Source organism: Hyla sarda, chromosome 1 (assembly GCF_029499605.1).
Source record: "Hyla sarda isolate aHylSar1 chromosome 1, aHylSar1.hap1, whole genome shotgun sequence".
Classification (NCBI taxonomy): Eukaryota; Metazoa; Chordata; class Amphibia; order Anura; family Hylidae; genus Hyla; species Hyla sarda.
Window position 1 is genome coordinate 434528254 of NC_079189.1, and position 576716 is coordinate 435104969.

At 44.0% G+C, this 576716-nt stretch overlaps 8 protein-coding genes and 1 pseudogene across 24 annotated transcripts in view; 5 read left to right on the top strand and 4 right to left on the bottom strand.

Moving 5' to 3' along the window:
• SNRPD3 (small nuclear ribonucleoprotein D3 polypeptide) overlaps window positions 1–9201 on the top strand; it is a 9546-nt gene extending 345 nt beyond the window's left edge. The window contains exons 2-4 of the mRNA XM_056552314.1: window positions 1–27; window positions 7665–7857; window positions 9035–9201. The exon at window positions 1–27 is cut by the window's left edge and continues 116 nt beyond it. Of these exons, the coding sequence (XP_056408289.1) occupies window positions 1–27; window positions 7665–7857; window positions 9035–9096 (282 nt within the window). The 3' untranslated portion in view covers window positions 9097–9201. The remainder of the gene's footprint in view (window positions 28–7664; window positions 7858–9034) is intronic.
• A 26112-nt stretch (window positions 9202–35313) lies between these two features.
• Window positions 35314–53218, bottom strand: LRRC75B (leucine rich repeat containing 75B). The gene is made up of 4 exons (XM_056530935.1): window positions 52438–53218; window positions 52135–52263; window positions 42507–42619; window positions 35314–40090 (listed from the first exon to the last, which is right to left on the bottom strand). The coding sequence occupies exons 1-4, from the start codon at window positions 52705–52707 to the stop codon at window positions 39616–39618; spliced, it is 987 nt and encodes a 328-aa protein (XP_056386910.1). The 5' UTR covers window positions 52708–53218; the 3' UTR covers window positions 35314–39615.
• A 19579-nt stretch (window positions 53219–72797) lies between these two features.
• Window positions 72798–174826, top strand: GGT1 (gamma-glutamyltransferase 1). 5 transcript variants are annotated; one of them, XM_056530942.1, is made up of 13 exons: window positions 72798–73053; window positions 147367–147537; window positions 149368–149498; window positions 154567–154656; window positions 157614–157806; window positions 160136–160293; window positions 160391–160540; window positions 161383–161516; window positions 162273–162478; window positions 162817–162944; window positions 163029–163141; window positions 166108–166221; window positions 173223–174826. In XM_056530942.1, exons 2-13 carry the CDS (start codon window positions 147371–147373, stop codon window positions 173367–173369), a joined length of 1731 nt encoding a protein of 576 aa, XP_056386917.1. In that variant the 5' UTR covers window positions 72798–73053; window positions 147367–147370; the 3' UTR covers window positions 173370–174826. The 5 variants fall into 5 exon arrangements, with proteins under 5 accessions (XP_056386917.1, XP_056386934.1, XP_056386925.1 ...); XM_056530959.1 differs by having other exon boundaries at window positions 162291–162478; XM_056530950.1 differs by lacking the exon at window positions 72798–73053 and adding an exon at window positions 123657–123701.
• Window positions 174827–200679: 25853 nt separating this feature from the next.
• Window positions 200680–332873, bottom strand: GGT5 (gamma-glutamyltransferase 5). The gene is made up of 12 exons (XM_056531023.1): window positions 332556–332873; window positions 294643–294773; window positions 292328–292423; window positions 275382–275571; window positions 273459–273616; window positions 272833–272979; window positions 270407–270546; window positions 258625–258815; window positions 257069–257163; window positions 250188–250300; window positions 215121–215231; window positions 200680–202631 (listed from the first exon to the last, which is right to left on the bottom strand). Exons 1-12 carry the CDS (start codon window positions 332717–332719, stop codon window positions 202485–202487), a joined length of 1683 nt encoding a protein of 560 aa, XP_056386998.1. The 5' UTR covers window positions 332720–332873; the 3' UTR covers window positions 200680–202484.
• SMPD4 (sphingomyelin phosphodiesterase 4) lies at window positions 294425–457974 on the top strand. 4 transcript variants are annotated; one of them, XM_056531008.1, is made up of 19 exons: window positions 294425–294479; window positions 404283–404369; window positions 404506–404648; window positions 404745–404820; window positions 407439–407547; window positions 408719–408771; window positions 414349–414500; window positions 414725–414854; window positions 415000–415071; window positions 417068–417151; window positions 418364–418509; window positions 420189–420279; window positions 420843–420949; window positions 421679–421842; window positions 421922–422127; window positions 430113–430343; window positions 430895–431026; window positions 438377–438505; window positions 456761–457974. In XM_056531008.1, exons 4-19 carry the CDS (start codon window positions 404752–404754, stop codon window positions 457082–457084), a joined length of 2199 nt encoding a protein of 732 aa, XP_056386983.1. In that variant the 5' UTR covers window positions 294425–294479; window positions 404283–404369; window positions 404506–404648; window positions 404745–404751; the 3' UTR covers window positions 457085–457974. The 4 variants fall into 4 exon arrangements, with proteins under 4 accessions (XP_056386983.1, XP_056386958.1, XP_056386967.1 ...); XM_056530983.1 differs by lacking the exon at window positions 294425–294479 and adding an exon at window positions 400068–400474 and having other exon boundaries at window positions 456761–457970; XM_056531002.1 differs by lacking the exon at window positions 294425–294479 and adding an exon at window positions 400482–400598.
• Window positions 457975–466016: 8042 nt separating this feature from the next.
• On the bottom strand, window positions 466017–540749 carry MED15 (mediator complex subunit 15). Of its 5 annotated transcripts, none has more exons than XM_056531063.1 (18): window positions 540651–540749; window positions 522388–522475; window positions 513522–513573; window positions 502462–502491; window positions 502139–502351; window positions 496439–496743; window positions 494811–495149; window positions 494529–494729; window positions 483682–483798; window positions 482813–482949; window positions 481134–481258; window positions 480548–480682; window positions 480390–480453; window positions 480239–480305; window positions 479136–479296; window positions 474080–474246; window positions 473681–473779; window positions 466017–466497 (listed from the first exon to the last, which is right to left on the bottom strand). In XM_056531063.1, exons 2-18 carry the CDS (start codon window positions 522463–522465, stop codon window positions 466361–466363), a joined length of 2427 nt encoding a protein of 808 aa, XP_056387038.1. In that variant the 5' UTR covers window positions 522466–522475; window positions 540651–540749; the 3' UTR covers window positions 466017–466360. The 5 variants fall into 5 exon arrangements, with proteins under 5 accessions (XP_056387038.1, XP_056387021.1, XP_056387031.1 ...); XM_056531046.1 differs by lacking the exon at window positions 540651–540749 and adding an exon at window positions 535996–536128 and having other exon boundaries at window positions 494811–495146; XM_056531056.1 differs by lacking the exon at window positions 540651–540749 and adding an exon at window positions 535996–536128 and having other exon boundaries at window positions 494529–494726.
• On the bottom strand, window positions 510127–510305 carry LOC130344253 (U2 spliceosomal RNA; annotated as a pseudogene).
• On the top strand, window positions 536098–562953 carry KLHL22 (kelch like family member 22). 6 transcript variants are annotated; one of them, XM_056531118.1, is made up of 8 exons: window positions 536098–536239; window positions 539333–539648; window positions 546946–547111; window positions 548861–549085; window positions 551978–552471; window positions 554795–554987; window positions 556967–557200; window positions 562284–562953. In XM_056531118.1, exons 2-8 carry the CDS (start codon window positions 539428–539430, stop codon window positions 562668–562670), a joined length of 1920 nt encoding a protein of 639 aa, XP_056387093.1. In that variant the 5' UTR covers window positions 536098–536239; window positions 539333–539427; the 3' UTR covers window positions 562671–562953. The 6 variants fall into 6 exon arrangements, with proteins under 6 accessions (XP_056387093.1, XP_056387074.1, XP_056387068.1 ...); XM_056531099.1 differs by lacking the exon at window positions 536098–536239 and adding an exon at window positions 536246–536324; XM_056531093.1 differs by lacking the exon at window positions 536098–536239 and adding an exon at window positions 536283–536406.
• Window positions 562954–575266: 12313 nt separating this feature from the next.
• Window positions 575267–576716, top strand: part of CRKL (CRK like proto-oncogene, adaptor protein) — a 10552-nt gene continuing 9102 nt past the window's right edge. The window contains exon 1 of the mRNA XM_056552316.1: window positions 575267–575856. Within this exon, the coding sequence (XP_056408291.1) occupies window positions 575546–575856 (311 nt within the window). The 5' untranslated portion in view covers window positions 575267–575545. The remainder of the gene's footprint in view (window positions 575857–576716) is intronic.

Sequence of the window (576716 nt, forward strand, 5' to 3'; positions counted from 1 at the left end):
GAGGCGGAGGATAACATGAACTGCCAGGTGAGGCCTGAGGCTGGAACACGGATCTGTAGGCATTGTGGGCTGGCATCCATGCTGTGCACCTTCTGAGCGTTATATATATATATATATATATATATATATATATATATATATATATATATATATATATATATATATATATATATAATTTTTTAAATAAGCTCAAACTGATCTCCAACCTGAGGATTTTTATCTATTGAAAAACTACAACTCCCAACATGCCTGGGCATCTGTTGGGCATGGATACAGATGTAGGAGAAACTGTAGAACAGGGTACTGCCCTCCTTTTGTTCTTAAACGGGTAGTCCAGTGCTGAAAAACTTATCCCCTATCCTAAGGGGGGGGGGGGGGTTCTGACTGCTGGGGGCCACTGTGATCTCCTGTATGAGGTCCTGATTTGCTGGCCAGATAGTGAGTGTTGACCACTGCATGAAGCGGCGGACGACATGCCCCCTCAATACATTGCTATGGCAGAGCTGGAGATTGCCCAGCGGTCAACCCCCAAATGCGATCTGAAACTGCGATAAGCTTATCAGCACTGGATATCTCCTTTAAGCTCAGCTTTAGCAACTTAGAACTGTAAGGGTGTGTTCATACGCTCACAACTAACAGCGGGTTACCCACTGTGAATTGCCTTATCATTCTTTTCAGTGGGGCCACTGGCAGCTGGGGACCCACCGGTAACGGTGTATATCAGCGATCACCATGCCATGACCAATACTGATGATGGCATTTGAAGCGTTGTGGGGAGATTTTATGGTTCATTGGCACGACTATGGGGATATAATGAGCAAAGATTGTAGGTGGTCTCCTCGCCTGCCTCCTGCCACACTCAGATTTTTTTTTCTCTGGTCTGCTAGAAAGTAGATCACCCATTATACTGATCAGGGCTATGCCTATGAATAGCACTTGGGCTGCAACAATTTCAATTATCAATTTTTATTGATTTCCATGATTAATTACTTGGTAGGGGGTGTGGCCTAGTAACAAAGTATATACTATTTAACAAAGTAAACCTACTATTTAGTGTGCTCCTAAATGTCCCTGTCCACCTCCCCTTAACCTCTTAAGGACCCATGACGTATGCATACGTCATGAGTCCTGGTCCTGCGATATAACGCGGGGTCACACGGTGACCCCGCATCATATCGCGGCGGGCCCGGCGTCATAGTGAAGCCGGGACCCGCCTCTAATAGCGCGCGGCACTGATTGCTGTGCCGCGCGCTATTAACCCTTTAGCCGCGCGCTCAAAGCTGAGCCGCGCGGCTAAAAACGAAAGTAAAAGTGCCCGGCTAGCTCAGGGAGCTGTTCGGGATCGCCGCGGTATAATCGCGGTATCCCGAACACCTGTACTACAGGAGGAGGTCTTCTTACCTTCTCCTGTGCTGTCCGATCGCCGAATGAATGCTTCAAGCCTGAGATCCAGGCTTGAGCATTCAATCGCCGAAAACACTGATCCATTCCTATGGAGATGAATCAATCAGTGTAAAAGATCAGTACATGCAATGTTATAGCCCCCTATAGGAGCTATAATGTTGCATAAGAAAAGTGTAAAAAAAAAATCATTAACCCTTTCAATTATCCCTTCCCCTAATAAAAGTTTGAATCACCCGGCATTTCCAAAAATAAAAAAAATGATGTAAATAATAATAAAAATAAATATATGTGGTATCGCCGCGTGCGGAAATGTCCGATTTATAAAAATATACCGCTTTTTAAACCGCTCGTTCAATGGCGTACGCGCAAAAAAATTCCAAAGTCCAAAATAGCGCATTTTTGATCACTTTTTATACCACAAAACAGTGAATAAAAAGTGATCAAAAAGTCTGATCAGAACAAAAATGGTACCGCTAAAAACTTCAGATGACGGCACAAAAAATGAGTCCTCAAAGCGCCCTGAACACAGAAAAATAAAAAAGTTATAGGGGTCAAAAGATGACCATTTTAAACGTATAAACTTTCCTGCATGTATTCATGATTTTTTTCGGAAGTGATACAAATTCAAACCTATACAAGTAGGGTATCATTTTAACCATATGGACCTACAGAATAAAGAGAAGGTATCATTTTTGACAAAAAATGTACTGCGTAAAAATAGAAGCCCCCAAAACTTACAAAATATATATTTTTTTTTTCATCAATTTTGTCGCACATTGATTTTTTTTTTTTTTCCCGTTTCACCGCAGATTTTTGGGTAAAATGACTAATGTCATTACAAAGTAGAATTAGTGACGCAAAAATTAAGCCATTATATATAATTTTAGGTGAAAATTTTTAAGAGTTATGATTTTTTAAAGTTAAGGAGGAAAAATTGAAAACGAAAAAACGGAAAAAGCCCGGGTCCTTAAGGGGTTAAGGACCAGGCATGTACTCGTACATCCGTGGGAATTTCGGTCCCTGCCGGGCGGGGACCGGACCGGTGTGACTACTGATATCGGTCAGCAGGCACCCCGCACAAATGCCCAGGGGGGGTCATCAGACCCCCCCATGTCGGCGATCGGTGCAAATCGCAAGTGAATTCACACTTGCGATTTGCGCGGTTACAGGTCTATGGTGACCCGGAATATAAGGGGGATCGCGGGTGTCTAAGACACCCACGATCCCCCATGAACTGATAGGAGTGAGGTGGCATGGGTGCCACCCCTCCTATCCCTGCTATTGGTGGTCTAGACGCAACCACCAATAGCAGATCGGGGGCGGGGGGGGGTTAAATTTCGTTTTCCCCGTTCTGCCCACCCACAATAGGCGGGGGAGGACGGGGAAACGGCAGAGGACCGGCGCCGGAGTCCACTTACCGATCTGCGGAGGCTGCGGGCGACGATCGGCGGGCAGCGATTAGAGATGAGCGAACTTACAGTAAATTCAGTTCGTCACGAACTTCTCGGCTCGGCGGTTGCTGACTTTTCCTGCATAAATTAGTAAAGCTTTCAGGTGCTCCCGTGGGCTGGAAAAGGTGGATACAGTCCTAGGAGACTCTTTCTTAGGACTGTATCTACCTTTTCCAGCCCACCGGAAAGCTGAACTAATTCATGCAGGAAAAGTCAGCAACCGCCGAGCTGAGAAGTTCGTGACAAATCGAATTTACTGTAAGTTCGCTCATCTCTAGCGGCGATTTCGTGCAGCAAGCTCCTTGGATCCGACGGAAGCCGGTAAGTTGCCTAGCAATGTCTGGAGGGCTGCAGTCTGCGACCACTATATAGTGGTCTCTATACTGTAGCACTCCAGATGTTGCAAAACAGCTGTTTGGGCATGCTGGGAGTTGTAGTTTTGCAACAGCTGGAGGGCTACAGTATAGAGACCACTATATGGTAGTCTCTGAACTATAGCCCTCCAGATCTTGCAAAACTACAACTCATAGCATGCCCACACAACTGTTTGCTGTCTGGGCAAGCTGGGATTTGTAGTTTTGCAGCATCTGGAGGGCCACAGTTTGCAGTGGTCTCTATACTGTAGCTCTCCAGATGCAAAACTGCAAATCCCAGCATGCTGGGAGTTGTAGTTGCAATCCCTCCAGCTGTTCCATAACTACATCTCCCAGCATGCCCTTCGGTGATCAGTACATGCTGGGAGTTGTAGTGAATGTACCCTAAAAACACTACACTAACACATAATAAAGGGTAAAACGCTACATATACACCCCCTTACACTGTCTTCCCCCACCCCCCCACAATAAAAATTAAAAACGTATTGTACGGCAGTGTTTCCAAAACGGAGCCTCCAGCTGTTGCAAAACTCCCAGCATTTCTGGACAGCCACTGACTGTCCAGGCATGCTTGGAGTTTAGCAACAGCTGGAGGCACTCAGTTAGGGGTATTCTACGCCAGTGATTCCCAATGTCCACCCCTATGCAATCCCTAATTTAGTCCTCACTTCGGAGCCCTGTCATATTTCAAGGAAAAGTTTAGGGCCACATATGGGGTATCGCCGTACTCGGGAGAAATTACACTACAATTATTTTTTTTTTTTTTCCTCCTTTTACCCCTTATGAAAAGGAAAAGTTGGGGTCTACACCAGCATGTTAGTGTGTGTAAAAAAAAAATAAAAAAAAATAAATAAATAAAAAATAAATTTTATTTTCACAAGAGGTAAAAAGGAAAAGACCCCAAAATTTGTAGCACAATTTCTCCTGAGTACGGAAATACCCCAGATGTGGGCGTAAAATGATATGCGGGCGCATAACAAGGCTCAGGAGTGAGAGCGCACTATGAACATTTGAAGTCTAAATTGGTGAAATTTGAAATTTGGGGGGAAACACACATTTTAGTGAAAAAAAAAAATATATATTTTTTATATATGCAAAAGTCGTGAAACACCTGTGGGGTATTAAGGCTCACTTTATGCCTTGTTACATTCCTCAAGGGGTCTAGTTTCCAAAATAGTATGCCATGTGTTTTTTTTTTTTTTTTTTTTGCTGTTCTGGCACCATAGGGGCTTCCTAAATGCGACATGCCACCCGACCAAAATTTGCTCTCAAAAAACCGAATGACTCCTTCTCTTCTGAGCGTTGTAGTTCGCCCGTAGTGCACTTCAGGTCAACTTATGGGGTACCTCCATACTCAGAAGAGATGGGGTTACAAATTTTGGGGGGTATTTTCTGCTATTAACCCTTGCAAAAATGTGAAATTTGGAGGGGAAACACACATTTTAGTGAAAATTATAATTTTTTTTACGTATGCAAACACCTGTGGGGTATTAAGGCTCACTTAATTCCTTGTTACGTTCCCCAAGGGGTCTAGTTTCCAAAATGGTATGCCATGTTTTTTATTTTTATATTTTTTTTTGCTGTTCTGGCACCATAGGGGCTTCCTAAATGCAACATGCCCCCTAAAAACCATTTCAGAAAAAACGTACTCTCCAAAATCCCCTTGTCGCTTCTGAGCCCTCTACTGCGCCCGCCGAACACTTTACATAGGCATATGAGGTATGTGCTTATTCGAGAGAAATTGGGCTACAAATAAAAGTAAAAACTTTTTCCTTTTACCCCTTGCAAGAATTCAAAAATTGGGTCTACAAGAACATGTGAGTGTAAAAAAATAAAATTGTGAATTTTCTCCTTCACTTTGCTGCTATTCCTGTGAAACACCTAAAGGGTTAAAACACTGACTGAATGTAATTTTGAATACTTTGAGGGGTGCAGTTTTTATAATGGGGTCATTTGTGGGGTATTTCTAATATGAAGACCCTTCAAATCCACTTCAAACCTGAACTGGTCCCTGAAAAATAGTGAGTTTGAAAATTTTGTTAAAAATACCAAAAGTGCTGCTGAACTTTGAAGCCCTCTGGTGTCTTCCAAAAGTAAAAACTCGTCAATTTTATGATGCAAACATAAAGTAGACATATTGGAAATGTGAATTTAAAAAAATGTATTTTGAATATCCATTTCCTTACAAGCAGAGAGCGTCAAAGTTAAAAAAAAAAAAAAAAAAAAAAAAATTTCATAAAATTTTGGGATTTTTCACCAAGAAAGGATGCAAGTTACCATAAAATTTTACCACCATGTTAAAGTAGAATATGTCACGAAAAAAACTCTCGGAATCAGAATAACTAAAAGCATTCCAGAGTTATTAATATTTAAAGTGACAGTGGTCAATGTTCAAAAAACGCTCTGGTCCTTAAGGGGTTAAAGGAGTACTCCGGTATGTGTGTGTGTATATGTGTATACACATACACACATTAAATATATACATTTTTTTGAAAGTTAGATTTGTAAATTACTTCTATTTAAAAATAAAAATATCAGCTGCTATATGGTCCAGAGGAAGTTCTTCTCTTTTTGCATTTCTTTTCTGTCTGACCACAGTGCTCTCTGCTGACACCTCTGTCCAGAGCAGGAGCAAATCCCCAGAGCAAACCTATCCTGCTCTGGAAAGTACCTGACATGGCCAGAGGTGTCTGCATAGAGCACTGTGGTCAGACAGAAAAGAAATGCAAAAAGAAAAAAAACTTCCTCTGGAGCATACAGCAGAAGGCTGGGAGGATTAAGAAGTTTTTAATAGCTGAATAATCTCTAACAAGGAAATATAAGGCTTCTTTGGTTTGTAGCTTTTTTTTTTTCCTCACTTAGGGACCATGCACACTACGGAATCTCTAGGCACACACCCCTAAGGTGGCTGTCACATAGCCAGTTTGAGGCCCCCAAAAAGTGCATGTGAAGGAGGCCTAACCCCTACCTGGTGCCATGATTAGTAACACTACAGATTGCCTTATTTAAAAATAAAAATCTGGTCATAACTCGGAGTTGGCACAGACTTGCCCTCTGTAAACTCTCTGGCCTTTAAACTCCTCATGGCTTATCCGCAGTATAAACCTTCAATAGTCGATCATCAGGGTGCAGTCAATGGGCTCCCCTGCTTTTTGCTGCAGCACTGTTTGGGAGCTGCTCTGTAGTTACCAATCTTTAACTACAACGCCGGGGGGGGGGGGGGGGGGGGGAGGGGGGAGGTTGGTTATCCTGAGACATTTTCTATTTCACCTTGTAAGAAATGTAAAATTTGGGGGGAAAACAGCATTTTAGTGGGGGGAAAAAATATTTAATTTGCACATCCAGCTTTAACGAAAAGTCGTCAAACACCTGTGGGGTGTTAAGGCTCACACCCATTCCTTGAGAGGTGTCGTTTCCAAAATAGTACGCCATGTATGGTTTTTATTTTTTTTTGCGTGGTTCTGGCACCATAGGGGCTTCCTAAATGCAACATGCCACCCAAAAACCATTTCAGCAAAATTCACTCTCCAAAATCCCATTGTCTTCTGAGCCCTCTAGTGAACCCACAGAGCACTTCACCTCTACATATGAGGTATTTCCTTACTCGAGAGAAATTGGGTTACAAATTTTGGGGGGGATTTCTCTCCTTTCACCCCTTGTAAAAATTCAAAACATGGCTATATAAAAAAAATATGGGTGGGCGCTTTAAATCAATGAACTGCAGCGGCTTTTGCAGTGCCATAGGCCGCCGCCGCCACCCGCTTCTCTCCCCCTGCCTGTCCTGCGCTGCAGATGTCCTTTAAGTCCCTATAGAGGGGAGAGTACAGTGCAGTTCAGGTTGAACCCCAGCAGGAAGAAGACATAGTCCTGAGTCCGACCGTAGAAAATCTGTCCATGGCTTCCATAGACACTTATTATTTTCTTAATACTCCATAACACCCCTCACCCAATTTTTTTTATTATCTCTCAGCCAATTGTCAAGGAGGCTGGCCAAGCAGCTCAAATGACACACCATGGAACAACTTCTTATTCAACTTTACTTCCCACCCCCTCCTTAAAGGAGTACATCACTGCAGTAAAACGTATCCCCTATCCAAAGGATAGAGGATAAGTTTTAGATTGTGCGGGGTCAGACTGCTTGGACCTCTACAATCTCTTGTATGGCACCCCGGCAGTCCCCAGGAATAAAGCATGTCGACACGCGCACACACTGAGGTGTGCCAGACTGTGCCATTTTAGCAGCTCAGCTTCACCCCATTGGCACTTGGCTGAAAACTAAAAAGGCAATTTCAATAGTTTGGTGACCACCACCAGCTCCATGAAAGGCGCAGTTTGCATTTATACCCCAACAGCTATTAGCAGTAAATACAGCTGACGGATCCCTCTTTATTTGTGAATTTTTAAGGTTGACCTTACTCATGTTCTTTGTTTTTAGATGTCAAACATTACTGTGACCTACAGAGATGGCCGAGTAGCACAGCTTGAACAGGTCTACATTAGAGGCAGCAAAATACGTTTTCTCATTCTTCCTGACATGTTGAAAAATGCTCCAATGTTAAAGAGTATGAAGAATAAAAATCAAGGCTCGGGGGCTGGAAGGGGGAAAGCAGCCATTCTCAAAGCCCAAGGTAGGTTACCTTTAAGTGCCTCTTGAACAATCCATAAACATAATCTTCTCTGTACGTGTTACATAGCATTACTCTGTGATCCAAAAAGTGCAATATATCCCAGCATATGGTAGAGGGTAAATTTTTCAGTTGGTGAAACAAAATTTTGGGTAGAAGCAAACTATAAATGTAGTCCCTAAATGTCTGTCTTACATATACCAGTAGCGATATACAAATTCCATCATCAAAATGTGTCCTCGGAGGAGGTGGCCTCATATCGGATGGGACCCTGCGGAGGTGGCCTCATATCGGATGGGACCCTAACATGAAAACACACCTCTGCTGTGCATATAGCCTCAGACTGTATGACATGTTGGATCAGCCATTGACTAAACCACCTACAGTCTGAAGGGGGTCGGGTGCACGGCTAAAGAGGGTGCCACACACCCCAACTTACAAAGTAAAAACAAAATGAAAAATAGCCAGCACAACAACCTAATACACAGGTGCCCGCTGCTGTGGTAAATACAAAATGTAAAAAAAAGTTGCAACAGCACTCTAGGTCAAAAAATGGAGGCTCTTAGCGCACTTTTTGATCAAAATGTGTCTTCCCCCCCCCCCCCCATCCACCACACGGAGGTGGCCTCAGTGCGCTAAGAGCCTCCATTTTTTTGACCTAGAATGCCGTTGCAACTTTCTTTTGTACATTTTGTATTTGCCACAGCAGCGGGCACCTGTATATTAGGTTGTTGTGCTGGCTATTTTTCCTTTTTTGTTTTCATCACGAAGACATGTAATAAAAAATAAAACCTTTTTTTAATATAGGCAAAACATGTTATCCTACATGTATGGTTTTACAAAAAGCTACATGGTACTGATGCTAGAAGTCTGTTCCCACCACGCTGGTAACTTTAAATATCTCTATACACGTAAAATGCCAACCAAATGTTTCTTTAGCTGACCACTATCTGACTCATTTGCCTCATAAACATTATAGCCTTGACATTTCCCTAGAAGCTGCAACAGAGGCTGGTATATTGATCCATATTTCAGCCACTGTTCTCTAGGGACAGCTAATGCATAAAAAAAAATGCCAATGCACCAAAACTCAACTGTTGTGCAGAACACACAAATGATACGAACTGCATTGCCTATTTGATATGCTTTTTAATTTGACTTGTATTTATTAATCTTTCAGTGGCAGCAAGAGGCAGAGGACGTGGCATGGGACGGGGAAACATTTTCCAAAAGCGACGATAACCTGATGCTTTTACCACTTTTTTTTTTCTAATGTAACTGTTCAAATAAATGTTTTTTGTTTTTCGTTTTTGAACTTTGGTAAAAGTTTGTAATGTTGACACACTACTACAGAACTGTATTACTTTTAAGTGGGAACTTAAAGGGGTACTCCGGTGGTAAATTTTTTTGACTATGTCATCTTCTTTGTAAGTTTTTAGTTTTTTTTTTTTTTTTTTTTTGCAATATACGTGTTATGTTTTGGCAGCATGTATGTGTTTTGCTTACCTGTTTGTTGGGCAGGAAGTTCTGTAGTTCTGAGGGTTTTCTTTTACTGTTGTCCACCGTTCTGAGTCTGTTGTGTACAAGATGTCACAGCCTCTTTTTTTTTTTTTTTTTTTTTTTTTTTTTTTTTTTCCTGTCTGCATGAGAAAAATAAGCCACGCCCCCTCATCTCATCCAGCTGAGTACACCTCCTCCCCTCCCCCCTGCTCTGTATTCTAAGGACGCAGGTCTGCACAGGAGAAGGACCTCACAGAGAAGATAAGTGATTTCTGAAGGGGAGGATGAGAAGGTGCACGGGCTGGGGATGTATGGACTGCAGAGGAATAAATCTCATACTGGGAATGATCTCTATGGGGGAGATTTATCAAAACCTCTGCAGAGGAAAACTTGCCCAGTTGCCCATATCAACCAATCAGATTGCTTCTTTCATTTTTCACAGGCCTTCATAAAAATTAAAGCAGCAAGCTGATTGGTTGCTATGGGCTGCAGGGCAAGTTTTCCTCTGCACAGGTTTTGATAAATCTCCCCCTATATGTGAAGGGGGGGGGGCACTCCTGAATGACACATCCTGCGAGTTATAGTCCCTGTGTGTGTGTATGCTAGTGTTTACAAACCAGTGTGCCTCCAGCTGTTGCAAAACTACAACTCCCAGTATGCCCTGACAGACTTTGGGCATGCTGGGAGTTGTAGATTTGCAACAGCTGGAGGTACACTGGTTGGGAAACACTGTTCTAGCCTATTCAGCATACACATCATGTTACACCAGTGTTTCCCAACCAGTGTGCCTCCAGCTGTTGCAAAACTACAACTCCTAGCATGCCCAAAGGCTTTCAGGGCATGCTGGGAGTTGTAGCTTTGCAACACCTGGAGGCATCCTGGTTGGGAAACACTGGTGTATGCACTACAGAGGTGTGGTGAACTACAACCCCCAGGAGACTACAGAGGCAGCATGCTGGTGTTATACCACAGACTCCTGAATGACATGCTGGGAGTTGTAGTCCCTTTTGTGTGTGTATGACAGTGTATCCCAACCAGGGCTGATTATATTAGTGTGCTGTGTATAAGGGGGCTGACCCGGGAAAATAGTAGGATGGGTAAAGGGTGAAACAAACATTAAAATAAAAAAAGGAGCCACCCCAAACCAGCAAGGCATGTGGCATGCTGGGATTTGTAGTTTTCAGCACAGCAAGAAACAGGAAATAGAAGCAAAGATAGGAAAACAAAGTGGGGGATAAAAAGACAACAAAGAACGGAAATAGAGTAGACTGAACAACAAGAATAGAAATGAAACAAAACAAATAGGGTAAGTCAAAAACGGAAAAACGTGTTGACCACCGGAGTACCCCTTTAAGATGCCATGAAATGGATTCATCCCTTTGTTTTTAAAGGGTACCTTTTCATCCCAAAAAACTTTTGATATTATAGATTAATGTATGCAGAATAACTTTCCAATTGCATATTAAGCATATTTTTATTTTTTTTTAATTTTCCACTTTGAAAAAATGACCACTGGGGTCTCCCTACCAGTCCTGCTGCAAGCTTTTGTTTTTGTTTTTTTGCTTCAGACTCATGCTGGAGTCTGAAATCTTGGACTGCAGCTGGGACACAGACAAGCTCAGCACTGCTCCCTGCCTGTCAATCAGAAAGGCAGGAGTCAGCACTGTGCTCATAGCACAGCAGGGCATACTCCTGACTCTGCCTTACTGTAGGCCCTCATTTAATTTTACTATCTGAGCTCCGATCTTTCTTCTCTGCTCTGAAAGAGAAGACTCAGAGCAGCCAGCCGTGCTGTGATCACTGCCATGCCCCCTTGCTCCCTCGCACTAGGATGGCTGAATGAGCAGCCAAGAAAACAAATCGGGTACAAGGAGGGGGTTTTGAATGAAAAGAAACACAGGGATAGTGTCAGGGACAGATTGTGTGAATGGGGAGGTGTCCTAAATTTGGTGGTGTTGCTCTCACACTCTAATACTGGTGACTGGAAGTTCAACATGGCAAATTATGACAAAGAACTTAGCATTAAAGTTATTTGCCATAAGTTTGAAGAAAATTAAATTGTAACATACATAAAGATTGCCAAAGGCTATTAAAAAATAAAATAAATATTGCCAAGACCCTTGGTGGCAACCAGGTGAGGAGTACAAAGACACAAGTGTGCATTGCCTACAGTCAAGCATGGTGGTGGGAGTGTCATGGTCTGGGCCTTTGAGTGCTGCTGGCACTGGGGAGCTACAGTTTATTGAGGGAAGCATGACTGCCAACATGTTTTGTGACATACTGAAGCAGAGCATGATCTCCTCCCTTTGGAGACTGGCCGCAGAGCAGTATTTCAACGTGCTATCGAACCCAAACAAATCTCCGAGACAACCACTGCCTTGTTAAGGTAGCTGAGGGGAAAAGTGATGGACTGGCCAAGCATAGACATAAACACTATTGAGAATCTGTGAGGTATCCTCAAACAGAAGATGGGGGAGCGGAAGGTCTCTGACATCCAGTAGCTCGGTAATGTCATAAGGAGGTGAAAAAGGACTGCAGTGGAAACCTGTGAACTCCATGCCCAAAAGGCTTAAAGGGGGTACTCCGGTGGAAAGCAATTTATTTTAAATCAACTGGTGCCAGAAAGTTAAACAGATTTGTAAATTACTTCTATTAAAAAAAAATCTCAATCCTTCCAGTGCTTATCAGCTGCTGTATATGTCACGATTCGGCTGGCTGGAGGTGGATCCTCTGTGCCAGAGAGGGATTGACGTGGACCGTGCTGGTGGACCGGTTCTAAGTTGCTACTGGTATTCACCAGAGCCCGCCGCTCTGGTCGGGATGGTCTTGCAGCGGCGGTAGCAACCAGGTCGTATCCACCAGCAACGGCTCAACCTCTCTGACTGCTGAAGATAGGCGCGGTACAAGGGAGTAGACAAGAGCAAGGTCGGACGTAGCAGAAGGTCAGGGCAGGCAGCAAGGATCGTAGTCAGGGGCAACGGCAGGAGGTCTGGAACACAGGCTAGGAACACACAAGGAAACGCTTTCACTGGCACAATGGCAACAAGATCCGGCGAGGGAGTGCAGGGGAAGTGAGGTATAAATAGGGAGTGCACAGGTGAACACACTAATTAAGCCAGCTGCGCCAATCAGTTGCGCAGTGGCCCTTTAAATTGCAGAGACCCGGCGCGCGCGCGCCCGGACAAGACCGACGGAGAGCGAGTCAGGTACGGGAGCCGGGATGCGCATCGCGAGCGGGCGCCTCCCGCATCGCGAATCGCATCCCGGCTGAGAGGGGTATTGCAGCGCACCCGGTCAGCAGGTCTGACCGGGGCGCTGCAAATGCGAGGATGTTGCAAGCGCTCCGGGGAGGAGCGGGGACCCGGAGCGCTCGGCGTAACAGTATACTACAGAAAGTTCTTTTCTTTTTGAATTTATTTTCTGTCTGTCCACGGTGCTCTTTGCTGATACCTCTGTTCATGTCAGGAATTGTCCAGAGTAGGAGCATATCCCCATAGCAAACCCATCCTGCTCTAGACAGATTTTTTTTATAGAAGTAATTTACAAATCTGCTAAACTTTCTGGCATTAGTTGATTTAAAATAGTTTTCCACCAGAGTACCCCTTTAAGGCAGTGCTGGAAAATAATGGTGACCACACAAAATATTTACTTTGGACCCAATTTTTATATAAATCATGGCCTAGTCCAAGCTGAAGAACAGGCATGGTCCAGTAAGTGAGGGTGGGCTAGCACTCCTCTGTGCTTTCTCTCCTGTCTGATAGCACTCCTCTGTGCTCTCTCCTGTCTGATAGGTCTCTGCTGTGTTCTCTCCTGCCTGATAGGACTCTGTGCTCTCTCCTGTCTGATAGGACCCCTCTGTGCTCTCTCCTGTCTGATGGTACTCTTCTGTGCTCTCTCCTATCTGATGGTACTCTTCTGTGCTCTCTCCTGTCTGATAGCACTCCTCTGTGCTCTCTCTTGTCTGATAGCACTCCTCTGTGCTCTCTCCTGTCTGATAGCACTCCTCTGTGCTTTCTCCTGTCTGATAGCACTCCTCTGTGCTCTCTCCTGTCTGATAGCACTCCTCTGTGCTCTCTCCTGTCGGATAGCACTCCTCTGTGCTCTCTCCTGTCTGATAGCTCTCCTCTGTGCTCTCTCCTGTCTGATAGCACTCCTCTGTGCTCTCTCCTGTCTGATAGCACTCCTCTGTGCTCTCTCCTGTCTGATAGCACTCCTCTGTGCTCTCTCCTGTCTGATAGCACTCCTCTGTGCTCTCTCCTGTATGATAGGACTCCGCTGTGCTCTCTCCTGTCTGAGAGGACTCCGCTGTGCTCTCTACTGTCTGATAATACCCCTCTGTGCTCTCTCCTGTCTGATGGTACTCTTCTGTGCTCTCTCCTGTCTGATGGTACTCATCTGTGCTCTCTCCTATTTGATAGGACTCCTCGGTGCTTTCTCCTGTCTGATAGCACTCCTCTGTGCTCTCTCCTGTCTGAAAGCACTCCTCTGTGCTCTCTCCTGTCTGATAGTACTCCTCTGTGCTCTCTTCTGTCCTATCAGACACAGAGGAGTGCCAGCCCACCTTCACTTACTGGACTTTGTCCATGCCTGTGCTTCAGCTTGGACAAAGGAAATTTTCTTATGAAGTATATTAGAAAGGTTTATGTTTTGCCGAGATGTACAACCTATAAAAAGTTTTTGTATCTGACAGGGCACATTTAATGACTGTGTGTTGTTATTTTGAGAGGAAACAACGTTAAACACTGGCTCTGTACTTCCTACTTTACATTGTAGCAGAGTGTCATTTCCTCAGTGTTATCACATGAAAAGATATAATAAAATATTTGCAAAAATGGTGTACTCATGAGATACTGTACATTGACAGAATTAAAGAGGTACTGTAGGATCTATCTTTTTTTTTTATATTAATGATAAAGTAAAACCCACTAGTGTATCCCTAAAAGTGAATCTACATTGGAATACAAATATTGCATAAGTTAGGGGTATCAAATATACTACCATATACATAATATAATAAAATGTTAAACCAGAGTACAGACCAAATAATATTTAAAGGGTACCTCTCATCAAAAAAACTTTTGATATATTATAGATTAATGTATGCAGAATAACTTCACAATTGCATGTTATTAAAAAATATGCTTCTTTCTATTTAATTTTCCACTTTGAAGAAATGACCACTAGGGGTCTCCCTACCAGTCCTGGCAGCAAGCATTTCAGACTCATGCTGGAGTCCTAAACACTATGAGCTGCTAGTCTGCTTTGTTCACAAAGGAGAACACTCAGAGCTGTCAGCCTGCTTTGTTCACAGCCTGTTTGGCTGTGAACAAAGCAGGCTGGCAGCTCTGAGTGTTTAGGACTCCAGCATGAGTCAGAAATGCTTGCTGACAGGACTGATCGGGAAAAATACAATAGAAAGAAGCATATTTTTCATTAACATGCTATTGGAAAGTTATTCAACATTCATTAATCTAAAATATATCAAAAGTTTATTTGATGAGGGGTACCCTTTAAAACGCAACTAAAAAGCACCCAATCCCTTCCATATGGCAGAATATTTGATACTCCTAACTTATGAAATATTTGTATTCCAATGTAGATTCACTTTTAGGGAATACATATTTCTTCTGGCGGATTTTATTTTAATATTTATAAAAAAAATAGATTTTACAGCACCTCTTTAATTCTACTGACTACATCATGGCAGGTCAAAGAAAAGTTATCCTCAGCTCCTATCAAACAAAATCATCAGGTGGAAAAAGAAACATCTAATCTTGATTTTTAACCACCCATCTTCGGGGGACAGAAAATGTACAGATAGACTTTAAAAGTCAGCACACAATAGACCTGAGAGTTGTGCTTAAACCAGAAGCTCTTCACCAAGATTACTCTTCGCCGGGGTTAACCGGAGACTGACATTTTTTGCCACTTGATAAAATTGGAAGACTTCCATTCTAAACCCAAAAGATTATGTGCAGGCAATGGATGCTCTAGCCAAGAAATGGTTTTTAAGGTGAGCATATGCCTTCGCACCTATTCCTCTCATTCTGAAAATTCTTTAAAAAAAAAGTACTATAGTAGAGTACAGAAATAATCCTAATTCTCCCCATTCTGGCCAAAAAGGAGATAGTTCGGCCTATTGAATTATCCGGCAAGGGACGCCTTTATGTATCTACCTCCTTGGCGAGACCTCATCCATCAGGGGCCAATTTTACATTCAAATGTACAAAACCTTCAGCTAGCAGCCTGAATCCTGAGAAATCCATCCTTTTAAGTAAAGGATTATCAGAAGGGGTAATTAAAAAAAAAGTTGGAAACCATTGATCTCTTCAATATACCTCAAGGTTTGGAAGGTCTTTTCTTCCTGATATGGCAATCCCCCCGGCTATCCCGGGTGAACCTAACATAACGCAAATTCTGTATTTTCTACAAGTAGGCCTTAAAGGGTTATTCCAGGGAAAAACTTTTTTATATATATATATCAACTGACTCCAGAAAGTTAAACAGATTTGTAAATTACTTCTATTAAAAAATCTTAATCCTTTCAGTACTTATGAACTTCTGAAGTTAAGGTTGTTCTTTTCTGTCTAAGTGCTCTCTGATGACACGTGTCTCGGGAAACGCCCAGTTTAGAAGAGGTTTGCTATGGGGATTTGCCTCTAAACTGGGCGTTTCCCGAGACAGGTGTCATCGGAGAGGATTTAGACAGAAAAGAATAACCTTAACTTCAGAAGCTCATAAGTACTGAAAGGATCAAGATTTTTTAATAGAAGTAATTTACTAATCTGTTTAACTTTCTGGAGCCAGTTGATATATAAAAAAAGTTTTTTCCTGGATAACCCCTTTAAAGGGATATGCCGGTTGAAAACTATTTTTTTTTCTTCAAAAAACTACTATTACTACTTATATTAAAAATGTTTAATCCTTCCAGTACTTATCAGCTGTTGTATAATATAGAGGAAGTTGTATAGTTCTATTCTGTCTGACCACAGTGTTCTCTGCTGACACCTCTGTCCATGTCAGGAACTGTCCAGAGCAGGATAGGTTTGCTATGGGGATTTGCTTCTACCCTGGACAGTTCCTGACATGGATAGAGGTGTCAGCAGAGAGCACTGTGGTCAGACTGGAAAGAACAACACAACTTTTCGTGAAGCATACAGCAGCTGATAAATACTGGAAGCATTAAGATTTTTAAATAGAAGTAATTTACAAATCTGATTAACTTTCTGGAGCCAGTTTGGATTTGAAAAAAATGTTTTTCCACCAGAGTACCCCTTTAACCTGTTCAGGACGCCCTGCATCCCGAGTCCTTAAGGACGTGGGGCATATACATATGCCCTTGGGAATTCCGGTCCCCGCCGCTAGCCGGTTGGGGACCGGACCGGGATGCCTGCAATCGCAGAAAATCGCATGTCAATTCAGACATGCAATTTTCTGCTATTCCGGGCTGATCGGGTCTCTGGTGACCCGATCGCCCGGAAAATAGAGATGATCGGAGCTGTCAGTGACAGCCCCGATCATCCTGAGGGATAGGAGCGAGGTCGCAATGCTGCGATCTCCTTCTATCCCCTGCCATTGGTCAGAAATTAATTCTGACCAATGGCAGTGCACGACAGGGGGTTGCCATGGAAACCCCCGCTCTGCCCACCCTTGGATGTCGGGCAGAATGGGGGGAAGATGCGCGGGGACCGCCGATCATCGCTGTAGACTGCGGAGATCACAGCACAGGTAGAGAAGCGACGGGGGGGGGGGGGGGGGGTAAGGGGGCAGTAAAGTGATCTTTACTGCTGCCCTACTAGTGATTTCCAAACTGCAACTCCCAGCGTGTTGGGAGTTGTAGTTTTGCAACATCTGGAGGGTCACAGTTTGGAGACCACTATTACAGTGGTGCCCAAACGGTAGCCCTCCAGATATTTGCAAAACTACAACTCTCAGCAAGCCTATACTGCCCAGGCATGCTGGGAGTTGTAGTTCTGTAACATCTGTCATTTTCATTTTCATGAACATTTTGAAAAATTCCGCAAATTTTTTCAAAAAGTAAAAATGTCTATTTTATGATGCCAACATAAAGTGGACATATTGTATTTGTGAATCAATATAAAATGTATTTGGAATATCAATTTTCCTTACAAGCAGAGAGCTTCAGAGTTAGAAAAATGCTAAATTTACAAAATTTTCATGAAATTTGGGGATTTTTCACCCAAAAAGGATGCAAGTAATGACGAAAATTTACCACTAAAATAAAGTAGAATATGTCACGAGAAAACTATCTCAGAATCAGAATAATCGGTAAAAGCATCCCAGAGTTATTAATGCTTAAAGTGACAGTGGTCAGAATTGCGAAAAAGGGCTGCGTCCTTAAGGTGAAAATGAGCCGCGTCCTTAACGGGTTAATAAAGACCTGAGGCCAAGCATCTTAACCCTTTAAGGTCTCAGGGTTTTTTCATTTTTGCACTTTTGTTTTTTCCTCCTCACCTTCTAAAAATCATAACGCTTTCAATTTTGCACCTGTATGCCTATATGAGGGCTTCTTTTTTGCACCAACCAGTTGTACTTTGTAATGACGTAAGCCATTTAAACACATAATCTACTTTGAAACAAAAAAAATTTTTTTGTGGGGAAAAAAGAAAAAAAAACTCCTCCATTGTAGGTCCTTACAGTTATAATAGTGATAATAAAATTATATAGGTTTTATTTGGTTTTACTTCGTTTAAAATGTTTTTTTAACTTTTTGTACTTAAATTATTATTTTTAAAATTGTCCTCTTTTGACTCATATAACTTTTTTTATTTTTTCATAAACAGGGATGTGTAAGGGCTCATTTTTTGCATCATGATCCGTAGTTTTTACTAGTTTTTGTTTTGATGGGACTTTATGATTACCGTATTTATCGGCGTATAACACGCACTTTTTAGGCAAAAATTTTTAGCCTAAAGTCTATGTGCGTGTTATACGCCGATACACCCCCAGGAAAGGCAGGGGGAGAGAGGCCGTCGCTGCCCGCCTCTCTCCCCCTGCCTTTCCTGGGGTCTAGAGCCCTGCTGCCGGCCCTCCTCTCCCCCTGGCTATCGGCACCGCTGCCCGTTCTGTCCCCCTGACTATCGGTGCCGGCGCCCCATTGCCGGCGCCGATAGCCAAGGGGAGAGAAGCGGCACCGACAGCCAGGGGGAGAGAAGGGGCAGCGGCACCCATTGCCGGCGCCGCTGCCCCGTTGCCTCCCCCATCCCCGGTGGCATAATTACCTGGGTCGGGTCCGCGCTGCTGCAGGCCTCCTGCGTGCGTCCCCGGCGTTGTTGCTATGCGCTGTGCATAGCAACAACGCAGGGGACGCGCGCCGGAGGCCTGCAGCAGCGCGGACCCGACCCAGGTAATTATGCCACCGGGGATGGGGGGAGGCAACGGATCGATCGCCAGATCGATCAGGATTGCAATATCTAAAACGTATAGAAGCCAGGGCCTTCCTTTTCTCCTAGGAATAAAAGCTCATTCCACTAGAACAGTGTCTACCACCTGGGCAGAGAAAGCCTTATCTTGGACCAATTTGTAGTGCCACCACTTGGTATAGTCCCCACATGTTTATTAAAGTGTACCTGTCAGATCCCACATAAAAAAAAAAAAAAATAGGTTTCTCAGTACCTAATCCTGACCATGTACATCTGTCCCTCCCTTGTGGTAATGTGGAAAAGAGATAAAAGAGACAGGGAGAGGATAGCGCCTCGCGTAATTCAGTGGGATAATCCCGGTCCGCAACCCCAGTGTTAGTGGTACTCACCTGGGGTATGGCTTGATATGTGCATATCTCCCCTCCGTGTGGGGTCAGATGGTCTCTGGCTGCAGCCTGCAGGATCCAGCCGGGTCCTCGATGAGAGGTCGGCAGTAGACTTGTGGAATGGTGCAAAGAAGATTGCAAAAAAATGGTCTGCGATGGCGCTGCCTTGTAGAGATCGGAATGAAGCTTCGGTCTTATAATTAAAATCTCATTTATTGTAACATACACTGAGATGTGGACATACAAAACGCGTTTCGAGGGTAAGTTCCCCCTTTCTCAATTGCAAGAATTACAGTATAAGGTGCATACAGTGAGGCGCCATTTATATAGGAAAAAAGGCGCAAAAAACAATACGATCAATTTTCTATACATATTTTACAAAGACATATATAAAAACCAATGCGGTTATAAAAAAACATGTGGTTGCGCAAAATGATGTTAGTATTGTATATATTTGTAATCTTTTATGAGCGTGCAATGTATTACAGTGTATAAATCCAGAAAACAGGGTTGGACTTTGGATTAACCAAGACGAGGCTTGGAGTCGGATGTATACGTCATATCTGGTGCTGGTACGCTGGTTCATTCACAAAACATAGTGACCAATCAACGTAGAGCCGCACATGACGTCACTATTGTTAGTGGCCAATAGAGCACGTTATCGGCTGGGGGAATGTACGTTGTAAAAGTCGCTTCTTGTATGATAAATACGCCGACCAATCACTATGAAGTACAGAGCGAGGTGGCCAATCAGAATCACTTGTATTCTGTCAATGGAAAGAGCCGCGAGCCGCAATTGCTTGCTTCTTTTCTGTATGGTGCTCGTATGTGTACGTATCCAATTTCGGGTGTGCGCCATTGGTTCGGGTGATTGGCCTATCAGTGACAGGCCGGTATCTGTGTAGCTTTTCAATGGGAGAGTGCATAGTGATATGTGTGGTTCCTGCTGTGAGTTTCGTAAGTCCGGTGACCAATCCCTGATCTGCTCCCGCCGCGGCGACCAATAGGAGTGAATCCCGATAGCAACTTGGCCGAGGGACCCGAGGGGGAAAGAAAGGTTTCTTCAAGGACTAGTAGGTTGGTGTTTCTTAGATTAAATCGTGTGCTTGATATAGTCATTCAAGCCTAGTGGATTTAAAGTCTTCAGCTTGAATATCCAGTAATTCTCCCTCCTACACAACTGCGTGTAGCGGCGATGGCTGGTGGCCGGAATATGTTCTATGGGTACTACGGAGAAATCTGAAAACTTGCTTTCGTGTCGTAGTGCAGCATGGCGAGAGACGCTATGTTGTTGATAACCTTTTTTCACGTTGGATCGATGGTTATTGAGTCTTGTGCTGAGCATTTGTGTGGTTCTAACAACATATTGGGTGCCGCAGGTACATTCCAGGAGGTAAATGACATATTCAGTTTTACAAGTCATTAAAGTTTTAATCTTAAATGTTTCATCAGTGGTTTTGCATGTGATTTTGCATCGATTTTTTATGCTGGAACAACATTTACAATTTGCCGTCCCGCATCGGAAGGCCCCTGTAATAGTGCCGGTTGTTAATGTAGGTTTCCTTATATTTCTCAGCTTACTCGGGGCCAGCATGTTCTTCAGAGATTGATTCCTTCTGAAGGTAATTTTTGGGCGTGCTGGTAAGATGTCTTTTAAGAATGGATCTAGTAGTAATATATTCCAGTGCGATTGCAGTATTTGTTTAATGTTCCTATGGTCTGTAAAATAAGTAGTTAAAAAATTATATGTGTAGGTTTTATCCACTGTTATATTTGTTGGGTTCGTAGCTTTAGGCTGGAGGCAGGTCTTCTGGTCCAGGTGGCTCGCTTTTAGCTTACTATTTCTGATCAGAGATTTTGGATAGCCTTTTTCCTTAAATCTATTATCCAGGATTTTGCTCTGCTCTTTGAAGTCTTGGTCCGTCGTACAGTTTCGGCGGATTCTCTTATATTGTCCGAAAGGGATATTCTTGGTCCATTTGTCTGAATGACAGTTTTTAAAATTAAGGTAACTGTTTCCGTCCACGGCTTTAAAAAAAAGTTTTTGTATTGATATCTCCCTGATTGTCATGTGAGACAATTACATCGAGAAATTCAGCATTATTTGCATAATGTGTATACGTGAACCGAACGTTGCATGGATTTTTGTTTAAGCAGGAGATAAATTCTGTAAGCTCCGTTGCATTGTTGTCCCATACGATGAATATATCGTCGATATACCTTTTATAAATAATACAATGCCGGAACAGGGGGTGCTCATAGATGTACTGCTCCTCAAATGCTCCCATAAAAAGGTTTGCTAGACTGGGTGCGAATATAGAGCCCATCGCTGTGCCACAGTGTTGTTTGTAAATGGTCCCATTGAATCTGAAGAAATTATGTTCCAAAATGAATTTTATTGCAGCTACTATAAATTCCTGTTGTTCGCTGGGCATCTGTTTGTCGCGGTCTAGGTATCGTGATACTGCAGCGATTCCTTGATCATGTTGAATGATAGTATAAAGTGACAGTATGTCCATGGTAAGGAAGGAAAAATGATCTTCCCATTTAAGATTAATAATGGAGTTGATAAAATCACTGGTATCACGGGTATAGGAAGGTAATTGGCAGATGTATTTCTGGAGATGGAGATCAATGTATTGCGACAGATTGGATGTAAGTGAATTGATTCCAGAGATTATTGGACGGCCAGGAGGGTTAGTGAGGCATTTGTGTATTTTCGGTAGATGATAGAATATGGGGACATCAGGTTCAGATATTTTGATAAAGTTATACTCTTGTTTATTGATTATGCCATCCTTCAGTCCTTTGTCCAAAAGGACTGACATTTCTTTCTGATAGCTAAGAGTTGGGGTTTTTTCCAAAGTAATGTAGAATGTTTCATCCGATAGTAGTCTATGAGATTCTGCAATGTATTCTTCTCTATTCTGAATTACGATTCCACCTCCTTTGTCCGCCGATTTTATTATGATGGATAAATCCTCGGACAAGTTTTTTAGGGCCTTCCTTTGTTGGATGTTTAGATTTGGGTGCACAGTGATTTTTTTTACCATTATTCTTGGTCATAGTTTCGAAATCTTGAGATACCCCTGCCATGAATGTCTCAATAAAATTTCCTCGATGGTGAGTGGGGTAAAACACTGATTTAGGCTTTAAGCTGGAATTAATAGGGGGAGGATTCAATTCTGTCGAATACTCCGCATTTTTGGGTATGGTAGAATTGCCATTTAGTATGCATGGTAGATTGAAATGTCTTTTCAATGTGAGTTTTCTAATGAAGGCATTTAAGTCCAAAAATAAATCAAAGTCCTTAGACTGGCTCGAGGGACAAAATGAAAGTCCTTTTGCCAGAACCCCTGTTTCAATGGGGGTGAGAGCTTTTTTTGACAAGTTGAAAATCTAAAAAGTTGACAAGTTTCAACTTGTCAAAAAAAGCTCTCACCCCCATTGAAACAGGGGTTCTGGAAAAAGGACTTTCATTTTGTCCCTCGAGCCAGTCTAAGGACTTTGATTTATTTTTGGACTTAAATGCCTTCATTAGAAAACTCACATTGAAAAGACATTTCAATCTACCACGCATACTAAATGGAAATTCTACCATACCCAAAAATGCGGAGTATTCAACAGAATTGAATCCTCCCCCAATTAATTCCAGCTTAAAGCCTAAATCAGTGTTTTACCCCACTCACCATCTAGGAAATTTTATTGAGACATTCATGGCAGGGGTATCTCAAGATTTCGAAACTATGACCAAGAATAATGGTAAAAAAATCACTGCGCACCCAAATCTAAACCTCCAACAAAGGAAGGCCCTAAAAAACTTGTCCGAGGATTTATCCATCATCATAAAATCGGCGGACAAAGGAGGTGGAATCGTAATTCAGAATAGAGAAGAATACATTGCAGAATCTAATAGACTACTATCGGATGAAACATTCTACATTACTTTGGAAAAAAACCCAACTCTTAGCTATCAGAAAGAAATGTCAGTCCTTTTGGACAAAGGACTGAAGGATGGCATAATCAATAAACAAGAGTATAACTTTATCAAAATATCTGAACCTGATGTCCCCATATTCTATCATCTACCGAAAATACACAAATGCCTCACTAACCCTCCTGGCCATCCAATAATCTCTGGAATCAATTCACTTACATCCAATCTGTCGCAATACATTGATCTCCATCTCCAGAAATACGTCTGCCAATTACCTTCCTATACCCGTGATACCAGTGATTTTATCAACTCCATTATTAATCTTAAATGGGAAGATCATTTTCCCTTCCTTACCATGGACATAATTTCACTTTATACTATCATTCAACATGATCAAGGAATCGCTGCAGTATCACGATACCTAGAACGCGACAAACAGATGCCCAGCGAACAACAGGAATTTATACTAGCTGCAATAAAATTCATTTTGGAACATAATTTCTTCAGATTCAATGGGACCATTTACAAACAACACTGTGGCACAGCGATGGGCTCTAAATTCGCACCCAGTCTAGCAAACCTTTTTATGGGAGCATTTGAGGAGCAGTACATCTATGAGCACCCCCTGTTCCGGCATTGCATTATTTATAAAAGGTATATCGACGATATATTCATCGTATGGGACAACAATGCAACGGAGCTTATAGAATTTATCTCCTGCTTAAACAAAAATCCATGCAACGTTCGGTTCACGTATACACATTATGCAAATAATGCTGAATTTCTCGATGTAATTGTCTCACATGACAATCAGGGACATATCAATACAAAAACCTTTTTTAAAGCCGTGGACGGAAACAGTTACCTTAATTTTAAAAGCTGTCATTCAGACAAATGGACCAAGAATATCCCTTTCGGACAATATAAGAGAATCCGCCGAAACTGTACGACGGACCAAGACTTCAAAGAGCAGAGCAAAATCCTGGATAATAGATTTAAGGAAAAAGGCTATCCAAAATCTCTGATCAGAAATAGTAAGCTAAAAGCGAGCCACCTGGACCAGAAGACCTGCCTCCAGCCTAAAGCTACGAACCCAACAAATATAACAGAGGATAAAACCTACACATATAATTTTTTAACTACTTATTCCTACAGACCATAGGGACATTAAACAAATACTGCAATCGCACTGGGATATATTACTACTAGATCCATTCTTAAAAGACATCTTACCAGCACGCCCAAAAATTACCCTCAGAAGGAATCAATCTCTGAAGAACATGCTGGCCCCGAGTAAGCTGAGAAATATAAGGAAACCTACATTAACAACCGGCACTATTACAGGGGCCTTCCGATGCGGGACGGCAAATTGTAAATGTTGTTCCAGCATAAAAAATCGATGCAAAGTGTTCACATCCAAAACCACTGGTGAAACATTTAAGATTAAAACTTTAATGACTTGTAAAACTGAATATGTCATTTACCTCCTGGAATGTACCTGCGGCACCCAATATGTTGGTAGAACCACACAAATGCTCAGCACAAGACTCAATAACCATCGATCCAACGTGAAAAAAGGTTATCAACAACATAGCGTCTCTCGCCATGCTGCACTACGACACGAATGCAAGTTTTCAGATTTCTCCGTAGTACCCATAGAACATATTCCGGCCACCAGCCATCGCCGCTACACGCAGTTGTGTAGGAGGGAGAATTACTGGATATTCAAGCTGAAGACTTTAAATCCACTAGGCTTGAATGACTATATCGAGCACACGATTTAATCTAAGAAACACCAACCTACTAGTCCTTGAAGAAACCTTTCTTTCCCCCTCGGGTCCCTCGGCCAAGTTCCTATCGGGATTCACTCCTATTGGTCGCCACGGCGGGAGCAGATCAGGGATTGGTCACCGGACTTACGAAACTCACAGCGGGAACCATCACAATATCACTATGCACTCTCCCATTGAAAAGCTACACAGATACCGGCCTGTCACTGATAGGCCAATCGCCCGAACCAATGGCGCACACCCGAAATTGGATACGTACACATACGTGCACCATACAGAAAGCAATCCGGTAAAAAAATTAGATTGGCTTAACAGCCCCTTTCTGACCATTTTGAAGTTTAAATTTTGCACCATCTAGGAGATCGCGGCTCGCGGCTCTTTCCATTGACAGAATACAAGTGATTCTGATTGGCCACCTCGCTCTGTACTTCATAGTGATTGGTCGGCGTATTTATCATACAAGAAGCGACTTTTACGATGTACATTCCCCCAGCCGATAACGTGCTCTATTGGCCACTAACAATAGTGACGTTATGTGCGGCTCTACGTTGATTGGTCACTATGTTTTGTGAATGAACCAGCGTACCAGCACCAGATATGACGTATACATCCGACTCCAAGCCTCGTCTTGGTTAATCCAAAGTCCAACCCTGTTTTCTGGATTTATACACTGTAATACATCGCACGCTCATAAAAGATTACAAATATATACAATACTAACATAATTTTGCGCAACCACATGTTTTTTTATACCCGCATTGGTTTTTATATATGTCTTTGTAAAATATGTGTAGAAAATTGATCGTATGCAATTTTAACAGTCAATGTGAATTTTATTTGAAACGCCCCTTTGTGGGCAGTACAGTTTTTATTTTTTGCACCTTTTTTCCTATATAAATGGCGCCTCACTGTATGCACCTTATACTGTAATTCTTGCAATTGAGAAAGGGGGAACTTACCCTCGAAATGCGTTTTTCATGTCCACATCTCATTTTATGTTACAATAAATGAGATTTTAATTATAAGACCGAAGCTTCATTCCGATCTCTACAAGGCAGCGCCATCGCAGACCATTTTTTTTCCAATCTTCTTTGCACCATTCCACACCTCCCTTGTGGTGGGAGGTGATTGGTGTGTGGTGAGAGGGGGCGTGTCCTTCCCTTGTGGTGGTGGGAGGTGCTCATGCAGTCTTATCCATGAATTATTTCTTGTCATGACTCATGGACAAGCCTGATGCTGCTGCAGGACTGGTTAATGTCCCAGTAGGTATGGGGACCCCTAGTGGTGGGATTTTCAGGAGCTGCTTTCTTTCTTAAATATTCAAATGTTTTTAAACAACCGTATTACAAAAGGTCTTTAATTTTCATCAGCAACAACATATAAAAAGTTTTTGGATCTGACAGTGCTCATTTAAACATAGGCTTCAGCTTCATCCCACCCGGTACTTGGCTATCTGCAGGAAGTCCTGCTGAAAGTAGTCCCTCCCAAATGTGCTGGTATAATACCCACGGGTGTGGACCCACTGTGCCACAAGTGGCAGCTGGCCAGGCAGGTAGAATGGGGTAGACTGACACTAAAGATAGCGTCAGACACAGCAGAGCTAAACAGGTGTCTATTAGCTGAGCAGATACTGTGAGAACAGCTAGCCAAGCTCAGTATACAGGTAGGATCAGGAACACAGGTACAGCAGACAGTCAGGATCAGGAACTCAGGTACAGAAGATAGGGTTCAAGGACCTTAGCAATTCAGGAAAAACAACTAAAATGCAACCTTGCTATGGCCTGGAACAGCAGGTGTGGCCGACTTATATATGCAGAGTCTGGCTGGGATTGAAGGAGGATCAGATCAGGATTGCACCCTGGCTTTATAAAACTCAGCCAGTGCTTGCGACCGCCCCTAGTGGACAGAGTGGAAACTGGAGCATGAGACACACCAGAGCAGGAAGGCCAGGAAATACAGCAGACACATGCCACAGAAAATGTTGCCCGACGCTGATAAGAACCAGGACACATGGTACAATGGTTGTTGCAAACCAACAACATTACAGCTGGTATTACTCTCATGGTGCAGTCGTGGAGGTGAGGAGAGAAAACTAGGATTAGTCTTACCGGTAAGCTGGTTTCTTCGAAGCCTCCACGACTGCACAAGTTACCCTCCCATTATTTTTTGTATATATTATGTTATCATGTGTGCTTTATTAATGGTTGGAAGTCACTCGTAATGGAGGAATGGAAAGGGACTTTTAACTCCTCGTGCTGTGCTTCTTGTCTCTACTAGGTCAACAGGCCATACTCCCTGGGGTGCTGTTGTGGAGGATTTGGAGAAAGCGGCATATCGGTAAATCTAATCCTAGTTTTTGCTTTGTTTAGCATATACCATAGCAGGGTTTGCCTGCACATTTATTTTCATCTTATTAACGGAGAGGCTGAATACTTTTGTTTTATGACTGACATGTCAAAAGTTTTTGTAAATGACAGGCACACTATAAAGGGAAGGACGGTGAGTGACGGTGAGTGACGCAATCTGTATACAGGGAAAGATGCGTCACTTTGGTCAAATTTGTAGCAACCTGTGGATTTCACCCAATTACTTTGTGTATTGTTATACTCCAGCACCACTCCTGTCCGCAGCTTGTGTGTGGTATTACTACTTGACTACATTCACTTCACTGGAAGTGAATCAACTGACAACTCTTGATGGGTTTCTAAAAGGGGTTGTCCAGGATTAGAAAAACATGGCTGCTTTGTTAAAAAAAACAAATAAAAAAAAAGCAACAACAACAAAACTAATGCCATACTTGTCCACAAGCTGTTTATTTCAGCTCAGCTGCAATAAAAGAATGAGGCTGAGCTGCAATACCTCACACAAACTTTGAACAGTTGTGGTGCTGTGTTTGAAAGAAAAAAGCCATATATATATATTTTTTTTTTATTATTAATTCTGTACAATCCCTTTAATAGATAGGGATAAGGATAAGGATAGGGGATAAGATGTCTCACCGCGGGGGTCCCGGCCGTTGCTAGGTGCCGGGCCCGACCCGCTATGACACAGAGCCCCGCCGTGGCCCCGCGTTATAGTACGGGAGCGGACTCATGGCATACCGGAACATCCTTAGTCCTTAACAGGTTAAAGGGGTACTCCTCCCCTAGACATCTTATCCCCTATCCTTTGGATAGGGAATAAGATGTCTGATCGCGGGGGTACCGCCGCTGGGTACCCCCATGATCTCCCCTGCAGCACCCCCTATATCAGCAACACGGAGCTATGTTTGCTCTGTGGCTGATGATGGGCGATACAGGGGCCTGGGTATAATGACTTCACGGCCCTGCCCCCTCGTGACATCACAGCCCGCCCCCTCAAGGCAAGACCTATGGGAGGGGGCGTGGCGGACGTCTAGGGGTGGAGTACCCCTTTAAGTTATTAAACCCTTTGCTTTTTATATGTGTAAAATCCATTTCAGCATATGCCCCTTTTAAAATTGGAATAGAATCTCATATTTGTACCACTTACACTTCTTTAGAAGCTCAAGTACCCGACGCTTTGTTGAGAGCTATGGGTTCGCATGGTATTGTGAGATCCGGTGCCAGTTAATACAATTTAAAAAATGACGGATTAATACATTTGCACTAATTTCTAGTATACATAAAGCAAAAATGTCACAATAACCTTTCATGGGAAAGTATTGAGCACTTGTCTTGGGATTGTGCGATTTGTGTCTTTTAGAACTGTAAGAGGTGAGATGTATGAACAGGATTAGCTACAGAAGTGCCGTGACCATAGCAACTGGTGTATTATCTTCAATGCATAAAGTCCAGTTCTCTTTGTGCCTCACTGCTAATAGGCTCAAAGGTGAGGACAGTTCCTGCCAAATCATGTTTGGCTGTCAAATAGGTCTCTTTATTAAGTGGGCATTCTTTGCTAATTAGGTAGGTGTATAAAGAGCTTTTCAGGGTTAACTCTTTAAACTGGCAAATATGCAGAGCTGATCTACCTTACAGGTTCATAGCTGAAGATGAATTAATCTGCATAACATTGTCAGACACTGATAGTTTTTTCTTTAAAAAAATAAACTTAATGAACAGAACTGACCTTATTAAAATAGGACTAAAGGGTGAACGGTGACTGCAACACACAAATAAAGGTCAGCACTCCAACATGGGTGATAGAATTAATATTTAGTCTTTATTAATCATCCAATCTGTATTATGGCCCCAACAGATTTCACTGGAAGATTCAGAAGCTTAGAAATGCGCCTTTAGGGTGCGTTCACATGCTAGTAGCTAGCAGCGAGTTTCCCGCTGTGGGAAACCTGCTGCGAGTTACGCTACCATTGATTTAAATGGGTCCGCGGACCGTTTGCAAATCTGACACTATTGCGGACTGTCTGTGGATCCATTCAAATCAATGGTAGTGTAACTCACAGCGGGTTTCCTGCAGTGGGCAACCCGCTGCTAGTAATAGTGTGTGAACGCACCCTTAAAGAGTACCTCTCATGATCTCATGATAAATGTTATGATCTGTAAACCACCCCCTGCCTTTATTTTTTAGTTTTCTACCTTGATATTGCTCTGTATCTTCTGCTCAGTCTCAGTCAGATTCACAGACTGGGAAGGGGCGTTCCCCAACAGGCGTGACATCATCTGAAGCCATACAGGGGAGAACTTCTTCCCTCACTCTGCTACACACAGCCCAGAGCAGTTCAGTATGAGATGAGCTATGATTGGCTAAGTCTGCACCCCTCCCCACTCCAGACTGCATTTCCTGAGTTTGGACTTCTGCCAGGTCAGCAGGAGTCCAAAGTCTTAATGAGAATGCCATCATTTCTTTTTGCGACAGTTAGATTGTAAAGCTCTTGAGGCCTTCACTGTTTTTTGACTAGCTGATCTCATGAGGTTCTGGGTTCAATCCCCAGACAGGACAGATGATTATAGAATTACTCACCATGCCTGAAAAGGTGGGAAATGTAGGAGAACTGTGAGGTAAATTTTCAGTAATGTTCCCGAGCGGCAAAATGTATCAAGGGGCGTGAGATTTTTCATGAATTTGGTGCAGGGAGTTAAAAAACAAGGCAACTTTTCATGACGAATTCCCTTACTTGTTCCTGTACACAGAGCGGTCTGGATATAAGAAGTGATGCTGTAGGCAGTGGAGCTCACTTGTGTGGGTGCACCTGGCCCAACAAATGTGTACAGTTGGTCAGTGTATCAGGGACTCCTGACAGATTTTAGCAAATTGGACCCAAAACTAATTTCAGGAGACTTGCTTATCCCTAATCAGAGAGGATAGTCATCCAATGCTATTACTTTATAACAAGTACAAAAAAAATCACAGAATCAGCATAAAACTTAAAATTTAATAGCTGAACATTCTATATTCATGACACACACCTCAAACTAATGAAAGTAAATTATCCTAACTAATGGCAAATATTTTTCTAGAACATGTAAATGAAAAAAATATGAAATCACTCAATGTTCAGGAAAAAATATGGAATTAAAAATCCAATAAGTACTTCTCTGCTCCTCTTCTGGCTTTTATGATGCTTGAATTGTCTGATGGACTCACTAACAATACAACAATAAACTGCATCAAGCTGGTGAAGAGAAACTGAAATATCAGCTTTAACCCCTTCCTGGCCTGACACATTTCGATTTCTTGTGTGGTTTTTTCCTCCTCACCTTTCTAAGACTCATAGGGGGACATTTACTAAAGCATTTGCACCTATAAACGTAGAGCAAAGGGTCACTGTAGACCAAGAACCTGTGATTGTCGCATTTATTATGCAACTTTTGGCAGAAACACATGCATCAGCGCCAGAGGGTGTGTTTGAGAGGAAAGCGGCTGTGGTTTGAATGGGGTAATGATATCGATTTTATTATATATATCGTTACCCCAGTAATTACAAGTTTTTGAATAGACAAGAAACTCTACACTATTCTCTAATAATAGGCTATGCTGCACTATGTAAGAAAAAAAATGCTTCTTTTACCCTGGATGTATATTTACTGCCATTGGCTGCTCCCGTTATATGAAGCGTGCTCAGGAGCTAATCGCCAACCAGGCTGATTTCCAGTATTAACCCTTTAGACACCGCAATCAAAGATGATCGCGTTGTCTAAAATGGGAGAAAAACCATCCTGGCCAGCTCAGCGGGCTGTTCGGGACCATCGTGGTGAAATTGCGGCATCCCAAACAGCTGAGAGGACAGCAGAAGGGCCATTACCTCCTCGACATCCGATCTGTTTCCCTCAATGCTCCAGTCAGCCTAGGCAGGTATAGCATTGTAATAGTCCCCTAAGGGAACTAAAAAATAGTGCTTATACAGGAGAGAGCACAGACATGTCCATGCCTGTGCTTTAGCTTGGACAAAGCCATGATTTTATAAGCCATGATTTCTACAAAAAAGTAAATAAGTGGTAGCATGAGATGGAGTCTACAACCCACACAAGTGGCTCAGTAGTAGTGCAGCTCATCCAGGATGGCACATCAATGCGAGCTGTGACAAGAAGGTTTGCTGTGTCTGTCAGCGTAGTCCCCAGAGCATGGAGGCGCTACCAGGAGACAGGCCAGTACATCAGGAGATGTGGAGGAGGCCGTAGGAGGGCAACAACCCAGCAGCAGGACCGCTACCTCCACCTTTGTGCAAGGAGGAGCAGGAGGAGCACTGCCAGAGCCCTGCAAAATTACCTCCAGCAGGCCACAAACGTGCATGTATCCATTCAAACGGTCAGAAACAGACTCCATGAGGGTGGTATGAGGGCCCGACGTCCACAGGTGGGGGGGGTTGTGCTTACAGCCCAACACCGTGCAGGACGTTTGGCATTTGCCAGAGAGCACCAAGATTGGCAAATTCGCCTCTGGCGCCCTGTACTCTTCACAGATGAAAGCAGCTTCACACTGAGCACATGTGACAGACATGACAGAGTCTGGAGACACCATGGAGAACGTTCTGCTGCCTGCAACATCCTCCAGAATGACCGGTTTGGCAGTGGGTCAGTAATGGTGTGGGGTGGTATTTCTTTGAGGGGGGCTGTACAGCCCTCCATGTGCTTGCCAGAGGAAGCCTGACTGCCATTAGGTACCGAGATAAGATCTTCAGACCCCTTGTGCGACCATATGCTGCAGCGGTTAGCAGTGGGTTCCTCCTAATGCAAGACAATGCTAGACCTCATGTGGCTGGAGTGTGTCAGCAGTTCCTGCAAGAAGAAGGTATTGATGCTATGGACTGGCCCGCCCGTTCCCCAGACCTGAATCTGATTGAGCACATCTGGAACATCATGTCTCGCTCCATCCACCAACACCACATTGCACCACAGACTGTCCAGGAGTTGGCAGATGCTTTAGTCCAGGTCTGGGAGGACATCCCTTCAGGAGACCATCCACCACCTCATCAGGAGCATGCCCAGGCGTTGTAGGGAGGTCATACCGGCACATGGAGGCCACACACACACACACACACACACACACACTACTGAGCCTCATTTTGACTTGTTTTAAGGACATTACATCAAAGTTGGATCAGCCTGTAGTGTGGTTTCCACTTTGATTTTGAGTGTGACTCCATATCTCCATGGGTTGAGTGTGACTCCATGGGTTGATAAATAAACATCCATCGTGCTGTGGGGGGGGGGGGGGGGGGTTGTTTTTATTTGGCTGGGACAGGAAGACTGGTCAGGATTGAGGGAAAGCTGAATGGAGCAGATATACAGAGGTAGTCTTAATGAAGACCTGATTTAGAATGCTTTAGCTTTCAGACTGGACCGAAGGTTCAACTTCCAACAAGACAATGGTCCTAAGACAATACAGGAGTGTCTTAGGGACAGTTCCATGAATGTCCCTGAGTGGCCCAGCCAGAGCCTTGACTTGAACTCAATTGAACATCCCAGGACACATCTAAAAATGGTTCCACCAATGGTCCATCCAACAGAGCATGAGAGGATCTGCAGATAAGAATGGCAGAAAAACACTAAATTCTGGAGTGTCTAAGGCAAAAAACGGAGTGACTTGCCCACAGCAACCAATCACATCTCAACCTAAATATCTCAACAAGGTTGGGCTAAATGAAAGCTGAGTTGTGATTGGTTGTTGTGGGCAAATCATGCCATTTTTTTGTCCTGGACAGATTGATAAATCTGGACGAGTGTGTTAAATATATCTACAGGATAAGGGATAAAAATGTGATGGCAGGGCAAGGGAACTGACCTTTGTGACCTCCCGCAATCTCCTTAACAAATCCTTTGAACGCTGCTTCTCACCACTAAACGCTCCACAACACTGGCCACCACCTTTCTAAATTCTGAAAGAATGAAAAGTGGATCATGAATTCTGTTATTATATGTTGGAATTGATCTGTTTTAAAATGACTATATCACCTAGATTTATTTTTACTGATTAAAGACAGATACTGAAACGTGTTCTTTTTGCCTAATCTGTTTCTATTTTCTGATTGTAATTTTTCTTATTGTAATTATAATGGAGGCTGCCATCTTTCCATGTTTTAACAGCATTTAGAGATATACTTTACAGGAAGTCCCATGGACAAATGCACCATAGACTGGCCCAGACTCTATTGACTAGAATGACAGAAGTGTTTGGGCATGCTTTGATGCCAGAACTTAATTTAAGCAATAGGTCCTTCTAGTTATGTGTGAAAGGGAACCTTCTAGAACTTGTTATACACAACGAGAAGCAGAAATTGAGTTGTCATTATCAGCCTAGGTGTAAACAAAGATAATTGGTCACAAGAGGAAAGGAGCTTGCAACAGTAATCATGGAGAACCCCCATAGAAAAGGCTTATTAGGAAGCTTAAATGGGCACTGTCATGAAGTAAAAAAATTGATGTTGTAGTACTTAAGTACTACAACATATTTCTAATATACTTTAATTAAAAAAAGTGATTTTAAACAAGTTTAAAATCACTTTTAAATTCGGCCACTAGGGGTCGCCCTCCTAGTGGCCGAATGCATTCAGCAGTGACGTCACCACTGAATTTCGACTCATTTCAGCCTGGCAATGAGTCGAAATTCAGGCACTGCTGTGCTCGCTCCCATCTGTCAATCAAACAGGCAAGAGCGAGCACGCTGATAGCTGGGTCTGCGCGCATTGGCCAGCTCCACTGGCCTCGCGCGCGGCCCCGCCCGCCCCACTTACCCTGTCCAGAGGCAGCACGAGCACTCATTGCTGCGCTGATCCTCCGGATGGGTAAGTCTGATCTGCAGTGCTATTGGCAGATCATCTATGCGCAATCCCGACAGGAGCGCTGCATAGACGATGTGAGGGCGGAAGCAAGCGCCCAGCAAGGCATCAGTGACGTCGTGCCTACTGGGAAGCGCTGCTTCCTGCCCTGCTTTATAGAGAAGATTTAGAAGCACTAAATCTGCTCTATTAAAGCCATTTAAAAGTTTTTTAAAGCCAGGTAGGGGGTTAGGGCTAGATTACTAATAGGTAGGGACATATTAGATTATATATTACTTGGTGGGAGCTACACTTTAAACAGATGCTCTTAACAATCCATGATCATGTAAATGTAGAAAGAGGATGGCAGGGTCCCCCAGTCTGGACTCAGTCCTTTGGTTGCTTTAAAGTGCAGCTTTCACATTTGATGATCTGGCACATCCATGCATTACACTGACTTGAGAAGGTGATGTGCAATACCTTTATTCCATTGACGTTATAACACAAGAGATGTCAATGGCTGTTCTATGAGGTGGAGCACCTTGAACAATTCCTTCATATGGATATCACATTCCTCCATATAACCGCTCCACTCCACAGTGCATGACCACAGTGGATGATTCAACTAACTGGATGATATGATCATTTTACTTGAAGGGGTACTCTGCTCCTAGACAAGGATAGGGGATAAGATGTCTGATCACGGGGGTCCCACCGCTGGTCTCCCTGCTGCACCCGGCATTCGTTTAGAGCGTCAGGTGCAACGCCGAGCGGGAGCAGCGGGAGGCTCGTGACTTCACGGTCGCGCCCCGCTCGTGACATCACAGCCGTGCCCCCTCAATGCAAGTCTATCGGAGGGGGCGTGTCAGCCATCACACCCCTCCCATAGACTTGCATTGAGGGGGCATGGCTGTGACGTCACGAGCCTCCGCCCTGCATTGCCAGTCATCCGTGCACCGGATGTCTCGGGTGCCGCAGCCGAGATCGTGGGGGTCCCCAGCGGCGGGACCCCCGCGATCAGACATTTTATCCCCTATTCTTTGGATGGGGATAAGATGTCTGAGGGTGGAGTACCCCTTTAACAATTCGCCCATTCTATTCCCCCACCCCGTTCCACCTGTCCGCTCTCCCTGTATGAATTCCATCGCTGTACGCTGACATGAAATAAAGAGCTGGCGACATACCTCAAGACCTGGTGAGTGCATCATTTCTATGTGCCTTTGCTTGGTATACACCCCTTTAACAATGTTCTTAACCTTAAAAAAAACTTTCAAAACAGATGTTGAATGGAAAAGCCATTGTATTATTTATTGTAAAGTCCATACTGTTAATAAAGCTTACTGAGGACATAAGACTTTATGTTCCAATATGTTTCAAAGAGAAGCTGGAATTAGGAACACAACATGAAATAGCTATTAAAACAACATTTAAAATATGTAAAAATATATTTTTAACTCTGCAACAATGTTAGAGATAAAACTCCCGTTTTGCACAAAGCCTACATTTCCAATTGTTCACCTTCAGTCCTGTGCAAAGCATAAAAAATGCAGTGTGAGAATGACACAAAACATATTTATTTTAGTGACTGTGATAAAAAAGGACATACAAATGAGGAATCACTTTTCAGCTTAGTCCGGGCAGTGACACCTACATACAATGAGTTAGCTTTTATGTATACATTTAACGCACACAAAGACACTGTAAACGGCATGCAAATTAGGAGAGTGTTCAGACATTACAACACAGTGGCACAAAACACCAGGCTACATACATCTTAAATGCATACAATCTTGTGGGAAAGGCTGTAGCCTTGTACAAGTATGACTATTCACAGTAGCATTACATATTCTATGTGCAAAACAGATGAGTTACCAATGAAAAATCTTTTTTTATCTTCCAAACTGTACTTAAGTATTACATCATTTACATCATCTTTTCTAAACCATAGAGCAGCACGGTGGCTCAGTGGTCAGCACTGAGGTCCTAGCATCTGAAAAGAGTTTGTATGTTCTCCCCATGTTTGTGTATGTTTCCTCCGGGTACTCAGGTTTCCTCCCACACTCCAAAAACATATTTTAAGCGATGACAAGCTCTGCACAGTGCTGTGGAATATATTGGCACTATATAAATAAAAGAATTATTATTTCACACCAATGCCAGGCCATGATTGGTGATAATGACCTAGATGGCATAGAATGGCAGTCTGGCTCAAATTATTCCATTGACTATCATTGAGATTGAAATACCATTCCTTAGTGTCTAGACCACCATGAACAAAATTCTAGGCATTTTATTTTGTGTAAAAATGCCAGACCTCAGACCTTATGTCTGACTGCCTACTGAAAGAAACCAGCCTTACCATCATTACAAGCACTGGTTTGTTCACCCTTATAGCTTATTCCCATCACAATTGTGCCCTATGCTTCACTTCTATGTAAACAGGGCACAATTGTGCATGTACTGGTACAGGTCCTGTTAACTTTAATGGCATAAATGTAATCAACTAGTGACTATGCCTAGATAATTTCCCACATATATAAGTTTATTAGGCAGGACCTTAAAAGCGCAGAACATCTGTTCCTTAAACAAAATGTATACATGCGGGAAATGACTTGTACATAGTCACTAGTTGACTATGTTTGGGCTATCAAAGTCAATAGGGCCTGTACCAGTACCATTTGGACAGGTTGCCATATATGTGAAGCATAGGGTACAATTGTGATGTGAACAAACCCTTAAAGGGGTACTCCGCTGCTCAGCGTTTGGAATAAAGTGTTCCGAATGCTGGAGCCGGCACCAGGAGCTCATGACATCATAGCCCCGCCCCCTCATGACTGAATATCTAAGACAAATGGATTGAATTACTAACTAAATATATCCCTGCTGCCCCGTAGCTTAAGACTTAACCATTGCTAGTGCACTGTACGATGGGTTAAACTGAGGAAAATGTTGACCTCGTTCATACTTGTGCCTCAAACCTAATGGAACTATATTTATAGCTTGCACAGTGATAGGGTAGATTAAGGGCCCTAAATAAAAGAAATGGCTTGCGTCAAGCGAATAAATGCCCTAAATAAATAAAATCAATAACTTGCGTAAAGTGAATAGGGTCCCTAAATTATAAAAGCACGAAAATCGCAACTACTTTTACAAATAACAAGTATCCTGCATTATAAATTCTTATTGAGCTGTAAATAGAAAAGTAACCCCTATAAATAGAGAGAAAAGGCATATACTATTAGAAAAATGACGCTGTAAGCATTCTACACATTGCTTAGCTCATAAAACACATTTTTCACCTTATCAGTACTAATCTGAGCTACAGTCAATAAGAGAAATATCAGTGTGATACTATTTCTTACCTTAGTGATATGTTTGCCTTTAGAAGTAAATTTCTACTATTTTCTCTACTATTTTCTACATGTTTTATAATAATGTACATTTCTTAGTAATCCTTATATGAGCAGAATAAATATGCATGTTAATACAAAGCAATTATTTTCTGGTTCAGCCCATACTTGTTCCTCATCAATTTTTATTTTATGCATGTATCGCTATTAAGAAATGTATTAAGATGTTTATAACGATACAGACTTAGGGTCCTGGTGCCCACCAGAAGAAAATGATTTAGACTTTAAACTATATAGTACGCCTTGTAACATTACGCACACAGGACACATATACAATATGATCTAAGGTTATTAGTTGATCAACCCATAAGAAATAGACCCTAGCGCCATTTTCTACAAAATCAGCTGCAAATCTTTTGGATCATTGTTGTGAGTAATTATGTCTGAACCTGTACACACTGGAGGATCCTCTGGTACCAATAATTGTGACAAACTAAATTGGCTTACATTACTATTGTACAAATATTTGTAAAATCTATTCATTTTGTTGATAAAGACTTTTCAAGTCACTTGAAACTGATAACATAGGAATTTTAGGGTAACCTAGAGGCATACTTTCCGATAAAATGTGGCTTCGTGTAATGGGGATGGGGTTTTGGGGTGCAATGTGAGGTGTAGGGGCAGATGGTGTTAACCCCTAAGTGTTCGTGATGCCAGGACATGGTTTTAACTGAGAACCACCCGAATGGTAGCTCTGCTAGTCCTAGTTAGACAGGGCAAATAGTCCAAGGCCAGGTCAGGGTTAACAGTAGCTTTACTGAGGTAGACAGATGGTACAGTCTTTACAGCTAGGCCAGGATCCCAGAGAGGTGACCAGTAACACAAGGGACTTCGCAGCTTGCTGGGACTTGCAGTGACTTGAAAGACTTTAGAACAGCCACGCTGACTATAATTGATTTGACTTAAGATAGTGACAGCAGACAGAGACGACTTGACTTACTGACACGTGGCTGTAATTTAGGCTTGAGGCCTCCAGATGTGCTGGACACTGGATCTAAGACGTCTGGACTGGACATGACCTCAGCAGAAAGTGAAACACAAGAGAGAGATTGTAGTACCTCCCCCTCTTATAAAGGGGGGCTGAGCAAGGAGCCCATAGGCTAGCTGCGGGTCATCTGGTTACCTGGTGCTCTCTGGGTAACAAAACATGTGACTTTAACCCTTATTATGTGACTAATAACCATGTGACCATATCAAAGGTAATTTACCCTTAATATATAACTTATACACATTATGGGGGAACACTGCAGGTGAGCCCTGAGGACGTACAGGGACTCAACCAGACAGGACTGTAGGAACATATGCTGTACTGGGACATCACAGTGAGTTGCATTTTCTTTGTAAATGCATAATGCAGTTGCATAACAGGTCCCCATGAAATGTAATGTAAGTTTATAATCCTGATACAAAGAATATTTGTAAGATTATCTTCCTCTGTCTTCATTAACCAGTAAGTGGAACACTATACTGTTGACAGATTCTGTTCTACACTGTATGCTTTATATGCACTTAAATATCTATGTGGGTTTGTATACGAATTGGGAGAATATAAATATTGAGTTGTACTTAGAAAACATTCTGCTCTCAGGACAAGGACCAGTTATTTACTGTGACTGAAACCTTCACACGTACAACACTGCCTTTGTGGGCTTCACAATGAACAACTAACTCTCCAGTACATGTTTTGCATTCTGTTCACAGCTGAATGAGGGAAACAGTGGATAGTCAGAATGTTTAAAACTGTTATATACAATAGCTTGTCCATTTAAGGGTATTTGTGGCTTCCCCTCTTAGAATCATGCCATCACTGTATGGTAGCAGGTGCCACCTCCTCTTGGTCTTGGGCACCCCCCCCCTTTTCCAATTTTCCTGACACAGCCGTTTTGCTTGGCTGTGATCACTGGCTCCTTTTGTTTAGAGATTAATCCACAGAACACACAGTGATGCGTCCGGGGCTGAGCTGTGATGGACTGCCTTGTTTCTGGGCTCTTCCCCCGGTGGGTGAAGATGTGTGGGACTATGGGGTACCTTTATCTGGCACCCCTCCTCCTTGGCTGAAAACACACTACCTGTGGCACTGTGACTGTAACATCTGCTCTCTGCTTATGTTAGATGAGATCAACACTGGTGTGAGGAGAGGTGGTCAGTCCCTGTCTCCATGGCTCCTGCACTAAGAGATCTCACCTGTCCCAAGGCAGAGGGAAAGACATGGGAATTCCTCCCTCAGACAAGTCACTGTCCTGTGCCTCTGGAATGGTTGGAAGCAGATTCTGCTGGCAAAGACGACGCCTCAGCCCTAAGAGCAAAGGTTGGGGCATAGAGCAGATATCTACATTGTTACCCAGATCTATCCAGGCCAATGAGGGGAAGTTGGCACTCTCCTTAATGGCTTCACTGAGCTCCTTCAGGCTGGCACAAGACAGACGATTTCCGTTAAGTGCAAGGTGCGTGATATTGGGGAGAACAGCCAGAGCGGGTAGAGCCAAAATTAGAGTGCAGTCGGTGAGTTCAGTAAAGCTTAGGTCCACGCTGGTTAGGCTATCTCCATGGCTTTGCAAGTAGAGGATCACACGCTGAACATCTCTGGGAGTCAAGGGGATACCAGACAAATCCAAGGACTCCATGTTGGTCTTCTGTTGTAAGCTATTTTTTAGGCTACCAAGAAAGAAGTAGTTGACTTTAAGAGGAGGCATTTATAATTTTATACATCATACAGCAATAAATACTGCTTAATTCTACTCATAAAAATTTAACTTATCAAGTTTAATGCAATTCAGTTAACGGGAATGTGTTATCAGAAATTTTTCAAGAATTTTTGGTAATGTTTTCATTTTACTATCTATATTATTAAATACGTCTTTTTGCTGCTTTTAGTCTGGCAACTTGACTAAATTAAGATGACAATTCTGTTCTGTAGAGAAAACTTTTCATCAGTCTTTCACTTATCATCACAGACAGCATTACAATGAAAAGTTACAACAGTATATAGATAAGATTAAATCAGGCCATTCACAATAAGTGATGCTCAGAGCTCAGCCTCCCTTTACTCTTTCTTTCTGCACAAGGTCATAGGCTCAGGTCACAAGGGTCCCCTTCAGTGCTCTATATTCATGGGGCAAAGACACCGGTATACAGATAAGGTGGGATAAAGCCATTCATAAAAGGTGATGTTAAAGGGGTAGTCCAGTGGTGAAAAACTTATCCCCTATCCTAAGGATAGGGGATAAGTTTGAGATCGCGGGTGGTCCGACCGCTGGGGCCCCCTACGATCTCTCTGTACAGGGCCCCGGCTCTCCGCCCAGATAACGGGTGGCGACCCCGCACGAAGCGGCGGCCGACACGCCCCCTCAATACATCTCAATGGCAGAGCCGGAGATTGCCGAAGGCAGCGCTTCGGCTCTGCCATACAGTTGTATTGAGGGGGCGTGTCGGCCGCCGCCTCGTGCGGAGGTCGACACGCCCCCTTCCCGCAGGCTGTCGGGGCTCCGTACAGGAGATCGCAGGGGGCCCCAGCGGTCGGACCCCCCGCGATCTGCAACTTATCCCCTATCCTTAGGATAGGGGATAAGTTGCTCACCACTGAGTCACCACTGGACTACTCCTTTAAGAGCTCAACCTCTCTCCCTCTGTGCACAATGACCTCTGCACATGTCGCAAAGCATTCCTACAGAACTCTCTCATAGAAATGAGTAGGGTCATCTTCAGTGCCTCTTCAATGTCCATGGGGTGAAGACACCAATTTATAGATAAGATGGGATCAGACCATTCACAATAGGTGATGCTCAGATCTCAACCTACACCCCTCCCTCCTTGCTTGTCTCACAGAGCATTCCTAGAAGACACTCACATAGACAGAAATTCTGAAGCATGTTTTCTTATAATTCTGCACTAGGCTGTTCCTACACAGTCTTAGGGGCCTATTAAATGGTCCAAGCCCATCTGTAAATGAGCACAATCTCCTAGGTAGGTGCTTGTTAACAGAGCCTATTGCAAAGCTCAAGCATCAGGTGGGGAGGGCCATGATTGTTTGTGTAGCCCTTTGTTGCTAATAGTCATCGGCTGCACATCCACTATTATATGGGTAGACATGTAGCTGACGGTTTGATGAGTTTTTGAAGGATCAAAACACGTCCGTTCATTCATTAGTGGCCTGTTCAGCTGATAATTGCCCCATTTAATAGGGCCCTTACACTGTCCAATCAGTACTGATAGTGATAGACTGTACAGACACACCCATTTGACAAGAGGCATGGCAACACCCAGTTGACAATTTATGCATTGTTTTTAAGAGAAATACTAAAGGAATGAAACAATGCAAATTTCTAATAAAAGATTCCCAAGTATTGCTTTTTTTTTTTATAGGAAATACAATTATTTACTAGAACAGACAGGTCAGCAGAGCTGACAGGTCCTCTATAACGTCTTTTATGGACATTTATCAACGGGTTTAGTCAGGTTTTCTTTACTATAATTGTCGCAAAATTGTCGCAACTGCGACTACACGCTTTTTCGTGCGACATTTTGACTGGAAAGCGAGAAAAGCAAGTTTTCCTAAAATTTACTATGTAGTAATAATTTTAAAATGGACTACGGGTAGTCAGGTATTTATTAACTGCGACAGTCGCAACTGCGCAAAAAAAAGTCGCAACAGCGTTAAAAATTGACTAAATTTACTCCAGCTCAAACATGGAGCAGAAAAAGCTACTACCAAAGTAAAAAAGGAAAAATTGCTTACGTGAAAGAAAATTATCAACAGGCTGAAAGCAGTTGATAAATACGTCACACATAAGCAAAAAAAAGTAAGGAAAAAATTACTAAAAAAAGGAATACATAAGCAAACATTGATAAATGTCCCTCTTTGTGTTTATGCTCTAACACATGATCTCAATGCTGGCTGGTGTGGTCACAAATTACTGTATCGGATATCTGATATCATATTGACAGGGGGAACGTCAATATGAAAACTCCTTTCCTGGGAATATTATAATAGTATTAAACAGGATTTACATTTTGCATACAATACATACACTCTACTTTGCTGCCATCAGTCCAATTTAAATAGTCTGCTTACCAGGCCATACTTTTCCTTCGAGGTAGGCTGTGTCGATGCCACTTTGAGTGAGGTGTTAAATGGTAAAGAAGCTGCCGACAGATGCGGTCTGTAGATTTCATTTGGTCATGTTCCTATAAATGTAAGTTTTTACAGAAAACAAATGATGGTCATGTGTTTAGAAGGCTTACATTTAACATAATACATGGTTAAGGTACTGTTCAAAAATGTTCTCTGGTTTCTATTACAAGTGGAAACCATGGTGCAGAGCTGACTCCGATGATGAACCATGCTTAAAATGGGGTCTATTAGGTGCTGCAAAGGAGTCTGTTTTATTAACAGAAAAAACATAAAAGCATGCAGAACTATTTGTCCTTGTAAAAATTACATCTTTTGCAATGGAGGCTTCCTATGTAGTTCCTGCCAAATGTTTAACATATATCAGTGCATAGAACTTGCCAGTATGGGAGGAACACAGTAGAAAGAAGTAATATCTGCTTTTCTGTTGAAACATAATTATGCAACGGTTATGAGAAATAGGAAGAGTTATGGGAAATTCTCCACCCCCGTTTTTTCAGGGACATGAGAAATAAATGTTTACATGACTAAAATGAAAATTATTTTCATGAATCTACAATGCCTTCAGAATATATTCTGCACTCAGTACCCCAAAATGACAAAGTGAAAACAGAATGTCGGAAATCTTTGCTATTTTATTAAAAAGGAAAAACTAAAGTTTTGCATTGACATAAGTAGATTGCATATAGAGATGAGCGAACTTACAGTAAATTCGATTCGTCACGAACTTCTCGGCTTGGCAGTTGATGACTTATCCTGCGTAAATTAGTTTAGCCTTCAGGTGCTCCGGTGGGCTGGAAAAGGTGGATAAATTCCTAGGAAAGAGTCTCCTAGGACTGTATCCACCTTTTCCAGCCCACCGGAGCACCTGAAGGCTGAACTATTTTATGCAGGAAAAGTCATCAACTGCCGAGCCGAGAAGTTTGTGACGAATCGAATTTATTGTAAGTTCGCTCATCTCTAATTGCATACTCAGTACTTAGGTGAAGCACCTTTGGCAGACATTACAGCCTTCAGTCTTCTTGGGGATGATGCCAGAATGTTTGCATTTGAGGATTTTCTGCCATTCTTCTCTGCAGATCCTTTCAAGCTCTGTCAGGTTGGATGGGACCCATTTTCAGGTCTCTATGGCATACAAGTCAGGGCTCTGGCTGGACCACTTAAAGATATTCAGAGAGTTGTCCCTAAGACACTTCTGTCTTGTCTTGGCTATGTGGATCATTGTCTTGTTGGAAGGTAAACTTTCGTCCTAGTCTGAGGTACAGAACACTCTGGACCAGGTTTTCATTAAAGAGTACCTGTCACAAAACTTTTAATATAGTGTTCCTTGTGCAATTAGCAGACCCTTTCCCATTCACTTGATTTTATAATTATCAACATAAATATTTAAAATGTAATAGAAAAAACGGCCACTAGATGGTGCTGTTGTGTTCAGCCACATTTAATACAGTGAGTTCAGTCTCCTTCCGGCCTGGCAGGAGTCCAAATTCAGGAAGTGTTTCTCTGCATTAAGCTTGATTGACAGCTGCACAGAAAGTGAAAGCTCCATAGATTCTCACAAAAAGCTGCACAGACTGAAACCTGCAGGAGAACTTCACTGATAGCAACACAGACTGAAACATGCACAGAACCTGAGTCTTCTATTCATCACAGCTCTGCAACGATGTGAGGACAGAAGTGGTCTCCCAGCAGGCTTCAGTGATGTCATGCCTGCTGGGAAACGCCCACTTTCTCCTGCTGGGAAATTGCACTATGTGAGCAAGAAGAATTGTAAAATACACAGCTTTTTAACCCCTTAAGGACGCAGGACGTAAATGTACGTCCTGGTGAGGTGGTACTTAACGCACCAGGACGTACATTTACGTCCTGTGCATAACCGCGGGCATCGGAGCGATGCCCGTGTCATGCGCGGCTGATCCCGGCTGCTGATCGCAGCCAGGGACCCGCCGGCAATGGCCGACGCCCGCGATCTCGCGGGCGTCCGCCATTAACCCATCAGGTGCCGGGATCAATACAGATCCCGACATCTGCGGCAGTGCGCGATTTGAATGAATGATCGGATCGCCCGCAGCGCTGCTGCGGGGATCCGATCATTCACAACGCCGCACGGAGGTCCCCTCTCCTGCCTCCGTCCGGCTCCCGGTGTCTCCTGCTCTGGTCTGAGATCAAGCAGACCAGAGCAGAAGATCACCGAAAACACTGATCTGTTCTATGTCCTATACATAGAACAGATCAGTATTAGCAATCATGGTATTGCTATGAATAGTCCCCTATGGGGACTATTCAAGTGTAAAAAAAAAATGTAAAAAAATGTAAAAGTAAAAAAAAAGCGAAAAATCCCCTCCCCCAATAAAAAAGTAAAACGTCCGTTTTTTCCTATTTTACCCCCAAAAAGCGTAAAAATTTTTTTTATAGACATATTTGGTATTGCCGCGTGCGTAAATGTCCGAACTATTAAAATAAAATGTTAATGATCCCGTATGGTTAACGGCGTGAACGAAAAAAATAATAAAAGTCCAAAATTCCTACTTTTTTAATACATTTTATTTAAAAAAAATTATAAAAAATGTATTAAGTTTTTTATATGCAAATGTGGTATCAAAAAAAAGTACAGGTCACGGCGCAAAAAATTAGCCCCCATACCGCCGCTTATGCGGAAAAATAAAAAAGTTAGAGGTCATCAAAATAAAGGGATTATAAACGTACTAATTTGGTTAAAAAGTTTGTGATTTTTTTTAAGCGCAACAATAATATAAAAGTATGTAATAATGGGTATCATTTTAATCGTATTGACCCTCAGAATAAAGAACACACGTCATTTTTACCGTAAATTGTACTGCGTGAAAACGAAACCTTCCAAAATTAGCAAAATTGCGTTTTTCGTTTTAATTTCCCCACAAAAATAGTGTTTTTTGATTGCGCCATACATTTTATGATATAATGAGTTATGTCATTACAAAGGACAACTGGTCGCGCAAAAAACAAGCCCTCACACTAGTCTGTGGATGAAAATATAAAAGAGTTATGATTTTTAGAAGGCGAGGAGGAAAAAATGAAAACGTAAAAATTCTTAAGGGTCCTTAAGGCCAAAATGGGCTGAGTCCTTAAGGGTTTAAAGCTCAGATTTTTTTTTATTTTTTATAAGGGTGGGAGGAGTGTTAGGAGTAGTTAGGGAACATAGCCTGAATTAGTTTAGAACAGTTTATTTGGTGACAGGTACTTTTTAAGAATATCTTTGCACTTTGCTCTATTCAGCTTCTATTCCCAATCCAGACCAATCTCCTTGTCCCAGCTGCTGAAAAACACCCTCACAATATGATGCTGCTACCACCATGCTTCACTGTAGGGATGGTATTGGGCAGGTGACATGCAGTGTTTTGTTTTCTCAAGACATGGAGGGGAATTCATCAATATTTTACTAGTATATGTACTATAATAGATATAGATGTAAAAAGTCACCTAAGAATACACCTTCCTGCTCCAAAGTCACCAAAGGTCGCACGCCACTTGATGAATTAACCGGCTCCTACGCCCATGCTACTCGTTTAGACTGCTTTCCAGAGCTGAAGTGACATAGTGTGAGTTTGTGTGTAAATCAAGGTGCTGCGACTTTTTTGAGACTTTTTTGTGACTTTCAGAAAAAAATTTCACAGATAATGAATCAGTGTCCACTGCATAAAACTAGTCTAAAGCACTGAACATGGTAGTTCACTTTCAGATATGATCTATAGCAAAAGTCGCAGGGGAAGTGATTGAGACTTTTTTTGAGACAATTTTAGATAAAAAAACAAAACGATCTAAACAGCTTGATGAATTCCCCTCATGATGCTTAGAATTGAAGCCAGAAAGTTCAATTTTGGTTGAACCAGACCACAGGGTCTTGTGACTCACAGTCTGAGAGGCCTTTAGGTGCTTTTTTTTGATTGTATCTTTTACTAAGGAGATGCTTCTTTCTGGCCGCTCTGCTATAAAGCCCAAATTGGTGGAGTGCTGCAGTAATGGTCGACCTTCTGGAAGTTTTTCCCATCTACACATAGGATCTTTGGAGCTCAGGGGTCCGTCTTTCCAAAACTGAATTCACTACAATCAAGATGCAGAAAGATCTCAAAGATGATCAAGAGAAGTGGGAGCCCCCAGCTAAATTTTAAGTGTGATAGCATATGGTCTAAATACTTATGTCTATGCAAAATTTTAGTTTTTCCTTTTGAAAAAAAATTGCACAAAATTATTAAATTCAGTTATCATTTACTCATTATGGGATATTGAGTGCAGATTGATGGGGAAAACTTACATTTTTATTTTACAACTGGGTCGAAAGAAAACAAAATATGAAAAAAGTAAATGTGTCTGGAGGCTTTCGAAATGTATGTGTTGTATCCGCTACAAACTCAGTGCTACACCATGATTATATGCCAAAAAAATAGCAAAAAGGTATGCCGACATACAATGCAGGAAACCTGTGACGTGCCCATAGGGATGAAAAGATGAAATGTAATGTTTTGTCTGCTTTACTGTAACATATTTTTTCTTTGTTGGACAGCATAGGGTATTATACCTGCTATTTTGTCCCACAAATACAACATACTGTATATTGCTGAAAAGAAGTAAAAAATGTAATCACAATTAGATTGTGTTCAGCCTATTCACCTCTATGTGCATGCGGTGAGTCTGCCCCAGTACATGTCAAAGTACCTTGTGCGCTGGTTTACAACATATATGCACTGCATATGGCACTTTGCTGTTGCAAACCTGCCATTTAAGGGGTACTCAAGAGGTTAAAAAAAATTGTTAAAAACAACCGGTGTCAGAAAGTTAATCATTTAGTAAAAAAAAATCTTAATCCTTCTGGTACTTATCAGCTCCTGTATGCTCCAGCTGTTTGCACGGAAATTGTGTAATTATTTCTAGTCTGACCACATTGCTCTCTGCTGACATCTCTGTCCGTGTCAGAAACTGTCCAGAGCTGGGGCAAATCCTCATAGCAAACCTCTCCTTCTCTGAACAGTTCCTAACACAGACAGAGGTGTCAGCAGAGAGCACTGTGGTCAGACTGGAAATAACTATACAATTTCCTGTGTAGTATAAAGCAGCTGATAAGTACTGCAAGGATTAAGATTTTCAAATAGAAGTAATTTGTATAAATATGTAGCGATTTGATTGAGTTGATTTAAAAACTTTTTTTCCCCCTCCGGAGTACCCGTTTAATATATTCTTTTGGACTACGTCTCCATCAACTCTTTTTGTTGTCATATTTATTGTCAGCACACGATGGTTCCTAACAGTTGTAAGAGACTAGATTTCTGCATTGCTCAAGCTGTCAGTAGTGCTGCTAAGGTTTTATAGACTATCACCACTGTAGAGACACTTTAACTGCCATATAAAACCTCATATACAGACAGTCACTATTGTCACTAGTATTTACACATTCACGGCTTGTAATCATTTGTTAATGCAGCTTCTTTACAGTTCACATTATTAAACGCTTGTAAGAAACGCACCACACTTTGCGTATTAATCCAGCCATATTGGAGGACAATATAAAATTGTGCCGGCTCCTGCCTTACTTCATTTAATCAGAGGCACATGACCATCCATGCATTTCCCTTGCAGCTGCCACTGCACCGAAACTGTATTAGGTGTAAGAGTAGGGTCACACGTGCGGCTGCCTATTTTCCTACCCATTGACTTCAATGGGTAGAAAAATATGTAGCATAATATGGCATGTGTGACCCTACTCTTACACTGCAGGTATTCAGATGAATTGGAGTCCTAATACAAGGGTGACTTGAGTCCACCAGAACGGAAGCTGCTAATGCAAGGCATATCTCCGATCTGACTCATAGAGGGGGCTTCTGAGAGGAAGACTTCCACCTATGATGTTATTATGCCCTAATTGGGCTCCTGGACTGGAGTTGTCTTTATGGTCTATTCACACGTACAGTATTCTTCGCAGATTTGATGCGCAGGATTTTCTGCTGCATATTTCAATGTAAACTAAATGACTGAGCACAGCTTCTAATCGGCAGTTAAAAATCCTGCGCATCAAATCTGCGCAGAATACTGTACGCATGAATAGATCCTTAAGGGGTATTCCAGTTTCATAAAATTGTATTGAACCCCTTACGGACATCAGGTATTTTCATTTTTGCACTTTGGTTTTTTTCTACTTCACCTTCTAAAAATCATAATGTTTTCAATTTTCTACTTACAGACCCATATAAGGGCTTGTTTTTTGCACCACCAATTTTACTTTGTAATGACATGTATCATTTAACCACAAAATCTATGGCGAAACAAAAAAATTATTATTTGTGGGGGCAAAATTGTAAGAAAAAAACACCATTTTGTAACTTTTGGGGACTACCGCTTCTATGGAGTGCACTTTTCGGTAAAAATGACACCTTATCTTTATTTTTTAGGATTTTTTATTTACTTCTTTTAAAAAATTATAACTTTTTGTACGAAAATTAACACATTTAAATGGGCACTGTCACTTAAGTACTACAACATATCTCTAATATAGTTTAATTAAAAAAAGTGATTTTAAACCAGTTTAAAATCACTTTTAAATTCGGCCACTAGGGGTCGCCCTCCTAGTGGCCGAATGCATTCGACAGTGACCTCACTACAGAATTTCGTCTCATTTGAGCCTGGCAAATGAGTCGAAATCAGTCACTGCTGTGCTCGCTCCCGCCTGTCAAACAGGCGAGAGCGAGCACAGTGAAATCCAGGGCTGCGCATTGGCTCCCTGGACTCTCACACTGGCCGGCTCCCTGCTGCATATTCTCCCTGCAGCAGGGAGGCACGTGGCTCTTACCTCTCCTTACAGCCGTGGCTCCAGTAGAAACAGTTTCCAGAGTGTATAGGGCATGACAGGAAGCCGGGCACACGCTTGTTGCTTGCTACGGACCCCCGCTCATGGTCCGACACAGGTGAGGGGGGGGGGGGGAGGGGCGATATTGGTCAGGGTTCTGGGTGTCTTCCAACACAGGGTGCCTCCAGTGGTTTCACCACTACAACTCCCAGCATGCCCCGACAGCAAATAGATGTCAGGGCATGCTGGGAGTTGTAGTGGTGAAACAGCTGGAGGCACCCTGTCAGGAGAACTAAGGGCGGAAGTTGGCCCCCAGCAGGCATCAGTGACGTGGTGCCTGCTGGGGAAGTCTGCCTGGTAGTGAGCACACTACCAGGCAGACAAAATGCCATTTTTAAGATAATAAAAAAAAAATAAAGGCAGGGAGGGGGTTAGGGATAGGTGGGCAATAGGCAGGGACAGAAAAATAAATAAAAAAAAGAGGATGGTGGGAGCTACCCTTTAAAAATGTCCTCTTCTGACCCCTAGAACTTATTTTTCCGTATACAGGGATGTGGGAGGGCTCAATTTTTGTGCCGTGATCTTTTGTTTTTATCTGTACCATTTTGTTTTGATGGGACTTTTTGATCGCTTTCTATAATTTTTTTTAGGGTTTACAAAGTGACCTAAAATGCACAATTGATTGACCGTGCGGTTAAAGTAACATTATATTTTTATAGTTTGGACATTTACGCATGTGGCGATACCACATATGTTTATTATTGTCTACATTTTTTTTAATGGGAAAAGGGGATGAATCTAACTTTTATTAGGGAAGGGGTTAAATCACTTTTACTAACACTTTTTTTTATTTTTTTTTACTTTTCCCCCCACTATTTTATAGTCCCCTATAGGGGACTATAACATGCAATCATTAGATTGCATACACTGTTCAATGCTATGCCATAGCATAGCACTGATCAGCGTTATCGGTGCTCTGCTGCTCCAGCCTGCATGGCTGACTGGAGCTTTGGATTACCGTTCGAACGGCGAGAAGGCAGGTAAGGGCCCCCCTCGCCATCCTCCCAGCTGATCAGCACCGCTTAGCAGCCAGGAAGTGTTTTCTATTTTAGACGCTGCGAACAACTTTGATCGTGGCGTTCAAGGGGTAATGTTGAGGATCACCACGATCGGTGATGTCTGGCATTGGCCACGGGTCTCGGCGGCACATAGACACTGGGAGCACCCTGCTATGACCCGTGCTCAGCTCCTGAGCGTGTGTCATAGAAAGGAAGTTGGACAAGGGCGTACAGCCCCTTCGACCTTAAAAGGTTAAAAAAGACTATCACCTCAAGTTATATAACTTCCCGGTGTTCTTCCTACCTCTCTGATCGCTCCTTCAGTGTTTCATTTTCAAGGTCTACTTAATCTCCTATTCCTCTCATTGTTGGGGTTCCCCAGGGATCTGTCCTGGGCCCTTTCCTCTTTTAACATTCCCTAACTGATCTCTCCTACTATCATTCGGCAGTGTCTCCCTACACTCTATGCACTTCAGCTGAGTTTCAAGACAGCCTGTGGGCACATGGTAAAACTAACTGATGGCCAACCCTCACTGCAGCACTCCACCAATCTGGGCTTTACGGCAGAGTGGTTAGAAAGAACATCTCTTCAGTAAAAGACACATGAAAGCTGAAAGCTAAATTCAGATGTACAAATCTTGTGGCATCATAACCAAGAATCTTAGTGGCTGTAATCACTGCCAAAGGTGCTTCACCCAAGTTATGAATAGAGGGTCTTGACCCTAAATGTTGTTGATTTTAGTACAAGGCCGCAACATAACAAAATGTGGAAAAATGTAAAGGATCTGAATACTTTCTGAATGCATTTGTTCTCTAAAGAAAGACACGTGTCTATTTTTTCTTCTGAAAAGTTTCTGTTCTGTCAATTTTACACTCAAACGATGAAAATCTCACAAATGCTGTGGTTATATGTTCATTGCCAGCGCTGTACAGATGTTACCTGCCGGAGGTATGGATGGATTCATTAGAGCTATAGGTTCAAGCTTCATCTCAACAGATCCCTTCTAGCTGCTACATTGTCTCTATAAAGCTGGCACAGGTAAGTGATGGGCGGGGCTTAAGAAAACAACAGGTTGTAAGTCTGCAGGGTCTTGTGATTATTTTTCTTGCTGCTAATATTAAAACGCAGGTGTATTGCTGATTAACAAGTCAACAACCTTATTCCTAAATATTAGCTTTATTCTGGGGTAAAAATGATCAAGATGCTTTGGATTATATGACAGGTGGAATCCATGGGATCACAATTCATTCTTCTACCTGCATGCGCTTTAACTGGAGTGACAAAGCCGGTAACACTGCTGCCTGCTAGGATAGGAATGTGTCCTGGACTTCTCCCATTACTTCTCCTTAGAGAGCTCTTCTGGTGACTTTTATATCCCCCTGAGCCTTTCTATCTTTTCTTGTGCTCTCCTTCTGGCTTCCATTAGCATGGCCCCTACCTTCCTTACCCTCCTCCCTCCTCTCCCAGTCTCCACCCTCGCCACCGGTTACATGTTATCATTGATATTCTGTACAAGCCTCAGTGTTTCTGGAAGGTTTTTCCCTCAAAGCAAAGGCGGAAAAACAAAAGCGCGGGCTATGTGATCCCCATGGGGCATGTCTATGTGGGGCAGAGCACAGCTGCCATGTACACAGGTATATGACTAATACAGTGAGCTGTCCACAATGATACAATGGATTGGGGTCCTGTGAGACTTACCTTCCTTGGACACTGCAATTCCCTGGCCAGGCTGAGGAGCAGTTCATGGGAGATGGGGTCCACCAGGTTGAGGAAAGTGACATGCCTATATAAGATATCATTGAGGAATGTCCCCTCCAGGCCCAGGTCCTACAGAAACAGCAAAAGGGGAGGTCACCACACTCTGGACCAAGGTTAAGCACTGATTTAGGAAGGGACACAATTGCTGGAAGTATAGCAGGTCATAGCCTTATAATGGATGAGGAGACGAGCTCATCCACAATGGCTGCAGGTTGGGCAGACAGTGGCCCCCGGGCTCCTCACCTTGCGGAGCAGTCTGACGAGGTGTAGCGCCCTTTCCTGCTTGTGGTCCCGCAGCAGCGCCTGGATGTCCCGTATCCAGGCTGCTCTCCGCACGTACGGAGCCGGCTTATTCCTGCGCAGCACCCCGGGGATCCGCTCCGAGTTCAGGATCAGCGAAGTCAGGGCAAAATCCCCGCGGGGCCCTGCAGTCTCTCCCCGCAGGGGCCCCATATCCATCCCATCGTCGGGCTCATCTTCCAGGCTGCTCTGTCTGCTCAGCCGGCCACCCATCACCCTGCTGTCACCTTCCCTGCACTGGAGCCTACTCTACTTCACCCAGCATCAGCAGCACTGCTCACCCCCACCCCTTCTGTGAATGTCAGGACCCCCCTGTTAAAGTCAACTACTACTACTACTAATACCCCTCTACTACTGCAGGGGAAGAGCGGAGCCCCGAGAGCTGTCCACTGCCCCGGTGCTGAACCGGTCCCTAATGCTGTGACTGGATGTGAGGCGCTGGGGCCCCCGGGGCTCCTTCTCTGTAGGGTCTGTCTGTGTCTGGAGCCGCCTGTCTTGTGTTTGTTTATATATTTCAGCTTCCCGGATCTAACCAATGGTGAGCGCAGATGTGTGTAGTGTGGGGGAGGGTCGGAGCAATGTGTCTGGGATGCTGGAGGGAGGGCTGCCAGTGTGTCTGAGGAGAGAGGGAACAGGGAGGGCACTATGTCAGGGTGTGACATGTTCTCATACACTGGCACAGGCCATGTCACGTACACCATTCAAGACTTCTGTCGCATTCCTGCTTTTCTAGACATAGAATAGATCTACTGTAGCAGTGCTTCCCAACCAGGGTGCCTCCAGCTGTTGCAGAATTACAACTCATACACTGGCACAGGCCATGTCACCCTGGTTGGTAAACACTGCTTCAGTAGAACAGTGCACTGACTCAATGGGAGACATTTATCAAACCTTCTGCAGAGGAAGAGTGGTTTAGTTGTCCATAGCAACCAATCAGATTCCAGCTTTTATTTTCCAGAGGCCTTTTTGAAAATGAGAGAAGTGATCTGATTGGTTATTATGGGCAACAGCTCCTCTCTTCCTCTGCACAAGATATGATAAATCTCACCCAATGATCCTTTTATTTATCAAATGGAAACATGGGAAACATATAACTGTCTCATTGGAGCAGCAGCTAAAGTCAACAAGCCGAACTCCCCGTGCTCAAGGGGAGGGCGGACTAAGAAAGTGGGAATGCCCCAGGACATTGGCGACACCTCCTTGACACTTAGGGTGCGTTCCCACAGGGCGTATAAGCAGCGTATAAGCAGCGTATTTGACGTTGCGCAAAATTTATGGCAGCAGTGGGAAATACGCTGCGTATTCCTTGCTCACTATACATACAGGGCTTTCCAGCGGCAGTACTATGTGTGTATTGAGTTTTGGAGGCGGAGCCGCGCATCACAGACACGCCGGAACACGGCCCCGCCTCCAAAACTCACTACACATAGGGCTGCCGCTGGAAAGCCCTGTATGTATAGTGAGCAAGGAATACGCAGCGTATTTCCTGCTGCTGCCATAAATCTTGCGCAGAGTCAAATACGCTGCATATACGCCCTGTGGGAACGCACCCTTAAAGCAAGTTATTCAACCCCTTAAAGACTCAGACCGAGCAAAGTTTCATTTTTGCACTTTCGTTTTTTCCTCCTCTTCTAAAAATCATAATGCTTTCAATTTTGCGCCTACACGCCCTTATAAGGACTTGTTTTTTGCGTCACCAATTATATTTTGTAATGACATCACTTATTTTAGAACAAAATCTGCAGTGAAACAAAAAAAAAAGTTTTGCCGTCTTCGGTTTCTACACAGTGCACTTTATGGTAAAATGACACCTTATCTTTATTCTGTAGGTTCATATGGTTACAAGGATACCCAATTTATATAGGTTTTATGTAGGCATGCTGGGTGTTGTAGTTTTGCAACAGCTGGAGGCACACTGGAAAACACTAATGAAAGGTGATAAATGTATTCACATTGCTGTAAGTTCAATATTCTGATTCCCGTTCTTCTCCCGTCAAAATTAAAAACGGACTTAAAAAAACGGACAATAATGGATGCAAATGGATGTTATCGGTTTGTATCCGTTTTTGTTCAGTTAACGCCTTAAGGACTCAGGGTTTTTCCGTTTTTGCACTTTCGTTTTTTCCTCCTTACCTTTTAAAAATCATAACCCTTTCAATTTTCCACCTAAAAATCCATATTATGGCTTATTTTTTGCGTCGCCAATTCTACTTTGCAGTGACATCAGTCATTTTACCCAAAAATTCACAACGAAACGGAAAAAAAATCATTGTGCGACAAAATCGAAGAAAAAACGCCATTTTGGGGGCTTCCGTTTCTACGCAGTGCATATTTCGGTAAAAATGACAAGTTATCATTATTCTGTAGGTCCATACGGTTAAAATGATACCCTACTTATATAGGTTTGATTTTGTCGCACTTCTGGAAAAAATCATAACTACATGCAGGAAAATTTATATGTTTAAAAATGTCATCTTCTGACCCCTATAACTTTTTTATTTTTCCACGTACAGGGCGGTATGAGGACTCATTTTTTGCGCCGTGATCTGAAGTTTTTATCGGTATGATTTTTGTTTTGATCCGACTTTTTGATCACTTTTTATTCATTTTTTAATGGTATAAAAAGTGACCAAAATATGCTTTTTTGGACTTTGGAATTTTTATGCGCATACGCCATTGACCGTGCGGTTTAATTAACAATATATTTTTATAGTTCGGACATTTACGCACGCGGCGATACCACATATGTTTATTTTTATTTACACTGTTTTATTTTTTTTATGGGAAAAGGGGGGTGATTCAAACTTTTATTAGGGAAGGGGTTAAATGACCTTTATTAACACTTTTTTTAAACTTTTTTTTGCAGTGTTATAGGTCCCATAGGGACCTATAACACTGCACACACTGATCTCCTATGCTGATCACTGGCGTGTATTAACACGCCTGTGATCAGCGTTATCGGCGCTTGACTGCTCCTGCCTGGATCTCAGGCACGGAGCAGTCATTCGACGATCGGACACCGAGGAGGCAGGTAAGGGCCCTCCCGGTGTCCTGCAAGCTGTTCAGGATGCCACGATTTCACCACGGCGGTCCCGAACAGCCCGACTGACTAGCCGGGATACTTTCGCTTTAGAAGCGGCGGTCAGCTTTGACCGCCACTTCTAAAGGGTCAATACTGCACATTGCCGCGATCGGCGATGTGTGGTATTAGCCGCGGGTCCTGGCCATTGATGAGCGCTGGGACCGACGTGATGTGATGCTTCATATCGCGGGAGCCGGCGCAGGACGTAAATATACGTCCTGCGTCGTTAAAGGGTTAATAAACAAAACAAAAAATATTTTTTTTGTTCTGAGCATGCTCAAAAGTAAAAACGGATCAAAAAACGGATTGAAAAAATGGGGTCATCCGTTTTCCATAGACTTCAATGTTAAATTTACTGTATCCGTTTTTTCTTCCGTTTTTTTGGACGGAAGAAAAAATACTGCATGTGCCGTTTTTTTATGCTGTAAAAAAACGTAAATGAGTGCAGACGGGTGCAAACGGATTGAAAAGAATCCCATTGACATGAATGGGATTTTTTTTTAAACGTTTTGAATCCGTTTACAAAAAAGGAAACAAAACGGGATAAAAAAAATGGGGACAGATGGGCGTGTGAACGCACCCTTACTCTCATGTCACCAAAACTGCTTCCCAGTTACTCCCCACACCGAATGGTCCACACAGCAGGCATTAATAGACTACAGTGAAGGGGTTAAGGCCAATCGGCAGTGTGGGTAATGACTGGGAAGTCACAATTCCCACCCTCTCCTTTTCAGATTGAGAACCAAGGAATCCGTTCATGAATCGGTTCCTTTCAGTGAATCACTCGAAATGAACCGATTCAGTTTAGTGATCTGGACTTTCCATCACTAATGAGTTATAGTGTGTCACTACAGTAATAAGGGGGGGGGGGGGGGGTGTCAGAGGGCGGGCCAATGAGCCAAGTCAAGGGGGCAGCAACATTTGCTTTTGCCTAGGGTGGCAAAAATCCTTGCACCAGCCCTGCCAACAACCTATAAGCCATAACAGCTCCTAGTATTTAGTTGTGACTCCAAACACTCTCAGAGCAATCCACAATCCATCTGCTTTCCTACAAATGGCTGTATAAGCAATGGCTAGGGAGGATAATACATTGATAACTACTATTTCTTTTATTTCTTGGATATATTGGATTTCCAGCCTGTTTCTTTATTAAGGCTACATACAGGTGTAGCATTACCTTGTGATTCTCTACTTCACCGATGATTTTGTTTATGACTATTATGGTGTGATGGAAATGGACACCGCTAACCTTTTGGTGACCGGGTTATGGGCTTGTGTGTGCAAACAGTATTCGAGTTCTACAGAAAAATTTGCCCATAGTCATTTAAGACATTTCTTATATTCATATTGTACTGCTTTGTTTGTTTATGAGTACATTCTGTATTTTATTAACAAGATTACCTTGTAGAGTCATTGTCCTATTATGCAGCAATGTGGGGGTTGTGTGTGTATTGACTTAGCAGAGCATTTAGATTGCATACCTCTGTGGCTAGGTTTTTTTTTCTCTATTGAAGCTGATACTTTTATTTGTATGGTATTTATAATGTTAGGAATCACATGGCACACTTTAGACGTCCTTTATATGTTATGATTCACTTGGTACACTTTAGATGGCCTGTATATGTTATGATTCACTTGGCACATTTTAGACAGCCTGTATATGTTATGATTCACTTGCCACACTTTAGACGGCCTGTATATGTTATGATTCACTTGGCACACTTTAGAAGGCCTGTATATGTTATGATTCACTTGGCACACTTTAGACAGCCTGTATATGTTATGATTCACTTGGCACACTTTAGACATCCTGTATATGTTATGATTCACTTGGCACACTTTAGACAGCCTGTATATGTTATGATTCACATGGCACACTTTAGACAGCCTGTATATGTTATGATTCACTTGGCACACTTTAGACATCCTGTATATGTTATGATTCACTTGGCACACTTTAGACAGCCTGTATATGTTATGATTCACATGGCACACTTTAGACAGCCTGTATATGTTATGATTCACATGGCACACTTTAGACAGCATGTATATGTTATGATTCACTTGGCACACTTTAGACAGCCTGTATATGTTGTGATTCACATGGCACACTTTAGACAGCCTGTATATGCTATGATCCACATGGCACACTTTAGATAACATATGCAGGCCGTCTAGAGTGTGCCAAGAGAATCATAAAATATACAGGCTATGATTCTCTTGGCACACTCTGGACGGCCTGTATATGTTATTATTCACTTGGCACACTTTAGCCGGTCTAGATATGTTATGATTCACTTGGCACACTTTAGACAGCCTGTATATGTTATGATTCACGTGGCACACTTTAGACAGCCCGTATATGCTACGATTCACTTGGCACAGTTTAGTTGGCCTATATATGTTATGATTCACTTGGCACACTTTAGAAGGCCTGTATTATGTTATGAATCACTTGGCACACTTTAGACGGCCTGTATATGTTATGATTCACTTGGCACACTTTAGACAGCATGTATATGTTATGATTCACTTGGCACAGTTTAGTTGGCCTATATATGTTATGATTCACTTGGCACACTTTAGAAGGCCTGTATTATGTTATGAATCACTTGGCACACTTTAGATAACATACAGGCCGTGTGCCAAGAGAATCATAAAATATACAGGCTATGATTCTCTTGGCACACTCTATATGGCCTGTATATGTTATGATTCACTTGGCACACTTTAGATGATTCACTTGGAACACTTTAGACAGCATGTATATGTTATGATTCACTTGGCACACTTTAGACAGCCTGTATATGTTATGATTCACATGGCACACTTTAGACAACCTGTATATGCTTTGATTCACATGGCACACTTTAGACGGCCTGTATATGTTATGATTCATTAGGCACACTTTAGACAGCATGTTTATGTTATGATTCACTTGGCACACTTTAGATGGCCTGTATATGTTATGATTCACTTGGCACACTTTAGAAGGCCTGTATATGTTATGATTCACTTGGCACACTTTAGACAGTCTGTATATGTTGTGATTCACATGGCACACTTTAGACAGCCTGTATATGCTATGATTCACATGGCACACTTTAGATAACATATACAGGCCGTCTAGCGTGTGCAAAGAGAATCATAAAATATACAGGCTATGATTCTCTTGGCACACTCTGGACGGCCTATATATGTTATTATTCACTTGGCACACTTTAGACGGCCTAGATATGTTATTATTCACTTGGCACACTTTAGACAGCCTGTATATGTTATGATTCATGTGGCACACTTTAGACAGCCCGTATATGCTATGATTCACATAGCACACTTTAGACGGCCTGTATATGTTATGATTCACTTGGCACACTTTAGACGGCCTGTGTATGTTATGAATCACTTGGCACACTTCAGATGGCCTATATATGTTATAGTAGTAACATAGTTTAACGGATCCTAGAGTCACCCTATCTACCTGGATAGACTTTAGGACATCACTATTTGTACCCCTCAGTTAATGTTGTCCAGTGACATAAAGTTCAGAGTTAAAATACTTTTATTTACTGTTTTCATACACTTTCTGCACATGGTCCAACTTCTGCACACCTCCACCTTTTGCACTCAATGCACTGTATAGGTAGAGCTAATCAACTTTATTGGATTATCTCCCAGGCTCACCGTCACCTTTATTGTCTTTACCGAACCTTCCCCTTGTGATGTCCTTCCTATAAAAGAAGACACTTGTTCCACAATAAAGAGTTCTGATTTTATACCTGAAGACTGGTGTTGCCTGGTTCTTTGGGTACAAGGATGCAATAATCTCTAGTTCTGCCTTGGGATATTGCCTGGGATATGCTGGGGCTTGTCATCGGGAAGGAGAAGTCACTTTTGGCGGAGTCAGTCCGTCACAATTGGTGGCAGCGGTGGGATCTGACTTCTCCAGGATCGACACTGAGACCAGCCCAGCTGGGGGGAGCTTGACCCCGGTTTCAGCAGCTTACCCTGGCAAGGAAGAGCCTGTAAGGATGGAGGATTTCCAAAGAGAGGTGCAATGGTTCCTGGGTCTCTTTAAAGATCCTCCACGAGAGAGTGTGAACAGGGTCCTTACACAGCTGACACAACTCCGTATAGCGAAGCTGCAGTATGCCATGGAAGAGATGTCCATGCAAGAGAGAGCCTTAATTCGCTTGCAAATTTGGGAAGTTGTTCTTTAGGAGTCGGTGAGAAGCCGAGCACAAGTCCTGCCCACCCCAGAACAGCGCTTCAGGGAACAGGTCCACTTGCGGATTCGCTACCTCAGAGAGCAACCCACGGGCAGGGAAATGGTTGAGTTGCACAGATTGGTGCTGAAAGAAATGGAGCTCGAGGCTCATTGCCGTGCCCTGTACTGGTGGGTAAGCTGCAGGCAGTCAGAGCCAAACACAGCCTGTGCTCCGGAAGGGACAGACTTCGGCTGGCCTGGTCTATTGTGGGATGCATTCGAGGAGCGATACGACTTTGGCCATACCGAGGCATACAGACTCTGGGACATCCAGGACAAGCGGAGAGAGATGCTGCCGCAGTCGGAGGTGCCAGACCTGTAACCGGATCTATCTTGGCTGACGTATCAGCAATGGTACCTCGAGGAAGACTACCTGTCCTTGTTTGAGGGGGATGTACAGCAGAAGAAACCAGCACAGATGAGACGGCTGGTCTCTGTCTTCCCCTTCCCCTGGATTGCACACCAGACCGCGACACTCTAGCAGTATCCGGTCAGGACACCAGGGTGGAAGCACCGGCATTAGGGCTGAGTTCTGCTACACTCTGTCCAGCATCAGACACCAGTGCCAGCTCTGCAGCTACAGAGGGAACCATGATTTCTACACTGGTACAGCCGGGATCGCAGGCAGTCGGCCTGGATCCCCAGCGGCTGTTTAATGGTACTGGTGAAAGCACAGTTAATGCAGCTTCCCCGCCGCAGAATTCCATATTGGGAGATGGAGTGGTCGGTTTACCTCCCAGCGCAAGAGGTTGCAACCAGATGAGGAGGCAGTTGACCTCCCTCTCCACCTACTGAGCACAGCCCCGGCTGAAGCGCCAGCTTCAGGGCAGAGTCCTACTATACTCTGCTCAATAACGAATACTGCAGCTACAGAGGGAACCGTGATCCCTACACTGGTACAGCCAGGATCGCAGGCAGTCGGCCTGGATCCCCAGCGGCTGGTTAACGGTACTGGTGAAAGCACAGTTGATGCAGCTCGCCCGCTGCAGAATTCCATATTGGGAGATGGAGTGGTCGGTTTACCTCCCCAGCGCCAGACATTGTGATCACTTCTTCAGCTGAAGTGCCAGCATCAGGGCAGAGTTTTGCTACAATCTGCCTAGCACTGAAGACTGCCGGCAGGTCTGCAGTTACAGATGGGACTGTGGTCCCCGCATCGGTCCAGTCAGGATCCCAGACGGTTGGCCCAGATCCCCAGCGGCTGTGGAACAGTACAGGGGTTGGCACAGTCAGTGCGGCTCCTCAGTGGCAGATATTGCAACCGAGTGAGGAAGCAGTCGGTCTTTATATGCTTGTTGTACTAGTCTAGTAACTTTAACCAAGATGTCTTTCTTAGGATCCTGTTCTAATCTCAGGTAAGTATTATTGTCATTAAGTTGTCTATAAATCTCTTTTGTAATCTAATGTGTCCATAACCACGACCGCACCGCCTTTAAAGGCCAGCTTAATGGTGAGGTCATGGTTATGGATCAACTGTTCTAAAGCCTGTTTTTACGCAAGTGTCAAACTGTGTGTCAATGTTCTGTCTCTAACATAGGTTTCCCTAAGAATTTCAAGGTCCCGACAGACCAAAGACATATATGTCTCTAGCAGATGTGCAGAGATGACAGGATTGAACGTACTTCTATTGTACAGGTCAAAATCTTTCAAACATAACATGTTGGCATTTTGTACCGGGCATACCCATATTCTTGTGTATCGAACCAAACTTCAAGTTTTAACCTAAAAAATGCTTGAATGTCACATTCCAAATTAAACCAATTGATAGAATCTGTAGGACAAAATGTTAAACCTTTTAGCTAATACAGACAGCTGTGCATCAGATAAAACGCAAGAAGAGATATTCACCACTTTGAGATTTAAGTCCTTTTCTTTGCCCTCTTTGGTTGTCCCTGAGTTGGTCGCTTCTGTCTTCTGTTTTTTTCTTTCCTTTTTCTTCCACCTCTTCTCGATGGCTTCCTGTAGGGGTGAGTAGAGGTAGCCCTTGGTCCAAAATTTTTTTGGCTGGTAAAGAAGATTTATCAACATTAGATAAATATTTATCTATATATAGAGATAAGCTAATCGAAGCTGATGAATCCGAATTCGTTAAGAATTTCATGAAAATTTCTTCATTCTTAATCGCTTCATTGAACTCCATTTAGTGCGGTCCAGACTCCAGGGCATCTAAAATGGTGGCTCCACATGTGAGGACATGGGGCAAGGAACGCTGGGAAGGTGGGAATGCAAGGCAGGTGGGCTGGATGACCCTGAATCACATGCAGGATGCAGCCAGTCACCCCTGTGATGTCACAGCCCTATATATTTGGCAGCCATATTCCGGCTCGTCATTTCATTCATTACACTGCAGAGAGATAGGACGGACATCGCTGTGTGTGTGTTACACAGAAAAGCTTTTTGCAGCTGCGTTTCACTTCCTAGTCACCTCAGCCTTCTGTTGGACACAGAGCACAGCGTTTTTGCACAGAAATTATTTCTTACTGCAGCATTTAACCCCTCAGTTACTGTGAAAAGCATTGTATTACAGAGAGGGGCAGAGAGTTGTGTGTTGCCTCAGCTACAGAAACGTTTTCCGAGGAGGGAAAAATTATTTTTTTAGGGCAAATCTGTGTCTTTGTTCCACAACAACTTGTCTGCTGGTTATACTAGTCTGTAGACGGTATAATCCAGCATACTATAGTACATTTTTCTGCCCTCATACCTCGTATGCATACCACATACCTACATCTAAATGGTGTACTATTTTGTACCTGTTAATCTGTCAAGGGCCTACATACTGTGAAAGGACAGCCAAAAGTAATCACTGGCTGGTGTTTTACTCCAATACGTTTTTTAAGCGTACTGTAGCGCATTTTTCTGCCCTCATAATTGCATACCACATACCTACATCTAAGTGGTGTACTATTTTGTACCTAATAATCTGTCAAGGGCCTACATACTGTAAAAGGACAGCCAAAAGTAATTACCGTCTGGTGTTTTACTCCAATACGTTTTTTTAAGCGTACTATAGCACATTTTTCTGCCCTCATAAGTGCATACCACATACCTTCATCTAAGTGGTGTACTATTTTGTACCTAATAATCCGTCAAGGGCCTACATACTGTGAAAGGACAGCCAAAAGTAATCACCGGCTGGCGTTTTACTCAAATAATTTTTGAAGCGTACAGTAGCGCATTTTTCTGCCCTCATAAGTACATACCTACATCTAAGTAGTGTACTATTTTGTACCTGGTAAACTCTCAAGGGCCTAGATACTGTGAAAGGCCAGGGAAAAGTAATCACCGGCTGGTGTTTTACTAAAATACTTTTCTGTCCTCATAAGTGCATACCACATACCTACATCCTCATGCTTCAGCCACCTCCAGGCTGTACCAAGACACTATATGGTCTCCTCATGCTGCCAGAAACTCCAGGCTGTGCCATTCAGCCACTATATGGTCTCCTCATGCTGCCACAAACTCCAGAAAGTCATTCAGCCACTATATGGTCTCCTCATACTGATGCCACCTCCAGGCTCTGTCATTGTGCTGCCATGTGACATGTGACTCCTTTCCTTGTTAGATTTGGTCCTTTGTAACCACAAGCCAGAGTGTTAGCTAAAATTTCAATTTCAAAATCTAAAATTTCAATTTCAAAATCTTTAATTTTAATTTCAAAATCTTACATTTCAATTTGAAAAAAATCGATGTAATCTTTTCAAGACTGAGGCCCCATTGTCGTCGACGTCATATAGTAGCTGTGGAATTACCACAAGTATCCAATGAAACAGGTTGGAGCAATCACATGAACAATTACTGATTAAATGAAACATTTGCAGTTCCACAAAAGAGTAAGACATTGGGAGGGGGGCGGGAGCAGTGAGAGCCACGGGCTGGAACAGGTGGTAGCTCGCCTCGCAGCGAACCACCAGCTCGATGCTCACCAGAAAATGTAAATAAATTCTAATTAAATTAAATAAAAAATACATAAACAAATCTATTTACGCTCTTCAATATTGACACCATATGGTTTCCCGACTGCCACATTCAGACTCTCTGCGCCAGTGATTCTAATAGCGATGCCTGTAATCTGCACGTCTGTCAGGATCCGGGCTAGCGGCTGGTGATGACACTGGAGGTGGATCCCCTGTACCAGAGAGGCGATGACACGGGCCATACTGGGGAATCGGTTCTAAGCAGTTACTGGTGTTCACCAGAGCCCGCCGCAAAGCAGGATGGACTTGCTGCGGCAGTAACTACCAGGTCGTGTTCCCCAGTAGCGACTCGACCTCTCTGGCAGCTGAGACTGGCGCGGTACAAAAGGACTAGACAGAGGCGAGGTCAGACGTAGCAGAAGGTCAGGGCAGGCAGCGAGGTTCGTAGTCAGGGGCAACAGCAGAAGGTCTAGGTACACAGGCTTGGGACACAGTATAACGCTTTCTCAGGGCACAAGGCAACAAGATCCGGCGAGGAGAGGAAGGGGAAGTGGGTTTTTATACATTAGGGCGTGATTGGGCCAGGCACCAATTAGTGGTGCACTGGCCCTTTAAATTTAAGCAAGTCGGCGCGCGCGTGCCCTAGGGAGCGGGACCGCGCATGCCGGGAGGAAGCAGACGGGAGCGAGAGGTGAGAGAGACGGGGCGCAATCCGAGGGCAGACACGAGCCGTGCCTCGGATCGCGTCCCCTCCGAGGACCAGAGAGCATCGCTCGCGGTCAGCAATGCCGACCGGAGCGCTGCAGCCAGAGGAACGCCGCGAGCGCTCCGGGAAGGCAGCGGCACCCGGAGCGCTCGGCGTGACAGTACCCCCCCTTGGGTCTCCCCCTCTTCTTGGAGCCGAGGAATCTGTAGATGAATTCTTTGTCTAGAATATTGTCCTCTGGCTCCCAAGACCTCTCCTCGGGGCCACAATTCTCCCAATCAACAAGAATTTTTTTTTTTACCTTTGACAAACTTTGAAGCGAGAATCTCTTTAACCGAGAAGACGTCAGGAGGAGCCCGAGACAGGAGCAGGAACGGTGACCTTGGGAGAAAAGCGGTTAAGAATGAGAGGCTTGAGGAGGGAAACATGAAAGGAGTTAGGAATACGAAGAGAAGGAGGAAGATGAAGCTTGTAAGAGACAGGGTTGATTTGACTTTTGACACTGAATGGCCCGAGGTAACGTGGACCCAGCTTGTAGCTAGGGACACGGAACCGAATATATTTGGCAGAGAGCCACACTTTGTCACCAGGGGCAAAGACAGGAGGAATTCTTCTCTTCTTGTCCGCGTGTTTCTTCATACGAGAGGAGGCCAGCGAGAGCGACCTCTGAGTCTCCTTCCAGATAGAGGAAAAGTCCCGGGTCAAATCATCTACGGCAGGGACTCCAGACGAAGTGGGGATAGGGAGGGGGGGAAGTGGGTGACGGCCGTACACCACAAAGAATGGAGACTTGGCGGATGACTCAGAGTCTTTAAAATTGTACGAAAATTCGGCCCAGGGTAACAGGTCAACCCAATCATCTTGGCGGGAGGAGACAAAATGTTGCAGGTAGTCACCAAGGATTTGGTTTACTCTCTCCACTTGTCCATTAGATTGCGGGTGGTAGGCAGAGGAAAAATTCAATTTAATCTTTAATTGGGTGCAGAGTGCTCTCCAGAATTTCGAGACGAATTGAACGCCTCTATCGGAGACGATATGTGTAGGCAGTCCGTGGAGACGAAAAATGTGCAAAAAAAAATGCTTCGCCAATTGTGGCGCAGAAAGAAGACCAGGGAGAGGAACGAAATGGGCCATTTTGGAGAATCGATCAACGACCACCCAGATGACAGTGTTGCCATGGGATACAGGAAGGTCAGTGACGAAGTCCATCGCTATGTGTGACCAAGGCTGTTCGGGAACTGGCAGAGGAAGAAGAAGACCCGCGGGTCTTTGGCGAGGAATTTTATCACGTGCGCAGATAGTACAGGAGCGTACGAAGTCAGTCACATCCTTTTCAAGGGAAGGCCACCAATAGTGTCTGGCAATCAACTGAGTGGATTTTTTGACTCCAGCGTGACCTGCCAGGTGGGAGGAGTGACCCCATTTGAGAATCCGGAGGCGAAGACGTGGAGGGACAAAGGTTTTTCCTGGAGGAACTGGTGCCAGGGAAGCCTGAACAGTGGAGATCAGACACTCAGGGGAAACGATGTGTTGAGGAGCGGTTTCTGCCTCCGTGGCATCAGTGGAACGAGAAAGGGCATCCGCCCTGACATTCTTGTCTGCAGGACGAAAATGTATCTGGAAATTAAAGCGAGCCAAGAACAATGACCACCTGGCCTGGCGAGGATTTAAACGCTGGGCGAACTGCAGGTATGACAGATTTTTGTGGTCAGTGTAGATGGTGATCGGGTGGAGAGACCCTTCCAGGAGATGCCTCCACTCCTCGAGTGCCATTTTAATGGCCAGCAATTCTCGGTCACCAATAGCGTAATTTTTTTCAGGAGGGGAAAATGTTTTAGAGAAAAAAACGCAGGTGACGTTTTTCCCTTTAGCATTTTTCTGAAGAAGAACCGCTCCGGCTCCAACTGAAGAGGCATCCACCTCGAGGAAGAATGGCTTCAGAGGATCAGGCCTGGTCAAGACTGGTGCGCAGGCGAAGGCGGCCTTAAGGCGAGTAAAAGCTTCTTCTGCTTGGGAAGGCCAGAATCTCGGATTCGCATCTTTCTTGGTCAAGGCCACTATGGGGGCCACGATAGTGGAGAAGTGGGGGATAAACTGACGGTAGTAATTAGCGAATCCGAGGAAGCGCTGGATAGAGCGAAGTCCAGAGAGGCGTGGCCAATCCAAGACTGCGGAGAGCTTATCGGGGTCCATTTGAAGACCCTGTCCAGAGACCAGATATCCTAGGAAAGGAAGACAGGTACGTTCAAAGAGGCATTTCTCAATTTTGGCATAGAGATGGTTAACTCGGAGGCGCTGGAGCACTTGGCGAACATGGAGGCGGTGTTCCTCTAGGTTGGAGGAGAAGATTAGAATGTCATCGAGATAGACCACCACGCAGGTATACAACAAGTCCCGGAAGATCTCATTGACAAAGTCTTGGAAGACTGCGGGGGCGTTGCAAAGACCGAATGGCATGACCAGGTATTCGAAGTGACCATCTCTAGTGTTAAAAGCAGTTTTCCACTCATCTCCTTCACGAATTCTGATGAGATTGTACGCGCCCCCGAGGTCAAGCTTGGTAAAAATCTTTGCTCCGCGCAGCCGGTCAAAGAGTTCCGAGATGAGTGGCAGAGGGTAGCGGTTCTTTATGGTGATCTTATTGAGCCTGCGGTAGTCAATACAAGGGCGTAGCGACCCATCCTTCTTGGCAACAAAGAAGAATCCTGCTCCAGCAGGAGAAGAAGACTTCCTGATGAAACCTTTTTTGAGATTCTCCTGAATATATTCCGTCATGGCCTCCGTTTCAGGAGCGGAGAGAGGGTAAATCCTGCCACGGGGCGGCGTGGTCCCAGGGAGCAAGTCAATAAGGCAGTCGTAGGGCCTATGTGATTGTAGGACCTCTGCCTGTTTTTTGCAAAAGACCTCAGAAAAGTCTTGATAGGCCTTTGGAAGACCGAGCAAAGGAGAAGCAACAGAGACTTGGCTGGTGGGAAGCGACTGAAGGCAGCGAGAGTGGCAGGAAGAACCCCAGGATTTTATGTCCCCCGTGGTCCAGTCGAGGGTAGGAGAATGCCGCTGGAGCCAGGGTAAGCCAAGGAGGATGTCTGAGGTGCAATTAGGCAGGACAAAGAACTCAATCCTTTCTTGATGGAGAACCCCCACGGTCATGCGTACGGGGGCCGTGCGGTAACGCACGGTAGAATTCAGGTGTTCTCCGTTAACTGAGGAAATGTAGAAGGGCTCGACTAGACGGATAACAGGGATGTTAAACCGGTTAATGAAGGAGGCTTTTATGAAATTTCCAGTTGAACCAGAGTCCAAGAATGCCTCCGCAGAGAAGGAGGCTTTATCAGCTGGAGAAATCCGCACAGGAATAGTCAGGCGTGGAGAGGAAGAATTTACACCCAGTGACGCCTCTCCCACGATCACTAGGTGCGAGCGTTTCCCTGACGCTGAGAACGAATGGGACAGTCCTTTAGGAAATGTTCAGAGCTCGCACAGTATAGGCATAAGTTCTCGTTCCTCCGGCGAGTCCTCTCTTGCTGGGTCAGGCGAGACCGGTCCACTTGCATGGCCTCCTCAGTGGGAGGCACAGTAACAGGCTGCAAAGGATGCTGGAAGAGAGGAGCCAGGTGCGGGTATCGCCTGGTGCGAACGAGATCTTTCTCCTGGCGGAGCTCCTGATGTCTCTCAATGTAGCGCATATCAATGCGGGTAGCCAGGTGGATTAGTTCAGTCAGGGAGGAGGGTATCTCTCGTGCGGCCAGACAATCCTTGATGTGGCTGGATAAACCTTTTTTAAAGGTCGCGCAGAGAGCTTCATTGTTGCAGGCCAACTCAGCGTCCAAAGTCCGGAATTGTATGGCATATTCGCCCACGGTTGAATCTCCTTGGACAAGGTTCAGTAAAGCAGTTTCTGCGGATGAGGCACGGGCAGGTTCCTCAAAGACACTGCGGACTTCAGAAAAGAAGGACTGGACTGAGGCAGTGGCAGGATCGTTGCGGTCCCAAAGCGGCGTGGCCCAGGCCAAGGCCTTCCCGGAAAGTAGACTGACGACGAACGCCACCTTAGACCGTTCAGTGGGGAATTGGTCAGACAACATCTCCAAGTGCAGGGAGCATTGAGACAGGAATCCCCGGCAATTTTTAGAGTCCCCGTCAAACTTGTCTGGGAGAGACAGGCGGACTCTAGTGGAAGAAGCAGCAGCTCGGAGAGGAGGAGATGCTGGAGCTGGCGGTTGAGGCTGTGGAGGCAGGAGCTGTTGAATCATGGCAGTCAACTGCGACAGCTGTTGTCCTTGTTGAGCAATTTGCTGGGACTGCTGGGCAACCACGGAGGTGAGATCAGCGAGGCTTGGCAGCGGTACCTCAGCGGGATCCATGGCCGGATCTACTGTCAGGATCCGGGCTAGTGGCTGGTGATGACACTGGAGGTGGATCCCCTGTACCAGAGAGGCGATGACGCGGGCCGTACTGGGGAATCGGTTCTAAGCAGTTACTGGTGTTCACCAGAGCCCTCCGCAAAGCAGGATGGACTTGCTGCGGCAGTAACTACCAGGTCGTTTTCCCCAGTAGCGACTCGACCTCTCTGGCAGCTGAGACTGGCGCGGTACACAAGGACTAGACAGAGGCGAGGTCAGACATAGCAGAAGGTCAGGGCAGGCAGCGAGGTTCGTAGTCAGGGGCAACAGCAGAAGGTCTAGGTACACAGGCTTGGGACACAGTATAACGCTTTCTCAGGGCACATGGCAACAAGATCCGGTGAGGAGAGGAAGGGGAAGTGGTTTTTTATACATTAGGGCGTGATTGGGCCAGGCACCAATTAGTGGTGCACTGGCCCTTTAAATTTAAGCAAGTCGGCGCGCGCGCGCCCTAGGGAGCGGGACTGCGCGCGCCGGGAGGAAGCAGACGGGAGCGAGAGGTGAGAGAGACGGGGCGCAATCCGAGGGCGGACCTCCGGGGACCAGAGAGCAGCGCTCGCGGTCAGCAATGCCGACCGGAGAGCTGCAGCCAGAGGAACGCCGTGAGCGCTCCGGGAAGGCAGCGGCACCTGGAGCGCTCGGCGTGACAACGTCATACTGAATAACAATATTATTTCACTATCAAAGCACACTCCCTATGCATGTTAGAACAAAGCAAACTGTTCTACATCCCTATTGAGGCTCTCTAAAGGACAGAAATAGCCGTTTTTAATACAGATTCGCTGCAAATAAATTCGACCCAAAACTAATTTTTTCGAAAAATTCGTCAAATCGTCCGAATCCAAGTTTTCAAAAGTTCGCTCATCTCTACTCTTAACCCATCTGAGATTACCACTTTGATTGTCACTGTTGTTATACATAGGTTGGTTCCAAGTAGACACTCTGCTTTTAGTATAGTCATTTACATCACAAAACCATTTTTTCTTCTTTACATCTATTATCTAATTTTTTTACTTTTACAAAAACACTTTGGGGGACATTTATCAAAGCATTTAGTAGTTTTTTTTTGCTTTAAATTGTCGCAAAAAAGTCGCATGTGCGACTACTCTATTTTTTGGTGACTTTTTGATTGTGCAGTGCCCTAAGCAAAAAAAAAGAAAAGAAACGTGCTTACTAAAGCAAAAAGTTATTTTTGACTTGCAGTAGTCAGAGATTCAAGTGTGAAAGTCACAAAAAAGTCGCATCACATGTAAAAACCTCCAAAATTTACTCCAGCTCAGACATAGAGCAGAAAAAGCCACTACCAAAGCAAAAAAAAAAAAAAAAAATGCTTACCTGAAAGAAATTTATCAACAGGCTGAAACCAGTTGATAAATAAGTCGCACAAAAGCAAAAAAATTTTAAGAAAAAAATAACTAAAAAAAGGAATACAGAAGCAAACATTGATAAATGTCCCCCTTTGTTCTTATCCATATAACTGCCAAATTCCTCCACTGGCAACATAGTAGTCAGATTAGTCTCCAATTCAGATATTCTATTCTTAACATTGACCAATTCCCATTGCAAATTATCCAAGTTTAGTACAATAATGTCTACAATAATGTCTAATGCATATCGATCCGATATCTCCTCAAAGCCTTTCTTAAACTCAACATTTTCAATATTCAATGTTAGTCTTAAACATGATCTCATACCATCATGGTAGTATGACATATTTTAAGATCCGTAACTTACATTTATCATTAATTATGTTTCTATGGTATGTATTCACACATATACTTCATACATATACTCGGATTCCTTACAATAGCATTATTAGCTATTACCATAGCAATTTGCACACGTGATCACTTTGGATCAGATGATGTGTGTCGCGTGACCATTGAGGTTCATGTGACGCGCATCATGTGACCCTCTGTAATAGGAAGTTTTCTTTGCACAGGCGCAGTAGCTCTGTAGCACGCTATCGCCGCCATGACACATGCACGGAGGTGGTAAGGATCCTCCCTTCTTGCATTATATAATTATTATGTACAATTGTGCATGAATGTGCTGCTGATTAAGTATAGGTTAGTATAGGTTTCAAGCACTTTATTTATATTGCACAATGACACTAAAATCCAAGTGTTCTTTCTGGAGTGTTTTAGATTTCACTCCTTTTTTTCTGGGAGCTGATTTACTAATGTGTCGGACGTGTCAGTTAATTTTGTGTTGCATGTTTTTTTTTGTGTCGCACAGGAAAATTTGTCGCACATACTCCGAGTTAAAAGAAAAAAACTAAAAAACATGGGTATAGAATACAAATTCATCAATAGCATGTGCCAAACCAAACAAGCAAAACACAAGATTTAACGGGAATTAAGAAACAAAATAGAACAAAAAAAATTTAATTGACTTAGACAATCTAATATAGGAGTTCAAAATGTATTGCATATTCTAAAAATCCTTGTGTAGAACTGTAAAACAATGAAAAAAAAGAAAGAAAATAGTTTAAGCACTCCCCACCACGTTACTGTACACAGTCTTCCTGAACCTCCACCATTGAAAAAGGGGACGCAGTTCCCCGAAACGCGTCTGGTGTTAAGACAACCCTGCACATCATCTGGGACAATCGTTACCGCATTGCCGGTCCTCACCTACTCTCTCACCTGCTCCCCGTGCCGTCAGGGTAGAGAGGATACCTCCAGCGTTGCCATACACTGCTACGACCGCTAGGCTTCACAGCGCTGCCACACGCTGCTTCCCAGCCATCATCTCCGACCCCCAGCACCGGATCATATCACCTACATTTCTCCCGTGCCGCTGGGACAGAGGGACGTGTATCAGGATCTCAAGCACAGCTGCACTCACCTGACTGTGCACACTGTAGCCGGTAAGAGGCACTAAGTGCCTGAACTGTATAGCGATTGCCCTCTTGCATTCAGTCCCCGTGCCGTCGGGGTAGAGGGGGATCGTGGTTTCTGTGTTCAGTGGTTTTAATACAGTCACTATGTGGTGATAATCGTGGTGGTCATGGTGTGGAGGTATTATTCTCCCTTGTATACTGATATTATTGGTAATATTGGTCTCAGTATATAGGGTTTGGTCAGTAACAGTATGGTGGCAATATGTATGGTGATAATATTTCTTCTTTCTAATTGAATTAAATGGCTCTTGTTTTTCTTGTCCTGTGTTTTAAAATATTTTTTCATAGACGATGGGTGAGATAGCGGACGGGCTCTGTGAGCATAGTTGGGAGTAAGCCACAAGATATGGGGGGGGGGGGGGGCAGCCTTGAGCTGTGTAAGTGGCTCCAAAATTTCTGATGGCAGCCTTGCACACAATAAGTTGTAGTGTACAAATTCACGCATACGTTTTCCACCTTCATTATAATTATTTTCAGTTTCCAGTAAAACACTACAATGATCAGGTTGCAGTAACAATGTGCTATGTCATGTGACTAACAGTTGTAAGAAGCAGTGATACTTATTTTGACCTTTGGTATGTAATATGTCCAGGCAGCTATTGCTGGAATACTATAGTTGTTACATTAGAGTTTCTTAAAGGAAAATTGTCACCTTGATAAGCCACACTAAACCCAATACACTGAGTTATAGTGTGAGTGACCAGGAATCCAAAGAGGGGTCACTTACTAAAATCGGCGCTGTGGTTCCCAAAATATTGGCTGGCAAAGTTCCCCTTCTAAATTCAGGGAGTCGCGCGCAGGAGGTGGGGCCCCGCCGGCTGGCTGCCCCTGCTTTTTTCCTTCTTCCCAATCAGCCATTCCTTTAGTTAGCATATTCATATTCTGCAACTCCACGTCCTAGTGATGTGAGTCGCATGTCACGTGAGCACTGCACTCTGTCGGTAGAGCACACGCGCAGACAGTTTACATACAACTCTCACATAACTACAGCTCTCACATGACTTCAGCTCTCACATCATTGCTTACAGTAGTCATAGCTCAGGACATGAGAGCTGTATGTAAACTGCCGGCACATGTGCTCTACGGACAGAGTGCAGCGCTTTTGTGACATGCGACTCACGTCACTAGGATGTGGAGTCTCAGAATATGAATATGCTAACTAAGGGGACAGCTGATTAAGAAGACAGAAAGAAGCAGGGGTGGCCAGCCAGTGGTGCGACTCCCTGAATTCAGTAGGTGAACATCGCCAGCCAATATTTTAGGAACCACAGCACCAATTATAGTAAGTGACCCCTCTTTGGATTCCTAGTCACCCACACTATAAACCAGTGTATCGGGTTTAGTGTGGGTGATCAAGGTGACAATTTTCCTTTAAGACCAACATTAAGGGACTAGTGAGGAATTTTTCAGGGTAACTATATAAAAGATGCTAATTTTCAGTTGGGTTACTGGGTTTTTGCAATACCAGAAGCCACAGGAATTGATTTAACAAAATTAAACACAAAAAGTAGTTGGTTAAGGTTTATAAAGAAACAATGTCTATCATGGGAGGTAAGGGCCCCATAAACCTATTACCAAGGGGCCCAAACTATTTTCAATCCATCATTGGCTATCTCAGAGATTATTAGTGACTGAAATCTGATCTATTATACCCTGTCTATCATGACAGCCAAGAAGGCCTTTAAAAGACCCCTGTCTGCCATGACAACCGATTGGAACCCTAGGATTGCAACATTGGGCAGCCAAAAGAAAATTTGGAAAGGGACCAACATGCAGCTTAAATAACCTGCATCAGAGCTAGCCCCAATGTTGGACTCTAACTGTGGGTATGGAGTGGATGTAACTCCCAAACCCACATGGTATGTCCCCTGCATATTTACATATGAAATGGGATGCAACAACATTACCATACCAAATAATATTGATATAACTTAATATACATATACTATACAGAAGATACTCCTTATAGTTCACATTTTTGGGATACCTAGTATCCAATTCAAGTATCCAAAATGGCTCCCATTTCAAAATATGCTTCATCTAATTCCCATCACGGGGAGGTTTAAACGGGTACAGTCAGATCCAAGAACATTTAATATTTTGTTACTGTTGAAAATTAAAGACTTTTTCTAATATGCATTTTTGAATATTTAATAAAGAAACTGGCTTCTTAAAATCCCATCACGAGGGGTCCCCATATCTACATATCTACTGGGACCCTAACCAGTACTGCAGCAGCATCAGGCTTGTCCATGATTCATGGACAAGAGATGACTCATGGACAAGGATGCATGAGCAGACACACCAATCACCTCCCACAACCACAAGAGGATTTCTAACAATGTGAGCTAATGAGAAGAGGTTATCATAAATAAAGGTGATAGAGACATATAAATTAGATGTACATTATTATTTTTTGTGGGATCTGACAGGTACACTTTAAGCTCTTCAGGACATAGGGCGTATGGATACGCCCCGGAATTCTGAGTCCTTAAGGACCGAGGGCGTATCCATACGCCCGTGGGAATTCCGGTCCCCACCGCTAGCCGGTTGGGGACCGGAGCCGGATGCCTGCTGAAATCGTTCAGCAGGCATCCCGGCATATCGCCCAGGGGGGGGTCATTATGCCCCCCCATGTCGGCAATGGCCGCAGATCGCTGGACAATTCAGTCCAGCGATCTGCGGCGATTCCGGGTCAATCGGGTCTCCAGTGACCCGGTGACCCGGAATTACTGGCTGATCGGGGCCGTCTCTGACGGCTCCGAACAGCCATAGCCTGCAGGGGTGAGGTGGCACTGGTGCAACCTCACGATCGCCCTGATTCGTCGGCCGGATTACCGGCCGACCAATCAGGGCGCCTGCTGCGGGTGTCACTCCCGCAACCCGCTCCGCCCTCTCTTCCGGAGGACGTGAGCGGGTGCAGGACGTGCACCCCGGGTGCTGGGGACCCCGATCCCTGGCGTCAATGTTCGGATCGGGGCCCCAGGAGCAGCGGCGGCGACGACGAGGGACTGACCTGTGTGCCGGCAGCAGCAGGAGGTGAGTGACAGCCTCCTGCTGTTGCTTAGCAACAGCTCCCAGCATGCAAAAAGGGCATGCTGGGAGCTGTAGTTATGCAACAGCAGGAGGCAGACCACCACAACTCCCAGCATTCCCTTATGGGCATGCTGGGACTTATGGTTTTGCAACAGCTGGAGGCACATTTTTTCAATGGAAAAGTGTACCTTCAGCTGTTGTATAACTACAACTCCCAGCTTGCACAAACAGCTAAAGTGCATGCTGGGAGTTGTAGTGGTGCATCTGCTGGTTGCATAACTACAACTCCCAGGCTGGTGACTGCTGAGAGTTGTAGTTTTGCAACAGCTGAAGGCACACTGGTTGTGAAACACTGGGTTAGGTCACAAACTCAGTGATACATAACCAGTGTGCCTACAGCTGTTGCAAAACTAAAACTCTCGGCATGTACAGTCTGTCAGCGCATGCTGGGAGTTGCAGTTTTGCAACAGCTGGATGTTACCCCCCCCCCCCCAATGTGAATGTACAGGGTACACTCACATGGGCGGAGGTTTACAGCAAGTATCTGGCTGCAAGTTTGAGCTGCGGCAAATTTTCTGCCGCAGCTCAAACTGCCAGCGAGAAACTACTGTGAACCCCCGCCCGTGCGACTGTACCCTACAAACACTACACTACACTAACAAAAAATAAAATAAAAAGTAAAAAACACTACATATACACATACCCCTACACAGCCCCCCTCCCCTCCCCAATAAAAATGAAAGCGTCTGGTACGCCACTGTTTCCAAAACGGAGCCTCCAGCTGTTGCAAAACAACAACTCCCAGTATTGTCGGACAGCCGTTGACTGTCCAGGCATGCTGGGAGTTTTGCAACAACTGGAGGCACCCTGTTTGGGAATCACTGGCATAGAATTCCCCTATGTCCACCCCTATGCAAGTCCCTAATTTAGGCCTCAAATGCGCATGGCGCTCTCACTTTGGAGCCCTGTCGTATTTCAAGGCAACAGTTTAGGGTCACATATGGGGTATCGCCGTACTTGGGAGAAATTGTGTTACAAATTTTGGGGGGTATTTTCTGCTTTTGCCCTTTTTAAAAATGTAAAATTTTTGGGAGAACAAGCATTTTAGGTAAAAAAAAAAGTCGTGAAACACCTGTGGGGTATAAAGGTTCACTTAACCCCTTGTCACCTTCCCTGATGGGTCTAGTTTCCAAAATGGTATGCCATGTGTTTTTTTTTTTTTTTGCTGTCGTGGCACCATAGGGGCTTCCTAAATGCGGCATGCCCCCAGAGCAAAATTTGCTTTCAAAAAGCCAAATGTGACTCCTTCTCTTCTGAGACCTATAGTGCACCAGCAGAGCACTTTTCACTCCCATATGGCATGTTTTCTGAATCGGGAGAAATTGGGCTTCAAATTTTTAGGGGTATTTTCTGCTATTACCCTTTTTAAAAATGTAAAATTTTGGGGAAAACAAGCATTTTAGGTAAACATTTTTTTTTTTTTTTTTACATTTGCAAAAGTCGTGAAACACCTGTGAGGTATAACTCACTTTATCCCATGTTACATACCCCGAGGGGTCTATTTTCCAAAATGGTATGCCATGTGTTTTTTTTTTTGCTGTTCTGGCACCATAAGGGCTTCCTAAATGCAACATGCCCCCCAAAAACCATTTCAGAAAAACGTACTCTCCAAAATCCCCTTTTCGCTTCTGAGCCCTCTACTGCGCCCGCCGAACACTTTACATAGACATATGACATATGTGCTTACTCGAGAGAAATTGGGCTACAAATACAAGTAAAAATTTTCTCCTTTTACCCCTTGTAAAAATTCAAAAATTGGGTCTACAAGAACATGTGAGTGTAAAAAATGAAGATTTTGAATTTTCTCCTTCACTTTGCTGCTATTCCTGTGAAACACCTAAAGGGTTAAAACGCTGACTGAACGTCATTTTGAATACTTTGGGGGGGGTGTAGTTTTTATAATGGGGTCATTTATGGGGTATTTCTAATATGAAGACCCTTCAAATCCACTTCAAACCTGAACTGGTCCCTGAAAAATATCGAGAAAATTTTGCGAAAAATTGGAAAATTGCTGCTGAACTTTGAAGCCCTCTGGTGTCTTCCAAAAGTAAAAACATGTCAATTTTATGATGCAAACATAAAGTAGACATATTGTATATGTGAACAAAAAAAAATGTATTTGTAATATCCATTTTCCTTACAAGCAGAAAGCTTCAAAGTTAGAAAAATGCTAAATTTTCAAATTTTTCATCAAATTTACGGATTTTTCACCAAGTAATGATGCAAGTATCGACAAAAATTTACCACTATGTTAAAGTAGAATATGTCACGAAAAAACAATCTCGGAATCAGAATGATAACTAAAAGCATCTTAGAGTTATTAATGTTTAAAGTGACAGTGGTCAGATGTGCAAAAAACGCTCCAGTCCTTAAGGCCAAAATGGGCTTAGTCCTGAAGGGGTTAAAAACACTTTCTAGGCAAAAAAATAGGAAAGAAAAGGTTAGGTAATGTTATGGCAATCTAAACAAACAAGGGAAGGTTTTATGCTCTCTCGTTCACCTTTATATATAACAGAGAGCTTTAGGATACTTTGCTCATTCTAGCATCAGCTCTAGTTAATTTGGTTGCCAGGCATAACTGATTAAATCTTTTTAGATATGGAGTTGTACTTGAAGAAAACAGTACCTGTCATATCCCACAAAACAAGAAAAAAAAAAAGTTATGTTTCTCAGTACCTAATCCTGATCATGTACTTATAATTTCTGTGCCTATCAACTATATTTCTCTCACAAATACCCCTTGCTCACTTGGTTTTAATCTTCTCTTGTGGAGGGGGCGTGCCTGTCTCTTACCCTCACATGACTCATCTTCCTTCCTCTGAGTCACTGGAAAGCAAACCTGGGAAGTCATCTGGCCATGTGTGTCAGACTCCTGAATGGTAGAGCAGCTATTTTAACACTGTTTTTTAAAAGCACAAACATAGCTGAGAACTTGCAGTATCACACATAATCGGCTGCAACAGTATCACACATAATATACTTAAATAAAACTGTAGTAAAGTCAGTATCACACATACTAGGCTGCAGGCAGTTTCTTACATATTATGCTTAGATATTCTGCTGAGAAATGTACCTTTATTTTTCCATTAGTTGCTGCTCTGAGCTGCCGGAAAAGCTGAGCATGTCACATAGTTAGGGAAGCAGTGAATATAGATGAGAGAGGTGTGTAGGGCCTCAGCCAATCAGGCACAATCACACACTAAAGAGCCGTGTGTCGGTGCCTGCACAGCACAGATCTCCAATACTGGATATCGGCTTGCCTTCAGCCACTATCCAAAGTGCTGTAAAATACAGAGTCGTTGGTGAGGAGGAAGATCGATGACCCCTAGTGGTGACAATTTTTTTTATATTTTTTTAAGGAAAATGTACTCTTTTTTTTTTTTTTATAACTAATATTTAAAAAAAAGTCCTGTTATCATTTAGTTAGCACAATGTAAAAAGTATTTTTTTATAATGACAGTACCTCTTTAACTTGTAAAATGTTCTACTAGTTATCTATGGTGGAATTTACTAATAGACAAACTCACTTTATCTTTATTACTTTATAACAGCTAATTAATTTTTATGTGATATGTTTCCTTATTTTGTCACATAAATTTCTTAGTAGAGGAGCCATACAATGTCATTTATGCCAATAAAGGGAAAGAGATAGTGTACCTTTTGTAGGATTACATAGTTTCATAGTTCGTAGTTCATCCTAGCAACCCACAATGAGAATATACACTAGATCACATGCCAGACCATAAATAAAAACACAAATTAACAATAGTAAAGGTCAGAATAAACAAAGTAACACTAGTAAAGGATAAACACAGAATTCATTTATTCATTAGAAATATATATCAAAACAACAAAATTGGAGTCCACTAGAATAAAAAGGCGGGGGCACTGGGTGCTGGAATAAATCGGTAAATACACAGGTGACACTGCATGACATTAAAGGGGTAGTTCAACCCTAGACAGCTGATCGCGGGGGTCCTGCCCCTGTGGAACCTGCGATCTCTCATCGAGCGCCTAGTCATCTGCAGCACAAAGCCGAAGTTTATCTGTGCCTGATGACTCACAATACAGACCCATTTAAACAGGGGCTCATACAGTGTCATTGGTGTTGTAGACTTCATAGTTTCTCACCAATTACTCAATTTCCTCTGACAAACATAGGAATGTGCAACCAAAAATCTTTCTGAGAAATGTAGAGTATAACTGCTGGTTGTCACATGCATGGTCAAACATCCTGTACAAATTGCTATAACGTGCACTCTTCATAACATATTGCAATTCTAATTAAAATAAAATTGTTAACCTTCTTCAGAGCTTGTTTACACAGATACCTGAGGCTACAAGAATGCCCTGAAATTAGATAAACTGCAAAATTAAAAGGAGAGAGATTAACAGAGTTAAGCCCCTTAAAGGTGTTCTCCTTCCCTAGACATCTTATCCCTTATCCAAAGGATAGAGGATAAGATGTCTGATCATGGGGGTCCTGCCGCTGGAGACCCCCATGATCTCGACTATGGCACCCCAGACATCCGTAGCACGAAGGCTTGTGATGTCATGGCCACACCCTTTGTGACATCATGACCACGCCCCCTCAATGCAAGTCTATGGGAGTGGCATGACAGCCGTAATGCCCCCTCCCATAGACTTGCATTGAGGGGCGTGGCCGTGACATCACAAGCGGGGCATGGCTGTGATGTCAGGAGCCTCCGGCGCTGCACCCAACGCTCTAAAGGAACGCCGTGTGCAGCAGGTGGATCGCGAGGGTATCCAGCGGCAGGACCCCCACGATCAGACATCTTATCCCCTATCCTTTGGATAAAGGATAAGATATCTAAAGGCAGAGTACCCCTTTGAGAGTTGTCCTACTAACAGGAGAAGTGATAAGTATGTGATCATTTGGGGGTTTGACTGCCAGGACCCACACTGATCAAGAGGACAGCTATGCTCAAGTGACCTTGTGAATGGAGCTGTAGTGAACTTACACGACCTCCATTCACTTATGAATGTAATGTTATGTGCTATACCATGATTAAGGATCAGTAACATGCTAAAACGCGTTGGAGCTTCATTGTGTTTTTTTATCTTCATGCACTTGCTTTTCACATTTTTGGATTTTATGTTTCGTAGCTGGAGATGTTTTTTTTTCTAGCACTCCATTCACTGTCCTTGGGACTGACAGTGATAGCCAAGTGCAACCTCTATCAGTCCCACAACAGTGAATGAAACTACGAACTCAGAGAGTTCACACTACATATCTTGAATGCTGGAGATAAGATGTAATTAACCTTTCAAGAAAGACAAAGGACTTTAGCCCAAAACAGAATTCACTTTATATAACTAGAACGGCAGACTGAAAATGTAAACACAGAACTATTTTCTAAGTGAATATTAGGTTGGGTTTTGGGTGGCTTGTTGATGATTAGGAAACATTTATCATGCAATGAAAGCCGAATTTTTGTCCCAAAGTAGACCATAATGAAATTGGTTTCAACAATTTTTACAATTGGACAGAATTGTGATGCAGGTCGGCAGATTTCTGGTGCTTATAATCTAAGGATAGGACAGATTCATTACGTAATGTCCACCGGAATAATGAAAATGTCTGCAACACGGACAGAAGAGATGGTGCAAGGACAGACATCATCACCTCAGTGTTTTGTTTTGCACTAGAGTACACTACAAACAATGCTTTTTTTGTGTGAATATTTTGGAGTTAGTGTTTTTTCTCCATTAATGCAGGATGCAGCATAGATTCTGTATGGTAGTTTAGGCATTTATACCATAGGCTTCTCTATTGCCCTTTAAAATACCAGAAAAAATGTGAGTTATAAATGTGTTGAATGGAAAAGAAATAGCCATAAGATGCAAAAAATGCACATTAGATAAAAAGCACTCTGTATTAGATAAAAATGAGACCATGTGAAGGAGGCCTTATTTCTTATTGTTGGCTGTGATAACAAATCTAAACAAGTTTGTATGTTGTTGGTATGTTCATTACCTTTGTATGTGTATTTAACAGTGGTCAATATAAGGGTATGTTAAAAAGACAGATATGGCTCTAAATGTAGTTATTTATCAGTCTTAGCTTCATAGTACAGGAACCATCTACTTCCTGCAGATAGGACCATAGTCAGTGGGTGTAAACAGCTGTTGTTGTCCCAAAAAAGCTCACATAGATGGGGCCGAAAATCCTTCTTCATTGTCAAAGATAAGGATTGGTCAAAGTTCCACACAGATTAAATACTCTGCCAGATCACAAAGAACTGAGTAGCTATTATCAAATCTTATGTATGTCCTGTCGTGAATAAAATTAAAGAGGACCTGTGGCTCTTTTGACCTCTTTTGACACGTCGGTTTTAGGAACTACTTGTATTACCATGAAAAACAATTCTATGTTGTGCTATTCCCCCCCCCCCCCCCCAATATATATGATTAAATAGCCAACTGTCAGTAACCAGCCGGGATCATGTCCCTACACTGTCTTAGACTATTCAGTCAAATCTGACAGTGCCTAATAGTGTAGTGACAACCCCCTCCCCCCCCCCCAAATAGTATCGCCTGTTTAGTCATACATTTGTAGATGGGTGCTATATGGCAGTTTTATCCCATTTTGCAGTCAAAACAGTGTTTGCTAATATTGCTAGTTACACAACCAAAGACTGGAGGGTACATTTGCCTTGGGATTCTAGTTAGGTCCCTGCCTCACTGTCAATGACTTACTGAACTGGCTGTTGATTTTTTATGTGGTCTTTGTTACTCTGTCAGTATCTTTCATAATGAATTACCTATAAACATTCTCAATGTTAAGGAATAACCTACTTTGGAATGTCAATAAGGGAAGTAGATAATATATATCTCTGAAATATTATCATCTCGGTTGAGGTGGAAAACTACATTGTATTGCAAATACATGAGCATTATTTTTCAACTAATGTCATAAAATTAACCTATATAACAAATAGAAAAAAGCAAATACCTCATGTACAATTAGCACACCCAGGTGTCAACATAACATAACAATAACTTATAGTGTACAAATTTATAATCCAGTGTTTAAAAACACTTAAAAAGCCCAATCACTTGTTGGGCAACCCTAACACTAGGGGGGGCTAAAAGAAAACCCTCAAGTGGTCCCTTGGTTGAACTTGATCCTTGGTTGAACGTGTTTTTCTCTATCTCCATATAGATTGGCTAATGTTTTTTTGACTGTATCATTCTGATCCCATAAGAAGCACGGGATCTTGCCTATATGATCTAGGGCTGAATGAGACAGTATGGGAAAAATATTCACAATGACGACTAATGGAAGACAATCCACCTATAGTCCCCTTAAGGCTTTCATGGACAAAGGCTGACAGAGCGGATTTGGTGGAATTTTTTTTAGGCAGCTTCTTGCATGGAAACTTCATTGCAACATGAGGCTTTTGGATCAGACACTTGGACCCTTCAATTGGATATTAGGATCTTAAATTGTTACATCTGGGCTAACTTTGCAGCCCTGGGATCCTCATTGACCCCAATTGGAGACTATTTTCCAAGGATTGTTGGTCCCAACTACTGAAATTATGAAATCTCTGTATGGCCTCTTTGGTAATTTTTGAAGGACTATGGGGGAGATTTATCAAAACCTGTGCAAAGGAAAAGTTGTCCAGTTGCTCATAGCAACCAATCAGCTCGCTTCTTTAATTTTTAACAAGGCCTCTGCAAAATATAATAAGCGATCTGATTGGTTGCTATGGGTAACTCGGAAACTTTTCCTCTGGACAGGTCTTGATAAGGCTAAGTTTCCACTTTGGTTTATTTCTGGCAGTTTTTGGAATACTGCCACTGCAGTTTTTGAGCCAAAGTCAGAAGTGGATCCATAAGGGAGGAGAAGTATAACTCCTTCCTTTATATGTCCTTTTCCTTTTGAATACACTTCTGGCTTTGGCTCAAAAACTGCAGAGGCAGTATTCCAAAAAGTGCCAGAAAAAAAAAAAGTGGCCTAAATCTCCCCCTATGTGCCTTTATCAGACTGTGGCACTGCAATGTTTCTTGACTACAGCCAATGGACTTAGACTTAAATTATACTGATCTTTTGTAATTGGTGGATGTGATGCAAGGCATGATCCTACACAACATCAGATATTGTAGTTTATCCTCCTTCAGTTGATGTTTCAGCCTTGTATTAGCTTTTTTGCACAATACATAATAGGGATCATTTTGTGTAACAGGTGCCAAATTTCCACTTTGTGGTCGTAGGTAGAATATATAGGATGTTGCTATAAAATTATTATTCTATTGGTGTAGGGACTAAATATTCCTTGAAGGACATTGTAAATATATACATGTATTCTATTTTCACGATATGTTATTGCAGCATTATTGAGTGCTAAAGTTATTATTCATATACTGCATAATCTTCAATATTTATATTTTTAATATAAAGAAATATAGCAGGGGCATGCTATATTCCACCACATTTGAATGTGAACTATCATGTTTTGGTTATACGTTTGGACATGATATTTATGTTTATATATTATTTGATGCCCTATATTATCTGATCTTTTCAGGGTTTGGATGCATATGGGGTTCACTACTAAGCTATTTATTTATACATGTTTTTCTTTATAGCATAGTACACACATTTGGCACTACACATTTTTTTTTCTTGCAAATATACACACTTTATCCAACATAGGCACCATCACCCAGTTGGGGAGCAGCCATTTAGGGTAGATTGTCCAAGTCGATAGGCACAGTGGTTGAGGTGAGATCCAAGTTTGACTATGCCCTACCCCAGATATGACAATGCCTTTCTTCTAAGCACAGACAGAAGTACAGTGAAAGGTGACACTTGTATATAAATAACACTGGATCCACCACCATACAAAGAAGAGATCAGCATCCACTTCTTGTAGAATGACCTCTAAATAGGTTACAGAGAATTCCCAGTAGAGTCAATTCATGTCTATGTTGTCTATGGTCCATGGGTCCTGCTGCAAAGCATATAACATATCATATACAGTCATGGCTGTAAATGTTTGCAATCTTGTTCTAGAAAATAAGTATTTATCACAGAAAAGGATTGTAGTAACACATGTTTTGCTATACACATGTTTATTCCCTTTGTGTGTATTGGAACTAAACCAAAAAAGGGAGAGAGAAAAAAATGCACCAAATTGGACATAATGTCCCACCAAACTCCAAAAATGGTCTGGACAAAATTATTGGCACCCTTTCAAAATTGTGGAAAAATAAGATTGTTTCAAACACGTGATGCTCCTTTAAACTCACCTGAGGCAAGTAACAGGTGTGGGCAATATAAAATCATACCAGAAAGCAGATAAAAAGGAGAGAAGTTCACTTAGTCTTTGCATTGTGTGTCTGTGTGTGCTACACTAAGCATGGACAACAGAAAGAGGAGAAGAGAACTGTCTGAGGACTTGAGAACCAAAATTGTGGAGAAATGTCAACAATCTCAAGGTTACAAGTCCATCTCCACAGATCTAGATTTGCCTTTGTCCACAGTGTCCAAAATTATCAAGAAGTTTGCAACCCATGGCACTGTAGCTAATCTCCCTGGGAGTGGACGGAAGAGAGAAATTGATGAAAGGTGTCAACGCAGGATAGTCCGGATGGTGGATAAGCAGCCCCAAACACGTTCCAAAGATATTTAGGCTGTCCTGCAGGCTCAGGGAGCGTCAGTGCAAACTATCCATCGACATTTAAATGAAATTAAATGCTATAGCAGGAGACCCAGGAGGACCCCACTGCTGACACAGAGACATAAAAAGCAAGACTACAATTTGCCAAAATGAACTTGAGTAAGCCAAAATCCTTCTTGGAAAACATCTTGTGGACAGATGAGACCAAGATAGAGCTTTTTGGTAAAGCACATCATTCTACTGTTTACTGAAAATGGAATGAGGCTTACAAAGAAAAGATCACAGTACCTACAGTGAAATATGGTGGAGGTTCAATGATGTTTTGCAAGGCATCATGAAATCTGAGGATTACCAACAGATTTTGGGTCGCACTGTACAGCCCAGTGTCAGAAAGCTGGGTTTGCGTCTGAGATCTTGGGTCTTCCAGCAGGACAATGACCCCAAACATATGTCAAAAAGCACCCAGAAATGGATGACAACAAAGTGCTGGAGAGTTCTGAAGTGGCCAGCAATAAGTCCAGATCTAAATTCTATTGAACACCTGAAGAGAGAACTTAAAATTGCTGTTGGGAAAAGGCGCCCTTCCAATAAGAGAGACCTGGAGCAGTTTGTAAAGGAAGAGTGGTCCAACATTCCGGCTGAGAGGTGTAAGAAGCTTATTGATGATTATAGGAAGCGACTGATTTCAGTTATTTTTTTCCAAAGAGTGTGCAACAAATATTAAATTAAGAGTGCCAATAATTTTGTCCAGCCCATTTCTGGAGTTTGGTGTGACATTATGTCCAATTTGCTTTTTATCCTCCTTTTTTGGTTTAGTTTGAATAACACAAAGGAAATAAACATGTGTATAGCAAAACGCGTGTTACTGCAATCCTTTTTTGGGGAGAAATACTTCATTTTCTAGAAAAAAATTCACGGGTGCCAACATTTATGGCCATGACTGTAATGCTGTTAAAAACAGCTCAGGCAAGGTGGCAGCCCCCATAATAATATACAAAAAATGCAATCAGAAAATAAAAACAGATTAATTGGGAAAAATATATAGGTGATACATTCCCTTTAAGATTTTTTCTTAGAATGTCCGCCTAATATATGAAGTGCTGGTAGTCAAACATACACAGTAGCACAGACCCATTGCTTAGATACCTTTATATATGGGAAATGAAATGTTTCTTGCTAATCATAATAATAATAATACTCCTGGACACAGGAGCATTTTTATATGATTCCAGTTGAAAACCATCATATTTGATCTAACAGAGTACATTTATATGTAATGTTAGTCAATGTGTTTTTTGCTTGTTTCTAGAACTTGCAGAAAATCCTGCAGACTGAAAAAAACATTTCTCTAATGTTAAGGCTAGGTTCAGACTACGGAATCTCCGGGCAGAAAATTTCCGCCCGGAAATTCCGAGTGCGGCCAGCGCTGACTGAATCAGTCGGCGCTAGGACCGCGTGGACACTGCAGTCTCCAATAGACTGCAATGTGTTCCGCGCGAATTTCCACCTGAAGAAAGAGCAACGCCATTCTTCAGGCGGAAATTTCCAAGCGGATTTTCCGTTTACAAATTCCGCTTCACAAATTCCGAAGTGTGAATTTGTGAACGGAAACCCATTCACTACACTATACATTTTAGCAAGTGGAATTTCCACCTGCAATTTCAAAGCGGAATTGCAGGCGGAAATTCCGTAGTCTTAACCTAGCCTAACTTTTATCATTGATTTCTAGGTTTAGTGCTTTTTCACCTTGTTATATTTTTGTAAAACTCATTAATTTCAGGCTGCAGAATGAATAGACTGATATTTAGCCAACCAGAATCTTAATGGACTTTGAAACCTCAAAGCTTGCCCCAGACATGAGATTATTGTTAGCAGATTTCAACAACTGCAACAAGAACCCCTAACATTGACATGTTTATGGGTTCACACTAAAGATGGCCATACATAGTAAGTAATAATCCTTTCTTCATATAGTGCCAACATATTTCACAACACTGTACAGAGCTTGACATAAATCAGACGTGTCCCTATCTCCAATGTGTCTTGCAATATAAATTCCAAATTAACCTATCCATACATTTTTGGAGTTTGGGAGAAAACCATACAAACATAGGGAGAACATACATAGGTTGATGGTTTAATAGTTGTCTGGAAAATGATCATTATGGCGATGCAGTCATATAGGGGGAGATTTATCAAAACCTGTGCAAAGGAAAAGTTGCCCAGTTGCCTATAGCAACCAATCAGATCGCTTCTTTAATTTTGCAGAGGCCTTGTTAAAAATGAAAGAAGGGAGCTGATTGGTTGCTATGGGAAACTTTTCCTCTAGACAGGTTTTGATAAATCTCCCCCATAGATCTTGTTTCATGTTGACTTGTGGTGGCCCAGTATGTCACGTGATTGTTACCCAGGAGGTACCAGTGACCAGGTGATCCCAAGAGTGACCTATGGGCTCCCTGTTAGTCTCCCCCATATAAGCCCTGGGTGGAGCTAGCTTCTTTCTCTTTGAGCTCTGCTCTTCTGCTAAGCTGAGGTCCAATGCAGTCGTGCCTAGTGTGTATGTCCAGAGTGTTGGAGACCTCAAAGTCAAGTCCTGCAGCCACCATCAAGTCAGGTAAGCTAAAGTCACAGCTTTATGAGTCAAATCAAGTCAGTCCCTGTCATCTATCAAGTCAGTGTGGTCTGCATTCAATTGTCCTGGCCTACTACAAGTCCCAGCCCTTAAGGTCTCTGTGTCACTGGTCACCTCCTTGGGCCCTGGCTGTACTGTATAGACTTTACCAACTGTCTACCCTCAGTAAAGCTATCGTTGTCCATAACTTAGCATCGGAGTCTTCATTGCCCCCATGCCTAGCCCAGGATCCAGCGGTATACCTTCGGGTGGTTATAGGCTAAACCACTCCCTGGCATCACGAATACAAGGGGTTAATGCCATCTGCCTCTAGGGTAACAACATCTGCCCTGCATCACACACCCAGCCACCACAACTTTTGGCGTCACAAACAGGATACTTATGCTACAAATCCTCCCCTAGTCTGAACTGTGTCCAATATTGTCTGCAAAAACTGCATGCCGATGCGATTTTAAGTCTGCGCCAGAAAGTGTGTGGAGCTTTGCAAATGAAAAGGGGTTTACTCATGGCACTTGTGAAATAGAGGGGAAGGTGAAGAAAAATACTAACCATGTGCAAGATTAGATCTGAAGCTATGTTACGTTGCCAAGTATTGCCTGTATCTACAAGGGTTAAAGATGTGCCGCGATGGTCCTGCACTGGTCAGCGTCCCGCCCCTGGCCGTGGAAACCATGTTGCTGTATCCATGCTGAAGTGGAACTTTGAAGATCTGCCCCTTGTTGCTGAGGGAGCGGAAGTCAGCGCTGCACCACTGAGGCACTTCCGGCTGGCGGCCATTTTCCCGAAGCCATGCATAAAAGGAGCAGCGCTGCCGGATCCTCCCAGTTTGCCGGAAGTCAGTCAGAGGAGCAACATGGCAGAACAGGTGTCAGGGTCCGGACTGGTATGCGGGGAGGACACAGGAGTGGATCCTCTGTGTCAGTGAGACGATGGCGTGGGCCGTACCAGGGGAACGAAATCTAAGGGGTTACTGTTTTTTTTACCCAGAGCCCGCCGCAAAGCGGGATGGACTTGCTGCGGCAGGTAACCCCCAGGTCGTTCCACCCGATAGCGACTCAACCTCACTGACAGCTGAGACAGGTACGGTACACAAGGGCAAGGCAAGGCGAGGTCAGACGTAGCAGAAGGTCAAGGCAGGCGGCAAAGATTCATAGTCAGGGGCAACGGCAAAGGAACACACAAAATGCTTTCTCAGGGCACTAGGGCAACAAGATCTGGCAAGGTCAGGAAGGGGGAGTGGGTTTTTATGTGTTACACAGATTGGGCAAGGCACCAATTAATGAAGCCCGAGTGCTCCGGGGAGGCAGCAGGACCCGGAGCGCTCGGCGTTACAACAGGCAAGCACATGTGCAGAAGTCCCAAGATGGCACCGGAGGCCCAGAAAGTTGCCACAGCACAAATGTTTCAGGAGCTGGCAGATCGTTTAGAGCTAATTTCCTTTGGGGCCAAGAGGCCTGCTACCAAGTCCCGCTGTTAGAGGACGATGGAGACTGGCCAGCAACTCCGGAGCAGGGAACACTGGCATCTTCTTGTGGATCATCGCCAGTGAGGCTGTCCCCTCACCACCGGACTTGGGGGTTCCTGGGCTGAAATTCACACCAAGTCAGAAGTGAGTACCCTAGCTGAGGCCGCGTTCTCTACCCCTACTTCTACCCCTAGCCCAGAGCAAATCCTCCAGGCCCAGAAGTCTGCAGCACGTCCCCGGTGCCCACCTTTACCAAAGTGGTTGTTTGGCGATTATCCTGGACTAATACAATATATGAGGGAGCACCTTCTTCCCTTGCCAGGGAAGTCCCATCCCCCAGTCCCACTGGCCCAGTCCGAGAGGGCCAGAAGACAAGCTCAGGTGGCCAAGATTGTAGAGGGGCTGAGGGAACAAATAATGGAAAGATATGGGCTGAAGCTGCTGCCATATGAGGTGCGACAAATGCAGCAGAAGGACACAAAAACATTGGAGGCCCTGTACATTAGGAAGCTAGAACATCACCAAGAGGGAGAGTCACCCCTGGAACGTTGCAGAGCCACGGCCGTAAAATTTGACAAAGTTCATAGGTTTGGCACCCTCATGGACTGTCAACATGGTGGGACCATCTTGGTTAATAGTTGGGCAGTGCAGAGAGACTATCTCCCCCCATCATTGCATTCTCTAGAGAGCGGGGAGATCGTGGAGTATACTCCTGTACAGAGCTTGAGAGGAGAGTGGGCGGCTGCGGTGACCCGTCTGAAGAATCCAACCCAGATTCCATTTGCCTAACTCCCATCGGACGACTGGGACGCCGATCCCTTTGGGTTGCTGCTGCCTAAAGTCAGAGGTACCATCCAGGAGGTGGAGGTTTACATGCCCAAGGTGCCTGTTATGGCACCGAAGTACCTACCAAAGTCATCTGTGACTGTGCCCAGGCCTACTCCTGTGGTCGAGGAGGTTTGCCAGGGAAGTCCTAACAGCGGGCACCAACTGAAGTGACTCGGCCTATTCCCGCAGAGGAGGTATGCCCGGCCCAACAGGCACCAACTGCTGTTCCCCCAGTGGCGCAAGTTGCTGCAGTGCAAATAGCTGTCACCATCAGCCCCACCATAACAGAGTTCACCTTGTCCCGAGTGAATTGGAACACCCGAGTGAGTCCATTAGAGGGGGCACAGTCCTGTGGATCCCGTCACATGTCCCAGCCTCGGAAGCAGTCCGACCAGCAAAGCTGGGATGGCAAGTTCCCAAGTTAAAGGAGTCTACCCATGATAATTCTACTATATATCACTAACTTTCCTTGTGAAGTACTTTTTTCTCCACAGGTTATGCAACGTTTAAGAAAAAGTGCCTGACAAACTTGTCAAGAAGTTTATTTGTAACCATCAGCATAAGTGTATGTACCCGGCTTTTAGCTGTGATTCCTCACTAAGAACTCCCAAAGTGTACCAGGACTGTGGAGCGGTCCAATGAAAACATGAATATACCATTAGATTAATATATTTTTTGCTCATTCTCTTTGCACAAATACTTATGTTGGTATACTATAAGGGTTATTGTGTATTGTAATAAAATGTATATAATGTGTGTGTTTGTACAAAATGTCAAGGTGTACAGTGTCTGTTGTTCATGGCAATTTATATAGGAGGTATCCTGACCCAGTCAGGAGAAGCGTAGCCACTACCTCACCGCTATGACAAATTCCTGCAAGGTAATTTGATTAACTCATAATGTAAAGTTATGTACCACACATAGTCAGTTCACATATGGTAAAAGTAGTCCACACATATGCAAATAGTTAAGATAGGACTGTAACATTATTTGTCTTCCCAGTTCACAAGTTCTAAATATATACAGTTATGTGTCTAATGTTTCTCTCCTGTCCATGTGTACAGAATACTCTAAGGGCCAGAGGGTTTATCAGATATCTTGATAATGTAAGTAGAGTGACAGAATTGCTAAATGTAAAGGTAACACTGTTGTATAGTATAACAACGTACATTGAGTTCTGGGGAGAAGAGTTGAGAACCGAGGGGCCCCAGCAGCCAAGGCATTGGGTAGACAGGCTCCAGCAGCCCAATCCGTTAATCTCTGTATATTGATATGTATATTGTTGTCTTGAGTGTCTTCAGAAAGCAGTTACAAAGTCAAATTAACCCCATATGTTCAAAGAGCATGTATGGACATTCACCATGCCACATGAACTCATCCTTATCTTGTTTGGCAATCCAGACCTGAGAAGGACATTGTGCATAAATGCCCCAGGAACTGTCACTAAGCCTTAGTGGCCACTTCAGTCCTCCGCCCTCCAGGGCTGGGCGTAGAGGACGACTTTAAAGGGGTACTCCGGTGGAAAATTTTTTTTTAAGGTCTTTATAAGTCAACTGGTGCCAGAAAGTTAAACAGATTTGTAAATTACTTCTATTAAAAAATCTTACCCTTCCTGTACTTTTTAGCTGTATGCTACCGGTTCTTTTTGAATTTCTTTTTTGTCTTGTCCACAGTGCTCTCTGCTGACACCTGATGCCCGTATCAGGAACTGTCCAGAGCAGGAGAAAATCCCCATTGCAAACCTATGCTGCTCTTGACAGTTCCTGACATGGACAGAGGTGTCAGCAGAGAGCACTGTGGACAAGACAAAAAGTTAATTCAAAAAGAAGGGTAAAGATTTTTTAATAGAAGTAATTTACAAATCTGTTTAACTTTGTGGCACCAGTTCATAAAAAAAAAAAAAAAAAAATTTAAAAATAAAAGTTTTCCACCCGAGTACCCTTTAATTAAGAGGGGGAGTTTGTGGTGGCCCAGTACAGGAGGTGTTACCCCTTGCTCCTGCTGTCCTGTCAGGCAGCCTCCTTCAGTGTCCCTGCACTTGGTTCCCCATTGTAAAAATGCTTTGCCATGTAAAGTGTTATAAAATGTAATGTTGCTTGAAGAGTTATACCATGTGATATATCATGTGATTCTTACCCAGGAGGTACCAGTGACCAGGTTATCCCAAGAGTGACCTATGGGCTCCCTGCTAGTCTCCCCCATATAAACCCTGGGTGGAGCTAGCTTCTTTCTCTTTGAGCTCTGCTCTTCTGCTAAGCTGAGGTCCAGTGCAGTCGTGCCTAGTGTGTGTCCAGAGTGTTGGAGACCTCAAAGTCCTGCAGCCACCATCAAGTCAAGTAAGCTAAAGTCACAGCTTTATGAGTCAAGTGAAGTCAGTCCCTGTCATCTGTCAAGTCAGCGTGGTCTGCATTCAATTGTGCAGTCCTACTCCAAGTCCCAACAAGCCCTTAAGGTCTCTGCGTCACTGGTCACCTCCTTGGGCCCTGGCTGAACTGTATAGACTTTACCCACTGTCTACCCTCAGTAAAGCTAACATTGTCCATAACTTTGCGTCTGAGTCTTTATTGCCCCCGTGCTTAGTCCAGGATCCAGCGGTATACCTTCTGGTGATTATAGGCTAAACCACATCCTGGCATCATGAATACAAGGGGTTAATGCCATCTGCCCCTAGGCTAACAACAACTGCCCTGCACCACACACCCCGCCAACACAGACTGTTACAGTCATTCAAAAAAGCTTGCACTGTGGAATGTTCTTTTACGGAATGGCTCTTCATATAATGGCCAACGGCACCAGATGGACAAATATTTTAAACATAGCTGACTTCTTACGGTTGAGGAAATAAGTTTAGTCTGTCATCAGTCAGCAACACAGTAGTTAATTGGTAACTTTCTCATGATGATCGCTTTGGTTAAAGGGGTACTCCGGTGAAAAACTTTTTTTTTATAAATCAACTGGTGCCAGAAAGTTAAACAGATTTGTAAATTACTTCTATTAAAAAATCTTAATCCTTCCTGTACTTATTAGCTACTGAATACTACAGTGGAAATTCTTTTCTGTTTGAAACACAGAGCTGTCTGCTGACATCATGAGCTCAGTGCTCTCTGCTGACATCTCTGTCCATTTTAGGAACTGTCAGAGTAAAAGGAAATCCCCATAGCAAACATATGCTCTTCTGGACAGTTCCTAAAATGGACAGAGATGTTAGCAGAGAGCACTGTGGTCATGATGTCAGCAGACAGCTCTGTGTTTCAAAAAGAAAAGAATTTCCGCTGTAGTATTCAGCAGCTAATAAGTACATGAAGGATTAAGATTTTTTTTAATAGAAGCAATTTACAAATCTGTTTAACTTTCTGGCACCAGTTGATTAATAAAAAAAAAAAGGTTTTCACTGGAGTACCGCTTTAAAACTGGCCATTTTGATGAAATGATATGTATGCACACCTTAAAGGGTGTTTTGGCCATAACACAAGTTTTATTTTGGACTTTGGGTACTTTCAAAATAAAAAAGCAAGCATACTTACCTGCCCCAATTCCCTGTAGGTGTCGTTTCAATGTCCCTTCTGCTTCTTGATTACTCACATTTTGTTCCTACAGGAAATACCTGTTCAGCCAATCACTGGCAGGGTCATTGCTCAGGCCAGTGATTAGCTGAGGAGCATTTCCTGCAGGAAGGGACCAGAATACTTTTGTTTTCAAAGCACCCAAGTCGAAAATAAAACTTTGGAATGGCTGGAATGCCCCTTTAACAATCTCACTTGGGCAGATTAGATTTTAACCAGTCCAATCCCCCTGATTTTTCTGAGATATGTGTTGGCAAAAAGTCTGTTAGCTTTTTTCTTTCTAGTGCTGTGAACGCTAAGGACCATTTATGTACAGTATTTCTAAAGAAAGAATGTACAGAAAAGTCACTAGTAAGGTAAATTCCAAACATATCCAAACATATGCACCAGTAGATTTCTTGGTCATAAAACAATCTAATTGGACTTGAACAATTGCATTATTTCCTACTAAAGGACTTAACTCACAGAAGATAAGGGACATTATTCTCTTATCAGTTGTACTGTAACCTAATGGCTCAGATTTATCTGTCTTTCCGAGAACAAAAAATGTCCATTATCAGTTACAGCTCTGCTTTAATTTTACTAGAGCAATTTCAGAGATGAAAGCTGAGTTTGGTTGCTATGGGCAAATTAGAAACAAATTAGTTTTTGTCTAAAACAGATTGATAAATCTGGGCCAATGTGTCTCTACCCAATTTAATTTAAGGCTATTTTCACATCAGCATTATTCAAATCCGTTATGATATGTTTGTTATTGACACATAAGAGAGGTCACTCATAATGGATATGAAACTGATGTTCACAGAAGTAAAATAGTAAAAGAGTCTGTAAAACTTGCATATGAAATAATGCAGTCTTAACATCTGTTATTAGCCGTTAAAACATCTGTTTATCCTTACATTTTAAAAATCATAATTCTTTCAATTTTGCACCTACAAATCCATATGATGGCTTCTTTTTTGCACCACCAATTCTACTTTGTAATGACATCTGTCATTTTACCCAAAAATCTACCCCCCAAAAAATAAAAATAATCATTGTGTGACAAAATTGAAGAAAAAACACCATTTGTACATTTTGGGGGCTTCCGTTTCTACGCAGTACATTTTTCGGTAAAAGTGACACCTTCTCTTTATTCTGTAGGTCCATACGATTAAAATGATACCCTACTTATATAGGTTTGATTTTGTCGTACTTCTGGAAAAAATTATAACCACATGCAGGAAAATTAATATGTTTAAAATTGTCATCTTCTGACCCCTATAACTTTTTTATTTATATGTGTATAGGACGGTATGAGGGCTCGTTTTTTGCACCGTGATCTGAAGTTTTTAGAGCTATCATTTTTGTATTGATCGTACTCTTTGATCGATTTTCATAAATGTTTTCATTATATAAAAAGTGACCAAAAATACGCTATTTTGGAATTTGGAATTTTTTGTGCGTACGCCATTGACCGTGCGGTTTAATTAACAATATATTTTTATAGTTCGGACATTTACGCACGCGGCGATAACACATATGTTTATTATGGTTACATATTTTTTATATGGAATTTGAGAAAAGGGGGGTGATTTAAACTTTTAAGAAGGAAGGGGTTATTTGGTGTTTTTTTTTACTTTTCCTTCAAATATTTTTTTTTTACACTTTTATTCCCCTTAGATTAGATTCCTCATTAGATTAGATTCCTCATTAGATTCCTCATACAGATCAATGCGGCTTCATAGAACCACATCGATCTGTGTGCTCTGTGCTAGATTGATAAAGCCTTACCCTGCCAGGCTTTATCATTCACAGCGCAGCTGTTGGCATAGGCGAGAGGTAAGCCCTCCAGCTGCCTCCACAGTGGATCGCGCTGCGGGGGGGGGGGGGGGTCAATTCACCCGACTGGACCACCAGGGATGGTTTATATGTCCCTTTAGACGCCGCTGTCAACTTTGACAGCAGCAATCTAAAGGGTTAATAGCCGGCCGTGGCAATTGCCACATGTCGGCTATTAACGCCAGCCCTCAGATACTAGAATCAGCTGGCGGCCGGCGGGTATGACCCGGGCTCGAGTCAGGAGCCAGCTCGTCCTTAGACGGCAACCGGTTAATGTCCATTATTTTTTAACCAGTTATTTTTTTTTTATCTGAGCATGTCCAGTGGCAATAATGGATGTAAAAATAATGGAGATAAACAGAGGTTACTTCTGTCACCATAGACTTCAATGTTAAATCACTAACGTATATTAGAATATCTGTTATTTATGACGGAAAACAAAATACTCCATGCCCTGTATTTGTCTCCATTATAAATAACTAGAATGAAGCATAACTGATGATAACAACGGAATGGAACGGAAATGAAAAACGCTGATGTGAACCCACCCTTAGCTATAGAGGAGTATTGGTTATAAGGCTGTCACTTCCTTCCAGACTCATGCAGTACAGGAAATGTTGCTAAAGGGTTTGTTACTTTTTTGTAACAAAAGGTCAATGTTCCTTATTCCTTACTTGCTTCACAAACCCTGGTCAACTGCTACTGAATGTTGATACAACAGCTAACCCTTGATATGCCATACAGTGTTAAAGAACAAGATGTTCAGTGATGAGGTACATACATTGGTCCCTTAATATACAATATTAATTGGTTCCGGAACCACCAATGTATGTTGAAACCAATGTATGTTAAAGGGGTACTCCGCTGTTCAGCGTTTGGAACAAACTGTTCCAAATGCTGGAGCCGGCAACGGGAGCTTGTGACATCCTAACCCCGCCCCCTCATGATGTCATTCCCTGCCCCGACTGTCTACGGCCCTCCCATAGACTTGCATTGAGGGGGTGGGACGTGACATCATGATGGGCGGGGCTATGACATCACAAGCTCCCGGCGCCGGCTCCAGCATTCAGAACAGTTTGTTCCAAATGCTGAGCAGCGAAGTACCCCTTTAAGTCCATAACTCTGTGGAAACCTGGCAATTGATAACCAAAATAAGAAAAGATGAAAACTAAGGATAGATAAGTACATATAAAGGGCAAATAAACTATATATTTACTATTAATTTTCAGCTAAAGCAACTGAAAAACTAATCTATCACTTTCTAGAATAACACAAGTGCTGTGCTCAGATGGCTCTCTCAGTGCCAGTAGTGGTGAATGAAGTATTGGACATATAGATGTACTACACTCCATTTACGTGGTGAATGCGTAAGCGGTGTTCTCTAGTGTGAATTGAGTGGTAGTATGCCTATTTAATCACCACTTCTTTAGCGCCAATGGCACTGAAGGAGACACACTGAAGGACACAGGACATCAGTCCTGTAGACAGTGTATGAAATGGTGGTCATGCAGGGGTACAATCACTCTATTCATGTGGGACACTGCTAGACTATTCTTCTCTTGAACTGTGGGGTTCGCAACAGTCAGACCCCCACTGATCATGCATTTACCGCCTATCTTGTGGATAGGAGATAAATGCTTTTTATGGCCAGCCATTTACAGGGACCCTTATCATTTATCATTCTTTATTGTACTTCACTCATTCCTTTATCCCTCGTGCTCTGACTCATCAGCCAACCAGCATTCACAATGTTCAGTGAAAAAAACACTAACATTGATTGACTGGTGGTGAGTCAGGGGTTTGTTCATTTGGCTGATAAAGTTTAACCAATTGAACAAGTGCTAAGTTTAAAGTTTGCACAGCAAATGGCTGGTTATTCCAGCCAAACACTGGGCACTACCCACACGACTTCTCCTAAAGCTGCAGTAAGCTGCTCGGCAGAATGGCTACCTAAGCAAGGTGGCACGCCAGGCATGAAGGTAGCAGCTGTGTAAAGCAGCCTGATGGCAGCTGTACTAATCTTCTCCACTGAGCGACTGGATCAGTGTGGTCCCTGACATACAGTCATCAGCGGCAGTAGTCAGCATCACTGGCTTCTGTTGCTGAAAAGCATTGTAAGTTGATGCTGTATCCAAGTTACGATGGTCTGTGAGAGGCCATCATAAGTTGAATCCATCGTATGTCTGGGCTTTCATATGTTGGGCAACCACTGTAATGTATAAAAAAACATAACCTGTTCTTAGCAGAAGCACTCATAAAGCTGCCTATTGACAGGATTGGACAGGGACCGAATTTAGGTCTGGGCATTTTAAGGGGTACTCCGCTCCTAGACATCTTATCCCTTATCCAAAGGATAGGGGATAAGATGTTTGATAGTGGGGGGCCACTGTGATCTCCGTGTTGGCTCCCCAACTTTATGAACATTGTATTCAGAACACTGGGTTCGGTGGCCATGCTTGTGATGTTATGCTACGCCCCCTTGTGACATACTGCACTTAAACATAAAAAAAAAAAGTACCACACAGTGTAAGGGTGAACGCTGAGGTACGGACAACAGTATCAGCTGCTTAAGAGGCGAGCCAGTGATGTGGCTGAGGGGGATGTGTCTTCAGTAGAAGGCACTCCAACTAGGCAGAGCATAGGGATGCTGTAATGTGCGGCCGCACAGCTGGTGTGTCCCTGGTAATGGCTGCAGAGTCTTAGGGTGTATTACCACATACAGTATCCTGCGCATATTTGATGCGCAGGATGAAATGACTGAATGTAAATGACTGAACACAGCATAAAATCAGCAGCTTCATATCCTGTGCATGAAATATGCGCAGGATACTGTACATGTGAATAGACCCTTAGGTTGTGTAAAATGTATTAAAGGGGAACTCCGGTGGAAAAAAAAATTTCAAATCACCTGGTGCCAGAAAGTTAAACAGATTTGTAAATTACTTCCATTTAAAAATCTTAACCTTCTAGTACTGTATGCTACAGATATACTACAGAGAGGTTTGCTATACGGATTATCTTTTACTGTGGACAGTTCCTGACATAGGCAGAGGTGTCAGTAGAGAGCACTGTGGTCAGACAGAAAAGAACAACTCAACCTCTGGAGCATACAGCAGTTGATAAGTACTGGAAGGATTACGATTTTCTAACAAGAGTAATTTACAAATCTGTGTAACTTTCTGAAGCCAGTTGATATGAGAAAAAAAAAGTTTTCCACCGGCGTACCCCTTTAACCCCTTAAGGACGCAGGACGTAAATGTACGTCCTGGTGAGGTGGTACTTAACGCACCAGGACGTACATTTACGTCCTAAGCATATCGGAGCGATGCCCGTGTCATGCGCGGCTGATCCCGGCTGCTGATCGCAGCCAGGGACCCGCCGGCAATGGCCGACGCCCGCGATCTCGCGGGCGTCCGCCATTAACCCCTCAGGTGCCGGGATCAATACAGATCCCGGCATCTGCGGCAGTTCGCGATTTAAATGAACGATCGGATCGCCCGCAGCGCTGCTGCGGGGATCCGATCATTCATAACGCCGCACGGAGGTCCCCTCTCCTTCCTCCGTGCGGCTCCCGGCGTCTCCTGCTCTGGTCTGTGATCGAGCAGACCAGAGCAGGAGATGACCGATAATACTGATCTGTTCTATGTCCTATACATAGAACAGATCAGTATTAGCAATCATGATATTGCTATGAATAGTCCCCTATAGGGACTATTCAAGTGTAAAAAAAAAATGTAAAAAAATGTAAAAGTAAAAGTAAAAAAAAGTGAAAAATCCCCTCCCCCAATAAAAAAGTAAAACGTCCGTTTTTTCCTATTTTACCCCCAAAAAGCGTAAAAAACATTTTTTATAGACATATTTGGTATCTCCGTGTGCGTAAATGTCCGAACTATTACAATAAAATGTTAATGATCCCGTACGGTGAACGGCGTGAACGAAAAAAAAAATAAAAAAGTCCAAAATTCCTACTTTTTTAATACATTTTATAAAAAAAAAATTATAAAAAATTTATTAAAAGTTTTTTATATGCAAATGTGGTATCAAAAAAAGTACAGATCATTGCGCAAAAAATGAGCCCCCATACCGCCACTTATACGGAAAAATAAAAAAGTTAGAGGTCATCAAAATAAAGGGATTATAAACGTACTAATTTGGTTAAAAAGTTTGTGATTTTTTTTAAGCGCAACAATAATATAAAAGTATGTAATAATGGGTATCATTTTAATCGTATTGACCCTCAGAATAAAGAACACATGTAATTTTTTCCATAAATTGTACGGCGTGAAAACAAAACCTTCCAAAATTAGCAAAATTGCGTTTTTCGTTTTAATTTCCCCACAAAAATAGTGTTTTTTGGTTGCGCCATACATTTTATGATATAATGAGTGATGTCATTACAAAGGACAACTGGTCGCGCAAAAAACAAGCCCTCATACTAGTCTGTGGATGAAAATATAAAAGAGTTATGATTTTTAGAAGGCGAGGAGGAAAAAATGAAAACGTAAAAATTAAATTGTCTTTAAGGTCAAAATGGGCTGAGTCCTTAAGGGGTTAAGATTGGAAACAACCTGTATTTGTGGTGTCCCGGTACCGTATTGTATACCGTGCCTTGTGTGGTGGTCCCCAAAGTCAGAGTTACTTCGTTCCAGTAGCATCCTCCTAGTGGAATAGCCCTTAGTCGCCTCTTTCTTATGTAATTGTGTGATGTTTGCATGTATAAATAATTATAGGTTTAATTAGCGTCGCAGGACCTTAGGTCACATGACTAATGTTAATTCTAGTAAGGTGTGTTGAAGGACCTTAGGAGGTCTCGTGTGTGGTCACATGGTCGCGTGGCGGGAGTCAGGAGCCAATGTATCCCAGTCGGGTAAGGTGGTGAACTTGGGGTTATGTTCTGAAATTTGCCAACTGTGTCTCCTCTGTGTATGATGGAGTCTGTGTCTTCTCTGTATGTGGGTATATACATCAGCAGGCCAGTCGGTACAGTTTCCATGGGCAGACACATGCAGACAATGCTGGTTTGAATTGGGTCTTGCCTTTAGTTTGGTCATGCATTTCAGCTGCTTTCTGTACACCTGCCTGCTACACTTTAGCAGCTGGTGTGGTAGTTGGGAATACATGCGGTATGTGTTGCTGCACACGCCTGTACAAAGTAGGATGGTTTCTGAATCAGGTCCGATATGTCGGGCGCAAGAGCCATCAGTAGTCTGACTGCTCACTAGGTTAACACAATATAAGGTAGATTTTGAAACACTGTGTGTTTATTCCCCAAAGTGCTTATATACCAGGTATACGTCACCATATGCACCATGCACACATCAAAAAACATATGTATCATGCACATGTCACTATATCATATGTACCATGCATATGTAATATAAACACATATACTATGTATATGTCACCATTTCATGTACAACAAACACGTCAATTAAACATATATACCATGTTTGCATCACGGTAGCATAGGTACTAGGTATGCATAACATTTTTTTTTACCATGTTAGATGGCTACCGTGTATAGGTCACTTACAGGTCCTGTTTAGGCTGGTAGATACTATCACTGTCTGCGTCTTTTGTCTGTTTTTTGTCCACCTGCCCTGTCAGGTGGATGTCACTTTATGGTGTCTGCTCTGGCAGCTCCAAGTGGAAGTGTCATGTATTTTGTGATTTCTATCTGTTTACTGTAATTGTATGCTACAGTCATGGAAAGAGTTAACTTTATTTCTGTAGGAGGATGCATGGGAAACCACTTCCTGGCCTTCTCCACCCAGGTCTAATCAGATGGGGAGGAGTTAGCCAGTCTAGAGTGAGTGGAGGTTAAGGCAAGACCTCTGCTGTGTTACATGTCCTTCACCACATGGGGACAGGCCCAAAGACCCTGTTGCAGCAATTCTTATCTCTGAGCAACTTCACTTTTCACTAGGTTCCTGCCGACCAGGTCGTCAGTCCAGTCAAGTCTAAGCTTTGAGGAGAACAGAAGAGTCTCACGGGCACCATAGCAAGCCACGGATACAAGGGTGAAGATCCTCTGGCCACTCTTGTCCACCCTGGCAGTTAGCACCCCCTTTGGATTTCATACTGTGAAGTAGAGGAAGGCAGTGATAGTAGGCTCCCAAGTCAAGTCTAATTCAGTCTAAAGTATGCTGAAGCCAGTACAATTTGTGATAACACTATTGATCTGGATAAACATCCACTTACAGGTCCAAATTAGGCTGAGAGGTATAATTTGGCCAAATGAGAAAAGCTACAGTAATGAATACACAGACAAGCTGGTACGTAGACAATAATGTGCTGATCTGTTTATTAACCAGAGCTACCCACTTCTTATACACTGGGTATATACTAGGTGTACAGTTATACAATTATACATACCAATTATACATATCAATTATTAAGAGGACACCTGCTTGCTATCTCAGCCCTTGGCCAATCTCCCAGAAACTCCTCAGCTCACTGTTATCAGCTAGCCATTCCTTCCTGAGAACTCATACACTGATACAAAGTAGAACCAACTTATTTAGCCTTTCTCAAATTCAGCTTATTTTCCAACAAATTCTGTACATTGAGAATATTAACTGTCTAGTTTCCATAGCACTATATTAGTGAGTTATATATCTTGGGGTAATATTTCTATTTAAATGCAATTTTCTGTAACTCTATAACCCTATAAAATCCTTGGGAGTATCGTGAATTAGGTTTCCATGGGCAAGCAGCAACATATAAGTCTGAAGTCATCCTGTCCAATGTCCAGCATCATCTAGAGTCGTGGAAAGTGTACCTAGCAGTGCAATTGTGTGCTTTGGAATAAATTAATCATGAATCACCCTTTGGAAGACAGATTTATATAAATATGGCTGATAAAAATAATGGCACACATAATCTGTTAGATAGGCTTCCAGCAACCAAAGGTTGTTTCAAACCTGATGCCAATAACTTTTGATCCATATTTAAAATGACAAGAATACCATAGGACAGTAAAAAGAACATTGGCCCAGATTTATCAAACCGTGTGAGAGAAAAAGTGGAGTCCTTTTCCCACAGCAACCAATCACAGTTCAGCTTTCACTTTACCAGAGCTTGTTAGTTGAGCTGCGATTGGTTGCTGTCGAAATTGACTTTGACAAAAATTTGACAGTTTGGCAAATAAGGGCCATTATGTATTTTGGAGAATATTCTGATATTGCAGTATTAATTTGTATTATTTTGGTCTAACTTTTTACTCCACAAATTTACTCATTCTCTGCTTTGTCTTGCTTAGTAAAAGAATCATGTGGAAACTCCTGGAGATCATATTGGATCTCTTAAAGCCATACAAGAAGTGTTGGGACAGATAATGGTTGTCCAAACAAATGTTTGGCTAACAGTGATGGAATATTTATGGCCATCTCAAGAATATCAACTTCTGTTATTTTTGGGAAAATTCATTTTTACTACATTTGCAATGAAAAACAGGAAGTACCGTATTTATCGGGGTATACCACGCACCGGCCTATAACACTCAAAAGTTTTTTACCCAAATATCCATGGTAAAATGAGGGTGCGTGTGTGCACGTGTATACCCCGATACACCCCCAGGAAAGGCAGGGGGAGAGAGGCCGTCGCTGCCGGCTTCTCTCCCCCTGCCTTTCCTGGGGTCTAGAGCCCTGCTGCCGGCCCTTCTCTCCCCCTGGCTATCGGTGCCGCTGCCCGTTCTGTCTCCCTGACTATCGGTACCGGCGCCCCATTGCCGGCACCGATAGCCAGGGGGACAGAAGCGGCGCCGACAGCCAGGGGGAGAGAAGGGGCAGCGCCCGTGCCCCGTTGCTTCCCCCCATCCCCGGTGGCATAATTACCTGTTGCCGGGGTCGGGTCCGCGCTGCTTCATGCCTCCGGCGTGCGTCCCCTGCGTCGTTGCTATGCACTGCACAGCGCGGCGCAGTGACGTCATGCGCCGCGCCGTGCAGCGCATAGCAACGACGAAGGGGACGCACTCCGGAGGCCTGAAGCAGCGCGGACCCGACCCCGGCAACAGGTAATTATGCCACCGGGGATGGGGGGAGGCAACAGGGCAGCGGCGCCGGCAATGGGTGCCGCTGCCCCTTCTCTCCCCCTGGCTGTTGGCACCGCTTCTCTCCCCCTGGCTATCGGCGCCGGCAATGGGGCGCCGGTACCGATAGTCAGGGGGACAGAACGGGCAGCGGCGCCGATAGCCAGGGGGAGAGAAGGGCCGGCAGCAGGGCTCTAGACCCCAGGAAAGGCAGGGGGAGAGAAGCGGGCAGCAACGGCCTCTCTCCCCCTGCCTTTCTGGGGGTGTATCGGCATATAACACGCACATAGACTTTAGGCTAAAAATTTTAGCCTAAAAAGTGCGTGTTATACGCCGATAAATACGGTAATTTCCAAGATATATAGGCTGTCGCAAGCACAATTGGTAACAGCAGGTAACATAGAATGAAGCTATGACTTGTGAATAAACCCATTTAATGTAATTGTATTCTCTTGTATCAAGAAACTCCTGTAGTGTCCACACAAATCTGATGACTTGTATAAATAATTGTATTCAAGTGATTGCTTTTCCATTTGGTATGATATTTGTTATGGTGACGGCAGGTGGAGGATCCTCTAGGCCTGTGTGGATGATGACATGAGCCGTGCCAGGGAGTCTAAGCTGCCGCTGGTTTTCACCAGAGCCCGCCACAAAGCAGGATGGTCTTGCTGCGGCAGGCGGCACCCAGGTCGCTACCCCTGGCACGACTCGTCCTCACAGGTAGCTGGGAGGTGGCGTGGCACAGAAGGAGACTGGCAGGACATCGCAAGATGGCAGTAGGTCAGGGCAGGAACACAGGTGCAGGATAGGAAGGTAGCAAGGAACAGGTACACAGTAACAGAGACACAGGACTTTAACTATGGCAATAGACAACCAAAGATCTGACAGGGAACCAAGGGAAAAGCTGATATTTAAGGACCAGGGTGCAGGTGTAGACACTTGACTAAATGAGCACTGGCCCTTTAAGAGGGAGAGCTTCGTGGGCCACCACACCTAATATTTGTAGATGTTGAAATGTATTCATGTGTGATATATGCCTCTGTGGGGTGCCCTCCGTCACAGCTTCTCTTCCTGTTTGTATGTTTTCTTATGAAAATGTAATAAACATTTACTATATAAAAAAAATAATAATAATAATTAAAAAAAAAAATCTCCCCCATTGTTTCTGGTCCCATGGAATGCTGGAAAAGGTCAGAGCTAACAGAAAAATAAAAAAATATTTGCACTATAGAACATCCGGGTGTGAGTCCAGTGCATGAAAACGGGACAAAGCGGTACATGAAGGTAATAGAAGCATTTTACTCGTTTAAATCTTTTTATTGAGGATTTTCCCAAATGTAACAACATATAGAATACATTAAACAACTTATGTCAGGTATGTTGAAAACGTATAAGCATATATATATAACAACAAGGTTCACATCACCTTCGTGTTAGTGAGTAGAGTAAGAGAGACACTTTAAAGACAAAAAAGATAAAATTAGAGATTGTTACAGTCAAGGTACATAGTATTCAGAGATTTCCCAAGTAATCCATGTACATTTGAATTTATCTTCGCAGCTTTCTGAGTATGCTATTGCTCTTTCATACTTATAGGCAACATTAAGAAGAGAGACCACTTCTGTCACTAATGGTGGTTCGTCAGATTTCCATCTACGTGTTATAATCAATTTAGCTATGGTTAGGATTTTACAAATTAGAATTCTCATTGAGACTGGCAGGTCTTGTACCCCCACCAAGAGGAGGGCTAATTTGGGGGATAAAGACCCCGGTAATCCGAATAATCGTTTCAATACTACCTCTATGTTTTCCCAAAAGCGGATTATTTTCGGGAATCGACATAGTATATGGTATAGAGTCCCTATTTGACCACATCCCCTCCAACATAGGTTCGAAGTCTCTGGGAACATTTTTGATAATCGCGAGGGAGTGAGGTACCATTGTAGTCTCGTTTTCAATGCTGCCTCTAAATGTGAAACACATCCTAGGGATCTAGACATCCATTTCGCTGATTGTACCCACTCAGCCTCCGATATAGTACATGCTAGTTCTTGCTCCCATTTAACAAAGGGGGTCCTTTTAAAATAATCCACTTGCGTGTCTAAGAGGGTATATATAGGTTGAAGGCCTTTTATTGCTAATTGAAATAAGCGAAAACCCTCCTGAGAATACCGCCATACTCTGGATTTACTTGACTCTAGGATATGTCTAAAACGTAGATATTTATAGAAATCATTAGTGGATATTGCGTAAGTGGAGCAAAGATCAGTAAAGGGGCGCATCACACCTCTCTTACATATGTCACCAAGACAGGTAACATTACACCTGATCCAGGAGGATACATCTAGGTCAGGACTAGCATGAGCGATTATGGATAGGGGTGTGATAATTGGATAGGAGAGCTGCACAGCGCCATGACTATTGTGAAGCCTTGTCCAGCACTGTAACCCAGCTAGGGTCAGAGGTGACATGTTCTGGGGCATCTTCAGGTCCCACAGTGAAAGATACAAAATAGTTCTTGGTTGTATTACATTTGCTAATGTGCTTTCTATTTGTATCCAAGGCATAGCGGGGACATCTGACCAAAGAGTTTTAAATTGGGAGATTAGAGTGGCATCATAATATTTCTGTAAGTCCGGCAATCCAATACCCCCTTTCTGTTTATTTAGGCACATCACTCCCCACGACACCCTTTGTTTTTTAGATGACCAAACAAATTTGTTCATTAATGATTTAAGTTGAGAATGGTACGAGGTCGGGAGGGAGATTGGTAATGTACGATATAAATATAATAATTTAGGGAGTAGCAGCATCTTAAAGGCTGCTATTTTCCCCGCCCAAGACACTTCATATTTATCTAAATTGTCCAATTCCTTACGTAATTCAATTAAGAAAGGGGTGTAGTTTTGTCTAAACAGTGTGTCAAAGGAAGGGGTCAGTTTGACACCTAGGTATGTGATGTAATCATCTCTCCAGTCTAAGGGATATCTAGCCGACAAAGAGGTTCTTACTGCCCTCGAAATATGAATGGGTAAGATCTGGGACTTTTGCATATTCAATTTATAGTATGATAATCTGCCAAAGGTATCTAGCAATTGCAGGGAGCTCGGCAGGGACTGCTCCGGATTTGTCAGTGTTATGATAATGTCGTCTGCATAGAGCGAAATTAAATGTTCATCTGAACCAACCTTAACACCCTCAATTGTTGAACAGGCACGCATCGCTAAGGCTAAGGGCTCTAAACATAAAATAAAAATTAAAGGCGACAATGGGCAGCCCTGCTGAGTTCCATTTGTAATTAGAAATTCTCTAGATAGGGTGCCGTTTGTGAATACTTTTGCGTTAGGCGCTGTATATAGGGCTTTGATTGCTCCAAGAGCCGCGCCTTCCACTCCCATAGCGGAAAGTACCGAGAAGGCGAACGACCAGTTAACCCGGTCGAACGCCTTCTCGGCATCAAGGGACAAAAACAATGTAGAAATATGATTGTTCTCCACATAATGCAATAGGTTAAGTACTCTGCGGGTATTGTCATATGTTTGTCTGCCTTTAATAAAGCCTACCTGGTCTTTATTTATTAATAGGGGTAATAGTGGCGCCATTCTGGATGCAAGCAGTTTGGCAAATATTTTTAAGTCTACATTTAGTAGTGATATAGGGCGAAAGTTACTTGGGGTATCAGGAGTTTTACCCGGTTTTGGAAGGGTTACAGTTAAAGCGGATTGATTTTCTTTAGGAAGTTCACCCGATCTAAAGGCGTGTGCTATGAACGCATGCAGATGGGGGAGAAGAGTAGTACGGAATCGCTTATAATAGGCCGTGCTAAAACCATCTGGGCCCGGTGACTTACCAAGGGGGAGAGAGGTAATTAATTTATTTATTTCGTCCTGAGTTATAGGGGAATTTAGGGAAGACAGCTGTATGGAGGATAAACGTGGGAGTTTTAGTGTTCTCAAAAAAGTATTTATGTCCTCCTCAGTAGGAGCACAAACTAAATTTCCTGCGCTTAAGTTATATAGTCCAGCATAATATGTCATGAATTTGTCAGCTATAAGTTGCGGATGGTATATTTTCCCCCCCACCAAAGTCGTCTTTCAGGTAAGGGATCCTGGATTTTGTTTGCCTCTCTTTTAGCCTGTTGGCAAGTAATTTACCTGCTTTGTTATTATGCGCATAATACTTAGCTTTAAGTTTATGAAGGGATTTAGCATATTGTTCTATGAAGTGGGTCTTTATTTCAGATCTCACCTTGTTTAATTCTGCTGCTATAACATTGGATGGCGCTATTTTATTTTGTTGTTCAAGCGTACGTTGCTTAGTTAGTAGAGTATCTAGCTGTTCAGTTTTTAATTTTTTGTACGTGTGTCCTAGCTTAATAAAACTACCTCTAATGTAAGCTTTGTGCGCATTCCAAATTGTAGTTTTAGATATGTCAGATGTCGCATTGATTGTGAAATATGTATGTAAGTCTTTTTCTATCTCCATTCCATACTGCGTATGGTTCATAAGAAATTCGTTACACCTCCATAGGTATGTTGGTGGGGAAGCCTCTTTTTCATCCAATACTGTTACTAGTGGGGCATGATCTGACCATCTAAGTGGCTCAATAGTCGCAGATTTTAAAAACCTCAGAGCCGTCCTATCCACCAAGCACAAATCTATGCGCGAATATGAATTATATGTTGCAGAGTAATGGGAAAAATCTTTCTCAGTGGTGTGGAGAAGTCTCCATGTATCATACAGCTCTTCTCTATGGATAAGCTTAGATATTGAAATTGGTTTAGTGCGGGGCATGGAGGATACGTCTATGTCGGCATCTGGGACCGCATTAAAATCCCCGCATAGGACCAGAGAACCCTTTTTATGTTTGGAAAGAAGTCTAAATACTTTATTACAGAATCGTATTTGACCCTTATTAGGCGCATAAATAGAAGCTATTGTATAAACCGTGTTATTTATAGTGCAGACTAAAATTATGTATCTACCATGTGGGTCTATTACACTGTTGAGTAGGGTGAATGCAACAGTATTTTTGATCGCAATCAAGATTCCCCTTGACTTCGTATCATAGTGAGACTGAAAAACATGTGGAAAACTATTATGCTTAACCCTGAAAGCATCCTGCGAAAGGATATGCGTTTCCTGTACACACAAGACATCGCAATTAGTTATCTTTGCCTCCGCCCATAAATAAGAGCGTTTTGCCGGCACATTCAGTCCATTTACATTTAGAGACATAACAGTTAGTATCATACTATATATAGGTGATGCTTCCATATGTCCCCATCTCCTGGTAGGCAATAATGTAGAGTAGTTGGTATGGGAAAGTTCAATGTCTTCAAAGTTGTCTCCTTTAGTACCTGACAAAAACAAACAAAACACAACAACACTAATAGAACAACAGTAAGGTCGGTTCTCAGGTGAACCATTCTATAGAAACAGGAAATATACGGTGACTGGGCACCGTCAAGTTGGAGGGATGACAAAGTCTCCTGAATGCCAGACTTGGACCACATAGGATATCAGGAAGAGTCCAGAACTTTAAGAATGCTATTCAGCGGTGACCTCTATGCGATTTCCCTGCAATTTGCCAGTCAGCTTGAACAGATCTCGGGGAAGATCTTTGTTTATCAGTCGGGTTGACCACGGATAATCCTCATTTTTGTAAGAGACGGGATCCTTCATCCAATGAGTGGATTGCATGCGTTACGCCGTCCTTGTGGATTAATAAGCGGGATAACCCCACTTGTTAGGCATTTTTGCATTCTGGAGAGCCATTGTTACTGGTTGGAGTTGTCTGCGGGTTTGAAGCGTCACAGCAGAAAGGTCAGTATATAGAGACACAGAGCTGAATTGATCCGGAAGAGCATCTCGTTGTCTAGCTCTGTACATCAGGGCATCTTTAATGTGATAGAAATGCACCCTAACCAGCACGTCTCTGGGTATATCATCAGCCAAATGCTTAGGTTTTGGTACCCTGTGGGCTCTGTCCAACAGTAGATCCCGTTGAGAACAGTCCGGCAGGACACTTTTAATCAATTTCTGTATATACGCAGTGAGGTCTTTAGGTACCACAGTTTCAGGTATTCCCCGCAGTTTTACATTATTCCGTCGCGACCTGTCCTCAATGTCTGCCACTTTTGATCTTAAAGTTTGCACTTCAGATTCAAGATTGTAGTGGGCATCAATAAGGTCATTATGTGAACCTGCATATTCAGCCATTTTCGTTTCTGCATGATCCACTCTAGCACCAAGCCCATTTACAGATGTCTGCAGTGGGTGCAAGGAATGCATAATGCTCCTATGTATAGAAGCACTTAAAGCTTGCAGCATGGACTTCAGCTTGTCTCAGAAACTGGGGCCTCCGTGGTGGAGAATGCAGAGAATAGATCAGGGGTTTGAGCAGTCTCTCCTTCAGGGGAAGACAGCCGCGGCCTCTGTTTCACCGGGCTATCTGACACTGGGGATGCTGGAGCAGAGACAGCCGGGGCACGTACCTGCCATGTGTCAGCTGGGGAATCTGCTTCTGCTTGCGGAGATCTGCTTTCCATAGGTATCTCCATCTGAGTAAGCGGGTTGTCAGGCGGGAGAGAGGAGCTTCTGCAGCTCCGAGCTGGGCTTAGGGCGCCCCGTCTGCTGCGGTCCCGCCTGCTGCTGTAGGAAGATGCCGGAGAAGACGCGTGCTGTGAGGAGGCAGCTCCATCTTGGTTTCAACCTCGGCCTGCAGTTCTGTAGAAATTGGTAAGTTTTTTAGGTCTTCCCGACGATTTACCCCTCTTGCGATGCGGCATCTTGATCAGGAGAAGGTCCGACACCTCTGTAGTTAATTGTAGAGGTTCAGCCGCTGACAGTCGCCTAAATCCAGTCGCTTAGCTCAGGAGCTATGTAGCTATGCGTCCATGCAGTCCGGCTGCCAGGCCACGCCCCCCTAGAAGCATTTTACTCAGTATTATAACTTCCTGAGCATCATGGGCTCATAGGCTGATGGAAAAAAAAAGTGGAATACACTTTAAACCATTGGGTTTAGTTCCTAGGATGGTAAAAGGTTGTGTTTTGCAGCTGTCAGAGGCTCGTATTTAGCCATATTGTGGCCATCTGAAATCAGGATAAACCTTCATACAAATACTCTTTTTTGTAAAGTCATAACAAAGCACCCCAAGATGTTTTGTTTTTAATCCAAAAATTAAATCCAAAACTTAAATCCCAGCTCCGCCGGCAGCGGGGACATGACAGAGCGCTCACAGCCAGCGTGTCTGGCCAGAGAGCGGATGTTACAATGTTAAAGTGACAACACTGAAGTGCCATCACTGTCATCATTTTTTTTCTTCAGCCTTTAAGCCCATGATGCCCATTATGTTATAATAGTGTGTAATACACTTCTATTACCTCTGTGCACCACTTTGTCCCATTTTCAAGAACGGGACCCATGACTAGAAGTACTAAAATGGAAGTATTCTTATTTCACTGTTGTTTCTGACCTTTCCCAGCATTTCATGCTGCCAGAAACAATATGGCATAAGTCACATGGTCTCCAGGTGGTGTGGCTATGCTGCAGTGGGTGGGTGGATAGGATTACTTCAGTAAATCCTTTCCACTCTGCAATCCACCCAAACACTGCAGTATAACCACATGCCCTGGAGACCTTGTGACTTATGACATATTAGGGGAGATTTATAAAAACCTGTGCAGTGTAAAAGTTGTCCAATCAGATCGCTTCTTTCATTTTTCACAGGCCTCTTTGAAAATGAAAGAAGCAATCTGATTGGTTGCTATGGGCCACTCTTCCTCTGCACAGGTTTTGAGAAATCTCCCCTATTACCCTCTGCTTATTCTACTTCTCATACTTTTCTTTCTTCTCCCTATCTCAATGGTTTTTGATCCGTTCCCTTTCTGCCTTCCTTCTCTCTCTCTCTCTCTTTCTCTCTCTCTCTCTCTCTCCCCATTTATTGTTAGTACATTATTGATGAATATGGAGGGGCAACCCCTTCTCCGTCTCCCTAGTCAATAATTGATTATGTTCCCCATTATATCTAAAGGTTGTTGTTCATTGCCAACATTGGTAAGCGGTCTTATACCTGTGTGGTAGAGAGTATTGGAAAGGCAGATGATGTAACCCTTAGGGCAGATGGTATTAAGCCTTAGTGTTCGTGATGCCATGGCGTGGTTATCCTCTACATCACCGAGGTATGGCTGCTGGTTCCTGGGCCAGGCGCGGGGCAAATAATCACTCCGATGCAAGGTTAGGGAACAACGGCAGCTTTACTGAGGCAAACAGATTTTAAAGTCTCTACAGCTCAGTTTAGGCCCAAGGAGGTGACCAGTGAACTTCAGGAGGCTTGTTGGCTCGTTGGGACATGTAGTGGACTTGGAAATAATTATGCAACCTCACTGACTTTAGACTTGACAGATTTGACTTATGCTGACTAGACTTCTCCCCTGTATTTGTGCTTTCCCCTGTAGGGGGTTCCACGGATAGTGGCTGTGTGGCTGCCTGGTTAGGCCTTGGTCTCCCTCAGGAACACCAAACACTCTCAGGTCTTCACTTGACTGTAGCTCAGCATGTACTAAAACTAAAACTAAACTGACTCCTCCCAGCTATATAAGTGAGCAATTTGGAGAGGTCCCATATGTCACCAACAAGTCACCTGGTCACTTACACCTTCCTTGGTTACATTGGGCTTAACAACAGTATTTAAAGGTACAAACACTTATTAACACATTAATGCAATACATTAACTCTTGATGGGCAAAGAGTTCTGAGAAGTGTGGAGGCCAGGGTACTGCGAGTCCACCTGATAGGACCAACAGTGTACAGAAGGGCCACTTCTGTCCTGGGCTACCACACCTGATATTTGTAGATGTGGAAATTTATTCATGTGCGATATGTGTTAAGTAGTGTTGAGCGGCATAGGCCATATTCGAATTCGCGAATATTCGCGAATATATGGACGAATATTCGTCATATATTCGCGAATATTCGCATAGTCGTTATATTCTCGTTTTAATTTTGCATATGCGAAAATTTGCGTATGCGAAAATTAACATATGTGAAAATTAGCATACACGAAAATTCGCATATGCGAAAATTAGCATATGCGAATTTTCGCACGCTAGTCTCACACAGTAGTATTACAGCCTTCTTTACACCACACAAGCTGGAAGCAGAGGGGATGATCACTGTGATGTGTACTGTGAAGAAAAATAAATAAATAAACGAATATTCGTCATTACGAATATATAGCGCTATACTCGCAAAATTCGCGAATTCGCGAATATGCGATATTCGCGAATAATATTCGAATTGCGAATATTCGTGAGCAACACTAGTGTTAAGGCTAATTTATTAGCCTGTGTTTGTGGGAGGGGCGGGTTTTCGCTATAAGAACCCGCGGCAGTACCTGTGCCTGACGCCGCTGGTTCATCACGCGACGTTGATCAGCTGACGCGCAGAGTCAGCTGACCGGAAGAGTATGCAGGACGGCGTTCGGGTAAGTGGCCAGAGCTGGCCAGGGGAGCGGCGCTATTTCGCAGCCCGATCTCTGGAGGTAAGCCGCAGATCGGAGGGTACCCCCGGCCAACCCGGCCCCCGGTTTCAGCATTTGGGGACCCGCGTCCCTTGCGGTTGTTGAGGACGCATCCTTATTTTCATGTGTAGCATACGTGGGGTAAGCGTGGGAGCACTGGTGGGGTTCCAGGCCTACTGTCTGGTTGTCGGGCCCACTCCCCCAGCGATCCTAATAGGGGGATCACGCTGTGGGTTTTTGGGGAAGTCTCTTGTGGGACCTCGCTCCCCCACGATTTATATGGCGGTGGGGGGGCGGCGCCTCACGGGCATTGCCTGTGCTTACACGCTCGGTCCTCAGCGCTAGCATTGCCACCCCTTCCCCCCCTCCCTTTTCCGCTGCCTTTGCGCTCTCATGTGGCAGTGACAAGGGCACGGCGGCAGGTATGTGGGAATGTCTGTCGTCAGACCTCGCTCCCACACGGGCTTTAACTCCAGGGGAGTTGTCGTGAGGGGGGTCCACTCGTCAGGGGTCCACATGCTCGGCCCCACCACTGGCCCCCCTCCCTTCCCCCCATACTCTATCCTTAGGTCCCCCACCCCCACGCCTTGGTATCAGTAGTGCATGTTTCCATGGCTCACTATAGAGAAATTATATAACATGGCATACCTGTACATGTGTCACAGGTGGTTCCCCCCTGTAGACGGAAAAAAAATAAAAATAAATAACACTCTTATCGCTGCTTGTTGTTAGCTCATGTATTTCCGCGCATACGGTCTTATCATTTATTCGGTACATAGGTTACCTTGTTCCGTGCACACGCTCCCATAATTAGTGCTATGCATATGGTTGGTGCTTGTCAGTTCACAATTTTTTGTCTGTTTTACACGTTATTTGCGCAAATTACGGTTTTCATGCGCTTCGCTATGTTAGTTACGTATCATCGCATAATAAATAAATAAATAAATGTATGCTCATATAGTCATTCTATATACACGTTCCTTCCACATAGACGGTCACGTAGTTGTGCCGTGCACACGCTTCATTATTCTACGCATATGGTTACATAGTTGTCGGTGTACACGCTCCTATAATTTAATCTATGTACACGGTCATATAGTTGTTCTGTGTATGCTCATATAATTTGTTCGCTCCTACAATTTATTCTTTGCATACGATTATATGGTTGTTCCGTGCACACACCCTCATAATTGCTGTACACATGTTTGTAGCGTTCATACTATACACACGCACGTTTGTAGGATTTATACTGTACATACGCTTGTAGGATCTATACTGTACACACGCTGGTAGGATTTATGCTGTACACACGCTGGTAGGATTTATGCTGTACACACGCTGGTATGATTTATGCTGTATATACGCTTGTAGGTTTTTTATAGTTCATACGCTTGTAGGACTTATATTGTACACACGCTCGTAGGATTCATGCTGTACTCACGTTCGTAGGGCTTATACTTTACACATGCTTGTAGGGTTTATACTGTACACATGCTTGTAGGATTTATACCGTACAGATGCTTGTAGGGTTTATACTGTACACACGCTTGTAGCACACGCTTGTAGGATTTATACTGTATAAACGCTTGTAGAATTTATACTGTACACTCACTTGTAGGATTTAATACTGCACACTTGCTTGTAGGATTTATACTGCACACTCGCTTGTAGGATTTATACTGTACATATGTTTGTAGAATTTATACTGTACACATGCTTGTAGTGTTTATAGTGTACACACGCTTGTAGTGTTTATAATATACACTTGCTTGTAGGATTTATACGGTACTTACGCTTGTGCAAGTTTGTAGGATTCATACTTATTTATACTGTACACACGCTTGTACATGCTTGTAGGATTTATGCTGTACACACACTTGTAGGATTTATGCCGTACACTCACTAGTAGGATATGCTGTACACACGCTTGTTGGATTCATACGCTACACACGTTAGGATTATACTGTACATTCACTTGTAGCATTTATACTGTACATTCGCTCACATAATTTATACTGTACACATGCTTGGACACACTTGAAGGATTTATACTGTACACTATACTGGATTTAGACTGTACACACGCTTGTAGGTTTCATATGGTACATACGCTTGTAGCATCCATACGGTACACTCGCTCATAGGTTTTATGCTGTATACACGCTTGCAGGATTCATACTACACACGCGCTTGTAGGATTTATGCTGTACACGCGCTCGTAGGAATTATACTGTGCGCACGCTCGTAGGAGTTATACTGTACATACGTTCATAGATTTATATGGTTCTCACGCTCGTGGGATTCATACTGTACATGAACTCGTAAGAATTGTGCTGCACACCCGCTCGTAGGATTTATATCATGCATGCTTGTAGGGTTGTATTATATATGTGTTCGTGGGAATCATGCTGTGTGTGCGCTCGTGACATGTGTGCTGTGCATGCGCTTGCGGTGTTTGTGAGGTTCACACGCTCGCAGCTTTGTACCGCGCACATGCTCGTACAGTGCATGGGGTGTGGCACTGTGCGCAGGTATGTGGTCATAATAGTTACTACATGCATGCATATTCTTTGTCATCGGTTGTGGTTGGCCACATGTGCGTTCGCTTTGGTGATGCATACGCGCATATAGTTGGCCTGAGTATAGGTTCATCAAGTTTGGTGTTACAGCCACACATAGCTGTTATACGACAGTTTCGCACATAGTCATTTTGTACACATCTGTATATAGGCAGGGAGATACATGGCGTAGTTGTTGTTACTGACACGTCTTCAGAACAACAATAACACGACACACAGGCTGTGTATACCCATTAAGCCTGCCACGCCTGCAGGGGGGGTACATTGCATTATTGTTGTTACTGACACGTCTTCAGCTCAACAATAACACGACACATAGGTGGTGTATACTCATTATACCTGCCTCCTCTGCAGGGTGATACATTGCATAGTTGTTGTTACTGACACGTCTTCAGAGCAATGACATTACGACACATAGGTGGTGTATACCCATTATACCTGCCACGTCTGCAGGGGGATACATTGCATATTTGCTGTTACTGACACCCCTTCAGAGCAACAACATTACGACACATAGGCGGTAATATACTCATTATTCCTGACACGTCTATAAGAAAGAAAAAAAAAGAATAAAAAATAGAAAAAAAAAATTTTGCCTCACATACAGTGGGACAGACACCGCATGAATAAATTCATGTGTTGTATTATACATCAGTGCTTCATGTAGCTATATAGTTGTACTGGGCATATGTGTGGATAAGTTGCTCTGCGCATCTGTTCATATAGTTTAGTACATATGCTCACCCATGCAGTTCATTCTAGTCACTCGTTCATAGTTTGTTCGGTGCACACGCTCAAAGCTTTATACATACGCCCATATAGTTTTGACTGTGTATACGGTCGTGGGTTGTTTGAGCATGTGGTTGTGGTGTTAGTGAGGTGCATCTGGCCTTGATGATTATGCCGGGCAATATTTATATTTTCATGGTCTGCATATGGATCAAGAAGTCATGCTAGGTATATATTTATGGTGCAGGATTGTTCTATTCGGTATAGATTCATAGGTTCATTAGGTACACATGTGCTATGTTATGGTATTTAGACCATACACCCATGTCTTTGACACTGCCCAGGTTTCATGGCATTGAGCGAATCTGCACGGATAATTCGGTGAGTTACCATTTTATTAACATTGAGTAGTGCATATGGAAATATAGCTGGTGTTCAGTTTGTTACTTCCCTAGTCGACAGGTCAAGCATGGTTACGACCTGTCTCAGCTTCGGGTTGACATCGACACTAATAGTCTTCTACATTGGTTGAGGGTTTTTTTTTAATTTTGGCTACGCCAGTCACATCTTCAGGTCAGTCTGGACATAATCTGACATGCCTTTAGGTTGGCAACAATGTCTTTGTATACGTTGTGTTCTCTCAGCACTTGGTTATGCTACAGGGATAGCATTGTGTTTCCATTGTTAATTTCCACGTCTATAGGTATATCATGGTTACGACCGGTTTTGGTTCAGGGTGACGGTCATACTGTTAGTTACAGATTTGGTTGGGTCTTTCATTCATGTTTCGGCCTGTCACGTCTACAGGTCAGTTCAGTTGCGACCTGACACGATTTCAGGTCGGCGGTAACGTCATCATGTGTTCATATGTTTACTTAGCATTAGGGACATAGCTTGGTTCTGTGTGGTTGGTTTTGTTTGTCTTGGCTTAGATTGACGATGATAATAGTCACATGTTGGTTGAGTCTCATCATGCTGCATAAGGGGTTGCAATGCCGTTCACGTCCACAGGTTGGTTATAGTGGTAACCTGGCACAGGTTTAGGTTGGTGATCACGTAGTCCTTTGTGTATACACATTGTTGGCACTTGGAGTTGTGTATACGGGCATAGGGTTGTTCTCAGTTGAGACTTTTCACGTCCACAGCTCACAGAGAGCCTCCAACACGTAACCTGGAATACTTACGCGATGTTTTACATTAGATACCTAGTGGATGTCTCATGTGCCATTTTATTCCTACTTGCATTCATCAGGTTTTGACACTTTTTTTTGCATCCAGCATAATACTATCAAAGTATATCTGTCAGGTATCCAGCATAACATCACATGGCTTTCCTCTGACAGGGCGTCATTGTTTGCATTCCATGCCATCAAATCTACCCTGAAGAGTGCACGAAGAGGGAGGTTGCAAGCCCTCTAGCCGTCAGCTCTGGCAGCTGGCTTAGTTAGTTGGTTAGCTGACGCTTTAGGTAATTCCCCATTGGGACGTCAGGACAGCTTAACGTTAGAGGCCGCGCTGTCCTTCAGTTGTCATGGTTTCCTAAGGTTTAGGGGAATTACATGCAGGTGCATGGCCGTAGTTGCAATAACTTTGCAGGGATGTAAATAATTACTTATTGAAAATGTATAACAGATTAATGTTATTGTCAGATTATCATCATACGGCATTTTCCCAAGTCCCACGAGTGATGCTCAGCTCGAGTATTGCAATCTTCGCTTCCATATGTCAAGGGTCCAACAGGATCAGCCGCTGCCATTATTTAGGGGGCGGCACTCACTGCTAAGTTGTTTGTCAAGCATGTATGTATTCTTGTTAAATTCTTTTAGCGATTCGTCCACTATATCCAGCCATTCCCTTAGCATTGGGCCTGCTGCACCGATGTCACATCATGGTGTGCCAGCATACGTGGTCAGGAAATAGGGGTGCTGGGAAGCCAGTAACTACATGCGCTATACCCTCATTCCATAGTCGGTAATGCATGATGCATTTCAGTCATTGGTCACGGGGTTGTTGCACGAGTTAATAGCGCTTTGTTCTCATTATGAGTTTTGCTCTCTATTTTTCAGGTGTACTCCTATGTGGCAGTATATGGCATAACTCAGACTGCTTAGATAGGTTACAGGATGTAGTAGGGATCAGGAGTTTAGCAAGAGGTTCAGTTAGGTAGGCTTGCTATACGATTGAGCACCGACCACAAGTATTAAGGCTAATTTATTAGCCTGTATTTGTGGGAGGGGCGGGATTTTGCTATAAGAACCCGCAGCACTACCTGTGCCTGATGCCGCAGGTTCATCACGCCCCAACCAACCCTCCCTCAATTTCATTTTTCACTCCATGACTATCATTATACATCAGGGTATGCCCTCTATTTTTCAGGTGTACTCCTACACGGCAGTATATGGCATAACTCAGACTGCTTAGATAGGTTACAGGAAGTAGTAGGGAACAGGAGTTTAGCAAGAGGTTCAGTTAGGTAGGCTCGCTATACGATTGAGCACCGACCACAAATGCCTCTGTGGGGTGCCCTCCGTCACAGCTTCTCTTCCTTTTTGTATGTTTTCTTATGAAAATCTAATAAACATTTACTATATAAAATAATAATAATAATTAAAAAAAAAATCTCCCCCATTGTTTCTGGCCCCATGGAATGCTGGAAAAGGCCAGAGCTAACAGTAAAATAAAAAATATTTGCACTATAGGACTTCCAGGTGCATCCAGTGCATTAAAACGGGACAAAGCGGTGCATGAAGGTAATAGAAGCATTTTACTCAGTATTCCTGAGCATCATGGGCTCATAGGCTGATCTAAAAAGAAAAGTGGAATACACTTTAAACCATTGGGTTTAGTTCCTAGGATGGTAAAAGGTTGTGTTTTGCAGCTATCAGAGGCTCGTATTTAGCCATATTGTGGCCATCTGAAATTAGGATAAACCTTCATACAAATACTCTTTTTTTGTACAGTCATAACAAAGCACCCCAAGATGTTTTGTTTTTATAAATCCCAAAATTTTAGTCCAACATAAAACGCATTTTTCCCTAAAAACATTAGTACTAAAAAATATTCATTTTGACTTATGATCCCATTCTATTATGTAAATGACCAGTACTGGAAAGACATTTTATACCTCATTAGTGAGGTGTATGTTTGCCCTGTTGCTTGCTGGTTGTTCAGTATGACATTATAATATGTTTTGTTATTTTCATGTTGATCTCCCTGTTGCACCGAGCAGTCTTTGACTATGCAAGTTTTCTAAAGTGTGTAAGATCTACCTATAGTACAATAAGACAACTGAAAGGCTGTACATCAGGTCACTGACTTAAAGGGATTCTCTGGTGGAAAAAATATATTTTCATATCAAAGCCAGGAAGTTAAACAGGTTTGTAAATTACTTCTATACAAAAATCTTAATCCTTCCAGTACTTATTAGCTGCTCTTTACTCCAGAAAAATTTGTGTAGTTCTTTCAAATCTGAATACAGTGCTCTCTGCTGACACTTCTCTCCCTGTCAGGAACTGTCCAGAGCAGGGGAGGTTTTCTATGGGGATTCGCAGAGAGCCCTGTGGTCAGCCTGGAAAGAACTACACAACTTCCTCTGTAGTATACAGCAGAAGATAAGTACCGGAAGGATTAAGAGTTTAAAATAGAAGTCATTTACAAATCTGTTTAACTTTCTGGCACCAGTTGATTTGAAAACATTTGTTTTCCACTTGATTTCCACTAGAGTACTCCTTTAAATCCAATTTTCAAAGTAAATATACTATGATCCTAGTGATAGATCAGATGCATAGTGACATATCCCCTTCTCCTAAATGAAATTAAATAAGTCAGGAGAGATAGTAGTCAGCTGAACCAGTTTCACTTTATATGCATATGACCTATAGCGCACACTTATAGCACATAAACATGGCTATACTACAATACCAAAATATTCAGCATTTGACATCCTGATATTTTCACAAAACTAGGTTATAAATGATGGTTATAAATGATGGTAGAAATACAACAGCTCATATAAATCAGGAACAGATACAAATCTAGAAGGGTAATATAGGCACAAGACATATAACATATCCATAGAGCTTTATGCTGTTACTATAGCCTTGCAGCCAGTTTCAGTACAGTTAAAGCTTTAACCAGATCTGGTGAATGGAGTTGTTTAATAATTCCTAGAATGTGCTTCTTTTACACAATCCATAAAAATAATACATTTTTCTCTGCTCAAATCCTGCAAATAAACCACTCCGAAGCCAGTCTCTCCCATTAAAGTTAATGGGATCCATCAAGGCAACAGGCTGTCTGGCTCAGTTATTTTTTCATGAGGGGACTCTCAGATGTGAACATAGACCTAGCTATACAGCAGGACTGTCATTTGACAGGTTACTACAGGCAGTTTGCACAAAAATACAAAAAACTGTGCAGGATGAAGGAATTGGCCTTCTTCCATGAATTGTTGTCTTAAAGTGGTACTCCGGCACCTAGACATCTTATCCCCTATCCAAAGGATAGGGGATAAGATGCCTGATCGTGGGAGTCCCGCCGCTTGGGACCCCTGCTATCTTGCACGCCGCACCCCGTTAAAATCAGTCTGATTACTGTCGATCACGGGCCGGAGCGTTGTGACATCACGGCTCCGCCCCCCGTGTGATGTCACACTCCGCCCCTCAATGCAAGCCTATGGGAGGGGGCGTGACGCCCGTCACGCCCCCTACCATAGACTTGCATTGAGGGGCGGGGCGTGATTTCACACGGGGACGGAGTCGTGATGTCACACTCTTTCGCTCGCGTGGTCGGGATCCGAAGCCTCCAGTGATGCCGGAAGCCGTTGAGGTGGGTGCTGCAGCCGAGATCCCGGGGTCCCCAGCAGCGGGACCCTCGCCATCTGACATCTTATCCCCTATCCTTTGGATAGGGGATAAGATGTCTAAGGGCGGAGTACCCCTTTAAGTTAGAGTTTTTTTTCAATATTAATGCATTTCTAATTATTTAGTAATAACAGACCTTTAAATCTAGTGTGACTATTTTTACCACTTTCTTTCATGTAGTCTATGGCTGGTATTTATAGGGCTCTTGCTGGCACAGGGGCAGCACTGACTGCTGTAATTTTGGGGGCACTCTGGCTGTCACAGGTTTTTTCTGGTGTTTTTTTTCTTTTTTAAACTGCCTCTGCAGCTTTTGAGCCAAAGCCAGAAATGGATCCAACAGGAAGAAGTATAAGTCCTTTCTTTATTTTTCCCATTCTTTTTGAACACACTTCTGGATTTGGCTATAATACTGCAATGCCAAAAAAAAAAAAAACTGTGCGCAAAGCTACACTTAGCATCAAGGATTAAAAAATAAATAAATAAAAAATAATGCAATTGATTTAAATTAAACCAAACAAAATAATAAAACGTTATTGTAAAAACAATTATCTAAGCTGGCGAATTATACACCAAGAGGTGATATATAAACACCATTCCCATTGTCATACTCCATAGAGGTGTTTTCTCCTAAGTTCAATGACTGAGGTTGTAATTGTCAGAAAAGCTTCTTTTAGACCAGTTTTTCCCAACCAGTATCGGTCTAGCTGTTGCAAAACTACAACTCCCTGCATGCCCAGAAAGGATTTGGCTGTCCGGGCATGCAGGGAGCAGAGGCATTCTAGACTTTGAGTTTTTCCTAAGGCCTCACAATCATGAAGCCCCCCCCCCACCCCCGAGCCTGTGAATTAAAAAAAAAATGATGGTGCATACAGTGTATTTATCTCTGCTCACCAGGATTTTCCCACGGGTTGCGGTCTAAAAACAGAAAATAATACCTCCACACCAGGATAACATATTACTACTGCAGTGACTAATGCTATGTTACTGTTATTATATAGAAACCACTACATAGAGACCATTATCACCACTATACAAGGGACAAATATTTCCACCACACCATGACCACTACCATTACCACTATATAGTGACAGGATAATGCTACCATATTGATACTGAATAAAACCCACTAAACATGGGCCAGTATCACCAATAACACCACTATACTAGGGACAAATAATTCCGCCACACAACAAAAAAACGTTACCATCATATAGTGACTGGATAATACTGCCAGACTGATAATGAATAACACCACTATACACAGACCAGTGGGGGTTTGTATCAATAATGGTATTGCAATGTGTAATTTTATGTTTTTTTTGTTTGTTTTTTTGGTCAAATGGAGCGTAGTTGCACCAAAATTATCAGTTGTCGCACGCAAGTTTGTAATTTTGGCACAAATGCAGCTCTACAAAAGACTCCTGCCCCAGAATTCCAGGCAGAACTTTCTGACTGTGTGGCACTTAAATTTGACCTTGGGACTTTGGCTGGTTTACAGAGGTAAAGCTTGCACAGCCAGGGACTTTTTTGTTGCTTTTAATTTGTGCATTGGGGGGATGTTCATCCAGACCTCTGCCTTGGAAAAGTGTTGCATTTTCCCCTAGCAACCAATCAGGTTGCTTCTTTTATTGTTCAGGATCCTTTTTCCACTTTCTGGTTGTCCATTGTTTAAATGTCCTACATTCTATTGTTGTAGCTATTTCAACTGAAATCACAACTAACACCGTCACTTCATTGATAATGTTCTAAACCATTTGGCGCAAACGATTGTCGCAAAAAGTAACATATAAAGGAAATTGCGACAAAACTGTTAAAAAAAACTGTGTAAAAGCCTTCATACATACCCCCCAGTATCACCAACAACACCACTATACAAGGGACAAATAATTGTACGTGACCATGACCATTACAATTACCAACCTTACAGTGACTGTACTACCATACTGATACTAAATAAAACTACTGTACACAGACAGTGCTGACTCCGGCTCTGCACAGGATCTGCAGACCATATGAGCAATTAAATGCAGTTAAATCCGGTGACGTTTTCTCTAATTAAAGTCGTTCACTTTTCTTTTTCTTCTCTATCCGGCCCAGATCATCATGATGATTTCTTCCAGCCACAACTCATCTCCACAGAACCTGCCAGACAAACATTTTAGGCTCTGCACTTTTCCAGCACCTAGAGCAATTCATACAGTAATAATAACCACCTGGGTGTTCTACATAGTAGAGTGGGTAGATAAGTGGGTTGAGGAAGATTAGGTAGGTTCCCCTTATTAGGTAATTAGGTCCAGTAGGTAGACAGGTCCCTTAACTTTGTCCCTCCCCCCCCCAATTACACAGGTGCCCCGAGTAGGTAGGTGCCACCTGTAGGTAGTTACTCCCTGTAGGCAGTAGAAGCCCCCTGTAAGTAGAGTATACTCCCAGTAAGTAGGTCTTCTTGTAGATAGTAGCCCCCTGTATATAGCTGCAGACCCCCCTCTCTCCGCATACCACATATAGTAGCCCCCTTTTTGTAGTAGTAGCAGCAGCCATTTTAGGTAATAGTAACCCCGTTAGCTAGTAGTAGTAGCAGCCCCCTTTAGGTAGTAGTAGCAGCAGCCCCCTTTAGGTAGTTAAAAGAGCAGCAGCAGCAGCCCCCTTTAGTTAGTAAAAGTAGCAGCAGAAGCAGCCACTTTAAAAGTGGCAGTAGTCCCCTTTAGGTAGTAAAAGTAGCAGCATGCCGGGAACAGTACAAAATGCCGGGAACAGATCTGGAAAGGAGAACATGTATAGAGAAAAGATCTGTTTCGCCTGTTTTCAAATCGATTCCTTGCTTTGCATTCAATAATAGCAATAAAAGCTGAATGTGTGAACACAGCCTAAGATATTTTGTGATCTAATTATGTTTTATGGAAATGATGGTTCAGGATGTCCTGTGGAGCTACAAGACACACTATCTAATCGGTTGTATCATGACCCCCTGCACTGCTATAATCCGGCATCCAGTTGTAGTACAGGTGCTTTGTGTAGTGTAGGGAGAGGTCAGTATACTTTCCCTGCCCCTTCTCCTCCTCTAGAGATTTACAACCAGCCCCAAGCAGCTTTAAGAATCTGCAGTGAGGAGCACTTGTCACACTCTGCTCACCTCCTGGGAACACAAGAACAAGGTAAGGGGGAACATGAGAAGGACCTTGTAATAGTACTTTATAATGCACATTCTGTGTTCCCTGCTGTATGAGTTGTAGTTGGACTATGACTCTTTGTAGTAACCTGTTGCAACTTTTGTTTGATCACAAAATGTTATGTTAAGCTGTTACCAAACTTGGCAACTCTCAGTAAGTCAGCTGTTCCCACCTGTAGGTCTATGATCTGTATGGTTCATGAGCTCACTTACCTCTTACCATACTTCTCACTATCCACCCATGGCAAGCGTGTGGCTATGAGCTTGTATGTGCTGCTGTCCTGACTAAACATCCTTAGGCTAAGTTTCCACTTGTTTTTTTCTGGCAGTTTTTGGAGATCTGCCACTGCAGTTTTTGAGCCAAAGTCAGAAGTGGATCCATAAGGGAGAAGTGTAAGTCCTTCCTTTATATGTCCTATTCCTTATGAATACATTTCTGGCTTTGGCTCAAAAACTGCAGTGGCAGATATCCAAAAACTGCCAGAAAAAAAACCAAGTGGAAACTTAGCCTTACTGTAATGTTTAAATTGCAACATGTATTTCCAGGCTAGTTGATGCCGTCTTCAATTGTGCCATTATGTAGTAATATAGTATATGCTATTTCAGAATAATAGTAAGGGTGTGTACCATAAAGTCCCCTTGGCAGAGGGTACCAAGTCCTACCAGTTTATTTACCCAACTAATAAAGGGAATGAGGGGGAATGAGCATCAGGTCGTCCTGTCCTTGGATGTGATGGTGTGGTAGCATAGGAATATAAAGCTACAATAGTATACTGTGGGGCTGAATGAAATGAGACATGTTGGGCTATGTCCACACAACAGAATTCTGCAGTAAATTTTGCAGAAATGAATTGCCCACTTCCCTTCAATGGAATTCCTTCAGCGGAAATTCTGCTGAGTGAACGGGTCAGCAGAAATCCAATTGATGTTTATTGGCTATAAATGTATGCAGAATTTTAAAGGGGTATTCCAGGCAAAAACTTTTTTATATATATCAACTGGCTCCAGAAAGTTAAACAGATTTGTAAATTACTTCTATTAAGAAATCTTAATCTTTTCAGTACTTATGAGCTTCTGAAGTTGAGTTGTTTTTTTTCTGTCTAACTGCTTTCTGATGACTCACGTCCCGGGAGCTGTGCAGTTCCTATGGGGATATTCTCCCATCATGCACAGCTCCCGGGACGTGACATCATCATTGAGCAGTTAGACAGAAAACTTCAGCAGCTAATAACTATTGGAAGGATTAAGATTTTTTTAATAGAAGTAATTTACAAATCTATGTGGATGTATGCAGCTCACAACTATTACGCACCGAGGTCAAACAGGGCAAGCAACTATACCTTAATTGCTAAAAGAAGGGAAACCAGAAAAATGCAATGTAGCCCGGACCTTCTAGGTGAGTATAAAATGGATATACGAGGATCGTGCTTCAATAATAATTATCATTTATTTATAAAAATGAGATTTCATCACTTCTCACAGGGCCCTTGTGAGAAGAGCATACATAATAAAAAGGCAACCTAACAATGTATTAGGCAATAGTATTAAAATTAAAATTCTACACTTGGCATAGAGTAATAGAATAAAATAGCAGAGTAAGAGCTGTACCATACAAATATATTAGAAAGTTGCTCTTCTAGATGTTTAGGGTAAATATGTCCCTTTTTTGGATACAGTGGCAAACAGTCTGTATTGATAGCAATTGTTACCGGTCTGTAGATTGTAGCTCAGGCGGTGAATATTGCTCCCGCAATAGCTGAGTGTCCGTAGTGTATACAGTCCACTGTGTGGTGCCTCCAATTATGAGCCTGGTCCAGTAGGGTCTGAGCGTGGTGGCAGTCGCTGTCGGATAAGGCGCTGGCAGGCGCCAAAGATCGTGATGGTGTCCGGGGACTGCTGGCGCTGGCGTGCGCTAGAGTTGATATTCCTCACCGCTTCATTGGTTGGAAAATAGGACCATATACTGGAAGGCTGGAAGTTCACCTCGTGGTGCCGGCGTCTGACGTCAGAGCCGGGATGGTTACAGCAGGATAGTTGCACCGGGATGATTGCGCCGGGATGGATCTGAACTGCTGGACCGGGTGGATAGCAAAGCGAGAGCACAAATGATGGTACAGTTCATAGAGTGTAACTGGCCATAGAATTTGGGCACAGTTTTAGTACTGCTATGCCAGTAGATAAAGACTAGACGCGTTTCAGGGTTGTATGATATAACCCTTTCCTCAGTAGTCATTCCTGACTACTGAGGAAAGGGTTATATCATACAACCCTGAAACGCGTCTAGTCTTTATCTACTGGCATAGCAGTACTAAAACTGTGCCCAAATTCTATGGCCAGTTACACTCTATGAACTGTACCATCATTTGTGCTCTCGCTTTGCTATCCACCCGGTCCAGCAGTTCAGATCCATCCCGGCGCAATCATCCCGGTGCAACTATCCTGCTGTAACCATCCCGGCTCTGACGTCAGACGCCGGCACCACGAGGTGAACTTCCAGCCTTCCAGTATATGGTCCTATTTTCCAACCAATGAAGCGGTGAGGAATATCAACTCTAGCGCACGCCAGCGCCAGCAGTCCTCGGACACCATCACGATCTTTGGCGCCTGCCAGCGCCTTATCCGACAGCGACTGCCACCACGCTCAGACCCTACTGGACCAGGCTCATAATTGGAGGCACCACACAGTGGACTGTATACACTACGGACACTCAGCTATTGCGGGAGCAATATTCACCGCCTGAGCTACAATCTACAGACCGGTAACAATTGCTATCAATACAGACTGTTTGCCACTGTATCCAAAAAAGGGACATATTTACCCTAAACATCTAGAAGAGCAACTTTCTAATATATTTGTATGGTACAGCTCTTACTCTGCTATTTTATTCTATTACTCTATGCCAAGTGTAGAATTTTAATTTTAATACTATTGCCTAATACATTGTTAGGTTGCCTTTTTATTATGTATGCTCTTCTCACAAGGGCCCTGTGAGAAGTGATGAAATCTCATTTTTATAAATAAATGATAATTATTATTGAAGCACGATCCTCGTATATCCATTTTATACTCACCTAGAAGGTCCGGGCTACATTGCATTTTTCTAATTTACAAATCTGTTTAACTTTCTGGAGCCAGTTGATATATAAAAAAAAGTTTTTTCCTGGATAACCCCTTTAATGCAGAATTCCATGCAGAAATTCTGGCGTGTGAACATAGCCTTACTGCTAGGAATGATCCTATGAACAACAAACTGAAACTATTCAATTCTAATCACAAAAAACGGAACAATGGGAAGCTTTAGATTTAACATCCCGTGGGCTCCTTATCTAGAATATGTAAAAGGTATAGTCACATTGGGCAGATGTGACATTTCTGAGACTGTCCTATTCATCTTGGAGTGTTCAGAAATCCATGTGCATCCAGCAGAAACAACCTCTTTCACTTGAATAGATATGATTTTTAGTTGCAGATTTTTCTGTACATAGCCTTTTTTATTTACCATACAATAAGCTGAATGCTGTGAGTTTACACTAGTGTTTGAGCTTCATCACAGTCTCTGTTCATGCCAGGAAAAACTGAGCTGAATGCTCCATTGCACAACGGACCCAAACAGGTGCCATTGACTGTATATAAGATAGATGATGTTGTGGTGGCTCAGTACAGAAGTGGCCCTTCTGTACAATCTATGGTCCTTTTCAGGTGGACTTAGTCCTAGTTCCCTGGCCCCACACTTCTCAGGACTCTAGTTATCTAATTGTCCCTACAAATGGTTAATGTATTTGCTTTTGATGTATATGCCTTTAAGTCCGGCTGTTAAGACATGTAACCAGGGAAGGTGTCAGTGACCAGGTGACCTGTGTGGTGACCTATAGGACCCATCTAAATTGCTCCCATAAATACAAGGGAGGAGCTAGCTAGTCAGTTCTGAGTCTACAGTTTGCTGAGCTTCAGTCAAGACCTGAGAGTGTCTGGTGTCCTGAAGAGACCCAAGGCCTAACCATGCAGCCACGCTTCCACCAACCAAGTGCCCCTTCAGGTGAATGCCAAAGCCTGGTAAGCAGTCACAGGGGTGATGCCTAATCAGTCATAGTCAAGTCAGTCAAATCTGCTAAAGTCAGCGTGGGTCTGCATTATTCAGTCAAGTCCACTACAAGTCCCGTCCCAGCAAGCCCGCAAGTCTCCTTAAGTCACTGGTCATCTCCTTGGGCCTAACTGAGGTGTAAAGACTATTCTTTACAGACATCTGCCTGCCTCAGTAAAGCTGCTGTTGTACCATAACTTTGCATCAAAGTGATTATTTGCCCCACACCTATCCCAGGAACCAGCGGCAATACCTAGGGTGGTGTAGAGGATTACCACACCCTGGCGTCACGAATACAAGGGGTTAAAAACATCTGACATAGAGTAATAACATCTGCCCTTCATCACACCCTCACCACAATGTTATCACTAGAAAAGATGCTCAACTCTTAGAAATACATGAAATTCAACAGTCCTTCAAAGCTAGTGACACTGTAAGTAGTTCTGTCAAACAAAAAGGGATCCTCATTACAGAACGTCCATCTATTAATTTCTCTATAGGGTATATGGAGAAATGGGTACTTGTCTTTGGGGCACAGGCCATCAATGTTTTTATCTGGTGATGCCCCTGGTCTAATGTACCATGAAAGTCTTTGGGACTTCTGGGGGATCTCTTTATCACATTACTCTTGGCTTCAGAGATTGCCCGGGACTGTTAAACATCCTATCGACTGTACAGCAGGCTGGTGAAGAAAATAGTGCGGGGGATGCGGTCAGGATATAAGGACAAGAGTGTGATCGTTGCCTTTCCCCGCCCACAATGTTAAAGGGGTACTCCGGTGGAATTGTTTTTTTAAATGATCTGGTGACAGAAAGTTAAACAGATTTGTAAATTACTTCTACTAAAAAGATCTTAATCCTTCCAGTGCTTATTAGCTGTTGTATGCTACAAGTTCTTTTCTTTTTGAATTTCTTCCAGCTGACACCTCTGTCCATATTAGCAACGGTCCGGAGCAGGTGAGGTTTGCTATGGAGACAGTTCCTGACACAGACAGAGGTGTCAGCAGAGAGCATTGTGATCAGACATAAAAAAATAACTTAACTTCCTTTGTAGTATTCAGCAACTGATAAGTACTGGAAGGATTAAGATTTTTAATTAGAAGTTATTTACAAATCTTTTTAACGTTCCGGAGCTAGTTAATAGGAAAAAAAAATTGCTTACCACTGGAGTACCCCTTTAAGGTAGGAAGTAAGGGCAATGCTGGGTACTCATCTACTCAAGATATAAATAAAGTTGTATAGTTGTTAAATAAGAAATTAAGAGGACAAGATCTTTCAATAGTGAACACAGTAATATCATAAATATGCTGTTGAAGGTTTTTTCGATATATCCATTGGACCTCTGCTGATTTAAGAAATAATACCTGTTGATGGTGAAATGCATGACCATCTTTTATTGAAGTCCATTAAAGTCTATAAATGACGGGAGTAGAGAGAGAGAAAAAAATGGAGAGAGGACAGCGCCTCGTGTGATACCGTAAAACAACGGACCCCAGTTGGAAACCCTGGCAGGGTAAACTCTCACTTGGTGACCCTCTTGAGGGTTATGCGTATCTCCCCGTTTCCAGGGGTGTTGGAAGTGTCCGTGCTGCAGCCGAGGTGCCTTGACTGGTATCCTATGCAGGAACCCGTTGGATAATGGATTATGGAGAGAAAGAGGAGGCCCTTAGGTCCGGCGCTGCTTGGTCCACAATGCCAACAGCCAGCAGTCAAAACTCCGGGTCCTGGGCAGATTCTGCCCAGGACCCGGAGTTTTGACTGCTGGCTGTTGGCATTGTGGACCAAGCAGCGCCGGACCTAAGGGCCTCCTCTTTCTCTCCATAATCTATAAATGACGGGGGCACAATGGGGTGCCATTTCTAGACCTGTAATGGTGACTGGCACCTGCACAAATTTCACACTATTGTTGCAGTAGCACAATGTTCACTTCACTCTTTACAAGCTGTGGTTTTAGATCAAGTTCCCATTACAAGTACACCATTGTTTGTCATCACTGCTTTATGCCAGGTAATACGTTGGAATACAGGACTGTTTTTCAGTAAGCAAGATAGGGAAGTGTTGAGCCCACAGGTCACTCTGTATACTTTATTTTGTACCGTACTTGGTGTTATAAATAGGTCATTTAACTTTGGATTTAGGTTCCGTCATAAAGGCATCTGTGAAATATTCCAGGTGATACCTGTGTTATTGAAAGGGTCCTTTGATAGGGAATTGACATTTCCTTTGATGTACCTCCAGACACCTGCAAAGTTTAGTGCTCATAAAGCAGAACATGAGGGTGGGTGGGGGTTTGAGTAGAGATATCCGTCTTTCATTTTCCACCGCTGGGTGGATGTACCCCCCAACCTTTCTCCTGCAGGGCAGTTCTGCATGGAGATGTAGAGAAGGGTACAAAACATTTTCTGCTGCACTTCAGTGGCCTTTAAAAGGGTACTCCGGTGAAATCCTTTTTTTCTTTTAAATCAACTGGTGGCAGAAAGTTAAACATATTTGTAAATGACTTCTATTAAATAATCTTAATCCTTCCAGTACTTATTAGCTGCTGAATGCTAGAGAGGAAATTCCTTTCTTTTTGGAACACTGATGACATCACAAGCACAGTGCTCTCTGCTGAGATCTCTGTCCATTTTAGCAACCATGCATAGCAGATGTATGCTAAGGGCAGCATGGTGGCTCAGTGGTTAGCACTGCTGCCTTGCAGTGCTAGGGACTTGGGTTCTAATCCCACTAAGGACAACAATAAATAAAGTGTTATTGTTATAACGTCAGCAGAGAGAACTGTACTCGTGATGGCATCAGAGAGCATTCCAAAAAGAAAAGAATTTCCTCTGTAGTATTCAGCAGCTAATAAGTACAGGAAGGATTAAGATTTTTAAATAAAAGTAATTTATAAACATGTTTAACTTTCTGCCACCAGTTGATTTAAAAGAAAAGTCCTTTTAGAGGACTGGAAGCTGTAGTTGCTAACAAATAAGTACCAAGTAAAGGGTCTGAATAGTTTTCAGGTTGGGGGTGGGGGGCACCTTAATTTTATGTTATGCTACTTTAGCGCACGGCTACAACATAACAAAATGTGAAACAATTTAAATGGTCTAAAAACCTTTCAAATGCTTTATAATTCTATGTGACCACTAACTGTTCAGTGTGATCCTACCCTTAAAATTAAAGTGCATGGTGGGAAAAGAATGTATCACATATTCTTGGCTGCTTTGGTGTCATCAGTTAGTCCATTCCCGGTAGAAGAATAAACTTGGATACAACAGTGACAGTAGTTCCAAGTAAATGGATAACCTGTGAGTGTGCTAAGGCTGGAGAGTGTTGCTACCCAGGAGTGCTCCCAATTCTTAAGGAGTTTAATTAAAGTATGCCTTAATGAGCCTATATGGGTTTAATAACTAAAGCAATTCTGTTATTCCAAGGTATTAAATATAAACCAGTAACCCTTGGAAAGCTCTGCTAACAGACTGGTAGAAATAAGTAATTTAGTGCACAGTCAAGGTGGAACATTTTACACTTTCCTTCATAGAGTTATCAGGGTTATATAATTAACTTGCCATAATTTTGTAATTGAACCTTATTATAAATTCTGCTTTTTTTTAAACACATTTTTTATTACATTTCCCCCTGTTGCACCTTCACCTGCGCTGCATAGTCTAAAAAAGCCTATGTATCTAAAACTATACCATTCCTTTCCTTTTGTGTAAGTTAGGCCTATTTTTTTATGTTATAGAAGTTGTCTCATGAATACAAACAATGTATAAAGGCATGTCTGTGATAAAGAGTCGTAACCCACCCGAAACGCGTCCAGATGATGTATGTCCTGGTGTGTATTACCTGCTTTTATCTTCAAGAAAGCTGAGTTTCTGTATGCTGGACTTCCTCTACTTTCCTCAATAAAGGCATATGGACATCATTGTGACATATAATTTGCTTAAAAGGGTACTCTACACCTAGACATCATATCCCCTATCCAATGGATAGTGGATAAGATGTCTAATAGCGGGGATCTGGCCACTGGGACCCCCCACGATCACCATGCAGGCACCCTGTGTCCTGAACATTATGTTCAGAATGCTGGGTTCGGGCGGCTGTGGTTGTGACGTCACGCCATGCCCCCTCCATTCATATCATGAACGCCGGGTGCATGCGCGGTGATTGCAGGGGGTTCCAGTGGCCAGACTCCCACGTTCAGACATCTTATCCCCTATCCTTTGGATAGGTGATAAGATTTCTAGAGCGGAGTACCCCTTTATGACCCCACTCTGTGAATCAGAGCAGAAAGCTGGTAACAAAGTGCACGTCTTGCTCTGGTGGACCAAGTTTTGTCCAATGATTTGAATTCCAAAATGTAATAACACATGTATGGCCAGCATAAACTCTTTATTTACTTTCTATGTTGATCTTTTTGTTGCAGGAATAAATCTGTTCTATAGTACAATACATATTTTTTGAATGTATTGATTATGTAAGCAGAGCTAGGTATGTGGTGGCCCAGTACAGGAGTTGCACTCCTGTACCATTGCTACCCTGTCAGGTGGACTCTATTTCAGTGACCACTGGGCCCCCCCTTTAAACTACATTCCCTAAATAGTTAATAAGCACCTATGTTATCTAATGTAATGTGTATATATTGTTATGTGCCTTTAAATACTATTGTCATGTGTTGTAACCAAGGAAGGTACCAGTGACCATGTGACCTATGGGACCCCTCCAGAGTCTCCCCAATAAAACCCTGGGAGGAGCTAGTTCATTCTCTTGTGTAGTTCCCTACTGAGTGCAGCAAGGTCAAGTCCTGAGAGAGTGTCTGGTGTCCTAAGGAGGACTAAAGCCTACCATGCAGCCACGCTTCCACAAATCCAGTAAGCTATATACGGGGTGAAGTCTGTGAAGTCAGTCTAGTCAAGTCAGTCAAGATCAGTCTGTATCAAGACAGCGTGGGCCTGCAACAAATTGTCCAAATCCACTATAAGTCCCAACAAGCCCTAGAGTCTCTGAAGTCATTGGTCACCTCCCTGGGCCTAACTGAGCTGTCAAGACTATTACACCTGTCTACCTCAGTAAAGCTGCCGTTGTTACGTAACTTGGCGTCGGAGTCATTATTTGCCCCATGCCTAGCCCAGGATCCAGTGGTATACCTTCGGGTGGTGAAGAGGTTAAATCACGCCCTGGCATCACAAACACAAGGGGTTAATGCCATCTGCCCCTAGGGTAACAACATCTGCCCTTATCACACCCTCACCACAGATACATCTCAGGGGTACGGTGATGGGCATGATAATGGTTAGCTGAACAAGGTTTCATCTGTTTAATACCCCCCAAATGGGAGAGCAGTGCAGTTTATAGCATTGTATAAATGATATAAAATTATATTTGTATCTAAACAAATAAGGATAGTAATAAAAAAATGTTATTCTGCTCTATTCCTGAAATAAATGGTTTTATGATTATATTAAGAAAATTAAGCAATGTAATGAAACTGTTTTACTGCCCTGTTATGTATGATCCAGGATGAAATGTGAATAAAGTAGCTTTTAACCAGAGTTTGGAGTGCTGGATTCTCTGTTATTTTTTCATTATTATTAAATTATTAAAATTATTATTCCAATTATTGTTACGATGCAAAAGGATCAAACAAGAATATCTTTACTTGTCAATAAAGGTCTGTAATTTTAGCGAATGCCTGAATGATAACAGGTATGGAGTGCCCCTTTGACAAAGACTTCTACAATCTAAACACAAAAAAATTCAAGCTAGGAATTCTGTGTTTAAATATTGACAATTTCAAGAACAGAAAAAAGGTAAAATTATATTAGGTGGGGCTGATGATGTCCATTTTTGTTTAGAGCTGCCTGCTTATTTATGGTACATAAAAGACAATGCTGTACACAAACCAAGGCTGTGATCACATTACACAGCATCTATTTAAATTAATAAAAATTCTGTGTAATGCAGAAACATTCTGGTTCCTTTAAAGGAAGAATGTTCTTTGAGATGTACGGTTACTTTGTGATAAATGAGGATCTTTATTTGAACAAAAAGAATCCCAACCTATTTACTCTAGTAGAGTATATATTATTATTATGTTTTACAATGAAGAGGCAACACCATTAAAGTGTTCCTGTCATTACAAACAACTTTTGACATGTTGCTCAAAGTTGTTGTTGTACCGAGTCTCACTCCTAAGACCCACTGCAATCATGTGATATAAGCTGGGGAAGCGGGCAGCATTGTTGTTACGCCGAGCGCTCCAGGTCCCTGCTCCTCCCCGGAGCGCTCGCGGCGTTCTCCTCTCTGCAGCGCCCTGGTCAGACCCGCTGACCGGGAGCGCTGCACTGACACTGCCAGCGGGGATGCGATTCGCATAGCGGGACGCGCTCGCTCGCGAATCGCATCCCAAGCTACTTACCTGTCCCGGTCCCCAGCTGTCACGTTCTGGCGCGCGCACCAGCTCTCTAAGATTTAAAAGGCCAGTGCACCACTGATTGGTGCCTGGCCCAATCACTGTAATTGGCTCCCACCTGCTCCACGCCTATATACCTCACTTCCCCTTCCCAGTATTGCCGGATCTTGTTGCCTTGTGCCAGTGAAAGCGTTTTGTGTATGTCCCAAGCCTGTGTTCCAGACCTTCTGCTGTTGCCCCTGACTACGACCCTTGCTGCCTGCCCTGACCTTCTGCTACGTCCAACCTTGCTCTTGCCTTGTCCTTCTGTACCGCGCCTGTCTCAGCAGTCAGAGAGGTTGAGCCGTTACCGGTGGATACGACCTGGTTGCTACCGCCGCAGCAAGACCATCCCGCTTTGCGGCGGGCTCTGGTGAATACCAGCAGCAACTTAGAACCGGTCCACCGGTACGGTCCACGCCAATTCCTCTCTGACACAGAGGATCCACCTCCAGCCTGCCGAATCCTGACAATTGTGCTCCCATTCCCAGCCCTTCTGCACATTTGTCCTTTTCTTTGCATTAAAGTCTTTGTATAGAATAGTCTTTGCAAATATATATGCAGCTTCTCCAACTTCTGCAGCAGGTCTCAGGAGTAAGACTCAATGCGGTCAACAACTTTTGACATGCCCGAGCAACATGTCAAAAGTTGTTTTTGATAACAGTAATGCTTTAAATGGGCACTGTCAGATACAAAAACTTTTGATATGTTGTAAAGCATACAAAAACAATAGGTTTTGCAAATGCTTTCATTAGAACATTTTCAGTATTTCATACTGAAAAAGCCAGTCAAACAACTGCCCCCCCCCTGCCTGCTTGGTCACATACTAGTCCTGCTGTGTCCATGCATCATCACCTATGTCATGGACACACTTCCTTGATTGACAGTTGTGAGTCCAGGGCTCACAGCTAGAGGAAAAATCCTCCCACTGTCAGCTTGTGTCCCACTACTGTCAGTGAGGATAGGCTGGGACTTGTAGTTTTTGTTAATGCTAGGAGAGATGTGATCAGACAGCATACTGAGGGAGGGGGCGGAGATGGCACAGTGAGGCCACGCCCCTCCCTTTGAGAGGAATTCAGACTAGTGAGATAAATAAAAAATGTAATAAAAATATAAAGGTACTAGACACATAATAATTAGATGTACATGGTCAGGATTAGGTACGGAATGAGATATATAAAAAAAAGGTTGGAGATGTGCGGGAGGAGTGGCCTCCCAGCCAGTAGCCGGGGAGCCAATGCGCTCGCTCCCGCCTGTCTGATTGATAGGCAGGGAGCGAGTGCAGCCTAACTGAAAAAGGACTGATTGCCACTCCAAAATCAGTCCTTTTTCAGTAGCCGGTTTTTAAATGTAAATTAAACCTTTTTAATGAAAAAATAAAAAATAAAAGTATATTAGAGATATGTTGTAGTACATAAGTACTACAACATATCAAAAAATAAAGTTGGTTACAGTGCCCATTTAACATAAAATGTAAAAAAAAGGCACCTAGTAAGAATTCAGCAGTAAGTTAGTGGGGATTTATGTCACACCCTTAGTTTGTGTATTTCTACAACTGTCCTTGTAAACTGTGGTCCCCACTAATTTAGGTGTTTTTAAATCTTATCTAGATTTTTCTGGACCATAATAAAGAGCATTAGCATTTCTCCTGGGAGCTATTATCCTCATATCTTATTTGTTGCATCTTGCAGGATCACAGTTGCTGTAGTCAGTTATTGATAACATTTATGCTATTGTATTGTTCTTTAAATCTGCTTGCATTTTCTGGGGTCTAAACAGACATCTAGCTAGAGATAGAGAGCAGAGAATTAGGAGAACTGTCAATGCTCATGCTAGTAGAACAGATGGCTCTGCCACCCACTCATTCTTCCTATCATGGCTTCATATTGCCAATGCGCATCACATAAAAATGGGCACAGTTAACTCCTGGTTTTATAGAGAAATGAACATTAGAAAGATGAATTCACAAGTCATATATAGCATTTGTGTAAATATATAGTAAAAAAGCAATGACATGATTGCAATGCCTATAATACAACAGACCTAGGCCATGTTCACATGGGTTGTATTATAACAACAATCTGTATCCAATGCATGTGAAATTAAACATACAATGGAGAATTTTCACAGTGGCTGCAAAAATCTGCTGTGAAAATAAGTGGTATTTCACTTATTTTGGCTGCAAAACAATAAGCCCTACTGAGGGGCAATAGGGTATAATCTATGGGTGAATCTGTTTATTCATAGCAAATCCACAGAATATTGGCAGCAGGAGTCCAAGGCACAGTCTTGGATTTTTCCTGTGGAAATACACAATGGATTTACAATTGAACATGTGATCATACCCATAAAATGCAACCCAATTAGATACCTGGGATTTTTAGATATAGAGGTTCTGTGTATTGACATGGACTAATTGCTACAATAATAATTGACCTTTATTGGAATAGATTGGGCACCTTCTGATATTCAGATTTTGTATATTTATTACTATATATATATATATCATTATATTCACATAGAAAAGAAACACTATACCATGTAAATTAACAAGTTATGTGCTCTGCTGTTGGATGGGTCTGCCTATGTTTTTAGATTATGCAGTTTTTGTAGTGTAAAATGTTCTTACTATTATGAGTACATATATATGACTCTTTTCTATGTGTAGACGGTCTAGGGACTTCTTATATCATTACATTTGCAGAGATGGCCTAACATTGGGCATTTTTGGTCACTTTTAGAAGGCATTAATATGTGCACTGTAAGGGACACAGAAGAAGTGGATCCGTTAAACGAGTGTGGATGATGGCGTGGGCCGTACCAGGGAACGGAGTCTAAGGTGCCACTGGTATTCATCAGAGCCCGCCGCAAAGCAGGATGGACTTGCTGCGGCAGGCGGCAACCAAGTCGCTACCCCTGGCACGACTCATCCATACAGGCTGCTGAGGTGACGCAGGCACTGGAAGAAAGAAGCAAACTTGTGGTCAGGAAAAGCAGAAGGTCAGGGCAGGCGGCACAGGAGCGTAGTCAGGAACAAAGCAAGGAGGTCAAAACACAGCAAGGCAATACAGAACAGGAACGCTTTTTCTTGGCAATGAGCACAAAGATCCGGCAAGGGAAGCCGGAAACCAATTAAGGGCGTATTGGCCCTTTAAATCGCAGAGAGCCAGCGTGCACATGCCCTAGAGGGAGGGTACACACACGCCACCGACCTGGGACAGCAGAGGAAGCAGGAGGTGAGTAATAGGCCGAAGTTCGCATGCGAGCACGTCCCGCGATACGAGCCACAGCACAGCTGGCAGAGGAGAATGAGGCAGGTGAGCGCTCACGGCCAGCGTGTCTAGCCGGAGCGTTAGTTGTAACATGCACTTTTTAGTTTTTAAACTGCCTGTGGTTCTGTTAAACAAGACTTAAAAGGATCTATACTATTTATCTTTTTATTTCATTCCCTAATTTAGAATTCACATTCTATTTTTTATCTGACAATTCCAAAACAAGTTCTGTAGCAAAATTAGCAGGGAATGGGTGTATGGGTGTATCAGCATCTTCTAAACCCAGAAATGTTTACACAAGAAAAACACACGTCAAATAAAGACAAGGGCTTCATACATTAATACCTTCTTGAGGCTTAGTGTTGCTAAATTTATCATGAGGTTTTGCAATTTATAGGCAGATCTTTATTGTAAGCTTAATGTAGATGTGTCATCTAGCTTTTTACTTTCTCTTTCTTTCTTTCTTTCTTTCTTTCTTTATTTCTCTGATTAAAAAAACATGTTTTAGTACCAGTATCAATATTCTGATTGCATATTTGTTACTAGTACATTATTATGGGGGCAGGTCTCTTGTTTTTCACAGCATATAGTCATATGCTTTACAGATGGACATATACACAGGACCTGGCCCATTCCAATCAATTGGAAACATTGCTAAGCATTCTCTGTGACCTTTTTAGAGGTCATTGTACAGAGATGGGTCGAGACTGAGCTTCTATGGTCTTCCAGCAGCCTCTTCCAAATAATCACAGACTAATCAAGATTATTTTCTAATATAGATAGTAAAATGGAAAAAAAAAAAAAAAAAAAAGCACCAACAATTATTTTCTAAAATAAAATTAAATTAAAATGTTTAACATAAAAACTTGATTGAAGCATTGGGTCATTTTCTGATAACACCTTCCCTTTAATATAGCGGAGCTTTCTATTAGACTGCAAAAGAGTAGAAATGTATACACTTGGAGGTCAGGTTGATTTTTTTTCTTTTCTTTGTGGGTGTTGAAGTACACATGGGAAGATTTATCAAAACCTGTGCAGAGGAAAAGATGACAAGTTGCCCATAGCAACCAATCAGATTGCTTCTTTCATTCTTCAGAAAAAAATAAAAAAAAATAAAAGAATCAATCTGGTTGCTATGGGCAACTGGTCAATATTTCCTCTGCACAGATTTTAATAAATCTCCCAAAGATCTCTAAATTAAGCATTTCTTTATACATGAATAATCATATGAATGGAAGAGATTAAAATGTTACCTTTGCCATATTTGGTTTACAAAGAAATGTCCATAGCCTGCTGTCAACACCATGGTAAGTACCCATTTTGCCCGTTTTTTTTCTTCCTAATGCTTGTTGGGGAGGAAAATCAACAAAGGTGGAAGCTTTTGACTTCACATCCAATCCTCATATATTGTTGTCATATCCAGTCCTCATATCTGAAGCTCATATCCCGACCTCCTATCCCGTCCTCCTATCTCGTCCTCCTATCTCGACCTCCTATCTCGACCTCATATCCCGTCCTCCTATCCCGTCCTCCTATCCCGACCTCCTATCTCGACCGCATATCCCGTCCTCATATCCTGTCCTCATAGGCCAACAGCCTATCCCATCCTCCTATCCTGACCCCATATCCCGACCTCCTATCCCGTCCTCATATCCCGTCCTCATGTCCTGTCCTTATGTCTTTATCCTCATATCCTGTCCTCAGGTGGGACTGATTTCTGATGAAGTCTTTGTAAGCTGAAAATAGAAGGGGACGTGGCTTTGTGGGACTGGGCGTGATTTGCACCCCAGACCGATGCTCAAAAAGGCTAGAGAATAAAAGGGGTGGGTCTTAAACAAGGGGCGTGTCTTTGTGAGATGGGGTGTGGCTTGCAAGCTGGACTGATGCATTCACCAGGAGATGCAGAGCGGAGCTTGTGGAGTAAGGTAACAGAAGAACCATATACTTGCATGAGACTTGAAACAAAAACCCATCTTTTATATAAGGGTGTAGGTAAGAGTTAATTTATCATATTTTTATTTGACATATAAGTAATATGTGAACCAGTTATTATTAAAATATCTCTAGCCGTACTGTAGTTATGTGGGAACATACATTTCCCATTGATTTGCATGAGACGTTAAATAAAAAAAACCTCGACCCTCACAAATGGGGGTAGTTAAGGGTTAAATAAACTATCTATATTTTAAGTGGACATATAAGTAACATGTGACCAAGTATTATCGAAATATCTCCAGCCGTTTAGAAGTTATGCAGTAACATATATTTCCCATAGACTTGTATGGGACTTTAAACAAAAAACGTGACCCTGGCAAATGGGGGTGAGTAAGGGTTAAATGACCTATCCTATGTTTGTTGTTGACATATAAGTTACATGTGTGCCAAGTTTCATGTTAATATCTTTAGCCGTTTGGACGTGATGCTGGAACATACACACATAAATACACACACATTGGCCCTGATTTACTAAGAGTGTTGTGTAGGTTTCTTTGTGGGTTTTAATTCCCTACAATTTATTTTCCACGGTATTTACTAAGGTTTCCCTACATTTTCCACTTTCCTTACATTTTGCTTTTTTTACACATGCTCTGATCTGTCAGGTTTTTCTCAGCTCAAATCCACCACATTTTATGTGGAAACCTTAGTAAATATGTAGTTTTTTTGTGAAAATGTCGGGAACCCACCCCTTTTTGGAGACCACGCCCCTTTCCCCGGCAGTCCCGCCCCTTTTTCGGTTTTCTTAGCAAAATGGAGAGTTAGAGTTTTTTCAATTCTGGTGCAAATTCTGGCGCAAAATTTGGCGCAGACAGAATTTCTGGTGAAATGCGACAGAATCTGGCGCACAACCCAACAAAACATGTTGGGTTTGCAATAGTAAATGAGGGCCCTTGAGTTCTATATATATATATATATATATATATATATATATATATATATATATATATCTACCTTCTTATAAGAAACAATGGAGGGAATTTATCAAGCATTTGCATGTCTTTTGGTGTATAAAAAAAAAGGTGAAAATTTGGTGAATTTCTGTTTTTGTGACTTTTTGTGAGACTTTTTGTTCTGCACGAATTTATTCCAAACTTGCTTACTTGAATGGTTTTGCCCTTTGAATTAGGCACACATACACATGACTTGAGCCTGGTAAGTTAGTTTAAAAAATGTGTTTAGAAAAAAATACATGGATAAATCTCCCCTATTTTCTTCCATCTTCTATCTCCAGAATGGTTTATCTTGGACCATCATAGATTAAAGATATTGACTGTCCTCTGCCTGTAGGTATTGATTATATATGGCCAGTTTGAACAACTGTAATGGTTAATATAGAGTAAAATGTGTATGGTTGCATCAGAAAAACAATCCTTTAACAAACAACTATTTCTATGTAACACTGGGTTCATATTGAGAAATCTTTCTGGTCAGAGATCCTGTGGGTGGACAGAACCAACTGTATCAGTCAGCACTAGAACTGCACAGACATTGCTGTCCCCATAGACGTGTTTTTGGTCCCAAAAAATGCCATGCAGAATGCATGTCATTTTTGTCTGTTTTCAGCCAGTTTCTCTAGTGATTTTTTTTCCTCTAAAAATTCTGTTTTCATGGCGATTTCTGCCATGGATATAGGCAGACACTTTCTGGAGCAGACTCTATTCACTTCTATGTAAGAGTTCTCTAGGCATGTTCTGTGACCTGTGCTGAAAAGTGATCTATACTGAATAGGAAATGCCAGCTTATTATTAGGATTTGTGGTCAGAATGGAAAACTGAAAGATTTCAGGATTACTTTATAATATAGATAGTAAAATAGAAAAAAAAAATCACTATGAAGGAGATTCATCATTCTTTTCAAAAGCATTGTTTTTTAAATTACAATTTTTTTTTACTTACTTTTGATTACATGCGACCTATTAATGAAATAGTCGCACGACCTTGATAAATAATTCGCACGTAAGCAAAACCCGGGAAACCCGCTTACAAAAGCATTTTTTAAAGCAGAAAAGTTTTCCCTTATGTTAATAGCCAAAGTTCTTTATCTACCCTTTATTATCAGTAGCGTTGCTAGAGAGTAACAGGGAAAGGGGGGGGGGGGGAGCGTACCGCATCGGGTGACACCCTGACTGGCCTACTTGGCGCTAAATAGCTGCACTTCAACTATCCCGCATCAACCCATCCACCCTCCTCAGAAATTAAAAAATATTAAAAACATTATGCCACAGCATGAATATCCGTACTCTTGAGGCTTTTTTGTTTAATTTTGAGCCCGCATTTTGTAACGTTGGTGGGCGGAGTCTTACGTCGCTGCTCTGAGGCCGGAGTTTACGTCAGGAAGGAAGACAGCGCAGCACCTACAGGCACATAAACAATAGTGAAGCCAAAAAAAAACTGCTTGGTACGTTACCCACCCCAAAATGTGCATGAAGCTATATTACTATGGATGTTTCTCTCTTTTTTTATCTTTTTTTTTAAGGAAAAATTTTAGTGCCACAAATGGGTTATTTACGTAGTCTGTAAAAATTCTTACACAATTATTTTGTGCCTTATTCTATTTTAACGTTATTAGTTATATAATAAATTTTTTCTATAATTAACATTAACATTAATGTAGTAGCTTTGTTTCATGATACAGAACTATAACAGTTGTTAAAGTGGGTGTTAATGTCCTTTTCTGCAGATGTAGGCACTTTCTGTAAGCCAGGTTGGACCTGGAATACATATGCAACTTTTAAATGGAGATGCAACTTTTTTCTTCATAAATAGCGACTATCGCATGTGATAAATACATGACCACTGCAAAGTAAAAAAAAAAATTGCTACGTGAGCAGATTTCAGAAATGTGCTTTGGAATAAGCAAAAATCTAAAAGTCGCAGCATGTAAAGTAAACTTGCACGTGTGCAAGTACGTGCGACTTTTTTAGGCAAAAAAAATCTACGGAGCTTGATAAATCTCCTATATGTTTTTTTTTTTTTTTTAAATAAATGATGATTTTCTGATCACACATCCCCTTTAAAGGAAACATGTCATATTGGTTATGGTCCCCTCACTGGGGACAGCCCAGATTTCTCCTTATGGACAGTAATAGGCAGAAACCTGTCAATCATCAAGGGTGAGCAGAGCAGCAACAGCTAATGAATAATAATGACTCTGGCAATGCTCTGCAAGTAGTTTTGTTCTATTAAACTACTGTACATTACTGTGTAAATGACAGATCACTGAAAACTGTGTCTGTTGCTATAATATGCTGCCCTCATTGATGTTCCCTTTAATCATTCTATAATCTCGGTGGTTGTGCTGTAAGGTAAAATAAATGGTAATAAAAACAAGAGTGTGACCAGTTGTGTTTAATATGTGATCCAATAAAGCTTCACAATAAAGAGTTTACTAGCTCATATAGTATTGCAGTGGGTTCATACAATTGAAACAGATTCAAGTTAAAGGGGTACTCCGGTGAAAACCTTTTTTCTTTTAAATCAACTGGTGGCAGAAAGTTAAACATATTTGTAAATTACTTCTATTAAAAATCTTAATCCTTCCTGTACTTATTAGCTGCTGAATACTACAGAGGAAATTATTTTCTTTTTGGAATGCTCTCTGATGACATCACGAGCACAGTTCTCTCTGTTGATGTTATTATAATAATAATAATGCTTTATTTATTGTTGTCCTTAGTGGGATTTGAACCCAAGTTCCCAGCACTGCAAGGCAGCAGTGCTAACCACTGAGCCACCATGCTGCCCTTAGCATACATCTGCTATGCATCTGCTATGCATGATTTCTAAAATGGACAGAGATGTCAGCAGAGAGCACTGTGCTCGTGATGTCATCAGTGTTCCAAAAAGAAGGGAATTTCCTCTGTAGCATTCAGCAGCTAATAAGTACTGGAAGGATTAAGATTTTTTAATAGAAGTAATTTACAAATATGTTTAACTTTCTGCCAGCAGTTGATTTAAAATAAAAAAGATTTTCACCGGAGTACTCCTTTTTAATGCTTTTTTTTTTTTTTTTTTTTTTTTAGCTGTAAAAAAACATTCCAGCTCACTTCTAGCAAACTTGGAAAAAGTGAAGTGGAACCCAAAGTTGTATAACTGTTACACAATGATTTCGCTTCAGTTACAGAAAGCTCTTTACATTAGTTTCCTCTTTTGAAGTTTCCCAAATGATGGGAAGTCACCCGAAAGAGCAATAGGTTAAAACTTTCCATTGCACAAATGAAAAAGTATGTTCATCTATGTGCGGTATCCACTCCAGGTCAGAGTCACTCACATGACTGAGCTCAGGCACCAAATATGTTCATATAACCATGAGCACATTTTTACCAGTTCTTGAATTTGTGCTAGAAATCTAAGATGAGGGTGTGCATAATCCAATATGATCAAACAAATTACATACCTAAGCTTTCCCATAACCTTAGTAATAGAGATAAGCATACAATAAGCAAACTGGGATATATAGCTCTACTACTGAAACCATAAACTCTAAGGCTTAGGATTCTAATGTACTGTACATCACTGCTTTTCAGGGTTTACAATCACAAATTACTGTGACTCAGGTCAATTGCTACATTTTTCTCGAGTAGTTTTCTTTTTGTATACACTGCATCACTTACAGTTTATTGGATCAGCTTACCACATTTAAGGTGGTCTATTTTTACTGTGTCATGATAAAAAATGAATAAAATGTGCATAAGTATTCACTCTCTGATAGTTGATACTTTGTGGAGCCCCCGTTAGATGTACTTATAGAGGCAAGTCTCTTGTGCATTAGCTTACCAGCTGCGGTGCGGATGCCGGACAGGATCATTATCCAGCTCTCACACTGAACACCAATGAAGTTTGGGAACTGTTAAGTGGACCTGAGGAAGGCATCAGCAGATGCCGAAACGCGTTGTCCTATTACTTTCAATAAAATTTCGTTATCCTGCACTGCCTGAGTATTCCTGTAATTTCGCCATTTGAGCAGCGCCTCCATTGTACCGGCTTTTTCCCACATTGTCTCCCTATTTAGCACATCTAGACACTGGGATATTACCCATTCTTCCTGGCAAAAGTGCTCTAAGGCTGGGATTCCACTATTTAAGCCAAATCAAGAAGTTTATTATAAATGAATGGGAAATATATAGGAAGGACTTATGCTACTCCTCCCTCATAGATCAGGTGGCCGAGATTGTAGAGAGGCTGAGGGCACAAAGAAAGGAAAGATATGGGCTGAAGCTGCTGCCATATGAGGTGCGACAAGCGCAGTAGCAGGACACAAAAGCATTGGAGGCCCTGTACATTAGGAAGCTAGAACATCCCTGAGAGGGAGAGCCACCCCTGGAACATCGCAGAGCCACGGTCATAAAATTTAACAAAGTGCGGGGTAATAATAATAATTGTAGATGCTGTATAAACAATAGGAAATCAGGAAAATATAAGAGGTCAAATCAGTGGCGTAACGTGAAGATGCTGGTCACTAATGCAAAACTCTGTAATGGTGCACGAGTTTGGGCACCCCAGGTAAAAAATTGTATTAATGTGCATGAAGAGGCCAAGGAAAGATGGAAAAATCTCCAAAAGGCATCAAATTACAGATTAGACATTATTATAATATGTCAACAAAAGTTAGATTTTATTTCCATCATTTACACTTTCAAAATAACAGAAAACAAAAAATGGCGACAGCAAAAGTTTGGGCACCCTGCAGAATTTATAGCATTCACTGCCCCCTTTGGCAAGTATCACAGCTTGTAAACGCTTTTTGTAGCCAGCCAAGAGTCTTTCAATTCTTGTTTTGAGGTATCTTTGCCCATTCCTCCTAACAAAAGTCTTCCAGTTCTTTGAGATTTCTGGGCTGTCTGTCCCGCACTGCTCTTTTAAGGTCTATCTAGAGATTTTCAATTATGTTGAGGTCAGGAGATTGTGAAGGCCATGGCAAAACCTTCAGTTTACGCCTCTTGATGTAATCCCTTGTGGATTTCGAGGTGTGTTTAGGATTATTATCCATTTGTAGAAGCCATCCTCTCTTTAACTTCAACTTTTTAACAGATGGCATCAAGTTAGTATCCAAAATTTGCTGAAATTTTATTGAATCCATTTTTCCTTCTACTCGTGAGATGTTCCCTGTGCCACTGGCTGCAATACAACCCCAAAGCATGATTGATCCACCCCCATGCTTAACAGTTGGACAGAGGTTCTTTTCATTAAATTCTTGTCCCCTTCTTCTCCAAACGTACCTTTGCTCATTCCGGCCAAAAAGTTCAATTTTAACCTCATCGGTCCACAGAACTTGTTTCCAAAATGCATCAGGCTTGTCTATATGTTCATTTGCAAAGATCAAACGCTGATTTTTGAGATGAGAACGTAGAAGAGGTTTTCTTCTGATGACTCTTCCATAAAGACCATATTTGTACAAGTATCTCTTTATAGTGGAATAGTGTACTACAACTCCAGTGTCTGCCAGATCTTTCTGGAGGGATTGTGCAGTCAAACGTGGGTTTTGAATTGTTTTTCTCACAATCCTGCGAGCTGTTCTGTCTGATATTTTTCTTGGTCTTCCAGATCTTGCTTTAACTTCCACATTCCGAACAGAGGATATTGACATCTGAAAACATTTTGCTATCTTCTTATAGCCTTCTCCAGCTTTGTGAGCGTCAACTATTTTCCGTTTCAGATTTCTAGACAACTGCTTAGAAGAACCCATGGTGCTGATTGTTGGGGCAAGGTCAGATGAGTCTGGGCATTTAAAACCTTTGAGATTGACATCACCTGGTCTTCCCAGATGATGATTGAGAACAATCCATGACACTGGAAAGTCTCAGCTTTGCAAAGGGGGCAGTGCATGCTATAAATTCTGCAGGGTGCCCAAACTTTTGCAGATGCCATTGTTTTGTTTTCTGTTATTTTGAAAGTGTAAATGATGGAAATAAAATCGAACTATTGTTGACATATTATAAGAATGTCTAATCTGTAATTTGATTCCTTTTGGAGATTTTTCCATCTTTCCTTGGCTTCTTTATGCACATTAATACAAATTTTTACCTGGGGTGCCCAAACTTTTGATCCCCACTGTCTGTGAATAGATGATAGGGTGGATTGTGCTGCCTCAACTACATTGGGACCAAAGACCACAGACATAAAACTATTTTAGAAATAAAATATTGGCTTTGACAGGCCTGGTATGTAATGTTAGATCATTTATATTTCTGTCAAAGAGTAAATCTCTGGGTGTCCTTTTTGTTTTTTAGTATGCTTACTGGTAAATTCCTAAATTATCTGCTTCATTATTTCTTTTCATTGTATGTTTGATATTTGATCTTTTGTGTTAATGGTTTTTTGCTAGCAGAAAGCCAGAAAGATTTATGGATTTTTTTCCAGGTGGAATTCTCTGTTATTAAATAACCAACAGTATATCCAAGGACACTGACTGCAAGATTAATACTGCTGTTGTGAGATTAATTGCTGTGCCCTGTCTGTGGGCCTCTAGTGATGTCACATTATGCGGGCAGCGCTGGCACCATCCGAGCCAATTGGAAAAGTCAGGAGAATGCTGGCAGCATGAAGTATTGCCAAGCACAGGCAGCTTCTTCTTGCAGCACGAACCCAAGGCAGACCCTGCCTAACTGTATATCTTCTGATATATTCAGAGTAAAATGGGCACATATTGTTTCCCTTTTATTTATATTATGATTCATAAGCGTATACCTGAAGATTAAGAAGGTAGGGTACACAACAATAAAAAAATATATAGTTGTACCTTTAGTGAAGCATATTGCAAAAATTTATGGTTCTTAGTACATAGGATCCAGGAATAAAATTGACAGTTTAGAGAATATTTCTAAAATCCTAAACCAATTGTTTGCATCTTCCTTAACCCACAGAGCCATGGGGAGACGTGCAGTGATCATAGGAATTCTGACTGCCCTAGTGTTGGCACTTACTCTGTTTTTGGGATTGTTCTTTGGACTGCGCACTCAACCTGTTTCTGTTCCACACATCTATGAAAGAGCAGCTATAGCAACAGATGCTGGGAAATGCTCCGAGATTGGCAGGTAAGTCTATTTCATTTGCAGAATTCATACAGTATTGCAGACATGTTATTGTATTATTATAAAAATGACTATAAAAGGAGACGTATGTATGAAGGAATTAGACCACAGGCCTTAGAGAGACATAGGGTATAACATGTACTTTTATATTTCTATGATGTAATATTTGTTAAGTGAAGATTTATCTGCATGTATTTAGTGTAGGGCATCAGGTTTGTCCTTATGGCAAGCTAGGATGTTTGCTATGCTTCACAGGAGTTATCGGCATGAAATGTCAGTCTTCTTCTTTACCCATGGCATGCACTATTGCTAAATCCTTGAATGAGAAGGCCACATAATTAGATGGAGCATATTAATAATTTGAGACTGAGTGAATGTAATGCAACCACAAATATGAAATTTGGACAATGATGCAATGTTGTAGGCCTAATGAGAAGATAGACTGTACAGTGCAAGGCAGCAATTCCCAACTAGAGCCCTGCGCGGAACAGTTTTCTTCATCCCGTTCCCACCCGCTCACACTGGATTTCTGACCATTACCCCCTGCTCCTGCAACAAGTTTTGCACTCAGGAGAGCTTCCTATGGCCCATACTGTACGGGCAAGAGGAAGCGCCCCTGAGTGTGAAACTTGTTGCCGCCCCTGTGTTACGCCCCCGCCTTACCTGTATCACCCAGAGCTCCCTATGCACCTGTCCTGTGAATGGAAGTCTTTCACTGCTCATAAAAATAAAGCTTGAACTTTGTGCATTGTTACCTGCGGTAAGTGCATTAGCTTCATTCTTCTATATGCTTCAGTTGTTACATGTCCGGACAGCTAACGGCATGCCAGGAGTTGTAGTTTTGCAACATCTGGAGGTCCGCAGGTTGAAGACCACTGGTAGGAGGTAATACTCACGTGTCCCCGCCACTCCAGACCCGTCACCGCTGCCCTGGATGTCGCCCTCCATCGCTCTCGCCGCGTCCCCGGGGTGTCCCCGTCGCGTCCTCGTCCCTCCAGAATGACTCTGCTGCCCGGTATCCTTGCTCTCCATCGCCGCCATCACGTCGCTAAGCATGCCGCTATGCACACCACTCCTATTGAATGACGGAATGGCGTGCGTGACGACGTGATGACGACGAAGGAGAGCGCCGGCCATGCAGGGGATCCCGGCACGGAGCAGACACCGAGGAGGCAGGTAAGGTTCCTCCCGGTGCAACCGGGTTAGTGTCACTTTCCCTTCAGACGCGGATGTCAGCTTTGATCGCCACGTCTGAAGGGTTAATACAGGGCATCACCACGATCGGTGATGTCCTGTATTAGCCACGGGTCCCGGCCATTGATGGACAGGGTTTTAATGTGTATTCGCCGTATAAGACGCACCAACTTCCCCCCCCCCCCCTCCCCCAGTTTTGGGGAAGAAAAAGTGCGTCTTATACGGCGAAAAATACGGTAGATGTGTTTTTTTTTTTTTATAAGGTACAGAAGTGCTAATTTAAGTACAAAGGATTAATTATGTATTCATGAAATAAAAGTCAAATAACTGTGTTTCATCCTCTCATCCTCAATAAAACAATGGAATGTTATTTAGACTATTCTACATGTAAATTGACATTATAGCTACATTTTGTATGAATACATTACAATCTTTCAGCATAAGCCATAACAATTCCTATGATAACATGACAGGTGATTAAAACAGTCTAGCTTGCCACATACTGTATATCATTTTTCTGAAAGATCATTGCATTTATTTTTCTTTGTTACATTTGATATATAAATGGATTGGGTAGGATCTGTCTCATCAAAGATATTGTACATATAACAATACTTCATGCCATTTCCATTATTACAGGGATGTTCTTAAAGAAGGTGGCTCAGCAGTGGACTCTTCTATAGCTGCCCTCATCTGTGCTGGTCTTATGAATGCTCATAGCATGGGCATTGGAGGAGGAGTGATCTTTACTATATATGATCCAAAAACAGGTGAGATACCTTAAAGGCAACCTGTTTCTATAAAAATGAGGTCAGGTTTTAAAAGATTTAAAATTTGGTGAGGAACATTTCCTCGCATAAATTTCCTTGATAAAATCCTCTTATTAGCAGAAATTATGTTGAACTGGAACTTATCTTACAGAATTTAGTGCAGAAACTTAATTTTCCATTAAATGGGATTGTACTTGTAGATTCTGTCGGACGGAAAATCGGCAATTGCGCTGTGTGCACAGAGTAGCTGAAAACCCTTTAAAGACAATGAGAGTCTGATTCATGGCAGAATCCGCACTGAATTGAATGCAGATTCCACCTCGATTTTCCATAGTGTGAACTCGCCCTACCCTTTACAAAATACAAAGTGAAAGCTTTGTGAAAGTGAAAAAGAATGAACAAAGGACGGCGCCTCGTGCATTACCCTAGGCAGAGGAAAGGGGGTGTCCCTTGTTAGAGGGGGGTGCAGGCTATATAGAGTGGCTGCTCACCTTGAGCGTATAGGAAATACACATATCACCCCATGTAGGAGTTGCAAAGATAGTGTGGATAGAGAGATACGGAAAATTACCTTGGCAGCAGGCACACAGTAATCCAATTGGAAGTATAACACTCAGGTCACGGAGTAAGGAAGTTCAGCAACTTTATTCATGTACAGCAATGACACGTTTCGGGGTTAATCTTCAGATTGATAAAGTACATACACAGCATAAAACATGGGGGGGTTTAAAGGGGTACTCCGCTGCCCGGTGTCGGAAGCTCCGCTCGCAGCGACCGGAAGTTTATTGTTCCGAACGCTGTGTGCGGGCTTCCGTGTTCAGGGCCGCCCCTCATGGAGCATAAAAGTATAAATATATTAAGCACTCCTATATCGGTGGTTAAAACACATTCTGTAGGCCGCAGGAGCACTCTAATAAATATATGACGTAATTGGAGTGAATTTACACAAAATTTTAATATAAAAATTTAGCACCAAGAAAAAAAATTTTTAAAAACACAAAATGCTCATACAGCCCCTCCTTTTAAGTAAAATAATAATAATAATAAAAAAAATAATAATAATAATAATATGCATGCATGTTGAAATGTTGCAGGAAAATGCATCACATGCTTTATGTGTGTCCAAACAGTGACACATAAAAAGCCATAAAAATAGTGCAAATTGCATTAAAGCAATAGGTGCTTTCTGTGACCCATTTATTACTTTTTGGTGTCTTTTCGGGGGTCCATAGTGTTTGTTTTTAAAACACAGCATAAAGTTTTTAGGAAGAAAAATGATAAGATTCACAAAGATTTTCACTAGCAAGAAAAAATACTACAAAAACAGCTTGGACATATGCAATAATTAGCTCACCAATGTGTAGGCAGTGGTGAGTAGATGGGGACACAATGTCCTAAATCCCAACCGAATTTCTGTTGAGTTCATATGAAATATAAATACCCCACTGTCTCTAATGGTCTAGTGTGTCATCAGACTGCAGTGCCTATATCAGCATGCTTGATGCTTGCCTGGCAACATGCAAACCCTATTTGTTTCTGTATTTCCATAAGACCATTGCAGTTTGTAATTGTGTCTCTTTAAGAAAAGTATTTGATTCTCTCAACATTTCATCCTTAGTCTGCTTCTACATGAATAGCAGAGGTACTGCCTGGTAATTTTTCTTGACTTGGCATAAATCTTCTGCCGTCATTGTACCATCTGTTTCACTGTGTAAATAACAATCTTCAGTTTGGAGTCCAACAAATTCAAGAGCAGACAAGCAAGGCAGGGTTTATATTTTCTCAGAAAAGACAGCTGGCTGTGTAATAGAAAAATCCTTCTTGTCCTTAGACATGGACTATTTCTACAGATCATTGATGTCTGCGCTATATTTAAAGTTGTAACACCCGATGCTTGTTGTGTTGTGTTGGCATCTTACGAGTGTTACAACATTAAGGTTGTATGAATAGACCATAAAGGTGTTTTCTAAAAAATAATATGGTGCTGGGGCAGGGGGACAATAGGAAAAAAGACACATCTATTGCAACTCCCTTTTTGATTCCATCCAGTCCATTGATCTACTCTCTTTCCCTTGCTTCTGAGATGATCGCTTATTGCAGGACCTGCCAGCTCACCCAATTACTGCCACAGTGGTGACCCATCTCTCGGCCAGTGATTGACTGAGTGGACAGGTCCTGCAACGAGTGCTTATCTTGGCAGCAGAAAGAAGACAGAAGATTAAGTGATCGGACGGAACCAAATAGGAGCTGCAGGGGACTTGGGCTAGGTATGTATGGCTTTTTCCTATTCTGTCTTGTCACCAACAGTCCCCCTCGGCACCATATAATTTTTTTTAGAAACTACTTTTAAAGCCGCTTTTAAAGGGGTACTCCGCTGCTCAGCATTTGGAACAAACTGTTCCGAACGCTGGAGCCGACGCCGGGGGCTCGTGACGTCATAGCCCCACCCCCTCAATGCGTCACGCCACCTCCCATAGACTTGCATTGAGGGTGCAGGGCGGGACATCATGAGGGGGCGGGGCTATGACGTCACAAGCTCCCGGCTCCAGCGTTCGGAACAGTTTGTTCCAAACGCTAAGCAGCGGAGTACCCCTTTAAGGTCTGCAGACTTGTAATACTGGAGTCCCATTCTTGGTACTGATGTACAGGCAGTAGCAAATTATTCTAGGTTTACACCGCGTTTAAGCAGTGTGTCCATCAAGAAAGGCAAGCCAACGTATACTGTGGCATACTGCAATGGACCCCATTCATTTCAGTAGCCCAAACATAACTAGGTAGTAACTATGCTTTGGCTGCTTCTCGCTGGTATACGCTAATATGCCGGGACACAATACTGCAACAGGCTATGCTTTTGATTCCCTGTAAATTAGCGTATACCAGCAGGAAGCAGCCAAAGCATAGTCATTGGCTGACTGTTCAGGCCGTACAAATGATCAGGGCCTGCTGCAGTTTGCCACAGTATACGTCAGCATTCCTCTCTTGACAGATAGCTGTGACACACTGCTTACACACATATCGTTGTGGCAGAGTGGAGAGAGGGCGAAGCTATGAAAGGATGATCGCTCCTATTGGCGCTCATGCTATTTAGGTAATATGTACTGGCATGGGCTCGGATGCCTAAGCAGAAGCGCTACTGCAGGGTGAAAGTGCTACATGTGGACACTTTACTTTGATGTCCACATATAGCACTTTCACCCTGCAGTAGCGCTTCTGCTTGGGCATCCGAGCCCATGCCAGTACATATTGCCTTAATAGCATGAGCGCCAATAGGAGCGCTCATCCTTTCATAGCTTCACCCTCTCTCCACTCCGCCACAATGAATTTTTTTTTATTTTTTACCTATCTGAAATAGTTTAATGGGATCCAGCCATATGAAGCATTAATATAGAAAAAGAAAATGGATACAAGAAGAATTGTTGCAGAATACATACAGATTGTAACTCAAAGGAAGTTTAGCAAATTTGTGTCAATTTACTGGTTAATTCCAAACTGAAAATTTCGGATTACATAATAAAGTTAAGAGAATGTTCTGAGGCTATATAAAATAGTCATAATACATACAGTGGTCCCTCAAGTTACAATATTAATTGGTTCCAGGACGACCATTGTATGTTGAAACCATTGTATGTTGAGACCATAACTCTATGGAAACCTGGTAATTGGTTCTAAAGGCACCACAATGTCATCCGAAAATAGGAAAAAGTGAGAATTAAAGAAAAATAAGTAGATAACTAATAGAGATAAAGCAAGTCCTTACATATAAAAGTAGGAAATATCTGCTGGGAGCTGTAAATCACTGTCTATGTCAGTGTTTCCCAAGCAGGGAGCCTCCAGCTGTTGCAAAACTACAACTCCCAGCATGCCCGGACAGCCAAAGGCTGTCCAGGCATGCTGGGAGTTGTAGTTTTGCAACAGCTGGGGGCACCCTGCTTGGGAAACACTGGTCTACGTAGAGGACGGGAGCTTCTTTGGGGGTCCTGTACAGAACACGCAATGTACTAAAAATAGTAATGGAGTCGCCCTCACCTGGTGTCCAAAGGAGCAGGTAACCCTGGCACAGGTAAAGTGTATAGAACATGTAATACCTCCTGTACTGTAGGGGGCGCTATCAGACACCAGTCAGTGCATATGCTTCAGTAATACAGGGGTTTTACCAGTGAATGCCCATTCTGATTGGTCGGTTCTTCCAACCATTGACACATTTCACAGATCTGTACTGTCCGTACATTGTATATTGAGTCTGGTTTCAACTTACGATGGGCCAGAAAAGACCATTGTATGCTGAAACTATTGTATGTTGAGGCCATTGTAAGTTGAGGGATCACTGTATTACATTGTAGCTGATGCCATTTTACCCTTAGAAGATAATATTTGAATTCTATAGTTCACTCTGCGGATGCTCTCTGTGTGACCCAACCCTAGTGGAATAAATGTAGTTAACTAGTGACTACAGTTGGGACATTTCCAACATCTATAGTACTGTGCAAAGGTTTAGGGCAGGTGTGGAAACAATGCAACAAAGTAAGAAGGCTTTAAAAAAAAAAATTTAAAAAAGTGTTAGAAGTGTTATTAGTTTAATTTTACCAAGTGAATGAACAAAAGAGAAATCTAAGTCAAAGCTAAATTTGGTGTGACCACAGTTTGGCTTAAAACCAGCCCCAATTTTTCTAGAGCAGGAAGGTTGTTTCCAACATTTTTGAGAAGTAACCATCTTCTGAGCATGCAGGCTTGCCCAAATCCTTCTGTTCCTTCATTTGATTCGATTTACACTGGAGATTGTGTGTACATCATAAGTCACTTTCTTGACGTAACTCTTTAAGATTCTCTGAGCATCTCATAGAGTTATAGTGGAAAGGTTACTTCCGGTCCACTCAGTAAGCACAGGGTAAATCAGCACTGCAGCGAGAACTGGAGGCAGTGTTCAAAGCCTTACTATTGTGAAAACACACAGAACGCCAGTAAGAGGGGGGAGCAGGGCAGCCGTTTACCCTCACATGCTTGTGCTAGGAGGGGAATAAACAATGCGCTGGAGCGTCGCTTTTACGTTATCGTTTTATTTTTCTTGCAGGTAAGGCTGAAGTGATAAATGCTCGTGAAACTGCGCCAATGAATGCCACAGAGAATATGTTTGGGAACAGCACTGCGTTATCACAAAAAGGTAAACTGACAAAGTCCTGAATTTGCTTAGCTTGACTATATTATAAAATGTAAGCTATTCCTGTACATTATAATCATGTTTCCTTTTTGTAAATTGATCATTTATGTCCTCTCCTTCCCATAAAAGTTGGCACTAGTAGAATATAAAAGAGTTGATATGAAAACAAAAGTGTCCTCGTCATACAAAGCTAGTGTGGCATGAGGAAGAACTAAGGTTTTTATCTACATTTTTATGACATACTGTAGGAGATAAAAGTATGAGCCACCAGTGCGGGGTGGGCTAGTGACTTACGGAAAGAGAAGGATGGGGGTCATAAGTAAAAGTGTGCTGTATCAATGAAGGGTTGTGGTGATTTAGTGATGGGGCAGCGATCAGCAGATCTTAGAGAGAAGTCCATGGAGGGTGAGGTTGGGTAATTGAGTCTATGCATGGGGCTTTTGTGGCCTGATTGCATGATCAGTTTCCTTTACTGTCTGCATGACCACACCAATGGGCAAATGTATTCATATGGCTCATTAGGCACCTTGACAAATGATGTAGCTGCTCAGTGATCTGGGTCATGAAAAAATATTCAACGCCAATCAGACCACAAATGCTCAGTGCGGATGCCCAGTTAGAATTACCCAACCCCATTTCTATTTACTAGCCCAAGTGAGGTGCTGTTGTGTCTCTTTGGCAGCTCTGTGATCAGTATCACTTTGCCCAATATAGCATCTGCATTCCTTTGCAGTCTGTCTGACCTGTGCTTCACTGAATATTTAAAGTTCTGTGAGAAACCACCTTGTGATATTTCGTTCCTTGGTCTGACTCATCCAAGTAAGAGGAGAGTCCTCTATAATCACCCTTAAATGTCGGCCCAACAAATAATATCTTGGTGATTCTAAGGCCCAATTTATTACCAAGCATTTTCATTCAACAATGCTATAGTCTTTTTCAGGGGGCATACGCTTTCTCCTTATTAGTTGACTGGGTGTTCTTCAGCTCCAAGCTCCAGCTCCAAGAACTGCACCTAAACCCACATCAGATGCATCAGTCTGGACCACAAATTGTGAAATCGTGTGTTATCAAAACCAGTTCTCTACAGAGAACTGACTTCAGCTTTCGATACCCACCCTTTGGCTTCGCATTTCCCTTAGTAAGTTCTGTCAAGGGAGCTGCTATGGTATCTGTTATAAACCTGCAGTAGAAACACACAATTCACAAAAAAAGATCTCACTTGTCACTTTTGTTAGGTCAAGTGTATAAAAAAATACCCTTGGCATCAAGCATGCGCACGGTTTACTACATTCGCTCAGATCCCTGTGCATGTGCTTGTAGTAGCAGCAGATTGCTACTATGAGTGGACACAGGCACAGACAGGGGGCTCGCACTAGGGTTGGTCATTGGCGGATCCACAGTCTAAAATAGGGTGTGACCCTACCCTAAAAAATCTGCTATCAGATATTTCTTAGCCCAGTATTGACGTTTCAAATGTCTTCTTTGGTGGTGGTCGGGTTTTAGCCTTCCTTACCTTAACTATGTGTCTGAACCCTGAACAATTTGTATTGCTGGCCACTCCAGGTAGGTTGCAGTTCTTGAGTATGACAGCACTGGAGTATAACAGTTCCCTGGTAGCTTCACGTTTGATTCTCCTCAAATCTTTAGTAGTTAGCTTGTGTCTTTCTTTCATAGCCTGTTTCTTGTGACCCTGTTGTTCATTTGCATGTGATCATGCCCCAATATCTTAGCAATTTGAAGAGTGCTAAAAAAAAAAAAACTTTTTACAATTTTCAACATTTTAATTGGTTAAAGGGTACCTCTCATCAAATAAACTTTTGATATATTTTAGATTAATGAATGTTGAATAACTTTCTAATACCATGTTAATGAAAAATATGCTTCTTTCTATTGTATTTTTCCTGATCAGTCCTGTCAGCAAGCATTTCTGACTCATGCTGGAGTCCTAAACACTCAGAGCTGCCAGCCTGCTTTGTTCACAGCCAAACAGGCTGTGAACAAAGCAGGCTGGCAGCTCTGAGTGTTCTCCTTTGTGAACAAATCAGACTGGCAGCTCGTAGTGTTTAGGACTCCAGCATGAGTCTGAAATGCTTTCTGCCAGGACTGGTAGGGAGACCCCTAGTGGTCATTTCTTCAAAGTGGAAAATTAAATAGAAAGAAGAATATTTTTTTAATAACATGCAATTGTCAGGTTATTCTGCATACATTAATCTATAATATATCAAAAGTTTCTTTGATGAGAGGTACACTTTAATTAAAATTTTTTTTTTTTTGGCCCATTCTGCCTGAGGAAATAATAATGCACACCTTGATATAGGGTGTTCATCTCCTTGGACCACATCCTCCTGTATTAAACAAATACACATCATCTGATATGCTAAAATCCAATAAGTAGAGTTTATACAGCTTGAAGTTGAAAAAATATGCATAAGAAAAATGGTATGGACAAAATACTGCCCTAATAATTGTACAAACAGAGATTTATCAAAACATGTGTAGGGTAGGAGTGACACAGTTGCCCATAGCAACCAATCAGATCGCTTCTTTCCTTTTTAAAAAGGCCTCTGAGAAATGAAAGAAGTAATCTGATTGGTTGCTAACCCTTCCCCTACACAGGTAATGATAAATCTTCACCACAGTGTGCATATTTTGCTGCTTTGGACTTTCCAGACTGCCCTATACTGTTTTCATGTGTATGCCATACCTTTATCTCGTAAGAAGATAATTCTTTGTTTTCGTAGGTCTCTTGGTCAATATTATCAGTTGATATCAAATTAATTATATTTAGTTAATAGCAAAATAAATGTGGTCTTTTGGTGATGTCCAAAGCAACAAGTCAGATTCCAATTGCTTGACTAATTGCCATACGCTATAACACTTTATATTTATTGTTCATTCTTTGCTTGCATGTATTTTACTCCCTGCTATTTACTTTCTATTAACAACAATGTCTTTTACAGGGGGCTTGTCTATAGCAGTGCCAGGGGAGATTAGGGGATACCAAATAGCACACCAACGGCATGGCAAGTTACCATGGAAACGTTTGTTTGAACCAAGCATTAAGTTAGCTCGTGAGGGATTCCCTGTTGGCCTGGGTCTATCCCAGGGTCTTACTTCAGCCAAGGCAGTTATTGAACAAGACAAGTCACTTTGGTAAGAAACACCATATTTTATCTTGTAGTCTGAAAAAATAAGCTTCTGGAGTCCGGTAGGAGGGAGTAGGAGAAATAAGTGATTAAATCAGGCCTCTCACATTGACTAGTATTTTTCTGTACACAGGATATACAAGGTAGTTGTAGAAGTTGTGATAAGACATTAGTCCCATCACACTTTAATACACGAGATAGAATGTTATTTCTTTAGACTTATACTTTTTCTTCTCATTGATTGATTATTCATTTTGTGTCATTTTTCTTGTGATACATAGGCCTTTATTTTATACCAGTACCTTTTTGTGATATTGTAGGGGAAATATTAAAAATAAAGTAGTTTTTTTTCTCTTTTTTGTTCATTTGTCATACTTTCTTATTTGATGAATAGCAGACAGTGGAGGGGGGGATTTATCAAAACCTGTGCAGAGAAATAGTTGACTAGGTACCCATAGAAACCAATCAGATCACTTCTTTCATTTTTAAAAAGGCCTCTGGAAAATGAAAGAAGTGATCCGATTGGTTGTGCCTCTAAATTACTTTTTAGCTGTCTTTTAGGCCATATGCTTTGTGGTTTTGCTTTATTTATTTACTTATTTGTTCATTCATTGTTTTATTTTTTTGTTTGCTTAAACAAAAGCAGAGGAAAAGTTGCTGAGTTGCCCATAGCAACCAATCAGATTACTTCTTTCATTTTTCAGAGGCCTTTTCAAAAAAGAAGCAATCTGATTTGTTGCTATGGGCAACTCAGCAACTTTTCTTCTGGACAGGTTTTGATAAATCTTCCCCTTAGTGTAGCACTGACCTCAGGCGATTTTTCCATCATGAACTTAAATGAGGGTGGAGAGGAGATTACATTCAGTAGGCAGTGCTGTGTAGATAGTAGGAACACAAGTATTTACACAAGAGCCACCTGCCCTTGGTGATAAGAGATAAAAGGGAAGACTTGGTTTACCTTTAAATGGGCACTGTCATGAAATCTAAAAATTGATATGTTGTAGTACTTAAGTACTACAACATATCTCTAATATACTTTAATTAAAAAAAGTGATTTTAAACAAGTTTAAAATCACTTTTAAATTCGGCCACTAGGGGTCGCCCTCCTAGTGGCCGAATGCATTCTGCAGTGACGTCACTACTGGATTTCGACTCATTTCAGCCTGGCAAATGAGTCGAAATCCAGTCACTGCGGTGCTCGCTCGCGCCTGTCAATCAGACAGGCGAGAGCGAGCACGCTGATAGCTGGGGCTGCGCGCATTGGCCAGCTCCACTGGCCTCGTGCGCGGCCCCTCCCCCCCCCCCCCCCTTACCCTGTCCGGAGGCCGTTACCCTGTCCGGAGGCAGCTCATTGATCCTCTGGTAAGTCTTCCTCACTGGAGGAATGGGGTGGGGGAAGCGGGGTTCGGGGGAGTGCCGCCGCTCAGCACTAGAGGTATGGGGGTGGGGAGCGGGGTTCGGGAGAGCGCCGCCGCCGCCGCTGCTGCTGCTCCCGAAGTAGCACTGCTTATTGTTTTCACCACAGGGTGCCTCCAGCTTTTTCACCACTACAACTCCCAGAATGCCCTGACAGCCAGTAGATGTTAGGGCAAGCTGGGAGTTGTAGTGGTGAAACAGCTGGAGGCACCCTGTATAGTGAGCTAAGGGCGGAAGTGCCGGCTCCAGCAGGCATCAGTGACGTGGTGCCTGCTGGGGAAGTCTGCCTGGTAGTGAGCACACTACCAGGCAGACAAAAAGGGATTTTAATATAGTAAAAAAAAAATGTAAAGGGAGGGAGGGGGTTAGGGAGAGATGGGAAATAGGCAGGGACAGAAAGAAAGAAAAAATGGATGGTGGGAGCTACACTTTAAGGTATAGTATGGACTCTCTGGAGTACCAAATAGCCCATGTGAAAGAGGCACTCAGGATGTAAGCACACAGTGCTAAGCTTAGCAGAGAGCCTGCACTAGCTAAGCCCCCACCCCCACAACCTATGTTCCATCTGGCTTGCTGTGCTGCTAGAGACAGAATTCCCCTAACAGGCACTGGACAACAGTGTGCAGAGAAGTGAAACACCTAATGAGCAAGATTATTTGTGCTTTTTTTGGGGTAAGGAATCATTTTCATAAATATTTACAAATATGTTTAGAAATCAGATGACGTTGTTTGAAACAAAAGTGACTATTTAGAGTACTCAGAAGATGTCAATTTTATAAAAAAAAAAAATAGATAAGCAATGGCATAGGAATTCCTGGAGTACACAATTACCTCTTATTTTTATTTTAACTAACCAGTGTTTTTTGATGACTGACATTTATCAGTGAATCTACCAATGCTTCTTGTTAATGTCTTTCCAGTGAGGTATTTTGTAATGCACAGGGAAAAGCCTTGCAGGAAGGAGATATTGTGAAGTTTCCTAAACTAGCAGACACTCTTCAGGTCCTGGCGGATGATCCTGATTCCTTCTATACTGGCGCACTTGCCAAGCAGATTGTAAGAGACATCCAGCAAGCTGGTGAGAAAATACATAAGCTGTTCTGTTTTGTAGGTGGTAGGCATGGACAGCTGGACTTTTAAAGACATGCCTTCACTTTCTTCACATTGTGCTGCAGATGGAATTATTACAGAGGAAGATCTGAGAAATTATCAAGTTGATGTCAACGAGGAGCCGCTTAGTTTCCAGCTAGGAGACTATAGTCTAATCAGCCCTACTGCGCCTCTGAGTGGTCCTGTCCTTGGACTCATACTGAACATTCTAAAAGGTATGAGACTCAACACTCACTGTTTTGTGACAGTTTATAGCCTCTAAACATAGACAAAACTGTTTATGGTGTACCGTAGTTATAAAAAAGCATCATGCACTGTACAAAATGGGGGGCTTTCTTAAGTGGTTTAGTCTAAGCTTACACTGTCTAATAATAAGACAGTTTAAATAAATCTGCCACATATTTTCTGATGGGAAAACCACGTTGTTCGTTGATATGTACTATAATCGGAGATCAAGTCCTGAGAAAAAAAAAGTGTGGAAACTCACCCAAGATTTCTACTGAAGGGCTGGACTCCTGCTAATGGGAACAGTGTTCCTGCTGTGGAAAAAGTGTAGGAATTCCATTCCCATGTGTTCCTGCTGGACTTGAGCCCTGATTATAATATTGTATTTCACTGTGTTGTTATACATTATGTAACATGTTATAACAGTAACTGTTATACATATACTACTATACATGTAGCAGTAATAACAATGTTCATTTGTGCTCGTGGCTACAAACATTGCATATGCATCTGTATGAATAACAAAACAGACCTTACAATAGCAGTTGAAATATGCCATAAGCAAACATTGCATACGTACCTGTATGACTGATAGTTGACCCTACAATAGCGGTTGGAGTGTGCCTTAAACCACGTCAGAAGGCACGCTTATAGAGGGCATACCCTATAGATAGTAAAAGAGTAAATAAGGGAGGGTTGGGTGGGTTCAGCCCAAACCGTATGCCCCACCTACAGGTACAGTTATATAGCCCCGCCTGGACAAATATAGCCTTAACAGGCTTTATACTTATTGTCTGTTGGATTGCATTTCATTCTCTCATGTTTTGTGCAGGTTTTAGCTTTTCTGCCCAGAGTATAAAGCCTGCATCTCTTGGACTGACCTACCACCGCATAGTAGAAGCTTTCCGTTTTGCCTATGCTAAAAGAACTCTGCTAGCTGATCCCAAGTTTGTGGATATAACAGAGGTAAAGCAGCTCGATACATGGAAGTGTACACTGAATAAGGGCTCATGCACAAAGTCATATTATGGCATAGAAATCTACAGACCCATGCTCCACCTCCTTGTGCCTCCGATAGCATACAGAGATTTTTCGCATGGATTTCAGTAGGAAAAATGTATGGCATTTCCCATCATATGCTGTATAATGGGGTATTATTTCATATAATTTCCTAGAAAGATTGACAAGAAGAACCCAGCACTCTATGGAGAGACTATATAGCACCCCACAGATTGCCTACAGTTTTGTGATATGAAACCATAGGGACAATACAGATGGCCTGATAGTCCATGTTAAACTCTATTTCCGGTGTCTAACATGCAGCATAAATAATTATGTATATCAGAAGAAAAGCAAAGAAGTCCAGCGCAAAACTCATGGAACGAGGATTTATTTCATGTTCACACGGAGCATATACAAGAACATTCACAATGGTACAGGTGATGCGTTTCAGCTGTGGAAGTGGGCATGTCTAAGGCCAACTTCCACAGCCGAAATGCGTCACCTGTACCATTGTGAATGTTCCTGTATATGCTCCATGTGAAAATGAAATAAATCCTCGTTCCATGAGTTTTGTGCAGGACTTCTTTGCTTTTCTTCTGATGTTTGTTGGGTGTAGTCCACACCTGTCCGTGCAGCAATTTACAGATTAAGGGTGAGCTGAAACGTACCTGCTATTTTCTATTGTTATGTATATATCCATATGTCATTTGTTTCCTATAGCTGTATTCCTCCTTGCAGGTAATGAAGAACATAACTTCGGATAACTTTGCTGCAAATCTAAGAGATAAAATTTCAAACAATACCACCCACCCATCAGAATACTATGAGCCCATATTCTACACTCCAGAAAACCATGGCACAGCACACCTGTCAGTTGTGGCAGATGATGGAAGTGCTGTGTCTGCCACCAGCACCATCAATCAATAGTAAGAGAAAAGTTTCTATATTTCTTACTCTATCATATTCCTGTGTGTTGTTCTAATCACTATGTAAAAAACAGAGCTATTCAATTAGTTTATTTCTACTATTTTAGTAGGATTTATACATTGTTTACTTTCTCTCTGTTACTTCTCTAAAGATTTGAATGAATGCATTGGCATAGCTATAGAGTGGGCAGAAATCAGAGTCAAACCTGGGCCCTGGTTCATATGAATAAATATAAACCGGTCCCTATTGTGCATATGTTTAACCCAATATCTGTATGTATGTATACTTATATATATATACTAATATATACTAATATTTTTTTATCTCTATGTTCCAGCTTTGGATCTAAGGTTCGCTCCAATGTAACTGGGATCATCTTCAATAATGAGATGGATGATTTTAGCTCACCACTCATAACCAATGGATTTGGTGTTCCACCCTCACCAGCTAATTTTATCAGACCGGGTATCTCTGTCTTCAGAACACATTAAATGAAAGAATATGGCTCCAATGAAACATTAGAAATCTTGACTTTATAAACTCTTGCAGGTAAACGTCCTCAGTCTTCCATGTGTCCATCAATCATACTGGATAAGGACAGAAACGTACATATGGTGATTGGAGCTTCTGGAGGGACTAAAATCACCACATCAACAGCACTGGTAAGAAACAATTACTTTAAAATGGAATTCAAATCTAGATCATGTCATTCATATCACTATTAAAAAAATGTTTATTGTTTAATGAACCTTGGCCAGTCCATCATAGCTCTAGAAGCATTTAAGCAGAAAATTCAGTGTGACTTCCATCTTCTCATACTTGCTGGGATCCAAGATATATGGGGACGTTAAGTGGCTGTCAGAACCCGTAGGGTTAATCTGCCCCGAAAGTTTTTGTTTTTCTTGGTTGCTGGGACTACGCCTTTGTGCTTCTGGATGTGGTTCAGTTTCCAGCCAATTAGAGTCCTCTTGTTAGCTGCACAGGCATACAGTAATGGCCGTAAATGTTGGCACCCCTGAAATTTTTCTAGAAAATGAAATATTTGTCACAGAAAAGGATTGCAGTACATGTTTTGCTATACACATGTTTATTCCCTTTGTGTGTAATGGAACTAAACAAAAAAAGGAGATAAAAAAGCAAATTGGACATAATGTCACACCAAACTCCAAAAATGGGCTGGACAAAATTATTGGCACCCCTAACTTAAAGGGGCATTCCAGGATTTTTTTTTATTTGACTATGCTACAGGGGCTGTAAAGTTAGTGTAGTTTATAATATAGTGTCTGTACCTGTGTGTGATGGTTTTCTCACAATTCTTCTGTGATTTTCACCCTACTATTTATTTTTAACAGCATACAAAATGACTGTTGTCTTGGATTTTTCCCAGCTTGCAATGCGGCCAAGACCTGACTCACTAGTCAGCTGATGACAGGGAGCCTGTCTGCTTCAATGGGTGGAGGGATCACTTGGTGGGAGAGAGATCAATCTGCAACTAATGCAACAGCTGTAGGCACCCTGATTGAAAACCACAGGTCTTTTGTTTGAATGGGTGGGGTGGCTGATGTGTGGGGGGAGAAAATGGAATTGTGGGATTTGTAGTAAAAAAAAGAAAAGTCAAACAGGAAATACAAGTTCACAAAAAGCTAGCCACAGTGTTATGGTAATTTTATGACATGCCATTTAGCCCCAAGACAAGTGCAGATCCTTCCTAAGCATGTCCATTACTGCCTGCCAGGTACATACTATAATCACCTTATGGTGGATAACCCCTTTAATATTTGGTAGCACACCCTTTGGAAAGAATAACTGAAATCAGTCGCTTCCTAAAATCATCAATAAGCATTTTACACCTCTCAGCCGGAATGTTGGACCACTCTTCCTTTGCAAACTGCCCCAGGTCTCTCTTATTGGAAGGGCGCCTTTTCCCAACAGCAATTTTAAGATCTCTCTACAGGTGTTCAATGGGATTTAGAGCTGGACTCATTGCTGGCCACTTCAGAACTCTCCAGCGCTTTGTTGCCATCCATTTCTGGGTGCTTTTTGACATATGTTGGGGTCATTGTCCTGCTGCAGGACCCAAGATCTCGGACACAAACCCAGCTTTATGACACTGGGCTCTACAGTGCGACCCAAAATCCGTTGGTAATCCTCAGATTTCATGATACCTTGCACACATTCAAGGCACCCAGTGCCAGAGGCAGCGAAACAACCCAAAAACATAATTGAACCTCCACCATATTTCACTGTAGGTACTGTGTTATTTTCTTTGTAGGCCTCATTCCGTTTTCGGTAAACAGTAGTGCTGATGTGCTGATGTGCTTTACCAAAAAGCTCTATCTTGGTCTTTTGGCAGAAGGCTTACTCAAGTTCATTTTGGCAAAATGTAGTCTTGCTCTTAATGTCTCTGCGTCAGCAGTGGGGTCCTCCTGGGTCTCCTGCCATAGCGTTTCGTTTCATTTAAATGTCAACGGATAGTTTGTGCTGACACTGATTCTCACTGAGCCTGCAGGAAAGCTTGATTATCTTTGGAACTTGTTTGGGGTTGCTTATCCACCATCCAGACTATCCTGCATTGACACATTTCGTAAATTTTTCTCTTCCGTCCACGCCCAGGGAGATTAGCTACAAACTTTTTGATAATGTTGCACACTGTGGACAAAGGCAAATCTAAATCTCTGGAGATTTTGGTTCTAAAGTCCTCAGACAGTTCTCTTCTCCTCTTTCTGTTGTCCATGCTTAGTGTGGCATGCACAGACACACAATGCAAAGACTAATTGATCTTCTCTCCCTTTTATCTGCTTTCTGATGTGATTTTTATATTGCCCACACCTGTTACTTGCCCCAGGTGAGTTTAAAGGAGCATCACATGCTTGAAACAATCCTATTTTTCCACAATTTTGAAAGGATGCCAATAATTTTGTCCAGACCATTTTGGAGTTTGGTGTGACATTATGTCCAATATGATTTTTTTTCCACCCTTTTTTGGTTTAGTTACACAAATACACACAAAGGGAACAAACATGTGTATAGCAAAACATGTGTCACTGCAATCCTTTTCTGTGAGAAATACTTCATTTTCTATAAAAAATTTCCCAGTCATTCCTTGCCTGTCAAAGTTCTTGTAACTGACCTAAAAATGAGGAGATGCTTAGTTTTTAGCTAGGAGACTACACGCTGACCTACTGATATTGTATATTCTGGTACTGTGACTCTTGGCTCGGCTTTTGACTACCATTTGACACTCTGCTATTGTACTTCGTTCCCTCCTGGCTTGGACTCGGCTCATTGACTGCGTATTTGTGTGTATGTGTTTAGGTTTATTTGTTAGTTTTGTGTGCCTCCAGCTGTTCCCAACCTTTATCAATTTTTTGTAGTTTATTGTTGAGACTGTGACTGCCCATCACTTATATAAGAAGGGCAGGGTACACAAGTAGGCAGGGAGAGAGGGAGTGGGCAAGTTCAGGACTGCACTCTATCCCTGCCCAACGTGACAGTGGCCCTGTGACTGCCTAAGACATAAATGAAAACTATTGTCACTGATGGTGGAATCCTGGCAGGATCGATATATAGGGATATTTGACAACGTCATCAGCAAGTATTGAGTTCAGTTTTGTCTTTTCTTTTGCAGACCATTATAAATTCACTATGGTTTGGCTATGATATAAAGAATGCAGTGGAGCTGGCACGGGTGCATAATCAGCTATTCCCTAATGACACTACTGTAGAAGATACAATAGAAAAGGTCTGTGAGATTTATTGAATTATTTTTATTTTGCCAAGCATGAATAATTGGTTTCATAACAGTGATCTCTGGTGAATATGAGTGCCCAAAAAATATAAACCCCATCCTCTCATGTTACTTATACATACCTGCTGTTATACATACCTGCTTATTCTCCCATGCTGCCGTCTCTTTTTACTTTTTTTTTGTTGCAGTATATTGCTGACTGCAAGATGGGGGGTATCTTTCTGTACCTTCATCCAGAAGTCAGCCAAAAAAGGGTCTCTTAAAGGGGTATTCCAGAAAAAAAAAAATTCTTTTTATATCAACTGGCTCCAGAAGGTTAAACATATCTGTAAATTACTTCTATTAAAAAATCTTAATCCTTCCAATAATTATCAGCTGCTGAAGTTGAGTTGTTCTTTTCTGTCTGGCATCTCTGCTTGTCTCGGGAACTGCACAGAGTAGAAGAGGTTTGCTATGGGGATTTGCTTCTACTCTGGACAGTTCCCGAGACAGGTGTCATCAGAGAGCACTTAGACAGAAAAGAACAACTCAACTTCAGCAGCTCATAAGTACTGAAAGGATTAAGATTTTTTTCATAGAAGTAATTTACAAATCTGTTTAACTTTCTGGATCCAGTTGATGTATATGAAATTTTTTTTCCTGGATAACCCCTTTAAAGGGGTTATCCAGGAATAGGAAACAGAGCTAATTTCTTTCAAAAACACTCCTTGTATGTCTCCAGGTTGAGTGTGGTCCTGCAGCTCAGTTCTATTGAAATGAATGGAGCCAAGTTGTAATACCACGCAACACCTGGGGAAAGTTGTGGAGCTGTTTTGAAAGAAATTAGCTCTGTTTGTCTATTCCTGGATAACCCCTTTAAGGTCCATTGTATGAATGTTTAATTTTTGCAAACAATTATATATACCTAAAGACATTTTTAATTTAAAGTGTACCTGTACATGTCAAAAGTTTTGATCAGTTGGGATCTGAGCGTTCAGATCCCAAACAATTAGTGAGGAGTGGGGAGAAGAGCATTGTTGACTTAGACAATCCCATAGACTAACATTGTAAGTTTGTCTTACTTAGCTAGAACTAGCTGGGAGAAGGGCGAGCTATCTGTCATGGACTGAACCCCAACCAATCAAACCTTTTGACAGTGTCCATTTACATATTATTACACAATAAACCGGAATAGAACAATTTTTATGATCTGTATTGCACCCGATGATGAAATAATATAAAAGTTGGGGTCCAATGTACATATAAGAGCCAGGCAGAAACTTTCTGGAGCAATGTAGAAAGTGTATTGTTGTGCACCTCTTTCCGAGTCAAAAAGAAGGAACAAAAGCAGAGGGGTCAAAAGTCAGGACTGTCTCTCCAGAAGAGGGATACTTAGGACATATAAGGAAGACTAAATTTAGAAAGTTAATTTGTTTTCCCTTAGTCTCCTCAGCAGCACAATGTGGGTGTGTCTCCGCCCCTGTGAGCAAATGGGACCTGGGATTTTTTAATGATTTAAATAAAAATTACCCCGGGACCTCCCCCCCCCCCCCCCCCCTGGTATAAAGCACCAGGATCGCACTAGAACAGTGAGTAGATTATAAAGCAAAAAGAAAATAAGGGAGGGAAGCTTGTGCTGCTGAGGAGACTAAGGGAAAACAAATTAACTTTCTAAATTTAGTCTTCCCTAGCGTCCCTCAGCAGCACAATGTGGGGATCTAGCAAGAATCACCCCTAGGGAGGGTTTTCCTGCATAGCAGTTTGTATAATAGACTTAGCGAAAGTAGTTTCGCTAGACAAAAAGGTATCCACTCTATAATGTTTTAGAAAAGTGAGTGGAGAGTTCCAGGTTGCGGACTGGCAGATATGTTCCAAGGGAACAGAATTACACTCTGCCCAAGAGGCAGAAACAGATCTCGTAGAGTGCGCTCTGGTGAACTCTGGTGAAGTTAACCCTCTAGAGGTATAACATAAATTTATGCATTCGCATATCCATCTTGAAATGGATAGTTTAGATGCCTTGGCACCTTTCTTTACACCCTGGAATAAAATGAGTAGATTCTCCGCTTTCCTGAATGTTTTTTTTCTATCTAGATAGACCCTTAGGCATCTTACCAGATCCAGGGAGGTAAGGTCCTTCTGGGAAGATTCAGAGTCAGGAAACTTTGGGAGACAGATAACCTGGTTAATATTTGCGAAGGAGGGGACCTTAGGCAAAAAAGAAGGTAGGAATCTCAGAAGGACTCTGTCCTGCAAGAAAACTGTGTAAGGTTCTGCCGCAGCTAATGCTTGAAGTTCACCAACTCTCTTGGCGGTGGTGACAGCTAGAAGTAGCACCACCTTAAGAGTGAGGAACCTAAGTTCCACTTCCTCTAAAGGTTCCAAGGGTTGAACCCACAATTGTTGCAAGACCAACGCCAGATCCCAGGGTGTCACTGGTTTCACCGCTCTAGGATGAATTCTAGTGATGGCCTTGATAAATGACCTTATCACTGGTTCCTGAAACAGTCGTCTTTGTAAGGTCGCCGACAGTGCGGCTAGTTGGACCTTGATGGAATTTGGAGAGAGACCTTTGTCAAATCCATCCTGTAAAAATTCGAGAATTGATGGAGTGGATGGAGAAGAAGCATTGATCTTCTTGGTGACACACCAGGAGATATAAATCCTTTTGATTCTAGCATAGGCCTTGTTGATTGCCTCACTCCTAGAGTGAGATAGTGTTTCAAGGATGCGGTCCGAAAACCCTCTGGCTTTTAATAAGGACCTATCAACTTCCATGCTGTCAGATTGAGCGTCTTGAGATTGTGGCAGAATTGAGTGACCTGAGACACAAGATTCTGCCTGACAGGAAGTTTCCAGTATATTCCCTTGCTCATCTGAATGAGCTGGGAGAACCAGGATCTTTTTGGCCAAAAGGGAATGATGGCAATCACCGAGGCCTGATCCTGCCTGATCTTCATTAATACCCTGGGTATCATCGAGATAGGAGGGAATATGTAGGCCAGTTTGAAATTCCATGGAATCGACATTGCATCCAGATAAAGAGGTTTGTCCATCTGGTAAAGGGAGCAGAACTTGTCTAGTTTGCGATTGGATCTTGTGGCCATAAGATCTATTTCCGGGAGACCCCAGCGGTCTATGAGCTGAAGGAATATATCCTGGTCTAGAGTCCATTCTCCCGATACCGTAAGACCTCTGCTTAGACGGTCTGCTATGATATTGTGTACGCCCCTTATGTGGACTGCGGAGAGCCTGAGAACTCGAGTCTCGGCCCATCGAAAGATCTTTGCCACCTCCTGAAGCAGTGGAACTGATCTTGTCCCTCCCTGCTTGTTTATGTAGTAAACAGCCAACATGTTGTCCGTCCTTATTTTGACGGCTTGTCCCAGGAGAGAGGGGGCGAAGTGGAGAAGGGCATAATATATTGCCCTTAGTTCCTTTATATTGGAAGAAAGAGGAAGTTCTTCTGTACTCCACCAGCCATTCACCTTTCTCCCTAGCAGGTGGGCTCCCCATCCTGACCCTGAGGCGTCTGTCGTTAGGATTGACCACTGAGGTTCTACCAGGGACATTCCGTCCTGGGGGTTCGCCCACCAGTTTAGAGATCTGTGGACTGTGGGAGAAAGTTTTAGACACCTCTCTAGAGAGGAACTCCTCCTGTCCCAGGCCTGGAGAACCTCTGTCTAGAGAGGTCTCATGTGCCAGAGTGCCCAAGGGACAGCTTCTACTGAGGAGAATAGGAGTCCTAGGAATCTCATGAGAGTCCTCAGTGACGCTTTGCGGGGGACTCGAAGGAATTGATATCCCCTGGATATCCTGTCCTTCCGTGCTGGAGACAGATAGATTCTCATGTTGTGGGAATCCAAGTAGAACCCTAAAAAGGTTATTTCCTTTGTGGGGAATAGTCTGGATTTCTGAAGATTCACTATCCAACCTAAACTGTGGAGTAAGTCTAGTGTGGTGGTGATGTGATGGCTGAGCTCCTCCTGAGTTTTTGCTAGAAAAAGCCAATCGTCTAAATAGGGTATGATTCTGATGCCCTGTATTCTGAGAATCGCCATCATGGATGAAACCACCTTTGTGAATACGAACGGGGCTGTGGACATGCCAAATGGCAGAACCTTGAACTGGAGATGATGGAGAATTCCCTTGATAAAGACAGCAATTCTTAGGAATTTCCTGTGCCCTGGAAATATGGGAATGTGAAAATAGGCGTCTTTTAGGTCTAATGACGCCATGTAATCGTCTCTCAGAATGAGGGATTTTACTGATCTTATAGTCTCCATCCGAAATTTCTTCTTGACTATAAATTGATTGAGAAACCTGAGGTCTATTATAAGCCTCCATTTTCTTCCAGGCTTGGGTACTAGGAACACTGGGGAATAGACCCCCATGCCCCTCTCGTGTCTGGGAACAGGTTCTACCGCACAACTTGAGATAAGCTCTAGGATGGCTTCCTCTAAAGCCTCCTGTTTTGCAGAAGCTAGAGAGGGGGATATTAGACACCTCTCTGGAGGGAGATACGTTAGGGGAAGGAAATAACCATTCTCCACTACATTTATGACCCAAACATCTTTTATTAGAGTTTTCCAAGCCTTGAGAAAAAAATGAAGGCGCCCGCCTACAGGTAGACTTCTCGCGTCAGAATTCTGGCTTCTTTGAGCCTCTGGCTCTAGATGATCCCTTCCTTGTGGATCCTGATCCTCTGCCACGTCCAGAACCTCTATATTGCCTGTTACCTTGTGGAGATCGATCTCTCCTGGGTTGATTATAGCGCCCGCGAAAGGACTTCTCTGATAAAGGAAGGTTTTTCCCCTTCTTATTGGAGAGCTCCTCCATAATGGTGTCAAGTTCAGTACCAAATAATTTAGCCGGATTGAACTCCAGATTACCAAGAATGTACTTGGAATGACTGTCTCCAGGCCATGGTCTTAACCAAAGAGCCCTCCTAGCAGCTGAAGATAGGGCCATGTTTCTAGAAGCTAACTTCACCTGTTGACAATTTGAGTCATATAGGTAGTCCATACCTAGGTTAACATATTTAAAGGACCTAAGTAAGTCCTGTCTACTGACCCCAGAGTCTTACAGAATGTCATCCTGTATTCTTGAAAGCCAAGATCTCATAGCTCTTATGACCTCAAAGGAGGCATTCCCTACAGCACACTGGCTGGAAGATGCCGTATACGATCTTCTGAGAGTGACCTCCATGCGTCGGTCCATGGGATCCTTGAGACTAGAACCATCATCAGATGGGATAATGGTTCTCTTAGAAAGTTTGGCGATGGCGTAATCCACCTTTGGTGGGTTGACCCAATCCTTAGATCTTTCTTGATCCATGGGGTAAAGAGTTTTAAACCTTTTATTTATAACAGGTGCCTTCTCTGGGTTTATCCATTCTGCCTTCATTAAGTCTAGGACCGTGTCCTCAATCGGGAAAACTCTAGGCCCCTTGGAGGTAGAAGGAGCGTCCTCGCGGGTGGCTGGTGCATTCTCTGCTTGCACAGCTCTGATAAATTTCGGAAATTTCTCCATAGGGAAAAATACTTTCCCCTGTAGCTCCTCTTCCTCTGAACTAGATGATTTTGTCTCATCTATAACCCTGAATTCTTCATCAGAGTGTACAACTACAGGCCTATCGCTTAGTCTGGGCTTCTTCTTAGGAGGAGGAGCAATGGTTAATGAATCCTTCAATTCTTTGATGGAAGAAAAAACAAAATCCTTAACCCAGCAGAACATGTCCTGCATAGAAGGCTCAGTGTCTGGTGGTAACCTGGGGCGACAGGTGGAACAAATAGGATAATCGTATCCGTCTGGAAGGGGAGTCTTGCATGAGTTACACTCCAAATGCTTCCTCTTGTGGGAGGATTTCCCATGGGTCTCCCTGCGCCCTCCTGAACCTCCTGAATCCATAGAAGACATCTAAGAGGTAAGAGAAAGGATTTAAAATGTAAGGAAAAAAATCAACTCGCAAGTATAAATGAACTCCTCCTATCAGGGCAGTAAGAATACCTATTTCTCAGGTATATTAAGTGTGGAAACAACACACCGAATAGGGTAAACGTCTAGTAGCTTTCAGACAATAGTCTTCTGGCTCCAAGAGACCAGAGCCAGGCTAGGGGGCGTTTAAATAGCTGCAAATTGCGCCCAAAAATATAAGCCCCTCCCACTTCCGGGTCTTGTGCCCGGAAACTTAATAATAAATCAAATCTCTTACCTCAACTCTAGGAAACCTTTACCTAACCATATCACCTAAGCACCCTTGATCTCTAACATATTTGGGCTCCCCCTAATAAGAACCGACTCTATACTGCTCTGTACGGATCCGCCGGAAGTGATGTCCCGCAATCCTCGGGCTACAGGAAAATGGCGCCGAAACCGGAAGTGCGGCTAGCGTGGGGTCCGCGAATCCTCCCGGACCCAGGAAAGATGGCGGCGTGCAGCAAACCGGCGGATCACCTGCAAGAAAGGAAAAGAGAAAAGAGAAAGTAGGTAGGGGGAGCGTGGACGTCCATGCTCACACTAGGACAGACAAAAAACTCACTGTTCTAGTGCGATCCTGGTGCTTTATACCAGGGGGGGGGGGGGGGGAGGTCCCGAGGTAATTTTTTATTTAAATCATTAAAAAATCCCAGGTCCCATTTGCTCACAGGGGCAGAGACACACCCACATTGTGCTGCTGAAGGACGCTAGGGAATATGTCAGTAAAGCTACTGCACAGATTTAGCAAAGCTTGGATATGTCCTGTGCAATGGTGGAGGCAGAGAAGCAAGGATACAACAGTAAAATGTATTTTACACTTTATTGATGGTCACAAAGGTTCTGCCTCTTAATTGTTTTTATTGGCACTGGATTTTGGTAACTTTTAGTATTTATCTGATATGTTGGCAAATAATTATACCATGGCGGTCAAATATATATATTTTATTTACTGTCCTACCCTACTGGGGCAGACATTGTTAATAGTCCTGAATGTCTCCTTTATTAATTGTATCATATGTGTTTGTTTTTTCCCCCAGAGTATAGTGAATGAGCTCCAAATGCGTCATCATAATGTAGTATATTCAAGAAGAGCTGGATCTGTGGTTCAGGCCATTTTACGGACCAAGGGCAAATGGGCTGCAGCTTCAGACTCCAGAAAGGGAGGTTATCCTGCAGGCTACTGACCTGTAACCTACATTGTCAAATTATTGTGAGCTGCTTATTGGAGTCTATGTTCACATTGTCCTCAGTGGATTTTAGCTTTCCTTTAATACATTTCAAGACACTTTGACTCAGGGATCAAATGATGTTGTCCATGTGTGTAATCCCTACCTGTGGATACAGAGACACACACTGAATCCTGTCTTCTTCATAAGAAAGGTATAAAATAGAGCATTAAATGAAGGTAATCCTGCAGTTCTGCTATACAATTGGACCACGTCTTTAGGCCATGTCCAGATCACAGAATATGCAGGTGGGATCACATGATAATGCGGAAACTACACTGGACAATACAAACTGTGCCTTTATCGGTTGCTCACTTTGTGACAATTGAAGAACTCCTTCATTGATTTAAGCTGTTTTGTCATTGGATAAAAAGGAAAAGGTTCCTTGAGGGAGAAAGAAGGATTTGCACATCTCTTTCTGGAGATCAACGAATTGTCATCGGACATCGATTATCTACTCTGGCTGACATAAGGTCTACATTATGGTGGTGGATGGATATGTTGCACAATTTTGAGCCACTTTATTGCTTTTTGATCATTACTTGGAAAGGAAACTTGTGTGCATTAATAGCTTTACATTTTCTGGGAAACATCTTTTAAGTAGCCACTAAAACGGTATCATCAAAGTCCTGTTCTGTCCATCCACATTTACAATTTCATCCATCAAAGCCATAAAAATATTTTTGGTGAAAAAAATGAAATTAAGAGTTAAAGGGATTGTCCAAGTTATCATCAATAGCTGGTGCTAGAATTGTGCTGTCTTAGTCAATGTCTAGTGCCTGTAGACCCATGTCAATGCGGCATCACTAACATATGGAACAAGACCACTGAGGTCAATTATTGGTGACTGACGTGGGTATATTGGCACATCATGGCCATGTAAGAAAAAACGTCTGGGAGGACATGAATAGCAGGGCAGGAACGCAACAAAGATTGAAGGGATGAGTCCAGCTTCTTTTTTTATTTTATTATTTTCATATAAGTGCCAGACACTTTTTTTTTTTTTTTTTTTTTTAAATCAACAAACGCTTTTTCTAAAGATGAAACCTATTTTGAACTGCCTTATAAATAAACATATATTGGTAAATAAAGCTACTTTACTACCTGTGGTCTTTACCTGTAGTAAAATATATTCATTAGACAGTTGAAAATAGGTTTCATTGTTGGAAAACCCCCTTAAAATAAAGGATCGGCAGAATAAAAACCTACAACTTACAAGTGTACAAAGCCAATGATATCCAGTCAAAAAGCCTAGTGTATATGGTCATGAAAACAGATAATGTAAGTCTACTTGTATTTTATTTACTGACAGTAAGTGTTTTTTGGTTGTCAGCCCATGACTGGATACAAATAAATACCATTCAGACATAGATATGTGCCAGCTGCAATTATAGTTATTTTATTAACAGGTACACACACACACACATTATATATATATATATATATATATATATATATATATATATATATATACACACACACACATACATAGTATATATGCCTTTTAAAAAGTAGGAAATTTGGTTCTGCTTGTAATTTTTCCAGAAAGGTATACTTCTAGTTCCTCTATTCTTCCTTGTCTAACTTTTAAGTTTCATTGTTCTGTCTCTGTCCATTAAATTTAAGACTTTTATAACCTGTTGTATTTGTTTTATTGTTGTATTTGTTTTATTTTCCTTTTTGTATATAAAAGACCTTACAGATGCTCCGTATACACTCTTAAACAGTTACTAGCAGGGAGAGACACAGAGGATTTCCTACACTGGTCTTAGTCAGCCCAACAACTAACTATGGCCTACCAAGCAGCAGCATAGCCGGGAGACACAACTTCTTACTTTTCTGGCCAGGGCTAGACTACAGTGATTGGTTCTAACCCTTTAGGAAGAGAGAATTCTACTAGGTGACTCCTCCCAAAGACTACTCCAGGAGGCTCTAGCAGCCTGCGAAGGATGTGTAGGTCATGTAACTAGCTTCTCATACACTTTTACAGAGCAATAAATAAATCCACCAGTAGGTGGCAGCAAAGGAGAAGTAAACCATTGCACAACTTTATACCTCAGCGTATGTACATGTAAAGCAGTGTAGAAGCAAAACAATATATGTTAAAGGGGTTTTCCAGCAAAAGAAACAGCTTGAGTATGGTTTTAAAAAGTATAATAAAGCAATTTACAAATATATCGTTATTAGCCATAGTGCACATATCTTCCATATCAACTCTGCTATCTGACTTGTATCTGTGACATCATGTCACACTCAGAGCTCCTGTTCCTGCTCCCCCTCCTCTCCTGTCTGGAGAGGGTAAGACCATTGATGTGAAGAGGGAAAACTCATATTACTGCTAATTAGATTTTAAGGCAGAAGGATCCTTTCTCAGTCCCAGTAGTATCAATCAGAACAGGCTAACTGCTGTCTTATCTGAAGTAGGTTTCTTGCTGACTTAAAGTGTACCTATCATTTGCAAAAACCTTTTATGCAATGTATATAATAACGGTATATGTATATTTGTCATATACTTTGGTTAAAATTAGGGATGCACCGAAATTTCGGCTGTCAGAAATTATCGGACGAAAATGCCCCTTTCAGCCTTTTCGGCTAAGGGGATTTCCTGCCGATAATTTTGGTGGGCGTGGCCTAATATAGGGAGTGGCTTTCACTTTATATGCTGTCTGGTGTGAGGTGCAGAACTGCACATCGGCTCCTCACATCCACACTACACTGCTTCATCCCCCCTGTGCTGTGGGAGGGAACTCGGGCAGTTGGCAGTACAAGCCCCCCGCGCCTTTCACTTCCCCAGGTCTCATGCAGCGCAGTCCGATCCAGGTGACTTAACCCTTACACAGCTGACCGCCGTCTGTATACAGCGCAGCCGTGCAGTGAGCGTATGAAGTGAGCTCAAGAGCTGAGCTCTCTTCAGATTGGCTAATGCCAAAAAACGCTGGTCCATGTGATGTCCAGCATTAACCCTTTAGACGCCGTGATCAAAGTTGATCGTGGCGTCTAAAGTGCTGAAAACAATCTGCGGTAGCTCAATGGAGCTGATCAGGGCACCCACGGAGACCCGCGGGGTCCCGATCAGCTGAGAGGACGGTCGAAGGTTCCCTACCTTCATCCGTCCTGCCTTATCGGTGCTCCAATTATGCAGGCCTTAGCAGCCTGTGGTAATGGAGCGCCGATAACACTGATCAGTACTGTGCTATAGGCTCCTATAGAATAGCATTGATCAGTATCTAGAAGTAAAAAAATTACATCTGTATGTCTCCAGCTGTTACAAAATCACAACTCCCAGCATGCCCTACAGCCATTGGCTGTCTGGGCATGCTGGGAGGTGTAGTTTTGTAACAACTGGAGGCAAACTGTGGAAAACACTGCCCTGTGGGGATAAAAAAAATATTGTGAAGATAAATTTGTAAAAAAAAAAGGCAATAAATGCAAAAAAAAAAGCCCCTCCCCCTAAATAAAAGTTTAAATCACCCCCCCCCCCCCCTTTTACAAATAAAATAAACACAGCATGCATAAATGTCTGGACTCTTACAATATAATGTTAATGAAACCGCATGGTCAATGGCGTAAATGTAAAAAAAAAAATACCAACGTCCAAAATTGCTGATTTTTGTTCACTTAATGTAGCAGAAAAAAAGTGATCCCATCAAAATAAAAATGGTGCTGATAAAAAAAAAATACAGATCACAGCGCAAAAAAATAGCCCCTATACAACCCCATATATGGAAAAATAAGTAAGTTATAGGGGTCAGAAAAGAACATTTTAAGCATACTGATTTTATTTATTTATTTTTTTAAGATATAAGGGGGAGATTTATCAATACGTGTTGAGGAAAAATGGAGTAGTTGCCCATAGCAACCAGATAGGTGTGTACCCCAATAGTGTGTCCTGGAGTCAATGTATGGTGAGTGGCAGTGCTGTGGCTCCAAGCCCGGCCAGTACTTTCTTTAGCCACCTGTATGTGTTCGGTGTCACCTTCAAGTACATCAGTAACTTAAATTCTGAGAATACAATTTTACAAAAACTATATTGAAAAAAAGTGGGCAATGCATTTTTGGTTTCGGTTTTTGGCCAAGCACAGCCGAAATTTTCAGCTTCTGTTTCGGCCCAAAGTTTCCCTTTCGGTGTATCCCTAGTTAAAATGTGTATATTTTTTGAAGAAAAAAATGCTGTCTAGTCTCTTCAGCTATTGTCTGTGTGCAGGGACAAAATACAGGAAGTATGGGCAGGACAAGCAAGGATATGTTCAGTGAGGCTCTCACACAGCAGGCTGACTGACAAGCCGAAAGCTTACACAGACCCTGCTTGTCCCACCTACACTTCCTGTATTTTGTCCCAGCTTAAGAGACACACATTCTCTGCTTTCAGATGTCAATGCCACATGCCAGACAGCTTAGCTGATAAGATCTGTGCAGTATGGCTAATAATATTATCTTAGTAAGTTGCTTTATTATACTTGTTGACACCATACACAGGTTGTTTCTTTCCCTAGAAACCCCTTTTAAGCATATTTACACAATATGAGACAGGATTGAATTGACAGGAGAAAATCTACAGCCTCACTACAACCTATATCATTCAGCAGAGTGTAGACAGTTATTGGGACACTTACTGCACAGACACCTATCAATTTCTGTGTTTGGTAAAACTCTTCTTGCACACTCATTGTGAGATGGCAATGACAAAACATTAGGATATTATATCACCCTGTATATTTAGGTTAGAGCAGGTGATGCTGCTGTCAGTTTCCATTTAAAATAGGTTTCTACAACCATTTTCTAAACCACATGTGATAGTTTAAAAGCAACAGAATACAAAAACACACACACACACACACACACAAAATACAGCCAGTCTAAAAGGCCTACTGTGGACATCTAGTGGCCAAATTGATTTATTACACCCACAAAAGCTTCCTTAGAATAAGACTAAATTGCATAGGCTTTTCCAAACTTCTGTAGCCTGCAGAAACAAAAACGGCACCACCTACTGCTTTATATTTTATCTTACTTTACCCATAAAATTTAAAGTGGCATAGTGACATCAGCTGGCCACAGAAACTTTTTCCATTGGCTGGCTGTGCCCTAGGTGCACCTTAAGTGGCTGCCTAACTTCCCTAGTGGCAGCGCAGGCTCTTCTGGTGACATGCTAGTTGCTTTTACTATACATCCCTGCGATGCTGCTGGCAGTGATAAAAGGGCGCCAGCTCCTCCTATCTTTTATTTGGTGCCTGAAAACGCAGGAAGTGGTGATGCAGACACAGCCAGTCAGCATGGTATCCAGCTGCTCCCAGCCCACCCAGCAAGAGCAGAGGCCTTCTCCTGAAGCTGGACATGCATGTGCGGGCAGCTAATGCCAGTAAGTGTGTGTGTGTGTAAGGTGGGGGGTGGGATGGGGGCATACGATAGCAGGCAGGTCCCGGTCCACTTCTCTATTCCCTCTTTGTTTTCCCGACCTGGACCCTAGTTTGTAAGTGTTATCTATATATTATAGGAGGGTTAACTCTTTCAGTTCCGCTCTACAGTTATCTGAGAAAATTGTGTAATAGGTAATGAAACGGTTATACAAACACTGACCAGTGATAAGGAGATAAGCTGTCACACATCACCCTGCTGTAAAAATCATTGTATACTATCCAGAAACAGTGTCTGTTAGGTAAAGTGAGGAGCCAATGTCTGAGCTGGAAGACGTCATCGTGCCTGGAGCAGAAGAGGAGGGAAAAGAAATTATAGAGAAGACGTTACATGTGAGTCATATGATTGGATATTGTGTCGGACTGTTCCATGACTGCTACAACTCCCAGCATACACCTCACCACTGCTTAGATCATACTGGGTGCTGTAGTTTTACATGATTAAAAACGTATTTAACACTTTCCTCTTACTTGGCAATTGGTATATTCGATTAATATAGTTAAAATTATTTTTCTGACTCCATCACGGCAAAAAGGGAACCTGTTAAAAACTTGGATCCTACTCCGGACTCCATCCGAGTGAAAAAGAAAGCCGGCAGTAGAAAACAAGAAGGAGGGAAATTGTGGCTGGCCTGGCCTAGGGGCAAAATAGTCTAGTATCGGCTAGCATAGTCTAGTCTAGCTAGACGAGAATGAGTGTCAGGGGCTGACATATAAAAAATAAGGCCTAAAAACAGCTTTTGACCTCACTCCCTTGAATGCGTCCCCCGCTGTCATGAGATTTTAGCACAGTCTGCAGATAGCAGGAAAAAGCTGGACGCTGGCACGGCAGGATGTACTGATGGGCTGCACACACCATCTAGGGGCTGGCTTGTCAGGCAAAACGAGAAGCTTACAAGCCTCCTGTAATCAATCAGCTAACGTCGGATACAATGTCTGGAGCCTTTCCTGGCTTCATTTGCGGCTACAGACAATGCGTTGAAAGTCAGCTGGTCAATAAAAAAATACAAAAAAAAAAAAAGGGGTGATCCACCCCTGACAGTTAATAGAAATTAATTTAAAGCATACATAACCTTTCATCAGGTGTACATGATAAGTACTAAAATACTGGAATACCCCTTTAGGTCAGTTGAGATCTTAGTGCTGAAACCACCTCCAATCGTTAATTATAGTAGTTAAACAGTAGAAACTTGCACCTAGGCACAGCTGGAGTTCTCAGCTCCTGAATCTATTCTCCATCTCCGATCACTGCTAGTGGGCTGGTGGTGCTACCGCGTTCACATAGTACCAGTAATGGCATAAACATACAGATAAAAGATAAGCAGTGCACTCACCGCATTGTCCAGTTCAACGGTCACAGTTCCTCATATGGTACTAGCCGTGTAGCGGGAAGGTAGTGGCATGCATGTGGGTGGGGGGGTGGGGAGAGAAAGATAGAGACGACAGCCTGTTTCACTGACGCTTCTTCCGGTCTCTGGAATGCTCAGATGTTCTATGTCTCTTATACACCATGGCCCTCATTTACTATTGCAAACACGACATGTCTTTTCGGGTTGTGAGCCACATTCTGGCGCATTGCGACAAAAATTCTCACTGCACCAGATTTTGCACCAGAATTGAAAAAAAAAACCCGACTAACTCTCCATTTTACTAAGAAAACCCTAAAAGGGGCGTGGCCGTCGGGGAAAAGGGGCGTGTTCTCGACATTTTCACAAAAATCCAACATATTTACTAAGGCTTCCACAGAAAATGTGGTGGAGTTTAGCTGAGGAAAACCCGACAGATCAGAACATGTGTAAAAAAAAAAAAAGCAAAGTGAAGGGAAAGTGGAAAATGAAGGGAAACCTTAGTAAATACCGTGGATAATAAATTGTAGGGAATTAAATTAAAACCCACAAAGAAACCTAAACTCCACTCAGGGCCAATGTGAAAGGGGCCTGAATAATTACAAAATGCCTAATGTGAACTGTGCCTGAGCTAGATTGTGCTTACAAACAGAAGAGTTTCTCCATGGATAATTGCCTTTTGGGACAGCACTTTCTAACCAAGTCATCTTTTTCTGTTTATTTTTACACTTCCTATTAATTAGAAATGTCCCTATGGTTAGAGTTTTCTTTATAATTGATGATAGGTTTTCTGAGAACTGTTTCACTTATCTCTTTGTCACTTTCCAGAATAAGGGTGGGTTCACACGACGATTTTCTATACAGTTTTTAGATACTTTTTTTTTTTTTAAAACCGCATACAATCGTACAGAAAACCGTGGCCATAGACTTTCCATTCAAAACCGTATGCACCATATTGCATACGGTTGTCTCCGTTTTTCACACCACAGGGTTTTTTACTTTTTTTTTTCTGGACAGAAAACCGTGGCCTACCGCGGTTTTTGGTCCAGATGAAAAACCGTATTGACCCGTATATGTTTTTTTTTTTTAACATGGGAGTCAATGGGAACAGTACAGACCTGTATGTGCATACGGTTCCATCCAGTTTTTACCATACGGTTTTTGACTTTGCACAGTTTTTTTTCTTGGAATTTCAATCTAACAAGTGAAACTTTATTCATAATGGAGTGAAAAGTTCAAAACATATATGTTTTTTTTTTCTTAAAAAACGGATGCAACCGGACATCATTTTTCAAACCGTATACGGTTTTCAGCCATATACAGATAAAACTTAGTACACACAGTTTAGTCAGGTTTTGAGGAATCCGTTTTTTTTTTAATCAAAAACCTGATAAAAAACTGTATTGCAAAAACATGGTGTGAACCTACCCTAAACCAGTTTTTGTGTATAGCTGAACCTATCATTTTGTTCAAATGGGTATTGTCAAACATGAATATAAATCTTTTTTCTTTATTACATAATTGCTGTTTTTTCCTGTTCTTTGAGCTCTTTTTTTGTGTTCACTTTTTCTGCTCTCTCCTATGCTTTTTGAATGACATCTTTGTTGTAATAACCTACCTGTTAACTCTTTCACTTGTTCTCTGTATGTGTTTTCTTCTGAGTTAATCCTTTTAAGTTGTAAAATTTGGCTGTATGGTATGCTATCCCTTACACGCCTAGGTTGTGCACTCTTGTATTGTAGTAACACATTTTTAATTATTGTTTTTTTGTGTCCTGATGTTAACTATAGTAGGGTAAAGCATGCAGTAGCGTACTTCCCTCCCCAGTTTAGCGTGTTGTCCTACAGATTACGGGAGATAGGCTACATTATGTTTTGAATGACAACCTAGAACCCCTAGAAGAGTTCCAAAAATATCCTCCAGTATCATATGTCTTTGATAGAATAAAATGTAACTTTTATTATGATATTTAAAACGTAAAGAAAAATAATTGTGATCAGGAGAGTGCAAAAACTAAAGATTAAAACTACAGTCTCAATTGGTCTCTTATTTTTGTTCCCGGTCTAGAGCAAATTGTTTTTGTACTTTGTACACAATACACTTAATGTACACCACTATTCATATCATGCACTTATGAAGGAATTAATAACCAATATAAGACACTTAACCCCATGCAAACCCCTGGGGGGGTCCTGACACCCCCCCCCCCAGACCGGTGATTTGCGGCGATTCCGGGTCAATCAGGTCTCTGGTGACCCGGAAAAAAAGGGTGAATGGAGCTGTCCGAGACAGCCTCATTCACCCTTACCCAGCAGGAGTGAGGTGGCAAGGGTGCCACCTCACGATTACGTGATTGAAAATCACAAAATTTGTAACGCAATTTCTCATGAGTACGGAAATACCCCATATGTGGATGTAAAATGCTCAAGGGGTGGCTGATTGTTACAGCGGTTCGGTGAGAAGGCCCAATGGCGCTTCTTCTCTTTTGAGCATTGTAGTTCGCCTGCAGAACACTTTACATCCACATATGGGGTATTTCCATACTTAGAAGAAATGGGGTTAAAAATTTTGGGAAGCTTTTTCTCCAATTACCCCTTGTGAAAATGAAAAATTCAGGGTAGCACCAGCATTTTAGAGAAAAAAATCTATTTTTTCATTTTCATATCCAACTTTAGCAGAAATTTGTTAAACACCTGTGGGGTGTAAAGGCTCACTATACCCCTTGTTATGTTCCTTGAGGGGAGGTGTTTCCAAAATAGTGTGCCCCATGTTTTTTTTTTTTTTTTTTTGCTGTTCTGGCACCATAGGGGCTTCTTAAATGCGACATGCCCCCAAAAAACTATTTCAGCTAAATTTGTTTTCAAAAAGGCAAATGTGGCTCCTTCTCTTCTGAGCATTGTAGTGCGCATGCAGAGCACTTTATGTCCACACATGGGGTATTTCCATACCCAGAAGGAATAGGGTTACAAATTTTGGGGGGCATTTCCTCCTATTACCTCTTGTAAAAATGGTAAATATGGGGAAACACTGTATTTGAGTGAAAAAAATAAATTTAATTTACACATCCGACTTTAACGAAAAGTAGTCAAATACCTGCGAGGTGTTAAGGCTCACTGGACCCCTTGTTACGTGCCATAAGGGGTGTAGTTTCCAAAATAGTATGCCATGTGTTTTTTGTTTTGCTGTTATGGCACCATAGGGGCTTCCTAAATGTGACATGCCCCCCCAAAAATCATTTCAGCAAAATTCACTCTCCAAAATCCCATTCTTGTTACGTCGCTTCTGAGCCCTCTAGTGCACCCACAGAGCACTTAAAGGGGTACTCTGGTGCTTACACATCTTATCCCCTATCCTATGGATAGGGGATAAGATGTGTAAGCACCGGAGTACCCCTTTAACATCCACATATGAGGTATTCCCTTACTTGAGAGAAATTGGGTTACACATTTTGGGGGGCTTTTTCTCATTTTACCTCTAGTAAAAATTCAAAAACTGGGTCTACAAGAACTCCTTTTCTCCTTCACTTTGCTGCTATTCCTGTGAAACACCTAAAGGGTAAATAAACTTTCTGAATGTAATTTTGAATACTTTGAGGGGTGCAGTTTCTATAATGTGGTCATTTGTGGGGTATTTCTAATATGAAGACCCTTCAAATACACTTCAAAACTGAACTGGTCCCTGAAAAATGCCGATTTTGAATTTTTTTTTTAAAAATTGGAAAATTGCTGCTGAACTTTGAAGCCCTCTGATGTCTTCCAAAAGTAAAAACGTGTTAACTTTATGATGCAAACATAAAGTAGACATATTGTATTTGTGAATCAATATATAATTTATTTGTTATGTCTATTTTACTTACAAGCAGAGAGCTTCAAAGTTAGAAAAATGCAAAATTTTCTAATTTTTTCATGAAATTTGGAAATTTTTCACCAAGAAATGATGTAAGTATCGATGAAAATTTACCACTATGTTAAAGTAGAATATGTCATGAAAAAAGTATCTCGGAATCAATATCATAAGTAAAAGCATCCCAGAGTTATTAATGCTTAAAGTGACAGTGGTCAGATGTGCGAAAAATGCTCTGGTCCTTAAGGTGAAAATCGGCTTGGCCCTTAAGGGGTTAATATTCAAGAGATTTTATACAGAAGTCAAAGGGAAGGAGAGGGGGACAGTATGCAGCTGTTTATTCGGAGTTATTAGAGTTGGACAAAGAGAAGGAGATAAAGCATCTCGACTGTGGCCAAAGCTAACATTGAAGAGATTGAATCAACCTGCTGCCAGAAAACTCCTTATTGGTTTATTTCCCAGGAGAATATTACAACCTTACATTTATTGGGCACAGTCAGGAGGCCTTCATACATAATAGATTATCTGCAGATGACACTGGTTTTGGTGGCATTTACCCTCATTAATGTGCATTGCCTACTTAACTTTGTATACTGCATATACCTCCCAAGTGTCTCCTGTGTCCAAGACAATGGCCCAAATGTATCAAAATGTGTGAGTAAAAGTGGAGAGATTTTCCCACAGCGACCAATCACAGCTCACCTTTCACTTTACCAGAGCCCCTTAGCTGAGCTGTGATTGGTCGCTGTCAGGGCCGCCTTTAACGCAAGGCAAAAGGGGCAGCTGCCGTGGGGTCTGTCATTCCTGGGGCCCCAAAGCAGCTAGCCCTTTAGCCCTTTAAAATAGGCCCAGCAGCCTGCACAGGTGGCCCGCATAGGAGGCCCACTGCAGCTACATTTGCAGAAAAAGAGGGCAGGCCCTGCGATGTCCCAGGCCGACCCTGTTTCCTTACCTAGGCCCTGGGTGATGACGCGGGCTGCGTAACCTCCTGACCTGCGTGCGCACTTACTTTCCTGCTGCGTACCCCATGTGACGTCAGGGTAGTGTAGGAGGCTCCTCCCCCTAGTGGCTGCCACCTGCCTGAGGTCCCACCGGCGGTCTCTGCCTCTGGAGTCTCCCCAAAGTTACCACCAGTCCACCAGGCATGAACTGATTAGCCATTCAGGTACATAGAAAAGCTGGGTGACAATTCTCACCTAGCTTTTCCATGCTCCTGAATGGCATGTCTGCTTATAATAGCTGAGCTTTTATACAGTAAGCATACATGCCAAAAAGCTATAGGTAAATCTGTCTATAATAGAGTTAAGATAAGCAGACATGCCATTCAGGAGCATGAAAACGCAAGGTGAGAAATCGTCATCTAGCTTTCCCACTGCTGTTGTGCCCTGCCCTTAAATGGCCGGTAGGCTCTTTTATTTCAGCCTTTAACTGACTTTTTTGGGACGTGGCACAACGGGCAATAACAGGTCCTGATGGATCCCATTTACTATAACGGGCGCCGTTATTTTGTAATGGGACTAGCAGGAGAAAATTATGGCGCAAGCAGTAATTTTTCTCCCACTATTCCCACAGGCTCCCCCGACAGCCGTCACACTACCGTGTGTGACAGAAGCCTTATGCATATGAAATTGCTAGCATAGGCAAAAAAAGATGTTGATGTATGGATACTTTGCCTATTTTCATAGATGCACCACTATTTTTTAGGGGTGCATTGATTGTCAAAGAGGTGTGGCTAGGGTGCGCTGAACTACAGAGCCCCAAAAAATTGCTTGCCCAGGGTCCAATCAAAATTAAAGATGGCCCTGGTCGCTGTGGGAAAATCTATACATTTTTTCTCTCACACAGTTTGATAAATCTGGGCCAAGGACTTTAAACAAGAGTGTTATGTTTGTATTTGCTTTAGTTTGTAGGACATACAGTGGTTGCTCAACATACGATGGTAATTCGTTCCAAACGACCCATCGTTTGTCGAATTCATCGTATGTTGAGGGATCCGTGCAATGTAAAGTATAGGAAGCTGTACTCACCTGTCCCCGTCGCTCCGGACCAGGTCCTCACCGCTCCCGATGCTGTCCCAGGGGCTCCCGATGCTGTCCCGCTGCTCCGGTGTCTTCTTCGCGATCCTCCGGTGTCTTGCGCATCTTCTGCAGGGTCCGGGCCTCGCTTTCTGGTGACGTTATTACGCTGCTGCGCCGGCGCGGCGTGCGTAGTGACGTAATAACGATGCCGGAAAGCAAGGCCCGGACCCTGGAGAAGATGCGCAAGACACCGGAGGATCGCGAAGTGGACCCGGAGCAGCGGGAATAGGTAAATGAACCTGCCAGGGATGCTTAAACTGCTATCCGACAGCAGCTTAAGCATTTTGCGCTGTCGGATAGCAGTTAATGCGATGGCCCCGACATATAAAAGCATCGTATGTCGATGCTGACATCGACATGCGATGGCCTCTGAGAGGCCATCGTATGTCGATTTTATCATATGTCGGGGCCATCGTAGGTCGGGGGTTACTGTATCTTTTTATATTTTACATACTTTACATATTTATTATGGATTCAATATTTATATATATATATATATATATATATATATATATATATATATATATAAAACTCAATGGGGGGAATTTATCATTGTATATAGAGCTTTTTTTGGTGTATTTTTTAATGCAAAAATTTGCGCAGGAGGTTTTTTGCAAAAAATTTTTGCGCAAAATCTGATGAATTTTTCATGGCCATGTCTACGGTTACGTTTACCATAGAGCACTTTCTACTGTAGAATCAAATTTATTAACTGCGGTTTGTTTGTTTTTACGGAAAAAAATGCGCAAAAGCACTTTTCTTGCGCAAATATACACCACCTCGGAGAACACGTACCGAAGTGTCTATTTTGGGACAGTAAGGACTGCTACTCCCATCATGGACAGACTCTGCCCATGATGGGAGTTGTAGTCCAGGGGCTGAGGTGCAGATCGCAGCAGGTCATTATCCAGAGACCCTCTGCAATCCGCATTTATTAATTTAAAAAGCCGGCGGTACATGCTTCTTCACTGCGCTGCCCGCGGCTCCTGTATACACTGTCATAATTCATAATCCCCGCCGCCGGGATACAGGAGCTCTGATTGGTCAGTAGCTATCCACCAATCAGAGCTCCCGTCTCCCGGCAGGGATTATGAATTATAAGAACTATATATAGGAGCCCGCGGGCAGTGCAGTGTAGACGCTAATATAGTTAATAAATGCGGATCGCAGCAGGTCTCTGGAGAATGATCTGCTGCAATCTGCCCCTCTGCCCTACTACTCCTATCATGAGTCTGTCTCATGATGGGAGTAGTTGTAGTACCGCAGCGCTGAGGGATGGCACTTGCACATCCCCCGGCTGCGGGACTTTATAGGACTACTACTCCCATCATATACAGACTCTGCCCATGATGGGAGTTGTAGTCCAGGGGCTGAGGTGCAGATCGGACTGGTTCATTCTGCAGAGACCCGCTGCGATACGCATGTAAGTCAACAAGCCGGGCGGTACATGCGGCTACATCACGCTGCCCGTGGCTTCTATATACACTGACATAATTAATAATCCCCACCGGGAATGGGGAGCTCTGATTGGTCAATAGCTATTCTCCAATCAGAGCTCCCGTGTTCCGGCGGCGGGGATTATGAATTATGTCAGTGTATATAGAAGCCGCGGGCAGCAGGATGTAGCCGCATGTACCGCCCGGCTTGTTCACTTACATGCGGATTGCAGCAGATCATTCTCTGGAGATCTGCTGCGATCCGCATTTATTAACTATACAAAGCGTCTACATTGTGGCTATTATATACACTGTCATAATTTATAATGGCCGCCGCCGGGAGAGGGGAGCTCTGATTGGTGAATAGCTGTTCTTCAATCAGAGCTCCCGTGTTCCAGCGGCGGCGATTATGAATTATGAAAGTGTATATAGAAGCCGCAATGTAGACGCATGTACCGCCACTTTGTATAGTTAATAAATGCAGATCTCAGCGGATCTCCAGAGAATGATCTGCTGCGATCCGCATTTAAGTTAGCAAGCCGGGCGGTACAATTTTTTTTTATTAATGTGTCGCGCTGCCCGCGGCTTCTATATACACTGACATAATTCATAATCCCCGCCGCCACAACACAGGAGCTCTGATTGGAGAATAGCTATTGACCAATCAGAGCTCCCCTCTCCCGGTGGGGATTGTGAATTATGTCAGTGTATATAGAAGCCATGGGCAGCGCGATGTAGCCGCATGTACCGCCCGGCTTCCTAACTTAAATGCGGATCGCAGCGGGTGTCTGCAGAATAACCCATATTTCTTGTTTTTCTTTTCTTCTCATTTCAGATACGTGAATGCGGAGGACTACGTCAGATTCGCTGGACTGCGACCATGACCAGCATTTTTTTTTTATTTCAATAAAATGGTTAACAAGGGCTGTGGGGCAGTGATTTTTTTTAAATAACATTTTTTTATTAATGTGTCGTGTTTTTTATAAATGAATTTTCAGGCTTAGTAGTGGAAGCCATCTTATAGACGGAATCCATTACTAGGCCAGGGCTTAGTGTTAGCCCCAAAATCAGCTAGCACTAACCCCCAATTATTACCTCGGTACCCACTGCCACAGGGGTGCCAGGAAGAGCCATTATCAACAGGCCTGGAGCATCAAAAATGGCGCTCCTGGGCCTAGGCAGTAACAGGCTGGCGTTATTTAGGCTGGGGAGGGCCAGTAACAATGGTCCTCATCCACCCTGGTAATGTCAGGCTGTTGCTGCTTGGTTGGTATCTGGCTGATACTGAAAATAGGTGAAACCCTATGCGTTTTTTTTATTTTTTGGTAAATAAATAAATGTAAAAAAAAGTGTGTGGTTCCCTCATTTTTTCAGTATCAGCCAGATACCAACTAAGCAGCAGCAGCCTGACGTTACCAGGGTGGGTGAGGACCATTGTTACTGGCCCTCCCCAGCCTAAATAATGCCAGCCTGTTACCGCCTAGGCCCAGGAGCGCCATTTTTGATGCTCCGGGCCTGTTGGTACCGGCTCTTCCTGGCACCCCTGTGGCAGTGGGTACCCGGGTAATAATTGGAGGTTAGCGCTAGCTGTTTTGGGAGCTAACGCTAAGCCCCGGCTTAGTAATGGATTCTTTCAACAAGACGCCTTCAACTACTAAGCCTGAAAATTAAATTATAAAAAACACAACACATTGAAAAAGAAATTATTTAAAAAAACACTCCCCCACAGCCCTCATTAACCCTTTTATTGACATTTTAAAAAAACACTGTTCATCGTCGCAATCCACCAAATCTGACATAGCCCTCCGCATTCACGTATCTAAATTTTCAAAGAAAAAAAAACAACAAAAAGTTTAGTAAATTTTTTTGTTTTCACACACCAGCAAAAACGCAAGTAAAAAATGCAAGAAAAAACACGGGAAAAAGCTGTGACAGTTTTTCTTGCGTTTTTTGCTGATGGACAAAAAACCTCAATGGAATCCTGGCCTCAAAGCAATAGAACAAAATCCCTACGTCCACTTTTCCTGAGGGGAAGAGAAGGAGTGTACAATAGAGCGAGGGGGGCGTTTCTATATTTGCACAAGATTTATCAAAGGAGTGTACAGCCTTAGTAAATTCTGAGCAAGAGTGTATAATAGACAAGAGTGTAAAGGGGTAGAACTGTGTCTACAATAGACACATAGGGGGACATGTATCAAAGATTTTACCCCTGTTTTGTGTGTATTTTTTTGCGCAAAATTTTGCGCAAGCCCTTTTTTTTACGCATTTTTTTTTTGCGAACGTTTTGGTAGAGCATGTCCTCCAGATGTGGCCGAATCAGGGTACCTTGGAGTGACATCTATAGTACACATGGATTTATTAACTGCGTACTTTTCCTTTACACCAAAAATGTTGCCCCAAGAGCTGTTTTTTTTGCGCAAATATAAGCCATCTTGGACTTAACGTAGCAAGATGCTCTAAATCATCGATTCTATTTTCCATAGAGTGGATTGAGGAGATCACTATATTTACCCGCAATTTATGAAGCTCATTGCGTTTGATTGATAAATTTTGCGCTTCTGCACATAATTTAGAATTTGGGAAAAGGGGTAAACTGCTTCTACCATACACAAATAATGATACATGTCCCCCATAATGATAAATTCCCCCCCAATGTGTGTATGTGTGTGTGTGTGTATGTTCCAGCATCACGTCCAAACGGCTAAAGATATTAACATGAAACTTGACACACATACATAGGATAGGCAATTTAACACAAACATAGCATAGGCAATTTAACCCTTACTCATCCCCATTTGCCAGGGTCGGGGTTTTTGTTTAAAGTCCCATACAAGTCTATGGGAAATATATCTTACTGCATAACTTCCAAACGGCTGGAGATATTTCGATAATACTTGGTCACATGCTACTTATATATATCCACTTAAAATATAGGATAGTTAACCCCTTAACGACCAAGGACATATATTTACGTCCTTGGCCGCCTCCCGCGATATAACGCGGGGTCACGCGGTGACCCCGCGTCATATCCGGTCAGTATCGGCATGTATCTGAAGCCGGGACCCGGGGCTAATAGCGTGCAGCAGCGATCGCGGTGCAGACCGCTATTAACCCTTTAGACTCGGCGTTCATAGTTGAACGCCGTGTCTAAAACGTAAGTGAAAGCTGCCCAGCTGCTCAGTGGGACCACCGCAGTGAAAATGCGGTGTCCCGATCAGCTGGGACACGAGCAGAGGTCCTCTAACCTTCCTCCGGCGTGTCCCTTCGGCGATTGATTGCTCTAAGCCTGAGATGCAGGCTTGAGCAATCGAACGCCGATAACACTGATCAATGCAAAGCTATGTCTTTGCAGTGAACAGTGTATAACATCCATGTGTGCAGTGTTATAGCCCCCCTATGGGAGCTATAACACTGCAAAAAAAGTGTAAAAGAAAAAGTTAATAAATGTCATTTAACCCTTTCCCTAATGAAAGTTTGAATCACCCCCCTTTTACCATAAAAAAAACAATGTACATAAAAATAAATATAAACATATGTGGTATCGCCGCGTGCGTAAATGTCCGATATATAAAAATATATAATTAATTAAACCGCACAGTCAATGGCGTATGCGCAAAAAAATTCCAAAGTCCAAAATAACGTATTCTTGGTCACTTTTTATATCATGAAAAAATTAATAAAAAGCGATCAAAAAGTCAGATCAATACAAAAATGGTACCGCTAAAAACCTCAGATCACGACGCAAAAAATGAGCCCTCAAACCAATCCATAAGCGGTAAAATAAAAAAGTTATAGGGGTCAGAAGATGACAATTTTAAACATATACATTTTTCTGCATGTAGTTATGATTTTTTACAGAAGTACGACAAAATCAAACCTATACAAGTAGGGTATCATTTTAATCGTATGGACCTACAGAATAAAGATAAGGTGTCATTTTTACCGAAAAATGTACTGCATAGAAACGGAAGCCCCCAAAATTTACAAAATGGCTTTTTTTCTTCAACTTCTTCGCACAATGATTTTTTATTCCGTTTCAACGTAGATTTTTGGGTAAAATGACTGATGTCACTGCAAAGTAGAATTGGTGGCACAAAAAATAAGCCATCATATGGATTTTTAGGTGCAAAATTGAAAGGGTTATGATTTTTAAAAGGTGAGGAGGAAAAAACGAAAGTGCAAAAACGGAAAAACCTGTGGTCCTTAAGGTTTTTTTTTAACCCTTAACTACCCCCATTTGTGAGGGTCAGGGCTTTTTTTTTTTTTAAATCCCATGCAAATCAATGAGAAATGTATGTTCCCACATAACTTCCGTACGGCTGGAGATATTTCAATACCTGGCACACATATTACTTATATGTCAAATAAAAATATATGATAGTTAAATCAACCCTTACCTACATCCTTATATAAAAGTATGATGGGACTTCCATTCTCACAAAGACCCAACCACTGTTTAAGCCCCACCCCTTTTATTCTCTACACTTTTTGTGCTTCGGTCTGTCTTGCACATCACGCCCAGTCCCACAAAGCCACGTCCCCTTCTATTTTCAGCTTACAATAGCTTCATCACAAATCAGTCCCACCTGAGGACAGGATATGAGGATGGGACATGAGGATGGGATATGAGGACGCATATGAGGACAGAACATTAAGTAAGGACGTGAGGATGGGACGTGAGGATGGGACATGAGGTCGGAACAGGAGGACGGGATATGAGGTCAAGATATGAGGACGGAATATGAGGTTGAGATATGAGGACAGGATATGAGGACGGGATATGGGGTCGGGATAGGAGGTCGAGATAGAAGGTCAGGATAGGAGGACGGTATATGAGGTTGAGATATGAGGTTGGGATATGAGGTTGAGATATGAGGATGGGATATGGGGGTGGGATATGAAGTCAAAAGCTTCCTCTTTTGTTGATTTTCCTCCCCAAAAAAGGATTAGGAATGAAAAATCGGGCAATGCCAGGTACTCAGCAGAGTGTTTTATATAATATTACCTTGTGTATATCTATCTATGCATCTATGGTTACAAAAAACATTTATGCAGCATTAAGACACATTTGTTTTATGCAGAAATTAAATTTCCATACAAAATATGTTATTTTACAAAATCATTTATTAATATAATATCATAGACAGTACACATCAGACACACAGTGGTTCTCTTTTTCAAGCAGGTAATTTGAAACATTAAGAGTATGTTCACACTGCGGAATTCCACAAGTAGAATTCCCCACTGTGAACATTATCATCAGTGTGAACCGGAGTACTGCATAGCCCTCAGTGTTGACCTCACAGTGCCCCGCAGTCCTACCGTGAGTGGAGATTCCGAAAAGGGAATGTCCCAAAGGGCATAATTGTAGCATGTGAGCTCTGGCTGCTATAAAAATGAAAATAAAACTATACTCATCTGCCCCATTTCCCTGTTCCTACTTTTATTTTGGCATGGAGGAAGCGCCCACTCAGCCATTCTCTAGCTACAGTGGTGACCTTCCATAGGCAGTGTTTGGTGGGCACTTCCTGGGTATTCATAGGAAAATAGGAACCACTACTCAGCCATGGCCTGCCAGAAAAGAGCAAAACACAGGATTGGGTCAGGTGAGCATCAGTTTTTTTTTCGTTTTTTTTTTCATCTTAAACAGAGCCCATCCTCCACAATTATGTGGGCAACCCCTTTAAGTAAAAAGTTTCAAATTACAGAATAAATCCATTGCTCTAACTTGTCATGTATTCCCTATATACATTGATATATGGGTATTTGTACAGGCAGATGAAATAGTAGCTATATGTTTGTTTTTCCTTTTAATAGTAGTATTTTTGGTACATATTACAAATATACTATGGAAGCTGCCATCTTCAATACTTTACAACAAAACTGACAAGCGATTCACCTGTACTAAACCCAATACACAGGCTTATAGTGCAGGTGAACCACATTAAAATGAGGTATCATTTATCTGGATCCACGGGAGATTGACCTGTTAGCTGGACCGTGAATTATACCTCAAGTAATACCTCATTTTAATCCATTGTATTTGCACTATAAACCTGTGTATTGGGTTAAATGCAGGTGAACTGGTTGGCAGTTCTCTTGATAGAATATGGCACTGATGGAACATTATATTTTTCAGCAATATTTTTTTTCTTGTGAAGCAGAAAAAAATCAGCTCACCCCCTAACCTAGAAGTCATCTGGGGGCATGGAGACCACGGTGCAGTGGAAGCAGGATACGGACAAGGAGAAATCCAGTGCTGGACAGTACAGACATATACAAATGAAGCAGGACTCAAGCTTGACGCGTTTCGTGGTGTCCCACTTTATCAAAAGCATACTGCCAGTGTTATGCATGATGTTAAAATAGGGTGCGTCTGTATTTGATAATAATCAGCCAGAAGCCCACAATTAGAACAAAGGATAACACGGGTGCATCACTACTCATGAAATCAAAGGGTTAACTTTAACCCCTACAATGATCACAACATTACATAATAAAGAAAAAAAAACAGAAGACAAAAACAACTCCAGTATGGATATAAAATACATTAGGTCTCAGGGTATATAAAATCACGTCTATATACGTTAGGTTAGCAAGTAGAACTGAAATCACATATGTTATGATTCGGCAGGCTGGAGGTGGATCCTCTGTGTCAGAGAGGGATTGGCGTGGACCGTGTTGGTGGACCGGTTCTAAGTTGCTATTGGTATTCACCAGAGCCCGCCGCAAAGCGGGATGGTCTTGCTGCGGCGGTAGCAACCAGGTCGTATCCACCGGTAACGGCTCAACCTCTCTGACTGCTGAGAAGGGCGCGGTACAAAAGGACAAGGCAAGAGCAAGGTCGGACGTAGCAGAAGGTCAGGGCAGGCAGCAAGGGTCGTAGTCAGGGGCAACAGCAGAAGGTCTGGAACACAGGCTTGGGACATACACAAAACGCTTTCTCTGGCACAAGGCAACAAGATCCGGCAAGGAAGGGAAGGGAAGTGAGGTTATATGAGCAGGGAGCAGGTGGAGGCTAATTAGACTGATTGGGCCAGGCACCAATCATTGCTGCACTGGCCCTTTAAATCTTAGAGAGCTGGCGCGCGCGCGCCCTAGAGAGCGGAGCCGCGCGCGCCAGAACGTGACAGCCGGGGAATGGGACAGCCGGGGACCGCTATGCAAATCGCATCCCCGTCGTGAGTGTCAGTGCAGCGCTCCCGGTCAGCGGGTCTGACAGGGGCGCTGCAGAGAGGAGAACGCCGCGAGCGCTCCGGGGAGGAGCAGGGACCTGGAGTGCTCGGCGTAACAACATATGAAAAAAATGGCTACTGGGTTCAAAAAACAATTTTTCTCTTGTTTTTCCTTTTTTTTCTTTCTTGTTTTTTTTCCTCAATATTTTGGCACATCTAGAAATAATGGTTTCAGTGGATTTAAATCTATATTCAATATGTGAGGATTAAACCATGATGTAAATTAAAGCCATCTGGCTGTCTGCTCCCCAAAACAAAAATCCCAAAACTTTTTCAATACCCTGTATTTCCAAGCTTTTAGTGTCACCTCCATGACGCTCTGATGCGCAACTTTAGAGAGTTAACCGTACAGCCCACATACTGTTTTCTGCAAGTAATGCAAGCTCCCAGATATACAACTCCTTTTGTATTACAATTGATGAAATTCTTGTGAGTATATTTCTTTCCTGTGGTATAAGAGCTGAATTCGGAAGTTCTAACCATACTGTATATGTGCAAGTAATACATCGTCTTCTGGCACATTTATAATGACCTTTTCAGGTAAGCCAGTGAGATGTTGTGTAGTGTTGCTCACGAATATTCGCAATTCGAATATTATTCGCGAATATCGCATATTCGCGAATTCGCGAATTTCGCGAATATAGCGCTATATATTCGTAATTACGAATATTCGTTTTTTGTTTTTTTTTCCACAGTACACATCACAGTGATCACCCCTCTCTGCTTCCAGCTTGTGTGGTGTAAAGAAGGCTGTAATACTACTGTGTGAGACTGGCGTGCGAAAATTTGCATATGCTAATTTTCGCATATACGAATTTTCGCGTATGCTAATTTTGCATATGTTAATATTCACATATGTTCATTTTCGCATACGCGAATTTTCGCATATGCGAAAATAAAACGAGAATATAACGAATATGCGAATATTCGTGAATATATGACGAATATTCGTCCATATATTCGCGAATATTCGCGAATTCGAATATGGCCTATGCCGCTCAACACTAATGTTGTGGGCTGCAATTAGTTAAATTCACTGGGAGAAAGAAGATTGCCCAGGGAGGGTGCTTTTTAGGATACTCACATTATTCCTTCATTTACTATTTTTCAAAATACTATCTTGTTCTAAGATGGGAATGTAGTGTTGTATGATACGTTTGTATTTGCGTGAATTGTCTACTGTAAGATGCGACGAAAAAGGTTTCATTTAATCTTAATCTATGGAATTCTCCATAGGAAATAGTGTTAGTGACATGTTTAGGGGGGTACGACTTTTTCAGCATTTATTAAATAAGATAAAGTAAAAGTACCGTATGTTTTTCTTCAAAAACGGACATAAAATACTTGCAAATGAGGGGGAATATTTAGCTCCATAGAGGCCCCCCGCGTTTGCAAATAAATTTGTCCGTCAAACACAAAAAAATTATTAGTCAGTAGGAATTCCACAGCCATGAACAAAAAAAATTTCAGAGAAGGTGAGTATGTACTATAGTGATCCAAAAAATATCGTAGTGCTGATAAGCCCTCTCCCATAGCAATGGAAGAGTAAAGGCCAGTGACATCACACGTGCCCCACTTAAGCTTGTCAGTCCAGAATTTGGTATCGAGAATAACTAAAAGATGTTTAGTGTCGCTAATAGATGACGGGGTGATTTTAGTGAGGGGTTGCAGATATCCATCCACCCATTCACCTAACTTTTCACCATACGAGCCTATGCCCCCCACAATGGGACAGGAAGGTGGGGGGAAAATCCCCTTGTGCAATGTATGAAAAATCAGGGTGACTGGGTGGTCCACATATAGATACTCAGCTGTCCTCTAGTCCAACACTTCCATAGCTTGTCCTTCATTTAACAAAAGTTTCATTTTATTTTGAATGGTTCTAGTGGGATCAGAGGCGAGTTTTCTATATGTGGTCTTGTCATTTAGTAAATCCTCATTAATTTCTTTTGTATAGACCTGCATTAAGCACAACCACTGACCTTCCCTTGTCTGTGCTGCGCACCACAAGATCGTTGTCATTGTGCAGCGCAGACGAGGCAGAACTTTCAGCTTCAGCCAAGTTGTTATTCACACGTTGTGTTTTACCTTGTGAAATTTCTCTTTGTAATATAACCAAATCATGCTTCACTAATTCCTGGAAAATATCCAATGCCTCACAATGGAAGGCAATTGGGTAGAATCCAGGATTGTGTGTGGTAAAATAGGTAGGGGCCACATATGAGAGTCAGGAGCTCCTGTGGTATTGGATCACTCCCAGCTTCAGGTTGTAGACCAAACATAGTTGCAGCTTTTGTGTTCCGTTCAGCATTGATAGGAACATCTTTTTTGATGCCAGTAGGTCCTTGTGACTCAAATACCTCTCCTCTCCAATACCTGTCCTTGTACATGAAATAAAGGTCCACCCTTCAAAGGTATTGTTGGGGGGTAGCACGAAAACACTAGGAAATGTGAAAATTCAGCTCACCCCCTAACCTAGAAGTCGTCTGGGCGCACAGAAACCATGGTGCAGTGGAAGCAGGATACAGACAAGGAGAAATCCATTGCTTGACAGATGGAGTAAAATCTCAAACTTTATTATATTCTTTTAAAAGTGCAGTACAGGCATGTACAAATGAAGCAGGGCTCAAGCTTGATGCTTTCCTGGTGTCCCACTTTATCAAAAGCATTCTGCCAGCGTTATGCCCAATGTTAAAAAAGGGTACATCTGCAGCTGATAATAATCAGCTGGAAGCACACAATTAGAACAAGGGATAATACGGGTGCACCGCTACTCCTGAAATCAAAGGGTTAAAATTAACCCCTACAATGATCACAACATCAACATGTGATCGTTGTAGGGGTTAATGTTAACCCTTTGATCTCACGAGTAGTGATGCAACCGTGTTATCTTTTGATCTAAGTGTGTGCTTCCGGCTGATTATTATCAGCTGCAGACGTACCCTATTTTAACATTGTGCATAACACTGGCAGTATGCTTTTGATAAAGTGGGACACCACGAAATGCGTCAAGCTTGAGCCCTGCTTCATTTGTACATGCCTGTACTGCACTTTTAAAAGAAGATAATAAAATTTGTGATTTTACTACACCTGTCAAGTGCTGGATTTCTCCTTGTCTGTATCCTGCCATGCAGATTCCCCCCCCCCCCCCTTCTCGTCCCATTGTGGTGGGCATAGGCTGGTATGGTGAAAATGTAGGTGAATGGGTGGATGGATATCTGCAATCCCTCACTAAAATTACCTTGTCACTTATTAGGAACACTAAACATCTTTTAGGTGTTTTTGATACCAAATCCTGGACTGACGAGCTTAAGTGGGAGCTTAAGTGGGGCAAGTGTGATGTCACTGCCCTTTACTCTTCCATTCCTATGGGAGAGGGCTGATCAGCACTACGATATTTTTTGGAATACTATAGTAAATACTCACCTTCTCTGAAAGAATTTTATTCATGGCTGTGGAATTCCTACTGACTAATAATTTTTTTGTATTTGACGGACAATTCTATTTGCAAATGAGGGGGGCCTCTATGGGGCTAAATACTCCCCCTCATTTGCAAATATTTTTATGTCCGTCTTTGAAGAAAAATATATTTTTACTTTATCTAATCCATTTTTTCTTGATTTGCACTGGGTAGGACGCTATATTGATGATATGGTGGTGATTTGGAGAGGTGAAAAAATGGATTTAATGCTTTCATTGAATATCTAAATCACAATGCCATGAACCTGAGTTTTACATCATGTTATGGACCTGAGGAAATTCCATTTCTTCACATGATCCTCGTGAGCCAAAATGGATCCATAGTAGTTAAACCTTACAGGAAACCCATAGCAGGCAATACAATTTTGCTGAAAAAGTTGTGCCACCCTAAACATGTCACTAACAATATCTCCTATGGAGAATTCTATAGATTAAGAAGGAATTGCTCTGATGTCGATACGTTTAATAATGAAGCTAAAAAACTCACTGATCGTCTTCTCCAATGGGGCTAATGTAAACAGAACATTGAACATGCCATGATTAGAGCCCTGTCTATAAATTGACAGGACCTTATTTCTGGCAAAAAAAAGATAAATGTAAACAAAAAGAAAATGAAACTTTTTTCGTTACACTTTACAGTAGACAATTCCAGCAAATCAAACGTATCATACAACACCACATTCCCATTTTAGAACAAGATAGTATTTTGAAACAAATAGTAAATGAAGGAATAATGTGTGTATCCAAACTGTTCCGAACGCTGGAGCCGGGAGCTTGTGACGTCAATGCCCCGCCTCCTCATGACGCGCATCAGAAGGCACATTTCGGACATCTCCAACAACGCTGTTGGAGTGTCAGTTCTAATGCGACATTTCAGAGAATGTCATGGAGGTGACACTACAAGCTTGGAAATACAGGGTATTGAAAAAGTTTTTCTGCTCAAAAGGGGGGTGACTTCCACAAAACATTTTTGAATAGGAAAAGTTTTTGGATTTTTGTTTTGGGGAGCAGACAGCCAGATGGCCTTAATTTACATCATGACTTAATCCTCACATATTGAATATAGATTTAACTCCACTGAACCCATTCTTTCTAGATATGCCGAAATATTGAGAAAAATTAAAAAAAAAAAAAGGAAAACAAGCTAAAAATTTTTTTTAACCCAGTTCACACTTGCGTTTTCCCATTTTTCATATGTGATTTCAGTTCTACTTGCTAACCTAACTTGATATTGTCCATACACCTTAGACATGATTATATATACCCTGAGACCTCATGTATTTTATATCCATACTTGAGTTGTTTTTATCTTCAGTTTTTTCATCTTTATTATGTGAGGTTGTGATCAGTGTAGGGGTTAATGTTAACCCTTTGATTTCATGAGTGGTGATGCACCCGTGTTATCCTTTGTTCTAATTGTGTGCTTCCGGCTGATTATTATCAGCTACAGACGTACCCTATTTTCACATCATGCATAACGCTGGCAGTATGCTTTTGATAAAGTGGGACACCACGAAACACGTCAAGCTTGAGTCCTGCTTCATTTGTACATGCCTGTACTGCACTTTTAAAAGAAGATAATAAAGTTTGTGATTTTACTCCACCTGTCAAGTGCTGGATTTCTCCTTGTCCGTATATTTTTTCTTATTTTACAATACTGATTTGTAAGCTAGTAGAGGACTTCTCTGACTTTTTCTACTCAAGTGTAATAAGCCAATCCATAATTATGTCCAGGGCTCAATAGCAAATACAAATATTACTGTGAAGTACATTTTAACTCTGTAGAATAACCAAATACCCCCATGAAGCAACAACACACCTCCCCAGCAGTGCTATATACCAGTGTAAAACAGAATTCCTCCACAGTAGCAGTGCATACCACAATGCAACACAAAATACCTCCCAATAAGCACCAAAAGCACAAAGCAGCACAATATACCTTCTATGCAGACCCATGTTTAATTTATTTTCTGCCTGGAAGCATAGAAGAGACAGAAGTTAGAATAAACCCCACTTCTGGGACCTGCACTTAAAGGTGTTTTCCAGAACAAACAGTTAATTTACTTATCTTCCCAGGCTCCCTATGAGAGTAATGAACACTTTAACTCACCTTCCACCGCTCCCTTGTAGCTCTGGTATCGGGGCATCCCATTCATGGCCAGTGACACAGCTTTCCCCCCGAGCTGCAGAGCATAGTGTCTACAACCGAGGGAACCGACACCACTTCTCACTAATAACTTCCTGAGGCAGGACACCACGACAGCCAGTAATTGGTGGAGCGGTGTTGTGATGTCTTCAGCTCTGGCTGGCTACACTGATGCAGACTGTCAGTGGAGACAGGCCAGATATGGGGCAGCCAGATCCCTGATCGCTAAGCTATGAAGAAGCGTAAAAAGGTGAGTTAAAGTGTTTATTATTTTTGTAGGCAGCCTGGGAACAATAGTAAATTAACAGTTTCCACTGGACAACCCCTTTAAATTTTTACATATGTGTTTGAAATTGACAGTGGCCTCCCAGCTAAAATGCCCTAAGTCTTTGGTACACTTTACAGAGTTAGCATAACCAAACAGACTAATTCAGTGCTGCAGCTGGTTAGTGCTTATACAGCCAAGTATGGGTTATGATAGACAGCTTGCACTTTTACAGTTCTAGGGTCTCTTTAATAATTTTGTTTTGAAGAAAAAAAACATCAGTAACAAGGATGATGTACGGATGTAAATTAAAGAATTGAGTTTCCATGCTTCACTGACTTTTATGAGTAATGGTGACATTTTAAAAATAAGGAATGGATGTAAAAATACAGTTTTATAGACATATGAATGTACGATAGCATAAAATATCATTGCCTCTACACCTGGTGCATGATCACATTCTTGACTTCTTCTATGTAGCCCTTTCACTTCCATGTAGCCTTGTCTCCTCTCTGCTTCTGACCAGCCGCCATATTAATTTTCAGATTTCAAGCTGCTATCTACAGTATCCCTCTGTGCATTTCTATCAATCCTATGATGTATTACTACAGTATTGCATGGGTAGCTGCTGGAGCCAGTACCATCTCTGTCAGCTGGCTGGACACTGAAATAATTCTCCCATCTACAGTGAAAGAACACATTATTTGATCCCCTGCAGTGTGAGAGACAGAATAACAAGAAAAATCATGGGTGATTGTGGCATTTATATGACAAATTGATAGCTGCCATGTGTGTCGGAGGTTTAATCGGCACCCCTGCAATGCGATCACAGGGTGCCGATTGGTTAAAATGACAGCAGGAAGCCTTTATCAAGGCCTTTAACATGCCTGCCATGTTAAGTCTACTAATACAACCTTAGGAATGCTGTGCTAGCAAGGCACTGCTTATGTAAATCAGCACAATGGTAAAAAAAAAGGGGGGCTTAAATGCTGCTCTAATATATGTAATATTTTATATTCCTCATAAGCTACATTCTTTGTATTACCAATAGGTGAATGCTTAACTTCAAACTGATTTTTTTGAGAATAGGCTTCCCTGTCACTGCTGCCTAATATAAAGTACAACTACATAAAAATATGGTACAATAAAATAGTTTAAATGTCAGAATGTTGAACCAGTACTGTAAACACTTGATAATATAAATAAGACCACTGGAGGTATCACAAATATATCACAGAAAATATAAGCACCAGCTCTTTAAAACATTGATCTGTATCTAGCTGTTGATTCCCACTATATAAAACAATCACATTTTATTTGTAATCGATTAAAAAGGTTATCCAGCTAATAAAATATATCCCCTAACCACAAAATAGGGGATAAGTGTCTGGTTGCAGGGGGAGGGGGCAGTGATCGGACCCTCTGCAAGCTCCAAGATGGGGCACATCTCTTATCACGTAGTGATCCGGCACGCACCTTCCTAGATTTACTAGTCTCGACAGTAGACGGCCCACTCAATTAATTTTGATTAATTGAGTGGGCCGTCACTAACGAGACTAGATCGTCTTGGAAGGTGGGGGCCACAACACTTAGTGGTAAGAGACGGCCCTCTTCTGGAGATTTAAAGTGGAGGGGTCCCAGCTGTCAGACATTTATCCCCTATCCTGTGGATAGGGGATATATTTTATTAGCTCGATAACCATTTCAACTTTGATCTTGTAATATTTGGATATCCTTTGTGTTCTCATTGGAACCTCTAACCAAAGGTGGTAAAATCCACCATTAATTCTGCTTGCAATGTGCAGTCATAAAAGTCTTGCATGTATTGTATTAATAGCCTGCAGCTTTTCCTAATTTCCTAGTGTCTGAGTAGGGAAATAAACAGCTTTTGTCTTTGTAAATCCCTTGGACCACATTAAGTGCAAACTTAGCTTCAGTAGTGTTATGTTTTTTATCCTTGAGCCCCTTCTGTATTGTCTGTAAGAGATAAAAGAACATAGGTATGATCAATAGATGGACAAGATATCTATAAAGATACAGTAGATACATAAATAGATAGTCTACATGGCCAAAAGTACATTCTTCATTATTGAGTTTAGGTGTTTCAGTAATGATCAGAAAATCCTACCTAGCAAAACAGTGTCACATTTTAAGTCGCATAAGTTAGAGATGGGCGAATTGAATTGGAGGAATCCGAATTCATTCCAAATTTTATTGAAAATTTGATTCGGAACGGATCCGAATTTCTACATGATTCGTTATAACAAATCGCTTCATTAACTCTAAAATGCCGGCTACACGTGTGAGGACAAGGGGCAAGTAATTCTGGGAAGGTGGGTAGGAGGGATCACCCTGAATCACATGGTGGCATGCGGCCTATCAGCAGCCAGCCCTGTGATGTCACAGCCCTATATATTCTGCTGCCATTTCTGGGACTTTTTACACAGAGAGCAGACACAGTGTGTTTCTGACAACACAGAATCAGATCTTTACAGCAGTAAATCCATTCACCACAAGCCTGCATCACTGCAGGCAGGCAGACAGGCAGAGATAGTTCAGAGTGAGAGAGAGAGTACGCTTATTTCTGGTGCAACGTTTTTGGGGCATATTATTTCGAACATAAGTGAAATATATACGCACACAGCATTTCTAAATTTTTTCTGGTTAAAGCTAATAGAGGGCAGTTAGTGTAAAAGCACAAAAAGACTTTGCACTAGATTGTATAGCTTATTTCTGGTGCAACCGTACTATTATCCGCAAATAAGTGAAACATATACGCTCTCAGCAGTTCTACATTTTTTCTGGTTAAAGTTCATAGGTGGAAGTTAGTGTAAAAGCACTAAAGGACTAACTCACTAGATTTTTACACTTATTTCTGGTGCAACCGTACTGGGGCGTATTATCCACAAATAAGTGAAATATATACGCACTCAGCAGTTCTACAAGTATGTCAGGCAGAGAAGTGCCAGACCGTGCACAGATGAGTGGCAGAGGCCTAAATTCATCAGGCGCAGGCAGAGGTCGCAGCACACTAGGGGCGTGTGATAGCAGGAGTTGCAGCGAGTGGTCTGAGCTCCCGGTAACAGCTAGCAGTCATGTCTCGACCAGTAACCCATCTGCCATCATTGATTGGTTAACATGGTCATCCACTTCATCCCAAGTTACTTCTGACAACCCCAGTCAACAGTCAGTGGGTTCCTCAGACTCAACCCTTAGTTGGCATGACCGGGGAGCAGTCCCTGTCCTCCAACCGCCTCTGTCCCATGCTGTTCCCTCCTCAAAAGAAGTATTGTTTGCTGTGGGCTCAGCTCCACTATACAGCGAGGACGATCTACTAGAGGACAGTCAGCAGCTTCTGCCCAGCCAAGAAGTGGAGGAGACATCCACTGCTTTCTCCGCTAGGCAGGCAAGTAGTGATGAGGAGAGTTGCGTGGGAGGTGGTGTTGCGAGCGTTCAGTCTACTGAAACAGACACTGTTGAGGATGACACCAGTGACGTGCAGACACAACTCGATGATGATGAAGCCAATCACACTTGGGAGTTGGGTGCAGAAGGGGCTTCATCATCATCAGGAGAAGAGGGTTGCAGGTTGCCCATGAGGCAGCAGCTGAGCCAGCAAGGTGGTAGCATGGTTGGGAGTCAGCATGGTGGCAGAAGTGGAGAGTATGGAGCCAAACGTGCCTGGGGTAGACCACCTGCTTCGCGGAAACCTACCTACCGAGGAAGAGGAGGAGGAGGGGGACAGTGGAGCCCAGGCAATGTGTAGCAAAATGGGTGGTTTTTATACTCATCTGACAGGAGAGGAGGAGCAGGAACAGCCAGAGGAGCTATAGGGTGATGAGGAAGACGAGACAGAGGACCGAGACACACCATGGCAGTATGCAGTGGAGATGGAGACAGGGAGTCCCTCCGAGTCACTTGCACAAATGGCATGATGCATGCTCACTTGCTTGTGTAGTGACTGACGAATTGTCACCATTCGGCAGCAGAGTGACTTCTGGCTCTCCACCTTGTTGGACCATCACTTCCGGCACAAAATAGGGGCCTTTTTTACACCCACTGAAAGGGAGGACAAACTGACCTACTACAGAGACATCCTACGTAGTCAGTTGGCCAATGTCTATCTGCACCATCGTCCATCTTCTCGCAGGTCTAACTGGGGGGGCTCTCTGCACTCACGTTCCACTACCATGGCTGCTGGGGAGGGGTGGGGTGGCAGGAGCAGTACCAGCTCCATCAGCAGCAGTCTGAGTCTACAGCCACGGATAAGTAGCTTTCTTCAACCGCATAGTGAAGCAAGTAATCAGCAGCAGGTAGACCTTGAGCAGGACATGAACCAGTGGGTGGTGGCATACTTGGACATGACCCCGTCAACCCAGATTGAAGATCCACTGGACCAAAAATGTGGAGAGACTGACCTTTGTCAAGATGAATCAGGCTTGGATCAGCCAGGATTTCTATCCACCAATGCCTAATGCATCATACTAGATTAACCATGGTGCCATACCAACATTTTACAAATATGGCTACAGCAAAAATTATTTAAGGTGCTATTCCCCCCCAATTACAGTAATTCCTCCGCATCAGACCACAAGTAATTATTGAGGATACGCATTAGCTAAAACTTAACTTTTAATAATATTCTCACGATAAAATATATGGACCCAAATTTTTTTTTAAATCAAGCAAAAGGAAAAGTGTGCAAAAAAACTCTGTGCCACCTACACCAAGTATTGGTGTGATGCAAAAACCTCTAAAAGGTGGAAGGGAACAACATATGGTCCATTGTAACAGGTGGGGGTCAAAATTGACCCTGTAAGGCCCTACTCTCGCCCTATTAATTCACTTCTTGGCAAGTGTTACTCACCCTAAAAAGGGCAGCCCCACACAGGAACCTCTCCCTATTTCCACCTAAAAACCCTGTTATTTCCCAGGGTTTTTGGGTGGAAATAGGGAGAGGTTCTTGTGTGGGGGTGACCCTTTTTAGGGCAAGTGATACTTGCCAAGAACGGAATTAATAGGGCGGGAGTAGGGCCTTACAGGGTCAGTTTTTACCCCCACCTGTTACAATGGACCAGACGTTATTCCCTTCCACCTTTTAGAGGTTTTTGCATCACATCAATACTTGGTGTAGGAGGCACATGGTGTTTTTTGCACATCTTTCCTTTTGGTTGATTATAAGATATTTTTCGGTCCATATATTTTATCCTAAGAATATTATTAAAAGTTAAGTTTTAGCTTATGCATATCCCCAGTACTTACTTGTGCTCACCAACACTTTGACAAAAGACCATTTTCTTCTGCCTACCTGCCTCAGCTACTATTCTGATCATGCCATCCACCTGATGCCACAAATCTGATGCCAAGTGCTCCTTCTTTCACCCACCTTCATCAGCGAGTACTGGTATTGCCACCCACCACCCCACTCTGTCACCAGGCCACGTCATTGTTCCGCCATATGGTCTCCTCATGCTGCTGCCACCTCCAGGCTGTGTCATTCTGCCACCATATGGTATCCTCATGCTGATTCCACCTCCAGGCGCTGTCATTGTGCCGCTCTGCGGCCCACATAGGCCGCCGCCACCTCCAGGCTGTGTCATTCTGCCACCATATGGTCTCCTAATTCTGCCACCACCTCCAGGCTGTGTCATTCTGCTGCCATATGGTCTCCTCATGCTGCTGCCACCTACAGGCTGTGTCATTCTTCCACCATATGGTCTCCTAATGCTGCCACCACCTCCAGGCTGTGTCATTCTGCCGCCATATGGTCTCCTCATGCTGATGCCATCTCCAGGCTCTGTCATTGTGCCGCTCTACGGCCTACATAGGCTGCCGCCATCTCCAGGTGGTATCATTCTGCCACCAGATGGTCTCATCATGCTGCCGCCCCCTCCATGCTGTGTCATCCTGCCGCCATATGGTCTTCTCATGCTGCCGCTGCCTCCAGGCTGTGTCATTCTGCCGCCATATGGTTTCCTCATGCTGATGCCACCTCCAGGCTCTGTCATTGTGCCGCTCTGCGGTCTACATAGGCTACCGCCACCTCCAGGCTCTGTCATTGTGCCGCTCTGCGGCCTACATAAGCTGCCGCCACCTCCAGGCTGCGTCATTGTGCCGCCATATGGTCTCCCCATGCTGCTGCCACCTCCAGGCTGTGTCATTCTGCCACCATATGGTCTCCCTATGCTGATGCCACCTCCAGGCGCTGTCATTGTGCCGCTCTGCGGCCCACATAGGCCGCCGCCACCTCCAGGCTGTGTCATTCTGCCACCATACCGTCTCCTCATGCTGCTGCCACCTACAGGCTGTGTCATTCTTCCACCATATGGTCTCCTAATGCTGCCGCCACCTCCAGGCTGTGTCATTCTGCCTCCATATGGTCTTCTCATGCTGCCGCCACCTTCAGGCTGTGTCATTCTGCCGCGATATGGTCTCCTCATGCTGCCGACACCTCCAGGCTGTGTTATTCTGCCACCATATGGTCTATTTATGCTGATGCCACCTCCAGGCTCTGTCATTGTGCCACTCTGTGGCCTACATAGTCTGCCGCCATCTCCAGGCTGTGTCATTCTGCCACCATATCATTTCCTCATGCTGCCTCCACCTACAGGCTGTGTCATTCTGCCACCATATGGTCTCCTCATTCTGCCCCCACCTCCTGGCTGTGTTATTCTGCTGCCATATGGTCTCCTCATGCTGATGCCACCTCCAGGCTCTGTCATTGTGCCACTCTGTGGCCTACATAGGCTGCCGCCACTTCCAGGCTTTGTCATTCTGCTGCCATATGGTCTCCTCATGCTGCCGCCACCTCCAGGCTGTGTTATTCTGCCACCATATGGTCTCCTCCTGCTGCTGCCGCCTCCAGGCTGTGTCATTCTGCCACAATATGGTCTCCTCATGCTGATGCCATCTCCAGGCTCTGTCCCTGTGCCGGTCTGCGGCCTACATAGGCTGCCACCAACTCCAGGCTCTGTCTCTGTGCCGCTCTGCGGACTACATAGGTTGCTGCCACCTCCACGCTCTATCATTGTGCCGCTCTGTGGCCTACATAGGCTGCTGCCACCCCCAGGCTGTGTCCTTCTGCTGCCACATGGTCTCCTCATGCTGCCGCCATCTCCAGGCTGTGTCATTCTTCCGTCAATTGGTCTTTTCATGCTGCTGCCCCCTCCAGGCTGTGTCATTCTGTTGCCATATGGTCTCCTCATGCTGATGCCACCTCCAGGCTCAGTCATTGTGTTGCTCTGCAGCAGTGATTCTAATAGCGATGCCGGTAATCTGCATGTCATCCCGAATAACAGTATTATTTCACTACCCCAGCACACTCCCTATGCGTGTTACGGCAAGGCAAAAGTTCTCTACACCCCTATTGAGGCTCTATGTAGCCAGGAAATAGTTTTTAATAGAGATTTGCCACAAATAAATTCGGATTGAAACAAATTTTTTCAGAAAATTCGACAAAACAGCCAAATCGAATTTTAGAAAAATTCGCTCATCTCTACACATCATGTAACAGTTTTGTGGGAGCAAATTGCCTAACAGATGTGGGCATTTAAAATAGTAAATTTGCCACATAATTTAACAAGGTAGCAGAATCTTCAAAAAGCTCCTAAAGGTGGATGGTATGGATGGAGCATTATTTTATTGATCAATTAATAAAGATAGATTTAAAATGAATTAATAGAAATTTTACTTAATATAATAAAACTGTGACATGAATGCAAACCTAGGCAAATGTACTATATTTGTAACCCCTTAAGGACACATGACGTACTGGAACTTCATGTGTCCGCTCCCGGGTCGGCCGGGACCCGTGGCTAATAGCGCGCGGCATTGATCACGGTGCCGCGCCCTATTAACCCTTTAGACGCGGCATTCATAGTTGAACGCCGCGTCTAAAGTGAAAGTGAAAGTATGCCGGTTAGCTCAGTGGGCTGTTCAGGATAGCTGTTCAGGAAAGCTTATGTTCCTCCACGTCTTCGCCTCCAGACTCTCAAATGGGGTCATTCCTCCCATCTGACTGGTCATTCTGGAATCAAAAAGTCCATACAGTTAATTGCCAAACACTATTGGTGGTCTTCCCTGGAGAAAGATGTGACCGATTTCGTACGGGCCTGTACAGTGTGTGCACGTGACAAAACTCCACGCCAGAAGCCTGCTGGTCTTCTCCTTCCTCTGCCTGTGCCTGAACAGCCATGGTCCCATATAACTATGGACTTCATCACTGACCTACCTTCATCTCATGGCAACACTGTCATTTGGGTGGTCGTTGATCGTTTTTCCAAAATGGCTAATTTTGGCCCGCTTCCAGGTCTTCCTTCTGCGCCACAATTGGCGAAACAATTTTTTCTGCAAATTTTTCATCTCCACGGGCTTCCCACGCATATCGTCTCTGATAGAGGCAATCAATTTGTCTCTAAATTTTGGAGAGCACTCTGCAGTCAATTAAGAATCAAATAACTTTTTTCTTCTGCTTATCATCCTCAATCCAATGGACAAGTGGAAAGAGTGAACCAGATTCTTGGTGACTACCTGTGACATTTTGTCTCCTCCCGTCAAGATGATTGGGTCGACCTTCTGCCCTGGGCTGAATTCTCGTACAATTTAAAAAATTCTGAGTCTTCCTCCAAATCTTCATTTTTTGTGGTGTACGGCCGTCATCCGCTTCCCCCCCTCCCCATTCCCACTTCATCTGGAGTTCCTGCCATAGATGAATTTCCTTCTCCTCTATCTGGAAGGAAACTCAAAAGTCGCTCTTACTGGCCTCATCTCGCATGAAGAGACATGCTGATAAAAAGAGAAGAATTCCTCCTGTCTTTGCCCCCGGCAACAAAGTGTGGCTCTCTGCCAAATACATCCGTTTCCATGTCCCTAGCTACAAGCTTGGTCCTCGGTCCCTCGGGCCATTTAAAATCAAAAATCAACTCAATTCTGTCTCCTACAAACTCCATCTTCCTTCTTCTCTTTGTATTCCCAACTCTTTCCATGTTTCTCTTCTCAAACCTCTCATACTTAACTGCTATTCTCCCAAGGTCACTGTTCCTGCTCCTGTCTCTGGATCCTCTGATGTCTTCTCTGTGAAAGAGATCCTCGCCTCCAAGTTTATCCGAGGTAAAAGATTTTTTCTTATTGATTGGGAGAGTTGTGGAGCCGAAGAGAGGTCTTGGGAACCCGAGGCCAATATCCTTGACAAGGAACTCATTTGTAAATTTCTGGGTTCCAAAAAGAGGGGGAGAACCATGGTGGGGGGGGGGGGTACTGTAACGCCGAGCACTCTGGGTCCCGCTGCCTTCCCGGAGCACTCGCGGTGGCCCTTTGTATGCAGCGCTCCGGTCAGTGCCGCTGACCTCAAGCGCTGCTCCTCGGTCAGCGGGACAGGACGTGCCCGCTCACGGATCGCGTCCCATGTCACTTACCGCACGCCTGCTGCTGGTTCTTCCCGGCGAACGCGGCCCTGCTCCCTAGGGCGTGCGCACCGGCTTACTAAGATTTGAAGGGCCAGTGCACCACTAATTGGTGCCTGGTCCAATCTGTGTAAATGTATAAAAAGCCACTCCCCCTTCCTGTCCTTACCGTATCTTGTTGCCCTAGTGCCCTGAGAAAGCATTTTGTATGAATCCCTAGCCTTAGTATCCAGACCCTTTGTTGTTGCCCCTGACTACGAACCATTGCCACCTGCCCTGACCGTCTGCTTCGTCTGACCTTGCTTTTGCCTTGTCCTTGTGTACCACGCCAGTCTCAGCTGCCAGAGATGTCGAGTCGCTATCAGGGGATACGACCTGGGAGTTACCGCCGCAGCAAGTCCATCCCGCTTTGCGGCGGGCTCTGGTGAAAACCAGTAACTCCTTAGAACCGATCCCCCAGTACGGCCCACGTCATCACCTCTCTGGCACAGAGGATCCACCTCCAGTATCCTCACCAGCCGCCAGCCCAGACCCTGACAATATTTATCCACTGATAAATATTATCAAATATTTGTCATTCAAAATAATTATTTTTAGACAGGAAAGTTGACATCACATATAGTTTTTAAAATATTGCTGCAATCGTACGATGATACAATGGGCTAGACATCATTCCTAATACGTATTAATGAACCATAAAGAGCACTCCTGGGAAAAATATCACCAAAAATTCATAACAGGTAAGCTCCGGCTGCTAATGGGGACTCACTGATAATGGCGGATATCAGCAATCATTAGCCAGCTAAAGCATCTGCGGGACTTATCAGACCACCCATGGTGCAATTGCGGGGGTCTGATGAATCAAGATGGCCACAGAAGGTTCACTTACCTGCTCTTAGTCGTCTGCATTGATCTTCTCCTCTGGTCGGCCTTCTAGCAGACCAGAGAAGGAAGGTGGCCGCGGATTGCGGGCTAAAACTGGTGCAGTCGGTGCTCTTCTCCGGTGAGATGGATTGCTTCTCTCAGTCACAAAGGAAGGCAAGCGGTAGGTATTCCAAAAATTTTTATTTTATTACATAAAAGCACAATGTGAAGCAGGTACCAAAATTGACGATGCGTTCCGAGGGGCGTGACCCCCTCTTCGTCAGGTCAGATAATTGGACAGCAGAAAATGATGAAATTTATGCAGGAAAAGGCCTCGAAAATCCAAGAAATTTTTAAATAGTATACAAATGCATGTAACCAAAAGTATATATATTAACATCATGTTTTTAAATAAATAAAAGACATTCTAAAATATATATTATTTCTAGCATTTTTCTTTCTGAGAACCACCGTTGAAAGAGCACTATTTTGAATGCTCAGCTGGTCTAATAATCTAGTCTATTGTTAAATAGAGGGAGTGAATTAACAGATGTGTTTGTTGCAGCGGAGCCTGTTCGGGCACATAGTGCTATGGGAGACCGTATGTTTAAGGTAATCTCTCAAATAGATAAATAATTTAAAAGGGAAATTAATGTGCTACGTATGTATAATGATGCAATGTGACCTTTTTTTTTTTTTTGCCAATAAGTACAGAAAAATATTATATTTATATTTCAGATTTTTCCATTGCCTTATATAAGATTCACTAGCAGTGAAAAAAGAAAAATGTATTTTAACCGCTTGCATCGGTGGATTGTGGCTATGTTTGTTAATATACCTGTGGACAACATCTGATATTTTATGTTTCTATATTCCTATACACACTTGTAATATACTAAAACAACATGTACGGAATGCTGTGGAAGAAGGTCACATTGCATCATTATACATACGAAGCACCTTAATTTCCCTTTTAAATTATTTATCTATTTGAGAGATTACCTTAAACATACGGTCTCCCATAGCACTATGTGCCCGAACGGGCTCCGCTGCAAAATACACAGCTGTTAAACAGTTAGACATTAGGTCTATCTGATATAATTGGAATTCACTCCCTCTATTTAACAATAGACTAGATTATCAGACCAGCTGAGCGTTCAAAATAGCACTCTTTCAATGGTGGTTCTAAGAAAGAAAAATGCTAGAAATAATATATATTTTAAAATATATTTTATTAATTTAAAAACATGATGTTAATATATCATATCTGAGAGAAGCAATCCATCTCACCGGAGAAGAGCACCGACTGCACCGGTTTTAGCCCGCAATCCGCGGCCACCTTCCTTCTATGCTCCTGACCGTCCTGGAGGTTTCCAGGATGAAGTGGTGCCGGCAGCACTCCCGGGTCCCAACTTAAGGCTATCCGCCTACTGCTACCTTTTGTTGCCAAGGGTAACGGCATATGTTTGCGCCTGTATTTCTGCTTCCTTTTTATATTATTCTTCTGCTTCTAGCAGACCAGATAAGTAGATCACCAATAACACTGATCAGTGCTATGTCCACAGTAAATTCAATCAAAAGATTGCAATAAATAGTCCCAATAAATAAAATAAATAGTCTGGATAAAATTTCCAATAAATAAAATAAATAAACAAACATATTTGATATCCATGTATGTGGGAATGTCTGAACTATTAATATATAATGTTAATGATCCTGTATGGTGAACAGTGTAAAGGTTAAAAAAACTAAACAATAAGTCCAAAATTGCTGCTATTCGGTCACATAACATCCCAGAAAAACAAAAGAATAAATATTTTAAAAGTCACATATATCAGTCAAACTGGACCATGACTGATAAATTTAGACACATTACATTTTTGCATGTTATATGCACCCTGTTCCAAATTACTATGCAAATTATATTTTTCTCATTTATCTAAACAATTGATGTAAATAACAGTCAGCATAATTCTCATGTTATCAACTATTAAGAGTACAATTAAAATTTTATTGAACAAACCTCCTAATGATAACAGTAATTTTTTTAAACATAAAAACTTACGATTCACTGTTCCAAATTATTTCACTTTAAAGATTATAAAGAACTGAAAGTTGTCATTTGTATTGTTTGCAGCATATTTACTGAAATCAAAAGCTATTTCAATCAAACTTTTCACCACATTTTAACTTTTTTAACATTTTAACAGGTCACGTTCCCTTTTAACATAGGACCTCTTGTTTGATAGCAGCTTCACAAGTCTTGTATACATTGAACTTATGAGTTCTTGGACAGTTTCTGCTTGAATTTCTTTGCAAGATGTCAGAATAGCCTCCCAAAGCTGCTGTTTGGATGTAAACACTCTCCTTATCCACTATTTGTTGACTCATTGGCCCTCATTCACTTAGAAAATCGGGTTGTAAGTCTATCTTGCTTTCTTACCCGACTGCTTTTTTCCCCTGTTATTTATTATTATGTCGCATCCTGTTTGTCGCACTGGGTTTTGTTGGTTTTGGTTTCCAACTCCTCTGAGTTGTCAGGAAAAAATCCACAACAATTCAACAAATTCGGTTGGAAACCTTTATAAATACGTGAGAAAGCTCAGAAATGTCGGGTTACGCCCCTTTTTCGGGTTTGGGAGAATCCACATCGGGTCCGTCGGGAAAAAATGTTGCATCATGTCGCAGACTGGCGCACGATGTCCGCGACATGGCGCAGACAAAGATGCGCCAAAAAAAACAGACAAAACAAGTCGGGTTTAGAATAGTAAATGAGGGCCATTGTCTTAAACCTTTGGATATTAAAGGGGTACTCTGGTGGAAAATAATTTTTTTTAAATCAACTGGTGCCAGAAAGTTAAACAGATGGGTAAATTACTTCTATTTAAAAAGCTTAATCCTTCCAGTACTTATCAGCTGCTGTTTGATCCAGAGGAAGTTGAGTTCTTCTCTTCTGTCTGACCACAGTGCTCTCTGCTGACACCTCTGCTGTCCATGTCAGGAACTGTCCAGAGCAGGAGCAAATCCCCATAGAAAACATCTCCTGCTCCTGGCAGTTCCTGACATGGACAGATGTGTCAGGAACAGAAAAGAAGAACTCAACTTCCTCTGTATCATACAGCAGATGGTAAGTACTGGAAGGATTAAAGGGGTCCTCCGGTGAAAACCTTTTTTCTTTTAAATCAACTGGTGCCAGAAAGTTAAACAGATTTGTAAATTACTTCTATTAAAAAATCTTAATCCTTCCTGTACTTATTAGCTGCTTAATGCTACAGAGGAAATTCTTTCCTTTTTGGAATTCTCTCTGATAACATCACGAGCACAGTGCTCTTTGCTGACATCATTATAATAATAATAATAACTCTTTATTTATTGTTGTTCTTAGTGGGATTTGAACCCAAGGCCTCAGCACTGCAAGGCAGCAGTGCTAAGCACTGAGCCACCATGCTGCCCTTAGCATACATCTGCTATGAACGGTTGCTAAAATGGACAGAGATGTCAGCAGAGAGCACTGTGCTCGTGATGTCATCAGTGTTCCAAAAATAAAGGAATTTCCTCTGTAGCATTCAGCAGCTAATAAGTACTGGAAGGATTAAGATTTTTTAATAGAAGTAATTTACAAATCTGTTTAACTTTCTGGCACCAGTTTATTTAAAAGAAAAAAGGTTTTCACCGGAGTACCCCTTTAAGATTTTAAAATAGAAGTAATTTACAAAGCTGTTTAACTTTCTGGCACCAGTTGATTTTAAAAAAATCATGTTTTACACCAGAGTTCCCCTTTAAGAGATGAGTTAAAGGGGTTATCCAGTGGGGAGGCATCCTAATTATTCCTTATGTGTAGGATATTAAAAAATAAACCTCTTCTTACCTTCAGCGCTCCCGCATTGCCTTGGGTGTCCTGCTGCAGTCCCCCTATGTGATCATTTTTGTAAGCTGCAGCGTGATGTGTCAGGCCTAGGTGCTTTCTGGGCCCGACATGTCATGCTGCAGTTCACAAATACGATTGTATCAGGGGACCGGAGCAGGACACCATGGGAGCGCTGGAGGTAGTTGGAAAAAAACAACCCCTCCTGCTGGATAATCCCTTTATTAGCTAGACAGCAAAAAAAAAAATAATAATAATAATAAATGAAAGGTAATGTTTATTAAGTACTGACTATTTCAAAATCTACCTTCATACAGTGTGATACTTGTTTCTTACCGTACTGAATGATTTCTCGAAATCCACTGTATTATCTAGTTGTACATGGAGAACAGGAGCTGAGATTGCTTCTTTCATGTTATAGCCAAACCACAACTTGTTTATAATAGCCTAAATAAAAATTGAGAGAGAGAGAGAGAAATTTGACTTGAAAAAGAAGAAAAACCACATGCAGTTATGACAATGGTGCTTTTGTATGGAAAAAAAACATTTTAGAGAGGAGGATACAGTACTATAATAGTGCTTCAGCCATTCACTCCCTCAATTAGTGATGGTCTCAAAGGTCAGAGCAATTCAAGCGACTTCATGTCCTTGTAAAGTGTTATCACTTCATATGATGGGGATATGATGGGACCCTGCAACTGTATAGGGGTAAAATTTTAAAATAATAAAACATTTAATAAAAAAAAAATAATATGGTATTATTATTTAGTGATTATGCAGTGGAAACATGTGGTCATGATGTGGTGGTATTCTTTGTCACCTTCATACTGGTAATAATGGGAATATTTGTCTGTATAGTCGGATTTATTCAGTAACATTCCAGTAACTATGTATGGTGATAATATTTCCTCCTTGTATATTGCTACTATTTGGTAGCTGTATTACTATTGTTTATTTATTTTAATTATTTTTCAACTTTTTATTAGGATTAGGATCCTAGTTATTTTATACTACAGATTATCTAACTGCATCCTTTTACGAAACTCACTTGATTGGGGGATATCAAATGTGGAAGGACACTATTTAATCTCCTTGCTAAAATGGAAGCCTATAGTTTTAGGTCTGTATTCAGCAGAGCGATTGGCCTAAAATGAGCTGGTTAATCAGGGGTTATCCCCTGTTTGGGGAGAGTTGCCATAGTTGTTTTCAACATTTCTGGGTGAAATGAACCCTGAGACATAGCTCTGTTAAATATCCTCCTCAGATATGGGACAAGGAGGGAACCATGCGTCTTATAATAATCATTCGATAGCCCATCAGGGCCTGGGGATTTGTGTTGCTTTAAAGACGCAATAGCTCCCCGGACTTCAACCTCAGTAATCCAAGCAGAGAGGTCAGTCAACTGATCTTTTGTAACCTGGGGCAGCCTCAACGCCTCTAAAAAGGAAGAGATGTCATGGTCCAGCGGCTGGCATGTAAGGGGTCATTTTTTAAGTTATATAGTCTGCTGTAGTAATCTGCCAAAACATTGGCTATACCCTTGGGATCTATAATTTGGTCTCTATTGCTATTGTAAATATAGGGGATATGAGATTTGGCTTGCTGTGATTTTAGCTGCCTGGCCAACAAGGCACCTGGTCTGCCGCCATGCCAATATTGAGACCCCCGAAGATGTCTTAAAGCCAGATCAAACTTACAGTATATGATTGTAAAGAGTGGAGCTTGGTCGTTAGTTCTGAAATTTGGCTTACCCTTTGTGGATCGAACTGGCATTTATTTAAATTATGTAACTCTGCCAGACGTTGCTGTATATCCAGAAGAGCCTTAGTAGATTGTTTATAAAGTGGCCTTTTACAGTTGCCTTATAGGCACACCACAGGGTAGTGTTGGACGCAGCACCATTATCATTAATGAAAAAGTATGTTTTCAACAACTCAACCGTTGCCGGCATAAACTCCTGATGATGCAGCACTTAAGTATTGAGATGGGGAATCATAGGAATGAGAGTAATGTTCTTGGAGTCTAAGAAAGATAGGACGGTGATCGGACCATGTAATAGTGCCAATGGACGTGGCCTCCACCAAATGCAAGTATTGCCTCTCTAAGAGGAAGAAGTCAATTCTAAAATAAGTGTGGTGCCTTGCAGAGAGGAACGTAAAATCCGATTCCACGGGATGCTGTGCTGTCAAGGGGTCTAGCATTTGGTGGCGGCTCAATGTCCTAGCGTATGGGGTCGGTTCTTGTCTTACTCCCAAGGAGGTGGAGTCCATGGATGGCCACACTGACATGTTAAAGTCCTCAACCATAATAATGGCTCCCTGTTTAACTTCTTGTACAGTTTTCAAGATCATCTTTAGAAACCCATGTTATTTAGTATTTTGGCTGTATAAGGATACCAAAGTGTATTGAATATTATTTAACTTGCATACCAAAATCGCATATCGCCTCAACTCATCTATTATTTGTTGAGAAATTGTGACAGCCACTGAGTCTCTGATAAAAATACATACCTCGCCATTCTTTCGTATTGCTGGGGAAGACACCACCACTGAAAATGATTTATGGTTCAAACAGGGGAGATCCTTCTGGTTTAAATGTGTCTCCTGTATGCAGTACACATCCATAGCATGTGTCTTAAATTCCTTATATAAGAATGATCGTTTATAAGGGGAGTTAAGCCTTTTAACATTCAGGGAAAGTATTTTATGAACCATAAGTCAATGCAATAATTTTTACTTGAAGTAGTAATAGAATATAAAAAAAAAACTGGCCGTGCACCCACCCAGCTTGGGGGCCGGCCGCATTATCCTGTCTGGAAGCAGCCAAATCATAGAGTAAGAAATACTTAATCTGTGGCAACAACATATAGAGTCACACAAGTACAAGAGGTAAAAAATAAAAGAGTTGGGAGAAAAAGCATATAAACAACACATTAGAATAGGAGACATAGCATTTATAATGAGTATCATTCCACCATTTAAGAATAGTGATTAATTCTTACAGACCAATAAACAAAGATAAAAAAATAAATAAAAAGAAAATCATATGGGCGTTCCTCACACGCCCAGTTTTGGGGACGTTGGACATCTTCCAACATTCTAAAATAAAAAGTAGAGAATTTGGCTGGTTCTCAAGGATTCTAAATCAGCAGTGAGAGAGAAACTGTATCTGATCTAGAAATGTGGCAGTGGAAAAAAGTAAGCTGAGAATGTGGATGTAGTCAATAAAGATAATGAGGATACAGTGTTATAGATGTATCAGGGAAAATAGTGTGGTGGGTGGTAATAATAGTATAGGTTTGTCAGTTATATAGGGGAATGGTTAAGAGTGTGGTAGTACAATATGTTGCAGAGTGGATCAACTGTTATATTGTTTAGTGTTGCAGAATAAATATGGATACAATGTTTTGAATGTATCAAGAAGAAAGTATGTGGTGAGTGATTGTAGCAGTATGAGTTTGTCAGTTATAAGGGAGAATGGTTATCAGTGTGGTAGTATGGTATGATGCAAAGTGATCTGTTACAGTGTTTAATGATGCAAAATAAATGGTCTAAAATCCTATGTCCAAGGTATAACACTATTTTAATTGGTATAAATAAAAACATAAGTACAACAGTTTATTCAAATAGGAGTGCTGGATCCTAGCACTCCCCTATATTCTGCTGGTACCAAGGTAAATGTATAAAAGTATTTGTGGTCGGTGCTCAATCGTATATATAGCGAGCCTACCTGACTAACTTCTTACTAAACTCCTACGTCCTGTAACCTATCTAAGCAGTCTGAGTTGTGCGATATACTGCCGCGTAGGAGTACACCTGAAAATAGAGGGCATACCCTGATGTGTAATGATAGTCATGAAGTGAAAATGATATTGAGGGAGGGTTGGGTGGGACGTGACGAACCCGCGGCGTCAAGTGCAGGGACTGCCGCGGGTACTTATAGGGACTCCCCGCCCCTCCCACAAATACAGGCTAATAAATTAGCCTTAACACTTGTGGTCGGTGCTCAATCGTATATAGCGAGCCTACCTGACTAACCTCTTACTAAACTCCTACGTCCTGTAACCTATCTAAGCAGTCTGAGTTGTGCCACATACTGCTGCGTAGGAGTACACCTGAAAATAGAGGGCAAAACTCATAATGAGAACAAAGCGCTATTAACACGCGCAATAACCCCGTGACCAATGACTGAAATACATCGTGCAATACTTACTATAACGCATGTAGTACTGAATTCCCAGCACCCCAATTCCTAACCACGTATGCTGGCACAAAATGATGTGACGTCGGTGCAGCAGCCACAATGCTAAGGGAATGACTGGATATAATGGACGGATCACTATAAAGAATTTAACAAGAATACGTATATGTTTGACAAACAACTTAGCAGTGGCTGATCCCGTTGGATCCTTGACATGTGGAAGCGAAGCTAGCCACACTCGAGCTGAGCATCACTCGTGGTACTCTGGAGAATACCGTATGATGATAACCTGACAATAACATTCATCTTCTATACAACATCAATACGTAACTATTTACATCCTTGCAAAGTTATTGTAACTACAGCCATGAATCTGCATGTAATTCCCCTAAACCTTAGGAAACCATGACAACTGAAGAACAACGCAGCCTCTAATGTTGAGCTGTCCTGATGTCGCCATGGGGAACTACCCAAAGCGTCAGCTAACCAACCAACTAACTAAGCCAGCTGCCAGAGCTGACGGCTAGAGGGCTTGCGACCCTCCCCCTTGCACACTCACCAGGGCAGATTTGATGGTATGGAATGCACACGATGACGCCCTGTCAGAGCAAGACCACTTGATATTATGCTGGATACCTGACAGATATACTTTGATAGTATTATGCTGGATGCAAAGAAGAGTGCCAAAACCCGATAAATGCAAATAGGAATAAAATGGCACATGAGACATCCTCTAAGTATCTAATGTAAAATATCGTGAAAGTATTCCAGGCTACCTGTTGGAAGCTCTGAGCAGCAGACGTGAAAAATCCCAACAGAGTACAACCCTATGCCCGTATACACAACTCCGAGTGCCAACAGCGTGTATACACAAAAACTGCGTAACCACCAACCTAAACCTTTGTCAGGTTACCACTGTAACCCCAGCCTGTGGACGTTAACGGCAATGAAACCACTTATGCAGCAACATGATGATGAGACTCAACCAACATGTGATTACTATCGTCTTCAACCTAAGTCAAGACAAACAAAACCAACCACACAGAACCAAGCTATGTCCCTAATGCTAAGTAAACATATGCACATGATGACGTCGCCGCCGACCTGAAGGCATGTCAGGTCGCAACTGAACCGCCCTGTAGACGAGACAGGCCGAAACATGAATGAAAGACTCAACCAAACCTGTAACTAACAGTTTGACCGTCACCCTGAACCAAAACAGGTCGTAACCATGATATACCTATAGACGTGGCAATTAACAATGGAAACATAAAGCTATCCCTGTAGCATAACCCAACTGTTGAAAAAACACAATGTATACAAAAACATTATCGCCAACCCAAAGTCTTGTCAGATTGTATCCAGACTGACTTGCAGATGTGACTGGTCTAGCCTAATTAAAGCCTCAACCAGCACATGACTGCTAGTATCGACGTCAACCTGAAACCGAGACAGGTTGTGACCATGATGGACCTATAGACGTGACAATTCGGATTGGAAAATAAAGCTATGTCCCTGTGCATAACCCAACAACTGAATAACACAACATATGACGACGTAGTCGCCAACCTGAAGTCGTGTCAGGTTGTGCCCGGACTGATCTGAAGATGTGACTGATCTAGCCGAATTAAAAGCCTCAACCAATGTACATGACTATTAGTATCGACATCAACCTAAAGCGGAGACAGGTCGCAACCATGCTTGACCTGTCATCTTAGCAAGTAATAAACGAACCCCAGCTATATTTACGTAAGCACGACTCAATGTTAATAAAATGGTAACCCACGGAATTATCCGTGCAGATTCGCCCAAAGCCATGAAACCCGCGCAGTATCATAGACACGGGTGTATGGTCTAAATACCGTAACATAGCACAACAAAATATCATGAAACGTGTACCTGGTGAACCTATGAATCTATGCCAAATAGAACAATCCTGCCCCAAGAATATATGCTTTGCATGACTTCTTGATCCACACGCAGACCATAACAATATAAACATGAGCCCGGCATAATCATCAAGGCCAGATGCACCTCACTAACACCACAACCACATGCTCAAACAACTCACGACCGTATACACAGTCAAAACTATATGGGCGTATGTATAAGCTTTGGGCCCATACACCAAACAGACTATAAACGTGTGGCTAGAAAGAACTGCATAAGCGAGCATATGCACTGAACAAACTATATGAACAAATACATGGAGCAACTTATCCACACAGTCAGGAATAATGAGTATGCCACCGCCTGTGTGTCAGTAACAACAATTATGCAACGTACACCCCTGCCGCCGAGGCAGGCATAATGAGTAAACAACACCTAAATGTCGTAATGTTGTTGCTCTGAAGACGTGTCAGTAACAACAATTATGCCATGTATCCCCCTGCAGACATGGTAGGTATAATGGGTATACACCACCTGTGTATCATAACGTCGTTGCTCTGAAGGCGTGTCAGTAACAACAATTGTGCAATGCAACGCCCTGCAGATGTGGCAGGCATAATTAGTATACACCACCTATGTGTCATGTTATTGTTGCTCTGAAGACGTGTCAGTAACAACAATGCAATGCATCCCCCTGCAGACGTGGCAGGTATAATGGGTATACACCACCTATGTGTCGTGTTATTGTTGCTCTGAAGGCGTGTCAGTAACAACAATTGTGCAATGCAACGCCCTGCAGACGTGGCAGGCATAATTAGTATACACCACCTATGTGTCATGTTATTGTTGCTCTGAAGACGTGTCAGTAACAACAATGCAATGCCTCCCCCTGCAGACGTGGCAGGTATAATGGGTATACACCACCTATGTGTCGTGTTATTGTTGCTCTGAAGACGTGTCAGTAACAACAACTATGCAATGTATCCCACTGCAGAGGTGGCAGGTATAATGGGTATACACCACCTATGAGTTGTGTTATTGTTGTGCTGAAGGCGTGTCATTAACAATAATGCAACGTACCCCCCTGCAGGCGTGGCAGACATGATGGGTATACACTACCTGTGTGTCGGGTTATTGTTGTTCTGAAGACGTGTAACTACTATGCCATGTATCTTCCCGCCTATGTACAGATGTGTATAGAACGACTATGTGCGAAACTGTCGTATAACAGCTATGCGTGGCTGTACCACTAAACTTGATGAACCTATACTCAGGCCAACTATATGCGCCTAAGCACCACCAAAGCGTACGCTCGTGCGGCCAACCACAACTGATGACAAAGAATATGAATGCATGAAGTAACTATTATGACCACATACCTGCGCACAGGGCCACACCCCATGCGCTGTGCAAGCGTGTGCGCGGCACAAACACTGCGAGCGCGTGAACCTCACGAACACCGCAAACGGATGTACAGCACACGTCACGAGCACATGCACAGCATGATTCCCGTGAGCCCATATTTAAAACAACCCTACGAGCATGCACGGTATAATCGTACGAGCGGGTGTGCAGCACAATTCTTACGAGTGCATGTACAGTATGAATCCTACGAGTGCGAGAACCATATAAATCTATGAACATGTGCACAGTATAATTCCTACGAACGCGTATACAGCATAAATCCTACAAGCGCATGTGTAGTATGAATCCTACAAGCGTGTAAACAGTATAAAACCTATGAATGCGTGTACTGTATGAATGCTATAAGCGTATGTACCGCATGAAACCTACAAGCGAGTGTACAGTATAAATCCAACTATTGTGTGTACAATAAAAATCCTACAAGCGTGTGTACAATATAAATCCTACAAGCGTGTCCAAGCTTGTGTACTGTATAAATGCTGCGAGTGAGTGTACAGTATTCAAGTCCAACAAAATCCAACAAGCGTGTGTACGGCATATATATCCAACAAGCGTGTGTACAGCATAAATGCTACCAGTGTGTGTACAGCATAAATCCTACTGGTGTGTGTACAGCATGGATCCTACAAGCGTATGTATAATATAAATCCTACAGGTGTGTGTACAGCATAAACACCAGCATGAGTACAGCATAAATGCTACAAGCGTATGAACAATATAAATCCTACAAATGTGCATAGTATAAATGCTACAAGTAGTGTGCAGTATAAACACTACAATCATGTGTACAACATGAATCCTACAAGCGTGTGTACAATATAAATCGGACAAGCGAGTGTACAGTATAACCGTTACAAGCGTGTTTACAATATAAATCCTACAAGCAAGTGTACAGTATAACCACTACAAGCATGTGTACAATATAAATTCTACAAGCGAGTATACGGTATAACCACTACAAGCGTGTGTACAGTATAAATCCAACAAGCAGGTGTGCCGTATAAACGCTACAAGCGAATGTTCAGCATGAATCCTACCAGCGTGTGTACAGCATGAATCCTACAAGCATGTGTACAGCATAACCACTACAAGTGTGTGTACTGTAGAAATCCAACAAGCAGGTGTGCCGTATAACCACTACAAGCGAGTGTACAGTATAACCACTACAAGCGAGTGTACAGTATAACCACTACAAGAGTGTGTACAGTATAACCACTACGAGCAGGTGTGCCGTATAAACGCTACAAGCGAATGTACAGCATGAATCCTACCAGCGTGTGTACAGCATGAATCCTACAAGCGTGTGTACAGCATAACCACTACAAGCATGTGTACAGTATAAATCCTACAAGCAGGTGTGCCGTATAAACGCTACAAGCGAGTGTACATCATGAATCCTACAAGCGTGTGTACAGCATGAATCCTACAAGCGTGTGTACGGTATAACCACTACAAGCGTGTGTACGGTATGACCACTACAAGCGAGTGTACAGTACTACAAGCGAGTGTACAGTATAACCTCTACATGCGAGTGTACAGTACAACCACTACAAGCGAGTGAACAGTATAACCACTACAAACGTGCGTACAATATAACCACTACAAGCGAGTGTACAGTATAACCACTACAAGCGAGTGTACAGTATAACCACTACAAGCGAGTGAAAAGTATAACCACTACAAACGTGCGTACAATATAACCACTACAAGCGAGTGTACAGTATAACCACTACAAGCGAGTGTACAGTATAACCACTACAAGCGAGTGTACAGTATAACCACTACAAGCGAGTGTACAGTATAACCACTACAAGCGAGTGTACAGTATAACCACTACGAGCGTGCGTACAGTACAAGTCCTACAAGCGAGTGAACAGTATAAACCCTACAAGCGAGTGTACAGCATAAATCCTGCAAACGTGTGTATAGTATGAATGCTACAATCGTGTGTACAGCAACTACGAGGGCATGTGCACGGAACAACTATATGATCGTATGCGTAGGATAAGTTATTGGGATGAACAAATTATACAAACATGCACAGACCAACTTATATGCATAGTAGATGGACTAAATAACAAAGTAGATGGACAAAGCGAAAATACAAATGCTGTTGTGGCTTCAAACCGGCTCAGTAACACAGTCTTGATGACAAGGGAACAGGCGGAATCATCTGAATCCATATGATTTGGACTATACTGACAACAACTGCCACCTTTTTATTTTTATTTATTTATTTTCTTTTTTCTTTTTTTACTAGCATGAACCATGGCAAGAAGGGAGGAGCGAATGAACAGCCTCATATACTAAGACGTGCAATACTGGTGGCCACATACAGTTTTATATTGCCACACATATAGCCTAGGTTTAGGAAAGAGAAGGGGGGGGGGTTTGGGACTGGAAATGCAATGACCCTCGACATGACACACACACCCCTCCCTGAAGAAATGGGGTGTTCTGCCTTTAACTCGATCCAGATATGCAGGGCTCGTGGGGGGAGCGAGGTCTTGCCATAAGACATCCCCTTCTAAATACCTAAATGCGAGCACCCAAGATGGCTCCCGATGCTGAATTACATGCGCTACCAGCTGCCAACGGGGCGCACACACGAGCCATGAAGCACGTGGAACGCCGCGCTAAAACCAGGGCCGGGGCTGACCGAGGGTGCTCTACATACTCCGGCTTACCTCCGGAGAGAGGGCTGCGGCGGATGCCGCCACCACGGCCGGCCCCGGACGCTTACCATTACGCTGAACCCGGAACTGCTGTGCATCAGCTGACTCGCGTGTCAGCTGATCCCGTGTCACGTGACGAACCCGCGGCGTCAAGTGCAGGGACTGCCGCGGGTACTTATAGGGACTCCCCGCCCCTCCCACAAATACAGGCTAATAAATTAGCCTTAACACATACAATTTACTTAATAAATAAAAGTATAAATAAAGATATAAATAATAGCAGATTAGACTGATACAGTGAGTGGGGGGCGCCTGCACTGCACTTGCAGGCGCTGGAGACTCACAGTTGTGAGCCCACTCTTGATGATACAAAGTTAGAATAGATGCAGAGGGCACCGGATTTGCCGCTAATGGTCTGTATATAGTTAATAGATCTTCGGCTACAAAGTCTTAGATTAATGAATTATTGTTAAATTCTTTAGAAGACGGCTCGGCGGCCGTGTAACCCAGAACAGCGCGGCGGCTGTCCGGGGGTGAAGGAACAGCACGGCAGCTGTGACGAGATGCAAGGCACGGCGGCCGTTAAGAACAACAGAGTCCCGCTGGTACAGTGTACCTCTTACCCGGCGGTGGAGGATATGGCAGTCCTCTCCCACGGCAGTAGTGGAGGGTATGGCAGCCCTCTTCCTAGGTGGTATGTGAATCCTTTTCAGTGTCCGGGTCTGCTTTGCAGCAGTCCGGTCACGTTGGTAGTACTTAGCCAGGGATCGGGTATGGCGGCCTCTGGGATGTGGTGCGCACTGGAGTTGTGTGATCTTCCAACATTCTACTGCACAGCTTATACCGGCAAGTAATTAGGGGGGGAGAAAAAAATGATAATTGTTTTTTAGAATGACAGGGACTTAGAGAGAGTCCTTTTAACAACTAGGGCAAGTCATGTTTTCCCAATATGCCCGATGCCCATCTGTGTCAACACCTGTATGTTCAGCACGTTGTCTCAGCCCTTCAATGCCTGATGAAGCAGATAATCTGTGAAATGCGTTGCATGATGGGTGATTAAAGTTGATTTTACCCTCCGAGTGTGTCCAGCGCCTCCTGATGTCCGCCACCTCCTTGGAGGCTCCTTGTTTGTTTGTTCAGCTCTTCAAGGGAAGGGTCACTGCGCAGAGCTTCCCGGAAATGCTCATTTCCCACCCCCCCCCCATCTCGTGGTATCAGGGAGCACATTTCCCCCAGGTGAACTAGCATCTCCACCTTCCTCTGCTGTGGCTTGCATGTCACACAGCTTGCCCCTTGCATCACCATCCTCCCTTCTTTATAAAGCTGCAGCCCTGGCATGCTGCTGACGCGTTACCACTGCCACCATTGGTATGCCTCCCTGGGGTTTACCTTCCTCTCTCTCAGTTCCAGACATAACAATACAGGCATCATACACAGGGCTATCACTCCTTCCCTCCTCCTCCTTAGGCTCACAGGATTGGGATATATCACTCACTCCTGGTCCCTCATCCTTACATGTCACCAGGGGCACACCAACCCCTCCCCCTAGCCCATCTCCACTAGGTTTTGGCATTGGCAATTCATTGTCACCACATTTTACAATATACCCCATTTCACTTTTGGAAAACATTACTGGTTCAGTCACAGGTAAACATTTATCAATCCCCTGCACTCCCTCCCAGTTACCCCATTTCACAGTGTCTCCCAAAGTCTCGCACAGTACCTCAGAATGAACAGTGCTCTCTCCTAGCCCATCCGGTGTGCAGGTAGTGTCCTCTGGAGCATAATGACAGAGCATCCGACCCAAATCATTCCCCAGCAGAACATTAACAGGGATGTCCTCAGAGACCCCCACCTCCCGCAAACCTTTGCCTGTACCCCAATCCAGGTACAGAAGCAGTTGGAGTTTCATATTGGCATCCACATTCCCAAGGTGTTGTAAGGCAGTCCGCATATAAGAGTCCAAGGCCTCATGTGGAGTACTGTCCTGATGGGGAGTTACATAGTTACATAGTTACATAGTTACATAGTTAGTACGGTCGAAAAAAGACATATGTCCATCAAGTTCAACCAGGGAATTAAGGGGTAGGGCGCGATATTGGGAAGGGATGAGATTTTATATAATGTTGTATTCCCCAGGAGATATCAGTCCTTGGATGGCAGTTCCAGCTGTAGGACTTTGTCTCATGTCACTCAGCTCTTCTGCACGGGCATCATAATCCACAAGATCAGCAATAAGTTGTTCCTTGTTCTTTCCTGCAGTAGGGATGTCCTTTTCTTGGCACATTAGCTCCAGTGCAGGCTTGGACTGCTTGCGATATGCCTCCATATTTCCGAGATGAGACAGAGGAGGTAAAACAGGAGAGGGGGAGGACAGAACTGTCTTGCACTCTTTTTGTATGTCTTTTAAACCAGCACTGAGCTCTGTCTTTGGAATTTACACACAAGAATATGTATGCAATTTCTTTTTTAGTGCTAAGATTTCCTTACAGGTAAAATCCAGCAGGCACTAAAAATCTCTAAATATATCCCAACGCTGCCACCAGTTGTCAAGATCACACCCTATCGGTCCAGCTATGACACTAGAGAGAGTGTGATGGTACAAGGGTTAAAGCCACCAGACCTCTGGGTATCCACTACTAGTCCCAGCAAGTCACCAAATTAACCCTTAGATAAACGTGTTTCCAACAGAGCTGCCTTCAGAAAGATGAGCTCATATATTTAGAGATCAAAGACCAGAGCTGATTAATTAAACATTTAATCTGATAAAAGGTATCACAGTGCTGACTATATAAAAATACAGAAACAAATGACATACAGTTACAAAAATATATAAAAGAGTTTTGCAAGACAAGTTCAGAAAACAAAATATGAAGTTCTTGCAGCATGATGGTATCAGTCCATGAAAGAGAGAGTCCAGCTGTTCTTAGGATGTTCTTGTCAGCTTTGGGCACAGCCTTCCACACCCTGAGTCTAGCATTGTTTTAAATATCATATCTGCTTTCTTGGGAGGGAGACTCCATTCCCCCTCCCCTCTGATCCCACCAGGGGGTCTTCTCTCTTCCTGGCCCCTTATCTGTTTGATTATAGGATGGGACCAGAGTGCATGACTTCAAAAAAGCCTTTGACTTCAAAGGAGATGTAAACAAACAGCCAGACCCCCAATAAAATGCAATACACAAACCCACAGTCTGAATGACCTCTCAACCATGTCTTGGATAATACATCACACAGTTATAATTATAATACACATATAGGATTTTAATAATCAGGCCTTGGGCCTGACACCATCTCAAGGGCAGACTGATACCAAAGGCACTGGATCACAGAGGGCCTACGCGATCAGAAAAGAAATGGCAGGTACCTGCGGGGACTGGCAGATGTGACACCAACAAAAGATCAGTGACCCAGGTAATCTGAGGAATGTATCTAAAAAGGACCCATCCGAAGCTAATGTGGATGGGGACTGCCACCTCTGTCTATAGAAAATATGTATGACAACAAAGTGCCATGTCCTGGGAATATGCTAGGGGCTAAATATCGAGGGACAATAAGATAAACATGGCACAAAAAATTTCACCTAAGCCTGATATGGGGCAAGAGACTGTCAAACTGAGTATGGTTTTACCGCATTCACCGTCATTAGCAAGGCTGTCGCCTCCAATAGCCTTCATTACAGCTGCACGACCATCAGCCAACCTTAGCATGCTATTCCTATAATTATTGTTTAGAACTATACAGTATTATCAGACATAGAAAATTGTCCTATAGCTATCTAGCATTAAGATTTACACACACACATATATATACACACACTTTTTTTTAACCCTTCCATGACTAGGCTCATTTTACTTTAATGGGGAACTCTGCAGATTCCGCAGGATAGGGGATAAGTGTCTGATCAGAGAAGGTCCGACCACTGGGAACCCCTGTGATTTCCTACCCAGCTCTCTTCATGCACAAAGCGACCACCGTGGGTGACACGCCTTCCATGCATTTCTATGGGAGAGCCAGAGATACGCTGTATCTCCATCTCTCCTATAGAAATACATGGAGGGGGTCTGTCGACTTCCGCTCTGTCACCAGTCTGTGCAAAGAGTGGTGGTCATTTTGAGCATGAGGAGAGCCGGGTGCCAGGCAGTTCTAGCGGTCGGACTCCCGTGATCAGACACTTATCCCTCATCCTGCTGTTAGGGAATAAGAAGTTCAATATCAGAGTTCGCCTTTATATATCAGGACAATTTACATATTTGCATTTAATTTTTTTCCTCCTCGCATGAAAGTAGACATAACTGTTTTATTTCCCCACCTAAAGAGCTTTGTATCGGCTTGTCTTTTGCATGGCCTATTTTACTTTGCAATGACACCTTTCATTTTACCATAAAATGTAACCTTAAAATGCAGTGATTGTCATGGTAAAGTTGACATGTTAAATTTATTCTGTGGATCAATATAATTTGTAAAAAAAAAAAAAACAATGTAAATAAGTGTGTTGTATTTTTCTACTTTATAAAAAAAAAGTTACACTTTTTAACAAAATAAATATCATCCCAACCCCTATAACTTTTTTATTTTTCTGCTTATGGCTCACATTTGTATCGGTATCATTTTGATATAGATAGGACTTTTTTTTTTTTTATCTTTTTATAAATTTTTTTCTGACATATGATGTCACCAAAAATTAGCACTTCAATTTTTATTTTTTTATTTTTTCCATTTAAGCCTTATTCTATACAGGATTAATAGCCTTATTCTATACAGGATTAAAAACAGCTGTTTTTAATGTGGTGTCCCGGTACCGCATCTTATACGGTACCTAGGTCTGTGTGGGTCCCCATAGCCAGAGTCCCTAGGACGTAGGAATCCCTGTGATGCAGTCTTCCCCTTGTCGCCTCTATTCCAGCTCATAGACCAGTAATTTATGTAAAGGTAATGTAAATATAGTAATATATATGTAAATAAATAGTTAATTACCTGTTCCATAGCGTTGTAGGACCTGCGGGTCACGTGACTAGGTAAACCCTATGGTATTAAGCTTAAGGACCTTTGGAGGCCCTGTGACATAAGCAATCCCATTACTCTCTGTAATGGTGAGTGACAGATGTTCGGACCAATCGGATTCACCCCGCCCCCTGCCCATATAAGGGAGCGGCGGCCATGTTTTCGCTCTCTTGCTCCTGTACTCCTGACGTGGAAAGACCTGTACAGCAACTAACGCAGTGAGTTAGGCCCGAGCCTTGCGGCAACGGCTGAGTAATTCAGAATATAGAGTGTATCAATTCCCAGACAGCAGCATCACCGAACCTAATATAACCCCTAAATCCGGACGAATCTGCAAATATCTACCCTATATTCAGAGACTGTCTAAATAGCTCAAGGTCCGCAACAACTGTCAGTCACTAAGCAATATAAGGACTGTTTGTACGAGACTGTTACTGTGCCTTAGATGTATCGCAAGCACTTAAATAAAGTTGTTCAAGTTCAATCTCCTTGTGGACCTTCAGTCATTTCATGCACCTATCGTTACTGGGATGGGCGGCGATATGCCGGAGCATTGCCTCAGCATACCAGCCCTCAACCTGGCGTCACAAACTATAGGGTTAACATTAACCCCTCATATACCGATACCATACCACCACTACCATACACCCCCCAAGGGCTACCACATTAACATAGCACAGGTCAGTGAGCTCTGCGCTCTGCTAGTAGAGTCTACTTGAGGCATACTCTATTAGTAGATCACTCTATGGCAGGCACAGAGGCCTAATGAAGGCCTCCTGCGTCCATAGAAACCAATCAACATCCAAAGAATATGTAATGCGAGTGCTGTTTGGGCACTTGACCTGTCATTCAAGCTCCTAAATGCCATGATTGCTGTTGATCATTACACTTAAAGGGTTAATCTGATAGCAGACATCACTCACATTCTATGAAGCGAGAGCAGCTTGAGGACCCCTGCACTGCATTATGCAAATGAACGGTCCGGTGTGCCGTACAGTTACATCCATTATCGGGAAGAAGTTACTTTCTGAACAACATATTTATTTATTTATTGATTCTCAAGGAAAGTAGCACATCCAAGTTAGTGAGGGTCAAAGGGTTAAAACTGATGTAAAAAAACAAGAATGCACAGCAGCACCCCAGGGTGAAAATTCAATGTGGGTCTTTATTCATTAAGGAATTTAAGCTATCTCAAACAACCATTATCCAAGATAATAGCTGCATAAGACGGACAAAATGTGTTTCCGTGCTAAAAAAAAGTCACACATTGAAAGGGGTGCTGCTGTGCTATAAGATATATAAAGAAATATTGCCAGAATTAGGGTTATTTTGTTTCGAAAATTGCTTAGGGGTGACCTAATAACTATGTAATTCAAAAGAGACCTGGACATGTTTCTGAAGAGTAATAATATTTCGGTACATCTTATGAATAATAGATCTATATGGATAGAACATTGATCCAGGGATTTATTCTGATTGCCATATTTGGAGTCGGAAGGAATTGTCACGATGCCGGCTGGCAGGTAGTGGATCCTCTGTGCCAGAGAGGGATTGGCGTGGACCGTGCTAGAGGATCGGTTCTAAGTCACTACTGGTATTCACCAGAGCCCGCCGCAAAGCGGGATGGTCTTGCTGCGGCGGTAGTGACCAGGTCGTATCCCCTAGCAACGGCTCAACCTCTCTGGCTGCTGAAGATAGGCGCGGTACAAGGGAGTAGACAGAAGCAAGGTCGGACGTAGCAGAAGGTCGGGGCAGGCAGCAAGGATCGTAGTCAGGGGCAACGGCAGAAGGTCTGGAATCACAGGCAAGGAACACACAAGGAACGCTTTCTCTGGCACTAGGGCAACAAGATCCGGCGAGGGAGTGAAGGGGAAGTGAGGTGATATAGGGAAGTGCACAGGTGTAAACACTAATAGGAACCACTGCACCAATCAGCGGTGCAGTGGCCCTTTAAATCGCAAAGACCCGGCGCGCGCGCGCCCTAGGGAGCGGGGCCGCGCGCGCCGGGACAGAACTGACGGGGAGCGAGTAAGGTACGGGAGCCGGGGTGCGCATCGCGAGCGGGCGCTACCCGCATCGCGAATCGCATCCCGGCCGGAGGTAGTAACGCAGCGCCCCGGGTCCGTGGAACCGACCGGGGCGCTGCAGTGAGGGAAGTGTAGCGAGCGCTCCGGGGAGGAGCGGGGACCCGGAGCGCTCGGCGTAACAGTACCCCCCCCCTTGGGTCTCCCCCTCTTCTTGGGGCCTGAGAACCTGAGGATCAGACTTTTATCCAGGATATTGTCCTCAGGTTCCCAGGACCTCTCTTCTGGACCACAACCCTCCCAATCCACTAAAAAAAAAGTTCTTCCCCTGACCTTTTTAGAGGCCAAAATCTCTTTGACAGAGAAGATGTCCGAGGAGCCGGAAACAGGAGTGGGAGGAACAGATTTAGGAGAAAAACGGTTGAGGATGAGAGGTTTAAGAAGAGAGACGTGAAAGGCATTAGGGATACGAAGAGAAGGAGGAAGAAGAAGTTTGTAAGAGACAGGATTAATTTGACACAAAACTTTAAAAGGACCAAGATAGCGTGGTCCCAACTTATAGCTCGGGACACGGAAACGGACATATTTAGCGGAGAGCCATACCTTGTCTCCAGGGGAAAAAATGGGAGGAGCTCTTCTTTTCTTATCTGCGAATCTCTTCATGCGAGAAGAAGCCTGTAAGAGAGAATTTTGGGTCTCTTTCCATATGGTGGAAAGATCACGAGAAATTTCATCCACAGCGGGCAGACCAGAGGGCAAGGGGGTAGGGAGGGGGGGAAGAGGGTGACGGCCGTACACCACGAAAAACGGAGATTTGGAGGAAGATTCAGAGATTCTGAAATTATACGAGAATTCGGCCCAAGGTAGAAGATCTGCCCAGTCATCCTGGCGGGAGGAAACAAAATGTCGTAAATAGTCACCCAAGATCTGGTTAATTCTCTCTACTTGTCCATTGGATTGAGGATGGTATGCAGAAGAAAAATTTAATTTAATCTTGAGTTGTTTACAGAGAGCCCTCCAGAATTTAGACACAAATTGGACGCCTCTATCCGAGACGATCTGTGTAGGCAACCCGTGAAGACGAAAAATGTGTACAAAAAATTGTTTAGCCAACTGAGGCGCTGAAGGAAGGCCAGGAAGAGGGATGAAATGTGCCATTTTGGAGAATCGATCAACGACCACCCAAATAACAGTGTTGCCATGGGATGGGGGTAAGTCAGTAATAAAATCCATACCAATCAGAGACCAAGGTTGTTCGGGGACAGGTAGAGGATGAAGAAAACCAGCGGGCTTCTGGCGAGGAGTCTTATCCCGGGCACAGATAGTGCAGGCTCGCACAAAGTCCACCACATCAGTCTCTAGAGTCGGCCACCAATAGAAGCGAGAGATGAGTTGCACAGATTTCTTGATGCCCGCATGACCTGCGAGATGGGAGGAGTGACCCCATTTGAGGATCCCAAGGCGTTGGCGTGGAGAAACAAAGGTCTTTCCTGGAGGAGTTTGCCTGATGGAGGCTGGAGAAGTGGAAATCAGGCAGTCAGGAGGAATGATGTGTTGAGGAGAGAGTTCAATTTCAGAGGCATCTGAGGAACGAGAGAGAGCATCGGCCCTAATGTTTTTATCAGCAGGCCGAAAGTGAATTTCAAAATTAAATCGGGCAAAGAACAGAGACCACCTGGCCTGACGAGGATTCAGCCGTTGGGCAGACTGGAGGTAGGAGAGGTTCTTGTGATCGGTGTAAATAATAACTGGAAATCTTGATCCCTCCAGCAGATGCCTCCATTCCTCAAGTGCTAATTTAATGGCTAGAAGCTCTCGATCCCCGATGGAGTAGTTCCTCTCCGCCGGAGAGAAGGTCCTGGAAAAAAAACCACAAGTAACAGCATGCCCGGAAGAGTTTTTTTGTAGAAGGACAGCTCCAGCTCCCACTGAGGAGGCATCAACCTCCAATAGGAAGGGTTTAGATGGGTCAGGTCTGGAGAGCACGGGAGCCGAAGAAAAGGCAGACTTGAGTCGTTTAAAGGCGTCTTCCGCTTGAGGAGGCCAGGACTTGGGATCGGCATTTTTTTTTGTTAAAGCCACAATAGGAGCCACAATGGTAGAAAAATGTGGAATAAATTGCCTGTAATAATTGGCGAACCCCAAAAAACGTTGGATGGCACGGAGTCCGGAGGGGCGTGGCCAATCTAAGACGGCAGAGAGTTTATCTGGGTCCATTTGTAGTCCCTGGCCAGAGACCAAGTATCCTAGAAAAGGAAGAGATTGGCATTCAAACAGACATTTCTCTATTTTGGCATAGAGTTGATTATCACGAAGTCTCTGAAGAACCATACGGACATGCTGGCGGTGTTCTTCTAGATTGGCAGAAAAAATCAGGATATCGTCCAGATATACAACAACACAGGAGTATAGTAGATCACGAAAAATTTCATTAACAAAGTCTTGGAAGACGGCAGGGGCGTTACATAGACCAAAGGGCATGACCAGATACTCAAAGTGTCCATCTCTGGTGTTAAATGCCGTTTTCCATTCATCCCCCTCTCTGATGCGGATGAGATTATAAGCACCTCTTAAGTCCAGTTTGGTAAAAATATGGGCACCTTGGAGACGATCAAAGAGTTCAGAGATGAGGGGTAGGGGGTAGCGGTTCTTAACCGTGATTTTATTAAGACCGCGGTAGTCAATGCAAGGACGTAGAGAGCCATCTTTTTTGGACACAAAGAAAAATCCGGCTCCGGCAGGAGAGGAGGATTTACGGATAAAGCCCTTTTTTAAATTTTCTTGGACGTATTCAGACATGGCAAGAGTCTCTGGGACGGACAGAGGATAGATTCTGCCCCGGGGTGGAGTAGTGCCCGGGAGGAGGTCAATGGGACAATCATAAGGCCTGTGAGGAGGTAGAGTCTCAGCTTGTTTTTTGCAAAAAACGTCCGCAAAGTCCATATAGGCCTTAGGGAGACCGGTTACATGAGGAAGCACAGGGACACGGCAAGGTTTACTGGGAACCGGTTTTAAGCAGTCCTTGGAACAAGAGGGCCCCCAACTCTTGATCTCCCCAGTGGACCAATCCAGGATTGGGGAATGGAGTTGAAGCCAGGGAAGTCCAAGAAGGATTTCAGAAGTGCAATTGGGGAGGACCAACAGTTCAATCCTCTCGTGATGAGATCCGATGCACATTAGAAGGGGCTCCGTGCGAAAACGTATAGTACAGTCCAATCTTTCATTGTTTACACAATTGATGTAGAGGGGTCTGGCGAGACTGGTCACCGGGATGTTGAACTTGTTGACGAGAGAGGCTAAAATGAAATTTCCTGCAGATCCAGAGTCCAAGAAGGCCACAGCAGAGAAGGAGAAGGCAGAGGCAGACATCCGCACAGGCACAGTAAGACGTGGAGAAGCAGAGTAGACATCAAGGACTGTCTCACCTTTGTGCGGAGTCAGCGGACGTCTTTCCAGGCGGGGAGGACGGATAGGACAATCCTTCAGGAAGTGTTCGGTACTAGCACAGTACAGGCAGAGATTCTCCATGCGGCGTCGTGTCCTCTCTTGGGGTGTCAGGCGAGACCGGTCGACCTGCATAGCCTCCACGGCGGGAGGCACAGGAACAGATTGCAGGGGACCAGAGGAGAGAGAAGCCGGGGAGAAGAAACGCCTCGTGCGAACAGAGTCCATATCCTGGCGGAGCTCCTGACGCCGTTCGGAAAAACGCATGTCAATGCGAGTGGCAAGATGGATGAGTTCATGTAGGTTAGCAGGGATTTCTCGTGCGGCCAGAACATCTTTAATGTTGCTGGATAGGCCTTTTTTAAAGGTCGCGCAGAGTGCCTCATTATTCCAGGATAATTCTGAAGCAAGGGTACGGAACTGTACGGCATACTCGCCAACGGAAGAATTACCCTGGACCAGGTTCAACAGAGCAGTCTCAGCAGAAGAGGCTCGGGCAGGTTCCTCAAAGACACTTCGAATTTCCGAGAAGAAGGAGTGTACAGAGGCAGTGACGGGGTCATTGCGGTCCCAGAGCGGTGTGGCCCAAGCCAGGGCTTTTCCAGACAGCAGGCTGACTACGAAAGCCACCTTAGACCTTTCAGTGGGGAACTGGTCCGACATCATCTCCAAGTGTAATGAACATTGGGAAAGAAAGCCACGGCAAAACTTAGAGTCCCCATCAAATTTATCCGGCAAGGATAGTCGTATTCCAGAAGCGGCCACTCGCTGCGGAGGAGGTACAGGAGCTGGCGGAGGAGATGATTGCTGGAGCTGTGGTAGTAACTGTTGTAGCATAACAGTCAGTTGAGACAGCTGTTGGCCTTGTTGCGCAATCTGTTGTGACTGCTGGGCGACCACCGTGGTGAGGTCAGCGACAACTGGCAGAGGAACTTCAGCGGGATCCATGGCCGGATCTACTGTCACGATGCCGGCTGGCAGGTAGTGGATCCTCTGTGCCAGAGAGGGATTGGCGTGGACCGTGCTAGAGGATCGGTTCTAAGTCACTACTGGTATTCACCAGAGCCCGCCGCAAAGCGGGATGGTCTTGCTGCGGCGGTAGTGACCAGGTCGTATCCCCTAGCAACGGCTCAACCTCTCTGGCTGCTGAAGATAGGCGCGGTACAAGGGAGTAGACAGAAGCAAGGTCGGACGTAGCAGAAGGTCGGGGCAGGCAGCAAGGATCGTAGTCAGGGGCAACGGCAGAAGGTCTGGAATCACAGGCAAGGAACACACAAGGAACGCTTTCTCTGGCACTAGGGCAACAAGATCCGGCGAGGGAGTGAAGGGGAAGTGAGGTGATATAGGGAAGTGCACAGGTGTAAACACTAATAGGAACCACTGCACCAATCAGCGGTGCAGTGGCCCTTTAAATCGCAAAGACCCGGCGCGCGCGCGCCCTAGGGAGCGGGGCCGCGCGCGCCGGGACAGAACTGACGGGGAGCGAGTAAGGTACGGGAGCCGGGGTGCGCATCGCGAGCGGGCGCTACCCGCATCGCGAATCGCATCCCGGCCGGAGGTAGTAACGCAGCGCCCCGGGTCCGTGGAACCGACCGGGGCGCTGCAGTGAGGGAAGTGTAGCGAGCGCTCCGGGGAGGAGCGGGGACCCGGAGCGCTCGGCGTAACAGGAATTTTTCCCCATGGTATGGGGCAATCGACATCAGCCTCATGAGGGTTTTGTTTGCCTTCTTCTGGATCAACACAGTAGGGAGGACACAACAGGGATATAGGTTGAACTTGATGGACTTTTGCCTTTTTTTAATCTCCAGAACTATGTATGTATATATATATATATATATATATATATATATATATATATGCTGCAGAATCTTATAATACCTTTTTAATTGCACTGCCTATATTTTGTAAAGACAAGCTTTCGCGAGTCCTCTCTTTATCAAGTCAAAAGCATTTCTGAGCATCTGAGCACACAAGAAGAAAAAACACACAGGTTACATCTCTTAAAATATGCAGGGGTTAAAACAACAGATATGGAGAATTCACACTAAGTTGGGTCATAAATTGTACAGCTATAGGACTCTAGACTAAGGATGAGAAGGGGGAAGCAGGGGTGAGAATTGTGTTACAGCAGGACATGGGGAGATGCAAGAGAGAAGACAATACAGCACAGGTTATAGGAGGTTTTGATAATGGGCTAATAAGCTCAAATCCACATTGAGTCCTTCCACATTTTTTCTTCAAATGTCTTTCTTTCATGGGTGTTTTTTAAGTTTCCTTTCAGAATCTTGATTTAAGGTAATTTATGGAGTGACCTGTTTGGGTGAAATGGTGTCCAACTGGGGTGTAATAGTCCTTTTCTTTATGGTTGTTGATGGAAGATCTGTGTAGGTTCATCCTTTTATTTAGTTTCTGGCTGGTTTCACCAATGTAACATCCTATGTCACACTTGAAGCACTGTATCATGTACACCACATTCTCAGTTGTGCAGGAGTATGGCCCTTAATTTTGTATGTCCTATTATTGGGGGTGGCCTCAGACTTTGTGAAGATGTGTTGGCAGAGTTTACAACGAGGTTTGGTGCACGGTTTGGTCCCTCTGTCTGTATATGATGTTTCTGTGGGTAGTTTCCAATTAACCAGCTTTTGTTTTAAATTGGGTGGTTGTCTGAAGGCCAAGATGAAGTTTGTTTCTCTCTGTATTGTAGCAGGTGTTCGCGTGTTGTTTGAAGAGCAGTGTGGATTTTCTTATTGTTAGTCCTTGGTTTGTAACCTTTTTGTTTAAATTTCTCAGCTAGCGTTTGCAGATGCATGTCTCTGTCATCAGTGTTAGAGCCGATGTGGTGGTACTTGGTGGCTTGGCTGTATATGATGCCTTTCTTAGTGTGTGATGGATGGAAACCTGAATTGTGTAGATAGCTAGATCGGTCTGTGAATTTTCTGTATACAGATGTTTGTAGTGTGTTCCTGTTTATAGTTACAGTAGTATCCAGGAAGTTCAAACTTTCTGTAGAGAAGTCCATTTTGAGTTGGATACATGGATTAAATGTGTTGAAGGCATCATAAAACTTTTTGAGTTTTTCTTTGCCTTCAGTCCAAATAATGAAAATATAATCGATGTATCTGTATTATCTGTAGGGTTTGTGAATTTGGGTATCGCTCTTCTAGGTCAGCCATTAATAGATTGTGGTGCCATCCTGGTCCCCATAGCAGTGACCATCATCTGTAGATATATGTCACTGTTGAAGCTGAAGTAGTTGTCGGTGAGGATGAATTCTGTGAGTTTGGTAATGATTTGAGGGCTTTATTTCTGGTTGTGGGTTTGGGAAGAGAGGAACAGAGAGCAGGTATCATTTCCATCTTTGTGTGGGATGTTACACCCCTCAACCCTGTCCCCCCCCCCCCCTCCTACTCATCCTTATCTATGTAGTCTATAGTCCTATAGCTGTACAATTTTTGGCCCAACTTAGTGTGAATTCTCCACATCTGTTTTAACCCCTGTAAATTTTGTGAGATGTAACCTGTGTGGTTTTTTTTCTTGTTTGCTCAGAAATGCTTTTAACCCGAAAGCTTGTCTTTACAAAATACTGTTAGTCCAATAAATAAGGTATTACAAGATTCCTCAACATCCTGTGATTTTGCATCTGCATCACTAGACTAATACGGCTATGCCAATATATGTATGTGTGTGTAGGACAGTGAATGTAGCTGTTACGCCGAGCGCTCCGGGTCCCCGCTCCTCCCCGGAGCGCTCGCAGCATCCTCTCATTCGCAGCGTCCCGGTCAGACCTGCTGACCGGGTGCGCTGCAATATCTCTCCCAGCCGGGATGCGATTCGCGACGCAGGAGGCGCCAGCTCGCGATGCGCATCCCGGCTCCCGTACCTGACCCGTTCCCCGTTTGTCTTGTCCCGGCGCGCGCGGCCCCGCTCCTTAGGGCGCGCGCGCGCCAGGTCTCTGCAATTTAAAGGGCCACTGCGCCACTGATTGGCGCAGCAGGCCTAATCAATATTTTCACCTGTGCACTCCCTACTTATACCTCACTTCCCCTGCACTCCCTCGCCGGATCTTGTTGCCATTGTGCCAGTGAAAGCGTTCCCTTGTGTGTTCCTAGCCTGTGTTCCAGACCTCCTGCCGTTGCCCCTGACTACGATCCTTGCTGCCTGCCCTGACCTTCTGCTACGTCCGACCTTGCTCTTGTCTACTCCCTTGTACCGCGCCTATCTTCAGCAGTCAGAGAGGTTGAGCCGTTGCTGGTGGATACGACCTGGTTGCTACCGCCGCTGCAAGACCATCCCGCTTTGCGGCGGGCTCTGGTGAATACCAGTAGCAACTTAGAACCGGTCCACCAACACGGTCCACGCCAATCCCTCTCTGGCACAGAGGATCCACCTCCAGCCAGCCGAATCGTGACAGTAGATCCGGCCATGGATCCCGCTGAAGTCCCACTGCCAGTTGTCGCCGACCTCACCACGGTGGTCGCCCAGCAGTCGCAACAGATAGCGCAACAAGGCCACCAGCTGTCTCAACTGACCGTGATGCTACAGCAGCTATTACCACAGCTTCAGCAACAATCTCCTCCGCCAGCTCCTGCACCTCCTCCGCAGCGAGTGGCCTCTTCCAGCCTACGATTATCCTTGTCGGATAAATTTGATGGGGACTCTAAGTTTTGCCGTGGCTTTCTTTCGCAATGTTCCCTGCACTTGGAGATGATGTCGGACCAGTTTCCTACTGAAAGGTCTAAGGTGGCTTTCGTAGTCAGCCTTCTGTCTGGAAAGCTCTGTCATGGGCCACACCGCTCTGGGACCGCAATGACCCTGTCACTGCCTCTGTACACTCCTTCTTCATGGAGATTCGAAGTGTCTTTGAGGAACCTGCCCGAGCCTCTTCTGCTGAGACTGCCCTGTTGAACCTGGTCCAGGGTAATTCTTCTGTTGGCGAGTACGCCATCCAATTCCGTACTCTTGCCTCCGAATTATCCTGGAATAACGAGGCCCTCTGCGCGACCTTTAAAAAAGGCCTATCCAGTAACATTAAAGATGTGCTGGCCGCACGAGAAATTCCTGCTAACCTGCATGAACTTATTCATCTTGCCACCCGCATTGACATGCGTTTTTCCGAAAGGCGTCAGGAGCTCCGCCAGGATATGGACTTTGTTCGCACGAGGCGGTTTCTCTCCCCGGCTCCTCTCTCCTCTGGTCCTCTGCAATCCGTTCCTGTGCCTCCCGCCGTGGAGGCTATGCAAGTTGACCGGTCTCGCTTGACACCTCAAGAGAGGACACGATGCCGCATGGAGAATCTTTGCCTGTACTGTGCCGGTACCGAACACTTCTTGAAGGATTGTCCTATCCGTCCTCCCCGCCTGGAAAGACGTACGCTGACTCCGCACAAAGGTGAGACAGTTCTTGATGTGAACTCTGCTTCTCCACGCCTTACTGTGCCTGTGCGGATATCTTCTTCTACCTTCTCCTTCTCTGCTATGGCCTTCTTGGATTCCGGATCTGCAGGAAATTTTATTTTGACCTCTCTCATCAACAGGTTCAACATCCCGGTGACCAGTCTCGCCAGACCCCTCTACATCAATTCTGTTAACAATGAAAGATTGAACTGTACCGTGCGTTACCGCACGGAATCTCTCCTAATGTGCATCGGACCCCATCACGAAAAAATTGAATTTTTGGTCCTCTCCAACTGCACTTCAGAAATTCTTCTTGGATTACCGTGGCTTCAACGCCATTCCCTTGATTGGTCCACAGGAGAGATCAAGAACTGGGGTACTTCTTGTCACAGGGACTGTCTTAAACCGGTTCCCAGTACTCACAGTCGTGACCCTGTGGTTCCCCCGGTATCTGGTCTTCCTAAGGCTTATATGGACTATGCTGATGTTTTTTGCAAAAAGCAAGCAGAGACTTTACCTCCTCACAGGCCTTATGACTGTCCTATTGACCTCCTCCCGGGTACTACTCCACCCCGGGGCAGAATCTATCCTCTGTCTGCTCCAGAGACTCAAGCCATGTCGGAGTACATCCAGGAGAATTTAAAAAAGGGGTTTATCCGCAAGTCCTCCTCTCCTGCCGGAGCTGGATTTTTTTTTGTGTCCAAAAAAGATGGCTCCCTACGCCCTTGCATTGATTACCGCGGACTTAATAAAATCACGGTAAAAAAACGCTACCCCTTACCTCTTATCTCGGAACTCTTTGATCGCCTACAAGGCGCCCACATCTTTACCAAACTGGACTTAAGAGGTGCTTATAATCTCATCCGCATCAGGGAGGGGGACGAATGGAAGACTGCATTTAACACCAGAGATGGACACTTTGGGTATCTGGTCATGCCCTTTGGCCTGTGCAACGCCCCTGCCGTCTTCCAAGACTTTGTTAATTAAATTTTTCGTGATCTCCTATATACCTGTGTTGTGGTTTATCTGGACGATATTCTGATTTTTTCTGCCAACTTAGGAGAACACCGCCAGCATGTCCGCATGGTTCTTCAGAGACTTCGGGACAATCAACTTTATGCCAAAATGGAGAAATGTCTCTTTGAATGTCAATCTCTTCCTTTTCTAGGATACTTGGTCTCTGGCCAGGGACTACAAATGGACCCAGATAAACTATCTGCCGTGTTAGATTGGCCACGCCCCTCCGGACTCCGTGCTATCCAACGTTTTTTGGGGTTCGCCAATTATTACAGACAATTCATTCCACACTTCTCCACTATTGTGGCCCCTATCGTGGCTTTAACCAAGAAAAATGCCAATCCTAAGTCCTGGTCTCCCCAAGCGGAAGACGCATTTAAACATCTCAAGTCTGCCTTTTCTTCTGCTCCCGTGCTCTCCAGACCTGACCCATCTAAACCCTTTCTATTGGAGGTAGATGCCTCCTCTGTGGGAGCTGGAGCTGTCCTTCTACAAAAAAATTCTTCCGGGCATGCTGTTACTTGTGGTTTTTTTTCTAGGACCTTCTCTCCGGCGGAGAAAAACTACTCCATTGGTGATCGAGAACTACTGGCCATTAAATTGGCGCTTGAGGAATGGAGGCACCTGCTGGAGGGATCAAAATATCCAGTTATTATATACACTGATCACAAGAATCTCTCCTATCTCCAGTCTGCCCAACGACTGAACCCTCGCCAGGCTAGGTGGTCGTTGTTCTTTGCCCGTTTTAACTTTGAAATCCATTTTCGCCCTGCTGACAAGAACATTAGGGCCGATGCCCTCTCTCGTTCTTCTGATGCCTCTGAAGTAGAGGTCTCTCCGCAACACATCATTCCTCCGGACTGTCTGATCTCCACTTCTCCAGCTTCCATCAGGCAAACTCCTCCAGGGAAGACCTTCGTTTCTCCACGCCAGCATCTCGGGATTCTCAAATGGGGACACTCCTCCCACCTCGCAGGCCATGCGGGCATCAAAAAATCCTTGCAACTCATCTCTCGATTTTATTGGTGGCCGACTCTGGAGACTGATGTTGTTGATTTCGTGCGGGCCTGTACTGTCTGTGCCCGGGATAAGACTCCTCGCCAGAAGTCTGCTGGTCTCCTTCATCCTCTGCCTGTTCCTGAACAGCCTTGGTCACAGATTGGTATGGACTTTATTACGGACTTGCCCTCATCCCGTGGCAACACAGTTGTTTGGGTGGTCGTTGATCGATTTTCCAAGATGGCACATTTTATTCCTCTTCCTGGTCTTCCTTCAGCGCCTCAGTTGGCAAAGCAATTTTTTGTACACATTTTTCGCCTTCACGGTTTGCCCACGCATATCGTCTCGAATAGAGGCGTCCAATTCGTGTCTAAATTCTGGAGGGCCCTCTGTAAACAGCTCAAGATCAAATTAAACTTCTCTTCTTCTTATCATCCCCAATCCAATGGGCAAGTAGAAAGAATTAATCAGGTCCTGGGTGACTATTTACGGCATTTTGTTTCCTCCCGCCAGGACGACTGGGCAGATCTTCTACCATGGGCCGAATTCTCATACAACTTCAGAGTCTCCGAATCTTCTGCTAAATCCCCATTTTTCGTGGTGTACGGCCGTCACCCTCTTCCTCCCCTCCCTACTCCCTTGCCCTCTGGTTTGCCCGCTGTGGATGAAGTGACTCGTGATCTTTCCACCATATGGAAAGAAACCCAAAATTCTCTTTTACAGGCTTCATCCCAGATGAAAAAATTTGCTGATAAAAAAAGAAGAACTCCCCCCATTTTTGCTCCCGGAGACAAGGTATGGCTCTCCGCTAAATATGTCCGCTTTCGTGTCCCCAGTTACAAACTGGGACCACGCTATCTTGGTCCTTTCAAAATCTTGTGCCAGATTAACCCTGTCTCTTACAAACTCCTTCTTCCTCCTTCTCTCCGTATTCCCAATGCCTTCCATGTCTCTCTCCTTAAACCACTCATCCTTAACCGTTTCTCTCCCAAAGTTGTTTCTCCCACTCCTGTTTCCGGTTCGTCTGACGTCTTCTCTGTGAAGGAGATTCTGGCCTCCAAGACTGTCAGAGGTAAAAGATTTTTTTTTTTGGTAGATTGGGAAAACTGTGGCCCAGAGGAGAGATCCTGGGAACCTGAGGACAACATCCTAGACAAAAGTCTCATCCTCAGGTTCTCAGGCTCCAAGAAGAGGGGGAGACCCAAGGGGGGGGGGGGTACTGTTACGCCGAGCGCTCCGGGTCCCCGCTCCTCCCTGGAGCGCTCGCCGCATCCTCTCATTCACAGCGCCCCGGTCAGACCTGCTGACCGGGTGCGCTGCAATATCTCTCCCAGCCGGGATGCGATTCGCGACGCAGGAGGCGCCCGCTTGCGATGCGCATCCCGGCTCCCGTACCTGACCCGTTCCCCGTCTGTCTTGTCCCGGGGCGCGCGCGGCCCCGCTCCTTAGGGCGCGCGCGCGCCGGGTCTCTGCAATTTAAAGGGCCACTGTGCCACTGATTGGCGCAGCAGGCCTAATCAGTATGTTCACCTGTGCACTCCCTACTTATACCTCACTTCCCCTGCACTCCCTCGCCGGATCTTGTTGCAATTGTGCCAGTGAAAGCGTTCCCTTGTGTGTTCCTAGCCTGTGTTCCAGACCTCCTGCCGTTGCCCCTGACTACGATCCTTGCTGCCTGCCCTGACCTTCTGCTACGTCCGACCTTGCTCTTGTCTACTCCCTTGTACCGCGCCTATCTTCAGCAGTCAGAGAGGTTGAGCCGTTGCTGGTGGCTACGACCTGGTTGCTACCGCCGCTGCAAGACCATCCCGCTTTGCGGCGGGCTCTGGTGAATACCAGTAGCAACTTAGAACCGGTCCACCAACACGGTCCACGCCAATCCCTCTCTGGCACAGAGGATCCACCTCCAGCCAGCCGAATCGTGACAGTAGCTAGGAGGGTATTTGCATGAGTATACATTAAAGCTTTAGCATGCACCAGAGTGTCAAGATTAAGCACCTGTCTGAACAGGTGACAGAGCACCTCACCTTTGTTATGTGAAGAGTTTTTCAGGACAAGCAAATGATCGCCTGGCCACAGCTTTCTATTTGAATGTTATTAAACAAAATGTATGTCTTTTTTTCATATTCTTCAGCCTCTTTTATTTTAATGTTATGGTACTTCTATATTCCCCAGGAGAGAAGTGTATCAGCCATTAGAGAATTATTGCAGGGATCGGGGAAAAAAGCAAGCCTACATTGACTTTGTGTGTGATTCCATCTATCTTATACTAACTTGCAACACCTTCAAGTTCGGAGAAACTTGGTATAAACAAACAAGTGAAGTTTCCATGGGTACACCTGTGGCATGTACCCTAGCAAACTTATATGTAGCAATTTTTGAAAATAAATTTTCAGCCATTAACCCCTACTTGAAGTTTGTGGCAAGCTATCACCGCTTTGTCGATGATATATTCATATTATGGACAGGCTCAGAGCCTGAGTTTCAGGAATTTGTGTTAACACTCAATAGAATCAATGATATGAATCTGTGTTTTACATCAAAAGTGGGGGAAGAAAGAATTAGAGTTCCTGGATGTGCTCATGGTGATAGAAAATGAAGACACTGTTACTAAAGGCTATCACAAGCCAACAGCCTGCAATTATCTGCTTCATTATAGCAGCTATCACCCTGAGCACGTCAAGAAAGCAGTGCCTTATGGCCAATTTTTAAGACTCAGGCGAATAAACAGTAAGGAAGAAGACTTCCTTATACAAGCACAGGATTTGTTGGATCGCTTACTCGCAAGAGGGTACCAAAAACACGCCCTTTTAAAATCAATGGATAGGGCAAAGAATCAAGACAGGAAGTTACTTCTGACAGGTAGAAAAAAATATAATAATAAAAATAAAAAATTTGAAAAAAGAATAATACAGAATCATGAAGGTAGGCACTCCCCCAATATTCCCATTTCCAGAATCACTGCATCACAACAAAGAACAGACAGGTCCTCCCCCTCCTATATTATGTCGTCCTCTGAATCCACCTCCCGTTTTTCTTTTTCATTTTCTTTCAGCCCAATGGCTAAACAGATTAAAAAGTCTATGAGCAACAATTGGTTTTTGATCCAGAATGATGCTGATTTATCAGAGAGCACGAAGCAAAAACCTCTGGTCGCTTTTAGAAAATGTAAGAATATAAAAGACGTCTTAGTGAAGAGTCCTTTCAAAGGTCCCCTAAAAAAGATAATTGGTTAAATAAATCAATTTGTCCCGGGATGTACAAATGTGGTTGTTACGCCGAGCGCTCCGGGTCCCTGCTCCTCCCCGGAGCGCTCGCTGCATTCCTCTCTTTGCAGCGCCCCGGTCAGACCCGCTGACCAGGAGCGCTGCACTGACACTGCCGGCGGGGATGCGATTCGCATAGCGGGACGCGCCCGCTCGCGAATCGCATCCCAAGTCACTCACCTGTCCCAGCCCCCGGCTGTCATGTCCTGGCGCGCACAGCTCCGCTGCTTAGGGCGCGCGCGCGCCAGCTCTCTAAGATTTAAAGGGCCAGTGCACCAATGATTGGTGCCTGGCCCAATCAACCTAATTAGCTTCCACCTGATACCTGGCTATATTACCTCACTTCCCCTGCACTTCCTTGCCGGATCTTGTTGCCTTGTGCCAGTGAAAGCGTTTAGTGTTGTCCAAAGCCTGTGTTCCAGATCTTCTGCTATCCACATTGACTACGAACCTTGCCGCCTGCCCCGACCTTCTGCTACGTCTGACCTTGCCTCTGTCTAGTCCTTCAGTCCCACGCCTTCTCAGCAGTCAGCGAGGTTGAGCCGTTGCCAGCTGATACGACCTGGTTGCTACTGCCGCAGCAAGACCATCCCGCTTTGCGGCGGGCTCTGGTGAAAACCAGTAGCAACTTAGAACCGGTCCACCGACACGGTCCACGCCAATCCCTCGCTGACACAGAGGATCCACATCCAGCCTGCCGAATCGTGACAGTAGATCCGGCCATGGATCCCGCTGAGGTGCCGCTGCCAAGTCTCGCTGACCTACCCATGGTGGTCACTCAGCAATCGCAGCAAATTGCCCAACAAGGACAGCAGCTGTCGCAGTTGACCGCCACGTTACAGCAACTTCTGCCACTGCTACAGCAGCAACCATCTCCTCAGCCAGCTCCTGCACCTCCTCCGCAGCGAGTGGCCGCTCCTAGCCTCCGCTTGTCCCTGCCGGACAAATTTGATGGGGACTCTAGACTCTGCTGTGGATTCTTATCTCAATGTTCCCTACATATGGAGATTTTGTCGGACCAATTTCCTACAGAACGGTCTAAGGTGGCGTTCGTAGTGAGTCTTCTTTCTGGAAAGGCCTTGTCTTGGGCCACACCGCTCTGGGACCGCAATGATCCTGCCGCAGCCACAGTCCAGTCCTTCTTTGCTGAAGTCCGTAGTGTCTTCGAAGAACCAGCCCGAGCTTCTTCTGCCGAGACTGCCCTGCTGAACCTTGTCCAGGGTAATTCTTCAGTAGGCGAGTACGCCATCCGATTTCGTACTCTCGCTTCCGAATTATCTTGGAATAACGAGGCTCTCTGCGCGACCTTTAAAAAAGGCCTATCCAGTAACATCAAGGATGTGCTGGCCGCACGAGAGATTCCTGTCAACCTGCAAGAACTTATCCATTTGGCCACCCGCATTGACATGCGTTTTTCTGAGAGACACCAGGAGCTCCACCAGGAAAAAGACCTTGATCTCTGGGCCTCTCTCTCACAGTATCCTTTGCAATCTACCCCTGTGCTTCCCGCCAAGGAGGCTATGCAAGTGGATCGGTCTCGCTTGACCCTTGAAGAGAGGACTCGCCGTAGGGATAACAATTTATGTCTGTACTGCGCCAGTACCGAACACTTCTTGATGGATTGCCCTATTCGCCCTCCACGTCTGGGAAACACACGCACCCAGCTCACGTGGGTGTGGCGTCTCTTGGTACGAAGTCTGCTTCTCCACGTCTCACTGTGCCCGTGCGGATTTCTCCTTCTGCCAACTCTTCCTTCTCGGCCGCGGCCTTCTTGGTCTCTGGTTCTTCTGGAAATTTTATTCTGGCCTCTTTGGTGAATAAGTTCTGCATCCCGGTGACCCGTCTCGTCAAGCCGCTCTACATTTCCTCGGTCAACGGAGTTAAATTGGACTGCACCGTGCTTTACCGCACAGAACCTCTCTTAATGTGCATTGGACCCCATCACGAAAAGATTGAATTGTTCGTCCTTCCCAACTGTACCTCTGAAGTCCTCCTCGGTCTGCCATGGCTCCAGCATCATTCTCCCACCCTTGACTGGACCACCGGGGAGATCAAGAATTGGGGCCCTGCTTGCCGCAAGAAATGCCTCACGTCTCCTCCCAGTCCCGTCAGGCAAGCCTCGGTGCCTCCTCCTACACCTGGTCTCCCCAAAGCCTAACAGGACTATGCTTTGCCTCCTCATAGCCCCTGTCCTGGTAACACTCTGCCCCGTGCCAAGCTTCACCCTCTGCCCTCCCTCCCCATTCCCACTCCTGCTGAACTGCCTACATTTGATGAGGAAACCCTACAATCGCTCCCAGTGTCCTCGTCCCACGTGAAGCAATTGCAGGACAAAAAAAGGGGGAGACCTAAGGGGGGGTACTGTTACGCCGAGCGCTCCGGGTCCCTGCTCCTCCCCGGAGCGCTCGCGGCGTTCCTCTCTCTGCAGCGCCCCGGTCAGACCCGCTGACCGGGAGCGCTGCACTGACACTGCCGGCGGGGATGCGATTTGCATAGCGGTACGCGCCCGCTCGCGAATCGCATCCCAAGTAACTCACCAGTCCCAGCCCCCGGCTGTCATGTCCTGGCGTGCGCGGCTCCGCTCCTTAGGGAGCGAGCGCGCCAGCTCTCTAAGATTTAAAGGGCCAGTGCACCAATGATTGGTGCCTGGCCCAATCAGCCTAATTAGCTTCCACCTGATCCCTGGCTATATTACCTCACTTCCCCTGCACTTCCTTGCCGGATCTTGTTGCCTTGTGCCAGTGAAAGCGTTTAGTGTTGTCCAAAGCCTGTGTTCCAGATCTTCTGCTATCCACATTGACTACGAACCTTGCCGCCTGCCCCGACCTTCTGCTACGTCTGACCTTGCCTCTGTCTAGTCCTTCAGTCCCACGCCTTCTCAGCAGTCAGCGAGGTTGAGCCGTTGCCGGTGGATACGACCTGGTTGCTACCGCCGCAGCAAGACCATCCCGCTTTGCGGCGGGCTCTGGTGAAAACCAGTAGCAACTTAGAACTGGTCCACCGACACGGTCCACGCCAATCCCTCGCTGACACAGAGGATCCACATCCAGCCTGCCGAATCGTGACAGTGGTACTTGCAACTGGTGTACCCAAGCCTGCACAGACAAAAGTGTGACATTAGGGGATATTGTTATTTCCCCTAAAGATTTATTTTGTTGTAGAACTAGCAATGTAATTTATGCCATATTTTGCCTGTGCAGGCGGTTTTACATAGGGTGTACAATTAGACCCTTAAATGTTAGATTTAGGGAACATTTCTGCTCCATTACAACTAAGAAAGGATCTCCCAGACTCATTACACATGTGTTAGAAGAACATGGAGGAAATGCAAGAATATTAAGATTCATGCCTCTGGAAAAAGTCTTTGCATCCTCAAGTATAGATAGTCGCAAATTACTATTACAACGCAAAGCGAGATGGATCATACGGACCAACCTCGGTCTCAATGATCGCCTTGACATGAGCGTTTTTATTTCATGTGGATCATTTATTTCATGTGAATTTCCTCAATTCCTGTCGAAGATCTATTTGTTTTCTAACTGTATGTGTTGTTGTTACTACTTGATGTAGAATTGTGTATGCAGGTGTGGAATGCCCTTACCTGCTGATGTGGGTGTTCAGGAAGTATTTCACCTGACCCCTTACACACAGGTAGGCGTGACCTGAAGAAGTGGCAGGACCGGCACAAAATAGCTATCGTGACCACACGCTCCTTCTTGGCGCCCCGCCAGAATATGTGTTCTACTGCACCTTGATCCTGAATAAAGAAGCCAGCATCTGATCCATGACATGTGAGTGTCCCCGTTTTTTTCTTTCTTTTGCTACATTGAGATTGCCTTTCCTCTAATGGCCAGAGCACCTGTGGGATTGGATTTCGGTAGGGTTGCAGTCCTGCTGCTGTCTCACCCGTGAGATTCACAACGCAATGAATACTGCTTGACCAGTGCCAGCACCTGTTTTCTATGCGAGTATGTTATATCTACACTGTCTGTTCCTGCACATTAGACTTAGCCAATTACTTCTCTTGGTTGATGCATTTACATATTTTTGTAGGTATTTTCTTACTTACCTGTGCAGTAGCACTTATAATCCTTAGACCACCCGAACCACCTATTACCAGTTGAGACATCTTGTCTTTGGACAAAAGAATGGCTGGTGTCATGGAAGATGGTGGCTGCATCCCTACAATGCCATGAAAGAATAATAATTCTGGTTTAAATCTCTAAAAAATTATTAACACAATAAAATCCACATTTATAGAAAAATCGGACTGATGAAAAATAGCATTGTGTTACTGCTAACACACAGCTTTACCCATTCTCTGCCTGAGCCATATTTGACAGATCAGTTTTTAAGCATTCAAATAGTCCAAATAGTAGATGATCAGTAGATTTTAAAGGATAAAACAAATGATCTTAAAGGAAATCTGTCATCAGTGTCACCTGCACTAACCTGTCGGTACCGACAGATTGTGTAGGTGACACTGATAACAATGGTACTCACCTTGTCCCGTTCCGTGGAGGGGATCTTCGGTAATCTCCTCCGTTAGCTCTGCTCCCGACACCTGGCTTGGTGCATGGGCGGAGCTTACTAATGTCACCTCTGCTGTGAGACCCATCAGAGAGCAGCAACAGCTTGGGGCATGGGCGGAGCTTAGTGACATCACCGCTGCTGCTCCCTGCTGGGTCCCGCTGTGAGAGAACAGCGGGACCCATGCCGGGTGCCCAGAGCAGAGGAGATTACCAAAGATCCCCACCACGGAACGGGACAAGGTGAGTACCGTTGTCATAAGTGTCACCTGCACTACCTGTTGATACTGACAAGTTAGTGTAGATGACACTGGTGACTAGTGTTGAGCGTCATAGGCCATATTCGAATTTGCGAATATTCGCGAATATATGGATGAATATTCGTCATATTCGCGAATATTTGCATAATCGTAATATTCTCGTTTTATTTTCGTGTGTGCGAAAATTAACATATGCGAAAATTAACATATGCGAAAATTTGCATATACAAAAATTAGCATAAGCGAAAATTCGCATATGCGAAAATTAGCATATGCGAAAATTCGCACACCGGTCTCACACAGTAGTATTAGAGCCTTCTTACACCACATAAGCTGGAAGCAGAGAGGGATGATCACTGTGATGTGTACTGTGAAAAAAATAAAAATAAAAAAAAACAATATTCGTAATTACGAATATATAGCGCTATATTCACGAATTCGCGAATATGCGATATTGGCGAATAATATTCGAATTGCGAATATTCGCGAGCAACACTACTGGTGACAGATTTCCTTTAATGTTAAGCCTTCCGGCTCTTCTCTTGCTGGCTTTAACACAGAACTGTCTACCACTACCATTTATTTTTGAGTCCTATTAGCTGGCTGTGGTCACCATTTTTAGGGGAACAGAGGCTGGCATTTGCTAAAGAGTGTTCAAAAACAAATTCTCCAGATGCCAACTGTACCTCTCCTTGGTTCCCCAAGGCTCTGTTCACATCTGTGTTGGAGGAGGTTACATCATTTATATTGTTCTGCACTTATGATGAGAAAGAGCTCTAGAAATTGTCATACAGATGTAAACAAAACCTTACTAGAGCATCATAAAAAGTAAATCCCTTACTGTAAAGGTTTAGCCTTTCATATGGCATTGTTAGGCTATGTGTCTATAGTAATCTGTCTGGGGCAAGCGGTATTCAAACTAAACTGAAGGTGGAGAACAGTCAAGGAAAAGATTTTTGAAATAGTCAAGTTGGGTAGAGAACAGCACAAGTTACCAAAGTGGATGGTAAAAATCTATAGCAAATTTGTTTTAATCTAACATCATGCAGACATGTCCCAGCACTGGGACCCAAACTGGTCAAAACTTTTGACATGTCTACATGATATCTCAAAAATGTTATACTGTAGGTCATAGTAATGGGCTGGTGTTGGTTTCGTTCACTAGGCAGAGAAAATAAAGGAACGGCTTTTAAGTAAATACTCCAGATACTGTATCTATGTCATAGGATTGTGTCGATTTTGTACTGTTAAATACTGTAGCAGAAAAACTTACTTCTATCTTTAGAGTTGAGCTATGATGCAGATAGATGCCGGCCCCCCGCCTCAATGACCGTAATTGGCGGAAAACTTCTGTCTCACTCACTACATATATTTGTAAGATAAATGTGATTGAGTGATTCGAGTATAATGCAATCTGCTTACATGTACACAGTAATAGTAAAGTGTAAATCTATATATGGTACCATGTAATAGGCACTATGAGTGGTTGAAGGTACCTGTGGTCTGAAAGCTGGTTTGCATAGATTGATCCACGGAGCGTTGTTTGTCCTGAGTTGCGGTGAAGGATACCAGTGTGCACGATACAATCCACGGAGCGTTGTTCGTCCAAAGGTATAGTGTGGGTACTGAAACACAGTCCTTCCAAGAGCCCCCAGAGGGACAGTATGACAGGCAGTCCAGGTGGACAGCGGGTGAAGGCGCCGGGAGATCTGCTCCGGCCGTGAGCGTCTCACCGATGCGACCACGCTGTGATAGTTTGCAAGGAGATCTGATTACTGAACGTGACGTCACGATTGCAGCTACAGCAAGGCGCAGGAGCCAAAGAATCATCTAACGAGTTCCGGTCAGTACGCTGACCTTCGTCAGAGATGAAGAGTCACTACTGGCTCCTGGTATTTATGCAAACTATAGATGTTAGTCCGGGCCGGCCCAATATTCATGTTCGCCTCTCTGGCAACCATACTTTCCGGATTGCCAATTTCTAGTGGAGTGTATGCACCATGTCTAATCTTTCTCAGACTCCAATTCTAGTATTTGCACATTCATATACGCAATACTTCCGGACCTTGGCTATACAAAACGCATTAAAAACGCAAGCAAAAAATGCACAATGTGAACATGTTCCTATCTAGAAAATTTGTTGCTGAAACAACAGACTAAACGGTTAAGAATGGGGGGTAAAAATGTCCTACATATCAATATTGCCACTCTGACAGATAACCGGGCTATCATAAGGAATATTACTTTTAATTTATTTAATTTTTTAATTTTTTAAAATTTTTTAAAATATTTTATTTTTAAATGGGACACTTTTCAAAAAAATATATATCATAAAAAGGCAAATAATTCTAGAACGATATTTAAACCGTATGGGGATATTGTGTTTAGATAAAAAATCCAGCGGCTCTCCGTTCTTGACATGTTTGCCACGTGATTTCCACCTCGCCAATGTTTTTTTACTTTTTGTAGTCCAAAAAAATGTGGATTGTGCAAAAGACGCATTGTGCTTCTCCACAAAATGTTTAGAGAGTGGATGGCCCAAAAATTTCCTCTCTATATTATAAATATGTTCTCCAATTCGAGTGGACAAAATGCGTTTTGTCTGTCCCACATACATTTTGCCACATGGGCATTGAATGCCATAAATGACATCTTTAGATTTGCAATTTATGTGCGACTTTATAGTGCTTCTAAAGGAGCCATCCCAACTTTCCACTTCACGCAATGGAGTTCTTTTTAATTCAGTTTTTTTGCAACATTTACATGACCGACATGGGAAAAACCCGTTTTCCTGGAAGAACGTAACCTGGTCTTTACAAGGCTTATTTTTGATAGTCGGTGCCACCCTATTCCCTATGTTAGATGTTTTCTTAAAAATAAAAGTGGGGTGTTTTGGTAGCAATTGTCCCACAATTCTGTCGCCTTTCAGAATTTCCCAATGTTTTTTTACCATTTTCTTAAATAGATAACTCTGATTATTGTAAGTAGTAATAATTGGTACTTTGATATTTTCGGTAGTCTCTATTGATATTTCCTTCCGTTTTTTAGTTAATAAAGTGCTTCGATCCATTTTTTCTACTTGTTCAGCAACTGTCAGTAACATTTCCTTTTCATATTCCTTCTGTATAAAATCATTTTGTAAACTCTCAGCTTCCTTTTTGTATTCGACCACATCCGTACAGTTTCTCCGCAATCTGATAAACTGGCTTCTCGGTATATTTCTAAGCCAGCTGGGGAGGTGACAACTACTCAAGTCTATATAGCTGTTGCTATCAGTAGTTTTTTTTTAAAGTTTTTGTCCTCAATTCGTTATCTTCTATAAAAACTGTTAGGTCCAAAAAATTAATTTCTGTCTGACTAATAGTGGGCGTGAAGGTAAGATAAAATTTGTTTTCATTTAAATTAGTTAAAAATTCATTTAAAAGGTTTTCCGGACCATTCCATATAAAAATGATGTCATAGATAAAACGCCTCCAGAGGACCAGATTTGACGCCAGGCCGGATGCTGGGAGGATATTGGATTCCTCCCACAACCCCATATAGAGGTTAGAATATCCCGGCGCAAATCTGGTCCCCATGGCGGTGCCCCACGTCTGAAGATAAAAGTCGTCATGGTATAAAAAGTAATGATGTTGGAGTATAAATGAAATGCACTCCCCGATGAAATTGGTTTGTTCTTGGGGCAAGGAGGTATGCATAAAGTGCTCGGCTGCTTGGCGCCCTTTTTCATGTTCTATTATAGTATATAAGGACGTAACGTCCAGGGTCCCTAAGATGTATTCAGGTTTCCAGGTTATCTCTCCGAGTATCTGGAGAATATGTGTAGTGTCCTTCAGGTATGTTGGAAGTTGGACCACATATTTTTGTAGCTGAAGGTCCACATACTTCGACAGGTTGGATGTAAGGCAGTCAATCCCTGATTTACTTTTTTATCTAAACACAATATCCCCATACGGTTTAAATATCGATCTAGAATTATTTGCCTTTTTATGATATATATATTTTTGAAAAGTGTCCCATTTAAAAATCAAATATTTTAAAATTTTTTAAAAAATTTAAAAAATTTAATAAATTAAAAGTAATATTCCTTATGATAGCCCGGTTATCTGTCAGAATGGCAATATTGATATATAGGACATTTTTACCCCCCCCCCCCATTCTTAACCGTTTAGTCTGTTGTTTCAGCAACAAATTTTCTAGATAGGAACATGTTCACATTGTGCATTTTTTGCTTGCGTTTTTAATGCGTTTTGTATAGCCAAGGTCCGGAAGTATTGCGTATATGAATGTGCAAATACTAGAATTGGAGTCTGAGACATAGATTGATTAATACACTATCCATAAAGATTAGACATGGTGCATACACTCCACTAGAAATTGGCAATCCGGAAAGTATGGTTGCCAGAGAGGCGAACATGAATATTGGGCCGGCCCGGACTAACATCTATAGTTTGCATAAATACCAGGAGCCAGTAGTGACTCTTCATCTCTGACGAAGGTCAACGTACTGACCGAAACGCGTTAGATGATTCTTTGGCTCCTGCGCCTTGCTGTAGCTGCAATCGTGACGTCACGTTCAGTAATCAGATCTCTTTGCAAACTATCACAGCGTGGTCGCATCGGTGAGACGCTCACGGCCGGAGCAGATCTCCCGGCGCCTTCACCCGCTGTCCACCTGGACTGCCTGTCATACTGTCCCTCTGGGGGCTCCTGGAAGGACTGTGTTTCAGTACCCACACTATACCTTTGGACGAACAACGCTCCGTGGATTGTATCGTGCACACTGGTATCCTTCACCGCCACTCAGGACAAGCAACGCTCCATGGATCAATCTATGCAAACCAGCTTTCAGACCACAGGTACCTTCAACCACTCATAGTGCCTATTACATGGTACCATATATAGATTTACACTTTACTATTACTGTGTACATGTAAGCAGATTGCATTATACTCGAATCAATCAATCACATTTATCTTACAAATATATGTAGTGAGTGAGACAGAAGTTTTCCGCCAATTACGGTCATTGAGGCGGGGGGCCGGCAACTATCTGCATCTTAGCTCAACTCTAAAGATAGAAGTAAGTCTTTCTGCTACAGTATTTAACAGTACAAAATCGACACAATCCTATGACATAGATACAGTATCTGGAGTATTTACTTAAAAGCCGTTCCTTTATTTTCTCTGCCTAGTGAACGAAACCAACACCAGCTCACTCCTCAAAATCTTCTTATCTCATCCAGATGCTAATAAACCAACTGCATTAGTAAGTTTGTTCCCATATGTGTGTTCCTTTTATGTGCGCCGATACACAAACACAATTTATCCTTGAGCTTATTCCTTTTATTTGGGCCCCAGCCAGGACCCTCATTGTTGTATCTTGGCTGCCTAAAAGGGAACCATCCCTGCGCCAGTGATTATATACTACAGGTCATAGTAATGCTTTAAGTATAATGGGAAGAAATTGCATTAGAAGGGAATGCATAGCACAAAGTTATATGTCCCACATAGACAGGGCCAGGACAACAGGTAAGCAAACATAGGCACCCACCTAGGGTGCCACCGCATACCTGAGACACAAAAGGGGCACACTGGCAGCAGGGAATACAGGGTGCATGCTACAGGGTGCACTGCTTTCCACTGTATGCACATCCTTAGCATGGGGGTGCAGTTGAAAGCTGCCTGTGACTGAGAAAAGGAGCAATTGACTCCTTGTCCTATCACTCACCCTTACCCACAGGAGAGTACTTTTCTACCTACATAGAGCACCTATGTACCTACTGGGGGTCCTTTCTACATACTGGGGGTAGCTAGCTACCTACTGGGGGGCACCTAAAGACATTCAAAGATGCCATGCATTTAGCATTGCTTAATAGGCTTACACGTATTTCAACCTGGGAGCCCTTGTTAGCCTCCTCTGGGCCATAGAAACCATCAGCACTCCTTGACTCTGTAGGCACCCTCTAACTTTCTTAAACTCCTTAGGTGCCACTGTAACTTAGACAATGACATCTAAGGGGTTAAACGGTTGATGTTGGCGCTTTATCAGATGGTGGCTGTTACCATGGGAATATGGATGCATGTTCAGGGGTTAACAACACTTATTTTGGTACATAATAAACACAAAAAAGAAAAGATGGAAAAGTATTAAGAACTCACCTTCCTTTAAGGACACCATTGGGATATTGCAGAAATCCGCTAGCTGATTGTTAAAGATTATTCCTGTGCTTTGTGAATAAATCATGGAACCAAAGCTAGTTTTTAGAAAAGGAAAACAGGGATTCAGAATTTTATCAGGATTCTTTCCCATTAGAACAGAAAATTTTTGAAATACCCTAACACAAGATGTTTATTTTGCTTTCTACTAATGAGCTGTAAAAACTAGATCTTGATAGGCATATGTGTTTTATTCATGTAAATGCATCTTCGGGGGCTTTAATATTACTGGTATATTCTTAGGCCTGCTGCTTCTAATGGGCCATTATAAAAATTGATTGGAAAATAAAAGAAGGCATGGCTGTGAATGTAAGAATAAAATATTTACAAATGACTTGGTCATTAAAGGGCTATTAAAAATGTATCCATTATCTCTAGAACGGGGCCCGACTCTCCCTGCTAATCTTCTGAGGTTAACAGAGTTCTGTCGGCCAGTCTATCAGGAAAAAATTGTGCACAAGCTATTTTTTTTCCCTCCACTTAAAGGGGTACTCCACTGGGAATTATTTTTTTTAAAATCAACTGGTGCCAGAAAGTTAAACAGATTTTACTTATTACTTATTACTTCTATTTCAAAATCTTAACCTTTACAGTACTTATCAGCTGATGTATGTTCCAGGGGAAGTTCTTTTTTCATTTAATTTCCTTTCTGTTTTACCACAGTGCTCTCTACTGACACCACTGTCCATTTTAGGAACTGTCCAGAGTAGGAGCAAATCCCCATATCAAACCTATCCTGCTCTGGATAGTTCCTAAAATGCACAGAGGTGTCAGCAGAGAGCACTGTGGCCAGACAGAAAGGAAATTCAAAAAGAAAATAACTTCCTGTGGAGCATATAACAGCTAATAAGTATGGAAGGATTAAGATTTTTAATTAAAAGTAATTTACAAATCTGTTTAACTTTCTGGCACCAGTTGGTTTAAAAAATTTTTACCCCTTTAACTCTGATAAAATACAGGATCTCTGTCGGTCCATTCGGCAGGGGAAAAAAAGAACCGAACTGACCCAGAATAGGTCAGAGCACAATGATAATATGAACCTAGCCTTAGCAGTGATAGGCCACTCAGCCAATCATCTCAGTCATTGTCCCTTCTCAGTCAGTGATTGGATGAGTGGGCTGTCACTTTTGAGACGAGTATGTCTTAAAAGGTGGGGTATGAGGAGAGTCAGGCCCTGTCCTATGAAAATGGGATACGTTTTTTATAGGCAGCAGGGAACAGGTGACAGGTTCCTATTTAGGCTAGGTTTATACTGCATTAGTGCACTTGTTAGTTCTATCCATCTGCATCCCGCTTAAATCAGGATGCCAACATATATTGTTAAGGAGAGCAGACCCCATTGATTTCTATGGGGTGACTCCATTTGGGACCTATGCGCCATATTAAGTAGACTCAAAAGAGCGGATATGACTAACGGGTGCCCTTACATAGTATGGACCTAGCCTTATTTTGTTACAAACAGTATCCCAACCCCATAAGAAAACATGCCAGTCTCTTACACGTGATTGATGGAGCTAGTGGCAGAAACAGACGATCCATCTTTGCTGATCACAGAGACGTGAGTTGTGCCAAAGGTCTGTTTATTTTTAACTGTAGACAGATTATAATAATGGAAGTCATGATCACCATAGTCATCAATTTTGTTCCTGATTTCCTTTGCATAATTCTTAGAGAACCAGGTTTTTGTGAACTATAAATAAAAAGAGGGAAGAAACATAACTGATAAGAAAAATGACAGTAAAAAATATACCTAAAAAGTTGAAAAGCTGAATGACTTTGCAAATATTTTCCTTTATTATTTCATGGCCATGCTGATTTAAAGCATGTACTGTAATCCATTCATTTCTGTTGTTTGTTGTTAAAACTAAAGAACAGGATGGCGCAAAATTTAATTATTGATTTAATGAAAAAGTACTTTATTTGATAAATACAAAAATACAGATAAAAAACATCATCATCCCTTTCCCACCCACTAAAAAACGATAAAACTATAGTGGGTGGGATAGGGATGCTGAGGTTTTTATCTGTATTTTTGTATTTAGGTAATAAAGTACTTTTTCATTAAATCAATGAATCAAAGCTGACTGTGTTTTACCACATATTAAGTATATGTAGCAGCATGCAGCAAGCTCTTCTACATATGCTACATTTGCCGTGAAAGACAGTCTGCTCTACTAAATTTGCAATAGAACACTGTCAGCCCTCCTGCAAATCCTACATTTCAACATATATACACATTTATACATCCATTACACTATCTTATTCCCCTGTGCATTGTGCCAAATTCTCACCCCTTACTCCCTGTGCCGCATAATTTCCCCTTGATCCCAACCCCCTTGTGCCATTTCATTCCCCCTTGATTACCCTCTGTAAATTCATCACAACCCCCCCACCCCGCTCTTAATGAAATGGCACAGGGGGATAAAGAGGGACTAAAATGGCACAGGGGGTGATAGAGAGGGGGTGAAAAATTAGCAAAGAGGGCAATAAGGGGGGAAATAAAAAGCACAGGGGGGATCAAGAGGAAATTATATGGCATAGGGAGTAATAAAGGGTGGAGGATTTGGCACAGGGGAATAAAGTGGCACGGGGGGGATAAGGGAAGGAGGAAGATGAATGATTTGGCTGGCAGACCTATAGAAGCAGGGGACCACTGTTTAAACATCTTCTGCTGCTGTGCTGGGGGCTTGGACCCCTTATTGGCTGTACCCCCTGGCGGCTATTGGGAATGCCCCCTATTTGGAGGGTGCAAATCTTATGGGACTCTGCCGGGGAATGAAAAACTGTCCGCTATTGGGAGGTGTCTCCTATTGGGAGGTATCCACTAAGGGAGATTTCTCTGTAGTTGTATTTTCTATTGAAATGTACCAGAGCAGACTGTTTAGAAAGCAATTACAGGAACTTGTGCACTTGGGGGCAGAGGATGGATTCTTTACAGTTAAACAGGCCGAGTTTATTATGATTAAATGTCTGGTTATCCCCATTTTTCACTCCCACCCCAAAGTCCACAAGGACACCTTCCCTCCTCCCATGAGATTACTAGTTTCATTTGTAATTTTTTTTCTTTGCAAGTTCTAGATGTGCTTTAAAAGGAAAACTGGCAGCTTGCTTCCCCCGCACTATCCAGCAGTACTGGCTGGCAGTGCGGGGGACACTGATCAGTTTGATGCATACTGTGCCCGGACCTGCCCCGCCGTTCTGCCGAAATCTTCGATTTTCTGTGTATGCTAATTAGGTGCTAACTGGCACACAACATTGGACAAACGGGAGTCAGTGATAATCAGGGCAAACCTCCTCGCTCCAAGGAGTGGGCCTGGGCACATCTGTAAAGGAACTTTGTCGTAGAGACTTGGGATCCATAGCGGGTGGATCTGGATACTCCTCCTGGACAACTGTTCCCTTGACACTTGGAGGTAGAAGGCCAAAGGGATTTGTGTCCCAATCTTCAGAGGGGAAATAGGCAAACGGAATCTGTGTAGGGTTCTTAGGCCTGGCTTTGCACAGGGGTATATTCCACAATCTCCCTGCTCTTGAGAGAATGCATTTCTGGGGGGGAGATAGTCCCTCTGCACTGCCCTCCTGTTCACTAGGAGGATGCCCCGTGGTGACAGTCCATAAGGGTGCCAAACCCCCTCACTTTGTTGAATTTGACTACAGTGGAACTCTAGGGGTGGTTCACCCTCTCGGGAGTGCTGTAACTTCCGTATGTATAGGGCCTCCAGCTCTTTGGTGTCCTGCTGCTGTTTCTGGCGTAACTCAAACGGTAGCGGCCTAGGCCCGTATCTCTCTAATCTCTGGGCACTCAGTTCCTCCACAATTGCGGCTACCTCAGTGCCTCTTTTGGCCCCTTAAGACTGGGCCGGAGGAACTGAGGGAAGGGGCTTCCCTGGCAAGGGAAGGAGATGCTCCCGCATGCACTGGATCAATGCGGGCTCGTCACCAAACAGCCATCTGTGTAATGGTGGTGACAGAGGACGTGCTGGTGGCTGCTGGGCCTGGGGCACGGGCTCTGGACTAGGGGTAGATGGAGGGGTAGAGAAAGCGGCACCAGCCGGGGTACTCACTTACGACTGTATCTCGGCCCAGGATCCCCTGCTCCGGTGATGGGGTGACAACCTCACCGGTGACGGCTCTCGTGATGACTTAGGCTTACCTTCAGCCAGGGTTGTGGCCCACTCTCCATCGTCCTATGGCAAAGGGACCTTCAGGTGGGCATTGTCGATCCCGATGGAAAGCTTGTACAGGCAATCCAATAACTCCTGGAACACGGCAATCAGCCGATTCTCCGGTTCCAACTTGGGACTCTTGGCACATGTGGATTGCTGCGACTACCCCATCTTCTTGCTACTCGCCAGCGCTTCTAGTGAACTGAAGAGGTCAGGCTCCGCATCGGTTCTTATACTGGTCTCCGACAAGATGCCTGCCAGCCAGAAGGACGTCATCAGCAAGGCCTGGAATCGGAATCGACTCAGCGGTGCATCCTCTTTGTGCGCCCCCCCTGGCAACAAGGGCAGACCTTTCAAGTTCCACTTCGGACTGGACACGGCAACATGATCTCCACACCCAGGGGCGGGATGCTGGCTCTGGCGGGAACCTTTCGCCAGCTCAACCATCAGGTTAACCCTTTCAGGTACAGCAGACATTTTGGCGCGCAACATGGCCTCCGTTCACATTGTCAATATAACTTTTGCAGACTTCCTCACAATAAACAGCACAATTTTCTTCATCTCCCCCTCTACTTTTTCAGTGCCACGGTAAAGACAATAACAACGTCCTGTACACTTTTCTGGCACAAACTTTTTTGCAACTGCGTGCGATTTTCTTTGGAGACAGTTCAGACTAGGGGGGAGGACTTTATGGCTTAGGCACACACCTGTATCATGTTCGTGACGCCAACGTTTTGTAGTGTCTGGGGGTGCGAAGGCAAGGTGTATGGGGCAGATGTTGTTCTTTTTTGTGTTATCATACTCCGACAGCTGTAACTTTTTTATTTTTCGTCCGACGCCATTGAGTGAAGGCTTATTTTTTTCCGGGAAAAGCTGTACTTTTTATTGCTATTATTTTTGCGATACATGCGTTTTGTTTTTTTTCAGCGTTCACAGTGCGGGATAATTTACATTAAAGCTTTATAGTACACATCATTAGGATTTAGGCAATACCTAGTATGTATATGATTTGTGTGTTTTTTTTTTTACAAAATAATCACGTGGTATCCTGAAGCGAAACACCCTTGTCTACTTTCCCTGTCAGGTGGATGTCATTATATGGTGCTCGCTTCTGCCACCCCAGCTCCTTGTCTAAATGTATTATGTCATGGCAAATGCCTTTATTGTGTTTCTCACTGTCTGATTTGATTGTATCTTAAATATCATGTAAACAATTTGTGGTGACACAGGGGTGAAGGAATTCTTATCACTTTGTGACGCTAGGGCACTGCTAGCCTATACACTGGCCAAGGTGGAGATAGCTTCTCCTGGGCCAGACATGGTGGGTAATAAACAGACTGACGTCAGGTTATGGATAACTGCCTTTTCCTGAATGCAGGTGTTATTACACATAGTACGGAGCAGAGTAGAAGGGATGCAGTGTAACCCTTGGGAGCCCTTTTGCCTTGCTGGGACTTGAGACTGAAAGATTTCCCACACTGACTAGGGTTCTGACAAGGTCCAATCACTATCACCGCCAGGGCTTGACTCACCACTGTATGGGGGAACACTTGCAGAATGGCAGGGCTGACTTGAGAAGATTTAGGTGTCACCTAGCAATGCAAGCAAGTGTACTGCCTCTGGGAATGCAGAGGCAGTGTACTAGAATAGTGAAGCAAGAGCTGTCAGCTCCTGCTCCTCCATTCACTCACATGCTGTAGACACTTCTGGCTTGCAGCAAGTGACCCACAGGGGGCAGTATATTTTAGGGGCACATTACAGCGGCATTATATCTGAGGGGCACATGACAGGGGATATTTAATGTAAGGGGCACAGAACAGGGGGCATTTTATGTCAGTGGCACATAACAGGGGGCATTATATGTGAGGGGCACAGGACAGGGGGCATTATAAGTGAGGGGCAAATGACGGGGAATTATAAGTGAGGGGCACATGACGGGGCATTATATGAGAGGGGCACGTGATGGGCATTATATGTGAGGGACACAGGACAGGGGGTATTATATGTGGCACATGACGTGGAATTATATGTGAGGGGCACAGGGTTAAGTGGTGGGGAGCACAAGGGCATTAGCATTATCTGTGGGGGCACAGGGCAGAAGGAATTATTATGTGGGGGGAACAGAACAAGGCATTATTATGTGGAGGGGAACAGGACGGGGCATATTTATTATGTGTGAGCACAGGACAGGGGGCATTATAATTATGTTGGGGGCACAGGTCAGGGGGCATTAATATGATGAGGGCACAGGACAAGGTACACTGTGTGGTTGAATTATATTCAGATGGTACAGTGTGTGCCAGTATTATATTTAGGGGGTACAGTGTGTAGTAGTATTATATACAGAGGGTACAGTGTGTGGTAGTATTATATTCAAAGAGTGCAGTGTGTGGTAGTATTATATTCACAGGGTACAGTGTGTGGCAGTTTTATATTCAGAGGGTACAGTGTGTGGCAGTTTTATATTCAGAGGGTACAGTGTGTAGCAGTATTATATTCAGAGAGAGCAGTGTGTAGCAGGGTTATAATGATTATTGTTTTCATATAAAGGATCAGAAGGCGCTGACATAGTGAGGAGCCAATGTCATTTGGGCGTCATATTCTGCAGAGAGAAGATTTTGCTGGATGAAGTCCTGGTGGTATGTACCATCTGAAATAGATAAGGGAAGACTATAGAGAAGACGTCACCTGTAGTCACTGATATAATTCTGTATTCTCCTCACTAAAGAGAAGATGTCACCTGTAGTCACTGATATCATTGTGTATTCTCCTCACTATAGAGAAGATGTCACCTGTAGTCACTGATATTATTGTGTATTCTCCTCACTGTAGAGAAGATGTCACCTGTAGTCACTGATATCATTGTGTATTCTCCTCACTATAGAGAAGACGTCAGCTGTAGTCACTGATATCATTGTGTATTCTACTCACTATAGAGATGTCACTTGTAGTCCCCGATATTATTCAGTATTCTCCTCACTATAGAGAAGACGTCACCTGTAGTCACTGATATCAATTTGTATTCTCTTCACTATATAGAAGACATCACCTGTAGTCACTGATATCATTGTGTATTCTCCTCGCTATAGAGAAGACGTCACCTGTAGTCACTGATATCATTGTGTATTCTCCTCACTATAGAGAAGACGTCACCTGTAGTCACTGATATCATTGTGTAAGCTGCCTGACTGTCCCATCAGAGCTGTAGTCATTTGTAAATTATGCAATTATGATGGGTGAAACAACTCCCAGCATAACCTTACCACTGCTTAGGTCATACTGCGATCTTTAGTTTTAAAGGAGTACTCCGGTGGAAAACTTTTTTTTTAAAATCAACTGGTGCCAGAAAGTTAATCAGATTTGTAAATTACCTCTATTAACAAAAAATCTTAATCGTTATAGTACATATTAGCATCTGCATACTACAGAGGAAATTATTTTCTTTTGGATTTCTTTTCTGTCACGAACACAGTGCTCTCTGCTGACACCTCTGTCCATTTCAGGAAATGTCCAGAGCAGCATAAGTTTGCTATGGGGATTTTCTCCTTCTCTGGACAGTTCCTGAAATGGACAGAGGTGTCAACAGAGAGCACTGTGTTTGTGACAAAAAAGAAATCCAAAAAGAAAATAATTTCCTCTGTAGTATACAGATGCTAATAAGTACTGGAAGGATTAAGAATTTTTTAAAAGAAGCTATTTACAAATCTGTTTAACTTTCTGGCATCAGTTGATTAAAAAAAAAAAATGTTTTCCACCGGAGTACCCCTTTAAATGGTTAAAACTTCTCTAGCACTGTCCCATTCTATGGCAATTAGTATATTTGATTATTATAGTGGGAATAATTTTATGCAACGAACTACACTACTGGCGTCTGTCACAACAGGCTAAAAAAATTGGCCTGTGACACCAACCCTAGCAATGCCACTGCAGCATGGCACATCTTTGTTTGGAATTAAAAAAAAGTTAAAGATTGACATTAATCCTTTATCAATGAGTTGCTGAGAAAAGGTTTAACTGACTGTCGATTTCATGTCACCTCACACATAAAGAGGACAAAACACCTACAAAGCTATTAGGATGGTTTGCAGCTAGGCATGTTGTTATAATGAGACTTTATGTTGGTAGAACTTCCAAATCCCATAAGGGCATTGTCACGTTCAGGGTAGGGATTAATGCCGATCTGGATCTTGCCCTAACCGCTGTTCCTACCTACTTTGACAATATACCCTATGGTAGCCTCCAACTGAATGACGGTCTTTAAACTACTAAAACAGGACAGCAGTGAAGAAGCATTAAAAAAATTGAGAAAAATGTAGAATATGTAAAAAACAGATAAAAGCCACAAAAATAGAGAAAAAAAGGTTAGAATTGAAAGTGTAGACGTAGGTATAGAGGGGGGGGGGGATAAGGAAAAAGCAAATATATTAAACACATTCTTCTCCACTGTATTCATAGAGGAAATGAAATGCCAGGCGAAATACAGCGAGATAAGGTAAACTCCCCAGTACAGGTCACCTGTCTAACCAAGGAAGAACAGTGCCGCCTTCAAAAAAATAGACAAATTACCAAGTCCAGATGGCATCCACCCCATGTTCTAAAGGAATTAAGTAATGTAATAGACAGACCCCTATTTTTTATATTCAAGGACTCTATAGTGACAGGGTCTGTTCCCCAGGACTAGCGCATAGGAATTATTGGCCTGTTAGTTTAACCTCTTTTGTATGTAAATTGTTTGAAGGTTTTCTAAGGAATGCTATTTTAGAGTATCTTTGTAAAAATAAATGTATGACTCCATATCAGCATGGCTTTATGAGGGATTGGTCCTGTCAAACTAACCTGATCTACTTTTATGAGGAGGTGAGCTCCAGACTGGACCAGGGGCAATCGCTGGATGTCGTATATCCGGATTTTTCCAAAGCATTTGATACGGTGCCACATAAAAGATTGGTGCATAAAATGAGAAGGATTGGGCTGGGGAGAATGTGTGTAAGTGGGTAAGTAACTGGCTCAGCGATAGGAAACAGAGGGTGGTTATTAATGGTGCTTATTCTGATTGGGTCACTGTTACTAGGGGGGGTACCACAGGGGTCAGTCTTGGGTCCTGTTCTATTTAATAGATTCATTAATGACCTTGTAGAGGGGTTGAATAGTAAAGTAGCAATCTTTGCAGATGATACTAAACTCTGTAAAGTGGTAAACACTATAGAGGACAGTGCAATGTCACAAATGGATCTGGATAGGTTGGAGGTTTGGGCTGGGAAGTGGCAGATGAGGTTCAACACTGATAAATGTAAGGAAATGCACATGGGGAGGAAAAATCTGGAGCTGGGATTATGTATTAAATGGGAGAACACTTGGGACGACTGACGTGGAAAAGGACTTAGGGGTCTTAGCTAACAGTAAATTTAGCTGTAGTGACCAGTGTCAGGCAGCTGCTGCCAAGGCAAATAAAATCATGGGGTGCATCAATAGGGGCATAGATGCCCATAACAAGGAAATAATTCTACCACTGTACAAATCACTAGTCAGACCACACATAGAATACTGTGTACAGTACTGGGCACGAGTGTACAAGAAAGATATAGTGGAGCTGGAGAGGGTTCACAGACGGGCAACCAGGGTAATACGGGGAATGGGAGGACTACAGTACCCAGAAAGATTATCAGAATTGGGGTTATTTAGTTTAGAAAAAAGAAGGCTTAGGGGAGACCTAATAACTATGTATAAATATATCAGTGGACAGTACAGAGATCTCTCCCATCTATTTATATCCAGGACTGTATTCATAACAAGGGGGCATCCTCTACGTTTAGAGGAATGAAGGTTTCTACACCAGCACAGACGGGGGTTATTTACTGTAAGAGCATTGAGACTATGGAACTCTCTGTCAGAGGAGGTGGTTATGGGGAACTCAGTAAAAGAGTTCAAAAGGGGCCTGGATGCATTTTTGGAGAGTAATAACATTTCAGGTTATGGATACTAGATTTTTAGGAACAGAAGATTGATCCAGGGATTTATTCTGACTACCATATTGGAGTTTTGCGGAGTAAAATCACATGCAGTATGGACTCGCTATCACGGGGAGGAGGGAGGGTGGAACAGGTGCAGGGACAAGGTGTGTCCCCGCACCTGTTCCACTCTCCCTCATCCCTGTGATAGCGAGTCCATACTGCATGTGATTTTGCTCTGCAACTTGAATAAATCACCGCTTCACAGTGGTCTGCCTGGTGAGTTGCCGTGTCTTCTTTGCTACTACTGCCATTATTATCATTACAAAGGACAACTGGAGGAAATATTAAAGAGTTATGATTTTTAGAAAGCGAAGAGGAAAAAAACGAAAATGCAAAAATTAAATTGGCTGCATCCTTAACCTCTTCAGGACACAGGGCGTATGGATACGCCCTGCATTCCGAGTCCTTAAGGACCGAGGGCATATCCATACGCCCGTGGGAAATCCGGTCCCCACCGCTAGCCGGTTGGGGACCGGAGCCGGATGCCTGCTGAAATCATTCAGCAGGCACCCTGGCACATCACCCAGGGGGGTCCTGAGACCCCCCCATGTCGGCGATCGGAGAAAATCGCATGTCAATTCAGACATGCGATTTTCTCCAATTCCGGGCTGATCGGGTCTCTGGTATAAAAAGCGACTGTTCAGCGACAGACAAGTCGCATCGGCTGAAAGTAGGCCAGAATGTCAGTCCATGTTGGAGCAGGTTTAGATACAGTCTAAAGCATAGATCTCAAAGTCTGTGCACAGAATGACCGATCACTCGGAAAATAGGGCTGATCGGAGTTGTCAGCAACAGCCCCGATCAGCCTAAAGGATAGGAGTGAGGTCGCAAAGCTGCGATCTACTCCTATCCCCTGGCATTAGTCAGAACGGAGTTCTGACCAATGGCAGCGCAGGACAGGGAGTTGCCATGGCAACCCCCCGTTCTGCCCACCCCTGGATGTCGAGGGGCCCTGGAAAGAAGATGGAGGCCGTACCTGCAGGAGAAGATGCCTGGGGACCTGGGATCTTCGCTGGCGCCTGCAGGATCCTGATCAGGTAGGGAATCGACAGTGGGGGGGGGGGGGGGGAATTGAAAGTGAAAGTAAATCGATCTTTACTGTGGCAACCACTAGGGGGGCCAAATTGCAACTCCCAGCATGCCCAGAGAGCCAAAGGCTGTCTGGGCATGCTGGGAGTTGTAGTTTTGGAACATCTGGAGGGTCACAGTTTGGAGACCACTGTTATAGTGGTGCCCAAACAGTAGCCCTCCAGATGTTGCCAAACTACAACTCTCAGCATGCCTCGACTGCCCAGGCATGCTGGGAGTTGTAGTTCTGTAACATCTGTCCCTTCAGATTTAGCAATTTTCATGACATTTTTCAAAATTGCTGCTCTACTTTGAAGCCCTCTAATTTTTTCAAAAAGCAAAAGTATGTCCATTTTATGATGCCAACATAAAGTGGACATATTGTGTTTGTGAGGAAAAATAAAATTTATTTGGAATATCCATTTTTCTTACAAGTAGAGAGCTTCAAAGCTAGAAAAATGCTAAATTTTCAAAATTTTCATGAAATTTGGGGATTTTTCACCAAAAAAGGATGCAATTAACGCCGAAAATTTACCACCAAAATAAAGTAGAATATGTCACGAAAAAACAATCTCAGAATCAGAATATTCGGTAAAAGCATTTTCGCGTTATTAATTCGTAAAGTGATGGTGGTCATAATTGCGAAAAAGGGCTCAGTCCTTAAGGTGAAAAAGGGCTGCGTCCTTAAGGGGTTAAAGGGTTACTCCGCTCCCCAGAGTCCGGAACTCAATGTTCCGAACGCTGGGTGTTGGCTTCCGTGTTCATGCCCGCCCCCTTGTGACGGCACGCCCTGCCACCTCAATGAAAGTCTATAGGAGGGGGCATGACGGCCGTCGCATCCCCTTCCTATAGACTTTCATTGAGGGAGCAGGGCATGACATCATGGGTGGGGTGTGACATCACAAGGAGCTGGGCGTGAACACGGAAGCCCGCACCCAGCATTTGGAACATTGAGTTCCGGACACTGGGGAGCGGAGTAACCTTTTAAGGCCAAAATGGGCTGCGTCTGTAAGGGGTTAATCCAGCCAGGTCTCTCATTCACTGTCTGGGTCCCAATATATAATTCACATTGCTCTTCCTGATCTAGTTCCGTCCAGCCACTGTACCTGTGGACATTATTTAAAGTCACCTTGTTCCGGATATCCTGAACTCTTCTTCCCTAGTTTTTGACTTGCCCATTAGATACTGTATCTGATACAGTATCTTATGTATCTAAATGACATATTATTTTAACAATTTTTAGGGATTAACTGTTAACTGGATTAACTGTTTACCATCGTAGGGATTTTTGGCAATTGCTTTTTAGTTTTTTTTCCTCTTTGCTTTCTACGTTTTCTAACTTTTATATATATTTTTCTATCGACAGAGCCATTACATAGCTTAATCTTTGAGGGATAAAATGTACTTTTTAATGTCACCCCTCATTTTATTATATATGTATTGCAAAATCAAGAAATCAATTTTGCCATTTTGTGGTGGTTTCATATTTCGGCACTTAATCTGTGGTAAAAAAAACAAAACAAAAAAAAAACGACCTATTAAGGTTAATGGAATCCTGTTCTTGATATTGTGTGAGATCCCAGCATTCGGACACCTCAAAATTATAATCTTATCCCCTATCCTGTGCATAACCCCTTCAAAACATAACTGTCAGTTCAGGTGTCTTTTCAGGATAAGCTGTGTACATGAGAAGCAGCCCTATTTTCTGCAGGTTCCATCTCTAATTTGCAGTTCTCCCAGAGCTGGTGTGCAGAGCTCCCTCCTCCCCCCCTCTATAGACTTTTAATGACTTGCCTTGCAGACACAGGACAATGTTGAGCTTATTTTCAGAGTGAAATACAGTCTCACAAGAGAGGATGTTGGGAGGAAAGAAGCTTGATAACAGGAGAAAAAAAGTTTCTCATATTCGCTTGTACTATGAATCTATGCAAAGTTTGTTCAAATGGCAGTCAATAATAAGGATCAAAATAATATATCCCTGTTTTATTTGGAAGTTATTTTTATTGGTATTGCTGACAGTCTACTTGTATACATACCTCTTGAATGTTGGCAGATGTCACAGGGTCTGTAAGTTTATCTCTGTTACCATTTGCAAATTTCAAGGCTTCTACAATGCGATGGTAGGTTTCTATCTGGTTGGACACAGTCTTCATAGCGCTTTTCTCAAAATGATATCCTAAAATCAGAATACAACATTTAGTTTTCAGTTATGATATCTAAATTTTAATTCATATAGAATGATATTTTGATTGGCTCCTACTCCATCAAAAAAAAAAAAAAAAAGTTTCCTGCTCCACAATTACACCGATGTTCCAGTTACTGCAAGAAAGCCATCTGTCTAAAACCTCATTGCCAGACTGTATAAGGAACAAGTGTACCATACTCTACATACATATTGCTCATTATACAGCCTGGAAATGAGGATTTAGGCTGATAAAGGCTGAAGCTAATTTTATTTCATTTTCTTTTTTTTTTTTTTTTTACCACAGTTGTTCCCTTATGTGCATCAAAATTGAGGAATGAAAGGCATAGCCTTAGAATTGATTTCTGGCTGAAAATTCAAATGTTATTTGGTTTAAAGGGGTACTCTTCCCCTAGACATCTTATCCCCTATCCAAAAGATAGGGGATAAGATGTCAGATCGCCACAGTCCCGCTGCTTTCAATACAAGTCTATGGGAGGGGGCGTGGCGGTCATCACGCCCCCTGCCATAGACTTGCATTAAGGGGACGGGCCGTGATGTCACGAGGGGCGTAGCCTTGACGTCACGCTGCTCCGTCCCCTGTATCGTCCATCATTACGCACAGAGCGAACTCGCTCTGTGCTGTAATGATAGCCCAGTGCCGCAGCGGGGATCCCGGGGCTCCCCAGCAGCGGGACCGCAGCGATCTGACATCTTATCCCCTATCCTTTGGAAAGGGGATAAGATGTCTAGGGGCGGAGTACCCCTTTAAGTTATTAGATGTTATCAATTTTCCGCTTCAGATTAAAAGTTAAGAGAGGAGAAAGAGGTGCTATACATGTGGTGTCTCGGTGCGGAACATACCTGTTTTCCTGACCTGTCAGGTGGATGTCACCAAACGTGTCTGCTCCGGGCTCACTACTCAGGTTAAATGTGTTATGTATTATCCTGTGATAAGTATTGTCTAATGCACTTTTATTTTCTTTGTGTCAAGAGTTAACTTGTCTGTGCAGGAGGATACTTAGGGGATCACATGACTGCTTCAGCTAATTAGGGCTTCTGCCCTGCTCTCCCAAGTCTGGCTAGATGGGGAGGAGCTAGTTCAGTCTAGTAGAGAGAGAGAAGAGTGGAGTTCACCTTCAGACTTCTGCTGTGGATCTGTACCTCACCAGATGGGGACAGGCCTAGTATACCCAGTTGCTGCACCAATCTGTTCCTGAGCGACAGCATCCATCACAGGATCCGGCTGACCAGACCTTACACTGTCCAAGTCAAGTTCAGACAAGTCAAGTTCCGAAAGGATGATGTGAGAGAGAAAGCCTCAGGCAATTCAGGTCCCATTCGGTCCAGTCTGGCGGTAAGGCCTTACACATAATACTTTGGAGTCAGCGTTTGTCCACTCCAAAGTATTATGCAAGTTACTCAGTCAAGTTCAGACCAGTTTAAAATATACCTCAGTCAAGCAAGATACTAGTCAGCAAGAACTAATAGTGCAATAGTGCATAGAAGCAACTGCGATTCCTAAAGCATCCTTCAGCGAACATTGCATAGACACACCTGAACGGGAGCAGAATGGCATTGAACAGCTTGTATTGTGCTGTAATACATGCATTTTGTAGAAGCTAAATGGTAAGATTTTTTAATCGAACCCAGTTGCAAATCTCTTTTTTTTTCTAAAGGGCAAATAAAAATGATGTCACAAAATAACCATAGATCTTAAAGGGGTAATCCGGTGAAAAACTTTTTTTTTTTTTTATCAACTGATGCCTGAAAGTTAAACAGATTTGTAAATTACTTCTATTAAAAAAATCTTAATCCTTCCAGTACTTATTAGCGGCTGTATACTACAGAGGAAATTCTTTTCTTTTTGGATTTCTTTTCTGTCACAACCACAGTGCTCTTTGCTGACACCTCTGTCCATGTCAGGAACTGTCTAGAGCAGGAGAAAATCCCCATAGCAAACATATGCTGCTCTGGACAGTTCCTAAAATGGACAGAGGTGTCAGCAGAGAGCACTGTGGTCATGACAGAAAATAAAATCCAAAATAAAAGAATTTCCTTTGTAGTATACAGCCACTAATAAGTACTGGAAGGATTAAGAATTTTTAATAGAAGTAATTTACAAACCTGTTCAACTTTCTGGCAACAGCTGATTTAAAAAAAAAGTTTTCCACCGGAGTATCCCTTTAAGTTATACAAGCTAGACTGTATATAATATTATATTTATTTTGTAACATGCCACTAGGCCACCCAAGGAAACTTGTAATTCTGTGACCTTACCTTCAAGAATGTTAAGGATGAAGCTGAGAACAGCACCACCAGCTGGTGGGGGAGCTGTGTACAACATGTAGTTTCCTAGAGCCACATTTAATGGGCTTACAATTTGGACCTTGTAATTTTTGAAGTCTTCTAGGGTGAGATTGCTTCCTAATGGTGAAATGAAGTAAAGCACATTTTTAAAATTAGCTAGTAAGAACTAGCAATAATAGGGGATAGAAAATAAGGCTGGGTTCACATAACGATTTGAGCCTCCGATGCACAGATACGATTTTGGAAGCTCAAATCAGCTGAAACGGTATCTGTGCACGGACAGGTACGAACCCATTAACTTCTATGTGGCAGCAGACCACGATTTTCAGTCTGTGTCAAAAATCGGATGTGCTGAGCAAATTACTGATTGTAGTCATCACTAGCTGACTACAATTGGGTCCGCTGCCCCTTAGAAGTTAATGGGTCCGTAACTGTCCATGAACAGGTACGATTTCAGCCGATTTGATCTTCCGAAATCGTATCTATGCATCGGAGGCCCAAATCGTGATGTGAACCCAGCCTAACATGGGAAGAAGAGAAACTCAAAGAAAGTTCAGTAACTAAGAACTAGAATCAAGTTGCCAGTTTTAGCTCACCTTGATTTCCAAGATCCTCCACCATTTTCTTTGCTATGGAACCATTATAAAAGCTGTCAACTCCTTCATCTGCCACCGTCTGGAGGGTGTGTGCCAATTGGTTATAGTTTATAGGATCTCCTGCTTTTAATACATCTTTGTCTTTACAAAGCAAGTGGCTAGCAGAAACATACAAATAGATCAGAAAAGTGTCTGTGGCAAATATTCAAATATTATCATAAGTCATAATTAAGAAAGACACTTCAATAAACAGAAAAAGTAAAATATGCTGTGGAGGAATATTGATTCACAGTGTATACCATTAATGTAGTGCAATGCTCAAAAACTGTTTTGCAGGTAGGAATCCTACCTTACTTCTATTGTTAGATAAGGCCTGCAGCAACATTTCCACATATATGCCTACTTGGTTGAGAAAGCCTCTAACTTGATTAGGATTACCCCATAACACTGGGGAAGTGGGGCAGATCATGTAAACCCACAGGTGGTAACCGATTCTGTGGCAGTGGAGATAGGAGCAGCAGAGGCATCTGCTAGTTGATGCATAGGAGGCTCCAGATGGGCCGCACAACTCATTAGGGTCTGCATCTCAATTGCCAAGTGCTTAATTCTCTGATCCTGCAGATCCATCCTGTTAAAACTATTTGGTACTGGTGGATTGCCATCATCATCTGGATTCATCACCATTACATAACGAAAGGATCTGCAAATCCAGATGAAGATGATAGTGCAGTGCAAATTACACCCGAATCGGAAATCAGAGTGGATGTGAGCCAGGCCAGGGTCATACACGGTGTAACAGGGAACAGTAGGAATGTGCTTGGAGATCAGAGACCATGCAAGGGAAGAGGCAGTCTGAACTGCTGTAGCTTAAATAGCCAGGCCCCAGCAGGGAAGGGAAATGGGGAACTGCATGTTAATATCAGTTGAGATGTCAAACTGAGAAGCAAGTAGTGGAGAAAGGCTGAGAATCCTGACAGTCACATGGTTGCTTGCACCATGCTGACCTACAACCTGTTGGTCGCACCCTTACAACCTGTTGGTCGCACAAGATACTTACATCCCTTCTCCTCAAATATCTCAAGACCAGACTGCTGCCTGCAAAATTGATAACTATAAGGTATCAGGTGATATTTTGGTCAAAATAAGTAAACTCCCAGCCCATGTCCATGCGTGTTATGTTAATTCAGGGACTTTGTAGCTCTGTGTCAGAAAAACAGACCATGGGCTAGAGCCCTGCATGGGGTTTAGGATTCCGTGTGTCCTGTGAGACCCAATAAAAACTTGCAGGTGCGGACGGTACTGAGGTTGTTGCCGGTGGGAGCGGGTGGTCACAAAACATACAGTGGGTCCTGCAAAATCCTGCGCAGTCCCACAAACCTCCGAAATACCACAGATGACTAATAAATAAAGGTGATGAAATAGCACAGGGGGGTGATGAAATGGCACAAGAGGGTAATGAAATGGCCAAGGGGTAATTAAATGCCATGGGGCGAACTATCTCTAAAAGTTATGACAAAATGTTTGCAGGAGCAGGTGGGATTGGACACACCTTTTGTGGGAGCAGGCAGGAGTAGAACACACATGTTGCAGGAGCAGATGGAAGTGGAACACACACCTTGGGGGAGTTAGCAGTAATGGTCAGAAATCCAGCAGGAGGGGCGGGAGTGGGATTTTAAAAAAGTCCTACGCAGGGCCTTACCATGTGCCACTCTTATGCAACATGTATATGGGTGTAGTTTCAGCCACACTGGAGCCACGCTTTGGCTGCTTTGCAACTGCAGGTTGTACAATTTAAAATACCACTGCCACTCTGCAGCCAGTATCACCACCACTAATCATTTAAACTCAGATAAACAATCTTTTAGGTTTTGCTTGTCCCAGCTACAACTCCGAAGAATTTTTTCCCACAGTCCTGGCACTTACCACAATGAATTAGCAAGTATGAGTTTTGAAGTTACATTGATAAATTTGAACAGAACATTTGAGACGTTAACTCCATCTGTCACCAGTTTGATTGTAGGCTGAACAAGATCTTTCCAAGGCAGTCGCCCATACAGCTTGTGAGCAGCCTCATATCCCCTTAGCTCTCCAGGTACCCCAATCCATTGCACTCCTGTAAAAAACAGCCCTGGTTTAGAGAACAGTGGATTAAGTATTCTTAAACCCTTTGCTGAACTTGTCATTCCTTTACTATGTGAAGACACATTAATACACAACATACACTACTGGTCTTATTACTACTTCATGCACCTGATCATATAATAGTCGTGTGATAGTTGTATGGCGCCATATAAAGTGTATAGATCCATAATGTACCTCTGTACTCTTCCAACATACATATCTATCTGATAGAAAAAAACAATCTATCTATTTATCTAAATATGTCTGAATATGTGATTTGAAAGACAATTTCGAGTCAAAGTTGACCCCAAGGCAGCAAACTTGTGGAAATGGAGAGATAATGAAGCTATTGACTGTGATTGACAGATTAGGTGGGGGATGGAGCAGGGTGGGGGGGAAATCCCGCAAAGCGGGATGGTCTTGCTGTGACAGGCGGCACCCAGGTCACTACCCCAGGCACGACTCATCCACACAGGTAGCTGGGATGTGTCGTGGCACCAAATGACACTGGCAAGGCGAGGTCAAGGTCGCAGTAGGTCAGGGCAGGTGGCACAGGTGCAGGGTCAGGTAACCGAACTAGGATCAGGTACACAGATATCAGGAACACAGAAACACAGTATGCTTTCTCTAGGCCACAAAGGCAACAACGATCCGGCAGGGGACAAAGGGAGGAGCTGATACTTAAAGACAGGGTGCAGGTGTGAACACTTAATTAAATGAGTAGTGGCCCTTTAAATCTAAGAGCTCCAGGGCTCGTGCGCTCTAGGAGGCAGTCACGCACGCCGGGGCTGCAAGGACAGGAAGACCAGGGAGGTGAGTGACGGGCTGGGATTCGCATGCGGGTGTGTCCCGCGTTGTGAATCCCAGCCCCACTGGCAGTGGGGACAAGACAAGAGAGCGCTCCCAGCCAGCGGAGTGTATGGTCGACCTATATGGTTGCCATGTTTGCAAGACAAATATCCTATAGGTTTCTTGAAAAATTTCCTTAGAGAGTTCTTTGCCATAAGGTGTTATGTTGAAATTCCATTGACCAAAATTAGAGAGTGTGAGAGAAAACCTAAATGTGGCACCTGAATGAACATCTCTGACATTTTCAGAAAGCATAGTTATATTTAAAGCATTAGCTGTAGCATCCCAGGTGTCTAATTTTATTACTGTAGTAGTATTTCAGTTAATATAACTGCATATCTTCTATTTTGTTTGCATAACACAATTCAGAGGACTCTCTGCCACATGATGTTGTGATGTCTGACTCAATAAACAAGTTTAAGGGTGGCCTGGATGTTTTTCTTAAAAAATATATTACAGGATATGGATATTAGATTTATGGGGATAGAACGTTGATCCAGGGATTTATTCTGATTGCCATATCGGAGTTGGAAAGGAAATCAGCCTCATGTTTTTTTTTGCCTTCCTCTAAATCAACAAAATAGACAATAAAGTATTTATTGTCTATTTTGTTTCCATATAGAAACTTGGTGACAAAATAGTCTGGTGTTTTTTCCTGCTTATAAACAAATCTTACACCATTTGAGATTATATTGCAAGATAATATCTTATCTTGCTTTAAGATAGAAATACATTTCTGTATAATTTTCTAAATTTGTTTAAGGGTCTATTCAGCATAAAAGCAAACATAAAAGCAAACATTCATGGTCTCTTCACACGTACAGTTTTCTGCGCAGATTTGATGCGCAGGATTTCAAGCTGTGTTCAGTCATTCAGTTTACATTGAAATCTGCAGCAGAAAATCCTGCCCATCAAATCTGCGCAGAATACTGTACGTGTGAATAGACCATGAATGTTTGCTTTTATGTTCTAACAAATACAACATAAACACTGTGGTTGGTATTACGGTACATATTTATATAGAATTGTTCTTGTAAAACAAAACAAAAAATAATACTGTTGAAGCTCTCATTAATTGAAAAAATACCCTACTAAAACCTAAAGAACTTAAGACGTTTTAAATTCGAAGATAGTTGGCAGAGATTCCAGATTGCTAGCAAGCGTAAACTGTGTAAAATTTTGCAAATGGGAGATGGCCATGCCCTCTTTGCTGCAAACTCCATTCTAACAACGGACTTAGCAGAACAGTCAAAAAGTCACATAGAAAGAGATTTATCAAGCTGTTCTTCACAATTTTCAGATTTTGCACAATTTTTTTGGAACCTTTTTGAAATAGACGTTTTTGGAACAACTGGCTTTGGGTTGCAGGGCTGTGCAGTTGCCCATGCAGTGGACAGTATTTATTAACTGCGCCTTTTTGACAAACATTAGAAAACCTCTGAAAATATAGACCATGACCAACTTGGCTTAAAAAAAAAAAGACAGACCACAGTGAAAGACTTTCAAGCATGGGGAACCACTTATTTAGAAAGGAGTCCACTTTTAGTATAGAGTAATCCAAATTAACTAACAACTAAGCACCAAGCGGGGTTGTGTGACATTATTATGAAGAACAATATATTTGGACAGATTATTACATACGATTTGGACATGCCAGACAAGCTGGTATTGTGCTGTATTAGATTTCTCATTTGGAAACAGCTGAAGACACCACTGCTGTCATATTTTCTAACAACCAGCTGGAGAGAGTATTCATGCATTTGGAAAAGAGTTTCCAGAGCAGGATCAATGTAACAGGTTCTTTATTACGGATCACATGGAATACACAGATAACACCAACGCGTTTCGGGTCAAGCTGGACCCTTAGTCATGCCATGGAAACTCTTTTCTCTGTACTATTGTGAGGACCAGGAACACTGCCGGACAATCCGGGCGCAGGTGTGAGCATTGAGCATTGGAGAGCCGTCAGTTCTGTTTTACTTTTTATTCATGCATTTGGGTTGCTCCATGAGCCAAATCACCTTAAATTGTCACTCACCTAATAAACTGGAGAGCGCAAAGTGAGAGCTCCAAGCTTTGAGACCAGGGAACAGTGACAATCCTATCCTTAATGGCCTAGAAAACACTTACAAGTAAAGCAACCTGCTATGACAGCACCTTCTGTACTGAGCACACAGGTCTCCGAAGCACAGGCAACTCAGTCTGAGGGAAGACAAAAGTAAACTTCCAATATGGCGGCTCACTGCCATTTGTGAGGTGAATTAAAATTTGCACAATATTTATGAACTTCTTGGGGATGCAGGGCGTACAGGTACGCCCTGCATCCCCGATCCTTACGGAGCCAGGGCATACCTGTACGTCAGTGGGAATTCCGGTCCCTGCCGTTCGCCAGGCGTGGACCAAACCGGGATGCTTGCTGAAATCATTCAGCAGGCATCCCGTGCCAACACCCGGGGGGGGGGTCCCGAGATCGCCGCAAATGGACGGTCAATTCAGACATATAGACACCCGTACACTGTCCCCCCCCCCCTCTCCAATAAAAATGAAAAATGTCTCGTACAGAGGTGTTTCCAAAACAGAGCCCCCAGCTGTTGCAAAACAACAACTCCCAGCATTGCCGGACAGCCACTGACTGTCCAGGCATGCTGGAAGTTTAGCAACAGCTCGAGGCACCCTGTTTGGAGGCAATTGTAATGCTTGCATCCGTGTCCACCCCTATGCAAATCCCTAATTTAGGCCTTAAATGCGCATGGCGCTCTCTCACTTTGGTGCCCTGCAGTATTTCAAGGAAACAGTTTATGGCCACATATGGGCTATTTCTACTCAGGAGTGAGAGCGGACTATGTACATTTGAGGCCAAAATTGGTGATTTGCACAGGGGTGGCTGATTTTACAGTGGTTCTGACCTAAACACAAAAAAGAAATACCCACGTGTCACCCCATTTTGGAAACTACACCCCTCACGGAACGTAACAACAGGTATAGTGAGCCTTAACACCCCACAGGTATTTGACAAATTTTCCTTAAAGTTGGATGGGAAAATGAAAAAAAAAATGTTTTTCACTAAAATGCTGGTGTTACCCTAAAAAATAGGAAAAAAGCCCCCCAAAATGTGTAGCCCCATATGTGGATGTAAAGTGCTCCGCGAGCGCACTACAAAGCTCAGAAGAGAAGGAGTGCCACTGGGCTTTTGGAGAGAAAATTTGTCCGGAATTGAAGGCCACGTGTGTTTACAAAGCCCCCATGGTGCCAGAACAATGGACCCCCCACATGTGACCCCATTTAGGAAACTACACCCCTCTCGTAATGTAATAAGTGGTACAGTGAGCATTTACGCACCACAGGTATCTGACAGATTTTTGGAACAGTGGTCTGTGAAAATGAAAAATTCCAAAGATCTGTCAAACGCCCGCCAATAGGGTGTAAATGCTCACTGCACCCCTTATAAAATTCTGTGAAAGGTGTAGTTTCCAAAACTGGGTCACATGTGGGGGGGGTCCAGTGTTCTGACACCATGGGGGCTTTGTAAACGCACATGGCCCCCAACTTCCATTCCAAACAAATTCTCTCTCCAAAAGCCCAATGGCGCTCCTCCTCTTCTGAGCATTGTAGTTCGCATGCAGAGCACTTTACATCCACATATGGGGTATTTCCATACTCAGAGGAAATGGGGTTACACATTTTGGAGGCTTTTCTCCTATTATCCCTTGTGAAAATGAAAAATTTGGGGTAACACCAGCATTTTAGTGAAAAAATAAAATTTTTCCTTTTCACGCCCAAATTTACGATCTTCTGTCCCCGTGGTCGGGAGGAATTAGCCTGAGATCCTCCAGCGCTTCCGGAAGCAGTTACTGGTGGGTGCTGCTTGGTATATTGCGGGGGTCCCCAGCGGTGGGATAAGTGTTTGGTCGCAGGGAGTCAAACTGCTGGGACCCCCCGCGATCTCCTAAACGGGGCCCCCACATTAGCACTCAGTGACAGCACTAATGCGCGTCACCTAGGGAGGTCGACGGCTACGCCCCCTCCCCATACAGTTCATGCCTCCCTGCCTCTCCCATAGAGCTACATGAAGGAGGTGTATCGGCCGCACTGTCATGCTGCGGCCGGCACGCCCCCTGCACGGGAGAGCCGCGGCATAGCCGCGGCCCCGTGCAGGAGATCGCAAGGGGACCCAGCGGTAGGACTCCCTGCGATCAAACACTTATCCCCTATCCCGTGAATAGGGGATAAGTTGTTTTTGGACACAGATGGCCTTTAAGGTGAAAATGGGCCTTAAAGGCTGTGCGCCTTTTGGACAAATTTGGCGCACGACAGCAAAAAACTGTGCAACAAGACAAGAAACACACAGAAAAGGACATAAATCTCCAAGCTTTTGTGCAAAAAATGATGCAACTTTTTGATAGTTTTCAACACAATCCCCCCCCCCCCCCCCCCCCCGCGTCCAAAATGCAGGAGTAAAAGAGCACCACCTACAACTTCACTAGTTTAGCATTTCACACCTAAATCAACACACAGCCATTAAAGAGGTATTCCGGGTTTATACATCTTATCCCCATAAGTGAAGGGATCTTCACTTATCCCATCCTAAGTGAAGGGATCATTCTATGCTTCAGTATGTCACAGTACATGTTGGCAGTCATGCTTCCCTCAATGAACTGTAGCTCCCAGTGCCAGCAGCACTCAAAGGCCCAGACCATGACACTCTCACCACCATGCTTGACTGTAAGCAATACACACTTGTCTTTGTTCTCCTCACCTGGTTGCCACCACACATGCTTGACACCATCTAAACCAAATTAGTTTGGTCCATGTATTGTCTTCAGCAAGTTGCTTGAAGGCTTTGGGCTTTCTTGTGCATTATCTTTAGAAAGGGCTTTCTCCTAGGATGACAGCCATGCAGACCAATTTGATGGAGTGTACAGCATATAGTATGAGCAATTACAGGCTGCCCCCCACCCCTTAAACTGCTGCAGCAAAGTTGGCAGCCCTTCATCTACATCTATTTACCAAAGACAACCTCTGGATATGACGCTGAGTACATGCACTCAACTTCTTTGGTTGACCATGGTGAGGCCTGTTCTAAGTGGAACCTGTCCTGTGAAACCACTGTCTGGTCTTACCCACATGCTGAAGCTCAGTTTCAGGGTTCGCACTCACTACTTTGTAGCAGAGTGTAATTTCTTCAGTGTTGTCACATGAAAAGATATAATAAAATATTAACAACAATGTTAGAAGTGTACTCACTTATGTGAGATATTGTATCTATCCTGATTTCTATATAATACATACAAAACAATATAATGTGCAGTACAATCATCATGGTACATTAATAGCAATGCTGGCAATGACCCGAAGTGCAGAGAGCACTGTCCAACTTCTGGGACTCCAATAGCTCCATGCATTAATGGGCATCCTCCAGGCCATGGCCATATGCTACATTCACCCCAGAGAACATCATTATGTATGATGCTAAATTATTGATCTTTTCCACTATAACATGGTAAGATTTTGATCACGTTGTGGTGTAGATTATGTGATCAAGATGAATGAGACTATACATTATTGTGAAAAAACTGATGGGTAATAGGGTGAATGTAGCATATAAGGATACCTTGAATGGTCAATTGAATACATACTAAGTGCCCTTTCGTCAATATGTGTGTTACTGTGACTTTATATTCGTGTATGGGTGTGTATCTTTGAGCAGTGGTGATCTATCTCAGAAGTTCTTTTGTGCATACAGAGCCCCTTATAGCAAACATGGATAAACTGACATGCCATCATTTTTTTTTATTTTATTCATGTTACTTAAAACTGGCCCTTTAACCCCTTAAGTACATGGCCCATTTTGGCCTTCAGGACACTTTTTAAGATTGAAAAGAAAAATACAACTTTATAAGTTAAAAAAAAAAAGACTTGCTCTGTTTATTCTGTAGGATGTTGCGATTAAAATTAATTTTTCTATTATTGTACTACTTTACAAAAAAATTCTAACTTTTTTTTAAATAAAATCAGTATGCTTAAAATTGTCCTATTTTGACCCCTATAATATTTTTATTGTTCCATATGAGGGGACTCTCTGAGAGGACTCTTTTTTTACGCCAGGATCTGTAGTTTTTATCGGAAGTATTAAAAAAAATTTACTTTTTATTTTCCTGATATATGATGTGACCAAAAATCTGCATTTCAGGCTCTTGGTATTTTTTTTTACACTGATCATAAATATTATATTTCAATAGTATGAACAATTCTGTGCACAGCAATACCAAATATGTTTTTTTAATTTTAAATTTATCATTATTTATTAATTTATTTATTTTTTAAATAGGAAAGAAGAGGGTGATTAAAATTTATATTGGGGGAGGTGTTTTTTATATAATTTTACACTTTTTAAGTCCCCATAGGACATGATCAGCATTAATCATGACGTTGCTCTCTGTCATTAGCGGTTAGTGCCTAGTTACTGATAGTAGCTGTCACTCAACACCTATCAAGCAAGCGCTGTTTCTGCACTTGCTTCATAGTCCCTTAAGGCTCCAAGACATACATGTGTGCCATGGTGAGTTAAAGGGGTACTCCAGTGGAAAACTTTTTTTTTTTAATCATCTGGTAGCAACTAATAAGTACTGGAAGGATTAAGATATTTTAATAGAAGTAATTTACAAATATGTTTAACTTTCTGGCACCAGTTGATTTAAAAAAAAAAAGGGTTTTCCACCAGAGTACCCCTTTAAGTTCCAGATGCCAAAGGCATACAGATTATTTAAATTTATATTAGAGGAGGTGGTTTTAATATAATCTTACACTTTTTAAGACCCCATAGGACACCCGATGTGATCAAAAGTTGTTAACCGGGGGAGCGGGTGGCATGTCAGCCACACCGCTCACCAGCAATGTATTTTTTACTGTCAAAAATTCATATTCAAATACCCCACACCAAGTAGCCATTCAGGTCTCCCAGCGGGGTTTTAAAAATTCTATAGTGCAGATCATGGAGCCCGCTTTCCCGGCAGGAGCCATCTCTCCTACTACAGCTCCCATCATGGAACAGGCACTTTCCATGCCGCCCGCTCCCCCAGTTAATAACTTTTTAATTGCATCGGATTTCAGAAGTGAAATCCCCCAGCCCCTGTACACCTACTCCCAACATGGAACAGACTCTGTTCTGTGGTAGTGGGGTGTCATGAGGGCAGATGTTGTTACCCTAGGGGCAGATGGCATTAACCCCTTTTATTTGTGACGCCAGGGTGTGGTTTAGCCTAAAACCACCCGAAGGTATATCGCTGGGTCCTGGGCTAGGCACGGCGGCAATAAAGACTCTGATGCCAAGTTACGAACAATGGTAGCTTCACAGAGGGTAGACTAGGGAACTAGGGCCCAAGGAGGTGACCAGTGATGCAGAAGAGACCTTAAGGGCTTGCTGGGACTTGTAGTAGGACTGGAATGCAGACCACGCTGACTTGACAGATCACAGGGACTGACTTGACAGTATCTTGATGGGAGTACATGATGGGAGTTGTAGTAGTACCGCAGCAGTGCAGGAGTCCGGATGGCTGCGAAGAAAAGATGTGGAATCCGTGTGAACATTTCCGCACGGATTCTGCACATCAATTCTGCATCTTTTTAACATCTGCAGAATTTTGCCCCGAACCAATGCAGATGCAGAATTCATGCAGCTGTGCGGAATTTACGTTGTGTGAATGCGGCCCAAGGTTATGTTCTGTTCACAAGGCAGAATTTCTGCACTCAATTGTGCATGAAAATTCTGCAGTTACTTCTGCATAAATTAATTTCTCATTCCCTTCAATAGAATTCCTGTTGCAGAAATTCTGCAACAGAAATTCTGCTGTGTGAACGGGACAGTAGAATCCCATTGAAGTGTATTGGCCATAAATGTATGCAGAATTTTCATGCAGAATTTCATGCAGAATTCCATGCAGAAATTCTGGCGGGTGAATGCGGCCTCAGGGGGATATTTATCAAAACCTGTGGAAAGGAAAAGTGTCCCAGTTGCCTATAGCAACCAATCAGTCCACTTCTTCCATTTTACAGAGGCCTTGTTAAAAATGAAAGAAGCGATCTGATTGGTTGCTATGGGCAACTGGGCAACTTTTTCTCTGGACATATTTTGATAAATCTCCCCCTGAGGCCGGGTTGATATGGCAGAATTATGCAGGAAATATTCTGAATAAATTTATAGCCAATACACTTTAATGCGATTCCGCTGCAGGAATTCCAATTAAGTTTATTGACTATAAATTCATGCAGAATTTTTATGCAGAATTCCATGCAGAATTCAGTGCAGAAATTCTGCCGTGTGAATCTGGACTAAGTGTTTACTATTAGTAAACGTGGTGAAATGACTGATTATGAGTTAGCTGATGTACTATATAAGAGAGCGTCATTACTTTGTATATCAATCTTTATGGATACCTGATCACCAGCAGCGTCATGTCTGTCAGAAGTTTGGGTGATTGCCACGGCCATGGTGTGGAGGACGCCAATAAATGCATGAAGCGATTGGAGTAGGAGAAGTCGCGAAGCGCACTCATGATGATGTACCACACATTATATGGCTTTGTATGTACTATATAGAAATCAGGATATTAATATATATATATATATATATATATATATATATATATATATATATACATATATATGTGGTAATCGCCTTGAGGGTGTGTATGGTGAACGCGATGTTGCTGTGCAGGTTATAAAGGGTGTTATTAACCCTTGTCAGTCGTGACGCCATGGTGAGGGTTAAATGCTGTATGTCTTGGCCTATCGCCACCCTTCCCAAGGACGATAGGTGCTTGCAGAATAAGTATTGTCCACAACCAGAGTTTCACTGAAAACTTGCATAAACTTTACTGAAGATTTTCTGTAGCATGCAAACATAAGAACAGTCTTTGTAACAGAGTCCATTAACAGCTTGGCTGAGATTGACCATTGGTTGGGACTTTTAGTAAGTTCTTTAACTTGTAGGAATTTAGTATGCGCAGATCTGCTGGATTTATGGATATATTTAAGTCCAGGGTCCTTGCGAATAATTGCGGAGAATTTAGGATAACTCACTGTGCTATTCAGCCGAGGCCACAAGGCTTTGGCCTAGTAATTGTCGTTGAAAGTTTCGGAGGTCCTACCTCATTCAGTGACAGCAACCCAAGAGAGAGAATAATGGCCGCAGCTCCCTTATATGGGCAGGGGCTGGCCGTTTTAGGATTGGTACACGCCATCTGTCAATCAGCCTCACAAAGCATTGTGGATATCACATGGCCTATGAACATCCAAAGGTCCTTTTCACTAACCATAGAGACTAAAGCCTCGTCACGTGACCCGCAGGTCCTGCGATGCTAGCGCAAGGTAAGTACACTTTCTATATACATTTATTTACATTTAATTGTGCAATATATTAGTTATCTAAGGGGTGACTAGGGGAAGACTAAATCTGAGGACCCCACGGTTCCTAGGAACTCTGACTTTGGGGACCCATACCAAGGTACTCTATGTAATACGGTACCGGGACACCACAAACCCCCTTACTTAAAACAAGTCGACCCCGACGCCTGTCCCCTAAGGCAGAGGAACTAGGACGAAGGCTAAGGATGAAATTATTATAGATATATACATCCTGACACATTCTTATGACTAGCAATCTCACTAGACATTTAGAACTCTCTACACATTTTTAAAATGTCTAAAGCTCTCTTTAAACCCTTTCTCAAGCTTTCTATACATTTATACACAGTTCTCTAAACATTTAAGAAGCTCTCTAAACATTTGTTCTCAAGCTTCCTAGATTTTTATACAGCTCTCTATAACATTTAGTCTTAAGTTGTCTAGACACATATATCTCACTAAAACATTTAACTTTTTTGCCATTTAAGTTTACCTGTTAGTACACAGAAGGGTATATTGGCTTGCCTCTGAGGCTATCTACCAATAAGTTAGCTACTACCGTGTATTGGCTTCACGCTTCTTACCCCTAGAACACAACAGTATAACCTTACCTAGGTTACCTTTAGTAAATACGTGCATCACTTTTTAGCTCGCAGGAGCACCTACTGGCCAGGTAGAGCATCTCACACACGTAAAGAGAAAAGAAATTAGTGTACCTAACAGTGGCAGGAATTGGAATGACTTAAGCTACAATTCCTAAAGTGTTTATTTTTTATTTTTTTTTTTTATGTGAGATATATTTTATTATGTGTGTACTAAGTTAGAAGTAGATAAGTACTCTTTAAGTGATTCATTTGGTGTACTATGCGTACAGATACTATATGAAGATCAGTCTTGATATCTTAAGGGTAGTTTATTTTGTGACAGGTGCTAGCGATTGGTGACGGTAATGCCACCTTTTAGTAACTACTAAAACACCTCTTAAATGTTCCTACAGTATATACATGTGTACAAGAATTATTTACATTTTACCTTTTGTGTACACGTGCATTCTAGCAAACATTTTTTTCTGTGTACAACAACTGCTGACATTTTTATATACACAGACACAAGGCTACTTTTCTGTGTACAATAACCATTTACATTTTCTTATACTAGCAGAAATATTTATTAAGACACTCCAACAAGGTTCAGGCGCATACACCCGATAAGTGCAATTTTGAGCAAGAAGTCCTTACGTCACTATGAAGATATGAGGTATATACACAAAACTGGCGTGTAAGGATCTACAGTCCACCTACACTAGGAGTCCAGGTCTCACGACTGCCACAATCAGTCGGGCACAAAACTTACGAATCTCCTGAAGGCTAGGAGTCTCTTGACCCAATGGTCAGGCACAAGCTTGATGGTTACGTGGCAAAACTTGAAACAGTCTTAGCACAGTCCTGCTAGGCACATACTCTTGAACAGTGTTGCTGAAAAACAAAAAGGTTAGTAAAGAACAAGGTATCACATGCTAGTCCTCTAGAAGAAATTTCTCCGAATTCTTCCAACTCCTCTTCTGGACCCCCTAGCTCTTCCAACATCTGGAGCTGGCTGGGAGTTAACATAGCTCTCCCACACCACATTGGTGAGAGTAGAGTGAGATACTGAAGGACTCACATTGACCAGAGGACTACTGGTCGCCTTGGTTACTGGTTTCAAAGTTGGTGCTGGTTGGTTCAGCCCCACCTCCATGTCAGGAGCGGGCTGCAGCACTTTAGATAGTACCTGAGAAGAAAGCCAAATATCCTTGCCGGGAGAGGGCCTAGGTACGGTCTTTGGCGCCCGAAAGTTAGGCCTCATTTCTTTCTCGTGAGCAGACCTGGGCACTTGACTGTAGTCAGGAAGAAGTGGTTGCTTCTGCAGTAGATCTCTCGCTGCAGTTGCTTCCGCGTAGGCAGGAGGAGCAGACCACGTTGATCTCAAGTTGAAGGGATCAGACTCCCAATCAGTTGAAGGGAAGTATTTGAATGGTATTTGCATTGGAGCTTCAGGTCTGGTCACTGCCGCAGCCCATTCTCCACGAAGACCCTGGACAGGGGTATATTCAACAATCTCACCCACCTCTAAGGAGTGAAACCTCTTTTCCAGATAATGCCTCTGTACAGCTTGCCGGTTTACGAGGAGGGTTTGCCCTGTGTGGCAATCCATAAGTGTCCCATACCCTCTGACCTTGTCAAACTTTGTTACAGTGGCTCTGCATCTTCCTAAAGGCTTCTCCCCTTCTCGGGGGTAGTCCCATTTCCTGATGTAATGCGCTTTCAATTCTTTTGTATTTTCCTGGTAACACACTTGCTCCTCATAGGGCAGATGAACATGTTTTGGTGCATACAGTTCCCTGTGTCGGACCTTTATCTTTGCCATCAAGTCAGCCATTTCAGCCTCCTGACGGGCCCTTTCTCTTGCTGCAGTAAGAACTGGTGGCAGTGGCTTCCCAGGTGTGGGCTGGAGTACCGCATGCATGTATTCAATCAGCTCCGGCTCATCCCCAAACACCCACTAGTCTTGGTGAGCGCGGTCGTGCACTCTGCAAACTGGACAAGGGTATCTCAGGTTCAGGGCTGGAGGAGGAAGAGAAGGCCGCTTCTGGCGGGGTACTCACTGATGACTCCTCCGACAGGATCTCGGCCCATGAGCCTCAGGTCCTATGGTGAGGGGACAATTTCACCGGTGATGCACCTCCAGGTGTCCCAGCGCTCTCTGCTGGACGTGTGTCCGGCCAGTCGTCGTCGTCAGGCAGTGAGGGAAGATTGCAGGCCCCCTTTTCATCTAACGACAACTGCTGCAAGGTTGGCTAAATTTTGGAACAGTTGGGCTGCGACCGCCACAACTTTCCGTTGCTCTGTTGCCATCTTGGTGCTTTCGTGATCATGCACGCAGCACCCCGTTTGTAATCAGTCCCCGGAGCGTGTTCGCTCCGGGACTGATTACGGTCGACCGCAGGGTCGGCGGCGTGTGACGTCACGATCCACCGCTCAATGCAAGCCTAAGGGAGGGGGCGTGATAGCTATCACGCCCCCTCCCATAGGCTTGCATTGAGGGGCGGAGCGTGGCGTCACACGGGGGCGGGGGCGTGACGTCACACGCCGCCGACCCTGCGGTCGACCGTAATCAGTCCCGGAACGGACTGATTACAAACGGGGTGCCGCGTGCATGATCACGGGCGTCCCCAGCTGCGGGACTCCCGCGATCAGGCATCTTATCCCCTATCCTTTGGATAGGGGATAAGATGTGTAAGCACCGGAGTACCCCTTTAACCCTTGTCAGTCGTGACGCCAGGGTGAGGGTTACATGCTGTATGTCTTGGCCTATCGCCACCCTTCCCAAGGACGATAGGTGCTTGCAGAATAAAGTATTGTCCACAACCAAAGCTTCGCTGAAAACTTGCATAAACTTTACTGAAGATTTTCTGTAGCATGCAAACATAAGAACAGTCTTTGTAACAGAGTCTATTAACAGCTTGGCTGAGATTGACCGTTGGTTGTGACTTTTAGTAAGTTCTTTAACTTGTAGGAATTTAGTATGCGCAGATCCGCTGGATTTAGGGATATATTTAGGTCCAGGGTCCTTGCGAATAATTGTGGAGAATTTAAGATAACTCACTGTTCTATTCAGCCGAGGCCGCAAGGCTTATATGGGCAGGGGCTGGCCGTTTGAGGATTGGTCCATGCCATCTGTCAATCAGCCTCACAAAGCATTGTGGATATCACATGGCCTATGAACCTCCAAAGGTCCTTTTCACTAACCATAGAGACTAAACCTTGTCACGTGATCCGCAGGTCCTGCGAGGCTAGCGCAAGGTAAGTACACTTTCTATATACATTTATTTACATTTAATTGAGCAATATATTAGTTATCTAAGGGGTGACTAGGGGAAGACTAAACCTGAGGACCCCACGGTTCCTAGGAACTCTGACTTTGGGGACCCATACTAAGGTACTGTATGTAATACGGTACCGGGATACCACATATATATATATATATATATATTCTGTAGGAGGTTGTTGAGATCAGAGCACAGTAAGTGTACTTTAGATTATATAAATAATGCACTGTTGGTGAGTGTATGGAGATTATATACTTATCTGTACACACGGTATATTTTATGGCTGGATTGTATTGCCTACTATGTGTCTATGGTTACTTAGTGAAGGCTGGGATTAAAGTTACAATGTAACTTCAGCAGTAAAAATTACGTTTTAATCAGATTGGGCCACATTGGTGTTTGTCTAAGTGTTTGTGAGCTGAATGGTAATTACACTGTGATGTCCCGGTACGGGATATGCATCCCACAGTCCTATCAGCTTGAGTCCCTGCACGTCCCCAGGGCTCACTTGCACGGTACCCCCATAGTCTGTATAGTTGTATATTATGTGTAAAGGACCTTTGATATGGTCACATGATTATTAGTCACATGATAATGGTTGTCACATGATACGTTTAAGTCACATGTTTTGTTACCCAGAGAGCAACAGGTGACCAGATGACCCGGAGCTAACCTATGGGCTCCTTGCACAGCCCCCCTTTATAAGGAAGGGGGGAGCTGCAATCTGCCTCTTTTTTGCTCTTACACCGCGATCTCTGCTGAGTTCAAGTTCAGTCCAGACGTCACAGATCCAGTATACAGTATCTAAAGGCCTCAAGCCTAGTCACTGCAAGTCCCAGCAAGCTGCATGGTCCCCTGTGTTACTGGTCATCTCTCTGGGATCCTGGCCTAGGTGTAAAGACTGTACCATCTGTCTATCTCAGTAAAGCTACTGTTAACCCTGACCTGGCCTTGGACTCTTATTTGCCCTGTCTAACTAGGACTAGTGGTGCTACAGTTCGGGTGATTCTCGGTTAAAACCATGCCCTGGCGTCACGAACACGAAGGGGTTAACAACATCTGCCCCTGGGCTACAGCATCTGTCCCATACACCTCACTTCACACCCTCGTGGCACACCACAACACCAAGGACTAGTATCATTTAGGTCCTGTGGGGTGAGCAGTATTTGTACCCTTTTGATTTTAGTGCTGGAGTTAAAGTTAACCAATTTTAAGGAAGGGAGGGATATATAAACTTGTACTTGGTACTTTCTATGGAGCACTTGAGAAAAGTGGTAGTGTACCACTGAAATGTTGTGTGTAACTCTGGTGACATATTATGCTCCATGGATCTTTATGTATCCACTACCAACTTGTGTTGTGGTCTGCTTCTATATTACAAACACCAAGTGTCTCATCTGACCTTATTCTCCTGCTGGCTGGTTGAACTTAACACTGCCAGTATCTCACACTAGGAGTCACTTCTTTGCACACTGTGCAGACCTAAGTTAGCCAACAACACAAGGCTGTCTAGTGCTGAACCAAAAACTTGGACTGGCCAAGAAGGTGATAAAATGTCCCACTACCAACCTGCCTGTCACTCTATAAAATCCTGTTACACTGACAGGCAAGGTACAGTATTAGGCTCTACCCAATACCATGGCATTTCTGGGGCCCCAGGCTGCAATGGCAACGTTGGGCACCCAGCAGTTGTGGCAGGGTCCTAATTGTGTATTACAACCAGGATCCTGCTGCTCTAGAAAGTACATCACAGTAATCCCATTGGGGGAAATTGATCAAAACCTGTCCAGAGGAAAAGTTGCTGAGTTGCCCATAGCTACCAATCAGATCGCTTCTTTCATTTTGCCCAGGCCTTGATAAAAATGAAAGAAGCGATCTGATTGGTTGCTATGGGCAACTCAGCAATTTTTCCTCTGGACAGGTTTTGATCAATTTCCCCCATTGTGTTGAAATTCACAGAATTAGAAGTGGAAAGGATCACTTACAGAGGAGGCAATAGACAAAAACCTTCTGTTGCAAAGGGAGACTAGATGGATTATGAAAACAGAAGCCATGGGTCCTCTTGGGTTTAATGACAAGGTTGATATGAGCATTTTTTTTGTAGTATGTCTTTCTTCATTTTTACATATTTATTACATGTATTTTTTTAACATGGTGTTAGAATTTGCACTTTTTAGGGTGCGTTTTTTAATCTTTTGTGTGTAAACCCCATGGGAATTATTTTCTCCCGTTATATGACCTGTGAATGTATTATGTGGTATGGTATGTCTACAACTCAGTTCTGCCTTTACACTGACGTCTGCCACAAACGACTCAAGTTGTGATCATGTGATCCAGCTGGTCATGGCCCTCGTTACTAATTCCTCCAGCCTAGGACCTTTTGCACAGGTGAGAGCTTTTATTATTGATGGTTTCTGTGGGCATATACAGCTTATGGGGGTGACGTATTCCTTTGTGAGCCAGAGGATGCGCGTCTCACGAGAAACAATTGTCACTCCAACAAACGCACCTGTATGTACCCCTGATAATGGTGGAATAAACGCAGAACTTTTTGAATAAGTAGTGAGTGTCATCTATTATACTAATCTTTATGTCATTAATGTAATCTATTAATTTAAAGTGCACCCACCTGGTTTAAGCATTCTTCTATCTGCACACTGCTCCATTAAGTTTGGAGGAAAATCTTGGGGAACTGTTTCTCTAGCATTGATGACTGTCACATTACCTGAAAATAACAGAAGAATAGAGACTTTATTATGTGGAATAGATCAGTAAAATAGGCTATAATACAGTGGTTACATTGTAAAACACAACTCTATTACCATGGAGTGTAGGTTACATAATGTGCAAAATAATAGGCATACCTGTGCTATTAATGGGGTTAGAAAAACAGAGGTGTCCCCAGATTGTGTGTGGTATTGCAGCTCAGTTCCACGGAGGTTAATGAGCCAAACTGTAATACTAAACACAACCTGGGGATAGATGTAGTGCTGTTTTTGAAGGAAATTAACTCTGTTCCTGGATAACCCCTTTAATGAAAGTGATTTCAATCACTGGGCTTCCTTCTGTGGTGGCCCAGAACAGGATTTGCACCCTTGCTGCCCTGTCCAGCAGACTCCATTATGTGACCGTTGCACGCCCGCCCCCCCCCCCCCGTACTTGTGTCCTATATAGCCCTTCAAGTGCCTATGTTATGTAATGCATTGTACATAAAATGTTATATACCTTTAAGTGTTGTCATGTGATTGTAACCAGGGAAGGTACCAGTGACCATGTGACCCACAGGGTGACCTATGGGACCCCTCCTGAGTCTCCCCCTTATAAGCCCTGGGTGGAGCTTCCTCAGTCTCTTTAGTATCTTAATTTGCAGTGAGGTCAAGTCTGGAGAGAGTGTCTAGTGTCCTAAAGAGGCCTAAAGTCTACCACGCAGCCACGCATCCACAAGTCCTTGGGCCTAGCCAAGCTGTATAGACTGTAACACCTGTCTGACTCAGTAAAGCTGCCGTTATTCTGTAACTTGGCATCAGAGTCATTATTCGCCCACGTGCCTAGCCCAGGATCCAGTGGGATACCTTCGGGTGGTGTAGAGGATAAACCACGCCCTAGCGTCACAAACACAATGGGTTAATGCCATCTGCCTCTAGGGTAATTCCATCTGCCCTCATCACACCTTCACCACACTTCATTTTCAGGAGGGGTTGTTATGGTGATCCTGAAAATGATGCTAGCCCAGTGATCAGCTGATTACCTTGGGTAATCATTTGTTATTGATGGTTGAAGCCCTGCTCACATGAAATATGTAGTATTATATGGAAGCAATTTAGGCGACTGGTCATTCTTGCAATACATAGCACCAAATGAGTATAAGAAGTGCTGCAGCCCTCGATGCATGTCCAACATTCTTTATTAAAGACAGGTGTAATGCACAGACAAAAATTGTTTAGAACGAGTGCTGTACAATGGATGTCCCTGAGCAACATACTAAGAGACTTGGGTACATGGATCTTAATCATTGTGGGTTGTCTGGGCTGTGCCAGCATAGTTTTCTTATCTATATTGAATTTTGTAATATGTAGATTGACATATTGGAGCAGCTGCTACTCAGTGGGTCGGCACTCTGGTTAATTGGGAGGGGGGCGGGGGTACCTTGATTTATGACATCCATGAACTAGTAGAGTATAGAGACAGCAGTCGTCCTTATGCAACAAACACTTTAAAGTGTACCTTTTGTTTCGGCTAACCTTTTCCGATGAGCTGTCAAGTGTATACGTTCTGGTGTACAGAGCGGAGTTCGCTCCGTACACCGGATGTATGTGGTGCCTCAGCCGTGATTGCTGGGGTAAGATGTCTAGGGGCGGAGTACCCCTTTAAAAATAACACATTCTCCTGCCTTATCCCCAGCCTCTGCTGTTCCAGCACGACTTAAGAAAAAAAGTTGAGATCAAATCTAGATCCCACTAGATCTTTTCCATATAAGAAAGCAACTACCATATACAGGAATGTCAGTTTGGAGAGTCTTTTTGTTCAAGGAAGCATAGGTTATAATTGTACGGTCCATGGGGGAGATTTATCAAAACCTGTGCAGAGGAAGAGTGGTGCAGTTGCCCATAGCAACCAATTAGATTGCTTCTTTCATTTTCCACAGGCCTCTTTAGAGGCCTGTGGAAAATGAAAGAAGCAATCTGATTGGTTGCTATGGGCAACTGCACCACTCTTCCTCTGCACAGGTTTTGATAAATCTCCCCCCATGGGTGCAAAGTTGATACTACTGCTGTAAGAAGGTAATGTACATGTGTTCACTTGTAAGTCATTGAAAATGATGTTTTCCATTTGGTTTGTATTGGCTGCAAGATTCCAGGATTAATGTATATACTGTCAATTGCTTTATAAATTCTTGCACTTTTATATTTACAGCGCTAACATACTTTTGAGGAAACTACTTACCTGTAGGGGCATTATATATAGTAAAAATGACACCTCCTCCAAGGCCCATACTCTGTGGATTTATCACTGATGTACAAAGCAAAGCAGCAATAGCGCCATCCACAGCAGAGCCTCCTCGCTTTAGGATGTCTCTGAGAAAAAAAGAAATTGGCCCAATGACTCCACAAACAAATCATATCTTATATAAGTCATATACTGCTTTCATATGTTTAAATAAGGCATATATACGTTGTGTAACTTCTCACCTGACTTAATTGTTTATCGTCCATGGTAAATCAGTTAAATCAAGACAAAGATATATGACAAAAAGTGTGAACCTAATATTTTAAGTGGATAGCAAATTTAAACATCACTCGCACTAAATCCAATATAATGGGTAAAAGTGCAAAATTGTAAAATGAGGGGTCACTTACTTTTATTGGTGCTTTCTGTGCAGACTTATGTATGTCAATAGTTTTATTCATATTGTGCTCCAGCACGCAATGAAGATGGAAACCAGCTCAGACGAGTTCCCTTTCCTCATCTCTTTTCCCCCCTTTGCCTGTCCTAGTCTTGACTTTTCATATTTTTCTCTCTCTAGATGTAAAAGCCTGTGGCTGGAGGTGAGCGTGTCTCTCTATGTGCCATTGAAGCCTCACTACACCCGCAGTCTCTCACATCCTAGTGACGAGAGGGTAAAGAATTGAGTAATGAATAATCAAGATGGGGGCTTGCCGTGGGCAGAATATAGATGAACGGAGTACCCTTTTAAGTCAATACCACCTTCCAGAAATCTTAAAGGGGTACTCCGCCCCTATACATCTAATTGCGGGGGTCCTGCCGCTGGGGACCCCGCAATCTCCCTGCTGCACCCAATGTTCGTTTAGAGTGTTGGGTGCAGTGCCGGTGGCTCGTGACATCACGGCCATGCCCTGCTCGTGATGTCACGGCCACGCCCCCTCAATGCAAGTCTATGGGGGGGCGTAGCCGTGACATCACGAGCGGGCATGGCCGTTAGGTCACAAGCCTCTGCCCTTAATCACCAGTCATCAGACACGGAGCAAAGTTCGCTCCTTGCACCGGATGTCAGGGGTGCCACAGCTGAGATCGAGGGGGTCCCGCCGCTGGATAGGGGATAAGATGTCTAAGGGTAGAGTACCCCTTTAAGGCAGTCGGCCCAGGAGTTTGTTTAAAAGTAGTCCAGCTGTAAGTTCTTATTTATTTGCGGTCATAGGCTTTCCATTTCTGGAAAAGCTCCCAGGGTTTTATTGTAATCATTGGCATGCATATGAAAAGTGAAGTCTGGGGGGATGAGAATTGTTACGAACTTCAAATGTGAAAAAAAGACAAACTAAACAAGACAAAATAGCAAAATTGGAACCTGTGACTGACAGCAGCTGCTTGCAATAAAGCAATGATTTTATAGTGCTATTTCCACATGTGTTTGAAGTCCTTTCCAGTTTCCTGTCACTTAACTATTAACACAAGAACTAAGATCTAACATTAGGTGCATCTCACACCCCTGTACTAGACTGACTCCAGATCTTTGAACTCCTGGATCATCACCTCTACTGCCCTTCTAAACTGTTACTGTGGCTTATCTTAATTATATATTAATGTTGTACTCCCTTGTTTCAGTCATTTATCTGTGAACTTGCTTGATGAAGAGGCCTCTGTGCTGTAAAGTATTTAACATTACATAACTATTAGATATACATAACTACTAAATACATTTTAATGACTGAGGCATGGTTTTAAAGGGGTTATCCAGTATTTGTAAAACTTAATCTCCTGCTAAGGCAGTGGCGGATCCAGATGGGGGGCAATGGGCCAATTGCCCAACCCCCCCACATTCGCGATATCCCTGACACAAGGATGTCCCGGTTACCTTTCTGTAGCCCCATGTTAATCTTATAAACGCAGGGGCCGCCGGGAGGTAGCGCACGCAGGGACACCACTGACGTCCCGTGCATGCACCCATAGAAACAGAGCAGAGCGGAGGCTATAGCAGTAGATCATGACCCCTGACCAGAGGAGCGGTGGTCGGACCACTGAAGTGGGGCAGTACACAGACAAACAGCCTCCAGCCATACACTGTATATAGCTGAAGGCTGTATGTCTGTGGGGGCCACTGCCTACCTAATGTGGGGAACTACAACCTAATGTGGGGGTAACTATGCTGCCAGCCCAATGATGGCAGAATTATACTGCCAGCCTAATGTGGGGAAACTACAACCCAATGTGGGGGAACTATACTGCCAGCCTAATGTGGGGGAACTACAACTTAATGTGGGGGGAACTATACTGCCAACCTAATGTGGGTGAACTATACTGCCAACCTAATGTGGGGGAACTATACTGCCAATCTAATGTGGGGGGAACTATACTGCCAGCCTAATGTGGGGGGAACTATACTGCCAACCTAATGTGGGGGAAACTATGCTGCCAGCCTAATGTGGGGGAAACTATACTGCCAACCTAATGTGAGGGGAACTATACTGCCAACCTAATGTGGGGGAACTATACTGCTAACCTAATGTGGGGGAACTACAATTCAATGTGGGGGAACTATACTGCCAGCCTAATGTGGGGGGGAACTATACTGCCAACCTAATGTGGGGGGAACTATACTGCCAACCTAATGTGAGGGAACTATACTGCCAACCTAATGTGGAGGAACTACAACCCAATGTGGGGGAACTATACTGCCAGCCTAATGTGGGGGAACTATACTGCCAACCTAATGTGGGGGAACTATACTGCCAACCTAATGTGGGGAAACTATTCTGCCAACCTAATGTGAGGGGAACTATACTGCCAACCTAATGTGGGGGTCTATACTGCCAACCTAATGTGGGGGGAACTATACTGCCTACCTAATGTGAGGGGAACTATACTGCCAACCAAATGTGGGGGGGTCTGTACTGCCAACCTAATGTGGGGGAAGTATACTGCCAACCTAATGTGGGGGGAACTATATTGCCAACCTAATGTGGGGGGGGGGGAACTATACTGCCAGCGTAATCTGGGGGGGGAGGACTATACTACCAGCCTAATCTGGGAGAAACTATATTGCCAGCCTAATCTGGGGGAAACTATACTACCAGCCTAATGTGGGGGAACTATACTGCCAACCTAATATGGGGGAACTACAACCTTTTGTGGGGGAACTATACTGCCAACCTAATGTGGGGGAACTATACTGCCAGCCTAATGTGGGGGGAACTATACTGCCAACCTAATGTGGGGGGAACTATGCTGACAACCTAATGTGGAGGAAACTATACTGCCAACCTAACGTGGGTGGAACTATACTGCCAACCTAACGTGAGTGGAACTATACTGCCAACCTAATGTGTGGGGAACTATACTGTCAACCTAATGTGGGGGGAACTATACTGCCAACCTAATGTGGGGGGAACTATGCTGACAACCTAATGTGGAACAAACTATACTGCCAACCTAACGTGGGTGGAACTATACTGCCAACCTAATGTGAGTGGAACTATACTGCCAACCTAATGTGTGGGGAACTATACTGCCAACCTAATGTGGAAGAACTATACTGCCAACCTAATGTGGGGGAAATATATTACCAACCTAATGTGGGGGAACTATGCTGACAACCTAATGTGGGGGGATCTATGCTGACAACCTAATGTAGGGGGAACTATGCTGACAGCCTAATGAGGGGGGAACTATGCTGACAACCTAATGTAGGGGGAACTATGTTAACAACCTAGTATGGGGGAACTATGCTGACAACCTAGTATGGAGGGAACTATGCCGACAACCTAGTGTGGGGGGAACTATGCTGACAACCTAGTGTGGGGGGAACTATGCTGACAACCTAGTGTGGGGCAACTATGCTGCCTACCTAGTGTGAGGCAACTATGCTGCCTACCAAGTGTGGGGGGAACTATGCTGACAACCTAGTGTGGGGGAACTATACTGCCAACCAAATGTGGGAGAACTATACTGCCAACCTAATGTGGGAGAACTATACTGCCAACCTAATGTGGGAGAACTATACTGCCAACCTAATGTGGGGGAACTATACTGTCAACCTAATGTCTTGGGAACTATGCTGACAACCTAATGTTGGGGGAACTATTCTGACAGCCTAATGTGGGTGTAACTATGCTGACAACCTAATGTAGGTGGAACTATGCTGACAACCTAATGTCGGGGGAACTATGCTGACAACCTAGTGTGGGGGGAACTATTCTGACAACCTAGTGTGGGAGAACTATGCTGCCTACCTAGTGTGGTGGAACTATGCTGCCTACCTAGTTTGGGGCAACTATGCTGCCTACCTAGTTTGGGGCAACTATGCTGCCTACCTAGTGTGGGGGAACTATGCTGCCTACCTAGTGTGAGGGAACAATGCTGGATACTTAAAGGGGTACTCCACTGCCCCAGCGTTCGAACATTTTGTTCCGAACTCTGGGTGTGGGCTGCGGGGCTTGTGACGTCACAGCCAAGCCCCTTGTGGCATCACGCTACGCCCCCTCTATGCAAGTCTATGGGAGGGGGTGTGTTGACCACTGCACGATACTCTGATTTTGCCCCTCCCGAGACTAGACTCTGGATCTGCCCCTGAGCTAGGGCTGGGGGAAAAACTATACTTAACTGGCCCTGGTCCTCCTCTCATGCCCCACAACTCCCATTTAGCTTTGTCTGATGCCCCGATCTTCAGTCTTCTTCCTTCTTCCCAAAAGAGTTACCATTGCAGGACCAGCCAATCACTGGCAAAAACAGGTTTGAAGATCGGGGGACCAGACAGAGCTGAACGGAAGCTGCAGGGACCAGGGCAAGGTAGTTATAGGTTTATTTTCATATTGTTTTTGTAGCCTTAACAGGATATTTACTTTTGCAAAATGCCAGATAACCCTTTTAAAACTACCTGCCTAATTTTGTGTGTGCCACAAAAACAGCCCTGACATGTCAAGACTTAGAATAATGTCCTGTTGTATCTGACATCTAGGTGTGAGCACCAGATCCTTCCCACTCGCTGTTTCATCTACTATCTTGTGGCATACCCCTTTAAAGGGGTTGTGCGATGCCCTGTAGTTCGGAGCTCCGCTCACAGCGTCCGGAAGTTCATTACTCCGAACGCTGTGTGCGGGCTTCCGTGTTCGCAGCCGCCGGGCGTGACGTCACGCCCGGCCCCTCGCAACGTCTCGCCCGCCCCCTCATGACGTCTCGCCCACCCCCTCAACGAAAGTCTATGGGAAGGGGGCGCGACCGCTGTCACGCCCCCTTCCCATAGACTTTGGTAGAGGGGGCGGGTGAGACGTCACGAAGGGGCCGGGCGTGACATCAATGTAATGAACTTCCGGACGCTGTGAGTGGAGCTCCGAACTGCAGGGCAGCGCACAATCCCTTTAAATCCTGTATGTCGCAAGATAGAACCTCCATGGATCAGACTTTTTAGCACGTCCAACAGATGGAGAATTTGGAGGCCAAGAAAACATTGAACTATTTGTCACCATTTTTGAGTGTAGGTTTTGTTGTGTTTTTTGCTGTTCCAACCTTTTATTATTTGCTAAATTTACTCTACATTCGGAAACGTTATGCATGCTTTAAAGTGTAGGGGTTTCTTCCCAGAAAACATACATGATTTTCAGAGTGGTTTTCAGAAAAGACGAGTGATTTTGGATGAAATGTTGGAAACATGCCCCTTTTCTGGAAAACCACGCCCATTTTGTAGTTTTTTTTTTTTCACTCTGAGTGTTTTATATTGTGTCAGGTTTTTTCTGTCGCACACTGGCCCTCATTTACTAAGAGTGGAGTGTAGTTTTCTTTGTGGGTTTTAATTCCCTACAATTTATTTTCCACGGTATTTACTAAGGTTTCCCTACATTTTCCACTTTCCCTACACTTTGCTTTTTTTACACATCCTCTGATCTGTCTGGTTTTCCTCAGCTCACATCCACCACATTTTATGTGAAAACTTTTGTAAATATGTTGGGTTTTTGTGAAAATGCCAGGAACATGCCCCTTTTCGGAGACCACGCCCCTTTTCCCCAGCATCCACTCCCCTTTTTTGGGTTTTCTTAGCAAAATGGAGAGTTAGTTGGGGTTTTTCAATTCTGGTGCAAATTCTGGTTCAGACAGAATTTCTGGCGCAATGCGACAGAATCTGGCGCAAAACCCGTCAAAACATGTCGGATTTGCAATAGTAAATGAGGTCCATTCTGTCGCATGATCCATGTGACAGAATTTAGGCACAAAAACCAACAAAAGAGTAGGAATCCTGTTAGTAAATGAGGGCCATTATCTTTGTTTAAAAACCCTTCTCCATTATAGAATATTATTGCAATACAGGGGTGTACTTGGTCTGTAACAATCTTTTAGTAGGTGGTTTGTGATTGCCCAGGAAATCATGCTGCCTCTGCTGACTTGCCTTCTTCCTTGACTGCTTACTTGCTCCTAGACTGCAGCACAACCACATCTAAATTAGAGCTGGCAGGACAGGAAGTGCAACTGACTTCCTGAGTTGCAAGAGAGAATTCCTGTAGGAGGACAACTTAATAGAGCTACCTAGCTGGAGTGTTTGGCTTAGTGCAGTGATGATCGTTCCGACAGAAGGCACCACTTGCACAGGACTGCTCTCCACATGGAGACTGGCCCAGGCAGCCTAGATCTATGGGCGTATGCCCCCCCCCCCCCCCCCCCCAAGGTATGTCCAGAGCCATGCACCCTGGAATATTCTGGGGAAACAACTTGTAAGTCACCTTGTTCTAAGGGGAACTACTTCTTATATTGGTGACTTTGGCATACTCTTCCTGTTCTATCCTGTATTGCATAGCCTACCATAGGAGAATTCCCAAGTTAAAGATGCCACGTCTTTCTGCTGTACATGGAGCTCTGACACCCCCTAGTGCCTAAAACCCCCCCGAGGTCCCCTACCCTTGTTACTGCTGTGGACCCCTTGTAGCAGGGTCAGCGCCACCTATAGGCCAGGTAGGCACCCACCTATAGTGCCCTCTTGATGGGGGCGCTGCTCTGTGTGCTGCAAAGAAGATACTGGGCTGGTAGAAGAGCGCAGCGCTATCTCACTCAGGTCCCGCTCCTCTTCTTCCTGATAGCGTGTGCAAGACATCCATCCGTCCTGGCTGGTATAAGAGGGTTCCTCACTTGCTTCCGTATAACCCCTCCACCACTGTTAGTGATGGTGCAGCCCATACCCTATACAGGAGCACAGTGCTGACAACATCCCCCCCGCCCCACTACTTTTAGTGATGGTCCAGACCTAACAACAAGCGCAGTGCTGACAATCTCCCATCCCCCCGTCCGGCATGATTCCTGATAACACTCAGTGTCCCATTCACGACCACCCCAACCCCCCTTCCTCCCTGTCCGGCCCGGCTACATCTGTCTGTTATTAATGGCGCTCGGCTGAACTCTCCCGTGAGGTCGCGTAGGGGTGTCAGGCACGGGCACTGAAGTGGTGAGCGACGGGGGGTGCCATGTGAGGTGTAGGGGCAGATGCTGTTGCCCAGGAGTAGATGGTGTTAACCCCTTAGTGTTCGTGACGCAAGGGCGTGGTTTGCCTATGCAACCACCCGAAGGTAATCCCATTACTCCTAGATTAGGCAGGGGTAAATAATAGTCCAAGGCCAGGTTAAGGTTAACGGTACTGAAGTTGAACAGGTTTAACAGTCTTTACAGGGTAGTAAGGTTCCCAGAGAGGTGACCAGTAACACGAGGGACCTCGCAGCTTGCTGGGACTTGCAGTGACTTGGCAGACTCTAGCACAGCCACGCTGACTATAACTGAGTTGACTGAAGATAGTGACAGCAGACAAAGATGACTTACAGATCTGTGGCTGCAATTTAGGCTTGAGACCTCCAGATGTACTGGACACTGGCTCTGAGACGTCTGAACAGACCTCAGCAGAAAGTGAAACACAAGAGAGAGATGGTAGTACCTCCCCCTCTTATAAAGCCCATAGGCCAACTGCGGGTCACCTGGTGCTCTCTGGGTAACAAAACATATGACTTGAACATGTGACAACCCTCATCATGTGACTAACAATCATGTGACCATATCAAAGGTCCTTTACCCTTAGTATATAACTTATACACATTATGGGGGAATACTGCAGGTGAGCCCTGAGGACATACAGGGACTCAACCTGACAGGACTGTAGGAGAATATCCCGTTCTGGGACATAACATATAAATAGATAGATAGATAGATAATATTTATATATATCAGCCTTTCCCAATCAGAGTGCCTCCAACTGTTGCAAAACTACAATTGGACATGCTGGGATTTGTAATTGGTTGGGAAATGCTGATATATATATACTGTATATATATATATATATATATATATATATATATAACCGTTATTCAGTCACAGTATGAGGGTATTATTCTGATTGTGTTGTTATGTGAGTCACGGTACAGCGGTATTGTTTTTTTCTGTTATGGCGGTGTTATCCAGTCATTGTATGGGGTGTTGTTCACAAACAAATGGGGGAACACAGCCTAAGGGCATGTTTGCAGATCAGACAAAAATATATGTTTTTTAGATCAAGTGCCAGACCACCAAGGGTTGGGGGGGGGGGGGTGTTGTCAGCTAATTAGCATTTTCCCTAGGGGGGCATAAATCTTTGCACCAGCCCTGCCTGGTAGCCATCCTGTGAGTCTACTTGCGATTACTCTGGCATTTTTTTGGGCTGCTGCATTCTGCTTCATCTTGCCCATGAACACTCCCAATACAAACTCAATGCAGCAAAACGTTCCTCCACAGGAACAGCCCTGGAGCAGGAGAGTACTAGAACTCCTTCCGCCTGATCCAATGGGTTCAGACCTCTCTGAAGCCTTGTCTGCCAAAGTGCAATGATGATGACTTACGTCTTGCTGCCATGAGGGGGGCACACACTGCCCTTCTTGTTTAAAGGGGTATTCCAGGAAAAAACTGGCTCCAGAAAGTTAAACAGATTTGTAAATTACTTCTATTAAAAAATCTTAATCCTTCCAATAATTATCAGCTGCTGAAGTTGACTTGTTCTTTTCTATCTGGCCATAGTGCTCTCTGCTGACATCTCTGCTTGTCTCGGGAACTGCACCGAGTAGAATAGGTTTGCTATGGGGATTTGCTTCTACTTTGGACAGTTTCCGAGACACGTGTCATCAGAGAGCACTTAGACAGAAAAGAACAACTCAACTTCAGCAGCTAAAAAGTACTGAAAGGATTAAGATTTTTTTAATAGAAGTAATTTACAAATCTGTTTAACTTTCTGAAGCCAGTTCATATACTTAAAAAAAAAGTTTTTCCTGGATAACCCCTTTAAAGTTTCCCCACTGCTTTTAGCAGTTAAGGACGTTATGTAAGTTGAAACAGTTCTACTCTAGTTGTTACTATAGTCTGCTTAGGCCTATCCTCAGACGTGCTTGGTCAGCCCCTTTAGGGTTGGGCAATTACTGAACTTGCAACTTGAATACCGGTAAATACTGAGCCAGTATGGACGGGGTGATAGGCCAAGGGGTTGCCAGGAATTAGGTACATAAATAATATCTATTTTCAGCTATTGGGGGGAGTTTATGAGATAGTCAATGAACTGAGATACTGTTTGTGATCTTGACGTTCATGGTTTGAAATGTATCACAACTAAAATGGTCTGATAACTCATTTCTGGCATTAGTACTGAGAGACTTCTTTTGATGAATTGATAAATTGTTAACCATTCATAATGACATATTTCATGTAATGAAGATTTTCTGGTTTTGTTACATTCTGGACATTTGATTATATTTTTCCATTTTATACTGCATGACTGTTAATCATCACATGACTTCTTATCTGGAAGAAGATATGGGCAGTACAATGTGAATATTTACCTATAATTTAATAGGACATTGCCAAAAGACTACCTGATATGTGACATGTAACAGGGAAACATTTTTCTTCCTTTTTTTTCTCCCTTGCAAGTAAAAGAGACTGTACGTTATTTAAAGAAATGCTATGTTAACTGAGAGATGGCTCAGTTGAAATAGTTCTGCTATTAGATATGTATGTTGTCTTGCCCTGTGTAAATAACCCCTTACTGTTTCACTATTGTGGTGAGGGTGTGATGAGGGCAGATGGAATTACCCTAGGGGCCAGTGGCGTACCAAGGGGGGGGCTGGGGGTGCGGCCCGCCCCGGGTACCACTCTCAAGGGGGGTGCCAGGGACGGACTGACCCGCCGCCGCCGCTGCTGAGGTCCGGGACACTCGTCCCAGATCCCCAGCAGACAGCGGTGCCTTCTCCTGTATGCACGATACACGCACATACAGGAGAAGGCGTCCCCTCTGTATGAGCCTCATCTGCAGCTTACACAGAGGAGACGTGACCTCCGCCCCCACGCAGCACGCAGTACAGGCGCCGGTGACGTCACTCATCCGGCGCCTGTACGGTGGAGGGGAGAAGACGCGGGCCCTGCTGCTGAGGAGATCGCTGCGTGGGAAATCAGGTGAGCATCCTTTTTTTTTTTTGCTCTGCAGTTACCTATAGGGAAGGGGGGGGGGTGCTCTGCATTTACCTATAGGGAAGGGGGGGGGTGCTCTGCATTTACCTATAGGGAAGGGGGGGGGGGTGCTCTGCATTTACCTATTGGGAAGGGGGGAGGGGGGGTGCTCTGCATATACCTATAGGGAAGGGGGGGGGTGCTCTGCATATACCTAGGGCTGGGCGGTATGACCATATATGTGTATCACTGTATTTTTTTTAACTAACGGCAGTTCCACGGTATATAACGGTATTCCCCCCCCCCCAAATCATGTGACTCGCCAGCGCTGTTCTGACCCCCCCCCCCCCCCGCCCCTATCATGTGACCCGCGCGCGGTGTTGTGCTTCCCCCCCCCCAAAATCATGTCACCCGCCAGCACTGTTCTGCTCCCCCCAATTAATGATCAGCCCAGCGGGGTACTACTCACATATGTCAAGCACTGCCCTCCTCCTCTTTGTTGGGGGCTGCCGGCAATGGAACTCACTGTACTCCAGTGGTCTCCAACCTGCGGACCTCCAGTTGCTGCAAAACTACAACTCCCAGCATGCCCGGACAGCCGTTGGCTGGAAGTTGTAGTTTTGCAACAGCTGGAGGTCCGCAGGTTTGAGACCACTGCTGTACGCTGTATCCCTATGCCCGGGCTGCAAAAGATACAGAAAATAAACTTTTAACTCACCCATGTCGGCCGCACGCTGGGGACCGGAACGCCGGACAGCCGTCAGCCTATCACCGGCCAGAGCGATGCCCCGCCCCTGCCAGTGATAGGCTGAGCCCACTGTCATGTAAGAAGCCGGCTTCATACATGACAGTGGGCTCAGCCTATCAGTGGCCAGGGCGGGGCATCGCTCTGGCCGGTGATAGGCTGACGGCTGTCCGGCGTTCCAGTCCCCAGCGTGCGGCCGACGTGGGTGAGTTAAGTTTATTTTCTGTATCTTTTGCAGCCCGGGCATAGGGATACAGTGTACAGCAGTGGTCTCAAACCTGCGGACCTCCAGCTGTTGCAAAACTACAACTCCCAGCATGCCCGGACAGCCGTTGGCCACTAGCGTACAGAGAGTTCCATCGCCAGCTGTCCGGGCATGCTGGGAGTTGTAGTTTTGCAGCATCTGGAGGTCTGCAGGTTGGAGACCACTGGCGTACAGTATAGAGTTCCAGCGCCCGGTATATACATCCTGTGTACAGCTGATATCTATCGCCATATGGTCCTGTATATAATCACTTATATTGTATACAGATCCTTTATAGTATACTGGTCTGTATATAGTGGTTTTATTCAGTACAGTATGGCGGTATTATCCAGTTATTGTGTGGTGGTATATATTTACTCCTTGTATACCAGTATTATTGGTCATGGAAATTTACCTACGTTAAAGTGTTTCTTACATATATACATTTTAGTTTATTGTGTGTGGGATTTGGGTGGAACAGGAGCGTGGCAGAAGACTGATGAGCTGCAGAGCCTAGCAGGGGCCCTTGCCTTCCTTTTGGTCCGGGGGCCCCCGAGTGTTGTCAGTCCGCCCCCGGGGGGGAGGGGAGGGAGGGGGTGTAATTAAGGGGGGTGCGTGTGTGTGTGTGTGGGGGGGGGGGGGTGCCAAACAAAGGGTCCGCCCCGGGTGCCAAATGCTCTAGGTACGCCCCTGCTAGGGGCAGATGGCATTAACTCCTTGTGTTCGTGACGCCAGGGCATGGTTTATCCTCTACACCACCCGAAGGAATACCGCTGGGTCCTGGGTTAAGCACGGGGGCAAATAATGACTCAAGTTACGGAACAACGGCAGTTTTACTGAGTCAGACAGATGTAACAGTCTATACAGATTGGCTAGGTCCACGGAGGTGACCAGTGAGTTCAGAGACCTCAGGGCTTGCTGGGACTTATGGTGGACATGGACAATTTGATGCACGGCCACGCTGACTTGAGAGAGACTTGACTTGAACTGACTTGACTGAGACTGACTATACCCCATTTGTAGCTTACCAGACTTTGAATTGGAGGGGGTAGTGGATTGTGGATCCATGGCTGCGTGGTAGACTTTGGCCTCCTCTGGACTCCAGACACACACCTAGGACTTGAACTTGCTGCACTCAGCTAAGCAGGAACTAAGAGCGTGAGCTAGCTCCACCCAGGGCTTATATGGGGGAGACTAGGAGGGGTCCCATAGGTCACTCTGTAGGTCACATGGTCACTGGTACCTCACTGGGTTACAATCACATGACAACAGGTCTTAAAGGCATAACACATTTTATGTACAATAAACTATATAACAGGCATATAAGTAAATATACAAGGGAACAGATGAAGGGGGGCCCAGGGGTCACTGTATGGAGGCTGCCTGACAGGGCAGCAAGGGTACAGGGGGTAACTCCTGTACTGGGCCACCACAAATTTGTAGTGCTGATGGGTCACAGTTTCAGGGGTGTTGTTAGACTCCAATACGTCACAGTGGGGACAACTCAATAATAAGTTGACAGTTGGTTAAAAGAGATTAATAGGAATGGGGTGGATCCAGAAGATGCACTGGATTATAGCGTTGGTAAGGAGGTATGGTGCCAGTATATAAAGCTATGTTTTGGTGCCAGTTGTGAGTGTGTGGCTTTGGAGCTTGTACTGGTCAAGTTTGCCAGAACCTGTATACACTGTGGAAGACGAGTGAGGCTGAAGTGTCTGTCTGCTGAAAGATAACAGTGAGCAGTGAGGTAGTGCACGTGATGTTAGGACTGTAGAAAAAACATCTATGGCTCAGTATAAAGAGTATTTCCAGGGGTTACCTAGAAAGACCTGCAGTTTTATGACAAAGGATGGTAAGCTGATAGGTTGATGGGAATTATTTTGGGTAAGGGCTGCAGAGTCTTAACCATAGAGGTAAATAGGTTGTGAGGCTTGTTACAGGATGTCACAGAGGCAGAGGGGGCTATATGTTTTGTCAGTCTGTTAAGGTATAAGTTTGGGAGGTACCTAGAATAGGAACTTGTAAAAGAGCTGGTTGAGTGGTGTAGGGAAACAGTGTGTATAGTTAGTAGCAGACTAGTCCTCCATCAAGTATTGATCATTGATCTGTTTGGTTAATATGAATGTTGATTCTAGTTGTGTTCTTGGTAGGGGCATAATGACTGTGGTTGCAGAGGGCAGCACAATATTTAACTATATTTGTGTACTTAAAGGGGTACTCCAAAGGATAGGGGATAAGATGCCTGATTGCAGGGGTCCCGCCGCTTGGGACCCCCGTGATCTTGCACGCCGCACCCGTTTAAAATCAGTCCCCGGAGCGTGTTCCTTTGGATAGGGGATAAGATGTCTAAGCGCAGGTGGACCCCTTTATGTCGCACATGCTTTTAAAAACAATGGGAGAGCAGTGAGCCATTAATTCCTTGCCTTGCCACTTACTCTTATAAGCCCCAGGCTGCTGTAAGAATGGTGACTAAGGGTCTTGTGTATGATGTTAAAAAAAATAAAGATTTTCCGCTGTAGCAAACAGCTGCTAAAAAGTACTGAAAGGATTAAGATTTTTTAATAGAAGTAATTTACAAATCTGTTTAACTTTCTGGCACCAGTTCATTTAAAAAAAAAGTTTTCCACTGGAGTACCCTTTTAACCCCTTAAGGACCAAGGACGTACCGGTACGTCCTTGGTCCTGCTCTCCTGATATAACGCGGGGTTACACAGTAACCCCGCGTCATATCACGGCGGGCCCGGCGTCATAGTGAAGCCGGGACCCGCCTCTAATAGCGCGCAGCGCTGTTCGCGGCGCCGCATGCTATTAACCCTTTCGCCGCGCGCTCAGAGCTGAGCCGCGCGGCTAAAAGCGAAACCGAAAGTGGCCGGCTAGCTCAGTCGGGCTGTTCGGGATAGCCGCGGCTAATCGCTGCATCCCGAACAGCTGACAGGACAGCGGGAGGGCCCCTACCTGCGTCCTCCCTGTCCGATCGCCGAATGACTGCTCAGTGTCTGAGATCCAGTGCGGCAGAATCGTTGATCACTGGTTTCTTATGAGAAACCAGTGATCAATGATGAAGATCAGTGTGTCCCTATGGGACCTATAACACTGCAAAAAAAAAGTGAAAAAAAAAAGTGAATAAAGATCATTTAACTCCTCCCCTATTAAAAGTTTGAATCACCCCCCTTTTCCAATAAAAAAAAAAAACACAGTGTAAATAAAAATTAACATATATGGTATCACCGCATGCGGAAATGTCCGAATTATAAAAATATATCAATAATTAAACCGCTCGGTCAATGGCGTGCGCGCAAAAAAATTCCAAAGTCCAAAATAGTGCATTTTTGGTCACTTTTTATATCATTTAAAAATCAATAAGTCCTATCAATGCAAAAATGGTACCGTTAAAAACTTCAGATCACGGCACAAAAAATGAGCCCTCATACCGCCCCATACACGGAAAAATAAAAAAGTTATAGGGGTCAGAAGATGACAATTTTAAACGTATTAATTTTCCTGCATGTAGTTATGATTTTTTCCAGAAGTACGACAAAATCAAACCTATATAAGTAGGGTATCATTTTAATCATATGGACCTACAGAATAAAGATAGGGTGTCATTTTTACCGAAAAATGTACTACGTAGAAATGGAAGCCCCCAAAAGTTACAAAACAGCGTTTTTTTTTAAATTTTGTCGCACAATGATTTTTTTTTCCGTTTCACCGTAGATTTTTAGGTGCAAAATTGAAAGAGTTATGATTTTTTAAAGGCAAGGAGAAAAAAAACGAAAATGCAAAAACGGAAAAAACCCCTGTCCTTAAGGGGTTAAAGGCCTTTCTGGCAGCCAGCCAGAACCTGTTCTTCACTGTTAAAGCAGCAAGAACCTGAAGCGTTTCCTACAGATCAGAGACTCTTTGGAGGAGATTCTAGTTTGGCTGATAATTCCTAGTAATGTTTCAATGCTCTTTAAGAGGTTAAGCATTTACTTATATTAAAACTTCCTCCAGTAGTTGGCACTATAGAAAAAGCTCTTTCTATTTAACCCCTTTAGGACCCGGGGTTTTCATGTTTTAGCATTTTCATTATTTCCTCCTTACCTTTAAAAAATCATAACTCTTTAAATTTTGCACCTAAAAATCCATATGATGGCTTATTTTTTGTGCCACCAGTTCTTTTGGGGGGCTTCTGTTTCTACACAGTAAATTTTTCAGTAAAAATTACACATTTTCTTTATTCTGTAGGTCCATACGATTAAAATGATACCCTACTTATGTAGGTTTGATTTTGTTGTACGTCTGGAAAAAAAACTACATGCAGGAAAATGTATACGTTTAAAATTGTCATCTTCTGACCCCTATAACCTTTTTCCACGTATGGGGCGGTATGAGGGCTCATTTTTTGCGCCGTGATCTGAAGTTTTGCATTGATAGGACTTATTGATCGTTTTTTATTCATTTTTTCATGATATAAAAAGTGACCAAAAATGCACTATTTTGGACTTTGGAATTTTTTTGCACGTACGCAATTGACCATGCAGTTTAATTAACGATATATTTTTATAATTTGGACATTTCTGCACACGGCGATACCACATGTGTTTATTTTTATTTAAATTTACACTTTTTTTTATAGGAAAAGGGGGGTGATTCAAACTTTTATTAGGGAAGGGGTTAAATGATCTTTATTCACTTTTTTTTTTCACTTTTTTTTTGCAGTGTTATAGCTCCCATAAGGAGCTATAACACTGCACACACTGATCTTTTACATTGATCAATGGTTTCTCATAAGAAACCACTGATCAATGATTCTGCCACTTGACTGCTCATGCCTGGATCTCAGGCACTGAGCAGTCATTCGGCGATTGGACAGCATGGAGGCAGGTATGGACCCTCCGGCTGTCATGTAAGCTGTTCGTAATGCCGCGATTTCGCCACGGCGATCCCGAACAGCTCCCTGAGCTAACCCGCATGGTTTTACTTTCACTTTAAAGATCGTTTAAAGGGTTAATAGCGCGCGGCACCACGATTCGTGCTGCGCGCTATTAGCCACGGGTCCCGGACGTTGTTAGAGGCCGGGCCAGACCCGCTATGTTGCGGGGCCCCAGCGTGGCCCCGTGTTACAGAACGGGAGCGGACTCATAACATACCGGTACGTCATGGGTCCTTAACTCCTTAACGACGCAGGACGTATATTTACGTCCTGCGCCGGCTCCCGCGATATGAAGCGGGATCGCGCCGCGATCCCGCATCATATCGCGTCGGTCCCGGCGCTCATCAACGGCTGGGACCCGCGGCTAATACCACACATCGCCGATCGCGGCGATGTGTGGTATTAACCCTTTAGAAGCGGCGGTCAAAGCTGACCACCACTTCTAAAGCGAAAGTGAAAGTGACCCGGCTGCTCAGTCGGGCTGTTCGGGCGTCACGGCGTCCCGAACAGCTGGCAGGACACAGGGAGGGCCCTTACCTGCCTCCTTGGTGTCCGATCGGCGAATGACTGCTCCGTGCCTGAGATCCAGGCAGGAGCAGTCAAACGCCGATAACACTGATCACAGGCGTGTTAATACACGCCTGTGATCTGTGTAAAAGATCAGTGTGTGCAGTGTTATAGGTCCCTATGGTAGCTATAACACTGCAAAAAAAAAAAGTTAAAAAAAAGTGTTAATAAAGGTCATTTAACCCCTTCCCTAATAAAAGTTTGAATCACCCCCCTTTTCCCATAAAAAAAATAAAACAGTGTAAAAAAAAAAATAAATAAACGTATGTGGTATCGCCGCGTGCGTAAATGTCCAAACTATAAAAATATATCATTAATTAAACCGTACGGTCAATGGCGTACGCGCAAAAAAATTCCAAAGTCAAAAAAAGCGCATTTTTGGTCACTTTTTATACCATTAAAAATGAATAAAAAGTGATCAAAAAGTCCGATCAAAACAAAAATCATACCGATAAAAACATCAGATCACGGCGCAAAAAAATAGTCCTCAAACTGCCCTGTACGTGGAAAAATAAAAAAGTTATAGGGGTCAGAAGATGACATTTTTAAACGTATAAATTTTCCTGCATGTAGTTATGATTTTTTCGAGAAGTGCGACAAAATCAAACCTATATAAGTAGGGTATGATTTTAACCGTATAGACCTACAGAATAATGATAAGGTGTCATTTTTACCAAAATATGCACTGCGTAGAAACAGAAGCCCCCAAAAGTTACAAAATGGCATTTTTTCTTCGATTCTGTCGCACAATGATTTTTTTTTCAGTTTCGCTGTGCATTTTTGGGTAAAATGACTAACGTCACTGCAAAGTAGAATTGGCGACGCAAAAAATAAGCCATAATATGAATTTTTTGGTGGAAAATTGAAAGGGTTATGATTTTTAAAAGGTAAGGAGGAAAAAACAAAAGTGCAAAAACTGAAAAATCCTGAGTCCTTAAGGGGTTAAGAGGTTAAAGGGGTTGTCTCATTTAATACTTTTTTTTTAAAGAATAAACTTTGACTTACCTACTACCACTCCCCATGTGCCACTGAAGTTGATGTGCAGTCCTCCAGCCGCGGCAGTGTCATGTATTGAGCTTCTTTCTGGTGTCTGGACTCAATACATGATACTGCAGCTCAGCCTATCACCAGTCGAGGTGGAACATCACTGCTGTTGACAATAAGCCTAGTGGCAGTGTGACGTGTTGACCCCCAGAAGCTCTATGAAAACTGGGGCTGGAGGACGGGACAGCAATTACAGTGGCATCAGGGTAACTGCGATAGGTAAGTTAGAGTTTATTGTTTTAATTAGAGATGAGCGAACTTTTGAAAAATTCGATTCGGCTGATTTGAAAATTTGTTTCGGGTCGAATTTATTTGCCATGAATCTATATTAAAAATGGCTATTTCTGGACTACAGAGAGCCTCCATAGGGGTGTAGAACACTTAGATTTTTTCTAACACACATATGGAGTGTGCTGGGGTAGTGAAATTATGCTGTTATTCAGTATGGCATGCAGATTACAGACATTGCTATTAGAATCACTGCCGCAGAGCGGCACAATGACAGAGCCTGGAGGTGCCATCAGTATGAGGAGACCATACAGTGGCTGAATAACACAGCGTGCAGGTGACAGCAGCATGAGGAGAGCATATAGTGGCTGAATGACACAGCGTGGAGTTGTTGGCAGCATAACGAGACCATATAGTGGCTGAATGACACAGCGTGGAGGTGTTGGCAGCATGAGGAGACCATATAGTGGCTGAATGACACAGCGTGGAGGTGTTGGCAGCATGAGGAGACCATATAGTGGCTGAATGACACTGCGTGGAGGTGTTGGCAGCATGAGGAAACCATATAGTGGCTGAATGACACAGCATGGAGGTGTTGGCATCATAGGGAGACCATATAGTGGCTAAATGACACAGTGTGAAGGTGTGGGCAGCATGAGGAGACCATATAGTGGCTAAATGACACAGCCTGGAGCTGGCAGCAGCATGAGTAGACACTAGGGCTTCACAATCCCTAAGCTGAAAAGATGAATTTTTAAATTTAAAATGAAGATTTATGGTAGCTATTTTAAGCCCAGGCCCAACAGCATCAGTAAACCATATATTGGATGAATGACACAGCCTGGAGGTGGCTGAATCATGAGGAGACCCTATAATGGCTTAATGGCACAGCGTGGAGGTGGCTGAATCATGAGGAGACCCTAAAGTGGCTGAATGGCATAGCCTATAGGTGGCTGAAGCATGAGGAGACCATTGAAATTTAATATTTTTTAATTTAAGATTTTTAAATTGAGGATTTTGAAATTTAAATTTTGACTCCCAGGTTTTTAGTGCCCTGGGTCCTGGCATGTGGGTACAAAGGACCAAATTTAACAAGGAGTCACATGGCGGCACAATGGCAGAGCTTTGAGGTGGCATCAGTAGGAGGAGACCATATAGTGGCTGAATGAGTGCCTGGAGTTTGTGGAAGCATGAGGAGAACATATAGTGGCTGAATGACACAGCCTGGAGGTGGCTGAAGCATGAAAAGACCATATAGTGACTGAATTGCACAGCCTGGTGGTGGCTGAAGCATGAGGAGACCATATAGTGGCTGAATGGCACAGGCTGGAGTTTGTGGCATGAGGAGATATTATAGTTGCTGAATGACACAGCCTGGAGTTGGCAGAAGCATGAGTAGACACTAGGGCTTCACAATCCCTAAGATTTAAAGATGCATTTTGAAATTCAAATTGAAGATTTATGGTAGCTAGTGTTACCATAAAAAAAATGTAGGCCCAGGTACAGCAGCATCAGTAAACCATATATTGGCTGAATGACACAGCCTGGAGGTGGCTGAATCATGAGAAGACCCTATAGTGGCTGAATGGCACAGCCTAGAGGTGGCTAAAGCAAGTTTTAGTGTCCCGGGCCCCGGCGTGTGGGTAGAAAGGACCAAATTTAACCAGGAATCACATGTCACATGGCAGCACAATGATAGAGCCTTGAGGAGGTGGCAGCAGCAGCATGAGGGCAATGCCAACTGAGGGTTAAGTATGAGGAACCCAACGACTGTTGACTAGGGGTGTCGGATGTCAATTGGGATGAAGTGGATGACCGAGTGAACCGATCAATCACGGCTGCTGGGTTGCTGGTCGAGACGCGACTGCTAGCTGACACCGGGAGCTCAGACCTCTCCCTGCGACTACGGCTGTCGCAACCTCTGCCTGTGCCTGATGAATTTAGGCCTCTGCCACTCCACTGTGCACGTCCTGGTACTACTCTGCCTGACATACTTATTGCGTATACGAGGGGAGTACAATACGCTTCACTACGCTTAAAACAGTATTTTTCTAGAACAGCAGCAGATGTGTACTATTGGCTCACCTTTCACAGTATATAGGCCCTTGACAGATTAACAGGTACAAAATAGTACACTACTTAGATGTAGGTATGTGGTATGCACTTATGAGGGCAGAAAAATGCACTACAGTACACTTAAAAAACTTATTTTTGCACAACCCCAGCAGTACACAACAGTGCTGCAGCACACAGTCGCTGTGTACTAAACACAAAATTGCACTCTTTCACAGACTATTAGGTATGGACTGCTGGGTATGTATTATACCATCTACAGACTAGTATAACCAGCAGACCATTTGTGGTGGAACAAACAGGGCAGAAAAATGTGCTACAGTACGCTTAAAAAAACATATTGGAGTAAAACACCAGCCGATGATTACTTTTGGCCGTCCTTTCACAGTATGTAGGCCCTTGACAGATTAACAGGTATAAAATAGTACACTACTTAGATGTAGGTATGTGGTATGCACTTATGAGGGCAGAAAAATGCGCTACAGTACGCTTAATTAACACCAGCCGGTGATTACTTTTGGCTATTCTTCACAGTATGTAGGCCCTTGACAGATTAACAGGTACAAAATAGTACACCACTGAGATGTTGGTGTGTGATATGCACTTATGAGGGCAGAAAAATGTGCTAATGTGCTACAGTACGCTTAATAAATGTATCGGAGTAAAACACCAGCCAGTGATTACTTTTGGCTGTTCTTCACAGTATGTAGGCCCTTGACAGATTAACAGGTACAAAATAGTACACCACTTAGATGTAGGTATGTGATATGCACTTATGAGGTGCAGAAAAATGTGGTACAGTACGCAAAAAAATTATAATTTGCCCACAGCACCAGCAGTACACAACAATGCTGGAGCACACAGTCACAGTGTACTAAAACTGAAATTGCAAAAAGACTCTCTCTCAAATACTATTAGGAATGGACTACTGGGTATGTGTTATACTGTCTACAGACTAGTATAACCAGCAGACTAGTTGTAGTGGAACAAAGACACAGATTTGCCCTAAAAAATTATTTCTCCCTCCTGTGAAAACGTTTCTGCAGCTGAGGCACCACACAGCTGTCTGCCCCTCTCTGTAATGCAATGCTGTTCACAGTGACTGAGGGGTTAATCACTGCAGTAAGAATTAATTTCTGTGCAAAAACGCTGTGCTCTGCGTCCTACAGAAGGCTGAGGTGAAACAAAGCTTTTCTGTGTAACTCACACACAGCGATGTCCTATCTCTCTGCAGTGTAATGAATGAAATGACGAGCCGCAAAATGGCTGCCGAATATAGAGGGCTGTGACATCACAGGGGTGACTGGCTGCTGATAGACTGCATGCTGCATGTGATTCAGGATCATCCCACCTACCGTATATACACTCGAGATTTTCAGCACGATTTATCGTGATGAAAACACCCCCCTCGGCTTATACTCGAGTGAACTCTCCGCCCTCAGTGGTCTTCAACCTGTGGACCTTCAGATGTTTCAAAACTACAACTCCCAGCAAGCCCGGGCAGCCTGCGGCCTTCGACATCATCCAGCCCCCCCCCCCCCTCACCCCCTTTAGTTCTGTACTCACCTCCGCTCGGCGGGACGTTAGGGTGTGCGCTGGTCCGGGCCATCTGTGCTGCAGGGACAGTCCGGTGCGGAGGGATAGTCGTTCCGGACTGTCCATCTTAGACTGAGAGGGGGGGGGGGCTGGATGATGTCGAAGGCCGCAGTGGTCTTCAACCTGCGGACCTCCAGATGTTTCAAAACTACAACTCCCAGCAAGCACGGACAGCTTGCTGGGAGTTGTAGTTTTGAAACATCTGGAGGTCCGCAGGTTGAAGACCACTGTATCAGACATTGACAAGCGGTGATGATGAAGGGGTGGGGGAGGGGCTGATGACATGTGGTGATGATGAAGGGGGGGGGGGTGATGATGACAAGGGGATGATGAAGGGGGGGTGTGGGATGATGACAAGAGGATGATGAAGGGGGGTGGGATAATGACAAGGGGATGATGAAGGGGGGGTCGGATGATAAGGGGATGATGAAGAGAGGGTGGAATAATGACAAGGGGATGATGAAGGGGGGGTGTGGGATGATAAGGGGATGATGAAGGGGGGGGTGTGGGATGATAAGGGGATGATGACAGGCGGTGATGATGAGGGGGGTGGGATGATGACAGGCAGTGATGATGAAGGGGGGGTGGGATGATGACAGGCAGTGATGATGAAGGGGGGGTGGGATGATGACAGGGGGGGGATGATGACAGGCGGTGATGATGAAGGGGGGATGATGACAGGGTGATGATGAAGGGGGGATGATGACAGGCGGTGATGAAGAAGGGGGGATGATGACAGGGTGATGATGATGAGGGTGTTAATGACGGGGGTCTGGATGATGACAGGGGGGGTGATGTATTTCCCACCCTAGACTTATAGTCGACTCAATAACTTTTCCTGGGTTTTTGGGGTGAAATTAGGGGCTTCGGCTTATATTCGGGTTGGCTTATACTCGAGTATATACGGTACTTCCCTTCCCGCCTTGCCTTCCTGCCTTCCCAGGGTTTCTTGCCCCATGTACTGACATGTGGATCCGCCCATTTTAGATGCCCTGGAGACTGGACTGCAGTTATTGGAGTTTAATTAAGTGATTCGCGCGATAGAATCGCGGCGGTATTCGCATTCATTGCAAATAAATTTTTTCCTGAAATTTGTAACGAATTCAGGTTCGTCGGCTTCGATTCGCTCATCTCTAGTTTTAATGCCAACTTTGTAGGGGATATTTTTTTTCTTTTATAAAGTATTAAATGAGACAACCTCTTTAAAAGCATTCCTAGTCCTAATAGTGGAACGTCTCCCAGGACATCTCTCCATTACTAGCCTTTGTCAGAGAGGAAGTGAGGACTTTCCTGTTTCTTCCTACACAGTTCTTTTAGTATCTTTATAATCAGAAGGGATGCTGTTTATGTTGCACGATTTATCTCAGGAAGCAGATGGGCTAGAATTGCCCTGAGTGTAATTTGTAGATGACATTGCATATTAACCTGATACCATTTTTTCTTGGCTTGTTCAGCAAACTTTGTTGTGCTTGTAATATTTCACTGAATTACATTAAGACTAGTCATGCAGAGTCAAGCAAAAAAACATGAAATACTGTTAAGAAATAATAAAGAAGACCTGTCATTTCCTCTCCATTGTGAACTAAATACTACCTTGTCCTCAGGTTAGGGCTCGTTCACATTAACGCATGTCCCCGTTAATTCATGCCATTCTCGCCTTTTGCAAACGGCTTGCAAACAGCTTTAAATGAATCCCACTGATGTCAATGGGATTTTACAGTCCTTTGCGAGCCATTTGCATTCATTTGGTTCCTAATCCTTTTTTTTTTTTTTTACGACAAACAGATGTTGCATACAGTATTTTTTTTCCCATCAAAAGTAACGGAATAGAAACAGATATTATAAATTTAACATTGAAGTCTATGGCAAATGGATGAGCCGTTAATGTTATCCGTTTGCACACAGTTTTTAATATCCATTTTTTAACCGTTACTACTTCCGAACATGCTCAGAATAGGTCAAATCACCGGACTCCTGCAGTGCTGTGGGTCTTCTACTACTCCCATCATGGAACAGACTTGTTTCCATAATGGGAGTAGTAATTCTCCCTCTGCGGGAGTTTCCTGGTGGCTGGGTAGGCTACATTAGTGCTTGTACTACTACCCTCATCATGGAACAGAGCCTGTTACATGTTGGGGGTAGTAGTACAGGGCTGAGGCATTCATCACACCAGGTCTCACTTCTGAGACCCACTGTGATCAGATGTTATTAATCAGGGGAGCCGGCCGCATGCTCTACTCCACTGCGATGTATGTAGTGTTTTACTTTCTTTTTCAAATACCCTGCCGGAAGTCCTGAAAAGCAAGCACCGAGGAGCCAATCAGAGCTCCCAGCAGGGTTTTTAAAGTGAAATTTGTGAGTGCGCAGCAGGAGGTATATGTATATAAAAGCGATGTGGGGGGCAAGATATATAGCGCTGCAGGGGACCAGACATATAGCATATATGTCTAGCCCCCCGCAACGCTTCTATATATTTTTCCCCCTGCTGCGCTATATATGTCTTCCCCCCGCAGCGCATTTGTAAACATATGCCCTTCGCTGCGCATTTATATATATATATATATATATATATATATATATGCCCGCCGCAGCGCATTTATATACATATGCCCTCCGCAGCGCATTTATAATCAGTTCAATAACAGGTGGTATAGGCAGTCAGCTGGTATGGCAATGGGCATGCCCGTCGTCCAACCTTTTCGCCAATTTACACCTGGGAGAGCTGGAGGCTAACATGATTTTTACCCCTGACAACCCCTTCATGCATGTTAAAAAAGGTATATCTTATATGTCATAATAGTCTGGGCTGGCACGGAGGACAGGTTCGATGTGTTTCTGGAGTACTTGAATTCCAACAGTTTTAAAGGGGTACTCCTCTGGAAAAAAAGATTCTAAATCAACTGGTGCCAGAAAGTTAAACAGATTTGTAAATCACTTATCTTAAAAATCTTAATCCTTCCAGTACTTATCAGCTGTTGTATGTTCCACAGGAAGTTATTTTCTTTTTGAATTTCCTTTCTGTCTGATCACAGTGCTCTCTGCTGACACCTCTGTCTATTTTAGGAACTGTCCAGGGTAGAAGCAAATCCCCATAGCAAACCTCTCCTGCTCTGGACTCCTGATATGGACAGAGGTGTCAGTAGAGAGCACTGTGGTCAGACAGAAAGGAAATTCAAAAAGAAAAGAACTTCCTGTGGATCATACAACAGCTGATAAGTATTAATATTTTTAAATAGAAGTAATTTACAAATCTGTTTATCTTTCTGGCACCAGTTGATTTAAAAAAAATAATAATAATGTTTTCCAGTGGAGTACCCCTTTAATATGAATTTTACCAGTGTATATGGAGATAAAATACTGAGCTTTCCTGATGTAGAAATTGATGCCTCTTTGGGGACATTACAAACTAGGGGTTATTGTAAACCACGGCAACTAATTCTTTGCTAAATTATAGAATTTACCACCCCCAATATGTTAAAAAATCGCTGCCATACGGACAATTTGTAAGACTGAGACGCATAAACTGTTCTTTAAAGGACATCTGCAGCAAAAGACAACTTATCCTCTATGCACAGGATAAGGGATGAGTGTCTGATCGCAGGGGGGTCCAACAGCTGGCACCCCCCGCGATCTACCAAATGGGGCCCCCGCATTGCCGCTCTATGTGAGCAGCTAATGCGCGTAGCGTCGACCTCTCTGAGGTTAATGACACGCCCCCTCCCCATGCAGTTCTATGGGAGAGGCGGGGAGGCACAAACGCTGCCTCCCCACCTCTCCCATAGAGATACATGGAGGAGGCGTGTCAGCCGCGATGTCACGCTGCGGCCGGCACACCTCCTGCATGGGAAAGCCATGGCCCCGTGCAGAAGATCGCGGGGGTCCGACCGTTGTGGATAGGGAATAAGTTGTATTTTGCTGCAGATGTCCTTTAATGTCTTTTGATCAACAGGCTAGGGGATTGATGACAATATTATTACAGAGAAATTATCCCCAGCAAGAACTACAACAAGCATATGAACGCACATATCTGTTATATCGTAATGTATTTTTGAAAAAAATTAACTAGAAAATACAAGAAAAATAAAGACACTCCTTGTCAGGAAAAACTGTTTATCTTTTCCTTCATGTTTAGTCCTATGGAAAAAATAATCAAAAATGCTATCTACAAGAATTGGCATATCCTTGCAGAGGATGAGATCTTCAAGGATATGGTTTAGAAAAAACCTTTAATAACTTTTAGGAGGACACGAAGCCTGAGGGACATCCTTGTAAAAGATAGACTAGATACCTCAGATAATTGGTTAAACAAGAGTGTGATAGTTGGTAATTTCAAATGTGGGTCATGTAGATGGTGTAAATATATGTACCCAGGTAATTTAGACAAGTTAGGTCCAGACGAATTCGCTGTCAACCGATGTATTACATGAAGCACCAAATCGGTGGTTTATGCCATTCAATGTACGTGCGGTTTGTATTACATTGGCAAAACAGTGAGACCTTTGTATGTAAGGTTCTCTGAACATGCCCGGTCGGTTAATAGTGTTGAGCGGCATAGGCCATATTCGAATTCGCGAATATTCGCATATTCGTAATGCCCTCGTTTTATTTTCGCATATGCGAATATTCGCGTGTGCGAAAATTAACATATGTGAAAATTTGCATATCCAAAAATCAATGTAAGCGAACATTCGCATATGCGAAAATTAGCATATGCAAACTTTCGCATATGCGAAAATTCGCACGCCAGTCTCACACAGTAGTATTAGAGCCTTCTTACACCACATAAGCTGGAAGCAGAGAGGGGTGATCACTGTGATGTTTACTGTGAAAAAAAACCAAAAACGAATATTCCTAATTACGAATATATAGCGCTATATTCGCAAATATTCGCGAATTCGCGAATATGCGATATTCGCGAATAAAATTCGAATTGCGAATATTCGCGAGCAACACTATCGGTTAATACTGGAAAGGGGTCTGGTAGCTTCATTAAACACATGCAAGACATTCATTATGGTCATATAGAGGACATGTCTTATGGGTTTATATCGTATTAGCTACATTCCAGGAGGAGGTGATGTGAATAGTGCCCCGGCCATCCCGATGCCTCCTGATAGAATGCTTTTCACACATAGCGCTGCGAGGGGCATATGATTATTAATGCACTGCGGGGGACATATGATTATACATAGCGCTGTGGGGGGGAAGGCATATGTATATAGAAGCGTATACCTTTGCATCAGTTTGCATCTTTTAGTAGTATGGTGCGTTTCTGCAGCATTGACAGGAGAATAGTAGGAAGGGGACAATGGCCATGTGAACCTAGCCTTACCATCTGGTCCCAATGGTATTTTTCCCACAGCCCCTCTGATATTCATGTGTACAGGGAGTATCAGAATATAGGGGATCCATCCACATTCAAGTTGATTAAAATTGGGTAGTGTGTATTAGCAATGGCCAGATGAAGATACATGTATGCACAGCTTCCGCTCTTGGAGGTTTTCTGGCCTCACTTTTCCACCTACATACTGTGAATAAGAGAATGAAGGAGCTCACAGGCTTTGCTCCATGACACTTTGGTATGCTTTCTCAAGGTGCCAGGACCCCCGTGCTGCTATGTCGCCATTTTAAGGCTGCCAATCTAAGGCTGAGTTCACACCACATTTTTGTAATACAGTTCCCATATACGTTTTCGTTTTCAATTTGAAAAACGTACGGAACAGTATTGAAAACCGTATGCCAAAAGATGCATCAGGTTGTCCGTTTTGCATCCTGTAAGGTTTTGTCAGTTTTTTCCCATTCCTAAAACTGTGGTCTACCATGGTTTTTGGTCTGAGTGAAAAACTGTATTGAAACTTATGCATTTTTTTTTTGACATGGGAGTCAATGGGAACCGTACAGAACCGTATGTGCATATGGTTCAATCCGGTTTTAACCATGCAGTTTTTGACTTTGCACAGTTTTTTTCTTGGAATTTCAATCAAACAAGTCAAACTTTATTCATAATGGAATGAAAAGCTAAAAATGTATACGTTTTTTTCTCAAAAAACGGATGCAACTGGACATAATTTTTCAAACCAAATACGGTTTTTAACCATATACGGATTAAAATGTGTACACAAATTTTGATACAGGAACTGTATTGCAAAAACGTGGTGTGAACCCAGCCTTACACTGTTGCTCTCAGTCCATTCCAATTCCATGCTGCCTCTGTGGTGAGTTGCTCCGCTGTCTGCTCCCATGGAAGGACATGGCTCCATCGTTCTTGGTTCTCTGCTTGTTGATTTCACAATGCCTTCCTCAGCCTGTGGGATGCCATCAAAATATGGTGCCTGCATCTCATTAACAAAGGCCACTCCTGCAGTCAACCCATCTGCAGCTCCTTGTGTACAAACCCTGCCACCAAGCTCTTGACCAACTCCCTCATCTCAGGATGCAACAGATTAGGACTGGAAAGAGAAAGTGTAGCAGCTTTTTTGTCACCAAAACAAGGAAAAAATATCACTTAAAGGGGTTCTCCGCTACTCAGCGTTTGGAACAAACTGTTCCGAACGCTGAAGCTGGCGCCGGAAGCTCGTGACGTCATAGCCCCACCGCATTATGACGTCATGCCCCGCCCCTTCAATGCAAGTCTATGGGAGGGGGCATGACATCTACAGAACAGTTATTTCCAAACGCTGAGCAGCAGAGGACCCCTTTAAAGGCTGGATTTGTCATACAAACACAAACTGAGCTTTATCAAAACCACTGTGCAGGAGCGGGAAACCATAGTGGAGCATTTGCCATCTGAACAAGGGACATTGACTTCTTTGGTGAGCAACCTTCAGGAAAGATGTGACCTGCAGGATGAACACATTCAGAACCTGTATCATTTCCATGATAACTCTGAACATAGAAGTAGGCACAATAACATTTGTATAAGGGGCCTGTCTGAAGCTACTAAAACTCTAAATCTTATCCCTAATTTACAAGGCATATCCAGAAGCAGCATGTCTAAATGGTCTATCACTGATGAGCTGGAAATGAACCAGGCACATAGGATACTGGGGCCTGTCAGCCAGGATCCTAATAGATCCCATACCATTATCTGTAGACTGCATTTCTTTCAGGTCAAGAGGAAATTATGCATGAGCTCTGTAACTTAAATCTATTGATTTTGATGGTACCACATTGACATTTCTGCAAGACCCCTTGCACAGTTTGAGCAGAGCTTTACGCCCCTTATTGGTTCTTCTCCAAAAGAAGGAAATACCAAATGCCTGCGGGTTCCCATTTAAGTTGGTTGTAAGGGAAAGCAGTCATCCCTGTGAACTTCTGGACCCTTCCAGAATCCAGGATTTTGTTTCATCCTTGACACTCATTGATGTGCATCTTCCTGGATGGTTGCCTATTCTACCGCTTCTTTGGTGTTCGACTGCTGGCGCTTGCTGTGATCCTGCCACCCCGACTGTACCAGGTCACTTTATACTTCTGGGACTTGAGACTTTGCCTCATCTTCGGCATTCTATGCTGTGTTTTGTACCATCTGGCACCCTTTGTTGACATTTGCTGACTGGACTTATTTGTTATTATTACTTATTATTACTTTCTGGAAGACTGGTCATAGGGCCACCTAGCTGTGATACGGGTTTCCTGTTGTGCACAAATATTTTTTCCTTGGGCCCTCTACTGCATTTTTACAGTATCTTTGCTTTGTTGTTCATGGCCTTGGGTCTGCAGATGTTTTACTTATGCCATGTTACTTTCTGAAATCTCCTTATGGTAGTTTTTACCTTTTCTATGTCACTCTTTAAGTTATATCAATGTGTGCTTTAGATGCAGTCAGACGCGGTCATACACAGGAAGTCCCGCCAAACCAGGACGTACATTTACGTCCGTGGTCGTTAAGGGGTTAATGCTTTATTCAAAACATTATTATATTCTTTATTCTTTGCACAGTCAACATGTCCATGTCTTGCTTCTCCAGAAAACACGCTTCAAGTTCGACCCTTACCAAACTGTAGGTGTTGGGAGGAGTAGATCTTTTGGTAGAAGTGGTTTTCACACATTTGCTGGGCTTAAAATAATGAGCGGAAACTTCCTACTTCCCTCATAGCAGATTACATAGCAGATTACAAAATAATAATTTGTCAAGTGAAATGTAATCATAACCAATATGTTATTGTGTTTCCCTTTACATTTCGGTGAAAAAAGTAAGGGAAAATGCATTTTACTCAATTGATTAAATCCGTGCACCAACAATACGCTCCAGTTTAAATAATTAGATAATTTATAAGTCCATCAAGTTCAACCTAAAGCCCTACTGTGTTGATCCAGAGGAAACCCACAAGCTCAAAAATGGTGTTCTGAGTTACCTAACAGAATAGAGCTGTACACATTGCATCTCCAGTCATTGGGAAATTCATCATTTTTGGTCTACTCTCCCTACAGGTTTAGAACACAAATGTCACATTGATTTTTGATGTGCATGGGACAAATTAATCAAATGCACTAGATAAATTTGTAGCATGACTAAATCACCTTGGCATGGTGTCAGTTTAGATTCTTTGTATGGCTGATAGGAGTAAGTGTAAAAGAGGCCATGTGCAACATATGTTTGTCTTTGACCACTGGGAACCCCCCTTAACCTTGAATTTAAGAATTGGATCAAATGCAATGCAGTCATGCAATTTTGGCATATCCTGCTAATGTGTATTTACTTTTTTTTATATTAACTTTTCAGGGGCGCAGGGCTTACAAGTCCTTAAGGACGCAGGGTGTACATGTAGGCCCTGGTCCCGTTTATCGGGTTTAAACCATTCTCACCAGCGGAGAGCGGTGTAAACCCGGTGGGTCCCAGTTGCTATGGGCAGCCAGGACCCACGGCTAATGCCGGGCACCACCAATCGGGCCGATGCCTGGCAATAACCCTTTAGATGCCGCAATCAAAGTTGATTCTGGTGTCTAAAACGAAAGTGAAAGAATCCCGGCAGCTCAGTGGAGCTGATCGGGGCTATCACGACAAAATCACAATGTCCCGATCAGCTTACCAGACGACGAGAGGGTCCTCACCTGCCTCTCCGTTGTCCGATCGGCGATCTACTGCTCCATGTCTGCATTTTTTGTTTCGCCGCAGATTATATTATAAAATAAGTGATGTCATTACAAAGTACAATTGGTGCCGTGGAAAAAAAAAAGACAAGACCTTATATGGGTCTGTAGGTGCAAAATTGAAAGTGTTAATTTGCTGAGTCCTTAAGGTAAAAATGGGCTGAGTCCTTAAGGGGTTCAAAAAAATTAAAACATAAAAGGTGGTATGCAAAGGTAAATATGTACTCAAAAAATCTAATAGGTAGCATATTTATTAACAATAGTTATAAACAGTCTCAGACCAAGTAGATTAAAAACTATTTAAAATAAATATAAAGTGTATTTGATACACTGTTGTTATTTACAATTAATGTACATAACCTGTGCTGAGGAAAAGATGACCAGTTTCCCATAGCAACCAATTAGATCGCTTCTAATGAATCTCCCCCTTAGTTCCTAAAAAGGGGGCTTTGCTAGAAGAATGTATGTTTCCTCAATGAACTTACTAATGAGAAAGACTCATTTCTGGACACAACTTTTGGTGCGAGCTACACAAAAAAAAGCAGGGGCATAAATTGCTGTGCATTTTGCACCAAAGTAGTAGATACCACAAAAAATCCACCTCACAAAAATGTAGGCATATCAGATACTCAGCATGAATTTCTTTAATTTATACTCACAAACACCATACACACTTCTGGGTAAAGCTTGAATATCTTTCCTATAACATTACTATTCTATAAGTGATATTCACACATTAGATCTCGAGTGACTAGACAAGTGGAGGCACTCCGGACTTCTCAGGACTTCTTATTCTCACAGGTGGGAATTGTATCTTTCGCTACATACAATGACTTAACCCCTTAAGGACCAGGCCATTTTATACCTTAAGGACCGGAGCGTTTTTTGCAATTCTGACCACTGTCACTTTAAACATTAATAACTCTGGAATGCTTTTAGTTATCATTCTGATTCCGAGATTGTTTTTTCGTGACATATTCTACTTTAACTTAGTGGTAAAATTTTATGGTAACTTGCATCCTTTCTTGGTGAAAAATCCCAAAATTTGATGAAAAAAATGAAAATTTTGCATTTTTCTAACTTTGAAGCTCTCTGCTTGTAAGGAAAATGGATATTCAAAATATTTTTTTTTGGGGTTCACATATACAATATGTCTACTTTATGTTTGCATCATAAAATTTATGAGTTTTTACTTTTGGAAGACACCATAGGGCTTCAAAGTTCAGCAGCAATTTTGAAATTTTTCACAAAATTTTCAAACTCACTATTTTTCAGGGACCAGTTCAGTTTTGAAGTGGATTTGAAGGGTCTTCATATTAGAAATACCCCATAAAAGACCCCATTATAAAAACTACACCCCCTAAAGTATTCAAAAAAACATTCAGTAAGTGTATTAACCCTTTAGGTGTTTCACAGGAATAGCAGCAAAGTGAAGGAGAAAATTCAAAATCTTCATTTTTTACACTCGCATGTTCTTGTAGACCCATTTTTTGAATTTTTGCAAGGGATAAAAAGGAGAACATTTTTACTTGTATTTGAAACACAATTTCTCTCGAGTAAGCACATACCTCATATGTCTATGTTAATTGTTCGGCGGGCGCAGTAGAGGGCTCAGAAGGGAAGGAGCGACAAATGGTTTTTGGGGGGGCATGCCGCATTTAGGAAGCCCCTATGGTGCCAGGACAGCAAAAAAAAACACATGGCATACCATTTTGGAAACTAGACCCCTCAGGGAACGTAACAAGGGGTAAAGTGAACCTTAATACCCTACAGGTGATTCACGACTTTTGCATATGTAAAAAAAATATATATTTTTTTTACCTAAAATGCTTGGTTTCCCAAAAATTTTACATTTTTAAAAAGGGTAATAGCAGAAAATACCCCCCAAAATTTGAAGCCCAATTTCTCCCGATACAGAAAACATCTCGCATGGGGGTGAAAAGTGCTCTGCTGGTGCACTACAGGTCTCAGAAGAGAAGGAGTCACATTTGGCTTTTTGAAAGCAAATTTTGCTCTGGGGGCATGCCGCATTTAGGAAGCCCCTATGGTGCCAGAACAGCAAAAAAAAAACCACATGGCATACCATTTTGGAAACTAGACCCCTCGGGGAACGTAACAAGGGGTAACGTGAACCTTAATGCCCTACAGGTGTTTCACGACTTTTGCATATGTAAAAAAAAAATTTTTTTTTACCTAAAATGCTTGTTTTCCCAAAATGTTTACATTTTTAAAAAGGGTAATAGCGGAAAATACGCCCCAAAATTTGAAGCCCAATTTCTCCCGATTCAGAAAACACCCCATATGGGGGTGAAAAGTGCTCTGCTGGCGCACTACAGGTCTCAGAAGAGAAGGAGTAACATTTGGCTTTTTGAAAGCAAATTTTGCTCTGGGGGCATGCCGCATTTAGGAAGCCCCTATGGTGCCAGAACAGCAAAAAAAAAACACATGGCATACCATTTTGGAAACTAGACCCCTCGGGGAACGTAACAAGGGGTAATGTGAACCTTAATACCCTACAGGTGTTTCACGACTTTTGCATATGTAAAAAAATATATATATTTTTTACCTAAAATGCTTGGTTTCCCAAAATTTTAACAATTTTAAAAAGGGTAATAGCAGAAAATACCCCCCAAAATTTGAAGCCCAATTTCTCCCGATTCAAAAAACACCCCATATGGGTGTGAAAAGTGCTCTGCTGGCGCACTACAGGTCTCAGAAGAGAAGGAGTCACATTTGGCTTTGAAAGCAAATTTTGCTATGGGGGCATGCCGCATTTAGGAAGCCCCTATGGTGCCAGGACAGCAAAAAAAAAACACATGGCATACCATTTTGGAAACTAGACCCCTCGGGGAACGTAACAAGGGGTAATTTGAACCTTAATACCCTACAGGTGTTTCACGACTTTTGCATATGTAAAAAAATATATATTTTTTTTACCTAAAATGCTTGTTTTCCCAAAAATTTTACATTTTTTTAAAAGGGTAATAGCAGAAAATACCCCCCAAAATTTGAAGCCCAATTTCTCCTGAGTACGGCGATACCCCATATGTGGCCCTAAACTGTTGCCTTGAAATACGACAGGGCTCCAAAGTGAGAGCGCCATGCGCATTTGAGGCCTAAATTAGGGACTTGCATAGGGGTGGACATAGGGGTATTCTACGCCAGTGATTCCCAAACAGGGTGCCTCCAGCTGTTGTAAAACTCCCAGCATGCCTGGACAGTCAACGGCTATCTGGCAATACTGGGAGTAGTTGTTTTGCAACAGCTGGAGGCTCCGTTTTTGAAACAGTGGCGTACCAGACGTTTTTCATTTTTATTGGGGAGGGGGGTTGTATAGGGGTATGTGTATATGTAGTGTTTTTTACTTTTTATTTTATTTTGTGTTAGTGTAGTGTAGTGTTTTTAGGGTACAGTCGCACGGGCGGGGGTTCACAGTAGTTTCTCGCTGGCAGTTTGAGCTACGGCAGAAAATTTGACGCAGCTCAAACTTGCAGCCGGATACTTACTGTAATCCTCCGCCCATGTGAGTGTACCCAGTACGTTCACATTGGGGGGGAGGAAATCCAGCTGTTGCAAAACTACAACTCCCAGCATGTACGGTCTATCAGTGCATGCTGGGAGTTGTAGTTTTGCAACCGCTGGAGGCTCCGTTTTGGAAACAGTGGCGTACCAGACGTTTTTCATTTTTATTGGGGAGGGGGGCTGTGTAGGGGTATGTGTATATGTAGTGTTTTTTACTTTTTATTTTATTGTGTGTTAGTGTAGTGTAGTGTTTTTAGGGTACAGTCACACGGGCGGGGGGTTCACAGTAGTTTCTCGCTGGCAGTTTGAGCTGCGGCAGAAATTTTGCCGCACCTCAAACTTGCAGCCGGATACTTACTGTAATCCTCCGCCCATGTGAGTGTACCCTGTACGTTCACATTGGGGGGGGGGGGGGGAACATCCAGCTGTTGCAAAACTACAACTCCCAGCATGTACGGTCTATCAGTGCATGCTGGGAGTTGTAGTTTTGCAACAGCTGGAGGCACACTGGTTGTGAAACACCGAGTTTGGTAACAAACTCAGTGTTTTGCAACCAGTGTGCCTTCAGCTGTTGCAAAAGCTACAACCCCCAGCATGTACGGACAGCGGAAGGGCATGCTGGGTGTTGTAGTTATGCAACAGCTGGAGGCATACTACTTTGGCTGGGGATGCTGGGGATTGTAGTTATGCAACAGCTGGAGACACACTGGTTTGCCTTCAGCTGTTGCAAAACTACAACTCTCAGCAGTCACCGACAGCCAGCGGGCATGCTGGGAGTTGTAGTTATGCAACCACCAGATGCACCACTACAACTCCCAGCATGCACTTTAGCTGATTGTGCAAGCTGGGAGTTGTAGTTACACAACAGCTGAAGGTACACTTTTCCATAGAAAGAATGTGCCTCCAGCTGTTGCAAAACTACAAGTCCCAGCATGCCCATAAGGGCATGCTGGGAGTTGTGGTGGTCTGCCTCCTGCTGTTGCATAACTACAGCTCCCAGCATGCCCTTTTTGCATGCTGGGAGCTGTTGCTAAGCAACAGCAGGAGGCTGTCACTCACCTCCAACGATCCTCGCCGCACAGGTCAGTCCCTCGTCGTCTCCGCCGCTGCTCCTGGGGCCCCGATCCCAACAGGGGCGCCGGGGATCGGGGTCCCCAGCACCCGGGGTGCACGTCCCGCACCCGCTCACGTCCTCCGGAAGAGGGGCGGAGCGGGTTGCGGGAGTGACACCCGCAGCAGGCGCCCTGATTGGTCGGCCGGTAATCCGGCCGACGAATCAGGGCGATCGTGAGGTGGCACCAGTGCCACCTCACCTCTGCTGGCTCTGGCTGTTCGGGGCCGTCTCTGACGGCCCCGATCAGCCAATAATTCCGGGTCACCGGGTCACTGGAGACCCGATTGACCCGGAATCCGCCGCAGATCGCTGGACTGAATTGTCCAGCGATCTGCGGCCATCGCCGACATGGGGGGTCATAATGACCCCCCTGGGCGATATGCCCCGATGCCTGCTGAACGATTTCAGCAGGCATCCGGGACCGGCTCCGCTCCAGATGGTTGCGGGGGGCCGGTAAAACACATGACGTTCTCATACGTCATGTGTCCTTAAGGACTCGGAAATGGAGACGTATGAGAATGTCATGTGTCCTTAAGGGGTTAAAGGGGTACTCCCCTGGAAAAAAATTATTTTTTTTTTTTTTTAATCAACTGGTGCCAGAAAGTTAAACAGATTTGTAAATTACTTCTATTAAAAAATCATAATCTTTTTTTGTACTTATCAGCTTTTTTATGCTCCACAGGAAGTTCTTTTCTTTTTTAATTTCCTTTCTGTCTGACCACAGTGCTCTCTGCTGACACCTCTGTCCATTTCAGGAACTGTCCGGAGCAGGAGAGGTTTGCTATGGGGATTTGCTCCTACTCCTGACAGTTCCTAAAATGGACAGAGGTGTCAGCAGAGAGCACTGTGATCAGACAGAAAGGAAATTCAAAAAGAAAAGAACTTCCTGTGGCGCATACAACAACTGATATATACAGGAAGGATTAAGATTTTTTAAGAGAAGTAACTTACAAATTTGTTAAACTTTCTGGCACCAGTTGATTTAAAAAAAATTTTTTTTCCAGGGGAGTATCCTTTAAACCAGTAAAAGTAATACATTCAGGATTAAACATGACACGATTGTGTTAAATATTCTATCTCTTTCCTTAATCTTTCTATTCATTACATTGTTATTGTTCCTCTATATTTATAAAGAAATAGTTAAGAAAACTCTAGACATTTCTTTTAGATATGCTACTATGTATACATATTGATAATCTTTCTCACAGCTTGGACTATTACTTAAGCAAGAAGATAAGAAACTTCCTACAGTGGTATTTGGACAATATTTTTTCTAAATGTTGATGGAACATTTAGCGGAATTCGGCAGGCGGAAATCTAGCGGAACATCTAGCGGAATTCCGCAAGTGGAAAATCTGAGGTGTGAATGGGAGTGCGGAATCCCATAGAAGTCTATGGGCTTTAATTTGAGGCGGAATTCCGCAAGTGGAAATTCCGCCATGTGAACAGCCCCTCAGGCTAAATTTCCACTTGTTTTTTTTTTTCTGGCAGTTTTTGGAGATCTGCCACTGCAGTTTTTGAGCCAAAGCCAGAAGTGTATTCAGAAGGAATAGGACATATAAAGGAAGGACTTACACTTCTCATCCCTTATGGATCCACGTCTGACTTTGGCTCAAAAACTGCATTGGCAGTATTCCAAAAACTACCAGAAAAAAAAAACAAGTGGAAACTTAGCCTAATTGTTTTGTCTTCCTCTGGATGAACACTGCAGCATTTGTCTTTTTTCAAGCCATATTATGTTAGTTTGTTAAGCCATAATACATGACAGAATGATGTATAGCAACATTAGTAACCTGAGCCATATCAGAGATATTCACTCTACCTCACAAGACAATGTGAGTTTACTTTCATTTTGTACCACATAGCAATTGAGGAGACTGCAGTGTGCAGCAGATCACTGGTCACAGGTTTTATTCACAATAAAGCAGCTTTTCAGCCCTGCATGAACCTATCGCTGTTATTTTGTATTCTTCGCTTGTCAAGTTACAGTTAAAATCTGCTGCAGCGATGCTGTTATCATACGTATCATGCTTCATTCATTGTGTGCTGAGATATCACACTTTGTACGTTATCTGCAGCCTGTGGTAGAGGTTGACATTCAGGAGTACTCTGCAATACTGGTGACATACAACTAAAAACCTCAACAAAATAAAATGTAAAAATATCACGCAGTAGATGGCTAAACATATTACATTTTTATGGAATAAGGATATAGACAGCAACGATGTTCATAAAGTTAAGACGGTATCTAGGAAACAGAACAGTATTCATTTCTTCTATCCCATAAAACAGATTATTCTTCCAGCAGTAATTCTGTAGAAATGCCTCTTACCTGCCAATATTCGAGCAAATCTCAGAGTCTGCAGCTACTGCTCCATGTACGAATCCGTCCTCACAGCTGGACTGTCTATGTAACAGTACTAAGGGGACGACCACCGCAATAGCCACAAAGAGCACAATGATGAGAGAATAACATAATCTCTTGGATATTGCCATTGTAGCAGGATATCTCTAGTGTGACTGTCTTCCCTACGGCTTCAGTCTACTTGTTATAGTCTTTGCAGTCTTTCTTGGATTTCCTTAGTTCCTCCCCCTTTACTATGAAGCATCCTCTCAATCTTTCTCTCTTGTTTCGAACAGCAAAGTAACTTTGACTTAGTTTTTCTGGTATAAACAGGATGAAAAATGTCTTAATCCATTCCAAATCCCTCCCAGCTAGCTCCCCAACCAAATCTTTCCCACCCCCAAACCCCTCCTTCACACACATTCAAAGTTTGGCTCATAAGATGATCATTGAGAACCGTGGGGGATATTTATCATTGTTGTCTTTAAAAACTGTGTTTTGAAGTCATTTTTTTTCTTTGGTTTTGCTTATGTGCGAGATGTTGATCATAATATCACAGGGGGTTGATAAATTTGGCACACATGAGCAAAAGAAAATCACTTCAGAACACCATTTTGTGTGATTCCTCCTCTTCTCTGCGACTTTTCTACTCAAAAAGTCATAACCGTGCAAAAAATTTGCAACTTTTATGTATTAAAGGGGTACTCCCCCCACAGATCAGGGGGGTCCTGCCGGTGGGACTCCCCGCGATCTCCATGCAGCACCCATGCTGCACCTGGCATTCTAAACAGTATGTTTAGAACACTGGGTTTCTGCAACTGGAGATGAGACATCACACCACGCCCCCATGTGGCGTCACACCCCCTCCATTCATGTCTATGGGAGGGGGCATGACGGCCATGGTGTGAATTCATGTCTCTGGCCGTGGAAACCAAGTGTTCTAAACATACTGTTTAGAATGCCAGGTGCGTCATGGGTGCTGCACTGAGATCGTGGGACCCCCGCGATCAAACATCCTATCCCCTATCCTGTGCATAGGGGATAAAATGTCTGTGGGTGGAGTACCATATATATGTACAGTTTTTTCAAATTTATTTTTTCATTTGTTTTACTTTTTAATTTATTTTTAATTTATTTATTTTTTTGATTCTTACATTTCTATTCATTTGTTTTAGTTTTTCTTGTGTACTTTTGTACTTGTTTGTTGAATATACAAAATGTTAAAAAAAAATACACACTAGGAGAGGTAATGTAGCTGGCACTACTAGGTAGCACGTCACATAAACAGGCAGCGTCTAAATAGCAGACTGATCAGCACCTAGTCCTAGTAACTGCAGATAGGTGAGGAGGTGCACCACTGTATAACAGGACAAAGCAGTCCAAAACTGAGCAATGCAATGTAGAGATAGATGAGCAGCACTCAATCCGAGCTTCTATTACCTTTTATTGCAGTAAAACAGGGGGAAAACACGCAGGTACGTTCCACAGATAGAGTAACAACGTTTCACAATGGCTTCTTCTGGCTCTCACTATGTGAAGTGGTATCGGCGCTGCTGAAATACGCAAGAAGCTCCAGGGTCATGGCAACATGTACACATGAAAGCACAGGAGTGCCTGTGCACATCGGCAATAGGAAAGAACAAAATGCAGTCTATCAGGCAATACATTATGCGGCTGATTATGCGGCTGAAAAAAAGAAAAATAAAGGGGAGGAAAAAAGGGGGGGAAAAGACAATGAACATGCCCTGAGGTTAAAGAAAAACATCATGTTGTTCTTATCGTTGTTACGCCGAGCGCTCCGGGTCCCTGCTCCTCCCCGGAGCGCTCGCGGCATTCTCCTGCCTGCAGCGCCCCGGTCAGACCCGCTGACCGGGAGCGCCGCATTGTCTCTGCCGGCGGGGATGCGATACGGGTAGCAGGACGCGCCCCCGCGGGTCGCATCCCAATCCACTCACCTGTCCCGTTCCCCGGCTGTCATGGCACTGCGCGGCCCTGCTCTCTAGGGCGTGCTCGCGCCGGCTCTCTGAAATTTAAAGGGCCAGTGCACCACTAATTGGTGCCTGGCCCAATCAGTTGTTATCACTTCCCATTCATATATAACCCACTTCCCCTTCCTGTCCTCGCCGGATCTTGTTGCCTTAGTGCCCTGAGAAAGCGTTTTGTGTATCCCAAGCCTGTGTATCCAGACCCTTGCCCCTGACTACGATCCATTGCTGCCTACCCTGACCTTCTGCTACGTCCAACCTTGCTCTTGCCTTGTCCCTGTGTACCGCGCCTGTCTCAGCTGTCAGTGGGGTTGAGTCGCTATCGGGTGGAACGACCTGGGGGTTACCTGCCGCTGCAAGTCCATCCCGCTTTGCAGCGGGCTCTGGTGACAACCAGTAACCCCTTAGATTCTGTTCCCCTGGTACGGCCAACGCCATCACCTCACTGACACAGAGCATCCACCTCCAGTGTCCTTGCTGCATACCAGTCCGGATCCTGACAGTAGATCCGGCCATGGATCCCGCTGAGGTCCCGCTGCCTAGTGTCGCTGACCTAACCACCGTGGTCACCCAGCAGTCACAGCAGATCGCGCAACAAGGACAGCAGCTGACTCAACTGACCTTTATGCTGCAACAGCTTCTGCCGCAACTACAGCAATCATCTCCTCCGCCAGCTCCTGCATCTCCTCCGCAGTGAGTGGCTGCTCCCAGCTTCCGCCTGTCTCTACCGGACAAGTTTGATAGGGACTCTAAACAGTGCCGTGGATTCCTGTCCCAGTGTTCCCTAGAATCCCTACACCTGGAGATGATGTCGGACCAATTCCCTACTGAACGGTCTAAGGTGGCTTTCGTGGTCAGTCTCCTGTCTGGAAAGGCCTTCTCATGGGCCACACCGCTTTGGGACCGCAACGATCCCGCCACCGCTACTATCCAGTCCTTCTTCTCTGAAGTACGTAGTGTTTTTGAGGAGCCAGCCCGGGCTTCCTCAGCCGCGACTGCTTTGCTGAACCTTGTCCAAGGGAGTTCTTCTGTGGGTGAATACGCCATCCAGTTCCGCACCCTCGCCTCAGAGCTGTCCTGGAATAATGAGGCCCTCTGCGCAACCTTCAAGAAAGTCTTATCCAGTAACATCAAAGATGTCCTGGCCGCACGAGAAATTCCTGCTAATCTGTCAGAACTCATCCATTTGGCCACCCGCATCGACATGCGTTTCTCGGAAAGACGCCAGGAACTTCAACAGGAAAAGGATCTTGTTCGCACCAGGCGGTTTTTCTCCCCGGCTCCTCTCTTCCAACGTCCTTTGCAATCTGTTCCTGTGCCTTCCGCCGAGGAGGCTATGCAAGTGGATCGGTCTCGCCTGACCCTACAAGAGAGGACTCGCCGCCGTAATGAGAATTTGTGCCTGTACTGTGCTAGTACCGAACACTTCCTAAAAGACTGTCCTATCCGCCCTCCGCGTCAGGAGAAACGCACGCACCTACTTCACAAGGGTGAAACGACTCTTGGTGTAAATTCAGCCTCTCCACGTCTGACTGTACCTGTGCGGATTTCTCCCTCCGCCAACTCCTCCTTCTCAGCAGTGGCCTTCTTGGACTCTGGTTCTGCAGGAAACTTTATCTTGGCCTCTTTTGTTAATAGGTTCAGTATTCCAGTAACCCGTCTCGTCAAGCCGCTCTTTATCTCTTCTGTAAACGGAGAGAAATTGGACTGCACTGTGCGCTACCGCACTGAACCCCTGCCCATGATCATTGGACTTCACCATGAAGAAATAGATTTTTTCGTTCTGCCTAACTGTCACGATGCCGGCTGGCAGGTAGTGGATCCTCTGTGCCAGAGAGGGATTGGCGTGGACCGTGCTAGTGGATCGGTTCTAAGTCACTACTGGTTTTCACCAGAGCCCGCCGCAAAGCGGGATGGTCTTGCTGCGGCGGTAGTGACCAGGTCGTATCCACTAGCAACGGCTCAACCTCTCTGGCTGCTGAAGATAGGCGCGGTACAAGGGAGTAGACAGAAGCAAGGTCGGACGTAGCAGAAGGTCGGGGCAGGCAGCAAGGATCGTAGTCAGGGGCAACGGCAGGAGGTCTGGAACACAGGCTAGGAACATACAAGGAACGCTTTCACTGGCACAATGGCAACAAGATCCGGCAGGGAAGTGCAGGGGAAGTGAGGTGATATAGGGAAGTGCACAGGTGAAGACACTAATTGGAATCACTGCGCCAATCAGCGGCGCAGTGGCCCTTTAAATCGCAAAGACCCGGCGCGCGCGCGCCCTAGGGAGCGGGGCCGCGCGCGCCGGGACAGGACCGAGGGAGAGCGAGTCAGGTACGGGAGCCGGGGTGCGCATCGCGAGCGGGCGCTACCCGCATCGCGAATCGCATCCCGGCTGGCAGCAGAATCGCAGCGCCCCGGGTCAGTGGATCTGACCGGAGCGCTGCAGCGGAGAGAGTGTAGCGAGCGCTCCGGGGAGGAGCGGGGACCCGGAGCGCTCGGCGTAACAGTACCCCCCCCCTTGGGTCTCCCCCTCTTTTTAGGGCCTGAGAACCTGAGGAGCAGACTTTTATCTAGGATGTTGTCCTCAGGTTCCCAGGATCTCTCTTCAGGACCACAACCCTCCCAGTCCACTAAAAAAAAAGTTTTCCCTCTGACCTTTTTAGAGGCTAAGATCTCTTTGACAGAGAAGATGTCCGAGGAGCCGGAAACAGGAGTGGGAGGAACAGATTTGGGAGAAAAACGGTTGAGGATGAGTGGTTTAAGAAGAGAGACGTGAAAGGCATTAGGGATACGAAGAGAAGGAGGAAGAAGAAGTTTGTAAGAGACAGGATTAATTTGACACAAAATTTTGAAAGGACCAAGATAGCGTGGTCCCAACTTGTAGCTAGGGACACGGAAGCGGACATATTTAGCGGAGAGCCATACCTTGTCTCCAGGGGAAAAAACGGGAGGAGCTCTTCTTTTCTTATCCGCGAACCTCTTCATGCGTGAAGAAGCCTGTAAGAGAGAATTTTGGGTCTCTCTCCATATAATGGAAAGGTCACGAGAAATTTCATCCACAGCGGGCAGACCAGAGGGCAAGGGGGTAGGGAGGGGGGGAAGAGGGTGACGGCCGTACACCACGAAAAATGGGGATTTGGAGGAAGATTCAGAGACTCTGAAGTTATACGAGAATTCGGCCCATGGAAGGAGATCTGCCCAGTCATCCTGGCGGGAGGAAACAAAATGTCGCAAATAATCACCCAAGACTTGGTTAATTCTTTCTACTTGTCCATTGGACTGGGGATGATATGCAGAAGAAAAATTTAATTTAATCTTGAGTTGTTTACAGAGAGCCCTCCAGAATTTAGACACGAATTGGACGCCTCTATCCGAGACGATCTGCGTAGGCAACCCGTGAAGACGAAAAATGTGTACAAAAAATTGTTTAGCCAACTGAGGCGCTGAAGGAAGACCAGGAAGAGGGATGAAATGTGCCATTTTGGAGAATCGATCAACGACCACCCAAATAACAGTGTTGCCACGGGAAGGGGGTAAATCAGTAATAAAATCCATACCAATCAGAGACCAAGGCTGTTCGGGGACAGGCAGGGGATGAAGAAAACCAGCGGGCTTCTGGCGAGGAGTCTTATCCCGGGCACAGATAGTGCAGGCTCGCACAAAGTCCACAACATCCGTCTCCAGAGTCGGCCACCAATAGAAGCGGGAGATGAGTTGCACAGATTTCTTGATGCCCCCATGACCAGCGAGATGGGAGGAGTGACCCCATTTGAGGATTCCGAGGCGTTGGCGTGGAGAAACAAAGGTCTTTCCTGGAGGAGTTTGCCTGATGGAGGCTGGAGAAGTGGAGATCAGGCAGTCAGGTGGAATGATGTGTTGCGGAGAGAGTTCAACTTCTGAGGCATCCGAGGAACGAGAGAGAGCATCGGCCCTAATGTTCTTATCGGCAGGACGAAAGTGAATCTCAAAATTAAATCGGGCAAAGAACAGAGACCACCGGGCCTGGCGAGGATTCAGCCGTTGGGCAGACTGGAGGTAGGAGAGGTTCTTGTGGTCGGTGTAAATAATAACTGGACATCTTGATCCCTCCAGCAGATGCCTCCATTCCTCAAGTGCTAATTTAATGGCTAGAAGCTCTCGATCCCCGATGGAGTAGTTCCTCTCCGCCGGAGAGAAGGTCCTAGAAAAAAAACCACAAGTGACAGCATGCCCGGAAGAATTTTTTTGTAAAAGAACAGCTCCAGCTCCCACTGAGGAGGCATCAACCTCCAATAGGAAGGGTTTGGAAGGGTCAGGTCTGGAGAGCACGGGAGCCGAAGAAAAGGCAGACTTGAGTCGTTTAAAGGCGTCTTCCGCTTGAGGAGGCCACGACTTGGGATCGGCATTTTTTTTGGTTAAAGCCACGATAGGGGCCACAACGGTAGAAAAATGTGGAATAAATTGCCTGTAATAATTGGCGAACCCCAAAAAGCGTTGGATAGCACGGAGTCCGGAGGGGCGTGGCCAATCTAAGACGGCAGAGAGTTTGTCTGGATCCATTTGTAGTCCCTGGCCAGAGACCAAATATCCTAGAAAAGGAAGAGATTGGCATTCAAACAGACATTTCTCAATTTTGGCATAGAGTTGATTGTCACGAAGTCTCTGAAGAACCATACGGACATGCTGGCGGTGTTCTTCTAGATTGGCAGAAAAAATTAGGATATCGTCCAGATATACAACAACACAGGAGTATAACAGATCACGAAAAATTTCATTGACAAAGTCTTGGAAGACAGCAGGGGCGTTGCACAGGCCAAAGGGCATGACCAGATACTCAAAGTGTCCATCTCTGGTGTTAAACGCCGTTTTCCACTCATCCCCCTCTCTGATGCGGATGAGGTTATAGGCGCCTCTTAAGTCCAATTTAGTAAAGATGTGGGCACCTTGGAGGCGATCAAAGAGTTCAGAGATGAGGGGTAGGGGGTAGCGGTTCTTAACCGTGATTTTATTAAGACCGCGGTAGTCAATGCAAGGACGTAGGGAGCCATCTTTTTTGGACACAAAGAAAAATCCAGCTCCGGCAGGAGAGGAGGATTTACGGATAAAGCCCTTTTTTAAATTTTCCTGGACATACTCAGACATGGCAAGAGTCTCTGGGGCAGAGAGAGGATAAATTCTGCCCCGGGGTGGAGTAGTACCCGGGAGGAGGTCGATAGGGCAATCATAAGGCCTGTGAGGAGGTAGAGTCTCAGCTTGTTTTTTGCAGAAAACATCCGCGAAGTCCATATAGGCCTTAGGGAGACCGGTTACTGAGGGAACCACAGAGTCACGGCAAGGGTTACTGGGAACCGGTCTTAGACAGTCCTTGGAACAAGAGGGCCCCCAACTCTTGATCTCCCCAGTGGACCAATCCAGGGTTGGGGAATGAAGTTGAAGCCAGGGAAGTCCAAGGAGAATTTCCGAGGTGCAATTGGGGAGGACCAAAAGTTCAATCCTCTCGTGATGAGATCCGATGCTCATTAGAAGGGGCTCCGTGCGGAAGCGTATGGTACAGTCCAATCTTTCATTGTTTACACAATTGATGTAAAGGGGTCTGGCGAGACTGGTCACTGGGATGTTGAACCTGTTGACGAGAGAGGCCAAAATAAAATTTCCTGCAGATCCAGAGTCCAAGAAGGCCACGGTAGAGAAGGAGAAGGCAGAGGCAGACATCCGCACAGGCACAGTAAGACGTGGAGAAGCAGAGTAGACATCAAGGACTGTCTCTCCTTTGTGCGGAGTCAGCGGACGTCTTTCCAGGCGGGGAGGACGGATAGGACAATCCCTCAGGAAGTGTTCGGTACTAGCACAGTACAGGCAGAGGTTCTCCATGCGGCGTCGTGTCCTCTCTTGAGGTGTCAGGCGAGACCGGTCGACCTGCATAGCCTCCACGGCGGGAGGCACAGGAACAGATTGCAGGGGACCAGAGGAGAGAGGAGCCGAGGAGAAGAAACGCCTCGTGCGAACAGAGTCCATATCTTGGCGGAGCTCCTGACGCCTTTCGGAAAAACGCATGTCAATGCGAGTGGCTAGGTGAATAAGTTCATGTAGATTAGCAGGAATTTCTCGTGCGGCCAGAACATCTTTAATGTTGCTGGATAGGCCTTTTTTAAAGGTCGCGCAGAGGGCCTCATTATTCCAGGACAATTCTGAAGCAAGAGTACGGAATTGTACGGCATACTCGCCAACGGAAGAATTACCCTGGACCAGGTTCAACAGGGCAGTCTCAGCAGAAGAGGCTCGGGCAGGTTCCTCAAAGACACTTCGGACTTCCGAGAAGAAGGAGTGTACAGAGGCAGTGACAGGGTCATTGCGGTCCCAGAGCGGTGTGGCCCATGACAGGGCTTTTCCGGACAGAAGGCTGACTACGAAAGCCACCTTAGACCTTTCAGTGGGAAACAGGTCCGACATCATCTCCAGATGCAGGGAACATTGGGAAAGAAAGCCACGGCAAAACTTAGAGTCCCCATCAAATTTATCCGGCAAGGATAGGCGTAGCCCAGGAGCGGCCACTCGCTGCGGAGGAGGTGCAGGAGCTGGCGGAGGAGATGACTGCTGAAGCTGTGGTAGTAACTGTTGTAGCATAACGGTCAGTTGAGACAGCTGTTGGCCTTGTTGCGCTATCTGTTGTGACTGCTGGGCGACCACCGTGGTGAGGTCAGCGACAACTGGCAGAGGAACTTCAGCGGGATCCATGGCCGGATCTACTGTCACGATGCCGGCTGGCAGGTAGTGGATCCTCTGTGCCAGAGAGGGATTGGCGTGGACCGTGCTAGTGGATCGGTTCTAAGTCACTACTGGTTTTCACCAGAGCCCGCCGCAAAGCGGGATGGTCTTGCTGCGGCGGTAGTGACCAGGTCGTATCCACTAGCAACGGCTCAACCTCTCTGGCTGCTGAAGATAGGCGCGGTACAAGGGAGTAGACAGAAGCAAGGTCGGACGTAGCAGAAGGTCGGGGCAGGCAGCAAGGATCGTAGTCAGGGGCAACGGCAGGAGGTCTGGAACACAGGCTAGGAACATACAAGGAACGCTTTCACTGGCACAATGGCAACAAGATCCGGCAGGGAAGTGCAGGGGAAGTGAGGTGATATAGGGAAGTGCACAGGTGAAGACACTAATTGGAATCACTGCGCCAATCAGCGGCGCAGTGGCCCTTTAAATCGCAAAGACCCGGCGCGCGCGCGCCCTAGGGAGCGGGGCCGCGCGCGCCGGGACAGGACCGAGGGAGAGCGAGTCAGGTACGGGAGCCGGGGTGCGCATCGCGAGCGGGCGCTACCCGCATCGCGAATCGCATCCCGGCTGGCAGCAGAATCGCAGCGCCCCGGGTCAGTGGATCTGACCGGAGCGCTGCAGCGGAGAGAGTGTAGCGAGCGCTCCGGGGAGGAGCGGGGACCCGGAGCGCTCGGCGTAACACTAACTGCACGTCTGAAGTTCTTCTCGGCCTGCCGTGGCTCCAACGTCATGCTCCTACCCTCGACTGGACCACCGGGGAGATCAAAAGTTGGGGTCCTTCTTGTCACAAGCGATGCCTCACATCTGCTCCCACTTGTCAAACCCCTGAGGCTTCATCTTTACCGGGCCTTCCCAAGGCTTACCAGGACTTTTCAGATGAATTCTGCAAAAAGCAAGCAGAGATCTTACCTCCTCATAGACCTTATGATTGTCCCATTGACCTGCTTCCTGGTACCACTCCGCCCCGTGGCAGGATTTACCCTCTGTCAGCCCCAGAAACTCAAGCCATGACGGAGTATATCCAGGAGAACCTAAAGAGAGGTTTTATTCGGAAATCCTCATCCCCTGCTGGAGCGGGGTTTTTCTTTGTTTCTAAAAAGGATTGATCCTTACGTCCATGTATTGACTATCGCGGTTTAAATAAGATTACCATCAAAAACCGCTATCCCCTGCCTTTGATCTCCGAACTCTTTGACTGTCTACGCGGAGCAAAGATCTTCACCAAACTGGACTTAAGGGGCGCGTATAATCCTATTCGCAACCGTAAAGGTGATGAGTGGAAAACCGCTTTCAAATGGACATTTTGAATATCTAGTTATGCCCTTTTGGGCTCTGCAATGCCCCTGCAGTCTTCCAGGACTTTGTTAATGAGATCTTTCAGGACTTATTGTATACCTGTGTTGTGGTTTACTTGGATGACATCTTGATTTTTTCCTCTAACTTAGAAGAACACCGTCGTCATGTCCGTCAAGTGCTCCAAAGACTCCGTGAAAACCACCTGTACGCTAAATGTGAAAAATGTCTCTTTGAATGCAACAGTCTTCCTTTCCTAGGTTACCTAGTCTCTGGCCAAGGGCTTCAAATGGATCCAGATAAACTGTCGGTGGTTTTGGATTGGCCACGCCCTTCTGGACTCCGCTCTATCCAACACTTCCTGGGATTCGTCAACTATTATCGACAGTTTATTCCCCACTTCTCCACCATTGTGGCCCCTATTGTGGCTCTGACCAGGAAGAATGCTAATCCTAAATCGTGGCCTCCACAAGCGGATGAGGCCTTCAATTGCCTCAAAGCTGCCTTCGCCTCTGCACCAGTTCTGTCCAGACCTGATCCGTTAAAACCATTCTTCCTGGAAGTACACGCTTCCTCAGTCGGAGCCGGAGCCATACTTCTGCAAAAGAACGCTACCGGATGTAACATTACTTGTGTTTTTTTCTCAAATACTTTCTCTCCGGCAGAAAATAACTACTCTATTGGAGATTGTGAACTTCTGGCCATCAAGTTAGCACTCGAGGAGTGGAGACATCTATTGGAGGGTTCCAAACACCCCATTGTCATTTACACTGACCACAAGAATCTGTCTTACTGTTACGCCGAGCGCTCCGGGTCCCCGCTCCTCTCCGGAGCGCTCGCTTCACTCTTGCTACCGCAGCGCTCCGGGCAGCTCCACTGACCCGGTGCGCTGCGATACCGTCTCCAGCCGGGATGCGATTCGCGATGCGGGTGGCGCCCGCTCGCGATGCGCATCCCGGCTCCCGTACCTGACTCGCTCTCCGTCTGTCCTGTCCCGGCGCGCGCGGCCCCGCTCCCTAGGGCGCGCGCGCGCCGGGTCTCTGCGATTTAAAGGGCCACTGCGCCGCTGATTGGCGCAGTGGTTCCAATTAGTGTGTTCACCTGTGCACTCCCTATTTATACCTCACTTCCCCTTCACTCCCTCGCCGGATCTTGTTGCCATTGTGCCAGTGAAAGCGTTTCCTTGTGTGTTCCTAGCCTGTGTTCCAGACCCCCTGCCGTTGCCCCTGACTACGATCCTTGCTGCCTGCCCCGACCTTCTGCTGCGTCCGACCTTGCTTCTGTCTACTCCCTTGTACCGCGCCTATCTTCAGCAGCCAGAGAGGTTGAGCCGTTGCTAGTGGATACGACCTGGTCACTACCGCCGCAGCAAGACCATCCCGCTTTGCGGCGGGCTCTGGTGAAAACCAGTAGTGACTTAGAACCGGTCCACTAGCACGGTCCACGCCAATCCCTCTCTGGCACAGAGGATCCACCTCCTGCCAGCCGGCATCGTGACAGTAGATCCGGCCATGGATCCCGCTGAAGTTCCTCTGCCAGTTGTCGCCGACCTCACCACGGTGGTCGCCCAGCAGTCACAACAGATAGCGCAACAAGGCCACCAGCTGTCTCAACTGACCGTGATGCTACAGCAGCTACTACCACAGCTTCAGCAATCATCTCCTCCGCCAGCTCCTGCACCTCCTCCGCAGCGAGTGGCCGCTTCAGGCCTACGACTATCCTTGCCGGATAAATTTGATGGGGACTCTAAATTTTGCCGTGGCTTCCTTTCTCAATGTTCCCTGCACTTGGAGATGATGTCGGACCAGTTTCCTACTGAAAGGTCTAAGGTGGCTTTCGTAGTCAGCCTTCTGTCTGGAAAAGCTCTGTCATGGGCTACACCGCTCTGGGACCGCAATGACCCCGTCACTGCCTCTGTACACTCCTTCTTCTCGGAAATTCGAAGTGTCTTTGAGGAACCTGCCCGAGCCTCTTCTGCTGAGACTGCCCTGTTGAACCTGGTCCAGGGTAATTCTTCCGTTGGCGAGTACGCCGTACAATTCCGTACTCTTGCTTCAGAACTATCCTGGAATAATGAGGCCCTCTGCGCGACCTTTAAAAAAGGCCTATCCAGCAACATTAAAGATGTTCTGGCCGCACGAGAAATCCCTGCTAACCTACATGAACTCATTCATCTAGCCACTCGCATTGACATGCGTTTTTCCGAAAGGCGTCAGGAGCTCCACCAGGATATGGACTTTGTTCGCACAAGGCGTTTTTTCTCCCCGGCTCCTCTCTCCTCTGGTCCCCTGCAATCCGTTCCTGTGCCTCCCGCTGTGGAGGCTATGCAGGTTGACCGGTCTCGCCTGACACCTCAAGAGAGGACACGACGCCGCATGGAGAATCTCTGCCTGTACTGTGCTGGTACCGAACACTTCCTGAAGGATTGTCCTATCCGTCCTCCCCGCCTGGAAAGACGTACGCTGACCCCGCACAAAGGTGAGACAGCCCTTGATGTCAACTCTGCTTCTCCGCGTCTTACTGTGCCTGTGCGGGTATCTGCTTCTACCTTCTCCTTCTCTACTATGGCCTTCTTGGATTCCGGATCTGCAGGAAATTTTATTTTGGCCTCTCTCATCAACAGGTTCAACATCCCGCTGACCAGTCTCGCCAGACCTCTCTACATCAATTGTGTTAACAATGAAAGATTGGACTGTACCATACGTTTCCGCACGGAGCCCCTCCTAATGTGCATCGGACCTCACCATGAAAAAATTGAGTTTTTGGTCCTCCCCAATTGCACTTCCGAAATTCTCCTTGGACTACCCTGGCTTCAACACCACTCCCCTACCCTGGATTGGTCCACTGGGGAGATCAAGAGTTGGGGTCCCTCTTGTTCCAAGGACTGTCTTAAACCGGTTCCCAGTACTCCCTGCCGTAACCCTGTGGTGCCTCCTGTAACCGGTCTCCCTAAGGCCTATATGGACTTTGCGGATGTTTTTTGCAAAAAACAAGCTGAGACTTTACCTCCTCACAGGCCTTATGACTGTCCCATTGACCTCCTCCCGGGCACTACTCCACCCCGGGGCAGAATTTATCCTCTCTCTGTCCCAGAGACTCTTGCTATGTCTGAGTATATCCAGGAAAATTTAAAGAAGGGCTTTATCCGCAAATCTTCCTCTCCTGCCGGAGCCGGATTTTTCTTTGTGTCCAAAAAAGATGGCTCTCTACGTCCTTGCATTGACTACCGCGGTCTTAATAAAATCACTGTAAAAAACCGCTACCCCCTACCTCTCATCTCTGAACTCTTTGATCGCCTCCAAGGTGCCCACATCTTTACCAAACTGGACTTAAGAGGTGCCTATAATCTCATCCGCATCAGAGAGGGGGATGAATGGAAAACGGCATTTAACACTAGAGATGGACACTTTGAGTATCTGGTCATGCCCTTTGGCCTGTGCAACGCCCCTGCCGTCTTCCAAGACTTTGTTAATGAAATCTTTCGTGATCTCTTATATTCCTGTGTTGTTGTATATCTGGACGATATCCTGATTTTTTCTGCCAACCTAGAAGAACACCGCCAGCATGTCCGCATGGTTCTTCAGAGACTTCGTGACAATCAACTTTATGCCAAAATGGAGAAATGTCTGTTTGAATGTCAATCTCTTCCTTTCCTAGGATACTTGGTCTCTGGCCAGGGACTACAAATGGATCCAGACAAACTCTCTGCCGTCTTAGATTGGCCACGCCCCTCCGGACTTCGTGCTATCCAACGTTTTTTGGGGTTCGCCAATTATTACAGACAATTCATTCCACATTTTTCCACCATTGTGGCTCCTATCGTGGCTTTAACCAAAAAGAATGCCAATCCTAAGTCATGGCCCCCTCAAGCTGAAGACGCCTTTAAACAGCTCAAGTCTGCCTTTTCTTCGGCTCCCGTGCTCTCCAGACCCGACCCATCTAAACCCTTCCTATTGGAGGTTGATGCCTCCTCTGTAGGAGCTGGAGCGGTCCTTCTACAGAAAAATTCTTCCGGGCATGCTGTTACTTGTGGTTTTTTTTCTAGGACCTTCTCTCCGGCTGAGAGGAACTACTCCATCGGGGACCGAGAGCTTCTAGCCATCAAATTAGCGCTTGAGGAATGGAGGCATCTGTTGGAGGGATCAAGATTTCCAGTTATTATTTACACCGATCACAAGAACCTCTCCTATCTCCAGTCTGCCCAACGGCTGAACCCTCGCCAGGCCAGGTGGTCTCTGTTCTTTGCCCGATTTAATTTTGAAATTCACTTTCGGCCTGCCGACAAGAACATTAGGGCCGATGCTCTCTCTCATTCCTCGGATGCCTCGGAAGTAGAGCTCTCTCCGCAACACATCATTCCCCCCGACTGCCTGATCTCCACTTCTCCAGCCTCCATCAGGCAAACTCCTCCAGGGAAGACCTTCGTTTCTCCACGCCAACGCCTCGGAATCCTCAAATGGGGTCACTCCTCCCATCTCGCAGGTCATGCGGGTATCAAAAAATCCGTGCAACTCATCTCTCGTTTCTATTGGTGGCCGACTCTGGAGACGGATGTTGTGGATTTTGTACGAGCCTGCACTGTTTGTGCCCGGGATAAGACTCCTCGCCAGAAGCCCGCTGGTCTTCTTCATCCTCTGCCTGTCCCCGAACAGCCTTGGTCTCTGATTGGTATGGACTTTATTACAGACTTACCCCCATCCCGTGGCAACACTGTTGTTTGGGTGGTCGTTGATCGATTCTCCAAGATGGCACATTTCATCCCTCTTCCTGGTCTTCCTTCAGCGCCTCAGTTGGCAAAACAATTTTTTGTACACATTTTTCGTCTTCACGGGTTGCCCACGCAGATCGTCTCGGATAGAGGCGTCCAATTCGTGTCAAAATTCTGGAGGGCTCTCTGTAAACAGCTCAAGATTAAATTAAACTTTTCCTCTGCATATCATCCTCAATCCAATGGGCAAGTAGAAAGAATTAACCAGGTCCTGGGTGATTATTTACGCCATTTTGTTTCCTCCCGCCAGGATGACTGGGCAGATCTTCTACCATGGGCCGAATTCTCGTATAACTTCAGAGTCTCTGAATCTTCCTCCAAATCCCCATTTTTTGTGGTGTACGGCCGTCACCCTCTTCCCCCCCTCCCTACTCCCTTGCCCTCTGGTTTGCCCGCTGTGGATGAAATATCTCGTGATCTTTCCACCATATGGAAAGAGACCCAAAATTCTCTTTTACAGGCTTCATCACGCATGAAGAAGTTTGCTGATAGAAAAAGAAGAGCTCCCCCCATTTTTTCTCCTGGAGACAAGGTATGGCTCTCCGCTAAATATGTCCGCTTCCGTGTCCCTAGCTACAAATTGGGACCACGCTATCTTGGTCCTTTCAAAATCTTGTGCCAGATTAATCCTGTCTCTTATAAACTTCTTCTTCCTCCTTCTCTTCGAATTCCTAATGCCTTTCACGTTTCTCTTCTTAAACCACTTATCATCAACCGTTTCTCTCCCAAGTTTGTTTCTCCCACTCCTGTTTCCGGCTCCTCGGACATCTTCTCCGTTAAAGAGATACTGGCCTCCAAGAAGGTCAGAGGGAAAACCTTTTTTCTGGTCGATTGGGAGGGTTGTGGTCCTGAAGAGAGATCCTGGGAACTTGAGGACAATATCCTAGACAAAAGTCTGCTCCTCAGGTTCTCAGGCTCTAAGAAGAGGGGGAGACCCAAGGGGGGGGGTACTGTTACGCCGAGCGCTCCGGGTCCCCGCTCCTCCCCGGAGCGCTCGCTTCACTCTTGCTACCGCAGCGCTCCGGGCAGCTCCACTGACCCGGTGCGCTGCGATACCGTCTCCAGCCGGGATGCGATTCGCGATGCGGGTGGCGCCCGCTCGCGATGCGCATCCCGGCTCCCGTACCTGACTCGCTCTCCGTCTGTCCTGTCCCGGCGCGCGCGGCCCCGCTCCCTAGGGCGCGCGCGCGCCGGGTCTCTGCGATTTAAAGGGCCACTGCGCCGCTGATTGGCGCAGTGGTTCCAATTAGTGTGTTCACCTGTGCACTCCCTATTTATACCTCACTTCCCCTTCACTCCCTCGCCGGATCTTGTTGCCATTGTGCCAGTGAAAGCGTTTCCTTGTGTGTTCCTAGCCTGTGTTCCAGACCCCCTGCCGTTGCCCCTGACTACGATCCTTGCTGCCTGCCCCGACCTTCTGCTACGTCCGACCTTGCTTCTGTCTACTCCCTTGTACCGCGCCTATCTTCAGCAGCCAGAGAGGTTGAGCCGTTGCTAGTGGATACGACCTGGTCACTACCGCCGCAGCAAGACCATCCCGCTTTGCGGCGGGCTCTGGTGAAAACCAGTAGTGACTTAGAACCGGTCCACTAGCACGGTCCACGCCAATCCCTCTCTGGCACAGAGGATCCACCTCCTGCCAGCCGGCATCGTGACACTTACCTCCAGTCCGCTCAGCGTCTGAATCCTCGCCAGGCCAGATGGTCGTTGTTTTTTGCCCATTTCAACTTCCAGATACACTTTCGTCCCGCTGACAAGAATGTCAGAGCTGATGCCCTTTCTCGTTCCTCTGATGCCTCCGAGTCTGAAGCCCCTCTGCAGCATATCATACCGCCTGAGTGCCTGGTCTCCTCTGCTCCAGCCTCACTGGGGCAAACCCCCCCTGGAAAGACTTTTGTTCCACCGTGCCTTCACCTCAGGATCCTCAAATGGGTCATGCTGGCATTAAAAAGTCCTTACAGCTAATCTCCCGTCTGTATTGGTGGCCTACTCTGGAGGGTGACATCACTGATTTTGTTTGGGCTTGTACTGTTTGTGCCCGGGATAAAACTCCTCGCCAGAAGCCTGCTGGACTCCTCCATCCTTTGCCCGTCCCTGAGCAACCATGGTCCCAAATTGCCATGGATTTCATTACAGATCTCAGATCTGTACAGATCCCATGGCAACACCGTCATCTGGGTGGTCGTTGATCGTTTCTCCAAAATTGCTCACTTCATTCCGCTTCCAGGCCTTCCTTCTGCGCCACAGTTGGCGAAGGAATTTTTTCTGCTGATTTTTCATCTTCACAGGCTTCCCACGCATATCATCTCGGATAGAGGCGTTCAATTTGTGTCAAAATTTTGGAGAGCTCTCTGTAATGAATTAAAGATCAAATTAAATTTCTCGTCCTATCACCCCCAATCCAATGGACAAGTGGAAAGAGTAAATCAGATTCTTGGTGACTACTTGCAACATTTCGTCTCCTCCAGCCAAGATGATTGGGTTTACCTTCTGCCCTGGGCTGAATTCTCGTACAATTTTAAAAATTCTGAATCCTCCGCCAATTCCCCATTCTTTGTGGTGTAAGGCAGTCACCCTCTGCCCCCCCCCCTCCCCATTCCCACTTCTTCTGGAGTTCCTGCTGTGGATGAAGTAACCCGGGACTTCTCCGTTATCTGGAAGGAGACTCAAAAATCGCTCCTACTGGCCTCATCTCGAATGAAGAGACATGCAGATAAAAAGAGAAGAACTCCTCCTGTCTTCGCTCCTGGTGACAAAGTGTGGCTCTCTGCCAAATATATCCGGTTTTGTGTTCCTAGCTACAAGCTGGGTCCATGTTACCTTGGACCATTTAAAGTCAAAAGTCAAATCAACTCTGTCTCCTACAAGCTTCATCTTCCTCCTTCTCTTCGTATTCCTAACTCCTCTTATGTTTCCCTTCTCAAACCTCTCGTTTTTAACCGCTTTTCCCCCAAGATCACCATTCCTGCTCCTGTCTCAGGCTCCTCTGATGTCTTTGCGGTAAAAGAAATCCTCACCTCCAAAGTTGTCAGAGGTTAAAAAAAAATTCTTGTTGACTGGGAGAATTGTGGCCCCGAAGAGAGGTCTTCGGAGCCCGAGGACAATATCCTCGACAAGGAGCTCATCCATAGGTTCCTGGGCTCCAAAAAGAGGGGGAGACCTAAGGGGGGGGGGGGTACTGTTATGCCGAGCGCTCCGGGTCCCTGCTCCTTCCTAGAGCGCTCGCGGCGTTCTCCTGCCTGCAGCGCCCTGGTCATACCCGCTGACCGGGAGCGCCACATTGTCTCTGCTGGCGGGGATGCGATCCGCGTCCCGGCGTGCGTGGCCCTGCTCTCTAGGGCGCGCGCGCGTCGACTCTATGAAATTTAAGGGGTCAGTGCACCACTAATTGGTGCCTGGCCCAATCAGTTGTTATCACTTCCCATTCATATATAAACCCACTTCCCCTTCCTGTCCTCGCGGGATCTTGTTGCCTTAGTGCCCTGAGAAAGCGTTTTGTGTATCCCAAGCCTGTATATCCAGACCCTTGCCGTTGCCCCTGACTACAATCCATTGCTGCCTGCCCTGATCTTCTGCTATGTCCGACCTTGCTCTTGCCTTGTCCCTGTGTACCGCGCTTGTCTCAGCTGCCAGTGGGGTTGAGTCGCTATCGGGTGGAATGCCCTGGGGGTTACCTGCCGCTGCAAGTCCATCCCGCTTTGCGGCGGGCTCTGGTGAAAACCAGTAACCCCTTAGATTCCGTTCCCCTGGTACGGCCCACACCATCACCTCACTGACACAGAGGATCCACCTCCAGTGTCCTCGCTGCATACCAGTCCGGATCCTGACAATCGTTTAAACCAGGTAATCCAAGTGTGTTGGTTTTCAGAATCCAAGAGGCTTCCTTTTGTAACAACAACTTATGGCGGTCACCGCCATAAATTGGATTACTATTATGCACAGTTCTGACATGATCTATAAGATGGGGACATCCCTATCCCGTTCTAATAGAGCAGAAATGTTCTTGAATTCTGACATATAGGCAACATATAGTTTTACCATGTAAAAGAGACCACAGGAACATGAAATCATATAAACAACAAACTTAATAATAATGTAATAATGTAAATAATTTTTTCTATAACTCTAGGGCATGTTCTTTGTCCTTTCCCACTTTTTTCCTCCCCTTTATTTTTTTCAGCCGCATAATATATTGCCTGAATTACTGCATTTTGTTCTTTCCTATTGCAATCTGTATTGGGTTTGTTAAGCTTTTTTCATATGGATTAGTGCAGTTACTGGCGCGCATGCGCTATGTCCCACTCTGCCTGCGGCTCCTGCGCAGATGTACACGGGCACCACTGTGTTTTCTTGGGTTCATGTTGCCATGACACCGGAGCTGCTTGCGTATTTCAGCAGCACCGATATCACGTCACATAGTGAAAGCCGGAAGAAGCCATTGTGAAATGTCGTTGCTCTATCTGTGGAACGTACCTGCGTGTTCTCCCCCTGTTTTACTGCAATAAAAGGTAATAGTGCCGCTCATCTATCTCTACATTGCATTGCTCCGTTTTGGACTGCTTTGGCCTGTTATACAGCGTTGCACCTCCTCACCTATCTGCAGTTACTAGGTGCTGATCAGTCTGGTTTATGGACACTGCCTGTTTAGGTGATGTGCTACCTTGTAGTGCCAGCTACATTACCTCTCCTAGTGTGTTGCATTGGACTTGTTTTCTTGTTGCTTGAGCACACAAAGTGGGATGCACGAACTCTGAATTATGGACATGGATAGTGAAGCCACACCTAATACCAGCACAGCACTGGACACGGGGAGAACTGATGAAGGTACATTCTTTTTGGCATGTGACAAGAAGGAAGAACTGCAGTTATTAAGTTCCAAGTCATTGGAAGCTAGAGTCATCGCTTTGGCTGAAAAAGAAGTGAGACTTTTTTGGTCTATTAATTTGTTGCACTCCTATGTAGAGTGCAAAAGAGTGTTCAGAGGTTTACGCTCTTATAAGGAGACATCACCGTTTTTAGATGATTTTTTTTGCAAGAGTGGACTTGGAACATTCTTCGAGTTACTTACCATCATCCTTAAGCGTAATGAGATTGAATATGAGAACAACACACTACATCTGTGTAAAGCCAAGACTGAATTATGTACACGCTCTACTGAGGATCAATTCTTTGCTTTCAGGAAAAAATTAGAGAGGAAGGTACTATCTACCCAGGCCAAGATAAAGGACAGGATACTTAAAATCATTTCTTCAGAGAATGGGAAAACATTACACAAAATCCATTAGAGCAGTCACTTTTTCTGTCTGTGGGTTTTGAGGGAGAGGAATTTGAAAATATTTATTTTAATGTATTTTAATTAGAAAAGAAGTACAGTTGCAGCATTACAATAAATTACTGTGGGATGAGATTGTCCTCTTACTCGATAAAAGTTTATTTATGCAATTTTAGAGGTCCACTTCCCTTCCTTGCTTTAAAGAAAAAAAAACAACCTCACTTGAGGGGAACAAGAAAAATCTTAGCTTTTTTCTTCTGAGATTCATTTTGTTCAGGAAAACATCTGAACGGAAGTTTTTGGAAACTATGGGTGACATTTATTAATAGGCTAATAAGATATATGAATTTATGAATTGGTGAAAATTGTGCTAAATGTATAGATATCATAAAGTGTTTACTTATGACTTTTAGACACGTACTCCAATATTCTGCAACAAAAAGTAGAACAGATTTTAAAAGATTTAGCACATTTTATGACTCTTAGGCTAAGTTTCTACTTATTTTTTTTTTTGGCCCCAAAAAAACGCCAGAAAAAAACGCAGAAAAAGCGGCACAGCATTTTCCTGGTTTTGGCGTTTTTTTTCTTGTGTTTTTTTCTGGCGTTTTTTGTCTTTGAGTGTAAATTTCATTTTTGGCTCATTTGACGTTTTTTCAAAATTTGTTCGGTACCAAAAAAAAAAAAAAAAGGATGCAGTAGTGATGGAAAATAATGTATTTAACGAAATTTATATTTTTTATAACAAAATTTTTATAAATTTTTAAAACAGGGATCAATTTATGTGCGTGGGCAGGGTACTAAAAATGATGCTGACAATAATAAAAATGTAGTATGTGTTTTTCACTTTTTTTTCTTTATTTTTTACATTTTTTAGGTAGTACTACTACTCCCAGCATGGAAAACACTGTTCCATGATGGGAGTAGTAGTTCCTGTACTAATAGACAGATCGCCCCGGGTGTCACTCTGACACCTGATGCAATTGTCCATAATATAGCAGAGATGCGGAGTGGCTCTATACAGCGCTCGCATCTCTGCACCATACTCCGGGCCGACCAGTGATGTGAATAGAAATTCACCTCACTCATTCATGTTTTCCGCCCAGAGTGGGGATTGGCCGGATAGTGGCAGCCAATCACCGCTCTCAGCGGAAAATATGAATGGTGAGTGGCTGGCCGGAGTAGAAGGAAGAGATGCGAGCGCAGGAGAAAGGTGCTCCGCATCTCAGGGATGACACCTGCTGTGATCTGTCCTTAACTGCAGGTACTACTTCTCCCAACATGGAGCACACTCTGCTCCATGCTGGGAGCTGTAGTACCTGCATTTGTAGACAGATCGCAGTGAGTGTCACTCCTGACACCCGTTGCGATCCTACTGTATAATGTATATGTAACGGTCCGGGGACAGGTGGCAGGAGGTGGATCCACTGGACCAGAGGAGTGATGGCATGGGCCGTACCGGGGGAATGGAGTCTAAGGAGCTACTGGTCTTCACCAGAGCCCGCCGCAAAGCGGGATGGTCTTGCTGCGGCAGGTAGCCCCCAGGTCGTTCCACCCGGTAGCGACTCAACTCCTCTGGTTGCTGAGATAGACGCGGTACATGAGAAATAGGCAGAAGCATAGTCAGACGTAGCAAAGGTCAGGGCAGGCGGCACAGAATCAGAGGTGATAGTCACTAGCAACAGGTAAAGGCAGGCAGCACAGGTTCAGAGGCGGTAGGCACGGGCAATGGGTCGGCAACAGGCAGGGAAACACTATAACAAATATGGAACGCTTTCTCTTGGCACAAGGCACAAAGATCCGGCAAGGACAGGAAGGGGCAGGGAACATTTATAGATCACTTTGGTGCGCGTGCCCTTTAAATTTCATAAATCCGGCGCGCCCGTGCCATAGAGAGCGGGGACGCGCGCGCCGGGGAACAGAGAAGACTTGTGGAGCCGCAGGAGGTAGGGGACAGCATCGGGATGCGGCGCGTGTGCGGGGACCTCCCGCCATGCTAACCGCATCCCCGTTGGGGATAACTCTGCGCAGGGATGCTGCGGGCCGGGACAGAGGCAGTGAGCGCTCCGGTCCAGGAGCGGGGACCGGAGCGCTCACTGTAACAGTACCCTCCCCCTTTGGTCTCCCCCTCTTCTTGGTGCTCAGGAACCTGAGCATAAGACTGCGGTCCAAGATGTTCTCCTCCGGCTCCAAAGACCTCTCCTCAGGACCGCAGCCTTCCCAGTCGACCAAGAAAAATCTTCTCCCCCGGATCAACTTGGAAGCCAGGACCTCCTTGACAGAAAAAATTTCGATGTACCGGCCACTGGGCTAGGAGTGGTGACCTTGGGGGAGAACCGGTTAAAGATAGCTGGCTTGAGGAGGGAGATATGAAATGAGTTTGGGATCCTAAGAGTGGAGGGGAGATGAAGCTGGTAAGCCACAGCGTTAATTCTTCTTTTTATCTTGTAGGGTCCCAAGTAACGAGGTCCCAGTTTGTAACTTGGGACCCTAAAACGGATGTATTTGGCTGAGAGCCACACTCTGTCACCAGGAGAAAACACCAGAGGAGCCCTGCGTTTCTTGTCCGCTTGAGACTTCATGCGGGCAGAGGCTTTAAGAAGAGCGGTGCGAGTCTCTCGCCAAATGGAGGAAAAGTCCTGGATGAGCTCATCGACTGCAGGAACAGAAGAAGAGGAAGACAACGGCAGAGGTGGTAGAGGATGGCGACTGTAGACCACGAAAAACGGTGACTTTTTAGAGGCGGAGGAATTCCTGAAGTTGTAGGAGAATTCCGCCCAAGGGAGAAGATCAGCCCAATCCTCATGACGTGAAGATACAAAATGGCGTAGATATTCCCCCAAGACTTGGTTCACGCGTTCCACTTGGCCGTTGGTATGGGGGTGATGAGAGGATGAGAAATCCAACTTCACTTTGAACCGTCCACAAAGAGCTCTCCAGAACTTGGAAACAAATTGCACCCCACGATCAGAAACAATATGCAAGAGAAGACCATGAAGGAGAAAAATGTGCAGGAAAAAATGTTTCGCCAGCAGAGGCGCAGAAGGTAATCCTGGTAGGGGTACAAAGTGTGCCATTTTAGAAAAACAGTCAGCAACGACCCAAATGACAGTCATACCCTGGGAAGGCGGAAGGACAGTCACAAAGTCCATGGCGATGTGAGACCATGGGGTCTCAGGGACAGGAAGAGGTTGGAGCAGCCCAGGCGGCTTCAGACGATGTGACTTGTCCTGTGCACAGACTGTACAGGCTTGAACAAACTCAAACACGTCCTTAGCCATAGTAGGCCACCAATATCTTTGAGCAATAAGTTGAAGTGTCTTTTGGACACCTGGATGACCCGCCAGCAAGGAAGAGTGACCCCACTTAAGGACTTCCAACTGTTGGCGAGGAGGTACATAGGATTTGCCAGGAGGAAGAAGACGAAGATCCACAGGTGCAACGGCAATAAGGTGCTCAGGTGGAATTATATGCCGTAGAGTAACCTCTTCACCCACTACATCTGAAGAGCGGGAGAGGGCATCCGCCCTGATGTTCTTGCTCGCTGGACGGAAGTGGATCTCAAAGTTGAAGCGAGCAAAGTACAGGGACCAGCGAGCTTGTCGTGGGTTGAGCCTCTGTGGGGACTGAAGATAGGCAAGATTTTTGTGATCCGTGTAAATGCAAAAAGGATGGATGGAGCCCTCGAGAAGATGCCTCCACTCTTTGAGTGCCAATTTGATGGCCAACAACTCCCTGTCTCAAATAGAGTAGTTTCTCTCGGCTGGGGTGAAGGTCTTGGAGAAATAGCTGCAAGTTAAGGTTTTGCCCCTAGATGATTTCTGGGTGAGCACAGCTCCGGCTCCTATGGAGGAGGCATCCACTTCCAAAGAAAAGGGCTTAGCGGGGTTCGGTCTGGAAAGTACAGGTGCGGAGGCGAAAGCGACCTTCAGGGACTGGAAGGCCTCTTCAGCCTGAGATGGCCAGGATTTTGGATTAGCCCCTTTCTTTGTCAAGGCCACAATAGGAGACACCAGGGTGGAGTAGTGCGGGATGAATTGGCTATAATAATTGGCAAAACCCAAAAATCTTTGAATGGCACGAAGTCCAGAGGGACGAGGCCAGTCCAGGACCGTGGTGAGCTTAGCCGGGTCCAACAGTAAGCCCTGGGCAGAAATGATGTACCCTAGGAAGGGAAGACTGGACAGCTCGAAGAGGCACTTCTCGATCTTAGCGTAGAGGCGTTTTTTTCTGAGGCGAGACAGAACTTGGCGGACATGTACCCGGTGTTGATCAAGGTTTGAGGACAAAATGAGAATGTCGTCAAGGTATACGACCACACAGGTGTAAAGCAAATCTCTAAAAATGTCATTGACAAATTCATGAAATACGGCGGGTGCATTGCAGAGACCGAAGAGCATCACCAGATATTCAAAATGGCCATCCCGTGTGTTGAAGGCGGTCTTCCATTCGTCACCCTCTCTAATTCGGATCAAGTTGAAGGCTCCACTAAGATCCAACTTGGTAAAGATTCTGGCCCCACGGAGACGGTCAAAGAGCTCAGAGATCAAGGGGAGAGGGTAATGGTTCTTAATTGTGATCTTGTTTAGGCCTCTGTAATAAATGCAAGGACAGAGGGAACCGTCCTTTTTAGCAACAAAGAAAAAACAGGGCTTCCTTATGAAACCTCTCTGCAAGTTTTCTTGAATCTAGTCCGACATGGCGAGAGTCTCTGGTTGAGAGAGTGGGTAGATTCTACCCCGAGAAGGCGTAGTCCCTGGCAACAAGTCGATTGGACAATCATAGGGTCTATGGAGTGGAAGAACCTCGGCTTTCTTCTTGCAAAAGACGTCCGCGTAACTATGGTAGGGCTCAGGAAGACCAGGTGGAGGAGAAGCAACGGGGTCTTGCTTAACAGGAGCAGGCCGGAGACAGCGGGCGAAGCAAGAGAAACCCCAACTCTGGATTTTTCAGAAGGCCCAATCCAGGACAGGACAATGGTGTTGTAGTCAAGCCAGACCCAGGAGGAGTTCTGAGGAGCAAAAAGGAAGAACCAAGAACTCCAATCTCTCAGTATGCAGAATACCAATGTCTATCTGTAGTGGTGAAGTGCGGTACTGCACTGTAGTAGAAAGTCTCTCACCATTAACTGTAGAGATGAAGAAAGGCTTGGGCAGACGGTGCACAGGAATCTGGTACTTGTCAATCAGGGAGGCATGGATGAAATTGCCAGCAGATCTTGAATCCAAGAAGGTGGTAGCAGTGAAGGTAGACTTGGCAGACACGGTGAGCTGTACTGATAATGTAAGATGTGGAGAGGAGGAATCCACACCTAGCAACGCCTCTCCCACGTTCACTAGGTGCGTGCGTTTCCCGAACGCGGAGGACGGAGAGGACAGTCTCTAAGGAAGTGCTCGGTAATGGCGCAGTACAGACACAAATTCTCGTTTCTTGGACGACTCCATTCTTGAGTGGTCAAGCGAGACCGTTCCACCTGCATGGCTTCCACGGCGGGAGGCCCAGAGAAGGGTTGCGGTGGATACTGAAAAACCGGAGCCAGATGAGGATAGCGTCTTGGTCGAGCTTTCTCCTTTTCAAGCAGAAGTTCCTCTTTTCTCTCCGAGAAACGCTTATCAATCCTAGTGGCCAGTAGTATAAGCTCACTAAGGGTAGATGGCATCTCACGTGCAGCTAGGACGTCCTTAATTTCACTGCTTAGTCCCTTCTTAAACGTGGCACATAGAGCAACATCATTCCAATTCAACTAGAATGTGAGAGTATGGAATTGGATGGCGTAATCACCCACGGTAGAGTCTCCTTGGGTCAGGTTCAGCAAAGCAGTCTCTGCTGAGGACACCCGGGCAGGTTCCTCGAATACACTGCGGAACTCTTGGCAAAAATTCTGGACGGAGGTAGTGGCTGCATCAAAGCGGTCCCACAAAGGTGTAGCCCAGGCCAGGGCCTTCCCCGTTAGCAGGCTGAGAATGAAGGCCACCTTGGCACGTTCAGACAGAAACTGGTCGGCCAATAACTCAAGGTGGAGTGAGCACTGCGATAGGAACCCACGGCACTGCTTCGGATTTCCACCATACTTGTCTGGAAAGGACAAGCGGGTTCTGGAAGAAGAGATGGCTGCTGGCTGAGGTGGAGCAGCAGGCACAGGCGGAGGTGACGGCTGTTGCTGGACGGGCAGGAGCTGCTGCATCATGGCGGTCAACTGGGTCAGCTGTTGACCTTGCTGGGCAATCTGCTGCATCTGTTGAGCCACTATGGTAGTGAGATCTGCAAGGCTAGGAAGAGGTACCTCAGCGGGATCCATGGCCGGATCTTACTGTAACGGTCCGGACAGGTGGCAGGAGGTGGATCCACTGGACCAGAGGAGTGATGACGTGGGCCATACCCGGGGAACAGAGTCTAAGGAGCTACTGGTCTTCACCAGAGCCGCCGCAAAGCGGGATGGTCTTGCTGCGGCAGGTAGCCCCCAAGTCGTTCCACCCGGTAGCGGCTCAACTCCTCTGGTTGCTGAGATAGACACGGTACAGGAGGAATAGGCAGAAGCTTAGTCAGACGTAGCAAAGGTCAGGGCAGGCGGCACAGGATCAGAGGCGATAGTCACAAGCAGCAGGTCAAGGCAGGCAGCACAGGTTCAGAGGCGGTAGGCACGGGCAATGGGTCGGCAACAGGCAGGGAACACTATAACAAATATGGAACGCTTTCTCTTGGCACAAGGCACAAAGATTCGGCAATGACAGGAAGGGGCAGAGAACATTTATAGATCACTTTGGGCCAGGCACCAATCAATGGTGCGCTGGCCCTTTAAATTTTTATAAAGCCGGCACGTGCGCGCCCTAGAGAGCAGGGACGCGCGCGCCGGGGAACATAGAAGACACGTGGAAAGGACGTGTCGGGTTGCGGCGCATGTGCGGGTACCTCCCGTCACACTAACCGCATCCCCGTCGGGGATAACTCTGCGCTCCCGGTCACCGTGTCTGACCAGGACGCGCAGGGACGCTGTGGGCCAGGACAGAGGCAGTGAGCGCTCCGGTCCAGGAGCGGGGACCGCAGCGCTCACTGAATCAGTATATATGCGGGCGGACGGATGCTCTTCTATGGTCCCCTGCACTGACGTATATACACACCTATTCATATTTCCCGCAGAGAGCTGTGATTGGCTGGAACCATCTGGCCAATCACAGCTCTCTGCGGGAAATATGAATAGGTGTATATATAGAAGGCAGTGCAGGGGACCATAGAAGAGCGGCTGGCTTTATCTATACATTATATAGGACGATAGCAATGGACCCGGGGCTATCTGTCAATTAGTACAGGTACTACTACTCCTATTATGGAACAGTGTGTTCCATGCTGGGAGTTGTAGTACTGCCTAAAAAATGTAAAGGGAAAAAAAGTGAAAAACACACACACACACACTACATTTTTATTATTGTCGGCTACATTTTTAGTGCCCTGCCCGCCCACATAAATTGATCCCTGTTTTAAAAAGGTCATTATAAAAAAGATAAATTTCATTAGATACAATTTTTTCCATCACTACTGTATCTTTTTTTTTTTTATGGTACCCTGCAAAGTTTTATTAAAAAAGGTATCACCATTACTTTTTTTTGGATCGCTAAAGTCCAAAAAAGAATAAAAACCGCCTGCAAAAACGCCAAAGTTAAAACCCACACGTCATTTTTCTTGGCGTTTCTTTACTCCCTGTAATGACTCATGGCAATTGGTAGGACACTCTCACAGAGGAAGTGGATCCGCTGGACCTGTGTGGCAGATGACACGGGCCGTGCCACGGAGCGGAGTCTAAGGTGCTGCTGGTTTTTCCCAGAGCCCACCACAAAGCGGGATGGACTTGCTGTTGCAGGCAGCACCCAGGTCGCTACCCCTGGCACAACTCGACCACACAGGTGGCTGAGGAGATTCAAGGCACAGGAGGGATACAGCAACTCATGGTCGGAATAGCAGTAGGTCAGGGCAGGCAGCAGAGGAGCATAATCTAGAACGTTGCCAGAGGTCAATAGGCAGGCGGCAGCGGAGCAGGAACAGGTCACAGAGCAAAGGGTCAGGAACACGGATAAGCAGAAGTACAGGAATGCTTTCTCTAGGGCACAAGGGCAACAAACATCCGTCAAGGAGTGAAGGGAGGTGCAGAAACTTATAAGTGAGGTGCAGGTGAAAACAATAATTAAGGACATACTGGCCCTTTAAATCTAAGAGCTCCGGCGCGCGCGCATGCCCTAGGAGGTGGGGGCACACATGCCGGCGCTGAGAGAGAGGAGAAAGCAGCATGGAGAGCAGGGGTAAGTGACAGGCTTGGACTCCCATGCGGGCGCGTCCCGCAATGCGAATCCCAGCCCCACCAGCAGAGGAGGAGAGGGAAATAGGAGAGCAATCACAGCCAGCATGTCTGGCCAGAGCGCAGGACGTGACACTCCCATAGACTTCTATGGGAGAAAAACGCCATGATTGAAAGAAAAAAAATGCCAAACTGAAAAACGCAAAGTGGAAAAAGAATTTTACGATTTTTCATTGATTTACAGATAACATCTGGCCGCAGCATTTTTTCAATTAAAAAACACCATGGGGGCTATTTTGGCATTTTTTGGGGAAAAACACACAAAAAATAAAAGTAGAAACTTAGCCTTATGGTGCATTTGCATCACAATTTTGAAAAACGTATACATTGACCTACCACACAAAAACTTACCATGGTTTTGTGCTCGGTTCTGTATTTTTGTTTACATTTTACTCCGCAGCCACCTGGGACTCCTGCAGTGCTGCAGTACTACTACTCCCATCATGGAAAAGGCTCTTTTCCATGATAGGAGTAGTAGTTCCCCCTGCTGGGAGAGGCTGCAGGCAGCAGGGAAGAATACATTAGCGCTTGTACTACTACGCCCATTATGGAACAGAGTCTGTTCCATGTTGGAAGTAGTAGTACAGGGGCTTAGAGGTTGATCGCATCAGGTCTCAATTCTGAGACCCACTGTGATCATAAATTATTAACCAAGGGAGCAGGCAGCATGCCGTGCTGCTCCGCTCCCCAGCAATGTATTTTTTAAACTCTGCACTTCATATTCAAATATCCCGCCGGCAGCCCTGACTGGCCAGCACAGAGTGGACAGTGTCTGTTCCATGATAGGAGCAGTAGTAGGAGGGACCGCTCCTGCCGGGGAAGCGTGCTGCATTGCACCACGATACTCAGCCGGCTGGCTCTATGAAAAACCCTGAGCTGTACTGTATAATTTTAAAAACCCTGCTGGGCAGGGTTTTTAAATATGTTATTAATTACATTAACGTGGTCTAAGGTGATAGGAGGTGCTATACCCCAAGTTCAGTTGTGCACCTTCGCTGGAGTGGAGGACCTGCACTTGTGGACCACAATATGGTTTCACTACTGTGGCAGATGTAAGCAATGGCCCTCATTTACTATTCTAAACCCGACTTGTTTTGTTGGTTTTTTTTGGCGCATCTTTGTCATGCGACATGTCGCAGACATCGTGCGCCAGTCTGCGACATGATGCGTCATTTTTTCCCGACGGACCCGATGTGGATTCTCCCAAACCCGAAAAAGGGGCGTAACCCGACATTTCTGAGCTTTCCCACGTATTTATAAAGGTTTCCAATCCGACATAATAATAAATACCAGGGGGAAAAAGCAGTCGGGTAAGAAAACAAGATAGACTTACAACCCGATTTTCTAAGTAAATGAGGGCCAATGACATTAGCTAACCCTCAAAACTGATGTAAAATTGAGACATTAGCCAGTATATCTTTATATGAAAGACATACCTGAGCCTGCACACCACGCCAAGGTTTCTCAAGTGGTACAAGACCTAATCACTAAGCTACCAAATTACAACAGCCTTAGGTCCAACCTGCAAACTGCTCCCCTATTACCTCCAGTGTGGGCTAAGCACACATACAATGGGAGGGGGGAGACAGGCTACATGCCCCACCCTGGTTGGTTCATTTATAGCCGGCCTCACAGGTGAAACCCTAATGGTACCCAGTAAAATAAAAGGGTGTATTAGTATAAGCCTTAAACAAAAAAAAGAATTGCTTATATTTACATGCAGGGGGTTGTAGCAGGAAACTCTCAACCCCAAGTGCAGTTGTGCACCTTCGCTGGAGTGGAGGTCCTGCACTTATGATCCCTTGCCAAGGGCGATGCCCAGCCAAAAATGCATACAATGGAGGATGCCTGCAGACAGATCACAAGTACCACAGTGGCATCCTGACACAAGATAAATGTGTATGTGGATGCGCAATACATGATTAAATTTAAACAATTACATTAACGTGGTCTAAGGTGATAGGAGGTGCTCAACCCCAAGTGCAGTTGTGCACCTACGCTGGAGTGGAGGACTTGCACTTGTGGACACAATATGGTTTCACTCCTGTGGTAAATGTAATCAATGACATTAGCTAATCCTCAAAACTGATGTAAAATTTAGACATTAGCCAGTATATCTTTATATGAAAGACATACCTGAGCCCGCACACCATGCCAAGGTTTCTCAAATGGTAAGGGACCTAATCACTAACCTACCTGGCCGGATAAACAAAGCCAGGTCCGACCTGCAGACTGCTCCCCAGTTACCTCCATTGTGGGCTAAGCACACATACAATGGGAGGGGGGAGACAGGCTACAAGCCATATTTAAATATGTAGTGCAGAGTTTCAAAAATACAGTGCCGCCCGTTCCCCTGGTTAATAACTTATGATCGCAGCGGGTTTCAGAATTGAGACCCAATGCGATCAATCCCTCAGCCCCTGTACTACGACAGCAGACTCTGTTCCATGATGGGAGCAGTAGTACCAGTGCTACTGTAGTTTCCCCTGCCACCAGGAGACTCCCGCAGCCAGGGGAACTACTACTCACATGATAGAAATTAGTTTATTCCATGGTGAGAGTAGCAGTACCCCCAGCTACGGGAGTCTGTGGGCAACTGTGGAATTACTTTTTCACAAATATAAAAACCATATACGGTTTTTATATTAAACAATTTTGCATATTGTTTTTATTAGTTTTTGAAGGCTACGTTTTCCTTAAAAAAAAAAATTATTCAAAACAATATGGCGAAATCGTGATGTGAATGCACCCTTAGCCACATCCCTAGATCCTTCACAAAATGACATAAATATACAGGGTGGGCCATTTAGATGGATGCACCTTAATAAAATGGGAATGGTTGGTGATATTAACTTCCTGTTTGTGGCACATTAGTATATGTGAGGGGGGAAACTTTTCAAGATGGGTGGTGACCATGGCAGCCATTTTGAAGTCAGCCATTTTGAAACCAACTTTAGCTTTTTCAATAGGAAAAGGGTCATGTGACGCATCTAACTTATTGGGAATTTCACAAGAGAAACAATTATATGCTTGGTTTTAACGTAACTTTATTATTTCATGAGTTATTTACAAGTTTCTGACCACTTGTAAAATGTGTTCAATGTGCTGCCCATTGTGTTGGATTGTCAATGCAACCCTCTTCTCCCATTCTTCACACACTGATAGCAACACCGCAGGAGAAATGCTAGCACAGGCTTCCAGTATCCGTAGTTTCAGGTGCTGCAGAATGGGCAAAAAAAAATTGGAACAGGACCCTCAGTTACTGCAGAAGATTTTGTTCAGTGATGAGACAAACTTTTATATGAATGGTGAGATTAACAAACAAAACCTCCGCTATTGGTCTGACACTAACCCACATTGGATAGATTCCTCCAAGACTGTTGGAACACAAAAAATAGATGGTATGGTGTGGTATATGGGGTACAAAGATAGTGAGGCCATTCTTCATCAATGGAAACCTCAAGGCCACTGGATATGCGAAATTGCTACATGATGATGTGTTTCCCTCTTTATGCACTGAAGCTGGCACGTTCCCTGAGTTTTTCCAGCAAGATGGTGCACCACCACATTATGGTTGTCAGGTCCGAGCATTCCTAGATGAACAGTTTCCTGGAAAGTGGATTGGTCGTCGTGGGCCAGTTGAATGGCCCCCAAGGTCTCCCGATCTGACCCCCTTAGACTTTTATCTTTGGGATCATCTGAAGGCAATTGTCTATGCTGTGAAGATACGAGATGTGCAGCACCTGAAACTACGGATACTGGAAGCCTGTGCTAGCATTTCTCCTGTGGTGTTGCTATCAGTGTGTGAAGAGTGGGAGAAGAGGGTTGCATTGACATTCCAACACAACGGGCAGCACATTGAACACATTTTATAAGTGGTCAGAAACTTGTAAATAACTCACGAAAGAATAAAGTTACATTAAAACCAAGCACATCATTGTTTTTCTTGTGAAATTCCCAATAAGTTTGATGTGTCACATGACCCTCTTCCTATTGAAAAAACAAAAGTTGGATTCAAAATGGCCGACTTCAAAATGGCCGCCATGGTCACCACCCATCTTGAAAAATTCCCCCCCCCCCCTTACATATACTAATGTGCCACAAACAGGAAGTTAATATCACGAACCATTCCCATTTTATTAAGGTGTATCCATATAAATGGCCCACCCTGTACATGATAAATTTAGCAGATGCAAGTACTTTCTTTCATAATTTGCACAAACCTAATTCTGGCTTATTTTGTTTAGCCAATCCACTAGTTTCTCAATAACTACCCAATACCATTATGACAAAAAGAACAAACAAAATAGAGAAGATATTTGTAATAAAGTACACAGAATTTTAAGATCATCAAGGTCAGTACGTTTTGGAGTCCTTTACAGAGAATTGTGCTATGTATACAGTGGAGATGCACTATTAAATGTGTCTATACTCCTGCTACATTGCTATTTTACATTTAAAGGGCTTTGTTGATGGTCAGCAATATCTGATCGGTGGGATCTGACACCCCACTGATCAGCTGTTTTCCAGAGCTGTGGTGCCTACATACACAGAGAACACAGCCAGAGGCAGACAGCTGTGTGCGTTGTGTAGGGGCAGTGCTAGGTTATTGCAGGAATGTTAGATAAGCTATAGTAACCAGCATGGGAAAAAAATGAACTAGTGATAAACTGGCGTATAAGTAAGTTGTACATACATTTCCCTCATTTCCAGGAAAAAACGAATAGACTTAAATAAAATAAAAAAAGTTATTAATGTTGGTAGTTTAGCATTGAATGTGTTACTAATCCCTGTTCTATAGAGAATGCTATGTTAAAAATCTTTGTTTATAATCTAAATATACTTAATCCTTCTATTTATTTCCAGGATGTATTAATCCTGCAAGCGCTGACATGCACAAGATGTTGTATCCTAATGTACAGTGCATTGAAAGTTTACTGTGATGGAGTATATTTGGATTTCTTTGACAGTAATTACAGAATAGCACAAGTTTAGGGATATTATAAAAAAAATCATAGTGCAGCATCTTACTGCGGCTGGGTTTTTCTTATTAGTTGGTTACATGTAGCAAGAACTGTCAAGTTATATATGCTGCATTGTTCTTGTGAGTTATTTCCTTTTTCAGTAGCACACACCAGTCCCAGAGGCAGTCTAACGCTTCCATTATTCCAGACTTTCTTGGCAGTCCAAGTCTTGTAACCGCCAGCACACCTTAGAACATCTACAATACATGCAGGTCAGAACTGACATGTACACTGTAACCCTTTAAAGGGCACAAAAATAAAGGATATTTCTAAATGCTGTTAAAAACAACAACTAAAGGCAAGTTGGCTACCCCATAATAATGTCCTAAATATAAAAAAAAAAAATTCAGTCAGTAAATGGAAAAAGATTAGAAAAAAGGAACACATTTCAGTATATGTGTCACGATGCCGGCTGGCAGGTAGTGGATCCTCTGTGCCAGAGAGGGATTGGCGTGGACCGTGCTAGTGGATCGGTTCTAAGTCACTACTGGTTTTCACCAGAGCCCGCCGCAAAGCGGGATGGTCTTGCTGCGGCGGTAGTGACCAGGTCGTATCCACAAGCAACGGCTCAACCTCTCTGACTGCTGAAGATAGGCGCGGTACAAGGGAGTAGACAGAAGCAAGGTCGGACGTAGCAGAAGGTCGGGGCAGGCAGCAAGGATCGTAGTCGGGGGCAACGGCAGGAGGTCTGGAACACAGGCTAGGAACACACAAGGAAACGCTTTCACTGGCACAATGGCAACAAGATCCGGCGAGGGAGTGAAGGGGAAGTGAGGTATAAATAGGGAGTGCACAGGTGAACACACTAATTGGAACCACTGCGCCAATCAGCGGCGCAGTGGCCCTTTAAATCGCAGAGACCCGGCGCGCGCGCGCCCTAGGGAGCGGGGCCGCGCGCGCCGGGACAGGACAGACGGAGAGCGAGTCAGGTACGGGAGCCGGGATGCGCATCGCGAGCGGGCGCTACCCGCATCGCGAATCGCATCCCGGCTGGAGACGGTATCGCAGCGCACCGGGTCAGTGGAGCTGCCCGGAGCGCTGCGGTAGCGAGAGAGAAGCGAGCGCTCCGGGGAGGAGCGGGGACCCGGAGCGCTCGGCGTAACAGTACCCCCCCCCTTGGGTCTCCCCCTCTTCTTAGAGCCTGAGAACCTGAGGAGCAGACTTTTGTCTAGGATGTTGTCCTCAGGTTCCCAGGATCTCTCTTCAGGTCCACAGCCCTCCCAATCCACCAAAAAGAACCTTTTTCCTCTGACCGTCTTGGAGGCCAGTATCTCTTTCACTGAGAAGACGTCAGAAGAACCGGAGACAGGAGTGGGAGAAACTAATTTGGGAGAGAAACGGTTGATGATAAGTGGTTTAAGAAGAGAGACATGAAAGGCATTAGGAATACGGAGAGAAGGAGGAAGAAGAAGTTTGTAAGAGACAGGATTAATTTGGCACAAGACTTTGAAAGGACCAAGATAGCGTGGACCCAGTTTGTAACTGGGGACACGAAAGCGGACATATTTAGCGGAGAGCCATACCTTGTCTCCTGGAGCAAAAATGGGGGGAGCTCTTCTTTTCTTATCGGCAAACTTTTTCATGCGAGATGAAGCCTGTAAAAGAGAATCTTGGGTCTCTTTCCATATGGTGGAAAGATCACGAGTCACTTCATCTACAGCGGGCAAACCAGAGGGCAAGGGAGTAGGGAGGGGGGGAAGAGGGTGACGGCCGTACACCACGAAAAATGGGGATTTGGAGGAAGATTCAGAGACTCTAAAGTTATACGAGAATTCGGCCCATGGTAGAAGATCTGCCCAATCATCCTGGCGGGAGGAAACAAAATGTCGTAAATAATCACCCAAGACCTGGTTAATTCTTTCTACTTGTCCATTGGATTGAGGATGATATGCAGAAGAAAAGTTTAATTTAATCTTGAGTTGTTTACAGAGAGCCCTCCAGAATTTTGACACGAATTGGACGCCTCTATCCGAGACTATCTGTGTGGGCAACCCGTGAAGACGAAAAATGTGTACAAAAAATTGTTTAGCCAACTGAGGCGCTGAAGGAAGACCAGGAAGAGGGATGAAATGTGCCATCTTGGAGAATCGATCAACGACCACCCAAACAACAGTGTTGCCACGGGATGGGGGTAGGTCTGTAATAAAATCCATACCAATCAGAGACCAAGGCTGTTCGGGGACAGGCAGAGGATGAAGAAAACCAGCGGGCTTCTGGCGAGGAGTCTTATCCCGGGCACAGACAGTGCAGGCTCGCACAAAGTCCACGACATCCGTCTCCAGAGTCGGCCACCAATAGAAGCGAGAGATGAGTTGCACAGATTTCTTGATGCCTGCATGACCTGCGAGATGGGAGGAGTGACCCCATTTGAGGATTCCGAGGCGTTGGCGTGGAGAGACGAAGGTCTTTCCTGGAGGAGTTTGCCTGATGGAGGCTGGAGAAGTGGAAATCAGGCAGTCAGGAGGAATGATGTGTTGCGGAGAGAGTTCAACTTCCGAGGCATCCGAGGAACGAGAGAGAGCATCGGCCCTAATGTTCTTATCGGCAGGCCGAAAGTGAATTTCAAAATTAAATCGGGCAAAGAACAGAGACCACCTGGCCTGGCGAGGATTCAGCCGTTGGGCAGACTGGAGATAGGAGAGGTTCTTGTGATCGGTGTAAATAATAACTGGAAATCTTGATCCCTCCAGCAGATGCCTCCATTCCTCAAGTGCTAATTTAATGGCTAGAAGCTCTCGATCCCCGATGGAGTAGTTCCTCTCCGCCGGAGAGAAGGTCCTAGAAAAAAAACCACAAGTAACAGCATGCCCGAAGAATTTTTTTGTAGAAGGACCGCTCCAGCTCCTACAGAGGAGGCATCAACCTCCAATAGGAAGGGTTTAGATGGGTCAGGTCTGGAGAGCACGGGAGCCGAAGAAAAGGCAGACTTGAGCCGTTTAAAGGCGTCTTCCGCTTGAGGAGGCCAAGACTTGGGATTGGCATTTTTTTTGGTTAAAGCCACGATAGGGGCCACAACGGTAGAAAAATGTGGAATAAATTGCCTGTAATAATTGGCGAACCCCAAAAAACGTTGGATAGCACGGAGTCCGGAGGGGCGTGGCCAATCTAAGACGGCAGAGAGTTTGTCTGGATCCATTTGTAGTCCCTGGCCAGAGACCAAGTATCCTAGGAAAGGAAGAGATTGGCATTCAAACAGACATTTCTCTATCTTGGCATAAAGTTGATTGTCACGAAGTCTCTGAAGAACCATACGGACATGCTGGCGGTGTTCTTCTAGATTGGCAGAAAAAATCAGGATATCGTCCAGATATACAACAACACAGGAGTATAAGAGATCACGAAAAATTTCATTAACAAAGTCTTGGAAGACGGCAGGGGCGTTGCACAGGCCAAAGGGCATGACCAGATACTCAAAGTGTCCATCTCTAGTGTTAAATGCCGTTTTCCATTCATCCCCCTCTCTGATGCGGATGAGATTATAAGCACCTCTTAAGTCCAGTTTGGTAAAGATGTGGGCACCTTGGAGGCGATCAAAGAGTTCAGAGATGAGGGGTAGGGGGTAGCGGTTCTTTACCGTGATTTTATTAAGACCGCGGTAGTCAATGCAAGGACGTAGAGAGCCATCTTTTTTGGACACAAAGAAAAATCCGGCTCCGGCAGGAGAGGAGGATTTACGGATAAAGCCTTTTTTTAAATTTTCCTGGATGTACTCCGACATAGCAAGAGTCTCTGGGGCGGACAGAGGATAGATTCTGCCCCGGGGTGGAGTAGTGCCCGGGAGGAGGTCAATAGGACAATCATAAGGCCTGTGAGGAGGTAGAGTCTCAGCTTGTTTTTTGCAAAAAACATCCGCAAAGTCCATATAGGCCTTAGGGAGACCGGTTACAGGGGGAACCACAGAGTCACGGCAAGGGGTACTGGGAACCGGTTTTAGGCAGTCCTTGAAACAAGAGGGCCCCCAACTCTTGATCTCCCCAGTGGACCAATCCAGGGTTGGGGAATGGAGTTGAAGCCAGGGTAGTCCAAGGAGGATTTCGGAAGTGCAATTGGGGAGGACCAAAAATTCAATCTTCTCGTGATGAGGTCCGATGCACATTAGGAGGGGCTCTGTACGGAAACGTATGGTACAGTCCAATCTTTCATTGTTTACACAATTGATGTAGAGGGGTCTGGCGAGACTGGTCACTGGGATGTTGAACCTGTTGACGAGAGAGGCCAAAATAAAATTTCCTGCAGATCCGGAATCCAAGAAGGCCATAGTAGAGAAGGAGAAGGCAGAGGCAGATATCCGCACTGGCACAGTAAGACGTGGAGAAGCAGAGTAGACATCAAGGACTGTCTCACCTTTGTGCGGAGTCAGCGTACGTCTTTCCAGGCGGGGAGGACGGATAGGACAATCCTTCAGGAAGTGTTCGGTACTGGCACAGTACAGGCAGAGATTCTCCATGCGGCGTCGTGTCCTCTCTTGAGGTGTCAGGCGAGACCGGTCGACCTGCATAGCCTCCACGGCGGGAGGCACAGGAACGGATTGCAGGGGACCAGAGGAGAGAGGAGCCGGGGAGAAAAAACGCCTTGAGCGAACAAAGTCCATATCCTGGAGGAGCTCCTGACGCCTTTCGGAAAAACGCATGTCAATGCGAGTGGCAAGATGGATGAGTTCATGTAGGTTAGCAGGGATTTCTCGTGCGGCCAGAACATCTTTAATGTTGCTGGATAGGCCTTTTTTAAAGGTCGCGCAGAGGGCCTCATTATTCCAGGATAATTCTGAAGCAAGAGTACGGAATTGTACGGCGTACTCGCCAACGGAAGAATTACCCTGGACCAGGTTCAACAGGGCAGTCTCAGCAGAAGAGGCTCGGGCAGGTTCCTCAAAGACACTTCGAATTTCCGAGAAGAAGGAGTGTATAGAGGCAGTGACGGGGTCATTGCGGTCCCAGAGCGGTGTGGCCCATGACAGAGCTTTTCCAGACAGAAGGCTGACTACGAAAGCCACCTTAGACCTTTCAGTAGGAAACTGGTCCGACATCATCTCCAAGTGCAGGGAACATTGGGAAAGAAAGCCACGGCAGAATTTAGAGTCCCCATCAAATTTATCCGGCAAGGATAGTCGTAGACCAGAAGCGGCCACTCGCTGCGGAGGAGGTGCAGGAGCTGGCGGAGGAGATGATTGCTGAAGCTGTGGTAGTAGCTGCTGTAGCATCACGGTCAGTTGAGACAGCTGTTGGCCTTGTTGCGCTATCTGTTGTGACTGGTGGGCGACCACCGTGGTGAGGTCGGCGACAACTGGCAGAGGAACTTCAGCGGGATCCATGGCCGGATCTACTGTCACGATGCCGGCTGGCAGGTAGTGGATCCTCTGTGCCAGAGAGGGATTGGCGTGGACCGTGCTAGTGGATCGGTTCTAAGTCACTACTGGTTTTCACCAGAGCCCGCCGCAAAGCGGGATGGTCTTGCTGCGGCGGTAGTGACCAGGTCGTATCCACAAGCAACGGCTCAACCTCTCTGACTGCTGAAGATAGGCGCGGTACAAGGGAGTAGACAGAAGCAAGGTCGGACGTAGCAGAAGGTCGGGGCAGGCAGCAAGGATCGTAGTCGGGGGCAACGGCAGGAGGTCTGGAACACAGGCTAGGAACACACAAGGAAACGCTTTCACTGGCACAATGGCAACAAGATCCGGCGAGGGAGTGAAGGGGAAGTGAGGTATAAATAGGGAGTGCACAGGTGAACACACTAATTGGAACCACTGCGCCAATCAGCGGCGCAGTGGCCCTTTAAATCGCAGAGACCCGACGCGCGCGCGCCCTAGGGAGCGGGGCCGCGCGCGCCGGGACAGGACAGACGGAGAGCGAGTCAGGTACGGGAGCCGGGATGCGCATCGCGAGCGGGCGCTACCCGCATCGCGAATCGCATCCCGGCTGGAGACGGTATCGCAGCGCACCGGGTCAGTGGAGCTGCCCGGAGCGCTGCGGTAGCGAGAGAGAAGCGAGCGCTCCGGGGAGGAGCGGGGACCCGGAGCGCTCGGCGTAACAATATGTCTCTAATCAGAAAAACAAAATCTAGGTGATACATTCCCTTTAAATAATATCTTTGAACTCCAATAATCTCCAACTCCTAGAGACAGAGATGGTTGGAAACTCCTTCAAGGGTTCTCCAAACACCACTCTGCATCTGATGGGACTCCACCCGTCTCGCGGGTGTAAGTTAAACACCAATACTAGCCTGTTTTACAAAAGTACAACAGCAGAACACATATTACTCTTCATAAACTGTAAAATAATTCACATCGTATGTCCAAGGAAAACATGTTATTAACAAAATAATGTGAACCCCCAGTCTATATGGTGCTACAGGGTAACACAGCAGTAGTCACACACCTATAAACATTTCACACAGTGGTGGGAGTGTCCATGGCTAATGCCAACTATTGATGTTAGTCAAGTCTGTGCATGGGGCCACTCCTTCCTTACAGTCTACAAGATGCCAACCACTGCACAGAGATTTGTGTGCATCTTAACCCAAGCTGTAGCTCTGCCACACAGATAATAGCCTACTTATTGTGGCCTACCAAACCAATCAGTTCTCTCTCATGGTAATGTGAAGTGTCGCGATCCTACTAAAAAATAAAACAAATTATTATATGCACATTCTTTATTATTGACAAAAATTTGGAGGAAAGGTGGGTGTTTTCTTCCTTCCCTTTCACTGCTCTGGCGGCTCCTCCACTCAGCCTCCTAATTAATCCTTCTTCTCTTCACCGCTCCCCCTTTTATACCAGCTAATCCCTAGTCACCTATGCCTACCTAGCCACATCCTTCCCCCAGGTGTGGCTTACTTCCAAAGCCCACCTTTCCTGCTACTCCTGCCCTACCTTCTTTGTTTCCCAAGGTGTTGTTACCACGTGGCCATAGCCATCTTGGAAACCAACTACCTATTATGAATCACAGATTCCCAGATGTATTGCATTTAAGGAACCCATGTTCTATTACCCATAGCTGCTCTGAATAAAACAGTCTTACAACTTTTTTAAAAACCTGCAAAAATACACCATGCCACACTTCATGAGCTAGGGCCAACTTGCTTCTGGCCAATAGATGGAATCAACCAAGCCCACCATCCCTTTTATCAATCCCCTCTGGCATGCCCCCAATGAGGGATGACTTAGTCCGAACCTTGGCTTGGAAGCCTGCTGCATGACTTGTGTTTACATGTTATAGCCCACAAGTTTTGGTCTGCTAAACTCTGCCAAATTATTATTTTATTTTATTTTTAAAGTGTGGCTTCCCCCTGCTTTTCATAACCAGACAGATACAAAGCAAGCAGCAGTAGCCTAGTATTACCAAGTTGAGTTCCAGTTTCAGCCTAGGGAGTTTAGGGCTGAAAATGAATTGGCTGTTAAATACAAAGCAAATTTGATGGCCAATTTCAGCAAAATTTTGGCAATTTCGTTCACCATAACTCCTGCTACTCACTTCTGGCTCCCTTTCACGCTTCAATTGGGCCTTTGCTAGCCTTCATCTCTTACCACAGTTTCTTCTGCAATCTACCTCCCTAGGAGAATATCAAACTATTACAAGTTAGGCTTTGTTCACATTGCAGTCGGACTCCGCTATTCGGCCAGATGGACGGAAGTTTAGTGGAGAAAAAAATTGTGGAAGTGCGCTATTTTTTTGTTCGCTAAATTCCTGTAAAATTACCGTATCACCGATGGACCCCATGCAAGTGAGCGTGGTCCATCGGCAACTAGTAGTAGCCGTTTGCATTCGACCCATTTTAGGGTAAAAAAAAAAAAGGGCAATTGGACCTTTAATGGATCACACATTTAGATAGGGAATAAGTTCAGTTACCCAGAATACAACTTAAAAGTTTTCCAAGATGATTGCACCCTGCAAATAGTGTTCCAGGCCTTGTAATGGCTCTTATATACTCAAAATGTGGTAGAAAATTCTGTAGACTACTGCTGTTCTATGTCAGGAAGTCCATTCTCATGAACCAGAAGCCCTCTGTTGCACATTGGTCAAAATTGATTGATGATGATTTACCTATGAACAAAATGTCATACAGAACCAGAGGTAAGCTAGATAGGTTCAATCATATCTGGGCAAAGGTACTGCTCTATCCCCGTATCCTGGCTTCTGTGCTGCAGACCGGCAGGGTGGTCGTTCCCTTCCACGTGCAAACAGTAGAAAACGGAAGATATCCAGCACCAGGAAGGCAGGTAAAACCGTGTTTATTGAGGTACAAAAATAACAAACAGCATATAGAGGAGCGTAGTGCCTACGCGTTTCAGGCTAAAGAGCCCTTAGTCATGGCATAAAAACTTTACAACACTGTGTCCTTTTATAATAAAACACATTAAAGTCACATGATCAGAACAGCAGGGTGTTGGATCATCTATAAAATGCGGCATGGAATTAATCACAAAATTCTAAGACCGTTCTGCATAGATAGACATGGTATTCAATACACGAGTATACAAGAAAAGCCACAGAATTCAATTGCACCAACACTTTAGTTCCGTATGTAGAAACGTAGGATGGGTACATAGATAGACCATAATAACTGTTTACTTCCATTTATTAATACGTTAGTATAAGGTCTTGTCTCAAGTTTAACCCATGAGGCTCCCTCGTGCCTAGCATGAATATCCAGAATGATTCTCTGTTGAGAACCATCCTCCTTAGATCTCCACCTCGCCTGGGTTTTCTGACTTTTTCTATGCCCATAATTTGTAGTGTACTCATGTTGCCTCCATGAACATCCCTGAAATGCCTGGACAACGCAGAAATATTACTAATAAATGACAAAATATTTGTTACGCCGAGCGCTCCGGGTCCCTGCTCCTCCCCGGAGCGCTCACGGCGTCTCTCTCCCTGCAGCGCCCCGGTCGGTCCCGCTGACCGGGAGCGCTGCACTGACATGGCCGTCGGGGATGCGATTCGCACAGCGGGACGCACCCGCTCGCGAATCGCATCCCAAGTCACTTACCCGTCCCGGTCCCCTGCTGTCATGTGCTGGCGCGCGCGGCTCCGCTCTCTAGGGCGCGCGCGCGCCGGCTCTCTGAGACTTAAAGGGCCAGTGCACCAATGATTGGTGCCTGGCCCAATTAGCTTAATTGGCTTCCACCTGCTCCCTGGCTATATCTGCTCACTGCCCCTGCACTCCCTTGCCGGATCTTGTTGCCTTGTGCCAGTGAAAGCGTTTAGTGTTGTCCAAAGCCTGTGTTACCTGAACTCCTGCTATCCATCTTGACTACGAACCTTGCCGCCTGCCCCGACCTTCTGCTACGTCTGACCTTGCCTCTGCCTAGTCCTTCTGTCCCACGCCTTCTCAGCAGTCAGCGAGGTTGAGCCGTTGCTAGTGGATACGACCTGGTTGCTACTGCCGCAGCAAGACCATCCCGCTTTGCAGCGGGCTCTGGTGAACACCAGTAGCCTCTTAGAACCGGTCCACCAGCACGGTCCACGCCAATCCCTCGCTGACACAGAGGATCCACTACCTGTAAGCCGAATCGTGACAGTAGATCCGGCCATGGATCCCGCTGAGGTGCTGCTGCCAAGTCTCGCTGACCTTACCACGGTGGTCGCTCAGCAATCGCAGCAGATTGCCCAACAAGGACAGCAGCTGTCGCAGTTGACCGCCACGTTACAGCAACTTCTGCCTCTGCTACAGCAGCAACCATCTCCTCTGCCAGCTCCTGCACCTCCTCCGCAGCGAGTGGCCGCTCCTAGCCTCCGCTTGTCCCTGCCGGACAAATTTGATGGGGACTCTAGACTCTGCCGTGGATTTCTGTCTCAATGTTCCCTGCATATGGAGATGTTGTCGGACTTGTTTCCTACAGAACGGTCTAAGGTGGCGTTCGTAGTGAGCCTTCTTTCAGGAAAGGCCTTGTCTTGGGCCACACCGCTCTGGGACCGCAATGATCCTGCCACAGCCACAGTCCAGTCCTTCTTCGCTGAAGTCCGTAGTGTCTTCGAGGAACCAGCCCGAGCTTCTTCTGCCGAGACTGCCCTGCTGAACCTGGTCCAGGGTAATTCTTCAGTGGGCGAGTACGCCATCCAATTTCGTACTCTTGCTTCCGAATTATCATGGAATAACGAGGCTCTCTGCGCGACCTTTAAAAAAGGCCTATCCAGTAGCATCAAGGATGTGCTGGCCGCACGAGAGATTCCTGCCAACCTGCAAGAACTTATCCATTTGGCCACCCGCATTGACATGCGTTTTTCTGAGAGACATCAGGAGCTCCGCCAGGAAAAAGACTTAGATCTCTGGGCACCTCTCCCACAGCATCCTTTGCAGTCTACGCCTGGGCCTCCCGCCGAGGAGGCCATGCAAGTGGATCGGTCTCGCCTGACCCAGGAAGAGAGGAATCGCCGTAGGGAAGAAAATCTTTGTCTGTACTGTGCCAGTACCGAGCATTTCTTGGTGGATTGCCCTATTCGTCCTCCACGTCTGGGAAACGCACGCACCCAGCTCACGTGGGTGTGGCGTCTCTTGGTTCAAAGTCTGCTTCTCCACGTCTCACGGTGCCCGTGCGGATTTCTCCTTCAGCCAACTCCTCCCTCTCAGCCGTGGCCTGCTTGGACTCTGGTGCCTCTGGGAATTTCATTTTGGAGTCCTTGGTGAATAAATTCTGCATCCCGGTGACCCGTCTCGTCAAGCCGCTCTACATTTCCGCGGTCAACGGAGTCAGATTGGATTGCACCGTGCGTTACCGCACAGAACCCCTCTTGATGTGTATTGGACCCCATCACGAAGTGATTGAGTTCTTCGTCCTTCCCAACTGTACCTCTGAGGTCCTCCTCGGTCTGCCATGGCTCCGGCTTCATTCTCCCACCCTTGACTGGACCACCGGGGAGATCAAGAACTGGGACTCTGCTTGCCATAGGAAGTGCCTCTCCCCCCCTCCCAGTCCCGTCAGGCAAGCCTCAGTGCCTCCTCATGGCCCCCGTCCTGGTGACACACTGCCCCGTGCCAGGCTTCGCCCTCTGCCCTCCCTCCCCATTCCCACTCCTGCTGTACTGCCTGCCTTTGAGGAAACCCTCCATTCACTCCCGGTGTCCTCGTCCCAGGTAAAGCAGTTGTCGGACAAAAAAAGGGGGAGACCTAAGGGGGGGGGTACTGTTACGCCGAGCGCTCCGGGTCCCTGCTCCTCCCCGGAGCGCTCACGGCGTCTCTCTCCCTGCAGTGCCCCGGTCGGTCCCGCTGACCAGGAGCGCTGCACTGACATGGCCGTCGGGGATGCGATTCGCACAGCGGGACGCACCCGCTCGCGAATCGCATCCCAAGTCACTTACCCGTCCCGGTCCCCTGCTGTCATGTGCTGGCGCGCGCGGCTCCGCTCTCTAGGGCGCGCGCGCGCCGGCTCTCTGAGACTTAAAGGGCCAGTGCACCAATGATTGGTGCCTGGCCCAATTAGCTTAATTGGCTTCCACCTGCTCCCTGGCTATATCTGCTCACTGCCCCTGCACTCCCTTGCCGGATCTTGTTGCCTTGTGCCAGTGAAAGCGTTTAGTGTTGTCCAAAGCCTGTGTTACCTGAACTCCTGCTATCCATCTTGACTATGAACCTTGCCGCCTGCCCCGACCTTCTGCTACGTCTGACCTTGCCTCTGCCTAGTCCTTCTGTCCCACGCCTTCTCAGCAGTCAGCGAGGTTGAGCCGTTGCTAGTGGATACGACCTGGTTGCTACTGCCGCAGCAAGACCATCCCGCTTTGCGGCGGGCTCTGGTGAACACCAGTAGCCTCTTAGAACCGGTCCACCAGCACGGTCCACGCCAATCCCTCGCTGACACAGAGGATCCACTACCTGTAAGCCGAATCGTGACAATATTCTTTGCATCAGATATGTGCCTGCGTATCCGAGTCTTCAGGGAGTTATACATACAGCCGGTAATCCCCTGGTTTGAAGGAATTTATTCTAATGGCCACGGAATTTTGTTGAAAAATAATTATTTTATGTTTGATGGCCAGTTTTTTCTTCAAACCAGGGGAGCATCGATGGGGGCTAATAACTCCCCATCTTTTTCCAATATATTCATGAGCCAGTGGGAGGAGGAAGTGATTTTTTCAAGTAACAATCCATACCAAAAACAGATCAAGTGCATGGGGAGATTTATAGACGATCTCATTTTTGTGTGGGCAGGTTCGGAATTGGAGTTTAAAGATTTTGTACAATATATTAATCACAATAATCTGAACCTTTCCTTCATCTACAATTTTTCACAGAGAAACATATCCTTCCTGGATGTGTGTTTTTCTGTGGAAAACAATGAGATTGTGGTAGCCTCTTATAGAGAGGAGAACGCAGGAAACTCAATGTTACAAGCTACATCGTGCCATCCCCAGCATGTTCTCGGCAACATCCCCTATGGGGAATGGTGCAGATTAAGACGCAATTGCAGCAAACAAGAAACGTTTATACAGGAATCGGATCTACTTTTCAATAGATTACGAGAAAGAGGATATCACCCAGAGACACTTAAAAAGGCCAGAAACAGAGCGGCCAACTTAAATAGACAGGACCTTATTACACATAGTACAAAAGATAAGGAACAACTAACGAGACAGGACAGGGTTCACCCCCCCTATTTCATCACACAGTATAGTAAACAATTTCATAAAATCAGTAATATCATTAGAAAAAATTTACCTATACTGCATCAGGATTCTGTCCTTTATAATCTTTTACAGGACAACTTCAAAATAGTGTCTAAAAAAGGTCCCTCTTTAGGATCCATTCTATCACCCAGTATGTTTTGTGGTGGTGACAATAAACATACGGGTACGAACTGGTTGGTTCATGCAGGTAATTGGAAGTGTGGGCACAATGTCTGTATCACTTGCAGTTACATGCACGTTAACAAGGAATTTAAATCATATTCCAATAGCAAAACATTTGTTTTGAAGGATTATGTCAACTGTAATACAAAAAATGTTGTTTATCTAGCGTCCTGCACATCTTGCCAATGCCAGTATGTAGGTTGCACCATGAACTCCCTGAAGACTCGGATACGCAGGCACATATCTGATGCAAGGAATATTTTGTCATTTAATAGTAATATTTCTGCGTTGTCCAGGCATTTCAGGGATGTTCATGGAGGCAACATGAGTACACTACAAATTATGGGCATAAAAAAAGTCAGAAAACCCAGGCGAGGTGGAGATCTAAGGAGGATGGTTCTCAACAGAGAATCATTCTGGATATTCATGCTAGGCACGAGGGAGCCTCATGGGTTAAACTTGAGACAAGACCTTATACTAACGTATTAATAAATGGAAGTAAACAGTTATTATGGTCTATCTATGTACCCATCCTACGTTTCTACATACGGAACTAAAGTGTTGGTGCAATTGAATTCTGTGGCTTTTCTTGTATACTCGTGTATTGAATACCATGTCTATCTATGCAGAACGGTCTTAGAATTTTGTGATTAATTCCATGCCGCATTTTATAGATGATCCAACACCCTGCTGTTCTGATCATGTGACTTTAATGTGTTTTATTATAAAAGGACACAGTGTTGTAAAGTTTTTATGCCATGACTAAGGGCTCTTTAGCCTGAAACGCGTAGGCACTACTGTTACGCCGAGCGCTCCGGGTCCCCGCTCCTCCCCGGAGCGCTCGCTTCACTCTCGCTACCGCAGCGCTCCGGTCAGCTCCACTGACCCGGTGCGCTGCGATACCGTCTCCAGCCGGGATGCGATTCGCGATGCGGGTGGCGCCCGCTCGCGATGCGCATCCCGGCTCCCGTACCTGACTCGCTCTCCGTCTGTCCTGTCCCGGCGCGCGCGGCCCCGCTCCCTAGGGCGCGCGCGCGCCGGGTCTCTGCGATTTAAAGGGCCACTGCGCCGCTGATTGGCGCAGTGGTTCCAATTAGTGTGTTCACCTGTGCACTCCCTATTTATACCTCACTTCCCCTGCACTCCCTCGCCGGATCTTGTTGCCATTGTGCCAGTGAAAGCGTTTCCTTGTGTGTTCCTAGCCTGTGTTCCAGACCTCCTGCCGTTGCCCCTGACTACGATCCTTGCTGCCTGCCCCGACCTTCTGCTACGTCCGACCTTGCTTCTGTCTACTCCCTTGTACCGCGCCTATCTTCAGCAGCCAGAGAGGTTGAGCCGTTGCTAGTGGATACGACCTGGTCACTACCGCCGCAGCAAGACCATCCCGCTTTGCGGCGGGCTCTGGTGAAAACCAGTAGTGACTTAGAACCGGTCCACTAGCACGGTCCACGCCAATCCCTCTCTGGCACAGAGGATCCACCTCCTGCCAGCCGGCATCGTGACAGTAGATCCGGCCATGGATCCCGCTGAAGTACCTCTGCCAGATGTTGCTGACCTCACTACGGTGGTCGCCCAGCACTCACAACAGATAGCGCAACAAGGCCACGAGCTGTCTCAACTGACCGTGATGCTACAGCAACTACTACCACAGCTTCAGCAATCATCTCCTCCGCCAGCTCCTGCACCTCCTCCGCAGCGAGTGGCCTCCTCAGGCCTACGTCTATCCTTGCCGGATAAATTTGATGGGGACTCTAAGTTTTGCCGTGGCTTTCTTTCACAATGTTCCCTGCACTTGGAGATGATGTCGGACCAGTTTCCTACTGAAAGGTCTAAGGTGGCTTTCGTAGTCAGCCTTCTGTCTGGAAAAGCTCTGTCATGGGCCACACCGCTCTGGGACCGCAATGACCCTGTCACTGCCTCTGTACACTCCTTCTTCTCGGAATTTCGTAGTGTCTTTGAGGAACCTGCCCGAGCCTCTTCTGCTGAGACTGCCCTGTTGAACCTGGTCCAGGGTAATTCTTCCGTTGGCGAGTACGCCGTACAATTCCGTACTCTTGCTTCAGAACTATCCTGGAATAATGAGGCCCTCTGCGCGACCTTTAAAAAAGGCCTATCCAGCAACATTAAAGATGTTCTGGCCGCACGAGAAATCCCTGCTAATCTACATGAACTCATTCATCTTGCCACTCGCATTGACATGCGCTTTTCCGAAAGGCGTCAGGAGCTCCGCCAGGATATGGACTTTGTTCGCACGAGGCGTTTTTTCTCCCCGGCTCCTCTCTCCTCTGGTCCTCTGCAATCCGTTCCTGGGCCTCCCGCCGTGGAGGCTATGCAAGTTGACCGGTCTCGCCTGACACCTCAAGAGAGGACACGACGCCGCATGGAGAATCTCTGCCTGTACTGTGCCAGTACCGAACACTTCCTGAAGGATTGTCCTATCCGTCCTCCCCGCCTGGAAAGACGTACGCTGACTCCGCACAAAGGTGAAACAGTCCTTGAAGTCAACTCCGCTTCTCCACGTCTTACTGTGCCTGTGCGGATATCTGCCTCTACCTTCTCCTTCTCCACTAAGGCCTTCTTGGACTCCGGATCTGCAGGAAACTTTATTTTGGCCTCTCTCATCAACAGGTTCAACATCCCAGTGACCAGTCTCGCCAGACCTCTCTACATCAATTGCGTTAACAATGAAAGATTGGACTGTGCCGTGCGTTACCGCACGGAACCCCTCCTAATGTGCATTGGACCTCACCACGAAAAAATTGAGTTTTTGGTCCTCTCCAATTGCACTTCCGAAATTCTCCTTGGACTACCCTGGCTTCAACACCATTCCCCAACCCTGGATTGGTCCACTGGGGAGATCAAGAGTTGGGGCCCCTCTTGTTCCAAGGACTGCCTTAAACCGGTTCCCAGTACTCCTTGCCGTGACCCTGTGGTTCCCCCTGTAACCGGTCTCCCTAAGGCCTATATGGACTTTGCGGATGTTTTTTGCAAAAAACAAGCTGAGACTTTACCTCCTCACAGGCCTTATGACTGTCCTATATACCTCCATCCCGTGGCAACACTGTTGTTTGGGTGGTCGTTGATCGATTCTCCAAGATGGCACATTTCATTCCTCTTCCTGGTCTTCCTTCAGCGCCTCAGTTGGCAAAACAATTTTTTGTACACATTTTTCGTCTTCACGGCTTGCCCACGCAGATCGTCTCGGATAGAGGCGTCCAATTCGTGTCAAAATTCTGGAGGGCTCTCTGTAAAAAACTCAAGATTAAATTAAACTTTTCCTCTGCATATCACCCTCAATCCAATGGGCAAGTGGAAAGAATTAACCAGGTCCTGGGTGATTATTTACGCCATTTTGTTTCCTCCCGCCAGGATGACTGGGCAGATCTTCTACCATGGGCCGAATTCTCGTATAACTTCAGAGTCTCTGAATCTTCCTCCAAATCCCCATTTTTCGTGGTGTACGGCCGTCACCCTCTTCCCCCCTCCCTACTCCCTTGCCCTCTGGTTTGCCCGCTGTAGATGAAGTGACCCGTGATCTTTCCACCATATGGAAAGAGACCCAAAATTCTCTTTTACAGGCTTCATCTCGCATGAAAAAGTTTGCCGATAAGAAAAGAAGAGCTCCCCCCATTTTTGCTCCTGGAGACAAGGTATGGCTCTCCGCTAAATATGTCCGCTTCCGTGTCCCTAGCTACAAATTGGGACCACGCTATCTTGGTCCTTTCAAAATCTTGTGCCAGATTAATCCTGTCTCTTACAAACTTCTTCTTCCTCCTTCTCTTCGTATTCCTAATGCCTTTCACGTTTCTCTTCTTAAACCACTTATCATCAACCGTTTCTCTCCCAAACTTGTTTCTCCCACTCCTGTTTCCGGCTCCTCGGACATCTTCTCCGTAAAGGAGATACTGGCCTCCAAGAAGGTCAGAGGGAAGACCTTTTTTCTGGTCGATTGGGAGGGTTGTGGTCCTGAAGAGAGATCCTGGGAACCTGAGGACAATATCCTAGACAAAAGTCTGCTCCTCAGGTTCTCAGGCTCTAAGAAGAGGGGGAGACCCAAGGGGGGGGTACTGTTACGCCGAGCGCTCCGGGTCCCCGCTCCTCCCCGGAGCGCTCGCTTCACTCTCGCTGCCGCAGCGCTCCGGTCAGCTCCACTGACCCGGTGCGCTGCGATACCGTCTCCAGCCGGGATGCGATTCGCGATGCGGGTGGCGCCCGCTCGCGATGCGCATCCCGGCTCCCGTACCTGACTCGCTCTCCGTCTGTCCTGTCCCGGCGCGCGCGGCCCCGCTCCCTAGGGCGCGCGCGCGCCGGGTCTCTGCGATTTAAAGGGCCACTGCGCCGCTGATTGGCGCAGTGGTTCCAATTAGTGTGTTCACCTGTGCACTCCCTATTTATACCTCACTTCCCCTGCACTCCCTCGCCGGATCTTGTTGCCATTGTGCCAGTGAAAGCGTTTCCTTGTGTGTTCCTAGCCTGTGTTCCAGACCTCCTGCCGTTGCCCCTGACTACGATCCTTGCTGCCTGCCCCGACCTTCTGCTACGTCCGACCTTGCTTCTGTCTACTCCCTTGTACCGCGCCTATCTTCAGCAGCCAGAGAGGTTGAGCCGTTGCTAGTGGATACGACCTGGTCACTACCGCCGCAGCAAGACCATCCCGCTTTGCGGCGGGCTCTGGTGAAAACCAGTAGTGACTTAGAACCGGTCCACTAGCATGGTCCACGCCAATCCCTCTCTGGCACAGAGGATCCACCTCCTGCCAGCCGGCATCGTGACAACTACGCTCCTCTATATGCTGTTTGTTATTTTTGTACCTCAATAAACACGGTTTTACCTGCCTTCCTGGTGCTGGATATCTTCCGTTTTCTACAATCATATCTGGGATCCATGACTACATGCCCAAATCACTATAGTGTTGTTAATACGGAAGCTGTATTTCGGGGAATTTCCTCCCTTTTTTCTATTCACAACTCTCATGTGTAGTTGTGAGCATGAGTTATTACTCCATTGGGACTCTGCAAACTTATCAGGAATGCGGTATTAGTGTTGGAATGTTTTTCCTGTTACTATTCCTTACATATTCCTGAGTGGTGGCCCAGTACAGGAGTTATATACCCCTGTACCCTTGCTGCCCTGTCAGGCAGCCTCCCTGCAGTGTCCCCCTGGGTCCCAGCACCTGTCTCCTTATGTATATATATTTTCTGCCATGTGTTATACTCTAAAATGTATATGAGTGTTATTGCTTTAAGAAATGTTAACATATGATCACCAGGTTTCATGTGAGTTGTCGTGTGAGTAGAACCTTGTGAGGTATCAGTGACCATGTGACCTAAGGGTGACCTATGGGACCCCTCCTAGTCTCCCCCATATAAGCACTGGGTGCAGCTAGCTCTCGCTCTTATGCTCTTGATTTCCAGTTAAAGGGGTTATCCAGGAAAAAACTTTTTTTTATATATATCAACTGGCTCCAGAAAGTTAAACAGATTTGTAAATTAAACTAAAAAAGTAGCCAACCTCTCTAGGCTAGCATCAGTTGCCTGATACAGTGATGTAATGGTAAAAATGATGACTGGATCGTGCTTCAATTATATTATGAAAGTGCAAATTTATTACACAATATAAAATACATATAAAATATAAACAATAACTCCTCGAAACACAAGGGCCCTTGTGCCGAGGAAAATTACAATATAAAACTTATAAAACTTATACACACACCAATAGCTAACATTGAGAATTTTTGGTGAGAATTTTTTAACAATGCAATAGTACTTTAAATCCGGCCTCCGATATTTCAAATGGGTTAAATGTCCCTTAAAAGGTATGGATTCCAATTATACGTAAGGTAAAGTCCCATATAGGATATAGATTCCAAATTTTAAACATAGAATAGGTAAATTATAGTTACCAGTCTGCAATACATCCCGATAGAAAGTCACCTTGAGTTGAAAATGTGGAGTCCGCACGGTTAGGTGGTACCAGACGCTGGCATGCGTCCTCGCGGCGGTCTGCCTGCCACAGACCAGCTGTAATAATAACCGCTTGCTGATGTTTCGCTGCAGATGGTAACCACACGATGAAGCAGGTGCGGACTTCTAAGTAACTCGATGGTGGGTGACGTCACAGGCGCTTGGGCAATGCTGCCTGGAAGATGATTCCGGGAATGGTGTACTGCTTAGCAGAACTGGATCGGAGTTCGCCTTTGAATAGTCAGGTAGCGGTGATGTATAATATTCTTATACCTAGACGCGTTTCTGAGCTCACATGTGCTTTATACACGGCCCTTTCCTCAGTAGGCTTGCAAGTACATGTGCGCGGCGGGGAGCGGGATGTGCGGCCATCACGGTGTTCACCTATACAGTATGCCACCAGTTGTTTCCCCACTACAACTCCCAGCATGCCCTGACAGCCAATAGATGTCAGGGCAAGCTGGGAGTTGCAGTGGGGAAACAGCTGGAGGCACCCTGTATAGGTGAACTATGGGCGGAAGTGTCGGCCCCAGCAGGCATCAGTGACGTGGTGCCTGATGGGGAAGTCTGCCTGGTAGTGAGCACACTACCAGGCAGACAAAAAGGCATTTTTAATATATAAAAAAAAAATTAAAGGCAGGGAGGGGGTTAGGGATAGATGGGTAATAGGCAGGGACAGGAAAAAGAAAAAAAGTGATGGTGGGAGCTACCCTTTAAGGTTGTTCTTTTCTGTCTAAGTGCTCTCTGATGACATGTGTGTTACGCCGAGCGCTCCGGGTCCCCGCTCCTCCCCGGAGCGCTCGCTACACTCTCCTCACTGCAGCGCTCCGGTCAGATCCACTGACCCGGGGCGCTGCGATACTGCCTCCAGCCGGGATGCGATTCGCGATGCGGGTAGCGCCCGCTCGCGATGCGCACCCCGGCTCCCGTACCTGACTCGCTCTCCGTCGGTCCTGTCCCGGCGCGCGCGGCCCCGCTCCTTAGGGCGCGCGCGCGCCGGGTCTTTGCGATTTAAAGGGCCACTGCGCCGCTGATTGGCGCAGTGGTTCCAATTAGCCTGATCACCTGTGCACTTCCCTATATCACCTCACTTCCCCTGCACTCCCTCGCCGGATCTTGTTGCCATCGTGCCAGTGAAAGCGTTTCCTTGTGTGTTCCTAGCCTGTGTTCCAGACCTCCTGCCGTTGCCCCTGACTACGATCCTTGCTGCCTGCCCCGACCTTCTGCTACGTCCGACCTTGCTTCTGCCTACTCCCTTGTACCGCGCCTATCTTCAGCAGTCAGAGAGGTTGAGCCGTTGCTAGTGGATACGACCTGGTCACTACCGCCGCAGCAAGTCCATCCCGCTTTGCGGCGGGCTCTGGTGAAAACCAGTAGTGACTTAGAACCGATCCACTAGCACGGTCCACGCCAATCCCTCTCTGGCACAGAGGATCCACTACCTGCCAGCCGGCATCGTGACAATGTGTCTCAGGAACCGCCCAGTTTAGAAGCAAATCCCCATAGCAAACCTCTTCGAAACTGGGCGGTTCCCATCATCAGAGAGAGGTTGTCATCAGAGGTTGTCATCAGAGAGCACTGGACCCCTTTAAGTCTTTGCTGAGGTCCAGTGCGGTCAAGTCCTAGAGTGTGTCTGGAGTCCATAGGAGGCCTCAAGTCCATCCTGCAGCCACAAGCCTTCAAGTCTACAAGTAAGCTACAGTCATAGCTTAGTCAGTCTCAAGTCAAGTCAGTCACAGTCATCTATTGTCAAGTCTGAGTGGTCTGCAGTAAAATTGTCCAAATCTACTGCAAGTCCCAGCAAGCCCTTAAGGTCTCGGAAGTCACTGGTCACCTCCGTGGGCCTGGCTGAACTGTATAGACTGTTTCATATGTCACTCAGTAAAGCTACCATTGTCCATAACTTGGCGTCGGAGTCATTATTGCCCCGTGCCTAGCCCAGGATCCAGTGGTATACCTTCGGGTGGTATTGAGGATAAACCACACCCTGGCATCACGAGTACAAGGGGTTAATGCCATCTGCCCCTAGGGTAATTCCATCTGCCCTGCATCACACCCTCTACCACAACTGTAAATAGGTGGATTTCAAGGGATCTTTCCATGGTGATAGATAGGTATGTTTCTTTTCTTTATTGGTTGTGTTAAACTTCTAAAACCTGCTCAATGAATAATATAAAACATAGTAGTAGTAGTAGTAGTTATACTGCAGTACTGTTTGAAACTATTTTTAAGTTTTGTTCTAGAAAGTTCCACCTTGTTCAAGTTACAGTGCCACCTAGTGTGTTGTGAGCACTAAGCTTGGTACCATTAAACTAAAAGAAAAGATTGCGTCATTACGCACAGATCGAGTTTGCTCTGTGCAGTGATGACAGCGGGGTGCCGTAGCCGAGATCACGGGGGTCCCCAGCCTATCAGGCTGTATTTGTGCGAGGGCCGGGAGTATTTTCCGCCCCTGCACTACTAGGCGGGGCATAAAGGAGTTGTGTGTGTGTGGGGGGGGGGGAATGGGTATATAACGCCCCCTGCACTTACTGGCAGGGCCTACATGACGTTTTGCGGATGAGCATACGTGACGTTTTGCGGATGGGCGTGCGTGACGTTTCGGAAGCTAGGCAGGTTCAGGCAGGTCACGGCAGGTCACGCATGCTGTACTGCTGTGTGCGGCGTTTGTATCTCCCGCTATTCCGGGGCTCCTACGACCGCTGTAGCGGGGCTTCACTGGCTGCTGACACTGGTTTTGGCGGGAGACTCTCATTAGCATCCATATGGAGTGGCACGGAAGGTAGCAGCTGGATAAGGTCAGGTGGGTCAGGTGAGGTCGGGCCTTGCTGTCCGCCAGCTCTGCCTCCAGTACTGCAAGATTCGGGCGCACATGGGAGGGATGTGCAGTCTCTCAGGTTCATGATGTTACCCTTTCTGCTGGACGCCTGCTTGGTGTGCAGGTGGCGGTGCTTCAGCATGGTGTGGCAACTACATATGGCTGCGGTTCGGAGTTTCCGTGGGGGGGCTGTGCTACGGTCCTGGATCAGTAGCACTCGGTATGGCGGGGCGGAGCGCTGGTTGGACCTGGTACTCGGTCCCCCAGCAGAGGTATGTGTCGGTCCCCTGGCAGAGTGTTCCCCATGGAACAGGGGTAACGCTTCATTACCAATACATTACGTTATGGTCATGGACATACCTGCTATTATAAGTCGTTGCCTGCGGGGTCCCTATTAGTCACCTTACAGCAACACTTCCTAATGTTCGGGTAACATGTTATATACTTTTCATACACTCACGACTTTTATACTTTTCATACGCTCACGACTTTTATACTATTCATACGCTCATGGCTTTTATACTATTCATATGCTCATGGCTTTTACATTATGCATACGCTCAGGGCATTTATACTCGCTCATAATATTTATACTGTTCATACGCTTATGGCATTTATACTATCTATACGCTCAGGGCTCTTATACTATTCATATGCTCAGGGCATTTACACTGTTTCATATGCTTATAGTATTTATACTGTTCATATGCTCACGGCATTTTTATTGGTCAGGCGCTTATGGGTTTCACACTGTTCATACGCACATGGCATTTATGCAATTGATAAGCTCATAGTACTTATACTATTCGTACGTTTATGACTTTTCACTGTCCATATGCTTGTGGTATTTATACCGTCCATATGCTCATGGCATTTATACTGTTAATATGCTCATTGCATTCATACTGTCATGCACTCATGGTATTATACGGTTTATACGCTTATGGAATCCATAGGGTCATACGCTCATGGCATTTATACTGTTTATACGCTTATGGCTTTCATACTGTCGTACGTTTATGGCATTTATATTGTTCTTACACTCATCACATTCATACTGTTCAGATGCTCATGTACTGCCATACGCTCATGGCATTTTTACGTTCTTATACTCGTAGCATTTATACTGTTCTTACACTCATGGCATTTATACTGTTCATACGCTCTTGGCATTCATACTGTCATACGCTCATGGCATTAATACTGTTCATACACTTTTAGCATTTATACAGTTACGTGGCATCTATACGCTCGTGGCATTTATACTGTTCTTACACTTATAGCATGCATACCGTTCATATGCTCAGGATATTCGCACTGTTCATACACTCGTTCTTACATTCATAGCATTTATGCTGCACGGGCACTCTTGGCGTTTGTGCGGCACATGCGCTTGTGGCATTTGTGTTCATGCACTCATGACGTTTCTGCTGCGCATGCACCCATGGCATTTGTGTTCATGTGCTCATGGTATTTGAGCTGTGCATGCGCTTGTGGCGTTTGTGTTTCACGCTCCCATGACGTTTGTGCTGCTTCGGATGCTCGTAGCGTTTGTGCTGTGCATACACTCATAGTATTTACTGTGCTCAGTGATCGGCATCCATGCTGTGCATATATCCATGTCATTTTACTATACATATGCTCACAGAATTTGTATGACGCTTGCTCATAGTTTTATACTGTGCATGCGTTTATAGCATTTATTTTGTACATATGTTCATAGCTTATACAGTCCTTTTCTTGTTTTGTTTACATGGCATATTCGCTCATATCACTTATGGTAGTTGCACGTTTTTTATTGGTACATACGCTCCTAGCTTATATGGTACTCATGCTCATAGCGTTCATACTGTTTATTGGCTCAGAGTAGTCATGCAGTGCATAAACTTCATAGTTTGCATTCCGGGCATACATCCATAATATTTATACTATGATACTGTGAGTAGTAACAGCATTTTATGTTCTTTTACAATGTGCAGTCATACACAGCATTTATATGGTGCGATTTACTCTGCAATACTGGACACAGTTCAGACTGGGGGGTACTTTAGGCATAAGGCACACACCCATATCCTGTTCGTAGGATGTGGTGGAGGTTGTGATGAGGGCAGATGGAATTACCCTAGGGGTAGCTGGCATTAACCCCTTGTCTTTGTGACGCCAGGGCGTAGTTTATCCTTAATACCACCTGAAGGCATACCGCTGGATCCTGGGCTAGGCACGTGGGCAATAATGACTCCAACGCCAAGTTATGGACAACGGTAGCTTTACTGAGTGACAGATGGAACAGTCTACACAGCTTAGCGAGGCCCATGGTGACCAGTGACTTCAGAGACCTCAGGGCTTGCTGGGACTTGTAGTGGACTGGAACAATATTGATGAAGGCCACGCTAACTGAAGACAGATGACTTTGACTTGACTGACTTGAATGGGACTGACTATACCCCAATTGTAGCTTACTTGAAGACTTGTGGCTGCTGGACTGACTTGAGGCCTCCTATTGACTCCAAACACACTCTTGAACTCTTGAATCTTGCTGCAACTCAGCATAAGCAGGAAGAGAGAGAGAGCAGAGGCTCCACCCAGGGCTTATATGGGGGAGATTCTGAGGGGTCCCATAGGTCACCCTAAGGTCACATGGTCACTGAAACCTCAATGGGTTACACTCACATGACAACTGGTAATACCATGTTAACAATTCTTAAAGCTATAACGCCTTTTATAAACATTTTACAGTATAATACAGGCGATAGATATATTTACAAGGGGACAGGTGTAGAGGGGGTCCAGGGGTCAGTGTAGGGAGGTTGCCAGACAGGGCAGCAGGGGTACGGGGGTACAACTCCCATACTGGGCCACCACACATGCCTCTATGATGCAAAGTTGACAGACTTTAAAGGGGGAGGGGTGCATTATTGGACTAAAAAAGCAGTCCAATAATGAGAGGGGGGTGCATTGTTGGACTGAAAAAAGTTGGTCATTTAGAAAAACTGCCCGCTATCTAGGCCATTCTGAACAAACTGTTCGGAAAAGTTGGGAGCAGTGGTTAAGAGGCCATGCACACAGATTAGCTGTCTTCAAACAGACCACCAGTAGAGAGGATTGTTTGATTCGTCAACAAGCACAAGCAGGTCCCAGTTTCCCTGTAGAATTTCAAGAGACTGATCAAATAAATTATCTGCAGACTCAGGGTCCAGGAAGCCTTACACATTAGCAATGCACATAGTACCTTATGCATCGCCACCCACCTTACATTCAGTGGACCAGTGTAAAATCTGCTGACCAGCGGTACCTCTCACCAAGAAAAATAACAAGAAAAACCCAAGGATGTTACTCACACTATAATTTGGATAATATTACTGTCATTTCCATCTGTGTTGTCTCTGGCCAGAAAACAGCCCCACTGAGCTGCTCAGGTCTCCTGCATTCCTCTCCCTAGCTAGGGGCATGTCCCTGAACAAGCTGCAGCTTTCACTTCCTGACCCTGTGTCTCTTAAAGGGGTACTCTGCTCCTATACATCTTATCCCCTAGCTGTCACGCCCCCTTCCATAGACATGAATGGAGGGGGCCTGGTGTGACATCACGAACACAGTAGCCCCAAGCTTTTGTGTCGGGGATGCCGCTGTGCCTGCGCGGAGATTGCAAGGGAAGCCAGCGGCCATACCCCCTGATATCCTCCTTTGGATAGGTAATGAGATATACAACTGAAAAAAAGTGAAACATCCAGCTAATATAGGGTGGGATAACCCATTAGGTAAGTTGTATCCCAAATGTAACCCTAGCTGATAACTCCAGATCAAAGTCGAAATTCAAATAATCTTTTTTTTAAATACATTATTAATAAATTATTAAGCCATGATAAATACAAATATGGCATAAAAACAAATGCAATAAACAGCAGAAAAATATCAAAAAAGAAAGAATAATAAATGTACATATGTATACAGAGATGGAGGCAACTGGAAACACAGGGGCTATACAGATGATCTATACATAAAACAATATAAGCGGGGACGGAGTCCCTTATTACATTATAAAATATATTTATTTTATTGGTATACATTAAAGACACAGGAAAAAGCATAAAAATATATTGCAAGGGAAGAAGAGATTCCAGTGGATGAGAAAAAATGAGCGCCACTCCAGACCAGACCCACATCACAGTTATAAAAATAATTCCAAGGTAAGTATTCGCATGCACTATATGTGGTTATAGGCAGAACAGTCACCTATTATATCCATGGTAGAGCAATCATGGAATACATACATACCAATATAGTGCAAAAAAAACTGTATACGGTGGTCATCTGGAGTGACGCCACCCCAACACATGTTTCATTGGTATGTATGTTTTCCTTGATTGCTCTACCATAGATATAATGGGAGTATGTTCTGCCTATAACCTACTTACCTTGGAATTCTTTTTATAACTGTGATGTGGGATTGGTCTGGAGTGGCGCTCATTTTTTCTCATCCAGTGGAATTTCTTCTTCCCTTGTAATATATTCTTATGCTTTTTCCTGTGTTTTTAATGTATACCAATAAAATAAATATATTTTATAATGTAATAAGTGACTCGGTTCGCTCTTCGTGAGTAATATATTGTGTAGGAGTACACATTAGGCCATATGTAGCTTATGCACATGCAAATATATTTTGATAGTTAAAAGTAACATTTGCCTTTGTATATTTATAGAAATATATAAGGTGCAGGTACCTCTCAATGGCAGTGGTGTCATTGGAATAAGCAGGGATATAAGCTGCAATTGCAAGATCACAAATTATTTAGTGCATGTGCAACAAAATTGTAAAAACTTGAGCAAAAAGCTAGCTCACTACCAACATAAAGCGCGATCCAGACAACCCCACGGACGCCCACCCCGACTGCTGTCCAGCATTAACTCTTCATATGCTGCAATCAAAATTGAATTGATAGAGGCACCTAAACTGCTCCATACCAAACTGCTCCATGAATACTTATATGCTTCCTTAAGATAAGTCCCACCGGTGTATAGTACAAAGAGAAACTAAATAGATTTTTTGGTTAAAAACTGTGGCCCTGCATGGTTTTAATGAACAGCTAAATTTTTTCAGTTTTATTTAAATATTTTGGTATTGGTATTTGCTAATGGTATTCCCAGTCCCCAGCCCCCACCCATTTCTGTCATACACCCCCTCAACTGTTGGGCTTCTTGCTGAGGTCCACCTATCTCCTTGTTCCATAAGCCCCATGTCTATGTTTGTACTGTTTGTCTTTCTATTACCTCTCCCCCTGCAGATGTTCTGAATCTAAACACCGGCATTGATTTCTGATGAGCTCTGGGAATTTACTGCCTGTATGTTGCGGTACACTCAGGCCTTAAAGGAGTAGTCTAGTGGAAATTCTCCCTGGCTCCCCCGACGGCCGTCACACTGCTGTGTCATAATGGCAGTGTGAAAAAAGCCTCAGGTGTGTCTCCCCCTGACTTATCTCATTGATTTGCCCTGTTTTTCCTAGGGTACTTTTCTACACTTTTTGTTATAGTGCGATTAACATGCTCCCATAGCCATTTTCTATGCCCATACTTTAATGCTTTACATTTGCCCAGATAATGTATTAAGAGCATTTGTAAATAATATTAACATTTATTCCGGTATAGGAGAGACAGGAGAAGTTGGGTATATCAGTGGTCTCCAAACTGTGAACCTCCAGTTATTGCAAAACTATAACTCCCAGCATATTGGCTGTCCAGGCATGCTGTTAGTTGTAGTTAGGCAACAGCTAGGGTCCACAGTTTGAAGACCTAGGACAGTGTTTTCCAACAATGGCGCCTCATGCAGTATAGTAATAATTCCTCCAATTGGTGCAACGCAAAACATTTTTTAAGACTTTTGGCTTTTAAAACCCAAGGAGGAAAAAAAACAATGCAAAAATAAAAAATTGTGTCCCCTATGCCCCTTACAACTAATCCCGACTGGCACCTGAACCCTCTCATTTCGGGAAGGTATAGTTCGAAGGCTAGGATTCCAGTTGGTTTTTTTTTTGGAGATCTGCCACTGCAGTTTTTAAGCCAAAGCCAGATGTGTATTCAAAAGGAATAGGACATATAAAGGAAGGACTTATACTTCTCCTCCCTTATGGATCACTTCTGACTTTGGCTCAAAAACTGCAGTGGCAGATCTCCAAAAACTGCCAGAAAAAAACCCAAATGGAAACCTAGCCTTAGGCTAAGTTTCCACTTGTTTTTTTGTTTTTTTTGGGTGGGGGGGAAATGCCAAGAAAAATGCCAAATCTGCCGCATGGTGTTTTTTCTGGCAGAAAACGCTGTGGACAGATGTTAGCTGTAAATCAATGAGAAATCGCAAAATTCTTATTCCACTTGGCGTTCTTCACTTTGGCATTTTTTTCACTCTTTTTTTGGCGTTTTTCAGCTCCTTGGCAGTTTTCCAAAATCGCAGCATGTTGAGCCACTGGTGATTTTTTTGTCATAATCGTGGCGTTTTTCTCCCATAGAAGTCAGATGTTAGCTGTAAATCAATGAGAAATCGCAAAATTCTTATTCCACTTGGCGTTCTTCACTTTGACATTTTTTTAATCCTTTTGGCATTTTTTCACTCTTTTTTTGGGGGGCGTTTTTCAGCTCCTTGGCGGTTTTACAAAATCGCAGCATGTTGAGCCACTGGAGATTTTTTTTAGTCATAATCGTGGCGTTTTTCTCCCATAGAAGTCTATGGGAGTGAAAAAACACCAAGAAAAACGATATGTGGGTTTTAACTTCGGCGTTTTTGCAGGGGGTATTATATCTTTTTTGGAATTTAGCGATCCAAAAAAGTGATGGAGATACCTTTTTTTTATAAAATTTCGTAGGGTACCATAAAAAAAAAAGATACAGTAATGAAGGAAAAAATTGTTTCTAACGAAATTTATCTTTTTCTTTAACAAAATTTTTATTACAAACATGGATCAATTTATGTGGGCGGGCAGGGACCTAAATATGTAGCCGACAATAATAAAAATGTAGTGTGTGTGTGTTTTTCACTTTTTTCTTTATTTAATTTTTTTTAATGTATTACTACTACTCCCAGCATGGAACACACTGTTCCACGATGGGAGTAGTAGTACCTGTACTAATAGACAGATCGCCCATTGCGATCCTCCTGTATAATGTATTGATATGGTCCCCTGCACTGCTGTATATATACACCTATTCATATTTCCCGCAGAGAGCTGCGATTGGCCAGATGGTTCCAGCCAATCACAACTCTATGTGGGAAATATGAATAGGTGTATATATACTTCAGTGCAGGGGACCATAGAAGAGCGCCCGGCCACCTCTATACATTATACAGGAGGATCACAGCGGGTGTCAGGAGTGACATCCGCTGTGATCTTTCCTTAATTGCAAGTACTACTACTCCCAACATGGAGCACACACTGCTCAATGCTAGGAGATGTAGTACCTGCATTAATAGACAGATCGCAACAGGTGTCAGAAATTACACTCACTGCGATCTGTCTATTAATGCAGGTACTACAGCTCCCAGCATGGAGCAGAGTGTGCTCCATGTTGGGAGTAGTAGTACCTGCAGGTAAGAACAGATCACAGCGGGTATCACTACTGACACCCGATGCGATCGTCCTGTCTATTGCAGAGATGCAGAGCGGCTTTCTCCTGCGAACATCACTCATTCATATTTCCCTCAGAGCGGTCATTGGCTGCAACCATCCGGCCAATCCCCACTCTAGGTGGAAAATATGAATGAGTGATGTTTTATTCACATCACTGGCCGGAGTACAGTGCAGAGATGCAAGCGCTGTATAGAGCCGCTCCACATCTCTGCTATATTGTGGAAGATCGCATCGGGTGTTACGACTGACACCCGGGGCGATATGTCTATTAGTACAGGTACTACTACTCCCATCATGGAACAGTGTGTTCCATGCTGGGAGAAGTAGTACTATCTAAAAATTTTAAAAATAGATAAAAAAAAGTGAAATACACACACACTTTATTAGAAATCAATTACAATTTAGTAATAAAAAAATATAAATTTCGTTAAATACATATTTTTCAATCAATACTGCATCCTTTTTTTTTTTGGTACCCAACAAATTTTGGGTACCCAAAAAAACTTCCAAGGTGCAATTTCCACACAAATGAAAAAATGCCAGAAAAAACAACAGAAAAAACGCCAGACGCAGGAAATTGCACTGGCGTTTTTTCAGGACAAAAAAACGTACCCTTAGGAAACGTACAAGTAGAAACGTACCCTTAGCCTGGAATTCCACTTGTTTTTTTCCCCCCAGCGTTTTTTCATTACAAAAAAAAAAAACGCCAGAAAAAACGCCAGTGCAATTTCCTGTGTCTGACGTTTTTTTTCTTGCGTTTTTGCATTTGAGTTGAAATTGGCTTTTTTGCCCCTTTTGGCGTTTTTTTTTCAAAATGTGTTGGGTACCAAAAAAAAAAAAGGATGCAGTATGGATGGGAAAAAATTTATTTAAGGAAATTTTTATTTTTTATAATTAACTTTTAATACATTTTTAACTTTTAAAAAATTTTCACTTATTTTTCTCAATTTTATTTTACATTTTTCAGGTAGTACTACTTCTCCCAGCATGGAACACACTGTTGCATGATGGGAGTAGTAGTGCCTGTACTAATAGACATATCGCCCCGGGTGTCAGTCGTAACACCCGGTGCGATTGTCCATAATATAGCAGAGATGAAGAGCGGCTCTATACAGCGCTCACATCTCTGCTCTGTACTCCGGCCAGTGATGTGAATAGAACATCACTCATTCATATTTTCCACCCAGAGTGGTGATTGGCCGGATGGTTGCAGCCAATCACCACTCTGAGGGAAATATGAATGAGTGATGTTTTATTCACATCACTGAGACAGGTTAGTTTTACCCTACTGATGATCGTGTTGTCGCAATAGTAATCCTGCTCAGTACGAGAGCGCTGTATAGAGCCGCTCCACATCTCTGCAATAGAAAGGACGATCACAGCGGGTGTCAGGAGTGACACCCACTGTGATCTGTCCTTAACTGCAGGTACTTCTACTCCCATCATGGACCACACTCTGCTCCATGCTAGGAGCTGTAGTACCTGCATTAATAGACAGATCACAGCGAGTGTAACTTCTGACACCTGTTGCGATCTGTCTATTAATGAAGGTACTACAGCTCCCAGCATTGAGCAGAGTGCGCTCCATGTTGGGAGCTGTAGTACCTGCAGTTAAGGAAAGATCACAGCGGATGTTACTCCTGACACCCGCTGTGATCCTCCTGTATAATGTATAGATGCGGCCGGCTGCTCTTCTATGGTCCCCTGCACTGACGTATATATACACCTATTCATATTTTCCGTAGAGAGTTGTGATTGGCTGGAACCAATATTAATAGGTGTATATATACGGCAGTGCAGGGGACCATAGAAATATGAATAGTTGTATCTATATATACATCAGTGCAGGGGACCATAAAAGAGCGGCTGGCCGCATCGATACATTATACAGGAGGATCGCAACGGAACACAGGACGATCTGTCAATTAGAACAGGTACTATTACTTCCATTATGGAACAGTGTGTTCCATGCTGGGAGTAGTAGTACTACCTAAAAAATGTAAAAAAGAAAGATAAAAGTAAAAAACACACACACACTACATTGTTATCATTGTCGGAGACATTTTTAGTGCCCTGCCCAACCACATAAATTGGTCCCTGTTTAAAAATAAATAAAAATGTTGCTATAAAAAAAAAAATATAGATTTCCTTAAAGGGGTACTCAATGGAAAACTTTTTTTTTTTTTTTTTAATCAACTGGTGCCAGAAAGTTAAACAGATTTGTAAATCACTTCTATTAAAAAATCTTAATCCTTCCAGTACTTTTTAGGGGCTGTATACTAAAGAGAAATCCAAAAAGAAATGCATTTCCTGTGATGTCCTGACCACAGTGCCCTCTGCTGACCTCTGCTGTCCATTTTAGGAACTGTCCAGAAAAGGAGAAAATCCCCATAGCAAACATATGCTTCCCCAAAATTAGTAGTGCAATTTCTCCCGAGTACGGAGATACCCCATATGTGGCCCTAAACGATTTCCTTGAAATACGACAGGGCTCTGAAGTGAGAGTGCCATGCGCATTTGAGGACTAAATTAGGGATTGCACAGGGGTGGACATAGGGGTATTCTACGCCAGTGATTCCCAAACAGGGTGCCTCCAGCTGTTGCTAAACTCCCAGCATGCCTGGACAGTCAGTGGCTGTCCAGAAATGCTAAGAGTTGTTGTTTTGCAACAGCTGGAGGCTCTGTTTTGGAAACACTGCCGTACAATACGCTTTTTATTTTTATTGGGGGGACAGTGTAAGGGGGTGTTTATGTAGTGTTTTACCCTTTATTATGTGTTAGTGTAGTGTAGTGTTTTTAGGGTACATTCGCACTGGCGGCGGTTTACAGTGAGTTTACCGCTAGGAGTTTGCGCTGCGGGGAAAAATTTGCCGCAGCTCATACTTGAAGCAGGAAACACACTGTAAACCCCAGTGTGAATGTACCCTGTACGTTCACATGGGGGGGGGGGGGGGGGCAAACCTCCAGCTGTTTCAAAACTACAACTCCCAGCATGTACTGACAGACCGTGCATGCTGGGAGTTGTACTTTTGCAACAGCTGGAGGCACACTGGTTGGAAAACCTTCAGTTAGGTTCTGTTACCTAACTCAGTATTTTCCAACCAGTGTGCCTCCAGCTGTTGCAAAACTTCAACTCCCAGCATGTACTGATCGCCGAAAGGCATGCTGGGAGATGTAGTTATGCAACAGCTGGAGGGATCGCAACTACAACTCCCAGCATGCAGAGACAGCTGTACAGTGGTCTCCAAACTGTGGACCTCCAGATGTTGCAAAACTACAACTCCCAGCATGCCCAGACAGCAAACTGCTGTGTGGGCATGCTATCAGTTGTAGTTTTGCAAGATCTGGAGGTGCACAGTATAGAGATCACTGTGCAGTGGTCTCAAACTGTAGACCTCCAGCTGTTGCAAAACTGCAACTCCCAGCATGCCTAAACAGCTCTCTGGGCATGCTGGGAGTTGTAGTTTTGCAACATCTGGAGGGTTACAGTTTAGAGACCACTATAGTGGTCTCAGACTGCAGCCCTCCAGATGTTGCTAAGTAACTCACCGGCTTCCGTCGGATCCAGGGAGCTGTGTCGCCGTCCTCTTCTTCCGCCGATCGTCGCCCGCTGCCACCGCTGATCTTCGCCTGCTGCCGTCGCCGATGGGTAAGTGGATCTTCGGCATCGGTCCCTGCCAGTTTCCCCGTCCTGCCCCGCCTATTGTGGGTGGGCAGAACGGGGAAACCGAAAGTAAACCCCTCCGCCCCCGATCTGCTATTGGTGGTCGCGTCTAGACCACCAATAGCAGAGATAGGAGGGGTGGCACCTTTGCCACCTCACTCCTATTGCTTCAAGGGGATCGTGGGTGTCTAGGACATCCGTGATCCCCTTTTTTTTTCCGGGTCACTATAGACCCGTATGACCCGGAATAGCCGCAAATCGTAAGTGTGAATTCACTTGCAATTTGCGGCGATCGCCGACATGGGGGGGTCTGATGACCCCCCCCTGGGCATTTGCGCGGGGTGCCTGCTGATAGATATCAGCAGTCATCCCAGTCTGGTCCCCGCCCGGCAGGGGCCGGAATTCCCACGGACGTATGAGTACCTCCCTGATCCTTAAGACCCAGAGCGCAGGGACGTACCCCTTAAGGGGTTAAATACAATTTTTTTCCATCACTACTGTATCTTTTTTATTATTATTTTTTAATGTTACCCTACGAAATTTTATTAAAAAAGGTATCTCCATCACTTTTTTGGATCGCTAAAGTCCAAAAGAGAATAAAAACTGCCTGAAAAAACGCCATAGTTAAAAACCATGTGGCTTTTTTTCACTCCCATAGACTTCTATGGGAAAAAACGCCTTAGACTCAACATGCTGCGATTTAACAAAACCGCCAGGGAGCTGAAAAATGCCAAAAAAGAGTGAAAAAACGGCAAAAGGATAAAAAAAAAACAATGCCAAACGGAAAAATACCAAGTGGAAAAAGAATTTAGTGATTTCTCATTGATTTACAGCTAACATCTGGCCGCAGCGTTTTTTTGGCCGAAAAAACGCCATGCGGCAGAATTGGCGTTTTTCCCCCCAAAAAACAAGTGGAATTCCAGCCTATATGCAGGGAGAGGAAACCGAACAGGTCAGACCCTTTCTGCTCCCCAGACGCCCTCTTTAACAAGTCACTTTTACCACAGGGTAATGCTATTTTCATTTAAATAAAAAGCTCTGAAAAATAAAAAATAAAAGCAATCTCATTGATTGCTATGAGCAACTGCTCTGGGTTTTTTGTTTTATAAAGTTGCTCCTTTATAGGCATTACACAGGTTTGATAAATTCGCCCCTATATACGCACTCCACTATTCTCCACAGAGCGTACAATGGATATGCAGGTTGCAAAATTGTGGGAAATCTTAGGGGAGAATGATATAAGAAACGCAGACGGTTAGAAAAACGCACTGACTACAATAGTAATTCTCTCTAGGTTACGGTGGAACTACTTCTGTGTTCATTGACCAAAACACACGCAGGCTGTGACAGCGCCGCTAGGTGTAGACAGGCCGTAGCGCTCACACAGATAGCTGCGAACAGCGACATCACTGTGAAGTTTAGTCTTCGAGAAAATGGCCGCTAATTGACGACGTTGAAGGACTGATTGTGTGAACAAGGCTTTTCATTTGCTTTCCGGATCTGTGAGAACGCATTGTGATGACGTGTGAGAGACGGACCAAGTAACCTAGGTGTCTGGCGCGGGGGTTGAACGGGGATTGTTAGAGAGAAGTCTCGAGAAAATGAGTGTCCCTGGAGGGAGCCCTCAGCCAAGCTACCTGCTGGTGAGTACCGGGCGCCATGTGTATCCTCGTTCAGCCGGTGTCTCTCTGCAGGTCCGGGGCGCCATAAAGGTGCAGAGGAGCCTTCTAGCCCGAGTACATTACGTCAACAATCTTCTCTAATGACGTGAGAGCTTTTAAAATAGGTGGTAACTATGTATGTAACCAGGTATTAAACACTTCATTTAGCTGTTTGTTAGTTATATAGGTAATAATACATAGCTGAACACCACTAGGTCTGCAGTACAGCTCTTACCCAGCTTTCCTAGAGATCTGAAAGGTATGTCAGAGGATTTGGGCAGTGGTCGCCCCCTTTGTCATGTTGCTGCATAGTTTGCTGTTCTGGTCCCTTTACTCTGGGCGATTGAGTGTTGTAGAAACAGACGTTGCCAATAAGTGACCAGTGTAAAGGGCTGGTGTAATGAAGAAAACTGTGTCCCTATATGGAGGGTCACAATCAGCAGGGCACAGTTTTCTTCACTACACCGGTGATCAGCGGATGAACGAGCTGACATCTTATATGCGACTAATAAAATCCTCCTTATCCTCTGTACTAGGGCTGCATGATATATGGCAAAAGCAGTTGATTCGCGATTTTTGCGATATGGCGATTTCCCCCCCCCCCCCCCGGGAAAACATGCGATTATCTGCTTTGGCTGGCTCCCGTGGCGGGGGCCGGCCAGAGCAGGTAAAAACTAATTTAAATACTAAAAGTCAGTGTTTCCCTCCAGTTGTTGCAAAACTACAACTCTTAGCATGTCCGGACCGGCAAAGGCTGTCCGGGCATGCTGGGAGTAGTAGTTTTAGCTGGAGGCACCCTGCTAGAAAAACACTGAGCTAAGGGCGCAGGGAAAAAAAAACAAAAAACTTTTGCTCACATGTCCCGGTCCCTGCAGATTCGTTTCCGTGTGCTCCAGAGTTTCCTCTCTTCTTAGTACAGGGTGTAGGGCCTTTCCCTTTTCAGCCAATCACTGGCCGCAGTGGTGTCACGTGTCAAGCCAGTGATTGGCTGATGGGGAAAGGTATTGTACTGCAGTAATACACTAGGTTTCCCGAGTCCCGCGGAAAATTTGAAATCCGCCCGGGAAACCCAGTGTATTACTGCAGTACAAGAATACAAGAATGTGACAAGGGGGAGATGGGAAATAGGCAGTGGGAATAAGATGGGTGTATAGATTTGAAATGGAGGCGATTGGACATGAAATGGGGATTTCACTATGTTTTTTTTATTATAGCGCATCGCAATCGCAATATTTGGGCCCAAAATCGCACATTTTCCCCATATCGTGCAGCCCTACTCTGTACATTGCCCAGGGTAAGGGCCCTATTACATGGCTTGATCTCCTGGATCGGTGCTCTTTGGATGCCTGTGTGACTGGCAGGAAGGACTGCACTGATTTGTGCAGCCCATTGCTGATAATTGCTTTAGTTATATATCGCCCACTTATTCTCTAGCGCTGTACAGAGCTTTTTAATGACTCAAATCAGTTCATCACCATTGGGGCTTCCAATCTAACAGCCGACAGACAAGCTTGTTTTAGCTGATAGATGACCCTATTACACAGGACAATATCTACCCTAAACGGGATGTACGATAATAAGTATTAAGGGCTGCACAAACCATCCAGCGATCATTGATTTCAGTTGCTTTCTTATAGGCAGAATAGTGTAGAAGGCTTTAAAGGGGTTCTCCACTGCCCTGTCTTCCGGAGCTCCGCTCGCAGCGTCCAGAAGTTTATTACTCCGGCGCTGTGTGCAGGCTTCCGTGTTAGAGGCCGCCCCCTGGTGACGTCACGCCCGCCCCCTGGTGACGTCACGCCCGCCCCCTGGTGACGTCACGCCCGCCCCCTGGTGACGTCACGCCCGCCCCCTGGTGACGTCACGCCCGCCCCCTGGTGACGTCACGCCCGTCACCAGGGGGCGGGCGTGACGTCATTAGGGGGCGGCCTCAAACACGGACGCCTGCACACAGCGTCTGGAGTAATAAACTTCCGGATGCTGCGAGCGGAACTCCGGAAGACAGGGCAGTGGAGAACCCCTTTAAAGGGTTTTTTCCAACACCATAGTTCTGTCCGGGCATGCTGGGAGTTTTGCAACATTTGGAGGTCCGCAGGTTGAAGACCACTGCAATAGAAGAGTGCCACCCCAAGCTGGCTCCTGCATTCCGACCAGTACGACCTCTGCTTTATGAGCAGAGCTGGTGGCCTGTAACCTGGACAGCAAGCAGACAACAACTAGAGGATAAGTCGTCAGGTGTCTAGGAAAAACTAGAGAAGTAAAATTTCTGGAAATTTGGAAACAATGGAAAAAAAAAATTCTGGAAAAAAGGAACATTTTTGGAGAAATAAAAAAAAAAAAATGCTGAGTTTTTGTTGTTTTATACATTTTAAATAATTTCAGTGCTTGATGTTGGTTTCAACATTTTACTGAGGGGAGGAAAATCAAACAAATGTACTAGTCAGCCAGACAATAGGCAGCTATTATGTGTGATGAGTGAGAACATTAATAGGTATCCGATAGATAAATGTTGACTAAGGCAATAGAAACCATCAACTACTGTAATACAAACAAGATGGAGCCAAACCACAATCACACTAAACTGAAACCCTTTTCCCTGCAGCACCCCTAGAGGCAGAAATGCATATTTCTCTTCTTTAAAAATTGCATTCTCATTATTTTAATTGTATTCCAGGATTTGTTTGTCTTTAGGTGAAGCTGGAGAACTTACATACGATTCTCAGATATCTTTCTTGAAGGTTTAAATGTTATATAGTGGGTATGCTGGGTATAGTGAGTATGCTGGGTATAATGGGTATGCAGGGTCCAGTCTCCATTGCGCAATGCTGGCTATTAGCAATGGAGGCTGATACAGTGGGTGTCTCCTGAACCAAACTGCAGATCCGGATAAGTGATGCCTCTTTGTAATCCAGTTCACCTGCACTATAACCACATACATTGGGTTAAGTGCAGGTACGCCGGCTGTCAGGGGGCGTGGCGGCCGTCACCCCCCCCCTCCCATAGACTTGCATTGAGGGGGCGTGGTGTGATTTCATGAGGGGGTGGAGCCGTGACATCATGATTCTCTGACCCCTGCACCGCCTGTCATCAGCCACAGAGCGATCCTCGCTCTGTGCAGCCAAAAAACGGGGGTGCTGCAGGAGAGATCGCGTGGGTCCCCCCCCCCCCAATCTAACCTTTTGATAGGGGATAAGATGTTTAGCACCGGAGTACCCCTTTAAGTAGTCACCTGGGCAGGTAGCTATACTTACCGGCTCCCGTCACTCCGGCTGTAGTGACATCCCCTTGGCGTGATTGACGGCATAACGTTGAGGGGGCATCGCTACAGCCAGAGCGACTGGACCTGGTAAATATAGCTAACCGCCCAGGGGACTACTTGTAGGGCAGCGCGGGGAACTTTATAACTTTATATCCTCACCATCCCTGGAGACAAAAATGTCCCCCGGGGATGGTGAGGTAAATATTTTACCATATATATTGTGTTGACAAGAATATATAGTAAAATCTACTGCTTGGTTCCCTTTAAAGGGTCGACAACCTCTTAATATATCCAAATTTAAGTTTGCTAAAATCAGTTATAGTCGTTTAATGGCGTGGTAGTGCCACCTCCAGCTCTGTACTGCTCTAATGAATGGATTGAAACATTGCTGCGTATGCAAAAATTACCCACTTTGCTTGACGCATCTAGAGTCCTGTTACCATTTATTCTAGTGCTATTTACTGCATGGACAGTGCAGAGGATTTTACAGTTTAATAACCACATAGCATCCACTTTCTTTTTTCCTTAAATAAGGCTACACTGAAGGCTGACTGTGTCAATAAACCTTTTCACCAAAGATGCCAAGACCTTAGCAGAATAATTGAAGATTTTCCTGCAAAGGTATTTATTTTTCTAATGCAAGCTGTGACCTGCTATGGTATTATCTTGACATTACTGTTCATCAAATATATATACATAATATATATTGTGCAGTTGACTGTACATGTCAGTCAGATTCTTCTTCTTTTTCTTGAAGGAACTGCATGCCATCTTTCCATGGTTAGTAGAGCAGGTGTTTGGCAGTCTAGATGGCAGCATTGTGGGCTGGAACCTAAGATGCTTACAGGAGAAGACTACCCCTCTGGAATTCCACGCTGCTTTGTTTTTTTTAGATCCTAGGTTAGTACATGCAGTGTATGATCTATTTTACATGCTTGGATGTTTTAATTCCTCTTATGATGTATTTAACATCTTTTTCTTGTGCTTTCTCCTTAGCGGGGCAATGATGAAATTAGTTTACAAACTTCAAGCAGAGGAATACAGATATGATTTTCCTATATCATTCTTACCAGTAAGAGAACCTTTCTTTCTTTGATATCCAAGGGAGAATTTGTTACAGATGTTTTTACCATAGTAAGTGATGAAATCTCATTTTGGAAACACAGTCGGAGTACACCAATCTAGAGCTGGGCGGTATGACCAAATATGTGTATCACGGTATTTTTGTAACTTATGGCGGTTCCACGGTATATAACGGTATTTCTTTCACCCCCACCCCATCCCAAATCATGTTACCCGCCAGCGCTATTCTGCTCCCCCCCCCAATTAATTTATCAGCCCAGCGGGGTACTACTCACATATGTCACCCGCAAGCACTGCCCTCCTCCTCTTTGTTAGGGGCCGCCGGCGATGGAACTCTATACTGTACACCAGTGGTTTCCAACCTGCGGACCTCCAGATGTTGCAAAACTACAACTCCCAGCTTCTTACATGACAGTGGGCTCAGCCTATCACTGGCCGGGGCGGGACATCGCTCCGGCTGGTGATAGGCTGACGGCTGTCCGACGTTCCAGTCCCCAGCGTAAGGCCGACATAGGGAAGTTAATTTTCTTTATCTTTTGCAGCCTGGGCATAGGGATACACCATACAGCAGTGGTCTCAAACCTGCTGACCTCCAGCTGTTGCAAAACTACAACTCCCAGCATGCCCGGACAGCCGTTGGCTTTCCGGGCATGCTGGGAGTTGTAGTTTTGCAACATCTGGAGGTCCGCAGGTTGGAAACCACTGGTGTACAGTATAGAGTTCCATCACCTGCGGCCCCCAACAAAGAGAAGGAGGGCAGTGCTTGCGGGTGACATGTGAGTAGTACCCCGCTGGGCTGATAATTAATTGTGGGGGAGCAGAACAGCGCTGGCGGGTAACATGATTTGGGGGGGGGGGGAAGCAGAACAGCGCTTGCGGGTCACATGATTTGGTGTGGGGGGGGGGGGGGAGTAGAACAGCCCTGGCGGGTCACGTATGATTAGTTCCCTGATGTGGGGACAGTGCTGCGCTGGGCTGATGATTCATTCACAAGGGGAGGGGCCCAACCGGTATTGCGGTATGGGAAAAATTCATATCGTGCAGCCCAAAAATTTCGGTTTTCGGTATGAACTGGTATACCGCCCAGCCCGAAACCAATCTAATACAGCCCTGTGAGCTCTCTCCCTGTTTCAGCCCTGATGTTGCTGTGTGCAGGAGATCAACACCCCGCCCCCCCCCCCCCCCCCCCAAACCATTGCCACCACTACTGCAGATCATGCATTGGGTTCCTCTCTCTGCTCTTGATGTCCCATGTGTGATTTATTTTTTTTCCCCATGTAGATTATTAGTACTCTCCTGCCTCCCTAAAACTGCTTGCTCTGTTGTGCACAAATTAATATACTTCCTGCTTTTATATCTAACTGTTTTTCCATGAGAGAAAGGAGTGATGGAGCAGAAAGAGCAAATGATTCACCCTTTAGTCCATATTAACCAGGCGCCTTATAGTTTCACGGGAAAGTTCCTGCCTATATCGCAATTCTGTCAAAAGCATGAAAATAATAAAACCCCTATATATCAGAAATGGGGGAAGCAAGAGAGTTAAAAGCTACAAGGTGATATAAAAACATAATTTTTTTGGACAAATCACAGATCCTTTTTTAAAAATGTATTCCCTATCACTGACTCTCCAAGCAGAAAGCTGCCACCCCCACTTTCTAAAATTAACTAATCTCAGTAGTAATGGCCTGCTCAGCCAATCGCCAGCCGCAGCACTGTAGAGACAAGAACATCTGAGAAGGTTGGGGGTGGGAGCTTTCTGGAGAGGGGATACATTTAAAAAAAAAAAAAAAGGAGCTAGTGTTCAACGAAAGAGTCGGTGTCGGTGTCGGTGTCTGTTCTGGAGATCTCTGGGAGGATGAAGTCCAGAGGGCGGACCCTCCCTTGATCAGATACTTATGGATAGAGAATACGTTTCTATCACTGTAGTACCTATCACTAACAGGCGGTTTACCCTCACTAAACCCAATACAAGGGGTTATATTGTGAGTGAACCGGATTTAAATAAGGTATACAGTAACTTACCTGGATCCATGGTCCTGGTAATAAGACCAGTTATTAACTGGCATTGCTCATATGTTAATTGCCAGATTTGTGCAATGGAGGTGGGCCCAGGCATACCGAGCATCCCGGCCTGGTCCTGTCTCCATTGTGCAAAGCTAGTAAATTACATAATAGCAACATAGGTTAATCCTGGATCAATCTTCTGAACTGGACCATGGATCTGGGTTATTCTCTATTTTTAATACAGTTTACCTGCACTATTACACCGTATAAGATTGGCACTTCTAAAAGGGACCTAGGATTTTGCTGTGCTTTTTTCCAGTAGTGCCACACCTGTCTATAGGTTGTATGTAATGTTGCAGTTCAGCCCCATTCAGTGAAGCTGAGCTGCAGTCCCAGACACAACCAATGGACAGTTGTAGTGCTGTTTCTAGGGAAAAAAAGACAGCCATGTTTTTTTTCTTTCTAATCCTTGGCAACCCTATTAAGAAAAAAAAAAAAAAAAAAAAAAAAATATATATATATATATATATATATATATATATATATATATATAAAATACTTTGAGTCTTCTGTTTTGACCTACAATATTTTGTTTTGTCCTAGGGTCCTGTGCGTTCATCTATACAGGAGAGAGTCTTGCCCAAGTGTCCTTTCTATCATAACAAGATCCAGTTTCCAACCACTGGTGGACTAAGTCCACATTTATCTCTTAGTATCCTTTACATTGGTACAAAAATAATTGTGTGTATTTCAATTATATAGTAAAGAACAAGATCGTTAAAGGGGTAAGTCTCTTATTGATGGGGTCCGAGCATTGGCACCACTACCGATCAAAACACTGGAGGTCCCTTGTTCCACAGGTTAAACCAGCAGCATGCATGCTCAGCCAAATCTCTCTTCATTCTCAGCTATATTGGACAGACCCATAATAAGTCAATGGAGCGGCATTCGAGCATGCACACTGCTGATCCATTCACTTGGGGGACAAGGGACCCCTGTTTTCATGATCAGTGGGGTTCCCAGCAGTAGGACCCCCCCATTCATCAGATACTTATCGCCTATTTTCTGGATAGGTGGTAGGTTTATAATCTTGGTATAACCCTTTAAAATTGTGAGAATTTCTAAATACTGTATCAGTATTAGGGGAAACTGACATCTGGTTTACTGGCACTAAACCCAATATATGGGGTTATAGCACTGGTGAACTGGATTAAAATGATGGATCACTTACCCTATTGTGTTGCCCTGTTAAGGAGATACTTACTGTATCTTTGTTGCTATAATTAGACATGAGCGAAGTTACAGCAATTAGATTAGTCACGAACTTCTCGGCTCGGCAGTTGATGACTTATCCTGCATAAATTAGTTCAGCCTTCAGGTGCTCCGGTGGGCTGGAAAGGTGGATACAATCCTAGGAGAGAGAGTCTCCAGCCACCAGAGCACCTGAACGCTGAACTAATTTATGCAGGATAAAGTCAGCAATTGCTGAGCCGTGAGGTTTGTGACAAATTGAATTACTGTGCTTTGTGCAATGGATGCAGGACCAGGCATATACCCAGCATACCTCCTTCTGCTCTGATATGTTACTGGTGAGCAGGGAATAAGACATTTTGCCTCGACTGCTTCTTTAAGCAGGTGTAGTTTCTGATGTGTGCCAGGTTTTCACTGTCAATGACACTAGCTTGGTTTCTTCTTTCATATATTATAAAACCAATTGTCCATTATTTTCAAAGCTGCCTGAATTTTTTTTTCGCTTAGTAAAATAAATATGCTGTTTTGTCAAGTGAGCAGAAGCGAAGTTAATTTCTTTTTAGAATTGGATGATTTGATTTGATGAAGGGTTGTTCACTTGCCATGTTTTGTTTTCTTAATCGCCTTCTCAGATGCATTTGAGTATTTTACGTTCCACTTTGCCATCTTCTTAATCATACAGAGGGTAGGTACCAAATTGTTACTGCACATCTTCTCGTTCAGTGAACAGCCAGATGAACATATACTAGTGATAGGTCAAGTAATTCACTAATAGAAACAGGTTTTATTCTAAAAATATTTTTTTTTAATTTTTTTATTTTTTTTCTCCCCAACCTTGAGGATACATGACTTGTTTTTCCAACCACAGAGCCATGAGTTTTTTTTTTTTTTTTTTTTTGGCGACACCTATTGTATTGACACTTCATTTTTCTATAAAATGTCATTTTCTGTTAACGTGTGGTAAAACTTGCATTTTATCTGTATTCTCCTGGTCCTTATGATTACAACAATATTTGTATAGCTTTTGTTATCTTTAACTGCTTTTAAAGGAGAAATCCCTTGTAGGAAAGTGTATCCCTGCATGGATAAGTGTCTGATTGCAGGGGTCTGACTGCTGGTACCTCCTGCAATCTCCTGTCCAGAGCTCTGGCTCTACCCATTGAGCAGTTGTCGGCATGTGCCCTCCATGCATCTCTATGGGGGAGCCGGAGATACAGAAGCACACACACGACTGCTGGGATTCCCCACAATCAGACACTTATCCCCTACCCTTTGGATAGGGGATACATTTTCCTACCATGGGACTACTCCTTTTAACCATTTAAGGACGCAGCCTATTTTGGCCTTAAAGGGGTTCTCCGGTGCTTAAACATCTTATCCCCTATCCAAAGGATAGGGGATAAGATGCCTGATCACGGGAGTCCGCAGCTGGGGACCCCCGGGATCATGCACGCGGCACCCCGTTTGTAATCAGTGCTCGGAGCGTTTTCGCTCCGGGACTGATTACCGGCGACCGCAGGGCCGGCGGCGGCGTGTGACGTCACGCCTCCGCCCCCGTGTGACGTCACGCTCCGCCCCTCAATGCAAGCCGACGGGAGGGGGCGTGATAGCTATCACGCCCCCTCCCGTAGGCTTGCATTGAGGGGCGGAGCGTGACGTCACACGGGGCGGAGGCGTGACGTCACACGCCGCCCGCCCTGCGGTCGACCATAATCAGACCCGGAGCGAACACGCTCCAGGGACTGATTACAAACGGGGTGCTGCGTGCATGATCCCGGGTGTCCCCAGCGGCGGGACTCCTGCGATCAGGCATCTTATCCCCTATCCTTTGGATAGGGGATAAGATGTTTAAGCACTGGAGAACCCCTTTAAAGGCAAATTTTTGTGTTATTTACTTTTTTGTCCTCCCCTTTTAACCCCTTAAGGACCAAAGACGTACTCGTCATGCTCATCCCTTGGTCCACACGTCCCTATTCCAAACAGTACTAGGTGTCTGTGTCTGCGCACAAACAAAGGACTTACCCAGTTCTGACGTCACTCGGAGTGGCGGCTACAGATCTCTGCGCCGTCCCTCACCAGCAGTGTCATTAAGAAATCCTCCCCTGGGTTCAGATCATGCCTTCTCTCCATTGTTCTCAGTCCATGACGTGGAAGAGGGGGAGGGGATAGTTACCAAGGGGACGATCAGAGCGTCTCAGGGAGAGACTTACTCTTGACAAGTCTCCCACAGTAGGCTCCATAGCAGAGATACACAGAACCAGAGTCCTTATTATAAATCATTCATTTTGAGAGCTGGGGATACCGTCAAGGCAGATATATTGTATTACACTACATTACAGCTTGGGACCGGACTAGCACTAAAAGGACCCAATGTGGGTTACATGGAGCCCTCAAAGGTGCAACATCTAGGTTAAAGTTAGATTATACAGTACAGTCCTAGGGATAAAGTATATATAAAAAAGAAAAGGCCCCCAAGTAAGTAAGCCCATACATAACTCTTATACACATTGCATTACCGATAGATCCTGACGAATGCAGGGTATATTAGCATATCCAGGATGATTCACTCAACGGGCCAATTATCACAGTAAAAAAAAAAAAAGACCCAAAGAAACAGAAATTTATCACACGGTACACATCAAATATCTACCCTATAATGATACTATTGTGCCCCTTAGATGAAACATGTGAAGCTTAAAGATTCGTTCAAACCCACCGTTGCCATTGAATTCAGTCTGGAAATCCATTAGCACTCGGTTTGTAATAACATTTTGTTCCAGTCGCCTCCTCGTGGGCTCTTCAAAACAGTTTGTATGCCCACAAACCTAACCTTTTTGGGATCCCCATTATGCATATTTTGGATGTGCCTGGCTACAGACTTGTCTCTCTTGTTCAATATATCATTATAGTGGTCCCGTATCCGGCACCGAAATTCACGGCGAGTTTTACCCATATAATCCATGGGGCATGAACACTGCGCCAGATAAATCACACCAACAGATGCAATTATTGAAATCTCTGATCTAGAAACATCTCCCATTAGAAGAAGACACACAGGTTTTGCACTTCACAACCGATGTACATGCTACACATGAGCAGCACTGGAAAGTACCATTAGGTTTGTGAGCCAACCACGTATTAGGGCCTTTGGGTGTTATATGACTATGGACCACCATGTCCCTGATGCTAAGGCCTTTTCTGAATGTGATTCGTGGTCTCTCACCCAAAACTGGTCTGATGTCTTCATCAGCCAGCAGGATATCCCAATACTGCTGCAAAATTACCCTTACTTCTGTGTGCATGTTATCAAAGCTTCCGATAACCCGAATTGTGTCTTGTTCAGTCTCCTTAGCCACTTCCTTTTTAGGAATAAGGAGATCCCTCCTATTCCTGGAGATCGACCCGTTAAATGCCACTCTCAGTACATTGTCAGGGTATCCCCTATCATGGAAACGGTCCCTCAGGTCCTGTGCCTGTCTCAGGAACTCTACTGTTCCTGAGAAGTTTCTCCTTAGATGCAAGTACTTGCCCCTTGGGATGCCTTTTTTCAGGGCCACGGGAGACGAGCTTCCCCACCTCAAAAGCCCATTAGTAGAGGTGGGTTTCCTATAGAGAGATGTTTCGATGTTACCATTACTCCCTTTCGTGATTAGTACGTCCAGAAATTGGAAGTCTATTGGGGCTCCATTCACAAGTAAAGCATAGGTTTTGGTCATTCTGGTTCAAAATCCTCACAAATTCAATAAACCCCTTCCCTGTTTCTGCCCATAGGATGAAAACATCATCTATGTACCTCAGCCACATGGTCAGATGTTTTTGCCACGGGCTGAGTCCTTCCCCAAATACCACTCTTTCCTCCCACCAGCCCAGGCGTAGTTTGGCATACATGGGGGCACAGGGGCTCCCCTTCACGGTGCCCCTGAGCTGGTGGAGGATGTGGCCATTAAAGAGGAAGTAATTTGTGAGGATTTTGCACCAGAATTACCTAAACCTATGCTTTACTTGTGAATGGAGACTCCCATTTCTGGACGTACTAATCACGAAAGGGAGTAATGGTAACATCGAAACCTCTGAACCCAGGTGAGGATTTGTTAATGACGCTGCCGGTGAGGGACGGCACAGAGATCTGTGGCCGTCACTCCAAGTGATGTCAGCCCTGGGTAAGTCCTTTGTGCGCAGACACCAACTCCCTGTACTGTTGGTAATAGTGATGTGTGGACCAAGGAAGGAGCATGACGATATAAAAGACCGCAAGGTCTCCAGGTTAGTTGCCACTGCCACTTCCTCATACAAGATTTTATGAACTGCAATGGAGTCTCCCTGATGAGCCACAGGGCCGAAAAGCCGCTTAGGAGACAGGTTATAGGTTTCATATTAAGTTGATTTGCACTGTATAGACCACATTGCACTTTATGATCCGGTTGTATCCATAACTGTGTGAGTGTTAGGCTAGGTTCACACTGTGGAATTTCTGGGCAGAATTTCTGCTGGAGATCAAGCCGGCGGCACTAGGACCGCATGGACTACATTGCAGTCCCCATAGATGTCAATGCATTTCTGAGCAGATCTCCCAAAATATCCACCCAGAAATGCATTGCAGTCTATGGAGGCAGCAATGCAGTCTGCTCGGTCCTAGCGCCGCCGGCTCGATTTCTGGCAGATATTCTGCCCAGAAATTCTGCAGTGTGAACCCAGCCTAATAGGGACTGTGTAGAGCAGCACATAGGTTCCAGAGGCACAGGGGTTGCCCTTGGTCTTGGAAGGTCGCCTTCCTCATTGCAATTATGTCCATTAGAAGGGTGTCCGAGCTGGCGGCGCTCTTCTGTTGTTCACACTTCTTGGTCTTTCACAAGGTTGTCTTTCGGCCGCCTCCCTCCTTTTTACCCAAGGTGGTTTCTTCTTTTTACCTGAATGAGATCGTTCTCCCTTAGTTTTTTTTCTGGCCCCATCCAATTCTAAAGAACGTTCTTTCCATTGTCTGGTCGTTGTTCGAATCGTCTGGATTTATCTTTCGGTCACCTCCTCTTTCCAGTAGGTTGACTTTTTTCGTAATTCCAGAGGGTTCTTGCAAGGGGCATCTGGCCTCCAAGGCGACCATCTTGCAGTGCATCTGATCTGCTATCTTGGAGTCATTCCGTTGTAAGGGGATGGTTCCACCTTCTTGGGTCACTGTGCATCCTGGGAGCTCTGCAATAGGGCTTTGGCCTTGCAAGTCTGTAAGGTGGCCACCTGGCTGTCCTTGCGCACCTTTACTAAATTCTACCAGGTGCACATTTTTGCGTCTGCTGATGCGAGTTTGGGTCGCAAGGTTTTGCAGGCAGCAGTGGCTCAGCCTTCTGCCTGATTTCTGGCTTTTACCCACCCCGGGGACTGCTTTGGTACATCCCACAGTCTGTTTGAAAGCCTCAAAAGTTTGGAAGCCCCAAAAGTTGCAAAAAGTATATTTTTTTTATGCTTACCGTAAAATCTTTCTCGGAGGATCCATTGGGGGGGACACAGCACCCACCCATTTGTTTTTGTTACTCTGGTTCAGTTTTCTGTCTGTAGGGTTTTTTTTTTTTTTGTCTGGTTTCGTTCAGTAGGCAAGGTATATCCTGCCAGGAGGGGCCGACTTTCTTTTTTGTATTGCCTAGTGGCAGCAATACATACCCACGGTCTCGGTGTGTCCCAATGGATCCTCCGAGAAAGATTTTACGGTAAGCATTAAAAAAAAAAACTTTTTGCAACTTTTGGGGCTTTCATTTTTACACAGTACTCCTTATGGTAAAACTGATGTTCTCTCTCTTCTGTGGGTCAGTGCAATTAAAATGATAGCCATGGTTACACTCTTTTCTAATATTGTACTGCTTTCAAAAAAGTCAAACAAAATAAGTGTTTGCCTGAAATTGCCCTATTCTGTCCCCCTGTTGGAGGGCTTGTTTTTTACGCTGTATTCTGATGTTTTTATCGGTACCTTTTTGCATTCATCTTACAGAATCATTAATGTTATATTTTAATAGTTCGGAAAGGGGTAGTTTTAATTCTTTTTATTGGGGGCGAGGGGCTTATTTACATTTATTAAAACGTTTTGTTTTTTTTCCTAACAATTTTTTAGTCCCCATAGGGGACTATTTATAGCAATCTTTTGATTTCTAATACTGTTCAGTGCTATGCATAAGCATAACATTGAGAAGTGATATAGACTTCTGTCAGATTTCTGTACTGTAAACTCTAACAACTGATTTTATCCTGCTTTCTGTATTTCTACTTTTACTCCATACAGAACTTTATCACAGGACAAGTATGCAACTACTCTGATAACGTTTACTACATCTTGGTGGAAAAATACCTAAACTGGTTCCTTCCTATAGATGGAAATGTCCCACCTCCTCTTTTCTCCAACCTTGGTGGAGCTGTGCCATCACCTGCACCTAGGTACTTTCCTTTGCTTGCTTCACACTGATAATTAGAATTTATTAGCATACAATTTAGAAATAATAGAATTATCCTATACTATAAAAAGCTTCAAGTGCTGTGCCAATAGAGTATTTCAAGGGATTATAACCAGACACAGAAGTAACTTATTTCTATGGTGTTTATTTTGAAGTCTATATGGATGGTTCACTGTGAATGTGACTAATGGCATTTTGTATGTCCAGATCCCCATCAATTTCATTAACTTCGTATGGGACTAACCCCAGTCTTTTGAAGAGACACATTTCCCACCAGCACCTGGTGAATGCAGACCCTGCCGCTCAGGAAATATGGAGGTCTGAAACCTTATTGCAGGTGAGTTCAAGAGTAGTGATGTGCAGGGATGTACTTGGTCTGTCTTTGATTCTGTGAATTTTATTTTGTATGTTTATTATTGATGTCGAACTCTGATTGAAAAGTGGCAAAATGTTTACATTTTTGTATTTTTCCCATTGGACAGATATTTGTAGAAATGTGGCTTCACCATTATTCCCTTGAAATGTACCATAAAATGCAGTCTCCGCATGCCAAGGTAACAACTTATCTTAGATCCATTGTATATTTTATAAATGGTATTGATATACTTTTTATTAGTTACCAGATGTGGCAGACTTTGCTATTTTAAAAAAAGCCTTCCTGTTGTGGTGTTTTTAGTTTTGTCCTAGTATTGTGCATGTGTGTTTGTATCTGTTTCCCTTTATCTCTGCAACATACGCTGCTCAAAAAAATAAAGGGAACACTAAGATAACACATTCTAGATCTGAATGAATTAACTAATAGTATGTAATACTTTCGTCTTTACATTGAAAGTGCTGACAACAACATCCCCAAAAAATTATTTGGAGTCACACTCAAAATCAAAGTGGAAAACCACACTACAGGCTGATCCAACTTTGATGTAATGTCCTTTAAAACAAGTCAAAAATAAAGGCTCACGTGCCCATATGACCTCCCTACAACGCCTGGCATTCTCCTGATGAGGTGGTGGATGGTCTCCTGAGGGATGTCCTCCCTTACCTGGACTAAAGCATCTGCCAAGTCCTGAACAGTCTGTGGTGCAACGTGGCGGTGGTGGATGGAGCGAGACATGATGTCCCAGATGTGCTCAATCGGATTCAGGTCTGGGGAATGGGCGGGCCAGTCCATAACATCCATGCCTTCCTCTTGCAGGAACTGCTGACACATTCCAGCCACATGAGGTCTAACATTGTCTTGTATTAGGAGGAACCCAGGCCAACCGCACCAGCAGATGGTCTCACAAGGCGTCTGAGGATCTCATCTCTGTACCTAATGGCAGTCGGGCTACCTCTGGCACGAACATGAAGGGCTGTGCGGCCCCCAAAGAAATGCCACACCATTACTGACCCACCGCCAAACTGGTCATGCTGGAGGATATTGCAGGAAGCAGAATGTTTTCCACGACATCTACAGATTCTGTCATGTCTGTCACATGTGCTCAGTGTGAACCTGCTGTCATCTGTGAAGAGCACAGGGTGCTAGTTGCGAATTTACCAATCTTGGTGTTATCTGGCAAATGCCAAACGTCCTGCACAGTGTTGGGCTGTAAGCACTACCCCACCGGTGGACGTCTGGCCCTCATACCACCCTCTTGGAGTCTGTTTCTGATCATTTGAGTGGACACATGCACATTTGTGGCTTGCTGGAGGTCATTTTGCAGGGCTCTGGCAATGCTCCTCCTTGCACAAAGGCGGAGTTAGCGGTCCTGCTGCTGGGTTGTTGCCCTCCTACGGACTCCTCCACATCTCCTGATGTACTGGCCTGTCTCCTGGTAGCGCTTCCATGCTCTGGACACTATGCTGACAGACACAGCAAACCTTCTTGCCACAGCTCGCATTGATGTGCCATCCTGGATGAGCTGCACTACCTGAACCACTTGTCTGGGTTGTAGACTCAGTCTTATATTACCACTAGAGTGAAAGCACCGCCAGCATTCAAAAGTGACCGAAATGTCAGCCAGGAAGCATAGGAACTGAGAAGTGGTCTGTGGTCACCACCTGCAGAAAAAAAAATCCTTTATTGGGGGTGTCTTGCTAATTGCCTATAATTTCCACCTGTTGTCTGTTCCATTTGCACAACAGCATGTGAAATTGATTGTCAATCAGTGTTGCTTTCTGAGTGGACAGTGTGATTTCACAGAAGTGGGATTGACTTGGAGTTACATTGTGTTGTTTAAGTGTTCCCTTTATTTTTTTGAGCAGTGTATTTGCTATTGTTTTTATGTTGATGACTAGGCATTAAAGTAGAAGATAGCAATACACTGTATGTCTTGGTTTTGCCACAGTGAATTGTTTGGAGCCTAATGGCATCCAGCGTATTAGCAATAAAATAGTCTTTATCACTGAATTGGGCACCAAATGATCAAAGATTATTTGGATCTCTCATTCTGATGTTTTGTTGCCCAGTCTTTTTTTCTCATGAAGTATGTTCTCTCTCATTCCATGTTTTGTGTTTTTTTGTTATCTCTTTATTTTTTTTCCTGTCCCTAATTTTTCTCCTATGTGTCTCAGCTGGAGGCGCTTCACCACAGGCTCAGTGTGTCCAGTACTTCCTACATTAGTCCTGCTCTGCCCGGGTCCTTCCATTCATACCAAGTACTTCTAGTTCTCTGGGCCACACTTCTGTGTTGTAATTGTATCTGTGAGAAATGATGGGGCTTCTGCCATTTTTCATCACTTTTTAGCCAACGCAATCTCGGGGGGGGGGGAGATGGGCACAGGCTGCGTTAAAGGCTCTTAACAGTTGATTGACTATGGTGTATTGCTCAAAGCAGCTTTGCTTTTATGTGATTTATGCTTTTATAGATGCTGCTAATCCTCTGCATTCAAAATGGCATTTTTATTTTATTTTTTTGTTTTTAATCCATCCTGTGGCCTCAGAGGTTGCTGCTTTGCTTGTTTTGTTGGCTGGAACTGCATTGGCAATCAGTTAACTGCTTTGGCTCAACATTGAATGATTTTAGAAGATAACTTATGGATTTTAAAAGGAAAGCTGCATTCATTCTAACTAGTAACCTATGTGGTAACACAATAGCATGTGCTACCTAACATACATACATACATAGAATGCCATTTGAGTGATATAAACTGCAGACTTGCGCACATAGATGATAGGACTAGGCATTCAATTGTTCCTTTTGTATCTAGTAATGTTTGTGTGATAACTTGTCCAGGAAATGTCCTCAGCATGGCATGTTTCCTTGCTTCACCTTTCTCCCCATTCCCTGCTTCTTCGATTTCTTGACTGACATACAGAGCATTGCTTAGAGTGCAGTCCAGACTTGTGCTTGCACCGTTCATACTATCAGTGGCACACATGCAATGACAGGCCCTGCTGCGGGCACACGTTACACTGTATTAACATGTGTGCACCTCTTCTGCCTCTGATAAGTGACACAGGCCTGGTGATGCTGTAAAGGCTGTACCCACACCACCACACATGCGCCACTGTTAATATAAACGGTGCATGCATAAGCTTAATAAGTAGAGGAAGGGAGGGGGTAGAGAAAGCCAGATGCTCGGCACAGTCTCTTGGATGCTTTAACCAGCAACAGGTATCACACAATAATGTTTTAGAGACAGTTATCGGCTGCTTTGGCTGATACTTTAACTTCTATGCAAAAGAATGCATGCAGTCTTCGCTAATATTATCTAGGAGTGTGACTACTCATATTCAAGTGCAGTGCTTCTCTTTCATGGCTCTTTGCTGCTTTTTGTGGGTTCATGCTCTGGATTATTTGTGCAGCAATAATAATAATAAAAAATTACAAAATAAATTAAAAAAAGCCTTCTTGACTTTATTTGTAGGAGTCTTTTCAGCCCACAGAAGAACATGTCTTGTTGGTGAGAGTTCTTGTGAAACACCTGCACGCGTTTGCCAATAGCCTGCGACCTGAGCAGTCATCCCCTTCTGCTCACTCTCATACGCCTAGTCCAGTGGAGGAGTTAAAAAGGTGTGTGGGTGTGTTTCTTTTTTTATTTTTTACTTTATTTTGTCAGTGTTCTGTTCAGAGCCGGAGGGGGGAGCTGGACCTCATCACTACACTTACTGAGAGTCCAGCAAGTGATAGATCAATGGCACAAAACTTATGTATGTGTATACTTAAGTAGAGAGCGAATGAGAGAAGCGTTTTATAGGGATTAGAAATTTGCAATTAAAGAAATTTGGAAAAAGATTTTAAAAGTAGTAAAACATAACAAACTATACAAATAGGGTATTGTAGTTGCACAGACCTAAATAATTAAGATAACGTGTTAGTTTGAGCATACAGTTAACAGTAAATAAGGAGCCCTCCAAATTTAAAAATTGCTATTTTTTTTTCCAATTTTACCTCATATAAATTTTTAAGTTTCTGAGAATTTCATAAAAAATTTTTAATCATTACAAAGTACAATTGGTCCCGCAAAAAAAAAAATCAAGTCTTCATATGTGTGTGTAGATGAAAAAAATAAGTTATGGCTATTAAACACCGAGGAAGAAAAAACTAAAGTGCGAAAATTGGCAAAAACCTGAAGGGGTTTAAGAGCATCTGTCCCCATATTGTTGCCGCCTTTTACTATATACCTTTTTCTGTTGTGGTGCTTGCTTCACGAAAAGTTGATTAAAAAACACATTTTTCTACAGGTCCAGAGGGTCCTGGATGTGAGCCCACCATACCTCCCATCCACATCACTGCCTTTGACATACAGGGGTACTCGGCATCCTGTATCCCTGTGTGTTAATCAAAGTCTGACACGTGGATGGGAGAGGTGTGGTGGAGACCCTCTGGCCATGCCTCCAGGACACTCTGGACCTGAAGAAAAATGTGGCTTTTTTTGGAGCGAACACCATAAGAAAGGTCCATTGGTAAAGTAGATCACTTCCTCTCGGCACTTGGGAGGTAGTGAACAAAGGGACACACACAGGAGTCGAATATGGGGCCTGACTAGAGTATTTACATTTTAAGGTGATAATCGTGGGATATTTGCAGTGCATAATTGCGTGTGGTTACTATTGCAGTTTGCAGCCCTAGAGATCAGTGTCCGGCTACATTGGACACACTACATCTCATATGACACACTAAAGAATCTGAACATAGCAGAGACAGGCATTGTAAGTCATAAGCGATATATAACTGTAGCTAATGAGTGTACGGACTTGGCCAATACATCACTGCTCCCCTGGTCTCTTAGAGAGGGCAGACATTCTATATTCAGCTGCCTTCTATGCATGCAGAGAAAAAATGGTGAGTGAAGCACTGAGGGTCCTGAAAGCTGCCAGGAGGGATCTGATAGGTGGTAATGTAATCATAATTCACTGAAAGCTCTCACACAGGAGAGCATGTCATGTTCTGGTAATCATATGACCCAGCTTCAGTAATGAAATAAATGCCTCTGAGCTTTGATGAAATACATGACAATGCAGAATTATTGCTGATGTGTGGCTTTATAAGGGGGGGGAAAAAACAGCGCTTCTTTAAATTTCAGTTGGGAAGTAATTTATCATATACCGACACCAATATTGCTATGTTGCAACTAAGCATCTTTAGTTAGCCTAATCCTAGCTAGAAATATATAGTTACAATGATTTCTGACCAATAAAGAGAGCCAAAGTTGCTCTGATGCTCATGTGACTTTTTTCCTTTCTTGTTAGAGTTGTTATCTCAAGATTTATTCAACCGAAGCTGTACATCTTTCTGCAACATTGCTTTGGCCACTGGCCACTGGATGCCTCCTTCAGAGCAGTATGTACAATTTTACATATTATTTGTAAATCTACTGTGGATAAAACCAGTGCTGTTACCACAAAAAAAAGTTTGATAGTTGCTGTTAAAAAAAGGGGAAAAAATATTATAGATACAGATATGTGTAATAAAGAGGCAAACTTTACTTAAACACCCCTGTTCTTTAGGCCTTTTTCTTTTGTATGTAACCCAGTTTTTTTTTTTTTTTTAAGTAAAGATTCAAAGGTCACTTTTTTATGCCAGATTACAGTAAAACAGTGGATATCTGTAATAGGCCCGAGTGTGCATCAATGGAGGGAGGGGCTGAGGAGGGAATATAGAATAGAGATATAGAGAACTAAAAAGCTGAGCCGCGGGGTCCGATAAGAAATTTTTTTATTTTTTATTTAATTTTTTTCTCTTCTTCCTCTAGGGGGGATATGGGGTGGGGGGATGGGTGGGAGGAGGGTATTAAAATTTGTATAAAATAGTGTATTATTCGTTTTTTTCTTTTTGTAATATGTGGTGGTAATAAAAAAAAGAGGACCAAAAAAAATAAAATAAAAAATGTCCCCTCTTTACAGGTACTGGAGTTGTGGCTGAGTTACGTGCAGCCGTGGAGATATGTCCCTGAGAGACCATCTTCACCTCTTGGCAGTGAACCACAGATCCGTGTAGTCTCTGAAAAATGGTGAGTAGACTCTAAAAATGGTTGCCTACAGTACTACACTGGAAGGGCACTGTATGGATATAATGTAAATTTTTGAGATAGAATAACTGCTTTATATCAACTGGACAGCCGCAACTATTCATCCTGGGCCTATTCTTTAGAAATAAATGAACCTCAGAGTCTTTTTCAAATGGAAAAAATATGTATCCAGTACTTGTGTCCTGCGGGTCCTCCCCTGGCTGCCTTTTACTACTGGAGTGTGTGGGCAGTTAAAGGGGTACTCCTCCCACAGACCTCTTATCCCCTAGTCAAAGGATAGGGGATAAGATGTCTGATCGCTCTGGGGTCCCGCTGCTGGGCCCACCCACGATCACTATGCAGCACAGTAGGTCGTCGCATCACGCCGCCTCTATTTGTGTCTATGTTCATGGCAAGGGGATAATATGTCTGTTGGCAGAGTACCCCTTTAAGTGTCTGTCCCATAGGAATGACTGGACATCTAGGTATAAACTTTGGGAGGGTCTCGGACTCCAACTCCTGTTTTCCTATTGATGAGAATGTTAAATTGTGGTAACATCTTTCATCATGAAAACAAATGTGATTGTGTCATCTGCTGTTATTAGTGTCCGTTGTGATCTTTTAGATATTTTGTCCTGACATTATATGACGCTTTCCCGGTTAACTCAAAATAATTGTTTTGTATGATAGATAAAAATGCATTTAGAAATATGACTTTTTTTTTGCCAACAGGGCACCTTTTGTGCAGGAAAACTTGCTTATGTACACAAAACTGTTTCTTCGCTATTTGAACCGTGCCATCCGTTGTGATCTTGGCAGCACTAAGAATGCACTAATGCTTTTCAGAGCAGTAAAAGTTATTTCTCAGCCCAATCTACCTGACATGATCCAGAAAGGTAAAAAAAAAAACGTAATAGTGTCCGATATATTCTCATATATGACCCATATATTGAGCTTTATTCACAATCTTTACAGGTGAGCAACTACTTCTAGAACCAGAACCTGTCCTGCCCCACCGGCAGCACCGACTTCTTATGTCCCCAAGCCTTGGGGGAAGCTTTCTTTCATCCTGGCAGCCGCCAATTACAGATGCTTCGTTCAAGATCAAGAGCCATGTGTACAGCCTTGAGGGGCAGGATTTCCAGTACACACAAATGTTTGGTAGTGAGACAAGGAATTTGGTGAGTGTAGTAGTGTTTAGAGTCAATCATAAGAAGACACTAAACATGCTCACTGAAGTGACAGCTGAAATATGAAAAGCAGTAGAATAAAAAGGTTATGAACCTTTTTTTATATGTAGCATGTGTGACCTGTAGACTTCAGACCTCTTATGCTTCTATATGGTCTGATCCTGACTCCAGTATTATCAAAATTCTGGCTCCCCTTTTTTCATTGTGTTGAAGTGTTTTTCACTTTCTATATTGCATGTGCTGACATTAATAGTATCATTATCAGAGATTATGTCATATCAAAGATTATGGGTAGTGACACTTGAAACAAGGGAGGTGGAGCAAAGAGCATAGTCCAACTAAGACTATTCTTGTACCGTATAAAAGATACACTGGAGCAGAAAGGGGAATTTACATGTGGTAGATTTTGCAGCAGAAATTTCTGCATCTTCAATTACTTTAATTCCTCTGAGTGGGGTTTAGTGGTAAGCACAAAAATTTCTGAAGGCTCTATTCAGATGAATGGCACAGTTTCAGAAATGTCTGCGTGTGAAACCACCCATATAAAGCCTAAAGTAAGTTACACAGCCCTGATTGTAGAGTTGTGCCTGAATCTTAAAGTAGTGCTCTCATCTGGCTGATTACCTGTCTTTATTACTGCTCTCCAGCTCACACTTCCAGGATTTCTGGTGGACAGGCTGGGGTCAGAGGCAGATCATTTACTTCTGACAGCTCCTAAGCTAAAGTACTATGACTACAACGGTCAGACGTGGTGAATGGACTGACCTGAGCCTGAGCAGGGAGTCTGACGTGTGCTTAGGAGCTCCTGCCATGACTAAAGGTGTTTATACCTAAACTCTTTATATCGTTATTGGCCACACAGCAATGTGTATCCTACTAAAGGATAAGATTGTGGAACGTCTAAAATCCCATGGATTGTAAGATGAAAAACATGGGTTTACTTCATGGAGATCATGTCAAACAAATCTTTTTTTTGACTGGGTGACTTAAATAATAGATGGCAGAGGGGCAGTAGACATATCTAGATTTTAGTTAGGCTTTTCACACTGTCCTACATAGAAGACTTAACCCCTTCCCGACCTATGACATACCTGTACGTCATGGGTGGCAAGGTGTTCCCGACCCATGACATACAGGTACGTCATGGACATTACTGCCGCTACTCGCGGCATCCCGCAGCGCCCGGAAAGATGGTGGCTATCACTGATAGCCAGCCATCTTACCGTGCGACCACGGGGGGTTTCGTCCCCCCCCCCCCCCCCAGCGATCGCTGCTATCAGCTGGTCAAATCTGACTAGCTGATAGCAGCGTTTCGCTATCAGAATACTTAGCAGCGTGGTGTGTGAGTTCCGATCACGGGGATCGGGACACACACCGCTCTAAGTGTCCCTGTCCCGTCCCCCGGCGTCACTTACCCGTCGGAGCGGTGTCCCGAGCGGTCCCGGCGTCCTCCGTGCGGTCCCGGCGTCCTCCATGCGGTCCTGGCTGCGCTGCGTCCCGGAGGTGAGTTTGCAGCAGCAGTGCGGCATCTTCATTGGCAGCAGTGAGATCGCCGTAAAGCGATCTCACTGCTGCCTCTGAGAGTTTCAAAACTGCAACTCCCAGCATGCCCAGACAGCCTTTGGCTTTCTGGGCATGCTGGGAGTTGTAGTTTTGCAACATCTGGAGGTCCACAGTTTGGAGACCACTGTATAATGGTCTCCAATCTGTGCTCTTCCAGATGTTGCAAAACTACAAATCTCAGCATGCTCAGTCTGTCCAGGCATGCTGGGAGTTGTAGTTCTCTAACATCTGGAAGAGCACAGATTGGAGACCATTATACAGTGGTCTCCAAACTGTGGACCTCCAGATGTTGCAAAACTACAACTCCCAGCATGCCCAGACTGCCCAGGCATGCTGGAAGTTGTAGTTCGGCAACATCTGATCCTTCAGATATTGCCGAACTACAACTTCCAGCATGCCTTGGCAGTCTGGGCATGCTGGGAGTTGTAGTTTTGCAACAACTGGAGGCACACTAGTTGGGAAACATTGTCCGTTTCCTACCTCAGTGCCTCCAGCTGTTGCAATTGTTGCAAAACTATAACTCCCTGCATGCACTGACAGACCATGCATGCTGGGAGTTGTAGTTTTGCAACAGCTGGAGGCACACTGGTTTGGAAACACTAAGTTTGGTTGCAAAACACTTGAAAGTTTATTACTTAACTTAGTGTTTCCAAACCAGTGTTCCTCCAGCTGTTGCAAAACTACAACTCCCAGCATGCACGGACAGCCAAAGGGCATGCTCGGAGTTTGCAACAGCTGGATGTTTGCCCCCTCCCCCCAATGTGAATGTACAGGGTACACTCACATGAGCGGAGGTTTACAGTGAGTGCTGCAAGTTTGAGATGGCGCAAATTTTGCGCTGCAGCTCAAACTTCCAGCGGCAAACTTGCTGTGAACCTCTGCCCATGTGACTGTACCCTAAAAACACTACACTACACTGACACTAACCTAAAATAAAAAGTAAAAAACACTACATATACACATACCCCTACACAGCCCCCCTCCCCCCAAAAAATGAAAAACGTCTGGTACGCTACTGTTTCCAAAACGGAGCCTCCAGCTGTTGCAAAATAATAACTCCCAGTATTGCCGGACAGCCATTGACTGTCCAGGCATGCTGGGAGTTTTGCAACAGCTGGAGGCACCCTGTTTGGGAATCACTGGCGTAGAATACCCCTATGTCCACCCCTATGCAAATCCCTAATTCAGGCCTCAAATGCGCATGGCGCTCTCTCACTTTGGAGCCCTGTCGTATTTCAGGGCAACAGTTTTGGGACACATATGGGGTATCGTCGTACTCGGGAGAAATTGCCTTACAAATTTTGGGGGGTATTTTCTTCTTTAACCCCTTATGAAAAGGTGAAGTTGGGGTCTACACCAGCATGTTAGTGTAAAAAAATAATTTTTTTACACTGACATGCTGGTGTTGCCCTATACTTTTCATTTTCACAAGAGGTAAAAGGGAAAAAAGACCCTCTAAATTTGTAACGCAATTTCTCCCGACTACGGAGATACCCCATATGTGGGCGCAAAGTGCTCTGGGGGCGCACAACAAGGCCCAGAAGGGAGAGTGCACCATGTGCATTTGAGGCGATTTGCACAGGGGTGGCTGATTGTTACAGCAGTTCTGACAAACGCAAAACAATAAATATCCATATGTGACCCCATTTTGGAAACTACACCCCTCACGGAATGTAATAAGGGGTGCAGTGAGCATTTACACCCCACTGGCGTATGACAGATTTTTGGAACAGTGGTCTGTGAAAATGAAAAATAAAATTTTTGATTTGCACAGTCCACCGTTTCAAATATCTGTCAAACGCCAGTGGGGTGTAAATGCTCACTGCACCCCTTATTACATTCCATGAGGGGTATAGTTTCCAAAATGGGGTCACATGTGGGGGGTCCACAGTTCTGGCACCATAGGGGCTTCCTAAATGGGACATGCCCCCCAAAAACCCTTTCAGAAAAACTCACTCTCCAAAATCCCATTGTCGCTCCTTCCCTTCTGAGCCCTCTACTGCGCCCGCCGAACACTTTACATACGCATATGAGGTATTTCCTTACTCGAGAGAAATTGGGTTACAAATTTTAGGGTGATTTCTCTCCTTTTACCCCTTGTAAAAATAAAAAAAATTGGGTCTACAAGAAAATGCAAGTGTAAAAAATGAAAGATTTAGAATTTTCTCCTTCACTTTGCTGCTATTCCTGTGAAACACCTAAAGGGTTAAAACACTTACTGAATGTCATTTTGAATACTTTGGGGGGTGCAGTTTTTATAATGGGGTCATTTATGGGGTATTTCTAATATGAAGATCCTTAAAATCCACTTCCAACCTGATCTGGGCCCTGAAAAATTAAGATTTTGAAAATCTTGAGAAAAATTGGAAAATTGCTGCGGAACTTTGAAGCCCTCTGATGTCTTCCAAAAGTAAAAACTTGTCAATTTTTTAATGCAAACACAAAGTAGACATATTTTATATGTGAATCAATATGTAATTTATTTGGAATATCCATTTTCCTTTCAAGCAGAGACTTTCAAAGTTAGAAAAATGCAAAATTTTCAAAATTTTCATGAAATTTTTAGATTTTTTACCAAGAAAGGATACAAATATCAGTGAAATTTTACCGATAAAATAAAGTAGAATATTTCACGAAAAAACAATCTCGGAATCAGAATGATAAGTAAAAGCATTCCAAAGTTATTAATGTTTAAAGTGACAGTGGTCAGATTTTCAAAAAATGCCCAGGTCATGAAGGTGAAAATGGGCTGGGTCATGAAGGGGTTAAAGGGGTTATCCAGGAAAAAACTTTTTTTTTATATATCAACTGGCTCCATAAAGTTAAACAGATTTGTAAATTACTTCTATTAAAAAATCTTAATCCTTTCAGTACTTATGAGCTGCTGAAGTCAAGGTTGTTCTTTTCTGTGTAAGTGCTCTCTGATGACACCTGTCTCGGGAAACACCCAGTTTAGAAGCAAATCCCCATAGCAAACCTCTTCTAAACTGGGCGTTTCCCGAGACAGGTGTCATCAGAGAGCACTTAGACAGAAAAGAACAACCTTAACTTCAGAAGCTCATAAGTACTGAAAGGATTAAGATTTTTTAATAGAAGTAATTTACAAATCTATTTAACTTTCTGGAGCCAGTTGATATATATAAAAAAGTTTTTTCCTGGAATAACCCTTTAATAAATTAGTCATTGAGCTTGGACTGCCATATTGTTGAGTGGATTAGGCAGTGGCTGAGTGACAGACAACATAGGGTTGTAGTCAATGGAGTATATTCAGAGCAAGGTCTTGTTACCAGTGGGGTACCTCAGGGATCTGTACTGGGACCAATATTGTTTAATATCTTCATTAGTGATATCGCAAAAGGTCTCGATGGTAAGGTATGTCTTTTTGCTGGTGACACAAAGATATGTAACAGGGTTGATGTTCCTGGAGGGATACGCCAAATGGGAAAAGGATTTAGGCAAACTAGGAGAATGGTCAAAACTCTGGCAACTGAAATTTAATGTGGATAAGTGCAAGATAATGCACCTGGAGCGTAAAAACCCTCGGCCAGAATATGAAATATTTGAAACAGTCCTGACCTCAGTATCTGAGGAAAGGGATTTAGGAGTAATTATTTCAGAAGACTTAAAGGTAGGAAGACAATGTAATAGAGCAGCAGGAAATGCTAGCAGAATGCTTGGATATATAGGGAGAGGTATAAGCTGTAGAAAGAGAGAAGTGCTCATGCCGCTGTACAGAACACTGGTGGGGCCTCAGTTGGAGTATTGTGCGCAGTATTGGAGGCCGTATCTCCAGAAGGATATAGATACTCTAGAGAGAGTTCAGAGAAGAGCTACTAAACTAGTACATGGATTGCAGGACAAAACTTACCAGGAAAGGTTAATGGACCTTAAGGCTGGGTTCACATTACGTTTTTGCCATACTGTTTTCAATCTGTTTTTCTAAAGAAAACCGTATGGCAAAAAAAAAACGGATGGAAAAGTATCGGAAAAAGTAAACCGTATGCATTTTTAAACTGTATACTGTTTTTAAAAGTGCATACAGTTCTGTCAGTTTTTATTATTTTTTAAAAACCCATACGTTTTTGTAAATTCTGTCCATTTTTAATGGGAGGGGTGGGGACTTTAGGATGCTAATGTGCATGTGCAAAGTAAAATCGTATACGGTTTCCCGTATGGAACTGTATACATGTGCATTTCCCATTGACATCCATGTTAAAAAAAACGTATGCGGTTGCAGTATGGTTTTTAAACCGGAGACAAAAACGTGGTCAACCACGGTTTTGACTCCGGTTTAAAAACCATACTGCAACCACATTCATTTTTTTTAACATGGCTGTCAATGGGAAATGCACATGTATACAGTTCCATAAGGGAAAGCGTATACGATTTTACTTTGCACATGCGCATTTGCATCCTAAAGTCCCCACCCAAGACCCCTCCCATTAAAAATGGACAAAATTTTCAAAAACTTATGTTTTTAAAAAGAATAAAAACGGACGGAACTGTATGCACTTTTAAAAACAATTAAGCAAACACAACACTTATTAGGGGGAGGGAAGATAGTGAAGGCTAAAACACCTAAACACTAGCCACTATGGTAACAACCCCCTGTAAAGTAAAGTAAGGTAATCTAGACTCCTAAATCACACAAAAACCAAAAAATAGAAAATGGAGTCCTTCATGAGTAAATCATAATAATCTTTATTAAATAACAATTGATAAAAACATAATTGCAAGGAGGAATCACAAAACATGGGAACACTAGAACACTGCACCGAAACCTCTGCTGACATATGGTAAAAAGGAACAACACAGTAAAAGCTTAAAAGGGAGGTCAACACAATTAATGATGGGTCTATTGCACTAAATATGGCACGAAGGGGGATATGATAACACCCCCCCCCCCCCACACACACACACACACACACACACAAATATAAGGAGATCAGTGCAAAACAATGTGCAACAGCGCATTAAGTGCTAAACAAAGTGTATACCAACCTATATCAAAGTATTCAGTACAATAATACGTGACGAAGGCTGTAACGTGCCGGACGAAGGCTGTAACGTGACGAAACGCGCGTTGGGGTGACGCTGCCCCGGACCCTGTTGACTGTTTGCTGCTATTCTTATTATTGTACTGAATACTTTGATATAGGTTGGTATACACTTTGTTTAGCACTTAATGTGCTGTTGCACATTGTTTTGCACTGATCCCCTTATATTTATGTGTGTGTGGGGGGGGTTATCATATCCCCCTTCGGGCCATATTTAGTGCAATAGACCCATCATTAATTGTGTTGACCTCGCTTTTAAGCTTTTACTGTGGTGTTCCTTTTTACCTTATGTCAGCAGAGGTTTCGGTGCAGTGTTCTAGTGTTCCCATGTTTTGTGATTCCTCCTTGCAATTATGTTTTTATCATTTGTTATTTAATAAAGATTATGATTTACTCATGAAGGACTCCATTTTCTATTTTTTGTTTTTTGCACTTTTAAAAACAGTATATAGTTCAAAAATGCATACGGTTTACTTTTTCCGATACTTTTCCATTCGTTTTTTTTTTTTTTTGCCATATGGTTTTCTTTAGAAAAACGGATTGAAAACAGTATGGCAAAAACGTGATGTGAACCCAGCCTAACATGCATAGCTTGGAATAAAGAAGAGACAGAGGGGATATGATAGAAACATTTAGATACATAAAGGGAATCAACACGGTAAAGGAGGAGAGCATATTTAAAAGAAGAAAAACTACCACAAGAGGACATAGTTTTAAACCTTTGCCCCTCTAATTTAAAACTAATATGTGGAAGTATTACTTTACTGAGAGAGTAGTGGATACATGGAATAGCCTTCCTGCGGAAGTGGTCGCTGCAAATACAGTGAAGGAGTTTAAGCATGCATGGGATAGGCATAAGGCTATCCTTCATATAAGATAGGGATAGGCATAAGGCTATCCTTCATATAAAATAGGGCCAGGGACTATTGATAGGATTCAGATTATTGGGCAGACTAGATGGGCCAAATGGTTCTTATCTGCCGACACATTCTATGTTTCTATGTATCGTTATAGGCCACACAGCGCCCTGTGATGTGCGTCTGAATATGCAATGAATGGGCCACACGAACACTCCAGGGATTGTTCATGCAGCTCAACATGATTAATTGAATCTTAGGAGGTCTCAGCAAACAAGGGACAATCACAGAGATCAGCGCCTGTTATGGTTTTATAAGGATAATGTTTATTTTTAAAACAATAAACTATTTAATGCAGTTCTTTAAATTCAAGCGTGCTGTAGTTACTTGGTCTGATAAGAAAAAAAAATACTTGTAAATGCATCTCTGGAGCATATAAAATGCACAAGGCTATCTTCTTCTTGTGCCTAAATCCATTTTCCTTAAATTTTCTGTATAGGTTCTTCGTCTTGCTCAAATGATCATACAAGCCAAGCAATCTGCTAAATCCCTCTCTGACCAGTATCCAGATACAGGCAGCCAGACACTTTTCTCTTGGTTTGGGTTAAATAGTCAAGATCAGAACAACACTTACACAGGGAATGACCTGGACGAGGCAGGATATGATAGTGTCCGGAAAACAGACGAACACCTGGAAAAAGCACTGGAGTATCTCTGTCAAATTTTCCGGGTAAGTGTACGTATGTATTTTTTATCCATAGTTCAATAGCAATTTTAAAATGGTTTGGTTCCCTTAGACAACCACATACCTGTGGATCTACTAGAGGGGTGCACCTAAGGTCTCAGTCTGGAAGACCTGACTTGTCCATGCTGGAATATATTCTGAAGCATAAACACAGCCGCAAAAAAAAGCCATCTTGGATCCATCACTTTTGGGTTGTGACCTTAATGTGACCCTTAGTGTGACCCTAAATGTTTGCCCTAGCTGTGATTCAGCATGATTCATGCCATGTGGTACATAGATATTTGGCTGCGCAACCTCTGCTTTAGCCAAAATATCATATAACACCAGTTTTAGAACAATCCATTTAATGTTTGTAAAGGCAGACTGCATTGGTCAGTGCTTTATTTTTATACCACTGCTGTAATGGGACTGTATGAGACACCTGACTTCAATGACTAAGCAGTATGTCCCAATACTTTTTTCTCCATGTAGTGTAACTTCAACCAGAAAGGATGTTTCCATTAGTCTAGTAATGGGCCTCAATTTCCTTTTTGTAGCTGAATCCTGCCCAACTCAATCAGCTTACAGTAAACCTTGGGAATGCACAGGATGAAAGCCAGAAGAATCAACTGCCAGACTTCATACAAAATGAAAATGGTGTTTACCTGACCCCACTTGGCAAACAACAGGTAGGGTTCTGATTTATCAAAAATTAATGAGGGATTTGGAGAGATTTTGCCCACAGCAAACACTTACAGCTCAGCTTTCACTTTCCCAGAGTTCATTAAGATTTAACTGGGCACTGTCAGATCCCAAAACTTTTTATATGTTGCTGCTTATGAAAATTAAAGACCTTTTGTAATATGGTTGTTTAAAATGTTTTTGAATACTTAATAAAGAAAATAGCTCCTCAAAGTTCCATCACTAGGGGTCCCCATATCTACTGAGACACTAACCAGTCCTGAAGCAGCAACAGCTTTTCCATGAGTCATGGACAAGAGATGACTCATGGACAAGGCTGCATGAACAGACACACCAATCACCTCCCACAACCACAAGGGAGAGACACGCCCCCTTCCCCTTAGAGGATTTCTAACACTGAGCTAATGAAAAGAGGTATTTTTATAATATAGACAATGAAGGCATACAATTAGATGTACATTATCATGATTAGGTACTGAGGTAAGGAGAAAAATGTCCCCTCATTTTTATTTAATTAATTCACCACTTCTTGCGATCTGTTGGAGAATTAATTCAGGCGGGGAGATTTATCATATATATATATATATATATATATATATATATATATATATATATATATATATATATATATATATATATATATATATATATAATATTATACACTGTATATATATATATATATAATATTATACACTGTATATATAATATATATATATATAATATACACTGTATATATAATATATATATATATAATATACACTGTATATATACAGGCTCAATATTGAGTAAAAAAAATTGCGCAATTGCGCTTTTTTTGTGCATGATTTTTTTATACATCTGGAGTTCTAAGTTACGGCCTACGGTAGAGCTACCGTATTTATCGGGGTATACCATGCACCGGCCTATAACACGCACCCTCATTTTACGAAGGATATTTGGGTAAAAAAAGTTTTTTACCCAAATATCCTTGGTAAAATGAGGGTGCGTGTGTGTGCATGTGTATACCCCGATGCCCCATTGCCGGCGCCGATAGCCAGGGGGAGAGAAGCTGCTCCGGCAATGGGGCAGCGGCGCCGATAGCCAGGGGCAGAGAAGGGGCAGCGGCACCCATTGCCGGTGCCGCTGCCCCGTTGCCTCCCCCATCCCCGGTTGTATAATTACCTGTTGCCGGGGTCGGGTCCGCGCTGTTTTTGGCCTCCGGTGTGGCGTCCCCTGCGTCGTTGCTATGCGCTGTGAGACGCAATGACGAGTGACGTCACTCGTCATTGCGCCGCGCCGTGCAGCACATAGCAACGACGCAGGGGACGCCACACCGGAGGCCAGAAGCAGTGCGGACCCGACCCCGGCAACAGGTAATTATACAACCGGGGTTGGGGGAGGCAACGGGGCAGCGGCGCAGGCAATGGGTGCCTCTGCCCCTTCTCTGCCCCTTCTCTGCCCCTGGCTATCGGTGCCGGCAATGGGGCAGCGGCACCGATAGCCAGGGGGAGAGAAGGGGCAGTGGCGCCGATAGCCAGGGGGAGAGAAGCTGCGCCGGCAATGGGGCAGCGGCGCCGATAGCCAGGGGCAGAGAAGGGGCAGCGGCACCCATTGCCGGTGCCGCTGCCCCGTTGCCTCCCCCATCCCCGGTTGTATAATTACCTGTTGCCGGGGTCGGTCCGTGCTGTTTTTGGCCTCCGGTGTGGCGTCCCCTGCGTCGTTGCTATGCGCTGTGAGACGCAATGACGAGTGACGTCACTCGTCATTGCGCCGCGCAGCACATAGCAACGACGCAGGGGACGCCACACCGGAGGCCAGAAGCAGCGCGCGTATAACACGCAGATAGACTTTAGGCAAAAAAATTTTGCCTTTAAAAAAAATGCGTGTCATACGCCGATAAATACGGTAATTATGCAGTATACCTCAATATATCTACTGTGTATTTTTAGTATAGATGCCCAAAGTTTGCGCAAGTAGCAAAATAATTATGTAAAAATAAACCAGCACGGAGGACGTGTAAAACTTCGCTTTAAATCGGGGTCACCCCAGTAATAGCTGCAATGTCCTGGCACTTTAGCCTCAATGTCCTGGCACTAATACCGGGCCTCACAGTTCGCGGTTATGACCGGAATTAACCCATTAGACACGACAATCAAATCTGACCACCGGTCTAAAATATCTAGAAATACTTCCCGGCAGAGCTGAACGGGACCACTGCGGTAAAACCGCAGTTGTCCAATCAGCTGTGAGGACATGAGGAGGTAGAATGTTCAAATGTCCAAGTTTGTAAAATTCAAACTCCTGTTCTTGATGAGTGCAGGAGATTGCACCTGTGTAGACTGTAACCACGGTCACCGTACAGCAAAGAATACCACTGTATGTGCAGGGAGGGAGAAGGTATGGCTGTTAGGTCTATGTATACGTGTGATAATGTGTAAATGCAGCAGAGCGGAGTGTGTGATCATGTGTAAATGCAGCAGAGCGGAGTGTGTGATCATGTGTAAATGCAGCAGAGCGGAGTGTGTGATCATGTGTAAATGCAGCAGAGTGGAGTGTGTGATCATGTGTAAATGCAGCAGAGCGGAGTGTGTGATCATGTGTAAATGCAGCAGAGATGAGTGTGTGACACTGTGTATGCAGCAGAGCTGAGTGTGTGCATGGTCATGCATACACATAATCACACATTCAGCTCTGCTCCATACACATGCCGCGCACTCAGCTCTGGTACACAAACACAGTGTTTACCAACCAGGGTGCCTCCAGCTTTTGCAAAACTGCATCTCCTAGCATGCCATGTTTTGCAACACTTGGAGGCATTCTCGTTGGTAAACACTGATATAGAGGTAAGGGGACAGATTGTTTAGGAAAATTACATATTTTTTAAACCCTGACATTCTGTGCAGAGTTTTGTTCAGCACACACTGCTGCTCCGGCACTTCCAGCTATGTGAGCAGTGTACCGTGGGAAAAGCCACAGCTCTGTGAAGTGTGAGGTAGAGAAGGAGTGCACGATAGAGCGAGGGGTAAATAAGTGAATTGATTCTCTTTATTTTCTATGGGAAAACATTCATCTTTCTAATATACTTCATAAGAAAGTTTTTTTTTTTTTTTTTTTTCCTAATAGAATTCATGGCTTATAAAATCATGGCTTTGTCCATGCCTGGGCTTCAGTTTGGACAAAGTCCAGTAAGTCAGGAGGGCTAGCACTCCTCTGTGCTCTCTTCTGTCTGATAGCACTCCTCTGTGCTCTTTCCTGTCTGATAGCACTCCTCTGTGCTCTCTCCTGTCTGATAGCACTCATCTGTGATCTCTCCTGCCTGATAGTACTCCTCTGTGCTCTCTCCTGTCTGATGGCACTCCTCTGTGCTCTCTCCTGTCTGATGGCACTCCCCTCTGCTCTCTCCTGTCTAATGGCACTCCCCTCTGCTCTCTCCTGTCTGATAGCACTCCCCTCTGCTCTCTCCTGTCTGATAGCACTCCTTTGTGCTCTCTCCTGTCTGATAGCACTCCTTTGTGCTCTCTCCTGTCTGATAGCACTCCTTTGTGCTCTCTCCTGTCTGATAGCACTCCTTTGTGCTCTCTCCTGTCTGATAGCACTCCTCTGTGCGCTCTCTTGTCTGATAGCACTCCTCTGTGCTCTCTCGTCTGATAGCACTCATCTGTGCTCTCTCCTGTCTGATAGCACTCATCTGTGCTCTCTCCTGTCTGATAGCACTCATCTGTGCTCTCTCCTGTCTGATAGCACTCATCTGTTCTCTCTCCTGTCTGGTAGCACTCCTCTGTGCTCTCTCCTGTCTGGTAGCACTCCTCTGTGATCTCTCCTGCCTGATGGCACTCCCCTGTGCTCTCTCCTGTCTGATGGCACTCCCCTCTGCTCTCTCCTATCTAATGGCACTCCCCTCTGCTCTCTCCTGTCTGATAGCACTCCCCTCTGCTCTCTCCTGTCTGATAGCACTCCTCTCTGCTCTCTCCTGTCTGATAGCACTCCCCTCTGCTCTCTCCTGTCTGATAGCACTCATCTGTGCTCTCTCCTGTCTGATAGACCTCCTCTGTGCTCTCTCCTGTCTGATGGCATTCCTCTGTGCTCTCTCCTGTCTGATGGCATTCCTCTGTGCTCTCTCCTGTCTGATAGCACTCCTCTGTGCTCTCTCCTGTCTGATAGCACGCCCCTCTGCTCTCTCCTGTCTGATAGCACTCCTCTGTGCTCTCTCCTGTCCTATAAGACAGAGGAGTTCTAGCTCACCCTCACTTACTGGACTTTGTCCATGCCTGTGCTTCAGCTTGGACAAAGCCATGATATTATAAGCCACAATTTGTATAAAAGGGAAATAAAAGGTTCTTATGAAGTATATTAGAAAGGTTCATGTTTTGCCAAGATGTACAACATATAAAAAGTTTTGGACTCTGACAGTGCCCACTTAAGGGTGCATTCATATGTGTGTATTTTTCGGAAGATTTTGCTGCCCGTTGACTTCAATGAGTAGAAGAATCTTCTACAGCAGAAAATACGCACTTGTAAATGTACCCCTAGTGTGAGCGGCACAGTCACTTTAATACTGTCATATAGCATCAGATCCTCACACAGTTGTTACCTGTCGGAGAGGAATCTCACCAGATTTTGATCTGTTAAAAATGAATGGACTTTTCATCTATTTTAAATTTTATTGAGTTGCTGATCCATAAAATGCAATGGGTAAAATCAATTCACTTATTTCCAATTTACCGAAAGTGAATCCTATACCTGGTAAATTTATTTTCCAATGTATCCTAATAGGCAGCAAATCAATAAAATGCAAATTGGGAAAGTTTCCTCACTTCCAAACAGCTAAAAGCTTTTCCGATGAAACTAAGGAAAATACTCTAGAAACACAAAATGTGTCGGCAAATAAGAACCATTTGGCCCATCTAGCCTGCCCAATAATCTGAATCCTATCAATAGTTCCTGGCCCTATCTTATATGAAGGATAGCCTTATGCCTATCCCATGCATGTTTAAACTCCTTCACTGTACTGTATTTGCTGCTACCACTTCTGCAGGAAGGCTATTCCATGCATCCACTACTCTCTCAGTAAAGTAATACTTCCTGATATTACTTTTAAACCTTTGCCCCTCTAATTTAAAACTATGTCCTCTTGTGGTAGTTTTTCTTCTGTTAAATATGCTCTCCTCCTTTACCGTGTTGATTCCCTTTATGTATTTAACCCCTTAAGGACCGGAGGTTTTTCCGTTTTTGCATTTTCGTTTTTTGCTCCTTGCCTTTAAAAAATCATAACTCTTTCAAATTTACACCTAAAAATCCATATGATGGCTTATTTTTTGCGCCACCAATTCTACTTTGTAATGACGTCAGTCATTTTGCCCAAAAATCTATGGTGAAGCGGGAAAAAAAATCATTGTGCGACAAAATTTAAAAAAAAACGCTGTTTTGTAACTTTTGGGGGCTTCCGTTTCTACGTAGTACATTTTTCGGTAAAAATGACACCTGATATGTATTCTGTAGGTCCATACGATTAAAATGATACCCTACTTATATAGGTTTGATTTTGTCGGACTTCTGGAAAAAATCATAACTACATGCAGGAAAATTAATACGTTTAAAATTGTCATCTTCTGACCCCTATAACTTTTTTATTTTTCCGTGTATGGGGCGGTATGAGGGCTCATTTTTTGCGCCGTGATCTGAGGTTTTTAACGGTACCATTTTTGCATTGATAGGACTTATTGATCGCTTTTTATTCATTTTTTCATGATATAAAAAGTGACCAAAAATGCACTATTTTGGACTTTGGAATTTTTTTGCGCGCACGCCATTGACCGTGCGGTTTAATTAACGATATATTTTTATAATTCGGACATTTCCGCACGCGGCGATACCATTTATGTTTATTTTTATTTTTATTTACACTGTGTTTTTTCTTTTATGGGAAAAGGGGGGTGATTCAAACTTTTAATAGGGAAGGGGTTAAATGATGTTTATTCACTTTTTTTTTGCACTTTTTTTTTGCAGTGTTATAGGTCCCATAGGGACCTATAACACTGCACACACTGATCTTCTATGTTGATCACTGGTTTCTCATAAGAAACCAGTGATCAACGATTCTGCCGGATGACTGCTCATGCCTGGATCTCAGGCACTGAGCAGTCATTCGGCGATCGGACAGCGAGGAGGCAGGTAGGGGCCCTCCCGCTGTCCTGTCAGCTGTTCGGGATGCCGCGATTTCACCGCGGCTATCCCGAACAGCCCACTGAGCTAGCCGGCATGCTTTCGGTTTCACTTTAGACGCGGCGTTCAACTTTGAACGCCGCGTCTAAAGGGTTAATAGCGCGCGGCACAGCGATCAATGCCGCGCGCTATTAGCCACGGGTCCCGGCCGTTGTTAGAGGCCGGGCCCGACCCGCCGTGGCCCCGCGTTATAGATCGGGAGTGGACACATGACGTTCCAGTACGTCATGTGTCCTTAAGGGGTTAAAAGTTTCTATCATATCCTCTGTCTCTTCTTTCTTCCAAGCTATACATGTTAAGGTCCTTTAACCTTTCCTGGTACGTTATATCCTGCAATACATGTACTAGTTTAGTAGCTCTTTTCTAAACTTTCTCCAAACTGTGTTAACTCATAGGACATACCTTTTGTCCAGTGAAATAAACATTTTTACATATCACTGGAGAGGTTTAAAAAAAAAAAAAGTCCTATTCATCTACTTCAATCCCCCTGCAGTTGCCATTCTGATGCTTCCCAGTCCTTGCTTGTCATTGGATGTTGCTTCTGGTTCCTGTAACTAGTCCTCTCAGCTGGGACACCGCTGTAGCCAATGATTGGCAGCACCTGGTAAGACAAATTGACCCAGGTTTAGGAAGCAGCGGTGACAAGTAAAGACTGTAAAGTGTCAGATTTGCAGCTTCAGGGGATCTGGGTAGGGAAGTATGACTTTGTTTTAGTTTTTTTGTTTTTTTATGTGCTTCCCTGCCCTTAGGAAAACCTATTAGGGGAGATTTATCAAAACCTATGCGAAGGAAAACTTGACCAGTTTGCCATAGCAACCAATTAGATTGCTTTCATTTTTGTAAAAAAAGGCCTCTGAAAAATAAAAGAAGCAAACTGATTAGTTCCTATGGGCAACTGTGTTTTTTCTCTGCACATTTTCATAAATCTCCCTCATTGTGTTTCCCAGGACAGCACCTTTTTAAATAATAATGAAAAAAATAAAAAACACCTCCTTGACAGGTGATTAATGCCTCTTTGATGCTAAACCCCTTCCCACATATGGATGTAAATGTACGTCCTGCAACCGGGGCTCATGGTTTTACCAAACATAGCAGTGTGTTGACTAAAGATGCCCTTTTTGTTTTTATATTTTCAGATAATAAATGGATTACGCAAGTTTGACATACAGTACAGTGGGGATCCTGAGCTCCAGCCAATCCGTAGCTATGAGAATGCTACGCTGGTGCGATTCCTCTACCAGCTTTCTAGTGTTTTAAATGAAAGGGTAAGGTCCAGAAAACAGTGTGAATGCAAACACCAAAATGTTAAGATTTGTAGTGCCATCTCTATTTGATCTCCTGGTTTTCAGAACCAGTACAAACTTTCATGCTTATTTGGTGCCTAGGAATTGCTTAGAGGAAGAAATGTCTGGCTTGTAATGCCCTAGGCCTCAGCATGTACTTTCCTAAGATAAAGCATAGCTGAGTTAATCTGAGCCCATAAAGCTGCAGCAGGTCTTATGGAATGGGCAGGAATACTCCAGGGAGTAACACAGGATAATTAAATTTTAGACTTATATACTCCGGTGGGGGGAAAAAATGATTTCAAATCAACTGGTGCCAGAAAGTCCCTGACACAGAAAGAGGTGGCAGCACAGAGCACTGTGGTTAGACTGGAAAGAACTACACACATTTTTTAACACTTTAGTTTTTGCACTTTAGTTTTTTCCTCCTCTCCTTCTAAAAATCATAACTCTTTCGATTTTGCACCTACAGACCCATATAAGGGCTTGTTTTTTGCTTCACCATTTGTACTTTGTTATAAAATAAGTGATGTCATTACAATCTGCGGCGAAACAAAAAAAACTTATTTGTGGGGTGAAATAAAAAATAAATCCATTTTGTAACTTTTGGGGGCTGTGCACTTTTCAGTAAAAATGACACCTTATGTTCTATAGGTCCATACGATTACAAGGATACCCAATTTATGTAGGTTTTACTTTATTTTACTACTTAAAAAAATAACTTCATTCACCAAAATTAGTATGTTTAGAATTTTCATCTTCTGACCCCTATAAATTTTTATTTTTCTGCATACGGGGATGGTCTGTAGTTTTTATTGGTACCATTTTTGTTTTGATGAGACTTTTTGATCGCTTTTAATTTTTTATGGTATATGATGTGACCAAAAATGCAATTTTGGAGCATGCGGTTTAGGTACCCTTATTTACTCTTATTTTAATAGTTCGGACATTTACGCATGCGGCAGTACCACATATGATTTTTATTACATTATTTTATAAAAAAAAAAAAAAAAAAAAGGAAAGGGGGGTAATTCAAACTTTTATTAGGGGAGGGGCTTATTCACATTTATGAACTTTATTTTATTTTTTTACGCTTTTTTTTACTTTTAGTCCCCCTTAGGGAGCTATGGCATGCAATCTCTTCATTGCATATACCTTATATACTCGCGTATAAGCCGAGTTTTTCAGCACGATTTTTCGTGCTGAAAACGCCCCCCCTCTGCTTATACTCAAGTGAGCAAAAAAAAACGTTTCTGGCTTAGCTGTGAGGGGATGGTCCGGGCTGTCCATCTCCGCCTGTCAATCCCTTCTCAGTGGTCTTCAACCTGCTGACCTCCAGATGTTGCAAAACTACAACTCCCAGCATGCCCGGACAGCCACCGGCTAGGAGTTATAGTTTTGCAACAGCTGGAGGTCCGCAGGTTGGAGACCCCTGGCGTACAGTATAGAGTTCCAGCGCCAGCAGCCCGCAACAAAGAGGAGGAGGGCAGTGCTTGCGGGTGACATGTGAGTAGTACCCCGCTGGGCTGATAATTAATTGGGGGGGGGGGAGCAGAACAGTGCTGGCGGATAACATGATTTGGGGCTGGGGGGGAGCAGAACAGCGCTGGCGGGTAACATGATATGGGGGGGGGAGCAGAACAGCGCTGGCGGGTAACATGATTTGGGGGGGGAGCAGAACAGCGCTGGCAGGTAACATGATTTGGGGGGAGCAGAACAGCGCTGGTGGGTAACATAATTTGGGGGGGAGCAGAACAGTGCTCGCGGGTCACATGATTTGGGGGGGGTGAAAGAAATACCGTTATATACCGTGGAACCGCCATAAGTTACAAAAATACCGTGATACACATATTTGGTCATACCGCCCAGCTCTAATCTGGAGGTCCGCAGGTTGAAGACCACTGAGAAAGGATTGACAAGTGGTGATGACGAGGGTGATGATGACAGGGGGGGGTCTGGATGATGACAGGGGTGGGGGGGATGATGTATTTCCCACCCTAGGTTTATGGTAGTGTCAATTTTTCCTAGGTTTTTGGGGTGAAATTAGGGACCTCGGCTTATATTCGAAACAGCTAATATAGTATATACGGTACTGTTCAATGCTGTAGCATAGCATTGATCAGTGTTATCGGCGCTCTGCTGCTCCAGCCTGCTGAAGCTTCCTCAATCAGCAGAGCGCCGATCAGATGGCAGGTAAGGGCCCTCCCGCTGTCCTCTCAGCTGTTCAGGACATCGCGATTTCATGGCGATCACTATCAGCTCCGCTGAGCTGCCAAGATGGTTTCACTTAAATTTTAGATGCCGTGATCAACTGTGATCGCGGTGTCTAAAGGGTTAATGCTGGGCATCAGCCCAATCGGTGTTGCCAGGCTTTAACCCTGGGTCCTGGCTTCTGAGCCCGTGAGCGTGTTTTAAACACCGGTAACGGGACCAGGGCGTACAGGTACGCCCTGCATCCTTAAGGACTCGGGCTCAAGGGCGTACCCATATGCCCTGCTTCTGTAACAGGTTAATTATAAGTAATTTACAAATCTGTTTACTTTTTTAAAAATAAACTGGTGCCAGAAAGTTAATTTCCCCCGGAGTACCCCTTTAACCCCTTAAGGACCCAACCAATTTTCACTTTAGGACACGGCCATTTTTTGCACATCTGACCACTGTCACTTTAAACATTAATAACTCTGGGATGCTTTTACCTTTCATTCTGATTCGGAGATTGTTTTTTCGTGACATATTCTACTTTATGTTAGCGGTAAAATTTTGTCGATACTTGCATCAATTCTTGGTGAAAAATTCCAAAATTTGGAGGAAAAATTGAAAATGTTGAATTTTTTTTAACTTTGAAGCTCTCTGCTTATAAGGAAAATGAATATTCCAAATAAATTATATCTTGATTCACATATACAATATGTCTACTTTATGTTTTCATCATAAAGTTGACATGTTTTTACTTTTGGAAGACATCAGAGGGCTTCAAAGTATAGCAGCAATTTTCCAATTTTTCTCAAAATTTTCAAAATCGAAATTTTTAACGGACCAGTTCTGTTTTGAAGTGGATTTGAAGGGTCTTCATATTAGAAAATACCCCACAAATGACCCCATTATAAAAACTACACCCCTCAAAGTATTCAAAATGATATTCAAAAGGTTTGTTAACCCTTTAGGTGTTTCACAGCAATAGCAGCAAAGTGAAGGAGAAAATTCTAAATCTTCATTTTTTAAACTCGCATGTTCTTGTAGACCCAGTTTTGGAATTTTTACAAGAGGTAAAAGGAGAGAAATCTTCCTAAAATGTGTAACCCAATTTCTCTCGAGTAAGGAAATACCTCATATGTGTATGTTAAGTGTTCGGCGGGCGCAGTAGAGGGCTCAGAAGGGAATGAGCAACAGTGGGATTTTGGAGAGTGAGTTTTTCTGAAATTGTTTTTGGGGGGCATGTCACATTTAGGAAGCCCCTATGGTGCCTGAACAGCAAAAAAAAAAACACATGGCATACCATTTTGGAAAGTAGACCCCTCAAGGCACGTAACAAGGGGTCCAGTGAGTCTTAAGACCCCAAAGGTGTTTCACAACTTTTTGTTAAAGTTGGATGTGTAAATGATTTTTTTTTTCACTAAAATGCTAGTTTTCCGCAAAATTTTAAATTTTTACAAGGGTTAATAGGAAAGAATGCCCCCCAAAATTTGTTACCCCATCTCTTCTGAGTATGGAAATACCTCATATGTGCACGTCAAGTGCTCTGTTGGCGCACTACAATGCTCAGAAGAGAAGGAGTCACATTTGGCTTTTGCAAAGTAAATTTTGCTGAAATGTTTTTTTGGGGGAAGGTCCCATTTAGGAAGCCCCTATGGTGCCAGGTCAGCAAAAAATAAACCACGACATACTATTTTAGAAACTACACCCCTCAAGGAACGTAACAAGGGGTACAGTGAGCCTTAACACCCCTCAGGTGTTTGATAAATATTCATGAAGTGGGATGTGAAAATGAAAAATTGTATTTTTTTTACACTAAAATGCTGGGGTTACCCCAAATTTTTCATTTTCACAAGTGGTAAAAGGAGAAAATTTCATTGTAAATGTGTAAATACATTTCTTAGGAGTAAGGACATACCTCATATCTTGGCGTAAACAGCATGCACACCAGTCTCGGAGGTGCCAGAGATCAGTCAGGGTCCTTGAGCTTTGGCTTTCTCCTATGGAGCTAGAACAGTGGGACCCCCCCCCCCCCTCAAGGGGCATTAAATGGGGTAAATAACTGGGGTACACTAAATAACTATAACTAAAATGGGGTACAGTGGGACATAAAATTATAAATTATGTTCCCAGAATGATGACCCAGAGCATAGCCAAAACTAAAAAATATGCCCACCCCAAACCCTGTGCTCTGAATCATCATTCTGGGAATGTGATGTGTGTGGCCGTCCCTAACCTGTTGCCTTAAATGCGCACCCGCTCAGGTGGAGAGAGAGCGCTGCGCATTTGAGGCAACATAAAAAGTCCCCGATGATTGTGACCCATGACCCATTTTTTGTAAAAAAAAAAATACCCCCAGAGGTCTTATCAGTTTTTTTTTTTTTTTTTTGTTTTTTTTCAGATGAAACATTATTTTGGGCAATTTAGTGGTTTATGGGGTTAAAACTTGGAATGTACTCTGGACTTGGTACATTGGGGTCAAATTATGGAAAATTAAAATGAGATGGGAAAACTTAGTACTCCATGGAAGTGTGATACTCCCTGAAGCAATCCTTAATGCAGAGGCCCGGATGATCGGGGCAAGTGTCACAGTGAGTGGTGGTATCCTTCCGTATCCCCCTCTTGTAACACACTCTGCATCTTTTCTGGGTTCGTCCCTTCTTTCCAGTGTGGGGGACTTCACCTGGAAAGTGTTGGCCTGGGACGATCCTGGCACCTATTATTACTTCAGTTCCTTGGGAAGTCCGGCCTGCTCTTTCCCAGTCGCCAAAGATCAGGACCTTTAGGAATTCTTCTTGGAACTGGAGGAATGTCCCTGTGTTGCCAGCGTGCTGGGACAGTACAAAAGCGTTGTACATGGCAACATGTACCATGTAGACCCCAACTTTTTTGTACCATACCCGTGTTTTGCGCATGGCCATGTATGGCTTGAGGACTCGATCAAAAAGATCAACTCCCCCCATATACCGATTGTAGTCCAGAATACAATGGGGCTTGAGGACTGGTGTTGTGGTACCTCGCACAGGGACAGGTGAGCTGCCGTTGCCATGAATAGTGGTCAGCATAAGGACATCCCTCTTATCCTTATACTTGACCAGCAACAGGTTTTCATGGGCAAGGGCACGGGACTCACCCTTGGGAATAGGTGTCTTAACAAAATTTAGAGGGAGCCCTCTCTGGTTTTTCTGCACGGTCCCACAAGCGGACGTCGATCTGGCGGCAAGGGATGTGAAGAGAGGGATGCTGGTATAAAAGTTGTCCACGTACACGTGGTAACCCTTATCCAGCAATGGGTGCACAAGCTCCCAAACGAGTTTCCCGCTAACACCCAGAGTGGGGGAACAATCTGGGGGTTCAATACGGGAATCTCGTCCCTCATACACTCTAAACTTGTAAGTGTACCCGGAGGTACTCTCACAAAGTCTATAGAGCTTCACGCCATATCGAGTCCGCTTCGAGGAATATACTGGCGGAAGATGAGTCTCCCCTTTAAAACTTATAAGAGACTTATCAACCGAGAGGTCCCTGAGCAGTACGTAGGCCTCCAAAAATTTGGCCCCAAAGTGATCGATGACCGGCCTCACTTTGTAAAGCCGGTCATAGGTGGGATCACCTTGGGGCGGACATGCCTCATTATCAGCATAATGAAGGCATTTCCGAATGGCCTCGAACCGCTTCCGTGTCATGGCCATACTGTAAAGCTGGGTCTTGTATAGGATGTCCCCGCTCCAGTAGTGCCTGACACTAGGCTTTTTGTCCAGGCCCATATGCAGCAAGAGGCCCCAAAATGTCCTCATCTCTGCTGCATCAATGGCGCGCCTGGCCTGGCCAAAAAAGAATCTGGGTGGTGGGCGATTAACTGCCTGGCATACAGATTCGTCTGCTCCACCATTAGATTGACCAGGCCGTCACTGAAAAAATAACTGAAATAGTCAATTTCAGTCAACCCGGCCGTGTCAATCCGGATTCCGGAGTCTCCAACAAACTCCGGAACCCGTGGCTGATAACCCTCTGGGGGTCTCCAGATAGGTTCACCGGAAGGGGGCTACGGTAAACTTGTCTGGGGGGTCGGACTCCTAGTACCAGCGGCATTGTCGCTTGTACTAGTGCCGGCCACTGGGCCACTATCATGAGGGGTGCGTGGCCTCGCCTGGTGGCGTCTCCGCCGCCGTACAGGGGACTCATCATCAGTACTAGATGATGAGGAGGAGGATGAAGAACACAGGAGTGTTGGATCTTCATCATCCTCACTGGCAGATTCGGAGGCAAGAAAAGCTTATGCCTCCGATGCCGGAAATGCCTGGCGAGCCATCGCCTTTTTCTATGGTGGCAGGGGGTGGTGGTGGGGTGGCGGTGTCGGGACGGGGGGGGGTGTGTTGGGGGGGGGGAGTATGTACTGTGTGTGATTTGTGTAACTATAAACTGTATGGGGGGGGAAGCGCTGCGGCCAAAGAAAAAAATGGGGGGCCAAATGCAGCGCCCTGAACCCCTAATAGGGCCCGGGTCACACTGAAAAATTGCGGCGGACCCTTGGGGACCTATTAGGGGGTCGGGGGGGGGGGGGAATTTTTTTTTTTTTTTAGTTTTATTTTACTTTTATTTTAATTTTTACCCTACCTTTCCCTGGGCTGTATTCTTTCCCGGATCTATGGGGGGCTTCTTTCCTTCTGTGGGGCTCCGATCTCAGCAGAGGGGGGGCCCCGGTCTTCCTCCAGCAGCTCTGACCGCTGACTGAACCCAGCCAGCCATGGGAGCTGCAGGAGGATGCGGTTAACCCCTCCCCTGCCGTCCAGCCAATAGCAGCGATCCTGGGGAGGGTGACAAAATCGCCACCTCCCCATAGATACAGGAGGTGAGCGGGGGTGTATCCTACACCCCCGATCACCTTGTATCTCCGGGTCAGCGGGTCACCAGTGACCCGCATCACCGGAATCGCAGCGATTCACAAGTGTGAATTCGCTTGCGTTTTTTTTGCGATCGCCGACGTGGGGGGGGGGGGGGGGGTTTAGGGGGTCTAATGACCACCCTGGCCGTTTGCACGGGATGCCTGCTGAATGATTTCAGCAGGCATCCCGGTCCGATCCCCGCCCGGGGACCGGAATTGTCCATGACGTACGCGTACCTCATTGGTCCTTAAGTACCAGGGTGTCATGACGTACACCTACGTCAAGGGTCCTTTAAGGGGTTAAAATCTTAAGGACGCAGGGCGCACCTCTACATCCTGCGCCCACTCCCCTGCAAGGACGCGTTCTCTCAAGCTGACCCCGCGTCATAGACGGGTGGTCCCAGTGGCAGGCGCCAGGACCCGTGTCTAATGCCGGACATCACCATTCGTGGTGATGCCCGGCATTAACCACTCAAAGTTAATCGCCGCGTCTAAAATGAAAAAAATCTCAGTCTGGCTGGTCGTGATCGCCGCGGTAAAACCGCTGCATCCTGAACAGCTGAGAGGACAGCGGGAGGGCCCTTACCTGCCTCTTTGCCGTCCGATTGTTAGGTTACTCCAGCCAGCCTCAGCATGCTAGAGAAATCAAGCACAGATTTCACTGATCAATGCTATGCTATGGCATAGCATTGAACAGTGTATGCAATCAGAAGATTGCGTGTAATAGTCCCCTATGGGGACTAAAAAATGGTGTTAAAAATGGTTAAAAAAATATATAATAATAAATGTGATTTAACCCCTTCCATAATCAGTTTGAATTACCCCCCCTTTCCCATTTAAAAAAATAAATGTAAACAAAAATAAACATGTGGTATTGTCTCATACGTAAATGTCCGAACTATAAAAATATAAGGTTGATTAAACCGCACGGTCACATGGACCTACAGAATAAATATAAGGTGTCAATTTTACCAAAAAGTGCACTGCATAGAAACGGAAGACACTAAAAATTACAAAATGGCGGGGATTTTTTTGTTTTGTTTTTTTCAATTTTGTCCCACAAATTATTTTTTTTCCCCCATAGATTTTGTGGTAAAATGACTGATGTAATTACAAAGTAAAATTGGTAGCGCATAAAACAAGCCCTCATATGGGTCTGTAGGTGGAAAACTGAAAGCGTTATGATTTTAGAAGGTGAGGAGGAAACAATGAGTGCAAAAACGGAAAAACCCTGAATCCTTAAAAGGGGACTCTGCCCCTAGACATCTTATCCCCTATCCGAAGTATAAGGGATAAGATGTCTGATCACAGGGGACCCCCACGATCTCTGCTGCGGCACCCCGCTGTCATAAGTGTACAGAGCGAACTCTCTGTGCCCGATGACCAGCAATACAGGGGCTGGAGCATCGTGATGTCATGGCTCCGCTCCCTCATGATGTCACAGCCCTCCCCCTCAATACAAGTCTATGGGAGGGGGTGTGGCATACACCACACCCCCTCCCATAGACTTGTATTAATGGGGAGGACTGTGACCTCATGAGAGAGTGGAGCCGTGACGTCACAATGCTCCAGCCCCTGTATCACTGGTCATCGGGCACAGAGAGAGTACGCTCTGTACACTGATGATGGCGGGGTGCCGCAGCTGAGATCACGGGGGTCCCCTTTGGATAGGGGGATAAGATGTCTAGGGGCAGAGTACCCCTTTAAGGGATTAAAGGGTCATTCTGAGCAAAATATATATTTTTTATGAATTGGGGACACATTATTTAAAAAAAAATAAAAAAAACATGAAACAGACAAAAAAGGCATACTTAGCTTCCCCTGCAGCTGCTGTTCCTATGTCTCCTGCCCCCTGGTGCTATCTGCTTCTTACTCAAGGCAGGGCCTTTTCTGCATGATTATTCTTGTTTTTGTGATTGAGTCTTGTTTTTGTAGAAAGTATCACAAAATTAATCTTACTGCAAGAAAATACACCCCTTTTTATATAATTTGTAGAAAATTCCTACACCTCAAAATGTATTAATACACAAACCAAAAAGGTAAAGTCAGCATTGAATTTAATTACCAGCAGTATAAAGATATACTATTGCTTATATAAACTATTAACAAGAAATATAGTATATCTTCACCTATACTAGAAAGAAAGACAATGGTTACTCATAATTTGTTGTCCTTTTTAATTTCTGGGTAAAAAAAAATTAATGGAGTCGTAATGCAGGTACAAGAATCACGTACAAAGGGGGGTTATTGGTTTCTCAATGTTTGTTTATCTTGGATTTTGTGGCTGAAATTACGAGCGCGTTGATTGCGCCAGGAATTTGCGACCATAAAACCCTTTCAACCCGACAATTGCCCCATTTTGTCGGGTTGACTTTATTAGAGAATAACCCTGGTAACATTTTGCCAATCATGAGGGTCATCATGATCTTCATCAAGCTCACTTTGTTGGGTCTGGTAATTTTGTCCCTTGAGAAACCCCTTGATCAATGGGGGGGGGGAATTCATCGGGACCTGTTTTTTAAGATCCTTTTTAGTTTATATACACAATGGGGTAAATTTATAGTAAAAGTGGTGTAGATGAATGATTTTTCAACACCTTTAGTGTGTGTGTGTGCATAAATATGGGGCTAGTACATATTTTTTTTAAATAACGCTTCAATAAGCCATTTTATACGGTTCCTCCTCTACAACATTTTAACTCTTTGCACACAAAATGTGTGTCTTTTCTTGACAAATACTGTCCACAGACAGTTTTAAAAGCCAGGTAGGGGCTGTTGTAGTTTTGGTGACAAATTTAAGGCTTTGCAACAAGTTGCACATGATAAATTCATGACACTGCTAAAAGTTAACCAGACTATGACACAGCTACACAATTTTAGAAAAAGCATGTAAAGAAAAAGTTGCCATTAAAAGTCTCTAAACCGTAACTGAGACACATCGTCAACAAACCAACACCACAAAAACAGGGTAAAAATGATAAATTCCCCTCACATGTCACTAGGTTTTCACTAGCTGTTGGTAAGGTAGTCTTGATTATGTGACAGTTTTGTTCTACAGTATATTCATAAGTCATTATGATTTGTATGGCTGTGTCTGATACTTGTATAAGAGAGTGTGCTAGAATATTATCCAATGCCTGATCGATCTATGTGAGATTTACGGTTTGGGAGTATATCCTATTATCACATATATCTTCCTATTATACATTCTTAGAGAATGTTTAGTTTTTTCTGACTGATTTCACTTGTTGTTAAGTGTCTTCTATGGGAACTGTTTAAACCAAAAAAATATATATATTTATATTAGTAGTAGGGACTGGAAAACCTCAGAGCCACAACTGCAAGGGTAAGTATGCCTTTTTATTATAAAATACTAGCTTTTGCCCGCGGCTTCGCTCGTGTTAAATTTGGGGTAACATAGATCTACTTTTTACAATCCTATAGTAATGAGGCCACTCTGAGTAAAGTCTTCGGGCTTCCAAACAACCCCAATTCTAACGAACATTACATCTGCTGTTCCAGATTTAAGAGTAATGGTGCAAATTTTCAAATTCAAAAATCAACCTAATCTTAATTTATACAAACTTTGAACCCCCGTTTCACCCCTTCAGGGGTGGAGTTTTAGAAAACGTTAACGCACGTGTCTCTTTATCTCTAATTGTTACCCTTAAAACAAAGTTCTAGCTTCAAAAATGATGGACTTCCATACAAACTTTCAACCCATTTTTTCACCCCCTTAAGGGTTGAATTTTTAAAAATCCTTTCTTATTCCTCGTCTACGTCTTAAAAACAACACCTGTGCAAAACTCAGATTTCTAGGTCCAAGGGTTTAGGCTGGGCGTTGATGAGTCAGTGAGACACACACACACACACGCACTCCTCATATATTGTTGTCACACACACCGTCCTCATATATTGTTGTCACGCACAGCGTCCTCATATATTGTTGTCACACACACCGTCCTCATATATTGTTGTCACGCACACCGTCCTCATATATTGTTGTCACGCACACCGTCCTCATATATTGTTGTCACGCACACCGTCCTCATATATTGTTGTCACGCACACCGTCCTCATATATTGTTGTCACCCACAGCGTCCTCATATATTGTTGTCACCCACACCGTCCTCATATATTGTTGTCACACACACCGTCCTCATATATTGTTGTCACACACACCGTCCTCATATATTGTTGTCACACACACCGTCCTCATATATTGTTGTCACGCACACCGTCCTCATATATTGTTGTCACGCACACCGTCCTCATATATTGTTGTCACGCACACCGTCCTCATATATTGTTGTCACCCACACCGTCCTCATATATTGTTGTCACCCACACCGTCCTCATATATTGTTGTCACCCACACCGTCCTCATATATTGTTGTCACGCACACCGTCCTCATATATTGTTGTCACGCACACCGTCCTCATATATTGTTGTCACGCACACCGTCCTCATATATTGTTGTCACGCACACCGTCCTCATATATTGTTGTCACGCACACCGTCCTCATATATTGTTGTCACGCACACCGTCCTCATATATTGTTGTCACGCACACCGTCCTCATATATTGTTGTCACCCACACCGTCCTCATATATTGTTGTCACCCACACCGTCCTCATATATTGTTGTCACGCACACCGTCCTCATATATTGTTGTCACGCACACCGTCCTCATATATTGTTGTCACGCACACCGTCCTCATATATTGTTGTCACGCACACCGTCCTCATATATTGTTGTCACGCACACCGTCCTCATATATTGTTGTCACGCACACCGTCCTCATATATTGTTGTCACGCACACCGTCCTCATATATTGTTGTCACGCACACCGTCCTCATATATTGTTGTCACGCACACCGTCCTCATATATTGTTGTCACGCACACCGTCCTCATATATTGTTGTCACGCACACCGTCCTCATATATTGTTGTCACGCACACCGTCCTCATATTCTAGACCCCCTATCCCGACCTGTAATATGTGTACCAGGTATTGAAATATCTCCAGCCGTACGGAAGTTATGTAGGAACATACATTTCCCATTGATTTGCATGGGACTTTAAACAAAAACCCTGACCCTCTCAAATGGGGGTAGTTAAGGGTTAAATTAATTATCCTATATTTTAAGTGGACATGGAAGTAACATGTCTGCCAAGTTTCATGTTAATATCTTTAGCCGTTTGGACGTGATGCTGGAACATACACACATACATACATACACACACACACACATTGCGGGAAATTTAAAAAACCTTGCTCCAGTCCTCTTGTTTTTAGTTTTTTTTTTTTTTTTTCCGACTGCCGTTTTGCTTACGTGCGACAAATTATGATGTTGCACTGCCTTAATAAATTTGTCGCGCGTAAGCAAAATCTTGAAATCTGCCACAGGTAAGCAAAAGTAGGTGAGGTATTTTAGTAAGGCTAGATTACCACTGAGATTTTTTCCCACCAGCAAAAACGCCAGGAAAAACTGCCAGGAGAACTGCCACGAATTTTCCTTGCATTTTGGCAGTTTTTCTGGTGTTTTTTCTGGTGTTTTTCCTGGTGTGTGGAAATAGCCAGTTTTGTCCCCTGTGGCAGTTTTTTTCACTGTCTTCAGGTACCACTCTGTGGACCGGGCGCTCAGCATCTGACCCACAGAGTGTAAGGAGGTGAGGAGTGATGAATAACATCACTACTCACCTTCCCTGGCCGTATGGTATACAGGGGGGCATAGTGTACCCGTGTATACTGTACAGGAGCCGGGAATCCTGTCACCAGACTGACCGGACTCCCTGCTCCTATAGCCCCTTTGGGCAGTATACAGTATATACAGCTATCTATAGATAGCTGTATATTGTCTATACAGAAAAGGAGATCCCCTTACCTCCCTCGTTCCTGAGCCCACCGGGTCTATGTAGCTCCGCCCCCTAATGATGACTTAATTAGGGGCGGGGCTACAACGGGATCCAGGCTGGTAAGTCTGAAGCTCTGTTAACATTGTCCGTTTTGGATAATGGGAACATACCCTTCTGCCAGTGTCTTCCCAGACAGGGAGACTCCAGCTGTTGCTAAACTACAACTCCCAGCATGCCCAGACAGCCAAAGGCTGTCTGGGCATGCTGGGAGTTGTAGTTTTGCACCAATTGCATGCTCCCTGTTTAGGTAGACATTGCATTATGGGCGCTCTCCCCTGCCGAGCGCGCAAAAAATGTCCTAACCCATTTTATTATTTTTTTCCTTCTCGTTTCAGATCCGTGTATGCAGAGGATTACTGCGGATTCGATGGATTACGACGGATGAATTGTTTTGTTTGTTTTTTAAATAATTTTTCCAATGTGTTGTGTTTTTTTTTATTTATTTTTTATTGAATTTTCAGGTTCAGTAATGGAGGCTGTCTAATAGACGGAATCCATTAATATGCCGGGGCTTAGCGTTAGCCCCAAAAACAGCTAGCGCTAACCCCTAATTATTAACCCGGTACCCACCGCCACAGGGGTGGCGGGAAGAGCCGGTGCCAACAGGCCTGGAGCGTCAAAAATGGCCCTCCTGGGCCTAGGCGGTAACAGGCTGGCGTTATTTAGGCTGGGGAGGGCCAGTAACAATGGTCCTCGCCCACCCTGGTAACGTCAGGCTGTTACTGCTTGGTTGGTATCTGGATGAGAATAAAAATACGGGGAACCCTATGCATGTTGTTTTTTTTTTTTTTTTTATGAAGAAAAAAAAATTCATAGGGTTCCCTGTATATTCAGTATTAGCCAGATACAAACAAAGCAGCAACAGCCTGATGTTACCAGGGTGGGCGAGGACCATTGTTACTGGCCCTCCCCAGCCTAAATAATGCCAGCCTGTTACTACCTAGGAGCGCCATTTTTGACACTCCAGGCCTGTTGGTACCGGCTCTTCCCAGCACCCCTGTGGCGGTGGGTACCGGGGTAATAATTGGGGGTTAGCGCTAGCTGTTTTTGGGACTAACGCTAAGCCCTGGCATAGTAATGGATTCCGTCTATTACTAAGCCTCTATTACTAAGCCTGAAAATTCAATAAAAAAAAAACACATTGGAAAAATTATTTTATTTAAAAAAACACTCCCCCACAGCCCTCATTAACCATTTTATTAAAATTAAAAAAATCCAGTTAATCCGTCGTAATCCATCGAATCCGCAGTAATCCTCTGCATACACGGATCTGAAATGAGAAAAAAAAAAAAACACCAAAAAATGGGTTAGGACATTTTTTGCGCTCTCCGCAGGGGAGAGCGCCCATAATGCAATGTCTACCTAAACAGGGAGCATCCAATTGGTGCAAAACTACAACTCCCAGCATGCCCAGACAGCCTTTGGGGGTTTGCTGGGGGTTTTAGTTTAGCAACAGCTGGAGTCTCCCTGTCTGGGAAGACACTGGCAGAAGGGTCTGTTCACATTATCCAAAACGGATAATGTTAACAGAGCTTCAGACTTACCAGCCTGGATCCCGTTCTAGCTCTGCCCCTAATGACATCATCACTAGGGGGTGGAGCTACACAGGGACTGGAGGGAGGTAAGGGGACTTCTTCATCTTCTGTATACACTATATACAGCTGTCTATAGATAGCTGTATATATTGTAAACTGCCCAAAGGGTTAACCTACACTGTCCAGCAGTGTAAGTTAACTCTTTCCTTGCCGGGCTGGCTTAGTGCACAGCTCAACAAGGGGTTAAGTGAGCCAGCAATGTGTATACTGTATACACATTGCAGGCTCACTGTAAGTTCTTGCTGGGCAGTAGATATACGATGTATACCTACGGCTTGGCATCAGCTGTTCTCCCAGCTCTGTAGCCCTGAGAACAGCTGATCCCAACATTCACATCAGGAGTATCGCAGCGGGTATCAGGAGGAGTGACATCCCTGGGATCTGTCCTTTACTGCAGGTACTCTGCTCACTCTGCTCCATGCTGGGAGTTGTAGTACCTGCATTAATAGACAGATCACAGCGAGTGTCACTCTGATTCTCCTGCATAATGTATAGATGCGGCAGCTGCCCGCATCTATACATTATACAGGAGGATCGCAACGGGCGATCTGTCTATTAGTACAGGAACTACTACTCCAATCATGGATCAGTGTGTTCCATGCTGGGAGTAGTAGTACTACCTAAAAAATGTTTTAAAAAAATTTAAAAAAAGTGAAAAACACGCACACACACACACTACATTTTTATTATTGTTGGCTACATTTTTAGTGCTTTACCCGCTCACATAAATTGATCCCTATTTAAAAATGAATAAAAATTTTGTTATAAAAAAGATAAATTTCGTTAAATACAATTTTTCCATCACTACTGTATCTTTTTTTTATTATTATTTTTAAATGGTACACTACAAAATTTTAATAAAAAAAAGGTATCTCCATCTCTTTTTTTGGTTCGCTAAGTCCAAAAACGATTTAAAACCTAAGCCAGAATTTTCCTGGAGTAAATGTAAGCAAACTTTTATTTTATTGCGACTTTTTTGTGACATTCGCATTTTATAAATCTCTAACTACCGTAAGCTGATTTGTGAAAGTTGCTTACAAAAGCTGAAATCATTATTTTTGCTTTTCTCGCTCTGAAGGATTGTCGCAAAGAAAAATGTGTAGTCGCAACTGCGACTTTTTAGCGGCAAATCTAAGAAGAAAAAAACGGGTAAACACTTTTTAATGAATGTCCCCCATTGAGTTTTATCTATCTATCTATCTATCTATCTATCTATCTATATATATATATATATATATATATATATATATATATAACTCAACGTGTGTGTGTGTGTGTGTATGTTCCAGCATCACGTCCAAACGGCTAAAGATATTAACATGAAACTTGGTACACATGTTACTTATATGTCAACAACAAACATAGGATAGATAATTTAACCCTTACTCACCCCCATTTGCCAGGGGCGGGGTTTATGTTTAAAGTCCCATACAAGTCAATGGGAAATATGTTACTGCATAACTTCCAAACGGCTTGAGATATTTCGATAATACTTGGTCACATGTTACTTATATGTCCACTTAAAATATAGGATAGTTAATTTAACCCTTAACTACCCCCATTTGTGAGGGACGGGGTTTTTGTTTAAAGGCCCATGCAAATCAATGAGAAATGTATGTTCCCACATAACTTCCGTACGGCTGGAGATATTTCAATACCTGGTACACATATTACAGGTCGGGATATGAGGACGGGATAGGAGGGTCGGGATATGATAACAATATATGAGGATGGGATATGAAGTCAAAAGCTTCCTCCTTTGTTTATTTTCCTCCCCAACAAGGATTAGGAAGGAAAAATCGGGCAACGCCGGGTAGTCAGCTAGTGTGTGTGTGTGTGTGTGTGTGTGTGTGTGTGTGTGTGTGTGTGTGTATGTATGTGTGTGTATATATATGTATATATATATATATATATATATATATATATATATATATATATATATATATATATATATAATATATATGCATATACTCTCAATGTGTGTATGTTACAGCATCACGTCCAAACGGCTAAAGATACTAACATGAAACTTGGCACACATGTTACTTATATGTCAACAACAAACATAGGATAGGTAATTTAAGGTCTGGGTTTATGTTTAAAGTCCCATACAAGCCAATGGGAAATATATGTTACTGCATAACTTCCAAACGGCTGGAGATATTTCGAAAATACTTGGTCACATGTTACTTATATGTCCACTTAAAATATAGGATAGTTAATTTAACCCTTAACTACCCCCATTTGTGAGGGTCGGGGTTTTTGTTTAAAGGCCCATGCACATCAATGGGAAATGTATGTTCCCACATAACTTCCGTACGGCTGGAGATATTTCAATACCTGGTACACATATTAAGGGTCGGGATAGGAGGTCGGGATATGACAACAATATATGAGGACGGGTTTATGAAGTCAAAAGCTTCCTCCTTTGTTTATTTTCCTCCCCAACAAGGATTAGGAAGGAAAAACCGGGCAATGCCAGGTACTCCGCTAGTATATACAGTGGTCCCTCAACATATGATATTAATTGGTTCCAGGAGAACCATCATATGTCGAGTACATATGTCTATGTAAAAATAATAATTGGTAATTGGTTCTGGGGCCTCGGAACCATTGTATGTTGAATACATATCTCTATGGGAAACTGCTAATTGGTTCTGGGATGACCATTGTATGGGGAGTGTATGGGGAGTGTTTAACAAACATGGGTGCCTCCAGCTGTTGCACAACTACAACTGCCAGAATGCATGTACAGCCATTGACTGTCTGGGCATGCTGGGCGTTATAGTTTTGCAACAGCTGGAGGCACACTGATAGGGAAACATTGATGTATGGGGTGTATATGTATTGTATGTGATGTGTGTCATTGCATACAGTACTGTACAGTTCTTTAAAAACCTTCAGGGGGGACAGAATGTCCTCCATTACGATCCTGCCGACTACAGCTCTATAGGAAAGGAAGGGGAGGGCAGCCAGCAGCTCATTGGATGCCTGCAGCAAGATGCTGCAGGCTATTGGCTATGGCTGCACTGGGAGGGGCGGGGCTTACACTGAGCTCACAGTGGAAGCCTGCGTGAGTTAGCAGGACAGCATGTGAGTAACAGGGGGCAGAACGGGGCACACGGGCACATTAAATAACTATCTTTCAGTTGCTGAAGTTGTCAGTGCTGTCAGATAGCTGTTTGTACGATGGCCCCGACACACAGCAGCATCGTATGTCGATGCTACCTTCAACATACGATGGGCTCTGAGAGGCCATCGTATGTTAAAATGATCATATGTCGGGGCCATCGTAAGTCGGGGGGTCACTGTATATATATTTTGCCTGGAAAACCCTTTTAAGCCATTTGGCTAGATAAACCTTTACTACCAGTGTGACCTAGCGGCAAAGCATTGCAAAAATAGTCCGTCAGACTGCTTGTGACTGGTAGTTTATCAGGTAGGGTAGTGGCTTTTCGTTTTGTTGTTGCTTTTAAGTAGGTTATTTCCTCATTGGGGTTAGAGGTGAAAATGCATGGATGATAAGGAATGGCTGTTTTTTTTTTTGCATTGTTTTTTGTTTGCATGATTTTTAGGTTTTATATGTGAAAGTTTCTCACTGCAGTACTTTTATAATTAAGGAATTATCTTCTATCTTCCAGTTTGGATCTACAATTACATCACTATGCAGAAGACAGGACTTTCTGGGAAGGTTTTGTAGTTACCATCTGATCAACAGACCCACTGCAAAGAGAATGAGCCCCATGCCTTCCAGTAGTACCTATGACCCCACAGTTCCCCGAATAAGTCTGCGATTATTTGCCAGTTATCGAGTCCTAATGTATTTGTTCCTTTTCTACTTCATGTGTGGCAGCATGCTGTCTATGGGACCGGTTTCCTGTACACTCTTTCTTTTTTGTGTGTATGTCTTTTATGCAGCTGTCATGACTTTACTCACTGAACATCGGAGGCCACACCAGGACTGATATTATGCATAATTTTTTTTATAATTATTTTTTTAATGCCGTAGACAATGTGTTTTAATGGGCTAAAAAGAAAAAAAATTATAACAATGCTCAATTAAAGTCAATGCTTTATATAATTTTCCGGTCTGCTTTTGAATTGGCTAAATGGTCGGACAGATTTCTGTCACAGTTCTCTGTGTGAAAATCTACAGGAGTAGAATAATTCCTTAGAGTAGCAGATCTATGGAAACTATCGAAATATATTTGTTGCCTATAGCTACTGATGGAACTATGCTTCTGTTCTGCATGTGTGGATTTTGTTGCTGGTTTGTATGCCATTCGACCACACATTTCATTGACTTGCATTGGGTGAAACACACACCATCCTTTTGAGACTTTGGATGAAAAAAAAAGTTATTTAATAATGTAGCTAATGAACACAATTAAAGCCTAATGGGTTTTATGGGACTTAAACCAATACTCTTTGATTTGTGGGTTGCCAAGACCCAGCACCCCTGCCCAATTCCCAGTGAATGGAGCTGGAAGGAGACAGCTCTGTACATTGATCGTGCTGGGTTACTGCAGCTCAGCTCCAATGGCAGCAAAACTGCCTGCCTCAGTTATTTTTTTTTCTTTTACTATATATGCCAGCACCACAGCTCTGGCAAACAGCAGATTGTCATGTGGCAGCAGCCCACCGATCAAATATTGATTGCGTAGCCTGAGGATATGTCATTAATTTATCTACTCAATCACCAGAGGTTTAGAGAATTTTAGAATATGTTGGTTTAGCCCCACAACACTCAAAAGTCTATAATGGTGGCATTGTTTGTGTGTTATGTGCCTTTGTCCACTAAACATAAACTAATGCCCAAAAAACTATTTAACTACTGCCAAAGACATAATACACCATTAATAAAAGTTTGTTGCCACTTGAAGGGCAGAATGCTATCTTATTGAGTCTTATATCAATTGACTGCTGTGTGCTTGTAGATGTACATGTAGCAACTCTGCAATCTGTTCTTATATCTAAACCTCCCTTTAGCCCCCAACTAGGCTGCATTCCTTGTCCTTCAACCTTGTTCCCAGTTTTACCCCTCACCAATGGCTATTGCACTGCCATGGTGAGCTTTTGCTGGATCCTCTCCTTGGCAGAGCTTGCCCCAGTGATCTCAGCTGTCCACGTCCCTGGTGTGGAAAACTGGGTCACCAACTTCTTAAGCTGTATCGGGAAGTCTTTGACCAGATATGCCACCCATGGGGACCCTGGATGTAGATTTGATGACAGCAAGCATGAATAATAAGGTCCCTCAGTTTGTCTCAGGAGACCCTTTTGGCACTGGCAGAATAGGCTCTGGTAAATCCATGGTTCTCTTTTTGTTTTGTTTTTCCCTTGAATCTTCCCTCCTCTTCTTCAGCAAGTGTTAAAAAGTAAGGAAAGGATCCCAATAGTTGTGGTGGTTTAATATTGGCCCGTGAATGTCTGGTTCATGGATATGGGCAGTCGTGTAGGAAATACTCCTTGCTAACTTCCAGACCTCACTCTGGGTCCCCTTTACCACCTGATACCCATGATTACATACTTTTCTATTATTGTACCACTTTAAAAAAATATTGAACTTTTGAACCAAATTAGTACATTTAAAATCCCTCTATTTTGACAACCTGTAGCTTTTAAATTTTTCCGCATAAACCGCAGTATGAGGGCTCATTTTTTGTGACCTGATCTGTACTTTTTATTGGTACCACATTTGCTAATATAAAACTTTTAGTAAATATTTAGCATTATGGTTACGTAAATGGATTGATCCATGAAATAGTTTTTCCAGTATGAGCAGCGCCTGTGTCACCATGGTTGCTATTTCCCAGTGGAAGTGACTAGTTTAGCAGCTTGTTACATATACTACATAATGTAACGTATGCACCAATATATGCACTTTGGCAAAGTTACATATAATATAGGTCAGAAAAGTGCAAAGTACCTGACAGTCATTGCCATAAATGTTGGCACCCTGAAATCTTTCTAGAAAATGAAGTATTTCTCACAGAAAAGGATTGCAGTAACATGTGTTTTGCTATACACGTTTATTCCCTTTGTTTGTATTGTAACTAAACCAAAAAAGGGAGGAAAAGATTGGACATAATGTCACACCAAACTCCAAAAATGGGCTGGACAAAATTATTGTCACCCTTAACTTAATATTTGGTTGCACACCCTTTGGAAAAAATAACTGAGATCAGTTGCTTCCTATAACCATCAATAAGCTTCTTACACCTCTCAGCCGGAATGTTGGACTACTCTTCCTTTGCAAACTGCTCCATATCTCTCTTATTGGAAGAGCGCATTTTCCCAACAGCAAATCGAAAGCCCTTCCTCTCAATCTTCCCTTATCTGTGTCTACTCTCTTACGCTCTATTCTTTTAAATGGTTTACCTCTGCTATTAAGTATTTGGGGGTGTATATTACTTCTCGCTACTCCTCTTTATTCTACTAACTATCTCCCCCTTTTCTGAGACCTTAGGGCTCTTCTAGAGAAATGGCTGTCGCAATATATCTGCTTTTTTGGCCGTATTGCGGCGGTAAAAATGACGATCCTCCAGGAATAACTTTATATTTTTGAGACGTTACCAACCAGGGTGCCGTGGTCTGCTCTCCGCTCTTTTCATTCTGCCATTTTTCGTTTCATATGGGATGGGAAGAGACATCGTGTCCCGATGTCTGTCATGATGGCTAGCAGGGATAGGGGGGCCTAGGGGTTCCTGATGTCATGAAATACTATTGGGCTGACCACCTGCGCCATCTTGCTGCTTGGTCCTCGTACCATGCTTACAGCCGCTGGATGTAGCCGGGGAAGCTGTGATTAGCTTCTATCCACCCTAATACTCTTTTCTGGTCCTCTCCGGCATCTTCTGTCTCCCTTTTTCCTCTTTTAGGGCCCATGTATTTCTCTAGATATTGCTCTGGGAAATTCAGTTTTCTCCTTCCTCTCCTCTACAATCCTGATTTATCTTCTGGTCTGTCAGCTGGTATGGAGTGGTGATCTCAGGGCTTTTTTTTTTTTGTTGGGCTGACGTAGTGGACCCCATGTCTCGTTCTCTCCTGCCTTTTGAACAATTGGTGGCTCATTGGGATCTCACCTCTTCTGAGCGTTTCCAGTACCTACAACTACGGCTTTTTTTTGTCCTCCACGACTGGTTCTACAGTGGTTTCTCAGCCTACTGGTTTTGAAAGATTATGCCGAAGTGGACCTCAGACGCGGGGTCTTCTCTCCGACATTTACTCCCTACTTCTTCATCCCCCTGATGGCGATCCCCCGTCACACCGCTATTTGGGCCGTTAAGAGGCTGTTCTCAAAACTACCATTTCCTTAACTCAGTGGTGCGTTATTTGGGGGAGGGCATCTAAGGCTTCTATCTGCACCGCATATAAGGAAACCCAGTATGAAATGATCATGGGCTGGTATCACACTCCTGAACTCTTAAAAAGACTAAACCCTAACATCTCTACTCAATGCTGGCATTGTGGGGTGGGACTGGGTACGGTATTTCATATCTTCTGGTCCTGTCCTTTCCGGGGGATTACTGGAAAATTGTGCAACGATTAATATTTGATACCTTGGGTGTCTCTGTCCCTCTGGATCCTCTAGTTTATCTTCTTTCACATCCCGCTCTAAGAAACAGTTTTAAGCTTATTGTGCACATTGCTTTAGCGGTGCTTTATATGGGCACATGACAGGGGGGCCCCTGTCATGTGCCCCTCACAAATAATGCCCCCCTGTCCTGTGCCCATCACATAATTCCCCCGTCATTTGCCCCTCACATATAATGCCCCCCTGTCCTGTGCCCCTCACATATAATGCCCCCCTGTCCTGTGCCCATCACATAATTCCCCCGTCATTTGCCCCTCACATATAATGCCCCCCTGTCCTGTGCCCCTCACATATAATGCCCCCCTGTCCTGTGCCCATCACATATAATGCCCTCCTGTTCTGTGCCCATCACATATAATAACCCCGTCATTTACCCCTCATATATAATGCCCCCCTGTCCTGTGCCCCTCACATATGCCCCCCTGTTATGTGCCTCTCACTTATAATTTTCCCTTTTCTGTGAATGCACACCGCCCCCCTCCCCCCAACTTTTAATAATTCCCCTGTACCATACAGCGCCCGAGCACCTCTCTCCAGCTGTCACATTTCTCACACGCTGCTCTGTTCTTGCAGTGTGAGAGCTGCGGGGAGGTGATCTCCAGGCACCAGCGCGATGATGTGACCTCACGCTGGCCTGCCATGGATGGCGTCACCACGGCTCACACTGCAAGAATGCAGCAGCGTCTGAGAAATGTGAGGGAATGGTGGAGCGGGACAGCTGATAGCTCCCGCTTCACAATGCTATAGTAGAGGAGGGGCAAAAATCTCAGGGGTCAATTGCCCCCCGGAGGTGATAGAGCAGGGGTCTAAAACTCAAATTATCTGGGGGCCACTGGAGGTATCAGCTGGGCGAGGCTTGGTCGCATGCGCCCCTTACATATAATGCCCCCATCATGCGCCCATTACAGATAATGCCCCCACCATGCGCCCCTCATCATCCATCAGCAACACCCCCCACCAGATGTAGCACCACCATCATCTACCAGCATGTATGTTGGCAATAGTAATGTGAGCACACTGTGACAAAGTTGATATGAAGCTATCTTGTGTATGCATGTAATCTATTGCTACATATGCACAGTAAGTAGCCTGTGCATGGTAAAACACTATATAGCGTATACATTGTGTAATTCTGTAGTAATGAATGTTATGAACTTCAGCAATATGCCTGGTACAAATTCTAATATTCAACTGTATCGCAATGTATGGATAATGCAAGTGTATACATTGTACCAATTCAGTTGTAGCATAAACTCTTTCAAGGCGTATGCCTGGTTCAACTGTGTCATGATGTATGCACAGAAGAAACTGTCGTAGCATATGCATGATCCAAACAAACATATCGTGTGCGTAGTCCAAGTCTATTTAGAGTATTAATGGTTAAGATTTGAAGTAACGTATGCATAAAGTGAATGCTTAGTACAAACGCTAAGCACAAATGCTATGAATATATTCACAGCTATAAATGTATGCACAGAATAATGCTATGAAGGTATACACAATATATTTGCTATGAAATGTAAACTATGAAAATCTGTACCGTTGTAAAAACGACATGTGTACATAGTATACATGTTACAAAAGTCTGTACAGTAGTGTTGGGATTAGCATTAAGCTATGAATGTACAATCTAAACATCTGCACCATATAAAACTATAGAAAATATACACAGTATGATACTACTACATATACCTAGTACAATGCTACGACTGCATGAGCTTATGCACAGTATAAATGCACCGTTTTAAAGCTATGAACGTATACATGCAATGCATGAATGCACAGTATGAATGCTATGAATTGTGCACAGTATAATTGCTTGAGTGAATGCACTGTATAAATGAAAATTAATGAATGCGCGGCCTAAATGAAATGTTATCAATGAACACTATAAATGCTACAAATGTATTCACAATATAAATGCCATGAATGAATGCACAGTATGAAAGCTATGAATTATGCACAGTATAAATGCTATGAGTGAATGGACGGTATAAATGCTACACTGCTCAAAAATATAAAAGGGAACACAATCTATACAATGTAACTCCAAGTCAATCCCACTTCTGTGAAATCACACTGTCCACTCAGGAAGCAACAGTGATTGACAATCAATTTCACATGTTGTTGTGTTATAGGCAATTAGCAAGACACCCCAATAAAGGAGTGGTTCTGCAGGTGGTGACCACAGACCACTTCTCAGTTCCTATGCTTCCTGGCTGATGTTTTGATCACTTTTGAATGCTGGCGGTGCTTTCACTCTAATGGAAGCATGAGACGGAGTCCACAACCCACACAAGTGGCTCAGGTAGTGCAGCTCATCCAGGATGGCACATCAATGCAAGCTGTGGCAAGGTTTGCTGTTTCTGTCAGCGTAGAGTTCAGAGCATGGAGGCGCTAGCAGGAGACAGGCCAGTACATCAGGAGACATGGAAGGCCGTAGTAGGGCAACAACCCAGCAGCAGGACCGCTACCTCTGCCTTTGTGCAAGGAGGAGCATTGCCAGAGCCCTGCAAAATGACCTCCAGCAGGCCACAAATGTGTATGTGTCCAAACTGTCAGAAACAGACTCCATGAGGGTGGTATGAGGGCACGACATCCACAGGCGGGGGTTGTGCTTACAGCCCAACACCGTGCAGGACATTTGGCATTTGCCAGAGAACACAAACATTGGCAAATTCGCTACTGGGGCCCTGTGCTCTTCACAGATGAAAGCAGGTTCACACTGAGCACATGTGATAGACATGACAGAGTCTGGAAATGCTGGATGCTGTGGAGAACATTCTGCTGCCTGCAACATCCTCCAGCATGACCAGTTTGGCAGTGGGTCAGTAATGGTGTAGGGTGACATTTCATTGGGGGGCCGCACAGCTCTCCATGTGCTTGCCAGAGGTAGCCTGACTGCCATTAGGTACCAAGATGAGATCCTCCTAAGACCCCTTGTGGGACCTTATGCTGGTGCGGTGGCCTTGGGTTCCTCCTAATGCAAGACAATGCTAGGACTGGAGTATGTCCGCAGTTCCTGCAAGAGGAAGGCATTGATGCTATGGACTCGCCCGCCCGCCGCGCCCCCCACTGATTCCAGCACCAGAGCATAGCCCCACCTACGTAAACTACACCACCTGAGACTCAGCAACCTGCTGTGGAAGAAGGAGCTGCTGACCGAGGAAAACGGGTCTGCAAGGAGGGGTGAAATGTCCCCGGCATCCTGCATCGGACATCATCCGATGCAGCCACCCTGACAGGTGCTGTGTGGCGCCCTGGTCTCCCCAACCAGTACCTGTGAATAGTGCCATTCACAGCAACCTCAGACCGGAGGCAAGCCACGATCTTACCAGGAGGGAGGCGGGCAGCCAGGCTTCCCGCCATGAGACTGCAAATGTCACATATGCCCCACCTGAAGGTGCAAGGGGGCATCATATACTCTCTCCAATCACACAACTCCTATACGCCCGCCTAGTGGTGCAGGGGGCGTAAAATACTCACAAATCCAGCCTTAACAGGCTTAAAACTTTAAAATGAAAACTGTCACCAAATTCCCGTCCCCTATCTTTTTTTTATTTTTATGGTGTACACTGTGCAGTAAAAGTGATGTTCTATTTATTCTGTGGGTCAGTACGATTATGGTGATACCCATTTTATATAGCTTTGCATTCTTTCCTTTTCTGAGCAAAATTATTTTTCTGCCATTCATTTTCCAGCAGCCGTAACATTTTTATTTTTCGTTCAACGCCATTGACTAAGGGCTTATTTTTTGCGGGATGAGCTGTACTTTTTATTGGTATTATTTTTGTGCTACTTGCTACCTTTTGATCTTTTTTATACCGCTATTTGTACCAAAATTGGCGAATTTTGCGCTTTTTTTGATGGTTTACTTTACGGCGTTCACTATTCGGGATAATTTACATTATAGTTTTATAGTACACGTCATTATGGACGTGGCAATACCTATTATGTATATGATTTGTGTTTTTGATCTTTTTGCTGATAATACAGGGCTTTTATTGGGAAAAGGGCATTTTCCCAATAAAAGCCCTGTATTATCAGCAAAAAGATCAAAAACACAAATCATATACATAATAGGTATTGCCACGTCCATTACAGGTTGTACTATGCTGCAATACATTTGTCCTGCAGCACAGTATAACCTGATGAGCTGCAGACACTACAGCCTGTGCGATCCAGCCTCTGGCTGGATCTCACAGGCTTCCGTAGCAGGCACACAGGAAGTCATGTGCTGCCGGGACCGGAGCGATCACGGCTCCGGCAGCTGTGGCGGGACTCCGGTTGTGATAGACAGCCGGGTCCCGTCGCCGATCTCCTGCGCGGCCCGAGGCAGTGCCGGAGATCGCTATGACGTATGCATACGTCCAATTGCGCAAACGTGTCGGATGATTGGACGTATGCATACGTCCTATAGTGGGAAGGGGTTAAGTAGTTTGGATTTTTCTGCTTGAAAACTAGGATGATTTGAATTATAGATTTATCTATAGATATACCTATTTCTTGCTCTCTCTATGCCCCAATAATTAAAATGATCACAGTTTTCAAGCAGAAATAATTTCTTCCTATATATCTGTCAGGCTCCTTATGGTGGCTTACCTCACTAAGAACAAAAGGATCCGAATTTAATGAATTTTGCCCACTAAATCTCTGTACCACCTCCATTAGGTCTCTGTCTGCCAAGGTCTACCTAACATTTAATTAACAAAAAGATAGCCCCCTAATAAGCAGGTAACAAATCCCACGCAAGGTAAGATATGAATACAACAAGGAGAGAAAGTATTTGTTTATTTTAAATCCCATCAAACTTTATTAAATGGTGTTAAAAATCACATAGACATACAAACCCATAAACATGGGAAAGAGAGAAATCCAGGGACTGGAACCATAGTGAGGGCTCACATAAGGTAAATAACAGACATTATCATTGTGTCTAACAAGAGAGTACAAGTGTACAATAACTTAGCAGCAAGCTCAATGCATACAAATAGAAGAGAAAAAAAATAACAGTAAATTACCAAGTGGACAAAGGATATAAGCCAACCCCTGGCGAAACGTTGGGTGCTGAGGGCTCATTGTTTTATATCCTTTGTCCACTTGGTAATTTACTGTTCTTATTTTTTTTCTCTTCTATTTGTATGCATTGAGCTTGCTGCTAAGTTATTGTACACTTGTACTCTCTTGTTAGACACAATGATAATGTCTGTTATTTACCTTATGTGAGCCCTCACTATGGTTCCAGTCCCTGGATTTGTCTCTTTTCCCATGTTTATGGGTTTGTATGTCTATGTGATTTTTAACACCATTTAATAAAGTTTGTTTATTTTAAATCCTATCTAACATATTTAATATAGAACTTTGACTCCCATAGGAGGGCATCTGATTTATTAAACAAAATGCAAAAACATATGTACAAAATAGGCCTGAGGACATCAAGCATTCATTGTTATACATATTAGTTCACATGCTCTGCCACTAGTTTTACACTACATACTCACTACAGCAGTGTCCATTATATATTAATGTAGGCAGAGGTGCAACATACAAAGGCAATACTCTCCTTATATAACCGTTAAATGGCAGATGACAATAAGGTAACATATGCAGGAGTAAGACAGTCCAGGGCTTCCTTTTATTGCTGTAACTATGCCACTGCAAGGGATGCTTGTCGAATGCTCTGTGCCCAGGTTGTCAATAAGGCCGTGAGAGAGTGCTTGTCAGGAAGCTGTAGAAGTTTGGATGTCATACAGCGATATACAGACTGCAGGAATGTGTTTGCTTCTGAAAAAAATAAAAAATTAAACAAGAAATTAAAAGCCTGTCTTAAAAGACTGAGTGTTTGCCACTGGCCTGAACTCTGTGGGACCACATACACATCTCAGGCCAAACCAGGAAGCTACACTGAGCCTGCCTCAGGACAGACAAGGTAAAGAGACAGTTGGGAATAACCCAACAGGTCACAGCCTGTTTTAGCCTTAAGGACCAAGCCAAATTTTTTATTTGTGTGGTTGTTTTTTTCCTCCTTGCCCTTTAAGAGACATAACTCTTATCCATTCACTTCAGTAACAGGTGTTTTACCAGTGGATACCCATTCTGATTGGTAAGTTCTTCCAGCCATTGACACATTTCACAGATCTGGACTGTCCGTACATTGTATGTTTAACCCCTTAAGGACCGGGGGGTTTTCAGTTTTTGCATCTTCGTTTTTTGCTCCTTGCCTTTAAAAAATCATAACTCTCAATTTTGCACCTAAAAATCCATATGATTGCTTATTTTTTGCGCCACCAATTCTACTTTGTAATGACGTCAGTCATTTTGCCCAAAAATCTACGGTGAAACGGAAAAAAAAAAAAATCATTGTGCGACAAAATTGAAAAAAAAAAAACGCAGTTTTGTAACTTTTGGGGGCTTCCGTTTCTACACAGTACATTTTTCGGTAAAAATTACACCTTATCTTTATTCTGTAGGTCCATACGATTAAAATGATTCCCTACTTATATAGGTTTGATTTTGTCGGACTTCTGGAAAAAATCATAACTTCATGCAGGAAAATTAATACGTTTAAAATTGTCATCTTCTGACCCCTATAACTTTTTTATTTTTCCGTGTATGGGGCGGTATGAGGGCTAATTTTTTGCGCCGTGATCTGAAGTTTTTAACGATACAATTTTTGCATTGATAGGACTTAGTGCATTTTTGGTCACTTTTTATATCTTTTAAAAATGAATATTTTGGACTTTGGAATTTTTTTTGCGCGTACGCCATTGACCGAGCGGTTTAATTAACAATATATTTTTAGAATTCGGACATTTCCGCACGCGGTGAAACCATATGTTTATTTTTATTTACACTTTTTTTTATGGGAAAAGGGGGGTGATTCAAACTTTTAATAGGGGAGGAGTTAAATGATATTCATTCACTTTTTTTTGTAGTGTTATAGCTCCCATAGGGACCTATAACACTGCACACACTGATCTTTATCATTGATCACTGGTTTCTCATAGGAAACCAGTGAGCGATGATTCTGCCGCTTGACTGCTCATGCCTGGATCTCAGGCACTGAGCAGTCATTCGGTGATCGGACACCGAGGAGGCAGGTAGGGGCCCTCCCACTGTCCTGTAAGCTGTTCGGGATGCCGCAATTTCGCCGCGGCTATCCCGAACAGCCCACTGAGTTAACCGGCATGCTTTCACTTTCGCTTTTAGCCGCGCGGCTCAGCTCTGAGTGCGCGGCTAAAGAGTTAATAGCGCGTGGCGCCGCACGCTATTAGCGACGGGTCCCGGCTTCACTATGACACCAGGCCCACCGTGATATGATGCGGGGTTACCATGTAACCCCGTGTTATATCACAGGAGCAGGACCAAGGACGTACCGGTAAGTAAATAAATCTCCTTTTCTCTATCGGCTCCATTGGGGGGGACACAGACCGTGGGACGTAACAAAGCCGTCCCTTGGGTGGGCAGATAAGCAGTCAGGCAGACGGCCGTTCCACCGCCACCAGCAACACTTTACGGCCCAGACTAGCATCAGCGATGCGAAGGTATGAACCCGGTAGAACCTCGAGAAAGTGTGCAAAGACTACCAGGTAGCCGCCTTGCAAATCTGCGAGGCCAAGGCTCTGTTCTGGAGAGCCCAGGATGCCCCAACAGAACAGGTAGAATGAGCCACAACCCTGAAGGGAGGAATCTTCCCTTTACAGCGATAGGCTTCCGAAATGGCAGACCAAATCCACCGAGAAATGACGACCTTCCGTGAGGACGAAAAAGGAATTACACTGACGAAACGAAGAAGTAATAGAGAGATAGGACCTAACAGCCCAAACCACATTCAGTTTGAGGAGTAAATGCTCCCTAGGATGAGAAGGAGCGGGACAAAAAAAAACGGAAGGATAATGTCCTCATTAAGATGAAAAGCCAAAACCACCTTAGGCAAAAAGGAAGGATCTGGCCGGAAAACAACCTTGTCCTGGTGGACCACCATAAACTGAGAGCAGCAGGAGAGAGCTGCCAATTCAGACACCCTCCGGATGGAGGTGATAGCAACAAGAAACACCAGCTTCCAAGAAAGGAGGCGCAGAGACACCTCTAAGGGGCTCAAAGGGTGCACCCTGGAGGGCACTCCGAACCAGATTCAAGTCCCAAGGGGGAGAGGGTGACCGGTAAGGAGGGACAGCATGCGCCACTCCTTGAAGGAAGGTCCGGACATGAGAAATAGAAGCCAGAGGACACTGGAAAAGAATAGAAAAAGGCCGAAACCTGACCCTTAAGGGAACTTAGACACACCCCCAGTTCTAAACCAGACTGCAAAAAGGAGAGAAGACTGGGAACCGAGAAAGTCACAGGAGACAGGACCTGTGCTTCACACCAGCGAAAATTAAACCGCCAAGTACGGTGGTAAATTTTTGCCGAGGAGGGCTTACGAGCCCTGAGCATGGTGTGAATGACTTGGGATGAGAACCCGCGGGCCCTCAAAACTGCGGTCTCAACCGCCACGCTGTCAAATGCAGCAACTGTAAATTGGGGTGGCAAAGAGGTCCCTGTGAGAGCAGGTCCGGACGAAGCGGAAGGTGCAGCGGAGCGTTGTCCAGGAGCCTGACTACGTCGGCGTACCACGACCATCGGGGCCAATCTGGAGCTACCAGAATGACGGAAACGTCCTCCGCTTTGAGCTTCCTCAGAACGCTGGGAAGGAGCGGAAGGGGAGGGAACAGGTAGGGTAGGGCAAACCCGCCTAATCACTAGGGCGTCCACTGCTAGAGCCTGAGGGTCCCGGGACTTGGACACAAAAGGAAGGATCTTCCGATTGTGCCGAGACGCAAAGAGGTCCACGTCTGGAATGCCCCAGAGATCGCAGACCCCCGGAATGTGAATCGCTGAAATGGACGGAACCTTGCTTTCCACCCAGATGAGAATCTTTGTCACCTCGGCCATAGCTGCCGAGCTGCGAGTGCCGCCTTGGCGATTTATGTACGCCACGGCCGTGGCATTGTCCGACTGGACGCAGAAAGGACGGGACCGAAGCCGGAACTCCCAATGAAAAAGACGAATCGCCCGCAGTTCCAATATGTTTATCGGAAGAAGGGCTTCTCGGGGAGACCAGAGACCCTGAACCGTCCAATCACTGAACACACCGCCCCAGCCCGACAGACTGGCATCCGTTGAAACTACCTGCCAGTGAAGGGGAAGAAATGAACGCCTCTGAAGAAAAAGGGGGGAGCGTAGCCACCAGAGCAGAGACTGATGTATCCTGCGAGGGAGAACAATCTTGCAATCGAGGGACAGAGGAGATCTGTCCCATTGAGAGAGAATCGCCAGCTGAAGAGGGCGGTAATGAAACTGGGCAAAGGGTACGGCCTCCATGGCCGCCACCATCTGACCCAGGACTTCCACACAAGTGCGGATGGAAACTGGGACCCGAGCCCGAAGGGAGCGGACTCCTGACATAAGAGTCAGACATTTGTCTGGCGGAAGGCAAATTCGGGCAGAGGCCGTGTTGTAGTGAAGTCACAAGAAGATCAGAGACTGGTTGGGAGAGAGTACTGACTTGTCCCGATTGACCATCCACCCCGAAGCGATCCAGAGTGACATCCACATTCTCCAGATTCTGGGCTCTGGTGGGAGCCTTGATGAGGTCGTCCAGGTAGGGCATCACCGAGACTCCCCTCGAACGCTACAGGGCCATCACTGGCGCAAGGATCTTGGTAAAGACCCGAGGAGCCGTGGCCAGGCCAAAGGGGAGAGCTACGAATTGAAAATGCCCCTCCGGAACCGCAATGCGGAGATACCGATGATGGCCTGGAAATATTGGCACATGGAGGTAGGCATCCTTGATGTCCACCGAAGAAAGAAACTCCCCATGTTCTAGGGATGCCACTACCGAACAGAGAGATTCCATTCGGAAGTTGCGGATGAGAAGATGACGGTTGAGATGCTTGAGGTCTAGGCTTGGTCGTACAGAACAGTCCTTCTTGGGGACCACAAAAAGATTGGAATAGAAACCCCGAAAACGTTCCCCTGGAGGAAGGGGAACGATAACCCCCTGGAGAAGCAGAGACTGGAGAGCCTCTCGAAATTGCTTCGCCAGAGAAGGAGACCGGAGGGCCCGGGATAAAAAAAAAAAGCGATCCCTCGGGAGGGAGGCGAATTTGATTCGGTAACCGTTGGACACCACGTCCCTGACCCAGTTCTGAATGTGTGTGGTCCAGATGTCTCGAAAAAGTAAGAGACCACCTCCCACCCGAGAAAAAAAACTGCGGGTGGGGGCTTCACTTCATGCGGAAGTGGGTTTGCGGTTGCCTGATTTGGCTGCAAACCGTCCGGAACGGTTGGTGTCAGAGTTCCAAGACGGGCGCGCCCGGAAAGAGGGAGCCTTCTTGTCCGGCGAAGGCACCTGCCTGGACCTTTTGCTGGAGCCAAAGGACCGAAAGGAAGAGGACTTCCTTTGGAAAGTAGGGCGAGCCTTATTTTGAGGCAACAAGGAACTCTTACCTCCCATCGCCTCAGAGATAATCTTATCAAGGCGCTTGCCAAAAAGACGGCCACCCGTAAAAGGAAGCTCAGTGAGAGAGACCTTTTGGAAGCGACATCCGCATTCAAAGCTTTAAGCCACATAGAGCGGCGGAGAGCAGCTAGGTGACCCACAGCAAAGGCAGAACAACGGGCTGACTGCATGGAAGCCGCGCACAGGAAGTCCCCAGCTTTAGAGCATTGAAGAGCCAGAGCAGACAGATCCTCTGGGGGGGACCCCGCTAAGATACCCTGATGGAGCTTTTGGCACCACTCAGATAGGGCCTTGGACGCCCATGACGAGGCGAAGATGGGAAGAAGAGAAGAGCCAGCTGCTTCAGGGGCAAAATTCGCTAAGGATTCTACCTTCTTGTCCGTGGAATCCTTGAAAGCAGCGGCATTGGTAGTGGCAGTGTAGTCGCCTTTGAGATCCGGATTGGTGGATCCACTGAGGGAGGGGAAACCACCTTAGTGACAAGGTCCTTGTCAAATGGATAACGTTCTTGAATCGTCTTGATTCCCGGGAACCTCTTGTCTGGATGTTTCCATGCAGATTCCAGAATGGCATCAAATTCAGCGTGAGAGCTGAACCTTTGAGGTGCTGGCTTAGCACGATGAAAGGATACTCCTGGAGTGACATCCGAAGATCCTGGGTCCTCGAAGTGAAAGGTGTCTCTTATGGCTGTCACCAATGAGTTCACCGTTTCAACTGAATCCGAGCGGTCCTCTGAGTCAGATGCCAGCTCGGAAGCCTCGTCCGCCAGTTCACCAGGAGAATGTAAACGAGTGGAAGCAGTCCTGGAGGGGGGGGGGTTGGGGCGACCCTGACCGGGTACGCGGCTCTGGCGTGGCAGAGCGGCAACTCCAAGAACGTCCTCTGGAGGAGCGACGTTTGTGCCCAGATGACAGGGGGGCGGGACCCACATCTATCTGAAGACTCAATGGAAGAGTCCGACGAGGCACCCCTAGTACGCTTGTGAGAGCGTGATGTATGTGGAGACTAGGATCGGGCACTCTCAGAGGCCCTGCGCAGGGTAGACCCCACTTCCTGGGAGGCCTCAGCCACCAAACGGGAGACTTGGGTCAAGTCAGCTATATACTGGGTCAGGGAAGAAACCCAAGCTGGTGGAGTGGCTGAATCCACCAAAACCGAAAGAGTACCAGGGGGTCTGGGGGAGCAGTGGAGCAGGCAGGGCAAGTGGGCTCAGTAGAGCCAGGCTTCTTGGTATTACAGTGCTTACAGACAAAATAAGTCACTGACGTTCCAGGTTTCTGTTTAGAGGGAGGAACAGCTCTGGGTACCGACATAATGAGAAAAGAGACAGGAACTTTCTCACCCTAGTCTGTGTCCCCTGGCAGCTGCAGTGAGGAGAACTCGGCTCAGTGAAGCTAGAGTGTAAGAAACCGGCCAGCCAATAGTAGAGAGGGGCATGCCTAAAGCAGAGGCACTAACTAATTGGCCCCTTCTAACTGAAAATTCCAGACCATGTCCACCTCCTTCAGACACTAAGCTTAAACTGATTAGCTCAGGGCCTGGAGGCGGGTATATCCTGCTGGGAGGAGTCGACTTTTTTTTTTTTACCATAGTGTCACACCTCCTAGAGACAGCAGCATACACCCACGGGTCTGTGTCCCCCAATGGAGCCGATATACTAATATAAATATATATACATTTATATTTCTCTATTTTATACATACTAATATATTTATTTATTAGAATCTCCTCCCAATAGCGGACACTCACAGGACATAAAAAAAAAAAAAAAAAAGTGTCTGCTATTAAAAGATGTCCCTATTGAGGGAAAAAGGCTCAAAATCATTTATATCATAGCTGTTAAAGGGCTTAATTTCGACCTAATAGCTGTGGTTTTTACTGGCACCATTTTTATTTAGAAAGAAATCCACAATTCTGAGGTAAAATTTTGCATTTAAGCGGAACTTCGGGGGGGTGGGGGGGAAGGGGGGAAAGCTGGTACTTTAGCCTTCCAGTATTTATTAGCGGTAATATGCTCCAGAGAAAGTTGTGTAGTTCCTTCTAGCCTCGCCCCAGTGCTCTCTGCTGACACCTTTCTATTCCTCAGAAACTGTCCAAAGCAGTAACAAATCCCAATAGCAAACCTCTACTGCTCTTGACACTTCCTGACGCAGACAGAGGTGGCAGCTGAAAGCACTGTGGTCAGACTGGAAAGAACTACCTCTGGAGCATACAGCAGCTAATAAGTATTGGCAATGTTAAGCTTTTACTTTATAAATCTGTAACTTTAGGACACCAGTTGATTTGAACATCTTTATTCTCCAGAGTATCTCTAATGACAGATCAGTGTGATCGCTGATGTTGGTCATGGACTTTATTCTGCATATACACACTTTAAATCAAATAGTGAACATATTACATGTATCTGTATTGTAGCTTTTCAGTTCTAAAACCCAATTGAAATAGGGCTGCTCATGTTCTTACCATATTGCCGTGGATTGTCCATCCACAGCGGACTCTGCTCAGGGTAATCTGCTGGAACACTGAGTTGCAGAGGAGGCACACTTGGGAGGTTTTTATCATCTGTATAAAAATATAATACACATTAAAGAGTTCACTTTACTCCTATCGACACAAGCCATTTAAGACCCCCACACCCAAACACACAATGATGAGAAAGAAAACCCGGGTATTTCATCAAAATGGAGCAGCAAGTCATTTATGCATGATGTCACTGCATTCAGGTACTGACAAGGAAAAGGAACCGTGGAACATGCCTATTAGGCTATAAACACTCTTGCATTGAAGTGTTTAAAACCTGACTATTACATTTGATTCTAGGAGTGATTTATTCTGAAAATCCAAACTTATTTCTATACTCACCTAATTTACAAATAAGGTGGACAGTGCCATTATTACTGCAGTGAGAAGGATCTAGGTTGACCAAAAATTTAGCATGTAATTTTGCGACCTCTCCCTGGAGAACATTGGGAATAGTTTGTCTCTCATCATCTTCAAATTTTCTCTTGCGGGGAATGACTGACTGAGCTCTGAAAATAATATTTCTGCATTAGTATAATTTGAGAATGCATAACTGAAATTGCTATTTATTTCAATGTCTGTGACAATCACAGTATAGCATCTAAAAAAAAAAAAAAATTAAACGGTGTTTTCCAACATCACTGCACAATTAAAAAAAAAAATGTATTGAATTTTTTTACAAAAAAGAAAAAAAAACATAAAAAAAAAAAGACAAAAACAAAACAATCCTCTGCCAATGCTTCTCTGGTCTCAGTTCACCTGTATCCAGTAATGGCATGTTGTCTCAACATATGACATTAGCTGCAATGGCAACCTCATTAATTGTGACAGTGGTCAGGAATCATGCTTATGTCGGGTAGACACAGACCATAGGGGACTAAGTATGCATATGGGGCAGAAGGGGACCAAGTATGCATATGGGACAGAAGGGGACTAGAAGGTATTACTCCTTTTGTTATTTCATACCATTGTGAACTGTTTGGAAAAGCTTTCACGTGGCTTGAAAACCCCTTTATTATCCTAATACTATGCCAGGCTATGAGTGATCAAGTTACAGGTACAAAGCTTCAGGTTGCTCTACTAAGAAATTCTGCTTAGTCAGTTAAATCAATTACAGGTCAATGTTGTCAAGGAGATTGTGATCTGTATCCACACAGACTGGGATTAATAAAGACCTGTGTCCTGTGCTCTTAAAGGGGTACTCCGGCGCTAAGACATCTTATCCCCTATCCAAAGGATAGGGGATAAGATGCCTGATCGGTCCTGCCACTGGGGACTCCCGTGATCTTGCACGCAGCACCCAGTTCGCTCCGGGTCTGATTACTGGCGATCACGGGGGGCCGGAGCATGCTCCAGGGACTGATTAGAACGGGGTGCTGCATGTAAGATCAAGGGGGTCCCCAGTGGCAGGACCCCCGCGATCAGGCATCTTATCCCCTATCCTTTGGATCCTTAGCGCTGGAGTACCCCTTTAATTTCCCACCTTACTATCCACAGAGGTAGAATACAGCTGTGGGGACTCAGATCCCGAATCTACATGACAATTTTGAACTTTAATGCTACATACAGGTGATAATCAAAAATTTTAATATTGTGCAAAAGTTCATTTCTTTCAGTAATGCAACTTAAAAAGGTGAAACTAATATATGAGAGAGACTCATTACATGCAAAGCAAGACAGTTCAAACGTGATTTGTCATAATTGTGATGATTATGGCTTACAGATCATGAAAACACCAAATCTCAGAAAATTTGAATATTACATGCAATCAAGAAAACAAGGATTGTGCATAGAACAATATCAGACCTCTATAAGCATACATATGTACTCAGTACTTTGTTTGGGCCCTTTTACAGCAGTTACTGCCTCAGTGCAGCACTGGCATGGAATCAGCCTGTGGCCCTGCTGAGGGGTTATGGAAGACCAGGATGCTTCAATAGCAGCCTTCAGCTTTTCTGCATTGTTTGGTCTCATGTCTCATCTTTCTCTTGGCAATGCCCTATAATTCTCTATGGGGTTCAGGTTAGGAGAGTTTGATGGCCAATCAAGCACAGTAATCCCATGGTCACTGAACCAGGTTTTGGTGCTTTTGGCATTGTGAGCAGATGCCAAGTCCTGCTGGAAAATGAAGTCTGCATCCCCACAAAGCTTGTCTGTGGAAGGAAGCATGAAACATAGAATGTATCGGCAGATAAGAACCATTTGGCTCATCTAGTCTGCCCAATAATCTGAATCCTATCAATAGTCCCTGGCCCTATCTTATATGAAGGATAGCCTTATGCCTATCCCTATCTTATATGAAGGATAGCCTTATGCCTATCCCTATCTTATATGAAGGATAGCCTTATGCCTATCCCATGCATGCTTAAACTCCTCCACTGTATTTGCAGAGACCACTTCTGCAGGAAGGCTCTTCCATGCATCCACTACTCTCTCAGTAAAGTAGTACTTCCTCATATTACTGCAGAAACCTTTGCCCCTCTAATTTAAAACTATGTCCTCTTGTGGTAGTTTTTCTTCTGTTAAATATGCTCTCCTCCTTTATAGTGTTGATTCCATTCATGTATTTAAAAGTCTTTATCATATTCCCTCTGTCTTTCTTCCAAGCTATACATGTTAAGGTCCTTTAACCTTTCCTGGTAAGTTTTATCCTGCAATCCATGTACTAGTTTAGTAGCTCTTCTCTGAACTCTCTCTAGAGTATCTATATCCTTCTGGAGATACGGCCTCCAGTACTGCGCACAATACTCCAACTGAGGCCTCACCAGTGTTCTGTACAGTGGCATGAGCACTTCTCTCTTTCTACAGCTTATACCTCTCCCTATATATCCAAGCATTCTGCTAGCTTTTCCTGCTGCTCTATTACATTGTCTTCCTACCTTTAAATCTTCTGAAATAATTACTCCTAAATCCCTTTCCTCAGATACTGAGGTCAGGACTGTGTCAAATATTCTATATTCTGCCCAAGGGTTTTTATGCCCCAGGTGCATTATCTTGCACTTATCCACATTAAATGAGTTCTGACCATTCTTCTAGTTTGCCTAAATCCTTTTCCATTTGGCATATCCCTCTAGGAACATCAACCCTGTTACATATCTGTCATCTGCAAAAAGACATACCTTACCATTGAGACCTTTTGCGATATCATTAATGAAGATATTAAACAACATTGGTCCCAGTACAGATCCCAGAGGACCTTGCTCTGAATATTCTCCATTGACTACAACCCTCTGTTGTCTGTCACTCAGCCACTGCCTAATCCACTCAACAATATGAGAGTCCAAGCTCAATGACTGTAGTTTATTGATAAGTCTTCTATGTGGGACAGTGACAAAAGCCTTACTAAAATCTAGATGTGTCTACAGCCCCTCCACCATCTATTTAAGTCACCCAGTCAAAAAAATCAATAAGATTTGTTTGACATGATCTCCCTGAAGTAAACCCATGTTTTTCATCTTGCAATCAATGGGATTTTAGATGTTCCACAATCCTATTGCTTTAGTAGGGATTCCATTAATTTCCCCACTATTGATGTCAGACTTACTGGCCTAAAGTTGCGCGATTCCTCCCTACTACCTTTCTTGTGAATGGGCACAACATTTGCTAATTTCTAATCTTCCCGGGATGACTCCTGTTACCAGTGATTGGTTAAATAAATCTGTTAACGGTTTTGCTAGCTCACCACTAAGCTCTTTTAATAATTTTGGATGTATCCCATCAGGCCCCTGTGACTTATCTGTCTCCTCTTTAGACAAATAAGTCACAGGGGCCTGATGTGATACACTCAAAAGTATTAAAAGAGCTTAGTGGTGAGCTAGCAAAACCGTTAACAGATTATTTTAGACTGATGCAATGGTATACGGATGCATTGACCCTGAACTTAATGCAGCACAGTGGACCAACACCAGCAGATGACATGGCTCCCCAAATCAACACAGACTGGAAACTTCACACTGGACTTCAAGCATCTTGCAGTTTGTGCCTCTCCATTGTTTCTCCATACTCTGGGTCCTTTGATTTCAAATGAGATGCAAAACTTGCTTTCATCAGAAAAGAGGACTTTGGACCAATGGGCAACAGACCAGGTCTGTTTTTCTTTAGCCCAGGTAAGACGCTTCTGATGTTTGTTGTTCAGGAGCGGCTTGACAATAGGAATATGACATTTGAAGCCCATGCCCAGGATCCGGCTGTGCGTGGCGGCTCTTATTGCACTTCAGCTCCAGCCTCAGTCCACTCCTTGTGAAAGTCCCCAATACTTTTGAATGGCCTGTTCCTGACTATCCTCTCCAGGCTGTGGTCATCCCTGCTGCTTGTGCACCTTTTTCTTCCACATAACTTTCTATTAATGTGCTTTGATACAGCACTTTGGGAACATCCTATATCATTTGCAATTACATGTTGAGGCTTTCCCTCCTTATGCAGGGTGTCAATGATGGTTTTCTGCACAACTGTCAGGCCAGCAGTCTTTTCCATGATTGTGATTGCTACTGATCCAGACAGAGACCATTTAAAAGGCTCAGGAATCCTTTGCAGGAGTTACGGCTTAATTAGCTGATTAGAGTGGGACACTGAGCCTGGAATATTGCATCTTTTCACACTATTCTAATTTTCTGAGATTTGGAGTTTTCATGAGCAGTAAGCCATAATCATCACAATTTTGACAAATCACTGCTTGAACTATCTTGCTTTGCATGCAATGAGTCTCTCTAATCTATAAGTTTCACCTTTTAAGTTGCATTACTGAAATATATGAACTTTTGCACGATATTCAAATTTTTGGAGTATCACCGGTATACCCCGACATATGATGAAATCGACATACGATGGCCTCTCAGAGGCCATCGCATGTCGATGTCAGCATCGACATACGATGCTTTTTTATGTCGGGGCCATCGCATTAAGTGCTATCCGGCAGCGCCAAATGCTTAACCTGCTGCCGGATAGCAGCTTAATGTTCCCCGCGTGGTGCGGTAAGTATTACTTACCCCTCCACGATGCTCCGGGGTGCCCTCCGGGTCCAGCGCTGGTCTTCCGGTGTCTTCTCGCCCCTCTCCGATGACGTCAATACGCTGCTGCGCACGTCATCCAATAGGAATGGCGTACGCAGCGGCGTAATGACGTCGCTACGTAGGCCCAGTAAGGCCTTGCTGAAGAAAGCAGAGGACCGAAGAAGACAGCAGAGGACCAGAGAAGACAGCGGAGAGCCCAGCGGAGGCCCGGGGACACCATCTCGAGCGGCGGGGACAGGTGAGTACAGCTTCCTATACTTTACATTGCACAAATCCCTCAACATACGATGGATTCGACAAACGATGGCTCGTTTGGAACAAATTACCATCGTATGTTGAGGGACCACTGTATTGGTTCTGTGACATCAGGCAAAGGAGTACTAACTTACGTGATCGGCTGGCCATGAATAGCAGTCATAGCTGGTACAAATGTTCGGTACAAAGAATGGTTAAATACAGGTGATCTAATATTTGCCAGAACTGCATCCAACAATGGTTGACAAAGATATTGCTGTTTTGTGGATGGGACAGTCGGAGGAGGGGGAGTTGTCTGGTAGGGAAAAAAAATAAACAAAAGGCTGAATTTCTGCAGAAGATCATAAAAAAACAAAACAAACAAAAACAAATAGGCCCAGCAAGGTCTAATTGGGCAGATTTATGAAACAGTTAATGAGCAGCCCTCAATTTTCATGAGCCCTGTAAGAAATCTGAACTGTGAGATTGGTTCTTATGGGCAACTACACATGTACTGTATAAGCTGTGGAAGTCAAAGAAGGAAATCTGCTGGTAAAATGAATATTTTCCATTATGGGACACAGCATAAAACCCTCAATGAAATCCTTTGCATAATATTTGCACCCACTGCTGTAATTTTATCAGAAGAGTTTGTTTAAACCCTAAAAAATTGTTTATTTGGGTTAGAGTGGGTTGACTCGAGGTAGCTTAACGATCAAGGACGTGTATACCTGTCCTTGTGCCGTTACCATACCGGCAAGCCCTGATTCTTGTAGCTGAGTGCCAGCGTTAATAGCAAACATGCGGCGATCGCCGTGACCGGCTATCAACCCTTTAGTCTAAAGGGACCTTTAAACACCCCATGGTGGTCCAGTGGGATGGATTGTAAACAAGCAGCCCTCATATGGGTCTGTAGGTGGCAAATTGAAAGAGTTATGATTCTTAGAAGGTGAGGAGGAAAAACGAAAGTGCAAAAATGGAAAAACCTGTGGTCCTTAAGGGGTTACATCTTGTTTTATGAGAGGACAAATTAAAAGTAAAAAAATTCTTATCCTTTAGCTGTCTACTGTTCAGTGCCCCCAGAGCTCTGTTGGCCCCAGTAAGAATGCTCAATGACATATCTGAACACTTAGCACAAGGCACAGCAGTCATTCACAAGCCTCAGCAGTATAAGGTCCCCTGAGTGGTGGCTGCGGCACTGGACTGGGAGTGGGCTCATGAAATAGAAAAAACTGGTCTAATAAGAGCCATTGCTTACCACAATCATGTCATTCTTCAGCTTCTCCAGAGCAATTTCACATTTTTGCAGGGTCTGTAAGGGGCATCTTTAACCGGAAAATGAAACAATGTCAAATACTAAAATAAGGGGACTGTATAAAAAAATTTCTTGAAGGGCAGCACAAATATACCTCTTCGATGGATCAGTCAGAATATCCAAAAGACTCTTCATTTTACTTAAATCTTTCTTGCGATCTGAAAAAGGGTATGGTTAGACAATAAATCCTTCTGTGGAATATAATAAAATGTATACAGCATAATAAAGTATTTGGAATGTGTAGACACTCACCTTCATTCTTATCAATTTTGTTGATCATGCGTCGTAAAGGCTCTATATACTTGGAGAGTTGTTTCAGTTTTTCTAAGTACTGCTGCTCATCTGACTGGTTGTTGCTCACAGGGCTCATAACAGAGTTTGGGTTTCCTGAATGATCAAAAGAAACTTACTAATTGTTGCCATAAAAAAATTGTGAGAGCTAGAGCTGGGCTAAAAGTAAAAACATTTTCTCATTGGCCCCGATTCAGTGCCCAGGTATAGCTGCTTTCCTTTAACACAAAACCTCACCCACTTGGCGAGCAACATCACAGATCACCAAAATAAAGTCACAAACCTAGAAAGGAACATACCATAATAAATCACTCCCCCCTCTTTTTCCTGACAGCACCTTTAGCTAAACAACATTGAGAGATAGTGCTGTTCTAATCACCCATGTCCCTTGTGATAGCATTCATCAACTGGAAAGCTCCAACCCATCATTCAGGAAGGAGAGCTCAATGCATCACATTTCTTTATGGGCCATGTAAGTAGACGTAACTGTACAAACAAGACTGTCTTTTTAAGGCTAGTTTTATTAGTCAAGTGTTGCAATTCTTACCTGGAGTATTTAGAGGTCCTGGAGAGGGCACACTGAAATTCTGAGGGGTTCTAGCAGAAGCAGGGCTTTGAGAGGGCTGTGGGGATGGACTAGGCATGAAGCTTGGTGAGGGTGCAGTACCTGAACTGAGAATAACAAAAACAAACAAAAAAAAAAATGTGTGAGCATCACTTAAGAAATAAATTAATCTCTAAAAGAAGCCAGTGCACTCACCTGGTCAGCAGAAATTCTTTATTTCATAATGTAGCAGCATACATGTGAAGAGTGGTTCTGAAGACAATCCCCGTATATACCGTGCAGAGCAGTGTGGCAGGGACGTTCACCGAAGCACAACGGTGCCGTTTCATGCCGATGGGCGTTTTTTCAGGCGCACTCGGTGACCAAGTCCCTGCCACACTGCTCTGCATGGTATATACGGGGATTGTCTTCAGAACCACTCTTCACATGTACGCTGCTACATTATGAAATAAAGAAGAAGTTCTGCTGACCGGGTGAGTGCACTGGCTTCTTTTCTCTACATTGTGTATATTTACCTGGACTGTGTTATAGTCATAGTTGCACCCCTGCTCTACCCCCTACATTCCACACGTCATAGATTTAACTCATTCAGGATTCATCAGCAGTGCCCAGATTCCTCGCTACCTCTCCCACGCTTTGTAATCTCTATAAAAGGTTTGATCTAAAAGTTTTTGAAGTAATACATTTAGGCCATATTTACGCAGCCAAAAACCACACCACCACTAATCTGCATTAAAATCAACAGTCTGCTGTGTGCATTTTAATGTAATTCTTATCCCCTATCTACTGTATAGATGTTAACATTGTGATCTGTGGGCGAGCGAAGTCTTAGAACTCCACCAATCCATAGAACAGAAGAAAACTGCAGGTGCTAGTTCACTCTGGGGTGCAATTTACTTCCTTTCTACGGCATAGGGGGATAGCATGCTGGGTTTGGAATATCCTTAAAGCTCCAATTGTTTTTAAACAGTAGCTGGAAGCAGAGAGAGTGGCATATCACTTTTCTCCACATGGGAAAAAAAATAAAAATAAAAAATAGTCACTGTTTTTCAGATAAAAATGTACACAGACATGCGCTGGTTTTACCCCAGTGAACATGCGCTAATTGTTTGGCAGTTTTTAAAATATGCTTGCCCACGCTTGGAAATGTGCTGAACAGTCAATTTTAGACTATGTTGAGGACAAAGAAATGAATGGGTCCAGTGGGGGCACACCATAGTATATGCCGGCATCCCATTCTTCTACTTACTGATGAATAACAAAAAGGTTCACATCAGATAGGTCTGAATCTAGCCTAAACATGTGGATTACTACTACTACATCCAAATCATTATGCACTTTTACATTTGTTTTGCAATAGTTGCTACAATCAATACAGCTATAAAACACACTACAACATAGAAAAGGGGAAATTACCAGATATTGGGTCAATGAACTAAAAACATACACAGCATTCCTAATGCATGAATGTGTGGCATATTCACTAGTTAGGTGAATGGCTGCAGAATTCACAACTCCTGAATAAGTCATGTGTTCAAAAGTTTAGTGTGTACAAGTGCAAGATATGATAACGGGCAACGTAGCCTTATGCATCATCTCTTTTTATATGACAAAGCATTAATGCAATCTCTGAATCAAGATCGTAAAAAGGAGGTGCACACCTGACATTAGAGTTGGGTTGAGACATTGGCTGTGAGGGCTGTGGGGACGGCTGTGGAGGAGGTGGCATTGACTGTGGAGTCTGTACCTGCTGTACAGGTGATGGTGAGGACATTAAAGAGATACTGCTTTGATTTACCTGAAATTAAAATTACAGTGGGGAAAAACACAACATAAAGATTATTAAATGCTTACAAGCAGTAAAAGGAGGGCATTAGATAAAACTTCTACTAGTTAGTTAAATGCATAATCAGTTTCTGGTCCTGTAGAAACTTAGCGTTGAGGATCTTCATACAACCACCTGTATAAAAGAAACCTGAATAATCACAAGGTGTATGGATTCAACTGGATTTTTGGAGTCCGCTTGATGACATACATAATAGATGTATTAACAGACTACTAGAAGTGCTCTTCAAGACAGCCTAACTACGGACACAGAGCAGCCTAGAGCAAGCTTGAGATTCCAGCACTACTGTGCCTTACAAGATGAACTCCGGATACAACAGCTATAAACCTATAATATAGAAAAGTAATGCAAGCAGCAAAAAGCAAAACATTTACTATGGGGATGGAAATGTCAGGGTCAATAAATAAGGGGAAATCTAATAGAAATGTTTATTGGTCTACATTCTGGTGAGCTATTCTATGGAGTAAGAAAGCAAGGTCACAGGCACACTGTTACTCTAGAACATTCACTGACCAATATTAGACACCACAGTCCAAAAAGTAAACATCAGAAAACTACAGAGAAAACTACTGAACAGCCCACAGATAGGAGGCAGATCATTTACCTGTCCCCCCCCAGAACAGGTTGAAATCAAGAGGGACTGAACCACTGTTACAGCTCTGGCACCCACAAGTCAGCCAATACCTGTGGGATCTGGGATCCTCCCATTGGGGTGGAGCTTGGAGACGTGTCAGATGAAGTGGTGGGCGGGAACCGCGACCTTATTGCCATCCCACCTCGAGTCATAGCTGCGGTGATCATCTTTGGGAGGATAGAGTGACAATAGACAAAAGTAAAACAAGAAATGCAGTGCAAGTGGCGAGAGGGGGAGGAATAGCATGCAAAAGCCAGAGGGAGTAAGGGAGTCCAAAAGCACCCTAAAAACTACAGATGAGTTCTACCAGCATCCCAAGCATGGAACAACTGCACTAAAAGCCCCAAAACTCCCTTATAAAAAGGTGCCAAATTATCAAGACAACTTGTCTACTCTTTTTACCTAGGCATTAATCAGTCTTCAATAACTTTATACTTGCTCCAAAAGTACAACATAGTATGACCAGACACTAGATGTAAAGATAACCTGCAAAATGTTTTTTCGTTTATTCACAGTATTCTGCAAATCAGTGCTCTTATACTTCTGATGGCCACACAAACATTGGAGGGACCTGTCAATTAGCAGGATCAGCTGCCCATCTAATGTATATTGGATGGAAGACATCAGTGAAACTAGAATTAGGCATTTCAGCATGCGGTCCTTTGTTCTCAAGGGAGATAAGCCACCACTAGTGGTGTCTGGCAGCGACTTCTCTACCTGTTGAGATCGACAGCTGGAGCAAATAAGTGTTTAACCATGATCTAAGGTTTATTACCACCTTAAATTACAACTTGGCTATACAGTATCTCTTTCAATAAAATGATCAAAATATAACAGATAATGGGTAGAGTGACCTGACTAGTGGAGTAGCAGCTCCTGCTGTACTTTGATCTATGGGGTTGCAATATATAATCACACCAATTCATCTGCTTCTACTCACTGGGCTCTTCTGTCTGTGTCAGCTGACACCTGGGAGATTGTGTATTGTAACATATCTGAAGAAGCTGAGCCGCGGAAGTTGCCAGCATCACTTTGCAATCAGCATACGCTGTTGACAGGGGAAAGTAGGCAGCATTGCAACTAGCAATTTTTGCTAGGCTCAACATGGATAACACGAATGGGGAGCATCAGGAGCACTGTGCATCAAGTTTGGGAAATGAGTGGACTACATGCGTTCAAGGTACACAAGATCTTCCTTCTCATGCTCCTTCTACAATACCATTAGCAGATCATAATCTGTCCATTGAAGGGTACACTATGGATCGCCGCATGTCTGCTATTAACAGTGGCCCCCAGCTACAGGAATCAGCTGGGGGTCGGCCGGTATTGTGCGGGCTCGAGTCAGGAGCCCGCACCATACACTGGTTGCAGTCTCAGGATGAACCGGCTGAATACCTAGACGTTTCTTTTATAAGACTGATTGTACAAGGTTGGGGGGAGGAGTGCATTGGTTGGGGCCCCTGAACCCTGAGGCACACTTTCTGATGGATCTGTTACAGAACTAATGAACAACAGATTGAAGAAAGAGTCATTTAAAAAAATGCAGAGCCCCCCCCCCCCCGTCCCCCCCCCCCCCCCCCCCCCAAAAAAAATAACGCCAAGGTCAGACATTAGCTAGGAGACAATATGAAAAAAATTCAACTTCTAACCCACTTGGTGTTTTCTCTCTGGCATTTTTTCATGGTTCATCAGCAATTTTGTGGTTTTCTAAAATGGCAGCATGCTGGGACTATGGAGTTTTTTTTTCCTCTGAATATTTCCCCAGAGTTCTATTGGGGGTTTTAACATTTTTTTACTACTCTTGTTTGTACAACATTCTTAAAGCAAAAAAAACAACAAAAAAAAAACGTTGAACTGCCAAATGGTGTACACAAGTACACTTCCCTCAGGAATTATCGAAAGGTTTTCTGAAGCAGAGAATGAAAACTGGTTCAGTCAGAGGCATGAAAACAGAACAGGACGAAAGCCATTACTTGTTGTACCTGTTTATATCACAGACGCCTATTTTTATGAAAAATCTCAAACAAAGGTCAAAATACTTTCAGCAGTCATTCTTACATATTGTTCCTTATGTAATTATAAGACACTTTGCGCTTCCTTGCTGTTAAAATTCTCAACCTTTTTTTATATGTTTTTAATGTGACTGAAAAAACAGCCACTAGGTGGCTCTATTCTGTTCCCTGCTCCAAGTCAAACAGTTCATTTGGTCTCCTTCCAGCCTGGCAGGAGACCAAACTTAGGAAGTGCGTGTGGGGCATGGCAAGGCACAGCTCTCGCAGGCTTCAGTGACTTCGTGTCTGCAAGGGAACACCCACTTTCTCCTGCCAGGAGCTCACACAATGTGAGCAAGGGGAAAGGTATAATTATTCTTATAATTTTTTTTTTTTTTTTTTTAAGGGCAAGGAAGGGTGTTAGGAATAGTTAGGGAATATAATAGGAGTTAGTTTAGAAAATATGGTTTGATGACAGGTACTCTAAAATATCTTGGCACAAAAGGAAAAGCATATGCCCAGATCTATCAATCTGCCTGAGAGCAAAACTGTCTGGTTTTGCCTATAACAACCAATAACAGATCAGCTGTCATTTTACCAGAGCTCATTAAGATATAAAAGCTAAGCTGTAATCAGTTGTTATGGCAAAACCAGGCAGTTTTGCTATTAGATAAATCTAGGTCAATGGGGGAGATCAGATCGGTTCTTTCACTTCTCAGAAGCCTTTAAAAATAAATAAATAAATAAAGAAAGAAAGACTTGATCTCATTGGTTGCTATCAGAAACTGGCCAACTTCTATGTACAGGTTTTGATAACATTCCACCTCCTTCTCCCTCCTGTTCACTGGGAATAGCACTGTTTCTTGCTTTTACATAACTTGTATTTTTTTTACCCGTTTCCCCTTCTGCAGGCTCCACCTCTATTAAAGCCTAGACTATATGATGCTGTCTCAAACACTGTACACACAGGAGAAGATCTGCTCCCCTATATTTCTCTAGTACTCCCCCAGAGACAGCAGCATGGAGGACAGTGTAGTGCATTAACAAGCAGTGTACGCCCTGATTCATATTCTGGAGCGAGAGCTAATATTCACAACACAATACTACAGTCTCTGCCTACATTTCTCTACAGTCATTTTCCTTCCCCTCTCTATATACTTCTGAGCGGCTTTAATGTGATACTACATAGACTATTAAAAGGGGTACTACACCCCTGGACAACTAATTCCCTATGCAAAGTATAGGGGACAAGATGTCTGATCGCAGGGGATCCGGCTTCTGGGACCCCCCCCCCCACACACACACAATCTCCGGCACAACCAGGGCTGTTGAGTCGGTAGATAAATGCTCCGACTCCGGAGTTTTTTGTACTTCCGACTCAGACTCCTCTGTATTTAATACATTCCTTAAAGGAAAGAAAGGTAACATACATGTTTTAAACCACAGGACTACTGGCTGGGAAGCTAACAGTCTACTGTATTGAACAGTTTGTGTGCTGATCTGCTGCTGAAGATAGGGCAGTGGAAGGATCCAGGAAGGGGCATGTATTATAAAACATGATTTCCCAAGTAGAATCCCATAGTCATGTTTAAAGGGGTACTCCGCCCCTATACATCTTATCCCCAATCCAAAGGATAGGGAATAAGATGTAAGATCGCCAGGGTCCCGCTGCTGGGGACCCCCGGGATCGCCGCTGCTGCACCGCACTATCATTACTGCACAGAGCGAGTTCGCTCTGTGCGTAATGACGGGCGATACAGGGGCCGGAGCATAGTTACGTCATGGCTCCGCCCCTTGTGACATCATGGCCCGCCTCCATAATGCCAGTCTATGGCAGGGGGCGTGACGACCTCCACACCCCCTCCTATAGACTTGTATTGAGGGGGTGGAGCCATGTCATAACCATGCTCCGGCCCCTGTATTGCCCGTCATTACGCACAACTCGCTCTGTGCAGTAAAGATAGCACGGTGCCGCAGAAGTGATCCGGGGGTCCCCAGCAGCGGGACCCAGGCGATCTGACATCTTATCCCCTATCCTTTGGATTGGGGATAAGATGTCTAGGAGCGGAGTACCCCTTTAAGCTAACAATCGAGTTTACAAGTTTTTATAGCCTTTTTCCAATGGTTTACAGCTTCAGTCTTGAACTATTTACCCTCCATTCCCTTCACTTATACAAGTGTCTCTAGTCCTGCAAACAACATATTTACTTAATCCCTGATCAGTGAGAGGATAGGTTACCCATGGGTTCCCTGTAACACCAGAACACAACACTATGGAAAGTATAAGTATTGCCGCTCCTAATTGTGCGTTGCGTGCCATATAGTGAAGCACATGAAAAGCATGCTTCTTCACGGTCACTTAACGTGTTCGTTTTGCGGGTACGTGAGGCACGGCATGCATTGATCTTTATTCCTACAGTAGAGAAGTCATTAATTATAACTTTTTGTGATTTGGGACATTTAAACTTTTTTTTTTTTTTTTTTTTTTTTTACTCCAATCTAAATTTAGTAGGAGTCGGAGCAGGTACATTGTTTGCTGACTCCAGGTACCCAAAATTTCCTCCGACTCCACAGCCCTGGGCGCAACACCCAGAAATACGCTGCACGGAGCGAACTCTGCTCCATGCCAGATGACTGGCGACCACTGCTTTCATGCCACCTGTGTTCGTGCCTATGGGAGGAGGCGTGATGGCTATGTATTGTCCATCCCGCCCCCCCCCCCTCCCATAGATATTAATGGAAGGGATGTGTTGTGACGTCACATACACCAAAGCCCCAAGCCTTCGTGTTGAGAACGCTGCAGTGCCTGCTGGGAGATCGTGGGGGTCCCAGCGGCGGGAACCTCTGTGTTTATTTCCTATCCTGTGGACAGGGGATAAGATGACTAGGGGCAGAGTACCCCTTTAACCCCTTAACGACCAGGGCCGTAAATGTACGCCCTGGTTTGGCGGTACTTCACGCCGCAGGACGTAGATTTACGTCCTGTGTATGACCGCGAGCATCGAAGCGGTGCTTGGGTCATACCTGGCAGGTTCCCGCCGGTAATGGCAGACATCCGCAATCGCACTGATGTCCGCCATTAACCCCTCAGATGTCATGATCAGTACAGATCACGGCATCTGCATTTAAAAAAAAGTTGATCAGAAGGCCTGCAGCGCTGCCACGGGGATCCAATCATCTGTAATGGCGGACGGAGGTCCCCTCACCTGCCTCTGTCAGTCTCCCGGCGTATCCTGCTCTGGTCTGAGATCGAGCAGACCAGAGCAGAAGATGACCGATAGCACTGATCAGTATTATGCCCTATGCATAGCACTGAACAGTATTAGCATTCAAATGATTGCTATAGAGCTAGTCCCCTATGGGGACAAAAAGTAAAAAAATAAAAAAGTTGAAAAATGTAAAAAAATAAAAAATAAAAAAAAACGTGTGAAAAATCTCCTCCCCCAATAAGAAAATAGTCAGTTTTCCCATTTTACCCCCAAAATGCATGAAAAAAAAAGTTTTATTAACATATCTGGTAAAGCCTTGTGCATAAATGTCCGAACTATCAAAATATAATGTTAATGCTCCCGTACGATAAACAAAAAAAAAGTCAAAAAATGCAGCTGTCACATTTTATTCAAAAAATTTTTTTTAAATGATCTAAAAGTTTTATATATGCAAATGTGGTACAGATGGAGGCGCAAATAATGAGCCCACATACTGCCCTATATACTGAAAAATGAAAAAAAAAAAAGTTATAGGTGGTCAAAATAGGGCGATTTTAGATTACTGATTTTGTACAAAAAAGGTTTTAGATTTTTTTTTTTAAGCGGTACAAAAATATAAAAAAAATCTAGCTATGGATATCATTTTAAGCATATTGACCCACAGAATAAAGAACACGTCATTTTTACCGTAAAGTGTACAGTGTGAAAATGAAACCCTCCAAAATGTACGAAATTGTGGTTTTCATTTAAATTTCCTACCTAAAAAAATGTTTGGGGTTCACTGTACATTTCATGGTAAAATGAGGGATTTCATTACAAAGTACAATTGGTCATGCAAAAAACAAGCCCTTATATGGGTCTATAGATGAAAATATAAAAGAGTTATGGAGAGAAGGAGAGGAGGAGAAAACAAAAATGCAAAAATATAAAAAATTGGCCTGGTCCTTAAGGTTAAAATGGGCCTGGTCCTTAAAGCGCACCCGTCATATTTAAAAAAAAATAAAAAATGTTTTTTGTTGGATCACTCAGTACCTAATCCTGACCATGTACATATAAATTTTAGGTGTCTAGCGCCTTTATTTTTTTATTACACTTAATTTAGCTCACTAGTCTGAATTCCTCTCAAAGGGAGGGGGCGTGGCCTCACTGTGCAGGTCTCCGCCCCCTCCCTCAGGATGCTGTCTGCTCACATCTCCCCTAGCATTAGCAAAACTACAACTCCAAGCTTGTCCTCACTGACAGTAGCGGGACACAAGCTGACAGTGGGCGGATTTTTCCTCCAGCTCTGAGCCCTGCACTCACAGCTGTCAATCAAGGAAGTGTGTCCATGACATGTGATGATGCATGGACACAGCAGGACTAGTATGTGTCCAAATAGGCAGGAGAGGGGGCAGTTTCACTGGCTTTTTCAGTATGAAATACTGAAAACTTTCTAAAGAAAGAAATTGCAAAACCTATTGTTTTTGGACGATTTACAACCTATACATTTTTTTGTATCTTACAGTGCCCATTTAAGGGGTTAAAGAAATCACCAGCCACAACATTGACCCAACTCAGTCAAGAGCAGTCCCTTCCCTGTGTCGAGACCAAGATTATGAAGTGCAAACAGGACTGGTCACCTCCAGAACAGCAGCAAATTAATGATTTTTTCCCCTTAGTTCCAAGTAGCACAATACAACATGTAGAGAATATATACATTGCTCAAAATAATAAAGGGAACACTTAAACACAATGTAACTCCAAGTCAATCACATTTCTGTGAAATCACACTGTCCACTCAGGAAGCAATTCAAGATAAATGTAGTAGAGGGTGTAATCAGCACCTGGGTGTGGTGTCGTGCAGCCGAGTCTCTACGGTTTCTCAGCACAACATCGTGCGTCCCATACAAAAAATACACTTCCCACCATCAATTCAGTGTTCTCCAACAAATGCTTGTTGGCTTGAGAAACGGAGAGATCCTGAAACATCGCCCAATTGCCTCACCTCTGGGTGAGCAGTCATCCGCTGTTCGGAAGTGCATTTTTTGTAAGGCACTCAGGAAGCAACACTGATTGTTGCATTTGCACAACAGCATGTGAAATTGATTGTCAGACAACAGGTGGAAATGATAGGCAATAAGCAAGACACCCCCAATAAAGGAGTGGTTCTTCATGTGGTGACCACAGACCACTTCTCAGTTCCTATGCTTCCTGGCTGATGTTTTGGTCACTTTTGAATGCTGGCGGAGCTTTCACCCTAGTGGTAGCATAAGACTGAGTCTACAACCCACACAAGTGGCTCAGGTAGTGCAGCTCATCAAGGATGGCACATCAATGCGAGCTGTGGCAAAAAGGTTTGCCGTGTCTGTCAGCGTAGTGTCCAGAGCATGGGGGCGCTACCAGGAGAGAGGTTGTAGGAGGGCAACAACCCAGCAGCAGAAACACTACCTCTGCCTTTGTCCAAGGAGGGGCACTACCAGAGCCCTGCAAAATGACCTCCAACAAGCCACAAATGTGCATGTGTCCAAACTAGGGATTGACCAATAGCGTTTTTTTATGGCCGATACCGATATTCTGTGGAGGTTAGGGCCGATAGCCGATGAATATCGGTATAAGTTAACGGCTATTTATCCCCACCCTGGCGACACCACCTGGCGCACCGCACCCCATCTCTCCCCCCCCACAACCTCCAGCATGACCGGTTTAGCAGTGGGTCAGTAATAGTGTGGGGTGGCATTTCTTTGGGGGTGCTGCACAGCCCTCCATGTGCTTGCCAGAGGTAGCCTGAATCATTAGGTACCGAGATGAGATCCTCAGACCCCTTTGAGACCATATGCTGGTGCGGTTGGGCCCTGTGTTCCTCCTAATGCAAGACAATGCATTGATACTATGGACTGGCCCACCCATACCCCAGACCTAAATCTGATTGAGCACATCTGGGACATCATGTCTCACTCAATCCACCAGTGCCACGTTGCACCAGACTGTCCAGGAGTTGGCGGATGCTTTAGTCCACGTCTGGGAGGATCTCAGGAGACCACCCACCACCTCATCAGGAGCATGCACAGGCATTGTAGGGAGGTCAGACGGGCACTGAGCCACACACACTACTGAGCCTCATTTTGACTTGTTTTAAGGACATTACATCAAAGTTGGATCAGCCTGTAGTGTGGTTTTCCACTTTGATTTTGATTGTGACTCCATATCCAGACCTCCATGGGTTGATAAATTTGATTTCCATTGATAATTTGTGTGATTTTATTGTCAGCACATTCAACTATGTAAAGACGAAAGTATTTCATACGATTAGTTCATTCAGATCTAGGATGTGTTTTCTTAGTGTTCCCTTTATTTTTTGAGCAGTGTATAATGGGGCTCAAAGATGTGGATATTAATAAAAGCACTATTAAAGTTAGTAAAAATAATCAAAATCATAGAATAATATCCAATCAGTAAGTCACATGTACATACAGAACTGCACAACACCCTTGTGAGAGCAGACCTTATACAAATATTGTAATATAACAAGGATAATATAACAAAAAATCCTAAAATAGCTATAAAACTGCAACACCATCAACCTATGTATATAGTAATAGACATCTTTAAAATAAACAGCTTGCTGGTATAAATAATGATTAGGCAGTCGGTGAAAGATTTTGTATGGTGTCCAAGATAGTACTCCTGTCACACACTTAAAATATAGGCTATATCCCGGTTAAAACAGGCTTCATATGAAGATATACAATTAAGTACATGCCAATCACTGAGATATTCAGACTTTTATAGAGTGCATCTATATTTTAAGTGTGTGACAGGAGTACTATATTGGACACCATACAAGATCTTTCACTGACTGCCTAATCATTATCCATACCAGCAAGCTGTTTATTTTAAAGATTTCTATTACTATATGTAGAGTTTATGATAGTGTAGCAGTTTTATAGCTATTTTAGGATTGTTAAATTACAATATTCGTATTAGGTCGGCCCTCACAAGGGCCCTGTGTTGTGCAGTTCCTTATGTATATGTGACAATGATTGGATATTGTATTTTTACAAACTTTAATAGTGCTTTAAGCCCATATATATATTTATATAATTTTTTTTTTCTACAGTATTTTTTCTAGCTATCCGGGTATTAGAGTTTTGATGGTGAGCTCAGATTTGTACCACTAGACAAAGTGAGCCGGATCTAAATTTTTATTATTGACAATACAACATGTGCTGCAAATGTGAATTTCAAGCCACAGACACCTTCCTCATCATTAATCCACACCATTTATTCAGATCATTTTTGAACACATTACTACTACCCAATTTCTACCTATGCACATCCGCGCAAGCAGTAGCTTAAAGATGCTTCTCCCTGCCTTCATTATATACAATGGGATCACCAACAAAAGACACAAACTTATTTGGGTTACAATTTTTAGGATACATCTTGCAAAGAGTAAAACACAGTTACTCCTAAGCATCTATCAATATAAAGGGGAGCAGAAAAAAAACACAAGGCATTTGCATCATGCAACAAAAAATCTGAGAGGATCCATAAAAAAAAAAAAAAAAAAGCCAACTCTTCTTCTAAGCCTTAAGATGAATCTAAGCTGGAGAATAAACACACTTGTCCAATAAGCAAAACATGGTCACAAGTTCAAGTAGTCACCATTGGTGGACCCTGTAGAAGTAGTAGCATTAGCTATTAAGCATACTCGCACCTCACTGTACAGGTTGTACTTTTTTCATGTTAAGGAGCACAGTACATTTATTGTAGTAGAGCTGTGTTACTCAGATATCTGGGTTTTTGCAGAAATAACCACCATAGCTTCTCTAAAACCAGCAGGCATTATTATTGCACCCACCACAGAGAAACCAAGAGACACCACAAATTAAAGGAGCAGTGCAAGTTAAAAGGGGCAAAATAAGTGAAATACCAATAACCATGTGGGCAAAGTGCAAATATCGGGGGTTTAAATGGGCACTGTCATGAAATCAAAAAATGTATATGTTGTAGTACTTAAGTACTACAACATATCTCTAATATACTTTAATTAAAAAAAGTGATTTTAAAACAGCTTAAAAGCGGCGCAGTGGGGCCAGGGGGGTTGCGGGCTATACAGTATGCCTCCATTTGTTTCCCCACTACAACTCCCAGCATGCCCTGACAGCCAATAGATGTCAGGGCAAGCTGGGAGTTGTAGTGGGGAAACAGCTGGAGGGACACTGAATAGGTGAACTAAGGGGGGGGTGGGGAGGGAGTTGAGCGGCGCGATATGCGGCCATCACGGTGTTCACCTATACAGTATGCCTCCAGTTGTTTCCCCACTACAATAGATGTCAGGGCAAGCTGGGAGTTGCAGTGGGGAAACAGCTGGAGGCGCCCTGTATAGGTGAACTACGGGCGGAAGTGTCGGCCCCAGCAGGCATCAGTGACGTGGTGCCTGCTGGGGAAGTCTGCTTGGTAGTGAGCACACTACCAGGCAGACAAAAAGGCATTTTTAATATGTTAAAAAAAAAAATAAAATTAAAGGCAGGGAGGGGGTAAGGGATAGATGGGTAGTAGGCAGGGACAGAAAAAAGAAAAAAAAAAGTGATGGTGGGAGCTACCCTTTAAAGAAATATCTGAATATAAACCTGCAGTGCTGCTTTAAGTGGCTTTGCAGTTAGGAAAAAAAAAAACATGCAGAGACAACATTGTTTAACTGCTGCAGAAACTAACCTGGTTCCCTGCAGCTGCCATGTGAGCCTGTGCTGCCTGCTGCTGAGCTGCCTGTTGCTGCACCTGCTGGGCAGCCTGTTGAGCTGCTTGCTGTACCTGTTGGGCCTGCTGTTGAGCCTGTTGTTGTGCCTGCTGCTGTGCCTGCTGCTGCGCCTGCACTTGCTGCTGAGCTTGCTGCTGAGCTTGCACTGCCCGAATCTGCTAAAATAGAAAATAAGTATGTTGCAAGTAAACTGCTAAACAGAAATTAAGTACATAATAGCACCATGTGCAGATAAATACCTGTATTATCTTCAGCTGATGTTGCTGCTGTTGCTGCGGGGTGAGTGTTACAGACATAACCTGAGAAGGTATTTGTCCCGGCAGTGGCTGACCTGGTTGTATCAGGGACTGGGTCTGTGGCTGCGTAGAAAGCAGTTGCTGCTGACTTTGTGCCACTTGCTGTTGCTGCAACTGGAGCTGCATTACCTGTTGTGGCTGCTGCTGCATTTGCTGTTGCTGTATAGGCTGTTGCATAACCTGCTGCTGTTGCTGCTGCTGCTGCTGTTGCTGTTGTTGCTGCTGCTGTTGTTGTTGTTGTATTCGGTGAATATGCGCTGCCATTTGCTGTTGCTGTAACTGCTAAAAGGGAAAAACAAACCAGTTAAAAAGGAATAGTACAAACACAGTCAAAATCATTGCTATAAATATATCAGAAAGTTGGATGCTTTTTGGGTTCAGGGACCCCTAGTCAATCACATTCATAAAAGATCTAGATGTACCCCTCCCCATTCTCTCTTTTGTGTCCTTGTCTAATTTTTCAATGTTTTCCCTAGTTACTTTAGGTTTTCTTATGTGCTTAGAATTAAAAAACAAAAAATGAGAAAACATTTTCAAATTGCCTTCCTGTTTTTTTGAATGGCACTGTGGCTACTGCTGGTGTTGTATTTACTAGTTCCCTGTTAACTTTTTAAATATTTTTTTTTGCAATGTTTCGTTACATAGACTAATTTTAATCACTGTGATCACTTGCAGGGAACAACAGTCATGGGGGGGGTTCTAAAAGTAGACAAATGAGATATGTATAAGATATGTACATATATTCACAATTCCCTTCAGGTTATGAAAACCCCTCCAGGACTAGACCCCTTCTACTAGGGTTTCTCCTTAAAATATAACTTTTATTGTTACTTTCTAAAAAAAATTAAAAAAAATTAAAAAAAATAAAATAAAAAAACACTCCAAATATATAAAGTGTAAATAATACTGCAAAATGTGTATTAAAAGCACAGCCTTTTTGTTGGTTTTGGGTCCTTCTGGACCTCTAATATATTGGAGAAATTATCAGTGATTTTCCCATATCACCATTCCTATGGGTCAACTATGTTGTAATGGGTCCCTTAAGAGGGATCCTATGATTTACTCCTCAATCCAGCTTTAAAGGTTGCGAAACGTCGGGGGTGGGGGTGGGTGGGACACTTTTAAATAGCAACCTTTAAAGTTGGATTGAGAAGTAAATCATAGGATCCCTCTTAAGGGACCCATTACAACATAGTTGATCCATAGGAATGGTGATATGGGAAAATCACTATGACAATTTCTCCAATATATTAGAGGTCCAGAAAGACCAAAACCAACAAAATGGCTGTGCTTTTAATACACTGTGTATTATTTACACTTTATATAATTTTTGGAGTTTTTTTTTTTAGAAAGTAACAAAGTTATATTTTAAGGGGAAACCCTAGTAGAAGGGTCTAGTCCTGGAGGGGTTTTCATACCCTAAAGGGAATTGTGATTATATATACACACTTGTTTACCCTGGTATCCTCAAGGGAGATTTGAAATAACATTATGTATAAGATATGTACACACAATATTCGCAGCACAATATCTACTGCCTACATATAAAATGAAACCTCTTTTAGACTCACCTGCTGCTGGTTTTGCTGCTGCTGAATTTGTAGCTTTAACATATGCTGTTGCTGGGCTGCTACCTGGAGCTGCTGTTGCTGCTGTTGCTGCTGCTGTTGCGCTTGCTGTTGCTGCTGTGCTGCAGCCACTGCCATTTGAAACTGCTGCTGCTGTTGGGGTTGCATAACATTCTGCTGGGTGACTTGAAATTGTTGCTGTTGTTGCTGCTGCTGATGTTGTTGCTGCTGCTGTTGGAGGGCAGCTACTTGCTGCTGCTGGAACTGTTGTTGTTGCTGCTGCGCCATTTGCTGGAGCTGGAGCTGAGCTAGAAGAGCAAGAACATGGTGGTAGAAATGAACACATATGCACAGTACAGTAAGGGAAAATAAAACTCCATGAATTGTAGGGAGTGTAAATTTAGACTAGACAGTGGCCCTGATTTACTAAGAGTGGAGTGTAGGTTTCTTTGTGGGTTTTATTTCCCCACAAATTTTTTTCCATGGTATTTACTAAGGTTTCCCTACATTTTCCACTTTCCCTACATTTTATTTTTTTTAAACACATGCTCTGATCTGTCGGGTTTTCCTCAGCTGAAATCCACTACATTTTCTGTGGAAACCTTAGTAAATGTGTTAGGTTTTCGTGAAAATGTTGGGAACACGCTCCTTTCCATTGATCATGTCCCTTGTCCTGACAAACACGCCCTTTTCGGGTTCTCCTGGTAAAATGAAGAGTTAGTCTGTTTTGTTTTTTCAATTCTGGTGCAAATTCTGGCGCAGACCGAATTTCTGACGCACAACCTGACAAAACATGTCGGGTTTGCAATAGTAAGTTGTGTATAAAAAGGCCAAATTCTTACCAGTAATATAAAAATAAAATAAAAAGGCTGTTGGAAAAAAAAAAAATGGTACACCTTTGGCAACATCGCGCAGCCATTGGTGAACACAGCATTAGACTAGTCTCTCTAGCTATTTTGGTGCATAAGCTAGCTCAGTGTTTCCTAATCTGGGTGCCTCTAGCTATTGCAAAACTACAACTACAATGCCTATGGCTGTCTGGGCATGCTGGGAGTTGTAGTTTTGCAACAGCTGGAGGCTGCCTAGTTGGGAAACACTGAGCTAGAAGCATCTCGGCCTTCCAATGCTGAAATCACTTTACATTTATGCATGCAGAATGCAGCTGTTGCACTACAACAGCTCTAATCATTTTTTTGCCCCCTAAAAGAACCTGTAGTCACCTGTAGATAAAAAAAAAAAACTGTAGGTAGTTTAGAAGGGGCTGATCCCATACTTTCTAAGCAGTTTACAACACTATGGAGGTAATTCATCATTATTGTCTGTAGTAGACATTTTTTAAAGGTGCAACTGTCAAGAACTTGAACCCCCATAAACTAAATCGCAGTGTAACAAAGTTCTTCAGAATTATTCTCCAGGTATACCTTTTACTGCTTTCTAGCAGCTTTTATGAGGCTAAAAAAAAACTCTATTAGAAAAAAAATAAAAATAAAAAAAGACAGCAACAGTCGGATAGGCTTGGCTATGGCCCTATGGCCTATCTCCTGTATGTCAGCGCTAGGACAGCTGTGTGATTGGTCCCAGCACATAGGCCCTTTATTATCCTTATTTTTGGCGGCAAATCAGTTTACAATGCCCGTTCTCCTATCAGGTTACAGTGCCATCACAGCAGGTAAGTTTGCACAGCAAGCAGCAGAGGATTACGCTGCGCACTAGGGCCAGGAGGGAGCGCTTGCTATGAAAACTAGCCACCCGCAGCGATGGTGATGGTATCACAACATACTGGGGCCATCAAGAGAGCGATTGTGTCCCGCAGCACCAGGAGACAGTTTTCTTCACATCACTAGCACTGGAGGCGGCTAGTTTTCATAGCGAGCACTCGCGACATTCTGCTTGCTATGCAAACTAACCCGCTGTGATGACACTGTAACCTAATAGGAGAATAGAAGAACAGACATTGTAAACTGATAGAACGGGCACTTGTTTTACTTACACATTTTATGTTCGCCGCCACAGATAAGCATAATAAAAGGTGCCTATGTGCTGGCACCAATCACACAGCGCTCCTAGCGCTGACATACAGGAGATAGGCGTGGCAGCCGCGGGCCATAGCCACGCCTATCCGACTGTTGCTGACTGTCTTATAAAGCATTTATTAGCCTGATAAAAGCTGCTAGAATGCAGTAAAAAGGTATACCTGGAGAGTAATTCTAAAGAACTTTGTTACCCTGTGATTAGTTTATGGGGGTAGAAATTCGTGACAATTGCTCTTTAAACTCTGTCAGGGCATGCTGGGAGTTGTAGTTTTACACCATATAGGGGATTATGAAGAGTGGTATAGGTGAACATCTTTTTATGCCTTTAATTTGTGGTGTGAAATGTGAACATGCACCAAATGTATTAAATGGTACAGGGCAGGTGATAAATATGGTGTTGGTAAACATTTTTACTTCATTATTTCCCTTTGCAAGTTTTTAACTTTTTGCACCAAAATCTTCGACTTTTTAACCATGCTGTTCAAAGGCAGTTTTGTAAGCCAGTTCCTGGCTGGTGTAGGCTAATACTATTAAACTACTTCCACAGTTTTATTTAGTTGTTTTTGAGCCAAACTGAAAATAAGGAAGCCCCTTATGACTACAAATCTATCATTAGTTGCCTGTCTATGTTAGAAAAGACACCAATCCCATACAGTGGGGATCAAAAGTTTGGGCACCCCAGGTAAAAATTTGTATTAACGTGCATAAAGAAGCCAAGGAAAGATGGAAAAATCTCCAAAAGGCATCAAATTACAGATTAGACATTCTTATAATGTGTCAACAAAAGTTAGATTTCCATCATTTACACTTTCAAAACAACAAAACCAAAAAATGGTGTCTGCAAAAGTTTGGGCACCCTGCAGAGTTAATATCTTGTACAGCCCCCTTTGGCAAGTATCACAGCTTGTAAACGCTTTTTGTAGCCAGCCAAGAGTCTTTCAGTTCTTGTTTGAGGTATCTTTGTCCATTCTTCCTTACAAAAGTCTTCCAGTTCTTTGAGATTTCTTGTGTGTCTGTCACGCACTGCTCTTTTAAGGTCTATCCAAAGATTTTCAATTATGTTTAGGTCAGCAGATTGTGAAGGCCATGTCAAAACCTTCAGTTTACGCCTCTTGATGTAATCCCCCGTGGATTTCGAGGTGTGTTTAGGATCATTATCCATTTGTAGAAGTCATCCTCTCTTTAACTTCAGCTTTTTCACAGATGGCATCAAGTTAGTATCCAAAATTTGCTGAAATTTTATTGAATCCATTTTTCCTTCTACTCGTGAGATGTTCCCTGTGCCACTGGCTGCAATACAACCCCAAAGCATGATTGATCCACCCCCATGCTTAACAATTGGACAGAGGTTCTTTTCATTAAATTCTGTTCCCCTTCTTCTCCAAACGTACCTTTGCTCATTCTAGCCAAAAAGTTACATTTTAACCTCATCGGTCCACAGAACTTGTTTCCAAAATGCATCAGGCTTGTCCATATGTTCATTTGCAAAGATCAAATGCTGATTATTGTGGTGAGGACTAGGGATCGACCGATAGTTTTTTTAGGGCCGATACGGATAATCGGTGGAGGTTAGGGCCGATAGCTGATAACTTATACCGATATTCCGGTATAAGTTATCGGCTATTTATCCCCCCCTGCGACACCGCTGCAGATCATTGATTTAAAGCGGGCGCTTCAAATCAATGCACTGCAGTGGCTTTTGCGGTGCCATAGGTCGCCACCCGCTTCTCTCCCCATGCCGGTCCGGGGGTCCTGAGTCCTATCACCCGACTCCGCACCCGCCTCCCCCCCCCCCGGGCCGCGCCCCACTGCCTCCCCCATCCCCGTTTTTATAATTACCTGCTCCCGGGGTTCACTCTACATCTGACACCGGTGGCGTCCTTCTGAGCTGTCACTGTGCGCACTGACGGTGACGTCACGTCACTGCGCACAGCGTTATGCAGGACGCAGCAGGAGCCAGAAATAGCGTGGGCCCCGGGAACAGGTAATTATAAAACCGGGGATGGGGGAGGCAATGGGGGTGGGGGGTGCGACACGGTGCGGCGGGCCAGGGGTGGGTTTCACGGGGCGGTGCAGGGCATTATCGGCAAGGTAATTGCCAATACAGATAATACCCAAAATCGTGATTATCGGCCGATAACATCGGACAAACCGATAATCGGTCGATCCCTAGTGAGGACGTAGAAGAGGTTTTCTTCTGATGACTCTTCCATGAAGACCATATTTGTACAAGTATCTCTTTATAGTGGAATAGTGTACCACAACTCCAGTGTCTGACAGATCTTTCTGGAGGGATTGTGCAGTCAAACATGGGTTCTGAATTGTTTTTCTTACAATCCTGCGAGCTGTTCTGTCTGATATTTTTCTTGGTCTTGCAGATCTTGCTTTAACTTCCACTGTTCCTGATGACTGCCATTTTTTTTATTACATTCTGAACAGAGGATATTGACATCTGAAAACTTTTTGCTATCTTCTTATAGCCTTCTCCAGCTTTTTGAGCGTCAACTATTTTCAGTTTCAGATTTCTAGACAACTGCTTAGAAGAACCCATGGTGCTGATTGTTGGGGCAAGGTCAGATGAGTCTGGGAATTTAAAACCTTTGACATCACCTGGTCTTCCCAGATGATTGAGAACAATCCATGAAATTGGCAGGTCTCAGCTTTGCAAAGGGGGCAGTGAATGCTATAAATTCTGCAGGGTGCCCAAACCTTTGCAGACGCCATTTTTTGTTTTCTGTTATTTTGAAAGTGTAAATGATGGAAATAAAATCTAAACTTTTGTTGACATATTATAAGAATGTCTAATCTGTAATTTGATGCCTTTTGGAGATTTTTCCATCTTTCCTTGGCTTCTTTATGCACATTAATAAAAAAATTTACCTGGGGTGCCCAAACTTTTGATCCCCCACTGTATACTTTAATAAGGGCCAGGGAAACGTTTACACAAAAAAAGTTGTGACATTGTTAAACACAAACATCCATTAAAGTTTATGGGGACTTCAGAGCTAGCCATTCACACACTGCTCATAGCATAAAGAGAAATGCACAGCAGTGCTTTACAGGTGTGCGCGTGAACAAATATGAGGCTTTAAAAAAAAAAAAAATTTTTTTTAAAAAAGGGGGGGGGGGGCTTTTGAAAGGGTTATAACATGCAAAAAAAGATACCTAGGTTATCTAGACCTAGACTACAAGTGCCAGAATAATGTAAAAAACATGCAGTAACTTTAATAAAAAAATAAATGACATTATAGACAACATACAGCTTTAGCCCAAATTTACTAAAACTAATTCTAAACTAAGTCTAAATCTTAGTGCAAACAGACTAGATAATCTTCAACAACTTTAAGGGTGCGTTCACACTACGGAATTCTCGCAGCTGAATTCTGCGAGCGGAGATTCCGCCAGGCAGCCGCCGAAGGTGCTTCGGCGCTAGGGCCGCGGGGCACTCAGCCGTCACCATTGACGGCTATGGTCCGCTCGTGGATTCCGCACAAAGAATGAACATGTTTTCATTGCGTGGAACACTTTCAGCGGCGGAAATGTCCGCCGCTGAAATTCCTCAGTGTGAACGGGTCTCGCGGAATTCCACCCGGAAATTTCGCGGCAATTCCGTAGCGTTAACGTACCCTAAGACTAAAGCTGATTGATAAACCTGTAATTGAGAACTTACTAGGCTGGTTTCCTGTTGAAACTCCAGATATACCATGTGGTGCCATTCCAGATGCCCCAGGCTGTGGCTGACCAGGAAGACTCATCTGTTGGGCCATTTGTTGTATTCCACTAATTCCTCCCATTTGTGCACCAGGGGGACGGACACCCATGGGCATTCCCTGTACACCTACAGGTGCTGTGCCTGTAAGCGTCTGTAGGGCATTCATTGGATCTATAAGAAGGTATAATTAGTATTACAGAAGAAGATTTATAAAAAGTTAATTAGCTATAATCATTTACTAGCTAAAAGTATGTATAAAAACATCCAGAAAAATCTCTTACCACTGCCAGCTGACTGAGCTTTCTTGTTATCTGTAAGGAAAGCACAAGTATAAAGTACACGAGTTAGAGCTTCTGGCATACAGTGTCACTGGGGGAGATTTATCAAAACCAGTCCAGAGAAAATGTTGCTGAGTTGCCCATAACAACCAGATAACTTTTTTCACTTTTAGAGGCTTTTTCAAAAGTGAAAGAAGCAATCTGTTTGGTTGCTATGGGCAACTCAGCAGCTTTTCCTCAGGCCAAGTTTTGATAAATCTCCACCATTGTCTGTCAAAGCACACGTCATTTCAATAATGGATGAAGTGTTTTAGTATGAGTACAGGACAAGATATCTTATCTGGAAACCTTCATGTGTTTGAATATAAATCGGCCCCCGGTTTATCAAAAAATGTGATTTATTTATTTATTTTTTTACTCCTTAAGAACGCAGGGTTTTTCCATTTTTGCACTCTTTCTTCATCTTCTAAAAATCATAACGCTTTCAATTTTTCACATACTGTGTCATATGAGGGCTTTTTTTGCGCCACCAATTGTACTTTATATGACAATCATTTCATCACAAATTTTACGGCAAAACCAGAGAAAAAAATATTGGGAAAAAAAAAAAAAACACGACATTTTGTTAATTTTGGGGCTTCCGATTCTATGCAGTACACTTTTCAGTAATAATGACTCCATCTCTTTATTCTATAGGTCCATACAGTTACAAGGATACCTAATGTCCAGAGGTTTTATTTACTAAAAAAATGTATAACTACATGCAAAATTAGTATGTGTAAAAAGGAGATTTTGTGCTCACTGTAAAATCTCTTTCGTAGCCTTCATTAGGGGAAGCCGTTACTGATGGGTATATGCTCTTGCCACTAGGAGGCGCTGACCCTAAGGGGGGGGGGACCTGACTCCTCATTGGCAGGATACACCAGCCCACTGAAAGGGAGGTAAAACAGTTTTGTCACAAAGCAGTAGGAGAAGCCAACAAGGACATATGTCCAAAGGACCCTAGAAAGGAATTCCCGGATTAACCCCTTAAGGACCCAGCCATTTTACACCTTAGGACCCGGCCATTTTTTGCACATCTGACCACTGTCACTTTAAACATTTATAACTCTGGGATGCTTTTAGTTATCATTCTGATTCAGAGATAGTTTTTTCGTGACATATTCTACTTTAACATAGTGGTAACATTTTGTGGTAACTTGCATCCTTTCTTGGTGAAAAATCCCCAAATTTGATGAAAAATTTGAAAATTTTGCATTTTTCTAACTTTGAAGCTCTCTGCTTGTAAGGAAAATGGATATTCCAAATTAAAAAAAAATTTTATTCACATATACAATATGTCCACTTTATGTTTGCATCACAAAATTGACGTGATTTTACTTTTGGAAGACACCAGAGGGCTTCAAAGTTCAGCAGCAATTTTCCAATTTTTCACAAAATTTCCAAAATCACAATTTTTCAGGGACCAGTTCAGGTTTGAAGTGGATTTGAAGGGTCTTCATATTAGAAATACCCCACAAATGACCCCATTATAAAAACTGCACCCCCCAAAGTATTCAAAATGACATTCAGTCAGCATTTTAACTCTTTAGGTGTTTCACAGGAATAGCAGCAAAGTGAAGGAGAAAATTCACAATCTTCATTTTTTACACTTGCATGTTCTTGTAGACCCAATTTTTGAATTTTAATAAGGGGTAAAAGGATAAAATTTATACTTCTATTTGTAGGTCAATTTCTCTCGAGTAAGCACATACCTCATATGTCTATGTAAAGTGTTCGGCGGGCGCAGTAGAGGGCTCAGAAGCGAAGGAGCGACAAGGAGATTTTGGAGAGTACGTTTTTCTGAAATGGTTTTTGGGGGGCATGTTGCATTTAGGAAGCCCCTATGGTGCCAGAACAGCAAAAAAAAACACATGGCATACCATTTTGAAAACTAGACCCCTTGAGGAACGTAACAAGGAATAAACTGAGCCTTAATACCCCACAGGGGTTTCACGACTTTTGCATATGTAAAAAATAATAATAATAATTTCACTAAAATGTGTGTTTCCCCCCCAAATTTCACATTTTTGCAAGGGTTAATAGCAGAAAATACCCCCCCCCCCCCAAATTTGTAACCCCATCTCTTCTGAGTATGGAGGTACCCCATAAGTTGACCTGAAGAGCACTACGGGCGAACTACAATGCTCAGAAGGAGTCGTCATATTTGGCTTTTTGAGAGCAAATTTTGCTCGGGGGCATGTCGCATTTAGGAAGCCCCTATGGTGCCAGGACAGCAAAAAAAAAAAACACATGGCATACCATTTTGGAAACTAGACCCCTTGAGGAACGTAACAAAGGGTACAGTGAGCATTTAGCCCACTATTCCAAAGCTCTTTCAGACACCAGTGGGGTGTAAATTCTCACTGCACCCCTCATTACTTCCGTGAGGGGTGTAGTTTCCGAAATGGGGTCACATGTGGTTTTTTTTTTTTGCGTTTGTCAAAACCGCTGTAACAATCAGCCACCCCTGTGCAAATCACCTCAAATGTATATGGTGCACTCTCCCTTCTGGGCCTTGTTGTGCGCCCCCAGAGCACTTTGCGCCCACATATGGGGTATCTCCGTAGTCGGGAGAAATTGCATTACAAATTTTGGGGGGGGCTCTCTTCCCCCCTTTTACCTCTTGTCAAATTGAAAAGTATAGGGCAACACCAGCATGTTAGTGTAAAAAAATAATTTTTTTACACTAACATGCTGGTGTAGACCCCAACTTCACCTTTTCATAAGGGGTGAAAGGAGAAAAAGCCCCCCAAAATGTGTTAGGCAATTTCTCCAGAGTACGGCGATACCCCATATGTGGCCCTAAACTGTTGCCTTGAAATACGACAGGGCTCCGAAGTGAGAGCGCCATGCGCATTTGAGGCCTGAATTAGGGATTTGCATAGGGGTGGACATAGGGGTATTCTATGCCAGTGATTCCCAAACAGGGTGCCTCCAGCTGTTGCAAAACTCCCAGCATGCCTGGACAGTCAACGGCTGTCTGGCAATACTGGGAGTTGTTGTTTTGCAACAGCTGGAGGCTCCATTTTGGAAACCGTGGCATACCAGACGTTTTTTAATTTTTATTGGGGAGGAGGGCTGTGTAGGGGTATGTGTATATGTAGTGTTTTTTACTTTATTGTATGTTAGTGTAGTGTAGTGTTTTTAGGGTACAGTCACACGGACGGGGGATTACAGCAAGTTTCCCGCTGCGAGTTTGAGCTGCCGCGCAAAATTTGCTGCATTGCAAACTTGCAGCTTGATACTCACTGTAAGCCCCCTGCCCATGTGAATGTACCCTGTATATTCACGTGGGGGGGGGGGGGGGGGGGGGGGGGGGGAGAACCACCAGCTGTTGCAAAACTACAACTCCCAGAATGCACAGTCTATCAGTGCATGCTGGTAGTTATAGTTTTGCAACAGCTAGAGGCACACGGGTTGGGAAACACTGAGTTAGGAAACAGACAGACAATGTTTCCCAACCAGTGTGCCTCCAGTTGTTGCAACACCAGTACTCCCAAACATTCTCAGGCATGCTGGAAGAAGTAGTTCGGCAACATCTTTAGAGACAGATGTTGCCGAACTACAACTCCCAGCATGCTTGGAGTTGTAGTTTTGCAACATCTGGAGGACTACAGTTTGCAGACCACTAATACAGTGGTTCCCAATCTGTGCCCTTCCAGATGTTGCAAAACTACAACTCCCAGTATGCCAAAGTTGTCCAGGCATGCTGGGAGTTGTAGTTCTGCAACATCTGAAGGGCCAGATGTTACAGAACTACAACTCCCAGCATGCCTGGATAGAAAGGGCATGCTGAGGATGTGTAGTTTTGCAACATCTGGAAGGGCACAGTGGTCTCCAAACTGTGGACCTCCAGATGTTGCAAAACTGCAACTCCCAGCATGCCCAGATGCCAAGGGCTGTCTGGGCATGCTGGGAGTTGTAGTGTAAGGGGACCAGATGGAGCAGTCCAGATTGCTTTACGGCGGTCTGGACTGCTGCAAATGTCCCGCAACGATGCCGAAGATCCACTCACCTGTCACCGCAACCGCCGTCTCCGCCGCTGGGATCCGAGTCTTCAGAGACGAGGCAAGTACCGGGGCCGGGCCCCAGCACTCCCCCGTCCCCCGCCGCGTCCTCTGGTCTTCCTCCGGTTCCCTCCGGATTTCCAGGGGGCGGGCAGGGCGGGAGGGAGTAACCGCCCCCCCCTGCGATTGGTCGGTTAGCTAACCGAGGAATCCCAGGGGATAGGAGGAGGCTCGCTCCTATACTTTAGCATGGTCCTGGCTGTCTGTGACAACCGGGATCATGCAAAATTACCGGACGGTCAGGTCCCAGAGACCCGCTCAGCCCGGTATCGCCGCAGATCACAGGGGCGATTTCCCTCAGGATTTGCGGCGATCGCCGACATGTGGGGCCTACATGGACCCCCTCGGTGTTTGCCCTGGATGCCTGCTGAAGCATTTCAGCAGGCATCCGCTTCCGATCTCTGCCCGGCAGGGACCGGAAAACGCCAGGGCGTAAGTTTACACCCTGGGCCCTTAAGTACCAGGGCACCAGGGCTTAAAATTACGCCCTGGGTCCTGAACAGGTTAAAGAAGAAAAAAATTTAAAAAAAACACAAGAACTGGAGAGCATCCAGGCAAAAATTAAGAAATGGGTGGGTGCGGTGTCCCCCCAATGAAGGCTACGAGAAAGATTTTACGGTGAGCATAAAAAAAATAAAAATAAATCTCCTTTTCTCGGGTCGTTCTTCATTGAGGGACATAGTTACTGATGGGGCGTATGAAAGCAGTCCCCTAGATAAGGAAAAACAACCATTAGAGAAAGGGAAGCAGTCCGGAGACCAAACCCAACCGTCCGTAAGGCTAGCGGACGAGACCCCAGGCCAGAGTCAGAGGCCCAGAAACTGAGCTCCCTGAAGAGACAGCAACCAGCTCAAGATCGATGACCTGAACAGCAGCAGACCCAAAAAACCCCGTCTCAGGGGCCCGCCGTGAGCACCCGGGAAGGGAAATTAGCTCAACTGGTGTAATCCAGACGACCAAAATGCCCTCTATCTCGTGATAACATGGACCCCAAAAGGGGGAGATGGAAGCAAAAAACAGCCAACAAAAAGGAGCGGAATACCCTTAAAAGGAGCATCCCGGAACAGCGGAGAAGCTGACATGGGAATTAGAGGATCCAGAGTCTCATGGAAGGCTTACACATATAAAGTATGTAAACTCAACGTCTGAGAAATGCACCGGGTGACAAACATCCATGTCGAGACAAGAAGTGCCGTACAGAAAGACCGCCCTACAAATGGGATCGCAGCGAAGACTGGGCAGGATCACAACACATGCCCAAGACCTCAACCACCACTAAAGCCCAAAGAACAAGGAGGGACGATCCAGAAAAGAAAGCATGCCACAGCATCCTAGGAAGGTGTCCAAGACAAGGAGACCAACCGGTCTTAGACCCCAGCAGTCTGAGTGGACCAGAGCACTCTGAAAAACCAACAACCCATCAGGACAGGGACGGCGGGGGAACAAAAGGGAACCTGGCTAGGTTCTGGGGACATAAAGATTACCCCCCAGAAGACTGTAGTGTTAGTATAGCGCAACCGACACTGTCAAAGGGAGGGAGGAACACACCCTTTCAAGGAGATCGAACCGAGGGAGGAGAGCAACAGCAGGACCCAACAACAGACTGTGGCTCCAACAGAGGAGAGTGCAATGTCTGCATGAGCAGCAGTAAATAACCAAGAAAACGGGAGAGAGCCAGGCTGCAAAAGTGGGCAGTAAGCACAAACCATTTGGAAGGCAGGCCCAGGCACCAACGGTGTGTCACAACCATGCCCCTAGCAGACCAACATTGTACCCTAGAAAGGGGAAGAGAGTGCTGCTGCTGTTGTTGTTGTAAAAGTCTGTGGAACCTGCAGGAAAACACCCACACCCCATCTCTTAATGGTGCCACACACCAAGACTGCTGTCACAGACGTAAGAGATGAAGGATGTATGTGTGTCAGGAAACATGCCGACAAAGTCAGACTTGCAGGTAAAGAGAGGCCAAATGAACCCACAGGGACACACCGGCCACGGGAGTGGCAGGAATGGGGGAGGTGAGCTGGTGGATGAGAAAGCCATGCAGACACAGCCTGGCTATTTGGCGTAGGGACCGTGGCCACAGCAGGTCCCGCATTTAGAACCACACCCTAAAGGTGGGATACCAGCTTTCAGCCATGAGAGCGGCAGGCATGTGGAGACAGACCTGGTAGTAGGGAACCCCGCAAACCAACACATGGTCCATTGTATAGGGCCCATGGAGCAACATATGGGGGGGGGGGGGTCTGGGACTCACTAGGAACTACACCTTGGCAGTGGGTTACCTGAACTTCCACCACTGTGGGAAGTGTATGGTAGTGGACCCGGCGTAGCAGCAAACCATGCAGACAACAGTCTGGCTGACTGGTATAGGATTCCTGAACACAGAAGAACACTCCTACGAACCCTCCCACAGGAAGTGGGGCACAGGAGTGTGGCTGATCTGATAGTTGACCCAGTGGTGTAGGAGACCATGCAGATGAAAGACAGACAGACTAACTGACATCAGTCCCTTGTACATGCAAGGACCCTCGTACAGATTCATCACACCAACAGTGAGGTATGGGAAGCCCCAACCATGCACGCGGCAGCCCAGAGATGAGAGACCGGTGGCAGCAGAAACTGTGCAGACAAAGGTCTGGCTGAACGAGTACACCTCCAGGTGCTAGTGATAAGGGGACAAAACCACACAGACTACTGTGCCCCTTTGACACATGTGGAAGGGCAGGGAGGCCTAGAAGCCATGGATAGAATCCCTGTCACCCTGGGAGACCAGAGGCGGCTTAGGAGCCATTGATTGTATCCCTGTCACCCTGCATAGGGTCCATAGGGCATGCCAGGTCACCCCACCAGACACTGTGCACTAGCCGTGAGGTACCGGTACTCCAGCCACAGATACATCAGCCCTTGGATAAGAGAGAGAGGCGCAGTGGAGAAAACCATGCAGACCACTGTCAGTCTTACTGGTATGGGTCCATAGTAGACAACAGGTCCCTCCAGTGGACACCTCGCACTAGAAGTGGGGTACCATTATCCAGCCGCAGATGCGGCAGTTATGAGATGAGCGACAGGACAGACTACTAGTATAATGACAGCAAGTCCAGTCCACATCCACGCAGGGACACTTCCAAGGAGACCTCGAACTGGACAAGGGGATCTGGGGCACTAGTGAGTGTCATGTGGCAGCCGGAAAAGGTGGGAATATAGCATGCACACGTTAAGAAAACCGGCAGACATGACCGACATGTCATGGCACTCACCGGGGTTACAGTCAGACTGTACTCCTCTACCGCTATATTTCAAAGGATCGTAAAACCCTTGGCAACGACCTGCCACGGCGAGTCACATACACTCCCTGACAGAGTGAGAACCGAGAGTAGGTATGCCAGTGGCATATCTCAACCGACTCAATGTAGTCATATCAGCCATTAAGGGTGATTGAAACAATAAAGCCCCATATACAGTCCCATAGAAAGAGCCCAGCAGATATTAAGCTGAAAAGAACAGAGTGTACAGGGCTTGTGCCGCAATACTCTGACCAAAAGGCTAAGCATTCCAATATGCGGGATGCACTGAACCAGCAGAAACTGCCCTATCAGTCAGACGCCTAGGGCGACAGAAGAGAGCTTCAAAATCGGCACTGTTCCGAAAAATCCAAACAATATATGTTCTCGAAGAAAGGACGTATCGGATGGTAAACTGATACTACACTTGATCTTAGTCAACAGACAAAAAAAAAGTAAAAAAATAAATAAATCGCCAAGTATGCCCTAAAAAGGCATACTAGAAAGGTAGGGAAGCTGGGGGGAAAAAAACTCCAAAACAGACAGGAGCAACAGGAAGGGTCATAGAAAAAACTATGTAGCTGTAATAACTACATTAGACCACTAGAGGGGAGCCTAACACTCAAGAGAAAAAATGCTGACAACAATGCAGTATACAGCCACAGTATACACCCGTGAGAAGCTTTGTACTTGCATCACGCGCTTGAGGGGGCGGAGCCAAAGTGTCAGTGGTATGATCCAGCCAGAACGTGCGCACCACTCTAATAGGGAGGTCAGTGACCCCTGGTGTGCACGCTGTAACACAAAAGGCCGGCGAGGGAGGGAGTCCTGTAAAAGCGCTCGTGCCCGAACATACAGGCCTGAAGCCGCAGCCTAAATTTATAGTACCCCCGCGCTCCGGCTGCCCGAGCTGGGCGACGAACGAAAACTAAAGTAAAAAAAACGCACTGGGGGGGGGGGGGGGGGGGGGAGGTGCCGGGCGAAGGTGCTGCCCGACAAGGAAAACTGCCACGGGAGGAAGGGGAGATAAAGAAAATGCGGGCCCCCTACAGAGGATCAGCGCAGGGAATTCAGGTGCCAGCATCCCCGAGATAACCAGGCACAGAACGCTGCGCAAGTGGGACCCCGGCTCCCTACAGTAAAATCATGCCGGCAGGCATGCATTAACCCCCCCTAAGGCTCCCCTTTCCTCACACGTTAACCCTTAAAAGGACCCTACAGAGAGGAAGCACAGCCCCACAGCAGAATAAAGAAAGGATCCTTGCCCGATCACTGGAAAGGGAAGAAGATGGGGGTTGGAGGAGAAAGGGGCATACTCACCTGAATCGCCAACACTCACCTGCAGATGTCAACCAGCTAGGTGTCACCTGCATCATGCCAGGCTGCATCAGCAAGACGAGCAGGGACTATGGGGGGACCCAAGGTACTACCCCCTGGTGCTGGCCATTGGTGAGAAGGGGTTAGCAGCACATACTCTATGTCATATGCCCCTTCATTGCATAAGGGGGAACAGGTAGTGACATACTCCTGAACCCCCACCTGAAAACGGGAAATAAAATTAATGAAATAAACTAACTAGACATCCCTAACTATAAAACAAGAAAAAACTTGCCTCCTACTGACACTAAGCTACAACTGGGTATATCCTGCCAGGGAGAACTTATTTTTTTCCTTAGCATCCGTGCCTTAGTGGCAAGAGCATATACCCTTCAGTAACAGTGTGCCCCAATGAAAAGCAACCAAGAAATTGTCCTATTCTGACCTTTATAACTTTATTTTTCCATAAACAGGGATGTAGGAGAGCTAATTTTTTGCACCATGATCTGAAGTTTTTATCGGTACCATTTTTGTTTTGATAGGACTATTTGATCGCTTTTTATAAATTTTTTAGGGTACACAAAGTGACCAAAATTACGCAATTTTGGACTTTGGAATTTTTTACATGTACACCATTGACTCTGTGGTTTAATTAACATTACAATTTTATAGTTTAGACATTTACGCACGTGTAAAATTTTAAACGGGAAAAGAGGGTGATTCAAACTTATTACTGAAGGGGTTAAATCACAAATTTTTTTTTTTTTTACACTTTTTTCTTTAGTCCCCATAGGGGACTATCACAAGCTATCCTTTAATTGCATACACTGTTCAATGCTATGCCATTGCTCCAGCCTGGATCTCTGGCTTGGAGCAATCAAATGCCGATTAGACAGCGAGGAGCAAGGTAAGGAGCCTCCCACTGTCCTTAGCTGTTCGGGATGCTGCAATTTCACCGTGGCGGTCCTGAACAGCTCACTGAGTTAACCGGCAACCTCCCATTTTAGACGATGCAATCAACTTTGATCATGGCGTCTAAAGGGTCGATACCGGACATCAGCCCAATCGACAATGTCTGGTATTAGCCACGGGTCATGGTTGCTTCATACATGGGACCTGCAGGGTATGAAGCGAGCTCAGCCCCTTAGCGCACTTCACTTATCAGGAGCCGGCGCAGGACCTAAATATATGTCCTGCTTCATTAAAGGGGTTAAATAAGGCTTGTAAAAAGTTGGTTGCTATGGGCAACTGCACTACTTTTCATCGATAAATATCCCCTATTGTGTCACAATTCACACACCATAACCCAAATGTATCAATCTGCCTCAACCTGCCTAAAAAGTCTGTTTTTCCCCACAACAACCAATCACAGCTCAGCTAATGTATGAAAGCAGTGTGATGTGTTATTATGGGCAAATAAAAAAAAAATAACAAAATGAATAAAAAGTTTTACACACACACACACACACACACACACACCCCGCTGTTAGACATCTTATCCCCTATCCAAAAGAAAGCTGAACTGTGATGGGTTATTATGAGCAAATAAAAAAGGGGAAAAATAAAAAAAAATAATAAGTTTTTCACACACACAGTTCAACATCTTATCCCCTATCCAAAAGGATAGGGTATAAGATGTCAGCCCAGTACCTAAGCAGCCCCGGAGCTAAGTTTTCTCCAAAGCCGATGATGGGCGAGAAAAAAACAAAAACAAATGAAAAAAAAAACACTTTGCTCCAGGCAGCTGAGGTACCGGGCTTCTGCAGGGGGGGGGGGAATTGTTGGTGTGCGTCATCTGCGTCGTTGCGTCTCGCAGCGCATATCAACGACGCAGGGGACGCACACCGGAGGCCTGAAGCAGCGTGGACCCGACCCCGGCAACAGGTAATTATACAACCAGGGATTGGGGAGGCAACGGGGCAGCGGTGCCAGCAATGGGTGCCACTGCCCCTTCTCTCCCCCTGTCTGTCGGTGCCGCTGCCCCATTGCCGGCGCCGCTTCTCTCCCCCTGGCTATCGGCGCCGGCAATGGGGCAGCGGCACCGATAGCCAGGGGGAGAGAATGGGCAGCGGCACCGATAGCCAGGGGGGAGAGAACGGGCAGCGGCACCGATAGCAGGGCTCTAGACCCCAGGACAGGCAGGGGCAGAGAAGCCGGCAATCATTGAACTGCAGAGAAATCGCCCGCTTTAAATCATTGAACTGCAGCGGCTTATCGGCGTATAACACGCACATAGACTTTAGGCTAAAAATTTTAGCCTAAGAAGTGCGTGTTATACGCCGATAAATACGGTAATTGCTGTCTTAGGAATAACTTATGGTAAAGGCTTTTAAAATGAATCTGAACTGTGACTTACGAATATCTCTGAAATGAATAATCAGCCTGGCCACCAAAGACAGATACTCCTCCTGTAATCGAGAAGAAATGACAATTAGCGGCAAAAAGTCCAAATCACTTTCAATTTGTAAAAATAAGCCATAGCAATAGAAAAAAAATAATTCTAGTCTATGCCCAATGGCTATAACATATTTACTCTCCTCTCTTATGGACTTTCATTGCATAAATACACAGAACACAGTGAATCCTGTAACACTGTTACCAGAAAACCAATATCTTAACAGCAATCCGCAATAACTGTTTTGTCCTTATCCAGTGTTACTTAAGACAGATTTTCCATAGCAGGCAGTGGACAGCAGATTGCAGAGAAGGGAGACACCAAGTGAGAGGGGTCTCAGCAGCAGGACCTCTGTGATTAGACATCTTATTCCCTATCCTTTGGGTAGGGGATAAGGATGTCTAGGGGGCGGAGTGTCCCCTTAAAGCTGTAGCCAGGGGGCGTGGCCTGAACGGGCATGTGAGCGGACGCAGCATCCCGGAGCTCCACTATTAATCCTGCTGGAATCCTAGGCATCTGGCCCCATTATCTCCCCTGACCCCTTTAGTGCCTTCCTCTACATACCTGGAGGCTGCAGGGATCGTGATGTCCGGGCGCAGCAATCGGAACCGGGCTAATAAGTCTCAGGAAGCCGGAGGGCCTGGGCCTCGTGGTGAGACGGCGCCATCTTGTGTGGAGGTGGCGGGTGTTGCGGAGAGGCTACAGCGCTTCACCCGGGTGTCGGAGCCTCCAGACGCGGCCCGGGTGGTGGCGGCTGATGACTGGAGCGACGTCAGTGCTGCTGGGGCAGAGGGGTTGCCCACAGCTCAGACTCCTACTGTGGCCTCTGACCCCTCTGGTGTGCCAGGACCCACAGTGAGTACTGTGGGGATATTAAGCTTTTACGCCATGACATGCAGAGGGTGTCTGAACGCATCGGTGCGGTGGAGGAGAGAGTGGGGGATTTAGAGGAGCAGGTCTCCCCTTTAAAACGAGACATGCATCGTGTGGTTAATAACCTAACTGCCCTGGCTGCAAAGTCGGATTATATAGAAAATAGTCTACGGAGGAATAATATCCGCCTTGTAGGGGTACCAGAGAAGGCGGAGGGTCGCAATCCAGGGGATTTCTTTGAGAACTGGCTTCTTACTATGTTTGGGAAGGAGACTTTGACGGCCTTTTTTGCTGTGGAGCGGGCGCATAGAGTGCCCACTAGACCTCTCCCACCTGGGCAGTACTTATCTGCATACTTCACTACAAGGACAGGGATATTATTTTGCGCAAAGCCAGAGAGATTGAGCAGCTTGCCATTATTGTTCACTGTATTTCTATTTTTCTGGACTTTTTCCGCTGAAGTCCAAAAGAGAAGGGCCAAATATATGGATGTCAAGCAACGCTTGCGCGTCCTCAACGTGGTTTACTCTATGCTCTACCCTGCACGGCTGAGAGTGGTGGCCCTAGGCACTACTCACCTGTTTGATACCTCAGCGGCGGCTGCAGACTGGTTGGATGCACATGAACCTGAACTTAGGCGGGCTCGCCCTGGGTGATACATAATTGACTGTATAGGACTGCCCTGATTTAATGTTGTTTATCTGACAGCAATGCCCCCCATGCGGGGTTCCTCCCCTAACCAGGCCGATACTTGTTCTTTTTATTGTTTTCAATCATATTGCTGGGGAGTGCCTTATGCGTGCATTGCACGCTTTGACTTACGGTGCAGTTCTCTGTTTATAATGTGCTGTTTCTTTTCAGGACCAGTTATTTAGTTCTGTTATATGCCAGATGCCTTAACAATATTGTTCTATCGGGATTTTACTGCACTTAAGAAGACTATACTGTATGTTGTTGTGCTACATGCTTTTAGTTGCTGGGCTTTTTCTTTGTTCCACTTTTTGCAAGTTGCGACCTTTCTATCTGTGTTGTCTATTTGGAGTGTTTGTCCTGTTTTCTCTTGTTGTGTTTTGTTGTCTGTCTGGGGTGTCTGTTGTTCTGTGTCCTCTCTTCTATATGTCCTATGATGTTGCATCTCAGATGCCTCTGAGTTCTCATACATGGCTCGGCCTGGCGGTCTCCCATCTGTGGTCAGTTGCATTCCTATGGTTGGATAATGGCTACTGATCTAACTGTGGTGGCGTGGAACGTGCGAGGCCTTAATGATCCCACTAAGCGTTTTGCTGTTTTTCAGGTGCTCAAAGCACATCAGCCTGCCATTTTGTGTCCCTCTGAAACGCATTTGGTGGATGAGACTAAACATGTTTTGAACAAACCGTGGTTTGGCCGCACGTTCCCTTGAGGAACGTAACAAGGGGTACAATGAGCATTTACCCCCCACTGGTGTCTGTCAGATCTTTGGAACAGTGGGCTGTACAAAATTTTTAATTCGCGCAGCCCACTGTTCCAAAGATCTGTCAGACACCAGTGGGGTGTAAATTCTCACTGCACCCCTCATTACATTCCGTGAGGGGTGTAGTTTCCGAAATGGGGTCACATATGGGGTTTTTTTTTTTTTGCGTTTGTCAAAACCGCTGTAACAATCAGCCACCCCTGTGCAAATCACCTCAAATGTACATGGTGCACTCTCCCTTCTGAGCCTTGTTGTGCGCCCCCAGAGCACTTTGCGCCCACATATGGGGTATCTCCGTAGTCGGGAGAAGTTGCATTACAAATTTTGGGGGGCTTTTTTCCCTTTTACCTCTCGTCAAAATGAAAAGTATAGGGCAACACCAGCATGTTAGTGTAAAAAAATTTTTTTTTTTACACTAACATGCTGGTGTAGACCCCAATTTCACCTTTTCATAAGGGGTGAAAGGAGAAAAAGCCCCCCAAAATTTGTAAGGCAATTTCTCCCGAGTACGGCGATACCCCATATGTGACCCTAAACTGTTGCCTTGAAATACGACAGGGCTCCGAAGTGAGAGCGCCATGTGCATTTGAGGCCTGAATTAGGGATTTGCATTGGGGTGGACTTAGGGGTATTCTACGCCAGTGATTCCCAAACAGGGTGCCTCCAGCTGTTGCAAAACTCCCAGCATGCTTGGACAGTCAACGGCTGTCCAGCAATACTGGGAGTTGTTGTTTTGCAACAGCTGGAGGCTCCATTTTGAAAACAGTGGCATACCAGACGTTTTTCATTTTTATTGGAGAGGGGAGGGGGGCTGTGTAGGGGTATGTGTATATGTAGTGTTTTTTACTTTTTATTTTATTTTGTGTTAGTCTAGTTTAGTGTAGTGTTTTTAGGGTACAGTCACACGGGCAGTGGGGGTTACAGCGATTTTCCCGCTGCGAGTTTGAGCTGCCGCGCAAAATTTGCTGCATCGCAAACTTGCAGCCTGATACTCACTGTAAGCCCCTGCCCATGTGAAAGTACCCTGTACATTCACAGGGGGGGACCTCCAGCTGTTGCAAAACTACAACTCCCAGCATGCACAGTCTATCAGTGCATGCTGGTAGTTATAGTTTTGCAACAGCTGGAGGCACACGGGTTGGGAAACACTGAGTTAGGAAACAGACAATGTTTCCCAACCAGTGTGCCTCCTGTTGTTGCAAAACCACAACTCCCAAACATTCTCAGGCATGCTGGGAGTAGTAGTTCGTCAACATCTTTAGAGCCAGATGTTGCCGAACTACAACCCCCAGCATGCTTGGAGTTGTATTTTGCAACATCTGGAGGACTACAGTTTGCAGACCACTAATACAGTGGTTCCCAATCTGTGCCCTTCCAGATGTTGCAAAACTACAACTCCCAGTATGCCAAAACTGTCCAGGCATGCTGGGAGTTGTAGTTCTGCAACATCTGAAGGGCCAGATGTTACAGAACTACAACTCCCAGCATGCCTGGACAGTAAGGGCATGCTGAGGATGTGTAGTTTTGCAACATCTGGAAGGGCACAGTGGTCTCCAAACTGTAGTCCTCCAGATGTTGCAAAACTGCAACTCCCAGCATGCCCAGACGCCAAGGGCTGTCTGGGCATGCTGGGAGTTGTAGTTTACAGGGTCCCATTACAGCAATGCATGTCGCTTTACGGCGACGTGCATTGCTGTAAAGGGCCCGACCGCGGCTGAAGATCTACTCACCTGTCGCCGCCGCCGCCGCCATCTTCCCCGCCGGGATCCGGGTCTTCAGGGACGAGGTAAGTACCGGGGCCGGTCCCCAGCACTCCCCCGTCCCCCGCCGCGTCCTCCGGTCTTCCTCCCGTCCTCTCTGGACTTTCAGGGGCCGGGCAGGACGGGAGGAAGTAACCGCCCCCCCTCCTGCGATTGGTCGGTTAACTAACCGACGGATCGCAGGGGATCGGAGGAGGTGGCAGGTTTGCCACCTCGCTCCTATGCTTTAGCATGGTCCTGGCTGTCTGTGACAGCCGGGATCATGCGAAATTACCGGGCGGTCGGGTCCCAGAGACCCGATCAGCCCGGTATCGCCGCAGATCGCAAGGGCGATTTCCCTTGCGATTTGCGGCGATCGCCGACATGGGGGGCATACATGGCCCCCCTCGGCGTTTGCCCTGGATCCCTGCTGAAGGATTTCAGCAGGGATCCGCTTCCGATCTCCGCCGGGTGAGCGGCGGAGACCAGGAAAAGACATGACGTATGCATACGTCATGGGTCCTGAACAGGTTAATTAGGTCAGTGGAGTATCTCCCTCGTACTCTCTGACCATTCCCCTATTTTAGTACGGATCAGGGGCTGCTCTCATCCCGGGTTACGGGGCTCCCTGTGGCGACTGAATCCATTTTGGTTCCAGGTCTCTACAGTGGGTAACTCACTTACTGTTGACATTGCTGAATTCTATAGGATTAACACAGGGACAGCTTCGGTGGGTACTGTGTGGGAATCTTTAAAGGCATATGTGAGAGGTATATTCATTAGGGATATTTCTTTTTGTAAATCTAAAAATAGAGCGATCCAGACTTCTTTACAGCAGCAAGTACTAGGGGCGGAGCAGCAATTTCTTGGGGACCCATCGGACTCTAATAAGGATAATTGGCAATCCTTGCAGTCTTTATTGGATGCGCATCTGTTACAGATGGCAGACAATAAACGCTTGTTTCAACAACAGAGATATTTTGAGAATGGCGAGAGTACGGGACGTCTGCTGGCGCGTACAGTTAGGGCCCAGCATGGTTCCACCTCTATTCCCTGCCTCCGTGATAGTGCTGGAAATATGGTCCAGGGTGATACAGATATTTTGAAAGTTTTGGTCTCCTATGAAGGGACTTATTCTTCTAAATTACTATATGATAGCCAGGCCATAGAGCACTTTGTTTCTACTATTTCTCTTCCGGCTCTGACACGGACGCAGAGGGAAATGTTGGATGAACCTATTACTATAGAAGAGTTGGAGGATGCTTTAGGAGAGTTACCCTCTGAAAAATCTCCAGGTGTGGATGGGTTCCCTAATGAGTATCTAAAGCAATATAAGGATATTCTGTTACCTAAGCTGTTAGAGGTATTGCGGGCTGCCACGGATGGGGGGAGTTTGCCGGGATCTATGATGGAAGTGATTATAGTATTGTTGTTGAAACCGGGTAAAGATCCACATTTGGCAGTTTCCTACAGACCCATTTCATTGTTGTGCTCTGATGTTAAATTGATAGCTAAGGTTCTGGCTAACCGACTATTGAAGGTAATTTCTTCCCTGATACATGGTGACCAAACAGGATTTATGCCTGGGAAATCCACGGCTGATAATATTAGGAGACTCTTTCTGAATCTTCAATTACGGCCGGAGGGTGCTGAGTGCAGGGCAGTGCTTTCACTCGATGTTGCCAAAGCTTTTGACAGAGATGAGTGGCAGTTCCTATGGTGTGTGATGCGGCATATGGGGTTTGGGCCGGTTTTCTTGTCCTGGGTGCAGTTGCTATATGTGGCTCCATGCGCTAGAATTCGGGCTAACAGTTTATTGTCTCACTCTTTCCCATTGGGTAGGGGTACCCGCCAGGGATGCCCCCTCTCCCCTTTTCTTTTCGCTTTGGCCATAGAACCCCTGGCAGTTTTAGTAAGGGCATCTACTGATTTTAGGGGTTTCCGATATGGAAAACTAGAAGAACTTATTACCCTTTCTGTTATTGTTTATGGGTGATGTTGCACATTCTATGCCCCCGTTTATGGCCCTGATAGAGCGGTATGGAAGCTATTCGGGCCTTGCCATCAACTGGGATAAGTCTACGATTCTCCCTCTTCATCCCCTTCCCCCTATGCCAATTCTGGAGAGGGTGGGTCTCCCTGTGGTTTCCCAATTTAAGTACTTGGGTGTATTAGTTTCAGCGTGTTCTTCTGATTATGTATCTTTGAATCTTGTTCCCCTACTTGACCGTAGTTCTTGCAAAGTGGCCTCGTGGAGGAAGTTGCCTCTTTCTATGATTGGTAGATCCAACTTAATTAAAATTATACTCATGCCTCAATTTTTACATATCCTGCAGAATACCCCTGTCTGGATACCCATGAGGTACTTTCTTAGAATTCAATCCCTGTTTAGAGAACTTATATAGAAAGGGAAGTCAGCCAGGCTGCGATTTGAAACATTATAATGCAACAAGGAGGCAGGTGGTCTATCTGTTCCTAACTCTTGGTTATACTTTTTGGCATCTCAGGTTTAGCAGTTGAAGGGGTGGGCTCGATATAATACCATGGGGCGTACTGGCGAATTGGTTTCAAGACGATTGGGCAAGGTGACCCCTATCTATTTGCTAGAGATGGCAGCGCAGACTCGTCCCCCGGATGTCCCACCTACTTTTGCTCTTATTAGGAAGGTGTGGTTGAAGTTTAAAGCTTTATTGCGGTACCCTCTGTTACTTTTTCTCCTCTGTGGTTTAATCCTAATTTACCTGAAGTGAACTCGCTACCTGCTAGTGGTCTATGGATTGTTAAGGGGGTTTTAAATCTTTCACAGCTGTCTGACGGGGTGGTGTTGAAATCCTTTGCTCAGCTGCGAGAAGAATTTAATCTGCCACATTCTTATTTTTTTCGCTATCTGCAGTTGCGGCATGCATTAGAAACGCAGTTTTGAGTGGGGGGCTTTAATATCGGTCCAACACCTACTGTACAAAGACTATTTACTGAATCCTCTACGAAGGGTGAGATATCTGGGATATATAAGGAACTTCTGTCCTCCTACCATGAGGCCTACCCATTAACGGTCAGGGCTAAGTGGGAAACAGAGGTGGGCCCCATGTCAGATGAGCAGTGAACGCACATTGGCCCAGATTTATCAAACTGTGTGAGAGAAAAAGTGGAGTGATTTTGCCCCAGCAACCAATCACAGCTCAGCTTTCACGTTACCTCAGCTCATTATCTGAGCTGTGATTGGTTGCTGTGGAAAAAAGGACTCCACTTTTTCTCACACAGTTTGATAAATCTGGGCCATTGTATCTATGACCCCGCGGTTGGCCGTATCTGAGGCTCACAGGGGGTCCCAAAGTTTCTTACTACATCGAGTGTATCGCACTCCTGCTTTCCTTTACAGAATTGGACTGCGACCTGATTCTTGCTGCCCTCGCTGTTCTCTGATGCTTATCTGCTCCATATGTTATGGGACTGTCCAAGTCTCGCTCTGTTTTGGCGGGAGGTGGGTCAGCTAATTAGGCGGGTGTATGGCTGTCCATTTAATTTATCTGTCCTGATGTGTATACTGGGGTGCTTGGAGGGGTTAGATAGGGACTGTGGTCTATAGATTGGTGTTAGCAGGATTATTTACCAAACCCGCAAGTTGATAGCACAGCATTGGTTGCGACCTCTACCGCCCACTATTTCAGAATTGACTTAAATTAAATCACATTAGACTAGAAAAAGGGGTCTACATAAAGAGTAAAGCGGAGCGTAAATTTGAGGCGATTTGGGGATTGCCACTCCGGGATTGCCATCTGCGTAGAAGTCCTATGTAGGTGCTTTTAGAGGGGGCGAGGGGTCCTCGCCGTTGATGTGCCTATGTCTGCGTCTGCTCCATTGTCCGCCCTTCTGTGTTGCATTACACCCCGAGTTGCATGTTGTTTTTTGAGACTACTCTATGTTCTTTTTTCATTACTATAGGAGAGAGGACACTGGGATTGGGAGGAGGGGGTGGGTATTGGCCTTTTTTGTGGGTGGGTGGGAAGAGGGAATTTGGGGATGTTTGTCTGTATTGTTTATTCTTGTATGAAAAAAAAAATTTAATAAACATTTTCTGAGTTTAAAGCTGTAGCCATTGATACATGAAATGCTTTATAAATATGTTAGGAATTACCTAAGGTATCACTTTGAGAGAGGTTATTTGAAGGGATAGTAACCATTGCAGTCTTCGTGAAAATGTCAAGGTAATTAGATCATTTTACTTTACTTATCCAATTTAGAACTGAACACCTGGAGAGCCACCACAAGGAACACATGCTTTTGGAAAAGCAGACCTCAGGATAGAAAGCCCATCATAGAATGGCATTTCTCTGAAATTCTAAGGCTAGATTCACAGTAAGGGATTCCCAGATGGACAAAATTCGGCCAGAGGTGAATCAGTCGGCACTAGCAACGCAAGCTCATTCTTTAAGCGGCAGAATTTCAGCCACTGAAATCCGGTAGTGTGCACTGGGCAGTAGGAATCCCATTGCCAGAAATGAATCTGCAGCACTGAAATCTCAGAGTAGCCTAACACTACAATACAGTATTGCTGCATAAAACAATTGACACTGGCATGTGAAAATCACCCTTCAGCCACTTTCACATTGCACAAGTATGCTGCAGATTTTCTAAATACAATTCTGCAGGGACAAATCTGCACCATATTGAGCAGATTTGCTACTGTGGAAATACAGCTGAGGAGTTTTGTTCTATAAATAATATTTCCATGAGCAGTGCATTAAAATTATTAGCCACCTACCCGTGTTTTCGCTTTCAGAAAGACATGACTCTCCATCTCCTTGCTAGACTTGTTGTGAGCCACTCCAGCTTTACGCATTGCTTCATCACTAAAATGCAAGACAATTTATTAAGACAGAAATTCACCTGCCAACTGTTACAAAATATATTTCCTGTTACATAGTTACATAGTTACATAGTTAGTACGGTCGAAAAAAGACATATGTCCATCAAGTTCAACCAGGGAATTAAGGGGTAGGGGTGTGGCGCGATATTGGGGAAGGGATGAGATTTTATATTTCTTCATAAGCATTAATGTTATTTTGTTCCAGGAATGTATCTAATCCTGTTTTAAAGCTGTTAATTGTTCCTGCTGTGACCAGTTCCTGAGGTAGACCGTTCCATAAATTCACAGTCCTCACGGTAAAGAAGGCGTGTCGCCCCTTGAGACTAAACTTTTTTTTCTCCAGACGGAGGGAGTGCCCCCTCGTCCTTTGGGGGGGTTTAACCTGGAACAGTTTTTCTCCATATTTTTTGTATGGGCCATTAATATACTTATATACGTTTATCATATCCCCCCTTAAACGTCTCTTCTCAAGACTAAACAATTGTAACTCCTTTAATCGCTCCTCATAGCTAAGATGTTCCATGCCCCATATTAGATGATGTTTAAGAAAAAAAGATTAGGCATAACCTTATAATTAAAAGCCTGATCACATCCCACTATTCTTCATATCTGTATAGCGCAGGTCCACAGTGCTGTAGCTCAGCTCTCCCTGTACCACTCTGCATGCCGGGCTTAGAGTAACTCTGCGGGGCACAGTCATTTTACTGATTTTACTGTCATTAACTTCCAATGATCGAGACGGTCACAGAAAAGAGTCATAAGCAGCAGCCGCTCAGACTCCTTGTTTGTCACATGCAGCTGGTTAGTGAGTAGAACTGGGAAGTGATATAATATGGGCACAGAAACTGGCACTTGTGGTCTAATAGGTTCTATTAGCAGTATTGAGACATATTTGGGTACCCCATTGCTGATTTGGCTATGGCTGCATTATTTGGTTGCTACAAAGTTAAGCCAAGTTCATATCAGTGTTGTGCTCCGTCCCATTCGATGTCCATTCGCGTTGTTTTGTTTTTATCATGCCAAACGGACCATGAACAGGTCAGAGCACGATGGACACTTTGTTGGGTCTCATTGTCAGGATTCAGTCAGTTGTTTAAGCAGAGAGAAAAAAAAATAAAAAATACCTGCTTGCTGTATTTTTTCTCTACTAAAGTCCCATAATTTAGACAGGTTCAGTGACTGAACACCTTACAAACAGGGCACAATGCTGGCGTGAACAAGGAATTAAATTGTATAATCCACAGATATATGCCGTTATTATGTGGGCACAGTATGACAGCGATAATTTATGAGATTTTGTTGTACACTATATAAGATCAATGCATGGCACTGGATTTGGGCATTGTATTATGTGAAGTCATTAGAGATGGTAAAATCTACTGAAAGGACATCTGCACTTGTATCAAGCACTGCACTGCAGCTCTCCATCCGCCTACTGAAGTCAATGCAAGCAAAGTCTGACAATTTTTGATGTGGAAATAGGCATGGTTTGCAGGACAAAAACCACACAGTTATAAGACATGTGAGCATGCCCTTAAATGTACGGAAACAGACTTATTTAGCCTTGAAAGTTGTACCACTTTCAAAGTGTTCCAGTTCCCTGGAGAAGTCTAGGGGGGAGATTTATCAAAACCTGTGCAGAGGAAAAGTTGCCCAGTTGCCCATAGCAACCAATCAGCTTGCTTCTTTAATTTTGAAGGCCTTGTTAAAAATTAATCAAGTGATCTGATTGGTTGCAATGGGCAACTGGGCAACTTTTCTTCTGGGCAGGTTTTGATAAATCTCCCCCTAGGACACTAGTTTGAGGTCTCCTAGGACTATCAATTCAGACTTCTTCAGGGAACCAGAACACTTGAAAAATTAAACCTTTTCAAGGCTAAACAAATCGTGAATTCCGGTTTCGGCGCTGCCATGCACAGATGCAGCTGAAAACTTCCGCTCCTCCCGGCCCCCTAGGCTCTTCTCTCACCAGCATCTGCTTTCGCCTCACAGCTCTGGTACCTGCTCCCACTCCCTGCCTGTCTGCATGGAGCGCTATTTGCTCCATAGCTACCAGAAATCCATGGCTCAGCACAGTCATAGCCCTGCCTCCTACTCCCATCACTCGGAGGCAGCGCAGCATGGTCCCACTGCATAAACTAAATAACCAGCCAGACCTCTCATCCCTCCTCCTGGCCTCCGGCAGACTGTCTCCCCGACCTCCGTGAGGGACTTCTTGGGGCACATTCCGTTCCTCCACAGCTGCAGATGGGCTCTGAATTTATGGGGACACCTCCCTCCATGGGCCCCACTGAACCTTGTGGTATTAAGATGGCGGCAGGAGGTTCTCTAGTCCTCTCTCATGTTCAGTCCCCCTAAACTCCTGGGGACTCACATGCTCTCCCTCAGCTCAGTATGCCACTCAGCCAGCCTCTGCCAGAGAGCCACCCCGAGGGGGCACCTACAGCTTTATCTGCTCAAGAGGGTCAACCTTTGATTTTAAGACTCTGGCTGCTCAAGTGATGGCCCAGATAGTGCCAGACTAACAGAGGATACTGGAAGCCACACTGCAAGCTTCCTTTGACAGACTTCGGTCTGACCTTGCTCTCAACACAGCAACAGTAGCGGAGGTCTAGAATGTTAAAACACTTGAAAGGGGGCACGCTGATATGTCTGCTCATGTCCCTGATCTCCAGCAGGAGAATGCCAGCCTTTGGGCTAAACTGGACAACCTGGAGAACCACTCCAGGCGGAATAACCTTGCATAGTGGGGCTCTCTGAACAAGTCAAGGCATTTGATCTCCAACGTATTTGTGAGAAGGAACTTTCTGACACCTTGGGTCTTGACCATTATTGTAGAGTGGAACGGGAGCACAGATTGGGCCCGGACCCTGGGGTCCGTGATCACACCATGGGATCCTCTCCATCTTCACAACAAAACCGACCCCACCAAGTCATCTTTAAACTTTTGGATTATAATGACTGTCAGGTCCTACTGCAGGCTTTCTGGAGATGCACCGCCCCTCTAGTGATCCGGGACCTTCAGTACTTGCTCTTTGAGGACTTCTCTGCACCTGTGCTAAGAGACGCAGGGCTTTCAGTGGGGTGTGCTCCAAACTGTTTTGGCGCAAGACTAAATTTCAACTTCAATTCCCTGCTATCCTACATATCTTCCATGATGATGGTACGTCATCGGTATTACACAGTTTGTCTGCTGCGGAAGCCTCACTACACAGCCCTGCCAGATCCGACCGCATGAGAGGGAACACACGCTGTTCTCAGGATGACCCTTTATCCTTCTCTCCTCGACGTTCCAGTTCACAATGAGAGGTCTACTGATTTCTTGTCACCGCCTTGAAGTTTTATGATGGACTGTTCTGCTTTTTTAAACACCTGGTGATCTCTGCCATTTACCTCTAGTAGCTGCATTTTGAGCGGCAGTCCTATCTGGGTGATTGGGAGGGGGTCAGGGGACTTTAATGTTTTCTTGTTTAATGTGGGTCGTTCCATTTTGTCCTGTCCGGGACTCTACGTTGAATAGACATGCTATTGCTGATCTTAATCGCTGCTACTCAGGACCCTGGGTCACTAAGGATTCTTTGTTTGGTGGTTTGTTTCCCTATGTACCTGTATTCCACTTGGGGAGTGTTTGTATTGTGCTTTCTGAGGGGGTTCTATGTTGCCCTTTTCTACTGCTTTAACCCCTTAACGATGCAGGACGTAAATGTACGTCCTGGTGAGGTGGTACTTAACGCACCAGGACATACATTTACTTCCTAAGCATAACCACGAGCATCGGAGTGATGCCCGTATCATGCGCGGCAGGTCCTGGCTGCTGATCGCAGCAAGGGACCCGCCCGTAATGGTGGACATACGCGATCCCGCGGATGTCTGCCATTAACCCTTCAGATGCAGTGATCAATACAGTTCACGGCATCTGCAGCATCGCAGTCATTAAAATGGACGATCTGATCGACCGCAGCGATCCGATCATCCAGCACGGCAGACGGAGGTCCCCTCACCTGCCTCCGCTTCCTTCCCGGCGTCTTCTGCTCTGATCTGCCTTGCCGCAGACCAGAGCAGAAGATGACCGATAATGCTGATCAGTGCTGTGTCCTATACATAGCACTGAACAGTATTAGCAATCGAATGGGGACTATGGGGACTATTAAAGTGCAAAAATAAAAATTTGAAAAACCTCCCCCCAATAAAAATGTAAATTGTCCCATTTTCCATATTTCACCCCCAAAAAGTGTAAAAATATTTAATATACATATTTGGTATCGCCGCATGCATAAATATCTTAACTATTAAAATAAAATGTTAATGATACCGTACGGTGAACGGCGTGAACGTAAAAAAAAAAATCCAAAATAGCTGCTTTTTTATCAAATTTTATTCCAAATTTTTTTTTTTTATATAAAAAATGGATTAAAAGTTTTAAATAAGCAAATATGGTATCATACAGCCGCTTATACGGAAAAATGAAAAAAGTTATAGGTCTTCTAAATAGGGGGATTTTAAATGTACTAATTTGGTTAAAAAGTTTGCGTTTTTATTTAAGCGCAACAGTAATAGAAAAGTATATCATCATGGATATCATTTTAATTGTATTGACCCTCTGAATAAAGAACATGTCATTTTTACTGTAAATTGTACGGCGTGAAAATGAAACCTTCCAAAATTAGCTAAATTGCGGTTTTCATTTTATTTCACCACACAAATAGTATTCTTTTGGTTGCGCCATACATTTTATGGTAAAGTGAGTGATGGCATTACAACAGATAACTGGTCGCGCAAAAAACAAGCCCTCATACTAGTCTGTGGATGAAAATATAAAAGAGCTATGATTTTTTGAAGGCGAGGAGGAAAAAAACGAAAATGTAAAAATAAAAAATTGTCTGCGTCCTTAAGGGGTTAAAGGATTTTTTTTTTTTTTTAATGAACTGGTGCGAAAAAGTTAAACAGATTTGTAAATTCCAAAGTTATTTGACCGGCAGTTGCGCTAGTAGAGGTCTTACAAATTGTTCTGCTGTCCGATATACGTATATGTGCATACCCGCGCCTATGTTCCAAAGAGAGATATATATCTCTCCCCGCCTCTCTCTCTCTCTCCGATCATATGGAAATAAACTTTTTAGATCTTACTATTTATATAAAGGATGGACATTTATGCACAAGAACATATCACAAGGCCACTGATAGCAACAGTTTTATCCACATTACCAGCTGTCACCTCCCCATTTGGCTAAACAACATCCCTAGAAGTCAGTTTGCCAGACTCCGCAGAAACTGCACACAGGATGGCGATTTTAAAAATGAAGCCTTGAGTCTACAGAAAAAATTTGAACATAAGGGATATGAAACTGATACTCTAACAATTAAAGTACATAAATTGGATAGATCTTCCCTTCTTAAAGATAAAGACATTAATATGTCAAAAAACAATACAGGGGACATAAAAACTCCTATAATAACCGTTTACAATTCAGAGTTTTCTTTCCAAAAAAAATTATAAAAAAACATTGGGGCATCCTACAGGGAGATAGAACATATGGGAATTACTTCCAAAGAACCCGTCTTTTGTGTTCTGCAAAAGTCAGAACATAGGGAGTCTGGTAGCCCCTACAGTTAAAAACCTCATAAAGAATACCACAAACACCATCTTCTTTCAAAAACCGGGTTTCTATCCCTGTCAGATGTGCAAAGGATGCAAATCCACCGGAATCACCACCCCAAAATTAGTCATCAATAGCAAAGAGGGAAATTTTGAAAAATAAAAACCCATATTAATTGTAAAACCAAAAGGAGTCATATAATGGGATAAATTGCCCGTGCGGCAAAACATATATCGGACGCACAAAGAGACCCTTATGGAAACGTATCGGTGAGCACCTATACAACATAGGGAGAAAACATCAAGAACATCCTCTTTCCAAACATTATGCCTCCTTCCAAGGGTCCCATTTTTATGGAATTGAATATATACATCCCCATTGGAGAGGAGGAAGCTATATTTCCCCAATTACCCACAGCAGAATGCAGGTGGATTTTAAACCTTAACACACAGGTACTGTATGGCCTCAACGTGGATTTTGAGATGTTCGCCTTTTTTGGAACAATAAACCTTAAAAATAAAAAAATAAAAAGGAAAATGACAAAAATCCTTACGACTGTATTCACAACGTGCGTTTTTTGTCAGATGCGTTTGTGTGCGTTTTTGTGCACAACATATATATGGATTGTGCTAATTGTGTCCAAAATGCAGAGTCAGACAGCTGTATATGAACTGTGTACAATCTACAACATCTCCCTAATACATGTAGATAACCAGGTAATCAGGGTGAATGATATATATAGCCCAGTCCTGAGAGGCCAAGCCATCCACGAGGAAGGAGAACGTCATTCTCCGAAACGCCGTTGTATTTTTTTTGGCCCAACTATCTCTTTGTAGTGACGTCACTCAAAGCTACGGGACTTACTATCATCTTCACTCTGCAGTACGCAGGTAGAGACGCTGCCGGCCAGGGCAGATCTCCCTGCAAACTGCACGGATTACTATACAGTCCAGTATCATCGGCAGAAACATCACGGATACTGGAGGAATAGGATCGGACCAGAAATACACATCGATAAAGGTAAAATATCTTCATAATATATATATATATATATATATATATATATATATATATATATATATATATATATATATTCAAAAACTTTGTTAAGGTGTGACAAGTACATCTCGCTCTGTAACATAGAGGCGCGGGTGTGAACACACATGCACATACGTATATCGGACAGCAGAACAATTTATAAGACCTCTACTAGTGCTACTGCCGGTCAAATAACTTTGTTTTGTATCTATTATTCTAATGGTTATACAGGGATCCATTAGATCGGCAATATAAGCTGCTGTGCATAACTTTTTCCATAGCGCCAAGGTGTTGAGTATCCAGATTTGTAAATTACTTCTATTAAAAATTCTTAATCCTTTTAGCAGCTGTATGCTACAGAGGAAATTCTTTACTTTTTGAATTTCTTTTTTGTGTTGTCCACAGTGCTCTCTGCTGACACCTCTGTCCATGTCAGGAACTGTTCAGAGTAGCATAGATTTGCTATGGGGATTTTCTCCTGCTCTGGACAGTTCCCGATACGGGCATCAGGTGTCACCAGAGAGCACTGTGGACAAAACAAAAAAATAAAAAAAACACTTTCAAAAAATTAGGTTTTCCTCTGTAGCAAACAGCTGCTAAAAAGTACTGAAAGGATTAAGATTTTTTAATTTAAGTAATTTTACAAATGTATTTAACTTTCTGGCACCAGTTCATTTAAACATAAAAAGGTTTCCAGCAGAGTACCCCTTTAAGCCGAGAGGCTGCGTTTTCTGTGCTGGTAGAAAAATAAAAAAATAAGTACCTAGCCACTTCTATAGTGTCCGTGTACACAAAGTGGGACATGTATCATTAGGTGTCTATTGTAGACACAGAGCTAACCCTTTACACTGCTTGTCTAATTTACACTCTTGCTCAAGATTTACAAAAGCTGTGTACATCCTTTGATAAATTTTTAGCTCTACCGTGCACTCCTTCTCTACCTCACGGTTCACAGGGATGTGGCATTTTCCAGCGGTTCACTGCTTACATAGCTAGAAGTGCCGGAGCAGCAGTGTGCGCCGCTACATCTGTAGCAAGATGTGAGCCGCTCACCACATACACGCCCTCCTCACCACCTGTGCCGTGGAGCGGCTGGTACCGCCTCCAGCCTATTATTAGACAAGAACAAAGACGAGGTCCGGCACCAGGATGGTTGCAGTTAAAAGCTTGCGTTGTTTTATTGAAGATATCGCAGTACAAGGCAGAACGTCTGATGCGTTTCGCACGTGACCGTGCTTAATCGTAGACTAACAAACAATCACATAATCAATCTTAAAATACACAGTGCTAGTCACATGACTAACTACGTAATAGTTACCATCATTCATATGTAAAACCTGGAGCTAGGAATTCCTAACATGATCATTCTCAACTAGTCCGTACACATTGGGGAGATATCATGCACTGCGTTAAAATTACACGCCCTTTAGCCAGCGTGGTTGTACTCCCCATTACAATTCGGGACATGACTATACTTTGAAAGGGAGAAAAACCGCAGTGCATGAGATCCCTGTTTGAACTGGACAAACAAATTGTCTTGCGAGACAAACTGGTGAGAGTGGATCCTTTTAAGAGGGATATGAGTGTCTTCGCAGTTGAAACCTGGGTGCTTCCCCTGTATGCAATGTGAAAATTGTAAACGGATGAAAAAAGGTAATGTCTTCAAACACCCTACTTTAAATGTGGAATGTAAAATTAAACAACACCTGACGTGCAAATCAGACTATGTAATCTATGCACTTATCTGCCCCTGCCCCCTCATTTACATTGGAGAGACCACTACAGAGTGTCGATTAAGATTAAATAATCACAAATCCTCTATAAGAACAAGAAAAACTGAACATCCAAAACCACAACATTTTATTGAAGATAACCATACAATAGAACAAATGAGGTTTACGATCATAGATCATGTCCCGCCACTAAAGATTGGGGGGGGGGGGGGGGGGTGACAGGGAAAAACTACTAAAAACAAAGGAATTATTTTGGATTGATAAGATGAAGGCTCTGCAACCGTATGGTTGGAATATTGATTTCTCATTAAAACCATTAGTAAAGTGAAATGCACAGGTGTTTAACCTCATGTATTCCCTTGGATAAATGTCAATGGCTATTTCTCTTTGTACAGTTTATTATTTTACATCTTATATTTATGTTTTTCTTTCTCTCGCTTTCAGTGCACCTGGTTTGTAATCACCTCACTGGATTGTCCTCTGCTTCACCGAGTATCCTCTGAATTGTGATCACGAATAGAGATTTATGAAGATGGGTATTTTGGGGGAGATTTATCAAAACCTGTCCAGAGGAAAAATTGCCCAGTTGCCCATAGCAACCAGATCGCTTCTTTCATTTTTAACAAGGCCTATGCAAAATGAAAGAAGCAATCTGATTGGTTGCTATGGGCAACTCAGCAAGTTTTCCTCTGGACAAGTTTTGATAAATCTCCCTTTTTGTCTCTAAATATGATTTAATGTGCAACTTTAGGGCTAGGATAACAACAGTATACTGTGATAGCCATTTGAGTGGTTTTGTTCATATTGGTGTAAACTATAAATAAAACGCTATTCGTGGCATATGGTGTGGATATTGAGATATATGGGGGACACTATATTTTGGTGAGATATGGACACACGTGGCTATTTTTACATTAGTCTTCTATTGATTGTGGCCTGTGGTCCCTCACACAAAATTTTGTGTGACTTATGTACGTGTACCAACACACCAATTGGACTGTGTTGTCCAGAGGGTGTGAGGACTAAGTTGTCCAGAAGGTATCATGTAACAAGTGTATTATAATTATCCCAAGGACGGGCTCGATTTGGCTGGTTGACAGCTTCGGGACGGTACCTTGAGCTGTTGGTATTCTCCCCATTTTCGGTAATAAATCGATCATGGGGGGCCCGACACACTACTGTTCATGTATGAATGTAGATGACTGTGTGTAGGGCTCCACAGGCTATAAATAGTTAAAGACACTATATTGCGTGACATGATTCAGTTCATGTTATGTGACTTGTCTAAAATGATGCCCACCTGTTTAGTATATACTCACCTTCTTTATATATGTGGTTATCCCACCTAATCACTCATTCCACACAGAATGCTATGATGTTGTGTGATTTTTGTTTTACTTGTGATACATGCCTTCTATGGAGTAAACAGTTTACTTTATAGTTTCAGTCAAGCCCAGTAATGTTGCACAATTCTAATTATGGGATCGCTGCCCTGGCATAAGAAGGCCGGGGAAGGCATGTGAGCGCGGTGCGCATGCGCTGGGTGATGGCGCCGTGCTGTCATGCCGTGGCCGACGAGCTATGGTTCCAGCGCCCCATTATAGTTAAGCTGCGCATGCGCAGGCACGGAATGCCGGGACGAGTCTGATGTGAAACGGCACTTCCGTGTCTGCGCAGTCGATCTGTTTACAAACAGATGATCTCATGGACACATGACATCGGAGGTGAGCAGCACAAGGACGGCCCACTGAGGTGAAACTATGTAATAATTTTGTATAAACTGTGTACAATGGTGTTTAATGTATATTGGGATGTGATAGTTTATGTTATCACTCGACACTAGGTATACACAGATCGAGATATACTACTATTGATGATATATATGTGCACTTTGATGTAGTTTGTTATGCTATGTTAATGAGATAGTGATGTCACACATTATAATTGCTTGAGAAAAGCCTCATTGTGAGGCTGAAACGTCACACTTTTGCACCTGATGGGTGAATAAATACAACCTAAAGGATTTTTGGAGTGCCGCTTCTTCACTTGTTTAATTATACACACATATATACATACACATTTTGGCGTGAAAAGTATCGACCACATTTTCAAAGAGCTTTACACTGTTCACGTAAGTTTTTTAAAAAGTGGGTGTATCCACGTATATTGTCTGCTTTACATCATATTTTCAAAGGGGTGAGAGTCCAGTTTACATCAAAAATTTCACACCAGCTTTTTGATAGTATAGAAATCACAGAAATTGTTGTAGTTTTATTGTTTTTTTCTTCTCATTTTAGATACGTGAAAGTGGAGGACATCAGATTCAGTGGATTGCGACGATGAACACCATTTTTTTTTTAAATGTTAATAAAAGGGGTTAACAAGGGCTGTGGGGGGGGGGGGGGGAGTGATTTTTTTTTATAAAACATTTTTTTTTTCAATGTGTTGTGTGTTTTATAATTAAATGTTCAGGCTTAGTAGTGGAAGCAGTCTTGCAGACAGAATCCATTACTAAGCTGGGGCTTAGAGTTAGTCCCAAAATCAGTTGGCGCTAACCCCCATTTATTACCCCGGTACCCACTGCCACAGGGGTAGAGCCGATACCTGAGGTAGAGGAGGAAGAGCCAAAACCAACAGGCCCGGAGCATAAAAAATGGCGCTCCTGGGCCTATGTGGTAACAGGATGACTCAGTGAGGATCACTCATTGCCCTAAATGTAGTACCCCACTTACAAACATGTATCACAGGATCTGGGACAGCTCACACTCAGCGATATACTGGCATCTCATACAATCGTACATATGGGATCATTGGAAGGTTCAGGTGCCTTTTACTCCGCAATCGCTCCTATTTCACCAATTGCGATGGTGTTGGGGGGGGGGGGGGGGGGATTTGGGGAAGAGGTTTCCTCAGTTTGTCCATATAGTCCTTTTAGTTGCCATGCGTTGTCTATTTACTAAATGGTTTGATACTACCATGCCGGATTTGCCTATGCTGATTACCCAATTAAAATTGTTTCTGGAAGTAGATTGCTTGGATGCCGAGAGACATTCAGAAATTGGCACTAAACATTTTCTCCACAAAATGGAAATCCTTTGTTACTCACCGACTCTCAGGGGATCGTTGAGATTGTGCAAACATTTAGATACACCTCTTGGTACAATGTGGAATCTCAGAGGTTCTCTAGGGGTGCTAAGATTACCGGATACATGATACAAAATACAGGCCACCCATTTCTTTTGAGCACTATGGCTCTAGGTTTGGATCCCCTGTGAGTCAGAGAAGCACTCGCAGGGTTTGAGTGAGACTCTTAGTGAGGAGCCGCACTCTCTGCTTGTTCACAAGGTATGGGGCCAGGGGAGGTGGGTGGTAAATCTGTCTCCTCATCGACGACACCTATTTTTTTTACCTGATGTCAGCGAGGTGACTGCTGTCACTTTATCCTAGGATGCCCTAGATCACTTTCAGGGACAGTGGGACACTCTGGTCGAGATTTATCAAAGAATGTCTACGGTAGAGCTATTTTCACATGTTTATTTGGGTGGTGGGTTTGACTAGTGTGCATCTTATTTATCAAGAAAGTGCAGCAGGATGATGAATTTTGCGCAGCTCTGCTGTGGTGGGGAAAGCTCTACCACATACACTTTTTCTAGACACTTGTGAGGGAGGGAAGTAGACACTTTCCTGGGTCCTGAATTTGGCAGGTTTGGTGTTTTTACTTACTTTCACAGAGCTGCCAGACTTGCATTTTAGATGCTACAATCAGATTTGATTGTGGTGTCTAAGGGGTTAATGCCGGGAATAACCGTGATGTCTGGCATCAGAGATGGGTCCTGGTGGCAGATAGCTGCCAGGACCACCCAGCTATGACCCGCACTCAGCGCCTGTCAGAAGGGGAGTGGAACGCTGTCGTCCACAAGAGGTTAAAGGTTGAACTGCGGAAGGTAGAAGTGATTCTCACGCCTACTGGTAGGTGATGTAGCTTTGCGCCTAAAAAAGTACCTTTGCGCAGAAGATAGCAACTTGACAAAAGTCGCAAATTATAAATATGTGACCACTGCATGGTCAAAAAGAAAAAGTTCTACAAGTAGGCAAAAAGCAGGGATGTGGAATTCCGATCGCCCGACGCCTGGGACATGCAGTTCCGGACAGGTGAATTTTTCAGGCCCTTAGCCCTCAGGGCCGGATCTGAAAGCCCCCAACAAGCACGGCGGTGCTCAGAGTGGTGTATGGAGTGGGCTCCAGACTTGTGCCCGCTCCATACTCTGCAGCCCCCAACTGTTTTCAGTAGCTGGGGACCGCTGCCAACAGCCAAAATGCGGAGATCGCCACAGCTGGCTAATAACAGTTTAGATCGCCGCTGTCAAAGCTGACAGCGGCATCTAAAGGGACATGTGAATGCTCCCTGGTGGTCTAATGGGGTGGATCGAAAAAGTTCAGACTTGATAGGATATATGGACAAATATTTAATTTTTATACCTTAAATTAGTAAAACATGGTGGAAACTATACAAATCTGGTATTGCTGTAATCAGGCCGGCCTAAAGTATCAAAACAACATGTTAGCTCAACCACGAGGTATATGGCGTAAAAAGAAAAACACAAAATTTGCTAAATTATCGGTTGGGAGCCTATGTTACGGAAAACTTTAAAGGTTTCATTATAGTAGGTAGTTATGGCTATTATAGGGCGAAGAGGAAAACCAAGTGTAAAAGCGGAAATTGGCCGGGACAAGTAGATTTTGCTCTGTTTTAGTCCCGTGGACAAGTTTTTTTTTTATGTATTTTTTTTTTTTTAATAAATTTCCACACACACACACACTATAATATAACGTGTGTGTGTGCGCGCATTATATATATATATATATACACACACAATTAGTGTTATTATTACAAGATTCAACATTCTATGATTTTTCATAATTGACAAATAAGGAGATATATATTTCGTTCCCTATATTTACAAAAAACAGGTCTACCAGACATAAACTGATTTTACATTCCCCCAGGCTCCTTTCTCACATGCCCCACACTTCCCTCTATACTGTTGCTGTGTATTGCCGGCTAGGACTCAGTGAGAGGTCCGGGCTGCGGCCTACTCCAAGCCCCAGTGTGTGCCCCCCGGTCGCGCACTTACATCTGGCTGACCAGCTTCTGCCTGAAGTTCGCACTGCGCCAGTCACTGTCCGGGGCCGCCACGTCCATCCCCGGTTCTGATTCTGTCGCGTTCCTTCCAAGTGAGAACCGCAGCGCCACAAGCCAACCGGAAGTACCGCAAAGCAGCGTGGGACTTTGTTCAGTCAGAAGCGACGAGCGTGGAAGAAGCAGAGCGCTGTCGTGACCACGCCCCCTCGCGCTGATTGGCTAGAAATTCCAAGCTGGTGAGTGACAGCGCTTGTGGTGGCCGAGCCGGGGAGGGCTGTAGTCACAGGTCGCCCTCTTGGTCTGATCCCCCTTTAGTGCAATGTGAGTGGCCAAAACTTCTCTCTGGTTTTGCAGTCTGTATCCCAGGTGACGCCATGTTTGCGGAAGTGACGCTAATGCTCAGGTATTGGCACTGGGGTGCCGGGTGAGAGGAGCTGCCAGGGCACAGGTAATTCCATCTGCTGTGGGGGAGAGCTGAGCCCTGGTCACATGATTTACAGGTAGAGCACAGCCGGGTGGGCGGGGCTCAGTGACGCATGACATCATGGTATTAGTGCCAGAGCGCGCCACCCTGATTGGACTGTGGGCACGAGGTGGCAGTGCCAGCTTAGATAGTATTACAAGGTTCATAATATAAGGCCACGGCTTTTATTAGTAAGGAAATCACTAGGAGTGTTTACCAGGCTGCTCTTCACAACAGTTATGCCACCAGGTGGGTACCTGCTTCTCACTGGTGCCAGCTGATGGCTATCTAGATAGTGGTGCCAGTTTGTCACTTGTATACTTTGCTCTTGTACTTTATTAGTTGGGTGAACTTACTTAGGAGCGATAGAAACATTTTCACTTGTTGTTTTGTGTCTTTTTGTGTATCATCTTGGTATATTCATAACTTTTGGTATTGCTGTTTGCACCTTAGCAGACCAGAAAATGTAGAACCTCGGTCTCCAAACTGTGGACCTCCAGCTGTTGCAAAACTACAACTCCCAGCATGCCCGGACAGCCAACGGCTGTCCGGGCATGCTGGGAGTTGTAGTTTTGCAACAGCTGGAGGTCAACACTTTGGAGACCACTGTTGTAGAGGAAAAAACTGAGGATCCAACATTGCCCTGTGTTCACACGGGTACATTCAGTGCTGATCGTGGCGCAGGATCTGAAAATCTGCAGCAGTAGATAAAAAAGATGTCACTTATTGCCACATTTTCTGCACAAATTTTGCTCAGAAACTGTTTGGTGGTCTAGTTGTGTATTAGCTTAATCCTTCCAGTACTTATCAGCTGCTGTATGCTCCAGTGCTCTCAGTGTTGACACCTCTGTCCATGTCAGGAACTGTCCAGAGTAGGAGAAAATCCCAATAGCAAACCTCTCCTGCTCTGTGCAGTTTCTGACACGGACAAAATCCAAGGATATGCCTCAGTTTTTTTTGACATTTCAGCTTCTTTTTGGATTTTGTGAAATACCCTCCCTAAGGCTTCGTTCACATGGCGGAAAATCCAACGGAAAAGTTACACTCTGACTTTCCGTTGCAGCAGAGTCCCATTGTTTTCTGCTGAACTGTGCACACGGCACGACACTGCAGAAATCCTAATTCTGACCTTCACAAAAAAACTTTAAAGGGGTACTCCACCCTAGACCTCTTATCCCCTATCCAAATTATTTTTTCGAAGGTCAGAATTAGGATTTCAGTGTCGTGCCGTGTGCACAGTTCAGCAGAATCCCATTAAAAACAATGGGACTCTGCTGCAGATCCTGCTAAATAAACAGACCCCATTAAAGGACATCTGTAGTGCAATATCACTTATCGGATAGGGGATAAGTTATAGATTGCTGGGGGGGTCCGAGCGCTGGGGCCCCCTGCGATTTCCTTGACAGGGCCGCGGCAGTGTGCAGGAAGTGCAGTGTTGTCCCCAGCAGAAAGCCGCAGCAGACAAGCCTCCTCTATGTATCTCTGTAAGATACATGGAGGGGGAGCGTCGGCCGCCACATCATGCAGGGACAGAACGCCGCCTTTCCAGCAGACTGCCCTGTACAGAAGATCGCAGGGGGCTATCCTTCGGATAGGGGATAAGTTATATTGCACTACAGATGTCCTTTAATGGGGTCTGTTTAGTTTCGGACTGGTGTCTGTTTGTTTAGCAGGATCTGGCTGTACAAGAAATGTGTTTATTTTTTATTTATCCGTTCAGGTCCCGCTAATTAAATGGATTCTTTAGCTTAATCTGCAGACAGCAAAATTGGTGGCATGGCATGTCAAAATCTTCTTTAGGAATCCAAGAATATGCCTCAGGTTTTTTTGACATTTCAGCTTCTTTTTAGGTTTTGTGAAATACCCTCCCTAAGGCTTCGTTCACATGGCAGAATTTCCAAGCAAAATCCAACGGAAAAGTTACACTCTGACTTTCTGTTGCAGCAGAGTCCCATTGTTTTTAATGGGATTCTGCTGAACTGTGCCCATGGCATGACACTGCAGAAATCCTAATTCTGACCTTCGCAAAAAAAACATTAAAGGGGTACTCGGCCTTAGACCTCTTATCCCCTATCCTTATCCAAAGGATAGGGGATAAGATGCCTGATCATGAGGGGAAGGTGCCTGCTGGGACTCCCCGCGATCTCCGGTGCGACACTCCAGTCATCCGTTGCGCAGAGCAAACTCCGCTTCATGTGGGCAACACCTCCACCCGCGATCAGTCGGTGGTTCTTTTTTATTTTATTTTTTTACGTAAGGTGCCCCTACTTTAACAGCTGTCAGCCAAATGCTATCTTACACAGTTCCTACAGGCACGTGAGATTTTGGCTTGGACAAATGTTCATGTGTTCTGAATAGTAAGGGGAGATAAGCCGCTGCCAGACAGCTGGGGTGGGTGGCAGCTTAGCTCCCCAAAAACAAATGGGTTGGGCAGTTGAAATTCACCAACCTTTCCCTTCCCCGGCATCATTAAGACAACTTTTGATTATGTATTGCAGGTCTTTACCACAAATATGCATGTACCAAACGTAATAAAATAAAAATGCCACCAAAAAAGCTTGTGAAAATCATCACTTAAAACAAATAGTGGTTTTGTTTGTTTTTTCAATTAAAAAATTGGTGAACTAAAACACTGGGGCCCTTTCCATGTCCGTGGTGGGGATTACCATCTAAGTGTCCTATATGACTCGCTCAGGAAAATTAGGTAAGAAGCAAGGTAAATAGCAGTATGTATGTGAAGTGTGGGAGGAGCCTGGAAAGACCCTAAATAAACCCGCAAAGACATGGCAGTGATCATTACTGCAGGCTAGATTCTGTATTGTTAAAAATGATTTATACCTATGTTCACAGTCCATTTCTTTTTCAGAAACCACTGGGATCTGAGGTCAGAAAGCTGGTTCATCTTTTTCATATGGATGAGATACTGACGGCAGATTTGAGTTTAGAATATTTCTACAAAAAATGGCTGAGGACCATGAAGTTGTGAAACCAAATAATGTGCCCAAGGAGCAGCCAGTTCCACAGAACACCATATACAGAAGTACACAGCACTCTCAGACTCTTCTGGACGGTCTTGTTGGGCTTCGTGATGGTGGTATACTATTTGATGTGGTCCTAAAGCTGGAAGGAAGATGTATAGAAGCTCATCGAATCCTCTTGGCAGCATCATGCGATTATTTCAGGTTTAGTAGATTTTATTTTTTTATGTAAGATTGTATTTTTTTTTATTTTTTTTGTAATGAAGTTTAAAGGAGTAGTCCAGTAGTGAACAAGTGGTGAACAACTTATCCCCTATCCTAAGGATAGGGGATAAGTTGTAGATCGCTGGGGGTCTGACCGCTGGGGCCTCCCACGATCTCCTGTACGGGGCCCCGGCAGCCCGCGCAAAGGGGGCGTGTCAGCAATCTTGGGTCTAACCCTACTTTTCTTTGATTCATGTGGCAGCTGCCATAGACCAGGTTACCAACACAATGGAAGCTACCTGCTCTGTGTATCGGATTCACTTCCCTTCTACACACTTCAGATTACAAAAAATGTATGGTTTATTTATGTTCTAGATTGGCTCCAGACCCACGCTAAAATAGTTAATCATGGTAAGCAGGTAATTTTTGTGAACCCCCTGTACTAATGCTGTACACAGTCAACATCTCTAAAAACTCAGACCGGGGCTGTTCAGTCCCTGAGATGCCAATGTCATTAGAGACCCTGTTCACTGGGGACAGCCAGGGCTTCACAAAGGCCTCTAGGTATTTCATGGCTATATGCCTATTATTAGGCCTGTTACAATGACAGCCATAAAACACTGCCATACAATACTATTGTAATATACTATTGAAGCAACTGGAGGGTGGCACAATACAACAAAAGTTAGAATTTACTGAAAAGGTCACTAGGTCATGCAGATGCTTTACATGTGTTTTTTTAATGTGTCTAGTTTCTGTATTTGGCTTACAAGTTCTTCATTCATTCTAACATCCACTGCTAAGGAAGGGGCATGTCCTAGGGAAGCACTGAGTCTTCCCTCACTCACCATGCATTTACTTCCTCCCTGAGTCTGCTGTGCTGGATATCTTCATTCAAACAATACAGACTGCTCGGTAAAACCTTCCACTCTGTTTTCATGCTGCAGGAGTGAGAACAGAGGAGTGCTAGTCCCACCCTCACTTTCTTAACTTTGTCCATACCTGTGCTTAAGCTGGGACAAACGTGATGCTGCAGTCAGACAGGACCATGTTCTGAATGGTATGGGGACCCCTAGTGGTCTTTATTATAAGCCATGATTTCTATGAAAAAGAAAATATATATTTTTTAGTATATTAGAAAGGTTAATGTTTTACCAAGATATACAACATATAGGTTCTTCATTCTGACAGTGTGTCAGTGCCCATTTAAACATAATTCTACATGGAACAACAGGGTGCAACTTGTTAGGCTGTTCCCATGACTCCCAAAGATGTGAATGGAAAGAGCTGCATACAGTCATGGCTATAAATGTTGACACCCCTGAAATTTTTCAAGAAAAGGAATTCTTTCTCACGGAAAAGGATTGCAGTAACACATGTTTTGCTATACACATGTTTATTCCCTTTGTGTGTATTGGAACTAAACCAAAAAAAGGAGGAAAAAAAGCAAATTGGACATAATGTCACACCAAACTCCAAAAATGGATTGGACAAAATTATTGGCAGCCTTAACTTAATATTTGGTTGCACACCCTTTGGAAAAAATAACTGAGATCAGTGGCTTCCTATAACCATCAATAAGCTTCTTACACCTCTCAGCCGGAATGTTGGACCACTCTTCCTTTGCAAACTGCTCCAGGTCTCTCTTATTGGAAGGGCGCCTTTTCCGCACAGCAATTTTAAGATCTTTCCACAGGTGTTCAATGAGATTTAGATCTGGACTCATTGCTGGCCACTTCAGAACTCTCCAGCACTTTGTTGCCATCCATTTCTGGGTGCTTTTTGATGTATGTTTCGGGTTATTGTCCTGCTGGAAGACCCTAGATCTCTGACGCAAACCCAGCTTTCTTACACTGGGCTGTACAGTGCGACCCAAAATTATTGGTAATCCTCAGATTTCATGATGCCTTGCACACATTCAAGGCACCCAGAGGCAGCAAAACAACCCCAAAACATAATTGAACCTCCACCATATCCCACTCTAGGTACTGTGTTCTTTTCTTTGTAGGCCTCATTCCATTTTCGGTAAACAGTAGAATGATGTGCTTTACCAAAAAGCTCTATCTTGGTCTCATCTGTCCACAAGACATTTTTCCCAGAAGGATTTTGGCCTACTCAAGTTCATTTTGGCAAAATGTAGTCTTGCTTTTTTATGTCTAATGTTTTATGTCTTTTTTTTTTTTTTTTATGTGTCAGCACTGGGGTCCTCCTGGGTCTCCTGCCATAGCGTTTCATTTCATTTAAATGTCGACATATAGTTTGTGCTGACGCTGATGCTCCCTGAGCCTGCAGGACAGCTTGAATATCTTTGGAACTTGTTTGGGGCTGCTTATCCACCATCCGGACTATCCTGCGTTGACACCTTTCATAAATTTTTCTCTTCCGTCCATGCCCAGGGAGATTCGCTACAGTGCCATGGGTGGCAAACTTCTTGATAATGTTGCGCATTGTGGACAAAGGCAAATCTAGATCTCTGAAGATGGACTTGTAACCTTGAGATTGTTGATGTTTTTCCACAATTTTGGTTTTCAAATCCTCACACAATTCTCTTCTCCTCTTTCTGCTGTCCATGCTTAGGGTGCATGCACACAAAGTTTTCACTCTATGGGTGCCGGATCCGGCTGGGGGAGGGGAAAACCGCGCACTCCCGTACCCCAGCCGGACCGACGCCCTAAACCATTGACTTTAATGAGCCAACCGGAGTCACCGTTTTACTCCGGTCGGCTAATTTTTGACCCATATCCGGTTTTCTGATCGGACCTCAAAACGTAGTATACTACGTTTTGAGATCCGGTCAGAAAACTGGATACGGGTCAAAAGTTAGCCGACCGGAGTAAAATGGTGACTCTGGTCGGCTCATTAAAGTGTACCTGTCGTCAACAAAAACTTTTTATATAATGTAGATGATACCATTATATGTATATTTGTAATATACATTGGTTAAAAAATGTGTATATTTTTGTCGCTGCAGCTATTGCCTGTGTGTCACTATGAGGAGTCCAAATACAGGAAGTGATGGTGGACAAGCAGGGCTCTGTGCACTAAGAAAAAGCAGGGCAGTGTACACTGAGGCTCTATAACATGTTCCTGGCTCATACATCAGGATGATTGACAAGCCAGGAGCCTGCACAGATCCCTGTTTGTCCTGCCCTGACTTCCTGTTTTTGGACTCATCATAAAGACACACAGACAATAGCTGCAGGGACAGCATTTTTTCACCCAAAAATATACACAATTTTTAATCAATGTATATTACAAATCTACATATAATGGTACATTATATAAAAAGTTTTTGTTGACGACAGGAACACTTTAAAGTCAATGGATTAGGGCGTCGGTCCGGCTGGGGTACGGGATCGCATGGTTTTCCCCTCCCCCAGCCGGATCCAACACCCGTAGAGTGAAAACGCGGTGTGCATGCACCCTTAGTGTGGCACACACAGACACACAATGCAAAGACTAAGTGAACTTCTCTCCTTATTTACTTTCAGGTGTGATTTTTGTATTGCCCACACCTGTTACTTGCCCCAGGTGAGTTTAAAGGAGCATCACATGCTTGAAACAATGTTATTTTTGCACACTTTTGAAAGGGTGCCAATAATTTTGTCCAGACCATTTTTGGAGTTTGGTGTGACATTATGTCCAATTTGCTTTTTTTTTCCTCCCTTTTTTTTTTAGTTCAGTTCCAATACACACAAAGGGAATAAACATGTATATAGCAAAACACGTGTTACTACAATCCTTTTCTGTGAGAAATACTTCATTTTCTAGAAAAATTTTAGGGGTGACAACATTTACGGCCATGACCGTATGTCTCCATTATTTCTTAGTCTGGATCTAAGATGTAAAATCTCCATGCACCCTTTACTTTGCAACTTTTCTATGCAAACCCCCTAATTATCCAGAGCCTAAGTTACCTTTTCAGCAACAATCTTAGTGTGGCTTTCAGTTTATTTTATATACCCAGCCTTTTTTTTTATTTTTTATTTTTTTGCTCCTATTTGATCAAACTAGGGTTATTGTTTGGATGACAAATGTAATTTATAGGATTTGGTTTATGAGATAATAAATAAGCCAGAAGATGGGGTTTCATCAGCTCAGTTTGTCTTGTAGGTTGCTTCTTCTTCTTTCTCTTTTGTTTTTAAACTGATAACTGAGAATTTGCCCGCAATTTTATAAAGATGTATTCTGATCTTAGTATAAAAGTACAGAGGACATGCACTTTATCTCGGACTAGAGATGTAAAATTTTCATAAATTTTAAAGCCATAAACAAAAAAACTTTTTTTCTTCTACTGTTTGTCATAAAAGCAACATTTGTAAAGCAAGTTTTATGATAACCCGATTTTTTTTTTTTTTTACTATCCATAACATAAAATAATCCGTGAAGAAACGATATGCAAAGCAGCTTGATCATGCCTCCTTTTTAGGCAGCTTTCCCTTAACATCAGTGTTTCACTTTAACTGTAAGCTGAATTCTTCCAGTTTGAATTGTGGCCACTAAGCCTAATAATAAGCTAACACTTCCTGCCCTACACCGACAGGATTACAGTGAAAGTTGACACCAGTGTATAGACAAAATGTCATGCGTTCAGCCTCTTCCCTCCCTTCACAGGCCGCAGAGCATCACCCGTACTCTATTGTGCCTATGTCCATGATGCTTGCAGTAAAGCATCTCTCTATATACTGGTATAAACAGCTTCAGCAAGATGGTTGCTCCCATAAAAATGTACCAGTTAATAAATAAATAAAAAATGATCTACTTGATACCTTAACTTTAAGATTGAATGCACAACACAACCTGTATTTTTAGTACTTAAAGGAGTACTCCGGCGTGCACTTTTATTCCGTCCGGGCTGCAAAATAAAAGAAAACACACTTTCTCTTACCTGCCAACGAGCCCCTGGAGCTCCGGTACACTTCGGTACAGGTGTTCGGTCCCCGGGCTGTATTTTTCTTACTTCCTGTTATCCCGGCACGTCACACGGAGCTTCAGCCTAACAGGTAAGAAGAATACAGCCCGGGGACCGAACACCTGTACCGGAGTGTACCGGAGCTCCGGGGGCTCGTTGGCAGGTAAGAGTAAGTGTGTTTTCTTTTATTGTGCAGCCCGGACGGGATAAAAGGAAAAAAGTGCGCGCCGGAGTACTCCTTTAAGTATTCTTATTAGTTCTTCAAAATAAGGAAATAAAGAGAAACCACTGGCAGGAAGTGCTGAAGTCAACACATCCTTGATAAATGCCAAAGGCATCAGCTGGTGATCACAGCCGCTGGAAGGTCCCCTTTGTGGCATGATGAACATGCTGCCTCACCTTTGAGCATTTCAGAAATTGTATGTTTAGTTTGACATGCACATCCGCTGTTGTTTTAATTTACCTTAAACTTATTGTAAGTTATTGTCATGTTACTGTTCCCAGTACGTGTGTGTGTATGTGTGTATGTATGTGTATATATAATATGTTTGAGTTGCTGGCTATTAAAAAGCTGAAGACTTTTCCACTGTATGTTCATACAAGAACCATCTCGCTACTGAGCCCAGTGCTTCCAGTCCAATCCCAAGTGTAGGGTCACACGTAGTGCATCTGCAGCGTATTTGACGCTACAGATGCGTTACTGATGGTCCCTAGAGTGTACCTCCTTCTGTGCCAGTACCTCTTCCACCGCTATGAGCAGACACACAGTGATCTGTGAGTTTCAGTACGCGTGCGCATTGTACTCAGAAACATCGCTGTTGCTCCCCCTGCCACCTGAGCTAGGCCGAGAACGTCCGCGATGTGCATGAGTGTGCTGCGCATGCGCGCGACGACTCTCAGATCACTGTGTGTCTGCTCGTAGCAGCAGATTGCTGCTATGAGCAGACAAAGCAGGACTCCCAGCACAGAAAGAGACCTGTGCTAGGGGTGGTCAGTAGCGCATCCTTAGACTGACTTTGTCACTGTAGAGCCTCTGGAGTTCTCTCAAGGGAAGGTAGTGAACATGATTGGGCTCTAAGTAATTGCACCCTCTTTATCAGAAAATCTAAAGGGGCCTATATGTCCAGAGCCAAGAGAAGGCTCATAAAGTTCTCCTGTCTAGCAGTGGATATGTAAGGGTATGTTCACATGGTAGGAAAATGTGCGGAATGTCCGCCGGACATTCCGCACGTTTGAAAGTTCCGGCAGGCGCCAAGACTGCTCGGAAATGCGCAGTCTCATAGACGGCAGTGCATTTTCAAGTGTAATCCTCAGAAAAGAATAGACGACATGTCTTTTCTTTCTGCGGATGCCGGAATCGGTATTTCCACAACAGAAACATCTGCTGCGAAAATTCCACCGGGTGCACAGTGCAGAAGAATCTCATTGAAATGAATGAGACTCTGCTGCAGCGAAATGTTGCGTGCAGAATATTCTGATGGAATTCTGCATGGACATTCCACCGCATAAACATACCCTAAAGGGGTATTCCAGGCCAAAACTTTTTTTTTTTATATATCAACTGGCTCCGGAAAGTTAAACAGATTTGTAAATTACTGCTATTAAAAAATCTTAATCCTTCCAATAGTTATTAGCTTCTGAAGTTTTCTGTCTAACTGCTCAGTGATGATATCACGTCCCGGGAGCTGTGCATGATGGGAGAATATCCCCATAGGAACTGCACAGCTCCCGGGACGCGAGTCATCAGAGAGCAGTTAGACAGAAAACAACAACTCAACTTCAGAAGCTAATAACTATTGGAAGGATTAAGATTTTTTAATAGAAGTAATTTACAAATCTGTTTAACTTTCTGGAGCCAGTTGAGATAGATAGATAGATAGATATAGATATAGATATAGATATATATATATATATATATATATATATATATATATATATATATATATATAAAAGTTTGGCCTGGAATACCCCTTTAAGGCTGGAGAGGGGCAGAGTAGGAAAATGTATGCAGCACTTGCAAGTGTACAGAGATAAATAAACAAATTGATCAATAAAATCTAACCCACTTATTTCCAGGCCAAAACATGCATGACATAAGAGGATCTGGTGCTGTGTTTTTCAAACTGGGTGCCTTCAGCTGTTGCAAAACTACAACTTTCAGCATGCCCGGACAGCCTTTGGAGTTGTCGTTTTGCAACAGCTGGAGGCACTCTTGTTGGAAAATACCAGTCTGGTGCATACATTTGGGCGGTTAGTAGACCATTACCATACACTTTCGGCAATGGCAGATAATCGTCCAAGAAAAATATAGATTGCAGATGTGATGTGGTGGTAGGGTAAATATATTGGCAAATACTCATTTATACATTTAATGTGTTCTATTAGGGGGATGTTTGCTGGAGGCTTAAGAGAAATGGATCAACGTGAAGTGCAGATCTATGGTATAACTTATAATGCCATGTGCAAGATTCTGGATTTCATATACACCTCTGAACTGGAACTGGGCATTCACAACGTGCAGGAGATACTCGCAGCAGCATGCCAGCTTCAGGTGGGCACAAAGCAACATTTAGGAGTAATAATAATCAGTTTATTTATGCTAACCATAAAAGAGACTTTAATTATTTTGTACTGTGTATATTTCCTTCTATCTTCTTTTATAGTTGTATACCTGTACCTAGACCACTACATATCTAGTAGCTATCTACGACTACAGATTTACCTTAAGCGTGCGTTCCCACAGGGCGTATACGCAGCGTATTTTATGCTGTGCAAATTTTACGGCAGCAGCGGGAAATACAATGCGTATCCCTTGCTCACTATAAACACAGGGCTTTCCGGCGGCAGCCCTATGTGTGTAGTGAGTTTTGGAGGCGGGGCCGCGTGTCACAGACATGCCGGCACATGGCCCCGCCTCCAAAACTCACTACACACATAGGGCTGCCACCGGAAAGCCCTGTGTGTATAGTGAGCAAGGGATACGCAGCGTATTTCCCGCTGCTGCCGTAAAATTTGCGCAGCGTCAAATACGCTGCGTATACGCCCTGTGGGAACGCACCCTAAAGATGACAAGGAGAGCTTGATAACATTTGTACATTGTGGATTGTGGGGTTCAACAGCTGCTGATCGGATTGCTTGTGCAGCCATTTAAATTCCCACTATTAAACTTGCGATGTGTGACTAACGAGTGATAAATTTAATGGGCCACACGATTAATTGACCCTCAATGCTTGTGACTTCGTCCTCACTATATAAGACAATTAATATTTTTTGCCATAAAAGTTGTTGTAATTTTTATTGACACCTTTCAATTAACTTTATAATGTACTGAGAAACCAGAAAAATACATTTGAGTGAAAAAGAAATGCAATTGTGTGAGGCAATCTTTTACTTTTAGTTCCCTTTTTTTTTTAATTTGTTTAAATTCACAGACATGTTACTGACATGTTAAGGAGGAACTATTAGGATAAATATATGATCGTTATCTATAAGACCGGGTTCTGCTTCCTTTGTGGAATGCCAGCTTTTAGCAGTGGAGGCTAATACAAAGCGTATCTCCAGAACCGGACTGCTGATCCGAGTATGTGTTTGTAGACCGGTTTACCTGCACAATAACCCTGTGTATTGGGTTTAGTGCAGGTGAACCAGCTGTCAGGTTCCCTTTAAAGCGGTACTCCACCACTAGACATTTTATCCCCTATCCAAAGTATAGGGGATAAGATGTCTGATCGTGGGGCTCCTGCAGCTGGGACCCCCGTGATCTCTGTGCAGCACCCAGCGTTCATTTAGAACTCTTGGAGTGGGCAGCGGGGGTCGTGACATCATGGCCACAACCCTTGCGATGCAATGCCCCCTCAATGCAAGTCTATGGGAGGGGGCGTGATGGCTGCTAAGCCCCCTCCCATAGACTTGCATTGAGGGGGCGTGGCATGACGGCACGAGGGGCGTAGCCGTGACATCACGACCCCCGCCGCTCGATCCAAGTGTTCGGAACAAAATGTTCCGAACGCTGGGGCAGCGAAGTACCCCTTTAAATGTAAGATGTGAATTGGTGTTTTGTTATCAGAATTGCTATGTTATGGAAGTGTTATTCCGACTATAAGCAGTTTATTGCTCTCAGTATTTTGAATGCAGCACTGGACAAAAAAATGGTTTTAACTCCAGATTAGTATGAGGAAAGTAATAAAATCACATTCTTTATGTAAATTGTAAATACCCTTCAACCCCAGTATTTCTGTTCTTTTCACATTTTCAGCTCCTGCCCTGCTAAATTTATTATTGGGCCTTTCTGTTTTCTCAGATCTCTGAAGTCATCAGTTTCTGCTGTGACTTTCTTATTTCCTGGGTGGATGAGGAAAATGTTGTGGAGGTGTACAAGCTGGCAGAGCTGTTCCACCTGCGCCAACTTAGTGAACAGTTAGATGCCTTTGTACTTAAAAATTTTAATACATTTTCTCGCACTCAAATATACAGGCAGCTCCCTCTGGAAAAAGTGTATTCTCTGCTTAGCAGTAACAAGCTTGCGGTAAGTTTTTAAACATGAACCTTGCTACTTTTCTTGGCCAACTGTCTTACCTTCTACATTCAAATTCTAGGCAGTAGATATTATAATAAAATTATATGCCGTGGACACCTTTTTTAAAACATTTTTTGTTATTGTTGATTTCCTGAATGTAAAATTAGGGTGCATTCACACGCTAGTAACTAGCAGCGGATTTTCCGCTGCGGGAAATCCGCTGCGAGTTACGCTACCATTCATTTGAATGGGTACGGGGACAGTCCGCAAATCTGACACTATTGCGGACTGTCTGTGGACTCATTTAATTCAATTGTAGCGTAACTCGCAGTGGATTTCACGCAGCGGAAAATCCGCTGCTAGTTACTAGCATGTGAATGCACCCTTAAGCAACTTTCTAGTCTGCATAAGGAGAGGTCAGTTTCACACCAGCTGAGATAATATATGGGGAGAAAAACCCTAGAGGAAAGTTCAAACTGTCTGTGTACATGTAGAGTTAGAACATAGGGCTCATACAGCACATGGTAGAGGCTGTACTAGCAAAAGTAAGCCAAATTTGTAAAAAAATAAAAAATAACATAGTAATTACAAAGCAATAATAAAAAATACTTTTTAAAAGTGTCCAATACCTGGTCTTTATTAAAATGTTGCTTACGTTTGCTTCACTTGATACTTGTAAATGGCCTATATGATACTCCCCTGCAATTCTGCTGTCCTCTCTTTTCTTCACTTTAGCTTGTCTTAGCCTTCCTACAGGGTTTCTCTCCCCCCACCCCTTCTACTATCTAAGCTGAGAGGGAGATTTAGAAAGCTATTGGAGCCAAAGTATAAAAGAACTAAACAGAGTCAAGAGATTTGGGCTTAGGAGGATTCCCAAGAAGCAAGTTGGTAAAATGAGTAGCTTTTTAGGTAAAATGGCCTCTATGTTCCAGTACTACACTTCCCTCCCATTGATCAGATCACTTCCTGGTTCATCTGAACTGTGACCCTGCAGTTGCAGGCAACAGAGCACACACTTTCCCACAATTGCTTGCACTAGAGACTATCACGCAATATGCAGGTCAACTGGGCATGCACGACTATCTCAGTAGATGACCAAAGATGATCATAACCAAGGGCAAAACAAAGAAGGCACATGGGCGATAAGTAAGTTTGTGTATATATATATATATATATAATATGGAAATTTCAGAACCGAAACAAAACCGAAATAAAAAAAAATGTCCGGCCGAAACCGATACCGAAAATTACTTCTCCCCGTCTTCTGGTAAAATGCAGCGCTCCGCTCATTAGATTCCCCCACATTAGGTCGGGAGTTCCCCCACATTAATAGGCAGCTCCCCCACAATAGTGGGCAGCTCCCCCACAATAGTGGGCAGCTCCCCCACATTAGGTCAGCATTTCCCCCACAATATTAGGCAGCTCCCCCCAACAATATTAGGCAGTTCCCCCACAATATTAGGCAGCTCCCCCGCACATTAGGTCAGCAGTTCCCCCCCCCCCCCACATTAGGTCAGCAGTTCCCCCACAATATTAGGCAGCTCCCCACAACAATATTAGGCAGCTCCCCACAACAATATTAGGCAGCTCCCCTCACATTTGTAGGCAGCCCCCCCCCCCCACAATATTAGGCAGCTCCCCCCCCCCCCCACAATATTAGGCAGCTCCCCCCCCCACAATATTAGGCAGCTCCCCCCCCCAACAATATTAGGCAGCTCCCCCCCAACAATATTAGGCAGCTCCCCCCCAACAATATTAGGCAGCTCCCCCCCAACAATATTAGGCAGCTCTCCCCCACAATATTAGGCAGCTCCCCCCCAACAATATTAGGCAGCTCCCCCACAATAGTAGGCAGCTTCCCCCCACCCCACAGACATACAGCTTCCAGCCATATACAGTGTATGGCTGGAGGCTATATGTCTGTACTGCTGCCCCCACAGTGTTCCGGTCACCGCTCCTCCGGCCCGGGGCCCATGGACCATAGCAGTAGGTGCCGGGACCGGAGGAGCGATGACCGGAACACTGAACAAGATGACGCAGTCACTTACCAGGGCCCGGCCGGCGTGCGTTCTCCTGCGACGATCCTGCGGTCCTCCTGCGTCTCTATGGTTGTACGCACGGGACGTCAGTGCGTACGACCATAGAGGCGGAGAAGCGAAGGACCGAAGGAGGATCGCAGGAGGACGCCGGGGAATGGTGAGTGACCGGCGGACATCCTTATGTCCCGAAAAGATTTTTCCGGACACAGGGATGTCCGGGATAGGAATACTTCTTTTTATGTGCCCGGGCCGGCTCCCGTGTGTAGCTGCAGGCGGGGGCCGACCAGAGCATATAAAACCTAATACTGTATACTAAAAACCAGGGGGCCTCCAGCTGTTGTGACTTTGCTGGTCCGGGCATGCTGGGAGTTGTAGTTTCACAACAGCTGGAGGCCCCCTGGTTTTTATTATACAGTATTAGGTTTCATATGCTCTGGCCGGCCCCCGCCTGCAGCCACACACGGGAGCCGGCCCGGGCACATAAAAAGAAGTATTCCTATCCCGGAGAGCGCGACACCCCCCCCCCCCCCCCCAGATGTTGCGCCCGGCCCCCCTCCACCCCCCACGAGTGCCTCTGCCACTGGCAGTGTTTGCAACTTGTGCTGTGGGCGGGCAGGGGAGGTCGCTCATTATCGGGAAATTTTTTGTTGTTTCCGCATTTCCCCGAAACAGCTATTTTCGGCCGATATGTATCGGCCGCCGATATATCGGTGCATCCCTAATTATTATTATATATATAATCTTGAACAGGAAATGTGTTTGATTTCAGTTAAGACCTATTTATCTTAAGCTCAAACAAAAACAATAGGTTGAAGGACTGATACTTATTGATTTTATGTACCCCAATAAATGTGTTTTTCAGGTAGGTTCTGAAAATGAGGTTTATGAGGGGGCTTTGCTCTATCATTACACCGCAGAGCAAGTGGAAACGGACCAGGTGAGCCTGTCTGAGTCTCCAAAGTTATTAGAAACTGTTCGCTTTGCCTTAATGGAGTTCCCAGTGCTGCAAAGGTTACATGACAAGTTGGGGCCATGTCCCCTCAAAGTGACAGTATCCAATGCTTTGAAATATCACAAAGATGAACTCATGCAGCCAGTTCTACAGGGGCCCCACACACAACTGCGCTCGGAGTTCAAATGTGTGGTAGGCTTCGGAGGCATGTATACTTCTGTTGTTACTGTACTCAGCGATCAAGCTAAATATCTGAATCCTTTGATCGGGGAATGGAGACCATTAACTGCCCCTCAGGCACCTCGTATGTCGAACCAAGGCATAGCTGTATTCAATAACTTTGTCTACTTGATTGGGGGAGACAACAACGTCAGAGGGTACCGTGCAGAAGCGCAATGCTGGAGGTGAGGCCATATTCTTTTCAGTTCTGTTTTTCCTTTGTATGATCAGTACTTTTTTGTGTAAATATTGATTTGGTGTCACTCCTTATACTAATATCAGAATGTCAATGGAAGAAAGTTACTATTATGAGTATTGATAATAGGATCTAGGTTATATGTTCAATGATTTTTCAAATCCTGATATAACTTACCATAAATTTCCCTTTTGATGTTGACAGATTACCAGTACCTGTTAAAGGGGTACTCTCCTGGGAAACATTTTTCTTTTATTTTTTTATTTTTTTAAATCAACTGGTGCCAGAAAGTTTTTTTTACAGATTTGTAAATGCTTTCTATTTAAAAATCGTAATCCTTCCAGTACTTATCAGCTGCTATATGATCCCCAGGAAGTTCTTTTCTTTTTTAATTTCTTTTCTGTCTGACCACAGTGCTCTCTGCTGACACCTCTGTCCATTTTAGGAGCGGTCTGGAGCAGGAGATGTTTGGTATGGGGATTTGCTCCTACTCTGGACAGTTCCTGAGACAAGCACAGAGGTGTCAGCAGAGAGCACTGTGGTTTGACAGAAAGGAAATTCAAAAAGAAAATAACTTCCTGTGGATCATATAGCAGCTGATAAGTATTGGAACGATTATGATTTTTAAATAGAAGTAATTTACAAATCTGTTTAACTTTCTGGCACCAGTTGATAAAAAAACAACAACATTTTTTCAAGTGGAGTACCCCTTTAATTCTTACGTTACAGTGATAATAATAGCTTCCTTAGGTTTCCCTATGTCACATTTTATAGATCTTTAACATAAAGGGGTTATCAAGACCTCTTGTCTGCTATCCAAAGGATAGGGGATAAGATGTCTGATCGTGGGGGGCCCGCTGCTGGAACCCCTCACGATCTCCATGCAAAACCCGCATTCTATGCAGGGCTGCGTCTCCAGTCTTGAAAAGCTCGTTCTTTCCGAGACTGGTGACGTGGCGTAATGCCACGCCCCCTCATGACATCATACCACGTCCCCTCCATTCATGTCTATGGGAGGGGGCGTGATGGCCGTCATGAGGGGGCTTGGCGTTACATCTCCAATCCCGGAAAGAAATAGCTTTCCGAGGCTGGAGACGCAGCCCCACATAGAATGCGGGTGCTGCATGGAGATTGCGGGTGGTCCCAGCAGCAGGCCCCCCCACAATCAGACATCTTGTCCCTTATCCTTTGGATAGGGGATAAGATGTCTTTGGCTGGATAACCCTTTAATATTAACTTACCATACTGTCAAAATTATTTACCCCTCACCAAGTTTATTAATTTACTTTTGTTGTCACATTTTAACCATTTCCATTTATCCAACTAGAATAAAATGAAGACAACACAAAGGATGGGGGGTGAATTATCAAAAGTACTTTTTGTAGAATACCTTAGGGTCTTGGTGTTAAGGGTCCTCCTACATGCACCACATTTACCATTTACTATGTTACACCAAAAGAAAAACAATATGAATTGTTACTTAAATTTACACCAGCTTCAAGCTGGGATAAAGTTCATATTGTGGGGCATTGACAGCCACAGATGCAATTTATGTGGTAAGAGACCTGTCCCTCTTAATAAATTAGGAGCAGATTACTCAATCTCAGATGTAGTAAATCTTCCTGATCTTTTTAAATGATCATTCCATTTCCTACATAAAACTTTGTAGTATGCGTTCTTCCTCATCCCCTGAATCTCTGTATCCCGCTTCCTCTGCTTTAGCAGATTTTTGATGGAATTTTTTGATTATCCGTTATCACCCGTTATAGGCTGTTATGAATAACGGGCGTTATTTGTGACAAGAGAAAAAACGCTACATGCACAAATTTTTCTCCCATCAAATAACGTCCGTTATTCAGTATAGGCTATAACGGGTGAGAACGGATAATCAAAAAATCCTATAGACTTGAATGGGATTTTGTAATAGCCGTTTTAAGGGTTTTCTTAAGGACATTGTAACAGGTCTTTAAAATGGAGCAACATATAGTGTAAAAGAAGCCTTAAGATTATATTTCTTTGGGACAGCAATACTTGATACTGGGAGATACCTTTTTGTATAGTACTTTTAAACTCCTCCTGTTTTGATATTCTAAAATAACTGACTTTTGTATTATTTTATATTCCAACATCACATTCGTAATGATATAGATTGTTTTATCTTCATAGAACAAAGGCTTTTGTCTTTGTCTGTCTTAATTAGAAATGTTGCCTGTAGGGTAATTTTAGATTTGAACGTATTATTTATATTAGAGGAGATTGTGTTTTTTAGCCATGAAAATATAAAATATTTCTCTTTTTCCACTCCCCTGAAGATATGACCCTCGGCACAACCGCTGGTTCCAGATCCAGTCCATGCAGCAGCCTCGGGCTGACCTATCTGTCTGTGTTTTAGGGAAATTTATATATGCAGTTGCAGGGAGAGATTACCACGATGAGCTTAAGGAAGTGGAAAGGTATGATCCATACACAAACACGTGGGAATACGTGGCATCACTTCAGAAACAGGCAAGACCATTTTTATTTATCTTATTGAATATATTCACTAGGTATGTGTAGCTAGAGATGTACATTTCATTTCTGAGGGATTCGCTGCTGTGAATGGGGGTAGCTCGAATATCTGCTAACACTTGCCATTGGAAGATAAAAGGATTGAGCAATGTATTTTAATATACCGGATTGTCTTGTTCTCTTGGGATATAAGTTTTGCCAGACCCCATCAGTCATCTGAATGTGCATGTTTATAGTGGAGCCCAGGTCAACACATGCATTTTTTTTTTTTTTTTTTATGGCAGATATGGTCATAGACAACTCTTACCTGAAAATAACTGCTAACTTAAAGGAGTATTCCCGGGGTTAACTAACTTTTAAGTATCCTGCCCATTATGAATAATTATGCTAGTTTTACATTTCCTTGCTATACCGCTCTGCGGTGTATCGTCTTCTTTTTCTTTATTATATGGTCTCCCCAGATCTAGTGTTTCCTTTCAGGTCCTGTTGATGTTCGTCTCACAATCCTTTGTGGCTCAAGGTGGCAGCTGGTATCAGGGGGCTTGGCTATTTCTTGTATTTCCTCACAAGCCAGCCCCATGATGACATTTGCGGTCCATCTCTACGTCCTCCTGACATGCCAGCGTCCTGTGATCACGGCAATCTGCGCAGGGAATGCCGGTACGTCAGGACGTACAGATGGATCACACACGTCATCATGGGGCTGGCTTGTGAGGAAATACAAGAAATAGCCAAGCCCGCTGATACCAGCTGCCGCCTCGAGCCGCAAAGGATTGTGAGACTAACATCAACAGGACCTGAAAGGAAACGCTAGATCTGGGGAGACCATATAATAAAGAAAAAGAAGACGATACACCGCAGAGTGGCATAGCAAGTAAATGTAAAACTAGCATAATTATTCATAATGGGTAGGATAGTTAAAAGTTAACCCCAGAATACCCCTTTAAATCTTAACATAAAATAAGTATATTTCTATGAGAGACCACATTATCTGCTGTACTAAGCAGATATAATGAATCTGCACCCTTGTATAGTTGGTTGGAAATGAAAGAAGCAGTTGAACTGGTTACTATGAACAACACTGACTCTTTTCATTGCCTCATGTATCAAAATGACCCTTGTCTGTGGAACCCAAAAAGACTCATGAATGATGAAGTGGCTGTCATCTTGGGTAGACAAAGTAGCTATGACCATACTACAAAGTATGGGCATCTCTATGACAGACCATAATGTAAACTACCTACACAGGTAAAATGAGGAAATGTTTTTGTAACTAAAGGAAAGGTTTTACTAATTGGAGCTTCACAGTTCTTCCCCATAGTTACTGATTTCTGGTTATGGAGATGGCAAGTAAGGTCTCTATAACTGTCATAGTATGTGCCACCCTTATATCATCTATATCTGGTGTTCTTGATTATGTGTACAGGTGAAACTCAAAAAATTGGAATATCATGCAAAAATCCATTGTATTTCGTTAATGCAACTTAAAAGGAAAGGAAGCATGAAGTGTCACAAAATCTCCTGGTAGATGGATGCATTGATCCTGGACTTAATGAAGCACAGTGGACCAACACCAACAGATTACATGCCTCCCCAAATCATAGTAATTGGCGGGGGGGGCTTTTGGTCATGAGCTGTAAGTCATAGTGATCACAATTATGACAAATCACGGCTTGAACGGTCTTGCTTTACATGTAATGAGTCTCCCTCATATATTAGTTTCACCTTTTAAGTTGCATTACTGAAATGAATGAACTTTTGCACGATATTCTAATTTTTCGAGTTTCACCTGTATACATTGCTAGCGGTGAAAGTGATACAACAGAAGATATGATGGGTTGGTAGGTTTATGTCTACAGCAACAGAATTATGTGAGTCCAATAACTGTGGGGGGAAAGAAGCCTTAAGATCATACATTATATTACTATATAATTATATGCTTCATTTTATACAAAATCTGCTCTTCATCACCACAGGTTCATGCACATGCCGGCTGTGATTTGGATGGTAAAATGTACATTTCCTGTGGCAGAAGGGAAAACACATATTTAAAAGAGACCTACTGCTATGACCCAGACAGAGATCAATGGGCACGTGTTGCTCAGGGGCCAGTAAGTCGGGCTTGGCATGGTATGGTGGCAGTTCTGGATAAACTCTATGTCATCGGAGGAAGTAATGATGATGAGGGCTTTCGGCAAGATCTCTTAGAGGTAAATTTGAGAGGCTCCTGTTCTTCTGAAGCTGGGTTTACACGCTCGAAGCCACCTCAGAGCTGAACTTGTCCCTAAAAAAAAAAAAAAAAAAAAATCTGATTTTAAAGAAAATCTGGATAAATGCTGCAAAAAATTTGGATAGATGCTGCTAAATTGTCCCCCAAAAATTAAAGGATATTTTAATATATGATGCCAACTTATAGTAGACATATTGTAAATGTGAATTATTAACACATTTTTGTGGCATGACTATATTTCTTACAAGCAGAAACTTTGTCATTTTGAAAAATGCTAAAAAAAATTAAATAAAGTGTAGAAAACACATAAGTGGGATCCATTGGGTCCATTCAGCGTAAAAAATTAAAGAGCCTAACTAGCCCTGACTGGGTCATAGCACAACGGCATTATGAACTTAGCCTAATTCAAAGTGGCTTTCACCTTTTTCTGGATCAACACATTCTTATTAAAGGTTAGATTATCCAGTTTTCTAATTCCAACACATTAGCTTTAAGAACTTGCTGATCATTTGCTGCCTAATATATCCCACCCCTTGAGAGGTCACATTTTCACAAGATAATCACGTCAGTGGTGTTAATGACACCACAGATCTTTGGTTCTACAGTTCAATTCACACACCAGTCAAATAGCAGCAAAATAGCAGTCAGAGACAAGGACATGGAAGCTACGTTAAAACAGGGCTTCTTCTAGCGCTCTTTTTTTTTTTTTTTTTTTTTTTTCCGTAACAAAAAAATTTAAATAATAATTCAGCCTTCAGGCATAAACACAAAAATAAATCCTGTTTGTCCAGTGCTTACTATACAGATTTTTCCCTGTCAATACAGGTTACTTACTACCCATCACCCAACATAGTAGACAACACATTTGTTACACAGGTCACAAGGTCTCCTTTTTGAGGTTTCAAACCTGATTAAAATTCTCATCAGTGGTACAGGTTCTACAGCCTCACCTGCAGTCTGACTCTATCACCTAGTTTTAACCCCTTAAGGACCAAGCCCATTTTAACCTTAAAGGAGTAGTCCAGTGGTGATTCAGTGGTGAGCAACTTATCCCCTATCATAAGGATAGGGGATAAGTTGCAGATCGCGGGGGGTCCGACCGCTGGGGCCCCCTGCGATCTCCTGTACGGAGCCCCGACAGCCCGCTGGAAGGGGGCGTGTCGACCTCCGCACGAGGCGGCGGCCGACACGCCCCCTCAATACAACTCTATGGCAGAGCCGAAGCGCTGCCTTCGGCAATCTCCGGCTCTGCCATAGAGATGTATTGAGGGGGCGTGTCGGCCGCCGCTTCGTGCGGGGGTCGACACCCGCTATCTCGGCGGAGAGCCTGGCCCCCGTACAGAGAGATCGCAGGGGGCCCCAGCGGTCGGACCCCCCGCGATCTCAAACTTATCCCCTATCCTTAGGATAGGGGATAAGTTTTTCACCACTGGACTACCCCTTTAAGGACCTTATTTTTGCATTTTTCGTTTTATCCTCCTCGCCTTCTAAAATCCATAACTCTTTTATGTTTCCATCTACAGACCCATATAAGGGCATGTTTTTTGCGTGACCAATTGTACTTTGTAATGAAACCTCTCATTTTACCCTAAAATGTACGGCGAACCCCAGAAAATATTTTTTTATGGAGAAAATTTTAATGAAAACCACAATTTTGCATATTTTGGTGGATTTCGTTTTCACACTGTACACTTTAAGGTAACAATGACATGTGTTCTTTATTCTGTGGGTCAATATGATCAAAATGATACCCATGGCTAGATGCTTTTATATTTTTGTACCGCTTAATAAAAATCTTAAACTTTTTGTACAAAATCAGTAATCTAAAAGTGCCCTATTTTTGACCAACTATAACTCTAATTTTTCCGTATATAGGGCGGTATGAGGGCTAATTTTTTTCATTGTCATCTGTACGTTTTATCGATACCATATTTACAAATATAAAACTTTAAGATAATTTTTTATACATTTTTTTTTTTTAAATAAATGTCACAAAAAAAGCTGCATTTTTGGAATTTTTTTATTTTTTGTGTTTACGTCGTTCACCGTACGGGATCATTAACATTATATTTTGATAGTTCGGACATTTACGCACGCAGCGATAACAAATATGTTTTATTAAAAAAAAACATTTTTACACTTTTTGGGGTTAAAATGGGGAAAAAACAGACCATTTTTATTGGGGCAGGGGATTTTTCACTTTTTTAATTTTTTTACAGTTTTTTTTTTTTATTTTACATCTTTCAGACCAGATGAGCTGTTTTCAACACCTGTGCTGACATGGGCTAGTCTAAAACCTGGAGTGACCCAGGAAGGGAATAAAAGGCCACACTACCAAATTTGTCTTTTGGCAAGAAAGAACATGTCCAGCACCACAAGACTCTTAAAGGGGTATTCCAGGAATTTTTCTTATCTGACTATGCTACAGGGGCTGTAAAGTTAGAGTAGTTCTTAATATAGTGTCTGTACCTGTGTTTGACAGTTTTCTCACAATTCTTTTGTGAATTTCGCCCCAATATTTATTTTTAACAGCATACTAAATGATCTCAGATTTTTCCCAGGTTGCAATTCGGCCTACTGTGTTTCTCCGAAAATAGGACCGGGTCTTATATTAAATTTAGCCACAAAAAACACACTAGGGCCTATTTTCAGGGTAGGGCTTATTTATTTACAGTACGATATGCACATCGAACAACATGGCGGTTCCACGGTATTTACCCCCCCATTATCAACATGTGATGGGCGCAGCTCCATCCCCCCCTCCCCCCGCCGGTTTATCAGCCCATCACCCCACATTGTGGGACTAATCATTTGTGCAGCTTCTCTTCCCCCCCTGCAAATAATTGTCAGCCGCTGTGCTGTATCTATTCCTGTGCCCAGGCTGCAAATATTAAAAAACAAACTTTAACTTACCTTCGTCCTCCGTTCCCCCATTGCTAAGGCACCGGCCTCATGTTCCCTCCACTGTTCTTGCTGCTTCCTGGTGTTGGGACGTCACAGAGCCTTCAGCCTATCACCGGCCGCAGCGATGTCCCGCCTCGGCTGATGATAGGCTGAGCTGACTGTCATGTAAGAAGCTGGCTGGCTTCTTACATCACAGTGGGCTCAGCCTATCATCGGCCGAGGCGTGACATCGCTGCGGCCGGGTGATAGGCTGAAGGCTCTATGACGTTCCCATCCACAGGACCGCAGCAAGAACAGCGGAGGACAGGGAGGCCGGTTCCTTAGCAACGGGGGAACGGAGGACAAAGGTAAGTTAAAGTTTATTTTTAAAATCTGGAGGTCCGCAGGTTGGAGACCACTGGTCTAGGTCTTATTTTCGGGGTAGGGCTTATATTGCAGCCCCCCCCCCCCCCCATAATCCAGCTAGGGCCTATTTTCGGGGTAGGTACTATTTTTGGGGAAACACGGTAGACCTGACTCACTAGTTAGCTGATGACAAGGAGCCTGTCTGCTTCAATGGGTGGAGCGATCGCTTGGTGGGAGAAAACCACAGGTCTTTTGAATGGATGCAGCTCAATTATGTTTCAATGGGTGAGGTGGCTGATGTGTGGGAGGAAGGAAAATGGAATTATGGGATTTGTAGTCAAAAAAAGAAAACTTAAACAGGAAATACCAGTTCACAAAAAGCTAACCACAGTGTTATGGTAATCTCACAACATAGCCATTTATCCCCAGGACAAGCACAGATCCTTCCTAAGCATACAAGGAGAGTTGCCAAAACGCGTCATTGCCTACCTAGTCCTATCTACCCTGAAGATTTACAATAAAGAAGATGTGTTCTTAGGAGTATTTTGGTGCTGGACATTTTCCTTCTTGCCGTTATTGTCTGGGATCCATCCTAAATGGATTGCAGGATAAAACTTACCAGGAAAGGTTAAAGGACCTTAAAGGGGTACTCCACCCCTAGACATCTTATCCCCCTATCCGAAAGGATACGGGATAAGATGTCAGATCGCCGTGGTCCCGCTGCTGGGGACCCCCAGGATCACCGCTGCAGCTTTGCTCTGTGCGTAATGACGGCCGATACAGGGGACGGAGCAGCGTGACATCATGGCTCCACCCCTTGTGACATCACAGCCCACCCCCTAATGCAAATCTATGGCAGGGGGCATGACTACCGCCACGCCCCCTCCCATAGACTTGTATTGAGGGGGCAGGCTGTGACATCACGAGGGGCGGAGCCGTGACGTAACGATGCTCCGGCCCCTGTATTGCCCGTCATTACCCGCAGCAGCGATCTGTCATCTTATCCCCTATCCTTTGGATAGGGGATAAGATGTCTAGGGGCGGAGTACCCCTTTAACATGTATAGCTCGGAAGAAAGACGTGACAGGGAATATGATAGAAACTTTTAAATACATAAAGGCAATCTATACAATAAAAGAGGAGGCAAACAAAAAAAAAAAAAACATTTGCCCCTTTACTTTAAACCAATGTCCTTTTGTGGTAGTTTTTCTTCTTTTAAATATACTCTCCACTTTTATTGCACAGCAACAGCCTTTGGAACAGTTCTCCCACTTGCCTCTTCTGCTTCTTGGACGAGACCGGACCCAGGTCTCTTGTAATATGGCAAACAAGCAAAGATGTCCAGCACAGTCTCGATGCAATACGAATATTTTATTCAGCAATCAGCAAACACGATGAACAGGTGACGCGTTTCGGTCACAGTGTGTGGCCTTTGTATGACTAAGGCCACACACTGGCCGAAACGTGTCACCTGTTTATCATGTTTGCTCATTCGTGCACCTATTGGACACGGAGATGAGCTGGCGCATCTTGCTTGTATCCAAACTGACCTTTCATCTCATAAAAAATCCAGACCCATTTAACTATTTCTGGATTTCCCATATCTGACGTAGCTTTCCCTGTGAACTCCCTGAAACCTAGTATTCACATATTTGGGAAATACAGCGATTTCCCCCAATAACCATTCTTATCGTTGTTTCACAGTATATATAATATGTCATATTGTACACTGGCAAAACAGTTTATAAGTTAATATTATGCATAATGTTATAATTGTCCCTCTCTAAATTATTGTGTCTTTGTACTGTTTTTAGGTGGCCTGTTATTGTCCTAAGACTGACCAATGGTCATTGGTGACTCCTCTTCCAGTAGGTCATGGAGAGCCCGGGATTACAGTTCTTGAAAATAAAATTTATGTTCTAGGAGGAAGGTCACATAACCAAGGACGGCGCACTGATTACGCACATATATATGATGCAGAAAAAGACTTGTGGGACGAAGGACCTCAACTAGAAGAAGAAGTTTCAGGCATGGCAGCCTGTGTTGTGACTCTTCCCAGATCTATTCTCATTGACGCAGATGTCTGGACACAAGAGATGTACATGCATTACATGGAGAGAGCACAAAACCCAGCTGACCACATATCTGAGGGGATCAGTGTTTCAGACTGGGAGGACTTAGATAATTCTGGTGAAGATTGATGTTTTGTGAGCATGCAAAAGAGCAATGTTTAAGGTTGGCTTTAAACTGGAATCTCTGGCCAAAAAATTTCATCTAGAGATTCCGAGGGTGGCTGGTGCCAACTGAATCAGTTGGTGCTAGGACCTTGAGGACACTGCCGTCCCTATAGATGGCAATGTATTATGTGCAGATTCTGCCAAAAGAATGAGCAAGATCATTCTTACGGTGGCGGATATTCAGCCATTTATAGGGGTACTCCGGTGAAAACCTTTTTTCTTTTAAATCAAATGGTGGCAGAAAGTTAAACATATTTGTAAATTACTTCTATTAAAAAAACTTAAGCCTTCCTGTACTTATTAGCTGCTGAATACTACAGAGGAAATTCTTTTCTTTTTGGAATGCTCTCTGAAGACATCACGAGCACAGTTCTTTCTGCTGACGTTATTATAATAATAATAATAACACTTTATTTATTGTTGTCCTTAGTGGGATTTGAACCCAAGTCCCCAGCACTGCAAGGCAGCAGTGCTAACCACTGAGCTACCATGCTGCCCTTAGCATACATCTGTTATGCATGGTTGCTAAAATGGACAGAGATGTCAGCAGAGAGCACTGTGCTCATGATGTCATCAGTGTTCCAAAAAGAAAGGAATTTCCTCTGTAGCATTCAGCAGCTAATAAGTACTGGAAGGATTAAGATTTTTTAATAGAAGTAATTTACAAATATGTTTAACTTTCTGCCACCAGTTGATTTAAAAGAAAAAAGGTTTTCACCGGAGTACCCCTTTAAATTCTGTAGTGTGCACTGTGCAGCAGAATCCCATTAGATTCGTAGTGAGGTTCTGCTGTCCTCTGACATGTGTAGTGTGAACAAGCCTAAGAGTTTTTATAATACTTTGTCACCTCCTCCTATATACTTAGGTGATGTCTGCATTCCTCGGCTCCAGTTTTTTTTTTTTTTTTGCACAAAGAACTAATCAAAGAAGTTGCAAATCCCTTTTTAATGTAAAATTTTAAGTGCCATTTACCGACAGACCTGTCCCCTGCATGAAGTGGTGCTGTTCACTAACTTACATTCATTGAAAAAAAAAATGAAGGTTATTTCATCACCTTAATATTTGAAAGCACGAAGTTTCTGCACAATGTACAACACTATGCCAAATGGTAACAAGAATGTTTCTTAAAGGGGTATTCCAGGCCAAAACTTTTTTTATATATCAACTGGCTCCGGAAAGTTAAACAGATTTGTAAATGACTTTGATTAAAAAATCTTAATCCTTGCAATAGTTATTAGCTTCTGAAGTTGAGTTGTTTTTTTCTGTCTAACTGCTTTCTGATGACTCACGTCCCGGGAGCTGTGCAGTTCCTATGGGAATATTCTCCCATCATGCACACCTCCCGGGACGTGACATCATCATTGAGCAGTTAGACAGAAAACTTCAGAAGCTAATAACTATTGGAAGGATTAAGATTTTTTAATAGAAGTAATTTACAAATCTGTTTAACTTTCCGGAGCCAGTTGATATATAAAAAAAAGTTTTTGCCTGGAATACCCCTTTAATCATTGTAATATTCTTGCTAATCTGAGCTGATTAAAAAAATGTATCATGCACAGACATTCACATATTTGCACTTAAACTGCACATCCTATTGCATGAAGCCTATGCATCTAGGCAAATGTTTTCTAAATGGATGTTTTGGGGGGCTTTATGTTTTTGTTGCCTTTATAAATTTATAAGCACACATCAATTTTCCCTCTATACCAAATTATAGCTGCATATAGAACTGATCTGTGTTTATGTTTAGCCATCCTTACATAACTTGTTGTGCCAAACTTTACCAATGTTGGCGCTTAAAACCTTTATTAATAAATATAATATTCTTTCTCTACTAAGCAGAGTAAAATTATAATTTTTTTTTGTTCTGTGTTCTACTTTCCTCATGTTTACTGTGCTAAATTGCTGTTTAAAAGGAAACGGACAGATGGATCAACCCTGCTAACCTGAATATACAGGTGGTTGGTGTGGGTGATCCAGAGTAAAATGGTGTAATTCTTACCCCAATCCATTCCGCCATCCCCGAGATATAGCACAATCTTGAAATATGCAAATTAACTCCTACCTGCCCTGATGGCGGGTTTGAAGACTATCCGCACCCCTGACTATGTCAACAGGGTCTCATTCGGAAAGTATAGGTCTTAGACTCAAAACATTAGAATGTATAACTAACTACGTGTTATTAACATGACAGCTCCAATGCAAACAGTAGAAGAAAATATCAGCTAATGCAAATAACCTGAGCAAAAAGCTCATAGAGTTACAGAGGGGAAAAAAAGTATTTGTGCAAGTTCTCCCACTTAAAAGATGAGAGGCCTTTAACCCCTTAAGGACGCAGGGTGTTTCCATTTTTGCATTTTCATTTTTTCCTCATCACCTTCTAAAAATCATAACGCTTTCAATATTGCACATAAATTTCCATATGATGGCTTATTTTTTGCGCCACCAATTCTACTTTGCAGTGACATTCATCATTTTACCCAAAAATCCACGGCGAAACGGAAAAAAAAATTCATTGTGTGACAAAATTGAAGAAAAAATGTCATTTTGTAAATTTTGGGGGCTTCCGTTTCTACACAGTGCATTTTTCGGTAAAAATTACATCTTATCTTTATTCTGTAGGTCCATACGATTAAAATGATACCCTACTTATATAGGTTGGATTTTGTCGTACTTTGGGAAAAAATCATAACTACATGCAGGAAAATTTATACGTTAAAAATTCTCATCTTCTAACCCCTATAACTTTTTTTATTTTTCCGCGTATGGGCTGGTATGAGGGCTCATTTTTTTGCGCTGTGTTCTGAAGTTTTTTATTGGCACCATTTTTGCATTGATCGGACTTTTTGATAGCTTTTTTATTCATTTTTTCATGATATAAAAAGTGACCAAAAATACTCTATGTTGGACTTTGGAATTTTTTTGCACGCATACGCAATTGACCATGCGGTTTAATTAACAATATATTTTTATAGTTCTGACATTTCCGCACGCGGCGATACCACATGTTTATTTTTATTTACACTTTTTTTTTTATGGGAAAAGGGGGGTGATTCAAACTTTTATTAGGGAAGGGGTTAAATCACCTTTTTTTTTTTTTTTTGACTTTTTTTTTTTTTTTTTTGCAGTGCTATAGCTCCCATAGGGAGCTATAGCACTGCACACACTGATCTTTTACTGTGATCCCTGCAATGCCAGCTTTGCATGGATCAGCGAGATAGGGTCTTGATTCCTCAAGCCTGTAGCTCAGGCTTGAAGCAATCAAACGTCGATCGGACGCGACTGAGCAAGGTAAGGTGGTCTCCGCTCGCATCCTAGCTGATCGAGACATCGCGATTTTATCGCGATGTCCCGATCAGCCTGACTGAGCTGCTGGGAAGCGTTTACTTTCACTTTCAGACGCGGCGGTCAACTTTGATCGCCGCATCTGAAGGGTTAATAGCGCGCGGTACAATGATCGGTGCCGCGCGCTATTAGCCCAGGGTCCCAGCTATCATTAGCAGCCGGGAACGACCCGGTGTGATGTGATGTTTTAAACATCGGGCGTAGGGCATACAGGTACGCCCTACGTCCTTAACAGGTTAATTTTCATCATAGTTATACCTCAACTATGAAAAACATAATGAGAAAAAAATCCATAAAATCACATTGTCTGATTTTTAAAGAATTTATTTGCAAATTATGGTGAAAAATATGTATTTGGTCATCTACAAACAAGCAAGATTTCTGGCTCTCACAGACCTGTAACTTCTTCTTTAAGAGTCTCCTCTGTCCTCCACTAGTTGCCTGTATTAATGGCACCTGTTTGAACTTATCAGTATAAAAGACACCTGTCCACAACCTCAAACAGTAACACTCCAAACTCCACTATGGCCAAGACCAAAGAGCTGTCGAAGGACACCAGAAACAAAATTGTAGACCTGCACGAGGCTGGGAAGACTGAATCTGCAATAGGCAAGCGGCTTGGTGTGAAGAAATCAACTGTGAGAGCAATTATTAGAAAATGGAAGACATACAAGACCACTGATAATCTCCCTCAATCTGGGGCTCCATGCAAGATCTTACCACGTGGTGTCAAAATGATCACAAGAACTGTGAGCAAAAATCCCAGAACCACACGGGGGGACCTAGTGAATGACCTGCAGAGAACTGGGACCAAAGTAACAAAGGCTACCATCAGTAACACACTACACCACCAGGGACTCAAATCATGCAGTGCCAGAAATGCTCTCTAGCAAACTTCAGACGAGCCTGGACATGTACTGGCTTAAGCAGGGGGTGCTTAAGCCAGTACATATCCAGGCCCGCCTGAAGTTTGCTAGAGAGCATTTGGATGATCCAGAAGAGAATTGGGAGAATGTCATATGGTCAGATGAAACCAAAGTAGAATTTTTTGGTAAAAACTAGACTTGTCGCGTTTGGAGGAAAAAGTTGAGTTGCATCCAAAGAACACCATACCTACTGTGAAGCATGGGGGTCGAAACATGCTATAGGGCCATGTATCATGAGATTTTGAGTGAAAACCTCCTTCCATCAGAAAGGGCATTGATGATGAAACATGGCGGGGTCTTTCAGCATGACAATGATCCCAAACACACCGCCCCGGCAACGAAGGAGTGGCTTTGTAAGAAGTATTTCAAGGTCCTGGAGTGGCCTAGCCAGTCTCCAGATCTCAACCCCATAGATGACCTTTGTCATTGCCAACAAAGGGTACATAACAAAGTATTAAGATTAATTTTTGTTATTGACCAAATACAGTGGTCCCTCAAGTTACAATATTAATTGGTTCCAGGACGACCATTGTATGTTGAAACCATTGTATGTTGAGACCATAACTCTATGGAAACCTGGTAATTGGTTCTGAAGCCACCAAAATGTCATCAAAAATAGGAAAAGGTGAGGATTAAAGAAAAATAAGTAGAAAACTAATATAGATAAAACAAATCCTTAGCTATAAAAGTAAGAAAGAGCTGCTGGGAGCTGTAAATCACTGTATGTCAGTGTTTCCCAACCAGGGTGCCTCCAGCTGTTGCAAAACTACAACTCCCAGCATGCCCGGACAGCCGTTGGCTGTCTGGGCATGCTGGGAGTTGTAGTTTTGCAACAGCTGGAGGTACCTTGGTTGGGAAACAATGGTTTATGTAGAGGACAGGAACTTCTTCAGGGTCTTATACAGTAGACACAGTGTCCCAAATGGAGCCGCCCTTACTTGGTGTCCAAAGGAGCAGCTAACCCTGGCGAAGGTAAGGAGTAGTACAGAACTTGTAGTTCCTCCCTGTACTGTAGGGGGCGCTACCAGACAGCCAATCAGTGCATGCACGTCAGTATAACAGGGGTTATACCAGTAAAATGCCCATTCTGATTGGTCAGTTCCTAGAGTTATGAAATGTCTCACAGATCTGGACTGTCCGTAGCATTGTATGTTGAGTCTGGTTTCAAGTTACAATGGTCCATCTCTTCACTCACTAACCCACTCCCTCCTCCCATCAAATTTGAAAGAATGTCTCAAGATGGTGCCCGAACAGGGACTACACCCCTGGATGATAAGGCCATGTGACCCAGGATGATAAGGCCATGTGATGGACGTGAAACACCTGCAGATGGAAGAAACCAATCGCAAGGACAGTTATTCATGACGTATAGCTTTGCACACGGCCCATTGTTACAAGATTATAAAAACCTTGAAATTGTTAAAAATAAACAGCAAGTGTCATTTATCTGAACTGAGTGTCAGAGTGATTTCTTTCTCCAGCATATGCTGATCCAGATACCTAATTAGGAGGGGGCAGATATTCATCTTATACCGGGTCCGGTTGCGATCCATTTCTATACCATCAGCGCATGAACTGAAACACATTTCGGCTCATATCTTATTTCCTGATTACTTGTAAAGCTGTATTATTGGCTACAATCAAATCAATCCTGAAGGCTGTCCTATGTGTAGTGCTATAACATGAAAAAAACTTCTCTATCTAGGTATAGACTCATCCACATGTCATTCCACCCATGTTACTCTCAGAATTTGTATAACCTGTACTTTCTTTCATGCCTCTCCTGTCCCTTTCCCTATCCTTAATGCAGTTAAAGTAATCAATGATGTAAAGATGTTAATTTTCGGCAATTAATTTAAGTAGTCTCTGAAGGACTTCGAAAGGGAAGGGGGGAGGTCTTATCAGTATAAAAGACACCTGTCCACAACCTCAAACAGTAACACTCCAAACTCCACTAAGGCCAAGACCAAAGAGCTGTCGAAGGACACCAGAAACAAAATTGTAGACCTGCACGAGGCTGGGAAGACTGAATCTGCAATAGGCAAGCGGCTTGGTGTGAAGAAATCAACTGTGAGAGCAATTATTAGAAAATGGAAGACATACAAGACCACTGATAATCTCCCTCAATCTGGGGCTCCATGCAAGATCTTACCACGTGGTGTCAAAATGATCACAAGAACTGTGAGCAAAAATCCCAGAACCACACGGGGGGACCTAGTGAATGACCTGCAGAGAACTGGGACCAAAGTAACAAAGGCTACCATCAGTAACACACTACACCACCAGGGACTCAAATCATGCAGTGCCAGAAATGCTCTCTAGCAAACTTCAGACGAGCCTGGACATGTACTGGCTTAAGCAGGGGGTGCTTAAGCCAGTACATATCCAGGCCCGCCTGAAGTTTGCTAGAGAGCATTTGGATGATCCAGAAGAGAATTGGGAGAATGTCATATGGTCAGATGTAACCAAAGTAGAACTTTTTGGTAAAAACTAGACTTGTCGCGTTTGGAGTAAAAAGAATGTTGAGTTGCATCCAAAGAACACCATACCTACTGTGAAGCATGGGGGTCGAAACATGCTATAGGGCCATGTATCATGAGATTTTGAGTGAAAACCTCCTTCCATCAGAAAGGGCATTGATGATGAAACATGGCGGGGGCTTTCAGCATGACAATGATCCCAAACACACCGCCCCGGCAACGAAGGAGTGGCTTTGTAAGAAGTATTTCAAGGTCCTGGAGTGGCCTACTCAGTCTCCAGATCTCAACCCCATAGAGGCAAATGTAACCTCAATCTCCCAGTTTGCATATAAAACTATGAATCTATCCGTATAATTAACTACTGAATGTGAACTCCAACCTTAAGATTTTTATGTATAAATACCAAAACCCAGAGTAATTTCAAAAAGTAGTGGGCAGAAACTTACCTATCCTATAAAAAATGGCAACTTGCTTTCTCCTATCCTTACATTCCATACTACAGGGTGGGCCATTTATATGGATACACCTTAATAAAATGGGAATGGTTGGTGATATTAACTTCCTGTTTGTGGCACATTAGTATATGTGAGGGGGAAACCTTTCAAGATGGGTGGTGACCATGGCGGCCATTTTAAATCCAACTTTTGTTTTTTCAATAGGAAGAGGGTCATGTGACACATCAAACTTATTGGGAATTTCACAAGAAAAACAATGATGTGCTTGGTTTTAAGGTAACTTTTTATTCTTTTGTGAGTTATTTACAAGTTTCTGACCACTTATAAAATGTGTTCAATGTGCTGCCCATTGTGTTGGATTGTCAATGCAACCCTCTTCTCCCACTCTTCACACACTGATAGAAACACTGCAGGAGAAATGCTAGCACAGGCTTCCAGTATCCGTAGTTTCAGGTGCTGCACTTCTCGTATCTTCACAGCATAGACAATTGCCTTCAGATGACCCCAATGATAAAAGTCTAAGGTGGTCAGATCGGGAGACCTTGGGGGCCATTCAACTGGCCCACGACGACCAATCCACTTCCCAGGAAACTGTTCATCTAGGAATGCTCGGACCTGACACCCATAATGTGGTGGTGCACCATCTTGCTAGAAAAACTTAGGGAATGTGCCAGCTTCAGTGCATAAAGAGGGAAACACATCATCATTAGTGTTGAGCGGCATAGGCCATATTCGACTTCGCGAATATATGGACGAATATTCGTCATATATTCACGAATATTCGCATATTCGTCATATTCTCGTTTTATTTTCGCGTATGCGAAAATACGCGCATGCGAAAATTAACATATGTGAAGATTCGCATATGCGAAAATTAGCATATGCGAATTTTCGCATATGCGAATTTTCGCACGCCAGTCTCACACAGTAGTATTACAGCCTTCTTTATACCACACTAGCTGGAAGCAGAGAGGGGTGATCACTGTGATGTGTACTGTGAAGAAAAAAAAAAAAAGAATATTCGTAATTACGAATATATAGTGCTATATTCGCGAAATTCGCGAATTCGCGAATATGCGATATTCGCAAATAATATTCGAATTGCGAATATTCGCGAGCAACACTAATCATCATGTAGGCCACTGGATATGCGAAATTGCTACATGATGATGTGTTTCCCTCTTTATGCACTGAAGCTGGCACATTCCCTAAGTTTTTCTAGCAAGATGGTGCACCACCACATTATGGGTGTCAGGTCCGAGCATTCCTAGATGAACAGTTTCCTGGAAAGTGGATTGGTCTTTGGGGTCAAAAAGATGTCAAAAGGGGGTGTGGCACTGAGTTCACGACCACTGCCGCAGTTCTAAACAACGCCAGGTGCTGCAGGAGATTGCAGGGGGCCCCAGCAGCAGGACCCCCGCAATCAGACATCTTATCCCCTATCATTTAGATAGGGGATAAGATGCTTAGCAGCGAAGTACCCCTTTAAGGGGTTAAATATTTAGTTTTTCAGTTTATCTCATGGATGACATTGTGTCTCAGGGCTCTTTTGATCACTGAAAACAATCTCTGACACCTGTGATAATTAGATTGCCAGGTGAGCCCAATTTAATGAAAAATTACTAAAGGTGGGTGTTCCACATTATTAAGCAGAGCACCATTTTCAAGCAATATGGGGAAGAAAAAGGATCTCTCTGCTGCCAAAATGAGTGAAATAGTTCAATGCCTTGGACGAGGTATGAAAACATCAGATATTTCATAAAAACTTAAAGAGTTTGTGCATCCAGGGATGGTGCAGATATTAAGTTATAAAGTCCCCGGCCACCCCGCAAGTAGTCCCCAGTGCCGGGACTTACACTCACCAGGTTCGTTCGCTGCGGCCGTGGTCCCGCCCCCTCGCCTTGATTGATGGCTTGCGTCACTGCTCTGCTCCGTCTGCTAAGGGAGCAGAGCGATGACGCGAGCCGTCATTCAAGCCGTCAGGGCAAGGCCACGGCCGGAGCAACAGGAGCTAGTAAGTTTAAGTCCCCACCCAGGGGACTATTTGCCGGGTGGCCCGGGGGAACTTTATAACTTAATATCTTCAACATCCCTGGGGGCACAAACATCCCCCAGGGATGGTGAGGATAGTGATTTTAGCATATATAACGCATTGTCGAGCGTTCTATATGCTAAAATCTGCTGATTGGTTCCCTTTAAGCGTGATAATCCCACTATTAAGAGATTTGTGGCTGATTCAGAGCACAGACGGGTTAGTGCAGATATAGGCACATTGAGGAAGATTTCTGACAGACCCATGCATCGGATCAAGAGAGCAGCTGCTAAAATACCATTACATAGCAGCAAACAGATATTTGAAGCTGCCGGTGCCTCTGGAGTCCCACGGACATCAAGGTGTCGTGTCCTCCAGAGTCTTGCAGCTGTGCATAATCCTTCTATTCGGCCACCACTAACCAATGCTCACAAGCAGAAACGGCTGCATTGGGCAGAAAAATACATGAAGACTAATTTTCAAACAGTCCTGTTCACTGATAAGTGCCGTGCAACCCTGGATGGTTCAGATGGATGGAGTAATGGACAGCCACCCTTTTCCAACAAGGCTGCGACGTCAGCAAGGCGGTGGTGAAGTCATGTTTTGGGACTGAATCATGGAAAGAGAGCTGGTTGGCCCTTTAGGGTCCCCGAAGGTGTAAAGATGACCTCTGCAAAGTATGTGGACTTTCTGACTGACCACTTTCTTCCCTGGTACAGAAGGAAGAACTATGCTTTCCGTAATAAAATCATCATGACAATGCACCATATCATGCTGCAAAGAATACCTCTGCATCAATGGCTGCTATGCAGTTAAAAGGAGAGAAAGTCATGGTGTGGCCTCAGTCTTATTGAGAACATTTGGAACATCCTCAAGCAAAATATTTATGAGGGTGGGAGGCAGTTTACATCCAAACAGCAGCTCTTGGAGGCTATTGTGACATCTTGCAAACAAATTCAAGCAGAAACTGTCCAAAAACTCACAAGTTCAATGGATACAAGACTTGTGAAGCTGCTATCAAATAAGGGGCCCTATGTTAAAATGTAACATGACCTGTTTAAATGTTTAAAAAGTTAAAATGTTGTTAAAAGTTTGATTGAAATAGCTTTTGATTTCAGTAAATATGCTGCAAACACAACAAATGACAATTTTCAGTTCTTTACCACCTTATAAAGTGTTTTGAACCTTACTGTGCACAATCATTTTGGACATTGTAAGTTTTTTGTTTAAAAAAAAAAAAATACTGTTGATTAGGAGGTTTGTTGAATAAAATTAGAATTGTATTTAATAGTTGATAACATGAGAATTATGCTGACTGTTATTTACATCAATTATTTAGGTAAATGAGAAAAATATAATTTGCATAATAATTTGGAACAGGGTGTAAAACTGCTATGCCTTCTACTGGGTCAGGATACGTTAGTGTTTCCCAATCTGGGTGCCTTAGGCTGTTGCAAAACTACAACTCCCACCATGCCCGGACAGCTGTTGGCTGTCTGGGCATGCTGTGAGTTGTAGTTTTGCAACAGCTGGCAGCACCCTGGTTGGGAAGGACTGACGTATATAGCATAACAGCCTAAAATACCAGTCATGACTGACTTTCGATACTGCTTTTTCTGGATGCCCCTGGTGGGCAAGTAGCAGTGACACAGAGCATCCTAGAGGGCACTAGGTTAGTGTGGTAGCCTGGAGGGGTGATGGTGTCTGGGGTGTTGCAGAGTGATAGAGTAGGGTATAGGATTAACCCTTAATTGTCGTGATGCCAGGGTGGGGTTTCCGCCAACCGTCCTAAAAACGATAGGAATAAATGAATGTCCACAGCAGAAGACGATTAAAACCGGAATAAACTTTACTGTATATTTTATGCAACTGCAGGTAACATAACAGTCTTTTAGCAGAGGACCGTGGTACAGGCTCCTTTCCTCACAGGTTTGCTGGGACTTCTGAGGTTAATGAGCTTAGGTTTGCTAGCCCCTGTGCTAATGAATGTAGGGTATTTTGGAGTTGCAGTAGTCACACAGGATTTGTAGTTTTGAGCTGGATAACTCACGGTTTAGTGGCTGCGGAAGATAAGGCTTCAGGTCTAGCTTGAAGTGATGATTATACTGAGATGTGCTTTCTTTCCTGTACAGGTCTCAAGAGAGAGAATTAAAGGAGTACTCTGGTGCAGACTACTCCTGCTCCGTCCTAAAATAAATGAAAATGAACCATCCTCACCTCCCTGGGTTCCCGCAGAGCGCCACTACAGCTGATCGGTCCTCCGGTCCATCCTCTTCATACTTCCGTGTGTAACGAAGCGTCACAAGGCGCTCAGCCTATCGCCTGCCGCCGCAATCTTCTGCCTCGGCCGGCGATAGGCTGAGTAGTATGACGGAAGTACAAAGAGGATGGACCGGAGGACCGATCAGCTGTAGTGGCGCTCCGCGGGAACCCAGGGAGGTGAGTGATGGTTCCTTTTCATTTATTTTGCAGCCCTGGCAGGACGGAGCAGGAATACTCTGCACCAGAGTACTCCTGTAAGTGGCAGCAGCCCCTTATATATTAAGGGGGTGGGACAAAGCTCATTGGTTCTGCAAACCTGTCAGTCCTGACCCAAGGAACTATGGGTATGTCACATGACCCAAAGGTCCTTGAACCTCACCATAACACAATTAATTAAAGGCACATGACCTCTAAGGTCCTATACATAGACATACTATAATAAAATATATGGATATATACATTTATACACATTATCAAGAGGCGACTAGGGGTCAGCCCTCTAGGAGAGCCCTACTAGCTTGGAGGGACTCTGGCTGAGGGGACTACAGACAAAGGGACAGGACCAAGTCCTGTACCGGGACACCACATTAGTACTATATTAGGACGGTTACTCTGATACTGTTTATGGGGAAACTCAAGCTGCCACTAGTTAAAAGCAACATTTATGGGGGGATTAGTAATAGCTTTATAAGGGTGGGGTTACGGACAAAATAACCCCCTCTCCATTTATTGTAATGTCTAGTCCAGCGCCCACTGGTGAAGTTTATATTGTGAATACTTCCTAGAATTGTCAGCCACCCTAAATTTAAAGACTGATGTAATCTACAGATGACGCTGACGTCACGGACTAAGAACGCCCTGCACGGGATAGCAGCCAATCCGGAGGCCGAACATTTACCGTTCGGTGACATCAAAGCCAAGCGGCTCCTGATTGGTCACCTGACCAAGTAGCCGCTCTTAGGACCATATGAAAACGCGCGTTCACGTCTACCCCCTGTGATAAGACAGCAGCAGCAACCAATGAGATGAGTGCAGCCGGCTCCTGATTGGCTGCCGCTCGGCGATGACGCGTATCCGCTTGGCTGTATGTGAAAGCCTGCAGTCCCTCCGCCATCTTTACTGTCTCCTCAGTAGTCTCGCAGATCAGAGCAGGGAGGGGACCCGAGGTGTGTGAGCTCCAGACTGCGCGGGCCTGACAGGACCTGCAGCTTCCGCCGTGACCATGAAACCCAGAGCAGCTGAGGAAGCCGCCTGTCAGTAGCCAGCCCCAGCAGACTCCCCCACCTCCACCCCTGTTCACACCCGTTATTTCCAATTGTCCCCGGCGATTGCCTTCATCATGTCGTCCGCTCGCTTTGACTCGTCGGATCGTTCGAGCTGGTACTTCGGGCCGGTGTCTCGGCAGGAGGCGCAGACGCGGCTGCAGGGGCAGAGGCACGGGGTCTTTCTCGTCCGGGATTCGTCCACCTGCCCCGGGGATCACGTGCTGTCCGTGTCGGAGAACTCGCGGGTCTCCCACTACATCATCAATTCTCTGCCCGGACGTCGCTTCAAGATCGGCGATCAGGAGTTCGACAACTTACCGGCCCTGCTGGATTTCTACAAGATCCATTACCTGGACACCACCACCCTCATAGAGCCGGCGCCCAGGTAAGTGCCCCTGCTGATTGTCTCCAGTCTGTGGGGCTTTTGCAGCAGGAAGGAAGTCAGTTCACTGGCAGGGCTCCTGTGTGTGCTATTCATTATGGCAGGAGCTGTCAGTGATATTGGGCTTCTATCATAGTGCTCTGCAGTGGTGAGCTCCAACCTGTTGCTAAGCATGGCCGGCAATGCAGGCAGTTGTAGTCTGATACCACTGGCACAGGTTGATCGCAGACTTGCTGTGTGACAGCTGGCATACTGGGAGTTGTAGTGTCCCAGAGGCAGGTTGGTATAATTGCTCTACAGCTTTGGTCTCCAGCTGTTGCAAAACTATAACTCCCCGGGCATGCTGGGAGTTGTAGTTTTGCAACAGCTGTAAGACCACAGTTTGACGAGCACTGCCATACAGCATATTTCCTTATAACTAAATAGAAGCAGTTATGTATGAGATGTCAATTTTTGGCATTCTTGGGCATCCCTACTCTTCGGGCAGTTTGCAGCTGGCATCAGTCCTGTCCGTGTCAGACGCTAAGTCCCCACTTTGTTTGGGGACACAAAACAAGTTGCTGATGCAGAGATTGCTGGGAAACTGCTGTGTAGTTGATGTCGGGAGCCCGTGCGTTCATGTAAAGCAGATCAATAGCGACTGGACTATCTGATCCCTTTTGTTAAGGGGACTGGTTATGGTGTCAGTCTGGTCTCGGGATTGATATCTGAACGTATATGTGTATTTTCTATAGTCATGAAATTATTCCAGAATACTGTCCAGCCTGCAGTAGACTTTGCTCTCTGTGACCACTGCATTGCATCACTCTGGGCATATTGTCCAGGTATATGGAGCCGGACAAGCAGCTGGCATAATCTGCGGC

What these genes read in the sequence shown, in the direction of transcription:
- GGT5 (XM_056531023.1), bottom strand. Translation starts at nt 332,719, where the DNA reads ATGGCAATATCCAAGAGATTATGTTATTCTCTCATCATTGTGCTCTTT. An exon ending in CATCCTTAACATTCTTGAAG is followed by an intron (nt 270,547 to 272,832) that starts GTAAGGTCACAG and finishes TTCTGATTTTAG; the next exon opens with GATATCATTTTGAGAAAAGC. An exon ending in TTATAAGTGCTACTGCACAG is followed by an intron (nt 215,232 to 250,187) that starts GTAAGTAAGAAA and finishes ATTTTTATTTAG; the next exon opens with GCTATTATAAACAAGTTGTG.
- SMPD4 (XM_056530983.1), top strand. Translation starts at nt 400,433, where the DNA reads ATGAGTGTCCCTGGAGGGAGCCCTCAGCCAAGCTACCTGCTG. An exon ending in TTCCTATATCATTCTTACCA is followed by an intron (nt 404,821 to 407,438) that starts GTAAGAGAACCT and finishes GTTTTGTCCTAG; the next exon opens with GGTCCTGTGCGTTCATCTAT. An exon ending in CTAGTGTTTTAAATGAAAGG is followed by an intron (nt 438,506 to 456,760) that starts GTAAGGTCCAGA and finishes TCTATCTTCCAG; the next exon opens with TTTGGATCTACAATTACATC.
- GGT1 (XM_056530942.1), top strand. Translation starts at nt 147,371, where the DNA reads ATGGGGAGACGTGCAGTGATCATAGGAATTCTGACTGCCCTAGTGTTG. An exon ending in ACCAGCACCATCAATCAATA is followed by an intron (nt 162,479 to 162,816) that starts GTAAGAGAAAAG and finishes TCTATGTTCCAG; the next exon opens with CTTTGGATCTAAGGTTCGCT. An exon ending in TCACCACATCAACAGCACTG is followed by an intron (nt 163,142 to 166,107) that starts GTAAGAAACAAT and finishes TTTCTTTTGCAG; the next exon opens with ACCATTATAAATTCACTATG.
- MED15 (XM_056531037.1), bottom strand. Translation starts at nt 536,063, where the DNA reads ATGGACGTGGCGGCCCCGGACAGTGACTGGCGCAGTGCGAACTTCAGG. An exon ending in CAGAAGCTGGTCAGCCAGAT is followed by an intron (nt 522,476 to 535,995) that starts GTAAGTGCGCGA and finishes CTTGCATTTTAG; the next exon opens with TGATGAAGCAATGCGTAAAG. An exon ending in TGAAGAATGACATGATTGTG is followed by an intron (nt 479,297 to 480,238) that starts GTAAGCAATGGC and finishes TTTCCCTACCAG; the next exon opens with ACAACTCCCCCTCCTCCGAC.
- LRRC75B (XM_056530935.1), bottom strand. Translation starts at nt 52,707, where the DNA reads ATGGGTGGCCGGCTGAGCAGACAGAGCAGCCTGGAAGATGAGCCCGAC. An exon ending in TCGTCAGACTGCTCCGCAAG is followed by an intron (nt 52,264 to 52,437) that starts GTGAGGAGCCCG and finishes CTGTTTCTGTAG; the next exon opens with GACCTGGGCCTGGAGGGGAC. An exon ending in CGAAGGAAAAGTATGGCCTG is followed by an intron (nt 40,091 to 42,506) that starts GTAAGCAGACTA and finishes CTTTCTTGGTAG; the next exon opens with CCTAAAAAATAGCTTACAAC.
- KLHL22 (XM_056531118.1), top strand. Translation starts at nt 539,428, where the DNA reads ATGGCTGAGGACCATGAAGTTGTGAAACCAAATAATGTGCCCAAGGAG. An exon ending in GCAGAAGCGCAATGCTGGAG is followed by an intron (nt 552,472 to 554,794) that starts GTGAGGCCATAT and finishes ACTCCCCTGAAG; the next exon opens with ATATGACCCTCGGCACAACC. An exon ending in TTCGGCAAGATCTCTTAGAG is followed by an intron (nt 557,201 to 562,283) that starts GTAAATTTGAGA and finishes TACTGTTTTTAG; the next exon opens with GTGGCCTGTTATTGTCCTAA.